The following is a 502,718-nucleotide window of genomic DNA, read 5'->3' as shown; positions in this document are numbered from 1 at the left end:
CCCAAGTAAGTCGGAATCCGACCTCCTGACAGGCATTAAAGGTGCATTATGTACGAATTTTAGTTGAAAACATTAAAAGATTAACTATAAATATTCAACAGAATGTGAAGAAATCACAGTTTTGACATGATCACGTCTATGTAATCTGTTCAAGAGATATCTACTTAAGTTAGCATGCTAACCAGCTAGCCCTGGCCCAAAGCTCCTGTGCTAGCAGTGTAAATACCGATACTTTCCAGGTACCCTGAGCTCCCAGACTGGCCTGCTAGCAGCAGCTAGTTAGTCTGGTGATATGATGCCCCCCATTTGTTAAGTATGTAAGTATAAATTCAACAGGATGCCAGCTCTTACATATTGCACCTTTAACTATAAGATTTATATAGAAATAGCCAGTCGTCTCACTCATAGTCTCTTTGCTTATGTAAGTAGAGGCATCTGTATTAAATTGAGGCTGTTACATAACCAGTTCAAAACTCCTTGTAGTACATTTAAATAAACTCAGCAAGTGAATGCAGATGAAAACTATGACGCCAGCCCACGTCACTGAGGCTGAAGAGGATGATATGAAGCCCTGAAACAACTGAGATGTGCACGTACAGAATTTAGACATTTACTAACACTGTGTAAAGTACATTCACTGCTTTTTCATGAAATTACATAAAAAACCTATGCCTGATTCTAAATTTAGATTATGAAGCACACCTTTTAAACTGCATATATCAGGCGCACATACATAGATTGATTGACTGGTTTGATTGACCTGATATAGACGACAATGGATCCAAGGGACAACAAGTCATGGTGGAAACATTTGTTTCCAACATGGTCCCTGATGTCAGAAAACAGGACAGACAAGAGCACGTAACATCCAAAAATCACTAAATCAATAAGAAACAAGAGACAAACTTAAAGGAGCAATATGTAAGAATTCATACTCAAAACAAATAGAGGGCAGCGTGTCACCAGAGAAACCACTGTCGCAATCATCACGCCATCAGAGCATCTCACATAGAAAAACATGGTGAAAACACAATATATGCACATAACCTGATGTCATTATACTCATCCTACAGCAGAGATGAGCCCAGACCTGCCCTCTGAAATACATGTGTGTGCTCTCTTTACAGTGTGAGCAGGACACTGGCAGGAGATTGGCAGACTGGCAACAACAACTCTTCTTCTTTAGCTTTGTTCATTGTTTTTGGAGAGAAGATTGATGCTTCCGACACACAAAATGACATGTGGAATATGATCAGTGTCGCATCATTCATAATTCAAACCAAACTTATTTTGCATGTTTCTGATTTTCTCACATCTGCATGTTGAAGAAATGCATCTGGGGGACAGCTGAAGACACAAACTTGATTAAATAAATAATGAAGTGACAATCAACAAAACACAAACAGTAGGCCTGTTTGATGATGATAGAGATCTGCAACATTTTGAGACTAAATATGATTATTTCCCTGCTGTGTGCATCCTAGCCTACTTATTTCACTGATGTGGCTCCACACTCCCATTCAATTACGCACTCTATTTCTTGCAACTGCATCTGGGTTGCTGCTCTGGTGTGAATGCATCCTCTATAACTGCATTTTTACAGCTTCTTTCTTCCACCAGTGTGTTCCTCTCTTCGCTCTGTTGCTACACGGAGGCTTTAAATCGCCCCAGGATGATAAAATCCCAGTGTTTTACTATACGCCCAGCTATAACGGTCCCTTGAAGTAGTCCATTAGTCCCAGGCCGAGATGGGAGAATGGGTGAGGTCGAGGCGTCGCTGCAATGAATCAAGGGGGATGGGACGAGCCCACCAGCCCTCTCGCGTCCAATGACGGCTCGGATCGGATGTGTGGAGGGGAGGGTGTCCCTCCCTCTTTCTGGCCGTGACTGGTCGCAGAGGGCGGGGCTCCGTGTCTGCGTTTGACAGCTGCGAAATAGAAAATGTATAGCGCATAGATGGTCCGGGCAAGCATGCCGCTCCAAGGCAACCCCGCTATCACAAGGAGAGGGATGCAGCATGGCCCTTTATAGCCTGCGAACGCCCTCGTAAATCTGGGCCAATTAGAGATAGAAAAAAAGAAAAAGAAAGAAAGAAAGAAAAAGAAAAGACAGAAGCGGAATAATTCGTTTTATTGTGCAGACCAGCCGGGGATTGGAGAGGCATGCACCGTGCGTTCTCGTTCCCGGTGACCGTGGAGCGCAGTCGGACCAAGGAGCGCCTGGAGGCGAGCCTGGCCGGGCTGTGCGAGCTGGAGCTCCGCAAGCAGAGGCAGGAGTGCCTGGTGCTGGGGGCGCTGGCTCTGGGGGAGCCCCTGCCCCAGGACAGCTCCAGAGGAGAGCTGGCGTGCTTCAGCAGCTGGGGGCAGGAAAACTTGACACTGAGGCGACAGCTGGTAAGAAGTTTGACTTGTCTCGTACTGCGTGTTGGGATTCCAGCAGCTCTCACACCGTTTTACCACACCCTGGACCGAAAACCCCCCCTTTTTTTTCCCTTTTTCTTTTTTTTTTTTTTTATCCCAATCCCTTAGTGCTACATAGTTTTGAATATCTTCACAGCGTTTCCTCATTGTGATCAAGCTTGACCGTTGGATGGACTCTGCAGCTTTTGTGCGGAGGTGACCTCTATCTGCAAAAAAAGTTACTCAACTTGATTAATAGGCTCTCTGTGTGAAAGGACGTGGTGCGTTTCTGTGCTCGGGGCTCAGATTTATGCCTGTGGGTAACGAAATCAGGGGGTGGAGCAGCCGCCGTTTGTGGCACAGACCGACTATTTAATGGCCCATTGTTCCCTCATCATGGACTTTTGTGGCTTTTTACTACTTAACAAGCTCTTGTTTGTGCTCTCCGCAGATCATAAAGGGATGAATTATTCCTCCAGCTTGTGTGTTGATGTCGCAGCCAACGTTTTAATGTCACGATCGCCTTTCTATGAATGATGAGACGGCTTTTTCTCGCATTTTTTTTGCCACGGTGACGCAGTGGTGTCAGGATTACCACGAGAATTTAAAAAATAGGTTAATCAGGACAAATCGAAGTTTGCGTGACAGCGTTACGCAAAGTTTTACGCACCGCTGAGCACGCTCGTCACTGTAAATGATGCTTTATATGGCCTGTGTTTCTTTCTTTCTTTTTTTCTTTTCTTTTTTTTCCCTACTGCTGCTTGAGTTTAGATTTTAGTAGCTGGAGAGTTTGGTGTGCGTTTGGCCGCTGCCAGCAAGCTGTCTCCACATTGCTACAATAGGAAGCCATTATTAAAAGAGGGTGAAAAAGAAATTAAATCAGCCGCCTCCTCTTCACACCTCCTTCTCTCCTCCCTCCTCCTCCTCCGTCGGGGGGCCTAACAATAGGCGCATATGGAGCAGAATACTAATGATGCCGACCGAGGCCCCAGAGAGAGCATCGGTGGCGTCAGTGTGGTATGGCATGATATGGGCACCTACTTTGGCCTTAATCAGCAGCTTTGTACATTACTCAAAGTGAGTTGCTGGGATGTGGGTGCATGGATAAGCAGTAAAAGTCAAATGAAATGTGTCGCATTGTTTCTGGGGACCAAGATATATTCACAAAGCACAAATTAAAACTTCAGATATGTCACAGGATAAATATTCAAGTGCAACATCCCTAACTCAATTTGAGTGGTGTGATTTTGATAGAAAGAAAGATTAAGCTTATTACAAAACTAATTTCACAGATGTAGTATGAGTTATAGCAGGAGTGCACGAGTATGGAGGACTGAGACTGACAGAATCAAATATATATATAAAGAAACAGCTCAATAAATAAATCAGTATGCCGTTAAATGCACCAAAAATAATATTAAAAAGGTTTAATTCATTTATAAAATGTGACATGAATTTTAATTTCTGTTTTTAATTTGATTCTGTTTGTATTTATTTTTGTATTAATTACCATATTTATTTACACTTCTGCCCTGTACCGTGCTGTGATTGGCTCTGAATCACAGTCTCATTTGCATAATGAATCATGAATGTATAAAAAAATGTAAAACGAAAAAAACAGAGATAAATAAGCTTGTGGAAATACCTTTATTTATTTTGGATTTTGGCAGTTTCAGTCCTCCATACGAGAGGGTCAAGCGTTTTCCAGCACACACAGACCAGTCTTGTAAATTCCCATCCCTCGGTGCTGCTGGAGCTGTCAGCGCCTCTCAGCTTTGGCCCCTCGTCTTGCACGCTGACAGGAAACAGCCATTTTCAAAGCCAGTGAAGGAGTGACACGCGTTTCCCCGCAGGCCCGCATATTTTCCCGTTTTCATTTTCTGTGCCACGCCTCTGTGGATCGATGTTTATTAACTGTTGTGCCCATCCAAGCGTGTGAGTAATTACAAGGGAGATCCTCCGGGGAATATTTTGGCCCGACAGAACTCTAATTGAAGTCTCAGATTGAGTCTTCATGATATCTGCTCGCCATCTGCGTCCGAGCCAACATCCCCAATCTCATCTTCGCATGTAGGTTAAGGTGCCCAAAATGTGTGGTTCACGGTGTGACACAGAAACAAGTCACCCATGGGACTGCCGGGGCGGAAAACACAAATGTGGCCCCAGAGCAGATGAGGCTGAGGGGCCTTTTCTCCTGGAGACATACAGTGTGTGCTTTGGAAGGTGTTGACAGCTGTAGGACGCCAGACAGCAGCTGGGAAAGCACCGAGCTCTGACCTCCCTCCCAGCTACCTACTGTGTGTGTTTGGAGAGAGCAGAAGAGAATGTGAGTGTGTGGCATGCATACATCCAACTGTGTGAAGGAGTGTTCGATTGTAGAAACGCTCAGTGTTCACAAGTGAAGGGATGTTTATTAATTGCAGATACTCGATCAGGAAGTTTTCTGATATCGATAAATCGGTCGATGTACACGCATTTTTTTGCAATGATCCCTCAAATGTTGTTATCAAACATTTGTGACAAAGATATGTAACCCAGACAGGATATAACAGTTTGGAAATAAACAACATCAGACAAAAAAGTCTATTTATTTTTTTATCAAGCCTTTTTTTCTTATTTTCTCTACCTGGCGGAAATGGGCGTCCATACTTTCTGCATTATAATCTTAAAAAAAGAAAAGCTGTCATACCAGTACTTATGTGGCAACATTTACCCCATTACCGATATCTGTGATAGGCCGATATATCGATCTGGCTCTTATGTGTGCATATTTGTTTTTATGGGCACATGCAAAAGGTCTGTGCTTGAGAACAACGGCCACCTTCCTCGTGCAGGACTGTGTGCACGTGTCTGCCGGAGGGTTTGCTTTTTTATGTCATGCCTCTGCTGAACCTCCGGTTTGTCATCGATCAGGTTGTGTGTGTGTCCTTGTGTTAAGACGGTAGCACATCATTAGTGAGCAGTTAGTCTGCTCAGCAATGAGCGATCGGTCGAGTGGATCACCGGATGGTTTCCTCCGCTTTGTTCTGCCACACAAAGGTAAAAAATAAAAAAGCAGAAGAAAAACGCCTGTGTGTGATTTGGCTTATGTGTACGGGCAATCAGGTAAATTCGCTTCTGAAAATATACACACAGGCACGCAGACTAACTGGATTGTTTAATACACGTCTGCAGACATTATGTCCACAAATGTCAGTCACATGTCGAGCACAGCCTGGTGCACTTCTCTCTGTAGAGACTCCATTCACAGCCAGCCCACCCTGCTGCCCTGCCTACAGGCCTCTGTGCACGTAGGACAGAGTGAGAGCAGGCTAATGAATGCCATTCACTACGGTTATGTAAACACGCTGTGCATGTGTGTGTGTGTGTGTGTGTGTGTCTGTCTGTCTGTGTGTGTGTGTGTGTGTGTGTGTGTGTGTGTGTGTGTGCAAATTCAACCTCTGTCAAATTAGAATTTCTCATTAAAATTTAATTTACCCTATTAAAACGAAGCATTTAAAATGTCTGTGTATATTTGGAGAAAGAAGGGATCAGTGGTTTAGTCATGTGTGTGTGTGTGTGTGTGTGTGTGTGTGTGTGTGTGTGTGTTTCCGGACTCCCACTGCCCTCTCTGTGTGGAGCCAGTCAAAACATCGCCTTAATTATAGAGGGTCCTGCAGTGCGGCTGCATGCCTTGTGTGCCCTGTTCCATAGATTTTCATATCCTGGCGTTATCGTTTCAAAACCCTTCAACCGGTGGGACTTAGAGGTCCGTTCTACACATCAGAATCCGCTTTCTTTTTTTAAATCCAAAGTCCACGTCACGCCTTGTTCTTGGATGGCAGAACTGAAATGTCTCTATACCAGCCCTCTCTCGCACAACCAAAAGCTCATTTGTTCCCCGCTCGAAATTCTCTCGTCAAACCGTCTCTGAGGAAGATGTAACATGTGAATCGCCTTTAATCAGTCACAGTGTTGTCCTGGTTTCACCTGCTGGTCAGTTTCTTTTATTAAAAGAGCAGGTGATCCTCATGTGCCGTGCACCCAGTGTGTAACGGCTTAATGGCTAGGTAAGGCTGGCTGCACCGTGTCCCATGTCTCCCCCATCCCCCCACCCAGCAGCCTGGGGCAGAGGATGCAGTAAAACAGTAATGATACAGTGTGCAGGGTGTCAGGGAACCAGTGTGAGACCATTAATAATGGAGAGCAATCAAAGACCAGCCAGTGAAATAGTCCCCACTTCACCACGAACCTGCTCCAAAAGCCACACTACTAAATGTTGTATTGTGTTTGATTGGTTTGTTCGTCCACAAAGGTTTGTTTGTTTTCTGCAGCATTATAATTTAATAACCATCACCATGGCTTCCTCGGTGTGTGTGCATTTGGCAGCGAGCAATCAATAGTGTGAACCTGCATCATTGATTAATTGATTTCCAATAGTGTCCCCTCCTCCCAGATATTTTCTTCAGTCGCTAAAACAAAGCTCACAACTCCTCGCTTCTGCCACATATATTGATGTAGTGATGCTGGTGCTTTGTTTATACTGAGACAATGAGCGCCCTCGTCGAGACAAAAGAGCCGACAGTGTTTGGGGTGAAGAGGTTGTGTGGGATGCATAGGTTAGCTTGGGTCAATTGCTCCTTTGCATGATGACCGCATTTAGTCTGCAGGACAAAGGAGTCGGAGCTCAAGCACTGATTGGCGGGCTGACCAAAAGCTCACTCTAAGCGGCAGTCTAGACCTGGTGTCCTGTTTTGGAGGAATTTTTATGTTGACATATTACAGCTTGAGCTGTGACGGAAGACTTATGTGGATGTCACTTGGTTCAGGAACATTTAAAGAGGCAGGAATGAGTGCACGCTAACATGCTCACAATGACGAGTGTAATGAAAAGTACCCAAAAGTCAGACTTGAGTAAAAGTAAAGATATCCTTTTAAATTATTACGTTGGTAAAAGTGAAAGTGACCCATTCTAATAGTGCTTGAGTCAAATTCTCAGGATATCTGATAATAAGCGTACTTAAGAGTCAAGAGTACAAGTAAAGTAAGTTATACATATACTTACATGTGTATATACTGTATACTATGGTCGATCAATTATCAGTCCTTGAATTATTCGTGTTTTATTCTTATCGGATCTGATGTTCAGCAATTTTTCTGATCATGAAATGAATGTAGTGGAATCAAAGTACAATGTTTGCCTCCAAAATGTAGTGGAGCGGAAGTATAAAGTAGCAGGAAATGTAAATACGCAAGTAAAGTAAAAGTACCATTTACAGTCCTTGAGTTAATCTGCTTAGTTACATTTCATCACTGACAGTAACCATGGTGAGATGTTCACTGAAGTGATTACAATTCCTCCAGAGGGAACAATGAATGTCTGAACCAAATCTCAAGAGAATCCATCCAACAGTCAGTCAGACGGGTCACTAAAAACCAAAATGGTCAACCTGAAGGTGGCGTTGGAGGTGAAAGTCAGGGGATCAGCAAAGTCGGCTATCCTGTGGGCGCTATGAATGTCTGTAAAAACAAAAAATAATGACAATATTGGCAATCCATCAGTAGATGAGATATTTCAGTCTGGACCAAAATGGTGGACACAACCAACAGACTGACGTATCAAAGGGTTTCTCAACAGCTGTTTTGCACGTTTTCACATCATACAGTAGGACCTGCCTGCCTTCCTATAGGCAGTGTTTTATTGGCGCAGACACAGAAATGTTGGTCTGGAAGTGCAAACGACTATAGCAGCTGTCTGACAGGTGGTCCATCATAGCAGGTTTGTAATGTAAAAAGTGTCACCTTGTGACGAGGACATGCTCAATCTTCTGGTAATGAAGGCTCTTAATGAGCTTTGGGTGTCAACAGTATCACCCTCCAACAAAATGAAGTGCCTTTGTGTGTGTGTGTGTGTGTGTGTGTGTGTGTGTGCGTGTGTGTGTGTGTGTGCGTGCGTGCGTGCGTGCGTGCGTGCGTGCGTGTGTGTGTGAGAGAGAGAATGTGTGTGTGAGTGCGTGTGTGTGTGTGTTAACCCATGTGGACAAGCTTGCGTGCAAGTGTCTGCAGATGTCAGTACGTGTGTCAGATGATGTCGACATGAGACCATCACAAATTGACTGGCTGAACTAACATGTCCAATTTCAAGTGTGTATGTGTGTGTGTGTGTGTGTGTGTGTGTGTGTGTGTCTGTGTGTCTGTGTGTGTCTGTGTCTGTGTTTTCCTGCACCTCTGCCTTTATGAGAACCAATTCTGAGCATTAGACCTTCAGAATGAGGTCTTTGTGGTCAGTCCTCTAGACAAGGAGTCGTTCTGTGTATCTGGAATGTTTATAATCAGTGGAGGGTCCTCATGTTAAAGATAGAAGCACAAGGTTGAGTGTGTGTGTTGTGCAGTCTAGCAAGCACATTTGTATATCTGGATAGCATGTGACTGTGTATGTGCCCCCCTCCCGCCACCCACATGAAAGAACATCCCCCTACCCTTCACGGGCCTTGAATTATTCATGTTGTGACTGTAGGTTTGCTTACGCAGGATAGCCCAGTGACAGATATGGATGTACTGCAGTGATTCACAGTGGTGACCAGTGATGGCCACGTTTGTATTTTAGGAACTAGAGAAGGAAAATCACATCATCTGAGTTGTGTCTTTATCAGTTTTGATATTTTATGTTTTTACCTATTCAGGTCATTTTCATCCCTGTTAGATGAGACAGTTTGTTCTTGTACATACACCACAATAAGTATTAAAAATGCTTTGTCATCAGATTGAAATATCCATCTGCGGAAATAAAGTGACTGCTACTCATACAAATGGTCATAATTGAGTCATCAGTTTAATTCACTTACAATAGCTGGATTCTGTTCATGTTTTATTCAAATACAACCCATCTACCCATTATTTAAAACACATTTGCATACACATTTTCTGTGTTTCTCTCAACAGGTGACTGACAGTAATCTGAGTGCCAAACAAAATGAGAGCTGGCATACAGCTGGAGAAACAAGCAGTGAAGCGATCACAGCTGTGCTTTCTGTCATTAGCATTTCTGCAACCCAGTCATTTGGTTACGAGGACTGTTTGAACTCTTCTCTTTGTTGTTGTAATCGCTGATTGTCGCCTCTTACCGTCTACTTAAAAATTACTTCTCAACAGGCCAATCAAATTCAGACACAAAGGAAAACAGTGTGTGTGTGTGTGTGTTTGTGTTTCAGAGTGCCCTTCAGAGTTCCCCATGGGGCCTGATGCAGGCGCTGGAACAGCAGGTGGGAGAGCTGAGGATGGACACCGACGACGGCTCCTGTGATGGAGCTCAAGGAGACACAGGCGACAGTCGGCCCAGCTCTGGTACGTCCACAGTTTCAAACCTTTTCTTTCATCTCAGCTCTGACGTGCATGTAGTCAAGAGTTTTCTCCATGTGCACTTTGTAGTTTACTCATTTTCAATAAAGCCAGTGAGCAGATTTTTGCCATAATTTATTAGCTGTACACGGCGAAACTCATGCTTTCTCTTTGCATTTTGAAACATCCCTGTAATGAGTTTGTAATTTATTTCTGCTCTTATTGCTCGTTCATGCTCCAGTTACTTGCAATTCTGTTTTGTGGCCTATTTGTGAAATGCGGTGAGACGTTGCCTGCATCCAGCTGCATATTTTTTATGATCAGTGAGCTATGACAAATGAGATAGTCATCTTCCTCTCTCGCTCTCTAATTTTATCTCCTAGGTTTCTACGAGCCGAGTGAGGGTCAGTCGCCAAAAGGAAGATGTTGTTCCACTGAGCCCACAGAGACAGTCTCCTCCTGGACTTACACCAATGACAGGCCAAAGTCCGTGGGTAAGAAAAAGTAGAGGTACACTTAAATACACACAAGAATCCTTGAAAAAAGCAACCACATATAAAACATTCTTGTTTTGTGTGTAAGTAAAGCAGAACAAAGCATGTTGATCTGTTTGATCAGCATGAGCAAGAGTATGTATTCATCATTTCTTTTCCCTTTTCTAAAAGGAAACGAGATGGATGATTTGTTATTCTTCTCTGGTATTTATTTTCTTGCAACATAAAAAAACCCAGATGCAACATCTGACATTACATTTCTTCAAAAGGGACTTGGGTTTTGCAATATGGAGCCCGAAAATCAGGAAATGCAGCAGAGAACGGGGGGAAAGAACAAGCTGCAGTCACGGCAACAGCTCAGACAGATACATACAGTACATACACACACTGTTTTATAAACTTTTACTGTGTATCAAATGAAAATGTTTGTTTAAAATTGGCACCAAGGCTTGAAGACCCAAACATCTTGTCGAAAATATAGTTACTTTACATTCTAGAGTGAAGTCTGGGGTTTATACTGTATAAAATTATGTTCATAATTGATTCACCGGCAAAACAGTTTAAGTTAGTACTGCATAACAACTAAAATGACCTTTGTAATTATTTAAACATGGCCTCTCTTAATTCTTTTGGTGGAAATTCATCATAAATGCTGTACAAAACACTTTGAGGTGTACTGATATTGGAAATAATCAAGTCTGTAACTGATCAACTTTTTACGTTATTTCTTTATATCAGGACACTTCATCATGCATTACTGCTTGTGTCTTATTTATAGATTTTTCTAAATGTACATTTCAAACCACCAGTGTTGTAGTCAATACTATATAAATCAAGACCAAGACAAGACCAAGACTTTTAGGGTTTGAGGCCGAGTCAAGACCAAGACCATGGCAGGACAAGACCGATGTGAATCCCACACTGCATGGCACACTTACTAATAAACATGGAATATGCACCATGAGATATTCCATGATAAAACAATCAAAGGCAGTGCAGAGGTGAATTTTATGTGTGGGTATTTTACTTTGTTCAATGAGCAAACAAATACAAACACTAAGTAGCTGTTACAATTTCATTTTTGTGCAAACATTGGGTTTTCTGGGTAACTCTTCCAAAATGACATGAAGTACAGAATGTATCAAACAATTGGTCAACACAGTGATATCCCTGCAGTTGTGGTCTTGAAATAAGTCCTCTTTTTCAGAGACAAAGACAAGACCGAGAAAGACTGTGGTCGAGTCAAGACGAGACCTTCAAAAAGGGGTCTCGAGACCGATCTGGAGTACTACAACACCATAAAACAAACACTTATGTTCAAAAAATCCTAAACAAATCCAAAAGATATAATGAAACCTCCTAAATCAAGAATAACAGCTGTGTAATTAACAACATTACAAGACAGCGTAGCACAAAAAGTGAGGTCTACTGCATTCTAGTAGTTACTCGTTCAGAGAAAGAGGATAAGAAAGAAGAGAAAGTTACTCCATCCCTCTGGAGTAAGTCTCTAATTTCATACGATGAATGAACCGAGACTGGTTGCCATCATTTCCCTTTAAAGTCGAAGAGAGGCAACCCAGATTTGTTGTTTTGTTTTTTAGTATTAAATTCATGCCCCTGCACTTTGGCCTACAACAGTATTGTTTTCTGTTCATAGGTGACCCGCTCATGCTGAATGGAGAACTGGATGTCCCAGTCCAACGCACCACCCTGCCCCGTTCTTTCTCCGCCCCTTACCCACCTCTGGAGGGCATTGCTGAGGAGGGCTCAGCAGTGGACTCCTGGCAGTGGGACCCCAGCGAAGACAACCAAGCCTGGCAGCAGCAGCAACCTGTGGAGGAGCAGGTCACTGAGGAGGACTACCAGCAGGCTTTGAGGGTAGAGGGTTACATCCTCGGTCTCATCCAGCGTTTCACCCTCGCACCACGGCCGTGTCAGCCTCGCACCACCCTGAGCCCCGACCCCCCATACTGCAGCGCCTCTGGACACAGCTCCCTACACAGGAGAACTCCTTCTCTGACCACGGAGCAACGCCTCCCTGACCCCCATCTCCAGCTCCATGCTGACCTTTCGGCAAACCCCAAGGGCCAGGGCTGGGGTTGTGACCTGCTGGAGGGGGAGGCCTGTGGAGGAGAGGCCCCATCTTTGGAAGAAGACTGTTATCTGGCTCTGCCCTACCCCCAGCCCAGGCCACACTCCCTGGCTGAGAGGCTACCATCACCTCTGCCCTCCCTGGACCCCAACTGTGGTGTTGGGGCTCTTGACCTGTGTTGTGAACCCCCATCCCCCCAGCATTACTTACATCCACAACCCCCTATTCATCACAGACATAATTTAGTAAGTGCTCAGTATATCCCTGGACAAGGCTGCCATGCCCCTGTGCGCTCCCCCAGACATTACAACCCAGAGCAGACTAAGTCTAACCGACCTATCACCTCTCCTGACCACCCAAAGACCAGAACCTCAAAGAAGAACCACAACGAGAGACAGAGAACCAAGAAATCAAGCAGTAAAACCAGCCGATCTCAGTCTGAAAATAGCCTCCTGGGCCAGCGAGTGCTGCCTGAGCGGAGGTACAGCACCACAGAGAGGCACCAAGGCAGAGGGGATCCTGCTCAGAACCAAGGCCAAGTAACTGGACCCCAGCTGGGCAACAACAGCGCTAACGGGAGCCGGCGTTGGTGCTCCAACCTGGAGCTCAGCCAGGACGAAGGGGAGACCCTAGCAGGGCAGGCACCGAGACGACCACCTCGAAAGACGCGCCATGGTCATCCTTGTCCCCATTCTCAACCCCACAACTACCCCCACCAGCAGCAGCAGCAGCACGGCCAGCGCTGGCACCCAGACTTTCAGGAGAGAGCACCTCTCTGTCGGGGAGAGGAGGGCTACGCCGGCGCTGCCCCTGCAGAGTCCGAGTCCAGCATGAGTGAGGTGTATTCCCCGGCCTCCAGCTCACTGTCTAGTGACTCCGATGAGAGCGGGGGGCTGGTGTGGCCACAGCAGCTGCCACCACGCCTCGCTTCTACCTCCTCCTCATCCTCACCTTCACCACAGGCCACTGCCAACGCCCCCACTCAACCAAAAGCCTTTGTCAAGATCAAAGCCTCACATGCCCTCAAAAAGAAGATCCTCAGATTCCGCTCAGGGTCCCTCAAAGTCATGACTACTGTATGAGGAAAAGGTCAAACTCATATCCGTTACTCCTGTGTTCGAAATCTATCGTCAGAGCAACATTGTGGCTGCTACTTTTGGTCACAGATCATATATTAACTAACCAATCCATCTTCATCCTCAGCCTACCTCTAATTACACTTTGCTCTTAGTGAGAGACATTTACATTAATGATTCAGATCTGCTACAGATCATCTGTCTGTAGTATCTAGTTGAATTTATCTTGTAGCCGACAACCATCAGACACCAGACTAATGGGCATTTTCCTGCATTAATTGATGATAATTGATGTGATGTAAAGTCACACTGAGTTGACATGGACCGCATTGAAGCCAAATGGCTGAATATGCTGCCAGTTTTTCTTGATGACTGTTGGCCTTACAGTTAATTACTCACAGATCTATGATTAATTAATTCCTGCAGTGTAGAGTCGACGTGACTAATAGATCACATCAAAAGCTTCAAGTCTTTCTTAACACCAGAGCTCTCTGAAAGGCACCGACTTTTCAGTCTTTACTTAAAGGTGCAATATGTAAAAACTGGGCATGTTGCAAATACATACTCCAAAACAATGGGGGGCAGCATATCACCAGAGTAACCGCTTACTGCTGCCAACTGTAGCTGGCTAGTTAGCTCAGTTAGCCATGCATCTACGGTCTGGACTGGGAGCTCGGAGCAGTGGTGGAGTTCACACCGCTAGCACAGGAGCTTTAGTACTGGGACGGGCCGTTAGCATGCTGTCTTTATTAGATAGCTCTGCAACAACATCAATGTCGTAACATCAAACCTGTTATTTCTTCAGATTCTGCTGATAATTTTAGTTTTTTTAATCTTTTCAACAAAAAATTCACATATTGCACGTTCAAGTAAAAGTGCTTACAACACATTGTGAAAATACTGCACTACAATAAAGAGTCCTGCATTTAAAGCCTTACCTGTGTAAAGGTTTGTAAGTATTATCAACTAAATCAACCTAAAAATTTAAAAGGTACTCACTGTGCAATAAAATCATCCCTATGAGTGTTTTTTTTAATTATTATTATATCTTATATTTTTGGATGAATATTACTGCTTTGTTAATGTTTATGTTGCAGCTGTAGGTGTTTAAGTTTAATTTTAACTATTTTGTATACTGTTTTGGTATTTTAATTTACAGATATCCATCATAACCAAAACCAAACTAAGTTTCAGGCGAGAGGATCGACAAGTAAGTGGTCATACTCTTAAATGAGCTGTTGTCGGCTTTGTGAAGATGCATTTTCCCAGTAATCCCAGAGGGGGTTTTAAATAGTTTATTTAGCTTCAGAATTTGGAGAATTTTCTCCACTTCATCCTTCAATTTATAACAAACATTAAAATCAACACATATGGAAATAAATGGTTTTCACTGGACAGGAAGGATAGAAAAAATTATAATCTGAAAAATAACAGAAACAAATCTGTCAGACAAATGTAATTGAGTAAAAAGTACAATAATGTATTTGCTTCTGAGATGTAATGGAGAAAAACTATGAATTTGCATAAAATGGAATCACACAAGTGAAGTAAAAGTACCTCAGATTTGTACTTAAGCACAGTACTTGAGTAAATGTACTGCGTTAGATTCCACCACTGTTAATTTCGCAGGAAGTACCCTGCAAAAAACGATGTAGTCGGGTACAGATCGTAGGTAAAACAGGAAGTTCAGTGAGAGAACAGCTACATTTAAATCCAAGTAAATTGAATATCCAATTATTTTTGGAAACTTTATGCTCAAATTTTCACATTTTGCACGGTTAGCTGACTAAAAGCGACGCTTAAATGGATTGAATTAACATGAGTGTGCCCATTTCAGCACTGCATTTCATCTACAAGCATTTCCTGAAAATCAGTACTAAAATATTAGTGTATAGTAAGACTTGAAGCTTTATAGCAAGAAATTATCCTATCTGAAAAATGTCTAATAATAGAAATCTCTGTTTACATTTCCCCACTGTCTCATAATTCATGTGCTGATTGTGAATCCCTGAGCAGGGAATGTCCTTTATCTTTATCGCTCCTTATACTCACCTCTGCCTCTTTGTAAACTGTGCATTCACATTGAAGTGAACCACCTGTTACCTCTCTTCTTCTGCCAGCTGCTTTAGGGACCAATGAGCATAAACAGATGTCAGGACTGGGTTCAGTGGAGGCCATAAAGTAAGGGACCAGTGTACATGCATGCCTGCACATATAGTATGTGTAAGTGCACAGACTCAATGAAACACAGGGACTCAGACTTTGACACTCTTGTAAATATGTATGCTTTGTATATACCATCATGTGGCCTTGTTTGGAATGAATGTAGTTTGTAAATAAAGCCAGTTTTGCTCTTCGTTTTGGTACCTTTTTATTCTTTTCTTTATTTATAAATGTTGGTAAGACCATTTTAAAACATCTCCAAGTTAACACTTCTTCTGTAGACTTCTGCTAAATGGTGCCTTTGACTGCATTTATTTTACAAACATACAAGTATCACTAAGGCTCATAGTCATTTCTCTTCTGTACTCTTACATATTGTCTTTAGGGCCCGTTATACTAACACAGCAGGACTGAGACTAGGAGCTCATCATCTATGGCACTGCAGCAGTGGAGCTCCCTCGTGTGGTTCATTAATAGTACTGTTACACAACCATCATCAAGTACATATATAGTGAATTAAACTTTAGTTGATAGTTATTTCATTGTTAATAAACAAGGAAATGCTTGATAAACCATTTACTTAGCAGTTATTTATTGTAAAGTAGCAACTAACTTATAATACTTGTGGTTGTGGTTAATAAATACTGTGTAGTTCATCTATAAACATTATCTGGATGGTCGTTGCCAACTGCTTAATTAATGTTTGTAAATCATTTCATTGTTAACAGTGAAACAACTATCAACTAAAGTTTAAAGGGGCACTATGTAGTTTTGGAGAAGAAATTGAAACTCAGAAATTATTATTATTATTATTATTATTATTATTATTATTATTATAAAGAACATTATCAAAAATGTTAATTAAAAGAACTATTTATTATTTGTTTATAAAAGCCTGTACAATACAACAAATAAAATATACAACAAACTTGAATTGCAGCTCACAAAGTTATACAAAGATAAAACCATCTGGACATTCCTATTAATAGCAGGAACACAGATCACCCAGAAAACAGAAGTGACAAGCATTTCCTGTTGGGCGTCAGAATGTCAGCCAAAAAAATTGCCAATTGGCTAATAGTTCCTCATTTGTAGTCCTGGGTCAGTCCTGATAAGCTCTACAAATACAACCCCAGTGCTTCAGCAAAAAAACTTATCATTAAAGCTCATAAAGACCACAGAGCTGGTGTAATTGCAGTCTGTGTTTACTTCTGAGTTCATCTGACTGCTGTGTGTTAAACAGTTTATTCTAAATACTGATTATGGTGAACCTCGGTGGTTATGATGTCCCAGTTCAGCGCAGTAAGTAAGCAAAGTTCACACCTAGTTTGGTCAGCCCCACTGCCACACTAAACTTTTGGCATTTTACGTTTCTGCAAACCATGAATTTGTATGTGTTACATGTATCATATCAACATTTCTACAACATGTATCATGTCATGTTCACATTATATGTATATGAGCCGAGTTTCATGTCAAGAGTTAGAGGGTATGTGGTGGCATTACAGCTGGACGAGTCTGCCAAGCAAGAGAAAACAATTTAAGAGGGTGTTGTAACATTTGCCAGAATGAAACCAATGGATGTTTTTAACCAGCTGTGTGGCGACAGAATGAGGTCAGCTGAAACATGATCAAGTTTCTCTGACCAAATGTTTACTGTGCCTAAATCTAACTAGACATTAAAGGTGCATTACGTAGGAATCGCTTAAAACATTCAAAAATGTACTAAAATTATTCATAGAATGTGAAGAAATTACGTTATGTCAAAGACATCTATGTATTGTGTTGCAGAGATATCTATCGAAGCCGTTTACACATACAGCCAGCCGTTTTGCTCCCAGTCCGGGACAGAGTCAGCTAATAGGCGTGCTAGCTGCAAAGCTAGCTGAGCCAACTATGTAATGCAGCTATTGTTAGCAGCAATTAGCGGTAACTCTGGTGAAATGCTGCTCCCTGATAGTTTAGAGTATGAGTTGGACAGGTGGACATTTTTTACACGTTGCATCTTTTATGAACCGTGTTGCCACAACATAAAATAGAAAATGTAAAGTTAAGAAAAATAAAGTTATAGGCCTAGTTATAGGAAACGGGAAGTTTCAACATAACCGTGGTTCATGGAAACGTATTTATTCTGGATTATTAAACTTGCCCAACGTGTGGTAAACATCAGCTTTAAGGAAGTTGCAACACTTTTCGCATACTGTTCAGTACACTGAAGTCAACACACCCTCAGATTTTAGTTGTGTCCTTCTCAGTGCTCGTGCTCTTGGTGTCGTTATTTGTGATGCTAACTCTGGTCTGAGGATCCTCGCTGATGAAGTGGAGTATGTTGCGCAGGGAGCGGTTCATGCTGTCCTTGAAGCCCCGGCCCAGACACACATAGAGCAGTGGGTTGAGGCAGCTGTTGAAATATGCCAGGCAGAGAGTTAAAACGTGTGCCAGGTACACTTTGGGGTGGTTTGGGGAATGTCGAGAGGTGACCAGTATGCAGAAGTCCACTATGTGTAGTGGGAGCCAGCAGAGGAAGAAGCTCAGCACCACAGCGATGATGACCCTCAGTGTTCGCTTGGAGCGGGTACGACCACGTGAGAGTCCGCTCTCTGCTCTCCTGTACACCACCAAGTGACAGACTACAATCACCAGGAAAGGGAGGAAGAATCCCACCATGAAGCGGAAGATAGTCATGGCCCAGGCACTCTGGCGACTGTTCACCGTCAGGCACTCTCTCTTGTGTTCACCTGCTGAAATTTCCTTGGTGTAGACGAACTGGGGGATGCTGCCTATCAGGGCCAAGCACCAGACAGCAACACACATACAGGCAGCCAGCTTAGGCCGCCTGTTGTTCTGACACCAGACGGGCCTGCTGACCAGCATCCAGCGGTCCAAACTGATCAAAACCAGCTGCAGGATACTGCAGTACATCATCAGATAAAACAGGCTTTTGACCACAGTGCAGGCCACTGGGCCAAAGTGCCAGTGGTCATCATGGGCGAGAGGGACCATGAGCAGAGGGAGAGAGAGGCAGCACAGGAGATCAGCCAGGGCGAGGTTGAGGAACCAGATGGAAGTGACTGAGCGTTGCATGCAGAAGCCCGTCACCCACACCACCACAGCGTTTCCAGGCACACCGAGCAGGACCACAAGGCCATAGAAGACCAGAGCTACTATCTGGAGCGGTTGAATTTCAGGGGTCAAAAGGTCTGGAAGCTCATCGTAGTTGTAGCCATCAGTTGTATTACTGTCAGATAAACTGCTGTAATCAATGTCCCCAGTGGGATCCATGGTGGCTTAAAGCTGTAGATGGAAAAAGTTGTCAAATGTTTTAATGCTGATCAACACAAATGTTTCATGTAAAACACTATAAACTTTCATTGGGCTGGAAATATAACACTGCAATATTTTTAGACTGTATAGCAATACACTAGATACATTTTGTTATTTACCAGCCAGCACTGGGCAACAAAATGAAATATCAAAATATATTTGACCAAATACCTTGATATCAATATTATTACAATATTGTATAGATGACTATTGGTACTTTCACAAAATATTAACACAGTGAGATTTTTTTAATATATATAAATAATGTGGATATAATGACTAAGTGGGTAAAGGCAAGTATTACAACAAGCAGCACAGTCTGGTAAGAACTTAACAGCCTTTAAAACCAGCAAAAGTCCCTGAATTCACCCAAAACAAACCTAACATTTGGTAAAACATTTTTTAACCTGATATGGATGAATTATCTTATAAATATGTTAAATGTAGCAGTCACATTTAAAACTTAAAATTAGATTTAGCTGATTTTTCAACTTACCGTGTGAGAGATTGATGCTGTCCCTGCACTGCTCACAGGAAGTGTTGGTGCTCTTCTGCTTTTAAGTGCGTTTTATACCGCCCACCCCGCTCACACACACTTGCACAATATTTTTAAGGAAATATAAATAGAGTCTTGTGGTCTTTGAAAAAAGGCGGTGGTCTTTGAAAAAAGGCCACAAGTCTCTTAAACGAGAAAAAAGAAAAAAGTACTTACCAGATTTAGCACATTTTATATTTGTGGAAGATGATTTGGGCCAGTGTGAAACATTTATTTGAATATTGAGTTTTTTCTCAAAATTCTGAGAAAACAGAAAAACTCAAATAAAGTTTTCACAATGTCCCTAATGACATTTGACAGTATGATTTTATGGTGGACATTTTCTGGCACTGTTCAGCCATTATAATCCTAGATTCAACCAAAATTCTGAATGGTTACCAGATATGCCAGTGTATTTCTGAAAAACATATATTTTTTTATTTCTAAGAAAGTTAACTGGGGGAGAACACGGTAAATAATTTGTCTCAATGACTTTATGATATAAGCTTTACCTATCGATACAAAGGCAGTGGTGTAATGCATTATGTCTCCGACATTACCATCAATACAAGAGACTAATATGTAATAATGACTACAGAAGAAACAACATAAAACACAAAATAAAGACTAAATGAAGAACTTGGTACTGAACCTAGTAAATACCCTGTACCAATTTCTTTTTTAATAATACTTAGTCTTGGACACTATGATCCTGTGCAACATTTTCTCTAAATTTAACATTATCCACCACACATATTCTTTGTAAATGTGTTGCAAAGAATATGTCACAACTTTAATCACTCATTAGTCATGTTTTTTACATCCTGTGTCATGCTCCTGGTGTCTATTCTGTCATAGGTCATTCCACTGAAAAACTCTCCAGTAAAGATTTGCATGAACCAAAAGAAAAAATGACTCAGTGTGCCAGTACTTTTAGATGGTTACCAATATGATTTGCGCATTTTGCATAAGATCATTTTGTACTTTAGATTCAAGAACAAGTGTTAAGGTAGCATTTGGTAAATAAATTTAAAAAAGCAATAGAAACCCTCAGCACACAAAAAACATTTCCTGTATTAGTGGGACAAAAATACTTTATTGTCAAATTCATAATAATCATTTTACAGTAACACAATAACTTTTCCATATATACATGTTATTCACAAATCAGCCTACGCACAAGTTAGAACATTATTTCACAACTACAATTCTCAATGGCGCCTACAGCTGTTGTCATGAAAAGCAAATAGAGCTGCCCTCCTGTTTTGTTGTTATTGTGTTTGGCTCCACATGCATGACAAACTGAATCTTGTCTAACATCTGTGTAACCTCGTAAAGAATTCTGATTTAAAGCTCACAACTGTAGTCACTATTTGCTCAATGAGACGTCTGATTTGTGGCCTGGTTGTTTCATTGATTTAGATCACATCACATAATCACAGCATGTGGTCGGTGACAACAATTTACGAAGATCACTTCTTACGATGCTCAACAAGTCAAGTCCTCACATTCTACAGCGCTTTTTATAAATACTGTTCATACTGAAGGTATAACCAGGTAAATGCCCTCAAAAGCCACCGGTGGGGTCAAAGTGATGATCCATGAGAAAGATGTTTAATGAGGTACAGGCTGTTATCTGTATCAGAGACAGAGATGAAGCATAGAAAATGAAGAAAACACAAACTAGAGAAAATTGTGTTGCAACAGCAGAATGCTCTCTTTTAGCCCTATGACATCACTGAGCCCTTAAAATCAGGAAGTAACAAGGGAAATGAAACACAAAGTCACGACATCAGCGAGATTTTCCCTAAAAGTTTAGAAAACAGAAAAGACACAATGTTGCTCAAATGTTGCTCATCTAGGTTTAGGAAGTTTTGTGTGTCTGAGGATGTGCGTTTGTGCGTTTGTGTGTTTGTGTCCCTGTCCCCGGCTCTTCTTGTACAAATTGATATAAATATGGACGTAATTGTCACAGTTGTCACGGTGAAGCTTTTTACCAGCAAATACAAAATATTGTGATTATCTTCATCAACATTGGCTCCAGTCCACACTTTGCATCAGCTGTTATTGTCAAACTTCAGGATGTTTTGTCACAGTTGCTGCCATACTTCACGTCAGGATGTTTCCTCTCGGGGTTACAAAGGTGCACAGTGCTCAGAGGTTAGGTTGGTTGAGGGCCGGAGCACTGCTCGGTGGGAGCGTGGGAGTGTCGTCTCTAAATGCATCCGACTGAAGGTCTGCAGAAAAAAAAAGGACATGTGTTCATCAGACGTTTGGCGTTCGCTTTACATGGCATAATTCAACACCGGCTCCCACAGACATCCACAGTCACTCCAGAAAATGTGAACCTGACTTTTCTTCTCTTTTGTAAATGCAAAGTAAGTCTAATTTTCATGAAGACGTCAATTAAATGCATGTAGCTTCTGAGAGAATTTAGGAATTTTGCAAGATGCAGCGTCAGAACGCGGCCCTCTATAATTCTCTCTTTGAATTCATTTTCTAGGTGAGTGATTTCTGAAGCGCGGGCCACAGCTCCCTGGTGGGCTATTAAGGTACTGCAGGTGGGCCACAGGAGGTCATTTACAATAAATAAATAGAAAGTTTTTAATGTTTAATTCTGCAATTAAGTTTGAAATAATCATAAATATTATTATATAATGATATAATATTCTACATTATATAAAGGATTAAATATTTACATTAAACAATAATGAGAACTGATAAAACAAAGGAGTTACACTGTGTTTTTCCTCCTTTATCGGACCTATTTTTATCTGGTGTTGTGTTGAAGCCTGTTAGGATTTGATCACACTTTAGTGTTTGCCGAGTGATGAAGCTGAATTAGGTTGTTGTTAGGGTGAGCCACATATACAGTCATACAGTTTAAACTGATCTGACATTTTCACACCCAAATTTAAAGAAACAAGGCATCATGGAAATGCTGACTCTGTGAAAATGACGATCATTTGCTTTGTGGTGGACAATTCTCAAATGTAGGTCGTTCACACATATTCACACACGCACATACACACAAACAAAGTTTCCCAAGAGAAAACAGAGAAGCGAGCTGACATAAAAATGCTGACTCTCTAATAATCCACTGTTGCTGAGTTGTTTTTTCCATTGCAAATATATTACATACGGAAATCCAAAAATAAGAACTGGAGCTAAAGTAGCATACAGATTTGTCATTGCACCTTTTTCTCTCACTACTGCCCTTCTGTCAGTTTTGTCTTGGATCTATGATATTCTCTAAACTATACCATAAATACTCAAGTCTATACTGCAGCCTATATACTCTGTAGTTTAAGGTGTCACCTTAATGATCAAAGTGACAAGTAGCAACATGTGGTCACGGAGGAGTGAGAGGATCATAGAGACACACTGCTGTCTGCAGTATCCCTATAATATTCCTGTGATGTGATCATTCAGGGCCATTGTGCTGCTGAAAATACACCCACTCTACCAGCCACCTCTGTAAAAATACTTTTTAGGGAGACATGACTAAAGATATAGTTTGCACTATAGAGGTAGGGGTAGGGTTAGGGCGCTCCCTGTGATAAAAATGAGCAAATCATCTTCTGCATAAGAGGAAGTGTAAAGCAGAGAGTATGAAAACATAACCAGCTCACCAATGAGTGTCAAGCCTGGCTGCTGGTTCAGTATAACTGACGTCTCCTCTTCATCCTCCTCTTCTCCCCAGTCTGCGATGTTGGCTGGGGGGATGCACTGCTCCAAGAACAGGTCCTCCTCGTCCTCCTCCATTTCCATGTTCTCCGGAGGCCAGCGCAGCTCTCCGCTCTCCACCTCGCTCAACTCCGTGGGCTCCACGACGATGGAGGGCAGACGCTCCTTCTCATGGTCGTGGTCCAGGTTGTTTAAGGTGGTCTCTGGGCCCAGGACGACCTCGACGGGGTCAGGGAAGATCTGGAGGAACAAAGAGTGGAGAGCTGACTTAGAAATGAGCAGAAAAGTAAGTTCACGTCTTGAGAGTTAGTAGAATCTGTATATCCGCATTACTTTTAATAGTTGTGAAATCAGGTATATTGGCCAGTATTGTCCACCTCATATTGACCAGTTCCACAGCTTTCTCTCTCTCTCTCTTTCTCTCTCTCTCACACACACACACACGCACAAATACACACACCAAAGCAACGTCTGGACCATGGACTTTGTGTACATGTTGTGTCTCCCGTTTTTTTGAATCCTTGTTTTTATTTTATTTTACAGTTTGTGCGACGAGCCGTGCATCATGAAATTGGCACTTTGTGCAACTGTAATATCATCTTGATGTGATAAATTCATTGTGTTTCAACACTTTAATGATTATTTGAACAAGTCTGCATACCTGGAATGGCAATCTTTGGTCCTTCCTTTGCATGTCTTCACAGTTTGGATCTTGACCACTCATCTCATCCATCTCTCTGCAGCAGAAACACAGCCATGATGAGACCACACTATCTTTTAATACTGTGCAAGAGGAAGGTACATAGAGGAAGTTTTGTAGAGCTCTAACAATTATTACATCAGACAAGTAGGCTCAAACCATTTCTGTCTTCAAAAGTCTTTAGACCCTTGCTTAAGAACTAGTTAAAACCTATTTAGATCCTTCCCAAAACCTTCTTGTGTGTCGATGTAGAATCTCTGCAGAAACTCATAGAAATCATATCCGTAATGTCCTTACAATACCCCTGTTACTGCAACAGTAGCAACTCTAAAGACATTTCTTCAGAATCCATTTCAAAAGAAGTAGGTCGGGACAGGTTCAGTCTTTGGTTGATATTTCACGTTTTCAGATAAAAAGACTCTGTGGATGAACGATCTCATCATATTGATTCTGTAACTCTCAGATCACATGCCTCCCAAAAATGATCTTCTGCACCAAATAGTATTTGTGCATACGTATATCTTTGGATGTTAGATGAATTACATTTGCCATGAAGGACAATGTAACAGACTGACAGCTGCTGGAAAGCTATCAGGAAATTCAGCCCACTGACTGCTTGCATGACCTTGTTACTGTCACTCTGACATGTCTGTCTGACTTGTCCACAAGCTTCGACAACTATCCACAGTTGGGCGTTCAGTGGCACTGGACGAAATCACTTCATCCGGTTTTCTATGAAATCACATCACTGCTCCCCTCATGCCAAGATTTTCTGTCCTACATCTGATTTGCCAAAGCTGGTCTGTCTATGTGAATTATGTGACTGTGTGATCCTCCGAACACACACTGAAACACACTTAGATTAGTGCAGAACCCAAAACAGGGTTTGATACCAAAATGGATTATGTCCCCTGGCGCTCATATTTTATTTTCTAACAGAACAAATGTGCTGTTTTGGCTCTGTCAACGCTCACAAAGGCCTGTGAGTCTCAGAAATGGAATGTCAGCTCATGTAATCTTGCAGCCACTATTTGCATTATTATGAAAATCAGCAGTTTCCTTTTAGGCAAACCCTGATCACAGGCCCTTTATCAGACAGTATGTTGGGTCCACAGTATCTGTAAAGTAGTCACTTGTTTTAGTTACATGCATGAGCCAACGTCAATCTGTTTATGGTCTCCAGAAAAGCCGACGGGGGATTAAGTAGGACTGAGGATCTGTCCGAATCCTCTTTTTATCCCTCTCTCCTGCTCCCTCTCTCTTTTTTCACTGCATCTCAGTGTCCGTCCTCCCTCCATAAGTACCAATCACGGTTTGTTGTCTTTGGGCGGCCTGGTGTAATGACTGAATCTGTTAAATCTTGCTTACCCTTTAATGAAATTTCTGTTGAAAGACAGATGTAATCTAAAGTCCTTCTGTTTTTAGACTCTGTGTTGTGTACTTTTTTGAATTTCCTGTCAGCAGCACTAGTCACATCCTGCGTCAGACGAAGTAAATCTAACTGAAAGTGCTTGGGAGGTCTTCCTGGAAACTGAGATATTTTAATAGAGATAGAGAAGATGTCACGCAGGAAGGGGGATGTGAATATACAGCAGATCAATTACCACCGTGTAGCCTGCCTGTAACGTGAGGGACAAAAACACAAAAATCTCTGCTGCTCAAGGGAGGCGTTACTATTCTGCTCATGGAAAAACAGCAAATGACCGTTTGAAAAATGTGTCACCAGATGGAAATATCTCAACTATGGATTGTGGATTCTAGCTGATAAATCCTGATTAAATTCTGTTTCGTAGGCAACTGGATGTGTTTCAGTTACTTGAAGACGTTTCACCTCTCATCCAAGAGGCCTCTTTAGTTTTAACAAACTGAAGGGGAGTTGCAGGCTTTTACGCTTAGAATTACACTGACCTGGATGACTGAGAACCTTCATCAACATGATTAATTTGTTTACCCCTTAACCTTTTAATCTACCGTCACCATCCACAGCTATCACTACTTTGTGCTCAGTGCTAACTACCAAATGTTAGCATGCTAACGAGGTGAACTTCAGCCCTACACTTGCTAAACGTCAGCATGTTAGCATTGTCAGCGTGAGCATGTTAGCAATGCGGAACGGTCCCACACATGCTTTTTGTTTGTTGTTTGTTTGTTTTTTTTCTATTTACCCCACTGTTGGCTTGTTAGATGTGACAAAATGGAAATATGGACCTTTAAATGTTGTAGCTGCTATATTAAATGTTGCCAAAAAAGAAATTATTACATAAAAAGCACTCATTTGTGCATAAAAATTTATCAGAATTCAGGAAATAAAGTGCCTGATGCTCAAAATCCCAGACCGTCCCCCTGATTTCTGTCCCCCCGCCAGAGCAATGTTCTTTATTTTTCCACACGGAAGATGGCAACCCTAGTTAGCATGCTAATGTTAGCATTTACTTCATAGCACCACTGACCTGAAGCGCAGCCTCTTAAACTCACTAGCTTTAAAGTATACTTTTATATAGTATGAAAAAACAAAAACAATATAAAACTCTTACATAGTGGCTCAGTTGGTAGAGTACTGAGCTGATGTACAGCGGCTGTGTCCTCGCTTCAGTGGCCCAGGGTTCGAATCTGACCTGTGGGCTATTGTTGCATGTCATCCCCTGTCTCTCTTTCAGATATAATATCAAACAATACCATGAAAAAGGCCAAAATATAAGTACAAAAGATTGTATTTTTGTTATATGCTAGTACACACGTGTCTCAGTTAACAGAGGCCATCTCCACGCTAATGTGTATCTGCTTTGAGATAGCCAATAAGCTTATGTCAGAGAGTGCAAGTAGACAGTAGGCCAAGGTCATGGGTCAGGCCCACACTTACTGTGAAGTGTCCAGGTCACCAGCTGAGTTTGTGGTTTCTTTTTGACACAATAAGAATTTATAGCAATCGAGAGTTTTAACAGTAGGTCTCTCTCTCTCTCTCCTCTCCACTCCCCTCATCCTCCTGTCCATCCTGTCTCTCTCAGATGATTGGCTCTGAACAGAATTGCTCTGTATTGATTTTATGCTACTTGTTTCTTTCTTACCCTGCCTTAATGTGACCGATGTCAGCCTCTATCAACATGCTTAAGTTCACTGTGTAATATGACAAATGAAGAAACACTAAGCCAGTTTGCACAGCCGTCAAAACGAGGACACCCTGTTCTCGTCTAAATAGGATCAGCTTTGGGAGGTTGCTATCATTTTTGACCCACTTGTGAATGTGCGCAGCGCTACAATTCAATTTCTGATATTATGCTGCTGACGACTGTGTCACGCTAAGCTGTTTGTGTGCCACCTGGGATGGAAACTTTCTGCGGCTATTATGATGAAGAAGCTTAACCTCCATGTAATCCCTCTCGTACACACTCTCGAAAACACCTGCATGTTTCAGCTCAGTCAACAATCACTCTTTGTTTGTGCCCCGTACTGTATTTTGCATGCCACAGGTTCAAACGTACAGTATAACACTATTCAAAAAGCCCTTTGTAATAAGTAAATAAAATAAGGGCTGTTCTGCGGATAATTTGAATTTATAAATGATTGAAGGATACAGAGTTCAATAAAATTAGTCAAAAAGTTAATCAAATGAATCCACAAGGGAGATTTAAAAAGCTTCATTCCATCTGGCTGGTACCACAAAACATGTTTGCTCGCCATCTTTTTTCATTAGTTCAATATTCTGTGATGATCACAAGTTATATGATCTGTGATATAGATATCTAAGTTAAGATGTGTCTCACCGAGCTGGGCGCTTGCTTAAGATGAGCAACATCAGGAAAAAGGAAACAGTGGGAGATCTGAAAGATGTGAAGAAACTGACACCATCTCAGTGTTGAGCATTTATTTTCCTGTTTTCATCGCAGAACCATGCTGTCTCAATTCAGTAGGGTTTTGCAAACCGGTATCAGTTACTTTAAAGGTTTCTTGCAACATGCTGCACTCATGCAATTAATGAAATAATGCTGAAGAAATAATGTGGTCCCCTGACAGCAGGCCTGTTCTTCCTGATCATCAGAGCTGGACTGTTTGATTCTTGAAACACATGTCCAGATTTAAAGAACTCTCTCGCCAGTAGGCTGAAGGTACCATTTAATGGAGTCCTGAAGTTGATGACAACTCAAACTCTAGGCAGATTCAAATGTGTATAATATTTATATATTTTTCTTTCTCTTTCCCCCCTCCCTCTCCCAGAATAATAGCCATCCAATAGAACATCTAACTATATCACTTTAACGTGATGTACTAAAGTTGAATTTCTTTTTGTCTTACATTGACAGTGAGTGTACATTCATGTTTTCTTATTGCTCATTTGTTACACTTTTTAGCCTAAATGTTTGTTACTGCAAAAGAAAACCTCAAACACAGACACACACGAATGCATTGGAAATACAAACCCAGGACCACATATGCCTGTGAGCCTGCAGTGTGAACCTCCTACATCTGTAATCAATCTATTCTTAAAGGTCTTTGTCTATTCTTTTCCATGTGTGCAGTCTCCTCACCATCAATTGCTCAAATGAGGATTAAACAGTCTAAACCTTTTGTAGGACATTCCAGTAATCATTCATTATCTTGTTAGTACTATAGATAGCAAACCCTGTGTGAATTAAACTTGGTTTGTTCCTTTCCTTTCTTTATTTGTAGTATAAATAGAGCGATACATAATATCTAAATTAATTGAAAGGTCCAGAACAGATACTAAAAGGACCACGTTTGTGTTTCCAAAGTCATAAAGGAGCTTTCAATCTCAATTTCTGTGAAGTCCCTGAAGTGCTCAGAAGTAATCTACAATTCAGTCACAACCAGGCAAACTTCAGCTGCTGCTGATTGTATGATATGTTTTCTCTAGAGCGGCTACTAACTGGAACTGTTTTTTTCCACTTTAACGCGAAATCTCGTGTGCGCCATCTTCACACCTCTAACAGTCTACATGAAGTGTGGACTTAAGATGTGAGTTAAGGGTCGCGATGCAGACATGTGTCCCCACACTCTTCTCTAGTGTGAGTGACACCCACACACACATGCACACACATGCACGCACGCAAACTTCAGCAGCATCTTACCCCTCACATGCCGTCAGACAGAAGTCCTCTCCATCTTGGCACAGCTCCACGGTGGTGAAGCCCTGCTCCTCCACAGTGAGCACAGGTGACACTAGAGGGGGTGCAGCAGGAGGTGAGCAGCTCCCGCAGCATTCCCCCTCTGCAGAGCCCTCAGTGAGGCTTTTGGCCTCCAGGGCGAAGCCTGGATGGGGGAGAGTCCCAAACCCTTAGGTGTCCCAGGAGTTAAGCAGAGGATCAGGAGGTGGATGTGCACCTGGTTTTCAGTTAGGAGAGCACCTGTCTCACTAGTCCAGGTCAGTGCTGAGTCTGTCTGCTAGCCCAAAAGCCTACATGCGCTCCCTTGTCTCCAGCATCCAACTTCCTTCCTCATGTCTCTCTCAATATCCCTGTGTGTCCCACCCCACCCCACTGTCAGGCTTTGGAGAGGAGCAGGATTAGCGTCTCTTTCGATTACAGAGGCTGGATGGGTGACGTCAGCCAGGCTTGACAGTCCCCTCTGATGAGTTGGCACACTGGGTCGCTGGTGCATCTGCAAAGAAACAAATAAAGGGCACACAGATGGCACATGGCCACACTGTTGATGGAAGCTAAACTGACTCATGAGGAGCGTAACTTCTCACAAAATGGATAAGGAGAAGTTTTGCACGTTTTGATATGAGCTCCTTTCTGTCTTTCCCATCCCGTGTGTTTGTCGACCATGCCTCTGACTGCCCGTTCCCAACTGTGAGTGCTGTTGCTCCATCAGTGGATTTAGATTTGGACGATTCATGGAATTAGCCCAGGGATCAAGGGCTCAGGGTTGGGGAGGGGGTAGATATATATATAACAGGCTCCAACTATTGCTAAACAGACAGAGCGCTGCTAACAGCAGTGTGTAATCCCCTCTGTAGGCTAAGTCAGTAGGCTATATATGGAACAAGGTAGTGAAGGAGTGCAACATGAAGGGCATCCTGTTTCTGCAGAACTTCTGTTACACTGGTTTTACCATACTACTACTATCTGCACTAGCCTCATTCCATCATAACTAAGGCTCTCTAATTAAAATATAATTTAAAACATATATTACAAAATATACTCTTTTATACACTCTTATACGCTTATACTTTGCATGTATACTGTATGTACTATCTTTAAGTAAGTATATACATAATTGGATATATTCCTTATAATATATAATATATAATTCAACTTTTTCTTTCTTTAGTTCCACTTTAATAAAGTTTGTTATACAACTGTAATATGGTCGATTTTTATGTTTATATTATGTTTTTAAATATGCTTCATTACATTTTCTGTGTGTGCATGGGAGCCGCATTCTGCATTGTTTAATTCTGTACTGTATAATGACGATTAAAACCTTGAACTATGAGTGAAAACATTTCCGAGAGCACCTCCCAAATTATGAATATGATTTTGCAGTTCAAAACATCAGCCTGGTCTCCGTGATCTGAACAGTACCTCTCCCTCATAACGCAAGTGTGTATGTGTGTGATGGTAATATATGGTTGTTGCGTCCACCTAGATGCACACTCATTTTATTGCAATCCTCTGCCTATTCAATAAGGTTAAGTGTGTGTTTGACAAAATATACTGTATGTACACACATGGTGTATGGTACAAAGTTGTACATGAGATTATTGAGAAATGAGAAAGAAGAGAAAACGATAATAAGTCTAAGACAGACCAGCACTGCATCTTTTCTGTGCAAAATACAATGGGAGTGTGTATCCCACATGTATTCCTGCAGATCTTCCCACTGCCTAGAAAAGAAAAGAAGACAAAGTGAAATTCAGTTCAGCTTCACAAAAGTTTTAAAGACATTCCTGAATCCAATTTTGGACAGTGTACAATTAGTAGTCAAAGCAACAATACAAAACCATGGACAATTCACACAAAATCTATGGTAGTCGCCGACTCAGATTACATTAGGCCCGGCAGTCTGGCACTTGGTCTGCAATAAAGGAAAATACGGTGAACATAAATTACATCAACTGGCTAAAAATAACCCTGCTACGTTACTATACCAATTTAAGTTATCTTGCTCAATCTGGGGCCCTGAGTAAAAATGACACTCATCTGCGTACTGTGGCTCAGACAGGGGGGGGGACAAAAGTGATTTTATCACTAGTGATAAACCTCAAGTTAAACAGACAAAAACCACTATGGCCTACCTCTTCAACATGGGGCTACAGAGCATACATCAATCAAGACACAGCTTCACTACAACTGAATATACAAAGAAACCTCATTAGATTTCTAATCAAATCAAACAACCCGTATTTCTATCCAGGTCTCCCTCTCCTGCACACACCACGCTGTCCTACCACACATCTACCCTGATTCAGACAAGGAGATATTAAATGCCCACACCTGTCATTATAAAGGCAGGAAGCTCTCCCTAACCCAGCCAGCAGAGGGCAGTGTTCTAACCCTAGACATCAGCCCTTTTTCAGGAAAGATGTCCAGCTCAATGTTTGTGTTGCAAGAATTCCTCGCAGAATTAATACCAAGAATACAGTAACTGTGAGTCTTTCTCTCCATGCAGAACTGCAGTTGAGTTGTTGTTATGTGCAGAAGATGACCTGGAAACTCAGAGGCAGCAGCTAGTGGGCAGGAAGAGCAGATCCTAGAAGACAGGTTACTGTGTCATCCACCATGTACATGAGAAGACCAATGTAGTACACATTACACAGTAACTTACACATTTGATCTTTTTTACTGTAATTGTCGGTCAAGTTTCACAAAAGGGCAGCATTCTACCCAGTAGTCCAATCTCACATGTAGAAAGTCACCGATTGATCGATTGATTCACTGATTGATTGATAATTCCAGGTCCATAGACGTGTCAGATAAAAAGACAGAATGCATTAGATAGACACATAATGTTTTCCAAATTCTTCCAAGCTTCATTAAAGGGCTGCATTCTGCAAACCAGAAAAACCACACGCCTTTGCTTCCATTAGTCTGTCGAGCTGTGCAGCAACCACTCGTTTCCTGGGGAGCAGCAGGTAAGGAGCTCTTCACTGATTCATGCAAATTTGTTTTGTCAATATCACTCGACAGCATAAAAAAAATTACCTCTGACTAACTCAAATAGTGGCAAGAAGGTAAGCAGAAGTAGTTTCTATGATTGTCAAACTATTTTTTACTTTGTGGGAAATCTCACACATCTGGCAACTGTAAAGGAGAAGTTTGCATGCATGTATGCTGCCATATTACATATAGCATTCATCTGATAGGGACAGATACAGATGCATAAACCAACTGGAACTATTGTTATCACATTTGCAACACCTGTCTCTTAAATAACTTTTATGACAATTTAAAGCAATGACATAAAAAGGCAGCAAACTGAGTAAAGCAAGACACACTAGAGCACACACTTGAAAGCATAGCATTTAGGAACTAGACATGAGTGCAGGTTTGTTGCTGAATTAACCAGGATTTGTTTGCTCTGTAAATTTCAAGTGATCAGATAATGAGTTCCAGGACTTTTGTCCTTTCACAGTGAGAGCTGTCTGAGCAAAAGATGTTACAGTATAGACTACATTTCTCTGTAATATCCCCAAAAAGTTGAAATTCTTTTTGAAATTCCATCCAATGTCTGCATCTTTTCCGCAGATCTTTATCAGGTCATCGTTGGATTCGTATCATGAGGTTTATCTGCTGTCCTGGGAACAGCTCTGGTGAAGATGGTAAACACATTTTTATTATTATATGCAAAAACTCCTCACATTTCAATTTGTGTTTACAAATAAGACAGTGTGTAAGTGTGATGGCAGGTGAATAGTGGTCAAGTAACAAAACCTTTTTTATTGACAATGATAATTCAAACGCTTCAGCAACAAGAGCAATAAAATAACAATAAACATAATAAATGATAATAATTTTGACATTTTAAAAACAAAGCCACAATGTCATTTTGGGTGAGCAACATGTACCCCAACTCCTATTTCATTTACTTCCTACTGAACAAAAATCATGTTTTAATACCTTCACAAAAAAATGTGTAAAAGCAAAAATAGACCTTTTCACATTACACTTTGTTGTAGCTAAATGGCAAAATAAATATAAAAATCAATTGAAAAGAAAAGAATACTCAAAACTAAAATACTTGACTTATTTTTAAAAAATCAGAAAACCGATTACCTCAGAATTACTGAGTAAAGTTCCCTTTATATTTAAGTTGTACAGGCTAAAAAGTTAAAATTATTATGAAAATTATTAGTCTACTTTACTTATCAGTTATTAGGGTTAGGGTTAGATATTTTTTAAGTATGATCGCTTTGTCAGATTTTACAATGTAAAAAAATAAATGATCAAAATCATAAAACTGAAGAAATAAAAATGGCATAAACAAAAAAAGAAAGTGAAAAAAAACATGCAAAACCAAGTAGGCCAATGTGATTGTGATTATTGTATTAACGGAACTTATTCTAGATGACCCAAAGAAAGTACAGTAACAAGTATTGATCCTGAATTTCACAGTCACTGTTGTCTGATCACTCTTTAAGGCGAACCTACGCCACAAGAACCGAAAAATGCAAGGAGTCTTGTCCCTGATATCCCACCAAGTAAGCCACTCTGAGGAGAATAACTGCATAACATATAACATATTACTGCACAGACTTAAACAAATGTATTCTGATGGTTGATCTGATTGTCGTCACCACTACAGGAAGAGTAGTCGCCTTCACAGCCAAGCTGAACACCGCTCACAGCACCCCCTACCACTCTGGTGTCCTGAAGCTCATGGATGTGCTGGTCAACGAGGGAGAAGCCTACAGTCCTGACACGGGCATCTTCACCTGCCCGCTGGAGGGGTTTTATCACTTCACCGTGCACATGTCTGTGAACGGGCGGGCTCAGTGCGCCATTTTTAAGAATGGAGAGAGTTTGGCTTCGGTGTACCACACAAGTCTTCCTAATAAATGTAGCCAAGTGGCCAGTGTCAGCAGCACAGTGCAGCTGTCTGAGGGAGACATGGTGTGGGTTAATTTATGGGGTCACGGTCGGCATGAGATCATCGCAACAGAAGATAACGATACTGTGTTTGTTGGGTTTTATTTAGGTTAATGGAGTCCGGGTCAAAGGGCCCTTCAACGTCACACACTAATCACAATGAGTGAAATGGAGGATATGAAATGTGTGTAATTATATTATATTTAATCATAATTTACTGTGTGAGAATGTAATAAACAGTTGTTTTTACTGTACAGGTCTTAAGTTACATATTTTTAGTTATGTCAGTTTATTTTTATGCTTTTAATTCTGAAATCATCTGTATACAGACATGTTTCGTTTAGAGTTTATTCTCATCAATTCGGTCCACGTCATCAAAATCGCATCTTGAATTTCTGTCTATGTCTTGAACTTTTCAAAATTGAGGTGGAGCCTCTGGAAGAATTCACTGCATGAACCTGCACATCGCACCTGAAAGCAACTGTTTACAATCTTAAAGGGACAGTTCACCCTTTAAATCAAAAGCACATATCTTTCCTCTTACCTACAGTGCTATTTACCCATCTAGATTGTTTCAGTTTGAGGTGCCAAGCTTTGGAGAAATCCGCCCGAGTGATGTATGCTTGTTCTCGAATACGATGGAACTAAATGGCGCTCAGTCTATGATGCTTAAAACACACACAAACAAAAAGAAACCTCAGAAGCATGCATCTAGTGATGGACAAGAGGCTATGAGAGGCTATGATACACATGCTCACATGGTATGGACAAGAACAACAAACAAGCAATCAAAAACGATATATTGCACAACTTTACACAACATTGCACATGGCAACATTTTGCAGTAGTGCATAAAACAACATGTTGCACTATACAGTAGCAGGCTAGCTAACTAGGCCAACAAAGCTAGGTAATGTTACAGCTCTTCTGAGGAGGACACTATCTATGTTTACTTCATGAGCACAACCCTCCTGTCCATGAGTGGGGTTGGTGGGTGTATTTTGTTAAAAACAAAACAGTCGCTACATGTAATGTCTCACAGCAAAGTCTGTGGATTATCCTGTCATGATATCTGTGAAGATATATTGCTGTTGAGTCTTCAAAATGTTTTTGTTTTTTGTTTTTTGTTGTACCACCTAGTCCTATTATATTTAAAAGAAGGCAGACATCTCAAGACACAACAAGAGTTGTTTTGGCTGTCATTCTTACACGTATCCTTCACCTCAGTACTGCTACTACTGAGTGCAATGCTGGAAATTAGTGACCTCACATGACAGAGCCAACCATACCTGTTTTTAAACACCACCTTGTTTGCCAAGAACATTCCAAAATATCTGTTTTTCTAAAATGGAGCTGAGACAACATGTCAAAGCCAGAGGCAGAGACACTACAACTGATCGCTAGTTTGGGAAGGCGTGGCTGTTTATTTCTCACTTTGATTCATAATTTCCCTCCTGGTTTAGGTTACCTCACTAATCATGTTGTAGTATAGTTACACAAGTGTAACATCAATCTAAAGAAACGTGATCAAAATGTGAGTGTGGTATGTGAGTTTCACCTTTGCAAACGGGCAGTCCATAATTAGTACAGACAAACAACTCTGTCATTGCTTAACCATTGCTTAACAAAACTCTGCAAACAGTCACCTGTACTCAACCGTCTTTTCCGCGATTAACCAGATACTGAACTACTTGAAATGTTAATACTTTGCAAAAATGGGATAATTCATCACTGGATCTTTATGATCTGTATCTTCTGTTTTCATCTGCTGCTCCGTGCTGTGTGTGAGATCCAGATGTTGTTGCAACATGTCTGTGCTGTCATTCTGTGGTCTGTTCGCTTATGAGACAATCTGTTCACCAGCGCCACTTCCTTCCTTCATCAATGCCAAAATGTCTCAATGACAAACCTGCTACGTAAACATTGTGGTGTTACTCTATTCATGCACTAAATTTCCTGGAAAGCCATTGCTTATTTTAGGAATCCCAATCCGTGCATAACCTTTTAACATGTTGCATCAGCAGCTGACACTCTGCAAACCAGAAAAACGACATCACTTGCGTCTCCTTGTTGTTCAGCTGATGGAGAGAAAAAAATCACAACACCCCTCTGCAAGGAAGACACAGGTACGGATCTCTTTGTTGCATGTGTAGATTTGAAGTATTTGTGTCAGTATTCGTAATGAAGCCTTATCAAAAATGTATCTGGGAATGTTTTATAGGATTTTAAGTCGTACAGGCTTACTTATATTACTGAAAGTGTATTAACATATTATTTTTATATCTCCAGAAGAACATTAGATCTTCATCAGTCGTCGGTCATGGCATATGACACTTCTTCACATGGTAAAAGCTTTTTTAATAATGAATAAACCTGTGCATACATCCGACTGTGCAGCAGTCGTGATGTAAAAAATGTCTGCATCCGTGTACACATTTTGCTTGGTGTGTATGTACAGTTTCAAGGTTGTCACACTGTCCTTTATTTTGAAAATATTTAGAAAGGTAACACAAAAGAGCTTGAATTGCTTGTATGGATGGCTGACAGAGAGCCTCTGTAACCTCTGGAGCTATGAAACTTGAAATACACACTGTTTCATGTCTAATCACCAGCACTGACTTTACCCACTTTAGGCAGACCTGTTGCCTTCACAGCCAAGCTGAAAGTCGACGACAGCCACCCAAAACACTCTGGAGTCCTGAAGTTTGCCACGGTGCTGGTCAACGAGGGCGGAGGCTACAGTCCCGACACAGGCATCTTCACCTGCCCCGTGGACGGCCTCTATCACTTCATGGTGCACATGACGGTGTATGGATGCGGACAGTGTGCCATATTCAAGAACGGAGAGAAAGTAGTGTCTCTGTATCACAGGAATCTGCCAGATAGACTCAGTTATAACAGCAGTCAGGTGGCCAGTGTCAGCAGCGTGGTCAAACTGTCCAAGAAAGATGAGGTCTGGATTAATTTATGGGGGCAGGGTCGACATGACATCTTTGCAACAGAGGATAATGATACTATCTTCACTGGGTTTTATTTAAGATAAAGCTGTCATTATCACATGTTATGATCATCATACAGTATCTTATTAATTGTCCTCATGCATTTTGATCTTCTCATTTTAAATTCCAAGTGCTGCTTGTCTGAATCTAAATAAAATATCATGCATGGATTATTAAACTGCTTTGAACTTGTCTCACTTTCAGCACCATGGTGATGTAATCCTCAATAAGACCAGAAACTTTGTGAGAAAATATACTTATTTTTTGATGGCTATCAGAACCTTTGATGAGGAAAAAGGTACCATTCCTGAGCTAAATGCACAAAAAAGTACCCTCAAAACTAAAATTCAAATCACAAGATTGGAACCTGCTATCAACATTACACACAATTACACACATTAACACTGGACAATGACTAGTGAATCAGAACTACAGTATATTTTGAATTATAGTCAGCTATCAGACATAACTATGATTCTTTTTTCATCTTTAAGACAAACTCTCCAAATTCATACATTATGTGTAAATGCAACAATTTGTATTGTTAAAAATTTGTATTTGTCTCTACTGAGAGACTATAATTTCACACACGAAAAGTTAGCAGCACCTGGTAACACAGATAAATTGCCCCTCATTGTGCACGTGATCCAGTTTTTCTTTCACTACAAGCAGCTGTTTGAGAGGAATTTGGAGAATCTGAACCAGTGGCGAGTCTCTTTTGCTGGTTTCACTGCAGCAGGCAGTTGTTTTTCAAGTCTTGGTCGTAGCTAAAATACCTGACTTCAGTTTAAACTAAACAAATACGCTGAGCCTCCAGGTCGTTTATTCTTAAATGTAAGGATTTGCATATTTTCCTTCCAGTGTATTGTCCTGCAGTCATTGAATGATTTAGTCAGTATAGTTATATTTTCAGTCTCTCTCTACACAACAGATGTACTTCTATAGGTGTCCAATAAAGTTACCTGGGACTCCAATCAGCCTGCTCTCATTTTATGTTGTTTTGTGTTTTAATGTAACAATTTAGCCCAGGAATAATACTTCATTTTACAAAACAAATATTTGTACAAATGATTTGTTTCGCCTTTTTGGTTCTTCTCTAAAGTCAAATCTCCCCTGTCATTTAAATGTTTTGAAAAAAAGCTTTTAAGTTGATGGAACAGGTTGCACCTGAAAACCAGATGAACAAGTTCAGCCTGTGTCTCTGCCCTGCTCTTACATTTGCAGCAGTCTCCCGCAGGACAGCAACAGGTAAGAAGATCTTCGCTCCTCAGTTAGATTTGTTTTATACATGCCAAAATAAACAAAACTGAAAGGTCTTGCAAATAGTTCTTAGTGTTAGTATGCACTTGTTTTACACTGATCAGGGAAATGCAGTGAAAGAGAGCCAAATTTAACTTCCTTAATAGTTCATTGTGTTCTTTTTCCTACTCAGTCAGTGAGCATCTGTCACGTGTCCCCATGCAACTTACAAGTTTACAAAAAATTGTGGCTTGCAAACAGTTAGATTATTGATATTATGTAACCATCAAGATGTTGCACTCATTTAATTGCTGTTTTCAACAGACGTGCACCACCACATCATCAAACGTGTAAGTCATGGCCTATGAACCCAGACGTGGAGACAACTATTCCCCGTCAGGTAAAAAAACAACAGCATTTTAAACCCCTTTATGTCATTACATGTAGCTCCTATGTGTGTTTTTTAAAGCTGCCCATATAACTGAAGACGGTCGAAGAGAATAAAAGATTGCAATCAAATAAATATTTATTTGATTGCAGGAATCAAGTCAGCCGAGGAAATTTCTTCTCATTGTTTTGAAGTCGTATGTTCCTCAGACACACCTGTCACACATTCAGGTGCCCAGAGATGTTTTGCTAAATTTGAGAGAGAAGAACATGAAAAATAGTCCACAGGTCCTGAGAACATCAGTGCCATTTTCTGCCTGGTGCTTTTGATGTTTATGTGGCATTAAAGTGCCATTGTGTGTAATATAGGTGCCATGTTTTGAAAAGCAGTCCACTGGTCCAGCATTATAATCCTGTAACACTGTTGGACTCATTATTGACATTCACAAGTAATCAAAATCGATACAGCAGAAGAAGATGTATCACCTTTTTTATTGCACGCATTCTTCTTCCTTCTCAAAACCTGGTGCCTACATTACCCACAATGCAACTTAGCCACTGAATTACATCACTGGAGGCAATTTATCAGATTGCATAGGCAGCAGTACTCCCCAAGAAACACACTTTAATGTGTAAAATTTGTGGCATTACCCTTTAAGCACAAGTCTGACGACCTATTCAATGCAATATTTTATATGAATGTACTTTTGTAATATATAATATATCTATGTTTTAGAAGGGACAGTACAACATTTACTGAGGAGGATTGGTGTAATGCAAAGGGGAGGGTTATTATGATTTTTTTTTCTTCTTTCTGAGGGAAACATATTCATACTTTGGGGAGGGTCTTTAATGAACGATATGGCATCATTTGTCACTATCCTACAGCAGCTCCCTACCTTCTTTTCTACATCTTTACAGAAATACAAACAACATTAAAGTAAAATGTGTTGAAAAAAAATGTAAATGAGTCACGCAGAATAAAGTGACACTGAAAGCTCTTGGTTTTAAAAAAGGATTGGCTGGGGATTTTGGAGGGTGTTGCAATTTTTCTCTTAGTCAAGAGGTGAGAAGAAATAATAATATAATAATAATAATTTCCATACAGTCCCTAAGTTGTCCCAGCTGGAATCAACATTTCACATCACAAAACACTGATAAATTTCAATCATGAACTCACATTTCTATGGTTTCAAATAGGCATTGTTTAACAAAATTGTAAAGTCCTTTCTCTAATTATAATGATGTCGCCCATTCTAGGGATTGTAGCCTTCACAGCCAAGCTGAAAGTCGAGGACAGCTACCCCTGTGACTCTGGAGCCCTGAAGTTTGCCACTGTGCTGGTCAACGAGGGAGCAGGCTACAGTCCTGGCACTGGCATCTTCACCTGCCCCGTGGACGGCTTCTATCACTTCACTGTGCATGTGTCTGTGTATGGGCGAGGACAGTGCGCTATATTTAAAAATGGAGAGAAAGTAGTGTCTCTGTACCACACCTCTCTGCCTGATAAATGTAGCCAAGTGGCCAGTACCAGCAGTGTGATCAAACTGTCTAAAAACGATGAAGTCTGGGTGAATATTTGGGGGCCTGGCAGAAACGACATCTTTGCAACTGAAGATAATGACACTGTCTTTACTGGGGTACGTTTGGGTTGATGGCATTAGTGACAAAATGTCAATAAAGTTCTAAGCTGGGCTTTTCTTTTTCTGCAAAGAGCCAGTTCTACTTCAGTGTATTATTATTATTATTATTATTATTATTATTATTATTATTATTATTAGGTGAATTTTGATACAAATAATGTTAAATTGAGCTTTTGCCTCAATAACTTCAATGTTTTACTTTGTTATGAACTTTGTTGTGCAAATACATCTGACTAATAATAATGTAATACTGTATGGTTGAAAATGCAAATAAAAAGAAGTATGTCTCAAACTGTATTATTTCCTCCGGCAGCTAGAGGCGCTGTCTCAGATGTCGTCACATATCTAACTGCACGCATGCGCAGATGGTCTGTTTTCAAACAAGCGGAAGCGACAGCGGCGGTAGAAGAAGTAACAGAGCGTCACATTGATCATTTGTCAGGGTTAGCGCCAACAAATAGTTTTTCAGATGGATTTAGAGACTGGAACGTACGAACCGGGATTTGTTGGGATACGGTTTTGTCAAGAATGGTGAGTTTTTGGCTGAATAGAGATTAGCAACTTAGACAACGTAGCTTGCTAGCTAGCGTAAACGTATTAAAAGGTAGTCACACGCATGTTGACCTAGCTTCTTAATACATGGATAACGCTAACAGCTAAGTCTTATTTCTATAACTGAATTGAAAACCTCGGGAACTCACTTGCTGACTTTGTTTTCCAGTAACAACATGTTGTATCCCAAAGAAGACAAGGAGAACCGTATCCTGCTTTATGCGGTAAGTTGAGTTTCCAGTGGAAGTGTAATTTGCGAGTCACTCGAGTTTAGTTTACCTCGAGAGTAAAGCAGAGCAGGATGAGCACGGTGCTTTAAAGGACTGTTTAAATCATAAAGCGACATTCAAATCCCATAAATGTGTAAACAACTTTATAAAGATAAAGCTATTAAAAGTTACAATTCAAATTGATTCATGCATCATTTTGAGTCAGTCGAAATGAGAAGTTTAGTTTTTAGTGCAACACGCCTATGATGTGATGATTAAACAGGGATCACTCCAGTCCAAGCATCCTGATGTTGGTTATATTGGCCTATATGCAGGGTAAATATTCTGCCCTGCTATATGGTAGATTCGGTTGTGTTTGTTAGTCCAGAGGGATGACTTGTGAACCAGGAAGACAGTGTGCTTAAATGTCCTTTTTCATGCCTGTAATAATTTTCTGAATGCTCTGTGCACAGTGCAGGAACTGTGACTACCAACAAGAGGCAGACAACAGCTGCATCTATGTCAACAAGATCACCCACGAGGTCGAGTAAGTAAAAGAAATCACAACGGCACATAAATGACCAAGATCTTGATGAGCTTAAAATTGGCTAATATATCACTCTTGCTGCTTGAAAGAGTAACTTCACACCTCCTGAGCCCCTGGTGTTTCCTTACCTCCAGCTGTTTAACTCCTCACCTTGCTGTAGTGATGTGCAGGTGTACACAGGACCCTGTGACGTCTGTCTGTGGTTACAGGTGCAAAAAAGCTCATTTCTGTCCGTTTCTGAGAAACAGGCTGAAAACTTTTTAGCTTGGTGTTAAGTTCCTCTTTGAGTTGCGTCCTGCTTGTTTTGCAACCACCACAGCAGCTTTTAATGGACACAAATATGGCCACTGACGAATCAAGTTAAATGCATTTATCCAGAGACATTCAGGTGCACACTGATTCACTTGAGTAGAGCAGTCTGCTATTTAATGGGATCATCCAAAAGTCAGTGAACAAGAATTGCTTGATTTTAATTTGCATCTTCAAACTGGAAAATCAATTCCTTTTTGCTTTAATCATGATGTTAACATGTATTGAGTGACTACATGTGCAGCAAAACATATGTAATAGGGAACCCTTCATAATGCCCACATTACTGAAAAATTACATCGCACATCTACGTGTGTAATGTTGGTTATTCGAGGACTAATTGTTGGTCAGTAATCCAGCATCTTGCTTCTCTCTTTACCTAGTGAGTTGACACAAATCATCGCTGATGTATCTCAGGATCCAACGCTACCCAGGACAGAGGACCATCCCTGTCCCAAGTAAGTTTTACCATAATAAATCAACCTCACTCATTCCCTCTGGAGAACCCTTATACATTTCATTTTTAGGGTAATAATTCATGTCTTGTTTGTGTAGTGCAACATACAATATATCATTTCAGGACATTGAGCAGTGAAAAACATCTCTGGCAGACTTGCAGTCTGCATTGAGAGATTTTTGACAACGAGAAAGCAGAAGTTGACTCCTCAATTCCTTGTTAACGGCAACAAGCCTTTATATACTCAACATATGTCGTGTCTGATGTATTAACAAACAGTTGCCTGAAGTTACAGTGAACACAGAAACAGAGTAAACATGAAAACATGGGTTAAAACCGCTGCAGACTGGCTGTCAAAACTCAGTGTGAACAGTTTTGTACATTAAACAACAACCCTTCACATCACAAGGGAGGGATTAAACTCAAAATTATTGGGTCAGTTTTTTACCACCGCAACTTTTCCATTTGGATATGAATTATTTATTCATTGTTTGTTTTTGACTCATTAATTGCCATCATCGTTATGGACTTTATCTGGTTGTGAAATTACTGAGACTTTGTGACGCTGAGCAGGTGTGTTTGTAACGGTTTCTGACATTGTGTAATGTCTCTTCCCAGATGTGGTCACAAGGAGGCAGTGTTCTTCCAGTCTCACAGTATGAAGGCTGAGGTAATGATCTTTATTAATGAAATATTTTATGCAATACATTTAGTCTTAATATTGTTTGTCTATGATTAACTTTACTAGCTTTATATGGTCAGCAAAGCATGACAAGCAAGCCATTTTGTAAACAGTAATGAAAACCAGGGTCCACTGTCTTAACACATGTTTTGTTTCTCCTGACAGGACGCTATGAGACTGTATTACGTCTGCACAGCCCCTCACTGTGGACACAGATGGACAGAGTAAAGCTAATGATAATGAAGAGGTCTACAGTATTGCTGTTCACACACAAAACAATACTCAAGCTCAAACAGAGCTCTTTGTTACTGTGCAGTTTGTTGTCAGACAGCAGCACGGCTGATGTTTGTAGACCTTGGAATTATCTTTGTATGATGACACCATCTTGTGAATATAATGTATTAATAGTTTTTTAAGAGTTGTAATTTTCAAATGTGTTTGTTAGATTAAAAGATTTGGTTGTTTCAAATGTCTCTGAGTATTTAATTACATTTAAATATGCATCAAATGTTGTAATTACTCACAGCAGATACCCCATGCTTTTGGTCAGCATAGTCACTTAATCAGCTTTTTTTTAGATATCAGACTCATTTTTCTATGTGTCACACCACATGTTGTTTCCCTCTATGGTAAAAGCATACACCCTACTGTACTTGATATTGCAAAAGACATAATACTGATTTCCTCTTAAAACTCTCATGAAACCATTTTAAATCAGTCGTGCCCGGTCAGTGGGAAGGAAACGGCCACAGTTTGTCTGTCACTGTGGAATATTGCCAGTATCGATTCAACTTCCTTCTTTTTCATACATGTATATTCCAAAGGACCTGTTGGGCAACTGCAAACATTACTCAGCCAGCATGACCAGTGGGAAAATAACTTATGTGCTCATTCAAACGACATGTATCCACACGGAAGAACAAAAGAACAAGGAAGGTGTACTTCCCAGGGCCACACCTCCTGATATAAGCCCGTTGATAATGCTGTAGCACAGTCTGCTGCCAGTCAGTCATCATAACCAACAGCATCTGTGTACAGAAGGCATGGACCAAAACGGTATGACAACAAACCGCTGTAAACTACAGAAATTTAAAAAATGTTATATTTTTCATGATGCCAATGTTTTATTCTGAATATGCTTTTGATCATCTTTCAATTGCTTTTCAGTGAACATTGTTTCAAGGGAGGAGTGGGGAGCAGCTGCCCCGAAACAAAAGGCGAGCCCTTTGAATGGCCTGGCTCAGAGAGTTTTTATACACCACACCGCCCTCCCAAAGTGCACAGGCCTGAAAGAGTGCAAGGAGCGTCTCGTCAGCATTCAGAGAGGGCATATGACAGATAGGAAATTCGATGACATTGGATATAAGTGAGTATCTCTTGTGCCTACACTGCTCAAACAGGGAGATGTCATTTTTTGAGTGATGAGTGATGTTTAAACAGCATTGTGTGTTTATGTTGACACACTGGTGAAAAACTAACTCTGCAGTCCTTCTAATGAGTTTCTGCATACTTTCTGTATGTTTCAGCTTTATCGTCGGAGGAGATGGTACAGTGTTTGAGGGCCGGGGCTGGGGTGTGGTAGGAGCACATACCAAATACAACAATGATGACTCACTGGGGATTGCCTTCATGGGCAATTTCAACAGTAAGTTCAAGTAAATACTTTTTTGCATTGTGACAACAATAAAAGCGCATGATATGCCGTGAACCATCAGCTTTTATGAGTATCAGTTAAGATAACATTTTGCACGTCATGATAATGCTGCTTCTTTTGATTTCAGGTGACACGCCAAGCGCAGAGGCACTATCATCAGTCAAACAGCTGCTGCAGGATGGTGTCTCTCAGGGCTTTATAAGCTCAGCGTTTTCCCTGCTTGGACACAGAGATAAGGGACAGACTGAATGTCCAGGAGCAAATCTCTATGCTGCAATACCACAACTGAAGGGCTCCAAATAAAGATCACTGCAGATTATGATGGGTTTTTTTGTGGGAAATTCCTTTCATATCTTAAATCATTTTATTCTTTTGTTATCTTGGGTATCTTTTTAACTAAGGGGAAGTTTGTGACGGGTCCTGCAGGTTTCACAGCCTGTCAGACATTTCATTTACAGCAGAGGGAGCCACCATATTGGATGAATCCAATCAGCATTAGTTGCACAAAATGTTTGGTTTTTTTCGATTAATGCATTTCATTTAACATGCTGCCAGACTGTCATGGTAACAGTAAGTTAATCATGCTACTTATTGGTTAATTAGTCTAAGTGCAACATTAATATAGTAGACAATACATTTTACTTTGCTTTGTGCTTTGCTTGATATCATTAGTGAGCTGTGTTGTAATACATGTTCACATGAATTTAACCTGTTTAATGTAATGTTACAGGTCTTTTGGAAATAAAAATCATTTATCAGCTATATTATGACTCTTTGATTTGTTTCTTATGTATGTGAGAAATTCTCTTTTTGCTGGCCCTCTTCCACAGATGACCAGGTGAGCCACAGTCCTTCAGACACAATTCATTCAATTAATGATACAATACATGATATAAAAGCCTACAACCTGTTTTTGTCAGGGTGCTGCTGCAACATCACTGTCAACAATACAGTACAAGACATGAAATCAAATATTGAGCAGACAAAAAGATCCAAGCGGATTACAAGTGTTGAGACAACAATGCGTGCTTTCTGCAGTGGCTGAAACATTCCCAACAAGTGCTCACTTGTGCAGCGCAGGGATTATGAGGGAGGGCCCTATCAAATTGACTAAGAGAAGGTACACTGCTAACAGATTAAATGTGCAGTTCCTGCGTCATGTCTGATGTCTCGTACATTAAACTGTAGGAGAAAGAAAAACAGCCAGTAGAACAGCTGATTTAAATAATAACAATATTAACAGAAAGTGAGAGCTGTGGTTAAGTAACCTTCAAATGCTACTGCAGCCGTTCCTGTATCAGATTATACAAAATGTTCACTTGTTTCTTATTTAAATTCACCATTGTCTTAATAATTAATGTAATCACCTTGATGGTAGTGAAGGTAGGCGGCAGCCTGTACATGTCTCTACACTGTAGAGGCCAATCATTTGCTGTAATATTACCAAATATAAACGAGCATTCCTTTTTGACACGTCAAGGTTCATTTCAACTTGAGTTTTGTTTTTCTGTAACTTTTATATTAGATTAAATGAAATGATTTCCTTTAAGAAATAAAGTCAAAATGATCATTTTTTCCTATAATAGGAACCTTTAAAAAATGTGTTTCTCATGGCCCTGGAGCCTGTTTACACTGTTTTACAGTTTTCTAGAGAGGCTCAAAAACCTTTTAGGCCCCTGCCTGTGTCCTTCAGAGAATCATTCAAGATCAAATAAATGAAAAGCTGGTTTTGAGCTATTTCAGTATCAGGACAGATACACAGACACACACTCACTGTTGTCTGAATCTTTGTGCTCAGGTGAAGTGGTTTATTCACACTCAACTGGACAGACATCTTTGAAATAGTACAGCAGGCTGCTGAAAACATTACTACCTTTTTAAAAAAGGTATGTATGTGGTGACGTTTAAACCAGTGCTTCAAGAAGACAGTTAAACATTATCCGGCTTGCTGTCTTAACATGCCTCATTCACATGTGATGGGATGAATCACTGTCTTCATTAGTGAGAACAAAAGTTGCTTCTCTCTCTTTCCTTACACCCACACACACACACACACACACTCTTTCTCTCAACTTAATTATCAATCCACTTCTCCTACAAAAACATATTTAATAAGAGAAGAAACACTGTTGATTTTATCTTAGATCTCAGTTATTTTACAACCTTAGAAGGAAACTGGTTGGCTTTTGTCAGTTTTTATGAAACTGTATCGAAAATCAATTTACATTTTGTGCAAGATATCAGCACCAGCTGTGCTTAAATGATTATACTTCCTAACAAATTAATTTTGACCAGATTACAATAAACCAGGTTGACTTTAAGAGAATCTGCAGAGATTGATATACAGTGACAACCTGGATGTTGGGCCTATGCAGGCCTGTTTGCTGCATTTTCATTTAAAAACAAAGCTGCCATGACGTGCATGTCCCCTTTTCTGTCCAAAATATTGAGAATTGTTTGAAATCTTGCAAAAGGTTTAGAAACAAGCGGAGTCTCAATTTTAAACAACATCCATGATGCGTTTTACTGTTTGTTTGGGCCTAGTGGCGACAACACCATTCAGCCCTGCTTCTGCTTCTCTCTTCTGATCGACATTTTGCCAAATTATGGTGTGAACAAAGAGAAGAGAGGGAAAAGAGGAGAAAGAAATGAAGAGAAGAAGACACAGAGAGGGAGACTGAGGCCAGCCCCGAGGGCAAGGCGCGTGTGAGAAGGTTGAGTTTCACGAGTCACGGAAGTTCACTGATCAGTCAGACAGACTGACAGCAGCTCATTTCATCCCGGGTTCAAATGTGTGTTGGCACGGTTTGGGTGTGGAGCATGTGGCTTTTTTGGGTTATTCCCAAATATTATTATGTTTTTTAAATAATGACCCAGACGTGTCATTGTCAGTAAAACATTTTAATTGTCACGTTGTGTTCTTGTTGAGGCTTTTTGATTTTATCGAGAAAAAGTGATTAAATATGGGGTGAATTAGTGATTGTGTTTTATAGCATGAGGATCCATTCGTCTCATGCACAATTTACGCCTCCAAATGTTTCACTGTTACATCCAGTTACAACGTGATGCACTACGTTCTGTGAATAACCAGTCCTGCGCTCCTGTGATCATGCGCACTTGCTCTCACGCTGTGTGGCCGGTGCGTCTTTGGCTCCTCTCCACTTTGAATCAGCGCATCTTTGCTCTGCGTGTTCAGTGGCGCGCGCTCTGCTCCGATCACGGGGCATCTTTGCGGATCTTAGCTGCAACTTTAACCTTTAAGATGGAGGATTTGAAAACTTCGGACCGACTTTTCCACAAGTCCTCATTCAGCATCAGCAGCCTGTTGTGGAGACGAGAGGGAGTGATGGGTGACCAGGACCAGGAGCCTCCCTCTCCGTCCCAGAAGCTGCGCCCTGCGCATCCAGAGAAGTCCGGTCAAGAGGAAAACTTTGACAATGAAAAGAAGAAGTGCGAAAACGCAAAGCAGTGCACTAAAGTAGACACCAAATCTGTGACTGCAAATGGAAAACGAGAGGGGAATAAGGGAGAACCAAAGAAGAGCAGGGGAGCAGAAGAAAGCGTTAAACCCGAGAAACCTCCTTTCAGTTATAACGCGCTCATCATGATGGCCATCCGCCAGAGCCCGGAGCGAAGGCTCACACTCAACGGCATCTATGAGTTTATCATGGAAAACTTCCCATACTACCGACAGAACAGACAAGGGTGGCAAAATTCAATCAGGCACAACTTGAGTCTGAATAAGTGTTTCGTTAAAGTGCCGCGCCACTATGACGACCCGGGGAAAGGAAACTACTGGATGCTGGACCCCTGCAGCGAGGACGTCTTCATAGGTGGCACATCAGGGAAGCTCCGGCGCAGGGCCGCAGCTGGCTCCAGGGCCAAGCTGGCACTAAAGAGAGGAGGAGGTCGTCTGATGTCCTCCAGCACCGCAGCCAGCGTGACCTTGGCCGCAGCGGGTCCATTTTACTGGCCGGTGCCGCCGTTCCTGCCTCTCCAAGCACCGGTGCGCACCCACCTCGGCGCAGGGACTTATCTGGGTGCCAGCCCTCGGTTCCCCAACCACGCCGCATCGCTTGTTTCTCAGCGGTCCCGGCTGAGTGCAACAAGTGCTGGAGACGCAGACCGCTTCGTGCAGACGCACCAGGAGATGTCTTACATCGGACTCAGTTGCGCGCAATCCCGTCGCCACCAGATCGGCGCCGCCTGCACCGCCTTCTCCACATCCATCCCTGCCTGCACCCTGCCGCTGTCGGATCCGTGCTCTTTTAACATGATCTCCGGACAAACCAGCTACTTTTACTCTCACCAAATACCATGTGGCGCAACGTTTGGTCCGTGCCAAGAGGAGTGCGCCACGGCCAAGACGTCTCCGGGACAATTCTTATCCAAGAGCGGTCACTCAGACCTCGGGGGGTGCTGTAACGACTTTACAAACTACTGTTCAAGCCCTCCTTCGTCTTGGAATATAGAAAAATAAAGTAACAGTCATGAAGATAAAAAAAATACTGCTGTAGAATTTAGATGAACAAAGTTGGCAAATAAAAGGCCAGAGCATAAAGAGGTACCTGCACACTGGAATTTGTTGAGTTCGTGAGACAGTTAATGAAAAATTCCCGGCAATATGTTCCTAATTTCTTACTATTACAGTGAATGACATCGAAATTGAAATACGAATTATTTTGCGCTTGACTTTTCATTTTTCATTTCATCAGGACGCGTGTTGTGCAATTTGTGTCAAATTAACAAAAACTAGCTGATGCATAAACAACAAATTCGAGCCAAGGCGTCATTTCCAAAAATGCGCAAAAATCTGTTTTGGGTTATTTTCAAAACATCAGAGTAGTCAGGGACAGGCTCAAATTATCACTTTAAAAAATATAATATAAGACCTCTTGGGCTGCATTTGTCAGCTGAAACTATCTTCCTGTTATAGAAACAATGTTCTCCACTTCATTCATTATTTTCCATGTGTGTGCACTTGTAAGTAAAGAAACTGGAGGGATGTTTGCGCGCATGTCACTGTTTTAGGCCTAATGCCATCATCTGAAATTATCCTGCAAAATACCGGGAAATGCCATTTTAAAAAATGAAATAAAATTTAAAAAAGGAAATTACGCTTTCACTCTGTCTGAAGTTATTCGTTTGGCAGCATTTTAACCAAAACCAATCTGTTGTGAAGCTGTGGAGTCGCTCTGATATGAGCGAGAACATCTTTTAGACAATATTTAAACAAATGTGATGTAATTGTTTTGAAACCGTTTTAAAAATGTACAATAACAATATACAATGTAGGTAATTATTCGATTTCTTTATAGATGCAACTAAAAATATCACTTTACCATTTTAATTAGCCCATATGTAATTAAAGGGTAATAACACATTTTTTGCATTTTTAATTGTGTTTTCTCTTTACCTCATTAAAATCTGCTTCATTGTTCTTATTTGGATGTGTTATTAAATGTTTCAGTCTAAAGCCCATTACAAGGACTATAGACTGATTTTGATTATTAACTAAAGTGAAGTATAAAAGTAAAATGTGGAAAAACACAGGGGAGTTTTATAAACATCCTGTGATCCTCTACTTTTCTTTCCCGTAAAGATCCAAATCTTCACCTGAAGCTTTCTTGAGGAGACATCATGTTGAAACAGTGTGCTGCAGACTGTGATGTAACTTCAACAGGTAGACATGACATTTCCAGCCTGATCTTATTGATCTGTCCTGTGTTTCACCCCATGCTGACATCACTGCCTGTTAAACTTTCCCTCACCTCTCCCTGAGATATAAATTCATAAAAAAAGGAAAACTACATGTAGGAGGATACAGATTAGAGCAGCTTTCTGGACCGATGCCTCCTTCACACAAAAGACTCTTTATATATAGGAGACCCCAGCCCGTCACCTCTCCGAGCCAAGTCACATTCACAGTCGCCTGTGGTTAAAGCAGACTGGGCTGGATCAGGTAACTTCATTGTTGGCAAACTCACGGTCTAGGTCTAGATACGAAGATAATAATATTTTCATTACTGACATGAGTAACTGTGGTCGCATTTTAGAGAGCAGAGGGGACAGAGCTGTGAAGCAACAGGTTTGTGGTGCCAAGTAGAGTTTGATACCCCGAGGCAGGAGTAAGAAGATACTGTTTAGTGTAATAAATAACCACCTTCTCTGACAGCTCAACTAATAACCACAGAGCTATAAATCAACCCAATGATAAATTAACATATGGTTTCACTTTGTCTTCAACACAGTTGGATTGGGTTAGTTTTTAGCTGATGAATCGTATAAGGGACAGTAGAAATTATAAGGGTGAGGAAGAGGAGGGGGGGTTGCTTTTTTTATTTGTAAAGAAAGTTTTTGGGAGAGCAGGGAAGTGTTTAAAGTTTCATAATTAAAGATTTAAATTTAGCTTCTTTCCTTTTTTAAATAAAAAAAAAAACACAGTTGGCGGCCCATGAACAGACCTGTGGCCCTTTGTTGCATGTCATCACCCCCCTCTCTCATCCTGTTTTCTGTTTCACTACAGCTACTGTAAAATAAAGTATTGAAAAAGTCCACAAAATAAAGGCCACATACTCCATAAAAAGATGCATTTCTTGTTTGCCATGTGCAGGGGAAACCTAGTCTTTATATTGGGGATCTACTTTCTATTTCTATCTGATTGTAGGACCAATATGTCCGTTTTGCAAATCAGAAAAGAGATGATTGTGCATCTGCAATGTAACAAGTTCAGTAGCGTCCCAGCTGGAAAGGGAATTTTAAAAAATGAAATAAAGTATAAGATTCACTTTCTTTCCTTAATCCAATCATTTCAGTACAGTCCCAAAATAAAGCAATGCTTCGTCCATATACATATAAATAGTGTGCATTTAAAATGTGATCTTATGTACTAGTCAGTTGTTCTAGAGTCATTCAAGTGCTTTCTTCTTGCCCGTCTTATTTAATGGTTGTAGGTCTATCTCTGCTCTCTTATTTGGACAACTGCAACAGTGTTTTCAGATCACTGCTGCCCCATCACATGTACGGCTAATGCCACACTGAGCTCATTTTACAGGCCAACGGCTCCGCAGTTTAAGATGTGAGGCTTTTGGCAGAGCTAGGTGTGCTTCATAAAGATATATAGTGCAGCTCTGGAAATCAATCCCACACACTCGCCTCTCTCAAGAGCACACAGGCCACCATTATCCACTGCAAGTGGCTTCCACAGGTAGATCTGCCACCCTTTGAAATAAGGTGGGTGGGTTGTACACCCTTAGGCGTCGGTCTGTCTCTTGCAAGAAAGCCAATCTCTCAGTGTCTCACTTGCTGCTGTGTAGATAATGTAGCCTATCCCCATCTCTCTCTCTCTCTCTCTCTCTCACACACACACACACACGCACACGCACCACACACTTTCCTCTCGTTCTTGTTGTGTTAAAGAGCAAAACAAAGACTTATCTGTTTGGGTCCGTGGTATCACTTTGGCTGCTCCCTCTGCCATCTCTTTTCCTGTGACAATTTGTTTCTTTATCAGGAAGGTCCTGTGTAATACCACAAACAGCATAAAAATAATGATGAAAAAAAATAATAATAATAATAATAACATTAATAATAACAGTAATTTATTTTTAATGAGGAAATCAACTTCTTCTCTTCCTCTTTGGTCTCTTATCTCAGGCCTGTGGTGTTGGTAGAGGTATTCAGATGCTTTTAAGTACAGATAGCAGGACCTGTTGACTGTACTAGGCTGTAAGTGCACTGAGTACATACTGTGTCATCAGCAAAATGTAGGTTACTTACATATCAAGATAAAAAAAAAATAGGCTACACATTATGCTGCAGTAATATTTGGTTATATTAACGGTTATACCTGATGAATTAACATGTTATCAGCCTTTTATGTTGTAGTCATCCAGAGTGGAGCTGGTGTTATTTTGTATCTGCAAAAATATTTGTGAAATATTTCACAAATACTGCAGTGAAGTAAAAAAAAAATATCTGAAATACTTGCCTTTAAATGTAGTGGAGTAGAAATATGACGGTGCATAAAATGTAAATAGGCTTCTAGAGTACAAGCAGCCTATTTTTAAAAAAGTGTATACTGAAACTACTTTGGTACATGTAGCCTGCCTGTCACCACTGCCAGCCTTTAACAACTGCCTGAAATAAACACAAAATGCTACACCAAATGTACATGTCGACAATATGATAATACACATACATAATCTGGTAAAGAAAAGTAATCAAACTTTAGTTTAATATACATTTTCACGAGACTGTACTAACCCGGAAGTTATTACAAAACTTTGAGGCGCCGATTCTCTAACCCGGAAGTAGTTCGATCCACGCGAGTCTGGTAAGAATCGTTGGACAAACGAAAGGACCCGGTGGACACAAGAGGGATACGATCTAACTAAACTGTTTTTATAAATCAGAAATCATGTAAGTATCTGTTATGATCAATAAGTATTTTTGGAGATGGCCTTTTTTCGGGCTCAGAGCTTGAACGCTGAACCGCAGCAGCCAGTAGCTAGCAGTTCGGATGCTAACCGTGTTAGCATTTTACATGAGCAATGCTAGTGATAGGAGTCGAGGCCGGTGAGCTGAAGTACATTAGTTGGACCTTGTCGCCGCTACATGTATTCAAACTCAACTATGTAACAGCTACGTTACTGCTGTGATATACAAATAAAATCTGTATTTCATTCAAAACTGCTTCGGTGCGAAATTGAAAAGTTACGACTCAAGAAACAATTGCACTCATATAAGCTAACTAGTTAGCTGAGTGCTAATACCAAGTACAACGGTGTTTGAGCATGCGTCTTCTCGCTTGAGATTAGTTACGTTATTACAGCTTTTAGTAAGTATTGAGATGGGAGAATAAAGCCTTTAGTCTTTGTCAGTTGATGAAGTCTATCGTCTTGCTTTTAATGCGAGATCCATATTAGAAGAAGGGGAAGAAACCACCGTAATCAACCAGTATAGGCTGAAAAATGCATCCTCATACTGTAAATTATAGGCAAAACAAACGATTCACATTAATTTTCTGTCAGTGGAAAGTTTTTTAAGTGTTTTAACTGTTTTTATATTAAGTTTGTGTCTTCTGATAAAAACTATAATTTGTGTGCATGAACACGGTGACTGCATTAATACATTACTGTGTATTACAGGTATAGTGAAGAAATGTACTTTTGCCATGTGTACAGTATTGGTTTTTGGTCCAAGACTATATATTTCTTAGATATCTATCATCCTGTGTAACACATTCTTTGTTATGCACAGAAAACAACAACTTAAACTTAATTTTGTTCTGCAAGTAGTTACGCAGCCAACAAGGCAAAAGAAAGAGCATCAACAATAAGAGATATATGCAATTACTTTCAATACAACCCCACATTAGAAATACAAAAAACGCTGTAATATAACAAAATATATTTTTTTTACCCACCGTGAAGGGTAGGATGGAGCAATTATGTGTTAAGTCTGCCCTTATAACAATATAAAGCCTATACTAACACCAACATTTCCTTCTTATCATGCATATTTTTAAATTTACTGTCCACATTTGAATTGTTTTTGTTTCGTGTCATTTCTCAGGAGTCTGTTAACAAAACCCAAGTCGGAGATGACTCCAGAGGAGCTCCAGAAACGAGAGGAAGAGGAGTTCAACACTGGTCCCCTGTCTGTGCTCACGCAGTCAGTGAAGAACAACACTCAGGTCCTCATTAACTGTCGCAACAACAAGAAACTGCTCGGAAGAGTCAAGGCTTTTGACAGGTACTGAGCCCAGTCACTAAGTTATTAATTAACATGTTTGAGAGTGAAATATGAGATTAATACTTGATTATATCAATTAGTTTTGTTTATTTTACTTGTATGTTATGACATTGATTCAGGATGGTATTTTTACTTGTAGCAATAAGCAATACATCAAAGTGCTAACTTTCTACCAGTAGGCTTTATCCGCTATGATACTGAAATCTCAGTAGTAATAAAGGATGAAGTCTAAAAACACTGCTCTTGGCACATATCCTGATTAGTTGCTGAACGCTGTCTCAAAGATTTGAGCTCAAACATCATTAAATCAGATCTTTAGAAGAGTATAAATATTTATTTGCATTTTCTTCCTACAGCAGCTTAATCCTCAAAAGATTCTGTGTGTGGCCGACATTGTTCCCTCAACAAGGAAATCAAAAACTTTGTCATCTCAAAAACTATGAGAAATGCACATGAATTTAGATCTTAAATGTGTCCCATCCAAATTAGAAAATAAATCATATGGTTAAAATAAAGGGAAAAAAAGAACCTAATGTCATCACATTGATCAACAAAGGAATCGTTATACTATCTATAAAGGTGTAGTAATACAGGATAATTTGGATCTTGAGCTTAATTACACATTTCTGTTCAGTTTCTGCCCACTGATGCCATCTCTTATTTAATTTTTAATTCTATCCACAATATATAACATTGCAAGAACATTTTCATATTATTATCCTAAACGTCTCATGCTTTTGTTTTTTTTTTTTTGGTTTGCTCGTATCACCTCTTAACTGGACACATTTGTCATAAATTACTTTTTTTTTATCCTGGAAAATGTTAGTTGTTCATGAGGAGGTGCACATGAGTTTTGTTAATTACATTAATCAATGTCCCTAAATGTCACATAAGAATTCCTGCTCCACTTCCTGTGTTTCATTCAGAAAAATGTTCAGTTTCATGTCCATTTGTCTGAAATCAGCTGTCAACAAACACAAAAAATGTAGCAGCCAGAGTCACAAGTGTTGTTAGAGGACCTGTAATGAATTTTTTTAAAATTTAATTCAGCTACCAACAATGTGTCATCAGAGGGGCACTGTACTAACAGACAATAAGAAGGAAGGGTCTGACGTGATGCTTAAAACATCTTTCCAAATGTAAGCACCCCATGATTTTTATGCGTGATGGTCAAGAGGATGTGAAAGAGATATTAGACAGGATGATATAAAAGCCTACAGTAGGTAATGTTACACTGTAATACAGGATGATACTGGATAAAATGCTGTGCAAAATGTGCCAGTAAAAATCACAGAATCTCACAAGTCTCTCTCTAATCTGGTGAACAGAATCTTGATTTTTTAAAATTAAGTTTGTCTCAGTTATATATTTTATCTTAGTTAAAATAAATAACATAATACTTATGTTATGTTATATAATAACTTAATAATTGTTTAAATTCCAAATCCATTCAGACTAAGGTATTATAATTCTTAAGTCATACTTGTGTTTATCCCCTGTGGAGAAAGGCAGACTATTACCACTTGTGAATTTTCTTCATATCTAAGAGAAAATTCAAAGTACTGGAAATTGGTTTCTGCCACAAATGATCTTGCATCATTCATACGTGTCACTTAAGAATAAAATTGTTTTGTGCAAGTGTTTTCGTGTTTTTGAATGTTTGATTTCCCTCTATTTCAGACACTGCAACATGGTCTTAGAGAACGTGAAGGAGATGTGGACAGAAGTTCCCAAGAGCGGGAAGGGAAAGAAGAAGTCTAAGCCGGTGAACAAGGACCGCTACATTTCTAAAATGTTCCTGAGGGGCGACTCTGTCATCATCGTGCTGAGGAATCCTCTGATCACAGGAAAATGAACTCTTCTACGTCTTTCTTTTTGTCTTTTTCTTCTGAATGATTTAAAGGCTGTGGCAGTGGACGACCATTAATGGAAACTTCTTTGTTTTGTTTTTTATGTTGTTGTGGGGTCACTGCAGTCACTATTGGGTATACATAGTGTCAAAATGATGTCTGTACGATGAGCCATTCAGGCACAAGAATACCTGGTTTTGCATTGTCTTCTGTATTTTTCATTTTGATAATAAAAGTGATGACTAGGTTGAAGTGTTGTGAGGGCATTTTTTTCTTCATGCTATGATGTTTATTATATAATTTACTGATAATTCAACTTTATTTGTTGTATTTATTTATTTATTTATTTTTAAATCATTTCTGACTATTTTTAGATTATATTATACCATTGGTGAGTTTCCATTCTTCTCACCTCGCTCATCTATTACACACTATATCAGAGAAAGCCTCGCCGAAAAGTTCTTTTACTCTGTTTTTGTCTTTGCCAGCCCTTTCCTCCTCCTCTTCCTCCCGCTGTCACCCTTTTCACTCTCCCCTGACAGCAGCTTAGGTGTCGGGCTTGATTTCAGTCAGCAGCGCTCAATATGCGACAAACTGCCGTTTAAAGGGCCACTGCATTATTGATGAGACCAGATGTGCTGACTGTCACTTCACACCCTCATCTCTCTCCATTTCAGGCTGTTCCCCTCTGCCGCTCAGCCCCTCCTGACCACTTTGTTAATTGTCTTAATAGCTCAACAGCTAGTCTCGCCTTACCTCTCTCAAACAGTTGGCACCTAACCTCTGCTCTTTGCTGCTCTCAAATTCAGTGGTCAAGTGCACAGGTTTTGATTGTGTGCGTAAATAAAAAGCTTGTGTATTTTACAGATTTTGGAGAGCTGAATGTTATCGATTTACGTATCAGTGTTGAAATCCCCTTTGGTTTATCCGTAGGCCTTTATATTTAGAAAACAACTCCTGGAAAGTCATTTTTGTGTCCAAAAGCATCTTTTATTGCCATATAAAAATCTTTACGTTATACATTTATGCATCTTACATTACACACACCTTACTGTTCTCAGTATTAACCCTAAGGCCAGCACCTGTGGTCGACCTGTGTGCGGGCAGCGAGGCTTCACTGATTTACAGCTCTCAGGTGAAGCCTGCTGGGTCAGAAGAGAAGAATCAGTCTGAGCAGTGGATGTGAAATGCGGTGAACTTTTCTGACTTTCCTGTGACTCATGTAATGATTCCTTTTGCTCTGCTGCTCCAGGCAAATCTTGACATCTACCAAACGTTTGATGAGATCATGTTGCAGAGGCCGGAAAACTACAAATTTTTGCGCTGCAAGCCCGAGGCATGAGAAAGCACAGCTGCTGCTCAGGGCCCCGTGGCCACCAGGAGGCCCCTTTATCTTTCATAGTTTAAATATTGAAGACATTTGATTTAAATTTAAATTTGATTAGGTTCACCTAATACCCGTTTGTAGCATTCAAACAGAGAGGTTGACTGTTTAGATTGGGGACAGTATGTTTGAAACAATAATACCAACTCAAGGGTGCGCTTTTTGTGAACATCACATTGCTCATGTACTTCTATGATGTATTTTTTGTCCTTCTACATGTGTAGGGGGACAGAAGTCCACTAAAGCTATATCATCATCGGGACTGCAGCAGCTACATGCAGTCGAAACATTCTCCACATCATATATATGTGAGCTTGATCTCTTGTTGGACCAAGAGAATTACATTTCTCTTCACAATGTTACAGATGTGTTCCAGCTGTGAGCATCTTCTGTTCAGACATGGAAAGCAGAGACAGCAGGGAAACAGTCAGATTTGTTAGATTTGACACATTCATTCAGTCTACTTTTCTTATTACGTCTTCATATTTTGTGCATGTGATCAACATGCATTTACCACAGTTTGTTTCTGCAGAGTGATGGGATGAAGCCTGGGGACACCCCAGATACCCTTTAATTAAGAAAATGATCTATATGATGGTCACAGTGAGGGATGCAAATGACTCAGATTTGATGGTTTAAAGAAGGTTTCGAACTAAAAACTCTTCAATCTGTGTGATTGTACGTGTCAGCAGCGGCCTGATCAGATGAAAAAAAAACACCTGGTTTTAAAATGCTAATTTTTTGTTTGATATCCTTAAAAAGGCGCAAATTGTGTGGACTCAAACATCTTAACTAGTGTAATTTACTGTAACCTTCACCCCCAAATTATTCAGAAACTGAAATTAAAACTGACAAGGGTGAAGCATGTATAAATGTTACAACAGAAAAGGCCCACATTCTTCCCAATCCATATAAAAGCATGTGGGTACATCCATGTTACTATTCCATTCCAGCTGAAATTTATACTTTATAGGTTACTGGAGTACATTCAGGCTGATTTGTCTGGAATCTGGTGCTTAAACTAAAGCCAAATATACTATTTATGAAAAATGTATACTCACACCCAGTGTTTGGATGGGTCTTTTCAGTTTATGTGTGTCTTTCAAGCATATCAAGCAAATAGAGCAGCTGCTTCTGGGGCCTTCATGGTGGCCACCAGCGGAGACCCAAATACATCCTGTGCAGGGCCTCAAAACACTTGGAGCTGCTCCAGGCTATAACATGAGGTGTGAAAGATGATGGGTCACCAGAAAAATGAATATAACTTCATTAGTATGCTATTTAATTCAAGTGAAGTTAATCTATGGAGAAACTGTAGGTTATTAGGATTTGATCACACCCTCACAGCTGCAGCATCCCGGGACAAAGCACTGTCAAGTATCTGGAGGGTCTATTTGGAGATGGCTGCGATAAAAACAACTTTGGGGACCTCATTTGTTGGGTATCATCGCGCACCTCTCTCATGTTACTTCACTCATGGCAAAGACACTTCCAGAAGTCTCTTTCCCTCCAGATTTTGGGGGAGGAGGGGTGAGCGATCCGTGAGCAGGAAGGCAGATGTTTTATTCAGTAGGTAAGCGATAAGAGGGGGGAAGTGTGATTATGATAGCGATCGGCCATGCATCGATACTCGAGCCTCCGAGCAACGCGACACCGTGCAGCGCATCGATCGGGCCCCGGAAACCGGAGCCGCCGCCGCAGTTTGTTTTCAAGCAGAGCCGCGGTGCGGGTGTCAGAGCCTCCGCCAGGCCAGGTGGAGAGAGGAGGAGGAGGAGGAGGAGGAGGAGAGGGTGTCAGCTCCGTGAAAACACACAAACACCGCCTTCACTCATCTCTCTTTAAGTGTGAATGACAGTAACTGCAAGGACACAGTCAGTGACAGCCACAACAAGGATCAGGTGTATCAGCTGCTGCATGTAGACTGAGCCTATTTACAAACAAGCACTGCGGAAGTGGGACAGGAAGCATGCATGAACTTTTGTGTAAAAATGATGTATGTATTTTTTAGGCCTGAGTGGGTCAGTCACTGGTGATGTTCCAGGCTTACAGCAGGGCCGTACACAGGATTTTAGGGTGCCATGAGTCCAAATCCCCCCCAGGAACGCCCCACCCACTGAAAGGTTTTGACAAGCCTCCAGAAATTATGATTTTTTTTTCACCCAGTCACCATAATAAAATGCTACGTACCATAATAATATTTCTAAAATAGCTACATTTTATATTACCTGTATATGAGGCAACTTCCACATGAAGAGGAGGAGGAGGGGGAGGGGATGGTCGAATGCGATGCCTGGTAGAGAAGGCGGCCAGGTGTAGAGACCACAGTTTGAGACCACTTCACCTGGGACAGTTTCCAACCGTGTTTGGGGCACCAAAAACCAGATATTTTCAACAAGACGTTGACACAATTTCCAGCAATGCTTGTGGTGACAAAACTGGGAAATCTGTAAAGAGGCATCAGGACAATTTGCAGTGTGCTTGTGGTGACAAAACTGGATATTTTTGATGAGCCATAGGGACAATTAGCAAACCAAAACCAAATGTTTTTAAGGAGACATCTGGTTTCAACGTATCTGTGGTTTGCAGAAAAAGAAATTGCAGACAGTTATTCTGGTAATTTAGTTGTAAAAACATCTTTCATTTTATAACAAACAAGATCACTTTTCTCATTCAATTTTTCAGTTATATTTTCTGTTTGATCATCCTGCATTTTAGATCAAAATGTTGACCCTGACAGTTCATTCTTGACCTTGATAACAGCAGCTATATGTCAAATCAAGGCCCCTTTGCTCAAAGCTTTCAACTGTATCACATGGTCTTCATCAGCAGAGGGGATTTGTTTGAATTTCCCATTATCGCCAACACTAGGACTTTTCGTCCATGTTGGCAGTGGGTGGTGGAGGATAGTAAACCCTTTATATTGTGTCATTTCGTCAGTGTTCTGCCTAAAAACAGTGAAATTCTCATCAAGTGCTTGAATAAAGGATATCAGAGTCAGGCTTAAAATGAATTAAGTATATGATAGAAGAAACTCTTGATGTCACGTAAATCCCCAAATTCCCAGACATATTTCAGAGGACGTGACTAGTCATGATTTTACATGCTGTAATGTTTTTTATGTTTATACACAACCAAAACTGATTGATATTCTGTATTCTGATCTCTTTTTTTTTTTGGAGATTACACCACAAGACATCTTGGCTGTTGTTGATGCTGAAACAAAAACACAGCTGATAAAAAATACATTCAACAATTTAGACTTTTATTTTATCTTTGATTCTTAAAGGTGCACTATGTAGTTTTGGGTAAGAATTTTTAATCGATGCCTAAACAAACTAAATAAACAAGCTCTCTTTGTTTTCATGGCTGAATAAACAAATATTGTTTATGTGTGGCGGACCCTGCCACCTTTCTAGCTTCACACAGTGTTCTGGGGACCTTATTTTCCTCTAAGAACAGCTTGTTTATTCAATTATGTAAAAACAATAATCTGAGTTTGTATTATTACCTCATTGATATTGTAAATATCAAAATTCTGAGTTTGAAATTCTTCTCCAAAACTACATAACGCCCCTTTAATCCTAATATGAATCTATAAATAGTAGTTTCACATTACACAACATGAGAAAAAACAGGAACATAATTTAGTTTGAGGAACTCCACATTTTTCTGTAATAAGGTCATGTTGCCATCTAGTGGATTATTAAAGTAATGTACCTGGTTCTCCTACAGAGACCACGCTTTGGTTTAACTGACAAGTCATTTTAATTTAATCACACAGAATGTCCTGAAAACTGAAACTGGATCTTGAAAGCATCGTCCAATCTGATACACAGACAGATAATTAATATGACGTATAATGTAAGTAGCACAATGCCCAGCTTTTAAATTAAATTAGCAGTTTAAGTTCTGAATACAGATAAATGTTTTTTTCATTTTGTATCCTTCATTTTGAGGATCATAGCCCTGTACTTTATATTTTGTCAATGTGCGTCGGTCCCAATTATCCCTGTGATGAGTTCAGGGCCTACATTTCAGGACATTTGGATTTTACAATCTCGACAATCATAGTGCTGGTCTTTTCTCAACTGGCCTCCAGCCCAGGCTTCTTGGTGAACAGTTGCGTCCCGCCTCCCCTTTACATATTTTTTCCCTCCTCCAGTCACATTCCTTCCCTGTCAGAAAGCGATGGAGAGAGAATTAAAGTACTTGAGTAACTGCAACATTTATTCTCTGTGTCCTCTGGGTTTCCTACCAAACATTGGCACGTCTGGAATAGTTTATACTGTTACTGCTAATCCCTGTCTGGCTAACTGTCTGGACCTCAGGAGCCAGACTGACACTTTGATTCCTCGAGTGAAGTTCAGTTGTATTCCTTTTTATTCTCTTCATTCATCTGCTATTAAACCAGCAGTGGAGGCCGAAGCTTTCAGACGCCGCCTCAGGACTGGATGCTTCAACAAGTCCTCTGATGTAAGATGTAGTAGAAGCGCAGCCTGTTTATATAATAGCCTCTCTCAGGGATAGAGAGAGGCTAAAGGTGTAATTCAGTCTGGCTGACCCAGCACATCCACTTTGTCCAAATCTTTCTGCTCTGTGTTTCAGTTCCTCAATCTCACACACATTGGAGCCACTCTGCTCCAGGTCCCATGGAGGCCTCCTTGGGTCAGGTCTCCTGTCAGACTGCCAGCTGTGGACGGTGTCGACCGACTGACGTCAAGCTGTGGAAATAAAGCTGTGGTAAAGGGGAGGAGCGCGGGAGAAACCTAAAATTACTGCATGACTCTTTCTAATTCTTTACGGGCTACTTTCTGGGAACTGGACCAACATGGTGAGACTGAGCCAGCACAAATCACACAAACACCCCCGCACATGTTTCGAGCACAAGCTCACACAGGATCTGGTGTTAATATCTGTAAAAGTGCACACTCAGCGATGGGGAAAAGAAATGGGGTCTAGTTGAGTTTGAGCTTCAGTAGTCTACAGAGTTGACCGAGGACACATGGCTAAAAAAAATACCAGACCAACAGTTGCTCTGAGCAGTCAGCTTGTATATCTAAGTGTATGTGTGTGTGGTGAGACAGGCATATTGGCTTTCTGGATGTTTACACATGCCATGAAGACGTAATGCATTCCTTTCTCATCCTCTCTTCCTCTTCTGTCCCCATTAGGAAGAAGGAGTGCTTTTAGTCTATGTCATATCTCAGTGATGAAAACTGGGCCATGAGAGACTCCTTTTCCCTTCATTGTTAACAGAATTATAAAGTATTATACTTCAGCCTTTAACATAAGTTATCTAGATAATTGATTCAATGCTGTTGATCTTGTCCCATTACCTATACTTTGAAGCAAAGCAGTGGTTATTTATTTAATTATCTTTTTATTCCAGAAACATCACTTGCGAAATGCTAAAGAAGATCTACATGGATTAACCACAAAACCCCAGCTGCTAGTAGAAACCTGAAGTTACCCAGACAGCCAGTAGGGCGAGGTGGAGGGCTTGGCGAGGCCCCCCGGCTTGGATGAGGTGCTGCCTTCAAGTACCATTAGAAATGAAGAAGACCTATCAGGGCTCTGGGGTGCCACTATTTTGGTCGCACATGCACCCAAAAATCTGTCGATTTAACATTTTTATTGGTCATTGATGCAGCTGAAATTTAGCCGGTTCATTTTTAAACAATTGAGGTTCCTTTATTTTTCAATTTCTAATGGAGCAAGTGAGAAACGTGTGTTAACAATAGCAGCTTGATTATACAGAGCTCAGGAACATTACTGTAGAGTCCAGGAGAACCGCTGGTCAGGTCTTGTTGGTGGCACCTCAAGTGCCTTAAGGGGTCAAAGGAGATCACACCTTTGAGGTTGTGGTTCCTGCAGTTTGGCCTTGAACACATAAAAAAAACACTTCTTCCATTCTTGACATCTTCCCTAATAGCGTACGATCATGCTTCCATAGTGTCTTTTTACTTATTTGAATTGCTACATATGCAATACATTGCCTATGATACAAAAAGAAAGGAAGAACTACTTCTTGAGTAACAGGGTAATCTTGTCCTGATAATCAGACTCTGGTTACTATTTTTTTGACTTAAATGTAAGAAAGTTAACTAGGCTGGTGTTTATATATCGTACTTGACAGTAATTCTGAAACTCCCATTTAAACAGTCAAATGTTAGGTAAGGTAAGTAAGTGAATGCAGTGGAGGTAAAGTACAAGAGCTTCAAAATTGTATTAAGTACAGTGGGTAAATATACTTAGTTTAGGGCTGGGCATTAAATTGATATTATATCATTTCATGATATGTAAATACATATTGTCTTAGATTTTGGATATTGTTATATTGTGATATTTATTTGTATTAAAAGGCTGCAATACAGTAAAGTGATGTGATTTTCTGAACTTACCAGACTGTTCTACATGTTCTAATATTAGTCTTTACCCATGTAGTCATTATATCCACATTACTGATGATTATTTCTCAATAATCTCATCATGTTAATATTTTGTGAAAGCATCAACAGTCATCCCTACGATATAGTCACAATATCAATATTGAGGTATTTCATCAAAATTATTGTGATATTTGGTTTTGTTGTTGTGATGGAATGTAACTAAGTACATTCACTCAAGTACTGTACTGGAATCAAATTTCAAGGTATTTGTACTTGAGTATTTACATTTTCTGCTACTTTATTCTGAGACAGAGACAAAATAGAGAAGTAGTTTAATTCAGAATCAGAACTACTTTATTGATTCCAAAGGGCAAATTGGTTCATTGAATGTATTTGATTGGTAATTGCATAAATAATGATTCAAATAATGAGACAAATGCTGAATATCGAACATAACTTACTTTACACTTGTACTTAATAAGTAATATTTTGAACACACTGTCTTTATTTTTACTCAAGTGTGACCTTTGGTGACTTTTCTAACAACACTGGCCCTAACTCAGTTACATTCAGCCACATAAATCACACACAGCAAAAGTCAAGAAATCAGCGCTCACATTCGCGACTCCTACTTTGTTCCTTTTCCGAGGCGCGCCTGAACGCAGCACGGGATCGTAGCCTACTTTGAAGCTGGCGGGTTGGGCCACACTCCAATGAACCTACACAGACCGACCGACCGACCGAGGGAGAGGCGAAAAGTCCGGCGCAGACACACGGCTGTAACCTCCACAAACACAGCCGTAAACCACCTCAAAGTGTGAAAAGAGAAGTTGTGGTTCAGTTGTAGCCCCGCGTCCTCTCGGCTTCACCTCCTCAGCTCGAAGAAACCAATGTGGGATAGTGATTGGAGTTGACAAGCCCGCTCCTCTACTGTATATCTGCTCCCTCCTCTCCCGCTCCACACGAACCAGGAAATCGTCGAGGTGTGCTTCTTTATACCGCTGGTGGCTACCCCGTTTGCGGGTGTAGATGCGTGTTTTTTTCCGCCGATTTTCCCTCGGTTTTTTTTTTTTATTTCATTAGTTTGACTTTTTAAAGCCGGGCTTCGGCTCTGAAGTCAGACAAACTTGCCGACGAGGAGAGGACCTCCACTCTGGCCGAACAATGAGGTGGGTAAAGCGGCGTAAATCCCTTCATCTTCATTGTGTTTCCAGGCTACATTTTGTGTTTCGGCCACTAGTTTGACAAAGGGCGACTGTTAAATCCTGACCCTGTAATGTCTCTGTGGAGGCTGCCCGCTTGTTTAATCGCCACAGCAGTTGTTTCCAACACGTTAAATCGCGTTTCTCGCCCAGAAATAACTCGAGCTTCTGGCTGGTTTTTTGGTGTTTCACCTCACACAGGCACACATGACATCGTGGAGCAGGTTTTTATTTTAGTGACCTTGGCTGGTGAATAACTTCATTAAAACCTTGATGATTCATGGAAATGCTCGCGTTTGCTTGCCCAGTCCTACCTGTTCAAGTGTGGCTGCCTTTTTTAATTTAAAAAAAAAAAAAGAAAGTAATCACAAGTTGTGGGTTGTTGAGCAGGTCGGATGACAGAAACATAGTTGTGTGTCTGTTTCAAACACTTCCATGTTGACTCTTTGTTATGCTCTCTTTGGCTTGCTGTAGTTCAGTATTGTGCATGTGCCTAAATGAAACCACCAGCGATCTAAAAACCTCCCAAAGTGTGATCACAATAAAGGTCAGAGGTCAGGGTAATTCATAGAGCATGTGAAAGGGGTTCAGTGTCTTGCTCAAAGGCACTTCAGCAGGGCAGATTCTCCCTACAGCTGCACAATGACCACTTCGCCACCACTGTGCTGCCCCCGAATGCATCTGCTGTTTGTATCATGTCATGCATTCCCCCAGCCACACATTAAACCCATCCCTCTTTACTATTTTTCTACCTTTTTGAGAGCGCAGAGGTTTGCACCGGGAACCAAATTACTCTGTAGAAAGCTGGTGTGCACAAATTCCACGTCCTGTCACAGCCTGTGCAGTTGGCAATTACATGCTTTGAAGCCACTGCTTCTCTGGGCTCACTCCTTTCTTTCTTCCTCACTCCCTCACATTTAGACAAGAGTAGCACTCCACTTGTGTCAAGGAACAACTTTTATTTGAAAGCTTAGTTCTGAGCCAGGAGCTACACCTCGGTGCAGGGCCGATAACCTGTGTGACTAGTTCTTTATCTCGCACCGTTAGCGCTGCCCTTTTCTGTAACAATATATCTCAGCTCGGCACATGGGTTGGTCCCGCATTTGTATTTGTTTTTCACATATTTCTGCGTAGTAACTTTGATTACTGCAGGAACAGGAGGCACTTGAGCGTCCTGAAATCCTGCTGCAGTCACATTAAACATACCCTGCTAATGAGGCAATTAGTTAAGTTAATGCAATAACCAGTGAAGATTACAGTCTTAACATACTTTACAGTGTAAAGTATTCTGCCCACGTATTGTGTAAAGTTTACACAATACATTGGCTTGCAAAGCAAAAGAAATGACCTAACTAGTAAAAGAAACAACATCTATTTTCATATTCAAGCACACTTGCAATGTAAGAGTTATTGTCGGATTACACGTACACATCGCTATAACAACACACTGTCCAGCCCACAATTATATTAGCACACATCATGCAATAAGATAAGCAAACTGCTTTATTGTCGAATTACTTGGCTACAACCATAAACTGCTTTGATGCAGCAACATGAATGCACCATTGACAAACCATGTAAATATGAAAGTGTCGAGCATTTCTGTCTGTATTCAGGTTTTATCACGTCAGTTTAATTTATATAGTCCAGAATCAAAAATCACAAGGGGATTTACAATCTGCACAGCATACAAATCCTCTGTCCTTAGATCCGGATTAGATCCGGATGACAAAAAAAAAAACTCCTCCAAAAACCCCTTTTTAATGGGGAAAAAAGGGAAGAAACCTCAGGAATAGCAACATAAGAGGAATCTCTCTCCCAGAACGGACGGAAATGCACAAGATGTGTCATCGTGCCCTCCCAATCGGTGTCTCCGAGCCGTTGATGACTGACACCTGTCTTGATGATGGTAGGACTTAACTCCATCTGGATGCTGCTCCTGCTGGCCCTCCATTGTGGCCGATTCACGTCACCTTGTATAATAGGTAGAGACTGGAATGCAGCTCCACTGATGTTCATTGTCATTTGTCCCTGTGGTATGTGAATGTTGACACAGAAGTGCAGTCAGTTGGTCAAAAGTTCAGCAGTTTGACCCAGTTGAGAAAGTGGTTCACCAACGCATCCCAACTTGAAGCAGCAGTCATTAGAAACGACCACCTTCAGCGCACATTTGTTAGTTTGCTCCTAAATTTTTGTTAATTTTTGATGATTTCAATTTCCTGTTTTCCTTCCACATTATTGCCAAGATGGCTGTGTTTATAGCACATTACTGTATCAACATTTCAGACTATCTGATCCTTTTGATTAGGTGGTACAGGAAGTGCATCCATCTACATAATGATTCACTGTTATTGTCAGGGGTGACTCCTGTCTCCCACTATGAATCACTGACTGGATCCCTCTGACTCAAAGACTTGCCCTATCTGACACCAGCAGCATGGCTGCCTCGGGCTTAAGAATTAACACAGGTGACGCGAGCATACACTCAGACAGGTGTAATGCATCAGTTTAACACACCATTTGAAATCCAACGAGTTCCCTGTGCTCACTTCACAGACTCTATACATGCCTGGAAGCGATACCAAACTGGGCTTCTCTGCTTTTCTCCTTACAGCCTTGCATGAGGTTATTATTGATCAGCCTTAAAAGCAGGGAAATGGCCTCCCCCTCAGTCTCCTTTGTGTCTCGGCTTCAGTTTTTTTTTTTTGCCTTGGCAGTAAATGGAAAGGAATGCAGCTCTAGCAGTGAACTTTGCAGTTTTTCTGTCATGTCTTCTTCCTCTATCAAAGTGTTCAACTTCTTGACCTCATGTTCCAACAGACCAGTAGCTGTTATTTAAGGCATTTAGCAATATTATTGCGAATGTCCATGTAAGGATAACAAGTTGAAACTGATTTGGTGTTGCGATAACAGCGCGTTCATGCCATGGTGTTGTGTAATGTTCATTACAGTGAGCTGGGATGCTGATTTTTCATGTCTCCACTTGTTCTCTTAATTCCCTTGCATTGCTTTTTTTTTTTCTTTTGAAGTCTGACATTAGTGGCACAGTATAAACAGACATTCAGCCTGTATACAACCAATGTGACTTGCTAGAATCTATTTTGAAATTCAAAATATGAACAAAGAAATTAAAGATCTGTTCAGATGTCTCTGTAATATGATAAATAAAGGTTAGAGCAATGTAAAAGTGTATTGTTCTTAACAGACAGACAAATCCCCTGATTCACGTTCATTTATCACTTGCCAAATACATGGGAGACATTCTGTGTACATGATTTTATGGCACTTTTTGTGAACATTAGAAGCCCTTTTCAAATTTGTTTTTCAATCAAAGCCCCCAACATTGACACGTAACTCAAAAGCAATAACAATTCGATTTAATTGGGGCCTGCTTGTGGGAATCCTGATCTATAAAGGATTAAGAATAATGGATTTATTTCACGCATCATAAAGACTTGCTTGTTCATATGCACTTCAAAAGACTCCTCAGTACATCTCTGTACAGTTGGTGTGACTAAATGATCACAAAGCCCGTATGCTTCAACACTCCACGCTCTCCATTATTAAAATGGTCTTGCCTAGTGAGTTTGTCTCCCACAACACCCCATCACCACAACCCCCTCCCCTGAAACAATTTACCCCTCTTGGTCCTCCCACCCCTCATACTCATAAATAGGCCATTATGCAGGCCTGCCCCTTGGATTAGACGCTTTGCTACAGGAGTTGCTCAGCATACCAAACCTACTATTGTCTACTTGGTGACAAATCCAGTTTCCTCTGCTGTAGCCGATGTTTTCATTCTTTAATTGTGCCTGTAGGCTGTTATGTTCTCTCTGTATGGTATTTCTTCCCCGATCACTTATTTTTAAACTTAACCTTTACCCTAACTGACTTGTTGGTCATGTGTCACCCATATTAAGTAGTTGTTCATGAAGTTGGTGTGAATCTTTTGTCCCAGTTTCTGGGGAAAATTGTTTTTTCTATTCTTGCACTTAGTATTGTGGATACAGTTTTGTCATGATGTATGCAATTTTATCAATATATATTTACGTATATACTATGATCCTTAGCTGTAACACATAACAATGAATTATTTAGAAGATTGATAGAAATTTTATCGACAACAAATTTGACAAACTATAAATAATTCAAGCCATTTATCAGGCAAAAATGACAACTATTAGTGGTTCCAGCTTCTTAAATGTAATGGCTCCTTTTCTGCTTTATCCTTGTAAATTGACTTTCTCATAGTTTTGGATAATTGGTCTGACAAAATGACCACTCTGGGAAATGAAGATGAACCTTTTTTTTTTTACTATTTGTACATTAAAAATTAAGTAAGTAATGGATTCATCAAAACAAATAATTGATAAATTGTTCAAATATAAAATAGCTCTTAAGCTGCACCCCTGTTGTAATACTATAAACTTTCCAGAAGCTTGAATAGGAAAGCATTCATGGATACAATAACCACATGGTGCTGATGCTGCCCACGGTTTACTCATCTAATGTAATACCTGACAAATAATGGTCCTTATTAAATTTATATAGATGTTCTGTAAATCCAATCTGACTATAAAGTGGTCCTAATACGAACAGAGGTATTAAAGGGATACCTGCCTCAGTCTATGGTATGGCAAATGTTTAGATACAGTCATTTTTTTCAGTCACTTCATTCTCTTTATTTATTAAGCCTGACATTGTGTTTATTTTCTCTCTCTTCTTGGGTGAGGAGATATTTTGTTTGGTTTTGTTTTTTACCAACCAGGAACAACTGACCTATCTATCCCACCAGGATGTTTTTCTGTCATCACAGAAGCTGTGAGGGGCAGTTGTCTAGGAAATATGTTGATTTAACAGTTGTGTTATCTGTTAGGTGACTTACTATAGGCTGTACAGTTGCCTTGAGCTTGTCACCACTTTACTGCCCATTTTTCTGACACTACTTTTTATGGATGTAGCGAGGTAGCTAGCTAAAAATTAAGGAAGATGACATCACCATTCTTTGTCTGATCTGTAAAGCTCTGATTGGTCAATTGGTTCTCCAACCAGTGTAAGTAGCCTCAGTGAGCACAACACCAGACATGTATAAATAGCTGAACAAATGTGAGCTGTAGGTGGTGATTCAGAGGTCTGAAACCAGGATACGAATATATGGGCATTTATATTTCTGTATTTTAGCTTTTTTTTCTCTTCTGGCAAAGATCTAGCCACAATCAAATTTAGCAGAACAAACTCCTCCGCAGCAGGCGAACAAAGGAAAAGACGCATCTACAAACCCTGTGGTCTTTTTTTGCTGTAGCTAAACAGAGTGACATCATCCCAGCTGATGGAGAGGCTGGGCCTAACAGAGTAGTGAAACCAAAGCTTGTTGTGGGCAGAAATGCTGTAGTGATATATTGTATGGTCAGCACTACTAATGGATGTAAAGATACACTGGGTTCATCAGGGGTCCAAGGCTTAATGGAGCGTAATGGATGCCAGTTAATATAAAAACTGCTGTATGCTGTCAGACATCGCAAACATTCCTATATTTCAGACCCTTGGATCTTGACTTCACTTATCTAGGATGATGGTGGTTGCTGATACACACGGTTGCTGAATTAGATAAAATGGCACTGGAGGAAGCCCAGAAGGTGATTTGCTGGGCAGCAGTTTCCTTACATTATCATTAGGCACCACTTAACCTCTGGGTAGTAAGGAAAGATAACATTGCCCAGGGAGAGTTTGACTAGACATGGACTACGATATTAGCTAGCTATTAGATAGCTAAACAGAAAAAGACAGACTGGAGAGGAGAACCTTTTTGCTCTTCTTCAGTTAAAGATGATATTTTCTGCATGGATGACATTTTTGTGCATGAATAGTGATGCAGATAATCTTGTTTACAAGAATGTTTTTTGCTGTCCTGGATGTTACGTGAAGCTCCCAGTCTGTCTCTTTCTGACCATTATGTTTGTTTGAATAGTACTTGTTTTAATTTGAAAATTTCATGTTGAGGTCAATTGAGTAGTCAAAAGAGGACTATCCTTTTGTTAAAGAGTCATCTGTTGAAATGGTTAATTCCCAATGCTCAGTCATGGGTGAATATTGGCCTGAATGTAAACTTTGCTGTGTTGTTTGTACATAGTTTCATTCAGATGCATAAACATCACTATGTGGGTTGGCAAGTTTAGTTTGATCTGTTTTTTTTCATTTGTTTTTGCTTGGGAAGTGCAAAGATTTAGTTGAGGGTTGTTCAGTTAGCAATTAACAGGCCTTGTGTGTCATGGGCAGCAATGTTTTCACATAAGATGAAAAATGAATTGTCAAGAGCGTTCAGTCTCTTTATTAGAGTTTTTGTTTTCCAACATAAACTTAGTATTCAGCTGATGGCTGGACAATTAGCTTCATTGATATTGTGCATCATACTGTAGGTGGGTTTTAAATAGAGTTGGGACTGCGGCTGTACAGTATATCGTTTCAATATCGATATTGCATTGTACCTGTACTCAATAGTCACATAGCAGGATGTGCAATGTCAAATAAAGCAAATTAACTCAAACACTTAAGTTACACTTGCACTGTTCTTATTTTTTTATTATGACTAATCTTTAAGACAAGTCTGTCTGATATTACATAATTTAGTCAGATTTAAGGGTTCTTGGATACATGGGAGTTTGCTGCTTGTGATGACATTTAGGCTCTGCCTGCACAGCAAAAGACAATCATTCTTGATCAGTTTATTAAGCAAAGCAGTGCATGCTTTGGTCGTTTAGTAAAATGCACTCCCTTACTAACCCAACCCAATCATTTTTGAATTAATTACTTCCAAGCAGAGCTATCAAAGTTATCTTTAACTGGAAACATTTCTTCTCTGGTTCAAAGGAAAGAGTGTACAAGTCAGAGCAGCTGAGAATGAGGAAAAGGATTTTTTTCTCTGTGGATTGTTCTTCATCAGAAAAGTAGGGCCAGCCTCCTCCTTGGCCCGAGCAAAGGAGGATGTGCTCCAACCTGTAAAAGGAATTGAGCTCAGTGAGGAGGACAGAGGTGAGATGGTTCCAAATATGGGCATTAAGTGTGCCAGTCCCCCCACCACCCTCCCACCCCCTCCTTCCATTAACACACACACACACACACACACACACACACACACACACACACACACACACACACACACACACGCCCTACACTGCTTCCAAAGCAGGAAGGAATTCATCTCCGCTCTTGAAGTGGTCACACAACAAAATAAAAGTTCTCGGCCAAACGAGTATTCAACTTTTCCACAATGCTCGGTGAATGATGTCAGGCAAAGGATGAGTCAGCGGTCCAAGAATGCTGAGGGGTTTTCTTGGTCGAGGAGTTTCAGCTGAACATGTCTGACTTCATTCAGACAAAGATATTGAGGAAAAGAAGAGCTTTAAGAATAGCTGAGATAGCCTGGATGCCTGTTTCTGTATGGCTGACTCGTGGAGGCAGAAAGCAGTAGCCTGCAGCAAGTGTGTGTGTGTGTGTGTGTGTGTGTGTGTGTGTGTGTGTGTGTGTGTGTGTGTGTGTGTGTGTGTGTGTGTGTGTGTGTGTGTGTGTGTGTGTGTGTGTGTGTGTGTGTGTGTGTGTGTGTAGGTCGGTTTGTGTGTTTTAGCAGCATGCTAGGACCCGTGTGAGAAGAAACAGGCATGAGGAAAAGGACAAAGAAAGAGGGAGTAAAGTTAGCAGAGGAATGAGGCAAAGGAGGTGTAGAACAGCCCTAACATTTTGCCTTTACTACAGTGGGTTGGATAATTTGGGAAAGGACTTGCCTTCCAAATAACATTTTTCCCCTAAAGTAGTTCTTTAGTTCCCTTTTTGAGGTAATATACAAATGTTGGATATTTCGATATGTGTGTGTGTGTCCTCCATCCACCTCATATTTGAAGAAAAAAAGGCAGCATCAGTGGGGAAGTTCATTCTCATCTCAGGCTACATATTAACATTTATAACGGTCGCGCATAGCTCAACAGGAACTGTACTTTGCTGTTTGAAAGCTTATCTTGCGCCTACTTTTACAGCTAGGGTAGTCACTGAATATCGACATGGGAAACAAACAACTTCCCTTAGATGTATGTTGTTCAGTTGGATCTATTTCAGAGTCATGTGAGTCCAGCTCTACATCGCTGCTGGCAGCATATACATCATGGCCCGAGGGTGCTTTGAGGACAGTGTACAGTCAGATGATCAGGCAGGCATCAACAGATTATTGTGTGGACTCTCCATGTCCGAGTCAGCATCAGAGGTCAAGTAGTTTACCACCGTCATGACCTCAGTCAAGTGTGTGTTATGAGGCAGCACAATACAAACAAGCCTCTGATGATCAGGCATTAGGATAATTTGGCCTGAATTTCAGATGTTTGGGCTCAGAGTCTGTCCATGTTTGTTTTTATATGGATCACATTAATAATTTACTCTTGTTGGGAAGCTTTTATTGCGTTGTCATAACATAATGAGCTGTCATCAACAGTATAATAAGTGTTCTTCGAATCGATTAACATTACCTTAACTTCACCTGTCTCTTCTGCCCTGCCCCTAACTGTACATTAAATACAGGGCAAACTAGCAAGTTCAACCAGTTAGCTTAAAATGAATGCAGTGTAATTTCCACACAGGCTAATAAATACATTTAACATCGACTAGAAAGTGCAACATCATTAAAACACAAGAGAGAATCAAGTTATTGTGCTACATGAACCTTATAGCAGTAATATCTGAATTTACATCGTAAGTAAAGTAGCAGAGAGAGAAGGAAGTAGAAACAAGCCCATAGTTTAAAAATAAATGTTTCTGAGAATAGATATCTATAGAAATAGTTGCCTAAAACCCCTAATTTAAAGGAAAATCCAGTCTTGCAATGTGGAAATAACTGTAAAGAAAATGTTCTGACGCCACTCTAAATAAACCATGCAGCCCAGGGTTCAGGATATTACATTATATAAATGAGAATTCACATACTAGCTGTGTTTTCCAATGTTTCCCTTTAGCAACTCACACTTCCTTTTCTTGACTCTATGTGCACTTTGTCTGTCTGTGTGGAAACGTGACTTTCCTGAATGTGTCTCGTTTCAACTTTGCAGTTTCACTCTTCACTTATGAATGAGTTCTTACTATATATATGTATCCACCTTAACATATTCCAATCGTATAAGCCCCAGGTTTCAATTTGTCAAATTCATAAAAAAACTATCAGCCAATAGGATGGAATAATTTCATTTTTTTACCTGCAGTAAACATTCAATAAGACAGAGGAATCCCCCTGTACATTTTTACTGAAACAACATATATAAAACATTGTTCTTGTATACATTATATAGAGGCTTTAAATAAGTGCCATCACAATATCAATAATTATTATGCGTGACTATCATCTGTGAAGTGTGAAGTGTGGTCTCTATTTTTATCAGACTGTGAAGTAGAAGGAGGAAGTGGTCCGGCTTCACACGCAGATGTTGTTAAGTGACTTATTGTCTTCCCCTGTCTGGTTTTAATGTGACGTTTGGCCACAGAGAAAGAAGCAAATAAGTAATGAATCACTGTTTGTTCATCGAAGGTGCAGCATGGCCACATTTAGGTTTACTGGTCACAGTATGACACCTGTTTTCTCATCTTATGTTTCATATCTGGCTGTGAGTTGTGTGTTAATCAAGTTAATTTATTTGTCATTTACAACTGATTAATGATCATAGCACAGTTCTGCTGATGAGACACAAAGCTGCATGGATAATATTTTGTCAGCAGGCAGCTGACAGGGTCAGATGTCGTACATGATTTTCTCAAAGTTTCAGTCTGCTCTGCTCTCTGTTTCCCACGTAGACAGAGTCTTCATTCTGAAGGGTCTCTGAAGCAAATCCTTACAATAAGGAACTAGAACCAGCAAATGTTCACATGTTTGCGCCTCAGTAGCTCAGTTGGTAGAGCGTGCCTCCCTTGTACAGAGGCTGTCCTCACCACAGCGGCCCAGGGTTTGAGTCCAACCTGTGGCCGTCTGCTGCATGTCATCCCCCCCTTCCCTCTCATCCCATTTCCTGTCAACTCTGAAGCTGTCCTATCGAATAAAGCCATGAAAGGCCAAAAAAAATACTTGGATGATTAATCAATTATTAAAATGGTTGATAAAAAACTTTCTTAGATCGACCAATCGACTAAACTTTGCAGCTTTAGTTGTGAGGGCAAAAAAAAGCTTTTTTTTTCCTCTCCTGACCGAGAGGAGAAAGGAGCTTGATGAGTTAACAGAGACATTGAGTCAGGAATGGCTACAGAGACAAATGGTGTTACTCATAGTTCAGACTACCCTGTATATCTTCACTGTTTCTTGTCTCATTTTTAGGACCTCATGATACACAGGATGAATCTACTCTGGTCCATTTCACTGTACTTTAGGTCTTCTTATCCCTGTGCCATATATAAATATGAACTGCAGTATTATGTAATATCTCTGCGTGAATGCCACCAAGAGGCATCACCCGACACATCTAGCTCTCGGTCAAGTCATTTGATTCAAAGAGAATGGTGAAGGGACGTTGGGACGAGTGGCAGAGGAGCGTGGAGGGAGGGAGGGTCAGGTAAACAGAGGAGGAGGAGGAGGAAGAGACAGAGCCACTGGGCCTGACTGTACTTGCCAGCACATTTGGGGAAAAGCTCTGAGAGCACAGCCATATACAGACATTTCCAAGAGAGCATGTGCCCCGGCCGCTCACTGCGGTTTCCTGTTAACCCCTCACTGACCGAGAAACCACAGTGTGATGAGGAACTCACGCTGGCTGTGATAATGAAGTGAAGATGGACTGTGTTCCAGTTTTAAAGAGTTTTTCTAAGTTTACGTACAATTTGCATATCAACCTGGTCATTGTTTCCTCTGCTAAAGCCCTCTGTTGCATGAAGCAAATCCTTTGCTGGAGGTATTTTACAGGTTGGTTGGCTCAAATCCCTACCTGGAGCATCAGCCAGTGACCTATTTGTGCTAAAGAGAAAACCCTCTTAAGTCAACTGGTCACTTAGTCAATTTGGCTCCACAGCCAGGGTCAGTGTCCTCACTGGTGGACTGGTGGTCTTCGACTGAGGAACGACAGGAATAGATTGTTTATGGCTGCGCCTGTCGTGGTTTATTCCAGTGCTAAAACACATTCAGACCTGGCCGTGAGTCTTCTGCAGCCACTTACACCCTGTGGACCTGGGTCAGCGCATGGACACACGTGTTGGCAGGTTGACAGGTGTGGAGGGTGTGTGCAAGTCCTTGTCTTAATGTGCGTGTGGCACACACGCTTTTAGAGTCTCGGTGTCCGTAGTTGTATCAATAATGCAGCTGCTCACTCTCAGTCGCGCTCCTGAGCCCCCACTTTCTCTGCCATTAAATATGCATCCATTTCCCAGTCCTATGTCTCTGTCCCCTCCCAGTTCCCATAAGCCCTCTCTGCCCCACACATAGACAGCATGCTGGCTGCAGACGAGATCAGAGAGCGCTGCAGTATTTATCCCGCCAACCCGAGGTGGTTTTAACCTAGAAGTGACTGATGGCCACTGAGTTGACTCAGCACTGCCTGTGTATTCTCTGCACTGTAAAAATTATTTCTCAGTACGCTGTTGCCACAATATTTATGTGACTTAGGTTCTTACATGTATCTTTTGTTCCCTTTTTCATGGAAGTTCAAAACCACACAAGATATTTCATTAATAAACCCTTGGTATGTGTACATCCACAGAGACTTTGTCAGGGAAAAAATACATTTGAGTGTTTTTTAAAATTATTTCACACCTTCAGCATAAGAGCTTAAACAATATTAGATTTTGAGGCCAAGGGCAATATTGATATTAGAGTGTTACGAACATCTGATGATATTTGTATCGAAACACATAAAATCCATTATACAGACATTTTTGTTAAGGTGCCCTTCAAGTATTTTTTTTTAAGAATTTAAATGAGAGCTGCGCAATAAATTGAAATATTTTTAAATCACATAGGCCAAGTACAATTTTCAAATTGCGTAAGCAGCAATTTCTTTGATAAAGGTAAAAGTGTGACAAAACTGCATTATAATAAATTACTGTAGTGCTGCAGATGATGAATCTTGTTCTACAGATGTAAGAAAACATGTTTGTTTGGTACCGACCCCAACAAATGTCATATCATCATGACTTTAATAGTATGTAGTAATAGTTTTAAGTGAAAATTAACATTCTGATGCAAAAATGTTAATTTCCACTAATTGTGAATCATATTGCAATAGCAAAATATGAAAAAAATTGCAATGTCTTTCTTTTTTTGCTATATAGTTCATCCCTAATTATGAGATATGTGCTAAGTGGTTCTGAAAAATAAGCTTGTATGTGCTATTTGGCAAGAAAAGTATGTAATGGCACATGATCTCAAACATATCATTGCCATATCTGTAATGCATTTTATTCTTTATCAGCCGAGCTATATGCAGTTTCTTTATCACAAAATGTCGACAGGAATTTGCTAAGTATAACCATTAAAAATGAGGACACAAATAACTTGAAACTAATCCTTTAACAAAACGTGTTTATTGACAAAATATAGAACATACAGTGCCAGACATCTGCAAAACCCTCTCTGTACAGGTTGCCAAAAAGCATAGAGGAGAATAAGTGATTATGCAGACTTGGACTTATATTCACTGTGGGCACAATTATTATAAGACCTGTGCCAAATAACACAATCACAGGAAGACGTTTTGAACTTTATACAATACACTTTTCTATGATTGACAGCAAATCCAAAAGCTTAAACATTCCCATATGTTACACAGCGAGATGACAGGTAATGCTTAGCTGTTTCTACCTGGACTAATCAAACAATGTATAGGTCGATTTGTAGGCCTAAAATGTAAATAGTCCTGGTTGGTGAAGCGCGAGTATCCCAAATCATTCATCTAATCTTAATTTTCTCGCTATTCTGTCCTTTCTTTTCATTGGAAAGCAAAATTAAATTTCCAGTTTCTGAATTTCAATGTTATCCACTTGAAGGAAAATACAGGGTGTGTGTGTGTGTGTTCATATTGATTGTTCAGGCTGAAGCCGTCCTTATTTGGCAGTGCTGGCAGCAGGAAGTGGGTTGTGGCTTTGGTGCTGTGTCACAGGAAGTAGCAGATTGTATCACGGGCGGGACAGATGGAGGGAGAGGTGGAAGAGATGGATTAGGGGACTATGGGGAGAGCATAGGGGGGTAAATAAGGAGAGGAGGGGGAGGAACAGTAAAAAAAATTGGAATTGACAGTCGGCCACCTTTGTTCCTCCGTATCTGTACTACCCTCCACCTTCTTTACTTGCTGTTATTTTGCTCCAGTTTGTTTATACTTCGTACATGTATGGGCCATTGTAGTGTCTATTGCGGTATTCTTTCCTAAAATCAACAATTTGATTTCTTTAGATGTCATTGTCTGAAATGCAAACATGTAATGCACACACTCTGCAGCCTCTAACACTGCTGCTAAACTCACATATTCGAGGGCAATCCTGAATGTGTTGTAACTCGTGCGTATTCCGCCTGCATGGACCTATAAATAAATGTTTTGTCGCTGGTCTCACAGCACATGTTTTCTTACCAAGTGTGTGGAGGTGGAGGCTGATGCAGAGCAGGTGGAAGATTCCAGAGCCTCGTCTCTTTGGCGGAGCTCGGCACAACTTCCTGTCTTTGTCGGCCTCCATTGTTGTCTCGCCTCCCATCTTGTTTGGCATCAATTTAATCTCTTTTTCTTCTCTCAGATCAACACTTTGCTGCTTTCCTTCTCTTAGTCTTTCACTTCAACATGTTGTTTTGACACAGTATATACAAGAGGTGGCAAGTATCCACTTCTCTTTGCACAGATGCTGAACAGCTCAATTACACGATCATGATTGGAGCTGCAACCATTAGTTGATTAATTAATTAACAAAATGCAACTATTCAGTGTCAGTCTCTCCAGTGTGAGGATTTGCTTGTTATCATTAGGCGTGTTTCCATCAAATTGTGTGCATTTTGAACTATGACATTAAAAAAGGCTAGTGGAAATGTCAGATTTTGAAAAAAAAAAAAAAGTAGTTTGACTGCTAGCTTGAGATGTTTTTTTCTCTTTATCAAGAGTTAATAAGCTTCATGGGAGAGGACAGTACGTTTTCTGAATAAGTTATGATGTAGCTTACGTTTAACTCACACTTCTTCCCCTTCTTTTTGTCTTCCTCCTCCACCTCCTGCTCTTCCACCTTCTTCTACTTCATCTTCTTATTCCACTCTGAGGTGAATTGACGGTTGACAAATAATTGTTTTGCAACCTCTGTTCTTATTACAGCCATTTGTGACATGGCCCATAGCTTCTGATGAAGCTATGCTTTGTATAGCCTGGTCTGTTCACTCCAAACCAATTGATGGAAACGTATCTATTTTGCCTTTTTCTTCTTCTTTTTTGTGACATTTCCAAAGTTCACTTTGAATTTGCTGGACAGTTAGATGGAAACACAGCTGTTGAATATCTTTGGGTTTTGGACTGATGGTCAGGCTAATCAGTATTTGAAGACATCTGGGGGGGGGGAAAGGGATAAGAATCTTTCACTATTTTCTCATTTTATAGAGCAATCGATGGTCTGCAGATTAGTCAATGATAAAACAACTATTAACTGCATCCCTAATTTAGATCTCTGATACCTGTGCCCAGGTGGAGCCTATTCTTTGATCAATCCAGAGTATGTGGTGAAGTTTAATCCAGACTATGTGGTGAAGTTCAGTCCAGAGTGTGTGGTGTAGTTGCCTGACTGACATATGAATTTCAACTCCATCACCAACTGCATTAGTATCATAGCACTCTGTCAAAAGCACTGTATTGTGACTCTATCTCTTAAAATGGTTTATTTATAGAAGAGACTACTGAGTGTTTTTGGTCTGTTTGTCCATCCGGTGTCTCCAGTTCCTCCTCACCTCCCCTTGTGCTTTCTTCCTCCCTTCCAGCTGCAGTCCACACTACACACCATAATCTAATAGCATTTCAAAGTGTAAAGTGTCTGTAATCCAACATGGCATTTGTCATTGGGTATTGTGTAAATCATTGGCATATTAGTTTTGTGTCAGCTATATTTTGTACTCTTGCGAAAACTGAAGTTCAAGCACATAAATTATTACCACTATCACAGAGCAAAAAGAAACATATCTTTTTCAACATGTTTGAGACATAACCAATAAGGTCTAGTCATCTCCACAGATCTTCAGGGCTGTAGACAGAAAAAAAAAACAACTTGTGTGATGGTAACCACAAAGGTCTTTGATCATACATTTCTTTGGCTGAGTGTGCATTCCCTTCCACAAACAGGGTTTGTGTGGTTTCATTTTTACATACAATAACAATGGTCTCTTACTGTTTATATCTTACATGTGAAGCTTGGTTGCCTGTATCTAAATTGAAATAAGTACAGATCAAATCTCAAATTACCTCCAGTGAGATTCGATTTTTTAAACTATTCACTTGTGACCTTGCTCTCAAACTCAAATTAACGTTATCTCTTTGTGTCTATCTCTCCGTCTTCCAGTGAGTCGAGTATTTGCCAGGCTCGGGCCACTGTGATGATCTATGATGATGGCAGTAAGAAGTGGATGCCGGCAGGCGCTGGACCCCAGGCCTTCAGCAGAGTCCAGATCTATCACAACCCAACCACCAATGCCTTCAGGATAGTGGGACGCAAGATGCAGACGGATCAGCAGGTACGTCTGCCAGCTTTGGACTCGCTTTGTGTCTGATGAACTTTGTTTGTTAGAGGTGTGTTTAGGTGTGTTTGACTTTGCCTGTGGTGACTTTATGTAGTTTTATATGTGTGTGTGTGTGTGTGTGTGTGTGTAGCTTGTTCATCAGTGTCTGTCAAGTAGACCCGTGGGCGTCTGTCTGTAGGTACCTTAGGGTGAATGAGTAAGCAAGTGTGAGACAGACTATCTTTGTATGTGCCCATTCATTCATCTATCTGATACCACACACTGGGGCTGGAAGATTACAAGGAGAATATTCACAGTTACTGTATATACCCTTATCATTTTATTAGCAATGCCTTTTAAGTGCATTCATTTTCTCAGTTATGTACTTTGCACATGTAACAGAAGGGACTGTGTACCAGGAAGACATTTAGTGCAACCACAGTCAGCTCCAGTATTAAAAACAAAACTGGTGACCTACAGAACTGTTACACCAGAATTCACCCTTTAAGGGTACATCGTCTCTACGGTATTATTTTATTTCCTGTGATCATAACTCTTAAAGTTAGGAGAGTGTGAGAGGCTGGGTTTTACTGCTGAAATTTCTCAAAGTGACAAGAGACTTCTGTTCACTTTGTTTATCTTGTCGGTTGCAGTAGTTACTCTGTGTTTTGTGCTTGGGGAGTGAGAGAACATGTAGAGAACAATTCTTCAAGTGCGAGGGGAAGCTGGAAAACGATACACAGATAAGCTTCAAGTTCTGATTGCGTTTTAAGCACACACACACACACACACACACACACACACACACACACACACACACACACACACACACACACACACACACCATGCATTACTTAATTTTGGGCTTGACATTGGCATAATGACTGTCTTTCAAACCTGAGAAGCCACAGATTCTCTCTTGGATAAAGAGAACAAAGAGGGTTTCCTTGTCGTTATCACCACATTATGACTAACCAGATAGCACCAGGTAAAGGTGGGCAGACTCCATGTTTAAAAGCTACGCTAACTGAGTTTGGGTGCGTCTATTCTTGACGTCGTCTCTGCTGTCCCTGCTGCCTCTCTCCGTCTTTAAACATTCAGGAGTCTAAAGTGTTCCCCAGAGACAGGTCTTAAAGTGGCTGATGCTTCCTGTGAGATAGTTAGCCTGTTCAACCATTTCCTGTGACAATTTAGGGAGAAGCCTGATACCCAGTAAGGACTCTATATTTGTGTCAGATGGAGACGTGCAACTTGGTTTAGGATGAGAGCCCTAAGGAGCTAATGAGAGAGAATATAGGGTGGCTGTATTTTCTCTCTGCTCCTGGTCTCCCTCTCTCTCTGGCTGTCCGCATACAGAGTAACTTTTTGTTGTTTTCACGCTTGTCCTTTCGATTAGTTTTATGGATCCCAGCCTGATTGTATGATTAAACTGCTTTGAAAATACAAGTGGAGCCGTGGTATTAAGGTTTTTCTGCAGGCTGTTTGAACACTGTGCTTTCTTTCCCTTTTTATCCTAGCTTTTAATGTGCCCCTGGTCATATCCTTGGTCTGTCCCACCTGCCTTTCTTGCCTTTTGACAGGACTATGGAGAGTTTAGGAATGCTACTGTCTGCAGTGGCAGCTGAACTTGCTACCCTCTCTTTTCACTGCATGTTGCCCGCTGTGATATTCACCCTGACAGACAGGGTCTCCTCTCCTCCTCTCTCTGCTCTGTGGAATCCAGAGGCTGTTAAACAAATAGCGAAACGGCGCGTCAGCACATTCAGGCAGCGCTCAAACCCAGAACATTTTTTTACAGCGTGGTTCACGGGCGTCACGCCACCTGCTGGGTGGAATATAAACCAGGATAATCCAACAAAAATAAAGCAGATACCATAATTTTAGGCACAAGCAGGGATGTGGTTTAAGCATTTCTTAATAGTTTTTCCAGGCTTCTAGTGAAGGATACAGCTCCCAGAAGCTGCTCTTTTTTCCATTTACCTGTTTTGGGCATTAACTTTAAGCTTCTGACTTCAAATTAATATTTTCAAATCAGATATCAGAATAGTCACCTTTTTCTTTTTTTTTTTAGATGATAAGCGAAATCATCATCCCTACCGAAAGGATCCGTGTGTGACCTTGATCATCTGTCCTCTTCCTTCCCCAGGTGGTTATAAACTGTCCAATCGTGAGAGGTCTCAAGTATAACCAGGCCACAAATAATTTCCACCAGTGGCGGGACGCTCGGCAGGTGTGGGGGCTCAACTTTGGCAGCAAAGAGGATGCTACTCTATTTGCCAACGGCATGTCTCACGCTCTGGAGGTGCTCAACTCTGTAGCAGACGCAGGTAAATGAGTTCTCAATAGATACCTAGTTCCATCAGCTTCATGTGTTTTCCTGTTTACTTACCACTGATTGTCGACAGACAGATTTTACCATAAATGTGCGACATACCTGATTATGATACCTCAGCTCTTTATCCAGACTACATGACCATACCCATATTGTGTCGTAATAAGGATGATGGATGTTTTCTGAATTCAAAACGGTTTGGTTCCCGCAGATACGATTCTCACAAAGGACTAAAGTTTGCTGCCCTTACATATGATTATTTGGACATTTACTTCTGACAACTTTCCTGTAAAAGTGCATTTAGTTTAAGAGCAAAATTTCACATGAGTTGAACAAATAAGTGGGCTGGCTGAGAAGACAAGAAAGCATAATGCATTAGCAAGGCCGATCCTTTTGTGTCTGTACAAGGAATGAGCTTTATTGTAGTCCATGAGACCTGTTGATATTCTGCCACACTCTATGTCTCAGCTGTTAGAAACGTATGCCAGTATCTTCTCATTTCTTTGTTTCTGTTTGTTTACACCAACTGTCTTTTTAAATAAAATCAGATCCTTTGCATATCTTGTGCTACTGAACCCTGAACACAGAAAAAAGACTGGACTGTAAGACCTCTGGTACAGTGCATCAAACCTAGTGTAATTATAGACCATAAAATGCCTTAAAGGACCAATACTTGATTGGTGTACACCACCCTATTCTTTGACCCTAGCTGATCATAACTGTCTACACGGTGCTCAGACTTTGTACACTCATACTGCACAGAAAAGGCGTGTCCACAGATAAAAGCAAATGAACAGTTCAAATCAAAGAGTGTCAGATAAAGTCATAAATTGTTCAAGAGCAGTTAAGGCCAGACACGGCAGCAGAAAACATTGTTTTTTCATGCATTAGTCAATTGTGATTATTATTATTCTTTCAGACTATTTGGAAAAAAACATCCAAAATACACATCAAGGTATTTATTTTAGTTTGGATTTCTGTCTGGGAGATATATGCAAATAAGAATAATAATAATATCTAAGTAGATAATACAACATTTACATTTTTAAACATAAAATGTAATGTATGTAACAATCAGCTGGGGGTAATTATTAGTTTAAGATGTTACATGTTCACCTGTATTTTCTTGCCTTCAAACCATTCACAGTGATGTCTTACTATATTTGTAATTTGTATGAATGTTTTCTGTGTTGTGTTTTGGCAGGCTATGCGACCCTCCCCCACCCAGTGTCAAATGGACCATCTCCAGAAGAGCTTGAACAACAGCGGAGGTAATTTCAGACTTTCTCTGAGTGAAACACACCTTTATCCTTTATATACAATATTTTATTGTGAATTACCTTGGGTGTCCTCTGGGCCTGATTCAGCCAAAAAAAAAAAATCTTAATGTATTCAGCTGATAACCCTGACAACACTGCCAGGTCACCTCCTGGTCTGCCGGCTGGATTCGTCTGTATTTGTGTAAAAAGCAGATTTTCTTTGGAAGCAAGTTGTTTGATCATTAAGATAAGTTGGCTGTTCTGTGAGGTCCATGTGAAGTTTGAGCTTCTAACCAAAGCAAACTATCCACTGGGTTTAGTTGCATAACAATCAAGTCAAGCTGTCTTGGCTTTGTGGTAGCCCTGTTGGCACGGGATTGCACACACGCATATGTAGAGGATTTGATGGCATTAGCCTGACGGTGCTAAACCCTCCGTCAGCCCCTGTAGGTTAAAGGTTAAAAAGACAGCACCTCGGACACCTCTCCCATCAATCCAACCTTCTCTCAATCTAACTGTTTCAACAGCAAGACCATTGTGGTGGTCCATGCAGAGCTGCATAGACTGGGCATTAACCTTTTGATCTCATTTCAACTAAGAGGTAATATGTGGCACAGTCAGGGAGGCTTTGTGATTGGCCAGAGGGACTGTCTGTCGAGTTACTACCAGTCCAAGTGGCTGCTGACATACAGAGGGTTAGAGAGAAGAAAAATCCAGCATAGATGCAGGTGTTGTTGGATAATATTTGAAATGATGCTTTTAGGTCTTTACAATATTCACTGGTATGAACATTTTTTAAGGAAAATATATGGACATCATCTCCCCTCCTCCTTTCCTGGGCACTCTGCCTAAGTCAATCAGCTGTACTCAAATCACAGCCGACTCACTTTGTGTGCATGCATCCCATATTTTTGAGTGGGTGCATGTGTACGTTATATGTGTCGTGTTTTGTATACAGCTGTTGTGAGCGGCAGATGTGTTGGGGGAGAGGGGAGGGCGCAGTGGTGATCCGAGGCAGCTCGAATTAGGCCACCGTGTCCAGCTGTGGACTTTTCAGTGGCAGGCTAATCAGAAGCTGTGAAATCCACCTCTCATCCTTCTACCAAAGTTGCTATATTGAATACAAATCCTGATTATAGCTCTGCATGCCACTGCCAAATAGTATAATTAGACAGAGTTGCTCGAAAACAATGGATGTTGCATAAATAATCAAGTAATCTGACTGGACATGGCTGAAAGGGGGCATTACAAATCATGCCCCTTTGCTTTGTTACTTCCTGCTTCTTCTCATAGTTAACAGCAGATGAAATTTAATAACGTTCAGCTTCATTTGTCTGTCCCTGTTCATTCACTGATTTATTATGAGAGTGTTTACACGTATTTGTTGCTGACAGATGTGTTTGTTTGGACGCAGGTTGGAACAGCAGAGGTTGGAACAGCAGGAACGGGAGCGACAAGAGAGAGAAAGACAGGAGCGGGAGAGGCTGGAAAGAGAGAGACTGGAGAGAGAAAGACAAGCTGCTTCTGCAGGTCAGGAAACACCTGTGCTGGTCAACACGACTGCTCTAAACTACAACGCAGTCCAGTCTTAGTAGGTCCTCATACATATAACTGAATGGGTTTTCTTTGTTTTTTATCTTAATTAAACACAGAGGTCATCATTTCTAGAAGCCAAGACACACTGCAGTAACCGTAATCTTAGACTCTTTATCAACTGTGAGAGGGGGGTCCAATAAAATTTTTACTTAATAACACCAATTCTGAGGCAATGTAAATAGAGAAAAATGATATCAGATGTTATCAAACACAACAGTCAAACCAGCTTTGATAGATTTTAATTTTGCATTGTGTTTAAACAATGTGGCATCAGTGTATTCTGTGTAATTTCCTGACATTGGTGTGTCGACATGAGGTGTGTCACAATTCTCCAAATCCACAATTTGATTAACTTTCAATTTTACCTTTTTTCCAGCACTGACAGCTGTACCATTGTAAGACTATGGAGTCTTGATTAGTTTGGATCAACAGATCTTTGGTTTCATACCCTGACAACTGTCATTTACATTTTCAAATCCCATATAACAAATTCATTTTCAATTTAGAATTGATATCTTGACACTAGACCCTCATCTTGGTTCACATTATGACAATTTGGTCCTCAATTTCTGACACTAAATGGAATTTTGACACAGGCCGTCCCTGGGCACCTGCATCACACTGTCACTGGCACTTTGTTTTCTATAAATAGTTTAGAAATGGTAATTGATGGTCCCTCTCTGTTTTTTAGTCCCTATTCCTCCACCCCCACCTTTGAATCTTGGAGGCAATGCTCCTCCACCAGCTCCTCCTCCACCCCCTGGCCCTCCTCCTGCTTCTTGTATTCCTCCCCCGCCAGGACCACCTCCCTCAGGACCTCCGCCAGCCCCACCCCTGCCCACTGCAGGAGCAGGTGGCAGTGGAGGTGACGGGCCTGGTGGTTTAAGTGGAGGTGGTTTGGCGGCTGCCCTTGCAGGAGCAAAACTCCGCAAAGTGTCAAAGGTGAGTAAATAACAAAACTGTTTTTATATAGAGTAGTTGATTTTGACAGCCCTGTTACTTCTAGCTGCTTTTGAAGATAAACTTGGCGAGCGTTGAATCCTTTATGTGCTTGTCAAGTTATGCAAATGAAAATGAACAATGCAGTCTTGTTCTTGCTTGCATCGCGATGATACCTGCATCCATCAGTGTTTATTGAGTCATCATGCCTGCACCATGTCTGCTGAACCCTTCCATGTCTTTTTGCTATTTGCTGCCCTCAGCAGGAGGACGGAGCCCCTGCAGCTCCAATAGGTAGAGCTGACTCCAGCCGCAGCAGCAACTCGTCTATTGGAGGAGGAGGCGGAGGAGGAGGAGGAGGGGGAGGAGGTCTGATGGGTGAAATGAGTGCCATCTTGGCACGAAGGTGGGTGACATCACAGGTTTCATGTCAGAGAAAATACACAATGCCCGCACTGAATTTAACAATTAGGCTTACTCTGTTTGTGGTTTTATATAAATCAGTTTTGATATCCATGTATGTCCTTTCTCCTCTGATTTATGATCATATTTAGAATACAGTATATGTTGTGTAACTGTCTTGTAAAGTTCAGTCTATTTAACTGTAACTGCTATAACTGGAGGTGATTTCTCTTTACATCAGGAGAAAAGCTGCAGACACTGGAGAGAAGCCACCTGTGAAGGCACCAGATACTGTAAGAGTCTTTTTTTATTCACATTATTTTTAATGCTGCATATAATACAAAACTCAAGAATTCTCAAATGGTGTTTTTTTATGTGGCATGACACTGTAGGTTACGGATAGATATGTTATAGAAAAAAATAGAAATGGGTTGAGGATGACTCACTTTTAAATGTCTTGGGTTTTTCTCTACAGGATGATTCAGAGCCTCAAGGTCAAAGCGGTGAGAACCGAACATTTTTATCCGTAGCATGCCACCTACATTCATTCTGGTATTTATTTTATGTAACACACAGAGTAAATGCGTTTTTATACATTTCCCTTCTCAGACACCATTAGAAGACCTTGGGAGAAATCGACTATGAGCAGGTAATGCAGGATCTAGATAGTTCCACTGTGTCCCCTGCCCAGGTGTTTGGTGTCTCATGTCTGAACTCACCCTGAGAGTAGTCCTCCATCTGTGTGAAAGTGGCCGTGTGTAAATGGTCCTTTTGTGTGTGAATGTCTTCCATTTCCATTCTAAGAGGAGGGTGTGTGTGTCTCACTAACAGGAATAACTCCATCGCCAAGAGCATGGACTCCACTTCCACATTGTCCCATGGTACCAGGTATACATGCTGTCTCGTTCACTCATGACCTTTAGTCCCCCCTGCTTTTCTTTTCTCTTCAGGTTAGCGCAGCATCACTGCAACCTTCTCACTGGGGTAGCCTTTTTTACAGTTGATAGCACCATCTAATGGATCAGAGAATGGCATGCACCCAAGGGACTTGTAGGTGTACCAGCTGAGTATGTTACCTCTGAGAACTGTATAATAAGACAGAAGCCTGATGGTGTGATTAATGCTTATTTCTACATGTCACTTCTAAGTGCTGGGGGTCGATGCTGTCCTCTTCTCATTTTACAGCTGTCTGTGATGGCGTAGCTTGTCTGTATACTGTAGCTTAGGCATTTTTGTGCAACTGTGTAGTAGTTAAAAGGTGGATAACTTCCAACTGTATGTACTCTATATCTCATTGCATCTGTGGGTGGGTGTACACTTCTACAACTTTCTATTCACTATTCCTTCATCCTTCTGGTGCTATGGTGATGTGCTCGGTTGACAGATGGCCTGCAGGGCCATGGACCCTCTTTGCTTTTCGTGAAACACAAACATAACCTGTTTGTACTGTCTGTTTCTTGTCTTCTTACAGGGCGAAGCCTGCCGGCAACAGTAACGATGCAGGTGGAATGGATGACACAGATTTAGAGAAAATGAAACAGGTGAATTTCACATCAGCTCAGCAACATAAATTCTTGACCAAAAGAGCTGAACCCAAAACAGTGTGATAGTAACAGGGTTTCAGTCAGCTTTGTCCAGTAACCTTGTCTGATGGTTTGTTTATTAGAAGGGTTCAATAGTAACGGATTACATGTATTCAGGTTGTTTTCTTTTTTTAAGTTACTATAATCAGACGAGATAACATTAGAAAAAATGTGTAATTCGATTAGTTACATGGTCAGGGATACCTTGAGTGGGCAGCTGTGCCTCATGTGGTATAGCGGTCATCCACTAATTTTCTGGATACAGCGTTGAAGGGTCGGTGGTTTGATCCCCGGCCCCTGCGGTCTACATGCTGACCCTGGTGGCTCGTCCATCGGTTTGTGAGCATGTATGGCACCTTCCATGGTGATCTGTGTGTGAATGTGAGATTGCTGACTTGTGTAGTAAAGCACTTTGAGTGGTCAGTACCACAAGAAAAGCGCTATATATAAATGCAATCCATTTACTTTTGATTAATTCTTTAAAATATGAATTTGTATTCAGTAACTGACTACAAAGTAACCTGACCCAACTCTGTTGATCACTATTCTGCAGGAGATCCTGGAGGAGGTGCGGAAAGAACTACAAAAAGTCAAGGAGGAAATTATTGGAGGTGAGATTACCTTGTACTCTCTAAATATTATTTTAAATAATATTTTTAAGTTTTTTCAGTACTTAATGCTTATTTTCTCCTCTCCTCTTTCACAGCCTTTATTCAGGAGCTGCAAAAGAGAAACACATAGTTCTGCTGAGTGTCAGGTGTAACGGAGGGATGTGATAGATGGAGGTGGTTGAGGCCCCGTTGGGACTTCTCCTCCACTCCGCCCCTCCTATGTAGCCCAGGGATTTCTTTTTTTTTTTCCTTGTTTTTTTTTTTTTTTTTTCTCCTATACATTTTCTCTCTCTCTCTTACACAAACACATGTGAGCATACTTGCTTATGTGTTCATCATGCATATTCACTTCATGTAAATGGTAACCCAGGGAACATCCTCACGTCGCCACCCGGCACTTTTGACGATCACTCACAAAAAAATTGCGGCGGTGATCCCATCTATCCCATCTCCCCCCTGTTCATTCATCCCGTCCCCTTGTGTCCTCCATGTGTTCTGTTTATCTGAACCAATTCAGAGCACATAGCTTACAGCCACAGTTGCTCTTCCAATTCGTCATCATGTACACTCATCATAACCCTCTTTTCTGCAGAAATCCCGCTACTTGTGTCTTCTCCCTTCTGCTATCAGACGCACCATTTACTGACAGAGCAGTCTTCAGTATTCAGGGACAACGTATTAGTCACATTTTTACTGTAATAGCAAGATGCTGGCATGCTGGGATCCTTTTTTTTCTCTTTCTCAGTCGGCAAAACAATTGTTCAACCTCAAGCACTGCTACAGATATTTCAGTTCAGACATCTGCTAGTAGGTTATTGTCTCTGATGGTAGTCGAAGGTGGAAAAACAACAATAATCAAGGATGAAACGGAGACTCCGGCCCCCTGTCTACTGCGGTGTCTCTCCTTCAGGTGGACTTTGGGCTTCAAGCAATGGCTAAGAACTAAAAACCGCACAACACAAGCCTTCACCGCTGCCAGATAGAGAAGTTGGAGGAAGAGGAGACAAGCAAAGGGAATCTGATGGACAACCTGAGTGCTGTGAAAGGGGAGTGTGTTGTAGTTTTATGATGTGTGAGAAATTTATTCTCTTTGCATTGCACTTGTTCCAGAGGAAGTGTGTCTGTGTGCCACACTGCCTTGACAGACTATTCCCTCACTCAAAATGAGATATTTGTTGGCCAGTGCAGTGGTCCTACACTGTGCTTCCGCTAGTTATTTTTCTTCCATTCTAGCTATGTTTTCTAACTTTGAAACATGAAAAATGGCCATGATGAGGTCAATTAATTTGGCCATGACCAACTGCCTTGAGAATAAATATATAAATATATATATATAAAGGAAAATATATATTTGTTTTGAGGGAAAATGTTAGCAAAAATGAAATGGTGTTTCTATTTTAATTGAAATGACTGGTGAATGGGGATTTTGTTTTCCTTTTTTTTTTTTTTTTCAATGATTGTTTTCTTATGAAATGTTATTTTGGGTTTACTGTTTCTTTTTTCTAATAGAGTCTAGGCTTTTTACACTGAAATATTAAGAAAACAGCTTAGAGACACTGGATTAGAAATGCCTTTATAGTCAAATACAGCTGCTTCTTGAAACGCATTACTTTGTCTTGAGTCATCTTTTGCATGCTTGTTGCAAGATTTGCTTTTGAATCCAGACTTCTGATGAACTATGGGGCTGTGATGCACAAACTTCCTTATGCTGAAATCCAAACTCATCTGTACAGTAGAACAACAGTTATAGAAAAAATAAATACATTGAAAACAAACATTTTTAACTTTGTTGATTTGCCCCTTTTTAGATGATATGTATGTGGTTCATGACTGAATTCTTGTTTCAATAAAGATGTGCAGACAGATTAAGTGGACCATCAAGTTAAGACCATCTAATGCAGTGGTTTTCTTACATTTATTTGCTGGTATGCATGATATTTCCTGTGATGGGTAATGACACCTGCTGTTACTGGTATACAACATGTAGTTAAGTGATTTGATACGGAACTGACGTACGAGGGCGAATTATGAGATGTTTCTTATAGAAAATGGACTACAAACTGAAATGACTAACAACAGAAATTCAGACAACTTGTAACATTTCGCTAGAATTGAAACAAATAAAAATAAAGTTGCTTGTACCCATCCTAAACACAGGGTCGGAGCCAGTGTCCTTCCAGAGCTCCCTGGATGCTTCCGGATTGGGAAGGCTCTGAGCCGTTTCCGCCGCCATTGCGGATTTTGGACAGAAGATCAGCCGTAGCCACTGCTATCCATCGATGCAGTGCAGAAAGCACTCACAGAAGGGGGACATATTCAACACTTCTACTGATACCAGATTTCGGAAACACGATTAGCAACACTGCGTATCACCTTTTATCGTGTTTTTCGTTTTCACTGACTGGCTCCGACCTACACATAGAGTGAGGAGGTCGTAGCTAGCGCGGTGCTACTGCCTAGCTAGCTAGCTGTACGGCTAGAATTTCAGGACTCCGGAGAAGCTCAAGGAAACCACCATGGCTCAAATCCTACCTATCCGCTTCCAGGAGCACCTGCAGGTATGTGGGCAAACCTAATAGCTCAATAAACACCTACACTCCCGTTATGTGTTTATTTCCCGGCGTAACGGTCGTTTGACAGCTTGCTAGCTGAGCTAACGGTGAACGTCAATACCCGCAGCAAATGAATGACCTCCCCTCCCCCGTTTAGCCAGCAGCTAACAACTAGCTTTTCGGGCTAGCATCTCTCATTCATTGCACTGATGCTGTTGCCTAGTCGACTCAATGTTAGCCGACGTTAGCTGTCATTGATGAACACGGGTCATACTAGTTGATTTTAAACACTTTTGCTGACAACTTCTTGCATTATTGACACATGCACGGCTTCGTTTAGATTAGCTGATATCTATTACGTTAGCTAGCTAACCGTTACAGCTTGTGTCGTGAGGGATGTGGGAATCACGTCATCTTAATCGTAGCTTCGTAAGACATTCAGTCGTCTACCTGGCTGTCATCAAAGTTTATCGCTAGGATGGCTGTTTTGATGCAGCCATAATATTATTTTCACACGGATCCCCTGGTAATGATGTGTCAGTGATGTATTAAAGCTAGCTAGTAGCTGCGAAACCGTGGTCAGCTGCAGTCTGACTAGATCCTGTGCCATCTCGCGTCACAGAACAAGGTTATGTCACGACAGGGCATTTTTACAACAGAAGTGAGACTCCTGAGGTTATTCTGGAGGGGTTCCTATCGGTGAATGTCACCTCCTTATCCAGCTGTCCGGGGTGAATCAGCTGGTCCACCCAGCCTGTCAAAAATGACGACATTTTTCTCTCTCGTACACATACTGTCCGTCATCACACCTGGAGACGGATTAGAGACGGTTCAGTCAAATTCAAGCTCCACCAGCACATCTCCTCCAACTGTGGGATTATTACATGTGCTCGGTGTTCGCACGAAAACCTGACATTCAACACTGAACTCCACTAGAGGCACTTTTCATAGTACAACCATGCACCTTGGATGACCTTTTGTGAAAGGTTTTTAAGTCCAACTAGCTGAAACGATGCAGCCTAATACAACAATCATGCAATAAATCCCGCCTTTTTATTGTATAATAATACCATATAATAATGTAAAGTCAGTGTTTGTTGAAAGTGTTTTAGAGAGATGTTGAGGTGTGCTTTTTTAAAATCATGTTGGAGGCTGGAGCTGCAGAAACAGGACTTTCTGTTATCTGACCTACTCATTGATATAAATTGGGTATTATTGGGACAAAATAATAGAAACACCTGTCCACATAATGCAATACAGTTATTAGTTGTGCCTAAAACACTGGAGTCCATAACAAGGATGCAAACCCTTGAAGGATGGTGCTGTACAACTACAACTCAATGCTGTATATGCTACTTAAAACAACAGAGTCTCCGTGTATCTCAAAGGTCAATATTGTAGTTGTGATGATGTTATGGATGTGGAATAAGAGCGATGATTAGTTGTTTTATTGGACCACAATGGAAAGAAGTCGGGATGAACAATATATATATAGATGCAGCGCACCACTGATGCGCTTGACACACTATTTTTGCGGCACTATTTTTGAAAGATTTGACTTTTTTTTTACACCACAAATGTTATTAGAGCCGTGTAGTATTAAATCATCCATTTTTGCTCACTACACCTTAGTCTTTCTGACCCTCAGGTGTGCATAAATTACAGGGTATGAATGCCTTTTTAAATGAAAATCTTATTCGTTATTAATCGTATTATAATTTAGTATTTGCCATGAGATCCAGGTAATTTCCGGTATCGGCTGAAAAGAATCCATATTGTGCATCCATGAAAATAAATCTTGTACTTTACTGTATCATCCTTGACACTTGAGTAGTAAACGGTGTAGGCCATGGGCTCCTCCTAAAACATGTCATGTGTTCATATCTCAGCTCCAGAACCTGGGCATCAACCCAGCCAACATTGGATTCAGCACTCTAACCATGGAGTCGGACAAGTTCATCTGTATAAGGGAGAAAGTGGGTGAGCAGGCCCAGGTTGTCATCATTGACATGGCAGACCCCAACAATCCCATCCGCAGGCCAATCTCTGCAGACAGCGCCATCATGAACCCTGCCAGCAAAGTTATTGCCCTCAAAGGTAAGCTCTAGTTAAAATGCATCTCTAGTGCTTTTAGCACATAGCTTTATGTGCCACCTAGAGAGGAGAGCTCTAGCTTTCTGGAAGCACATAGACTAAAAAGTAAACAATTAAATTTTGGCCGGTCACACACCATGCTATTGTTCTTTTCTAAAACATTGGGTCATTTGTGTAAATTTCGTTTGTGTTGTCAGTTACATAGCTGTCACAGTCTGCTTTTCATTTTGATGTTCATATGTAGACCACCCCATTTCTGTTTGTCGAAAAAGGTTGAGTAATTGAAGTGTAGTGTGACAAGTTTAAATGTAAAAGACATTGATATTGTAGGAAACGTAGCTGTAGTATCAGTGGTAAAATGTCATGCTGTCATGAATGCTTTGTCTATTTTGCTTGTTTTTGCTCTTTTTCATTTCCTACTGCTTTCTTATGTTTGCAGACGGTGAGTTGAATTTTACATATCATGAGTTGTCAAAGTGTAATCCTGTATGCACTGTCTTGAAATGTTTGCACAGTACTGATAGTAATTTTAATGAATGCTTGAATTTATAATGATAACACAAGCAGGGCATAGCAAAATTAAGAGGGTATCTTAAAGGACTGTATCGTTTTTTTCTTTGTTTTTGTGTGTGTGTGTTTGTCCCATTTGCTACACTGTACATATATTTTATATTACAGCTGACCATTTTCTGAAACTTACTGTACTTGAGAATTTTAAATGCACTTATGCTTTCAATTAACTTCAGTACAGTATGAAAATAAGCATATAAAGGCTTAAAAATAGCTTCAGAAAGGTAATTAATTACAATAAACATCCTGCCCACATGTGTTTTTGTCTAACGTTATTGTTGTGTGGTAATCACATCTCACAGAGTGTTTGTCTATGGTGGGAATTTAGTTGAATGAATACATTCACTTGGTGGTGACCCCTCAAAGTTGTCTCACAAACACAGGCAGTGTGAAAAGGAGGTAAAGACATAAATCTCTTCACTTAAGAAATAAATCCTGTTATGTCAGTTTTAAGCTGTTAGTCACAAACTGAAGACATCCATATAACATAACACAGACTCCACGTCTCCGCCAGAAAATTGTCTTTTAGGAGAAATTGTTATATGAATTGAATTTTTAAATTCAATGACAAACCCTGGCATTAACTGAAAATCATGAGAATATTCAGAAATGTTGAAAAGTATTCTGTGTCTTGGAAAATGGTTGGTAGTAATGTATAGTACATATGTATGTTGTAAAAGGGCTAAAACATGCAGAAAAAAATGATATGGTCGTTTAAAGAAAGGCTAAATCAAGTAAGCAGTGACATTTAGGCCATTATGCACTGGCTGTCTTGTTGACAGATTGTATGAAGAAGTCCTTATTCTCTGGAGAATTGGGTGCCACTGGCCTGTAATGTTAAAAAATCAATTATTCTTAATATTTATGTACTGTATAATGTCAGCCAACAGAGGCCACTACATTCATGCTTGTTTGTAGATGATAATTGTTTCTCTGTTTTGTTCAAGTATATACTAGTCTCACCTTGGGCTGGAAGTTGACAGTGCAAGAGTTGTGATATAGTTTAGGTTATATGTGCAGGGTTTAGCCACAAAGTAATTATGTAGAAATATGTAAATATGTAAAATTAGAATATTTCCCACTGAAGTACCCCTAGTGGTACTCTCAAAGAAGACATCGTGGCATGTACAGTAGCAGAGCACAGACAAATGACACAGGGACAGTCACAGAAACTCATAGTAAGTAAATAAACAAAAAATTATACATAATTTATAAATCAAAGAAAAGGCTGAGATGCTCATCTTAATAGTTTGCCTTCGCAGAGTCTATTCCAGCTTCCACTTAGACAAGGAGAGTGAGTGGGTGAACAAAAGAGTGAAACTGAGCTGAAACTTTGTTTGGTTTTTATTTTCTGCAATATAATTCTCTAGTTTAGTACTATCATGTATACAACTAGAGTTGACGTGTTTCTGAGAAAGATGATGATCATGGATTAACTGGTGACGACAGTCTCATAGATGAAATGAATGTGCTGCTGAATGCACAGGGACAGTCTTGATTGGCTGGGCCCAGGACATTGTAGAGGTCAAATCCAAATGTGGGGCCTCCTCTCTGCCTGTGCTTGAACTATGCTGCTAGCTTTATTCTTAAAAACTGACATTACTTTCAGGAAGCTGATTAAAAAACAAACTCTGCATTGCTGCAGGAGTTTGTTCATACCAATTTGCAGTTGTTGTGTTCTAGACTAAATACAGAATTTCACTTCACTTCCTCTCACTGTATTTTATTTAAGCAGTGTATTTTTCAATGTACTATACACACAATGTTACTGAACCATTTGTTCTGAAATTTCACTTTACCTCACAATTCTGATTGTGAGGCATCCTCATCACTCACTTGTTGTATTAACAGGTAATTATAGGATTTAGTCCGGTTAAGGGTTTCTCAGGATTGAATCTGAAATAAATGTCCTTGGCCCAAAGAATTGTAGTGTCTTTCCTCCACTGAGACTGAACTGGAGAAAGAAAAAAAATGGGTGTGAGTGCATCCGTCCAGCATCTTTCCCATCATCACATCTGTTTGTGTGCTTTGTGGTCTTCTTTTGCTAATCTGCATTCAGACCCAACCCAAATTCCCACATCCCTCATTTTAGGATTAAATTTCAATGTGAATCCCTTAAGAGCTCTAGCAACGTGCCTGGAGTTTCATTTCTCTAGTAGATGGTGGGGGTGGAGGGCTGGACACAGGCCATCAAAGCCTCATTTTGACTGCACAGGGCACCATGTTTTTCTGCAGATATTGGTTCCTAATTGATTTGATTAAGGGGTTCAAAAGATCAGTAGGGAATTGAACCATTTTACCAAAACAATGTAAAAAGCCATTGTTGATCCAGTTTAGAGGCACAGAGAATGTAGTGGAAGTAGTAGTAGTAGTAGCAGTGTATGTCTCTGATCGAGTGTCCAGACCTAAAATAGCACTGTGTCAAAAACACATGGAGCTTCATTGATGCGGGTGTCTTTTTACAAGTGCAGTCAAGATGATGAAACTGGATCCAGGAAGTGTAGTTTGAGTAATAGACCTACAAGATTAAAGGCTAATCAGACACACTGCACAGTGACAATCATTTTAATAGCAGTGACAATAATCACAAGGTAGTGACACCCTGTTCAAATTGCAAATGAATCCACCAGGAATCTGCATCCCCGTGTATTTATCCAGCACAGTGCCTCTCATTATGACGAAAAAAGTTAATCCACGATTAACTTTTTTGTCACCCTACCTCACTGTGTCAACACAGTGTCCTCAAATGAATGAGGGGGATGCATTTTGTGATGCAGTGCTATGTCAGTCTGAACACGGTCTAGTTTGAGCTTTTCAATTGAAAAACCTGTTTTAAGATGGCTTCAAATTTTCAGTTCACGTAATCACAAGAGGTTTGCCTATTCAGCCTCAACTGAATGGGTTTCTCACTAACAATTTAATAGCATCAGACCTAACTGAATGCAGATCCACCACCTAAGTGGTTGCCCTTTTGTTGTTCTTGCCTCTTGTTTTGACACTGGCACTGGCTTTTTGTATGGTCCTTTGGTGTACTCAAACCGAACCCCTGACTCCCAACGTTTCTCCAGTGGTTGAAGTTTGGTATGCCCAAATGGTATGTTTACTCCCAAAGTCTGCTGTGGGTTGTGTGTGGTAGCTCTAGTCACTAGACTGATATTTTGTTTACTGAAATAATTCAAATGTTTTGTGGGGGGGTGGGGGGGGGTCACAACATTTATCTGTGTCCCTGTATGTTAACCTTTGTTCTTAATGTTTGCAGCTGCAAAGACCCTGCAGATCTTCAACATTGAGATGAAGAGCAAGATGAAGGCTCACACAATGACAGATGACGTGACCTTCTGGAAGTGGATCTCCCTCAACACTGTTGCCCTGGTCACAGACAACGCAGTCTACCATTGGAGCATGGAGGGTGACTCTCAGCCAATCAAAGTGTTCGACCGTCACTCCAGCCTGGCAGGATGCCAGATCATCAACTACCGCACTGACGCTAAACAGAAATGGTTACTGCTAATTGGCATTTCAGCACAGGTAAATACACTGTGTTGCTGAACCATTGCTTCAGCCTGACTAAACCTGATCCTTTTGAGAAAAATATTGTCAGCACATTTACTAAAACCTTTTGTTTCATAAGCTGTAATATAAAATGCTTCAGCGGCTGGGATATGAAGATATATTTGCATTAGATAATGCAGATTATGTTTATGTAATGAAACGGTAGATTTCGGCGCTCTCAGTGGTACTGAAAGCAGAGGTGTAAAAGAATCAATAAAACAATACAAATCTTAACTATAAATCGCCTAACTTGGCCTAACTCATGGACTTTCTCTCCTTTTCAGCAAAACCGTGTTGTTGGAGCAATGCAGCTGTACTCAGTGGACAGGAAGGTGTCGCAGCCCATTGAGGGGCACGCCGCTGGCTTTGCACAGTTCAAGATGGAGGGCAACACTGAAGAGTCAACTCTGTTCTGCTTTGCTGTGCGAGGACAGGCCGGAGGAAAAGTAAGATTTACTAGCACTGCAAAGTCTCAGGCTGAATTTATTGCATTCAAAATACTTGCCAGAGATCCTTGTAATCTGACTTTGTTCTTTTTGTCTCAATGTCTTTTTGCTTCTAGCTGCATATCATTGAAGTGGGGACTCCACCGACTGGGAACCAGCCGTTTCCAAAGAAAGCTGTGGATGTTTTCTTTCCTCCAGAAGCCCAGAATGACTTCCCTGTGGCCATGCAGGTACAAAAACTACTCAAGAGGAGGCATGTGGGGCCTGTTTGTTCAGCAAACAAGATTCCCTCCTCCTCTGATGGGAAACTATACTCTCCACTGTTCATACGTCATCACTGCCTTTAAGATTTTTAAAGGAGTATTAACCAAAACAAGCTTTGCCTAGACTTGGGGTGGCTGTAATATGAAGCTGGTTTAATATGTTTATATGTAGAAATTGCAGCAAGCCATTCTGTACTCTCCCTCAGCATGTGACATCTCACTGAGACCTGGAATATATTTAATATTTAATACTCACCTAATGTTTTGCAGAGGGGCATCTTTATCATGATCACGATGTATTCATCGTTTACATTCTCTAACCAGATTTCTCTTTCTGTACATGCAGATCAGCTCCAAGCAAGATGTTGTCTTTCTCATCACCAAATATGGCTACATCCACCTGTACGACCTGGAGACTGGAACTTGTATCTACATGAACAGGATCAGCGGGGAGACCATTTTTGTCACAGCGCCCCATGAACCTACTGCTGGCATCATTGGTGTCAACAGGAAAGGACAGGTACTCAATGCACACTCTGGCCCCACATATATCTGATATCTGTAATTTGTGTTTAAATGAATGTTATGTATTTCCCTTTCAGTGATATGATGACGATGTTAACTGGCATAAGCATTGAATGATTAGCTACAACACTGAATCAGATGCTTAATAATTGTCTGTGCAACAGCCAGGCTCACTGTACATTTTTCCTCTTGGCTTTTATGCAAGTTGACAGCCAAAACTACGTTGCCTAATTATCTGTCATGTTTGATTTGTGATGTTAGTGGTTGCTGGAGGTTTGAAATGGTGGACAGATCTCCCCAATGTTGACCTTAATCAACCTCTTACAATACAAAAATTACATACATTTGTAAAATACAAATTGTTTTTTTTAAAAAAGCTTTGAATAAAGAGTATGTAAGCTGGCTGTGCACACACATGTACTGTAAAGCTATAGTGATAATTCCTAAATCTGTGCCAGTTAGAGACTTGGTGTGTGTTTGCACACTAGACTGCTGTTGATGACATTGGTTGGTGATTCACTTTCCCCGTGGTATGTCAGCCCTTTTGTATATCAGCGTGGGTCCTTGGGTGTCGTGGTATGACCTTGACTAAAGAAATCTCTGAAAATAACAGCCTGTAACAGCATCTTTAGTGTCAGGCAGCATGTGACAGTCACAGCAGGCGGGCTAATCTTGGCCAGGCAGGGTACACAATCTAATCCTGTTATTGCTCTTGGCCCGCACCTGCAGATCTACCATAGACAGCTCAGTGTGTTGCACACACTCACATGCGCTAAATGTAACACTACACGCGACAATGGACTATGTTCTCACGAAGCAGCATATGTGGTGCTCAAACCAGGATGAATTACTTTAGGTCCTCTAGATTGAGAATGACTCCTTGTGGGCATTCATATCATTAAATATGTTAATATGTTGTAGTGTTTGTTCATTTGTTTTCTTTTTAAATACATAAAAAAATAAATACATAAAATGTGAGTTTGTTTTAACCTTGGGAATAAGCCCTGTCTATGAGGTATCTTCTGTTGTGTGCAGATAATGAAGCATGCAAATGTGTTTTTCCAGGTTTTGTCAGTGTGCGTGGAGGAGGAAAACATTATTCCCTACATCACCAATGTGCTCCAGAACCCAGACTTGGCTCTCCGCATGGCTGTCCGCAACAACCTGGCCGGTGCGGAGGAGCTGTTTGCCCGCAAGTTCAACACCCTATTTGCAGCGGGGAATTACTCAGAAGCTGCCAAGGTGGCGGCCAACGCACCCAAGGTACTGTCAGTGTGGCCACCGTACACTCAGAGCGGGGTCAAACAACATGACATTACTCACAGTTCTAATTAATACGAGCTCAGACTCCTAAGACTAATCAGATTTCTGTAGCTTAGGGTGACAGTAAACACCCAGAGGTGTTGTATATGTAAAACAGATTTGGATTTGCATACCAAAATAGTTCAAAAGCAATTAAACAGATAGACATTTCTGTGTCTGCGACGGTCTGAGAATTTTCTAAATAGAGACATAAATCTAAATTAACTATACTCATTAATGTTCGCCTAATGTTACCACTGTGCTCAAAGGTGACTTTTCTTAACCAGATTCTTCCCACTGTAACTTAATTAGTGTGTCTATCATCCATCTTTCTTCTCCAGGGTATCCTGCGGACCCCAGACACCATCCGTCGATTCCAGAGTGTGCCAGCCCAACCAGGCCAGACGTCCCCCTTGCTCCAATACTTTGGCATCTTGCTGGACCAAGGCCAACTTAACAAGTTCGAGTCTCTGGAGCTGTGCAGGCCTGTCCTCCAGCAGGGCCGCAAGCAGCTGCTAGAAAAATGGTTGAAAGAGGACAAGGTGTGTTTCTAGCAGTTCATTTCATAGTGGACAATCTTTATCTTATCCTTAAAGAAGTTTAAGTGTTATGTTTCATTTTCTTGCTTTGTTCTGGACTTGTCTCTTTTAGACTTAGACTTAGACTTAGACTTGGATGACTCCCTCAGGGAAATTGAATTTCCAGCAGCATACAGTTCACAATAAACTCTTAGCTAAAAATAGAAAATAAAGATAGGAATAGAACAAAATACAATAGAATACAATTAAAATAAAATAAAATAAAATAGGATAAATAAAATAAAATAAAATAAATATAAATATAAATATAAATTAAAATAAAAATAAAAAAATAAAATTTTAAACCCTAGATTGGTTTTTCAATGAACTTCTTTTTGTGTATGTGTGTGTGTGTGTGTGTGTGTGTGTGTGTGTGTGTGTGTGTGTGTGTGTGTGTGTTTGCAGCTGGAGTGCTCTGAGGAGCTTGGAGACTTGGTGAAGTCTGTAGACCCTACTCTTGCCCTCAGTGTCTACCTCAGAGCCAACGTCCCCAATAAGGTTATTCAGTGCTTTGCAGAGACCGGACAGTTCCAGAAGATTGTCCTGTATGCCAAGAAGGTTTGTGACAATACCTGACTGTTACTCCAAGATTACCTTATATTATATAAGATTACTGAGTGAAATACTATCAGCATATTTTATAATGTTTTGATCTTTGCATTTATTTATTTTATATGGTTCCATCGTAGCTGTGGCACACCTCAGATGCAGGGATATTATGCTTAAAGTTCTGTTGTCCCTGTAGGTCGGCTACACTCCAGACTGGATCTTCTTGCTAAGGAACGTGATGCGGATCAGTCCAGAGCAGGGCCTTCAGTTCTCCCAGATGCTGGTTCAGGATGAAGAGCCACTTGCTGACATTACACAGGTACCATATATTACCATGTATTAATACCATAATAGGAAACTACATGTCAGATTGGCAAAAAATAACGTATTATCAAGTTAGAAGAGTGACCTCGTGACTGGAAAATTGCCGATTCAGAAGCAGAATTATTCATTGGCTACTGTCCTACACCCAATAACCAAGCAATACATTCTTGAAGCTGTTAATTAATAAGAAAGACAACCAAACATGCTGTTTTTCTAGGAGGAGTATAACATCTATGATCATTTCTTTCTTTTGTGTCTCCAGATTGTTGATGTGTTCATGGAGTACAACCTGATCCAGCAGTGCACATCCTTCCTACTAGATGCCCTGAAAAACAACAGACCCATGGAAGGACCACTGCAGACGCGCCTGCTGGAAATGAATTTGGTCCACGCTCCGCAGGTACATCAATGACCTGATCTAGAAATGGAATGCCATAGTTTATTTAGCAGTCTCTGTTTCTTCTTGATCATTTACAAATTCATGATTGGAAGTTTTCCATAGCTTTAATCATTTGCAGCTTTCATCAAGACATTAAATCATATCAGATTTATACTTTTATTTCCTTAATTTTTTAAGTAATGCTTACTAATGTTTAGGGGTTTCTTTCTTCTTCAAAGTCATTTCAGTGTGTTTCTTCTCACCATTTTTTTTTTATTTCCAGTTGCTCCTGTTGCAAGGTTTCCTGTTAACAAAGCTTCAAACAATGTTGAAATGTTTTTGTTCCTGTGTCATGTTTTGTAGGTTGCAGATGCCATCCTGGGCAACCAGATGTTCACCCACTATGATCGTGCTCATGTGGCACAGCTGTGTGAGAAGGCTGGTCTCCTGCAGAGGGCGCTGGAACATTATACTGACCTGTATGACATAAAGCGCGCTGTGGTGCATACACACCTTCTCAACCCAGAGGTACGAACACAGAAAATGCTAACACTAACAAAAAATGATTAAAAATGTGACTGTTATCCTGTTTTCTATGCATTTCTCATTGTAAAAACATGAATGTATTTTAATTTATCGGTTTGTGATTGCTATATGTGTCTTATTTTTGTTTGTCTCTGCAGTGGTTGGTGAATTTCTTCGGCTCCTTGTCAGTGGAGGACTCCCTGGAGTGTCTGAGGGCCATGCTGTCTGCAAACATCCGCCAGAACCTTCAGATCTGCGTCCAGGTCGCCTCCAAGTACCACGAGCAGCTCAGTACTCAGTCTCTCACTGAACTTTTTGAGTCGTTCAAGAGCTTTGAGGGTAAGCTGGGAATATACTGAATGCCAAACAATCTCTCTTGTCCTGTTCAGCTTTAGAAAGGAGCAAGTTTTCAAAGATATCTGCCGTTAGTTCTCCTGTTGATTTTGACTTTTTTGTCTTTCAGGTTTGTTCTACTTCTTGGGATCCATTGTGAACTTCAGCCAGGATCCAGAGGTCCACTTTAAATATATCCAGGCTGCATGCAAGACAGGCCAGATCAAAGAGGTGGAGAGAATCTGCCGTGAGAGTAACTGCTACGACCCTGAACGTGTGAAGAACTTCCTTAAGGTCAGAAACCTGGACCAGTACAGAATAAACTTTTCACTATAAAATAATCTAACCTTATTGCCTCTAATTTATCTATTATGCAAAAATGTGTATATTTTTCTCTACAGGAAGCCAAGCTGACTGACCAGCTGCCTTTGATCATTGTGTGTGACCGCTTTGATTTTGTCCACGATCTGGTCCTGTACCTGTACCGCAACAGCCTGCAGAAATATATTGAGATCTATGTGCAGAAGGTAAATCACTACATTCTCACTGATAGGAAGAGTTAAGCTTGTAAACTCTGGACTGCTTCACCCCACTTCCAATAAAACTATTATTGTGCATATTTGTGTTTGTTGTAACCTTATCATCATATATTCCAGGTGAACCCGAGCCGTCTGCCAGTAGTCATTGGAGGGTTACTGGATGTGGATTGTGCGGAGGATGTGATTAAGAATCTGATCATGGTGGTCAGAGGGCAGTTCTCCACAGATGAACTGGTGGCTGAAGTGGAGAAAAGAAACCGGTAAGAAGAGAGAGATTAAACAAAGTGCATTGCAACAGTGGAATCAACCTTTCGCAGCCAAGTCTTGGAGAGTCATGAGTCAGCAGTTGTTTTTCTCTCTAAACCTTGTGCTGTGTAATCCATACCATTTGTCTTTCCGCAGATTGAAGTTGCTGCTGCCTTGGCTGGAGGCTCGTATTCATGAAGGTTGTGAGGAACCTGCTACCCACAATGCCCTGGCCAAGATCTACATCGACAGCAACAACAACCCAGAGCGCTTCTTGAGGGAGAACCCCTACTACGACAGTCGTGTCGTGGGCAAATACTGTGAGAAAAGAGACCCCCACCTGGCCTGTGTGGCCTATGAAAGAGGACAGTGTGACCAGGAACTGATTCATGTGAGTTAATACTGAAGTCATACTTGCACTGAAGGCAAAAACATTGACGCTGTGCAGCTCTCTTTGTTTATTGATGTTTCCTGTTTCAGTTGTTCTGATGTGCATATATTATTTTCATGATATCTGAGGTCTGTTATTGGCTCTCATGTTAGCCATATTTGTTTTTACTCCTTAGGTTTGCAATGAGAACTCACTGTTTAAGAGTCTGTCCCGCTACCTTGTGCGGCGCAAGAACCCCGAGCTGTGGGCGAGCGTGCTGCTGGAGACCAACAATTACAGAAGACCACTCATCGACCAGGTCTGACCTCTTAGCTTCTCTGAAACTAAATTATGCATCATTAACTATTTTATTTAGATTATTGATGCAAAGGCACCTGCAGTACAGACTTGTTCTATAACACAAAGTTAGCGTTCATGTTGGATACATTTAATCATTTGAATCTTTTAGTTTTTACTCAAAACATCAGCTGTAGTGCATCAAGTCTGTTGTCCCTCTCTGCTGCAGGTTGTCCAGACAGCCTTGTCTGAGACCCAGGATCCTGAGGAGGTGTCTGTCACAGTCAAGGCCTTCATGACCGCCGACCTTCCCAATGAGCTCATTGAGCTTCTGGAGAAGATTGTCCTGGATAACTCTGTCTTTAGCGAGCACAGGTGAGAGACTTGATGTTACCCGTACATGTCATATGTGTTTGGCTGTGATTGAAAAATATGCATTTGAATGTCTCCACAACATGTAAGACATTTGTAAGGAAAAGCTGTTTTCTGCTTTTTTTTAGCCATGTAGAAGTTAAGACACTTACTGAGACTGTCCTTTGTTGTTGTGTTTTCTCAGAAACCTCCAGAATCTGCTCATCCTGACAGCCATTAAAGCTGATCGAACACGTGTTATGGAGTACATCAACCGTCTGGACAACTACGACGCCCCAGACATTGCAAACATTGCCATCAGCAATGAGCTGTTTGAGGAGGCCTTTGCTATTTTTAGGAAATTTGATGTCAACACCTCTGCTGTGCAGGTCAGTGGATTATTCATCGACTAAAGAATCCCTGTTTATAATGGCTACTAGAATCGCATTATTGACTTTGATGCAATATGATCTGAACATCGTCTCATTTTGTCCAGGTTCTGATTGAGCACATCGGTAACCTGGACAGAGCTTATGAGTTTGCTGAACGTTGCAATGAGCCACCAGTGTGGAGTCAGCTGGCAAAGGCCCAGCTTCAGAAGGGCCTGGTCAAAGAAGCCATTGACTCTTACATCAAGGCTGATGACCCCTCCGCCTACATGGAGGTGGGACAAGCTGCAGCCCAAAGCGGTAAGATTAATTTTATTCTCAATTCTTATTCTTTTAGCTTCATTGGTGCTAAGATCTGAAGAATTTGGGGTAAATGCTGATTGTAATTTATCGTTTCTATCAATAGCATTTTGCTAAATATACAGTAGATTGATGAGCTTAGGAAACTGATCAGAGTTGATTGTTGTGCTCAGGAAACTGGGAGGACCTGGTGAAGTTTCTGCAGATGGCCCGTAAGAAGGCCCGCGAGTCTTATGTTGAAACAGAGTTGATCTTTGCCCTGGCCAAGACCAACCGCCTGGCTGAGCTGGAAGAGTTCATCAACGGACCCAATAATGCTCACATTCAGCAAGTAGGTCTTTGGAAGCATGAAGACATGCAGCGCACACTCACATACACAGTTGTTACCACTTAATTCTCTTTCACCTGTTGCTACTTTGCTGAACCTGCTTTCCTTTTGTGTCCTTTTGTCCTTCAGGTGGGTGACCGTTGCTATGATGACAAGATGTACGAGGCAGCCAAACTGCTTTACAACAACGTTTCCAACTTTGGCCGCCTGGCCTCCACTCTGGTGCACCTGGGAGAGTACCAGGCAGCTGTGGATGGAGCTCGCAAGGCCAACAGCACCCGTACCTGGAAGGAGGTGAGGATGATGATACAGCTTCATTTTGTGCTCTGTACTGAGAAAAAGTCCTTTGAAGAGTAAAGAGTCAGATGGAGCACTTTATCTCTGTCTACCACTTCCATGCAAGCTTCCCCTCAGTGTCACTGTTGAACGTTTACTGTCCACTCACCTATATTAAACACACTGTTTGATTTGATTCTCCTCTGTTCCAGGTGTGTTTTGCATGTGTAGATGGGAAAGAGTTCCGCCTTGCCCAGATGTGCGGCCTGCACATTGTCGTCCACGCCGATGAACTGGAGGAACTCATCAACTACTACCAGGTAACAGAGGCAACCTGGGCTAGTGTAAATCTCACCTGTTAGACTTGCTATGAATGCTTCATTTTAACAGTGGGGAGTATACTTTAATTTGATCCGGTGTATTATCTATACAATGAGTCAAGTAACTCTTTTTTATATATATATATATTTACTATGAAAAGATCCTGTCATCATATTTGTTTGTCTTCTCTTGGCTTTGAAATAAGCAAGCATTAAACTCATGATCAAAACATACAATGAAAGTTAGTAACATAAACAAAGTGACAAAATACATGGATTGCTGTCGGTGTAAGGGAATTCTGTGTACATGATTTTTTGCAATTGCATTTTTCTAGTAACAAATTAGGTTTACTTGATAGATTAAAGTAGTTTGGAGGTGCTTGAAAAGTTCTTAAATTTTACTCTTCCATACCTTCCAGGACCGTGGTTACTTTGAGGAGCTGATCACCATGCTGGAGGCCGCCCTGGGGCTGGAGCGTGCCCACATGGGTATGTTCACTGAGTTGGCCATCCTCTACTCCAAATTCAAACCCCAGAAGATGAGGGAGCACCTGGAGCTCTTCTGGTCCCGTGTCAACATTCCAAAGGTGGGTGAGGCGAAACACAGCAGTGTCTTCAAACGAAGCACTCAGCTTTAAAGACGTAGTCATAGTCTGTTAAAACATTTTTTTTTTTTTTTTTACACATAAGTTCATGAGCTATGTGTGTGTGTTTTTTCAGGTTCTCAGGGCAGCAGAGCAGGCTCACCTCTGGGCGGAGCTAGTGTTCCTCTATGACAAGTACGAGGAGTACGACAACGCCATCATCACCATGATGAATCACCCATCTGATGCCTGGAAGGAGGGCCAGTTTAAAGACATTGTCACCAAGGTGAAAAAAACAAACAACAAAAAAAACTATACTTTATTATTGATGCTAGTTGTCATTCTGGTTACAAGTTCTACTGTAATAAACCAAAGGAAAACACTGATTCATTATTATGAAGATAAAATAAATTTTCAATTGACTAAATGTGTGTTTTTCATCCTAGGTGGCCAATGTGGAGCTGTATTACAAGGCTGTCCACTTTTATCTGGAGTTCAAACCGTTGTTACTGAATGACCTGCTCATCGTCCTCTCTCCAAGACTGGACCACACACGTGCTGTCAACTTCTTCAGCAAGGTCCTACTATCAACTTTTGTTTACAATTCTCAGAGTGTTAGGTGGTATTTAATTATAAAACATCTTGAAAATATCTGAAAATAAATGCTCACATTTGTGGCTCACATGTTTGACTGTAGATGACAGAGCATGATGTGTAATGTTGACCTACCCAAACAATGCAGTTAAATAAGAGATAGAATGTTTGTTTGTTTTTGTTTAGGTGAAACAGCTGCCTCTGGTTAAACCTTACTTAAGGTCTGTCCAGAATCACAACAATAAGTCAGTAAATGAGGCACTCAACAACCTCTTCATCATTGAGGAAGACTATGCGGTAAGATATTTTTAATATCATCCATTGTATGTCATTACAGATAATATGATTCTAATGTCTTTATGCTGGTTGAGGCAGAAACATGTTGGATTTGTTACCAGAACAGTGCACTAAATATTTTGCAGTTCAGTAAAGCAGGATAAATGTTTTCACAGAGCTGCATTTTCAGTTGTATCTTATAATCCCCTCTGTCTCTTATTTAGGCACTGCGCACTTCCATCGATGCCTATGACAACTTCGACAACATCTCACTGGCCCAGGGTCTGGAGAAGCACGAGTTGATTGAGTTTAGGAGGATCGCAGCCTACCTTTTCAAGGGCAACAACCGCTGGAAACAGAGTGTTGAGCTCTGCAAGAAGGACAAGCTGTACAAGGTGCATTTCACTAAAACAAATAATAACTCTAATTCTAAATCAGCATTTCAATGCTGTGCAACTTCTTTTTTTTCATGTCTGTTCAGCTATTCTGAAGAAAGATTGATGATTGTTGAATCTCATATCCAAGTCGTCAAATAGATACGCTGGCCACCAACCCAAAGCATCGCCATTTGATGACTAGTGGAATGAGACTCGGCAATCAACTATCTTTCTCCAAAATCGCTTAAACTCCACCTTCAACGGGGCCCTCTAGTAACAATCTAACAGCACCATAAATTACTATTATTGTTATTAATCTTACCACAATAACAAAAACAAAATTCAGGTCGCACACTATTGCAGTTGGAATAACTCAAGTAATTACAAAATAAGATCTTGTTAGGTAACTGCATTTGCTTGGTGCTCTGTGCTCAATTTAATCCAATGGGTCACTTTCTTTAAAAGAAGGATGAAAAGATCTTCAAAACAGTTTGGGCTAAAAAAAAAAAAATTTTAAAGAAGACTTCGGTACAGCTCCACAGTACCTGCTCCACTTCTTCACAGCATGTAACTCACAACCATGAAACCAATGTAAGATGGCAGATGTGGTCACTTGTTCAAGTCAACTGATTAACCTGTAATTGCGCTTCCCTCTCCGCAGGATGCCATGCAGTATGCGTCCGAGTCCAAAGACATCGAGCTGGCGGAGGAGCTCCTGGCTTGGTTCCTGAACGAAGACAAGAAGGAGTGTTTTGCAGCCTGCCTATTCACCTGCTACGACCTGCTGCGGCCCGACGTTGTGCTCGAGACGGCCTGGCGACACAACATCATGGACTTCTCCATGCCATACTTCATCCAGGTCATGAGGGAGTACCTCTCTAAGGTGGGTTGGCCAGAGGTAACTAGTGTGTGTGATGTATCAGGATAAGGTAGATGGCTTCATGAGAAGGTTGAGTCATGTTATAGATACCTTTTCCAAATTCAGAGTGAAAGAAGGTTATTAGAAGGTAAATGGGCAAGGCTACCTACATATTTACCTTTGTTTTCTGATGCTGTTAGGTGTTGGTACTTGTGAAATAGTATTTGTAAACCTGCACCTACCTGTGAAGACCCACCTGATCTGTTCAGATTGGTGTACCACAGAAAGAAACTAAATATTCAATTGAATCTAATACTTTTCCCCCTGATTGCTATCGCTAAAAACAGCAAATGGCAAACTGTGTCTGCAAATACTATTCGGCTGTAGGCAGTGTCCCCCCAGTATTAAACACAAAGCACCACAGTACTGGCTATTCTTTCCTCCATTCATGCTCATCTTCCTGTGCTTCTGTCAGTCGTGTGTCATCACTGGTGTTTTCCTTTTCGTTTGGCTTTCCATCCACTTGAGCTACTTTTCCATACAAATGTGTTCCAGAGAAGATTCATAACTGCTGTGTTGCTCGTCATGCCATTTATCTCTGTTACATGGCAAAAAAAAAAAAAAGAACAGGCCCACCTGTTGCTTTCATAAGACAGCAGACCTGAGTGAAGCATTTGTAAAATATGTTGCATTTGTTTGCCAAACTTGAAATGCCAAGTTGGTGGATTTTACTACATCAAAATAATTCAGTTTGTCATAAAAGCTGTTAGCTGACTGCTTCTTGGTGCTTGTTGTGTCAAACCGCACCAGTTGGTTTCTTGAAACATTTGAATCAAGAAATCATTTGTAAGTCTTAGCATTCTATATTAAACACAGAGCATTGTATAGTTGACCTTGTTGTGTAAGTGTGTAAACTTACTTTAGGCCCTATTAGTCAACATCTGTGTTTTATATTTTACCCTGTCGTAAGCAACAAAGGTAAAATTCACAGTACCAGAGTAATCTCAAGTCTGCATTTGTATCAAAAGTGGCATTATTACCCGCATCTCTCAGGATTTTTGTGTTTGTGACAAGTCGTCTGTTTGCTCTTCTCTTCTCTGTCAGTTTCTATTGTGGGAGACTTCCATTTGTTTTTTTTTTCCTCCTTAAGTTGCCTCTCTGAATTTCCTTTCCAGGTTGATGCGATAAAGGAAAAGGTGAAAGTCGAATCCATTTTCTAATCATTCTTTTTGACCCCTCTCCCCTGTCCTGTAGCCTGTAGTTTGGAGGAGTAAATTTAGCAGAAACTGCATGAACCCTCTCCCCCCATGTCACTTTGCTGCTTCTGATTGTAAACTCCACATTTCCACTAGACCACCTACCAACCCACGAGACTCCAGAGCGGGGCTCTTCACTCGCAACCCTCAGGGCTCTGCTAGGTTTGCTGGTGTCAGTGATGGCTCTGGATCAAAACAGTGACTGAAGAACTCTTCTGAATTAGATGGGCACAAAACTTAATGCAAGAGGAGGCATAAAAATGTCTCTTTCCGATCTGTTTCAGATTCTATTTCTCCTTGGCATTACGTCTGAATCAACATTAATAATTACTGATAAGATTCACCTAATGAAAAGGTCAAATGAGATCACTGTAAGATTTGTTTTTGTTTAAGAGGAAGCATTTTGCTGACGGGCCCAGATTTAGTAACCATTAGCTCCGATCCTAACTGAAGCTCGATAGATATTGTATGACTTTTTTAAATAGACTTTCATAATTTGTTTTTGTATATTCTTTAATTTTGTGAACAGCAGTTAAACTGTGTGAAAGCCTCACTTAAATCTGCAATAACAGTTTTTTTTTGTCAGAAGGAAACAAACCGTAAACACAACCCCAACGTGTTATCACCTTTTAAGGTTTACTATGGGGGGTTTTACTAAGAAAAACAACGTATCGACTCAAACAATGACCCATTACAAGTGTATGGCAATGTATGTATTTGCAGTCTGCTCCCTCTGCCTGTATTTTCTTTGATTTTCTTATCTCGCTGTGGGCGGGACTTAATTGTGTCCATACTGGGGAGAAGATAGTTGATTGTTGAGTCTCATTTCAGGCCATCAAGCTCTGACACTTTGGGTTGGTGGTTCGCCATCATACGAATTTGGGATTCGTATGATCGATTTGTATTTGACAACCTGGTAATGAGACTCAACGCTCAACTGTCTTTCTCCAGATCACTTTAGTTGGCTATTTTACAAACAGCAACTGGCAGGTCCTGCATACTATGCCTTTAAGTTGATATGGCCAACTAGAGCTTTTTTCACTGAAAATGACACTATGAGAGCAGAGTGAACCAAGCACCAAGTTGAAAGATGCTATAAGCCTCCTCAGAGCTGAGGGGAACTGCAGAGTCCAGTGATAAATCTTTGTGGGTCTATCAACAAGATCGTCCCCCTTTCTCTATCAAATGTGCCCCATCACAGCCCATCTCCGAGCCATCCACTTCAGCCAGCATACCCATCAGCTCTCCTCGGGTGCAGTGAAGAGCTCCCCTCTGGATAACTACCTCACCTGCTGTGGTCAGGTCCTTTTCTCACAGACTTGTAGATCAATTCTAATGTTAAACTGTCTTTAACACCACTCAGCTGCAGTCTGCTGCGAGACGACATCCTATCTGAATGATTATTGATAATATCTTTATGTTGAGGGGTGAGGGCTTGTTTACGTCTGTATTTGGACAGCGGTGCACGAGCAAAGACTGCAGCTAAGTGTAAGACCTAATTCCATTAATAGAAAAGCCAGTGAGGCATTATTTTAATGAAGTGACCATTCTTTCAGAGACCTTTTATATTATTTCTCTCCATGTCTGTCTGTACTACTGAATTTATTTCAACGCTATAGAAGAACACGGGTGATAAAACTCATAAACATTAGGTACATGCATTTCAAGAGGGGGGTATTTTTCTGCAGTATGTCTCTGAGTATTCTCTGCTACTGTAAAGTGTGGTCTCTTCAAGCAACAAACAGCTTGAGTTCACAAGAGATGATCTGTAGTTCGGGTGTGTTCTCTGGGGAAAAAAACTACATGTAGAGCGACAAGCATGCATCTCCCCCTCCCTCTGTAGCATCAGCAGCACTAAGGCCAGGCTAGGAGACATCGTTGTTGGCTGTGCCTGCTTCTGGAAACCTTGAACTGGCTGTACAAAACCATCCCCTCCACCCTCTTTCACACTCCCTCCACTATGCTCTCTGCTGCTCTGTCTTTCTTTCTCATGCACTCTTCAAGAAGAAAATGACTAAACTGCCGCTTCAGCATGTCTCTCAACCCTTCTCTTCTGAAACAAAACAAAAGCCTGTCTTTTCTTGAAACAGCCTGCTTAACCAGACTGACTGACTGTAGTGGTAAACCAGGCAGTATGTAGAGAACTGAACCCAAAACCACCATAAGAGGTCCTTAAATGATTTTTTATCAGTATTTAAAATGTACACTGTCAGAGCTGAAGGTAATATCAGAAGCTTGTTGCTGGCTGCTTAATTCTTTGAATTATTAGCTCACTCTTTTGTCCTTTCCTCACCATTTTCTGCCTCTGAGCTGCTTAGCAAACACTGAAGCACCAAAGAAAACACCAGGCAGTTGTAGCAAGTTGATTCACAAGGACTGTTTTTTTTAAGCAGTTCACAAACAGGCAATGACTTCATTGGGGCATGTGTGAAGGTCGGTGGCATGTCTCTCAAAATGTTCTGGATTGCAAACACACTGACATAACACTTTTGATAGTTTCTACTACAGGTGAAACAAACAAAAATCATTGATAAGTCATTGATGAGTAACGGAAAAAATAAAACTGCCAACCACTTTGGTTATCAGTTGATGAATATCTTTAGGTTTGGACTGCCTTTTGATGACATTAGTTGTGGCTGTAGAAAATTGTGTTGGACATTTTTCATTATTTTCAGACATTCTATCGACCACATGATGACTCCATTAAAAGCTTTGATAATGAAAATCATTTTTAGATGCAGCCTTATATTCAAAATGTATCATTTGCACTACACTTGAAACTTATTTTTGCTTAATGTGCTTTTTCCAATAAACACACTCAGATATCAGTTTATATTTCTTCCTGTAACCCCAACATTGACTACAAAAAGCTATAGAGGATCTTTATAAATGAGCATTTCTACACTTCTAGCGTGAATATCCAAGACGAGAGCGACGTAAGGGTGTTTGGGGATGTTGCACACAAGGCTGCAGAGAAAAGGCTGCACACACACAATCTCATGAAGCATATTCCAGCCTCACATTATACTCAGTAACTGTATTGTGTTACTTTGTTGTGTTAGGACCATGGTATCTGTACAGCTCAGTGTTTCAGAATCAAGTCTTGACCTCTGTTTGGTTGATAGCTGCACCTTAAAAAATGTATTCGGATTGTTACTGACAGAAATGCGAGCGAAGGCTATTTAAGCTTTGTCTTGTTCAGCTTCACTGTCCACCAACATGTGAAGAAAGTATTGACATTCTGCTAAGAGATGGACAAACTAACTAATGGGTGAAAAAACTGTGAATCTGTTGATACCGGTGAGGGGTTGGTTCTCTACATACCCAACATTTCCAACACGTTAGAGTAGATGATTTGGGTGGCTGGATGGTGGGACCATTATTGCCCAGTAGCCGTGTGTCTTTGTCTCCCCTCCTAATCCCAATACTTTCCACGAAGAAGTGGACGTCTATCTAATAGGCTGTTGTAGCTGAGCTCCATAGAGTAGCCAGTAGCTCTCTAGATGCAGTTACTCCCTTTGCCTTCTAGAGGGCCTCCAACACATTAGCAAGGTCTGCCTCCTGCAGCCTGTTTTTTTTATTTTATTTTTTTTTATTTAAATCTGGACTGTATTCATCTTCGCCTGTCAGGAATGGTCCCATCCGTCAGCCAGTGAAATAACCCAGAGGTCAGTTTTTACAAACCCGGTGTCTCAGCCCCTTGCTCTTCAAGAGCCCCATCGGCCGCAGTGTGACTGAAGTCTGACACGTCGCTGTTGTTGTGTTTTCCACAGGTGGACAAACTCGAAGCCTCTGAGTCTCTGAGGAAACAGGAGGAGCAGGCTACTGAGTCTCAACCCATTGTTTACGGTAAAATGACCACACACAGATGATAATTGTGTGACCGTAATTTCCAACATTTTAACTTTAACTCTTCTAACCACTTATCCTGATGTTTGTGTTACAGGCACACCCCAGCTCATGCTCACAGCAGGGCCCAACGTGGCCGTGCCTCCTCAGCAGCCCTACGGCTACGGCTACACAGCAGCACCAGGCTACGCTCAGCCACCACAGCCCAGCTTCGGTTACGGCATGTGAACACCCAACAACCCCCGACCCCACCTCGACTTGACCCGACACCTTCCTTCCATCTGTCCTTCTCTCTTTGTGTTCCTCACCAGCTTCCCATGGTCTTCTACTCACAACAGGGGCCACAAGCAAGCAACAGCCCACTCTGGTTTTGAGTACTATTTTTTTATTATGTTGTCGTGTTCCAGGAGAAAACATTCAACCGCATTGAAGGACTTTTATTTGTATTGTTTGAAAAGAAATTGGACCACATGTTTGTTTGTTTTTCACATTCCATATTTATGACTACTTATTTAGAATTTTTTTTGTGTGTTTATGTTAATGTCATGTTTTTTTTATTGGTTTATGGTTTGTGCAGAAGTGGACTTGCTTAAAGCTCAGCAAAGAACCTTTGAAGTAGGTGGAGGAGCATTGGATTTTGCACTCGTGAAGAAATTAATGTAGAGAAGCTCTTACTTTTGATGTACTGAACATGTGAACGGCTTACATTGTCTCGTTTGTCTGTATAATGCATTTCATCATTGTATATTCTGAGGAAAAAAAGGTTACATATAATATTTGAACATATATTGCCATTTCAATGGCTATAGCTAGCAACACTAAGTGATGATAGTATATTCTGCACAGGCGTGTAGCTTTATGGAGTTTTAAATGCATACAGACGTATGTCACTGTATGAATGAGGGTGTGTTTGTGTGTGTGTGTATGCGAGTGTGACCTGATTGGTCTAAATAAGAATTTTAACCCCCCTCTCAGCCTGTACTGGGCTCTCCAATCCACCCTCCTAGATGTTAGCTCTCCCTTATCGGCTCCATGTATTTAGGTGACCTCTTGTGCCGTGTACAGTGCTTGTGTGAGACTGTATCTGTGTATGTGCAAGGACGGGACCACGGCTACCAGACCCCAGGGCCCTCAACCCCTTAACCGTACCGTGTGTGTGTATTTACTCTGAACCCTCCTCGTGCTGAGGTCCGTGTATGCCAGGTGTTGTGGTGTTTCCCCTCGGTCACCATTAACTTTTTTTTTTTTTCTTGCGTGTACAGATGTGAACATGATGAAATGAAAACTTTTAGATGGAGACCCCACCCATCTTTCCTCCACCCCACTCTTCCAGTCCTGTTTCCTCCTTTGTTAATGCTTTGCGGCAAGAACAAGAAGAAGACAGGCTGGTGGAACCTTTGGTGTCCTCATGACAGCTCGATTAGATCCATAAACACTCCTGTAGGTCGTGTGTTTAGATGGTTATGATGAAGAAATTAGGTCTCAGTACATCCAGTTCTTTGTCAAGAATGGTCTGAAATCAGAGCCTGTATTTACCTTGATGTACTTAACTTCCTTACATGCTTTAAGCTGTGTGTGTAAAGTGTCACCCTAACCCTAACATAAGTTAAATTCCTTTCTGTTGTCATGCATATTAGTAATAAAGGGGATCTGTCATTGATAAGTGGAAGAATATGACTCAACTGAAAGGGAAATACTAGCCTAAATAAAACCTAAAAATTGGACCAAGTCTCCTGTCGAGTCAGTGTGTCTGAGAGGAAGTAGTCATATCTCAAAAAGTCACTTTATTTTGTTGTTTTGTGTTTGCAACATGCTTCCACTCAGAGCCATTCTGGAATAGCATAAACTACTAAAACATGCACATACAAGTGATCAAAACCTCATAAAACAATTAAATGTTCTGTAGAATCATATTTAATATTACCATGGATTAAAGTTCTCTGTCGCTACGACGGATTTCCGTCATTCAAACTTAACAGGCGACTTGTGAGATCAATGTAGATCGGAGGAGAACTGTTGGCTGATGTTTATTGACAGATTGTCACACTCTACAGCCAATGGTATCGTTCACAGCGTGTGCGCGCCTGACCAATGACAGTGTAGTGACCCACACAGGGCGGGATCTCAATCCGGAGCGGCGCTGAAGTTTAGCTGCTTAGCTAGCAAGGACTCGTCGCGCTGCTACGTTATCAATTGAGTTTAGTCAGCACGTGAGAACTCGTCTGACACGGAGAGTCTCCTGTTGTGTGCTACATGTGTGAAATAACAACTATAGTCTGGACTTTGTCTGCAGTGTATCTGTGTAAACGGCTTCATTCAGCGTCTCTCCCTCCCCTCTGGCACCGGGAGTTACCATGGTTACAGGAACGCCCTGAAACTTTATAATGATGATCAATAAGAAGTTTTTGGTTAGTTTGACTGTACAGAATCATGAATGTAGCCTGATTGTAGCTCAATGCTTAAATCTTGTATTATAACATATAGAACAAAGCCTCAGAGCTTCTTTGATTATTAACAGTATGTTAGTGATGACAGAAAGGTGATAACTCGCAATCAGACTGACAAGGCTGCAAAAGTTGCTGCTTGTATGATGTATTTTTTTGTTAAACAATAAGAGGCTCACTTTAAACAATATTAATAATAATAAGAATTAATGATAATGATGATGAGAAGAAGAAGTAGCAAATTAGCGTACTGAAAAGCTCTGTAGATGGTTGATTATTTGAAAGAGTAAAACTTGAGAGAAGCTTGGCAAAAATAAAGACACAGTTTGATTTCATAGATTGAAAATTACATTGAAAAGACAAAAAACATTTTAAGTGCGAATAGAACAGCTGTTCAGATCATCCTCCTGTAAAACACTGTTGGTCAAATATTTAAACTTGATGTCTGCATGAGAGAACATGGTGTGGGGTGAGGCTGTAAATCTTATTTTTTTAGCACGTGTCAAGTAAAATGCCCTGTAACATGTTTCACAAATTACAAATTGGGAATATGACTTGGCTACAGCTCGAAAAAACATTTCAGTCAAAAGATTTTTTTTTGCTTTAATCAATGTATTACATTAATACTTGAAATGTGTTTCTCCTCTTTAAATTAGATTCTGTAAAATGGGATGGCTTCACACCATTTTGGATCCAGTTGTGTGTGAATCAGAGTACATAGGCCCGGGCCTTCTTTTCCACTTCACTGCAGTATTTGTCAGAGAGCCCTGTAGCCCTGCACATTGACAAACACATGTCAGTCACACTCACAATAGAGCTTGTGTAAAAAATGAGTCACGTCATTAACCCGGCCGTACTTACTTGAGCTCTCGCAGCTTCTTCTCTTTGATCTCATCGAGGCGCGCGCGTCTCTGCTGGGCTTCCTCAATCAACCGATCAGCCTCCTGGAAGGTCTGTCTGCGCTTTGCTATAGCACAGAGCTCACGTTCCTTCATCTGCTGCCGGATGACCTCTGTGTGACGTTGCGCTTTCTGATGCTGCTTCTCCTCCTCCTCCTTCTGTTTGATGATCGCTTCCTGTTGCACCCTGAGTGGAGGAAAGTAGGTGGGGGAGGGAAGACTAATATTAATAAAAATGGTAACTATGATAAACAAATGAATGCTATGTCCATTTTCTACTCCACTGATTGAACCATCCTGCTGTAGGTTTTAAAAGGATAGGTTCACCCAAAACAAGTCCTGAGCTACTTCCGTTGTAGGAAAATGCTGCAACCCTGTTTTGCTGTGAAGCTCCAGAAATGTTTTGTAGATTATGAAACTTCACCTAACTTTTCCATGTGCATCGGGGTGAGTAGATGATGACTGAATTGTCATTTTTGAATGAACTTATCCTTTAAGTGGTATTCCACTTTTACTTTAACCCTTAGGGAAATGGGATTTGACAATGTAAGAATCAATTGAGAAAAAAATGAAATCATGTTTCTTACTTCAGCACCCTCTCAAACTCTGCCTTTTCCCGGCCAGCCTCGATCGACAGCAAGTGCTCTTTGCAGTGAACCTGCTCCAAGCGAGCCTGCCGCAGCATCGCTTCCTCCTGCGCTTTCTTTTCAGCCAACTCTTTCTCTTTTCTCCTCCATTCTCTGTGCAGCCTTTCCTGGTCCCTGCGAGCACGGAGCTCATCCTTTCAAATGCACATACACACAAACACAACATTTGGACACACTGAATGCTTCAGTCCCCATGACTGTGTGGAAGGTGAGTGCCTTTAAGAATGTCTTTAGTGTATTTTAATCTTTAATAGGGCTAAAATTCAGCATGTACCACCTTGATGGTGGTGGTCACCCAGTGGTTTTATTGCTGACCTGCTCTGCCTTGTAGTCCTTTGCTTTTTCCTGCCGAGCCCTCAGCCTGGCAATCTCAAGCTCCTTCTCCTTCTTGATTCGTCTCTGCTCTGCTTCATATTCTGCTTCCCTCTCCTGCAGAGGTCATGAAACACTGAATGTTATTTAACTGAACTGTATGAGAGTGGGGATTAGTGATTGTCCGAGGACTGTTTGTGTCAGTAATTTGCTTGTTTATTATCTGACCAGTTTGCTTTGGATGTATTCCATATCTCTCATGTCAGCCAGCTTCTCCTCCTCCTTCCTCTGCTCCTTGGCCCGCATGGTCTCAGCATTAATACGCATGACCTCCTCCTGCAGACGCTGCTGCTCCTCCCTCTTCTTCTCCAGGGCCTGGAAGAAGACAACCAGTCAAAGAGGAAACGGACTCGAGTGTGGGTTGAACGTCACTGTGAGCATGAATTCAACTCTGTCAATGTTCTTGTTTTTAGTGCTTGTGCATGTTGTCTCGGCACCTTGAGGTCCTCCAGGTTCATTTTCTCCTGATTCTCGCGTGTCTCCTGCCTCTCGCACTCTTTTAGTTCATCCTCCAATATTTTTCCCACCAGTCTATCCTGGATCTGGTCGTAAATTTGCTGCTTTCCTCTGTAATATAACACAGGCACAACACACAATGACTATGTTAAACTGGAAGCACAGGATCTTATCAGAAGGATGCAAGTGGTTCAAGTGCATTAAAAGCAAGCATTTTCCCTCCCTACACGAAGATGCCATCAGGTTCACAAAGTGTGAGAATATTCATCAAATCAAATCAATCCATAAAAGATATTGTGTGTATTGTAGAGCTCTCATCACCGGATCATCTGGTTTTTGCGCAGCTCATCAATCTCCTCCTCGGTCTTTAAGGCCTTGCGGCGTTCCACCTCCATCATGACATCCAGACGCTTCTCCTCCTCTAACATCTCCGCCTGGATCTGTTTCTTCTCATGGATCTGAACATCACGCGTGGCTTGACACTGAGCACCCAGAATCATCTGTAGAGACCACACACACACACATACACACGCATGTATTGATGCATTAATGACATCCATTAGGAGATCTGCCAATGATTGACAGGTTCACTATCATCCATATGTCCACTGCTCTTTCCTACACTGTTGAGCTTTTTGATCTCCTCTTCTTGCTCCATCCTTAACGCGTTTGCCTGCTCCATCAAGCGCTGATCACGGTCCCGGGCCTCTATCTCCATCTGAGTAAGAACCTTGTTCTCCTTATGCGACACTTCTGCATCAAAGATTCGACACTTCGCTTCCTCTAGAGCTTTCTGGATGAGGCGTATATTGAAGAAAAGAAATAGAAAATAGAGTGAAAGGATTGTTATGTTATTGCAAATCTGCAAGACAGTTTTGATCTGAGTTTTTCATGTTTCTTACCATTTCCTCTTCTTTCTTCCTCTGATAAGCCTCTTTCTCCTCCTTGGTGAGAACTCTGGACAGAGCGGTGATCCGCTCAAACTCAGGTGGAGGTAGAATGAGCGACTCTTTTGAGGAATCCTTGCATGGGATCCTGGTGTAATAACATGTCATTTGTTATGGGTTTCAGTACTGCATTATGAATCCAAATTATAAGCACCTTTACAATAGTTCGACATTATTTTTTTATTTTTATGATATACTATAGCTATGGATTATAGGGGTTTATTATAAAGCAAGTTTGTACAGCACCCGTTTCTCTTAATATCAGTTTGAAATTAAATTAGGCAACTAAAATTTTCCATTTATTAAAATGTGCAGTATCCCTTTCAGACACACAAACTACCTTTAGAGTTTAGCAGTGATTGTTAGCCTACCTGAGATTGCGAATGAGGTCCTTTGTAATAATCTGAATAGTGTCTTGGTTCTTCTGGGACTCATTCTTGGCTTTGGAAGCTAATTTTCCACGTTTATCTAACTGTGTTGACACCTGGACAGAGTTGGTACAAACTCAAAGTAGAGCAATACAAACCCACCCACAACTTGCAGTACATTACACTCTGTAACAGATGTTTAAAACTAGGTACACTTTACTACTATCACGCCATTAATGTGATGCTGTAATCCAAGGGATATTAATGACACATTTTAAAACACTCTTGGCAGCAGTTGTATTGTCTAGAACGGGCTACTATAGTGTATGCACCACATTTACTCACCGATTTTGGGCTCCCAAACAGGCTTTCGTCCACCTCAGAGACGGGGCCTAGTTTGCGGTACCGGCGGGTATGAGAGCGGCTCCTTGAAGTCCTGGAGCTGGATCCCTGACTCTATTATCATTTTAACATGTGTCTTTACTTATTCAGATTTAAATATTCGACTTGAAAACTTACATTCACAGATGCTTTCTCCTGACTCTCAGTGAGATGAGACTACTGAAATACTTTTGCCCACACACTGGCACAAGCATTGAGTATGTTTTAAACAAAAATGAATGGATAAATACAGTAAATACATTGACATTGAAATAAAGTTTTGGATTGGAGATTTTTTTTAATTTTCTTTTTTAGATTTTTAAAATGTTTTTAAAAAGATGTTAAACATTATTTCATGTGAGCAGCTGATGGTCTCTTCCCTTCTGCCTTGGCCCCAAAGTCAGAATACCTGTGCGTAGATCCTCTCCAGCCTGTGGGGTTTTACATTACCTCCCTGTGTCTGAATAAATAATCACTCTCTCTTAAAGACAACGGTCTGGTGAGGCTAAATTGAAATGCCTTTGACAACTTTACTTTAGGAGACATTTTTATGAAACGTGGCAATGCTTCTTATATTAACGTTAAACTCACCATGGTCCTTGGTTAGCGGTGTCCACAGCGACGGAGAAGTAATTAAAGCAGCGTTAGCTCGTCTAAAAACGTTCGTTCTCGGCTCCTGTTTGTTGTTAACAAGTTTCAAAGACTGATAATACGAGCTAGAGTTAAAGGTTTCGTTATAAATGTAGTTAGCGACTCATAAAATTGACAACAGCGCATTAATCTGTTGAGCTTTTGGAAACGTCTGTTGACGGTTGCCATGGGGACGCACGCGCGAGCTAAAAGGAGGCGGGGCTAGGTGACGTAACGTCCTGTTCCTGCTGTTGTGGCTGTAGCTAGCAAGTAATGACAACGTCAGAGTGTTGGGAACAGACTTTTAGCATTTTACATTTGGGTGGGGTTTTATGTGCAAAACGAAAAACAACAAGAACAAAAAACAAAATGGATAACGATAGTATCCGTAACTCTTAACTGTGTGATGTAATGTAAAAATGCTATATTAGCTTCGCGTAGCTATTCAGTGCATCAAGCTAACACCTTTATGTTTTGCAACAACACGTTGAATTTCAAGAACTGCTTTGCTTGGCGCGAGTTGAACCTAAATTAGAGACTCAGCTGGAATTTGTAGTCTTTTGTTTATTTTTCTTTACTACGGCCTGTCATAATTATGTGTAAGAAATTGCTAAAGCAGGCGTTTTGTTCACTTCCTGGTTGGGCGGCGCCAGGAAATGAATCCACGTGATCTACGGAAGCTTCATACACCCTCCTCTGCTTTCTGACATGAGTCGCCCTTCAATGAAAACATTATTTTTCGTAAAAGCCCAACGGGCAAACAGCTGTGAGGTGGACACATGAAAGAAGAGTTGGACATACAGAGGTACCAGAGTGGTATGCTTCCACTAAACATACTGAAGCTTAATTTGACCTAACTTCTGTTTTAGCCTCACTTGAACTTAACTGAGATAAATGACTTTCATGCTTAGAATTATATTTCATGCATTATTCAGATCTCGGCCACAACCCATAATGACTGTAATCTATCTTCTGCAACTTGGTACACATTCTGTTTCTGTCTGCTAGGTATACTGCTGTTCACCACGGTTCACACACCCCCTCACTCGGAGAGGAGCCTCCCCCTGCTCTGCAGTGACTATTGGACTTTGCAGTAAACCATTAACCACATCAATCTGCAGACACCTCCAATAACATCCTCAGATGGACAAACAGCAACAGATGAAAAGAACAGCCAAGGTCATCGCTCAAGCAGAAGCCTTTATTTTATATATAGGTGCCTAAAGAAAACAACAGATCACGTAGAGCGTCGATGTCACAAACTGATTGATGAAATCCCCTTCCCAGCCCTCTAGCCGGCCTGCAGCATGTGGTAACAACCCTGATTAAATCAGCTTCGGGGTAGAGAAGTTGACCATTAACCTTCTCTACTGATTGCAAACACCATCTCCACATGTAAGCAGCTGCTTCTGTACAGTGGATCCTGAAGCAAAGTTCACTGTCACAGGCAGCAGAAGTCTGTCAAACGGCAGGAGCTTGCTCCCTCCTCTGGATTTCTCCTCTATTCTTCAAGTTTTTGGCATTTTTATAGGACTAAATCTGCAGCCATGGCTACAGCGGGTTATGGATACTACAGAGGCACTATATTTCTGGCCATGTTTGTCGGCTACACACTGTACTACTTTAACAGAAAGACTTTCTCCTTTGTGATGCCCTCCCTAATGCAAGAAATTAAGCTGGATAAGGATGACCTGGGTATGAGACACTGACTTAACGCTTGATTGTCATGTTTTGCAAGTTCTACATATGAAGACACGTAAATCACAGTTAATGCTGTTATAGCACATTGGTAATATTTTTGATCAAAGTTTATGTCTTTTTCCAAAGGTCATAACTTTGACTTTTTTTAACTTCTCCATAAACACATCTGACAAACTTCCATACATGCTGTTACATTGATTTATACTATATTTCACAGTTTCTTGGTAGACTGTAGATTACGGGTACGATTCTATCATGATGCATTAGATTTGCCCTCCTTTTGTTCAGGCATGATCACAAGCAGTCAGTCTTTGGCCTACGCTATCAGTAAGTTCATCAGTGGCGTGCTGTCAGACCAGATCAGCGCCCGCTGGCTCTTCTCCATTGGCCTGTGCATGGTAGGAGGCATCAACGTGGTCTTCTCCTGGTCCTCCACTGTGGCTGTCTTCTCTGCCCTCTGGTTTCTCAATGGTCTGGGCCAGGGCCTCGGCTGGCCTCCCTGCGGCAGGGTGCTGCGCAAGGTACCTGAGCCACAAGCCAGTATCAGACAATTCTGCCATATACTGATGTGTCTGAGATGTTTATGCTTCTCTTTCTCTCCTGTGTTCAGACGAATGTAATGCACAAAAATAAGGAGTTAAAATATAAACGTGTCAATTCGGACAAATAAAATTGTACTACGGATTAAATACATACATAGCTCTGTCACGTTAACTGCTCACATTTCTTAGGATTCAAAGAAGGATTTGAGTTTTTTTAGTTTTGTTAGCTTTCAGAGGTTAAAATCAAACATATAACATGCAAATAACTATTGAAACCTATCTACTCAATAATTAAACTAGAATGGCACTCTATACTTTACTGCAGAAAAATTCAATGTTCAAATGCTGATAAAATGAGCAATTATCAGATGTTACATTTTCCTTTAGGAAGGCATTTTTTTATTTTTAAAATTCACTGCTCCTTTATTACCTCAGCCAAGGACATTATGTTTTCACCTTTGTCCATTATTTAGTTGGTTGGTTGGTTGGTTGGTTTGTCAGCAGGATTACACAAAAACTACCAAACGGATTTCCACGAAACTTGGATGGAGGATGGGTCTCGGCCCAGAATAGACCCCATTAATGGGTTATGGGTGGTGAGTGGTACAGGGCTATCAAGTTTGATATTGGATTAGGCTTGATTCAATTAAAGGGGACTCTGCCATTCTAGTTATATTTGTAATAATACAGTATTCGTGACCAAATATTTCTAAATGGGGCCAGAGGGGCATTCTACAGGCTGAGCATCTGCAAAATGTTTTATTCAGATTCAGAATCATTCATTAGTGTCCTCTATAGATGACATCTGTCTTCATAGTGGTTTTACTGATTAGGAATTTAACACTTCAGATAATCTTCATCAGGACTGTGTGTGTGTGTGGTTTGATCAGATTAGTATAAGCACACAATCCAAAAAGTGTGTCAATCCAATTTAATTTAAATGTTGCTTAATCCTGATTGGATTTGGCAGAAAAATTGGGTGTTCATGTTGGGCCTCACTGCTAAAAGCAAGACGCCAACTGAGACAATGATATCTTTGTCACTTGGATGTTTGCAAAGCATGACAGCCTAAGAGATGAAACCAGTATGAGCATTTGATTTGCTCATGATCGTGCAGTACAGCGACTGTTGAAGGGCCGTCACTCACATATCACCTGCTGTCAGTTCAGAACACTGCACTGGGTCAATGATTTCATTCCTCCTGTATATCAGAGACAATATAATGACCATTCCTGTCAGCTCTGTCGTGATTTCATGTCATTATTTCTTCTTCTCTGCTGTCAGTGGTTCGAGCCCTCCCAGTTCGGGACGTGGTGGTCTATTCTCTCCTGCAGCATGAATCTGGCTGGCAGCTTGGGCCCCATTATTGCCACGGTGCTGGCCCAGACTTACAGTTGGAGGACGATATTGTCAGTATCAGGAGTGAGCTGCGTGGTGTTCTCCGTTGTCTGTCTGCTGCTCATCAAGAATGAGCCGAAGGACGTGGGACTGCCCAATATAGAGGCAGCAGCCAAGAAGAGCAAAGGAGGTGAGACTTTTAGAGTAATTCTTCATTTTGATTAAACACTTTCTGTCCAGCACTTTTTACTGAAAGTGACTGAATTTGTGTTTACACAGGCGATACGCAGTTAAGTGCTTTATACAGATGTGTACTGTATTGTGTGTGTTTTCATAGTGTGTTAGGACTAAAGGTCAGTGGACTCTGTACCCGGTGTGCCCCTCATATGAAGTATGTGTGAGCCATGTCTAGCTCACACACAGGCAAAGAAAGAAAGTAGTTTGTACGAGACGTTTGAGATGCACACAAAAACACCTGATTGGCAAATAATACTGTTCCCTGTTCAGGATCCTCCAGCAATGAGAGCACCCTGTCCGAGTTCCTGCTGTCACCATACCTGTGGCTGCTGTCCGTGTCCTACCTGGTGGTGTTCGGTGTGAAGACGGCCTGCACCGACTGGGGCCAGCTGTTCCTCATTCAGGACAAGGGCCACTCTACGCTTGTTGGTATGGAAGAAGAGATGCCTCCACTTTCTGTTGAGAAACTTCTTTTTTTTTTGTTATTCCTGGTGAATCAATATATTCTCCTTCATAGGTAGCTCATACATGAGTGCCCTGGAAGTTGGAGGCTTGTTGGGCAGTCTCGCAGCAGGTTTCCTCTCGGACAAGGCTGTGGCCAAAGTGAGTCTGCGTAAAGCATATATCTCTATGACTTAAAATAATTTTTATACATACAGTATGGTAAGATCACCTCACCTGAGCCTACATCTGTTTATTTTGGACATTCAGTTGCTCTTGTTTTTTGCAGTATAAGGACTGGTGCACATATCCAGGTATATTCTTTCAGCAAATTTGCTGAAGTTGTTTTTGTGCCTAAACTCCACATTCAGCACAAAGCTGAATGTGGAGTTTAGGCACTGAGGAAAAGAACATGATTTGGGTTACAATACCTGGTTCTGTTGCCATGTAGACAACCAGAAAATGTCCCAACGTCTCATTAAAACAATCTGGTGGTTTCATGCTTTACAAATCTTTTAATGCTGTCTCAAACAGTGGTCTCTGGCTTGGCAGCCGTCAGTTGTCATGCCACTGCTCCCCCTTCCAACACGAAAGTCAGCTCATGTAATGATGTGAGGGTGAAGTGACATGCATTGTACAATTGTCGGTGGTATTGCTGAAAACCAGCTTTTCTTTATACATGTTCTTATTTTGTACAGCAAGGCATGAGAGTCTATGGCAATCCTCGCCATTTCGTCCTGATCTGCATGATGGCTGGAATGTTTGCGTCCATGTACCTGTTCAGAGTCACTGTCACTCCCAACAGCTCACAGGTATCTGCTCTGACAACGACATCCCAGTGGACAAAAATAAATGATGATTCTTTAATGCAGCGCACCAGGTGTCACACTCCTCATGGATGTTTGTCTCATTTGTACATTCAGGTGTGGATACTCAGCTTGGGTGCCGCTTTTGGTTTCTCCTCTTATGGACCAATAGCGTTGTTTGGAGTTATAGCCAATGAGAGCGCCCCATCCAACTACTGCGGGACATCACACGCCATTGTTGCCCTGATGGCCAATAGTGAGTTGATTGGTTTTCATTTCAGAGACACCACATTGTGCATCAACTATATCCCAATTTAAAAAAAAAAGTTAAGTCGCTGTGTAAATAAAAACAGAATGCAGTGATTTATTAATCGTTTTTGATCTATACACAGCTGATAAACTTATGAACTTGATGCCTGCAACACACAGAGCATAACCAAACCTTTTTTTTTTGCCCTGGGTTGAATACATATGGATCCCATTCAAGCTGACTCTAACTAGTGAATGTCTTTATACTAATTAATAATACCATTTCACAATACAATTTCATCCTGTTTCACTTTGTTTATATTTGGCGGACCCTGCCACCTTTCTAGCTTCAAACAGTGTTCTGGGGACCTTAATTTCCTCCGACAACAGCTTGTTTATTTAGTTAAGGAAAAAATTGAAAATCACTTCGTATTGTTACCTCAATTGGTTGATGAAATTTTGAGTTTGAATATCTTCTCCAAAACTACATAGTGCACCTTTAACTATTTTTTATATTCTCTTATCCTTGAACTCAGTTGGTGGCTTCCTGTCTGGACTACCCTTCAGCACCATTGCCAAGCACCACGGCTGGGAGACGGCCTTCTGGGTAGCAGAGATCACCTGTGGCGTCACCACTATTGGGTTCATCCTGCTGCGCAACATCCGAACAAAGATGGGTCACGTGTCCAAGAAGGCAGATTAAAACGTTACACCTCATCAAAGCTAGATACTTTGAGCCATCGTTGTGTTTTCATATTTTTCATACTTGATTTTTTTTTTTTATACCGCAATTTTTTTCTCCGTCAGTCTTATTGGACATACACATACACGGAAGCTCTGAACAGTGCAGTACTTACTCTTCAATAACCTGTTTGGAAAGGTGCAAGGTCCCTTTCTACATACGTTATGTACAGTCTGTAAACATTACATCCATTACTCAATAAGGGAATGTAAATAACTGCATTTTGTGTGAGAAATGTGGCAAAAACAGAACGAGAGAAAGGTTTTCTCTTCAAAAGCCACTGAAGTATTTCAATGATGAGAGAAGAAAATTAAAACCTGGCTGGAAGACTGATATATTGAACAATATATGTTTCAAAAATAACAACTTTGTAATATTGAATCATGAATAGAATTACAAAACTGACACAATGCTCTTTTTTGAAAGTGTGGTTTCCATTATGAGAGCTGTCAAAGGCTTAAATAAATGATACTTTGTTGTTAATGTTTTTCACTTTCATTGTTTATGATCAGCGCCCAGTGGACTACAGTTAGGTCACTCATTTATTCAACAGAAATGCAGCCAAAAACAAACATGGAAAGTTTACACACCGTATGTAATTTAATCTTCAAGTATTTACAAAACATGACGTATTTACAATGTGTTAATTGCCGGTTTGATACCAACTGGGCAAAAGAAACCAACTGAAGTTGAACCACAGTCATATAAAGTCAGTGAACCTGTTGTGAAAGATATTACAGTATATTCCATCTCGTCCTCTCTGGCTCAAGATCCAGCTCCAAAGTTTCCAGCTTTCTCCGCGATCTCCAGAGCACCCTTCAGATTCTGATCAAAGAGTTCACACCTGAAAATCAGAAGAATCAGGACACAAGCGATTGGATGTGTGTTTGTTAGACATTAGGCACTTTATATATAATATCAAATGTAACAAGTACCAAATACTCATTTTATGACACATAAAAACGAAAGTAGAAAGTAGAAGGCAACATCATCTTGATTCTCTCTATTACCTGATTGGCATTTCCAGAGAATAGAACGGGTTTTTGAGGGCAAAATCTGAATAGATCTCATAAATCTTCCTTAGTAGAGCATCGATACCAGATTGACGAGGGTCCGCCAGTACGATGAACTTAATTCCTGAAAGAACAGAGATGGAACAACAATTGAGAAAGGCGTCAGTTTAAAATTGTTACTGTCAAAACTACAATAAGTAAATGATGCATGCATAGGGGGCATTTTATAAGGATGTTATTGAATGAAAATGAATATTACAATCTGCGTTTTTCTGACAATGATTTCTGACTGACAACAAAATTATTGCTTCTGTCTTTGTTTCATCTACAAAAGCACTCACTCACACCACTGACCTGTCAGAGTCTGGAAGCAGTGGAGCTTAAAGACGTCCGTTTCTAGCATCTCAATCCCTGAACTGCCAACTTCAGGGGACAGCTGTGAACCTATAGCAAACAACCTGGGGAAAAACACAAAGACAGGAAGTTTAATGCTTGAGATAGGGATCCACTGATACTGCACGAGCCTCAAAAGGATGTTGGTGTATGAATGCCTCCACTTACAGATATGAACTGCGGCATACTATTGTATGACAATTGACCGTTATCATACCGTGTACATTTACTTATCTGTGGTATTGAATTCTACCATATTCATGATATTAAGAAAAAATAATCCAAGTTTATATCAAGTTTCACGTCTGTCAGGACGGAATATTTTGTGAAATCATAGTAAACTTTGTTTAAACCTTTTGTTTTCATTCCTGTAACGGCAATTGTAACTGCTAATAATAATAACTGAGTAATACGATATAATGATATATTCTCAGACGGTTTAATAACCATGAAGATCTCAGATACATTCCTACTAAGTGAAGGAATTATCTAAATTGGTTCTGAATCGTGTATCAGAATTGGTATCGGTAGAAAATGATGGATCGATGTGTGCATTCTGCTCTCTGGCATTCACTCTCAAACAGAATATTACTATTAACAGCCAGAAATAGATTCTTCATTTATTTCTCTCACCTCCACTGCAAGTTAAAGTTATCCCTCAGTACTGTATTCAGCTCAGTGACAGGTCACCAGAGTGAATACTTGTGATTGCTCCACTAGCCCAAACCCAGTGCCCAGCTGTGACACATGACGCGACTTACGAGTGGAACATAGATGCCAGCATCAGCTTCTCATTGGAGCTCAGACGAGCCCTTCCAAAGCGAATCGACACCGGATAATTTGCAGGATCCTTTAAGTATTCAAGGATGTCCTTTCCTTCTGCTGTGCTCTTGCCCATCACATCAACCCCATTGATGGACAGCACTGCATGGCCCACTAGAGAATGACAACAATTGGTGCATTTAGGCCACTTTAAATGCAAAATTGTCATGCACACACATCACAGACTGCACAGTATGGACATTTTGGCAAGTCCATGTGAGACTATTCAATTAAGTGCAATCTAATTAAGCGCTTTCCATAGATCATAGGTCAATTTATAAGCCCATTTACTTCCCCTAATGTGTTTAGCTAGGTCTTGATATTCCCAGCTAGCCAGGTTAGCTCAAAGTAAGCTAACAATATGCTGTAAAACGTTACCTCTGATTCCGTCCCGCTGTCCAAACGACACGACGACCTTTTCGTCGTGATGCTTCAGCACTAAATCTAAAGGATAGCTAAATGTTTTCTCGGCCTCCGCCCTCGGGACATAGTTGTCATATTGGTAAATTAAACCTCCAGCCTTGTTCACCACATACACACTGAAGATCACCATCTTTGCGACGTCCTGCCCAGCTGACAAAAGTGTCATGTGACCCGACCGTGTCAAAAGACAGGAAAAGTCGAAATGAGCTTATAATTTGCTAGTTTTTATTTTTATTATTATTTATATCTTCGTATTAATATCAAAACTACTGATAGCACTGTTGTGCCGCAATTTGTTGAGTCAACAGTTCTAAAAATCTATGAAAGCGATAAACACGGGAAAAACTCAATTTCCCATAAGTCCTTGTTCCATTTCCGCATATACAGGTTGTCTAAGGGGCTCTAGCACGGGTGGACTTCCTTTCGCTCCGACATCTTGACGAGGAAACATGGTGAGGACAGTTATTAGAGGTTTTGTCGAAACAAACTGAAAATGCACCGTGTTTGTGTAACTCATCTGGAGTTCTTATTACTCGGATTATTTTGCGACAAAAATGTGCTTTTATACGCCGTGATAAGAGCGTGTGAATGAAGCAAACTTTGTTAGATTTTACTCATTTAGCAGCTGGCTAGTTAGCTAGCTCGTTGCTAATTCCACCATGCTTTCATGCTACACTGAGGTTACAGGAAAGCAGCCGAACAAAGTTGTCACTCACAAGTCCGCATACATCATTACTTCATTCATAAATGTACACTTGACGCTAACTTTGGAGACTCTGACTTAATATCCCCTTATTGTAACAATGAGAAGAACCCGCAATGCTAATTGTGGGGCTAGAAAAACTATAGCGACGCAGACAAGGCCACCCCATGCCGGTCAGCCGAGTTAACCTCGGTACCGTTTATCGCCGGGTGTTTGATTATTACTGACTTTAATGCAGATTAAAGCATCCTCAAACTTGAATGTACCGACATTACAGTATATGTTAGGTCCCACGTGTAACCACAGTGAGTGTGAGATGGCGTGACAGATTATAACCTGCTCTTCTATGTTGTCAGCCTCCCAAGCAAGACAAGAAGAAGGACACTGGGAAGTCCAAAAAGGACAAGGACCCAGTCAACAAGTCTGGAGGCAAAGCCAAGAAGAAGGTACGCAGTGCTAGATATTCATCCACATTTGGCCCTTCACATGTGATGGTTGTTGCTGAATAGGTATGAACAAGGTCCACTGTAGACCTTTCCTAATCACAAACGATATATCTCTTTGACTCTGAGCAGAAGTGGTCCAAGGGAAAAGTGAGGGATAAGCTCAACAACCTGGTGCTCTTCGACAAGGCTACCTACGACAAGCTGTACAAAGAAGTTCCCAACTACAAGCTCATCACACCCGCTGTTGTGTCAGAGAGGCTGAAGATCCGTGGCTCTCTGGCCAGGAATGCCCTCCAGGAACTGCTCGCCAAAGGTGAATTTTTCTGCCCATAAGCACCAAAACGGTGCCCAAGGGATCAGATAAAATCATGCATCTAAATAAAATAAATTTGGATGTAACACATTAGTAGATGTAAGAAGATGCTCTTGATGGCGGAGTGGTTTGCACTCTACCCATTTTCTAGTTATCAAAACACACTTGATACAATATCTCTAAGCTCCTTACCCGACTTTTGATACATCTGTAGATTTGTGCAAAGTTCAATTAAATTTGTAGGTGTATTTTAAAAAAGGTATACACTGGTAATGCTCAAGGTTGTGTCTGGGGATCAATACGAGGATTTGCTTGTTTATTGGCCCAGCAAATTTTGTTTATAGTGGAATTTTAGCTAAAGGAGATGCAGACAAATTAGATGTTTCCGATAAATGTTAATTGTCTTGAACAAATTGATCCAGGGTAAAGTCAATTTAAAAGTCACAAGTTAGAGCTTGCTGAATTGTTCCCATCTGCCTGAATACATGTCCTTTGCATTCGGGGCAGATGTGGAGATTTCTCTCTCTGCCTCCACATAACTGCCACAATAACATGTTTTGATATCTTTATTTTGTTGCAACATTAATCCCAATCCCCACATTCATCAGCACTTTTTGTCAACCTTTCTAAATGATTACACACTCTGTATTGATGCCAAAGTGTTTCTGTAGCATTTCTATTGGTTGTTACAATATGACACTAATTTGCATGGTTAACGCTTAGAGCAATGACTATCAGTAATCATAGCTGCAACATTGTTTAGTGTCCTCTCTTTGTCAGTTAGACTCGTCTTTAAATTTTCCAAGCACACATTGCTCAATGAAAGCAAGTGGGACAACAGTGAACACTATCAAAACAAACTTAATAATCTAGAAGTGTCTGTATCCTAATGGGGAACCTGTTTCAGTGTCTGTATGAAACCTGCCACAGTTGTGATTTAATTGTGTAATGGTGCCAAAATTTATTTGTGGTTTAGCTGCTGGAGTACTTTTTGCCATCAAGGTTGGCAAATTAAGCGATGAGATGCAATGCCGACATTAACTGTAGAGCTGAAACGCACATTGCCGTACACGTTTACCTTGTCGTCTATAAGTATCCAAATGTCACAGAAGAATGATCTGTTCCAGTGAAACTAAAACAATTGGACTCTTTCAAAGTGACAGTTCAAATGATCTGTGCACACATCCACTGGTAAAGTGAACTGCAGCACAGGCTAACATAAATTAGTGAGCCTACCTATTTCAATGTGATTGAAAATGTGAACATGGTCCCGTTTTGTCTTCCAGGCATGATCAAACTGGTGTCCAAACATAGAGCACAGCTCATCTACACACGTAACACCAAGGGTGGAGACGAGGAGGCAGCTGCAGAGAAGGCATAAACAGGTACAGTAAAACTACTGCGTTTATCCTTTTGTTACAAGTGTTTTTTTGTTTTGTTTTTTAGCTGCATCTACTGACCTGCATTCTTTTGTCTTGCAGGTTCTCCTGTTTACTTCCTTTTTGATGAGCTGTTTGTAATGAAAGGTGAATAAAAACTGAAAAGACAAAATCTCTGCTGTGTATTTACTGGACAATTAAGTTGGGTTGTTTTTATTAGCATGTATGGGGTTTATTTCCTCGTCAGTTTATTTGTAATGATATCAAAATAACAAAACTCTGGACCTATACTGCAATAAACTGTAAAAATGAAACAATAGGCCTAAAGGCCTTTCAGATGCATTGTGACAGCAGCACCTGTGTTCTGAAACTGATGATTCCAGCGGCTAGTGCCGCACCAGACCAGTTTCTCACTGTGTCGAGCAAAGGGGTGCGAATCGGCCAGCGAACAGCTGTGACTGCATTGAACCTGGGGGCGAGTAGTGCAAATTACATTGTCTGAAAGGAATATTAAAAATAAGGAAGGCACTAAAGCATGCAGCACAATATTTTGTTGTTCCACTGTCTTCTGAGTCAGACAGTCTTTCTGGGTATGGTTTTGCTCATACCGCCCAGAATTACATGGATTTCTTGAGGTTACCCTTGTTTTTCTCCCACCTGAAAATCTATGTTCTATATAAGTGGACAAAATCAATATTTTCTCTTTGAAGTGGTGTAGCTGGTCCCCCGTCTGGTGATGCATTGTCTGCCTAATGTTCTTTTAAGTTCGGGTGTTAACGGCAGAGAATAAATGTCCCAATAGGCACGCTTTCATCTCTGTACAAAAATGTTTTAGACATTCTGATACTGAAAATGAAGTTGCAAAACATGCCATAAAACCAGGGGAAGAGGTGCTAACACAAAGCAGGTGCTCCAGATGTGCATGCAAGAAAACTGTCCAAAAGGAATGCTTTCTTCTAAAAATAAAGGCACGTTGCTTAGTTGTACAAAAGTTAAAAAGGCTTCATTATTGTAGCTAAATAATTTAGCCACAATGTATAGTTTTTGTATTTCAAAGCAGTGTGCCCTGACTTTTCCTCTTTATATTGTGGGGGAGACTCCATCCCCTTTCTCATGGACACTGAAAATTAACTGCACTAGTAGGATTTGAGGTATTTTGATCATGGGCTTAATCTACCATTGTGTGGGCTCCAACATAAAGGAGACAAATTGAAAGCTTTCCAGGCATTTTTCATTTCAAAACAGCACATTTTGGATGAGTGTTGCACTGACATGATGCCTGTGCTGCTGGGTAAATTCACACCTCATTTAGTTCATACGTTTTGTCAATTATCAGCATGCTTGGTGATGAAAGTCCTCGATTTTGCACCTACGCAACGTACCTAGTGTTGTCATCCAGTAAATTCAAAGGGAAATCCTGACTCAACCGACAGTTTTCAGTCTAAGATGGATCATTTGTAACATGGTGCAAGAGAGTAATCATTCATATCTTCCATTTGTCTGTTGGGAGCTGCAGGCAGTGAAAGGTTATAAGATATTGATAAGAAATAGCATGAAATGAAGCCGTCTCCGCTGTCAGATGTTTGCTCAGGGCATGACAGAGGCAGGAGTCTTGTGATGGATGCTGTCAGATGTCCCTTTGTCACTGCACAGTGCTACCTCGAGCAGCAACAGCAAAAACAAACTGCAGGATGCCCACCGCTGACAGATGCACCACCCGTCAGCTCCTCCAGCATCTGCCTGTGAGAACGCAAAGACATTTAGTGCCTGTTTTTCAATAGAGGTGACTTCTTACTGATATAACTCGGAGGTGGCTTTTTAACAAACTCGTACATTGACATATCTGTTGCTGTTTTCCATCAGGCTAAAACAAATTCCTATTACAATCATTTGGATTTGCTGCTTCTGTGCTGAAGTGTTTGACAAGAATGAACCCGTTTGTAGTGTTTGATTTAATAGACTCAAGCATCTGTTTCTTCATTTTATAAGGTATAAATGAAATGCGTGTGTATTATCTGTAGTGTGCTGGTTACTTGTAGATACATGTGCAGTGCTCATGTCGAAGCTTTTGTGTATGTAAGATTTCTGCAGAAACATGTAATGGAACAGACAGAAAATAGTGCTCTTTATCTCTTCAACCCAACTTAACATGGAAATCACATTCCTATAAACTGGGGTTGTGCAATTAGTGTTTGTAATCATGTTAAACCTTTCTAAATATAATGAAATAACAGCCATCAGTCATTTTCCTGCCGGCTCTGTCAATTCCTACATTCATTTGTTTATAAGCGCCTCACATTATTAAAGGCACTTCATATACCACACTGGTGATCTAAGTTCTCATGGCTGATTAGTCCTCTGCACAGGTTGAAGGTAGGTGAACCTGTCTTGGGAATTTTGTGAGGTCACCAGACACTATGTTAAAGGTGTAATATGTAAGAATTGACTACCTGTTGAATTCATACTCTCTCTCTACAAACAGGGGGCAGCATATCACCTGCTAACTGTAGCTGGTGTTAGCTCAGTTAGCCGTGCAGAAGGCAGTCCGGACCAGGAGTTCAAAGAACCTGGGGACTGTTGGTGTTTACACCACTAGCACAGGAGCTTTAGAGCAGGATGGGTCGGGAGCTAGCAGATTAGCATGCAAACTTTGTTATGTATATCTTTGCAACACAATACATAGACGACATAACACCTGTTGATTCTGTTGATAATTTTGTTTCATTTTTTGGATGTTTTCAACTAAAATTCTTACATATTGCACCTTTAAGGTACAGCTACATTAGCCTTGAACGAGGGTAATACATAAATATGAGCACAGCGATCACAAGCTGTAGACAATGAATGAAATCAATGCTGCAGTTTATTTCATACAGTGAGTCAGAAGTGTGATGTGACTGTACCTTTAAGGTGTAATTTGTTAGATAGAGTCAGGAAGATGTTAATCCAACAAAACACTCAAAGAAGGGGAGGTGGTTCAAAAACAGGTGAAGATTAATGATGGCTGAATTCCATTTAGCTGCATCGGTATGAAGCTCCAGGTGTTGTGCATGCTGGCTCACTGTCACACTGGTATGACTTACTGGCACACTTGAATAGAACAGTCATCATTATTGTTATGAGTAACACCTGTGCTTTTCGTGCTAGATCTTTTCTTAGCAGGCATTTTTTGGGATATCATAGCAGGAAAAAGCACATGTGTAACTGGTCACATTAATAACAACTGCGTTCCTTTCAGGTGAGCTAGTTTCAGGGTCATGCGATTGTGCGTGCCGGCTTCACTGTCATGGCTTACTGTGACATTTACAGGAACTGAAGACTTGGATTACGCCAGATGAGCTGTATGGAGCCATTTTAGGTTTTTGTTTCAGTTGTTTTCTATGTGTCTGAGTTAGTTATTTATAGGTCCATGGTCTGAGCCGGTGATAGCCGTAACCGGAGGCATTATGTTTGCGGGTTGTCCGTCTATCTGTCTGTCCTATTGTTGTGAACACTGTATCTCAAGAATGCCTCGAGGGAATTTCTTTAAATACTGTACAAATGTCCACTTGGTGTCAAGGATGAACTGATTAGATTTGAGAGGTCAAAGGTCAAAGGTCACTGTGACCACACAAAACACAACAACGTAACTCATTTGATAATTACAACAGCATTTTACACAAATGTCTAGAAGTATAAAAAGATGAAGTATTGGCATTTCATATCCAAGGTCAAAGTTCAACTGTTTTGGCCATTATTCAGCACCGTAGCTCAGAAAGTCTCCATCTACTTCAGTTGTTTAGGAGAATGCTGCATCGCTGTTTTGCTGTGAAGCTCCAGAAATGTGCTGTGGACTATGAAACTTCACCTGACTTTCCACTGTCATGAGGGTGATAATGACAGGATTTTTGTTTCTGGGTGAACTTATCCTTTAACTGTCCTGATAAGATCATGTAAAAACACAATAAGTGATTTCTGCCAGTAGGCGTCTCTCAATCAAAACAACAGAGTAGACACTGACTTCATTCAAATTTTGGGGGTGAACTTTTCCAGCATGAATCATTCATATTTTAGGGATGACCTTGACTTACTGATATGTGTTTACCTAAAGTATAACGTTCTGAGAATAAGCTGCATTTTGTGATTGAAATAATGCAAAACCATGACTCAAGACAATTTCCATTTCAACAATCACACAGTGTGTTTGCTGCCTGCTTTGCTCCTCTGCCACTCTGACTGACTAACTGCCCTGCTCGAGGTCCGCCCCGGCCTGCTGACTGTCACCCGGCGCGGCTATCTGAAAGACCAGCTTAACTTTTATGTTGAGAGCCATGACTGAAGTCTCAAATTAGACTGGACTGCATCGGCGCCTTGGGCTGGGCAAGTGAAAGTGACTCACTGGTATGCATGACAAACTGCCTCTGGTCATTATGGATGGTTTCTGTGTGTGTGTGTGTGTGTGTGTGTGAGAGAGAGAGAGAGAGAGAGAGATTGAACCTCTTCACTGATGGTTAATTCTCCTCCCCCCTCCTCCTCCTCTCTCTGTTTCTGTCTCTCTCTCTCCCTCTCTCTCAGATACACACTGGTGATATTCAAATCTCTGCAGGAAGGGATAAAAAGGCAGAGGGAGTGTGAGCGCCGTCTCGTGGTGATTAGTCAGGGCTGGATTTATGGCACGCAGCTGTTGAGTGGCTGACAGACGTGTGAGGAGCTCAAGCGCTGCTGCTTTCTCAAGCTGCTCGTACCAGCTCGAGCTCTGCTTTACTGTATCGTGGGAAGGAGGATCGTGTCTGCTGTGCCTCAACACACAACGGTGAGTGCTCTGCCTTTTTCTTCCACAAACACTCTGTGTCTTGTTGTTGTTGTTTTTTTTCTCAGAACTTCCTCTCAAGATAATGTTTAAGTATTTTATAATAGTAACCTTTGACCTACTGTACACTTTCCTCACATTTTTCTCTTGTCTTGGTGACTCGTGTTGTGCTGTGATCACTTTGCAGTCCTCGCAGAAGTAGTTTGGGATTTGGAGGAAAGTGTTTTCTGGCTGCCAGCTGTCAGCAGTTTTTACCATACATGGCCATCAGCAATATTGGCATACACAAATAACTTTGTGAAAGAGCACCTCATGATGTTTTTATGTGTGTTATGAGCAGAATTCCAGTTTCTTACTCTTTTTCATTGGTTAAACCTACCTAGTGTGTGTGCATATGTGCCTTTGTGTGTGTGTGTGTCCTGTGCTGCTTTCTTAAATTTAGTTCACAATGCCGTGTCCTATTTTTAGAAGTTAAGGCATCACAGCAGACTGGAGCCACTCACTACGCAGACAGACACAAACTACAGCCCTGTGCTCTGCTTTCGCTCGCTCCTCGCTCCACACGCCGAGCTCCTCCGAGTCTTCCTCTCCTCTCCAGCCAAACAATCTGAGCTTTCCTAACTCGCTGAAACTTTTGGCATTCGGTCAGGTCAAGCCCCCGCTCACAGGGAAGCCTGGATTCTCAATTACAGCCGGACCCTGTGGATTTTTAGGCGCGCCTGTCCGCCCCTGGCCCTCGCTCATCTCATCCAGAGGTCGGACACAGAGAGACAGAGCCAGGCAGGGAGCATCACTTGTTTAAGGTTAATTGAGAGGGTGCCCTAGGATAAATAGCCCTGCTAACTCTGCTGAACCAAATGCTTTTCATCTGTGGGAGCAGGGGACTGTGTCAGTGTCGACAGCGCTGTCTCCCCTGCCGAATGGGATCTATATTTGTCAAGTTTTAAAGTTTTAGATTGAGAGTCTCATTTAAAGCAAATCAGTTTTCTGTCACAAGGAAGCTTAAAGCTGCCTTCTCTCTGTAAGTCTGCAAGGTCAGACTGTAAGTCCCATAAAGTGAGCATTCCCGGCACTTGAGCGGCGAGACTGTTCAGGGAGTGTTTATTTGGGTTGCTATGGAAGGATCAGTCTGTGGCTGAGGGGCTGGTGGTAACACTGAAACTGGAGCTGGAAGACGCCTTTAAACATCCAGCCTCAAAGCTGCTTCCTCCTCGAGTATGGAGCCCTCCTAATGCCCTCATTTAACCAAATTAGACTGGGTTAGATCAAATTCATTTGCATGATAATGAACAAATCCAGAGCTTCTTCATCCTCACCGCTCATTTGCCCCAAGTGCAGAGTGGGCTGATCAACATGTTAACACGCAAATGATCTGTGGCTGTTAATAGGTATAGTGTGGGGATATTGGAATAGCTCAATTTAGCAGACGCTGATTAATCTGAGTCCTTTTCTTGAGCCACGATGGAGAACTCCCCTGAAAAAACACCCAAAAATAAAACCCAAAGGAATCCATAATGACATGTAGTGCGACACACCTTCACTTGAAGTTGCTCTGCGTTGCTGATATTCAATTTATCATTATGACTCACAAGTATGATTAATAAATATAAATGAGGCGAGATACGGGCAAAAAAAGGAGAGCATTTCACATAAGTTCCTCCTTATCAACCTTCGCTCTCCTCTCCCCTTGGAAAAAGCACAAAGTCATTTTTTCCTCCTTTTCCAGGCAGCATTCATTTGTTTGGTTGTGAAATAAGGGCTATTCATCACAGCTGGCCTCGCGGGCCATGTGACAGGTCCTGCGGAGAGGCGGATTTGGTCATAGAAATACTCTCAGCCTTTTATGCCAACACGTCTCCTCCCTGTGTTTACTACAAACAGCAAGAGACCAGCCATGGAGACTATAGGCCTTTATTATCGCCTCTCTGAAACGTCTCCTCCTGGACCTCAGAGAGCAGAGGCAGCAAGCCTGCGTGCTTTTATTCATCGCCCCTCGCTGTGAGGGCAGAATGATATTTACTTCATTATTTACAGGAACTTACTTGAGTTCAGTCATATAGTTTGTCATTGTGTGCAGGGTCCGTCGGCCATTTTCTGCTTGTATCATCACATGGGAGTCACACGACTGAACATCTGTTAATGGAAGAAGAATTGGTTTTTGGTTCTGAAAAGTAGCTCCTTGAACATGATGGATAACGCCTTTACTGTGGCAGTAACACTCAACATCTGTTCCCGTATGTAAATCAGCTCGACTACTGGAGTCTGAACCCTGTCAGCTTTAGAAAAGACTGCTGGGACAACCCAGATTTGTCTTTGTTGGGATAACTTTTCCCATAAAGTTGAGAAGTAGCGGTTCTCCACTATTGATGGAGATTTGGAGCTTGGAGAAAGCTGCGGTCTGTCTCTGTTTCTGCCTGTTTTGGGTGTTTTATTGACTCATAATAATCTACAACCGACAGCATTTTCTTCAGGCCTCGTCCTCCTCAGTGAAAACAGCTTCCTCTGCAGCCTGCGTGTGGTTATTAATTCAGATTATTCAATAGAGAGTGACACGACTCCTCTCTCTGCAGCCCCGTGAGGCTGTGCGGTCCTTGTCTCCACTATGTGCTCGAACGCACACTTCCCCGTATCGCTGTGAAATCTGTCCCTGAGGTGTTCCCTGTTGTCACTGTGTCAGATGGTCCAAATGTGCTGACTGGGGGGGTTCGCTGGCAGGTTCTGCAGTCCAGCAGTTGGAGCTCCGTCTGCCCTCATGTGAACTGAATACAGAAAATGACTGTGGTTTGAAATATGCTGACATTCATCTCCTCGGATGCTCATTGATAGCCTGCTGCTGTGTGCGCTGAAGGACCGCCTCTGCTCTGCAATAAGTAGCATTTTCCTTTGCCTTTTTGAAAAACTGCTGGAAACTCACTCAAGTTTTCCGTTGGCACAATGAGCCAGATATCCACTGGGTCTGTGCATGAGCTCTGGGCTCATGAATGATACACTGTGCGCTGTGTGAACAAGGCATTGTGAAGAGGTACAATTAGGCAGTGTGTATGTATGCAACACTTTGAACTGAACAAAGTGAATTTAGATTCTGCAGCATGTGTGAAAGCTGTTTGCCAAAGATGTAAAATGAACCTTGTGACATAATTCAGAGAGCAAAGATCCAACTTAGAGCAAACTCATGTTGAAGAGCTGCTGCTTAGCTTCACAATATTGTATCGATTCAAGACATTGACATCAGCACACAGCGGTTTTCAGAAGCTGTACCCTCAAATGAGCCGGCAGGACTTCTGTAAGGTTGTGATGTCACAACTATACAGTCGCCTTAAAGAGACAGTAGCTAAAAAAGAGCATTCAGACAGAGGGTGAACATAGGTGCTGCAGCAATGAACTGTATAAGAAAACTTAATATAAGATTTTAAATTAAAAGAGGTCACTTGTAGTGACAGGCAGAACATGATTGCAGCTCCCCTCAGCTCCAGGGAGATTTATAGCAACTTTCATCTCGTATTTTGGTTTCCTGGCCGTCAGGGTTACTGTTTCGGTACACTTTCACCTCTCTTGTATTTTTTTTTTTCATCTAAAGCAGACAGCTGTTTTCAGCGAAAAAGCTCTCGAAATTCACTTTATACTGCCAGGCAGGACCAAACAGCAGACAGACACAATGCCCTTTTCCACCAACATGGAATTGGCTCTGTTCCAGTTTGAACCGCTCAGAGCATGTCGACCAAAAATAGATTTGTTCGGAACCCAAAAAGTAGACTCCCATCTGGAACCACAAAAGACCTGAAGCATGAACCGAAGTGGGCATGTCATATTCAACAGGTCATTGTGCATGGTGCAACGCCCTCTGTTGATAATGCATCCTTCATGACAATGGTTCTATTCAAAACTAGTGGAAACGTTTGGCTGGTTTGCTCGATGGCACCAAGGCTCCAAGACTCTTGAACAGAACTGTTTCAGGAATCAGAAGCAATTCATTGGAAAGGGGTAATAATTAGCAACTAGCTGGTGAACACAGTGGAGCACTCAGCAGCTAAAGAGACAGATATTTCCCTGAGCAGTTGGTGGAGACCAAAAACAGAGCTAAAAGAGAGTAAATGTTGGACTTAATGTTCAACATTTGACTACAAATAAATGCTACTGTTGCTCCATACTTGCTGGATGTGTGAACAGGCAACTTAAATATGATATCTCAGTATTGCATTCACAGCTTGTGTCCACTATCCCCAAGTGACCCAAAATAAATAAATACATGTAAACTGTTATGTTGACTAATATCCCTGACAAACTACTACTAAAGCATGCCATGCCAGAGTAATGACTGTATGTGTATGTTGTTTTTCCCTTTGTAACATCTGTTTCTGTTGCCCGTGTACCTGACCTAATGTGTTTGTGACCAGCCAGCAGATGGTGCGGGAGCAGTATGTCACCACCACCCAGGGCAGCAGCTCGCCCAGGCCCGTGCCCGACCATGTCTACAAGATCGGCATCTATGGCTGGAGGAAACGCTGCCTCTACCTGTTCGTGCTGCTGCTCATCGTCATCCTGGTGGTCAACTTCGCCCTCACCATCTGGATCTTCAGGGTGATGTGGTTCAACACGGTACGCATGACTCACCTTGGCAGTTTGTATTTCCAGCTGGGATAGTTTCCACTCCTTCCTTTCCAGCTGTCCTCCCCACCATGCTTTTCTTTGTATGTCATTGATACCACTTCCAAATACTCTACATCAGCTTCACAGTAAAACAGCGTCGCAGCATTCTCCTAAACAACTGAAGTAGATGGGGACTTGTTTTAAATGGAAAACATCAATTGAAAAAAGGGCGGTCAAGCTCGTGCCCCCATTTCAGATGGCAAAAGATAGGGTATTTAAAACATCTTTTCAAAACAATTTAGGAACTCGGGGCTTCTGGAGACTTGGATTACACCAGATGAGTTTATTTGCTTATTTGACGAGCCGGTTGTTTAGGAGAATGCTGCAACGCCATTTTGCTGTGAAGATCCAGAAATGTTTTGTGAACCACGAAACTTCACCTGACTTTACGTCGTCATGAGGGTGAGTAGATAATGACAGGATTTTCTTTTTTGGGTGAACTTATCCTTTAATGTCTTTACATCTTGTTAGCTTTAGCCGCTGCTCTTAAATCCAGATGGCAGCAATGGATTTATACAGAAGCAAAACAAGACACACACACACACACTTAGGTTATACATACACACTTCGTTGTGAAGTGCTACAGGGAACATTGCTGTGTGTTTTTCATACTTGGAAACCTGTTGAGAGGTTGGATGATAAAAATCTAGATTCCTCACCTGCCAACCTGCCATATTTTGAATTCTTACCTTCTTAAAACAAAGCCGTCCAGTTGATTTAGAGTTTGTTACTCAGCTTTGCATGCAGATCATTTCCCTGTTAAACCTGCCTTGCTGTGTCTTTATCTGAGCATGTGTGTGTCTTCATTTGGTTTTGTAGGAAGGGATGGGACACCTACAAGTGCACCCAGATGGGGTCAAGCTGGAGGATGGCGAGTCAGAGTTTCTTCACCCCCTCTACGCTCAGGAGGTCCACTCCAGAGAAGTAAGATCATCAGGAATACACACCTTCTCTTGCTGCTCGTTGCACATTCTCATTTTGCTGAACATCTTTTCTTTCTGCTCCCCCTCCTCTTCTGTCTTCATCCAAACTCCTGTTTGCGCTATCAAGTGCCCATTATCTCATCTAATTTTTTACTAAACTTGATTGTGACTTGGATCCGAGCAGACTACACGTGCTGTTATCGTCTAAATCTAATTCCTTGCACACACTCGAGCAGTTTATATCCAGCTGTAGTGTGCGAGCTGCATATTTCTGACTCTGCTTTTTTTGGGAGATGTGTCGGAGCAAACTGGATTTGGCAGTCCCTCACAGTGCACGTGGTGGTGCAGTGAGTTCCCCATTAACCTCAGGGATATTTGTGGTGGAAAAGTAGTTTATGGCCCGCCTGCTAGCAGCAGATGGGAACACTTTTCTGCAGTTGTTTACGTGTTATGGCTTTTCTTGCTCATAGCAGCGATTTTTAAGCATTCTTTCTTCTTTATGGGCCTCATTAAAAAGGCAATGTATTGTTCATTTATGGACAGACACTTGCTCCAATCACTTCTATGGATTTCTAATGAGATTCAGGATGTAGTGAGCCACCGTCTTGCCCTCGACATGAAGGTTGGTTTCTTGGATCATTTATATAAACAGGGCTTCCTTACAGCTGCAGGGGAACGGTTGTGATTTATCACTGAGGTCGCCTCATTTACATTTTATTAAAACTTACTTTTTCAGAGTGTTTCAGTAATGTCTCACTCAGTTATTTGTTGTCAAATCATGTGCTAATATTTGTGTAAAACATCTGTACCTCTGTCTATTAAGGCACCATTTATATAGAGTGTAAAAGCTGTGACTAGTGGCTTTATTACTGCTTAATAAATCCTGATGTCCTGATCCTCCATAGGTCAAGCATTAATAAGAACAACCCTCAGGTTTTCGCTTTTATTAATGTTAATAAGTCATTAATAAAGGGTAGTTACAATAATACAAGTCTGCAGTTGTAAATTAAAGGAAACTTTCAGCTAATGTGATTTTTCTCAACCTGGCATCCCAAAATTTGTTCTCATTTACTCAGTTAATTTGAATGTATAAATGTTTTATAAAGGATTACTATCAGAATGTGGTTTAAGATAATCTTAAGAGTCTACAGATACTTTTTTTAGCATGCTAACATGCTGACAAAGACAATTCGTACATGCTGATGTTCAGCAGGTATAATGTTTACTGTCTTAGTTATGATTTACTAAAATGGATAATGAACTTAAACTGGCGATAGACAACTAATGATTATGAAGTACATGTCGATTGCACAATATAATGGCACCATCTGCATTTAGATTGGTTACCTTTCAATTTTGTTGCAAATACAACATGATAAAACAAAGCTAAGAACAAAAAAACATAAAATAATGAGGATAAAACAAAGGAAAGTTTCATAACTGCTTGAAAATATTCACAGTTTCCATCTCTTACAACTTTCGGTCGGGAGTTCCATAGTTTTGGTTCATATTTCTTTTTTCAGGAGATCACAGACACAACAGTCCATCCTGACATTTCACAAAAAAACGCAAACCTCTTGGTGGTTCTAGAGGAACGGTCAGAGCACTATCAATGTTTGTCCAAATTTCATGACAATCCATCGATTAGCTGTTGAGATGTTTCAGTCTGGACCAAAGTGGTGGACCAACACAGCGATCCACACAGCCATGCTGCTAGCCCGGCTATAAACCTCATCGTACATTTTTGTTCAATTTGTGTCAATTAAAAAAAATCCTTTTTCATACTAAAGCTGATTCTTATACTTCTATATTTCAAATGTTTATTAGCTGGATGTACTCAGCATGGTAAAACGGCTTTTTGTTTTTCAGGACTCTTCACTTCTAGCGCACTCCTCTGAAAATGTCTCCCTTAATGCCCGTGATGAAAACGGTGATGTCACGGGGAGGTTATCTGTGGGTAAGAGACATGTACACACAGAGACACACATACAGCACTCACGCATAACAAAGTATCTCATTGATGTATGAGGGCAATAGTAAAGTCATTCATGCACTTGTCCTGCAGCAATTTCTCATCCAACATTAACAGTGACAAGAAACCATCTTTCCATTTAGAATCTCTTAGATTTCCATTTAAAATCCATTAAATGCAACATTCCTCTCTCCCCCATTGCCACTGGATCGTTCAGCATTACACAGAGGGCCCGGGGCCTGCGGAGGATCATATTTGTGCTTCTTTTATGGCTCACCAGTGGCTGCGTTGGGGTGTTTTGTCATAATTAAAAGGCCAACAAATGACCCGACTAATTGCCATGTTCCACAGTGCCGTTATGTGTCCTTGATCATTAAGCCATAAAAAGCATAGTCTGCATCCTCTCGGCCCTCAGTGAGTAAGAGTGAAACGCTTGTTAGAGAGGATTACATGCTGGCTCACAGTTGTAGGTGCTGAGGTGGGTTAAATACCACACTTGCTTTAGATCTGCTTCTCACAGGTTCTGGAAAAACTGTGAGGAGGTTGACATTTTCACACATCAAAGTATGAATGTGTCTCATCATATTCTCTACACGCTGCAGGTTTGAAAAGTGTAACAGGCACAGAACGATTTGATGTTGATGAATCTAATATTCCAGTGTAATATTGCCAAACCGCCTGAGGCATTGTTGCTGTTGTTGTTTTCATCACTGCAGGTCCAAAAGAGGCTCAGGGACACGCTCGAAATCTCCTCATTAACTCCCACAATGACAACATGCTGTTCGCTGCAGATGGCGAGCAGGCTGTGATTGGACCAGACAAACTACGAGTCACAGGTATATACCAACGTCTGCCCCCTGCTGTTTCCTTGGAAATATTGCACACCTCTTGGCAAAATGTTTTTTTCAGATTTGGAGAAAGATAATATTGACAGCAGATGTGAGCTCAACAGGGGTAATTTCCTTTGATGGCTGATATCTGCGCGGCAATCCAGCAGCCGAGGACAAAGACACATGCAGTCGCTTCTGTAATCATTCATGTTGAGTGTGTTGATATCTCTAAAGCACGACTGCTTATAAATGAGATGTCAGGAGCTCAGTTATCTAAACCTGACTATGTAGCTGAGATCCATCGCAATGAGTAGTACTTTTCCCCAGCAGAGGGAATATTACACCTCAGTGCCACACAAAGTATCACAGAGCGTTGAATATCAGCCTGAACCATCCCCCATTATGTCTTCTCTGTCTCTCAGTGTCCAGTGTGTGTATTGATGGCGGCGTGGGTCACCGACCACACACTGCTGCGTCTGATTAATGTTGAACAGAATGTCAGCTGATAGCTTCATTATGCCCGGGGTCATTTTGATCCACAGCGAGCAGCACGCAGCAGCAGAGGAGCTGTTTAGTAAAATCCTTGAAACAAAGCTTCTGTCCCTCCACCATAGCTGGGTCCACATTCTCTACAGTTTGTTGGTCTTTTTTAGGACCAGGTCTTGTGTCTCCCCTAATCTGCCTGCTGAAACTGAAAGCCCAGTCCTCTGAAAAAGCTTTAAACAAGACACAGTACGGCAGCTCTGCTTTGACCTAAATGCTAGTGTCAGAATGCTAACGTGTTTACAAATGACGATGGTATAAAACTAAGCAGACAATGTTTATCATGTTTCGTATCTTATTTTAACATGTTAGCACGCTCATATTTTCTAATTTGCACAGAACACAAAGTTTATCATCCAAAAGTCGTTTAGTTATTTCACAAAAAGCTAAAAATGTCGACCTGCTGGTGGCACTTAAAATAGTTTCAGAGGTTCAACAAAGTCAGTGTTCTTCCTCTGGACTGTTAATGTCTGGAAAGCTGGATGCCAATCTAGGTGAGGGTCCCAGTGAGATACAGTAAATCTCTCACTTATTCAAAACAGTAGTCAGTAATGTAATCACAGTATGAAAGTAATGTGAGTGTCTTCTGCAAGACCAGAGTGATGTTGTGTGAGAGTGCTGAGTGTGTGCATGCTTACAGACTAGTATATCATTCTTTATTTCAAAATTACAATCCTGTTAGTAATGCTCTTTTTTACTGAATGTATCTATTTGTAGCTATTTGGCCATCCTCTGTAGTCTTTGTGGTGTGTTCAGGTGCAGCTTTTTGCTCGAGGCACAAGCGACGTGAGGCTATGTAACAGTCAGCTTTGGTCATCTCTGGTTGTTTTGATGTTGGTTTGGTGTGTCTGGGCCCTAAAGTTCGGGGTGATATTTCAGTCATTTCAAAAATGACATGTTTTGCTCAAATGCTACAGATTCTAATAGCTCAGTAGATGCCTTTTTGAGGAGTTACATTAAAACATTAAAAAAATGTTTAGCCCTTATTTCAGTCTTTTTTTTAAAGATCCCCCCACATAAGTATTAAAGCATACATAAAAAATCTCAAATGTGTGTCTGACATGGTTTCTGCAGAAAAAAAGGTATAATTAACACATTAATATCCTTAAAATGGCTCCTACTTCTCCCTCATTAAAATTCCAGGATATATGACTCTGCAAATACATCATTGTACACAGTGAAGCTCTGTGGGAAAAATAAGAAATATACATTTTAGACTGGAGGGGTACTTTAAGTTTTGATCTGACAGCTCTTAAGAGTGTTTACATGCGAGTGCATCAGGCCCTCAGACTGCAGTCGGCTGTGTAACACACCTTCACTCAACCTCAGTTGAAATGCTTGAATGTGCGCGTCTCCTTCTCCATCAGGTCCTGAAGGAGCGATCTTCCAGCATTCAGTGGAGGTGCCCCTGCTGAGATCTGAACTTTTCAAGGATCTGAGGTGAGCAGCTCAGCCAGCTCTTACTGTCGGGGTCAGATTATTGGATAACACATGAAGACTCACTCTACAAGTGTAAATATCACGTTGTCATGTTGGTTGGGCCAACTCCTTGCAGTAACAGATGCGCATGACATGGTTTTACGACAGTTTTAGCTCGTTATTTCATTTCATGTCATTACTATGGTGCATACAATGTAAAATGGCACTAAAGAGGATATGGTTTTCAATTATTTTTCAAAAGAATTAGATAAATAAAAAGAATGTGGGTGGAAGCTGTATTGAAATAAAGCTGAGCTGTTTTGCTTCAGGTTGGAGTCTCCTACTCGCTCGCTCAGTATGGACGCACCGAAAGGAGTTCATTTGAAAGCGCTGGCTGGCAACATCGAAGCTGCTTCCAACATGGATGTCATTCTGCAGTCGAGTATAGGACTGGTGAGAAAAACACTGTTCACTTCCTGCAGTCTGCTACACACCAACTTCTGCTCTGATTTTTCTTTTGATTACCAGGGGAATAAATATACAGTGTGCTTTTCCGCAACACGCTGCTTCACACTTCTATACACACTGCTATAGTCTCTCAAAGTCACACTTGGAAGCTTTTCATCCATGAGAGGCTCACTCAGGTGCAGTTTGACAGCAGCATCGGACACTTTTTGTCCAAAATACGGCTCATTAGACCAGTTCAACTTTACATTTCTTTCTTACTTTGTTGCAAAAAGTGACATGTATCTATTGATTTGGGTTGTAAAGGTAAGAAACTGAAAGGGAGAACTGATATAATACTAGACTGTGACACATCCTTAGACTTCCAGCAGAGTTCATCTATATTTGTAGAAAAAACTGCACAAAACAGATCATCTGTAAACTCTGAGTTTATCGCCTTAAGAACTTCCAAAACATTTGTTTGGGCTGTTGTGGTGTTGTGGTCTGCAGTTTCCATGTCACTGTTTGGAGTTTTGGTGATTGATTCTGGCTGAATCAGGGCAGGTTTTGACCTTTTTGAATGAATTCTCGGTCCATTTATAAGACAGCGTTGATCCAGGCTATATCACACCCTCAGCTCTCTTTTCTTGCTATAGGGTAGAAAAACTGGGTGATAATCTGTGCTGCAGTTGTCCTGGATGAAAGTAAAAGTGATTTGAATGATGACATTCTGCCACATGAATCTGGACTTTTTATCACAATTTATTTATTATATGTTATGTCCTTATGGTCCAGGGCTCTGGTTTAAGGTTTATACTAACAATTATTTCCATCGTCGATCAATCTGTCCATTTTTTCTCATTAATTGATCAGTTATTCCATAAAAATGTTAGAAAATTGTGAAAAATGTCAAAGATGACATCTTTAAATGTCTTGTTTTGTCCCTAACCCAAATATACTCAGTTTACTGTCAAAGGTTTTGAGAAAATGTTCACCTTTAAGAAGCTGGAATCAGAGAATTTAGACTGTTTTTCTTAAAACTCAACTCAAAACTGATTATTCGATTATGAAAAAAGTTGGTGATTAATTTAATAGTTGACTAATCAACAGCTCTACACTGGTTTGGCACTCATTGGACATCCCTCTATCTCCCACCACTCTGTGCCAAAATGTGTGTACTCCCTCGCCTTAAGTGAAGGAATGAAGCAGAGTGATATTTCCTTGTTGATTCAACACACTTCTGTCGTTCTCCTTGTGTCGTCCTTGCTCTCCACGCTGTCTGCTGTGCAGCTGGTGCTGGATGCTGAGACGGTGCGCATGCCGAGCCTGCCCCTGAGCGAAGGAGGGGTTTCTGGAAATGCTCAGGGCCTCTTCGAGGTGTGTGTCTGTCCCAGCGGCAAGCTCTTCCTGTCCAAGGCCGGGGTCACCTCCACTTGCAGTGAGAATCAGGAGTGCTAGAAAGACTCTGACAAGCTAATCGATTTTCCATCTCTCGGTAGATGCATTTTCTGGGAGGCAACAAGCACAACTGTTTATATCTGAGGGTTGTTTTTTTTCTTATCTTTATACCACAGTGGATCTGTCTGTGATGATCTCAGTGCTGAGATCCCACTTGCACATCGAGGCCTGTAAAAATACGAATGCCTTCAGGCGAACGTGTTGGAGATGTCATGAAATGCATCCTTTTAGTTGCATTTATGACCTTCTAACTATTCAGCTGAAACAAATTGGCTCTCAGTTCCAAATTTATCTGCATCAGAGCTTTGTGGAGAGCTTTTTCCACACACAGTATCATGGCTGGGCAATGAGGAGCTGGTAACAGCTTACATCCTATGCAATATTATCTTGTGGTGCAATAAAATGAAAGTGACACATATCAAGGGCTTGGAATAATCAAAAAGTAAACCTCTCAAATGCAGACGGAATATTAATGAAGTACTTATTTTGCCCTTCTGGCTCCAAGCCCTTGGTATGTCGTGTTTTTGTCTTGGTGTTTAGCATGTTTTTATTTAATTGGAGGAAAAATTTAAAGAAATGCTGGTATGTTTTTTTGTCATTGTCATATTCATTTCAGAGATGATTTGTATCTTTTTCTTTCCTTGACTTAAATTCAGTTACAATAGGCAGCAGACTGGTTTCTTATTTTGTTTCAACAGCTTTACATGGTTGAAATTAAAATACCGTGTCCTTACGGTACCATTAAGTGTTGCGAGTGTGGTATGACGTGTGTAATTATGTGGTGTTTTTTTTTTTTCCAGTTTATAAGAATATGTATGTTTGGTCTGTGTTATTTTTAAGCCCTGGATACGCATGTAATTATGCATTAGCTACAAAAGAGACAGTTTTTCTTGTTAGTAAGCTGGTTTGTGTTTGTTCAGTAACCTGGTTTACAGCCAAGGGTCTATGACTAACAAGAAATTATCTTCCACCACAGCAACCGGCAAACAAAAACAAAACGTGTCTAAATAAGGTACTGCAGTTGTGGGGAGTCTTATGACTCTGATTGGAAAAATAACAGGATTATTTTGCCTTTTGTGCCACATATGCCTTTTATTTTTACACAGTGTGCGTGACAAGTAATTAACAACATTCGTCTCTGTTGTGACATGAAGGTTGTAGGTTCACTACGTCAAAAAAGGCATCCTGTAATGATAATCACATACAGTTTAGCGTCAGTTTGGCTGTTTTTAGCACAATTAACATCCCATGGTGTTTTGTTATCATCAGTGTTGATAAGTAGATGATTTGCAGTTCTCACATATGTTCTGACATATTTTGATAAAGTGTGTAATGTGTATTTATTAATTTTGTATGTTGAATAAACTTTGTGCTATTCTTCTACGATGCGTCTGTCAGAGCTATTCATTCTCATACACTCTTTTTTTATATACTGAGGACTGATCTCATGTTTTCTAGTCAAATCATATGAACAAATGTCTCTTTATTTATAACGAGGTATTTTAAGTTCCACTGTTTCTTGTGTCCTCTGAAGCTGTGACATGGAGTCAGTTTTGATCATTTCCCAACCATGCTTACCGGCTCTCTGATGAACTCTAGTGGATAAATTGTACATTGCCACCAGGATCCACAAACTAACGGACATACAGGTCCCAATGTGTATTAGTTGCAGCTCAGATTTGTGGCCTTTGTGCACACCCCCACTAGATGATGCCAATGTCAGTATCTCCTAGCCTGGTACATGACATCAGCCATAAACTTTTGCATGATTTGTAACATTATCAGATCTGGCTCAGGGTTCAACATTTCAGACTTTGATGACAAATGTCATATAAAATAATTAGGATTTTATCTTTACACATGTGAATGTCGCGGTTAAAACAACACAACTTAACTTTATTTCTAAACTAAAACATTCAAGTTATTGCTGTCAGCTGTAACAATCCAATATCAATTTCAATAAAACAACAGAGTTAATGTTTCTCCACTTAGTGAATAAGTGGGTTGTTTTGCTTGGAAACAAAATATAAAATGAAAAGTGTTGAAATAGTTTAAATCAGACCTATTCAACTGGTGGCCCGTGGGTTTAACGCAGCCCTTTAATAACCTCATTCTGACCTGATCATTTTGCTACAAAGCTATTAAAACATTTCAATATAGTGTATTTCACATTGGTTAAGCAGAGGGAATTAGAACCAAAAAAATCATTCTGACAACCAACTTTATGATTAAAAAGGTGCATTGTTTTTACCTGCACTTTCATAATGAGCCTTTTCAATTGCAAAAATTAATAATAAAGCAGAGCAAAATCTAGCCCTGCTAGGACAGTAGTTGAATAGGCCTGGTTTAAATCATTGACAGACTAGTAATATTAGTATTATTTAAAAAAAAAAATCAGCTTTCTTTTATAAACGTAGAAACAAAACACACACAGCATATTTAAGGGGAATTTATTAGGCCTTCGTATGGCACAGTGTACATCAACATGTATGATACACAAGGTTATCCATGGTTTATTCATGGAGACATCCTCGGTTGAGTCACCTCAAGCTTGAGGTGTAATAAGACAACAAATACCAAGCACATATTAAATTATGTTTCAAAATGACATTTACAACATGTGGTCAGTGCGTGTGTGTGTGTGTGTGTGTGTGTGTGTGTGTGTGTGTGTGTGTGTGTGTGTGTAGTCCTTCACATCAACAGTAAAATAAAACCAATAGTACAGTAAAAACACAAGCACCACAGTTTGGTGCTGTTCTCTGTTCCTGTAACCAGAAAAATTTTAATTACCAGAAATGTATGAACATGGTTTGATGCTGGCAAAGGTTAACATGTTAAGGGTTGTGCCCAACTTATAGCATCTATATATATATGGCTCTTTATTTTATCACTCTTTCCTACTGATTTCCCAAACAGGCCATCACTGTAAAAAGAAACAAATTTTGGATGACCTGTTTAAGCAAAAGCTGAGCTACAGTCGTCACTGCCCTCTCAGAATCGTTAGTTGTCTAAGCAGACTTGCTCTGTAGCGCCCCAGTACACATGTTTTATATGAACAAGTAATGATGCAAAACAGACACCAAATGTTACAAAATTTAACATAGCTTTAACAAAACATATGCCCAATGAAAAAAGGAAATCTTTAAAAGTAACATAAAAGGGTTTTCCATTCACAGTTGGATTCTCCCAGGTTGCTGGGGTGACACAAGCTGTCTACAAGTGCAAGTATATGAGGAGGAGTTTCAAAAAGTGCTTTTTCCATAAACAAGTGACTGGCTATGTTACAGAAAATTTACAACTTTTACACAAATGATATGAAAACAACCATAAAAATTCAAAAAACAAAATGTACAAACATGATTGTAATTTTCTTGACTTGCTGAGACGCTGCAAATTGGACACCTTGCATGACAGTAATTGCAGTATTTTACATTTAGAGTGTATCTATTTCTTCAATGTAAGCGCATCCTTTCAGTACACTCAACTGGTTTTCTGTAGCAAGAAAATATATGTATTTATAATTTTTTTTTATAAAAGATAAAGTAAAAAAAGCAGCATATTTTTAAATCTAACTCAGAGCAAATATATTCAATGTGGGGACTTTGGTAAACAAAACATATTGCTTAGGCAATTTTATGTACAGCGTATGCAGGATTTTTTATTTTTCACATATACAGCAAATCTATATTGAGACAGCCTAATAGGTTATGGGAGCCATACATTTATTTACTGTGCATGGGCCACAGCACCACCATCACAGGTAGAAACTGCATAACGTACCATAAGCTGCCAGCTGGATACTTCAATTCTGTTCCAAGTGATATACATGATCTGTATTGCACACAGCCACAGGTGTCCTCTTTTCCACAGAGGATCTATGCATACTGAAGTTTCATTGTCCAACAGTATTATATTTTTTGCTGCACAAAGGTTTCAAGCTTTATGATAATCCGTGCGGTACATTCCATCACTCTCATCGCCACCTCAGATGTGTATCTGTCGTTGGGAATCTGTGGAAACGGCAGGAGGTCAGGATAGCGAGTTCTCAGGCTGTCCACACCGTATCCTTCCAGGATCTGAACGTCATTAGCAAGACCTGTTAGATGGGAGTTGTACTCCTCAACTTTTTGAGCCAGGGCAGTCGGTTTCACATCTTTGTCTGACTTTCCTCTGACTGCATAGTCGGCAGCTATCAGTGCAAGTTTTGTGGCCAGGTAGCATTTGAAGCAAACCCACTCATTGGCATTTTTATGAAGATCATTCCGAGCAGCGGAGTAGTTTGCTCTTGCTTGTCTCAGCCACCTTCGGGCTTCCACAGGGTTTCCAACTGTCTTAAAGGTGGGGGGCACAAAGAAACGGTGAGAGTGTGACGAGCCTGCATAGCTTGTATGATGTTCCCTGAACTGTTGTCTTTCTGACTTGTGATTTGTCGCTTCTTGATTCCACGATGAATAAAACCTCTGAAATGAAAACTTCTCTGACTGGAACCGGGATGATGATGTGGAGTAGGATCTCCTTGAAGCTCTGTCGTTATTTTGCTGATCAGCTAAAGTTTGTTTCTCCATCCTGTTGATCTCATTCTGTAAATGCTTAAAGACTTCTGTGGCAATGTCCAGATTCTCTGCATTTTTGTCTGGATGCCACTTGAGATACAATCGGCGGATTATCTTCTTTCTCTCTGCCTCAGAAAGCTTCCAAGCTTGTTCAACTACTAAGGTCACTTCTTTCAGAATCTCAGGCAATGCATTAAGCTTGATCTTTTTTGGAGACTGTTTTTGAGGAGGGGGTCTCAGGTTTTCCTTACCAGCAAAAAGAGGAGGGACCATCCTAAGACCGGAGGAATGACTGCTTGGGCTCGTAGGAGTTGATGGAGCACTGGCGTCTCGAACGTTGGTACTTTCATCTTGTCTTGAGAACTTGTACAAGTCAAGGGAACTGACTATTTTGTACTCACTGTAACCGATGTCAATCTGGAAGCATTTTCCGAGGAAGCTTGTGTTTTCCTCCTCTTCTCTTTCTACTTCTTGAACAATGATGGCATATGTATAGGTAGGCTGGTAAGACCCATACATGTCTCCACCTTCAGAGTCTACAAGGTAACCCACATACTCTCCTGGATAAAATACATTCATGGGATCCATCAGAAGTGTGTGATGTATCTCAGCTGGTATGGGAGTGCCAGGGAGGGGGAGCTCAAGTTTTGAGGGCTCTGTTGAGTCATACTTAACACCGAGGTTGTCCAGCTTCTCTGTGATTCTGTAGATGTCATTACAGCCCAGCATGGCAATCAGATAGGATGTGTCAGAAATCAGATTGTCTGTAGCCGACTTCAGTGTCATTGCCAGCGCTAGAAGAAAATTAATGTCTTTGCTGTCTGAATGCTGGATGTAGAGGTGAATCACAGCTGTCCCATATCTCTTGAGGAAGGCAAGTGTTTCGCTGCGGCTGTGTGGGATGGGACTACATCCTTTCACTCTTAATGTTGTCTGGAGTTTCTCAAAACAAGAAACTTTCAGTCCTTCACAAAGTGCTTTGCAGAGACGTATGGCTTTTTCCTCATTCACCATGTATGCATTGTCATTCTCATGTTTCATTATTCTGATCAGTCCTGTGATGAACTGCTCTGATGACAGCAACAGCTGAAGGCGGCCCTGAAGTGAGCAAAGAGCTCCAAACTGGCACATTTTTGGAGAATCCTCATCAAGTTGCTCTTCAAGAATGCTACTCAACAGTCTAGGCCTAAGTTTTTGTGGAAGTAGCATTATCAGCTTTGTGTGGAAGGCGTGATCTTTGCCCAAGTAGCACTGGCTCATGTCCACAAGCATCTGGACTCCAACGTTACCCTGAATTCTGCTCTTGTAGTGTGGGGCATCGTCAAACACCAAGCTACTGGACTTTGCTAATCTGCCATCATGACTTGGCAGATAAAATGTCAAATCTCTGAGACTCTCGAGATCTTTACGAATTTCTACTGGATCGTTATGCAGAGACTTGAACAATCCTGAAACAACCCTTTTCACAGTTCTCATTTCATTCGGGTCAAGCTGCTTGCCCTCTGAACTTCTGTAAATTCGCCACAGCACTTCAACATACTGTTTGATTGACACGACGTCCTCTGTGCCAAGAAGTTTGAACAGCTGATGAAAGGTACCGAGTTCTAGAGGTAACTTGTACAAGTAGGGTTTAAAGTCAGATTCATTGTCCAAATTGATGACAACCTCTTCAGATTTCAGCAATTTCCAGCCATCTTCAACCATGACAAAAGCCACCCCACGGAGCTGGTAACGGAAATCTCTTTTATCTGCATTGAGGAACTCGTAGGTGGACCTTAAAACTTTGTTCCTGGTTTTCACCATTTCATCGTCTGGATTGGATATGTTGCAGATGTTCTTGCAGTTGCTAATGACTTTCTCCAACAGTGGGTCCAAGTTGACACCTAACATGTTGAGCACTTGGTCAAGCTGTTCCTGTCCAGTGAGAGTGATTCCCTCCTGGTCCTTAATGCTTGATGGTGTAGCTTTCTCAGGCAGAATTGGGCAAGATGTCCAAAGCAAGTGAATGATATCTGTTTGCTTGAATTTTGGATTTACCTGAGAGCCACTAAAGCGAATCAGAGGAAGTGTACCACTCATCTCTTGGTACTGCGAATGAAGCTTGATGAGCTCTTTGGGGGCTCTCTCAGGACACAGGAATGGTATCATCGAGAGCTCTTTGAGAAAAGTACCTTGGAACAGGTCCATCCTCTCTGTGAAAATGTGGTTCAAGAGAATATCGACAATGGTTTGCACTTTTTCTTTGGTCCAGTTCTCTGTTTGGGATTTGATGCTGACCTCTTTTGCAAACTGCAGAACTTGCTGCTGTGACACTTCATGCTTGAGACCAATATTTCTGAGAAAGGTAATCCATGAGGTGAGCAACAATGTCCCATTCTTGGGTTTTGACACTTGCTCAACTTTCTTAAAAAAGTCACTTGGTATGAATGACTTTGCAGGTAGCATAACTTCAAACACCTTCACGGTCTCATCATAGAAAAACTTGGTTGGCCTGAGTCTGTTTGAGTAGTCATAGATGAACAGCAGTCCCTCCAATTTCTCATAGAGCTGATCCTTAATCTCACATGATTCCTCCATTGACAAAAGTCTCTCCTTCAAGTAGACAATGTGTTCAACTTTGGCATCATAGGTAAAACTCTCAAACTTTGGCAGGAGATGCTGAAGGTAGATTTCCAAGTCATCAATTGGCATGCAGCCAAGGAAGGTGTACAGTTCTTTCAGCTGCGGACTGTCAGCAAGAAAGGAAGAGGAGGCTGTGTGAGCCCATTTGTCGATGTCTGCAGTTGGAATGCTCTTTGCAAGGACGTAGTTTGCCCCATAGTTTGCAATGCTGATGTATCTCCCACTTACTGATTTAAAGCATGGGAGGAGTTTTAGACTCTGTTCATCCTGTTGTGTGAGGTTTGCTAGGTTGCAGTTGAAATACAACAGAAGAGCCTCAAAGTCCTTGTCAGTCAGGTTTGCTGCTTTGAAAGCAGATGTCTGAATCATGTACTCTACAGCTTTCAGAACACTTGATGGATTTTCAATGTTTGCTGTGTGTTGTGCCAAAAAAGGCATGATGGGATTCTCTTTGACACAGATTTTGTTCACTGCAAGCTGAATGCATCCTGCTTTCATTAGGGTGTGAAAGACTTTGTCATTTTGGCCTTGTGGAAAGATGGCTATGTTCATCAAACTCAGAGGTAAAAGCACGTCATGCTCAGGGACAACTATCTTTTCTCTTGCCATGAATTTGATTCCAGGTAGCAAAGCCCAGTCTTTCAGAATGTCAATCACTGTGTCGAAACTGGGTTTGATGTCCACCTGATCCTCCTTAACAGCAATGTTCTCACTGATGAAGTTCCACACATTCTTCAGCCAAGATTCGCTTGCAAAGGTGTCTCTCCACTTTACAGCTATCCTTGTTCGATACTCTCTTGGAAGAACAGACCCCAGTAGGTCAGCAAAGCAGCTGATGTCAAAGATCTTTGCAGCTCCTTCCTTCAAAAGGATGTTGCTGTACCTCATGTACAATGTATTCATGAACATTTCTTTCCTTGATGAGATTAGCTCATGGTGTGGTGTCAGGAACTTTGGTCTCTTGGGATCAAACACCTGCAGCATATTGTCCATGGTTATCAACAGAGGCAAACCCTCAATTTTGACTTCATTCACTTCTACATCTTTGAAGCAGTAGTCAACTAGAAGCTTCAAGTTATGAATTAGCTTGTAGTTTGACTGTTGGAGTCGGCAAGGGAGTTTTCCAACATGGCAAGATGTGTCTGGTGATGAGAAAGTGTGAATAAAGTTGCGGACATCCTCTGGTGTCACATAACAGACTGGTATCCCTGCATCTTCCAAACAGAGGTAAAGATTTGCTGTCTCATCGCAGCTGTGAACCAGGTTGAAACCAATATCCAGAAGCAAGGTTTTCAGCCTGTAGACGTTTTCAGCCACAGACTTCCTTGAGGTGATGTTGTACTCTGTGTTTTTCAAGTGCTGAAGCTCATCTTGTAGGAGGTTATCAAAAAAGGCTCTGCCTTTGTTTGCAGTGGATGTATTCACCCAGGAAATGTAAATGACAGAGTGCACGTCAGAGTTTTCTATGTGCACTGCTCTGACTACAGGAAGCAGGCGCTTCAGGTCAGCATTGATCGAGTTGTACACTGCTTTAACCAAGCAGTACCAATCTGGCTGTATATCAAGTCTGTTGACTGGAAAGAAGAACAGATATTTCCGCAGTGTGTCTTTAACAACATGAAGTGGTGTTCCTTGCAGGACTGTCATGGTTGGATCAGGACCTGGGAAGTATCTACGCTTAAGCTGAATCAGCAGTTCCACACAGGCGGGGGCGATCAGTGATGTCATCAAATTGTTATTCCAGTCACTCCTTACACCCACTCCATTGTCATCTCTCCATAGGTTCCTTCTGGCGGAGTCTAGGGCAAAGTGCCCATTGACGTGAAAAGGCAAGCCAGTCTCCAGTGAAAGGGGCAAAAAGCAGAAGGCTCTGTGAGGCTTTTTGTAGTTGTGGCTTACACATGCAGCTACCCCTCCTCGTGGAAATAGAGTTATGTCTTCATTTTTGTGAGCTGAGACCACACCTTTTGAGACATTTTCAATGTTAGGGAAGCCCGATCGGTTGCAGATCATCCATGTGGTTAAATTTCCATCAGTGTCCTCTATGTCCATTGAGTAGGTTATCTGTTGGACTGGGATAGCAGCGAGCTGCTTCTTTTTGGTCACACTATCAATTACTGAGGCATGAAACTGTTTGCGTTTTAGCCGATCACCATCTGTTATTTTTGCTTTCACAGAGTAGAGCACTTTCAGGTCTCCAGATGCCTGATTGATTTCACAGATTGATATTTTCTCCATGTGGTTGAGGAACATCAGAAGCTCTGCACCGTCTGTCTTTAGCTTATCCAGAAGATTTTGCACCATTCTGTCTGATGCTGGGACAGAACTGATCTCTGATGTCCTTGCCATCGTTGTAGAGCGGATGGGGAATCTGAACATCGTGCTGCGTTCTAGCTTAAAATGAGCTCCCAGGTACAGATTTAGAACATCTGAAAACTGAGACCTGAAGTCAGAGTCCAAATCTCTAAACATTCTTCCAGGACTCACAGATGTAGCCCCAGGTGCATATTGTGCATGTGGATCAAATATGCACAGAATGTCATTGTTTGAGATGAAGGATGGGCAGTCAGTGATGTGATAGACAGAGTTGAATCCTATGCCATACTGACCAGTCTTGCCTGGATTGGCCTCTTTCGTTCCTCTTCCGAGGTTCTGTATACCTCTGACATCATCCTCTGTGAAAGGCTGGTTGTTAAATACACAAAGGGCAGGGCCTTGCATTGGGATCCATTTATCATCAAATATTCTGTCTGTGGGGTGTGTCCTTGCATCAAAAACAAAGTAAATTTCAGTGGCTTTGGCGTCATCTGCATTTTGAAGCAGCTCTTTAAGCATTTCTTTTTCTGATGGATAAGCATTTAGAATGCTTTTAATTCTGCTTGTGAGTTTTTCTTTCTGTCCAAACTCACTCCCAAGTGAAGAGAAGCAGACATTAGAGGCATACCTCTCCAAGGCTTTGTGACGTTTTGGGACAGCTCCTAATTTCACAGCAACCTCTCTTGGAATATCCCCGTGACAGTATTTCACAGAAGAATCTCTGACTTTGATCCAAGGGCAGTCATTGTAGCACAGTGATTTTGACGGCTGCAATGTCAGATTGGAGTCAGGTAAAAGAATCCCACCATAATTTGCTTGGCAGTATTCTTGGTTCTTGTCTCGTATCAAGCTCCATATTCCTTCACTAATGATTCTGCGACACAGCTGAAAGTTCTCCTCGGTGAGTGTCCTTCGCCCACATTCTTGCTTCACAGTTTCAAGTACTGCTGAGAAATCATCTACTGTGAAGCTGGGCTGTACCCCAACATTTTCAAAGAGCTCACGACAGCTGTTCCTGTATTTGTTCGGGAGCTGATAAAGATGTGGAGCTGCATCAAAATTCAGGTGGAATGCAACTTTGGAGGGATTGACATATGTGTTTTCCACCAGCATGGAATTGAATGCTTTCAGTTCTTCCGTTATTTCCTCTTTTGCATTCTCATCCTGGAGCATTTCCTCATGAAGAAACTTGTAACAGGCATTTGTTATGTTTTCCTGATACAGTGTAACACCGTCAAATGACTGAGACAGTTTCTTGAGTTGACTGATGACCAGTCCGACTGTAGGCTTCCTTATTAGACCAAGACAGTCTTTCACAGCCAATGACATTGCACCACAACCTTTGAAAGATGGAGAATTCTCATTCAGGATTGGCTTCATCAGACACACTGTGTCCTGATGTTCAGTTGTGAAGAGTTCTCTAGCAGAGAACAATGTTGTTGGGGAAAAGTTGTTTCCCTGCCATGGCAGTGAAAAGCCGGCAGGTCTTGTCAGGAATGGAAGGAACTTGATGTCCTTTAGCTGTTCTAAGAGCTCAGCTGTTCCCGGATCTCTCATCTTCAGTTTCTCATCGATGAGACTGAGTAGAATACTGCTACGAAAGCATGCAGCTGTGTGATCATTTTCATTAAGAGCAATAACAGATTGAGCACGTTCAATCAGGTCTTCCCACGACAGATCATCTTTGACCATGCCTAACTGCACCAGCTTCACTAAACACACAGGGTTTAGGTAGTCTTTAGAAGTCCCTTCAGGGAATCTTCCATCATCAGTGTTGTAGAGTTTAGCAACTCTTCCCTCTGGGTGAATGAGTCTGGAAGGTAAAACCAGTTCCTTATTCGGGCCAGAGCATGGGATACAAGGAGTAACCCTCAGGATTGATGCAAAATCTTCGAGTTTTTCATTCAAGACATAATGCATCAGAGGATCTCGAAGCTCTTTGTCGATTTCCTGGATGTGAGGGAAAAAGACATCTGAAAAGAACTGCTTCTCCGTCAGGGTGTTTTCCATCAACTTCCCTTTACATCCAGCATCATCAAATCCCTCCTTCACCCAGTCAGGAAGCTCAACAGCACAGAGGTCTTGTGAGCCACTCTTCTTGAGGTATTTCAAGAAAATCTGAAAAGCAGCAGGACCTATGTCTGGCCTGCAGAGTAAGGCATCATCAAGGAATCTGACGTACTTGATTGACACCCAGGTTTTGCCGTCTGAGAAAACCTTTGCATGGTCACTGTCACCTCCTTTGGCTATTTCTTGGTAGACACCCTGGCTGACCAGTGTGAAGTCATCATGCACCTGACTTGGATCAGGCCACGCAGCATAATAGCTGTAGTCAAGCAGTTCTCCACTTTCAGCCATTGAACGTAGCATTGTTAGTGCTGCTAAATAGGCCTGGACAATGACATGTCTCATGAAAACAGAATTCCACTGTCCTTTGGTGTCAGTCTTCCAGATCTCTTTGCGGTTGGATGTCACAGCAAAGCAGCCATTAATATGGACTGGTAGGCCTGTCTTGATTCTGAGAGGTAAGTAGCAAAACACCTCTCCGATTGGTGTGGCACTCGTCTTCACTGTCCATTTGCGATTCTCTTCCTCTGAGAGTAAAACAGCCACTCCTCCACAGGGCACTAGTCCAAGTCTTTTTCCGCTGTCACTGAGGGAAAACTTGAGTGCCTCAGTTACATCCATGCATGAGCAAATGAGCCAGTTGGTGACCTCGACTGCCTTTTGGGGCATTTCATCTGTCATTCTCCTTGTCTGAACACCTTTAGCAGCCATTTCAAAATACTGGTTAGGATCTTCCTCTGAACCTCTGAACAGTGGCGAGTGGAGATCGACAATGCGTTTGAACACGTTATGGAACTCCTCCACCATAACGCGAATGATGCAGCCAGACTTGGGGACATCGGCAGGTACTCTGTTGGTGCTTGCTACTTTCTTCATAACCTTTGCTGCAGATTTTAAGATACTCAGAGGTCCATATGAGGCTTTGGATGACCACACACTTTTGTTGATGCTGACAACATCTTGTGCTCCAGCTGGATTTGGTTCCTCATATTTCAGGTATTTTAAGACCATACTTCCAACATGCTGAGTGAACAGAATGAACCGGTGGCCACATATGCTGAACTCATCAACCAGGGAATAGATGTCTGTGGTGTTGTAGTACAGACTACTGATTTCACTTACTGAGGCTTCCTGCTCTGTTCTGAATGGGAGTCTGAACAGCGTGCCGTTGTATTTGTATGGGGAGTCTTGAGCCAGAGGAAGCTGGCAGTTGAAGACACTAATGAAAGGTTTGAACTGGTTGGGGAATTTTCGCAGCCTTTTCTGTTGTTTGCTCCAGTTGATTTTGATCCCTGGATTAGAGCTGTCTCTGATGTGCTTGCTGATGTGATTGATGTTTGGATCAAACATGATCATGAACTCTCTGCTCATTATGATGGGGATATCAGTGATGTGATAAACTGAGTTGAAGCCCAAGCCAAATTTTCCAACTTTGTCTGCTTCACATCTTTTTACTGATCCACCCAACCTTGTGATGTTCAGAAAGTCTGTGTCTGAGAATACAGAGTTGTTGAAAGACCACAAGGAGGGCCCGTGACAAACAATCATGCCAGGGTCAAGGAGATTCTCTCGAATGTCCGTGTTTTTCCTCATGTCAATGAGGAAACTGCACTCTGTTGCACTTGCATCATCCGCATTCTGGAGGAGCTCTTTAAAAATGTCGGCTACCGATGGATATTCCTCCAAGATGTTCTTTATTCTCACTGTTAAAGGTTCTCGTTGGCCTGATTGTTCGAAGCCAAGGTTCTCTGGGTTTATCAGCCTTGTACTCAAACAAGGCACCTTCAGCCACTCAGCGGTTTTCATGGGGATGTCATCATGGACTAATATAATGGGCTCTGATGCGTCTTCAAGCAAGTCATTCAAATCGTCGACCTTGATGTCACAGTAGGTGCATTCATGAATGGGCTTCATCGCTAATTTGCTGGGGTCCTTGTAACAAAGAATTGGCACATGCATGTTAGTATCTACAGGTATCTGACTGTTGTACAGCCATCTGAGGATGTTGATCAAAAGTAGGATGTCATGTTTGCTTTTCTCCTTGGTAATCTCTCCTTCACATCTTTGTTGGATGGTGCTGATGACTTCAAACACATGGCTTGGGAGAACCTCTTCAACCGAACCACAAAACTTGAAAAGTTTGTGAAACTTTCTAATTGTCTTTGGGAGGGAGTAGAGGTAAGGCTGCAAGTCGAGATCAGGGAGGGGCTTTAGGACTGTCTGGCCAGGTGATGAGAATGTCTTCCCCGTCCACACCCAATCAAATGGCAGTGATTTCATTGCTTCTCTAGCATCCTCAAGATGAGCCTGCATGAAACCGTAAATCTCAAACAAGATCTGCTGGAACTGATACCAATCCTCTGTTGTGAATGCTTGAGATTTGTGCCAGTCGTTCACTGCTTTCAGGTGCTGTAACACTTGATCCACCTGTGGCTCTACAGTTAGTTTCAGTGCCTTCTTCATACCTGCAGATGTGTGTTCAACTAGTGCTACTGCAGATCCCACAAGCACTGCATGGGATATGTCACACATTTCAGACAAAGAGCAGATGTTGAGTGTATCGCCAACCCATGCAAGGGATTTTGGGTAAGTGAGAGGTCTTTCTTTGCAGACAGGAACCCATTTCAGTTTTAGCAATGATGTCTGAGCATCAGCTGATTTTACCAGCTTGGTTTGTTTGTTAAGTATTTGCAGGAGTGTTTTCGCCTTTTTGATTATGAATTCCCACTCCGGTTCCTTGCTGCTTTGTAACTCCTCTATCTTCTTTGCCACTTTGAGTGCATCTTTTTCACTTAGCTGTACTTCATTTCTTAGCCCCAGTTGTCTGAGTGAATGAAGAATATCAGGGGAAGACGTGAATGTACTTGTGGGAAACCTGGTTTTCTCCTCCATGTAGAAGAGATTCTGTAGAATCTCCAGCTCAGGATCAAAAAGATCAGAGGCTTTGACTGACTTTCCAGAAGGCATCTGAATAAACTTAAGAGCAGAAAGCCATCCAATCACTGCTGAGTTTTCATTTTTTAGAAATGCCAGATGTTTAAGTGCCCAAAGCATGATTTGGGTTATCTCATCTGTTGTGTAGAACCCCTTCTCAATGTCCTGAATAATCATCTTCAAACATTCTGTCGTCTTCACTTGTTCTACATTCAGCATCTTGATCAGGCGGATTGATTCCTCGTCAGAGCAGCCCACAAGATTTACGGATAATTTCACATCTGGTGGATACTTGGCTCTATGATGTAAAGCTCTAGCTCCTCTCAGTGATGTAAATGCTGAGGTACCTTCAGAGCATGCCCCCACTCTCTCAAAGATGGAAAGCTCAAGCAGGGTATGCTTTTCTCTCTCTGTAATGTCAGACAGTCCTGCAAGAAAGTTTCTGAGTGCAATCTTCTCTTTGACTGAGAAAGAAGAGACTTGGGTGGACAGTCTTTGTGTTGACAACCTATCCATAATTTGCAGAAGCAATCCAGGAGAGGAAGGATGGATGTAATTCTTTAGCAGAGGATGCTGCAAAGATGAATCCATCTTTTTCATCACAACTCCTCCAAGCTTTTCCATGATGTCAAGAAGATTTTCAGAAAGCGGTGCCTCTTCCTCATCCACAAGAATAATGGGAGATGGAGTTTTGAGACGCAGAAGCTTAACTACGTCCATGCTTTCCTCAAGTGGCACAAGTGGGATCAAAGGCATGTCATCAAAGGTACTTAGGTCATCAGCAAATTTTATGTAGAGATGCTTCCAAATCATTTTCAGCCAGGAAACTGAAGGATGCTTCAACTCTCTGTTTCCAGGTTCCCACTGGACAATGAAGTCTCTAGTTGGCCAGGCTGCTGATAGGATGTCCTTGATGAGTCGAGCTGATCGTTCAGGGTTCAGTACTTGTAGTTGGGTGCAGGCTCTTCCTGTTCAAATAACAAGGGGAAATTTAATTAGTCTCAGTCATTATGATAGTAGTTGCTAAATGTTAACTGTCAAAGCTGAAAAAGTTAGCTGTGTTGTTTTTTATTAAAAGCTAGTATTATTGCTGTTTTACAGTGCAGCAGTCTGAAGGTGAAACTTTTTTTTCTCACAATGCGACATAATTTTGCTCCACTCATTGAGGAACAAATGTCATGTAAATTCAGGGGCAAAGCAGATGATTGAGAGCTCCCTTTTTTAGTTTAAGTTCAACATTAAACCTTCCTACAAATGAAAAACTCACTTGCCTTCAAATTGCTACCATGGAAAAACATTGCAGCTGTTTTGATAATAACTATCAAAATTGTCTAAACAATCCACCAGAATCAGTTTCTAAATAAATTAGGGGGTAGCACTCCACAAAAAGATACACTTTTAAATTAATACTGTTAAAAAAAACAACAAAATACGAATAATTAGTATGCATACTCATCATTTCAGACTTACAGAAATATTGCAGCACATGCACAAACCATGTTCTGTACACACAAGCACACAGTTTGACAGTCTTCAACCCCTTATAATAATTTAGTCATTATCATTCAGTGTAGGGAAAATAGTTTTGAAAAAGACTAGTAACTACGAAAAAACTGCAAGTTATTAAGTGCACCATGAAACACTGCAGTAAACCTGTATAAAATAAGTTGTAATTATTAAGAGTGAACGCGTGTCACTTACAGGACAGAAACTAAATATTTCTGTGAAAGTTTTCTGACTGCAGTTATCATGGTGCTCATACACAGGTACAGCCATGCATTAGTTTAGGTTAATAGTAAAAAGGCCCAATACTTAAAGGTCCAGTGTGTAGGATTTAGGGGGATTTAGGGACAGAAAAGGAATATAATATTTATAATGATGTTTTCATTTGTGTATAATCACCTGAAAATAAGAATCGCTATGTTTTTGTTATCTTTGAATAGGCATTTTGTGTCTACAGAGGGAGTGATCCTCTTCCACAGAGTCCACCATGTTTGTTTCTACAGTAGCCATGAACGGACAAACTAATTACTGGCTCCAGAGAGGGCCTTTCACACTTTTTGCATTTTCAGCAGCGATCATAAGGCAGGGAGAGATGAGGGTTGTTCAGTTGGTTGCAATGTGCAATCACACCGCTAGATGCCACTCAATCCTACATAATGGACCTATAACACACTCAGAAATACCTACCTGAGCAGCCCCAAAGATATTGTTGAACTGTAATTCAAGTGACACATTTTTAGAGTGAATTTTACTCTGTTTCTCTTTCTTCATTAGTTTTAAAACATCTTAAAAATAACCTTTTAAGATCTCTTCACATTTTGAAACTTTGACTTCATTGACTCTCAAAACACAGGTCTAACTATGACGGCTTCGTTCCACTCAAGTTGCAGTTTCAGCATCAGCATATAATGATGAATTGTTTCAGCCTTTCTCAACCTAATGCACAGTTTGGAAAAACAACTGTTGTTGAGAGTGAATAACAGAGTGAGACAGGGGTGGAGAGGGGGAGGTCGGGTGATCTCAGAGGATCTGAGTAACTCCTAAGTGGTACTCTAAGATCATCCACAGGGATGAAGTACGTGTGGGCAGCAAAGTCACATTGTTGCCGTTTTGTCACATTTCAATATGCTCTTATTTCATTTTGGGTTTAGAGGACAAATCTGTTACTCAGCCTATTTCTTCTGCCTGGCTCACTGCCTTCTTGTCATAGTCATGGTTGAGTATGGCAGTGAGTGCACTCAGGATCTGATCTCCTGGATCGAGCGGAATGTGTGGCACAAAAACAACTCTTCCATGAATCAGCATGCTCACTCTCACTTTCCCTTTCTGTCCTGCTAAATTATCTATCAGCAGCAGCACCACCAGATTTAATGCCCTGCTGGCACTGCAGGAGACTAAGGTGACCCAGCATTACAACAACATGGCTGAACTCACATAACCCACATAGTCATCACAGGGACAGTGAGGATTTTTCCGTTTCAGTTTGAGATTGTACAGCTTTACTATCAGATATTGTATAACATATGTTCTAATATAGAAGTCTCCTTGTGACCATTGATTTTAACACACACATCTCTGTGTGAGGAGGAGATTACCTATATCAAATATGCTACATTACCTCTGCTTTTGGCTGCTTTCTTCAAACTGTCCATTACTGAAGGTTTAATGCTCTCCAATATGAAGCGACCCTCCAGTCCTGGATACAAAGACCTTAGAACAAAGCAAGAAAAAAAAAAGGGTGAGACATTTTTACAAATTCAATTCTGTGTTTTTTAATGCTGAATGATTTCTGTATGCAAAAGCTTGTTGCTGTCATTGATTTTGTCATGTGACACCAAATAAACCAGTAAACAGCGCAACATAGCTGAGAAAAAAACACAAACACATTCTTCTAAATGCTGAAACGATACACTGAGGGCCAAATTATTATGCCAGCTAGATTAGTGCAATGCCTGTCGCTCAATTTGTGTTTTCCATTTGCATGTAATTAATGCCTGATTTTCAAAGCAAAAGCAAAGCCAGAAGTTAATCACACAATCAGCCACCACCTGTTCAAAAATACAAAATATTTTAGTAAACAACTGCTCTGCCACTGAAAAAAAAAAAGCATTTTGTATTTTTTCTGCCACTCAGTGTAGTGTAAACATACTATTTCACTTCATCTCTACCTGGGGTATTCCTCAGATGGAATGTAAATGGCATCCTTTTCAGTGACAGAAGATGAAAACGTTGTAAATGTCTCATCTTGCAGTGGCAGGATCTCCAGTCCAATCAGGTCGCTGTAATTGGCATCACTGAGTGCAAACTCCAGCAGCAGCAGCTTCTCTTCAGAGGGACCTTTGTGTTTGTACTTCCTGATCACCTGCCGCAACAAAGGTGGGGTCACCTTCTTCACTTCAGCGGACTCAGTTGGGTAGGCAGCCAAGACAAAGTCCACGGCAACAGGCACCTTTGCCACCTGCATTCCTGAGCTTTGGAGGTAGTTGATCACGGTCTCTGAAATGTTATCCTCTGTGTCCAGCTCTGAGAACACGGCCTCGTCCACCTGGATCCAGCTCTCACTGAGGGAATAGATTACTTGCTGCTGCAGCAAGTCATGAAACAGCGGCTGGAGGATGGGTTTCCAGCGGGACTTGACCTGCTTAGGGTCTGGCCAGGCCACGTAGGTCCCAGAAGGGGACAATGGAAAGTCTTGGTCCTTTTTTGTCTGCACCCTTTTGATAGCATCAGTGATGAGCGTGAAGTAAGCCCTTGGGATGACAGTAATTATAAGAAGCTCATTCCACAAGGCAGCTGGATCTCTCCACTGGTCCACTTCACGCCACTTGATACTCCTGCGATTGTCTGTGAGGCCAAAGAAGCCACTAACATGAACTGGAAGCCCTGTCTCACTCTCCTCCCCAGGGGGAAGGGGAAGGAAGCAAAAGGCTCGCCCTGAGAAACCAGATGTGGCACCTTTGTCTTCTTTGTTAATCAGAGTAAGAGGAAGAGCAATGCCAATGGTAGGCATGAACTTCAAATCATCTGCCAGAGAGTCCAACTCAGGACACATGCCTCTTCCCCCGACTCCATTACAAACCAGCCACGTCATCCTCTGAGTCTCTTTAGCTGTTTCATCCTGAGTCTCTATGTTGACCTGGTAAGTGACGCATGTGATAGTGGAGCTGGGAACACCATTGCTGTAGCTGTCAATAGCCTGACCCAGTGTGTTCAGTGCATTTGGTCTTTCTAACTTGTCATCAGTATTCTCTGTTGCTGTCACCTGAAACAACATGCGTTCTGTACCGTCAGACTCACGCACATGCAAGGAGATCTTCTGAACACTCTTGAGGAAGAGGAGCACTGTGTCTGCATCAGCTTTGAAAGACTCAAAGAGCTCCAAGACCTTTTCTTTGTTGTAGATGTTGCCACTGAGCTGGGAGGGTTTCAGCCGGAGTGGGAAACGGAACAATGTTCCAGGAAAGCTGCCATCCTTGATGGTTTTCTCCGTGCTCCCAAACATCCCAATGTAGGGAGCGAACTGGTCAGCCAGTTCTGTGATCTCCTTAATGTCTGTCTTCAAGTTCCAACACTGTCCCGACTCATTCACTCCAAACAGGGTCTGATGAGGGTCCAGCATCGCAATCTGGTCTCCACTGAATATACTGGGAACATCTAGGGGATAAGAACACAAAAACCATCATTTAGAGTAGTATTATAGTAGTATTGACAAATTACATTTCAGCAGACCTTGGTTGCATGCCATTACTTATTGACTACTGTCTGATGATGACTTATGTTTTTATTGGCTTTTTTAAAATTTATCTGCCTTCAAATGTAGTAAAAAAATAAATAAAAATGAGAGAATCCAGTCCTAAAAGTAATCTCTTAACTCCAACTTCATTCTTGCGTCTCAAGTTGCTAATTGGACTGTAAACAATGACCTGTGTATGGACGAGGAAGGCTGCCTGGAAACTTTTGCAATGCTTGCGGAAGATTTTCCGAGCTTAATTTTTCTGATTTGATTCCGATGTGCACATCTAATTAGTTACTTACAATGCAATTTAATACAAATGTTGCCGCCTGCTACAGCAAAATTGGTCAGACAAACAATCAGAGTTATACAGAAAACATTCTGGCAGGAAAATACACAGAATAATTGTAGTTTTGAAAGACTGATTCCACTGGAGGAAATAGGTTGTAATCTGAGTAAGCATTTCATAACTGATGTTGTTATTAGCAATTTCAGACAGTCCTCACCTGTAACATGGTACACAGAATTGAAGCCAATCCCAAATCGTCCAACTTTCAGAGGGTCTTCTCTCTTCCTGCTCCTCGCAATTTCCTGAATCCCGTTCCAGTCTTCCACAGTGAACACAGCATCATTGTAGACGTACAGTGCTGTACCTGCAATACAGAAAGTTAAAGTTCAGGCAGTCTTAAAATACAAATACAGAGAAATAATATATTATTTCAGTAACAAAGGTGTATGTCTTTTCCCTGTTCACAGGGAGGTCAGAGCAGAGGATCAGCTACTTACGGTACTTAAGCAGGCGAGATTCTTGCAATCACAAGCACTTTAACTTATGCCCTCCTATTAAAAAAGAGTATCACTGAACACTGGGCTATCCTCGGGTGCTTAGTTGTTTACTGTAACCATTCACCTTGATGCTGAGCCATGTCAGGTGACCACAGTGACTCCACTCCATACTCTGTTTCATCGTACATGAACTTGACTTCTGTGGCTCCAGCATCCTCCGCATTTTGAATCAACTCCTGCAAAATAAAGCACAACAAATCATGTTTTAAGAAAAGTAATGTGCACAATGACAAGAGCTTTTTCAGTAGATGCTTTTATCCAAAAAAGAGTCACCACATTATTAGAGTGGATGGCCCAACTGGGACTTCAGCCCTTCAGTCTGGCAATGTTGCTACCATGTACGGTAATAAAGCTGATGCCAGCAAGTAATGCCAAAATAAAACTATGCCCTTTGTTTTTGTGCAAGCTTGACATATCTTCTCACTCCAAATCCCATGACATCCCAATCACTGGCTGAAGCCTTTGCCTGGGAGAAATCTCGACCATACCAGCCTGTTAACACAACAACTAAAATAGAGGTAATTGTACTAAAAATAAAAACTTTTACATTTTTTCCTGCTTGAGGGAATTTTATCAGGCCAACATCCACCAAACAATGATGCTAAATGCATTTAGTGACTGTGGAAAATGTGAAAATACAGCGTTGCCTGTCATGATGACTTATTTTGTTGGACGACATATCGTCCCAGAAATAATTGCGATAAAACAATATTACTTTAATTTTAAGACCACTCTATGCTGCTGATATTATGATAATATAGTAGCATAATAATGCAAGTACTCCCTTTTAAAGAGCAATGAACTTTCAAATGTAAAATTTTCAGACATGAACATTAATTTTCTAAATATTCTGAAAAAATAAAACAAACAAACTAAACAAAAAAAGCATGTAAACACAACAGGCAATATCAAGGTCAGCAGAAATGATCGAGGGCATGTACCTATAACAATAAGTCTAACGAGTATTATAATAATTATTATAACAGGCCCACTGACACTTACTTTCAGGATCTGTCCACCTTCAGGGTACCTCCTCAGAATGTCTTTCAGAAATTCGACCAGCGGTGGTGTAGTCTGTCCAAACCTCCCTGTAAGAGCCAAGCTGAGTTAGTCTCAGTGTTGTAAGACTTGGTTATTATTGCAGAGATGTAGAGGTTTGAATCCTACCTCCCCCTTTAAGGCCTCGTCCCTCCAGTGTGACAGATACCTCTGGGCATCCGGCAGGCACCAAGGTCCCTATCTGCAGACTGTCATCCAGCTGGGAGGGGTTGATATGGAGACAAAGCATTAATTAACAGCAATAAACTGGGTTTTATTGTGGAAATCAAATTAATTTGAATGATCTGGTTTGTTATACAGAGAAGATGTCTTGTGGAAATGTGTATCTTATCTAACAATTAAGGTGCTGACTCAACAAAAACAGAATACAATACGAAGTTCTTCTGCTAATCAGAGTAATGAAAAATGAAAAAAATACTTGCCCCATAAACTCTATCTCATTACTCGATGTGCTCATAAAACCGTTTGGAAAGCCAGCTACAACTGACTGTCATTTTTTTATGACAACTATTCACAGATTTACAGTTCCTCACATCAAGGTTAATGTATCATCGGTCTCTCGCTCGAGCAACAGTGAAATCTTTTGGGCTGTATTATTGCAGCCATTAGTGTGACAGACAGTCTTTTCCCAGGGCATCTTACAGAATCGATGCAGCAGGGAGCCAGAGTTGGTACCAGGCCTGAGACTGCAGCCGTTCCTGCTGTTTGAGGCCTTTCAAGGTGACACTGTGACCCACTGCACTCAGCAGTCTTTGCACATCAACATGCTGCCTGGCAAACTGTGCTCTGCACAAGCAAAACCCTCAGTCATCATCCTCATCATGGTCACTGCACCGTTCAATAATCATTTGTACAATTCAGGATGAAGGATGTTAAGTCTTTAATGTCATATCAATATTTCATATGGGGCATACAAAGAGCTTACAGGCTGTAGCCGTCACACTTTCTTTGTATTGTGGACTCATAATTCTGTAATTGTGTCTCAACGTATCAAAGATGTGTGAGACGGACATTAATATTGGTGGCGGTGTACCCACACAGGACATACTCAGACTTAGAAAAAGCAATATAAATGAACATCTAAATATATGTCTTCTATCTTGTGCATTTAACGTTCAGCTAGAGAACAGAGAGCTTTGGTTGTATGTTTTCCTCTCCTAGCAAGGATGTATAGATATCAGTGTCATAGTTTAAACTCTTTTTCCTCATTTGGCTTCTGGGCTGAATGTTTTATTCCATTAGAGAGCATCCACAGACAGGCATTAACGATAAAGAATGCTTTTGAAACTCACAGAGAACGAGCTAAACTTGCCTTTCACTTTCTCTAAAAGTGCATACCACTCTTAAGCTAAGTACAGCGTCTGGCACAGAACCGACTCCATGCTGCACTGCTGCACATTTTTAATTGCATCAGGCAGAGAAGGAACACAACTTGAAATCTAGATGTACATCTGGAGGGCACAATGGAAACCTACTGTTTTCTTTCTGAGAAACACTTGACATTATAAAAGAACAGTGTTCAAGGCTTTTGTTTTCAACTCTTGTCTGAATGGTAGAACTTGACCTTGCGTGTCTATGCAGTATTAGTTTGTAGGTGTGGCTTGCAGCTAATTTCTGCGTATGAGATCAGGGGGGGGTCTGCCAAGCACTGACCACCACCTGGTGCTTTCCATCAGCCGAGCCCCAGGACAGGGGATCAACTCCAGTCGTGTGAGGCCATACACTGACGCAACCACTCCAAACGACCACACAAGAGCACAGTACATCTTTATGCCAAAAAGCCACTCACTGATGAAATTAACACCAGCGACACATCCGTTTGATGCAAAATAAGACTTTTATAGCATGAAAGATAATCAGAAATCCTAAGAGCTTAATTCATAGAAGTCTGTGGTAAGTTAACTATTGCATTTTGTTCAATACACTGTGGTGATGAGGTGCCTCGTCATGATGCCCTCAGTATGAGTCAGATCATTTAACTGCAGTCATCTGACCTGATAATGAGTTCAGGGCTGCTGCATTACTCTGTAGGATTCCAACGAAAGCCTGCAGTAGAGATAAACTTAGCTAACATAAGCTAGATAACTAGATAGATAGATAGATAGATAGATAGATAGATAGATAGATAGATAGATAGATAGATAGCAAATCAATCATAAGATCAATAACAGACACACAGCTACAACAGATAAAACCTCTGAGGGAAACTTGGCTCACAACAATAAAGGCACTCTTCATAGTTTGGATCAGTATCTCATCATTTGTCCTTTTGCACAGGATCATTAAAATAATCTGTTTTCTGCTGCTGGCAATTGTCTGCCACCTTAGAAAGACGTCTATTCACTTATTACTTTTGAGTTTCTGTGCCGTAATTGGTAAAATGTGGCAAAACCACAAAGCAGCAAGCAAACAACATAAGAGTATTGTATAAAGTTCTCTGATATTTAATAAGCCATGAAGAATACAAATAATGTGACTTTTACAAAACAGGGGCAAGGGCAAAACAGTAACCTTGTGTCATGAGTGCCTCTCTGCTTAACAACATACTCAGTTTCAAAACCTAGATTTCTGTGTTTTTTCTTTGGTTTGGACAAAAAGGCAAATTTCTCATTTGACTTAGTCTACCGTCATGCACTCTAATATTCTTGTGACTGAAAACACTAAAGCCTTCCAGTACATAAGAAACAATGAACAAGCAACCCAAAAAATGAGCAACATACACCACACACAGTGTATAACACAATGATTTGAAGTCTTTCCTACATACTATTTCATAACCAACTTGCTAGATCATTTGGATATGTTTCATTGTGACACAGTGACTACGCTATTATTACCTGGAAAAGGTACAAACTGCACATTCTGGTATGCGTTAGTCGTATATTTACTGTGCTGGCGTAAGAAAAAAAAGAATAACTTACCACTTTCCCATTGTGGGTCAGCCGTTGCTCTTCGACGGGCAGGTTAGTCTCCTCGTAGAGCAGCTGTTTGACATCTTGTACAGATGTGAAGGGAGACACCTGGTAGGACTTCGGGCCAATGTACTCATGACGAACTGTCACCCATGGCAACCTAAAAAATACAGGCACAAATTTTGTTTTGAGTTTGAATGAAATCTTTGTCTGGGTAGAGCTTTTGAAATAGGAATGGAATAATCTCATTATAAACAGGTTGAAGATGATTTGAAAAGTTTTCTTCTTTATTTTGTGCACAATGCCAGGAAACATAGGGACATAGCACCCCAGCCATAATCGAACATGGGATTTTGCAGTTTATTTTATTATTAATTTATTTATAATTTAGAATTAAACCCTTTATTTTTCATTATTTGAAGCTCTCCCTTAGTAACTGTAGCGAAAAGGAGGTGTCAAATTTGATCTCGGCTCCAGAGGACATGAAAGTCTTGCTTACAGTCTTTATTGATTAAAGTTTAGCTTAGGAAGAAACGTGAGAATGGACACCTTAGCAGGTCCATCTGTTAGTGATCCATTAGTGCCTTTTAGACGTCTGTATCTGGCTGCAGATTTTGATTTTTTAAGCCTGCAGCCTTACTGCACTGAACTGCTGCAGGGCGACGTATGCTATCCTTAAAAAGTAAAATCGTTACCCCTTAAAAATATTGATTGAGCCCATCCTCAAGAGAGCTGTACTGTTCCTACCTCTGTCGTTTTGCAGATGGTCAACTCTGCCTCCATGGCCATTACACTGGCTGCCACCCACTGTAGAGTGAACTGTGCTGCTATTTAAGGGAGCAACATGGCTGTTTTACTTATGTAAGGCAAACGTGTACAGTAAGTTAGCCTGTCAACACGTTAAAAGCAATAAAGCAAAAATATTCTTGCTTATTCAGCAGCAGGACACTGGACCCCTGCAGCCAAGTCCACTCTGGTGCATTCAGGGGAGCTGGAGTGGGTGTGGCAGCAGAACAGGATGGCTGAAAAGCTCCTCGGCCCATACTAAACAATATAAACTAGACCAGTAGTTACAGCATGAAGATGCACACAGACTGAGAAATTGCAGTACTGAGCCTGAAAAGCGTTGTTTTCCTGTTATCCATTTGTTATGAATAAATTGTTATCAGTTTCTTTACCAACAATGTGCTCGTGATGTTCTTAAGCATAATTCACAGCACGCATTGAACTTACCACGGGTCTGGACAGTTGGCCATCGTGTTGTCGCTGTGTGTCCCAGCACATACACATTCATTGGACTATCTTCTGCACCGAGCGCAGGGATACTCCACCCGGAAAACGGCTGCTGCAAAACAAGAGCACCGTTATTTTCCTCAAAACACCTGCATGTTCTCCATAACTGTGTGATAAACATCCACTAAAACCTCGTTTGGGTACACATACGATACAGGAAAAACACGAAAAATCTATATGTTGTTGTGAGTGAGGCTAAGAGGCTTTCTTTGGACCGTGAATAGCCGGTGCCGGGAGATTTGTTTAGCCTCTTTAGGATCGTTATCCCAACAAACATCACTCACTTGAATCTGTCCAGCGCGCGCCGCCAAAGGTCGTGTGACACATTTCACCTCGGGTTGTCTTCCTGGAAAGAATAACAACAACAATAGCAAGTGACATAGTTGTTTCCCTCCATCTACACAACTGACTCCTTCAAAGGCGATGTTCTAATAATAATGAATTACACTGCGCGAGCGCGCGTGAGAGCACAAACTCTGGAGCCGAAGCGAGATGCTTCCCTCCCGGTCACTTCCGTGTCGTCTTAAACCCCCGTCAGGCAGCATCAACTGTCTCAGCTACCTCTTGCCTTTTCTCTGGGAGTCAGCGAATGTGTGTCACCAAAACCAGTCAATATACATTTTCTCTAAGAGGCTCGCTTCATATTTCATGAGCTTCTGCTCCTCTATAAGCTAAAACAGACTAGTGAGATGCAAAATGTTCCTGTGCGCATGCGTAGTAGCTTAGCATCGCTCTTAGTTCTTCTTCATCGAGTCTTGTAAGTGACACTGTTGCATACTTTAGCGAGCTGCCCTGCAAGCTATATTTTAATGCATTTAATCTGTATGTTTGTGTACACGTGGTGTGAGTTTATCTATAGTGCAGTTAAAGTCACGTGGCCTGCAGAGAAGAAAAATCAAAGAGCGTCACTCTGTGCTTTTCTACAAGCCCAGTGTTCCGGAAGTAAAACTATTGATAATACACCGCACTGGCATGATCAGTGAGTGACCAGCAGTTGGAGTTCTTCCAAGGCTTGGGTGGGCTTGAAACCCTCAAACAATGAGCATCTGTGCTGAAAGGGGCAGGTGGAATTTAAAGCTGCATAAATTGATTTTCTCCAAACATAAAAATACTGTCAAATATACAGTAAATAATTAGACCTACTGACAAAAGTTGATATGGCTAACATGTTGGCAAACAGTTGCCTTTTTACACATCCAGCAGAAAAGCAATATTAGCATTCATGTTTCTAGCTCCTTCATCCATGTTCAGCTTAATTTCAAATCTGTTCTCCACCAACTCTTGAGGGCAATCTGAAACTTGAATTGGCTTAAATTGTTCTGATAGGCCTCCTGTTTCAGAAAGCTCAGTTGTAGCTACACATTTTAAATAAAAGAGATTACAAAAATGGAAATTGTATCACATAGTGATGGAGTTTAAAAAGTTAAGTTTAAAGGGGCGCTATGTAGTTTTGGAGATAAAATTCAAAGAGATTTTTAATGAGGTAATAATACAAACTCAATCATTTATCTTTTCCATAACTGAATAAACAAGCTGTTCTCAGAGGAAAATAAGGCCACCAGAACACTGTTTGAAGCTAGAAAGGTGGCAGGGTCCGCCAAATATAAACAAAGTAAAACAGTATGAAATTGTGTTGTCCTTTAAGGTCAGTTTGTTTATTTCGTTTATTCAGTCATGAAAATGAAGATAGTTTGTTTATTTAGTTTGTTTAGGCATTAAAAATCAGTCAATGACAAAATTTCTTTTCTGACTAACATTTCCTCCCCAAAACTACAGCATGCACCTTTAAAAGCCCTTTAAAAGTTAGCAAAATGTTTATATTCCACTTTGAATATATCAGTTAGTGATCCTAATAAAATAATAATTCCCATTGATTCCTTGATAAAATTAGGCTGTTAACAAATCTTTTGAACATTGTTTTATTCATCAATTGATCATCAATTGATCTGACTACATTTCTTACTTAGGTCTGACTTTGATCATTAAAACTAGACCTATTGGCACACTGCACACTCACTCATACTAGTCATGGTGCACAGTTGGTGAGCTGAAAAGGATCAGCTTGCACATACAGTAATAAGCAGGCCTAGCACACAAGATAGGCCTATATGCTGTTGATCTAACATTACAGGTAAATACATCTGTGCTGTCTGTGTAGGTGGCACTGCATGTTCTGAGTGTGATATTAGTGACACAAAGCCCTAAAATATTCTCCCTATAGTGTCTGCTTGCAGCTGCAGTACTTTGATTATCCTGAGTGGCTTGTGCCACTGAATTCTGGGAGTTGTAGTCAGGACACCAAAAGGCTCTAAACGCCAGCACACTGCAGCTGATGATGCGCACATCAACTTTGTCAGATGAGAATCAGCGGCTGTGGTTCGGGCCTATCCCCATAAAACTCATCAGACACGTTTTTAAAGCCCTGGGTCTGAAAACAATCTACGCTGCAGTAAACAACAGGCCATATTAACAAATTCCACAATCCATTTCCATTTGTCTTGCTTCGGATGCTGACTGCCAAGAGGCTCTTCTTTCATTGACATCTCGATGCACAGATCATGCAAACTCCCTCTTATGTTTTTGAAGACATCTCTCAATGTGGTGCAATGCTTTAAGACAAAACCAGCAGGATTAGCCTACGTAGAAAAGTGACATCATCACCTCAAAGTCAAGGACTCCCAGCACCTAATAATAAAACCTGCTCTCAGTGGCACCATGTTGGGTTTCCCGAAAACACGCAATCAATCGTCCATTGCGAAAAAAACCAACCTAATTTACACTTCACTGATCAGAACACAGCACAATCCGACTCTACTAGTATATACCAAATACATCAAACTTACCGGAGACAACGATTTTAACCACCCAAGGCTATTTGAGAGACTTTCCCTTCAGATTCATTCAGTAAAGAATCGATACACAGAAAAATGGACTGTTTTTAAATCTTAAAATATCCAGGTATAGCTGAAATAGATCCCCCAGTACCCTACAGCCCCAGTAGCCTACATCTTAATGCCGCATTGGAGAGAGAGAGGGATACTCACATTAGGAGAGCAGCACGCTGGCAGCAGCATCAGTGCAGCATCTCTGTCCTGTCCTCTGCACCACAGCTGAGGGCTCAACTTCCTATGAACATGCAGTGGTGCCAGACGTGGTACCTTAAGGGGTGGTGGTTTGAACGCCTCAAGTTAAAATGTGTGACAGTCGTGAACACCTCTGGACAGTTTACATACTGCAGGTTTTTAACGCACAGGTCTCTTAAAGTGACAGCTGCTGTGTGGAGCTCCGATGGGACAACACGCACCACAGCTATGGGATGGGCGAGTAGAGCTGGACAGCATAGAACTGAACTGTATAAGAGTCTTATATCTGGGAAGTACGAAAATATGACATATTTAACGGAAAATTACATATTAAAATAGCGTAGAATCAGTGATGGAATGTAACTAAGTATATTTACTCAAATACTGTACTCACAGTAAGTACAATTTCGAGGTACTTGTTCTTTACTTGGGTATTTCCATTTTCTGCTACCTTATACTTCCACTCCACTACACTTTGGAGGCAAATGTTTTTTTTACTCTAAACTAAATGTATATGATAACATTAGTTACTAGTTACTTTGCAGATTGCATGCTGCATCAGAGCCAGATCAGTGCAGGAATTTATTTTATGGGCAATTCTATTAAAAGACACATTGATAATCAGAAACATGCTGAATACGGGATATGATAATCACATGCAGATGAACAGTACATGTAAATAACTGTGTAATTTACTCTTACATGTACTTTTGATATTTAAGTACATTCAATGTCAGATACTTTAAGACTTCTATTGAAGTACTATTTAAATTGGTGTTATCAAATTAATATTTTAGCACAATATCTTTATTTTTTTTACTCAGGTATGACATTTTGGTACTTTTTACAACACTGAGTATGATTTTATTCCACTCTATAGAATAGAATAAAATAATCCATTTTGCTATGAATCAAATATTTGTTTTTTATTGCTATTATTATTCAGAGTTTGTTATTTGGATTCATTGGCATTTTATTTTTAATTAATATTGCTATTTACAATAATTTGTATGTTAATTTCCTTCCTTGTTTGTTCATAATTGGGATCGTGCTTTTGCAACACGTGAAATATCATGCCAAGAAAGCCAAGTGATTTGAATTGAATAGGACAGAACAGAGCAGTATATGAATAGAGTAGAGTCGAGTGTATTCAGAATCCAGTCCATAATAGAAGAGGAATCTACTCGCCACAGAACAGGTGTGAAATATGTTAAATATCATACTTTTAGAATATACTACAAGAGAAATGAATAGAATCATAGACTGTACATGAAGCAGCAGCAGAGATCAGCCAATAAACAATGACACCAGTCTGACAGTAGATGGAGACAACAGCAAAGCTTGAATCTGCTGCTCTATGAGGGAGAAGCTTTGACTGTAAGTATAACACTCTCACAGCTAGATGACTCATCTGCAGGTCACTAGTTTAAAGATTTCACCTCAGCACAGTAGAAATGAACAAAAAACACATTCATAGGAAAAAGTAGAATATTTTTATTGTCACTTGTACAATGTGAAAGTATTCTTCTGAGTTCATAAACTCATAAAGGTCATAATAGTGTTATGACACAGACTTTTAGGTATAAGAAATAATAATAATAATGATAATAGCATGCTGTATTAGATACATAAAACATTTTGAATATCAATATTCCACATTAGGCAGGTAAGTAAAAGCTAATTAATTCTGTAAAGTAGGCACTGATTTCCTGGCACTGATACACAACATGTCCAGACATGTACAGTAATTGGCCACTTTTACTGCACTGCTGAACTTTTGTCCTCTGTGTCTTTGCCGTGGTTCACACACACACACACACACACAAGTGTGCACACAGCACCAATTTTTGCCAGAGGTGGATATGATAATATACATTTTGTGTCAACATGTCAAATCATTATTGAAACTTTTGTCACAATCTTCACAAACTAACTGTTATATCAAGAATACTTTTCATTTGCTGGAAAATTAAAGGTTTGGAGAAAAAGTTTCGTAAGGAGTATGTCAACCCCAGTCCATTAACAATATGATAACTGTTTCCATTGCATTTCCTTACACATTTATACATAAAGAAACCTAGATCAAGTTCATCTTGGAGACCTCGCTGCCAACACCTCTCTTTAAAGTAGTTCATTTTACAAGTGGGATGCAATTTGTTTCTAATGTTGTTTTTTTCCCAGTTCCCAGTTCACATACTGAATAATTTGTATCCATGAATGCAGTATTTTCCAGCATACACCTGCCACTGCAGATCAAAGTCACTCACTTGACAATGAATCCTGCTCTTCCCCTCAGACGTGTTTACAAGTCAGACAAAGTGCAGCCAATCCTGGAGCAGCACACTGATGTCATGATATCTGCAGCTCATTGAAGCTTCCCCAATTATCTCAATGTTGTCGAAAATCTCCAAATATACAGGTGACTTAGACTACAAACCAGTATTACATCAGCGGTGGAAGAAGGTCTATTACTTCAGCAAAATGAACAATACATTTACATACATACATTACACAAAACAATAAACAACAAAATATCCTACCAAAAGTAACATTTCTCATTATGCAGGAAGGCCCACTTTAGAATATTTTTTAATACAATATTGTATTATAGTTATTTCTACATTAATGTACACTTTACACTTTAATGTTACAGCTGGTAAAGGTGGGCCTTAATTTAATGTATCTATATACTGTTGGGTAACTTGTGATCAATAAAGTCTTAACCTATAATATTACATCATAATTTATTTGTTGGTTATATTTTATATTATTAACAGTGTGATAGAATGTAACCTAGTAAATTTACTCAAAATCACTTGAGTATTTCCATTTTCTGCTACTTACACTACAATATTGTACTTTTTATCAGGAAAATGCTGAATATATAATATACCTGAGTACATGTAATATCAGATATTTTAAAACCTTTTACTCAAGAACTAGGGTTAGGGTTAGGGTCAACCCTTACTTGAAGTAACATTTTAACAAGATACATTAACTTTTACTCAAGCATGACTGTTGGATACTTTTTTACAGCACTGTTTTTAATCTGAATCTGCAAAGTAACTGTAATTATAAAATGTGATGTCACTCAGTAGCTAAGTTGCACTGTGGGTAATGCAGGCACCAGGTGTTGAAATAAAAAAGAATGCGTGGAATACAAAAGGTGATATCTCTGCTTCTGCTGTGTTGATTTTGATCATTTGTTTGTAAACTGTCCAGAATGAGAACAGTAAGCGCAATAAAGACCAATGGACTGCTTTTCAAGACCTGCCGCCTACATTACCCACAATGCACCTTAGCCACTGAGTGACAACGCTGAAGGGAATTTATCAGATGACATGCAGCTTCCTCTGGAGCCACAAAAGGCTTTAAACTACTTTTAGTAGCACTAAAGATGGTGGAGTTGCCCTTTAAGTATAGTACCTACTAATGTGATGTAATCAGTTACTTTTCACCACTGGATTACATCCCTTAAGGAGTGGCGTTTAAAAATATCATGCTCCATAACTCTTTGGTCTGTATTTGTTGTACATGGGACACTCTGAAGGACCATTAGAGGGCCACAGGCCACAGATTGGGAACCCCTCGGCTGGTGCTCAAACTTCAGAACACAGACTGCCATGAAACAGCAAATCCATCAACTAACACACACACCCGCACGCACGCACGCACACACGCACACACACACACACACACACACACACTGGGAGTGACTCCGGTCTTCCTCGTCTGTTTCGACATTTTTCGACCCACTGCATCGTTTCCACATCGACTCTCCGAACAAACCTGACTGTAACGACCGTGTTTGGTTATCGATCAGCCTGATCACACTGAGCTGGGCAGGCGCCGCACGTGATTGGCTCTCTGCGGGACTCTCTTTGAAGTCGCAGATCAGATACACGCGCCTCAGATACATGAAGCCCCCCCCACCTCTCTCCCTCCCTCCGCCTTTGATGTGGGCGCTCAGTTTGTCCTCGATGTGCCGCCGCCGCTGCTCTGTGCGGAGCTGAGAGGCAGCAGCGCTGACATGGTGAGCAGACCGGTGCTGGAAACACACCGCAACACCTCTCACCGGTCTGCTGTTGACTTTTAACAACCAACACTTTGACCAACAGGCTCCTCTTTAGCAGGTAAGAAGAGCTGGTGTTTGTTTTTTTAGTAGCTTTTCGGACATTCAGTGTTAGTGCGCTGACGACATAGAGCAAGACTTTGGTTAAACTCAGAGCACAACGCATTACAACAAACCTCCAGCACGTAAATATATATATTATGTATGATAATATTATTATTTTAACGACATTATACAATAAACCGACGATAATTTCACGTAAAGGTCACACGGTAGTTGGGTACAGACACTCTCCGTCGCTTTACACGTCCTGTTCGGATGTTTTTATGATTTTCAGTCAGGATGTCGGTTACATGGAGACAACACTGATGGTTTTTGAGACATTTTAATGCTTCAGTAGTCCTGTGAGAGCTTTAAAGTCTTCCCCATGTGAAGCTATGGAAGCTTTCTGACTGTCGAAGCTGCTGATGGGACTTTAATCACACCGCATCAGTTCACTTATTTTAACAGTGTGTCCTCTCAGCCTTATACCTGCTCCATTATAGATTATATACATATTATCAGTCACCACTTTTATGAATCCTTAACCATTGTAGCTCTAAGGTTGAAAATGGATGACCTTATAATAATTAGTATGCTTGTTATGATTTATCATTTTGAGCTATATTACAATGAATATGCCTGTGTTGGTGGTAAAAAAAACAATTTTGGAATCAAAATACTTTTTTTTTTTTGCTTTACCACAGAAGATTTGGCCCAACCAAAAATATGTTTGTCTTCTTGATAAATTAAGTTAAACATACTTAAGCTCAGTTTTCTGTTGTTTGTGTCCTTTTTCCAGCTTCAGGTAACAAGTGGCTCATCAAAATGGTCTGGATGCTTCAACACACGGTCTCTCTTCTACTCGCCGTGCACGTCATATATTCAACTCTGGTAAGCGTTTCATCAAATATTTCATTTTGAGCGCAACCAAGTGAGAGAATGTAGTGTTTCTGATAGCCACACAACTTTCCATCAACTCCAAATCTATCATCATTATACTGTGTATAGCTTTTCTGTTACAAGAATAGATAGAAGATACACAAAGTGAATCAGTACAGTATCTGCTCCTTTTAATTTAATTTTACCCCGTTTTATTTGAGTGTCAAAGTTCATGATTGACCATGGAAATCGTAGTTCAACAAAAAATCTTAACTTACTAGCTCTTTAATGAAGCTTTAAACCACATTTCACACCTTCTTCCAGGAGGGATTTCTGCAAATGTGAACTGCAGAGAATACAGACTCTTAGTTTGTACAAATTTGAAGTGCAGTGCATGACAGTGTTAAACAGGCAACGGCTCAGACAATGGGATCTGTAAAACACTTACTGGCAACACTGACAATGCTGAGTATCATTTTACCCTTCTACACTGCACTGTCCTGATTGTATTTGCTATCTATGCTCTGGTCTCTGGTTTTGGCGAGCCCTGTATTGTTGCTTTTGACTTAAATTCTGCTGCTGCAGCTATGCGGTTCTCCCACAGGGCTCATTAAAGTTCCATCTTATCTCATCCCAACAGTATCAGACTTGTTTTCAAGAAGAATCCAAGGCGGGGGTTGATCCCATCAAACTATTATAAGAGATTATGATGCATAGCTCTGGATTCATTCTGCTTTCTCTGTTATGGATGAAAGTGGTGTTGAAATGCAGGAATCTCTGACTTTCACCAAATCACTGTCCCCTCTCAGATTCCTGCGAGGGCCGAGACCAGAGAATGCAGGGAACAGGAGTACAAGGACCGGTTTGGGAACTGTAAACCCTGCAAGCAGTGTGATGCAGGACAGGAGCTGTCAAAGGTTGGAGAAAAATTATTTTGGATTTATTCTGTTTTTAAAATTACCCAACCCAAATCATCTTTTTGTTTTGATAGAGAAGATTTGTGTGAAGTTCTGTGTTCACTCAGAAACATTTTCCACAGAGGAAAAAGCATTGTCACTTGTTTATTCAGGAAAAGGAAGGTGTAGTAACACAAGGGGATCCATAGCAGGTCAGTTGAATAAACTTCCTTAAAATGAAAAAAAGTTGGATGGGATTATTCCTGTGGTGAAAAATACATCTGCAAAAAAAAAATGTGTTGGGATCATGAAAAGAATGGACATCACTGTTTAGAAAAATGTGTCTCATCCAGGGAACCAACATTATTTATTACTTCCTCTCTTTCATGCAGAGAACAGCCAAGCCGCTATTAGCTTTTGTACAACACCGACCCTTCTTTAATCAGTCACACCCATACTTTTGACCTTCTGCAGCTGAATGGCTTCCATTGTTTTTCCACATTGCACCCTGTCCAACTTATTGTCTTCAGTGTTTGAAGCAAGCCATGCCTAAGCTTGCTGCTCTCTCGACTGGGAGTACAGTTTTTTCCACCACCTTAGCCACAGGTTTTTTTGTGTGCTTTGTACAAACAGGCCTCTTTAGTGTCAGCGGAGGCTTTTCCTCTCTGGCAGCAGCTATGCACCTACCTTTGCAAGTGCAGGCAGTGATGTTGAGGTGACAAATTAAACATCAAACATATTTAGAGAGGCTTTTAGCTTTTTGATTAATTTAATAGTAAACACTTATACACCTCAAAAGCTCTCAGTCGTTTGTGTCATATGCTGATAGTACTACATAAATTAGTTAGATAATTCTACCTGTGCAGTTTCCTTTTTTAATATTTAGAAATGTTAAAATGAGACAGTAAAAAACAGATTGCTGAAGACGGACATCTGGTTGTATAAAATTCTGAACATAACTTCAATTATATTGATGTTTAAGATATACGTCCACAACATCCTCAGTCTATGTACTTTGCATTTAAATATAACACTATCAACCGATTGACAGATTTCTTGTCTTTGTTTTAAGCTTAAAGGCACAGTCTGTAAAAAACAAAAAACAAAAACAAAAAAAGGAGCATTCACAACCCATCAGCAAAATTTAAAGCATCAGATCGGACTATGTTGTTACTCCCAAAGCTATTGACAGGTCTTCCAATACTTTATCTGCAATATAGAGACTAACAAACACTACAACACTCCATTTATATTGACGATGGTCGACTAAATATTGGACACACCTCTTAGTGTAATGCTGTACAGTTCAACAGGCCTCAGAATGACCATTAAGTTAAATGAAACAGTTTAAACATGAACTGAATTATAACCTTCATGAATGTCAAGTTTATTGCAGGATGGTTGTTGTAGACTAGCTGGATATACTTAATAAACTGGCATCTGGATAATATAAGAAAATACCTGTTATTTATATTGTCAAAAGAAAATAAGATATGACTCTAAGCTATGGAGATTTTTGCCTTTATAACTTACTTGTTTAAAATTAACAACAGCCTAAAGTAAACAACAGTCTGCAATAAAAAGGCTGGTAAACTGACTTTAGGTGGGTTTACACTCCACTACATCTTTGAGTGCTGGTGAAAAAAACTCAGCATCACCCTTGACATCTGTTGCACACATGCATTTAAGCCCAGTTGCCTTTAATCTCAGTGCACACAGACATGCACTCTGTGGTTGGTTATACGCTTCAGTAGTCCTCGTGTTCCTCTGCCAGCTCAACAGGCATGAATGCTGCTAGCCACCCTGGGGTCCTGGTTAATAATTGGCTGCCTCATTCTTTCTCTGAAGGTAGCGGGATGTCGGCTCACAGAGGAGACCTAGGCCTGCACTCAGAGAAAGTTTCCCAGACCCACAACTTCTGATCTGAGCTCAGTGTAGCCAAGTCAATCTGTGCATACTCTGAAAGGCAGGACTGACTATCGGGAGGGAAGCAGACTTTTGGAGTCACTCTGTGCAGCTGCCATAGAGATCCCAGAGGAATGTGCCCCAGTTTGCTCTGGAAGTTTGCCTCTGGAAGCCGCTCTTAGGCGGGCTGACAAACATCAATTAGCCCCTTCACACTAACTGTAGCTAAAAGAACCACCCACACAGAGGGAACGTCCATTAAAACCACTTATTCTTTTTCAGACATATATCATTCTAGGTTTCATTCATAGGAAGTTGCTTAGTCTCTGGTGTTGTGTCAAGCATGAAGGAGAAGGGGTGAATTGCTTTCCAGTGCATGCTGGAAAACTGCCAGTGGCAAAAAAAGCAGGACCACAGCTTTGATGTGTCAACATCTTGTAGTATGTAGCAAGAGTGTAACATTTCCTTCAGCCACACTCCCAGGGCAAAGGACTTTTAGATGGCATTGGCTAAAGAGAGAGGCAGAGGTGAAAGTAAGTGCAGACAGACATTAGCTGCATTTTGTCTAACGAAGCAGTTAGAAAGCTTCAAAAAGAGTAATTTAGAAAGGAAAACAAAGTTCTGCCCCAGAGAGACCACTGCTTTAATTAACATACATTGTTTTCAGCGTTGTTTCATTCCCAGATCATCTGACTGGCTGCCCCCCGTGTGATTCCCTCCTAATCTCAGAAATATCTCTGCGTCTGAACATGCTTCATGTCCCAGCCAGCTCTCCCCTCCACACTGCTGTTATGCTTGGCAGTCTCACCAAAACTAGATCAGGAGATAGGACAGGGAAATGGGATGTTAAGCATCTCCTTATTTTTGGACTGCTTTGACGTGAAGTCACCTTAAAGTACAATATGGAAATAGAGAGAGAGAGCTTTTTCCTCAAATGCCTCATCTTATCTGATGTATTTGAATAGTACACACATAATCTAAGTTGTAAAGGCAGAGCAGTATAAAAATATAGTCCCCTTAACTGCTGGCAGATGTTTTATGAAAAAGGGTTAATTCGCCTTCTTTTGTTTGTGTGTGTTTTATGTTATTTTTGCCTTTGTTGTATCCTCTACACACCCTGAAAATGTGCTCTTTTCAGGGAGGTTTAACAGACTGAATATGTATTCTTTTGTTAATATTGGTGGCTGTTTTATGTTAGTAATGAATTGGGAGAGGTTTATACATTGGGTATTCACTTTTTCATATAATAATAACTTCAACATCGCAGATTAGCAGGGAGTGTAGTCTTTCTTTCAGCTGCTAAACTAGTTTCAGTGAGTGCCGGGTGTCAGCTCTGTTGAGCTTTGTTAGCAGGGATAAAAGAAGAAAGAGATCTCTCCTTGATGATCTGCGCTGCCTGGATCAGAGGGCCAGAAGTTGGCTGCATTCTCCCTTTGTTTCAGTGCTCTGACCTGCTCTTGTCTACGTGGCATCAGCCCCCATCCTGCCATGTGGTGCCCCACAGGCAGAGCCTGTGCCAGTGCTGGGCTTAGCGGGGGCGACTCATCCCTGGGCCCCTTCCTTCATGTGGAAGTGGGTCACCGAACCACTGTGAGGTGCTCTGCAGTGGCTAGGCCAACGGTGCTTTCTTCAGGACCAGTTTTAGGGTTCAGTGCTGTGGCAGTTTTCCAGCCTCCCCGAGCCTTGTCTGAGCTTCATTTCCCTCAGATAGGTCGGATCATGGCTTGCAACAGTGGGCGGCAGAGTCTTCTTTATTCTGCCTTTCCCCTCTTTATCACTCATCAGCCACCCCCTCTCTGGTTCTCACTCTTTCTCTCTCTGTCTCTTCCCTTCCCTCCCTCTACCCCCCCACCTCCACTGTTCCCTGCCCTGTCCTGCTGAAGAGCAAGGCCTTATATGGAGAGTTCATAACAACAGCTGCAATAGTCCAGCCCTCGCTGGTCCACCTCGGGCCAGGCCTGGCCCAAGGGTTCAATGTCAGACTCACATGTGTTTGCCTGTAAGGTCTGAAATCCTCATCCTCTAGCCCGACTCTGCGGTGCCATCACACGATCACATCCTTGCCCCTTACCTCCTGTTTTATTTCTCGCCAGCCTGCTTCCCCAAACCCAACCCCCATATCAGACCCTTGTGCCCACATTCCAGCAGGACTGCATGCCCGGGCAGTGAAATGGGACACGGGCGAGGAGAGAAGAGAAGAGAGGAGCCCTGTTTGAAGCTGGCCTTCACTTTAATGATATATGAGCACCCACACCCTTCCTGTCTATCCTCCTGGCCTTGGATTGCGGTGTGGCAGCATTGGACAACAGGAGGGCAGCTGCTATGGAGCTGATAATGAATGATCAATGTATGATGTCATCCCTGCAGGGTCTTCTCACTCAGTGTGGTGTACTGTAATATCAGCTGTCATGTAAATGTCAGTTTGTCATTGAGGTCACCAGTCTTTCAACATCATTTTGAGGGATGTGACAGAGACAAAATAAGTCTAACATTGGCAGATAGAAATGAACAGCTACAGTAATAATTTGAAGGAATATATTTGTGGTTAATTCAGTAGTTGAGGTTCCTTTAATCAGAAATGTTGGATTTGGTTTCTAAACTATGCCAGACGTGTGCATTTCTACACTGCCAGTTGCTGTATTGAACAGGAAAATAATGTTAAATATGATATGAGTTAGAATTACGTCTTCAGTTGATATTTTTAGTCATAGATAACTGTGTAAAGGTGTGTTATATTTCATGTTCGTCCCAAAAATATCTTACATATTTCAGATTTAGCTTGGTTCAGGTGGACAAATCCTCAAACTGTGGCTCAGCATTAGATCAGTCGCACAGAAGTAGGAAGCTGTGCTTTTTAGGTGCACTCTCAATTGTTGAACACAAAAAGAGTATTCATCTTATTTTCTCCATATACCTCTCCGTAATCCTTGCCCCCTTCCTGAAGAGTTTCCTTTGCTTGCTGGCCTCTCAATCAACGGGACACTTACTGCGTCTGCTTGGAGAGGGAGTCACACAAAAAACGCAGCAATAAACTTGCAATAATACAACAGTGGGTGTCCCCCAGGGCCTTTATTATTCAAATGCCTGGCCTTTCTGGGTCTTGCAGCGGAAGGCCGCTCATTCATACTGAGAGAGTCAGGGAGATTATTGCCAGTGTAAGATGGACTCTCAAAAGAGGCTGGCCATTGTTCTCCTCTGATCCCGTGAGCCAAGATCATTCTTTAATTCTAGACCCCCGGTAGTCCACATTCAAGCCCTCTTTTCGCCAGCTGCACATCTCCCCAAACCACCGACCCCATCTCTTACCCGGTGTATTTCTCCCGTTAATCCCCCCAGGAATGTGGCTTTGGTTATGGAGAGGATGCCCGGTGCGTGCCCTGTCGGAGCAGTCGCTTCAAAGAGGACCGGAGCCTGCAGAAGTGCAAGCCCTGCCTGGACTGTGGACTCATCAACCGCTTCCAGAAGGGCAACTGTTCGACCACAAGCAATGCAGTGTGTGGTGACTGTCTGCCGGGGTGAGAGGACAGAAACATCCCCACCAGACACTTCAGTTATTGATACAAAATGTTATATTTTTCCCAATAATAGTCTGACAAAGACAAGAAACATGTGACACTATGACCTGAGTTTGTGCATGCTTGTGTTCACGAAGGGTAAACATGTCATTTCGTGTCTTCAACAGATTTTACAGGAAGACCAAATTAAGTGGTTTCCAGGACATGGAGTGTATACCCTGTGGGGACCCTCCACCTCCTTATGAGCCTCACTGTAAGCACCTTTCCTTTCTTTTACCTCTTCTAACAGTTGGCCTCACATCAGTGGCACATTTTGTTAACTGTTCCCATGAATACAGTCTATTCATCCCAGCCCACAATAGGTGATGTTTTAAGATGAAACAACAGGGATACAATAGTCTAAAAGCAAACACCACCAGCTACAGCACACTATTGAACTCCTAGCCAAACTCTACTAGAACCAAAACTGGCACTGAAGTGCCACAACAAAGCCTGCACACACTCAACATGCCAGCACAAGGTCCTTGGAGTAACCAGAACCACAGCCTTTAAAGGGTGGAGCGAGCCACAGTTCATTCACTAAGTCTCACTGAGCCGAGCAGCTATGGTATATGTGCAAGTAAATGCTTGGATTTACAAGCTGAGCAGTTGGAAAGCTGAAATGGATACAGCTAACATAATGCTGGATTTGCCAACACTGGATTATATTAGCTCAGAACATGTCACTCATTTTCAGCAGTCAGTTTGGATTAAATGAGCAAACTTCCTTGAACAAAACCTCCATTGATATTTCTAGATTAAACGTGTCTCCATAAAAAAATGCTGTTCTTCCATGGTTTTGTTTCAGCAGTGCGCTGGTTCCAGCAGCACAATTTATTACCTTTTGTGCAGATCCATTAGGCAAAGAGGAGACAGGAGGTGTGTTACAGCATATTCGCAAAGTAGGGCTCACATTCCAGTAGGCCGCAGATCCAATTAACTTCTGTCTTCCGGCCATTATAAGTAGTTAAGTACAACCTTATGATTTCACGTTTCCTCATAAAACCAACAGGCGAGTGAACTTATACCTTTGGTAATTGAGTGTGACTTCCTAATGGCAGAGGAGGCTGCAGCTGTTTCAGGGGAGGCTTTTGGCAGCAGGAGCATCAGAGCAGCCCCAGCCAGGTTTAGCACCCCTGTGTTGAATAAATGGAGACAGCTCTGGGATAACGGACAACTCAAAAAAACATGTTTGCTCTTTGCTTGCAAGCCCCAAATGTGAAGAATCATGATTTCATCAGACCACCCTCTCTTTGTTTTTTATTTTAATTTAGTATCTTTCTCAGCCCAGATTTTTTTGTTTCAAGCTGTTTGTGTAATGATCACCGGCCTTGGGACAACTGGCCTCCCTCTGTCTGCTCATTTGTCCATCTACACAGCTTCCCGTTTTGATACTGGAGGAGGCCTGTGAAACAAAATGGCCATTGTGTCTGAGAACATAGCTGGTAGTTTGCTTCCACAGGGACCAAATGTTTGAAAGTCTTGCTCCCTCCCACCAGTGTTATCTTGAGGAGGGTGGTGAAAACTTAAAGGGCAGATCATTCTAATAGGCCATACTGGCCTGGGGCGACGGTGCAGCTGTGCAGGAGAGGCAAGTCGCCGTCTGGGGGGGACTGTAAATCTTAAACCACCCCTCCTTTCTTCTCCTCCCTTTCCCCCGGTGGCTCTTTGGGGCCGAGTAAAAACGAGATTGTGTTTTATGGATTCCTTTAGCCTCTTTAATGTGTTTCATCTGCTGGAGTTTTTCACTGTCACGGTAGATCTCAGAGAGCTGAGTAGACCCGGCTCACACACACAGGCATTCAGACAGACACACACACACACACACACACACGCCTGCCCTTTTTGCTTAGCCCTGTATTGCCATTTTTACTATTACTAAAAGTCTGATGGGAATTTTCTGTCTTTGTTCAGTGTAAAGAGAAATAAAAGTGTGGCATTGAAATGCTGCCAAACTTATCTTTGATATTTTAGGCAGGATATCTCTACTGTGTGAAAAGAAATATTTTCAAGAAATGGGGCAAATAGTTGACATGTTGGAAACATGATCCAACAAATCTCTATCGTTCCTAATAACCTCAACGCTCTATCATGTAACATGAAGAAAACATCTTCTGGATTCACACACAGCTCACTGACTTCAAAGGTTCTTGCATTCAGGCAAGGTACAGGAAATATTCCTGACTAGAGTTGCCTGCCAGCAGTTCAAACCAAAGCCTTTCAATAATCAAAAGCCACTCAGACGTCAGCAGCTAGAATTATCAGTTTATCCTTACTGCTGTTTTCATCAAGTTATCATGCAATTATCAAACCACAACCTCACAGTATAATGATGTTTGGTATTGCCACATTACAAGAAGTTATGATTATAAAGAGTTTTACTACAAACACAACACCCTGGGCTTTGGACGTTATAAATCATTCCAGCAGACATATCCAGTTTCACTTTAAAAAATTAAAAATGGTGATTAAAATGGTCTGTTGTTAGTTATACGACTCGAAATATAGGTTACAGGCACCAAAAGTTCAAAAAGAGTTCATGTAAAGCTAATTCTGTGTCGTGATATACTGACGCTTTTCTAGAGCAGACACTTTCGAATTAGTGGAAGTGGAAACTGAATTTAAAAAATTGTAAGGGAATTAAAGATAAGATGCATATACTTGAACTAAAAGCTCGCTGTGAAAACATTTCACATTCTGTCTTTAATGGCATCAAATCAAAAAGGCATCAAACCTGTTCCATCTCCAAATATTTGAAAGCCAGAGGAAAGTTGGTAATCCATGCATTAAATGTCTTATGGTTAGAGTTTGTCATAATGTGCAGCCATTAGAGATGCTTTGGAGGTTAGCGAAGGGAACATAGCTGCTAAAATCCTGTCCAAGAAAATCTCCTTCTGCTAGTTGTTCTCTAGGTAAAAGAGCCTCTTAAAAGAGTTTGTGCAGACAAAAGTCAGAGATCCTTCAGAGGTGTAAAGAAGTGCTTCTTTTATTTGAAGCATGTGGCTTTCCATAGAGTCAACAGGCGGGGAGTCTATGAAAGGCTGCGGTTTATTGGTCTGGTTTGTGTGGAGATAATATCAGCAGGTGAGGTCTCTTCAATGGACCAGTGTTTATCTGTGTTTGCTGCAGCTGCTGGGCCTCTGATAACAAGCTGCCTTTGTGTTGAGGGGCAGATGATGCTCACCTTGGATCAGTTGAAATTGACCTTGACAATGAAGACTGAGCATAAACACGACGGTTAGACATTACATCTGTGGATTAACAGTATAATACAGTACAGTTTCTATGTGTATTAGATAATCATGGTGATCTTTTAAATGTTTTAAACTAAAATATAAAACACTGTGGTATGCCTTTATGAGAAAGAATATGCCATTTAAAGTAATAAATATATATTTAAATATACAGTTAATTATCATTTTTAATAGTGAGTGAAAGCCTCTGTCTCTCTACTGTGATTTAATGTTCTTTTAATTAATCTTTTAAGTACTTTATTACTTATTTTTGTCTTGTTGTTGGCAGCTAACAGTTTTTAGGATGTGGCAATATATTTTAATAACAAGTAATATGTATTTGGCATCGTGCACGTATCAGTGCTTGTGTCAGAACGCTCCCTTATTGTGCCCTCTGGGTCAAACTAAGTTTTGAGCTCTGCTTTGAGATTTTTTTCCTTTTTTCTTTTTTTCCCTTAGAAGGAATGTTAAAATACCCTTATCCCCTATCAGACTGAATAAAACAACTGCCCAAAGCTAAAGTAATGTTTACATTGCATAACAAAGAGCTCTTGGACGTGAAAAGGTTGAGACCAGCTCCCTTTATGATTAATGTACTGAAAAGCAAACAGCAGGGCTAACTGGAAAAGATTTTCTCAAACAAAAAGTCAGTCATTATATTTACCATATTCATCAACAATCTCTCACAATTTATTTTTCTTCCCACATGTTGATAACTGGTCTATGTTTCACAGTGTCATAGCAGCATACTTTTACTGTTTGCTGTGCAATAACCCACACCCTCTCTATCATACATACACTGGTCAGGAAAATTATATTTGATTACTGATAACGATCAGAGACAATTATGGTTAGCTACATGTATCTAGCCTCAGAGATAAACGTCAGTCAATTTGAGAATTCAGGGTTGCTTCTGTTTGTTCTCCAGCTCCCTGTTAAAGCTGCAAACCTCTGAGCCGAGGTTGTGTTGATGGGGGTCATGCAGATCACCCTGGTCTTCACTTATCACACAGGATGTCTGGAAAGTTACTTTGTATACAAATTCTGTGTGATGAACAGCTGCAGACGATCAGTAATGTGCTGCTGCAGACACTGATGGTTTAAGATGTTCATAACCCAAAAACTCAAGAGTAAATCCCGAAAGCCAAAAGATTTGTTGATATTATGGTTCAGTGTCAACCTGTAGTCAGAAAATAGACTTGCAGCTTATCTGTACCATGTCAGAGGAGTGTAACTGTTTTCATTTGAAATACATGTCGCTTATCAAAGACTGTCGAGTAATTAGACACACCAGTGATTTCTTTTGAACACTGAGTGATGTCTCCTCCACTGGAATGTGAGTGGTATTTTCCCCCTCAGTGTTTCACTGGGATATTGTGATCTTATTACTATTGTGCAAGGGTGCGGATCTCATTACAACTCAGGGGGAAACATGGAGTTTTCTCAAGAGTATTTTCTCAGGGGAACATCAAAAATATCACTAGTGTATATCAAATTATCCGCTGTCATAGACATAGCCATTAATAGTAGCTTAATATACAGATTACGGTCAGGTGCGCTACACTGCTCAAATAAACACACGCCCAGGCTATTGCTTTATCAATTTAATATTAGCTAGCTAACTAGCTAGCTTGTTTAACTCGTAAAACTTCCAATAATAGCCTGGGTTACCTCTAAAAATGGATCCGGCCAGGGTTAAGTTATTTCACTTGAGGAGGTAAACAAAGTCTGGTTACGCTTTTAAGCGAGTATATAGTATAAGAGCACGGAGTAATGAAATATAAGCATTTTGAGTAAGCTGCACTAATCAACACTTTTACATTAACAATAGATTAAATGCCTTTCTGTAATGTAAAAGTAAACAGAAATGTATGTTTCCCAGTCAACATAGAGGAGAGTTAAGCAGCAGAGTCAGATATTTCCCTCAGGAGTTGGTTGAGTCCAAAACCAGAGCTAAAAGAGGGTAGCCTTCTTTCTGCCTTGGCTAGATGATGCACTTGCTGAAGTTGACATTTTAAAGTAGAACGCTTTGTAGTGATGTTTACTATTGCACTTTGCAGCTGTTGCTGGTAGCCAGCTGCTTGTATTAATGGATTTTTAGGCTGTAGTTAAGATTTTGACTGGCATCTGCCACTTATTGCGTAAAACACGGAGACGGGATGACAACATTGATCTAAAAGAGGAAAAGGAAGCTACCATCCATCCATGACTGGTGAGGAAGCCCATCTAATATCACCACTACTTGCTTGGATGTGTTTGGGTGTGCTTCTACCTGACTCAAGAAATGGTCCATCTAGCTCAGGTGCGAATTGGCATAAACTTTAACTGGAACTGGAAATGCAAATGCAGTGTGACCAAAAGTGGCACAACTAATTCCAGTGTGTCCAAGAGGCCAAAAAAACTAAGTATCAGAACACATGAATCACTGAGAGTTGTCTTGTCATTAAAAACTTTGAGAGTGATTGAAAGTTCCACTTGTGTTTTGCTACTCTTTAATTTACATTTGGATCCCATATTGAGCCTTTATCCCTGATGCGTGCTTGAAAGGATAATTACATGTAGCTGAAGCCAGTTTTTTCAAACACGAGTGCCAGTAGATCTGTCTAACGTTGTGATATCTCGGGTTAAGCCCTATTAAGCCCTGATGTTCTGTATTTGTGGGAACTTGTATAATGAGCAGCATTCTTCAGGCTAAAAGTGTTTATATGAGAGTTGTTGAAGGGTCCTGCAGGCGGGGCAAACAGTGACATCACACTCCCTCTTGTGCTGGAGAACTGTTCAAAAGCAGTTTGATCATGAAATCAGTGCATGTGCTCACGACTCAACACCACAAACACGGTGACACACAGAAGTGTAAAACACTTGTGATGTCTGTCCAGTCTGTGTCACCTACACACTCATATATGACCTGTTTCAAAGCCTGTCCAGCATGTCTGCATCTTGATTTCAGGACTGTGTGACTAGCATGTGAGGGAGCCTTGGGGCGGGGGGGCGGTGGGGGGGGGTGTGTGTGTGTGAAATGTCTGTAAATCATCGTCTGTGGGAAACGAGACAGGCAGATAAAGAGAGAATCCACCACAGGCGTTTTCTCTTTGAACTCCTCTCCTTATTTCATTAGACTTTAGCGAAGAGATGACCAGCTTGAGGGGAAAAGGGATAATTTGTATCACGTTACCCGATTCTGATTTGCTGATGAGTGTTAGATAAAATGAAGTACATACACATCTTCATGTGTTATCCCCGTCTTTTGATAAGAGATAAGTTGTAGAGCTGCAACGACTATTAGATTAATTGTCGACTATGAAATTAATCTAGTTTGATAGCAGATTAATCAATTTTAGCAATTTCTTAAGAAAAAAAGGCTAAATTATCTCACTCTAGCTTCTTAAATGTGAATATTTCTGGTTTCTTTACTCCTCTATGACAGTAAACTGAATATCATTGGGTTGTGGACAAAACAAGACATTTGAGGATGTCATCTTGGGCTTTGGGAAACGTTGATAAACATTTTTAACTACTAATCAATTAGTCGAGAAGATAATCGATTTAATCAACAATGTAAATGATTGTTAGCTGCAGCTCACTAAGTTGTTCTAATATATACTGTAAATGCCGCTCATCACCTTGGAATTCACCCTGCCGTTTAGCTGTACTTCACGTTCATCTCCCTATCTCCGCCATCTTCACAGGCAGCGGACGTGTGAACCTAGTGCCACTGCCCGTGGTGGTGACCAGTCCGCGGGACATGGCCCTGGCCGCAGTCATCTGCAGCGCTCTGGCCACCGTGCTCCTGGCCCTGTTGGTCCTGTGTGTCATCTACTGCAAGAGACAGCTGCTGGAGAAGAAGCCCAGCGGTGAGTCACAACATCTGCACATGCTTGTTCACATTCATGCCGGGAAAGAGGGGCAAGAGCTGGAGCTTTAGAGGCGTCTTTAAAACACTTTACTAATGAGTGGTGCGTTGGTGCGACCAATGTAGAGGCCTTGAGTTAGGTTTACATTTTAACAATGGAAAAACTATTCAATAGAGCCTGACCAATATATAGGTGGACAGATGCCATCAGCTGATATTGGCCGGTCACAGATATATTGGTATCGGCATATATAATGTCTGATATGCAGCAATATTAAAAATCTTTTATTTATAATGCAGAAGTTTACTGTTTCAGTGCACTGATGTTATTATAGACAAATAAGTCTATAAACTCTAAAATATCCTGCCTCCAATACATATCTTTGTTCCAAGTGTAACCATATTTGAGGGATTATTGCAAAAAAATTTGTGTACATCGGCCGATATATATAATTTTCAGAATCTTTTACTTCTGAATTGGCATCGGCCCCAAAAATCAAGCATCAGTCAGCCTCTCCTTTAATGCACCACTGCAACTTCTATCTATGGAGGCAGTGTCTTTTTCACAGGCGGGGGGTTTCATGTGGTCCTATGTAGCGAGCATTGAACTTTGAACTCCCACTCCCCAGGTGCTGCTGTTTCAATGCACAGCCAATCAGTCTCCGGTACAATTTGTTCTCTAGTCAAGATTTCCAAAATGGAGGAAAAAGCCCATACTTTACCATGTATTCCAAAACGTATTCATTTATCATGTATTAACACCAAACAGAGTTACAAATGGTGGTTATTCCAAATGTGGTTACTTGGTTGTTTGCATTCAACAATAATTGTTTTTTAATGTCCTATTGCACAGCAGAGGCTACAATTCTTAGCTTGTAATATATCAATGTTGTGCAAGAGTTAAATATACATATGTTAAACTATGAGTGGCACTTATAGAGCCCTTGATAAGGCCCTAAAGAAGGAGTATATCCTTTGGGATGAGCACGATTTCATCACTCTTTTGTTAGCTGCACAAACAGAGTGCCAGTTCGTCTGTCAGTTGTAATCTCCAGTGTAAAGCCTTATTAAACCCTGATGTTGCATATTTGTGGGAACTTGTATAATGAGCAGCATTCTTGAGGGCCAAAAGTGTTTGAGTCTGTGAAACGTCCCGAGGCAAAGAACTAATGACATCACGTTTCCCTGGTAAGCTGAAACAAAGAGAGTGTAGTGGAAGTTACCAAGGCGTTACCAGTTATGTGTTTTTCTCACTCTAATGATGTCAAGTGAATACTTAAGTTGATAAATATTTTGTCAGTAGTTTCACTCAGCACAAACATGAACCCCACCCTTCACCCAAGCTGCTACAAAACACGAACACAGTTGCTTTTTAAATTATACAAAGGAATTTTAATCGGCCTCATGGACCCGAGGGTTGAAAGACTTTTCCCAACACATAAGAGAGCGTGTAAGTTTAGTCAGACAGACATCACGATCAGACCGACAGCAGAAAAAAAAAATTCAGACTGGTTTCTGTTATTATTGTTGATAGGAAAGAAGTATTTTTTCTATAAAAGTTAAAGGGTACCAACTTCTAATACAGTATTCTTTTGTAAAGGGCTTCAGAGATGGTCGATGAGTCTTTAATAATGCTTTATAGATCAGTTATAAGCAATTAATCAAACCAAATTTTGGGTTGCCAGGTTGTGAAAAACATTTATGCCGTTTTTTATCCTTTGTTTGGTCATAATGAAATCCATCCAGTAATAATAAAGTGATTGCAATCAATTTATTACCATTAATGAAGACAAATTATAAAGACTTCTTAAAGGCGACCTTATTAAAGTGGTACCAGTAGAGGATCTCTGGGTTGTTGAATGTGTATCGGTGGTTGACCATCTCCAATCTGTTTTCTCAGCGACCTCTCTGAGGTCCCAGGACTGTCCCTACAGTGGAGCAGAGCTGTCCTGCCTGGACCCACGCTGGCTCCATGACTTTCCCCAGAGACCCTGCTGCCAGTGTCACCTGGGCCCTGGACACACCTGTGGTAGGTTCAGACTCAAGAGGTTTTATACTACCACTGTCATTTGCCGTCAAACCACTGATGACTAAGGAAAATGTTGTGTTTTAACTTCAGTAGTATACTGTAGAGTGGGCCTTTAGAATAGGGATGATGGCAGACGGGTGACTTTCCATTTGTGTAAAGTTGAATATGTGTACATCTGATTTTCAGGTCCGGTCCACCTGATCCCGTCTCTGTGCTGTGATGAGAGCTGCAGTCTGGGCCGCAGCCAGGACAACAGTCCCTTCCAGTCTCAGCTGAGCCTCAGTGATGGGTGAGGGCCAGAAATGTGACTGAAATGTTAAAGCTGCAATCATTTTTTCTTCCCTTTCTAAAGAATAGTGGTTGCATATGACAAAGACCATAAACGCTTAACTGCGGCTGAACAGCTGCAGTTGATAAACTCCATATTGCATGTGCATGGTAGAAGGTATTCTCCTCCCTTTCTGGTATCTGCTTAAAGATACCAGAAGGGGTGCTGGTGCTGCTTAAAGTTTTCAAAATCCCTGTTGCTACAGGAAACAACAACCACAGCAGTGTACATGCAGAAAAGTTACCCTAACCGTAACCTGGTTGCTAATGTTACAAGTATAAACAAACTAGCAGCTGTTACCTTTTCTTTGCAGATATTTAGCAATTTTAATGCCAGGGCTTGCATCCCCGCAGGCAAAAAAAATCCCCCGGACACTATTTTGCAGGGGCATCATCATTGCATTCTCGGCTTTGCGCCTCCCATGATGATTGTTGTTACAAACGAGCTAGAGTGACTTTTTTCTCCTCTAGCAGAATAATAATAGGTGCAGCCAGACCTTTCTCCAGCCCTGACACAGCGCTGTAAGATTGTTCTGGCATAGCCAGACCAGGTGTTTGGTGAACTCAACTGTCTAGCAACACCATGACTGCAAACATTTTTTCAGCCCTGAGGGGAAGTGACTATAAAACCCTGCAATGTTTGCATCACGCTCTGCTGACTGTACTGAACCTTAACAGCTGGTTAATAGCTGAACTCAACATCAATCACTCAACACACACCATAAAATTACATCCATGTACACAAAGTCAGTACATCCCTCTGCAGTGTAAATAAGTGACACAATACAATGGCTCAATAGACAGAGGATGATTACTGCTGCTCATCTGGTCCCGCTGCATAGAAAATACTGTGTACAATATAACACATGAAGTAAGGAGCATACTTGTGTTCATAATTGTGAACTTCACATAATGTTGCTCCCATCAGGTAGTGTTTGGTACGCCCACAATAAACCAGGGAACAGCTGGCAGCTAAACACTTAACAGTTGTGTTGCTAATCAAAGTGCTGCAGCCATAATTTACTGTGATTAATTAGGTTATTTGAAGCGCTGAGAACAAACAGAGGCACATCACATAAAAGTGAAGTGCCAAAGGGTGTGGCTGTGAACACACATTCATGGTGATAATAGCTTTCTTTATTCTGTTGCTCAGAAATGCAAACCAGGATGAGGAAGGCACCCTGACGCAGTCGGGAGGACGTTCGGAGTCTGTCTGCAGAGAAGCTACTGGGATAAGTTCAGAGCCTGCAGAGTGTTTTGGTGTTCTGCAGTGCAACGCTGAGCCTGCGGGGAGACTGGAGGTGGAGGAAGAAGAGGAGAGCGACGAGGAAGGGTGCAGATCAAGGGAGAGTTCACCGGAGGGGAGCAGGCAGAGTTCCAGTGATGCCGTGACAGATGCACTTCTTCCCAAACAGCACTCATCAAGTCAGGAAGGTGAGGTGACACATGAAAAGGCTCAATTATTTTGGCCGATTTCCATTTTCAAGACACAAAACTGCACAGACATTTCTACTGAGCCTCCTCTGGTTTAATTAACACATCCCTGGATATGAAGCAGTTTAAATTAATACTCTAATAGGTGTGTTAAGACACTCCCTTGGCATTAAAAATCAGTTGCCTCAAAGGAAACTGCTTAACGATTCCCTGGTTCTTTAGTGTGCGAGTCAAATATGGGAAAATATGAAAGCAAAGAAGGAAAAAATATGGTCCGTCCCACTCCAGAAAACACATATGAAATAATGATATAAACTTTCTGAGAGTTTTTCTCTGTGTTTTACTAACAGATTAAAATAGAGCACATTCAAACTGCTGCATGTCATTTTCCTGCAGCCACTGTTTTATAACACTTGTGCTCCTCTTGGGACTGTGCGTGTGTGTGTCCACGAAGAGCAGCTGGTAAAAGAAACAAGAGATACTGAGAGCTCTTTGATGTAGACAAGACTATCCTGTTTTAAGTCGGCCCCTGGCTGGCTCTGGGTAGATACGTTACTAATCACTGCGTGTCTGTGTTCCTCTTCCTGCTCTCTTTCCAGGATGACATGGATTTCTTTGGCTCGTGTTCCAACCTTGAACCAACCCGAACTCAACAACAGCCATGGCCAGATCCCCTATCAGATTACTCACTAGTCCCCCCCTCCCTCCAACACACACACACACACATATACACACAGGCGAGCAGCAGCCACTCTTAAGCATGGTCGCACCGCCTCTTTGAAATGCCTGCCGCTGACCTCAGAGCCCCTCGTCAAAGGGTCCAAACAGAATATGTACATACATGCAAACAAAAGCACTGCTGAGGAAAAGCAAAGCACGAGGGCAATGGCATAGACACACACACACACACACACACACACACACACACACACACACAATGTGAACTCGCTGGCCCAGAAGGTGAAATCGAATGAAGTTCAAACGTCGAGGAATATTGACTTGATACGGTGGAGCAAAGTGAATCAAAGCGCTCTGCCTGGAGAATGTCTTGCATCTTGTTGCATGTAGGAGAACATAAACTGAACCACTCATCTAGCAGCTGGTGTTATGAAGCTTTTGTGTGTAAAAGGTTTGCAGTTGTAAAATTTGAGGCGTGAAGAAAAAGTGTCAAAAGTGATTGAGTTGCACATTGAAGACAATCTTGATAATATGGAACAAGTTAAGACGAGGAATGTTTAAAGCGATAAATGTGTTTGTAGATACTGTAAAATATGAAATAGGTCAATATTTTTGTAACATAGACATGACTGACAGTATGTTTGCTTTTCTTCTCCCAGTTATAGTGTTGATGGTTGTGAATGGTCACTTCCACATATTGTTTTTGTAAATAAACCACTTGACCAAGTTTACATACTGATTGACATACATATTTATTAAATCAAGTGATTCATGGATATGTTTCCATGGAGATGTGGGGACTTTTGAGACCGAATTACAAAAAAGTTTTAACAATTGATGCGTCAGAGACGGACGTTTGTCTCTCCTGGTTTTAGCTCCAACAACGCTGAATCCTACACTTCCCATAATGCAACGACTATTTTTGATTAAATTCTCCCTGCGCTCTAAATGTAGCCTCGCCTTATAGATATAAGGGTGGGACAAAATAATAGAAACACCTGTCAGTATACTGTATCTGTTCTTTCCCAGGCTCCAGTAGTGCTCCTCATGATGAGTAAACTTATTTTGATGCGAGTATAATGAATTCTTCATGAACAGTTTCTAAATTCAACTGAAGTGCAGCCAGAGTCTCCTCTGATGTAATTCGCCTTAGGTTCAACTGGACAAAGATCACAGATGTGAAAGAAACATCTGGAATGATAAAATCACACCTCAATATCCTGACGATCCGTCAAGCTGCTGTGTTTTAGCCTCTGTGTGGTTTTGAGCCACCCAGCTCGATCTGTTTCTCTCTGATGGCATGTTCACACCTTCAGTAACCGTGCGAAGCTGCTCCTCGACCGCCTGCCTCGGGTCTCATATCTGAGCGAGGCAAGCAAGGACAATGTTACAGGGAGCAGCTGCTCACATCTGTTCGTTCCGGAGCGTCTGTGTAAAATGTGAAAAAACTCCTTTAGAAGCCAAACTACAAGAGGCTCCGCTTTAAAGTCATGTTTGACCAGCTTTATATTTACTGAACTTGTATTTTCACACTATGCTACACCAGCTTAGATGTTCACTACAACGCTCCAATCTCTGAAATTTCTGAAAATGCCATAAGAGAAAGTGGTGAATTTCTCTCTCTGCACCCAACACTCCATCTCCTCCTCCTTCTCCCCCCTCAAAGCTCCTGACAGACAAAACAGATGGAGCGGTATTAATTTAAAGCCTAAACAATGACCACATGACAGGAAGAGCAGATTAAGTATTCTTCCTCACGCTGATTTGATCAGGAAAAAACAAAGTTCTGCTCGTAGCTGAGCTGAAAATGGAGACCCAACGGTGGGAATACAAGCTGTGGGATTAATTAATGAAAATAAAGGCAAATTAAATGATTAAAACTGCAAAAATATTTACTGAGTGAAATTCAAAGGGATATCTTACAGTATATGGTCGATTTTTCTGTTAATTATAACAAAGTTCAATGCTGAGGAAAGGTGAAAAAACTTCTGTACAAACTGGTACAAAAGTGGTTTTATGATATTAAACAAACAGTACGTGTCCCGTTGAAATAACATGAATGGTGAACACATGAGTCCAGAGCATTGGGGAAGTGTTTTGTGACAACAATCAATGTTTAGACATAATCAGGAGCTTTCAGGGTTTGGTAGCAAGTCTTTAATACACATATTACCTTACACTGCTGTCAATATAATTAGCCGAATATGTCAAATAAGTCAATGTGACTTTAAGAGAGACCTGCAATATATAAAATGTACATTTACAGGCAGAGTAAAGTCGCCCTGCGCTTGGCCATCAGTGCATCATCAGTGCTCTCATTGCCTCGTAAAGGTTTGAGTCCGTTTCCATGGCGCCATGAGGCACCTTTCAGCTTTCAGAGTCCATGATGAAGGTCTCAAAGTTCGGGTTGAGCTCCGACACCAGCGCGTCCACAAAGTCCTCGGTGGTGGGTTGCCTCTGCAGCATCCCTGTCACACAAACACACAGAGCAGCAGGTTTTAGGGTGTGTGTCCAATGCACATCTGGAAAAGGCTCTGGCAGGGGGGAACTGGGATGAACTGGTTTTCTGTTTTCCATCACTTCATGTCAACTCACTGACCGGAATAGTTCAGCTCTTTATGTAACACTTGAGCTGAAGTCAGCGCAGTAACAGAAAACTCTGAGGTAAATTTCCAGAAATCCTTTGACGCAAACGTCATTTATATCCCAAATTAAGCTGAAATCCAATTAAGTTCATTAATACAGGCTGCTGCTGCTCGAATACCAGTTTCTCTGCAATGTCATCATCACTACACTCGTGTATTGAAAGGATGGTTTTATTTTTTAACATTTGCATCTTGTAGTTACGTGTGCAGTCACAGCAATGTTGCTTTCAAATTTCTGTATTTTAAAAGGTGCAATATGTAACTTTGTTTTAGTATCAATTTTGTTTTTGTAGTCCTATATTCTTGAACTGTGGGACATTTAGATCGACAATGTGCTCTTTTTGTTCTCACCCCATCATAAATCAAAATACAAGCCTGTTTTTGCTCCGGTGTTTTTATATACAAATGTAAACATATAGCTGTAAAGTACATCTTAAACTCATGTAAGTTCTCGCAAACTGCTAGTCCTTGTATCAATAGCTCTGTCTCTGTTTATAGGCCCAAAAAAAAGTTACAAAGTACACCTTTAAAGTGAAAGCTTAAGGACCATAAAATGTAATTTTTTATGTCCAGTCATATAAGAAAGTGACGATGACCTGCACCCTCACACCTTCTCTCTATACTGAAGTCTAAACAGGCACAGAAACTCAGAGAAATGAGCCCTGTGGATACATTTACCAGGCCTCAGATCCAACAGACTGCATGTAGTAAAAGGCAGCAATGAAGTTCTCAACGTCTTCTATTTCTGCCTTTGACAAAAGCTACACTGTACACTTTAAAGTGCTTTACAGGGGTGATACAGAGCTCACACTCACTCTCGTTACACCAGACTGTGACTAGTGCCGTAGAGCAAATATGACTGTGCAACCGGCGAGCGAGTCCTGGGAATGTCTGTCTGTGTTTTGAGAGCCTGTCTGCCAGCTCATGCGTGGAGGACTCCCGTGCTCGCTTTACAATTCAGCTGCACGCCCGCTTTGAAGTCAGTTCATTTCCCCTTGTGTAGCTGCCAATGTAAATAGGCGCTCTCCCCCTCCCCCTCTTTCCTGAATGGGTCACCTCCAACGCACACACACTCACAAACACAAGCATGTCTGCACAGGCACGCATGAATGGAGACGCAAAGAGTTTCACACAGCGATCCTGAACGCATGGACACACAGCGAGATATGGACAGTCAAACACACACACACACACACACACACACACACACACACACACACACACACACACAGAGGAGAGTCTATGTTGCTGCCATCCTGAAACTGGCTCAGCAGGTAGACATCGAGCGCAGGTTTGGCCTGGCCTGCAGTGAATCGCCTTGCATGAGAGCAGTGAAGGGATTATCATCTCCTCTTACCCACCGGTCTCACCCTGCCCCTCGGCTACAAGATGATACCAACATACAGGGGGTCTCCGATGCACCACGACCACAAGGCCCCTGGATTCCCGGGAACATGGCACCCACATGAAAGCAATGATTTCCAACCATAAATGATAGCCCTAATTAAGGAGCTGAAGGATGTTGCTGCTGTGGCCACCGTTTGACGTTTATGGCGGTTGATGGCCGCTTTAAAGTGGAGACCAAAATGCTCAGAAAGCATTAACAGAGAGGATATTGAGGCCGGCTTATCAAGTTGCACTTAAATCCATCTTCAGACAGCTGGCTTTGTAAGAGCTGTAATAGAAAAGTGCCGAAGTATTGAAATTTGAGTTTCATTCCAAGATAACGTCATGGTTTCAAGAGGTGAAAGAGGACATGTTCAGCTCAATATACCTGCCAATGACCTGTCAGTCTGTTCATTCACATCCATTTAATTTTTTAGTTATTGAATTTAATTGTATTAAGTCATAATTTAATGTTATTCAGCCAGCTTGTTCTCCATTCGTGAGCGGTAATTATGGGTTTCATCCGCAACATGAAATGATAAAACCAAAACAACAAGATGAAAGACGATAAAGGTCTACAAAGAGCTGAAGAGAACTGCTGAGTCAGATGATAATCCTCTGCGGGTTCGTCATTATGAGTGATTGAGTCATTTGACACTTTGCTAGCGTAAAAACATTTGTCGGCGCAGCTTTAATCTAAAAAGGCTTTGTGAGCTGAATTCTTGCTCAGGAATTAAAATGTATGATCAGTCATGATTGGGGAACAGTTGATGAGATATTTTACTGATCCTAGCATGAGTATCCTCTTTTCAGTCAGAGGTCAGAGGTCAGGGTCAGTAACACAACAGGAATCATTGAAACTCATAGGGGAGCGTCAAGGACTGAAGGGTCATCACCTCCCCAGTCACTACACCAGTGTAAGAAACAAGCATGCAGGTACACACATGTCCTGACACATTGTTGGTGGTTGGTTTCTTATTACAGTATGTGGGCAGACAGAGCTGTGGGCTGAGCTACCAGCCTGAAGTCTCCACACGCTGTCTGCAGCGTCACCAGCACTTTCTCTAATAGATGTAATTTCCTGACTGTGTATCCACAGGGGGATCTGATGTCTGCAGGCTCGCCTGCCGCAGGTTAGTGTGTTAAACAAGCAACGTTAACATGACAAGAGTGATGAGAGAGGCAGAGAGAGGAGGAGGAGGAGGGGAGAGAAAGAGAGAGATGGAGATAGAAAGGAAGGTGTGATCATGAAAGAAGTTGGTCAGGTAAACAATAGCGCCCTCACCGGCTTCTCATCACCAACAGCTCGGGGTGTCAGCACCTGGGTCTCACACGGAGACCCAGTAGATGAAGTGAGGAACAACAATGAGCGGTGAGGAGTGAGTTTTTTCTCAACCCACATCCCTGAGAGAGTTTGAGAAGAATGCACAGATAACCTCAAAGTCATAACAACACTGTGGAGGAGTATCTGATCTGAGGAGCTGCTTTTATAGATGCACACAAGGAGGTGGAGCCGAGTCAGACAAAACAGACCCCAGTTTAAAGGGTCAGCTCACCAAAATTCTTACTTACCCCAAGCAGTATCCATGCAGGGAAACAGCTTTAGCTTTATATGTTCAGTTTAGAGATGGCTTCCTCCACCCGAACACAAACTTTATTTGTGGTGCTCACAGCTTTGAAAAATTACAATGTGTTCCTCCCCACACACTGACCTCCATGAACTGCTCTGGTGAAAAGTAGTTCCGGACACTTTACAACAACAGCACCTCCGCAGCACAGGTCCTGTACGAGTCTCTCTGCATGCTTGACAGCATTACAGCGGGCAGAGGTATATACACTGACTTTTGGCCACGCGCCAAGTAAAACCAGAGCCAAATTAAACATAGGCTGTGCTTTGTGTCCATTGTTAGGAAAGCCTTAAGACAGAGGCTCTGCCATGTGAGTCATCTCGGATTTAAGAGTTTCCATTTCCATTCATAATGGCACTGACACAGCCATTGAGAAACAAGGCTTCTACCTATTACAGTCATCTCAGGGCCGGGAGTGTGAGCCAACTCGGCCAACAGAGTTTGAGCAAAACAGCAGGTGTTAAAAGACACATAATGGACAAAGTATTTTAAAATAACAGATGATCTTTCGTAACGACAAACCGCTGATTAAGAATGCAACTTTTAGGCCAAATCCTGCTTTGCAGTTGCACACAATTTGGCCACTGAACAGCCTCACTGGAGCTATTGGCAGCTGAAGACCTTTGCTCAAGGGTACTTCAAGAGTACTTGTTGGAGAAGGAAAGTGCTCTACTCGTTCTCTATTCCTGCCTAGTTTTTCCAAGCTGGTGTGGGAAAGTTCAAATCACAGACCCTCTTCTTTAGCTCAGCTTCCACTTCTACTCCGAAACTGTTATTTCCTCAAAACAGATCAGAGCGATTCTTTCAATTTCGTCATGGAAACTCATTTTATATTAACAGTGTGCTTAAAAGTGGTCTGAAAAGTATCAATGCATAGGGCTAAACCTGCATTCTTTCTCATGTCCAGCAGGGACTGGTTTCAAAAAGAAGTCTAATTGTATGTAAGTTTATGAGAAAATGACCCTACTTCTCACTTGATTTCTTACATCAGTAAACAGTTTCCTGTTGAATTTCTGGTCTCAATCACTAGTCTAAGTCTTCTTTAATACAGCATGAAGTTCATTTTGTAAATTATGTTCCCATTTACAGAAAAATAGATGATAAATCAGGGTGTTTTTTTAGGGTGTGTCCTAGTAAAACCTAGTAAATAGTACAATCTGTTGTGTCCACCCTATGATCTTTAAGGTAAGATGCAACTTAATGTCTAAAATATTTTTATATTATTATAAATATTACAATATTTTTCTCCAACTGCACTCAAAGTTACAAAAAAGTCTTTCAAGTAAACAGAGCTGTATCTCTCACAGGAGAACATACACAGCCTCCACAGAATCATTTATTTAGTTAAAGGGTGGTGGGCGATGGGTATCAGTCGAATAAAGACCTACGTGGCCAGCTAACAGCTCTGAGCCTGGCTAATGACAGCTCTGGGGACAAGGATTAAGTAGAAATGTTTCAAAATTGCTGCCCAGCCTGCAGCTAAAGTACTTCTGGCTGAGTTTATCAAACATCCGAGCAACTGCCTAGAAAGAGCTTTTCTGTCACAGATAAAGAAATGAAGAACAGACTGTCTGATGGCCGACATTCTTCTAAGAACAGTTAAATAAAAGAGGACTCCCATGATTTGGATCATTAGTCAAATTAGCCATCCTCTGGATTAGTAGTTTTTCTTCAAAAAACAATACATTACATGTGTCCCTGAAAATAAGCGGAGCAAGCACTTTAATTTTTACCTGTATTCTGCTGTTAGAGCACTTATCAGCATCACTGGAAAGTGTCTTTTTGCTGAAACTGGTCCCTTTATAAGAGCCATTAATCCCGGTCTCACGGGCTCGGCTGCATTCTGTTTCTTCATGAATTTAATTGGTTGCTTTTATAGGCCAATTACGCCCACATGCAACTCGGAGGGAGCAGCCGAACGCATTTGTACATTTAAAATAAGAACAAACTGCAGCGTGCGGTAACTTGAGCCTCGACCTCACTGCCTCTGTAGCCTCATATTCCCAGTGTGTATATGAAACAACATTCGTACACATATGTCAGAGTTTATGATCGCACATTTCTGGCTTCTTCAGAAGCTGTTCAGCTGCTGCTCATAACCATTCGAAACATGTCAAGGTGTGAAACGCTGTTACCTCTGTCGAACCTGGAGGCAAACCTTCGGCTCACTGCCTCTGTAATTACACCTTTGAAGTTCAGGAAGCTTTTTCTACAAACAGCACTTAAGACGGGCCCAGAAAGCAAGCAAGACAAGGGCGATGACAAACACTGCACTGGGAGGCTCTTTGTTGAGTAAGTTCCTTCACAAAAGGAAAAAAGAAGAAGAAAAACTTGCTGTTGTTGAGGATAAACTCGCGCATAAAATTAATCTTCACTGAAACAGAAGTGAGGAACTTTTTGTCTCCTCCTCCAGCTTTATATGCTTTGGTATACTGCGAAATACAGAGAGATCTGCTAGGTGGTGATAGGTTTAATCAGCTTTGTGTGAACTCACTTCACAACGGCTCGAACGTAACAGACGTTAGTGTAAAAGTCCCGGGCTGCAGGTCTAAAACGCAGAAATCAGTTTTATGCAACTTGAGAGATTCATTCCAAAACGTAAATACTGCACACCGTACCTCGTTGTATGACATCCATGGTCCCCAGTGGATGAATCCTACTGACTAGTCTGTAAGCAGTATGTAATATGTAATTTCTGCCACGAGGAGTCTAAATCGAAACAATGAAAACAAAAGAAGTAGTCTGATGGCGTTGTGGAGCAGCGTGGGATCATGGGAGTTTGTTGTCTTCTTTGTTAAACAACCACAATTGCCAGTGAAAATCTATCTGATGTGACTCATCAGATGTTGATGAAATGTTGATGGATGAGGTAAATGTTTGAAAGTTTTATTTGTGTTATGTTTTGTCTTGTTTGCTGACTTCCTTCCTCACTCTCTGATGCATCATCTGATGTTTCCCTTTTGAATTATAGCAACAGGCAACTAAATGAAAAGCATGTTTACCCTGACTTAATTTTCTCTGGGTTTGAACACTGCTGGAAATATTTGGGATAATCAAAGTACAACATAACAAAATATAGAACAATAGCGTAGTGCTTTTTGGACATTTTAATGCAGAAATGTTCCATATATTAACTTTAACTTCAATATCTTGACAACTATAGAATATGTCTAATACTTTGGTTCATGACTAAATACCAAAGCTAACCTTCCCATTAGCCTTAGTTCAACTTTGTGTTTATCGCTAATTAGCAAATGTTAGCATGCTAATCAGATAAACTAACTAAACATGGCAAACATTAGAACCACTAAACATCATTGTAAGTGTGAGCATGTTAGCATGTCGATGTTAGCATTTATCTCAAAGTGCTGCATATGCTAAAGTACAGGCTCACAGAGGTGCTAGCTTGCCTGTAGACTCATAGTGTTGTAGATACATTTCTTCGTGAAAACTCAAGACATTTGTCAGGCACAGAGATACACCTAAATTTATATTATATTATATATTTAAACTCATCTATTTGTTTGGATTTCCCTCACACAACAGCTAAAACAAGCTGCCCTCTACCAGTATGTCTTCAGCAATGGTAAGTATTCCTTCAAATGTTTCAGGACTTTTATTACTTTGTCTTCACAGTCCCATGGTCATCAAAAGACAAACTGCTCTCAGTAAATCAAAGCAAAGACACTTCCCTCTGTACCTGCGCTGTGCACTAGAGCACTAGAAAGATGGTTTTCTTCGATAGGCTGTAAATTATGGATTTTGCAGCTTTACATCTTATCTGTGAAGTTCAACCCAAACGTCTCCTCATGTTCAGACAGAACTATACATCACTGTCACAAAAGTGCTGTGGGACTGTACAGACCACCGTGCTCTTGGGGTTTATTATGGACTACGTGAGCAGTCATAAGAACTATTCAGCCAAGCTGCCTTCTGGACAAAGAACTAACAGGGTCCTGGGACTCAGCTACCGAGCCCAAGTAGATCCATTTTCTGTGCTCGGCGGTCGGGGCTATGGGAACAGTCTGGGCCATGAAAGCCCTCTCTGTGGCAGGAGCCGAGGTTCAGTTCAGTCAGTCGATCACCTTTCACTCCCTCTTTCCCTTTCTGCTCTCACTTTTTCTCTGACTCCCTCGCTCAGTGCTGGTGCTGCTGCCCTGGATTTAATGCCCGGGTTTACATTTCAACACCGTCTTTTCCTGGGAAACATCCAGTAGCGGGCAGGGAGCCACGCTGATAAAGACTGGCCTCTGATTAGCCTTGCTGGGCCTGCTCCGGTTGCCTGCGTGCCCTTGTGCCCCCTCCACCACCTCGCCAAAGGGGACAGCAGGGAAATGTTACACACCTTCATTTACAAGGGTCTTTGTTTGAAAAGATTATGTGTAATGGGTTGGATCTGGATTCTGTGTCCTTCCTCCAGTCTTCTGGTCTCTTCTGGCATAAATACTGCTAATAGACATAAAAGGGCCCTTCTTATTCGCTTCAAAATCCTTTTCCATTCCTTTGATAGGAATTCAAGATGGTTGCTGTGAACCTCTCAACCCCAAAGCGAATAGTGGTGAAAAGTTAAATGTTTTAGCACATGCACTGATGTAGTTTTATAACTCTTACTAAGGCTTTCATGATACGAAGATTAATTACGAGGACATTTGTAGCCATCAAAATGGCGAGGTGGGTGGAAGAGTCTCTTTTCAAATGTTAGTTTCTCCAGACGTGGAATAAATTGTATGATAAAAGACACAAAAGAAACAGGTTTAAGATGACTATCATAGCTGCAGCTACACAGAGTGAAGCTGGACTGAAAACTGTTTTATGGGACACTGCCCAGAATTTATTTGATCTGCATTTTCTGTTCTAAAATTATATTGTTCTGGCTAAGTTTTATTCCCAAAGCAGACATTTTTACAGGCTTGAGGCTTGAACAATGACTTATGGCTGGGAAAGACAGCCAGAGGGATCAATATGACCCTGATAACTATCCTGCACACAGGGCCTTGGCCTATAATTAGAGTAGCATTCACTTCAAAGGGAGCCATAAAAGCAAATGCTGTCAGTTCAACAACAGTTAATTGGTCAGTAGATTTAATAACAAGGATCTGATCTGTTGGTGGCTGTAATTTCAGAGGCTGGGCGCAGCCCCGGTCGGAGCTGTCAGAAGGACAATCCGATGCAGGAGGGTGGAGGTGACCCTGAGGGAGGGATTTACAGTACACTCCCAAGTGTCACCTGATACTGCTGCTCCCTCTCTCTGTCTCCCTCCTCTCACCTTCTCTGCTGTTGTCCTGTCCAGACATGCCACAGTGACTACTCCACGAGGAGAGAAGGAAGTGATGGGAGGATGAAAAGAAGAGGGCAACAAGAGGAAGTTTTTTTATTTAGCCTGTCAAGCCTAAATAAAGATAAACTACAGCTTCTGCTTCAATGGCACAACCTGATTAACCATAGTTTGATGGTTTAAACTTAGAGAAAACCCCCAAAAAACAAAAACAATACAGCCAAACAAGACTTGGAGTCCACAGCCATGGTAGCAGCCCTGTGCGGGTTTACGATAGTACAGTGGTGCTTTGAGCAAAATGCTAAAATCAGCATGTTAACCTACTCACAATTACAATGCTAACAGGCTGATGTCTAGCAGGTATACTGTTTGCCATGATCACCATCTTAGTTAAGTGAGTTAGCATGCTAACCTGTGCCACTTAGCGCCAAACACAAAGTACAGCTGAGGCTGAGGGGAATGTCAGTTTTTGCAGGTATCTAGTCCAGGGGTTAGACCTACTATCGGCCCGACTGAGTATCAGATCCGATATGAAGCATTTCCAATCATTAGAATCTGTGCTTTTTTTTTTTTTTTGTCAGATTGCCGATAAAATAAATGACTGTGCTACTTTGGCCCTGGTGCAGCATCCCGTCTCTGTCTCTGACTCTGGACTCTAATCTGTGGTCTCATTCAACATCACGCCCACAACAATCTGACTGGTTACACATCACGAATAATACTCTATCAACACTTGGTAATCTGAATCTGCAAAGTAACTAGTAACTAAAGTAATCAAATAAATGTAGTGGATTAAAAAGTATAATACTTGCTTCGAAAATGTCGTAGACTGGAGGTAACAGAAAATGGAAATACTACAAAAATTGACAAAGATTGTACTTAAGTATAGTACTTGAGTAAATTGTTCTTAATTACTTTCCTTCGCTGGTTATTAATTCTGACAGTAAGATTTCATTTTTACTGCAAAATGTTTATCAGTCACAAATATCGGTTATCAGTCTCCTTGGTTACTAATAATCTGTATTGAATCGTGCTGAGAAAAACACGTCAGTCGACCCTTAATCTAGTCATAAACCAATCAATTGGAAGAAGAGACACTTTGACCTGATGGTGCTGCAAGAGGAAAAGTCAGAGGATCGCCAAAGTTATCACAACTCACCCTAAGGGGGACATGAATGTCTGTTAGGAATTCCATGGCAACCAAACGGTTGTTGAGACATTCACAAGAAACACAAAACACAAACCCCGAGGTGGTGCTAGAGGAAAATTCAGGGGAATCACCAAAATCTGTAGGATTCATCCTCTGAGGACCATGAATGTAAAAATCTCATCTTAATCGATTCAACAGTTGAGATCAATGGACCCACATTAGCATATCTAAAGCCAGTGGCATGACTAATTATACGTAGCAGATCTGAGGTGGTTGAAGGCACAGTGGGTTTTAAGCCCTGCAGAGTCAGCAGTCTTAGGACTCAAACCTATAATCATCCATGTCTGTCTTTCCTGCCTTCTGCATTTCGTCTGTGCTCAAAAAAAAGTAGCATAATGTCATTTAGTAAAGCAGATCATATTACTGACCTCAAAAAAGGGTTGGACTGGCATGAATAGGGCTGCCAGAGGGACTGACTCGACAATTTCTACTGCAGCAGACTACCACAGAAGGACTGGCTGCGTCTCTGGGTTCACAAAGCTCTTGTAAACAAAGATAAGAACTGTGGAAGGTGTGTTAATCTGGTATTGTGGGAGCTGAAGCACAGAGCGGGCCAAACCACAACAGCAGCTGTGAACGCCTGAAAAACTAAACCTGACTAATGGACTCACAGCTGCTTCTGTCTGATGACAAACCTGCAAGTTAGTGTTACATTTCCAGGAAATCAGTTGATACAACACAATACTTACAGTGAGGTCAAAGGATTGTCATAGACTTTTCAGTCTTACTCAATACTGTAGATAAAAGTTGCTCCAAATTATTGCTGTTCATTGATGATTATCAACCCAACAATAATGTATCTTATTTTCTGGTTTCACGGGTGTGTAATGGAAAATCCGATCAGTTTCTTAGGCATGCCCAATGTTTATTTACATCCTATGGTCAGTAAGCTACTAACTGCTGTTAGCTAGTTAGCTCAGTGTAGACGTGTTATATTTTCATATCATACTTGGTGCATCTAGGATTTATTCTGACTCTAGAGGTGATTGTGGAAAGACAAATTAAGACTGTTGTGGTGGGTTCTATTTTGTTTAAGTTGAGTTTTAATGAAGTGTGTTTTACGATAAGTTAATGAAGCAAATAAGCTCGTCTTAGTGTAGCGTGGTAAAAATTCGAAACTTGCACACATCTGCCAGCTGAAACTACGGGATGCTGTACTGTCAGACCAGGTCTCTCGAGTCTCATAAGTGGTATTATGAGACAGGAAGACCCAGGGTTAGCTGGTTAGCATGCTATGCTCAACGTCAACACTGTTTTTTCCACATTCTGTGCATGTTAGTCCATTTTTTTAATGTTTTAAACATCTGTAGTTAATAATGTGAAATCTCTTTAGTAAAAGAATTTGTGATAATGTTAAATATTCCCCCATTTTTAGTTATGTTACTTTCTAATTCATCACTATGCCAGGGTAGAAACTGGGTTCAGAGTCTTATTCTACTCATAATATAAAACGTTTTCTGTTTTCATTATTTATTTATAAATTATATAATTCATTATTTGTTCTTCCTCTGTAATATTCTAGATACTTTTAACAATTTGATCAGGAAAAAGAAACCTTGTCAAATAAATCAATTCAACAAAAGCTGACTGAAATTATCTAACTTTTTATGTGTGGACATTTTCCCACCAACACAAATTGTAACTAGTCATCTGTATTCACTTTTCGGCCTCGCGCAAGACAGAAAAACAATTTTGAAAGCAGTTCACCCTCCAGACTGTCCAGCGTGTCAAAACAAATTCAGCAGCATTACATTACAGTAATTACACAACCTCTTTTACCGACGCTGATACTGGAAACTAATGGACTGACACTTTAATTCCTGAACTGAAGAGAGATGAACTCTGGTGAAATCCTAAAGCTGTTAAACTATGTTACAAAACAACCAAATCTGCCGAGAGCAGGTGTCCTGTACGAGGTATACAACTGCTGCCTGAAGGCTGTGGGGTCAGAAGGTCCTTAGAGAGCCCAGAAATAGTGAAGGAGGACCTGAGGCTTTAAAGCGTCAAACAGTTTGAAGATGAACTGGTGATAAAATAAAGTGCTTCACTGACTTTTTTTTGCTAAATTTGATTCTTTCAGCATTGGGTGGGAAAAAACGCAGTACATGGTAAATTACCTTCCACCATCAGCATGGGCTCCTTGGCTCCTCCATGGGCCAGCATCTCGCGACGGTAACGCTCCCCCATGTCCCTGACAAAGAGAAAGACAGACACAGAAGAGAGAGAGAGAGAGATACGGTTACAGACACCTGTATTCTCTCCTGTCAGCTCCTCATACCCTGTCAACCCCATCCACTGCTCCTGCTGCCACTCGGAGCCCAGGGCCAAGTCTCGAAAAGCTGCCTGTTCACAACAGACAGGTGACAGGAAACAGAGATCTGACAACTGCAGGTGGAACTAAAACAATCTCAGATGGATAGGGAACACATGAAGACGGAGAGACAGTAAAGAAAAAGAAGAGGAAAGAATGGAGAGAAGCCTGCAGGGCGCGACTAGATGGAGATATGGTAGAGGCTTCGTTTTTCAAAACAAAGCCTTTGTGCTTTGTCCAGGGGCAAACACTTGTGATAAGGGGGAGTCTGGTAATGTGGATGCTGGTGGGTGTCTGTGAGTCACAGCAGACACCTGCCAACTCGGCGCGAGTTTCATATTAATATCATGTTCAATGTCAGGCGGCAGAGACTTAAACAGTATCCAGGGAAGGCGGCCTGTCAGGAGCCATCTGTGTCAGCGCTCTAAACGTAAAACAGGTAATAATCTCACCATTAGCACAAAGGATACAAGGGACTAAACAGAGATTCAGGACAGGGATTCATCAAAACATATCTTATACCTCGGTGGAAGCTACAATACAGATTAAGTTCTTCACTTGCATTATGTGGTAAAAAACAACCAGAATCCTTTTTTGGAGGATATTTCTGTCTTTGCTTTGAGATGGAACTGTCCCACCTCACTGGTCCAGTACCACTGAGTGTCACTCCACATTAAGATGCATTTATTAGCTGTGGAGGGCACTCATTAAAGAGGAGGCTCTATAACTTGCATTTCTCCACCATAAGCATGCATCTACTAAAAAGTCCACATAAACTTATCCTGTGCACAAGGAAGTGCATTTTCCTTATTCATTTTAGCTGCAGTACTCTGTTACTGAAACATGGTAAAAAAGATTTGAATATTTGACAAAGCAGCAACATGGAACTTAAATTTATCTACCATTTTCTTCAACACCTGTGCTTCCAAATTGGTGCAGTGGAGTTTGGGGACGTCAGTGCCAATGCAGAAACACTGTGGACAGCCTTTTCAAAGTAAAGGTCTTCAAAAAGGGACACATTTTAAACGCATGTATAGATTGCGACGCATTAAACTCCATTGTGCTCTTTCCCGTTTGCATTAGACCTCTGTGAAAGTGATTTTATTGGAAGCTGCCACAGATCTTCAACTCTGCGGTCATTTCCTTTTAGTTTGGCACTGAGCATTTCAATTAAAAACTGAGCCAGTGCATAACCAAATGCTCAGTTTCAAGTTTTTCTTATGTAAAAGTTGAGGATATTCGCCTTTTCATTTAATAGAAGTCACATTTGTGCATTTGAGCAGCCGTCTCACCTGTTCAGAGGATCCTGAGCGAAGCACTGTCTCCACACCATGGAGGCCACGGCTCGGGACATGAGGTAGGAGTAGTACTTCGCCCCATAGCCAATCAGGTGGCTGAATCTCAGTTGCCATGCCTGTAAAGGGAATTTTAAAAATGAAAGTTATCATCTTCACCTGAGTGAGAAGACGGCGCAGCTTAAAAAAAATCTAGCCATCAACAGGTTCTTCTTCACCAGACTGGATGTGACAGAACAAACAGAAAAGTTAGAAGAATTGTTACTTCTAAATAAAGAAATGACACAAGAAGAGCATTCAATTATCCCCATGTACACTATGTATTAGTTTTGACAAAATGAAAAATGTTATAAGATTGTCAGAAACGGTGTGAGGTGGGGCAGCAGTGTAGCAGAGGGCCAACATAAATGTTTCTGCTCTTAAAACCTGTTGAGAGGAGCTGTTCTATGATCGCAGCTAAATGTGAGGATACAACTTAAAACATCTACATACAATGACAGTGATAAAACCACAACAAACAAAAAGCCTTATATTTGTAAGAGTCACCGTTCCATCAGTTTTAGTTTAAAAACTTTGAGGCTGCTTCTATTGTCTTTGTTGCTGTCATAATATTGGTGGAAAATCACCTTTCCTCCAACAAACCTCAATAAGAAAACATTAAATCACAAACTGCCAGCTCCTCCATTAAAGGACGAAACATGGAAATTCCTAAATGGTAGAAAGCCCCCTGCTCCTCTCCTCTGTTCTCCATGCAGTCGCCTGAGGCGGCCCCTCTCCACATCTATAAAGACGAGCTCTTTTATGATCTCTGCAAGCGGGGACTCTGGGGGAATTCAGCTGGCAAACACTCAAACATTCAGCCATTTAGAAAAGAAAGCAGCTGCTGTAGTTAACAAAACCATAACAGACTGCAGACGCCTCCCTCCACCTCCACATAAAAAAATGTAATAACTATAAACTCCAACAGCAAGTGAAATAATAGTCTCAATCAAAGGAAGTAGGGAACTTATGGACTGTTTGTACACAGATGACCTCAGAGCTTCAGTACCGATGCCAGACAAAATCCCTGCAGGTTTTATTGTCCTTGGTGATAAAAGATACTTTAATCTCTGAAGCCCGAAACCAAAATCCTTTAATGACGAGAAGAATAACTTATACAGTTTATAATCCTGTGTTTAAACTGAGTTTTTGGTCACTTGGTGGCAGCGAAAACAAACTGTAAACACAAAACTGACATACAGTATTATCACCTTATAAAGCTGTTTCGTTGCTAATGAAGTAGACATGAAATAAGATAAGCATTTATTTGGGGTCTTGTTTGTGGCCATCTGATGAATATTCACTCTGCATTTATATTATATATACAGTATAACCTTTATTTAATCTCATGAGGCAAATATCGGTAATTGCTAAATGCTTCATTGTGTTCACCAGCTAGTTACTAGCTTTGCCTGTCTGCTGTTTTTTAGTATAAAGTGATTTCTTTTAGCTTTTTACCAAAAAACTGCTGCTGATGATGACAACACTAATGTAATCAATGAAACAAAATCAAAAAATAAAATATTATATAATTATACTACATTTTTTGCTGTGCATCACAGTGATCTTTGTGCAATAAGTACATTTTAATACTGCAACAATTCTGGTGTAATAATACACATTAAAATACATATTGCATTGTGTTTATTATTTATTTTCTCATTCTAAGATTACTAGCTTTATTCTAGACTCCTCCTGTTTTCTTTTTACCTATTATTCGGCTTTAGAGGTTTGTTTACTAGACGTTTGATTACTGGGAGTGTTTTTGTTCCCGTGAGTTTTTACATTGCACTGATCAGTGAGTAGGGCTCGTAATTTCTTTCTATTCTAAATCATATCCCTTACCTTGCATCTACATCTTATCATAGTAACGTACTGAGGTCAGATGTAGGAGGTAAAGCAAGGAGTTCAATAATCTAAAAAAAACATCTCATACACTTTCATGATAAATACCTTCAGAGTTATATTACTGCATGACAAAGTGTCATAAACAGCTGTCTCAAGCAGCTGTTTGAGAGCTTAAAATGGGGGCTGCTCATCTTCAGCGTTATGGGAGAGAGCTCTGTGGTCTTATGTGGTCTGGATGATCCAACAGCACTAAAAACGCTTAAGCTCCAAAGTGTCGACTTGATGAGACTCTTCTGGGCTGCAGTGACTCTAATAAGAGTAAATAGCACTCTTGAGAGGAGTTCTGGCTCAGATACGCACGGGCAAGCTGAAGTTGACCGAGTTTGCTTTGTCAGCTGAATGCAGCAGTGATTTGGTGCCTCGGGTCATGTAGGTTAGAAGTCTGTTTTAGCTGTTTGGAGTTCATTTATATCCATATAAATTGGACAGAGCAGAACACGTCGACAAATGATAATTCTGATTCATAAAAACAAGATTAATTGATAGATTGAAAAAAACAAACAAACAAAAAAAAAAAAAACACACAGAGTGTATGTTTGCCAAGATTGAGAATCTTGGATTGGGAAATAAGAGAGATTAATTATCTTGTTTTGAAAGTCATTTTCTACTTTCTATCTTTGATTATGGTATATTCTGTCAGGAAATCTTAAAAATCAGTAATTTACTGGTAAAACAAGCTACATGAGAGAGAGAGAAGCCACATACCACGCTCTTTCACAATAAAACTCCACTGGTATCAAGTCATTTTCCACTAAATTATTGACTTTTTTCCTGTTTCTTGGCCTTTAGTTTGGTCTGGTCTCGCATTTTGATGTAAAAAACAGCATTTCCCCTTATCTTAAACATTTGAACGCTTATCAGAGCCGACTTACTTCTAGCCTGAACCAAATTATTTCAAGATTTCAGATTTCTTGTCAAGTAAAAATCATCTTACTGCACGGACAGATAATTTCACTAGCATTACATCATTTCTCTTGAAATCAGTGTTTTTCTTCCATTTTAGCTTCCCTTTTTTGCAGCGAGGCTGTTTTGTGCTTTTGATGTTCTTTAGTTCAGATTTAAAACCTGTGGGAAAACAAGCCTTTTATTTGATTCTGTTTGCTGTCTGAGTCTTTGACCAGATGCTTTAAAGCACTTGTCACAACGTGTCACAAAAAATGATTTTCAGACTTCCAAGCTCCTCTTTGTCTGCAGTCCCGCTGCTTCACATCAAATAATTAATGTTGACTTTTTTTGAGAGTGCAAGTGGGTGACATGTCAGAGAGATATCCTTTTGATCCTTACATTCAAAGGAGACAAAGTCAGTGCAGGCTTTTTACTCTCTTCCTCTTGTGAGATAAAAGACTTTTTCTTTTGTTCTTGCTAAACCCAACTTGTGGCTTTTTGTTTGTGGTGCTAAGGTGCAACTTTTACAGGAGAATGTGGATCATATGTGCTTGAGAGTGCATTAAAAACACAGCTCAGTAAAAGAAGAAAAAAAAAGAGCAACAAGTTGGCCCCAAAACATTCAGGCCAAGAATCGCAGATTAAAGAAATGTCAACACGGCGGGGAGAGCGTCTTGCTTTCTGCCATTGATTTCCAAATATTATCTTCAGCTCAAGGGTGAGCATGTGGTCTGTGTTACTCACAGCTGATCCTCTCTCTCAGCGCTCAGTGGGAAATGATAGCCCTGCTCTATAAACTATACACATGTCAGTATCACCCTAATGTTTATAATCTGCGGCTCTCCGTAACCTATTAGCCACTCAAACGTTCACTTTACTGGAAACTTTTCCTGAGCAATGTTTCCATGAGGAAGGGTGAAGACTGGAGAGGGCGAATTAAAAAAAGAAAACAAGTTTAAGTCTGTCATTGAAGGATCTAAACAAATCTGTTTTCACTTGCTCTGATGATCCAATTCAAGAAACTTAAGCGCTGCAATCATCCTCAGAGTTCAAATGAGGAAAACGATCCTGCTGTGGTGAGCTGTGTGCACGGAGGTGAAAGTGTCTGTTAGAGCTCTCAGTGTGGTTTGTAACATTGAAGGGGAATGACGACGACAGTGGGAAACTATATAACTTAACCACAACCTCTGGAGAGGGAGCTACGAAGCCGGGCAGAGGAGTAGGAGGACTCCAGTGAGAAGAAACGCTGGCCGGGATACTGACGTTTTGGGGGAATATACAGCAGTTCTGTAATCTCTATTCCTGATGGCTCCACACATCATTACAACCTAGAGTAAATGCTCTATGAAGGCCATTCCCAGCTAAATGATGTGTTTTTGATTCCCCTTCTCCCTCCTGGCCTCATCCCCCTCGCCCACAGCTGCAAAAGTGGGGGGAAATAGAGAGCCTTTTTTCACGAAGCACCGGGAGGAAGAGTTTCAAATATTTCCCCCAGGGAGAGCTCATTCAAAGTGTACCTCTGCTTTGTTATTTTAGCAGGGCTTCAAAAAAGGCTTTAATCCCTTAAATGCTGCTGTGCCTGGGTAAAAGATATAAAACCAGAGAGAAAGAGGAGAAAGGAGAGTAAGAGAAAGTGGAAAGAGAGTAGAAAGCTAAAGGAGAAGAGGAGAGTCATGCACAGAACTTTCCCCAAATTGTCATCAACTTCAGAGACTGTAATCAGGGTTCAGCGTCTAAAGTAAAATAAGTCAAAGGCAGCGTGACGGTCGGGGATGTACCGTATTGGACGTGTAAGGCAAGCCGTAGAATTTCTGCTGCATCTCCTTCAGGATGTCTGTGGTAGAGCGGTTCTGAGGTTTGCTGTGGTAAATCTGATCCAAGACGGCGTAGAAAATCTGCCCAGGAAAAATACAATTAAACACACAGTTGCTACTGAGTCAGTCCTGCCAATACAAACTTAAATGAAAACTATATTTCCATTTTTACCATCATTAACAAATTTAAAGCAATCAGATTGGACTTTTTAAGATGTTTTTAATGGGTATCTCTGCTGATTTTCTTTTTAGTTTTAGGGCTGCGAAATACTTGTTCTTTAAACAAAAGCTGTCACAATACCTGACAAAGTATAATGAACACTTGAACTTGAACTCAAGGAATTTAAACATACTTTGATATAATTGTAAATGATGTGCATGAGGTTGGTCATTGTACCTGCAGCTGGGTGTCTGCAGCTCCACACACCTTCTTTGACTCACACAGGCGAGCCACCATACTCTCAGGCAGAGGCTGAGTAGACAATGACACACACAGAATGAACTAAGAAGGTTTTACATGAGAACAGCTGATGTGACAAAATCTTAAAGGTCCAGCGTGTAGGATTTAGTGGCATCTAACAATGAGGCTGCGAATTGCAACCAATGGAACATGTCTCTCCCTCCCCTACGGGGACTGTCAAAAACATAAAAAGCAGTAAAGGCCCTCTCTAAAGCCAGTGTTTGGTTTGTCCGTTCTGGGCTACTGTAGAAACATGGCAGTGCAACATGTCATGGAAGAGGACTGCTCCCTCTGTAGATAAAAAAGGCCCTTTCTAAGGTAACAAAAACACAACAGTTCTTAGTTTCTGGTGTTAAACACCAATAAAAACATAATTATGAATGTTATATTCCATCTCTGCAAATACATCTCTATAAATCCTACACATCAGACCTTTAATTTACAACATCACAGTTTAAAATGAAAAATTAAGGTGTTCATATTACTAATAACTCCCCACAAACATTGAGTAACGTTTTATAGTGCACAGTCTTCATTTAGCTTATATTCTGAGGGTTGTGCGTACCTGTCCAGTTTCATAATGGCGTGCAAACTGGCTGATGACTCTGTAGTCTGTGGCAAAGTACTCCATGAGGATGGAGGGGACTTCAGCAAAGTCAGTCGCACATCTGGTTCCTAGAGAAGAGATGTCACAGCTTAGATATGAGGAAAAAATGTAGACAAATGAAAAAAATAGTCTAACCAGAATCTGTCATTGACCTGGCACACAACTCTAATGAGCAAATTTTTTTAGGCAGCAAGTACTGCACGTCACTTTGACAGTCCTCATTTGTTTAAATGTAATATCAAATACAACATATGAAAAGCGAGGCAGCGTTAAGTTACTCGTAATGTAACTGTGGTGAGCTTTAGCACGTCTAAACAGGTGTAAACATGGCATCCACTAAAAGAACAGCCTCAAGTTGAGTTAATGGATACTGTTATTAGTGTAAAATAAATACTTTGGGGATCTTGAATTACTACAGAAGAAATCCATCAACTTTATCTGACAAGTGAAATGGTATCGAATGACAGCCTTGGTAGCAAAGAATAATCTGAAGTTGTCCTCAGGGCTGATAATCAGATTTACCCTTTATTTTCAATTCACCACACTGTAACAAAGAACCTACAGCTCCGTATCAAACTACATAATTCTAGCTTGTGACATTTGGGAACTACAGAGCCTTTATTTTAATATACAGAGCACACCATATGTGAGCAGTGAGCAACTGCTTTGCTGGTGCTGCTGAATGTGAACAACCTCGGCTCCATTATCTCTTGTTTTATTTTTTTATGGGTATTTTATTATTTTTATCCTACCTGTCACATGCTGGTAGCGCGTGCGTCCCAACATGGAGTGCATGGCGTGTCCCATCTCGTGGAAGAGGTTCTCCATCATGCCCGGAGTGAGTAGGGTGGGGGCGCCCTTAGTGGGGTTGGGGAGACTCAGCATCAGCACCACCACTGGAAGCTGGTACTGACCCGTTTCCTGGCACCAGCGTCCGCCACGTATGGTGAAGTGACAGTCCTAGGAGGAGGAGGAGGAGGAGGAGGTGATAATTAATGGAAATGCAAGTGTTATCAACTGAGTGGTGGTAAACTATAAAACTCTATCTTTTTTATTAAACTGATTGAAGGTTATTGTAGTGGAAAAATACAATACTGTGTTATTAGACTTGCCAAATATCACAGTGAAGTGTTGTACAATTTTAAATCCTGTTATCCTTCTTCCTACAGCTAGGGAGGGAGAACCACATGACTGTGTGGCAGCCATAACTGTAGTTTGCTCCACTAGGCCAGATCTGCAAGATACACCGTTCCCCAATGCTGAATTGGAATTGTTTGTTGATGGATCAGCCTCACGTGACTCAACCACAGGCAAAGTTTTGGCAGGGTTTGCTGTTGTTACACAACACGATACTATATCAAGAAATTACTGCGACAGTTATAAAATAAGTACAAAGTTTTCCATTCTTTTTACACTCCATTTTAATTATCTAAAAGGTGCCCTGTGGAGTTTTCTGGTAAACAAACGAGTTAACATCCAGCATAACTCACTAAAACATGCTGTGTGTATCCTTGAGGTCTTGAAAACATTTGAAAAGCTGACTGAAAGGGGAACTCGCTGATTAAAGTACTGCTCCACAGAGCTATTAGGGAACCTTTAACTACCAATACCATTCATTGATGTAGTCATTTATATTTTTGACTTGTCTAATAACCTTTTATTCTTTTATGTCAATAAAACATTTTTGATCTGAAAACTGAATTGAAAATAAAGGAATTGAGAATAAAAGATAGACAATCACCAAATCGAGGTCATCGTACAACATGGAAAGTCCTATTTTCAATGGAGAAACCAACATGAACCTGTAAAGAAAACTTTGTAGATGAGATCGTGATTGCACACCTGATGAGGTTTATTTGGCCGGACGAAAAAGTCACAGTAGATATATCCCAATAATCCCTCTGTCTCGTGTACCACGGCCTGGGAACACACACAGAGACATAAACACACATTAAAAACACATACAGTATTTAAAAACTCTTTGGTTTAAAAAAGAAAAAAAAGACTTCAACCAACAGCATACATCAAATCCTAGTACATATCATAAAGAGGACTTTAGATCCAAGACAATCTTAGACATTTTGCACCATTAGAGAGAATTACCAGTTTGCGGACGTCGTCGCTCCAGACCTCTCCAGCACTTGGCTGTTCGGACATGAGGGACACACCGTACAGCTCAGAGAAGAGGTTGTTCAAACCCTCCATGCAGGCACCCAGAGACAAATACGGACTGTACAGACTGGGCTCTATGTTGTACCTGCCATGAGTAAAACACAAACCAGAAGAAAGGAATGAAGGAGGCAGCCATTTCAAATGACTGTCACAGGTAACGAAAGATGTGCCTTTCTTTCCCCTAAATAAAATGTGTCCTAAAGTCTTATAGGACTCAAGATTTACCCCTTTGCTGGAAGTGGACTGAGGAGAGTATCACACATACTGCAAACACAGTTCATTTTGAGGCATGACAATGTAGACCCTATTTAAAGTGAGCACATTATTGCTGCAAATGTTGTTATGCAGGCTACTGAGTGGTCTGGCTAAACATCCCCTGACTGTTATCAACTGGTAGGAAGCAGCCATAAGACTGACAGAGCTCAGGGTGACAGGAGGGTGGTCCTTGTCCTGGGCCCACCCATGCTTCAGATGGATGCATTCATGCTGCTATAAGGCACTTTAGATAAAGAGCACCGAACCAAAAGGCTTGTTTAGCTTGAACACCACATCTAGTGTATTATCAGTGATGAATAACAGACTGCTGTTCAGCACTGCTCTGTTTACCACACACACACACACAATCTGTACCCCATTTCAATACGGTTTGAACACTCTCCAGTTCAAACAGTTACTGATGGAGAAGCAGAGATAAAGGGAAAATGATTGAGTGAGTGATTGAGAGAAAAAGCATGACATAGTGACTGGTGTGTTTGTCAGAGATTAACAGCTTTGGGGTTTGTGTGTGTGTGTGTGTGTGTGTGTGTGTGTGTGTGTGTGTGTGTGTGTGTGTGTGTGTGTGTGTGTGTGTGTGTGTGTGTAGCAGAAAACAGAAGCAGTTCAGAGGAAACCGCTTTTCAATGCAATCAGACTGCATCCTCAATTTCTTTTGGGATCGCTTGCCAACTAGCAGAGCCCAAAACCACTAACAGGAGAAGAAGAGAAATTTGTGGTAGCATGAGAGAGAGGAAGACAAGCTAACAGATCCACTCCTCCTCAGAAGCTGTGGGAACAGTCACCAACACATGGTAACGCACGCACACACACTCACAGTTTGGTGGCTGATAAATCCGAAGGACACATGAGGGATCTATAATGTCTGCGATAAAGATTTGCTTGTAACTATGGAACGTTTGGCCCGTCATGTTATTAGTCTCTGGTGAGTGCTTGGAAGGAAAAGTGCAGTTCATTAAGAACAGATATTTGTATAAAGCTGGGGACTCTCAATGGGACTAATAACAGCTAAACTTAGACTATAGCAGCTTGAATTTTGCAGATGGAGTTGCTGGAGGAACAAAATGATCACTGTTTAAATGAGTTTCAGTAACGTGGCGCTCCGGTGGCCTCAGGATGGAGGCACAGAACATGAATTGCAACCAGGTTCGAGTTTAGCAGGGGATCTCTGTTGCATGTTGTCCCCCATCATTTCATTTAATCTGTCAACTGGATCTGTCTACAAAAAAGCCTAAAATGTTTCAGTAACAAGATCAGCCCTGAACTAGTACAACATAAAAGCAGCTGTTAGCTGTTGGTGAGGGCTGCAATTTACACATTTGTATTGAATAATCTGTTGTTTGTTTTCAGTGCATCATTTCGTCAGAAAAGTGTGTCCGTCACAATTTTCAAGGTGTCCTCAAGTTATGTATTTAATGCAAATACAGGTTTTAAAGCAAAGAAATCAACATGCTATTTTAATTTACTCATTGAACAAGATCCTTCCAATATGAGGGAAAAGAGAAACTATACAACTCATCACAACCAGTGAAATAGATAAGAAAAATGTGCAGTCCTTTGTAGTAGTTGACCACAATAAAATAGCTATTTGTCAAATGTTTGAGGAACTGCAAAATGCACTGAAACTCACTGTGAAGGCTGTAAGATGTTAGGTTGGCCCAAAACACACTGGGATTCAGCCATAAACAAAAAATGCTACCGTTATAATGAAAACCGATATGCTGACGCAGGCGAGGTCGATCATACCAGATCGTATTGTCCTGATTTAGAAACACTTAGACAACTCCCATGCTTCTCCATTAACACCTTTTGTACCATCTGACACCTGAGGATGAGCCGGGGCCCAACAACACCTTGGTGGAATATGGCATTACAAACATCTAAAACCACCACAAAAGATACTGATCAAAATGGTTTTATCAAATAACAGCTGAAAAACATGTTTCATAAGATAAAAACTACTCACCTTTCAGCACGAAGGACGCCACTGAGGTACGGATGATCCCACGGCATGAGCTCCTGTAAAATCACACGGGGAGGATTTTATTTACACGTGATATCAACTTAATTACAAGAAGAAATTAAGCAATTTTAAAACAATTAAAACTGATGAAATACTGATTGAGGGAAGTTACAGTCGAGGACAATTTCCTCTTATGTAAAAAAATAAAAAAATATATATATCACTCACAGCATTACGAGGGTTGAGCTTTTTCTTCATGTTTCTCATCATCTTAAAGTCTTTGGCCGTTCTGTGAGAAAACATACAAACATGTTATGAACTAACTGACTCGAGGCACTCCAGTCTTCACCCACCTATCTCCAGTCAGTGTCAAGGGGGGCACAGCCTATCCCAGCATGCATTTGGCTGAAAGCAGGGAAACACCCTGGACAGGCTCGCACTCATACCTGTGGGTGTTTTAGAGGCTCTGGTCCACCTGGCATATTTTTGGACTGTTTGAGGGATCCCGAGCACACAGAATATGAGTATCAGGCCACTTATGTTCAACTATAAAAGGGAAGTACTGATTTGGTCTTTAACGACACGGAAGTCTTTAAAAAGAATATTAAGCATAAATCAGGTTGTGATTGCAAAACAGAATAATGGATCTGTAAATTTTTTTCACATTTCTGGCAAAAACATTTAAGAGTAGACTTTACCTGTCTGCCAGCTTGTCTGTTAACAACTGAAGGAAACTCATCACCGTCTCTGCAAAGGGTAATAAAAGACAAATTGCAGCATGTAAAACTACCTGAAACTAGTTGCCAAAGGCAGAGAAATAGCAGCGTAGAAAAAATATTTTTGTAGCTTATATTAAACCAGTTAAATGATGATTGTCTGGTTACCAGTTACTGCGAAGCAAATACTGAAATGTATTTCACGCTCTTTCCATCAAGCAACCATTCAGATACAGCACTGACTAATGATAGCCACGATGATACTGAAGCAAGGAGACGTATTAACCTGGTGTTTTGGCCATCGTTCCCTTCATGGCTCTGTGCCCGTACGACTCGTAGCCCACCAATTTGGCCAATTTGTATCTGCACTTCAGCAGCTCTTCCAGACACTCCATCAGATCTGCATTTGGGTAGAGGTAAATCCTGTAGGCAATCTCTCGCACCTACAAGTAGAAGAGAGGCATGATATTTAAAAAGCAGCATATCAACAAAGGTGCAGAACAAGAGCACTCCTAATCAGTGAAAGATCTTTGGATGATCAGATGTAGACAATTAATTCTTAATTTACTCTTACTTTCATGTTGACATTTGTTATGTTTTTTACGGCTGCAACTAACCATTATATTCATTTGTCGATTTCTCTGCCAACTATTTTTGCGATTAACAGTCTACTGAATGTTGAAAAATCATTTTCCCAGAGCTCGAAGTGACGTCTTCAAATTCCTTCTTTTGTCCAACCAACAGTCCAAAACCCAAAGACTCTTCATTTTACTGTCAAACATGACAAAGTTTAATAAGCTGGAATCAGAAAATGTTTGACATTTGACATTTTTGCTTGAAAAATGACTGAATTGTAAATCGATTATCAAAATGGTTGCCAGTTAATATTTTTTCAATCAATCGACTAATCATTGCGACCCTAATATTTTAATATATTGATATTATATTTTGTTTTATATTTGACTGTACACTGACTTTATGCATTGCTGTATCATACTGCTCATAATTAACATGCTAATAATCACATTGGCATTACCATCATAACATCAAGGGTATAATAAATGTGTTAAAATAAATAAAGCCTGTTCTTATAACTGCATAACATATATTTGGACTGTTGTTAGAGCTACTAGCACTGCTTACTGTTCATAAAATGCAGACAGGAGGCTGGAGCTAATATTTTATTAATGAAAATGCTCTTAAATACAATTTATTAGCGTTTTGAAAATGGATCTGTTTACTAATCAGGACAGAATAAGCTACTGTCGTTTTCTGCCTGCTCTTACATCAGCCCTGGGATCTGTTACATGGCAAAGGCGCCACCTGCTGAGCAAAAGGGAGAAATGTTCCAGTAACTACATACCAAGTCATCAGGCGAATCTGCATGTAATCCCCCAACTTGGATGAAGCTTCCTTCACTTGCAAAGTGCAGGTGTAAATGCTCAGGAATCGCAGACCTCGCAATTCTGTTGGGCATGTGAGAACTGGCCAGAAACTCGTTGTTTAGATCCAACAGCTTTACGTGAAGAGCGACTGCCTCTTTCCTCTGCAGGGAGAACGGCAGCAAGTTCAGTAAATATGTCAAAGTACAGTAGAGACATATATTAAAACATGTGTTACTGATGTTGTCTTTATTTATTATTGATATGTGATAACTTGTCTGTTCAAATCCATGTCACAGGTTAGAATGCGAAAAACTTATTATACTTATTACAAGAATTCTTACACTTTTTTTTTTTTTAAACTGAGGTGGCATTTTTCCAGGATAATGTAAATTGTACTGAACTTAAATGTATTGAGCAACCGCACATCATCATCTCACCAGTTTGTCGTCCAGATGAATTCCACTGATTTCAAAGTCGAACAAGAACAACTCTGCCACTCGTCTGTAAAGGCAGAATTACACCGATTAATCATCATCATTACTTATCATCATTAGTTATGGAAAGAGATAAACAATAAATAGTACATCCACAGCTGTATCATCACCTACCATAGAGTCATTTACTAAATAAGATGACAGTAAAATTACCTCGTATCGGGGTCCAGCTGAGCCACAATCTCCGGGTTATCCAGCAGTTTTTTTAGGCTTTGGCAAAGTTCGACATTAGTGTTCAGCCTGAAACAAACAACCAACAAACCCGAACATCTGTCAAGCCCTACTCAAGACGTGTCTCAACTGAAGCATGCAGAAATATGTTGTTTAATGACCAGTTTTAAGTGGTGTAATGCAACAACATGTTTGTTTGTAGAGATCAATCTATGTTTCCTCTTACTTCTCCACAACTGTTCCAATCTCTATGCAGGTCTTCTCTGCAGCCTCACGAAAGTCTGGATCTGGATGTGCTACTTTAACAAAGTCTGCCTGTTGTAGAAATAAAAACGACACTCAACTTACAACTCTACAGAGAACATAAGGAGCACACAATGCAAAATACACGAGTCGGAGGGAGGCAGCACAGGTTCAGGAAACAATGATTGTTAAATGCTGTGGTCAAGAATGCACAAAAACTGTAATAAAAATGTAATGTATTGTCACAGGTATCCTGTCACGCTTACAGCCCATTTGATCAGTTTTTTCTGCAGATGCATGCATCAACGTTATCTAAACTACGTTGAAAACAGACTAATTTCAGAGAGCATCTTTGTGTTGTCATCTCAGTGTGGTATGTTACCACGATCATTGTGAAGGTTGTAAGAGGAACCAGGAAAATTGCTGGTAATAAACAAAAATCATTAGATTATCCCCTTCAATCCGAATCTGAGGTAATGTCATTGCTATAGAACACCTCTGGTAAACAAGAAGACATAAAAGGGATCCTTTGTATAATTTGTAATCAATATAATGGAAAAACAACATTAAAATAGCCCCATGTCGGGAGATTTTTATTAATTTTGCGCATGTACGACTGATGATTTTTGTTTGGTACTTTGTATTGTTTTTACTGCATTTATTATCATCAGGAGACAAAGATTAATTTCATGCCTTAGTGGTAGTGGGACAATAAAGTTCTGCTCTATTCTATTATCTTATCTTTAATGAATTCCACTCTAACACTGGTACACTGCTTTTACCAAGAGACTGGTGCTTATTTACTACTGCTGCATAGAAACTTGCTAAATATTACCCAGTAGCTCAGTGTGTGTGGTATCCATGAAATGATGACAGTTTGGCCAGTTATGATGCAACATTTTGGTACGCTTATGGGTGTTCAACTCACCAGATCAGCCACTTTACACAAACCATCTGAGAGCTGGTCAAAAGACTCGACTGTCTCAACCCCTGGAGGACAAGAACAAGCCTTCTCCAGCAGACGCTCTGTGTTCCTGAGAGCTGCCTTGGTGGCCACCTGGAAGCCTGCAGGACTGTTCAGCTCTGGCACTCCAAACAAACCCTGTAACCAGAGGTCACACGGACTGGGAATGTCATAACATGTTTACCACGAACTGGTGCAATTTCTGTTTACACTGATTCACTAAGGCTGTATGCATGCACTGATGCAGCAGTGTTATTACTTAAGAGACACATTGAAGAAAGGTACAAACCCCGTTTTTCTCCACCAGGTTCAGCCTCCTGTGAGTTTTGGTGTTGAAAGCAGCTCCAACAGGAGACCATGTTGTGACATTTCTCCGAACATGCGTCCATAAGCTTCTGTGCTTTACGAAGTACAACAACCTTTTACACGCAGACATTTTGTGCCAAATCTGCTCTATGTCCTGTTGGTGTCTACTGAAGCTTGTAGTGTTGACAGTGGCTGACAGAGGACATGCTAAACTTTAGCTTCGTTGTAATACTGTTAGAACTGAAATATAATTGACAAACGTAAATAATATTAATATATCATTACCCTTCCTCTTCAGGGAAAGTAACGGCTTACTGTTTTTGTCATGTGTGAGGCAGCGTACCTGTCAATCCAACAGACTCAACTGCTCACATGTTAGCTCGCTGGTTATCTCTCAAAGCTAAGCGAAATGACTGTAGCCGGTCGTATTTTCGCGAAAAAAATAAGAATAGATATATTGAAGAAGTAATATTCATAACAAACAAAAGGCTGTGTCACCTTGTATATCAGTCGGGACAGTGTTTGATTTTCCACACGCTGCTAATGTGATAAAATAAGACTTAAAAACAAATCCGATCTGTCGAAAGTGCGAGGAGCTACGTAAAACCATAAACCATGACGTGATGACGTCGCACAGATGCGACGGAAGATACTTTTTTTAAAAGCTACTTTTTAAACAGCTGTGAGTAATATGGCTTCAACTGAAGCTGAAAAACGGTAAAATAACAATAAATTAACAATAAATTATCTGGTTTATGCCCATAAACTATTTCCCCCACTTTGTTTTAGTTGAAAAAAGGCAGTTATTAGTCTAAAGTTAGTTAGCAGTGTGGCTTAACTTTTGGTTAATCACAGTCAGAATCAGAAATACTTTATTGATCCCAGAGGGGGAATTGCTTGCGTTACAGCTGCTCCCATTCAAAAGTCTTAGAAAATATGCAGAAAAATAAAAACTATATGTAAGCAAGAATAATAAAATATAAGAAATGTACATCCTACTAGAAATATATATATATATATATATATATATAGTGTAATAAATAATGCTACAGTTGAAATATGGGTTATTGCACATTATTTGTCATAATTATTGCACATTATTTGAGAAACAAAGCGTCCAGAGTCCTCCTATCGACTCCGAGTGTCTGACGCTCAGAGCGAGGACAGTTTGATGGCCACAGCCAGGAATGATTTCCTGTGGCGCTCTGTGATGCATCTTGGTGGGATCAGTCTAGTGCTGAATGTGATTTAGCTAGTGTTAGGTTTTAAGTTGAATTAAAGTCAGTGCCCTTGGTTTTGGCCATCGTCTTTTTGTAACCAACACATTTAGGTTGTTCTGGGCAGCACCAGGTGTTTTCATGTCTTCAAAGTCTGATATTTGAGGTAGTTAAGGTGGTGTAATGTGTCATTACAATCGCCTGTTTGCGTACGCAGATATCTGCAATGGAATAACATAAAACGTTAAAATAACTATGAACATATGATCTTTCTCTTTAGACGACTTGACTTGATTTCACGACTCAAGCCCTGTGAGAAAAATGAGAAAAGGTTCACCTGCATCAGCGCCAAGGAGAAGAATATCTCAGAGTTTCTGTTCAAGACACACCTCGCCGGGCACTTCAAAAAGAAACCTGGCATTCAACCTTGTGCTGGCATTAACATGTCAAAAGCCACCTACTCTACAGCATTGACCAGATTTTTTCCTCAAAAACTGAACCACAACCCTGCAGGAGCAGTTTGTAACACAACTGCCTTGTCACATGTCATTCGCAAAGATATGAGTCCTTACAGTGAGAACAGCAACACCTCTGTCCCATAATTGGGATGAAATCAATGATTTACAGTACACTGGGATCGCACAGTCTGAGGAAGAGCTGGTCTTTAATGTATTATTTGTTGGCTAAGAATTTTATAAGAGCAGGGAGGGTCAAGGCCCATGGTTTTCCTTACAGGTGACAGCACTGCAGAGGACATGCTGATGGGCATGCCATAAGCATGTTGGACAGAGCTACATTGTTTGCTATATGCCAGAGAGGAAAGTTCATTGCACAGCCGTTAACATCAGGCTTCGGAGAGCTCTGCTTTTACCAGTTTGGTTAATTTTATGACAATATGCATTAATTTACTATATTTAACTCTAAAGAAATCTGAAGCAGGCCAATGTGGAGAAGCTAAACAATCAGAGGAAGGGTGGCACATGTCCCATGGGTAGCAGTGCTGGGCCCTGTGAACACCTGGCAGCTGAGATAAGGGCAGAGTTACTTTACAAAGGAATTGGTAGTAAAGTAAAATACAAAGAGACTTTTTTCTGTAAAAAAAAAAAAAAAAAAGTAAGAAAAAACATTTTGCATGCTCCAGAAAGAAGTCTCATGAAAAATCGTCAGTACGAGCTACGGCAGTGTATTAAAGACACAACAGTGAACTTGATGGAGGGTGTAACATCGTTTAATTATATTACCTCATTTTTTAGAATATAAAATTGGTGTCCAGTTTCTGCAGCCGTTGAAGGAATGGGTGGTTTCATCAACAGAATCAGATGCTGTTGCAGAACTGGGAATTGCCAATAACACCTGGCACGCAGAGACAGAAGTGGTGATAGAGGCTTAAGAATCTTAACAAGAAGGTATTCAGCCAAAAGACACTCTTTCATGCAGGTATAACAGAACTACTCTGCTCTTAAAAAATTCTGGATCTTCTTTGTGATCAAGCCATTATTGCTGATTAAACTATAATTGGTATTATTTTCCAGTACTACATCGGGCTGCCGCAGCAGGATTTGCTGAGATGTGCCAAGAGCTGACAGCCATGGTCAGCAGCGACCCATCTTTCACAACCCCAGCAGAGGCTGCGGTGAAGGCCTTTAAAAAAATCAAAGACAATCCATCCAAGATCATCGCAGCTCTCTTTATGTTTGGCCGCCACACAGACGAAGACTTGGCGTCCATTAGATCTAGAGCTATCCACAGGGCTGCCAGGCATGCAGGCCCTGCAGTGGCGAGACGAAGAGTATGGCGCCCCAAGGTCATGACCGGACCTTACCATGTCCACACCCAATCAGCCAAGATGGTCCCTACAACAGCCCCCCATTATCTAGCAATAATGGAATAGAATGTCTTTATTTCTAAGTACATTTTTATATTTACCAGAATTTAGTCCTCTGCATCCTAAATATTTAGGAGTGGTGGGCACCCACAGTGTCTGTGGAGGAGAGCTTTATTCATTCAGTTACCTCATTCCAGCTAATAGCAGGTCACTAATGTGTTGAGCCAACTGAGAAATGCTATAATATGAGGTTTGTTTGCACCTTGAATTTATGGGTGAACTGTTGTGAAAAGGTGCTCTGTAATTACATTTATATAGAAATTCTGTTCAAGATCTGTTTTTAAATTTATTATGTAAGTTATATTCATGAAGGTTTCTTAAAAAGATTCTAGCTATATGCAGTTTCCTTTAGATTTCGTGGGCAGGGTCTGAAAGTACTGATTTGTAGCATGTGTGCACCATTAATTATTAAGGAATTTTCAAAATGTAAATTTGAGACTTTTGATGAGGAGAAATGGTTTCAAACAAGTGAGTCATCTCACTTCCTTTCTCTGTTGAGAGTTGCACATGGGCATCAATCAGGCGGGATATATGGATCGGGAAGCGACAAGCCCTTCACAATAAAGGCAGGTTAATGTCCAAAATCGATTTTTAAAATGATATTTAAGTATAAAGCATGTTTGGATAACTATGAAAGTGTTTCACTGCTACGCCAGAAGAAAAACTGTTCAGGATCATAACATGATAAGCTTATTGTCTTGTCTGTTTTTCATGTTAAAACAAGATATTTTTTGAGTTACTGCACCATACAAAGTTATTACAATAACAATAAAAACTTTTCTTGTTATAATTATATTAGATCAGGTTTTAATGTGAAAAGTTTCATGATATAACTTTATAATTTGTTTTAACATAAAATGTTTCATGTTATTACATGGTAACATATTACTATTAAACATTTTATGTAATATGTGGAATGTTTTATAACAAATTGTCACGTAACAAATATTAAATCGTTAAAAATTAAACTTTTATGCTATGATTATATACTATTTTCTGTTGTAGCATGAATCAGCATCAGTGTAGTAAATGGAATTATTTTTATTATTCATGGATGTAATTGGAACTACACGACTCCCTGTAACAATCTGTCCTAATTTTACAAGATAATTTGGGGACATATGAGTGAAAACTATAGACCTCATGCAGTCCAATTATTAGAATAGCATTAAGTCCACGCTATTCAGTTTTTGTTGACAACACGTGAAGAGTAATGCTTGAGTAAATGATTCGTAACAGAATTATTAACAGATGGACTGTCTTCATGATGTCAATGAAAAGGACTAAGTGAAATACAGAATACACCTTGAAATGATGTCTTTATTAATAGGAGGAATAACTCATTCATTGCACTCCACAACCACATTGCGTTAATAGTTTTCCTGTGAAATCTGTTATTAAAGGTGTAGTACGAAAAACATTAAGCAAAATGTCATAAAGCGACTGTATTTAGAAACCTCCCCATAAACAAAACTAAACCATGTGACTGGCAAAATGTTTTAAGTCAACTCTGAAAAAGAATTTAATACTGAAAGTAGGTAACACAGAACACAGTAAAACGTCTTCCCAATATGAGAAATCACAGTATTTTGCAATAAGTACTTTTGGTTACTTGTACTTGGCAAAAAGGTACCAATTTGTGACATATGGCAAGACAATGCAGTTTAATGTAAAAAAAAAAAAAAAAAAAAGAAAAGAAAGAAAAATAAAAAAAGCTCAAATTTAAATAAACGCTTTGCTACCGACTGATCGCCAAACCTTTCCGACATTCTCAATCACATATTTACATCTAATCACTAGAATACAACACAAACCTAAATTTTAGAAAATGAAATGGTATGGGGAAAATTATTCATATTCGTCCATTTGGCTCATATTAACTCAATACAGTCAAGCATTAAGTGTGTGGATTTACAAAGGAGTGCTGTAGTCAAAAGTCTGAACATGGTTTTGTTGTGTCCCAGTCAGTGTGCTTGGACATCTGCCGACCTGGAATTGTTTCTTGTCCTTACCTTAGCTCAAAAAACAACTGCATGTCTGAGACTACAGTAAACTTAGTTGACCCCTGAGTTTCTAATGCAAAACTAGTGTATGAAATACCTCATTACAGTGTATCTTAGTGCAAGCCAGCAATATGCTTGATTAAACAGAGGTATATTAGATAGCACCCAAGCTGACAAGATTCCCCAGAATGGTTACTCTGCTGGCCGGATCACAACAAGCAGTATGGGAGGTGGTGTTTTGCTCTGTATCCTTGTGAAAACCAGCGGATCAAAATGCTTGAATTTGTATTACATCTATAAACATGTTTTTCATAGAAAATATAAATATCCCTGAATGAAACAGATTCACAGCATTTTCTCTCGAGGACTCCAGTGCTACTACCATAACGTGGCCATCAAGTGTCTTTAGGTCTCCAGTTAACTGTCCGTCTGTAGTTCCAGCAGCTATGTCCTTTATTCGCTGTCGTGATAGATTACCGTACGCTTCCCCCGGTTACGAGTGTTCACGCGCGACTTTCGCTGCGGTTTGCCGTACGACTCGTCGCTGTCCTCCTCCTCTGAGGCAGACGGTCTGCGGCGCTGCCTGAGCTGGCGGCCGGCAGTCCTTTCACCAATCGCAGACCGTCTGTGACTTCTCCTCTTTGGACTGCTGTGGGACCCTGAGCTGGCAAGTGACTTTTCGGAGGCTGAGGACGACTGCTCGCTCTCAGAGTAAGAACTGTGATTGCTGCTGCTGTAGCTTTCCTTCCGTTTGTGTTTTGGCCTCCTCGCGTTCTTCTTCCCGCTCCTGGAACGACCAGCATCTTCCTCCTCGCTGGAATCGGATTGGGAAGAGTTGTCTTCCTCGTTGCTGTTACCATCCGCTTGTTTGGATTCCATTTTGGGACGCTTTGAAGAGCCTGACCGGCTTTTCTTATTGTTCTTGGACACTGGCTCCTTCTCTCCACCCTCCTCCGCATCTTCAGAGTCTGAGGTGTAAATACGTTTTCTCTTGGAAGACAGCTGATTCCTGGCTTCATTTGGAGAGGTTCTCTTAGACTCTCTCTTATTGTTCCCATCTTCCCTCGACGCTGTGGCTGTTCTGTTACCATTCCTCTGTTTACCCTGGCTTGCAGAGGCAGAGTCTTCCTCAGAGTTGTCACTGATGTATTTCTTTTTTGGTAGTGCTCGGAGGTTCAGCCGTCTATTTGACGCGTTGTCTGAATTATCTGACTCTTCATCGGATGAGCCAGTGGAGCGTTTCCTCCTTGATTTTCTCTTGGGTTTGTATTCCTGCTCAGAACTCTCTGAAGCCGAGGTGACACCGAGAGGCCGCTTAGATTTACTCTTGTTTCTCGTTGGCTTCTTTGACTTGGACTCCACCTCAAATTCCTCACTGGAGTGATTGCTTTCTACATCGCGTTCTTCATCTTTTTTCAGTTTTTTCTTGCGTGGGCTGGATCTCTTTGGAGAATCACTGAGTTCCTCGGATTCTGCACCATCCAGTTTATTAGTTGAGGCAGATTTTTGTTTGTCTTGGCTTTTTGACGATGAAACTTTGCTCTTTTTCTTAGAGTCCTTGTGGATGGCTTCTTCCACATTTCTTCCATTTTGGTGTGGGTGTTTCTGAGACCTGTGGTCTTTGTCCTCTTCATCTGAGCTTACAGGAGGTTTGTGTCGTGTGGTCCTGCGTTCAGTGTCCTCTACCTCCTCCTCTTCCTCCTCACTTGTGATCCTCTTTTTCCTGGCTGAAGTGGTTGGCGTGCTTCTGGAGGGTTTCTTAGACACAACCTCCTGTTCTTCCTGTTCCTCCTCCTCCTCCTCCTCTTCTGCTTCTCCAGAACTCTCCTCTGCAGCTTCCTCTTGCTCAGAGTTGCTGTCGGACTTGTGATGTTTTGCACTGTGTCCGTTCACATGGGACAAAGTATCTGCAGGGGAAAGGAGAAAAAAAGGAAGTGATTAGAACAGGAGGAGCAGGGATTCAAGGATCCAACACAGCACAGAGACACAGATCAAGGTTAATTGCTGTTCTATAATGAGAACTAGTGTGCTTTACAGAAGCTCACAGGCAATAACTTAACACATATCCAAAAAACTTTTATAGTCTCACAAAATATATAATTTCAAGCACTTTCAAGGACCTGTGTCTATGTATGCCAATTTTCAAGTCCAAGCAAGTAGGGTTGCAACTATCAATTTCCATCATTGATTAACCTGCCAATTATTTTCCCGATTAATCCCTGAATCTATAAGTCTATTAATAAAGAATGTGAAAAATGCTCATCACAATTTTGCAGAGCTCAAAGCAATGTACAACAACAAACTAAACCTCAAAGACTCCTGATTTATGACAGCATTTTATGACAAAATGACACATTTACATTTAAAAAGCTGTGAAAAGCGAATGTTTGACATTTTTACAAGAAAAATGACAAATGATTAATTGATTATTAAAATAGTTGCCAATTTTCTTTCGATCCACTAATCGATTAATCGACTAATCAGTGCAACTCCATCTAAAAGTGACTGATGAGGACATTTCTCACCATTTCCCTTGGTCTTAGCAGCTTGTCTTTTTGTCTTCTGTTTGTTGGACTTTGTGTCTCCATTCTGCCGATTCTGAGAGGAGGATGAAGCATCACTGTTGTTGCCCTCCTCGTCCTCCTCGTCCTCCTCGTCCTTTGATTCCCCACCTGATTCCTTTGTTTTCCGGGAAGCTAAAAACACAGACAAGGGCAGCACTGAGCCAATAATCTATCTGGTAAGCTACAAGCTATAACATAGAAATGCAAATAAGATTTGTTTTGTATTTGAAGGAAGTAAAGGCACTGTTATAACAGTTACAAGCTCTGACATCAATGTATTTGTGTGTTTTCAGTCAGTGTAAAATTTAGGATTGTATGACAAAAGAATTTAAAAAAGCATTGTTGCCCACCCCGTGTTGAAGGCTCTTCATCAGAATCTGAGCTGCTCTGAATCACCGCCATGCGTTTGCTGGCCCGGACCGTGTGGCGGAGGCGGCTGCTGCTCCTTCTTGGCCTCTCCTCCTCTTCCTCCTCCACCTCAAAGTCTTCATCTGAAGCTTCAAGGAGTTTCATCTTATTCACAGCTGCCCTCGCTGTCTTTCTCTTGAGCGACCTGCGCACCGTTATTTCCTCTTCCTCTTCCCTGTCGGAGCCCTCGGTTGTGGCTCCGTCAGAGTCGTGGTGGTGCCGTCTCTCCCTGCGAGACGACCTGCTGCCGTGACCGTTCACCTCTGCTCTGTCCTCTGGAAACAAAGAAGGATGTTCAACATGTTGTCTGGCGGGTTTTGTGAAAATCTTTGGGCTCGTCAGTGGTGTTACCTGTGCGCTTCCTGTCTGCACCAGTGCTGTTTCTGGTCAGCCGTGTGCTCCTGTTGTTTTTACTCCTGCTTGGGTAGCGACGACCTGAGGAATGGGAGGACATCTCTCCATCCTCTCTATCTTCTCCTTCACTCTCTGATTCCTCCTCTTCGTCATCCTCTTCCTCTTCCTCACTATCGCTCTCTGCAGCTGGCAACAATAACACATCTCCAGTTATGTGGAACATCACACTTTAATGACTTTTTTTTTTCTCATTACAATGCTGACTTTAATGAGGTGCGATATTTAAAAACTGGGTTTTTAACCAGGAAATACTCCTCACCTTTTTTCCTCTGCTTGGCACGTTTGCTTCTTGTAACTCTTGCTTTCTGTCTGAGTTGATGGTGCCTTGATGAACCTGGGCGTTTCTCCTCCTCCGACTCGCTCAGCTCACTCTCACTCTCAGACTCTGAAATAAGACATATTCCCATTACAAATTATTCATTTGGCAGATATTGACATTGAAGTGCAGTCAAACTTGAAAAGGAACTAGAGCTCGATGACATCACGAATTAGAAATGCAACCCCTCCCATATAAACAGCCAGAAATGTGTTAGAGAACTACACTGCAGTTTTCTTTTTTAAGAGGTGAGATGGAAGCTAGCAAGGGGCTGTCGAGGTGAAGTCTGAATAGGTGTTTTTTGCCACAATAAGCTTGTGGCAAAAAAATTCCACTACTGTGGGGAGAGAATAGAGAAGAATTTGTCAAGATTGAAATTGATCAATAAAGTGACATTACAGGCTCTATTTACATCATCACAAGTAATGGAAATCAAATCTAACACTTAATTTACAATAATTGCAGACTTCACAAGTTATTGCACTTCAGGACTCAATTCGATAAATGTTCTTACTAAACAATACCTATCTAGGTTAATTAAACATATTTTGAAAAGCAAAGCTTTAACTATACAACTTCACACCTTAGTTTTGAGTTTTCAAACTCTTATAATACATAGAAGATAAGTGCATCATCACCATGAATACACAATAGGACTGCTGGTAGCAAAGATTTCTACTACTGTCAACTTGTGTTTCCACAAATATTACCCATAACCTTTAGTCCAAGGAACTACTTTTCAAGGAACTAAAAGGTTCCATCAGGCCATTGTTGTCTGTATGTCTGAACACCCATGAAAATTAGGCAAATTAGTCTGCTGACGCATGAAAATACATCAGCTGTTTTTACACAATATACAACAATAAGGACTAGACTTTGCCGTCAGTTCATCCGTCATATTCTTTCTTCTGTAATGCCATGTTCATTTACCAAAGCACAACAAATTAAAACACAAACTGGTACGCTGATGCAGATTGTTAACAAATGGTGGCTAAAATAAAGCTTGAGCACAGGACCAATAAGAAATGTTTAGTGCTGCAAGGAACACCTCCAAGTTCCTGTACTTTTGGAAAGTACCACTCCCCAAGCAGGGACTTTTTGGGAGGCAACACATTGTCCCCAAAACATCATTTGGATCCTGGGTTTAAATTACCCAGCACACAGTTCATCCAAAGGTTCCTAGTCCCTGTGGTGGAAACACAGCTTATGAGGCAAAGTGTGTTTTGTACCTGGAGTTGATGAAGCAGCTTTGGAGTCGTCCTCGGAGGAGCTGTGACCTGAGCTGCTGCTTCGACTCCTCCTGGCTCTCTCAGGAACAGACACTTTGGCTGAGGTAGATTTGGTCACTGACGTCGACTCCACTTTTTCCTGAGTTTTTACAGCAGCTCTCTTTTGACTTGAGAAAAGAAGAATTTCATCAGACATTAACACGGACGGTAATGTCAAATGTGCCATCAAATATCCCCAAATGCCCTGATCTGCTCTGACTACTTGAACCAATGAAATCAGATAATTGTTTAGCATAAATACTGTATTGGTTCATATCCAGAGACCTATCACTAAGTTAGCAAGACTATTTTAAGCAATGTATGAATCTGTTACCACAGATTCACTAAAGCAAAAAACTTGTTCTTCCTGTTTTCAAGCAGACGAGGTGAGGAAACATAACTCAAACAAACCTTGATGTGGCGGAGGGTTGATCCTGCTGCTGCATTTTCTTGCGGAACCTCTGACTGCGGCGGAGCCTGTCGCTGCTCTTTACTGCAGTTTTGTATTCTGATATGATTGTTCTGATTTGCTCCTCGAAGAAGGCTGAGAGCCGCAACGTCATACTGTAAATCTAGAATGGGACAGAAAATGTAAGTCAGAAGAAAGATCCAAATATACTTTAAATGACTTAATATATTAATCCAAAATCTAAACCTACAGCAGATTTTATTATGATCTCCACCTGCAACATTTATCATCTTAAATTACCCTACCTTGGAGCGTTTATTGGGTGTGTAGGCTTTAGCGTTGGCAAATATTAGCCTGGTGTCTTTGCACAGCTCTATGGGGTTTTCATAGCCGTCATTCCCAAGTCTCCTTCTCACTGAGCTAAAGTCCATTGGTGTATCAATGATGTCATGGTAGTCCTGGGAACACACACACACAAGACATAATTGAGACATCATCTTTTCCAAAACACTGGAACACACGAGGCAAATATAACCTGTTGATGTTATTTTGTTAACAGCATGCTGTGGTACATTGTGTTAACTTACTGGATAGTTCTGAGGATCCACAGGCTGTCTGAATGGTTCTGAGTCCTCACACTCAAATATGTAGTTGAGCAGATTCTTGCATTGTTCCTTCCAGGCGTCTCTGTCTGGCAGCACCTCTACAGAGCGCTGCAAATATCGAGGAGATCATCATGACGAGTAGCACATGCTGCTATTGAATCATTGAGAGTCAATCTGCTAACAAATTCTCATCCACCATGTATCAGATTTACAGTATTGATGAACCTAACACATGGTTAAAACCACAAATGTCTGGCAAATCTTTATTTGAATTATTTTTAAACTGTATGTGAACTAATTTTTGTATCTATTTACCTGACGCAGTCTGTGTCCAGAGGATGTTCCTGGTGCTTCTGTATCCTCTTCCTGTAGGAAGAAATCAAATTTAGATTACTTACGTCTATTGCTGTACCAAATGTCTTTTTTTTTTAATTTTTTTTAACATTCAAAGCTTCTCTTAAGGTTTTCGAATGAATCTCATGAAATCGGAATAGATTTTTGGTATTGAAGTTATAGAAATTAATTCATGGCGCCGTTAGATTGCTGCTAGACTGCCCCGTTAATACAGGTGCTGCCTCCCTTCATGTGTGGAAAGTAGGAGAACAGTTTTTTGACTGTAGTGAAACTGTTTTTGAATGCCAACAAATACGATTTGAAGCTGTTGTGAATTTAGGAAATGATTACATCTTTCTTGTAATACATTTTCATTTTTGGGCTTTACAATGCTCTGAAGTTATTGGAAATGTTTGGATCGCACAAATCAGAAACAATCCTACGCAGCCACCACTGAATCTACTTCTACAAACAGTAATATTAGTGTAGCCTGATCTTGATCTGCAAATGTGCAGAAATATCGTGGTTAAACAGAATGAATAGACTGCTGTGCAACATTCAGATTAATTTACAATTTGAATGTCAACTTTCATACACTGATGAAGCTTCAAAATGGTACGGCCCTACTTGAATTAAATCATAAATGGCAACAGTGAAGGTGACTGCAACCAATAATGGAAAACAACATTCCTATTGAGTTGTAACTTCTTACGACCAATTTCGTGTTCCTTGACACAGTCTCTTCTTTTTATCATCAATTGCGCTCTATTATTTGCATGTATTTGCTACTCAAACTAATGTGTAGTAATTTGACAGCAGGATGTGATAAATCAAACAAATATAGTAATTCAGTCAGACTTACCTCATCATCATCATCCATTTCTTCAACAGCATTGTAAATCTCCATAATATCTGTGCAAGCCGGATTACTGGGAAAGTAGGAATAAGGTGTCAATTTAGTGTGCAAGACAATTTATCTGAATTACATTGTTACTGTAATTATCACACAATCTAGTGTGGATTTAATTTTTGGAAGCACGCTTGTTAGAAACAAACGATGAATGAAACGTACTTGACAAATTTCTGGAGGACATTTGTGATGATTTTTGCAGAGTGGGCAATCTTGCTCCTTGGCTCATTGAAAGTGCGGGCGTTATGTGCAATATACCTGACATCCCATATTAATGCTGAGAGGCGCCTGTGGATCAACAGAGGTGGGTTAATACACACAAACTGTACAAAACATCAGATATTTGTTTGTCAGCAGCTAAAGACATTTCAAGGACAGAACTGGGTCAACAGTCAGGAGTGCAAATACTTCATGCTTTGACCTGCTTGCATTATCAGGTGGAAGGAGGAAAGTCTAACAGGACTGACCTGTAGAATCTGTTCATGAGTCGCAGTCTGATGGTGCCCAGGTCAGTGGGATAGGCGATCACAGTGCAGTAGGAGGGATACTGGACTAAGTCCACAGGACCAGAGAAGGGAGCTGTAATCTCTGTAGCAGAAACACAGGGGGAGGTGGGTTAGTATGACTAGGAATAGTTAAAGGAACCTACAGATGTGAACGAATTGTGAAGAGGGAGTGTGTGAGTAAGAGCAAACAAGAGAGAGTTAGAGAATATCTGTTTCTGCACACACACCGACTGTGATGAGCTGTTCGATGCCGACCATGATGCGTTCACACTCCTCGTCCCTGCGCCTCTCCCCCCACTCCCCCTGCAGAGGCTTGTACATCAGCTCGCTCATCTCATCTGCCGTCACAGGGATACCACCTCCTTCTGTCTCTGGCTGCTCGGCTGCACAGCACAGACAAACTTGTTAAATATGTATTAAAACCACATTAACCCCCCTTTGCCAACAGACTCTGAGAACTGTGTCAAGTGTGGATGTGACAGCAATAAAATAGTAAAAAGTCTTCATTACCATCTTCTGGAATAGGCTCCACATCCCAAGGACTCAGTTTCTCTGTTTCCCCATTGTCCCATCTGGTGATAGAAAGCACAAAAACAAGTGTTGTCAAAGTCAGCCATTACGCTTGCGTCAGTTAAACCTGTTTAACCAATCATACGTGTGACACTGTAATGCCTCTTAATAACCACTAGGGGTCAGACAGTAGGCTATACTGTAGCCTGTTTTAAGTACATCTAAATAAACTGAAGAATGAAGAGTGAACATCGAACGTCAAACACAGTTTTGGGAAAGAAAATGTTAACATAGACTTGTATTTACTACTCGTCTCGAGAGGCGGACACCCCTACAGTGTCCGTCACAAGTTTCACTTCACTTACTCACTCAAGGCAATGCGTCAAATTATTGACAGTATGACAAGCAATATTTCCAAGGAACTATCCAATATTTGATATTGGTCCTGATGCCTCAACTACAGTATCCCCTGCTAATCCTTTCATGACAACATGACAATGTGATGTTTCCCACCTGACTTTGAAGCACTGGAAGAGACTGTCAGCGTACTCCGGCTGGTAGGGCTCCTGGCAGACGATGGTCCCAAACCACCAAGCATCGTCTATCACTGAGCGGAACCTGTCATCTGCACAGGAGGTGATGTTAAATTTAGGAGAAGCAAATAAAATCAACAGTATCTATTTAGTGTAAGAGGCTGCACTGATGAATGGTTTGAAAGAGGACTATGAGAATCGGGTCTATTGCCAAGTAGGTTTTCACATGGAAGAAATTTGCCTTAGGATATTTGTGCATGACAATAAACATAGTAAGAGAAAAGAAAAAACAAGTAATGCAGAAGCCAAGAATATTAACCAGTTATAGCCTCACTGAGATTAAAATCTCTTTTTCAAGAGTGACCAGGCCAAGTATAAAATTAGAATTTACAATTAAAAATATGAAAAATATATTAAAATACGTAAAATACATCCGTTTTTAAAATTAAAAGAGCTGTGCAGTTTGTGCAGGAATGCGCCAAATACTGACCAACAAGTGTGCAAACAAAACTTCTCGAATTGGTGCCTCAACTTAGCAATGCAAAAAGGAAATCCTCACAGTGAAAAAGAGTATTTATTGGTTCTCTAAAATGTTGACAAAGTGAAAGTTGTTTGCTACGAGACCACCTTTATTCTGTGTAGATTTAGATTTTCAAATGATGAAACAGATCCATGGATAATGTTACTTGGCCTCAAACGAAGAAATAATATCTAACACGGTGCACAAACTTACTTGGTTGCCAGTTTCTTCGAAGTGCCTCATCATAACTTTGCCTCAGAATGAGGAAATCAATCACATCTGGCATGTCGTGATACCTGTTCAAGAAATCAGCGCCACTTTAATGAGGAAGAACACAAAGAGTTGTCTGTGTAAAACTACCTGATGCTGAAATATTCTGATGAATACGCATCATTAAATAAACAGCAAGACCAGCATGTCAAAGCCAAAAATGTATTCATCCTCAAAATTCTGTTATGATTGACCTTGTTGATATCAACCCAACGTTCATACACTGTATGTACTGTGCATTCACTCAAAATAAGACTCTTTCATGTTGGGTAGCTAAAGGAAGTGAGAAATGCACCAATATTGAGTGCGTTTCTCAATAGAGGGCAAGTAAAGGAAGCAGAGCTGCTTACTTGACAGAAAACGACTTGTCTGTGATTTTGCCAGTGCCGTGGTCGATGAGAGTCAGCTTCAGACAGCAGAGTGTTGGAGGGCAGACTTCATACTTGATCCCAGTGATCTTCACAAACTCTTGGTCCTATGAAATACACATTTCATTTTGATTAACACATTTGAAAACATTTACAGTAAAAATATGTTTTCAGTTTTTTTTGCCAACACATCACATCACAAAGTCTGTGAGGATTTTATAGATTATGTTCAACTTCGTTACAATTCAGTGTATTTTTCCAAACCCTTTTACCAAGAACATCTTATTATCTTTTCATTTGTCCTAGTCTTACCCGTAGCTGCATTTTCTTCCAGGGCTGTTTGTCTAAGTTGATGGGGTACAGTTCACCCCGGCTCACGGCCTCGACGTACGCCTCGTGTCCCTGTCGGAAGTAGATCACCTGACAGACAGAAGAGTCAGAGCTTAGAAGGCAACTTCTTTTTATAGATAAATGGATAGATATCAAGTCAAATAAAATATAAAGTATTATTTTTGGTGGAGGATGAATTGAGGAGTTTCACAGCCTGCGGTAAGAAGCTGCTCTGTGGTCTGTTAGCGGATACTTCTGTACTGCTTGCCAGACGGCAGCGGAATGTTGCCGGAGTGGGTGTCTTTTAGTAGGATCATCACGATGCTTTGCCAAAAGTATTGAGACTACATCTACATAGCTGCATCCATACTGTCAATATTTCTAGATAAATTATTCCCTTCTAGTCTTTACAATTTTGCAGCCTAAGAGATTTAAAGGAACTCATCAATTTCAAATGTTCTTACAGAAATTTTGCACATATTTCTAGATTATTTTTTACATTTTCTCTGCTTGTGTTTCTCTGCTCTGCTGCAGCACTGACCTCACGTCTCTTGAGGAAGAACTGAGTTTGATCTTGTGGCATTAAGAGCATACTTTACTACAACAAAGTTAAATACAAAGATCTTTAAACAAGCTGAAAAAATGTTTTCTCATGGCCGTGTAAAGTACCTGTCCTGATGTCTAATGCACATACCTCATCGCCCATTTGAGGAACAAAAGGAGACTTCCTGGGAATGACATCAGTAATCCATGGTGAAGGTCTGAACTCGTTGGAGACTTCTCTGTTGATGGATGGTCTGGCCTTTGGACGCTGATTGCAGAGGTAAATCAAGTAAATGTGAACCTGTTTTAAGATATATCTAACATATACAGTATGTACTGTATTTGCAAAACTCACCCTGGGTGACTTGTTCTTTGCTTTCTTGGCCTTCTCTTTGCTTTTCTTGGCCGGCTTTTCCTCCTCGTCACTCTGCTGCTTTTCCTCCTCTTCCTCGTTGTCCTCCTCCTCATCTTCAGAGCTGCTGAGTTTGCGCTGCACCCGTTTGCGTGATGACAAGGGGGTGGAGGGCTGCAGGTTGATGCCAGCGTCTGCCGTCCAGTCTGAGTACTCGCTGGATGTGTGACTGTCCAATCAAAACCAATTATGACTTTAAGTTACATATGTGCAAACACACAACACAAAAGTTAATCAAATAACTTGTTTTAACCTGCTTGGGGTACCAGATGTGTGGGGGATTGCCACCTAAGACAACACATAGGAGCAACAAAAAGTTTGAACATGAAAGTCAAGATTTTCTGTCTATATCATAACTTTGGTGATTTGGGAAAACCCCTTTTATCTGGTACTCTAAACAAGTTAAAACTAATTTGAAGAATGACTCCCCAGTAGCGTGCGATAATTACAAAAACTTTATACCTCGAGCTGTCACTATTCCACTCTTCCTCATCATTGGATGAATCCAGTTCGCTGCCGTCCAGTTCATTGTCCTGAACAGATTAAAAACAACAGGAACTTGCTGAAAATCTCCCCAAAAATACATAAACATAAATAAATAACAATAAAAACTACAGGTGCTTGTAAATGTCACACCACAGTCACGGCAAAGTGGAGAATGTGATACCTCAGTGTGTCCATCTGAGCTTGCAGTCTCCTCTCCCTCTTCACATGACAAGTCCATGAATTCCAGCCCGTCGCTGTGACCGTGTGCTCGCTTCGAAGTGGGAGGTTCATCATCTGAATCATCCTGAGGGGACAGATGGGACTGACTCAACACGAGCGCAAAGATTTGTACAGAAATTGTTGTGAACAACAAATGAAAAAAAGCAGAAAAATGCTGACAATTATTTCAATGTAAAAAAAACAAAAAAAAAACACATTCCTACAGAGTGCATATGGAATTTGTCTTCATACCAACCAACACAACATTTTTAATGACTAAATCATTTCATCCAAATTGCAGACAGAATAGTTCCTACACAGGTGAAGGTAAAATAAACCTACTCGACAGCTGCTGTAGATAATGCGTCTCTTCTTTGCATTGTACAACGCCATCTCCTCGTCTCCTTTGGCTGTTCGAATGTCCTCCTGGTCCCTGAAAACAAATTTACATAACGTCTGAAATCTAAAAGGAACAGTAAGACACACTTGAGTCATAAGCACCTGTTACTTTTCTGTTAATGTCAATCAATACATTTTCAATGCCGACCATCTAAAGATACTGTACAAGTAAATTACTGATACTGGACTTTTATTCTGTTGTTAATATGAAGGTAACCAGGTTACATCCATATTCCCCGTCTTTAGCAGTGGACAGTAAAGCTAACATCCTAAGTCTCTACCTGTAGGTGCTGGTTGCCAGTTCAGGCACCACCACCCTGCGTCTCCAGGCCTGCAGGTCTCTCTCGGTGGCCATCTGGCTGCGAGGTGCATTCTGATGCATCTGACGGACGCCCTCCACCTGTCCGCTGCGGCGCAGACCAACATTAGGGGGCGACTGCACGTCTGCTCGTTCATTTACAGACACTGATGAGGGTAAGAGAATAAATATTAACCTTCAATACAGGATATCACACAGCTAGCCTCCAACAGCTCAATGAAGCAATACATCAGCTAAAGCAATCCAATACACTGGTGGTGTATTGATACCTCTGCGTGGTGTGCTTGGTGCGGGTGCCAAGGCTGGGCCCTGTGCCTCAGCTGCTCCTGCCCCAGCCCCAGCCCCAGGCCTTGCCACGGCCCCAGTCTGGCTCTGCCGGGCCTGCTGCTCCTGGAGATTTCTGATTGCCTCATCCAGGAGGCTGCTGCGTCTGACTGTGACCTCCTCGTGCTCTGCAGTCTGCTGGCTGATCACCTGCTCCACCACCTCGCCATCACCTGAAAATGTCATCAAACAGGGAGAACAAGAGCATTAGTGGGGCTTGTCTAACTCTTACTGTTGGCTAGTTAGAAAAAGATCAAGCTCGTCATTGTAGCAGGGAAGATAAGGTTCAGATGTTCCTAAATTAAGTTGGCTGTTAAAGCAGAGAAATTGAATAAATGAGTCATGTATTAAATAAAACATTCTTCTCTCTAGCAAAGGCTGATTATGGTCAGATTAAGGGCCTGCATGTGGTGGGTTTTATTCTTACTGGTGGCTACGTATCCCAGCTGCGGAACCAGGTGTTCAGCAGCAATGTTCTCCCGACCTGGGACAAGACGCTGGTACCTGAAAACCGAGTAAAACATTTTTAACCAAGATATTTTAAATAAAACACAGCAGACTGTAACTAGCTTTAAGTCAAACCAACACTAACCTCACTTTGAATCATACACATAAAAATTAGATGTAAAACAGGGAAAATATGAATTAAAAGTAACTGCACTACTCTACCCGGTATTGTTTTCCATAGTGGCCTAGGGCATTGAGAACTTGCATGGGCTAATGATTCAAACATTTGACCACTTAGTTAATGATTCAAGACTGTACTGTTGCTGTATAACAGAGAGAAGGTCGTGTCTACCTTGGTGGATGGGGGTTTCCATCCACGTCCACCAAGAAGGGCGGGGGCATGAGATGAGGTGCCTGCTGCGTCTGTTCATCCAGCACAAAGCCGTTGGTGTCCCGGATCAGCGGTCGGTAGTCTGTGTGGAAGAACACCTGGTCTGGAAGCTGTGTGGAGACCAGGAGGAAGGTTAAGATATGGCGTCACCCTGCTGCTTTTGTTGTATTCATGTAACGCGGGATTATTCAGACGCACGCACACTTATTTTTGGATGCATTTTCACACTATACAGCAAGCTTTGAAAGTGTTAGACTTTAATGGCTATAACATTTCCTCAGTCTGTAAACTCAAATGGCTTTACTGTGGTTTTCACTCAGCAACAATTGTTTGTGAAAACGTTTGTATGTGCGTCTATCCTTGCCTTCTCATACGGCTTCGAACTGCCAAAGCCAAAGATGAGCAGATGGCCGTGAGAGTCTGTGCAGGCAAAACGTTGGCCATCCGGGGTGAATTTGCAGTCGAAAACGGCCCCATGACCCTGGCCCTCAATCTGGATGAGAAACACAAAATAACCACATGTACAGAAACGTGTTAGGACACAAACACACAAGTTTTCAACAATATTTCAATACTTGTTCTCAATGTGCGTCCTTGTACGATTTTTTCCTTCCCTGACTTCAAAGTAGTACCAACTTTGGTAGAGCACAATAATTAATGTATTTTTTATATGCTTTCCTATTATGCTCATTTACAGCTCTACCTTTTTATTCTATAATATCTATAAATTTAATATATAATTTATCCAATACTGGCCCACTCTGTGCAAATCTACAATAATTAGACAGTCACACTTAAGTTTCAGTTTGCATCCATGTCCATCCAGAGATACCACATAGCCTATGTAGCGACGACTTCGACAGACTCTAATAAATGATAATAAGTGTTGTTCTTGACGAAAGGGAAGACATCACTATATTGAACGTATGATCCCAGTGGCTAGTTTCGAAAAATCATGCCGTCTTCACTCACAGACTATTTTTACAGAGAAGTACAGAAGACTGAAGACCACTGTGCAACGACAATAGCCTGAAGCTTGATGCTTGTGATGGACCACTGCTGTGCGTTTTATTAGAGTTCATTGAGACAAACAAATAACAAAGCTGATTCTAATAGAACGTGAAGAAGCGACAAATTCTAAAACATGGACATGTTCAACCCGGCAGCACAGAAGATCTTTACAGTCACTACAGTTTCAAGATTAGTGTTACCAGTTCAGTATCAAAATGACAAAATGTGAAATATAGTCACAATCTCCTCTTTGGTTTCTGAGCTATGGTGTTCAATAATGGTCAGAAAATTGTTTTTGCAAACGTTATAATGTCACAGTGAAGCTGACCTTTGAACTTTGAGGAAAAAAATTTCATCACATCACCATTTCATCCAGATATGTGTTAAATTTTGTCATATTTAATGTATGAAAATGGCCTCTGACATTATGTTTTCTGAGGTCACAGTGACTCTAATCAGGTTATCTTTGAGTCCAAGTGGAAATTTGTGCCAAATTTGAAGAAACTCCCTCAAGCTGTTCCTGATAACATACGTTCCCATGGCTATCGTCAGCGCGGAGGCATAAAAGCACTAGAAGACACTGTGTGATGCCTGAAGTTAACTGATGTTTGAGCTACACTGACAAATATGTCTCAACTAAGTCTGTTTTGTTACCATGTTGTTTGCTGCTGTCTTTGTCATGTGCATCATGGAGGGTCTCTAAACAGAGTATGGTTTGTTCATCATGTAAACACCATGTTCTGATATTGCCGAGTGTCAGTGTACCATGTTAAAGTAGTGCTGTGTGTTTGTCCCTCGCTGCAGATCCCAAATGAAGACGTTCCCATCGTGGCCGGCAGACAGGATGATCCGGGGATCAAAGGGGTGCGGCTCCAGGACAAACACCTCGGCCTCATGGCCCTGAAAGCAATGTTCAGATTAGTTTATGAATCTATGAAATAGGTTAAATGAGGTGGTTGTGATATCCACTACGCTCTACGTTTTACCAAGAGGAACAAAGCATGGTGCACAATTACTTTGAGGATATGTAGCAGCTGTCCTGTGTAGGAGTTCCACACTTTGAGGAGATGGTTGTTAACAGCCGTGATGACTGTATTATCATGACGATCCCATGCTACCATGGTGACTTTGGGTTTGAAGTAGCTTTCCTCTTCACTCATTGGTTCAGCACTGACACGGAAAAAAACTCAAATTAGAAAAATGCATGCACTTCATGTGACAAGTTGCAACACTCAAAACATGCTGTCTAACAGTGATACAGTTGATTCATTACTCAACACAAATGACAATAACTTGTTCTTTTTCCCTTTATTTCCTGTTGCAGTATGCATGTTCCTACCCGTTTCCCTGCCACAGTATTGTTCTTTTCTTTTACTTTGCTGAACAAGCTCGTAGTTTCACTTGTGCTTAACTCAAGAAACGCTGGAGATTCTCCTCAAAATCTAAATCTCTAATAATGAACAAACTCGGTGCATTTAGTGTGATCTGCCAACTTGGCACACAGGACCGAACTTAATGCAAATGTATGTACAATGTAATGAAAATGGTGAGACGACATAATCATGAAAAATGTTAATTACTTTGGTTATTAAAGAATACTTGTGAAATGCAGCGACAACGTGATGATGCCTTTAGCAGATGAGCCGATTATAGAAACTGCCAATGTGGCTCCTTTATGGTTTCTCTCAGGGCAGACAGATAAGCTCTGGGTGGTAAACACCATTTATTCTTGCACCCCTGAAAGTATGGGGAGACTGACATTTATATTTCAGTGATGTACTGGTATTGGATCATGTACGATTTTGTATGATTGATGGTGAAGTAAGTGAGATAAGTGAGACCTGAATGTTTGGTGGTTTGATACTGAATAAACTGTCCAGAAGATGCTACAATGTAAAGAACCCAAAATCAGCCACCATGTAATTTTGTACATCAAGCATGTCTGTCTGATGGTAAACGGGGAGTATAAACTTAAGTCAACTTACAGATTAATACAGCACAAGGAAGAAATGTTTAAACTTTTCCTTTTGCGACTCTCAAGTTACCCTACTGAGGTTAAATATACTATGGTTAGTTTTGTGTTGTTTTAGTAGGCATGTCACACTGCAATCATTGTTAATCTGAAAGTCAGCAATAAGGTCAAGATCTTGTCGGACAAAACAAACATGAAGCCAGGCTAGCTAATGTTACTTTGAACGAGTGATTAATGTATTAATACATAAGAAAATTGAATTGAGAAATGTGAATGATTTTTCAATATCCTTGACATCGACGGGCAAAAGTGCTCAGCAGTCTAAGAAATAATGATATTGCATCTTTCTGTATTGAGCTAGAAGTGATGTAAGGTCACAGCCCTCTCACCTGCTTGTGAAGAAGCCATTACGACTTACACAATCTGACATCTGAACAAAGAAAACAGTCGGGTAAATGGATCCCTCAGCTTACATACAGGTACATGCTCTGACAGCTCTTTGATGCGGCCTAGAGAGCAAATGATTGCGCTTAATTTAGCAAATCTCCCAGGTGTTTTTTTTTTTTTTAAACCACCAATGGGAATTTTATTCTTGCATATCCTGTTGCTTATACGGTGTACATCCCTGTCTTAATATTTCTTCTTGAGAACGACACAAAGACTGAAAGCCCATCAAGAGAAAGACTTCACTCGTTGCCACATTCACACTGGTGGACCAACAACAAAGCGCTCCTTACCCTGGAAGAGTGGCAGACATGTTGAGCAAGATGCACCTCCACTGCTGTCGCTGATGGAGCTTCCAGATCCGCGCTGTCCCATCTCGGCTTCCACTCACGAACCTGAGACGGCAACAAACACATTTCACCATCACTGTATGCACTGTTGCGTATAATTCAATGTAGCTACTGTGAGAAATCAATGGTGAGCAAGTACAATGATTTTACTTTACCTTTCACCTGAGTGGCAAAACTGAATGCTGTCAACTTTGTCCTGGAGGGAGAGCAGCAACATGGAGAATGATCAAATCGACAATCCAACTGAAAGTTCAATATGTTCTCTGTCACGGGACATGCTTCACATAAAAGTTTGGCTTTTGATGGAGCTCTCACCGTGTGCTCATGAAGCTCTGATACTTTCTCTGGAGTCCCGCTTCCCACGAAATATATTCTGATGACATCATCTGTACTTCCTGTTGCTAGGAACATCCCACCTGAAAAAAAGGAAGACATAGAAAGTGTTTTTAACAGTTACGTTAATTTTTATATCTGTATTTAGACACTACTCAAAACACATCAAGTAGCATGTGTACAGGTTATGTACACAAACAGCAATAAAATTTAACATATCAGTCTACTTCAAATGATATATTACCTGGACTGAATGATGAGCACACAGTCTGAACTCCTGGCCTCGGTCGCTCTATGAATTTGTGTGGCCGATCACTTTAAGGACAGTAGAGAAAATGTTACATATTAATATAAGTCGCTAGATTTTACCGACAAGCTAAAAGTACATTTAAAGCCTGCAATATTTGGGTAGGTGTTTTTAAACAGATTTAAAGAATGGCCTTGACCATTTGCTGACATCATTGAAAATCTTCTATAGGCGACATTTTTTTTTTTTATGTCAAACCTCATTTGCTGCACATGGCGACCTGTCAATCAAAGTTTTATCTAATATAACAGGCATTCCAACTTCAGGATGACACGAGTGATTACAGTCAGGTCAGATGTTGAGTTAACATTCCTTTGTCAGATAAGGCTCACCTACATACACTCACTTAATGCCCATTTCGTCCAAGTCTGTCTTCATATCGTACAGACACTTTAACTTGGTTGCTTGATATACAACTATATGCTTGCAAGTTCAGTTTATCACAGTAAAGCAGGCTCTTTAAATGCAGCCTTATTAAGGGGCTGTATTACCAGTACAGTAGCAGGTGTTGGAGCAGAAAAAAAACGGTCTACTCCGTTCAGTTTGTCTTCCACCGTTTGCTTAAGGCCTGGAGCAGATTTCCATAAGAAGAGCTGCCATTTCCACCTCTCATTTCCATAACAGCCTACAGCTTAGGATGTTAACTGTTTGTCATAGCTCTGTCTATTCAACTGACACTGAAACAAGTAAAACTGTGTTGTTCAAATATCAGCAGTTTGAACATGCCTTTGAATTCATAATACTGATCTCAATCATTGGCTCATTTGTAAGAGCTTTTCAAAATTAGATTTCTACATTTTTGGCCACATAACAAATTCAATTTTGTATTAATTTGACCATATTGTTTTAAGAGCACTACAACTGAATATTTATGAATTGTCACCATTTCAAACACATGTAAACGGTCACCTAAAGTTGATGTTGTTGACGTCCCACTGCCAGAAGCAGACGGTAGCATCAGTTCCAGTGGACAGCATGTATCGTTTGGAGCCCTTGGCAAACGGTGAGAACTGAAAAAACAAGACGTTCATAGATCAAATACCTGAATTACTCCTACTTAATATTAATAAAAGCAAGACATGCATTCTATATGGAGGGTTAAGTATTAATACGATCCCCTTTGCTGCCCTCACAAATAGTCAGTCATCAGGCAAAAAGTCTCTTTTCTTGAGTACACTAAATGTCTGTTTCAAGTGATGTCATGACATCAGCAGTGACTGACTGGTGTAACACTGGAGCAGATGACTTTTCTCAGTCTTCAGACCACTTGTCCTTATTTAATATTTGGTTTGACAATACTGAAATGGAAAGCAAACAACAGAGTACGGACAGCCATGGTAACAGAGAGGATGTTTCCATCCACGCAGCATCATGTCCATATTGCAATAACTGGTTTTATACTTAGCAGAGGCAAGTTGTCATAGTGATAAAGGGAAGATGCAATGAGGGCTGATAGAAACAGATTCTTTGGATAAAACAAGCCTTTGCCAGAGCTGCAACCACCTCTTCCTCTTGTTTTATTTCAGGCAGTGTCAATGCAGGATAAACATACACTGCCACCCAATGTTTTAAGGCTCTGCTCCATTATAAACAGTACAGTACAGTATATAAAATTAATCCAGAATAAGAAATGCCATCATATGTGGAAGTCACACATGTTCTCAATTATGTTATCTTTTGATACACTTTCAAGTGTAGGACTGCAGACTTTCACAAAAACAATACTTGTAAGATCTACATTCCAACAATACTTAGGTATTGCATAATGGAGGTGGAGAACAATAACAATAAAGTTATCTCACAATGGAATAATGAGAGCTGCATGGCTGGAAATACTCCACTTATAAAATGTTAATTTGCTTCAAAAGCAAAAATATATCTGAAATTGCTTGGTTTTTGCTTCAATTTAGCATGCCCAGAGTGAGGGGAATGACACACATCTCATTCAAATGATGCTAACATATTTTTGTATAGAAAAAGAAACCTGCTCCATTTCATCTTTTAAAAAAGTAGATTACAAGGTCAGAGATCCCTTTACCTGTAGGGAGGTAATGGATCCACTGTGCCCCTGCAGCACAGCCACAGGGGCACAGGTACGAAGGCACCACACGCGGATGGTCTTGTCACAGCTTCCCGCAGCAATTAGCGTGTTCTCGTAATTAACCGCCAAGTCTGTGATCTCTGCAGAGTGTCCTCGCAACGTCGAATGAAGCCTTCCATCAAACGAAGACCAAATCTTCACCAAACAGTCATCTGAGCCCTGACAAAGAAAAATAACAATATTAAGTATGAAGAGTCACAGTCAGGTGAGTGTCAACAAACAAGTGTTCTATATTTAAAATTCTCTGTGTTCCCACTGTGTTAATCAGTGTTATGAAAGCCAAAGAAGAATTAAAACACTGTGATCATAGCACATTAAATCAGGGGGTATCTTTGGGTAATGGGACAAGTTCCATCTTACTGTGAAGATCCTGAGACCGGTGCGATCAAATGCGATACAGTACACTGCAGACAGATGCCCCAGGATCCGCCTATGCAGCCGCATGCGCTCATAGTTGCTGACAGGATTGATGGAGCTGAAGCGTTGTGCTCCCGTCAGCTCTCTCCCTCGAAGGACCTTCACTGTTGATGATAAGATGCCAATCATCAGAATGTAGTGATGTAGTAACATATTATATATATATATATAATATATTTACTCCAATGTGGGCACGAGTGGTGGGGCATTATCATCACGGGATGGATGTAAATATATTAAAAATACAAAAGGTTGTTATTCTAACCAAGCATGTAAGTCTTCCAATAAACCTTGTGCATCTTAACACAGCACCAAATAAAGTCAGGTTTTAGCTCAGCTTGTCCGTCTCAAAATGATTTATCTCTTGTTTTTATAGCCGTCGTGTCACATAAATTTAACGGCATGAAACACAAATGCCATCCTCAATTCAAAAGTGATCTGTAAATAACAACAATATCACTGCCGCTCTGAAGTCTGAAGCATCTGGTTTGTATCTGTTGCTATGGGAAACGACAAAATATCAGAGAAACAAGAACACCATCCATAAGGTTTTTATCTGCTTTGAGTTCTTAGTGTTTGTTTCAAGCATTTAATGGGGCCTATCTGTAGTGCTTGTCTTCTACAAAAGGTAGCTTTCTAAACAGTTGAGTAACCTCAATAGCATTTCTTTAAATAAACAAAAATTCCAAAAGACCTGAATGTGTGTTATTTACCCTGAGGTAGGACAGGTTTTAAATAAAAAACATTGTTGAAAGCAGGCAGAACAAGAACACTGCAGTGCACAGTAGATACATGCTATAACAGTAGGGGCTAACAGGAATCATCAAAAATCCTAAAGAATCGGGTGGGCGAAGTATTGAAAAATACACTAATTTGTGAAAAGCTTTAGATTAAATAATGAGATACGATAAGTACAATTATTATGCTAAAAACAACTAACACTGCAGTGTAACAGACTGCATCAAGGCAACCAATCTGGCTCAGTCATGGCAGCGCACCAAACCGATATGTGTCAACAACAGTCTTACAAAAGAGGAATACACAGTGAACTGGAGTATATATAACCTATTAGTCTTTGAGAATTAAATGAGGATTTTACTTTTCAGTTTTCACATTAACCAATTATTCAAATACATGTCAGCACACACATAACATGCATGGTACATGTGGAGAGGCATTTGAAAAACCTGAAGAGCAATACCATGCTAAGACAGGTACCAATTATGGGCACATCAATTTGTCCATTTCACTTTCTTTTAAAAAAAATAATAAAACGCATAACAGAGGAATATTGAGTGAGGCCAGTCCTACCTAAGGGTAGAGGTTTCTTGCAGTTTGAAGGCCTCTCTGGTGGTCTGCCCCGGTGAAGGGCTGCATATGATGAAGCTTGAAACCGCACGTTGTCGCAGTCTGAAAAGCAAAACAAAAAGTTCACAGAATGATTCAGCTGTGTGATAGAAAAGGAAAGCATCAGTTCTGTTGAAGGCGTAAACCAAAAAACAATCCAAACCTTTATATTCTGCAAGATTCAATATTTCTCAGTGTGAGTGGCCTGTATAATGTCCAAAACATAGTACAGAGAAAAAATACTCTGTCATTCTGCCTCCAGAGATACTCTGAGGCACCTTGAAGATTATGTACCTTTTGCGGTCCTAAGCATTGACTGCTTTCCAGACCCAAGGAGAGAGTGTACCCCTGGGACACATGATGGCACCTCTTTGTCAAGAATTGGTCCAATCTGCCTGCATATCCGTAGCAAATGGTCTGGTGCAATATGTCTGTTGGCTGCGACCTGTCAGGGCAAACAAAGCCTGGGTGGTGACACGGCAATGAATACAGATCACTGCTGAAACAGCTGCTAGGATCAACAAAAAAATCTGGTAATTGATTATGAGACTAAAATGCCAGACAAACTTCTTAAAAAAGATTTGCTGCTCTTCTTTGTTTTACATCATTGTAAAATGACTATGTTTAGGTATTAGGCTGATGGTCAAACAAGATGAGGAATTTGAAGATGTTACCTGGAGATATGATTATGATATTTCACCATTATCTAACATTTTTATGGACTAAACAATGAATCATAAAGATTATCAACAGATGATGAAATAATGAAATCAGTTGTTAGTTGCCATAGTACATATTACATGTATAACATACAGCATATAATGTCTGAATTTTATACATCATCTAATAAGCTTGAAGGACTTTTCTAGGGGCTGCAGCCTGCCTAAACACTTCAGTGGTGATAAATGTCTGAGAGGATAGTTGCTGATTTCATGTGCTTCTCAACTCCTAGTCCAAGAGGCGTGGCTTCTTATGCAAAACGTTTCCTTTTATGGACCAATCACAGCTCAGGTCACATGCAAAATAACGCAGAGACAGCGTCTCTCGGCCTCTGATTGGCCAGTGGAGCCGTCTCGACGTAGCAAGAAGCCGAACATCCCACCCTATCTGCAGTACAACAGTCGGTGCTAAATAATATTAAACCAAATCCAAATAGCATTTTCTGAGCGACCATACGTCGATTCACTTTGAAAATTAAAGTCAGAAGGATCGACTTGTGACCTTGTCAATCCTCCCAACGCACAGAAACCCAACAGTAGTCCCGCAGGAAAAAGAACAAAGACCGTAAACAAGAACAGAGCATGGACACACCACAGTCCCCCTGTCACAAGACAATAACAAGCGCCGACAATGAACTTAACAGATATTTAAATCTCACCACATCTTCAAATGTCCTCGGGTGCTCGTTTCCCAGCCAGTCCAATCTCCCGGGTAAGAGCTGTCGGAAACAGAGTTTGGTAAAAGCGGAGTCACCACGGGAGAAAACAGCAGGCTCACATTAAGCTAGTAAAAAACACCGGGTGATGTCAAACGAGTGAGACGTACAGGGGTATTAAAAGTCGACTGAGTGAGACAAGTTTTATCCCCAGACTCAGTCAACACCGACGGATAGCAGCTAGCACTTAACAAGCAGCAGAGGCAGCGGGGATACACACCTGATATTCCTCTAGTTCACTCGCCAGGACCTGCAGTGGATTAAAAGAGGCGATTCGTTATCAGATGGCCACTATTAACTCTATTATCAACTAGCTAGTCAACTATTTTGAAATACAACACAGTGTGCCAGTCAAGGCACGCCAGCTCACCTCAGCCGCTCTCCGACATGGACCCGTTGTTAGAAAACGAGATATCAAGTAATAGAGCTCTGAAATTGAACAGTGAGGACATTAACCGTGAGAAAAGCAGTTGGGGATTACCAATTAGCATGAGCGATATCGTTGGAAATTAAGCTATCAATTGGGTTTACTTCTGCAGCTTACCCGACTCAAGGAGCGAAATGTTCCGATTTTTGGCCATTGAATCGGCCGTGATTTGGAGAGGTGAAACAAATTTCAGGCTAACTTTATGACTACAGAGAATAGGATATATTTATTTAATTTCGGTTACACAGCTCTGACCCCCTCCACGGTTGCTCCCGCTTTCTATTCAGCCTGTTTGCAGTCGCCATTGGAAGGATGAGGCCTCAGCGATACGACTTACTTCCGCCACAGCGGAGTAACACAGGAAAAAGGGGGTGGGGAGGAGCACTTTCAACAAAAGACAAAAGTGAGCGTTAGCCTGTCGGATAGCAACATTTACATAATTTCACTGTATCGCCAGGCACCCGCACGATTCTAAGCGTACGTCTAAAAGATAAATAAATGAGGAAATATATTATTTTTTAATTACACTGATCGCAGTAATCACACGGCCGCCCCCGTTTTACTGACCAAGGTCGTGAGTTCTGTACATGACGTCATAAAGCAATGGTTGCCAATTTGTTTTACCAATTTCTCTATTGATGAATTTACTTTGTCAGTGTGTACAAAAACAAAACAGTTTCCTTGTGAGGATAATGCACTATAATATCGTGTATATATATGTATATATGTATGTATATATATGTATATATATGTATATGTATATATATGTGTGTGTATATATATATATACACATATATACATATATATAAGTGACATAGTGATATATAAAATGACTAATAAATGAACCTAAAACCTTTTTTCCCTTTGTATGTATATATATATATATATATATATATATATATATATATATATATATATATATATATATATATATATATATATATATACATATATAGATATACCCATACCTATATACATATATCTATACATATACAAAGGGTAAAAAGGTTTCAGGTTCATTTATTAGTCATTTTACAACACCAGGGTTTTGAACGAAACTGAGCTTAGGTCACTTAATGCTACATATGAAAAAAAAATAACAAAACTATTTTATATGGCGGAGTGCAGAGGATGCTGCTGGTGTTACGGCAGCAGATACTACTGTATCTTTTGCCAGATGTTAGCTGTGTCTGGGGTGGTTGTTGTCTTTTAGTATCCTTTGGGCTTTGTACAGACATCTCACTTCACTGGTGTCACTGATGCTTTGTAGCTGGGTACCGATGATGTTCTGGGTGGTTTTAATCACGCCATGTGGAGCCTTCCTGTCCTGCATGAATCATGCCAGTTTGTAATGTCTCCAATCAGGATGCTTTCTATTGCTCAGCAGTAAAAGTTGACCAGAATCTGGCTCACAAATGTAACATTCTTAAGTTTCCATGAGAAGTAGAGCCTTTTCTGTGCTTATTGGATATCCTATAGGTCAGTAGTTCTCAAAGTAGGGTCTGGGGGCCTCCAGAGGTCATTTATTTCTATTAAAAGTTAATCTGTAAGTAACCCAATGACAGAATGTATGACTTTTTTGGTCATGGGTTTGATGATAAAACATCTACAAGCAAAAATCTAATCAAATGGGGGTTCGTGGTCTAACTTGTATCAGTTAAGGGGACCTTGACATGAAATTCTTTTGGACCGGTGCCATAGGTTAGTAAAGCGGTTCCCAAAACTGCAGAAAAAGTATGTCTTTCCTTAAAGGGGCTCTATGTAACAATTTGTAGAAATTTACATTAATTCATTGCTTATTTATTGGCCTTATATGAGCGGACTGTAACATGACGTGAAAAATGAGACCTTCCCAGTCTTTCTCGGCTGTCTATACAAGTCTGAGGTCAATTTGTTGAAGCTATTTAATGCTGCTGGATTGTGGATTTTTTAGTGAAGGACCCCGGTTGGATTTTCAGTAATAGTCCAAAGGATGTGACTTTATGCATGTTCTCAAAGGCCTCGTCTCAGTGCCTCTCTCCGCTCCACTATACAGAGAGCAACAGTTGCTAATTTAGAAATGTTAACAATGTCTGCTAACATAAACTAATGACCGGCTTCAAACACAACACAAAAGTTCCACCGAGCCCCTTTAAGTCAAAGTAGAAATATTGTAGTATAAAAATATTAACTTAAAATAGTTCACTTAGTGAAGTTTGAAGTATCAAAAGGAAAAGTTCTCATTGTAAATATATCATTATGTTTTTATCACTATACGTACACTTGTGATATAGTTCTGCATCATGTCATAAAAACATGTCATGTCTTTTTAGTAAAACGTATCTATTAACTAGAGGAGTGACATAAAAGAAGTGGAGTTAAAAATATAATATTTCTAATGGAGTAGGATTATTGAGAAGCATACAATTTAAATACTCATGTAAAGTACAAATATGTCAAAATTGTAATTGCATTCCACCACTGCGAAGCCGGGAGGTCCACCAGGCAAAGTGCACAACTGCCCCAAGGCCTTAAGGTGTGCCAGTGGCTCTTTTTCCTAATTGGATTACCTGCACATTTGTTTGCAAATTTGCACGGCTTCAGCACAATATCCTCTGGTTCCTGCAATTTTACGCAATCTTGTGGCCCAGTTTCAAAATCTGGTTTGGATTATCATTTTAGTTTATACTGTGCTCACATGGTGCTACCTCCTAAATACACTTGTGTTTTATCAAGTTACCACAAACTGAAAATTTAGGGCCAGGTAGCATTTCAGTATGAGCAGGCCTACTAGTTCCTGGGTTTCTTTGTAAATACAATTAAACATCCAGTTATAGTGTGTTGGGTCCACTATATTTGATAGAAACTCAGGCAACAGCACATTTTGGCCTGGTCCTTCTAACTGGTTCATTTGGCCAAAGATACATTTGCAGAGCTAAATGATGATTAAGGGAATAAACTAGAATGGCACTCAGTAGAGCCCATACCTCCGCAAAGGCCCAACAGTCCCCTCTTGTACTCACTCATAGATACCAGCCACCTAAATACGCTTGATTTTTTTCATCAAGATCCTGAAAGATAACAGGGGTCTATTCTGAGCTGAGACCCATCGTCCATCGATGCTTTGTGGAAATCAGTTCTGACGGACACAGGTGAATATAACCTCCTTGGCCTAGATACTTAAAACTTCCACGCAAAATGATCTTCTAACACTGAAGTTCAATCTCAACCCCAGGAACATACAGTTTATCTGTGATTCTGAACTTCAGTCACTGAAAAAGACTGACATACAGTGTACAGTTCATGCCAGCAGCTTATGTCCACACCTGTAGTGAGGGGTCACAAGGTTGGAAACCACTTAAGATGTTGTTATAGTCAATAATACTAGTTAGATATATTAGTGTGTAATGTTGCATCAATAGAAATTGACTTATAATATTTCAAAGAGATCGTATTTTCTTCTGGATCCACATTTAACCTGGTACCAAGCGGGGAAAGCAGACAAGTGCCCCAAGTCACCCAGATACCAAATGCTTCACTGTCTGCCAATGGTTTGGTAATTATTTATATCTTTGGTTAAATGGGAAGATGCTTAATGGCACAACATCAACTGATGTAATAGATTAAAGGTGGTTCATAATTTCAGCAAATATAATGCCTACATAATGAATATCCCTCATCTATTATTTCTTTAAATGTATTTAATGAAATTAGCACACAGATAAACTGGGACTAGATAATATGCCAGCATAGGAATACTCATACTGTCCATTATACAGAGTGGAAGGTTAATCAGGACCCAGTAGCTCATCTTTTTATGGGCCTCAAGCAGATTTATCCAGCTGTTAGTGCTACTGTGCAAGATTTTACGTGACATGTAACATTTCCCCCAAACTCCTGGGAATGATGATGACATCAATTTCAAACTGTGTTTTTAAAACTGTATTAAGTATTTTGTGTATTGCTGGTAGAACTACATGACAGTAAGCATTTTAAAACGTATTATGGACATTATAAGTAAAACCCTGTTGTATGAGTTTACGTGCCATCATTTCAAAATTACACTTTAAAAAAAACATACATTTTTAACTTATCTTGATCTACTTGGACTTTTAACAAATCATCTCTTCCAACCACCATTTTAGGTTTACATCCCCAAGATGTTTTCTTTGCATCCATCAACCTTATATGCAACATTTTCTTGAGGATAACTGGAATCAAAAGTCATGTTTATAAACATAGATATTTTATATTTTCCAATGCCTATACAATTCTGAGGTCAATTTGTTGAAGCTATTTAATGCTGCTGGATTGTGGATTTGTTGGTGAAGAACCCCGGTTGGATTTTCAGTGATAGTCCAAAGGATGTGACTTTATACATGTTCTCAAAGGCCTCATCTCAGTGCCTCTCTCCGCTCCACTATACAGAGAGCAACAGTAGCTAATTTAAAAATGTTAACAATGTCTGCTAACATAAACTAATGACCGGCTTCAAACAACACATAAGTTCCACTGAGCCCCTTTAAGTCAAAGTAGAAATATTGCAGTATAAAAATATTAACTTAAAATAGTTCACTTAGTGAAGTTTGAAGTATCAAATGGAAAGGTTCTTATTGCAAATATATAATCTGGTAATATTTTCATCTAGCTCTCACTCAAATGGGTAAAAGGGCATCTGACACAAAAGCATCTGAAATGAGAGCTTTAAAGTCATCTTGGTAGACAGAAGGAAATACAATGTATATTTGATGACAAACAACTGAACCTTTTAGAGAAATTCCCACTTTTATTGGCATTTTATACCATTCGTAACAAAGAAAACATTTTTCTTTTCCTTTTCTTTTTTTTTAAAAAAAGGAGGAAACTGTACATTGGTAGAGAAACCCCATAATCACTATGAATATCCACAAATCTGTGGCACATCCATTTTGTTGACTGAGGTTAAAATAGCATGACAAGTATGATTAACTCGGTAATGCATTTCGTTCACAGCTGAGCATATGGATCAATTTAACCATCCTTTAACATACTATCAATGACTGCATAAAAAAAGAAAAAAAAAGAAAAAAAAGAAAATCAACCCAACCAATTCCAGTACTTAAAATGAACGTTACGAACAAGATTTATTTAGCACAGAGCACAACTCTCAAACTTCCAATCATCCTATTCCCTATCAAACACACAGTATTACGATGTATTAAATTCCAAAACAGTACAGGTTACAAATAACCTCAAGACGTCTCGGGAATGTCTTGGTAAACTCTCCCGGAGCTGAACATCAAATTCCTGATATAGGCATGACCGCATGTCATGCAGAAAACTACAACCTAAAGGCAAAATAAGAAGCCAGAAAGACAGAAAAAACAAGTACAATGGAAAAAACCCCAATGAAACTTTCCCTTCACAGAAGCCATGAAAAATGGAATTTGTAGTATTTTTTAAAATGCATTTCTGCAATCATGTCCCTAAAAACATTGCTGTCTTATGAAAATAGTAGATAAAAAATAATCTCTGCATTGTACAAGAAAAGAGGTACATGGAGCGTTGGCATGTGAGTTTCAGGGTGTCACAACTACTCTGCTTCTTTCTCCTCCTCCTCCTCCTCCTCTTCCGCGTCTCCTTCCTTTTCCTCTGCCTCATCTGCTGCTGCCGGCTGCAGGAGGAGAAAACATGCTTTAACATTTTGGTTCTCTGTGAACATTGCTTCAGTACAAAAACGACAAAGACAATTTCACGTGGCAGGAGTGATGAAGAGGCAATATTTTAATACCTCCTCCTCAGCTTTCCCGTTCTCTGCAGGAGCCTCTTCTTTTTCTGCCTCGGGCTCTTCTTTCTTCTCCTCTGGCTTGGCCTTGACTACCTCTTTTTGCTTTTTGGCTTTGGCAGGTGCTGCCTATCGTGTCAAAAACAAAAAAACAAACAAGCAGCATGAAATACTTCATTTAAAATGCAGTGTAATACTCTCTCTTACATGTATCTGATGGATAGTCCTGTGCACTGGTAAGATTTCTCATTTTACCTTTTTCTTTTCCGCCTGTGGTTTTGGCTCCACATCTCTCTGCTAAAGAAAAAACAAAACAAAAGCAATTACAAATATGTGCCATAGTATGTCATCAGAGTATGCATGGTAAAAAGTAGAATATGCACAATTTTTTTTTTTCAGACGGCATTGTCTTTGCAGGACTTACCGATGACAACCGTTGAGACTTTCTCTGTGGCTGTAGAAGAACATATAACATATTAGTCCAGCTATTTGAAAGTATTGATACACATAATATAAAATAACAGTCACCCCACAGAAGACTTTCCCCCTCATACAATTTATCCTCAAACCGACACATGACTTAGTTAAACATCTGGCTATTTTGTCATGTACAAGTAAGTTGGCGTAAGCTAGTATGGGGGAAAATAATCAAGCTCGTCTGTTTATAAATTCAATAAAACAATCCTCCTTCACATGCATTAACTTCTGAAAATGTATTACGACCAGACTTATGCTTAAGTCTCAAGCTCGTCTCCCCGTGATATTGACAATTTAAATACATTAGAGATTTGTAAGTTATAGACAAAAAAAATCAGAATCTTTGACAGAGGAATTTAAGTACATTGTGTTATTTGCAGTCTAACTCGATGAAACCGAGGCTGAAACTAGAATCCCTTAATAATAGTCACTGAATAGGGAACTGTCTGGAAATATGTTCTCGAAAATGTACTTGGCTGGGGGCAGAGGGCCATTGAATCAAAATAATTGTGTTCTTGTGAGTGTCAAATGCTGCCACACACACAGAGACAGAGGAAATGTTTGCTTTGAATCAAGGCATCAGGAAATTTTGGGTTGCATATTTACCAGCGCCCCCTGCAGGCGGTGCGGCTCCACATGCCTTATAAACTGACCATGGTGAGGGTCATTACTTGTACATTAAAAACAAACTGATTTACACAGTTATTCTTATAAAGTCTGCTTTCACTTGCAGGATTAAAAGTGGACTGCACTAAACTTTATAAAAAGCCACCCTGTCTCAGCAAAGTCCCTCTCTTTTGTCCTGACTGAAAGTAGAACAAAATGTTCATTTGGGTCTAAGCAGGGGTGTCGGGGTCCATTTGGGCCAGTGTGGGGGCTCAAAAACTTGAATACCAACCTCTGCGCTTGCCTCACCACCAGCAGACTGTAAGAGACAGAAAGAGGGAAAATAAATTAATAAAGCAGGAGGAATAACAACCATTCATGAGTGAGCTAAAGTGGGTGTGTAGCGCAAAGGGGGGATGGGCACCTCTCCCTCCCCTTAAGTCACAAAGAAATTATGCAACCTTACAGTGGGGAGGGAACGCCGACGTTTTCTAAATTGACTTTATGAGAAAGAAGAAAAAAAAGGTTCCCCGAGTTCTTGTTTATTCCCGCCAAGCCAAGTAGTGCGTTACTTCGCGCTGCAGATATGTTATAAAGTAAAGCATGGTGGCGACTTTAAAGAAGAGGGAAGTGTCGCCCCACCTCCACATGCGCACCCGTGCAGCAGCAAAGCAAATCTTTGCTTTGTGCTCGGAACGAGTTATTCAATAAAAACTTCCCCCAATGTGGTTATAACGAGATGTGCCTGCACGACCAGATGTGTCGCTGTCTTTTCGAGGTTTTTTCCAGCTGCCATGACGCTTCTTGCCTTGAAGAAAAGACTGCACACCTCCAAGCAAGCTTTAAAGTGCGCACAGGCAAACAGAGGTCAAAATCTCAACAGTGTGGGCTGCAAAAAAAAAAAAAAAAAACCGCACAAAACAAAACTCCACGTATCCAAATTACTAACTCGTCCGACAAAACGCCGATGAGCTCGATTATTCAGAGTCGATTTAATCGGCGAGGGAATTTCCTCGAAATGGCAACCTGCTCTTCGACGGTGGTTACACCTCTTTGTTTGATGCGAGCGCACAGAGAAGGCTAATTATCGTTAAACCACCAGCCGGGTTGGACATTTTCGCGAAGTAGTCGCGTTAAACGAGGCCGTGCAAATCGCCAACTTGTTCGGTGAAAACGCACGGTGCTCGGTCCTAAGTAAAAAGGCGCCACTTCCCTGTATCAACAGGGTGGACACGACAGACCTGAGCACAGTAAAGGTGGACCTCATGCATGCATGCACATGTGGCGAGCACTTCTATAACGCTACACTGAAGCTCATGCAAGTGTGAAAACATACAATTTTATCGACAAAGAAAAACACTTCATGCATTTTTTTTTTAACTCGTGTTAATAAATATACTGTATGTATCACATTCCGCATTAATGGACACATTTTAACTTACTTTCTTCCTTCCCATTGTTGTTTAGGTTGTGCGGCAGAGGTAAGAAACAAAAAAAGGAACAATACAGCCTTTAACAGTTCAGCAAACTAATAGTGAGTCAGACCTACACCTCAGCCTACACCTCCAGAACAGTCTGTAACTTAACATAAACGTCCGACCATTACTAGAACTAGCTCGAACCGGATTGGATCCCCCTCTTGGTATATTTTATCCCTTATCCTACCAACCTACCAGGAGGACGTATCCCCCGCCCCTTGCTTCCAGTGATTGGCTTTAACGTGGAGGCAACACATTTTTGAACCATAACATCTTACCTGTGTGGGCAGCACCGTGTGCCAATCAGTAAAACCCCAGCCAACTCTCACTTTCTAATCACGGGCTGCTCCCAGGATAGGGGAAAAATGCATGGCAACCATGTAAATGTTATGAGGTATTAAATAAGAAATGTACGTGATAACACACGATAAATATGATGACGACGTTCGAGTCTCCTAAAATGTCGCATTTTCCAGGATGTGTTTGTCTTTGTTGTTGTTAAAGTCCCCATGCACGCAGACACTGGAGGCTTTAAAAGTAACAGTTAAATTATTGATACACTACAAAGGCAACGATTCTTGGATAGCTACAACCTATCTTGTGACATATTGGACTAAATTAGTTGCGTTTTATAAAAGAAAATAGCTTTTCTTTGCCTTTAGCCATTACCAGCATAACATGACTGGCCTATTTGTTGTGTAAGTGTCGCTGCTGCTGTGTCGACCAGCGGCTCCACAGCTGCAACAAGGAGGAGGAACAAACATGGCGGCCGGCTATGCGTGGTTCCTTGTGCTGGGCTCGGTTTTTCTGTGCAACCTCATGAAAACACTCCTGCCGAGCATATCCTCGTTCGTAAGTAGGGGCTATTGCTTCAGTATACGACGTGTTTGCCTTTCAGCTATTTATCGTGAGTGTTAGTGTCATTGTTGTTGCCTCGTCCCACAGACGGCAGAGCATTGTTGATTAGCTTAGCTTACTGTGAGTTAAAGCTAATGGATAATGCTACATGGATAGCTCGCTAGCTTGAAACAACTGTTCAGCTGCAGTCAGAGGGTGGGGTTTTCCCGAGATCCCGGTATGGGTACACACACACACACACACACAAGGGGGGACACATTTTAGTGCTGCACCATTGATCAAGGAGCCGACATATTAATGTAACATTAATATTGTGTTTGTTTACAGTTTAGCGTTACTGCTAAAGATAGCTCACCAAAATGTTGATCTGTAGCCTGAAACTGTGTGCAAGAGACTATATATGTGGTTGTATTGTCTGGGAACTGTGTGATTGAGCCTCTGCCTCTATAGACAGCACCCAACATCTATATCTTCACAATTAAACGCTTATAATTTCCCTTTTTTTAAGCTCACAAAGATGGTGCAGAAAGATGCTGAGCAGGAGAGTGAGATGAGGGCCGAGATCCAGGAGATGAAGAAGGAGCAGTCCTCCATCAGCATGATGGATGAGTTTGCTAGATATGCCAGATTGGAGCGCAAAATCAACAAGATGACAGACAAGCTGAAAACACATGGTGAGAGACAGAAGTAGATATTGTGACTGACATGTGACAGGAGCCCCAAAATGAAGTCCGGTACCAATAACAACAGACTGGGAAGCTTCAGTTATGTTGAATTCATAACATCAGGGCCATCTAGCAACAATGTCCCCCAAATTATGACCTCTAAATTTTAATCAACTTTGACAGTCTCAACAAAAATTTAACATAAGCTTCAGAAAGGTAGCCTTTCTTGCAGGGCTGTTTTTTTATTTATTTTATTATTATTAGCGTTACTGCTATGTAGTCCACCCTCTGTCTGTTCACAGTTCTCTCTCAGTCACCTCTAAACGTTAAAGGCACATATTGTACCTTCCCCACCTGTGCATGCCGACTACATCAGATTCACACATTGAAACCACCAACCACAGGAAGTGGCGGGAGGTTTTGGATAACACACTTACTGCGTGTTCAGTGGGAACAGCTGCTGCCTGTTGCTGTCCTTCACCGTCAGCCTCAGGATTATGGTGTGCACAGACAGGAAGTCACTAAGCAGAATTTAGGTATTGTGAACATGCACAGAAGAGCAAATGCTGCTTCAGATAGTTTCTGTGGTGATATGTTCTTTCTCCGACTGACAGTGTGAATCTCCCATGACCAAGCTAAACAGCCCATGTCGTACTCCATATGACTTCAATAAGCAACAACCAATTATTTTTCTCTTAGATTTATCGCACTTATGATGATAGTCTCTACTATTGTGCTCATTAATAGGAACTCTTCACTGAAGTGTTTTAATGAAAGATTTCCTTAATGCAATGTATTGATATGTTTTATATATATTTTTTTTCAGTCTGCTCCCTCAGTTCTTACAAAGAACACACTGTTGTGATACATGCCATGTTACCCTGTGACTGGTTGTAACCCATTAATTGAGAATATACAAAAATAGATGTTTGCCTGGTTTCAGAGCTCTGAATCGCTCCTTTTTTTAGCAATTCAAATAAAGAAGACCAAGGAAGGGGCTATTTAATCTGATAATCAGATTGCAAGTCACTGGGATATTATTAAAGAAGGCTACATCACCACAAGAAAACAGTGTATTGAGTCTAAAACTTGTTTGTTTTCTTTGCTTTTGCAGTGAAATCAAGAACAGCACAGCAGGCAAAAATGAAATGGGTTGTGAACATTGTCTTTTATATACTGCAGGTAGGTGGAAATTGTAAGTGAAAGTACAATTGCATTTAGTGGCAAATTCTAATGTAACTATGAGATCCACACAGATAACTACATCAGTACTTAAAATGTAACTATGAACTATCTATTTGATCCAAAACCTCCAGTTAAAGGCTATTAAAGCACTTTACCTTGATGATTGTTAGCATAATGACAAGCCAATAAAATAACTATTATGTGTTATAAACCAACAAAATCATTTCTTTTATCTGTCAGGCTGCTCTGATGATCTCCTTGATATGGAAGTATTACTCTGATCCAGTGACGGTGGTCCCCAGTAAATGGATCGCCCCTGTGGAGCGCCTTGTGGCCTTTCCCACAGGAGTGGCAGGTAATCAATATATTTCACAAACAATATGTGCAGAACAACTCATCTATAACAATATAATACATATTGGATTTTTTTGGTAATACAACATAAATTAGGTCCACATTAATCATAAAACACATTCCTTTCATTTATATTGATTTTTAAATAATGTATAGTATATTTAAATTACATTATGTCATACGTTGCCTCTCTTAAAATGTATCCATTCACTGACAGAGCTGCTCTTTCCTTTCAGGTGGAGTGGGAATCACATGCTGGTTGGTGGTTTGCAACAAAGTCGTTTCACTGGGTCTCCATGCCGTCAGCTAGAGTTTCCACCTGAGTTAAATTCATTGGTGTTCTAGTGTATTGCTCAACAGTTTGTCGAAGAAAGCCACAACTGCTTCAGGTCATCATGTAAAAATGCAGAACATTTTGGTGTTGGCAGTTTTATGTTGCAACATAATATTTCTGTGATGTTGAATTTTGTTATTTTTGTTAATTTTAAGTTAATTGTGAGGATGTTTTGACTGTATATTATTTCAAAGCATCATGATGCGGAGATGTTGAAATGCCTTTTTAAGAAAAGATAATAAAAGAAAAGCTTTTATTTCTTGTAATGTTACTGAATTGGGAAGTCACTACCAAAAACAAGTCAGGTATTTTTCTTGAAGTGAAATTTTACTAGACTAAAACAAAGTAAATGGATCACAATGTTTTTTTTCTGCACTCTTGGGTTATAAAGATCATTTATTCATAGAAACACTTTAGTAACAGGACAGTTGAAATCCCCTTATTGACTTTTCTGCTGAGTAAGGCAGCTGTCCAGTCACCACATCAGTGACGTTACCTGAACTAAAGGGTGAGTCACTTGTCTGCTCTTTCTGCCTTTACTCCCACTGAGATCTGCCTTCTCCACCTCTCCTGGATGTCCCAGCTGGAAGATGAAGTTCATGACTCCCACTGCTGATAGTCTCCACCCTCATCGGGCTTGGTGCTTTCACAGCGATTCAAGTCCACACAGCTGTTGGCAGGTCTTCCATTGTGCAGGTTCTCAATAGATTGTTTGAAGGTGTAGTTGTGTCTGACTTTGGGGAGCCTGTATCCTTTTCTCTCGGGTTCAGTTGCATTCAGATAATTTTCGGAAATGTAGGGCACCTCGCTTTCCTGTTCCTCCGTTTCCTGCTCTTCCTCTAACTCCTGTGGGACCTCTGGTGCCTCCTCTTCCTTGGTGCAGTCTCCCTCAGTTTGATCTTTTAGGCTTTCTTCTGAACAGCTGTTCTGCTCACTGGTGTCTGAAAACAAATATTTGCACTTTTTAAAAAAAACACAGAATGACCCGAGAGCAAAATACCCAATTAGTTCCATTAGAAAGCCTTCGTTCTCTTGTGTTTGTATGTTCTGGAATTAATTCTACCACCGGTGTTTTTTCTCCCAACAACTTTGTGTACCTACATTGTCAGTAGTATTAGTTTGTTACCCTACTGCATATGTGACTATTTGAGTGCTTACCTGCACATCTCTCAGTGTCATCTTGGTGATTCTCCTCTAAAGAGACCTTAGCCAAAGCCTCTGTCTCTGGAGTTTGTGTTTCCAAATACTCCTGTACTGGAAAGTAAAAACCCTGAAAGGATACACAGTCTATTTTAGTATGAAAGCAAATGAAATTATTTGGATTATAAAATAAAATCAAAGGGGGCAAAAAATATAGATCTGAAAAGTCTGCAGAGGTAGGAAACATCTTCTGATGTCCTATTGTCTCTACTAACAATGTAAATCAACATTCACATTGAGTTAGAAGGGGATGTAAAAATCCCCGACACAATATTTGAATCATATACCCACCTCCACAGAGCTCTCTTTCTCCTCCAGCCTTTCTTCAGTCTCAGTATTTTCCATCCCAAAAAGGCTTGCAGCCTCAGTGGGGAGAAGTATTAACCCATCTGTTTGAACCATCTTGCTTTCTTTGCCTGTAAACCATAAAAGAGTGTCAAACAAAAGCCACTAAGTGACAACAAATTAGACACGGCCAGACTGAGCTACAGTGGCTTGTTATGTTTGAATACCTTTTTTGGCAAACCTGAGGGAGTAAATATTCTGTGTTTCCAGTTCTCTCATCTTCTCCTGTGTAGGGGAAACAAAAGATCTACTGTATACATTGTCTGACATCAGCTATCTCTCTTACAGGAATAAATAATGAAATACAGGACAGTTAGGAATATCTTTAAAATATAAGATATTTTTTAAAAGATACTTGCTTCGATAGCACTTTAATTTCTAACTTTTAGTTTTCTCAGTGTCATTAGTGACCAACTAACAGGAAGTACACCATCAGACACGAGCAGTATCAATGGTTCACTAATGGGCAATCATCTGAGGAAAATATTGATCCAGACATCTTAACCAAATTCTCCAACAAATTGCGTAATCTGAATACGATTGGCAAATGCGTAATATCATTATTGCTGGATCCAAAACCCAGCGGAGCTACTCGTAGATTAGGGAAATATAAAGTGAAAGATACTTCTGCCATCGCTGTAGACAGAAACATGCACAACAAACAGTACTGTGCCCATAGCTCCTTAAAAAAGTCTTAAATTGAATTTTGTGAGGTCTGCATTTTATCTCATTTCATTCATCCTTTTGATTCCTTTTTATTTCTTTTCATGTCAAAATGCTTTCAGCTGGTCTGCATGAAAGTCCACATTTCTGATGATACAAATCTTTAAAGGTGCAATAAATAAGAATTTAAGTTTGAAGCATTCATAAATTAACTAAAACCATCAACAGATAATAACCATATTCCCACATAACACCTACCTGCTTATCTTTAGACTTACCTACGACGCTAGAATAAGAATAAGATGATTTGTCCAAATATAAGTCTGACATTTGGAAAAGAATTAACTTGAAAATGTCTTAAAAACATTTAAGCTCTTTGCAACTTACTTCAGTCTCCCTGTTTAGCTGAAGTACTTGCCCTTGTAGAAAGAAGGACAGCTTTCTCGCCTCGCTGGTCTTTCTTTGTTCAGTCACTATTTGGCGATTGAATGAGGCTTGGCACAACTCAAGATTCCTCTCCAAGTCCTACAACATAGAAATAAAATAATAAATATATATATATGTATATTGGGATGGTGTGGCACCTCACACATATCTAAGTCTAAACTGTATCAGCCACCAGCCTCCTCCAAGCCTACCACTATCCTCTTGTCCTTCTCCTCCAGCTCTGCATTGGCCTTGTTCAGCCTGAGGGTGAGTTCCTCCCTCTCCAGCAGCCTGCGGTCCTGGCTGAGCAGCTGGAGATGCTTGAGACTGTCTTTTGTGCTAAGCAACTTGCTTTCTGTGGCTTGGAGCTGCCTAGCCAGATTGTCACGGCAGGAACGGGTCTCACGGAGCAAACTCTGCAGGGCTCGGGCCTCATTGTAGTGCTTGGTGAGGATCTGGGCACGGGGTGGGGAAATTATACAGACATTAAATGGAGAAACATCTGGAAAAGAAATGAAAAAAAAATCAGATTTTCTGCCTAGAGAGAAGAGCCAATGAAAAGGTTTTGAAATTGAAATAATAAAATAGCAGTAGATGTAAGGATGGCTACCCACTGAGTTAAATCTGAGCAGTGAGCACAAGAGACACCAAAACCCACCAACCAACCTGAGAGATGCTGCCTTCTGAGTTTTGGAAGTACTGCAGTGCCACTGTGTGGTGATGCTGGATCCTCTTCAGCAGCTTGTTCTCAGTGCTGGCCTCGTTCAGCTGCTGCTGCAGGTCACAAACCTGGCTCTCATGCTCCCTGATGCAGCTCAAGTAGGCAGACTGGACCCTCGGCCTCGAAACCTGCAGGGGCTTGATTGATGGCAACTTCAGGACCTGGACACTCGCAGTGTTTGTCTTCTGCCTGTGTGGCCCTTGTGCCCCTTTACCTGAAGAAGAATTATCTCATGTATGTTTACATATAAACAAACAAACAGGAAGTCCTACCTCACATTTATGACATCATGTTAGGTAAAACACCTTTTTGTCTCAGCGTTGGTTGCCACTTGTCTGTTGATTTGGCCTCTGGGCTCTTGTCTGTAAGCGAGTCAGCTTGGTCTTCAGAGTCAGGTGAGCGGTGTGAACTATTGGAGCCACAGCGCAGACTGGCAGAGGACCACCTGGAGGTGCCAGTGCTGCTGCCTTCGCCGTCACCCGCCGTCTGGTGATCCGGCTGCATCAGGCTCAGCTGTCTGTCACACATCACACTTTTTTAAAGTCTCTTCCGCTCTGACAAAAGAAGAACAATTTGAAGAAAAGATGTCAAAAATGATTTAGGAGAAACAATTGTTGAAAAACTTGTTTTTTTCTGAGATCAGTAAAATGCTCAGGAGGTGTTTTGTTCAAAAGGGCCCCAGTTTAGAGTTTGATAACTGAAACATTTCCATATTGGTCCCTGTAATCTTTGGCTGAGTTGAACAAAATCAAATCACCTCCACCATTAGCCGATGATTACACGTTTTTCACATTTTTCATTCATGTAGCCTGAATAATATAGCAGCACCATACCTTCTCTTCTCTTCTGAGGGGAGCTGTCTCTTCACGTTTTACTGACTGTACGTCGCTAGGGGCTGTTATGAAAGGATGCGTTTACGGTTGTCAAGGTAACCCACGAAAAAACTGGTGAGGGCTCAAAATAAAACGGGAAACCTGGACTTTATTAGACCTTTATTCAGAAAGAAAAACACATAAATGATATCCACTATAAGTTTGTTCATTCTTATTGTATTTTCAGCGTCCATTTTGTATTTTGAATTACAGTCGGTAATTTGTAGCTATGTCGGTAGCTACAAATTAAAAATATAACCTAATGAAACATGATAAAATTAGAAAAAAAAATGAAATAAAATAGCCTTCACACTAGTCACAAGTGCATTGTTGGCTGTTGTGCTTTCTTCACAGGGACTAGGCTATATAGAGAGAAAGTGGGCCAGTTTCCCATGTTGTTGGGGGGACCCCAAACAGGCCCGAGGTCCCGGGTTTGGAAACTAAAGCCTTACTTACAGCCTACAGTGCTGGTCAATGCTATTTCTGTCCATATATGCACTCAGCAGGGCGCTGGAGACTAACTTCACTGTCCCCTGCGCCGACGGACAGCTGAAGTTGCCAATCAGCCCGTGTGGTGCTGCGCCCCTAGGGGCCAACCCGCCAATCCTGCGCTAATGGAGGCTGCAGACAGAAATAGCCTCAGCAGTGTGTGTGTGTGTGTGTGTGTGTGTGTGTGTGTGTGTGTGTGTGTTTTGTGTGTGTGTGTGCGTGTGTGATCTCAGTGCTATGTCTTCGTCCTCGGTGCGCTCTAATAATAGAGGAGGCTGCCTGCTCCTTTAAGAGTCCACTTGTTGAATACTCCACAAAATATATTGTAACAAAATGGTTATCAAAGTATTTCTCGCCACCTCATCGGGATCCACTGCGGTAAGCATTCAGCCCGTGCGACTAGTTTCTCATTAGAGTGAACTTTTTCCTGTTTGTGCTCCTAAAAACCGAGCGGGACTCTCTCTCACACGCTCTCAACAGCGTTAACCTCGTAATTAATGTCACCCGCCTTTCATTTTTGTGTGCGTAAAGTCTGTTGATGTGCTTGTGACTTGATTCGTGCATAGATTTAAGCTTGAGCTGTGCTTCAGGACTGTTTAATTAGCCCAAGTCGATGTGATTCACATGCAGAGCTTTCTAGAACAGGGGGCTCCCAAAGCTTTTCATGGTCACAGAGCCCGATATAAAGACGCTTTTTAGACCACACAGCCGGTGTTGGGAGAGACTTTTCAATCATTTTCATACTATTTGAGATGAGATAGGATATATCTAGAAGTGTCTCTGCACTTGGTGGGGGTGATAACCAGGGCAGGGAGGGGGTGGATTCATCCTCTAAATCTACTTTTGGCAAAGCCACATAAGCAGTTTGAACTAGTCCATGGGGTGGCATGGTGGCCAAGTTGGTCAGCAGTGTTGTCTCACAGCAAGGAAGATCTGACCTGAGGGGACTTGTGTGCATGTTTGCTTGTCCAAAGTTTGTCTGTCTTCAGACCAGTGTATCCTGGGATCAGTGCAAGCTCCCCAATCTGTTTTTAGAAATGACTGATCTACTTATAATCTTACAAAATTCTCATCACTGTTTAGACACTTCATGTCGCTTTTTCTGCTTTGTCTTTGGGGTGTTTGTATAGTGGCAATTAAGAGTTAGTTGAATAATCGATTAACTTGATGATTTGTGTTTTCAATTAATAGATGAAGTGTTTTGACTATAATTTGTTAGAAAATAATGAAAAATAGACCATCTTAGTTTCCAAAAGCCCAAAATGACATCTTCATATTACATTTTCTGTCCAACTAAAAGTTCAAAACACAAGCTGCATTTTCTCACATTTGAGAAGCTAAAACAAACAAATGTTTGACATTCGTGCTTGAAATAACTTGAACAACTTATCGGTTACCAAAATAACTGGCAATTAAAAGTTTGAGCCATAGTTTACGAGGGTGTCACTTCATGCTGAAAAGTGGAGGAAAAACATTTTTTAATTAAATTGCATAATGGCGCATCAATTTTTTTTTTTTTTTCACATTTGTTAGTTGACATTTGAGCACATTTTTAAATTTAAAGGGGCACTATGTAGTTTTGGAGAAGAAATTCAAACTCAGATTTTTATATATTAATGAGGTAATAATACAAACTTGGAAATATTTTTTTTTTCTCCAATAACTGAATAAACAAGCTGTTCTCAGAGGAAAATAAGGTCCCCAGAACACTGTTTGGAGCTAGAAAGGTGGCAGGGTCTGCCAAATATAAACAAAGTAAGACAGCTGTGTTGTCCTTTTGTTTTTGTTTTTTTATGTTTGTTTTTTCAGTTTATTCAGTCATGGAAATAAAAATAGTTTGTTAATCAAGTTTGTTTAGACATCTTTCTCTTCTGATCAAAATGTCTTCCTCAAAATTACATAGTGCACCTTTAAGCTCTTTAAAAGTGATGGGGACAAAATAGGTCATTTCAAAAGTTGTGTAAATGACACCTGTAATACTTTATATGTTTATTTGCTAGGACAGGGCACCAGAAGGGAGTGTCATGTACCACATTTGAAATTTAAACCGTGCACGCGTATTTTCTTTTACCTTTGAAGTTATATTACTATGAATTATCATATTTTATCACATCCATCTCCCCCTGTCCTGCGCAATCTGTTGAACTGATTTATTTTTCTGCTTCCCAGATCAAGAAGAAGCAGCAAGATGTGGTCGGTTTCTTGGAGGCTCTCAAGGTGGACTACACTCCACTGGACATCGCCTGCAATGAGGAGAACCGCATGTGGATGAGGGAGAACGTCCCCAGTGAGAAGAAGCCCACCAATGGCATCCCTCTGCCCCCTCAGATCTTCAACGAAGAAAGCTACTGTGGGGTAAGAACTCAGAAACATTTTCCAAAGGCCGAGAACCTCTACAATATAGTACGCAGTATTTACTTTTACTTACTGTATATGCCATACTACAATGTAAAGACCCACTCTACTGAGTGTATATGATAAGATGTAATGAATTGTTAAAGGGTGTTTCTTTTTTATGCAGGACTACGACACGTTCTTCGATGCCAAGGAGGACAACTTGGTGTATACCTTCCTGGGGCTGCCCCCTCCTCCTGGGTCAAAGGTTGGAGCTGTTTTCTGTTTTCGACTGTGGACAAACTAAAACTAAATAATCTCATTTATTTTACCCTTATACCAGGCTGTGTATCTGCTGTATTGGGACAGCATCAACAGTGCTGCTTGTTCAACAAAAGAGCTAATATATTGTCTTTCAGGATATTTAGGATTGCTGTTTAATGTGAATATTATGTGCCTTTACAGTACATTGTTAGCTAAAGATGTTGTCAGCCAAAATATTATTTAATTTTTAATTTCTAGAACAATACAACTAATTCAACACCTACCTGTCTTAGACATTTTGGCAATAATCTTAGCAGAATCATGAAAGCCGTGCAATCAACTGAATTTATTGTGTCAAGTGATCATCAAGGTATGAAATTACTGCACCCCACTCCCTGCACAGGGATTGAAATGAACACCTGCATTACCTCTATATATGATGACATTTTTATTAGTGTGTCATGCACACAGCCCACATGGGCTTACAAGACAGCAAAGCTAATTTAAACCAGATCCAGAATGCTGAATGAGCATTTTTCGAGCAATGAGGGTCTAAAATACCAGAGGAATACCAGATTTCGTAACTTATTTATGTTGTCAGACCTTAATGCCTACAACAAAATACACTGATAACTGAGAAGACATATATGATTGTAATCTACAAGAGAACTTACACTTAAGATCTTCATCTTGCCCCTTTTTCCACACTTTTTAGACAAAGTTAGCTCTTACTACGCAGACTTTGTTTGAGCAGCAGTGGCAGAGTGAGCCAGGCAGCAAGAACAAAGCAGTGAATCAGAGTCATAAACATTATTTTCTGATTGTGTCATGGCTTTTAAACTTTAATGCAGAAATAAACACACACACACACACACACACACACACACACACACACACACACACACACACACACGTCTGCAGGACCCTCATTCAACATTCAAACAAATGTAAATGCACCGAGTTAGCTGAATGGCTAGTTTTCATTGGCGGTCCCTTCACCTGATGTTAATGGGCATCATAGAATAAATAAAAAATAATACAACATGTACAATAGTTAAAAACACATTATATTGTGATAAACAACATTTATATACAGTATACATTTAATACAGTGAAATGACATGAGAGGGCAAAATCCATTATCAGATGATACAGGTGGATAAAAGTAGAATTTCTGCTCTATGTGTGTGAAGCTCAGCCCTGCCCTCAGTCAAAGAGACACACAGACTTGCAGCTCTTTATACATCCTTGATAGACTGAGAGAAGAGCAGAGGGATGGAGATGGCGATGTTTTCATAGTGTCCAAACCTCATGCTTATATCAGCTGGGGTCTACACACCACTGCCCAAAGGTCGACGGCCATACATGGCCCAAAAACAGCAAAATACTAAGAAAATAGAGGGCAGGTTAGGGTACAGACACCGCCACACACTTCTGATGATTGAGAAGGATTACTTTTGTGTATATATTGTTTTCAAGGAAAATCCTGCATATTATGCCTTTTAACACACATCAAAATGAAACAATCATTCCAGTGTTTGATTATCTTCACACCAAAAGATGTACTATGTAAAATACAGAAGAAAATGAGACTCACTTCACCTCCAAGTTAACCCGGCTGCTGAATCAAATTCTAGATATATTATATCTACAGACTTTAATGGCTTAAAATGCTATTAGATATGTTGAAATGAACAGAGTGGACTGTTATTTTATGAAAACCATTCTGATTTGCGGTTGTGACTTCAAAATGTAGAGGTCATATTGGCTGGTGCTCCTAACGGTTAATTTCACACCTTGATTTTGGTTAATACACTCATGTTAAACCTGATCATTTCATTGAAACAGGAAGCAGGACAGGCAGACAAGGAGCACATTGTGGAGAACGGGACCCATGCTGTGGAAACTAATGAGGATGGGAACCTTGATGACTCAATAGTAATGCCGTCGATACTTTCATTTCCCCCCGTCATGCTTTATTTCTTTTCATTGTGTCTCACCTTTTCATTTCCATCCAGTGCAACTGAACAGTTTCCCTTCTGTCCTCACCTGTCCACTTGATCCGAACTCTTAATTTCATACCGTTTGCTCCGTTCCAGTCATGACATCGACTAATCTTTTTGTGTTTTGCATGAGTGAGACATTTAACACAATATACTGAGTTGTCATTGTACCACTGTGACATTGCATCGCTGTGTTCAGACTGCCACACAGTTGCGAGGCATCATGTTCCAACGGTCCTTTCTATAATTAGTACTTTATAAAGTAGAGTGTGTTTGTTGCGATGTCAAATGTAATGTGTTGTTTCCCCTTATTATGTTTTTGTCAATGCATACGTATGTGTCTTTTGTTTCCAGTGACTTTCCAACAATTTTCCTCCCCAAAGAAAATCCCAGCTGGTCCTAAGTTGCAAAAGCAAACATCATTTCTGCATTCAGTCATCTTTAAAATGGAAAAATTTATTTGAAACTTCCAGTCCAGGATATGAGAAAACACTACTCATGAGGAAGATTGTGCTCCTTGTATGCTTTACTCATTGCACTGATATTGACAAAGCTGGAAAGTATTAAAGAACTCATTTGATTTCCTACTGTGAAATGTAAAGTAGCTGAAGAAGACTTAATGGATTTTATCGTTTTCTTTGCAAGACGTTAGCTAAAACACAGCTGCTTAGCTGAGCCTGTCTTGCTATCCCCCAGGGTATAAAACAGTGCTCCAAGGAGAAAATGCAAACTGGGTTCATTTTAGCTTCATTTTGTTTCCAGCAGGAGTTCAGTTGCCCCTGTGTTTTTCCTGTTCATTTTTAAATACTTTTAATACATACTGTACATTACGGAAGCCCTAAAGGGCCATGCATTCATACATTTTATTTCCTCCGTTTTCCTGTGATAACGAGTTAATTTCATTTGTTTTCTCGAGATCTCGAGTTATTATCTCGAAATAACAACTGCCGTTTTCCCGAGATAACGGGATAATTTTCTCGAGATATCGAGATTTCGAGATAACAAAATTTGTTTTTTCCGAGATAATGATATAATTTATTCGAGATCTTGAGTTATTATCTCGAAATAACAACTGCCGTTTTCCCGAGATAACGGGATAATTTTCTCGAGATCTCGAGATTTCGAGATAACAAAACTTTGTTTTCCCAAGATAACGATATAATTAATTCGAGATCTCGAGATAATGACTGTGATATGATAGGCATGAGATTATGGAGACGCCCGGGACCTCGTAGCTGGTCAGCTATGTAGTTAACGACGACATCAGGCTCACTTAGGTTGCGCCGCCAATATAGCTGAAGCCTTGCTAACTGTCTTTTTAGATTACGCACACTAATGTGTATATTATCTGTAATAGCAAGGCATAATGCTATTTCAGCCTGTATCAGGCCTTGATTGAAAAGATATGTGACGCGGTGATCGATATGCTCCTGCTCCTCTGACATTGCTACACTGAATGATGTTTCCTGCAATGATTTAATATACTACACTATCGTTTTGTTTTCTCAAGATCTCGAATTAATTATATCGTTATCTCGGGAAAACAAAGTTTCGTTATCTCGAGATCTTGAGAAAATTATCCCGTTATCTCGGGAAAACTGCAGTTGTTATTTCGAGATAATAACTCGAGATCTTGAGAAAACAAATGAAATTAACTCGTTATCACGGGAAAACGGAGGAAATAAAATGTATAAATGCATGGCCCTTTAGGGCTTCCGTAGTACATTTGACTGGACTAATTACAGGAATAGTTATTTTTTTCACATTTTGCTTATTAGAGTTGATGAAAAAAATCTGTATCACTCTTATGCCTGTGCGCTAAATGTGAAGCTACAGCCATTAGCTAGCTAGCTTAGCACAAAGACTGGAAACAGGTAGAAAGAGCTAGCCTGGATCTGTACAAGAGTAACACAATCTGCCTGCCAGAACCACAAAATCTCTCTACTTAACATGTTGTATCTCATCTGTTGTAAAAATGGTAAATGGCTATTCCTACAATCCAGTTATTGTATGGATTAAAACAAGCAAGATGTAAGTCTATGGTATCTGTTAGTGACCTGGAAAGGAATCTGAGGCAGTCTGATGATAATAAAAATATATTATTGAATTGTGGATAAAACAACGTGTTTTCACTCAGAAAAGCTGTCATCAGGACATGAAAAGCAATTAAGACGTGCTCTGACAAGGTTGCTTTTATATTACTCCATTACTGTTTCTGACCAGGTGCCTCACTCGCCACATTTAAGATCTAATGTTTTAATTACTGATATAGAGGTTCTGTTGGGTGAATGTAGCTAGTTGGACTGAGCTGGACTCGTTGTTTCCCTCTGCTTGCAGTCTTTGTGCTAAGCTAAGTCAGGCTAATTGGCTGCTGGCTGTAGTTTCATATTTACCTTACAAACGTGAGTCTAGTATCGATCTTCTCATCTAAGTCTCGGCAAGACAGCGATTATGTGTGTTTGCCAAGATGATAAATTATTCCTGTAAGGCCATGACACCTGTGACAAAAAGCTGTCTTCACGTCTTGCATCATTCCAAACTTCATTTTTATCCAAAGACCTGACCCTCCAGTCTCCACCTTTTAACTACTACTACTTCTTCTCTCCTCCACTTTGCTCTCAGGATTGACTAACACCTACCTTCTAAATCTTTCATCCTCTCCAACTGACGAGCTGACTGTTTGAAGCCGTGCCTGAATTCCATTAATATTCAAATTACGTTTTCCTTTTTATCACGTCTTTTGTTTTCCTTGACCACCAGTTGTTGTTTTCACCTCACATATAAGGATGTTCCAGTGGAGGAGCGCAACGGGCATGCACATGAAGAGGAGGAGGCAGCTGGTGAGGAGGAGGAAGGTGAGGGTGGTGAAGAGGAGGAGGAGGAGGAGGAGGTAGCTGAGGGAGAGGCGGCAGATGATGAAGCCACGGAAGGAGAAACAGCAGGAGACGAGGCCCCCGCAGAGGAGGAGGAGGAGGAGGCGGTGGAAGAAACAGACGAGGTCACAGAAGACACAGTAATTGCCACTTAACTCGACTCCTCCGTCTCCCTGTAGTTTCACCTCTCCCTCCATCCCTTGAATGTTTTGAATTGAATGTTCTTTCCTCCATCTTCCCATCATTCCTGGAATGCTCTGTTTTTCCTCCCCTCAGCGTCTCCACTTTCCCTTTAATGTCGTCCTTTTCTTCCACAATAAGGGTTTGCCTCCTTTTCAAGTTCCTGTCGTCCTCGTACTGCATCTCCTCGTCAAGTCTCTCCCAGCTATTTATTAACCACAAATGTCTTTCCTGTTCACTGTTGCTCTTCACTGTTCCTGTTCAGCACTATCGGTGTCTTAACTGTTGTTTTTCTGCAACTTTTATGGGGTTTTGTGTGTGTGTTTTTTTTACCTCCATCTTTGTATTTTCCTGACGACTTGTCTTGATCTACCTTGCGTTCCATTGCATATCCATTCACTATTAACTGTCCTTTTCGAGGTGTGTCCCACAAACGCCCCACTTTGTCTGGTCCGATAAGCCCGATCTGTGGATGCTGCTGTGTTTCAGTATGAATATTTACTATGTGTCTCTAATACTGTCATATCCGCTCTTTTAGGAGGGCCGTGCAATGGAAGAAGAGCAGGTAGGTTTCTTCAACATGTATGAACACACTGAACAACAGTTAACACTTAAAGGGACTGTGTGTTTCAGTGATTTCTCTCTCTTTTCTTTAACAGGAAGAAGCTGATGAGGACAGGGTAAGAAGAGACACACTGGCTGTTGTTGGTGCTAAATCTGAAGGGTGTTATTAATAAAAGCAAACCGCAGCAACGACAGCAGTTAATACCAGCTGTGCATTGTACCAACTTTACAAGTAGTTAGACAAGTCTGCACTCAAGAGACCTAATACATGTTTCTTTTTTATTAACTGCAGTTAATTTGAGATGCAGTATAAATTGTATATCATGGAGTGCATGTGAAGTGGATGTCCCTGAACACTGTCCTTTCCTGTCAGTCATTTCTGTTTAAGAATCAGTGCTCTGACCGATCGTCTGCAGAGCCCAGCTACGTCTGCTTGGCAGTGATTGGTCTAAAATAATAATTACTAACATGAGCTCAACTTTAAGTGTTTCTATTAACTGTCACATTAATTTATGGTTTGTTGGATTTATAATAATGTTAACGAAGGATCTTTTCAAGGTGATGTTGTTGTGCTTCAAAAATAATTGCTCTTAGTGAGGGTTTCTCTTTAAACAAGACACAAGAGGTTTTGCATTCCTTTTAAAATGAGCAGTATTAGTATGACTTATTTAGGCAAACATGTATGCATGCAGTGTCTTTGTTTTGTCAATATCCATGTAAAATTTGTTAGAATATATAATCCTCTTTCCCCACTAGCCTAATGTAGTGAGTCAGCCACAGTACAAGTTGTAGATTCAATGCTAATAACCTCTAATGTTCAGCCATATACTATACTGCTAATGCACTGAAAAATATAATACATTTTCTGGTATCCCTGCCCACTTCATCCAATCAGGACTCCATAAAGAGGCGGTCCTGTCTGCTCCTGAACACGCAGAGAGCAGGATCCTCCTGTTGGCTTCTAAGTTAGCTAAAACAACATTTAACAGCAGCTTTATAAAATGCACAAAAATGTTCAACAGTGAAAAAATAACAGTTATGATGTCATGTCAAAGACTTCTATGTATTGAGTTGCAAAGATATATACTGAAGTTAGTATGGTAATCAGCTAGATAGCCACTTTTTTAGTAAAAAACACCAACACTCTGCCAGTGCTCTGAGCTCCAAGTCTGGGCAGAGACAGCTACAGCAGTTAGCAGCCGTTAGCGGTTTTCTTCTTACACAGTGCACCTTTAAGGGCAGTGGGTGTTTTTATTTTTGCATCCCTTTGACTGTTCGCAAGCATTTGAATGTTTGAAACCTCTTTTATTCCCCCAATTTTATAGCCTTTAAAAACTGTTATCTTCCATTCAGCTTTTTTTTGTGGAAATACATGTCGTGACCATTAAACAAGCCTCACACCACTGAGAAAAAATATGTAATCAAAGGACAGCTGATTTAACTCAACAGTTCCCTACTATGCATCATACAGAGTTTGCGATACAGCAATTTTAATTCAGATAGGTCACACAGTAAATAGCTGCGTTTGGTAATATGTCTTCAGTTTCTGTTCCTGACTCAGTTCACATCACTTAGATTAATTAGTTTCAGAGGTCCTGCTGCTCACACCAGTCTTGTTCCTCATGCACACACCGTATGCCGTATGTTTGACCCCTTCTTTGCCCTTCTTTTGTCCATCTCTTGGTTTGCTCCCTCCAGGAGGAAGAGGATTTGCAGTCAGAGGTAACTGTGCGTCGGTGATCGTCATCAGCAGTGTGGGTTTGATGGTGCAGAGATGAGGGAAGGCTGCTGTGGTTGGGCTGGGGATGGGCTCTGCTGTTCCCTCTCATCTGTGTATTTAATGTGCTCACTTCACCTTTCTCTCCCTCCCTATCTGCTCTCCCATCATCACTCTACTCCATTTGTTTTGTTTTTCCTCTCTGTCTGCTAACATCCTGTTCCTCATTTCTTCCCAGTTCTGTAGCTGCCTCCTGACAACCTTCAACTATCCCCGTAGTTTCCATTTACAATGAGAAGTCTTTTCTATGGGGCATGTCTGTGGTGCTCTTTTGCTCCCCACACAGCCTGCTGACCTGCTATCTTTTATTCCCTCTAGGAGGAAGAAGAGCTACGACAGCTTGAGGTAGATCCATGTGATATATTTGTGATTTTCCTGCCTTTACCCTTCCTCAGTTTGCCTTTTTTTCCCCCCCTAGATATCTCTTTCAGTCATTTTCTTGCTTCCTTCACCACCTCCTGGTGTATCAAGCATTCCTTTACTTTTCTCTTTGACTTTGTCCAGCCAAGGTTATTCCGTATTTTTTTTTTAGTTTGCCATGCTGTTAGCTTAAAGGGACCGGTCATATTGCTGAATGAGAAGCATGTAGTCTCTGTAAACAGAGTAAAGAGTCAGAGCAAAGTGCAGTTTAAAGACACCACGACTGGATATAAAAAAAGAGGCCTTGCTTGTCTCTATCCACTCACATATGCAGTGACGAGTAGTATAAGTATGACCTCCAGTGCGTGTCATAAGGATATTGCCAATAGAAGAGATGTTTTTAGAGAAGTCATTTTACTTATGTAAGTCACATTCATTTAATAATGCATTCCATTAAAAAAAAAAGTTTTTTGCCAAAGCGATAAGTACGAATTTTCCAAATATTTGGACAATAAACAAAAATAGTAATATTAACAATACCCAGCATTAAAGAGTAGAATGAAAATGACAAGAAATACAGCATATCTTCATGAAAACTATCCAAATGTATGTGTATAAGTTGAATTTACAATAACTTCTCAAAGGTTTACCCTCCACTGCATCCCTGTTTGCTTTCAAACAGGCACAAACACACACACACATGATGTAACATCCACATGACCCACTAACTTTTACAGTTTCACTTTGATTTACTCACTAAAATCTCTCGAAACAGCGTCCTCACACTCTCCAGCTGTCACAATCCAAATGAGGGAAATTGATTTTCTTGCTCTGGGCACGTACCTGAAGACCCTGGACTTTATTGTGCCACGATTTTGCAGTTGCTCACACACAGCCTGTCACACTGCACATTATCAACATGATCAATTCAGTGACTTTTGACACAGCATCACTCAAGTCAGGGTTAACTTCCCATACAGAGTTCACACTTAACCAGATATCCTATCAGGATTGCTTTAGAATGAAACACTGTGAAGCCTTAAGTTAGTCAGAGTAAAACAAAATGTCCCTGCTCTGAGTGCTGTGTGAAAAGCGCTCTGCTTCTCCGAGACATTCCAGCCTCTGCCTGATCCTCTATCCTTTCGCTGCTTTGCTTCGCTTTGCCTACCTTCCTCTCTACCTTCCCATCTTTTTTGTCGTTGTCCCACCTCTGTTGCAGGAGCAAGACGAACACGGCAGCGAGGTAGCTTCTGTGGTCTGTGGTGCCTTGTGTTTTTCAGGCTTAATAGACTGTAGAGGTTTTCACTGTCCTTCCTCTTTCCTCTCTCTCTCTGTGTGCTGCATGGACTTCTTTTCAATAGAGATGCCCGACGGTGTGCAGCATGAAAAATACGACAGTATTTTGCTTAAACCTCAGGTGGATTTAGTGTGGTAACAAAAATGCGATTCCGCATACGGACGATGTATACTTTTTTTGTGACATTCACATACTTAACACGACATGATTTCATCTTCCATAGGAAGAAGAAGAGGCTGAAGTACAAGAGGTATATTTGGATTGTAGCTCTCTGTCCATGTTGTGCATGGTGTGAGTCATATTGGGATTTTTATGCATGATCTGACTGCATACAAAGAATTTACGCACAGGTTGATGCAAACGTTTCTACTGTCTCTTCCAGTTGGCAGTTGTGTGCTGTGCACAATGTGGGGGTGTGACTGAGCTCTGATTTTTACTGATGAGCGTCACTAAAAAGACGGCACCACACGATATTTCCGTGTTGCAGTGAGCATAAACAGTATTCATTCAGGCATTTTCTCTGAGTCTGCCAGGTCATTCTGACCTTTCTGTTTTGATGCCTTTAGAACAGGTGGAAAGTTTTGATGTGTTCTTCAACTCATGCTGTGTGCACATGAGCGTAACTTGGGCGTGTTTTCAGTTTGGTGATGTTATTGCACGGAGAGGGGACAATCTGACTTGACAGGGGGACATGTCTTTATCTTTCTTTCTTTTTTTAAAGAAGTCATGGCTTTTGTTTGTTCTTACCAAGAGCACTCTGAAGCAAAGAGGATGTGACAAGTTCCAAAGAAGATAGATGAGATGGAGCACTTCTTGATATTGTGCAACACTAGGTGAAAAAACACATAGAAAATAGATGCGTTACATCAGATTTGTATGGATGGCTAAAACAGCCCAAATCAAAAATAAGTATGTAGATAAATTAATATGCCATGAAATGGATTAAAAATAATATTTGAGAAAAATGTAGGTATTAATTTATTTAGAAAATTTGACATAAATTGATATTTCTGTTTTGATTTGCTTCTGTGGTTATTTACCTTTGTATTAATTCACCTATTTATTTACTCCTTTTTATTTTTTTCTGTATTATTTCCCCTTTACATTGCTCTAGTACATTGCTCTCCTCTTTCTTTCTTTCTTTCTTTCTTTCTTTCTTTCTCGAGGAATGAAATTAAATGGGAAAGTAAATAAATATGATAATTAATACAAAGATAAATAAATACAGAAGCAAATTAAAAATCAGTTTATGTTACATTTTATAAATGAATAAATGCCTATATTTATCTTAAATATTACCTCAGTATGATGTGCGACCTTTATTTTATTATTGTTTTTATTTACTTTACATCTCATGGATGTCGGCAGTGGTCTAATAGATTGTATGTAGTTAATGTTTTTGCATTTCAAAGCCAATTAAAACATTTAAACAATAATATTTTTGGTAATATTTAGTTGTTGTTGCATTTGATGGTATATTAATACATTTATTTAATAATATTATTCTTCATTCTGACTGTCAGTCCTCCAGAGGTTTGTGTGCTAGTGTTTGGTGCTCACTATCTTAAGTTGTATGACAGGATGGAATCAAGTGATTGTGGCATCTAATTATAGATAATGATGTAAACTCCCTTTGTCCCTCGGTGAGTGTGTTGTTTACTCCAGGAGGGCAGTCATTAAACTGTCCTCAGCCACTGCAGCTTGAGCGATTACACTTAAACAGAACACATCTTGTACGGTGCACCGTCTTAAGCACCACTCTTGTCTGATTTAGGTCGTCTCAGGATACACAGAAATCTTTAGGTCATTAGTTTCCTTAGTCGCTCTCATCCCTGCTGTCAGTGCAACCATCCGCACTTCTCTCGGGTTACTTCTTCTCCATTTTCATCCCGCCGTCACTGCAACCACTAACATGTGAAGTCCTCTCACCTCCCTGCCATATGGACCACAGCCTCACACAACCCCCTTCTTTCTCTCTCTCTCTTTTTTTCCCCTAACACGTCAAAGGAAGAGGAGGAAGACGTGGAAGAAACACAGGTAGTATTACTGCAAAGAGTGAAATCCATTTTGTCTCATCTGACCTGCTGCCTGTGTTTGACATGCCTGCAGAAAATATGTGTCTTACACTCTATTTAAAAAGATGGACACACCATCAGAACATCTTGATCATTCAGAGCTTGTGATCACTGATTGTATTGGAGTGAAGAGGCTCGGTGGAGAGCAGTAAGAGACAAGGAGAGGAAAGCTCTCTTTTTGTTTTTTTTACGCCATCTGTCAGAGGAATCCTCATTGCTTTTATTTACGCAACAAACTAAGCAGATCCAACTGTAATCTTTTTTCCTAAATACACTCAGCTTTAAGCTCCCCCGCCCAATGGATCTGACCCGCGTGGCTGACATAAACAACATAGACTGCACCCATTTTCACTGAATTTTTCCACAAACACTAACATCTGAAAGATGATATAATCACATTAACAATTCTACAGAAACACATAGATTTGAATACATTGTTGAGGATTTTCTACCTCTGTCAACTGTAATTGTTTTAATGTGAGTATTTGTTGTTAAGACATGATTATTTCTTTCAACAGGAGGAAGAGGCGGAGTAGTTGAAGCCAGGCGACGTCAGCGATGTTGACTTACTGATATCCAGGTAAAACTCGTCTCCACCGCTTCTTTTTTTACTGCTTTTATTTTACCACTGGAGGGCAGCAACACATTAAGTGAACTGGTAGCAAACCTTACCACAACATGAATAGGTCCCACTGGTGCTGCTTTTATATTTGGCTTTTATGTAACCGGATTATTTAAAAAAGAAAAACCTGTATTAAGAGCAGAGTTTTACTTTTGTGGCTCTCTTTGACCATGCTATCAAATCAAAGGATAATAACATGATTACTCAACCTCTCCCAGTGAATACTGCACCTGTGGGGCAGCATTATAGTAGTCACTGCAATGCAATATTCTTGCCATTACGTATGAGAGGTATGGGTGTTTTGTATGGAGTTTTGTTTTTTATTTATATGAACTATAAGGTGTTCAGTCAGAGGAAAATAAAATAATGCGGCAGCCTATTTACAAGGGACTGCGACTGCTGTCTCCATCTGCAAACAGCTTCAGTAAGCACACACACTGCCTGGGGATCATCTGGAGCCATAACAAAAACATCCCACAATTCCGCTTTTTTTCTGCCCCTTGGAGGCTGTGGCAGTGATGATGATGGTGATGATGATAATGATAATCCTAATCTTCAAAGCTTTCAGTCCTCCTCTGTACGTCGGGCGTCTGTATCTATGACCCAGTGCATGCAGAGCCACAGAGCAGAGCAGGCTCTTTGAAGGAATGGCGGTGCTCGTCTCCCTCCTCTCTGAGCTGTCTCCCAACCCCTGCGAGCCCCTGTCACGCCTTGTTAGAGGAAGCTGCTAAGTGAGCTTCAGATGTGCCTCCGGAGGAGCGGGCACGCTGGGTGGCACAGGCGTAGCATTGGTGGTGGCTGCCTCAGCCACCACAGACGACTGGAGAATGTGTGACCTCGTTTTGTTTTCGTTTTTTTCCCTTTCTTTTCATCTGCTTGCATTGTGTTTCAGCCTGAAGGAGCCTCCTGTTCTGTCCCTTCCTGACCCCTGACGCTTGACCCCCTCAGCCACGTCAGACAGCCCCTCCCCAAGGCTGCACTGTACCCCACTGGAAACTGTCCTTCAAGTGCTTGAAGGCACCATCCGAACTGAAAAGCCCCCCCCACCCCTTTCCCTTTTGACTGCAATGTTGACTTAATTTTTATATTTTGCTAGTAGAGACATACTGTACTGAAAATGCGCAGAGTAGCCTAGTGGTGTCAGTTTGTTTTTAATGAGTAGCTTTTGTAAAATGCAAAACAGTTATTTTGTTAAACTCAGACTTATTTCTCATGTTTTACTCCTAGAGATTCTCGTTTCCTAACACAAAGAGGCAGTGACCTTTTCGAAAAATATTACCTTGGCATACCTTCGCTTGTGGCTTCACATTCAAAGGTTCATAACTCACGCTTTAGTGAGCGTTCTGTCCTTTTATCGCAGTAGTTTCACTAATGTTGTGCTTCGATGACTCTTTCTGTTCTATCAACTGAATGTACAAATGCAACCTAAGACTTCTAACAGCCACATGAGGAAGAAAATACGCACATTCTGCAAGACTGCAAGCGACTCCGCCACCACTACAATTACTCCTGCCGATACTGCTGTCTAAACAATGCACTTTGTTGAATGAAGAGTGAAACATGTGACTAAGACTTGGATGCAATGGAAAATGCAATAAAGTAGACTGGTAATAAAAACAAACCCTTCAGTTTCTATTTTGTTTTATTTTTAAATCCTTTGTTGCCGTATTTATAGATCAATGCACCATTGTGCAGTCTGGGCAAACAGGAAAATAAAGCCAAAAGCCTCGTCCCAGGAGATCCTGGTAAGAGGCGGAGGGGGACATACTATAATCATTAGACATGGTATTTACTGTAAGTACTTTACAGAGCCATGTAAGTGTTGTTAACATGCTAAATATATAATAAGCTGTCATGTACAGAGGACCACTGCTGTGAAGTTACTGAGAATAAGAAACAAGGAATGTAGACCTACTCCTGGTTAAATTTGAGAGTCAAGTCACTGAGCAAAAAGTGAAAAATGTGACATGCTGCTTACTGGCCTCAACAAAATCTATGTTCCTCTTTCCACAAAAACACATTATTCACCCTGAATAGCCAAACATTCTTCAAACAATACGATGAGTCTGCAGCCCTGTAAGCATTGCCAACATTAGCCTCCTCACAATGGCAACGCTAACATGTTGATGTGTAGCAGGTAAACTGTCTACCATGTTCACCAGCTTCTTTGTGATTGTTAGTATGCTAACATATGTTAATTAGCACTAAACATAAAGTAGGCTACAGCTGAGGTTTAAGAGTACATTTACAATTAAGTATTAAGTACATTTTTGAGGTACTTTACTTAAGTATCCCCATTTTCTGCTACCCAATACTTCCATTTCACTACAATTTGGAGGCAAATATTGTTCTTTCACTTAACTGCATTTGTTTGATAACTTGAAGTCTAAGACTAAGTCACTAGTTACTTTGCTGATTACATGCTGCATCAGAGCCAAAGCAGCGCATTTTTAAATACATTTATCGGCAATCGGATAAAAAAGATGATGATGATGATTCCGATAATTTAAAAAATGTTGAATATTGGATCTAGTAATCGGCAAGGCTGGTAACTGATCGACCTGTAATATACAAAATATTCTACATAAATGTAAATATGTGTAATGTACTTTTACTTGTACTTTTGACACTATACTTAAGTATCATAACAAAGACAATTAGTTATTATACTTTAAGACTTTTACTCAAGTACTATTCATACGGGTGACTAAGTAATATTTTAACATGATTACTTTTACTCAAGTATGACTTTTAACAACACTGCTGATTAAAATCTACCTGAACCCCCAAATTACCATAATAATCAAGGTGATTAAAATGAATAAATATAACCCTCAAAAACATTTCCATGGGAATGCTGTCAGCACCACAAACCAAATATCATGTACAGTATACCATTGTAAATTTAGAGGGCTGATGTCATTATTGCAGTAAGTTGGTTATTTTCCAAAGGAGCATACAAGGAAGTTTTGACCTGGTGATGCAGGGCTCTTACACCTTCTTAAACATCAAATTCAAGGACTTTATAAGGACTTTCCAGGTCTGATTCCCTCAAATTTAAGGACCCAACATGGCATAGACAGATTAAGGTTAATTACATAGCATTGAGAATTTTTATAGTATAACGAGAACAAGCAGGCTTTACAGAGGCTCATAGACAACAATGAAAAATTGAATGAGTTGAATGTGTGAACAGCTGTGCTGCTGTGTTACAGTGAGACACACTTTCAATGTTCAAGCACTTTCAATGACCTATGTCTATTTGTATCTTTTTTGTTTGTTTATTTAAGCTAGTGTTTTTCCCTCAAATTTACAAACTTTTAAGGATTTCAAGTACCAGCGGGAAACCTGTGTTGGCGCAGGATAAAAACTCAAGATATCAAGTATCACAATTCATTTCTTAGGCAACAATTTAATGGTAATCTATAGTTGTGGTGACATTTCATTAAAACTACAAATGTCAACCTCATGGAGACACAAGAGCGAAAAAGTCAGGGGATCACCAAAGTCACAGAAATAGATTGTCGTGGAACCATGATGGTCCGTGCCAGACTTCACTAAAAGCCAATAATGTCAAATGCCATGTTGGTGTTGCAGGCAGTGGGATTCATCCTCTGGGGAACTTGAATGTGTAAATCTTATGACGATCCATCATAAAGTTGTGGAGATTTTTCAGTCTGAATCAAAGTGGGACCAAAGGACAGACACTGCGGGCATGGCTAAAAATATCAAAGCATGTCATCCCTCTGCCATACATCATACTGTACATCTGCCATGCTTATCATACAGATACATCACCTGTGTGTCCAAATCCATTCATTTGAAGAGGGCGGAGGTCTTCCTGTAAGGCCCCTGGGAGCTGGGGCACCACAAGGGGTATTGTTTGCAGTCTGAGTCACTCTGTATATTTACATGTGTGTGCAGCACGGGGCAAAGTTCCCACTGAGTTTGGTAATATTTAACGGGACAGTTTTGGGTGATATGGCTGAGCACCAAGCATGAGAAGGAAGCAGTATCGTTGACATGACTCCACTGTGTGTGTGTGTGTGTGTGTGTGTGTGTGTGTGTGTGTGTGTGTGTTTGACCACTTGCCGCTGATCCACAGAGACAACGGACCGAGGTGAGTCAGATGAACAATGTTACAGAATTTTTGTTTTTTATTGTTCACTAAACTTGGACTTTATTTAATCAGGAGATGCTGCGCTCAGCAGTGTGTGAAAGGAATAGTGGAGAGACAGGTGCTGCACTGCGAGTTAGAGTACTTATACACAAGATCTCAGTGATTATGCTGGGAAACTGTATCTCTTATCACACGTTCACCTGGATTAAATTAAACCGACACTGTTGCACTTTGACTAAAATACAATCTGTGGTAAAATGATCCAAGAGTTCCTTTCATGGAGGTATTTTACAGTCCCATCAGCGGTCATAGAAACAAGAAGGAAACAGGTGATCATGCAAACATTTATTCAAGATTTGTTACATTTACTGTAACTCGCTCTGTCTCTACAGGTCGGTTAGACTTTATTGCATTATTGCTTTCATTTAATTGTCAGTAAGTCCTGAGTTTAACATTGTGTAAAAATGCTTTGAGTGCACAATATTGATTCAGCTCAGAATTGACAAAATAAGAATTCATTTCACTAGCTTTAATGACCGGTTTTTCTTTTCCTTTGGAAAAAAAGGTCCTGTTGGCTTTTATACAAGATGCAGGAAATTATTACATGTTATTTTTGCAACCATGCTAGTAGCTCTGTGAAACTGACATTGCTGTGTTTAAAGCTGAATGTTAACTTCAGCATGTTAGCAGTGTTGGGGAAGCTACTTTGAAAGCATACAAATTACTTTACATTGAAGGAAGTTGATTTACAGCAAAGTTACCTGAGGGCGAATTTTGTTTAACTAAAGCAACTTACAAAGTGAAGTTTTAACTACATTGTTAAAAGAAAAGTTGAACTGACAATGCACGTGTGATAGGAATCAATATGTATAAATAAATGTAGTTGAACTACCGGCAAGCTACTGCAAAACGTAGTGAAACCACAAGTTTAATTATAGTTTAATTCATTGGTTTTGAAGGTATTTTGTGAACCAAAGTAATGGACAAATTGCATTTTTGACCTGGAGATGAAGTTAAAGTGATTCCCTCGGGTCTTTTGATGTGGGGTTGTGTGAGGTCTTTAGTATTCAGTGTGTTACCTGCATGACTGTCAGCTCTCCCCCTGTGTGGAGAAGCAGTGAGTAGCACCGGCAGGAAACAGAGCATCATACTGCTGTAAACCCAACCAGCAGCAAGACGTAATGTAGCCACCTGAAATAAGTCACACCTAAAAATATATATATATCCGTTTAATTGTACCCTATGTTTAGAACATTTTTGGTGCTTTACGTTGCCGTTAAAGAGCCTTTTCCTTTGGCACTACACATTCCCTCAACTGTACAACATCTGTTTTCCTACGCACAATACACTTACTGAGGATAAGTATCTCATACAACCTCACATCAAAAGACCTGAACTATCCCTTTAAGATCACCAAAGTGCATAAAGTCAGGGACTTTCCACAGTTAGTAGCATTCATACTGTGGGCATCATGGATATGTGATATGCTTTTTCATGTCACTCCATCCTGTAGTTGTTAAGATATTTCAGTTTACACTGTGGTGGACAGACCAACATCAATTCTTTTTGTTTCAGGTCCATTCAGAATTAAATAATGGATTGACTGGACTGACTGACCAAACATGGACATCTTTCCTCTGTTAGTGCTCCTACTGTCATGCATGATTCAAGGTGAGAGCTCGGCTCAAAACAAACAGCAGCTTGTTTGATTGGAGATGTGTCACAGAGCCCGGTAATGTGCTGGTATTAACGGCCACATCCAATGCCGCTGTGTGCTTAATAGCGGCACCCTTCAGATTAAACTTCACAGACAACCTAATTAGAGGCCCTAATGATCTATCTGCACTTTATAATTAATTTCCTTCAAAATGGCTGCCTATCTAGTTAACAGTAAGATGTAGCCAGTGGTCAGGGGACTTCAGAGTCACTGGATCATGGTCCCAATAGGTGCACGCACAAATTATGCTCATTAGCCTGCCATTCTGTGATTGCAATGAAAAGAAATAGCTGTATAGGCTGGCCTAGATATTACTCAGACCCAATTTCCTCAACGGATGCATAATTTATGATTCCTCATGCTGGCTGTAGATGGTAACGCAGTTAGCTCCCCACAAACAAGTTATCCATCACCCTGAGTACTGTGGTGTAAACCTGTTATTTCATTTTTCACGGTTTGTCATTAATATTAATTCCTTTTCTCCTTCATTTGTCAGCGATAGAGAGCCACAAAGATACGCTGGAATTTGACTGAGGACGTGTGCAGTGATGTGCCTCAGTGTGTGTGATGTTATGGAGTAACTGTAGAATAGGCCCAGTTAGAGCACAGGAGCTTATGAACGTTTCCTCACAGTGTCTGTTCTTCTATTTGAGTCCTCATGTAATCCTCGTAGCTTTATCAAATTCTGCAGGTTACTGTTTAATGTTTACCCTGCAGAATGATGCTGCGGTCCTTTGCTGACAGCTACGGATTAATTTACAGTCTAGTTTTTCTGTCAGTAGTTCTTCCCTAAATCCTATTTGGCCTCATTCATGCACCCAGCCAAATCACCATCTCCATCTGGACAGCCACAGTAAGAAACAGATTTGGGGAGTTGTTGTTGTCATTCTCTTTCTTTGTCTCTTTATCCCTCTAAGGCTGACTTCAAATCTTTCTTTCTTTCCATCTCTTACTCACTCTCTCCACATCTTGAATGGCCCCTCTGGCCCCCCTTATGAAAAACTACTGGGGGCGTCCCTGACTTAGACAACTAGAGGGATTTTTCTGATGAAGTCAATAGTGAAATTGTGCATATTGTAATATTATTGGTATTATAAGGTGTTGTTAGAGGAATAGTTCTACTTTTTAAGAAAATACAGACTCTCCGCTGGTTGCTTGGCAACAGGAAGCCACTGCACCCAGCTAAGAAATAGTCCAGCACATAACCCAAAAACCAAATCTGGATTTAGAGTTGAAACTAGATTTTGTATGGATTAAACAAACGATATATAATGAGTGAGCTTGAGAGGTACTAAGCTAACTGGCTGCTGGCTCCATAGCCAGACATGAGATTGGCATCTTTTCAACAAGAAAGCGAATAGGCACACTTCCCAGTTCAAGATCAAAGGACTTGTTTTATGTGTTTTATGTCTGTCTCTTTTTGGACTTTTAGAAGTTGGAGCTGAGATGAAGCTGTCACCTGAAGAGCTAACCGTCCTGCGAGGAGAAGAGGCCCAGTTCACCTGCAGCACCTCCAACATCCAGTGGGCCGTTATGATATGGCAGCTGAACCAAATACCGGTTCTCACCATCTCCAACGAGACTGGTGTCCTGCCTTTTGCCAACCCTGATGTGTCTGCTGAGAAAAGCCCTGACTCACCGGGAGACTGGGTGTTCAGCCTGAAAAACACTCAAAGGGACAACCAGGGACAAGTGACCTGTGACCTCCAGGACATTGATAGGAGAACAGCGAGCCTGTCTGTACAAGGTCTGTATGTTCATATGTAACTGTATGTTTGTGTGTGAGAGAGACTCAGAGGAGCTACTTTGTGCATGTGTGTTACCTTGAACATTGTGGCAGAAAGGAACTGTTTATTTCTGCTGCAGAGAATTTCAAAGGCTTTTTGTGTAGCCAGCTCCTCTCAGGGATACTCATTTTCTTGCAAACAAGAGTCTGCGCGCACACACACTCTCACACACACATACACGTACAAAACAGCAAAGGAAACCAAGCAGATGGCAAGCCTCAATTGCAACGATTGCAGTGTGAGAGAGTGCAGAAACACACTGAATTTAACCTTGACGAGGCAAAAAGCATCGGTAAAAGAGAGGTAATTGAAAGGACTAAGCAAAAGTTGTGTGGCTGCTTTCATTCTGCCCACCCACACACTGCCGTGTCTGCTCGCAAAAAAAAATAATCAAAGAGTCAGAGGCAAAAAACTTAGCTTTGTGTGCCAGCATTCAAGGTGCTCATCCTAATTAAGTGCCTTTTTTAAAATGTTTTAAAGAAGAATGAAAGTTTTCAGTGTCCTGTCTACCGGCGCCTGAGTGATCAATCGGGGTGTATATCACGGGTGGGAAATCATCTGGGACTGTGTGGAGGAGTAGAGTTGCCCAGGCATGTTTGATGGTCTCTGTGACATTGTTGATGACAGTGCGGGTGGTGGTCGGGGATAGGAATTGATTGGCCCTCAGATATAAATACCAGCTGGAAGGTGCTGGACTCCACGCCAGTCAGACCAGGCAGCAAAGCAGAGCAGATTTACAGCCAATCTCCTTTCCTCTCCTCATTCACTGTATATTTTTTTGCCAATGCTATGTGAGGACCGGGCGGCACATTTGGGATAGTTAAGAGACAAGATTTGATAAGAATCAGTAGTTCGCAGCAGTTTTGATGGTGTTATTATCTCACGCTGGAGAGCACTGCAGCGTGAAGCAGCATTTTGACAAGGGGGACTTCCCTGATAGTCATATCCAAAGTAGAAAACAGTTTAAACAAGCAAGTTTGTGAACTCAAAATTCAAAAACTATTCTACTATACTATTTAGTAAGCCAGAAAAAGTTCATCCCAAACAAATCGCCAGAATAAATGTTGGCAGTGTACGTTTCTGCAAACAATGGATATGTTGAAAATGTAATGCTTATGGTCTTGTCAGGTTTAGGCACAAAAACCACTTCAAACATAACAGCTTCATGTTTAGGCTTACCTGGCTCAGTTGCCACCAAACATGGCTGTAACATTTCCTGCTTCTGGTTAAAAATGTTCAGTGGTCTCAAGCTTCCAAATGTTGAAACACCGTCGCCAACAGGGGTCTCTTGTTTGACATGTATTGTGGAAATGTGGATATGACCTGTATGAAATGTAAAAGTTTGCAGCAAACATAAAATGCCATCATTTTATTCTGTGATTCACAAAACATCAAAAGCTCCAAAAACACTTGTGGTGTAGAGCAACTTTCTTATTAGACTGACACATGTCACTTGTGGCCTTCATCAGGGTCATCATGAAAATAAATTCCAAACAACATCTAAATAAGGTAGGCACGAACATGAAAAAAAATAAATAAATCAAAAAGTAACTAAATTTATAAAAGACAACCAATCATATACATCCACATACATATCAGCCAGTGGAGCACTTACAGAGCAGGGTTGTTTTTATGTTCATGTGCTTTCAGGCCAATCGTTGTCAAAGACATCCTTAAAAAATTCTAATACACATCACATCGATGGAGAGCTGTAGTACGTACTAAAATTAAAAAGGAAAAGTATGCACATTTTTACACAAATTAGGGAATGTAAAAAAATTATAAGGCCTTCCCTCTGATAATAAATTATTAGAGGTAAGGTCAGAAAATTCTTGTGCAGTCTTTCCTTCGTGCTGAAGCGAGGGTTATGTGACTCTTTTGGGAGAGTCGGGGATGGAAAGGATGGACCCCAGCACTACAATATTTTTTTATATGGCCCCTGATGATGAAAAATGCCATAAATGAGCAAAATAACCGACACATGTTTGTGCTCACATTGAACCAGCATGCCTCAAACCTGTGCTTCTCTTGACCTTATCACTCAGCTTATTTGCATCTATAGTCTCAACAAACTGAACTGAGAGCTCAGCTAAAAAAAAAAAATAAAAAAAAAAAAAAAACAGTGGGGAAACATCCCCTCTGCAAAAAAGCGAGAGGAAACAAAACCAATGACCCATCGCCTCCAATATATTATGGAGAGAACCTCCATAGCTGCCAGTACCACAAATCCCCACTGACATATGCAGCCATTAACAGTAGTGTATGGTGAATCAGGCCCTCCGGTCTCGATGCAGAGGATCACTATGGCCTGACACAGCCTTTGAATTAATTGTGCATGCTGGCACGCCCCGTTAACAGTCAGCAACTCTGCCTGTGATTTGTGTACTGCAGCTCCAAATATACTGTTGGAATGGGGCCACAAATCTACAGAGCGCTGCTTGACTCTGTACGCTATCATCCACACTCCCTGCTTTAATTGTCCAATATGAAGATGATGTAAACATGAGCAAACACTCCTGCTGCTTGCATTCGCTGCTGCCTCTCTGCTCATTTCTCGTTCTCACTCGCACACAAATGCAGCACGGCCGCACGAACCTAGAGCAAATCAATATGGCTGCATGCGCCGGAGAGTTCGAGCAAGATCTGCAGTGGAGGCCGGAGCTGCAGAGGAACTCAGAGAAGAATGAAAATGCATGCGATGATTGGCCTATAGAGGCATAGGGCCCTTCTCGTTGGAATGAATTCACACCCACACATACAGTGCATGTGTTGTATACCTTCCATGTAACTCCAATCTTGCACAAAGTCACGTACAAGTCTTTAAACGCTGCCCTCAAAGCAGCAATTTCCCCTCCGAGGAACCCTGCTGAAAAATCTCCAGAATTAAAGTTGGACTGAGGACTCCCCGCCTCACACGACCTGACACAGCAGCCCGAAGTCTTCAGAGTTTGCCTACAGTGATTAACAAACCTTTTGAAACCTTATTTCAGGGATCACTTAGACTTGAGTGTTGGGTCGGAGTGCTGATGTCGTTCCTTTCTCTGTTCAGATGTATCAATCAGCCGTGATCGCCCAGAGCCCCTCATCAGTCAGTACAAATGAGGCTGCCGGTTCCTCGCCAACCTTTATTCGCTGGTGCTGAGACTCTTTCAAAAAGCAGCTGGAGTCCGTTGTCAGAACAGGTCGCTTTTAAAATGGGATGGTACGATGCTTATGACACCGAATCAGGCATCAGATAAAAGCCCTCGGAGGAAAGGGACAGCCAATAATGCACACAAAACATCTGAGGATTTGAACCTAAATCAACACAGACATGTCATTCGTTTAGACAAAGCACCCGAGCTTCTGTAATTATCTTTCTGTCTATAGCAATTGTGGGTTGCATCCACCGCCTTTCATTCTGCCAGACAATAGACTTCACATATGAGATACTGTATCTCTCTGGGCCTTAAGTGGCTTATTTGGCTGGCAGGGAAGGAGATGAAGGGGAAAAGAGGAGAAGCGTTCGTCAGGCAATTGAGACTTTGAGACACGCGATCAATCACCCGGGACGAATGAAATCCATCTTTTGTAAGTGATGCTCGTCTTTGGGCATGCAACTACATGAATTTCAAAGGAGACTGTTGATGAAATTCATCGATTCCTGCCCAGGTTTTTCGGTACTTATAAACTTATGCACCCTCATGAATGTACAGAATAATGCAGAAGTAAATAAAGACACATAAATAACAAAAAATGACTTTCTTATGATTGCAGAAAAGGGCAGCGTTAAAGTGTTTGGGGACAACGAGCTGGTTTTGAAGGGGCAGTCGGCCGTGTTTGAATGCCAGGCAGCAGGATGGTACCCTGAGCCCAGTTTGCAATGGAAAGTGGATGACAAACTGGTAAGTACACACATCCTTGTTACTACTATTTTTATATTAAAAAGTGTTATTTTTTTTAGAGCTTCGCAAAGCATTTTTTTTTATCAGCAAACACTCATCAACCTCAAGACTGTTTTTTACTTTTTCTTTTCGCTGTAAAGCATATGAGGTGGCTGGCCAAACAGTTTTTATTATTACCTGTGTATCAGCTCTGACCCTAATGAAGGACAAAGCACTCAAGTGGATTTGGATTATAGGATAACAACACTTTGCTGCTGAAAGAGTCTGTCATCTCTGAGCTGTCCTATCAATAAAGCCATAAAAGGCCAAAAAATACTTAAAAAGAAAAAATGTACAGACCTCGTGGTGAACATTTTATCTACCCCTTGCAAAAACAGTACAGGCTCTAATATTGTGCCTGTGCAGAGCCAGAAAAGGCGCAAATGCAAGTGAATTATTCATTTCAGGCTTTCAGTTGCAGGGAAGGGGCCCTTAAGACTCCTCAAGACCCTTTAGGGAACTGACCATTTGTCATGGTGATGAGAAGAGAAGTTGATTTGATGAACTGTGAGTGATGTCAAGACCTAACAACAGTTCATCCTGCTCCAGGCCTTTTGTTCCCAGTTTCAAGAAGACAGAGCCCCACTTTCTATGTGCAGAGGGTCGAAACAAAGTCGATTTTACAAGTATAATTGTCTGGTGCTACGTACCATAAACCAAGCGCTATTGCAACACAATCGCCAAAAAAATGTTGGCAAACCAAAGATATGTTGCAACTTTCAGTTTTATTTTGTGACAATGCTGTACTTATGCTCTGGTTAGGTTCAGGCACAAAAACCACCTGTTTAGGCTGAGGAATGTTGGCTTGTTTTGGCTTACGTGGTTCTATCGCCACAACCCAAGCTGGATTAGTCCTGAAGTCTCCTTAAAAATATCCACTGGTGTCATGCTTACGAATGTTGAAATGCCTCTCGAACAGCGCTCTCTGGCTTGGCAGACATCTCGCCTAGCTGTTACACCGCCACCATCTCCTTTTCCTTTTGACATGAAAATCAGCTCATGTACGGGTTGGGACAATTATTGTAGAAATTTTGTTATGATAGATATGAAACATACACATGATGTAGAAATTGGCATTTTGTGTGATTTGGCGCCCCCCATAGTTTCTGAGTGCAACACTACTGTTGTAAATACAAATCCCAGAGATCATCACACAAAGAAAAATGAGTTTAACTTTTGTTTTTGGGTCAGCTGTGCCTTTAAATACAGTTCTGTTTTGAGTATTTACAGAGAACCTCAGCAAAATCCCATCATGGGACATCATGAACACCCCAATTAGTAAGCAGAATATAACAAAATACTAATTCTCTCTCTCTCTCTCTCTGGGGATTGGCGCGGAGGTGAGCCAGGGTGAATACAACATCAGTAGTGAAGAGTCAGGTAAAGGCCTCTTCACTGTGACCAGCTACCACAGTGTAACGGCAGCAAAGAGCTCTCATGTGGATTGTCTGGCCTCTGTGTCTGCCCTCACCACACCACTGAAGAGCAGCGTCCGTCTGACAGTGGGTGAGAGAACACAGCCGCTACATTAAATAACACATGCAACACAAATGCACAGAGAGAGAGCTTTCTGTTAATCCTCTATTTGCTCTGTCCTACTTTACTTCTCTGTCGCTACATTTCTGTGTGTCGCGCTCTTTTTTTTAATCTGTCTCTCTCTGTGTGTTTCATTCTCGTCTTTCCACTTTTTCTGTCCGTTCTCTTTTGGGAAGCCTGTGAATCATCACTGAGCATTATTACTGAAGAGGAGAGAAAGGAGCTGCCGGATCAACGCTGCATGAGTTTGCATCACAGCCGCTGAAGTAGAGCTGAGGTTGCAAACCTCTCTAAGGCCCACAGCTTCAGAATACAAATACTGCTCTGTTATTATCTCCGTAATGTTCCATTTGTAGTTGTAACATTTTCTTGAAATCCACTCAGAGCAGCATCCCTCAGCAGACACCCTCGTGCCAGCCACTTCAAATTTAAACAGGAAATTAAACATGGCTTTCTTTACACCCTGTCTGCAAATCTGTAATTGAATTGCAAAGTAACAACACTGCTTCAGCAATTCTTTTTACTAAAACACTAATGTGACCTTCTCTTCTCAGTTGCAGAGGTGGTGCAGGATGGAGATGACTGCACAGTCCCGCTGGCTGTAACTGCCTCCCTCGCTGCTCTTTTGCTGCTCCTCCTGCTCTGCATCGGCACTGTCCTCTGCTACAGACAAAGACGACAAGCAAGTAGGCACTTTTCTCTTACTTAAATTGCTCCAGGTGAAAAAACCCTGTCACCTCCCCCCCTACACCTCTCCAGTACAGAAAGTGTGATTAAAGTATAATGAAGAAGATGGGCGGTTACATGCTGTGACTTGGCGCTGCCCCAGGCCGGCCTTCACCAAGGGCACGTAATATTTTTTCTGACAAAGGCGGAACATTAGTTGTCAGCAGAAAGCGTTTCTTCTTAGGAAACAGCAGCAGCACAAAGGTTAGAGAGGTATGTGTGTATGACTGCAGGGTTGGAGGTTTAAACAACAGAACAACTGGGACAATTCGAACAGGAGGGAGACATGACTATTAATCCTCACCCTTAACAACTACTGCAGAGGAGCCCTCAAGCCAGACATTTCACCAGTTAAATACTGTGAATGTGTGAAGACACCTTCTGTCCCTGCAATGAGAGTAACTTTATTCACTAGGTTTTAACACCAACTGAAATTAAGTAACATGATTTTTTCTGCTACAGCGTACTAATCTGTCCTGTGCCCGTCTTTGACTAAATTCATTTACTTTTTATATTTTTTGATTCATAACTGCACCTCCTGTGTTTTCATTCAGAATGCCATTGGTTATTTGTCTACGCAGATGAATTTGTTTGAATGCAGCCAATCAAATCGCTTAATTTCAAATGTTGGATTAGGGGGGTCTGTGTCCATCCGTGACCAAAAAATTAAACATTTACCCCCACGTCATGCTGATTTGGTCAGCTGTGCGGAGGTGTGAAAGTATGCCAAGGTTTGATCTTTTTTTTTCAGTCTCCACACGACTATTTCTGTCACTTTATGATCAACTGAAGGCAACATTATGAATGTTTTAAGGAGAGACAATCTGAAATGTGCACTGTTACCCCCTATAGTTAAATCACACTGTGTCTCCCCCTTCTCTATGAGTTCAAGCACATCTTGACCCTTAATATAAGCGAAAGTGCTAACAAATCACTGTCTGCCCACAGCTTATAGCTCCCCTGCTGGGGCTCAGCCTGCCAGCTCTGCTATCAAAAAAATCACTCTGACATTAAAAAGGGATGACTAAATGTGACTTCAGTATGGACTGTAATTTAACTTCAACACAGTTCAATTTTTACTGAGGTAATCACATCCATGACTCAGTGCAATGCTGTTAGTGTTTCCTGACATTTATGGAGCTATTCACAGTGAACGATAAGTTAATGAAGAACAGAACCATAATGCATCTTTATATGTTCACTTTGTTTTTTGTAATTTCTATTATTTGTTTGTCGTTAAAATCATCAAGTTTGAACTTTGTGCTATGGTGCTTTCCTGTGATGTCTTCTCTCAGATACCAGCCGAGTAAAAGTAATTCCACTATAATACGACTGCTGGTCTTCCCATCACTGGCAGATGTGATTTAACAAAGGTGCTAGCCAATTATAGCCAATTATAGTGAGTCTCCCTTGGATAAATAAAGCGATCATTTCCTGGTCCTGGGTTTATATCTAAACCCTGTCAGTAGCACCAGTGGGCGAGTCTGATAAAGGCCATTGAGATGTGCAGATGAGTTGACAATGGTGGGAATGTGGCGACCTTGGACAGGCTATCAACCTGTTTGCGAAAAGGATTACAGCTTTTGATACACTGACAGAAATTGCACCTTGGGGAACATGAGACCCTGACTCATACCTGATTCCTGCCAGATGAGTCAGTATGTGTGACTGAACATACCCCCCTGTAACACAGTGTCACATTAAGCGTCTGCACACAGCTTACTCTGTAGATTCAAAGGAACAGTTCCACATTTTGGGAAACACGATTATTTCCTGTTTTGCGGCTAACTGAGCTAATTAGCTAAGGGCAGCTAGCAACAGGCAAAGATAGCTACAACAAAGAGTATAGTGAGCAGCACTTTGCAGTTACATCTTACACATTGCACCTATAAGAGAGGCATGTTGAATTTTTTTAAGCCTGAAGGCGACTAAGGTCGTACCAACTTGCCTGGCTCAGGAAATTCTACATTAATAAAGGTTTGAAACCACCACACAGTGAGACAGTTATACTGCAATTCATTCAGAGCTCCTAACCCGACTCTGAATATCTGTGATGTGGCTGCACTACCTCTCCAAACAGAGAGGTCATTACCGTGGCAAGTCGAGGAAGTACAGTGGTGTGATGCTGTAGAACGTCTGGCCAGGAACAAGGGATGTTGCAAAGATGTTTCTGGAGTGCCATCTCCGAGGGGGGACTGTTGTTTTATAGCACAAGGAGGCGGCGGAGGCCTGTTTGTGTGCGATAACAAAAAGTAGCCCTGAGTCACACATTTAGAAGTCAGTCTAATCCCTGTGACTGATTCTGGACCATTGCAAATCACGGGGAGATGCTTTAGAGCTGAGGGATTATCATAAAGCAGGTGTGACCTTTCTCCTCCGGCAGCTGATTCTGTACCTGAAATGTCTGATACCTCCTCGCCATTGTCCTTGCTCCAGTCTTACGCCTCTAACGTAACATCCCTGTGCACGTTGAATTAACTTCATGAGGATGTTTCACATGTTAGAGGCTGTGGCATGCCTCCAAGTCACTAAGCTCTTCTTTGAGTAATCCACCTCAATGGGGAGTAATGTATGCTTTGTAATTATTGGGGGAAAAAAAGAAAGTGATCCAATATTGTCACCCTCAAAGACTTTGGCCGGCATGACAGCGGGGATTTAAAATATAATGACAAAGGCAATTTCTCTCCCTGTAAAAGGAACAGTTTATATCTCTCCTGAGGCAAGCGCCATCTGCACCATTGTTATATTGTTGTGTTTTTTCGCCGTGGCCAGGAGGACCTTTGGCAAAGACAAACCATGAAGCCGTGTTACAAAACTCATTAACACTCAGCTCCGGCTTTCAATGTTGAATTGCAAACTGACTGCAGGCTATGATATTAGTGCAGTCCCCAAAACCAATAAACGGCGGGACATTTACAGCTTTCATATTGCTGTAGATGCAGCGAGCGTGCACATTGGTTCTGTGGTCAATGCAGTGAGAATAATAAAGTTACCGGCTGATAGCTCATAATAGTTCTGTAAACTTAATGCCTCGTTTTTTTTTTTACCTTTCAGAATCGGGCCCACAGGAGGCAATATGGTAAGATTTAAGAGCTCTTTTTCTGGACACTTTGCTTTATGAGGCTATTTTTAAACAATGAAAACCTTGGATTTTCCTACCTTTTTAAAATAACAAACACAAGTTCAGCTGTGGGGCGAAAGTAGCAGCAACTAATCTGTGAAAGAAGCAGAGACGTACAGTCCTGGCTGCACCGAGCTCCGTTTATACTTTACATAAGCTGATGTAAAGACTCAGCACGAATCTCGGTTAATACATACAACTTCATTCTGAGAACGAATGGGCTTTTATTGTTCCTCATTATAAGAGAAAATTGAAGACATGAATTTGAAATTACATGCATTAAATAGTCATTTCATTTTGTAACAACTTAATGAAGATTCAAATTGTGGTTAGCTCATTTAAGAAGCAGATATATTACGCCTTATATTTGTCAGCATTTTCCATGCAGCTGAAATACGTTTTACAGCTTTTCCATTGAGCACATTGAAGTGGGAGTTGAGCACTTTGGTTGGGTCTAATAAAATGCGGTGAAAAATGATGATGATGTTCATTTTTTATCTGTCAAAGCAGTTTATGATAAAAACAATGCAGAGGCACCCTGATTTACTGCAGCTTTGTGCGAAAAGAAAATTGTCTGTGCACAACAGCGTAGCCTCTGACAAAGTGGCTCTGCCGTATCTCAGCTAAAGGTTATCTTTTCCATTGGACCGTCCATTTGGGCATTTGCAGGTTCAGCCAATCAGGGAGCGGGGGAGGCTCGGTTGCTGAGGCGATAGGGGGGCAGTTCAACCCAGGATACTCTAGTGATGGCCCAACAGGTGAGAGACTTACATGTAGTTCACCTTGATAGTTGTTAACTTCTAAACTACTGTATAACTGTTTCAATGCTATAACACTATTTACAATATAAAATTTGAGGCTACATTTTTCAGTTAAATCTGACAAACGGCAAGTTTAAACTGTTCTATTGACTGCAGCCGTGAGTCAGATTATAAAAACTCATAACACTAAATGACCACCGTTATAATTACGTTTTCATTTCCAAGTTTCTGAGCCACTGCTACTTATCTGAGGTCTGCTTCATGTCCAGAGTTGGCTGTAGCTGGTCAGAGGGGCTGCGAGGTTGGATCAGGCTAAAACTCTTTTTCACCCTACAGATGCAGTTTACAATGAGCTATTCATAGAAACTGGTCGCAAAATGGACTTTGCCACCTTTACCAAGGTAAGATAGAGAAAATAGAAGGTGGGAAGGCGGGAGACAGAGAGAGAGAGAGAGAGACAGAGAGAGAGCGATCAATTGGAGCTGAATAAATCAGCCATTCATTGTGTAGCTGGAGCTTCAGCCACCTCCTCCCATGTTGATGAGAAAGGCACTGCGTAGCTGTTGCACCTCCGCTGGCCTCCCATCAGACAGCTTGATGTCAGACACGTCCATTACAGCAGATAGCATGGACGTGGAATAACATCCTCTTTGGTCATATTGGTCACGATTCCACAAACTGCCATCAGCACTGTGGTTCGCTCACAGAGCACTGCTAAGTGTCTCCGTCTTCATCACTGGGGTGTATCATGTGACACAAATTAAGAAGAATATTGTCATTGTCCTGACATGATCCCAGCCTGTCAATGTCGACAAGGTAATTGTACCTCAGGGGGGTTTCCCGTCCTGGCCTGTAATTGACTAATTGATTGTTGTATTGATTCTGGATAACACACTGTATCGATCTCTTGTGTAATATCCTGGTGTCTGATAATGGATACACTCTTCTGAACTGGTTTTTGTAGCCTCTTTTCCCAATTACGTCTGATGTGGAGCTGCTCTGACTTGACGTGCTTTGAGTTTGGTAACAGGATTACTTTATCTGGAGGTACTGAAGGTGGAGGACAGTCACTTTGAGGCTTTTAAGGCAATAGTTGCATCTCCCACTCGTCCACAAAAATGTCTGCGTGTACACTGGAGATGTTGTTTCCAGGAAAGCTTTCAGGACAGGAATCTGTGTGTAGCCTTTTCTTGTGATTGTTGTCAATCTACAGTGCTGTAGTGTCACTAAAATCTTAATGTGATGGTGTGCCCCAGGTCCCTGACGTCGTGTCCTCCAGCAGCTGGTCTCTGCCCAGTGAGAGCCAAACCCAGGCGTCTCTATCAGAGGAAAGCTCCCAGAATGTCAGGAGGATCACCACAGTTTGAATATGTTTATTATGATATTATTGGTTTACTATTACATTACATCTTTAGATTTAATGCATCCTTAAAATATGTCAGCTGTTTTTTTGATAACGATTTTGTTTTTTAATTTTCAATAGTGTTTTGATAGAGCATGTTAATGGTGTACACTACTGTCCCTTAGAGTATTTACAGGTGGACCACTCACCACTGTTTCGTTGTATGATGTCTCACATTTTTGTAAAGCTTGAAGCTAATGCTTTGTGATCTTGAGCTCAATGTGTACAGCACAATTATTTTGAAAAATATTGATACCTTTACCATTAACATTTAATGTATCCTTAAATATGTCAACTGTCTTTTTTATTTTTTATCATGAAACAGATTGTCATTTTCAATAAATTAAACTGTTCCTTCGTATGTTCTTGGCTTATTTTGAAACTGGTTGTGCAGGCCATAGTAATATAGACCAAAATGGCATATAGCCTACGGTATAGTATACTGTCATATGAGCAAAAATTCCATGCTTTTACTACTTGGCTTGTTTTTGCAGCTTTAGCTCCATGTCATTGGTTAGGATATATGAACACGTTAACCTGCTAAGTTAATTGTTGAGGTCTTTGATTGCAGCGAGATCAATAATAGGCCAGATGGGCCGTCATGACAATCAGACAAGTTGCAAACAAGCCAGCAGATGATCTAAACCACTTAAAATTAAAGTGCACCCAATATGGCTGTAAATTTCCAGGAGGTGAGCAGAGTGGGTCAAAGTTGAACCAGGAAGATGGTCTGGAAACTGTGGCTCATGTTGACAGCTGACAGTTTGGATAATTTTAAAGTTTGGCATGGTTTTCTCTTCCAAATAAGTTTAACATTGGATTTCATCCAAAACCCGAATGATCGCCTGTGCACACGTGTTCCTTGCCCCATCAGACTCCTTTTCAGAGACGTCATGTTCTCAGATTTCAGCAATTAACTTGATGAATTTAATGTTATAATTGCATATCCAAGTTGTCGTAAACCAGCATGATCTTTTTATGCATTATTTAGAAAGTGTGCCAGCTGTTAGCTGGTTTAACCCTCTGGTTATCGACTTCACTCTTGGCTCGTCTTCTCAATAATCACCTGGTGAGCTTATCAGTTTTATCACTTTTTTCCGACAACTTGTGTGGTGAATAGATGATGCTCAATGATTTTTCCTGTTACCTGGAGCTGTACTGTCTTCCCAGAGACCCTTACAGACCTGAACTGAAAGAAAACCATCATTACTTGATCCAAAAAAGAGTTTTTCCTCCAACAACACATCATCATACAGGACAACACGGCTACAGTGCCAACCCAGGGTAGCCTTTTCCATCATGTAGGACTAATCCTGTTTTCAGGGAAGCCATGATCCATTAAATGCCTCATTTTCTATTTTATATGTAGACGTGTCTCAAACTCAATTAGTTTCCCAGTCATGGAAAGGAAATGGTTATAAAGTATAGTTTCAGTGGCGGAGGCTGGAGTGTAAATTAACACGATGTGACTGGTGCTTCAATGAGAACGATGTGGTGGTGAGGCTCTCTGCAGTAATGCACGGAATAACAGATTTATCTCCGCCTGAAGTGGGTGACATAACATTTGCATTTTATAACAGTAAAGTGTGGAGGGGAGCAGAGTGGTGGAGATGGAGGTATATGAATCCTCCAGACACTCTACGGTTTCACCAGCACTGCTGTTATTAAGGGAGTTGGCATGCATTTAACATATGACATGCCTATTGCTGGTGTGTTGGAAAAAAATGTCAAAACCTCTCAGGAATTAAACATACTACTCAGTTTTCCTCTCATACCCATGCATTATTTCTTTTACATTCTAGAAACCATTTTAAGTGAATGTGAATGATAATTTTCATTATCATTGTTTGTCACAGTTTCTAACTTAAAATCTGTACCAATGAGGAAACAGTCTTTTCCTGGATGGTGCTGTGGCTGTTTTAGTGTTTACGGCATCATCTGTCAGCCCCCTCTCAGCTGAATAGGCCTTGAAAGAAATGGGAAAGCCTGCAATCGGCAGCTCGTGTTTTGTTGAATGGGAAACAACTCTTTCAATTCACTGAAGGCTGATGCACATTCTCATCGAAGCTTTTAGCTTCAGATTTGATTTATCTATGCTGGCGACCTTGATTAGCTGAATACGACTCAGAGCCCATAAAGTCTAAATCTCTGCATATGCAAACGCTACTGAAAACAAATGCAGTCATTTGCACTGGACTCAGTTGTGAGGTTGTATATTTTCATGTAATAAAGAATCAAGTGCAGCAGAGATATTTTTTTTAACCCTTCTTAACAGGGTGGTCAGGCACAGGCGTAAATCCCAGGGGAGGCACAATCCCCCCTTTCTGGAAAAAATATATGTCCCCACCAATAGAGTAGGAAGTTCAAGCAAAGGACATGTTAGACATTTCTTTACTTGTTCCAATAAACACATTTATAATCATCAGTGGTCTTCATTTTCACTGCATTGAATTAAAGGTAACTCTTTACGCTAGCTAGCAATTCCTAGCATGCCACAGTAACACCAGCCAGTGTTTGCAGCTCTTTGAATTGGAGTCGATGAGAGAAGCTGGAAATGGGTGACTGTTCCTGAGGGAACTGCTCTTGAGAAAATGTCATGTGGCTGTTCCCTGAAAGCTGATAATAGATTTGTCACAGTTTGTAAAATGACGAGGTAAAAACAGAGCGGCAGGTCGAGACAACAAAAAGCGAGCTTTAATGAAGTAAGCTGTAATCCACAGTTAGAAAATACGAAATACAAAGTCCAAACAATAGAAAGGCAGGCAATGGAAAGTCTAAGGGAAGTAAAAAACTCCAAAGAGAAATACAAAAACAAAATGACATGTGGACGAATACAGGATGACAACAAGACTGACACAAGGACGGGAACAGATGAACCAACGAAGAGAGAGGGAACAGCACAGGCTTAAATACAAACTAAACTAACGAGGGGATGAGGTGCAGGTGGAGAGACACCGGGAACAGGGCAGTGATGATGAAGCTAATGTGAGACAGGTGTGGGGTGAATCAGGCTGGGGAGGAGCACAGGAACACGGCGGGGGGGAACAGAACACTGGGAACACAGGTGAACAGGAAGTAGAAAGTGACAACAAGACACAAGAGGATATAACTACAAAATAAAACAGGAAATAATAATAATAAACAGGAAACCGTGTATGTTAAGCCCCAGACGTGATCTTTTCCCAATGTTAACTAAGTGTTTTTGTGCCTAAACCTAACCAGACCATAAGCAACAACAAAAAATGTAAAGTTTCGAGATTCCAGCGGTTTGCCAACATTTATTCTAGAGAAAGAGTTGAATGACGCTGAAACATGATGTGCAAAAAGACACTTTTGTATCCCACAAACCTCCACACTGGTGCCACTGTTCACAGGGATTTAACACTGAATACTTACCACACCGCCCTTCAAATGTGAAGCTCTGTTTTCTTCTGACACTGTGCTGGCGGCAGTTCTGTTTAGGCGTTCCAGCATTTTCAGACAGAGACAAAGACAGGAAAAATAGATTAATAGGAACTGAAAAAAGACATATAGAATATATGCAAATTGTTGACATTTCACAGAAATCTCCCCTTGAATTGTCAATGAAGTAGTGACAGCATGCATGCTTGCATTATTGAAAATAGCATGCTGACACAGTTTGCTGCTATTCTCTCTCACCAGATGGCTGACACAGATCTTCACTTTGGAAATCACATCTCGCCAGTGAATGTGAGGAAAGTGTTTGTCCTCTCTCTCCCTCCCGCTACGCTTTCGTCGTCGCCGCCTTCTGTTTTCTCGCAACGAATGCCTGGCATTGAAGCGGCAGGCTATTAAATAAATTAGGTTTCCTCCAGTGGGCCTGACAAAGACAGGCGCAAAATGAGAGGCCTATTACATGACCTGCTTTAGTGTTTTGTTTTCCAGCTTAACCTTACCCTTCCCTGGGGCTTACTTAGGGTGCTCCATGGGTGTCAGTTACGCTCCACAAAATGGTGGGCTCATATCGTTTGGAGGCATCTAAAGCTCAGAGAGCCAGCGGTGTCTGCCTTTCCAACAATGAGGCCGTAACAAGGTCCCTCACTTTCACCCTTCATAACTGTAGCCGTCCTCTGGAGTCCCTGTCACTCAGCTCTGCCCCTCCTGTCTGTCACAAGCTGATCTCCTCCTCACGTCATCGCGTGACACTACAGTTACACTGCACATGCTCAGTCTCCGGTGCAACTCGGGCTCCCAGACTCTTGCGTCAACGCGCAAACTTCTTCAGTCTGCAAGGGACCACCTGTCAGTACAGCAGGTATCTTCTTCCTCCCTGCATGCATCACAGAAAATTACCGAGTGGAACGCGACCGTCAGGGACAACGAGAGAAGAGCCTGCTGCCAGGGTGCAGCTCCCCAGCTACCTCAACAGTTTTCTGTTGGCAATTAGCAAGAAGCCACCGCACTCTTTTTTTGTTGTATGGATAAATAAATGGAAACTTTGGCTAATGGCTCTCTGGAGTGCAGCATGATATCTCCAGTGGCTTGTTATATTCTGCTTTCCACTTCCTGTTCGTCAGGGTCCATTAGCGGTCCATACAGAGAACTGCCGTAGGATGAGAAGATGCTGAACGGAGCAAGGAGATTAAAACCACACATCTACAAATATCTTAGAACTAGAGAGGCATGGCCTCCTCTTTGTGTTTTATGATTTGTTGAGGAATTTGAAAACATTATTGTCAACAAATGCTGTGAAAAGACCAAAACCGACACTGTTTCTCCATCTCTATATGTTTTCTTACCTTGTCTCTTGCTGATGAGCTATGAGCACATTGGCTCATATTGAAGATGTAACTACAGTATTTAAAAGCAGCTCACAAATGTGTAGTTTCATTTGTAAAAAAGGTTTAATTTCCTATAACAGCTGGGTACTTCAGTTCTGCAGAGGTTACTCAAACAGGATTGAACAGTGCATTTGTTTGTGGCTATTCTCAGCTGCTGATTGACACACATTTGGTGCTCCAGTGAATATTTACAGCAGCAGGACGGTGTATGAGTGCAACAACTGAAAGTAAGACACCAACCCCATGTTCACTGTAATGAAGAAACATGTCACTCAGTACAACAGTGTGGTTCACTGATGTGTTTTTACTTGTTTTTGGACAAAAATGGAGGTCTAGCCTGGCGTCACCAGACCAATGTGCAGTCAGTCTGGAACATCTCAGTTCATTTTCATTCAGAATTCAGAATGTCATCTCTGTCTATATATATAGTGAATGTATGTAACTTGTCCCATATTAGATAAATGGTTGTGATTGGCTCGTCACAAACCAGGATGGAGGGGGAAAAAATGGAGGCCAGGCACATCTGCCAGAGCAAATAAAACATGAGCTGGCTGTGTGTGGCTCCCAGGTGAGCTGTATGGCCCAGAGACAGACAACACTTGCCAGTAGAATCAATTTGTTGTTGGTTTTTCTTTTCAAGAGATTTGTTGACAATAAAAAAAAACATAGAATAACAGACTCTTTTAATCAATTGCATGACAAAATGACAAACATGGCCTACTTTGCTGGTTTATAGATTGAGTCTCCTCACCTCAAGAGAGCTAATGCTAGAGTGGCGATGCAATCATCTCTTATCATTGACTTTTGAATACACGGGGACGCTGCTGTTCCTCGTCCAACATGAATATGATAATGGCACATGAATCCTAACTTCACCATCAGCTTTCTAAATGTGTACTCAAGCACAACAGACACATAAAAGCACCGCTGCTTCAGGATGCCACCGCGTTGATTGACTTGGATTAAATTGGCCCTCTTGGCGCTGGTCAGGGCAAATGAAGTGGTTCGTATGTTTGTTTTGGCTCTCGAGGGCCAGCACTGGTGGAGCACCACTGATGAATAACTTAGCACGTCCTCTCACTAATGAAAGCTAATGCTTTCAAGAGCATCGTGGCACGGGGCTCCTATTAAATTAAAGGCCTTCAAAAGTAACTCTGTGCCACTGTATTATGTGTCAAGGGCCATTACCCGCAATTGGAGCTAAAATCCTTGACACGACCTTGTTAGCATAGGGTGCTTTTTATCAGCTGTTTAATGCAACTCAGCAAGTGATTTCACACGCTAATTACCACAGTGCAGAGCTAAGAGCTTTTTGGTGGTCAGTATTTAAAAGAGGGGAAAATAGATTATAGTAGAGTTACTTGTTTGGTGTGTAGAGTCCCTGTGGCTGGTTAACTGGCCTTGGTGGGCAGTGCAGCGGGTGTCAGCAGTGGTCACTGAGCAGAGCATTTCCTCTGCCTCAGAGGTATTTCCAGTCCCATCCAGTCCCTCTACCTCAGCTCAGATAGTGTGACTCACTGTGTTATGTCAGATCTCATTCAGTCTTATGTAATTACCAGAAAACTCTTGTGCTTCTGTTATCTGGTTGAGATTCAATAGAATGCCATATCCTCTGTCTGTTCCTTTGTGGGATGAAATAATGCTTATTTTACAAAATGTTGGTTTGACACCTTCATATTAGATTATTTTGGATTTACAATCTGAGTCACATAACATTATCCAACTTTGTGTCTATTAGTAGACATGAAATGGGATTCTTTTTTTATTTATTGGCCCACTTGAACACCACAGATGGCTACGAAGAGAAAAAAAAGTATTTTTTATTAAAGGATAATAATAACTACTACTAACTACTCACCCCATTGCATTGCAGCATTCTCCTAAATAACTACCTCAGTTGCTTAGGAGAATGCTGCAACACTGTTCTGATGAAGTGTTACCATGTTCGCCTAAAATGTTTGGAAGTGGCTTGAATTTAAAAAGCTAGGTCTCAACTAAACTTTTAGGTACTGCATGTTTATTAAAATGTGAAACCACTTGCAGACCAGCCGCCATAAGGCAGGAGTTATTGGCGGAGTCTTGCTTTCTTCACACATGAGAGAGAAAAACAAAAAAGATGCTGTTGCTGGTCACTGCACTATGTCTCTAAGTCCCGTTTGTTGTTTTATTACATAATTTACCCAGTCAGGCGGTTTCACAGCTTCAGCAGACTTTGGTATCTGCCAATAGGATTTACTGACTCTGCTGGTGAATGTCACTATATGAAAATGTTTTCCTTCAGATATTGTTCCTGTAAATTATAAAATAAAAACTGAGACCTGCTGTGACCTATTGCTGACTGCCATGATTTGTAGTCAAATCTGTTATTTTCTATTTCATTAAAGCACTTTTACTTTGGCTACTTACAACAGTTAAGGAGAAGCTGTGTTCAAATGGTCATCCATTTTTAAAGGTTTGTTTGCAGTCATTTGAAACCTTGGTTAAGTCGACTGCACCAGTAACAGTTGGCTTATCTCTAAGTATTGTTGCGACAGGAACCGACAGTTGAATATACCTTGTGTTCTGATTTAGGGAAATAACTAAAGTGTTGACTGTTGCTAAATAATTATTATTCATTTGTTTTTGCCCTCTTTTTGCACTCCTCTGAAGGTGAACTGACACCAGTCCTGATTAAGCCCTAATGGATGCAAAGTCCTCAAGTGTCTCCTAAAGGTACAGGGATTGCTAAAACTCTGTGCAAACTCCTTTGGCCTTTCTTTTTTTCATGTGTCCTGACCTGCCCATCTGTCACGGCCGGGCTCAGGTGGCAACGACATTGGCAGTGAGGGGGTAGCAGTTCAGCACGTCAGCGCTTCTGCAGACCACATCCCCTGATAGTGCTGTCCTTATAAATGATACCCAGCTGTCATTGAATGGGCACCCAAAAAGACTTACGTGCCAACTCTCTCGCGGTAGAAAGCACTTCTCGTAAAATGCAGGACTGACTCGTTGCTCAATCTGACAACCTGTGCAGTCGCCGGCTGAAGCAATTCCCACAGAAACACAAGGGCTTGTTCTTCTGTGCCACGCACTGGGCATCCCTGCTACAATCAGCTGACTTGTGCACTAAAACTAAACTGAAGTAGTGGTGGACAGGCACTTGTGCAAATAAACAAGAAAATTAGAAACCCCTGTACATTGGAATGCAATCTCTTGTGATAGATTCTACCTTAAACTTTATTGTTTTATAACACCGTGTGTCACAGAGGTGTTGACTGAACTCTATGGCCATTTTTTAGGCTCTAATTTGCCGCAGTCTTGTATCGGATCTAATGTAAATGAGGTGGAAAAAATATTAGTACCTTCAACAATACCTTCGATTAAAACACCACCACAGAAACAGAACTGACTCAACACAAGGCAGAACTTAGGTGAAAGTAACACTTTTCGGATAAATCATTTTAAAAGATAACAGACAGAAATTCATTTTCTTATTTAATTAAGTGTGCGCTTTATCAATAGCAGGTACTATTTTCTACCAATGAGAAATGATTTCAGTATAATTTGATCTTGAACGGATGGTGCACATTGTTACTTTCGACCCCGTCAGTCTGGATGAAAGTGACACATCAGTATAAACTTAAATTGTTTATATTATTCTCATTTTTATTAGAAATGTCTGACTATGTTCATGTTCATATGTAATTGAAAACATATTATTTCCCTTATCTTAATAAAAAATATAATTATTTCATTTTCAATTTCACTTTTCAATTGTATCAAACAATGAACAGTATAACTGTTAAAAAAAGACTGTTAGGAAATGTAACATTATAATATTGTTAAAATAACACATTTCATTTCCTGATAGCTTACATACATTCTCTTTTTATAAGCCATGTTACTTTAATACCAGTTCTCCCCTACAACTAAAGCAATATTCTCAACACTAACATTTGAAGCTTAGGGTCATTTTTGGTTACTGTGTGTTGCCCTTGCCTGTAACACACCTCGGAGCAAGTTGCCTTAAATTGAACAGCTTCTTGAATATTTAAAGAAGTTCTTCCAAAGGGCCCTCAGATACATCTTCCCTCTTGTATCAAGATATCCAACATGACTTTCTGACATCCAAATTTTGTTTCATCTTTATGTTAAAGGTAGTTTCGATCATCTGCCGGCATCTTTGGGAGGGTGGTGGGGGAGATGAAGGGTGTTTTACTGCTCCTTCAGAGAGAATTCACCTCAGGCTTAGGGATGAAAGCCGCCCACACCTCATCTGCCTTACAACTGGAAATAGTAGAGGGAAACAAATCAATGATGTCTTTTACACTAACAGGAAGTAAAAGCAGTTTTTTTCCCTGCAAAAAGGCCATGGAGGGGAACATGATGTGATGTCACTGATCAGTGACATGGGGAAACAGATGCACAACTGGACAGGTTTCAGTACTGACAGTAATGATTTAGCACCTTGCAAGATGTGCTGTGTGTGTGTTGAGTGGCCAGTCCAGTCACCAGGATATGATGTTAACGTTTCTGCAGACCACAGATACGTCCAAGGTTGACATTTGTAGCCAAAGTGGCATGTCACTTTCACATTATATGTTTATTAGCTGGCGGATCGGGAGGTGGAAGGGACAGTGGTGGCGTTATTACAAGCCAACAAAGCTAGCAAACAGAAGACCGCAGTTCGAGTCATACCAGTGCACAGGTGGACTCAGGAGGGTTGACCGCCCCCCTGGTGCCCCCATGTCCAAAAAAATGCCATGAAAGTGCCCCAAACATCCTGAATCTGCCACTACACCAGTGCATATTTGTAGAGACACCTGGGGACATTTCTAGACATTTTTCTTGCAAAAAATGGAGACTTGGGGATATTTCCAGCCCTTCATGTGGCGTCAAAAGCGGGGATTTTTTAGAAGACCTGTGCACATTTCCGGATGCATTCCTGATCGAAGTGATAGAAACAAGTATTTTAAGCCAAGCCACGATGTTTTCCAAACTCTAACCAGGTAGTTTTTATGCCTAAACCTAAGCAGAGCATAAGCACTGCGTTGTGACAAGAGAGAAACAGAAAATTCAACCTATACAAACATAAAGTTGCAACATAAAGAAACATCCAGTTTCAACTTATCTGTGGTTTAGAACATACTTATCTAACATTTATTCTGGTGATTGGGTGAGTTTGTGTTTCTATGCTCTACATGGAGGAATAAATGAACATGTTTGTCCGAAAACAGCCAGATTTGGGCTCCAAGTCATCCCTGTGTAACTTCCTGTAAGTGTTGTATAAATCTGTTGCATGTTTGGCTCCTGAACTGCTGTGTCAGGTTAAAAAGTGCAAGTGGAGAATGTAGTCGGTGTTGTAAGAGGCTTTCAGTTCAGCACAACATGCTACTGCAGCTTAGTCCACTGCTGCATTTTTTATCAAATGCCACAGCTGTCATTTTGGATGATCCCCCTTATACACCCTGTGCCTGGACACCACGCCCTCAAGTGTAATGTTTCCAAAACTCACACATAAGTTTAAACTGTTACAAAACATCCACAGACTTAGGGAGCAGGAGTGCACGCAGCGTTTTGCACGGGGGCCTGTTTTTCTGACTGAAACCTACTATAAGCCATAAAACTGAAGATAACATTCAAGATATGTCAGCCATATAATTTGAAAAGCAATTTAACAGAATGTCACTACATGTGTTAATAATTTCATCAATTTTATTCTCATCTCTGGCATTTTCTTATTACATATCTTGTTTTAATACCAAAGACGTGAATAAAACACTTTTGGATCTGCAAATGCTGTTATTGAAATGAAAGAGACATCCCCCCCCCTCCACATCGCTCGATTAATGTGCTTTTCTTTTTTTCTGTTAAATGATCAAATCAAATGCTGCACCATGTCCCCTGGGCTATTAGGAGGCAATTGAGCGGCTCCTTCTATTTAACTGAAACACACCAATCAATGGCAGCAACATGACAAATGTATTCAGTGCATAACTGATGGCAGTTTGGAATATTGCAGTGGCAGCCTTTAGTTGTTTAACGTCAGCTAATTTTTCACTCTAACAGCCCTTGACACATGGCTTGCACTTGTCTGGCAAACTTGCTGAAATCTGAAAAACATTTGCTTGAGGGCAAGCTCCATTTTGTTTTTACATTAATAAACTGTTCTCATTGGATATATTGTGTTTTAGGGGTTTGCACTGAAACAAATATGGCAAATCCAATCTCATATGGTGATAGGCAGGCAAGTTTAAACACCAGTCTTATTAAAGAGGGTCCTAGCAGAATAGGTTTACATACTTTAATTTTCAAAAAACATTATTTTTCTCATAAGGTGCATTGCTGCAGCATCCCTTTTCACACACGTTTTAGCTACAAAGTGAGATGTCTTGCCTCTGTTCAATCTTTGGTGAAAGTTGCACATGCACATTACTTAATGGGCAGGATGTAGCCGGTCAGAGGCAGAGTCAGGCACCATAACAGCAGCAGTAACTGTATGTCTGCTGACTGACTGGAGTGCATATATTTTATAATAAATATATAAAAATATATATTTATATAACACCTGTTACACAGTGATGCACATAAGTTACGGAAGTAAAGGCTCGACTCCAAACCAGGTATTTCAGGCAGTGCAGGAGCAGTGTTTTCTGTGGGAAACTCCCTTTGGTTTGGGCTTTTTCACTTTGCAGACCTTTTACATGTGTAACAATGTTTAACATTTCGGCATTAAAATGTCTCAAAACGACTAGACCTACTTTGTTTAGTTGTGTAGTTAAATTATCCCAGATGTTCTCACCAATGTTCAAATGGGTTTCATTTGGTTGCCTTTTCATAGCGTAATATCCACTTTACCCCCCTAGTTGCTATGACTACCGGGGAAACACCAGGTGATATGTCAGAGAGTTAAGAAGAAAGTCCATGATCTGTCTATAGGAGCCACTCTGTTGTTTGCATTGTGATGGTGCACAATTATTTATTTTCATTGTTTAAGTATGAAGACACCAACTCCCATGATGCCATGTTACTTCACAACATCATCAAACTGAGACCCCTGGCAGCAGAAATTACATACTATGTGTTAAAGAACTTGAAACCATCAAATTTCCATCAAAACTATCAGTTATGATAATGGCTGGGAATGGGGAAGGAGATGGTACATCTGACTACTCAGGAATCATTTCCAGTACACTAAACACCTAATTTGAAATCTATTGTGGCCAAGCAACGTTTGACAGTATAGGACCTCTGTAACCATCATTACTGCATCACGAACCATGAACGTTCATCCAGGAGCAGCATGACACAGATTACTGACATTATAATGACAGGTATTTATTTCTGCTAGAGAATTCTGCATAAACTCAGTGACTGGTTCAAACATTTTACATTTTAAAAGGATAAACTTTGGATCAGGTGAGCTCATGTAAGAGAGATAATAATGGGCTGTGGTGATTGATGTGGTAAGTGGAGGGAGCTTAGACATCCACTAAAAGACAATTTCTGAGTCTAAATTCACATCCTATGTACTGTATACACTTGTTTATGTTATTTATTTAAGATTACCCTAAAGATCCCCAAAATGTAATGTAATGCAAAAAAGTAGTGCCTATGGTATGTTCACTACTTTCTGCCAACACTCCCACAGTGCAATGCACCACATTGTCTGTCAGTGACAGAATGACAATGATTTGTAAATGCCTGAAAATCTCTATATTGGAAGCTATGATTGGTTGATTTGGGATTATCCACAGAGAAATAGGAAATTAAGCTGACTAAAGTGTAGACTGTATAGGGAGTAATAACTGTTAGAATAAGGACTGATGTGAATGGATGAAAGGCTAAAAGTAGAAATAGATGTGTGGGAGCTGGGGTTAGGTGGTGATGAAAGAGAGTGATTGAATGGGAGAAGGCAAAGACACACACACACACACACACACACACACACACACACACACACACACACACACACGGAGTGATGAATCCATGTAAGACAGTAACACAATGTGTAACACCTATAGGCAAGTGCTTCTCACTTCATCATTGACCTCAGTTATTAATACACTCAGTTAGCCTGCATTAGTCCTCAGTATAATGTGAGATCATAACTCCCTCTGTGGATCTTCCTCCACTGAATTTACCAACCTGCAGCGAAATCGGACGCCTGGACAAATATCCTGTGATAAAATTGAGAACCTCTTCTCTTTGACATATTTGTAGTTATATTTTTTCTTTATGTCCTGAAATATATTCCCTCTGTTTTATACAAGCCTATCTAGATAGGAACCCTTATTAATGCCACAGAGGCAGTCATGTTAACGTGGATCCCTTTGCACTAATTGCATATAGCTGCAGAATAAACCAATAAAATCCTTGTTGTTTATTTGGTCTTAATGTCCATTTAGCCAAACAATTTTTCACACGTTGGTTTATTTTCTTTGAGAGTGTCCAAATGTCTCCTCATATTCTTTCATCCCAAACCAAGCTGTCTTTATCTCTCCGCTTGTCTCTGTCGTCTTCTCTTCTCCAGGGAAGTTGGGGGAATGAGGAATGATTAATAGGTTTCCAAGCTAATGGCTATTGATAGGCTATCAGTAATGTACCCTCGTGCACTGCCAGAGCCTTTTGTACTCCTGTTCAGGAGGCTTCGTTCAGCAATTTCATGTCTCATAAAGTAGAGCTTGAAGTCATCTTCAGAACCAGTTTCCAATAATGTCATCAGGAAGTTGGAGGAAACCAAGGTCTTCTGGCTGTGTAGTAATTAAGCACTGACTCATCATGGCCGCTCTGTTGGTTGCTGCTGACTTGACTGGTTCTCTCTTTCAGGATTGAAATGCATCGTTATTGAGTCGATAGGAGGAGAATCTTCAGCTTCTCTCTCTTTTCAAGCAGAGGACAGTGTGAAACAACGTGATTGCACACCTTCTGCCGAATGGATTTTTTTGTGCATGCTCTTGAACATCTTGATTTTGCACCCTTTCTGTTGAGGAAATGAAAGTCAACAGAGAAACAGCCGTTATCCAAGAAACACAGTATCAGCAGTCTGACTGTGTCTGTCCTCTCAGGCAGCATAAAAGCTGCACCAAACCAAACAGAGTGTTTGTTTACCTCCAAATGAAACCCTCTGATGTGTCACTGCACTGTATGATTTCACCTGACATTTTTCTGTAACTCTTCCCGTATAAAAACTGTCTGCTCTGGACTCTGGTTGTGCTGTTTTGGTTTTACACCATGCTTTTGTGTGCAGCATCATGAGGCAATAAAAACACTTTAGCATAATGGAACAGCTGCTTTTAACAGCTCCATAAATGTGGTCCCCTCCCTTGTAATGTAAAAGGCGCTTAAACGTTCCTGGCATGAAAGTGCTCACATTTGAATACTGCAGTCGGCATTCTGGTCAAAATGGATGGAATAATAGTCAGCACAATTTATTTATAAAGGCACATTTATAAACAACAAATGTTTACAAAGGCTTTGCAGAGCCACTCAGACATGTTAGTATGGATCTGAAGTCTCACAGGACTCGCTGTACTCCGCCTCTGATTGGTTGGCTTCATTGGTTGCGTTCTCTATGCTTTACTTGTACTGTTAACTCACACAGTAGATCTGATAATGTCTGTTTACGGCGATTAATACGCTGTAGTTTTGCAGGTAAACACACTGACCTCTTTGGTCTCTCTCCCGGTCTTCTGCTGCTCCTGTTGGGGTCACTCAGCCTCCGGATCCGCTCTCCACTGTTGGAGTGTCTCTGGGCTGATTATTGGGTTCGATATTCAGCATTTTTCTGGTTATGGGAATCAGTGGTTTTAAAATCCCATTGCTAATAAAATAAGTTAATCTGATAAATGTTCTACCTTGGCTTTGATACAGCATGCAATAAGCAAAGTGACAAATGTTATTCACTTGTAAAAGTACAATATGAAGTGGAGTGGAAGTATAAAGTAGCAGAAAATTGAAATGGTTAAGTACAAGTACTTCAAAATTGTACCAAAGTACACTATTTCAGTAAATGTACGTAGTTACATTCCATCACTGGCTACAGGAGATGGTTAGCCTAGTTAGCACAAAGGCTAGAAATATGGTGAAACAGTTTACTTGGCTCTTCCTAAGGGTAGGCACCTCCTAGCACCTTCATACAAAGACCAACTTCCTGGAGTCTTCTCACCATGAGCAGGGTAAGTTTCTTGTGCTAAGATAAGCTAACATCTCCTGACCATAGCTATATATATTTAACACACTGGTAAGAATGTTAATATTGATATTCTCATATAACCATTGGCAAGAAAGTGACTAGAAGTATTTCCCAAAATTGCTTTAAAGTGTTTCTGCATGTTTTGAGCTTCAGTGCTTTGTTTATTTTAGTTTTATATTTCTTTACACACAGCATCTCCAGACTCTTCATCCCCCTCTTGTATAGTTGAAGACACACAAAGCTCCCTATATCCTCACATCGACTTTGCGATCAAATGACAATACAGTTATCCTTAATTTGTTATTGATATACATGATGAGAAGGATTGGTTTAAGATGGATTCAATTACTATCAACGTGTTTCTCCCTGATATGAATAAACAGCAGTAATGCCAATATTCCCAGACCAATCCATCCATGTGCATGTGCTGACAGTGCACACTGGGTTGGCTCCGCTCCACTTGTAATACAGTTGGTATTGATCAGCAGCACAGAAAAGGCAAGACAAATTGAATCCAGACCTCACCAGTAGGCAAGGAGCGCTAAATTCCCTCTCAGGACATCAAGTCGGTGGGTTCCAGTTCATTCATCGCAGTCTCTCTGTCAGGCAGATATTCAAGTGGCGTCTGACATGTGGAAAGCCTATCATCACTTTCCTTTGAATGGCAACATTGCTAGTAATTAGGCACTAATAACTGCACTGTGCAGAGCTGAGACATGAAATGAACTGTCTGTACACTGCTGGAGATCCCCACTGGGTATGACAGCTGGAGAGCCACACAGTCGGGAAAATGCAAGTGTGGAGGGTGAGGAATGAGTGTGTGTGTGTGTGTGTGCGCACGCGCACATACTAAATGTGCATGCCTGAGTGTTTCTTTTTCATGTTGACATGGCTTCAGCTGAATATCCACATTGCAGGTTCATATATGAAAAGACTTCCATAATCAGGAAGTGTGTTTTTTCACCCCTATTCCTCTTGAAGGAAGGGTTCATCCTTTTGAGAAGAGCACTGCTTCTTTATTATCGTTCTGGATGGGACATTTGCTCCACTGTCACATTTTAACGGTAAATATGAAGTTAACACCAGGAGAAGGTTAGCTTAAAACTCCTTGATTGACAGGTTTTTATCTTTTTTGCTTAATTTGTATAGAGTGTAAAACCATCCTGCTTTATCATTTATTTTACTCTCAACTGTACCATAATTTACAAGTAAAACATCATGCTGTATTGAGGAAGACTTGAAACTTGCAATTGAGACCATAAACTCATTGGGAAATTGTTTAACAAGGTACTAACTCAAGAGAGAAGTAGGGTCATTTTCTCATAAGCTTATATACAATCAGACTTTCTTTTTGAAACCAGAAGATTTGCCCCCAGCTGGAAATTAAAAAGAATGCCTGCTAGCTGAGGGTTATTATCTGAAGAAACTTCCTGAAGTATTTGCTGGTTGTCTTGCAACCGCACAGTGACGACAAGACGCTAGGATGTTCTCAGAGAAGAGAAACAGTCAAGCACATAAGCCTCTGTAAAAACCAAAACTTCTCATCTTTGCACAACACATGATGTCAACGCGAGTATGCGTCAAATATTGATCAACAATAACTCAATATTCAGTCTTTCTTTCTGATTGTGAAAGAACCTTCTTCCACTACTGATCTAGTGTAGCCATGTGTTTATTCTCTTCTCACAGACACACAGTACGCCTCTCATTAGCTCTACCCTACTTTGTCTTCAGTGAGCTGTGCGCTAATAGAAGCTGATTGGCTCCGTGGCTGTCAGTGCCCAGCCGCTAGCACTTATTATTAAAATGGCTCAGCACAGTCTGATGAGTAGGAGTGTTTCACCATGAAGGGACGCGGCCACAGCAGACATCGCTTCGCCCAGACGGGGAGCATCACAGGGAGGGACGGTGACGAGGCGTTCGACAGCAGTCGGGAGCCCCGCAGAGGAGGGGATTATAAGGAAAGGGCATAAAGAGGAGGAGAAAAGAAGAGTGTCGAAGGAGGGAGAGAGACAATAACGATAGATCACGGGGAGAGTATTCCAGGCAGGCAGAGCTGTCAGGTTTCCCCCCGTGTGAGATTTCATTATGCACCTGTCTCTGGGCTCTCCGGTGGTGGCCATGCTCACAGGATTAGATTAAATTGCCAACATAGTCATAAAAACAAGGAGAAAGTCCCTAGGCTCTTTTGTGTTTGTTTAGAGAGTGTGAGGGGGTGCATCCATACACACACAAATCAGTGATGGTTGGCCACATAATACAGCTGCAGTTTGTAATAAAGCTTAAATGCACAAAGGAAGGAGTAACGGCGGAAGTGCACGGTTAACTCAGTATCAAGCGAGTTTATCATTGAAAAAATCATCTCACCAGCCTGTGCCACAAAATCAGACATAAAACAGGAGCTCCATCCTGCAGTTACTGTAAAACAGTGCAGATTCTCCCAAATGAAATACATTTGTTGAGCATGGAGAAGCAATGTTTGACAAGCTCCCTAATGATAGCAAAGACATAGTAAGGAATTATGCCTCGACTTCACCGTATATTGAATATAAGGGTGTTAGTTACGAGCCTTATAAATCAGTCTGTGCTATTTCAGCAGAAGCAGCACAATTTTAACATCGCATTGCACTCACACACCCCGGCATCCCTGACCAGAATTACAAGAGCTGCGCTTGGAATGGGCTGTGTTGTTGTACTTTAATGAAACGTGTGGAGACAAGAGATGTAGTGCCGAGCGATTCAGTGGCTCGAGGCTCACAAACACAGCAGCCTGATACAAGAGGAATGAGGCTGCCTCTCTACCTTCTAGCTTTGTACCAAGACTTGGCCCGTGGCCCGCAGACAAGCTAACAGACTGAAAGTTAGGAAGGATTAGACTCCTGTCTTATCTGTCCAGTCCAAAATACACCAGTTCTAAAATCCAATGCTGATGGGATATTGTAGGTACAGGTGACACACAGTACATATAAAACGAGGAATCTAACAAACATATTTATGTTAAACTGACAAAGTCCATGAACAGAACCTCTAAATGTGACGGGACTCTCTTCAAACGACTGTTCATGATGAATGACATGTATGACCTTTGGAGAGTAACAGCAACGGGTGCACCGAACCGTCGTTGTGCCGGACCTTCATTGGGACGTGGTTAACATTGTGAAATGGTTGCAGTTTGGTAACGTTTAGCTAGGTTCAGGAAGAAATCATAGTTTGGGTTGAGATAAGTATGTTAATTATATAATTTAAGTTACATATGTAACACGTTACGTTTTATAAAAGATGTAAGTTAAAGGGGAATTCCTGTATTTCTAAACGCACATATTTTGGTGTATAAACGATTCATAAAACCAAAGGGTTGGAATCGATCCAGTAGATAATCTCAGCTGGCTGCCATGACATGGCTGAAATGGCTGCAACATAATCCTTTGGGGCAAATCTGACCGTCATAATTACGTCCACTAGACTGTCAAAACCCCAATTTATAATGTAATGCTGCTGTGTTCCAGGTTGCAATTCATATGAATGTAGTGGGTCTGACAAATTGTTCATTTGTTCGATCATTTTACAGCTTCCTGATTGATCGGCAACAGAAAATTTGATGGATAGTGAAAATCTGGAAGCATATTTAAAAGTAAAACATATTTGATTCCCCTAAGCTAATGTTAGCATTTCCTCGCTAACATTACTTTTTGATAACTTTCAGTATGTTTCACCTACAGGTTTAGACTAATGTCTCGAAGATGTATGTTGATATTTTTGAATTTTATACACCTTTTCTAATCATTTTGTGTAACACTATCAAACAGTAACGTTAGCTTGCATGTTGTTGAATGCTAACGTTATCAAAACCTGTTTTAACTTGGAATACAGACCAATATCCCTCCAGATTTTTTGTTTTTACATCTGCTGATCAATTAGGATGCAGCGAAATGGCAATTTGTCATACTCTGTACATTTATACAACTTCTAACTAGGAAATGATGGCAAAATATGGTCAGTATTAGGCAATTAAAACACTTGGGAATTGTCAGGGAAAGATTGTGGTTCCAGTTTATCTAAATTTGAACATTTATTTCACATCTGTGATGAGAGACAAACTGCAGACTGCACTGATCCACCACCTCGATCTCCACACCTTTACTATCATCCTCGCTAACTATAGGACACACTACCTGCGGCATTGGCACTCAAATTGGCACTGCACACCAATGTAGAGGCATAATTCCTCGGGATACTCGTCTGTTGACCAGCCTGAGCTGCACGAGAAGCAGCCTCACACACCCACCATCGCTGCTGCTCTTTGCCTTTCAACGGAGAGAGCTCCACAAGTTCTTGTTCTTGTGAAGAGAGACAAGAGGTATTTATATTTCACTTTCAAATGCTTGTCCTGAAGCAGTTTGAAGTTGTTTTCTGATTCCAAAGAAGCATTATTCCAACGCAAAAATGATCAGCTGAGGCAGCGGACCAGACGCGGAATGATTAGCGGTGTAACCTCGCTCGCATTTTCATCTTCCTCACCATCTCCAGTTTGCTGTTCTCAAAATACACCTGACCCGTGCTCTGAATCACTCTTCTTTCTTAGTTTGACCAAGATCAGTGCATGCACCTTTCCCAGTTTTCATAACCTGGCTTTTCTCGTTCTCATATTCACTTTCTTCTGTCCCATTGTTTGCATAATCGATGGTTCAGTATCTTCTTATTTCCAGCTGTTCTAGTCCTTCACTTCTTTTCACTCTTTCTCAAAGGCACCTTTGATCCTCTCGCTCTTCTTCTCTCAGGCAGCTCTGATCCGGTTGTTCTCCTCCTTCTGAGCGCAGAGACTTTTCCTGGAGGGAGGCTGGTTTCCTTTCCTCTCTTTTTCATCTTATTTTACATCTAACTGCATTCTTGATCGTTATATGTTCTCTTTTTTTTTTTTTTGCTTCCATCCTTCTTAATGTTTTTGTAAATTGGCAATTTCTCCAAAAGAACAATTTTTCTCATTACATAAGGAGTTAAAAGTCTGTCGGTAATGAATGTCTTTTGCAGATTTATTAATTTGATCTATTTATTATTGCTGCACAAATTAAACTCTTGTTAAAGGCTGAAACATTACCTCATCCTCTCAAGATCAGATCAGGCTAATTCCAATCCTCACTGCAACATTTACGAGATTGGAAAAAGAAGATGTGCAGTCCAGTTTAAATGAACTGACTGAGTGCATATAAAGCTAATGGAGAGGCATATTGTTTATTGTTGCCAGTCAAATCCAACCGTATTATCTGTGTGTAATTGAAAGCCATGGGCATGTTCTTCTTCATGGTGCTGGTGATGCATATCTGGGGTCAGGTTAACTGCAGGCAGCAGTTTGCAATCGCAGCTCTGCTTCCTCCTGTGGAGTCTGAAATAACATAATGATGAAGATTAATCACTTCCCTCCGCAGATAAAATCACATTATATAGCACACTGCATGTGAACACATAGTGCTATAAACCGCTGCAGGGTGAATGTGTGCGTGTGGACCGATTTTGTGCTGTGTGCTCGGCCGTGCTTCATATATCTGGTGATGTCCCCTGCAGTACACAGTGACTGTGAATTATACTTTACACTTAGCGCCTGTTGTTCCAACTGTGTGTGCTGTGAAGCTCCGTTAGCTGTCACTGAGTCTGGGCCAGTGTCACCAAGACAAATCTGTGTACGTCTATTGTACTCAGTGATTCAAGGGAGGTTGAATCTTGCTGCATGTGAATAATACAAGTTCTGAAACTTTTCCAGTAGCTATTTTTTTTTTTTTTTTTAAAAAAGAAAGAAAAGAAAAGTGGACTAATCTTATCTTGTTCTTCTTACAGAGGCAGTGCTGTTTTCAAAACCAGTACTATTACCCACAATGCAGTATTATCAGTGCTGGAACTTTTTGACCTTAAAATAACAGCTTCTTAATCATGTTGATGGCACAGTGTCTTGTAACAGGGTGAATGGTGTCTCTGTCACTAGTTTCTGCACCATGTAACTTCAGTGAGAGGGTAGGATCACAGCATTACATACATGTTAACTTCAACATACAAGCTTTCAACACATAACATTATTATGATGTAATGAGTTTTGTTTGTAGTTAGCACCTACATTACGTCTGAGAAATTGTTAAGGACCTGGGATTTGTATTCACGACAGTGGCGTTGCACTGTGAGGGGCCATTTCTGCATAACTGAAGAACTGAAGAAGCCTCTTGGATGAGAGGTGAAACGTCTTCAAGAAACTGAAACAAGTCCAGTTGCCGATGACATAGCACTTAGTATTTCTACCTAACATTTATTTGTCTTTGCTTTAGAATCACAAATGACATAATTAACAGCACTCTCACAACATGTTGATAGTAAGCATTATAGAGCACAAAATCAAAAATCTCTCAGCATTCATGAGGTTGCTTTATACTAAGTGTCATCAGTATGTTTGGGAGCTACATGAATGACCTTCACAGTTTTTTTGCACTTTGGAGTTTCATTTTTTAGAGCAAGAAAATGATTTTCTACTTTTGAATACCTAAGACCAAGCACTACTTTTTGATGTGACCTTGATGAAATCAGAGAATTTTCAGCGTGTGGTCCTCATTGAAGGTTTTCAGACAAAATATATTCTCTACAGATGTAAGCTGTAGATTTTTTTAGAAGAATACAAAAAATTAATCATTTCAATGAGTAGATGCTCCTTAGAGACTTACACAATAATCTTTAATAAGAAGGAGTACCTTCTGCTTATGAAGATCTTGAGGTTGGGTTGGAAGCTCTGCAAAAAACAAGTGTGCTGAGATGCTGTTAATGTCTTGTGTTGGATAATCCTGTATTTTTTTAATACATATATTTATATATTAAACAATATGTTAGTCCATCTTTAAATACTTTGCAACTTCCCTGACCTGTGTCACAGTTTACACAAAAGGACCCAAACTCAAGACACACAGAGGCAGGCAAGTTGAAAACAAAAGGGGAGCTTTAATGACCTGAAGTCCAAAATTGTGAGCAATAAAATGGCAGGCGACAAAACCCGGCAACAAAAGGAAAATGCAAAAGTAACACAAAAGCTAAGGACAAACCAGAAAACCACGGGGTGCAAATTAGGAAGACAGGGAACACACAAGGACTGGGAACGGGCACAGGAACATGAACCAACAGAGAGTAAGGGGAACGAAACTAACGAGGGGATGAGGTGCAGGTGAAGAGACACTGGGAACAGAGCAGTGGTAACGAGGCTGATGTGAGACAGGTGTGGGGGGAAATCAGATTGGAAGATGTGATTTTTTAAAAACAAATCACTGATATATACTTTTTAATTTGTTAAACTGCTAAAAATGTTACATTAGTTGGAGACTATTTCCAGTTGCAGATATACTTGATGCTCTAGGGAGCAGCGGGACAGTGTACATATGTGTGATCGACTCAAAATAAACAACATCATCCATGCTCCTGGTAATGAAAGAACATGTTCCCAAGTGCAGGGTTATTTGTTTTTTGTTTTTAATCTTTTTTTCCCTTCTTTTTACAACAATAGAGCTCTTTGGCACAGAGGAATTAGCTATAACAGGCTTTGTCTGCACAAACAAAACTTGACAGTAGAAGCATTTCGTTGTTGTTTTTTGTCCTACCATGGGATTTGTTGATCATAAGAAAAAATACAGAATAAAGCCAGCCCTATTATTAAGATTGCATTTTTGTAGACTTGATCTTGTAATGAGAAAGTCATAACTAAGTACACTGTATAAAAAGAGTGGGGGAAAAAATGGCACTATAAGCCAGGTTATTCTGAACAGACATATTACACTGACAAAAACTACGCAGCACATTGCATGATGGGAAAAGTGGGCCGTCTTTGGTTACAGTATCTGGTCTGTGTATTTACATTGATAAACTGCGTCTTTCCACTGATAATCGTGTTTTTAGTGATAGCTACTACATTAACACCCTAGGCTGTTGGAAAATTGTACAATAATATTTTAAAACAGTCGATTCTTACAATTACTTGTAATTTAAGGATACAGACTTTGACCGTACTTTTACAGTAGATATTATTAAAGAAGTTACAGGTTTATTCTCTTGTTATGAAAAATACAGAAAACTCTGTAATCATTTATGATAACTGTCTGTAAAATTTCGACCACCATAGACCAAAATGAAAACATGTTCAGTCTGAGCAGTGTGTATTAAATGTGTGGAGTTTACTATGTCAGGATAAATGAATAGTCAAATATTGTATGTCAAACACCTTTTCATGCTCTAAAATTGTATTTATGATACATTTAACATTTTCAAACAATAGCTTGAACACTTATGGTCATGATAAACATGATATATATTTGTGTAATTCTGGATATGTTTCATACAGGTTCAGTTGGCTCTGTGAAGGTGTTTATTTATATCTACATCGCCCCGCAGCAAGAAGGGCACCGAGGTCACTCTCTTTGTTTCTGTGCATCAACCTGCTGTGCTGAGGTGGGCTTCTTCAGACAGGGAGAGATGAAAGGAAAAACTCTCTGGTCTCTGGTCGAAAAGCTTTCTGTGTCTCCTTTAATAAAGGTGAGATTGATTCTGCATGTGTGTGTGTGTGTGTGAGAGAGAGACGCTTTATGGAGGAGATATGGCAGAGTAACACCGCCGAACACACATCAGGTTTAACGTTCGTGTTTTTGCTGTGAGATAACTCACAAGTAGGAAAGTGATCACAAAACAAAGCCAGACTCTGTAAACACATATTTTCCAGCAGTTCAAATGTTATCTATCACTGCTGGGGCACTTTTTCAGATGGAAGGAAATGAGATTGATTCTATTATAACCATTGTCAGGATCTTAATGTCCAGCAGAACCACTTCTGTACTCTTTAGTAGTATATTATTTTGAAGTTTGTGACCCCTTTGAAAACTAGATGGTACCTATATTAACATTTTTTCCAAAGAATAAATAAAAATAACAAAAGGAGCCATTTCAGCTGCAGGCGCTGTTGTGTGCAAAAGGGTGGAAGCAATATCAGACAATATTATATCACATGATGATATTTGCCTGGCAAACTTCATACTGGAATTTTAAATGACAGACGGCGTTGGCTTACTGTGTGTACTTTGGGCTTCCAAACAAAACAGCAGAATGATTTTAATCTCGGAGAACTCTCTGCAAACGTCTACAAAAGGCCTAGTTAACATACATTTACATATGTGTGTACATCAAATCATCAACACCTCCACGTACACACACAGCGCAGAGTATAAACGAGATAAAAAATAGATTGTGTGCAACTCTCTGAGGGAGGAGTATCCTCAGCACAACAAAGCAGAATAAAGGTGTTACCTCAGAATAATTCATGAGTCGAAATCCTGACGGAAACACAACAGAACAGCATCACCGGCTCACACAGCGGATGTGGTAGACTTAAGAGACGTAAAGTTCAAAGGAAAAGTGAAGTACGTGATGTAATCTATCACCATAATAACAACTTCAGCTTTCAGTCACTATGCATTTATCTAGCATAGTAACTAGAACCGAGCGATACGGCCTTAAGATAATATGGTCATATTTGAAGGCTATATGGTAACACAGAAGTATCTCGATATTTTAAAATCCTCAAAACAGCTGGATGTAAGTCCTGTGCTTAAACTGTTAAAGCACTTAGTATAGAGAGGTTTTGTTTTATCATATTAGTTGCTTGAGGTGAAGTGAGGGCACTCGTACAACAAAAGGATCGAAAATGAAGTCCTTTGTGCTGAAGTGTCCTTCAATACAACCCTGAACTGCCGCCACCTCCTGTGTTCTGTGGCTGAACTTTGACCTCTGATTCCTCTGGAGACATTCGAGCATAATTAACATTTTACTTTGGGGATAAGTGCAATGTCACATACAGATGAAGTGTGCTCTAAAGGGAAAATCCACTGAAATTCAGCCCAACAGTAACAGTTATGTTTTATGAACATTAACCACCATAGAAACGGCAGTGCAACAATCCACTGGGCATTATGTGCTATACAGCCCTCACATGAGGGGCTGCAGAGTCGTGGTTGTTAATCCTGGATCCAGACCCCTGCTGGTTTATATCTCACTCAACAAATCAGAGACAGTTTTTGAGTCAGACGGCTATTTTAATCAGGTAGTTACCAGGTAGGATAGAAAACTGCACACACTCACTCACACACACACACACACACACACACACACACACACACACACACACACACACACACACACACACACACACACACACACACACCAGCCCAGTCGGCAGAATACTGTTTTTGCATTGTATGATTCTGCAAACGACAGACATGTTAAATGTCCATGTTTTATATGTAACATATAAACATTTAAGCAATATGTATCTTACTAGGTTCAAATTACATCCATATGAGCGTATTATCAGGAGGAGGGAAGACGTTGGTGCGATGAGACAGCAGACAAGCGAGAGACTGCTGTTTGAGGCCACTTCGACTGACAATGCTGGATATTTTTAACTTGATGTCAGGACATTTTCCAGCTGTGTGTTTGGTAATAAAACCTTCTATTTTGAGCCAAAACTGGATCATTTTCTCAGCTTGACTACGTGTTTTTTGTGCCTAAACCTATTCACAGCATAAGCACATCGTTAACAACATAAAAGTGAAAATTGAAATGTACATTACCAGCATTTATTCAGGCGAGTGGGTTTCACACGCTCACACACACACACACACACACACACACACACACACACACACACACACACACACACACACACACACACACACACACACTGCCAGTGTACAATACATTTCACTTTATGTCCCCCCTCTCCAATGTACACGATAGGCAGTCCTTTGTTCCTCTGACTTAAACATCATGTCTTGCCTTCAGGTGGTGCTCAGCGTCTCCTGTGGGACTACCAGCTGTCTCCCAAAATACCCATCTGAAGTCTCTCCGCCACTAGCTGGCTGACAATATGCCTGCTCGTAAATGTTTCACTGCTGTCTGCCCTGTGGACAAAAAGCAGTTGTGTTCTTTCCCTCTTTGACTGATAATTTGCCTTTTAAAGGCTGCTGTTTAACATTTGGTTATGTTTACATTGAATATTCTCAAGAAGGACTTGGAGCTATACCTTTATGAAGGTGTGTAAGGACCCCCGCGAATGACTCCCAAGGATGGACAAACAGTGCACCTGTTTCGAAAATATACTGTTCTACTGAAGAAGTTTCTTAATTCATAGAGGTTTCCTTACACTGTCTGAACACTTGGAGCTATGCTTCTATAAAGCTAAACATCCTTACACTCAAAATATGTACAAGTATCGGGGAAATAGCCATGAGATGACCCACCAACTTTTTTGCATGCTTGCTTACGTGGAGCCAGGAGATGCATGTTCCAGCCTGCTGAGTTGCCTCTTGTGGATGAAAGTTTTCTCTATGACTAAAAACAAAATCAGCTAAATGTGGATGATAGAGAGGAGTGGAGTTGTTGGATCTTGAGTCATTCAGCATCTTTAGCATCTGAGCTGCTGTTTTCTGCACATAGCCATATGAACCCTTTTCACGGCAGACAGTTTGACTTACCAAAGCAGGAGAGAAAAAAACAAATAGTTGGAATTTATAACATTAATGATGGCCTCATTCCATTTAGGTGAGCTAGTTCAAGAGCTCTGGTATTGTGTATGCTCACTCACTGGCATGGCTCACTGGGACACTTGATAGAATGAGGCCATTCACCCTATTAACACGGCGGCCATTTTCCTCTGACGTCGTGCTCAGGGTGGGGAGCTTTAATTCTGAATAACGGGGTCAGATTCCTCATGTCATATAAACAAATTGTTATAATTCATCACTTACCGGTTAAGTATCAACTAAAAAGTTACTGGAGGGAAATTGGGCCATTATTTGACGTAGAACTATATATTTTATAACCTATTAGCATTCAACCACTTCCTAGCTAACAAAACCATTTGATTACATCCATTGTCTTTCACTTCCAGGCTTAAGTTACTGTGTCTAAGATATATGTTTATATTTTAAAACTAATTTAGGCATTTCCTATCATGTAGTGAAATCAAACCGTAATGTTAGCTTTGAAGTGGTTGAATGCTGACTTTAGTTGATGTCTAACAGAAGCTACTGGGTCATTAATGTTGTTTTACCTTGAAAAAAGGCCCAAAGTCCCTCCAGATTTTCACTATCGGTCATCTTTTTAGTCGCTGATCAATCATGTTTCAGTGAAATTATAACAATTTGTCAGATTCCCTACGTTTGTAAATGGCTTGCAATACAGAAGACAGCAGTACAACATTTGAGCTGCCAACCCTGAGCATTTGACAAAATGGCTGCTGTGTGAATGTGGTCAATCATTAACGTGCACACCTGTGCTCTTCCTGCTTCGACAGTCAAAATGTCTGCTGTGAAAAGAGTCTATTGAGCTACTGAAAACATTTCCTCACATGTGATTTGACCAGCAACCTGCCTGCTGCAGGCGCCCTGACCACTGTGAGGGATCTGACAGCATCGGGCCAGCTATAACTACACGGCAGGCCTCACAGATTGTTCTGTGTCCTGCTAACTTCATAATCTTCAACAAAAACCTCAGTGCCATCTGCTGTACTTGGCAAAACAAAACAACTTTCTTCCCCTCCCACTATCTGAAGCGGAGGAATTTGACGACTGTTTTTGCAGAACAAAGACCGCAGAGCCATTTTCAGTGTAAATCTGCTCCGGCATGTCAGACGCATTGACAGTCGCCCAGAGAGACGCAGGTCAGGTCAGAACAGCCAAGATCTTAGGCCTCATTTGTAATTGGTTTCCTCTTCTCCCCATCCATCAGGACTCCATTGGGACTTCACTGGCGCTCCAGTGACAGACCGTAAGGAAGCTGACCGGCATTCACATTGCATCCACATCAGAGCTTTGTGAATGTTGGTCCTCTTTCTCTTTGTCTCAAACAATTTCCATTTAGATGTGCAGGAGATGGATGGAGGTTAGGCTCTGGATTTTGTATAGCTATTTGAATACTCAATTTGACTCTTATATTGAATTCCACGAATGGATGTATAGATTTGGGACAAACGATAATTAGCTACCTCAATTTGTGAAATTGATGTTAAAGGGATTGAAAATGAGGGAATGGATGCAGTTAAAGGATTATACAACCCTGCTCGAAATAGGCACTGAAAAATCACCAGCACTTTTTAATAAGTTAAAAAGCTCAGTCTCTCTGCTGCAATAAATTTAACATGCTGTTGTTTGGGAATTCATCAGAGAAAATCTAATTAGCTTATTATACCACAGTAAACCTTTACTAGAAATAATTAACCCTACCATAAATGTGAGGGGAATGCCAGGCAGGCATCACAGCACATTTCATAAAATAAAATAACAATTAAATGTAATGTAGAGAGACCTTATTTACACATTATAGTGGAGCCAGTATAGATTAAAAGGAGCCATTTGTGTTACATTTAAGCACCTGCAACTGCAAAGCCCCGTTTTAGAAAGGGAAGATAAAAAGGCATTATTTCACTTCTGTTATGAAGCTCACACCCACTCACTAGTCCACACACTCAGGTGGGAGTGACAGCAGTACATGTAGTAAAATTCAAATTTCTATTGATGACATGATGACTGGTGCATGAAATGCCTCCCAGCGCTCACATTTGTGAGTGTTGGTGTTCATCAACAGGGGCGAGAAGCTCCGTTTGGCTGATCATGATGAAAAGGGCTTACACAGCGTATGAATATTTGAAGGAGTTGGGTGGTGACTTGGGAGACACATTTGCCCACGGCGTTCCTATTGGTTTATTGGTGACGTGATGACACGGAGGAGTTGGGCTTAACACTTTATAAAGCTTCTCTGTCCGCGGCGAGCCACTCTTTTAAAGACCACTGTTGCAGAAACTTCCCGTTCCGCAACTCACGTACTGGAAGCAGCCGAAGAACCTCGACACTACCGTCCATCATGAGCGAGGTAGGACTATTTTATGTTTTTAAACATAGAAGCGTCGGGATTAACCAAATTACGCACGATCCGTGCGCTAATGCGCAGAGGGACACAGCGTTATGGAGAGATTTTACAGCCGGGCGAGCTGCTGTTGTCGACGGATCTGTCTTAACTGATGAGATTTCTCATCCGACATTTAGTATAGCAGCGCGGATATGATTCACCAGAGAGTCAGATAGTGTACAGCTGCTCTGTCAAAGTGCGCCGAGCGGCATCAGCGTAGGGAACACCAGGGCGCATCAGTGCGCCCCAGAAGCGACAGAATAGTGAATTTACGATAGATAACTGTATTTATATTTTACTACGATGGTGCAGACCTAGTTCACGTTCAGTTATGATTTGAATCAAACTATAAGGAACACAATGTGGCGTAAATTGAGCGTAGTGTGAACTGGTTTAGGAGCGTATTGTGTCAAAAGTGAACAGGCTCTACTTTGTCGATCTTTGACCATACGTGATTTAAAATTAAACAGTGAGCCTGTTGAAATGCTTTATAATTCATTTATATGATATCCACTCAGTGATACTGTATGTTACTGTTGCTCCATCTCTCAGTATAAATAACTTGGCATCAGAGGTCTGAGACCACAGGGGGGTTACAGCTTGCAATGGAAAACTGCTGTTAGGTTTTCCCACAGTAGTCACAGATGCTCCATACATTTGACGTGGAGGGAGAAGGATATTAATAGCTCTTTTTAATGGAGAGTTTTCACTCTACACAAACTCTAAAGTTCATTACAGAATGCCCCCGGAGGATTCTGCTAATGTCACCACTGGTGTTTTTAAGTTTGGGTAGTCGTGGCACTAATTTGAGAAATATCATGCATGTCATAAAATGTCAGTAGAGGGTTTATTTTATAAAACATTACTTAAAAGCTTAGCATGTATTTAAAAGAGCTGATGCTCTGATCTTTATTTTTCCTTTATTTCTTGTCAGTTGAGTGACACTGTCATAAGACTTATCTGTATCCAAGTGACACCCAGATCTGAAATATTCACACCCGTCAGCCGATTGTGGGACATCAAAGATGTTCAGCAAACACCTCAATGTGGTGCACAGCAGGGATGTGCACAACTCGCCTTCAGTTCATTTCAGTTTGCATGTAACCTCAAGTATTGATATTATCGTATGAACGGAAATGATATTGAATGGTACTCAAGGAGAAATGTATTTATTTTTGTGAAAATCTGCTAAATTCTGCTTGTCATTGCTTGTTGTGACACCAGAAAAGAGGGGACACTGAACACAAGTGACTTTGCCTTGCATTTGTGCTCAGGAATTATTGTGTGAAGCTCCTCATGAGGACAGTAAGACAGACTTTCCTGTAGAGAAAATGGACATGCCCCATTGACGAGGGAAGAAGAAACCTGCCTTTATGAAACCATGTGGTGTAAGATTAAGTACCAAAGACCAGATTGAAAATTCTGATTATGAAAATCAAGACTTTTATATTGACAATGGATCACATGTATGTGAAAGCAGTTGCTCATTGTGATGAACCCTCCTCTCGCATGAGCATTGTTTTCGGCCGTAGCAGGCGGCTATTTTAAGCAATAAAAGCACTCAAAACTGACTATATGCTGCGTACCCAGCATCAAACCACAGATAGGCAAAGTTAGCTGGTGAACATAGAAAAAAAATTTAGCGGATGTTTCATGATATTTTCCCTCAGGAGTTAGTGGAGACCAAAAACAAAGCCAAAAGGAGATTAATATCTGACTGATATTGGTCAGGTGGCATGAAATTCAACTCCAAATTCATGCTAATGTTGCTCCGTGTCTGCTGAATGAGTAAATAGGCATGTGTTTGTAATGTATTTTGTGCATGGATATAGTTGTATACATAAAGAATAAGTCGGAAGTCTGAGATGTTAAAAGTCATTCGGCTCCACAGAGCGTGTGACAGCAGCTGTAGACCTCCTCAGACCTTCACATCAAACTTAGAGGTACCCAGGTAAAAATATGTCCAAACACACCAGCAGCAGCCTTCAGGTGAAGGAGGCAGCCTTACCTGGGTTCAATCCTGCAGCCTGATGGGCGTGAGCTCTGTCATTCCCTCAAACGGACCGGTGGCAGACGCGGACCTTACTTCCCTGCAAGCTGTTAATAACAAATCATTCACCGGTCGCCTCAATAAAAGATGAATTCTGGGTGCACACACACCACAGGAGCTAAAACAGCTTTTGAATAATTGAATCCCTCGCCGGCAGCAGATTCACCTGAGCCTTCTGTTTGGCAATAATGTGCAAAGTAAAGAGAAGCAGCCGTCTCCTGTTGATTAAAAGAGGTGTAATTTTAGCGAGAACTTAGCGCGGCCCCGGTGAAATTGTAAAGATTAGGAGCGGAGGGGATGTGAAAGGATTTTCCTGCTGAGTTGATGTGTTTTGTCAAGTACCATGCAAAGTGGAGTCGTTCTCAATCAAAGTCGTGAATGTATTCAGTCTCCAAACTTGACTTAAAGCCAGTAAGCCGAGCAGCTCAGCATGTTCTGGATGGATGAGTCTCGCAGTGGTCAGCAGCACTGCAGCGCTCCCTCCCTCATCCCCACCACACTCTCTGCCCTTGTTCTCTCCCCCTCCCTCTTTCTCCCCCTCATCTACCTGCACACAACAAGTACAATGCTCTGAGGTAATACTGTTACAGAGTTTTCACCCCGACATCTCAGATTTGTACCTTTTGCTCCTTCTCTCTCTGTCTCTTGGCAAAATCAACAACTTGAAAAAATGATAAAAAGCTTTAAGAATCCAACGGCACAATCTGAGTCCCTGAAGCATCTGACTTCTGTCAGCGCATTCATGTCGAGGAGGAATGAACAAGCTGACAAGAGAGACTTGTGGAGACAGGTGCTCCAGATGGTGGAAAATGGCTGACTCAGACACTTTAATACTTTTTTTATGTTGCACTAAGAGCAGAGTTTAAGCTCCTGACATGGTTACTAAACATCAGCTCTGCGGTGTGAAGCTACAGCTTGACGTTTGCGCTCTCTGTGCTGGTGTCTTTACAGATTTTACATGATTTTGATTCTCAGAGATTACAGAGCGACATTATCATATTTAGAAGTGTGAAGCAGACTCAGTGACATTAAATACAATGCCACAGACACTCTCAGTATATGCCTTTTCACAGCAGACAGTTTGCCATGTCCTTACAGTAAAAGCACAGATGTTGTTAATAACCGTAATGATTGCAGTAAAGCTGCATTTACACAATGTCGTCAGAATGGGAAGAATAAGAAAACCTCTTGGTTTATTGACTTGTGAGTGTTGGGAACTCAGTCATGTCTGCCGTGAGGAGTCTCTCAATCAAAACAATGAAAACAAAAGATGTAGTTTGACGACATCATGAAGTCGTGAGGGATCATGGGACTTGTTGTCTGATATTTACGTTACGTTTAGTTGCGTTCGTCATCTTCCTTCCTTACCCTCTGATGCATCATCTGATGTTTTCCCAGAAAGTTGTAGCGACAGGCAACCAAATAAAATGCAAAGTTACCTATATATAACCTTTGTGGTGTTTTTGGAATCGATCATTAGCCTGTGAAACACACGTTATATAATACAAACGGTGTATAGCCCCTTTTAAAGGTGTTATTGACAACCTTCAGCCACTGAATGTGTCTCAACACTGCTGTTGTTTGCATCTTCTTCCCCCTCAAGTGGTTGCCAAATTACGCATGTCAAAATCAGGCGCATTAAATTTGATTTGATTTACATGTAACTTCCCAACAGTCTCTTGACACTTCCTGTGGTCCTTTTCACCAAGTCGCTGTTAGAAATCCTTCATATCTCCAACTCAGAATTCCAACTCAGAGGCTGACCTGAACATTTTCTTCTAACTCAGTTGTTCGTAATTACAGTAATTAACGATATGACATGAACTCAGCACGGCCTGACCGGTGAACCAGCGCTAGGAGTGGCACGCCTTAAATGTAATGCAGCCACAGTTAGTGATATTGACTACACCTGTGCTTCTCTTGCTGTGACACTGCACTTTAAAAAGAAACTTTAAATCAGACCCAAAGCAAATCACTGAAGATTAATGCAAAGACAGCAGGATTAGCATTTCCATGTCCACACATCACTGGAGGTTTTAACTGTTGCTAGTGTGTTTCTACAGGTTAGGTAACTCTGCACTGAAAAAGCCACTGTAGAGAGTCACTGCACATTTTGTGAAAACATTTTCCAAGGATGCTTGAACTCATGTTGACTCACAAGTATTTTCGGACTACAAAATTGCACTCTGCTGTTATTTTCCTGCCGTCATTGACTCATGACTAAGCCGTCTACAAGCTAAAAACGCTCATAAGACAGCAGCCAGTCTTTAGTTTCTGCAGCTTTCTGTAAGAATGTGCTTTTCTGTCACTGTCGCATCAGCCCCGTCAGTGTTGGTGAGTGCACGAAGGAGCAGTTCACACTTTGAAGACTATTCTTAGGTCTTATTGATCTTGCTTTGGCACCTCCCATCCATATTCTGCTCTGTGCTAATTACCACCAAAGGGGCGTTGTTACTTACTGCTGTAGCTTAATGCACCAGCACAGATGCGGTGGATGTGTTTATGAGCAAGTATAAGGAAAGTTGTATGTATGTGTATGAGTTCTTTTTTATGACCTGCAACTTTTTTGAATAAGTTTGCTCATCTGGGAACGGACAGAAATGCTAATTAGCTTGATTAGACATTAGCATAAACTTTGCCTTGATTAGCTGCCAGATCATTACTACAAGTACCAGCTTCTTTGGAGATTTAGGGGTTTTCAACGATTAAAAAAAAGCCTTTGGTTATGTGGAAGACTGCAGTGAGAAATCAGCCGCAGCATTCAGGCGTTTCTCTGTAATAGCCCTGCCTCACTTTGAACTTGGCTGAATTCAACAGCCCATGGACAGGAAACATAAATTTGACAGAAAAAGCTGTTTAATCCACTTTAAGCACAGATTGGAATTTCTCTAAGTACTTAGACTGAAATAACCCCCCGACCGGGGATGTAACGATGAGGTCATTGCATTAATAGTCAGCACAAATCAGGCAACCCTGAGTAGCTTCACAGTTTTTAGGAGGCTTGAGACATTTGCTTACTTAGCAAAGCGAGCGTATTGTACTGATCTGCACTCGATGGTTAATGGAGAGGCTCGTTAGGCACATGTTTGAGTGAGAGTCGTGGAATTTCTCTCAGTTCAGTTCCTGAACTCGTCTTAATGTCTCCAGACAAAATTGCTTTATCCGCTGCAGTTTGATGCATCGTGTTTACTAAACGAGGGAAGTAATGGCATCCATTTTCTCTCTCTTTTGACACAAGCATTTGTTCTCCATCCCATTTAAAACCTGACACGAGCATGGTTTTAGCATGAGCAGCATGACATGCTCAGTCCTTGAAATGCATGCTGAGGGTAGAAATCAGCATCTTGTGTTTGAGAGCCAAAAGATAAGTCCTTCATAGTCTCTGCATGTTGATCAACCTACAGCAGTAACTGGTCCGTCCCTATGTTCAAATATTAAGCGGCTTTAGAGCATGTACTGCTGGATTAGGGGACTTTTGTGGATTGTGTAGATCTGCAGGGTCACGACCTCCTGTGTTGATTCCTGTTTCCTGTCCAACAGGCAGATGGACTCCACTTGGAGGGATTGTTGTTCATCCCAATGGTACATGAGGTTAAATTGACTTGGCATTGGAAATGAACTGAAATGTAAACATGCAGAAATAAGTTATTGTTGTCAGTCTGTGTCATGCTGCTGTAATGGACTTTATGCACTATAATAAAAGCATTATGGCGCCATGTTGCCTCCACAGATGTCATTTAAAAGCAATGTGATTAGTAAGTTAGAACCACATTTGTGTTATAATTTGTAAATAATGAATTTGTCTAATATTTTTGGTCAATGACCAAATACCAGTGTTGTAAAAAAGGACCCAACAGTCATTGTTCTTGGTAAAAGTTAAAGTCACCCATACAAATAGTACTTGATAAAAAGTCTTAAAGTATTGTTTATAAAATTTACTTAAGTATCATAAGTACACATAAAAGTAAATAACCGTATATTTACTGTGTGATTAAAAGCTTTAAAAACTAAAACTAAAAAATTATTTCCATTGTGAAACGGACATTAAACTGATACTGGTAGGCAGGTTCAGTTTCCCCCGTGAGTCTAATCAACAAACACTCCATCAACCAACACGATCTTTATCAACAGCAAAGAAGATATGAATGGCAATTTACTCAACCGCAGCGCCATAAATCACTTGGACTGGTGCTGACCGCACAGTGAAAGTATTACACACTGGGTGGTTAAGTGACTGGGATGAAAACAGTTTTTGTAATGCAAGTGTGGCTGTTGTCTGATTATTATGCAGCCATAAATTCAGCAGCTGTGTACACAGGGCTGATGGGCCTCTGTTCCTCAGCACACAGATTGAGATGTAGAGTGAATCAATAACATAAATTGACATCTTTATTAGGGCTGTTTCTTTTGGTGAAGTGCTTTGGAAGGTGTTTACAGAGCTGTTTTCATCCAGCAGCTGATGGATGAGTTGCTGTCAGATTAAAATACATGTATTGGGAAAAGAAATCCTCTTTTAAGTTTCTGCTTTTCACATGGATGAAAAATTATGACATATTTTAAATGATGGAGAAAGTGGATAAATTACCAAAAACTGTACGTTAGTGTTGAGCATTTAGATTCCCCATCAGCATTCAAATTGTAACACAACAGATGGGGATGTGAAAGGACAGTTTGACATCCATAAAAATGTGTAAATGTATCATAATAGGTGTCAAAGTCATCTTTGCTCTGTGCATGCACATGTAAATCACACATTTCAGCAATGTCAGCAATGGTGCAGCGTGTGTGCGTGCCACTGTGTATGCTTCAGTCATTCACCTTACGAGTGGAGTGGGCGTGGAAGGGCTGAATTAGCGGAGCGACATTACTGCTGCACGCTGCAAATTTACCTCCCGCAAAATCATTACAGCATCGCACTCCTTAGATCTGAAGCTGAAAATAACACTTCAGGGACTGCAGGCCAATCTAATAAGTAAGGAGGTTACTGAGACAGGTTTGTGACCCTGGTTTACATATCTGGACAAATGGAAAAATCTTTTTAGAGGCACACGCACATGTGGCTAGTTTTATTCCCTCAGTCATCACTTCAGTGTGACACCTATATTGTTGTCATACCAGTGTGTAAGAATACAGAGACTGAAGAAGTGATAGTAGTATAGTAGTAGAGCATGTGAGACAACGTTCTGTTGTATTCATTTCAAAAGTTCAAAAGTTTAAAAAGCCAGTGTGTTTAAAAAGGCACATCGCCACCAATTTTACACATGAAGTATAAAGCCTTTTGTGGCTCAAGAGGAAGCTGCATGAAGTCAGATAAATTGCCTCCAGTGATGTCACTCAGTGGCTAAGTTGCATTCTGGGTAATGTAGGCTCCAGGTCTAGCACTGTTGGACTCCTTGTGGACAGTTTAAAAACAAATGATCAAAGTCAATACAGCAGAACCAGAGATATCACCTTTTTATTCCACACATTCTTCTTCCTTTTCAAAATCTGGCGCCTACATTACCCACAATGCAACTCTCACTTGAGGCAATGCAGCAGATTATATCCAGCTTCCTCTGAAGCCACAAAATGCTTGACTTTTTTCACATATGCAGCAGTACTCCCCAAGACCTTTAAACACACTTTAATGTTTCAAATTGCACAGTATTGGTGGGCTATTAAATGTGAACACATGTAGATGAATATTGTACATAGGTGCATGTTTGCCACTGTATGTAGGTTATGGGCATGTAATCTTGTAGGGATATGATGTGTGCAGTGTTGGGCAAGCTACTTGGAAAGTGTAGTGAGCTAAGCTACCAGTTACTCTACATTAAATTAAGCTTCACTACACCGAAGCTACCCCCCAGAGAAATGTAGCAAGCTAAGCTACAGCAACATGGCAAAAGTAGTTTAACTACATTGAAGCTATTTTTTTTTTTATATTGGAACAACTTCATTCCAAGGCAAAGCTATCTCAGTGATCAATAAAACTGTCAATCAGCTCACGTTCCATTTCCATGGAGGCCATTTTAGTTGGGTGGACCCTCTACAAAAGAAATAAAATTCTACAATTTTGTATATTGTATTATTCAACTATCAATGCACACTTAATTCTAACATCCATGGACAATCATGCACCTTACTACCATAGCAATATCCACCTGACTTGCACTAATGTACAGTGTCCTACACTGTAGCACATTAACATAATTAAACAGTGTATACTCAGCAAATAGTATATTATAGTTATAGTTTTCGTTAGGGTTCTCTAGGCTGTATTCTAGTTTCAGCTTTTATATTTATATTTTATATTTGAGTTAGTCTATTTAGTTATTTATATAATTCAGCCTTTTAATTGTATTTGTTTCTCATTGTTTTTGTATTTTGAATCATGTCAAGTGGCTGTAACACTTTAATTTCCCTTTGGGATTAATAAAGTACTCTATCCATCTACCAGTATCCCATATAACTGGCAGTTTCAAAAGTGGTATTTTTAGGCCCACTCTGTACTAGTAGCTATATCTACATACATTTTAAGCTGATAATTTTGACTAACCACCATACTTTGATTTTGTGTTTCTCTGTTCCCTCATTTCCCCACCTCTTACCTCCTATATGTAACGTTACTGTATTTGTTTATTATTTAAGTTTGTCTTTTGCAAGTTGTTAGCTGGTGTTTGCAGACTGCACTGACTTGGGATAATTAGCTTGGTTGGCGATGGTTGTGTTAGCTTATTCTGGAATCACCTGAATGTGTGTTCTTAAATTTGTGTTCGAAGTCTTGGACGTTGAGAGCAGCTTCTTCTTGGGGTTGCACAGCAAGCACCTGAACACATAATTTTTCTCTGTTGTTTCATTCAAACTCATGTATTTCTCGAGGTACGGCCACGGCGACTCCCTCGGGATCAATTCGTCTCCGTCCTCCTCACCCTCTGCCATCTTTCCATCAAGTAACGTAACTCACTCAAGCAAGCTAACTTGTCTGTATTCCCCTGCAGCAGAGACGTTGTAGCCAGCCCAAGGATTGGTCCGTGATGTCACCGTCATACGGAAGTGCTTCTGTCGGCTCCACATACACGGCCGTGTATGGCGGTGGCGTCACTGACTGATCCTTTTATTTCAGACCGCAGCAGAAAGCTCCGCTACGCTGAGCTTCAGAGATGTTTGTAAAAATGTAGCTTGTGTGGACGCTACCGCACTACTTGGTTAATAAAAGAGCTAAGCTACTGAAAAGCTATTTGATTCAGAAAACAGCGACGCTACCACCACGCTACTGAGAAATGTAGTTAAACTAGTAACGCCGCTACTTGTAGCGACGCTACTGCCCAACACTGGATGTGTGGATGTCAACAATTCTGTGTTGAGTTATTTATAATTATTATTATTGTATGAACCAAGAACCAAACTAAGACTATTAAATGATGAGATGCAAACGTTTGCTTTCTTAAATGTTTTGTCCCGTATTTAGACTGTAATCACTGGGTTTTCAGACGGTAAAAGGAATCATGAACAAGACATTAAATGAGGGTGAAACTTAATCTTAGTATTCATACTAACACTTGTGTGTGTTTAAGAAGGAGAATAAACTGAAAACTGTTTTTCTATGCCGAGGCTTAATGCGGCATCTGAGATGTGGAGCTTAATAGTGAGATTATCTGGTAATGTTGAGGCTTAAGACATAAAGACAATTTGCTCTTCCGTTTTGGGATGCACTGACAACCGTGACCAGACACTCTGAGCGCAGAACAGCTGGTGAGTTTTCTGAACCATGCTGTTTCTCTGATGAAGCTTGGAGCCGTTTGATTTCCAGATTTAACTTTTTTATTCAGGACATTTATTACCTAAACTGAGGTCCGGTCTGCTTTGTTACTGTGTTAGAAGCCTATAAAGTGTGTCTACTTACTCCAAAACAGAAATCTAAACTAAAAACACCGAAATGTGAATTTTCGAATGCTTCCCTTCCATTGTAGTCTGAAAGAAGACATGTTATGGAAGCAAAAATTATGTTTTTGCCAGTTGTGTCTGGCCTTAAAGAATTTCTTGAACTACAGAATAGATTTTAATATAAGTATATTTCCCTCAGTAGTGGGCTGTATCTTTTTATGTGACCAGTTGAAGGTCGGGACAGTTGTATCAGCTCTCTGCAGTGCTGTTAGGGTAAAAAGCTCAGCTCTTATTGATGGTATTCTGTGCTCTTCTTCCCATTACGTACTAAATGGAGCCAAACTGCTGTGCTCATTTCCAAAGGAGTTCAAGTGAAAAAGAAAAGAGGCTGCTCAGAGTTAACATTTAGTCTCTTTGGATGTTATAAGACAAAGATGAGACAAACTGGCAGTGTGGAGGGGGATTTCTTCAGCAGCTGGCACTGAGGTGAAACGTGGATTTACTTGACAAGCGGACATAAATCATGAGCTGACAGTGAACGTCTGTCATCGCATCTCAACACTTATTTGATTTGGATGGGTTTGGATATGCGGCTGTTTACGCTCCTGGACATTGCTGCTGAAATATCAACACAGTTATGGATCCATTCCTTATAAACACAAAAGGCGAAGTAAACGACATAAAATCAGTTCATTGCTGGTGCTTAATGGACTGTAACTGTGTCTTAGTGAAACTCTTTCTTTCTTTATAAATTCTGCAGGATCCTCATGTCCCACAGGGTGTCCTCTGAGCACCTCTGTCACAAACCCCTCTCGTCTGAGCAGACACAAGCCGCGAGGAAACACATGCCCTCTGCAGATGTCACTAGAAATGTACTGCAGCTTTTGAGGAAATGTGCCTCAGAACCTCATTCAAACATATGAGGAGGCATTTAAACGGAGATTGTGTTGGATATTTCGATTTGGTTGTTGTTTAAGCTCCAAAATGAAGAGGTGGAGGAAATTTGGAGTGGCCGTATTGATGGTTTCCAGCAGCTTTTAGTTCCTTCTGTCGTTTCCTCTTCAGAGAAATTTGCTGGAGTGAAGCCTCGGTGTTCTGCTCGTGATCCTGAGCTGGTGGTTTCTACAGTTTCTCCTCTTGCTGAAATTCATTTGTCTCTCTCCTACACTTCAAGATCAGAAAGAAGAAGAGGAGGCGGTTTGGCCTTATGTTCTTTCTGCTTGAATTGTCTGTGGCCTACTTCTGCTTTTTTAAATTCTTAATGGCCATCGAGTGTGGCAGGGAACTCTTGGACTCTGCAAGCTGCCAAGTCTTAAAATAACCCCAGAAACAAATGAGCGAATGATATTATTTATTATCTTCAGCCTTCATTTTCATCCATCTGAAGTGCAATCAAAGTCTCCTTTGATTGCACTTCAGATTGTGTTTAGGAATCCACTGGGCATGAAGTGGGGATCTATTAGTTGAATGGTATCCAAACTATGATTCCTCACATTATCACATCAAATATCTGGCTGTCTCCTCCCTCAGAAGAGGTTCTGTGAGATGTTTTCGACCCGACAGTCTCTGGTGGGACATCGCAGGCAGAGGACAGATTCATCATTCCTCATAATTAGGGTCTTAATTTGAACACCTTGCTCTTTTTAAGTTCATTTGCAAAGCTACTCTCTTGCTGCTTGGCCCACAAAAGCAGACTGGAGAGTTTTCTGGGTTGCCTGGTAGCGGGCGCTCTCTCTGTCACGTGGACCCCCCTCGCAGCTGATGGCCGCTTGGCACTGGATCGCAGCAACAGAGTCGCCCGCCAACAAGCCGGCCTGCCTCGAAACGAGCCAGTCTCTCTGGGTCTTAGTTCTCGTGCTCAAAATGGTCAGTGTTGCTGAGCCAGATGAAGTCGCTGAAGCCAAAACATCAATCATTGCATTATGCCTGCCATGCGTATGAATCAGCTATTACAGATTAACAAACTAAGAAGCTTTCAGTATCCACAATATTGATTTTGCTCATTCTCATCTGCTACAAATAGCGATGCTTCAATTTGCCACGCAACAGCATTAAGCCAAAAAGAGACAGGCAACCGCCATCTGACAACAACCTCAGCGCTCCAGATTAAAAAAAGAAGATCCAACACTGAGTTTTTTGAAGCAGCGCAGAGAAGTGAGAGGCAGTGATGGCATGCAGAAAAGGTCGGCAGGGCTACATTCAATTCCAGGGTGCCATGTCGTGATGTACCAGAGTGTTATTGGACGCAATGAGTGCACAGCACAGTTAAGCCAAGATTTAGAAGTCCACTTACGTCGCTTCTTCTGACCTGTTCACACTTGTCGTCATCGGCAGATGGAGGTTTTTCTCAGTTGTCACGAAGCTGTAGATGTTCAGACTTTTCTGTTATTTCGAGCATGTCTGCGACTCCTTGCTGATTTGATCTGACAGCATTTGAACATAGTTGCTGGAAGCTGGTCAGAAACCCTCAAGTGGACCTTGAGTTGACATTGTTTTGTTTTCAAGGTCAAGAACTGTCTGTGAGGGTCAAAATAATGCTGCTGAAGAGAAGTGACCTTATTCACACAATCTCTAAGCACTTAATCTGAAAACAGCTGTTTAAACTTGTTTGACAACTGCCATACTCCCCACAAATGACATCACTTCCTGTAGTTTCCACATCCTTTGACAACATGTATAATTTCACACAGGCTGTTATTTGGCCAACTGGATGTATTTCAACCTGAACCAGTGGCAAAAATGTCCAGGGGGCCCCTCCCACCAGCGTTCACCACCATCATGTAAATAATCTGACACCAATGAAAAATGTACAGTCCAAGCCTTTCTTTTATTTCCAATGTTCACATTATTAGATTTTTTTGATACAAATAACATTATAAACCTGGACAATTAAAATCTGAATTAATTAACTTCAACATTGTCAGATTGTAAATAACCCACATTATAAGGCCAGTGATGATCAACATATAAAGCACTGTTTTTGAGGCACACTACCTATATGATATGTTCAGGGGGGTTTACGGTTGTCATTGCAAAGGTTGCCAATATGAGTGGCCATTGGGGGCCTTTTTATCTACAGATTTCTGTGGGTGCCTCCAAACATTTTCCTGCTTTGCCTCCCCTAGCGGTGAAACTCTGACCAGTACAAAAATATAGTACCTGCAACTGTCAATCAAGTGTCCTCCAGGGACTTGAGATGTCCTTTTCCTCAGATAACCAAAACTAGAGATTGCTGGACAATAACTTCTTCAAATCTTACAGAAATCTTCCAATAATAATAAATAAATTTAATAATAAATATAGGGACAAACACCCATTCAAGCTCACACCTACAGACAATTTAGAGTAACTGATTAACCTAACTTTTTTGCATATGTTTGGATTGTGGGAGAACCCACGCAGACACGGGGAGAACATGCAAACTCCACACAGAAAGGCCCTGCCCCAGACAGCTTTTGGGGTGTGAGTAGGCAGATTTTGTGAACTTTGGGCACCTTTTTTCTGGTGTTTTTGCTAAGCTTCTCATCCAACTCTTAGCAAGAAACCAAAAAAAAGCATATTTCCCAAAATGTACTGCTGTTCCTTTAAATCAAGTCTTGGCGTCTGTTGGGTTTACCTCACATCCTTCAACCAAAGGAACCTGCTGTGAAAGCAATGCTTCCTATCTCATCTCATCGGCAGATTGCTGTTATTGTGATTTAATTGGAGAAACAGATTCTCCCTCTCACCGCATGATTACATCTGTTACAGAGAGAAGGACTCTAACCCGCTGCACAGCTTCTGCAAATCAGCTGGCTGATTGAACCAAAGCCTCGGCTGATCACAGGGAACTCCCTCATCTATTTACTGGCCTGCTGGTTAGTTTGTTGCTCCTTTCATTACTGCAACGCGCTCCGTGGCAGCGCGCTCTACAATCCCAAAGTGAGGAAACCAATCCCCAGAGATTGGCGACACCCACACTAATGAAAGAAACTCTGAAAAATGTAATCTCGCCAATTTCAAGGCTCATTAAGTTGTGTAACAGACGGGACTTTGAAAGAATAATTTGGAGAGGAGCTGTAATGTGTTCTTTCCCCCTTCCCTTCTCCCTCTTTCCGTCCCTCATCGCTTTTCTCCGTGGAAATTCCTGTGAAAGTTTTTTTTTTTTTTTTACCACAGCACCAGCTGTGTTAAGATGAAAACAAATTAGTTGTTATTCTAAAGGTTGTTTGTAGTTTTGTGATTTCAGGCTTTTCTGGGGCATGAAGGCATTAGTACTTCTTGGCTTGGTGTCAACCGCATTATGTGAGCCGAGAATTTTACTGCTGCATTGCAAAAATCCCTCCAAAAAATGTTAGATTTAAAAAATAAAAAAAAAAGAGAAAGAAGTTAGTGAGTCAGTGCGAGCGGTTTGATCACAGCTTATATTGGGACGGCTCCTTGGTTGCATGACAGCTGGCCTGCTTTTTGCTTAGACTCATAATTTTACCAACAGCCCTCCTCAGCCTGAACCCCCGAGAAACACAAAGGAAGCAAAAAACAACTGAGTGCATGTGTCACACACTGACAGGCGTGTGCATCGCATGGAGGTGGCTCGACAGCGGCTGCAGCTGCTCTGCAGAAATACAGTTCGTATTAAACAGAAGTGTTCGTGCGAGGGGCAGATCATCCTCAACGTCGGGAGTGTCACCTCAGGAGGCCCGGCTGCCACAGAGGAAATGGGAAGCGTGCAGCTGAGTTTCTGCGTCTTGCGGTTCGCCAGGCAGACTGTGCCAAGGTCCCAACGTCGGCAGTCACAGTCAAACAGCTGATGTTTATGACAAGCAAATCAGCGTCTCTTCCTCTCCCCCTGCTGACTCGCTCTACCTGCCCCCGAGGCTCCGCTGAGGAGAAAAAACATCTCCGCACTTGACTTGTAGAGAGAAAAAGATACCAACCTATCGTCATCTCAGTGTCCTTCCCACACCTACACTCAGCATTGGTATTAACAGGAGCCCTTGTGTGGAAAAATGGCATTATTCCCCTAAAACCCACAGTCTGTGTATTCCCTGAATAGACTGTGGAAAGCATCACAAATGTTATCAAATGACTTCAAGAGATAAATCAAACTACACGAACGGTGTCACCATTAAAAAGTGTGCCATTTTGAGGCTGCAGAGGTGGATTTTGGCTCCTGGACTGGCAGTTTAGACACATTTCCACCTAAATTCAAGCCTCTCTGTGCTTTTCAAAGAGCTTTCTTTGTGTTCTAATAACTGCGGTCAAACTGCTGTCTGTCTTTTCAGAGAAAAAAGGTCCCAGGGAAAGTCAGTAATTATGTTTCATGGTAATTACTGACCTCTTTGCTGCACCGCAACAGTATATGAACCCACCCACTTCCTCCTCACTTTCAACCAGATGTGTACTGGCTGCCCAACAGAGGAAAGAAAATCCAAAAAAATCTGCAGTAGGGAGTTATTGACCCAGCACTGATTTGGCAGTGTTTCAGTATGCCCTGTAGCCTGTATGACAGTATGGTTTATGTAACTGCCAATGGAGCTCATACAGATGAGTGGTCTGTAGCATACACACACACACACACACACACACACACACACACACACACACACACACAACACAGAAACACAGACACACAAAGGCACTTGTAGTAGAGAGCACACACAGACACTCGCGCCCCACTCCCACTGCCTGCACAGTGAGGATGAGCAGGCTGATTTCTGAAGAGATGAAGAGGCAGGAGCAGAGTGAGGTCAGAGGATCAAAAGGGAAACAGTGTTTTACTGTGCAGGCTTTCAGCAGAGCAGCATCCTCCATATGCTGAACGTCAGAGGTACAAACCGCCATGAATGATACAAACATGCCACTGTTCTCACTGGAAACAAGGCATCTGTACGTTGATATGTTGCTACGCACCAACACAACCAAGACATTCAGTCAACATGGTGAAGTTGGTTGTCTTTTTGAAGCAATGCTTCAGATGAAACCATGTCCACTTGCATATGACGAAATCCTTTACGGCTGTGGCACGCTTGGCACTGCTTTGTTGTATCATCGTTACTTCATTTAGTTACCCTAAACCTATTGTATGTTACAGTATGTGACGTAACTTCACTAAGTTAGTAAGTTAAAAGAACTCAATATTTAGCTGTGGTTTCACACTGGGCACGAACAGCTGTCTCCTGGGAGAGTCCAGACTTTCTTGCTCTTTATACTACATCTCCTGACACTAGAATTTGCTGCTGAACTTTATTTTATTTATTTGTTTGACCTTTATTTAACCAGGCAAGTCATTAAGAACAAATACTTGTTTACAATGGCAGCCTGGCCGAACAAGAAACAATATGGGTCTTATATGCTGTCTCGTGATGGTTACTTCCATCTTCTCAATTAAGCGAATAAACGTGCTTCCCAAAATGTTGATCTGTGTCTTTACAATAAACTCAAATTTCTTTGTAAAACACATGATTTCTTCATGTTGATTGTTAACTTCAGGATTTCACTATTACACATTGTTCAATAAACACACATGTATAAGGCCACATGAAGATTACATTTGAGAGGGCAGGCTTAATTTCTGGGCTTCGATGCATTATTAATCGTGACCTCCACTGAAACAGAAATGGTGTTAACGCCGAGGGTTTAGTGAATGTCATTTTCACTCACATTTTCCACACATGAACTAATAACGAGTTGAAGAATCACACAAACGTGGGGTGCAGAGAGGCGGCTCGCCTCCGGCATCCTATTCTGCAGGGCAGATAAACGAGTTTGGCTCGGAGTGAGGGAAATAAAAGCTTCCTCTCAGCAGCGTGAGAGGAGGTGGATGTTTTAAAGGATTCTCTCCCTCCTCACTCCCTCCCCTCCCTGTCCCTCGATGTATGCCCCAATCAGAGATAAAAACATATTTACATTTCTCTGAGTTGCAAATGTGCTTACAGTATATGCACACTGTATCTTCTGTTTTTCTGCTTGACTCACCCTACGTGTGTGTGTGTGTGTGTGTGCCTGTTTTCTTGTCTATATATGTTTATGTGTGTGTGTTTATATTTTCCCCTTGAAGTATCCTAATTGAAGCCTGGAGGCAGAAATTCTGATGAAGCCACTGTGGAGTTTGCCGGCAGTATGCTACAGTAGCTCTGCTGTTTGTGTGTGTGTTTTCACCTAAAGGCACACAAACACACACACACACACACACATCAAAACAGTGTTTGCTGACCTTGTGTCCTCCTGAGACTGTTAATGATTAATGAGAGGCACAATATGTATCTCTCTGCTCTCTATCTCCCTCGTCAACGTCATGTAATTACTGCTTTTCCTCTTCTGCCTGATTGGTTCCTTGTCTTCTTGTTTCTCACAGCGTGTCTCTGTGCGCTTGTATACGTCCCGATGCGTCCACAGGTGTGCTGATTCGTTCACCAGCGTGTGTTTTCACGTGCGCGTTTATCTGCAGAGTGAGGATAGCCCCTTTCCGCCTCAGTAATCTCCCTCATCGAGCTGCTGTTATTGCAATTTACACTTGGCTCGGCCCCAGAGCTGCTCAGCCGTAATGGTTCCTCCTCTCTCCGCTGCCCTCGGGGGTGTCATAGTTTCTCATCACCCCCGCAGTGAGCTGAACACGCTCGCCATAAACAAAAGGACCTCAAGTCACGTCTTGTAGTTAAGCCAAGTTGTAACCTGTTAAACCTCGCAGAACATCGTGGTTATCGTGTCGGAGCAGCGCTTCCACCCACAGCGTTGTTATCTCAGAGGAGTGATTCAAAGGTTTCTAATGCTGCCATAGAGCACTCATGTCATGTTGAGACCACGTAACTCTAATTTTGTTGATCATAGTGTTTTCTACCGTGGGTGTATACAACTTTTTACAATCGTCAGTTATGTGACAACGTTTCGAACATGCTCCAGGTGTTCAGTATATGAACAACTGATTCTTTAACACAGAATCCTGCAGCTAAACAGAGTGTTACTGAATCATTAGTGGTAATGACTGAGCCATTAATGATAACTTTTTGCATTTGTGCTACCATCACGGTTGACTTACAGCACCATTGTCTTAATGACCAATACAAATATATCTTCCGGTTAAATGCTTACTGAAAGACAGAACAGCGGATAGAGGTTCATTAAGCTCCCAGCGAGCAAAAAGACGTTATTTAGATGTCTCGCTGGAAAGAGCGCCAATTTAGTCTACTATCTGTCACCTACTTCTAGCCAAGAGGATCTTGAAATTGTTTATTTTGTGATTACAAGGTGAAATCGAGGCAAATAATGATTGTAATTAGAACGTCTTGGCTATAGCCCTGTTTTTGACTGGCAGCAATAAAGCACAAATTTTTGTCATCGGTTTTAGAATTAGCTTATTTCTAGGTTGAGACGATATTGATTTGATTATAGTGTTTCTCCAAAGTCACTGGTAGGTGAAATTTCAGACACTGCACTCACTGTTGTAAACATAACCGAGCAGTGGAGCGAAGTGCACAAGCTTCAGGAATTAATATGGTGCTTTATACCTTTTATGTATGATTATCTGTGGTGGCATATAAAGCAGTTGGCTCCCAGTTGAAAGGTTTGCAGTTTTAAGTCCGTCTTTTTATTTATCTTTTTTTTATTTTTTGCTTTAAAGACACCTTTTATACTCAGTAATGTGCAAATAAGGGCTTATCATCATTTTTCATATTTCTCACTTAAATCCTTGTATTGCAAATCCCGGTGAAATCCCTACTAAATTTGCACTGACAGCCCAAATTTAGCCTAGATGTCAGGTTATTATACATCTTTTAGACATAAAATTGCTTGCTGGGCTATTAATCTTATGAAAAGTGCTCTTATAGGCCCATTGTTATACTGACGCAGCATTGGACTGCACTACTCATAGCTGAGATCCTTTGACAGGTAATAAATCAACACAATAATTATCTGCAACTGCTTTGATAATCCATCAAACATTCCTTTGTTTTGTTTTCTTTCAATCAGAAATAGCAAACATTCCCTAGTTTGTGCTTTTAAATTGTGAGAATCTGCTGCTTTTTTTGTCTTACGCAATATGGAGTAGGGCAACAACAAACAATTTTCATTATCAGTTAATCAGCTGAATATTTTCACAATTAATCATTTAGTCTATAAAATGTGATTGCATTGTGAGAAATGCTCGTCATGATTACCCAGAGCCCACAGTGGCATCTTCAAATGACTTGTTTTGTCTAACCAACATTCAAAACCCAAAGACTCTTCATTTACTGTCATAAGTGACAGAGAAAAGCTTGAAATCCTTACAGTGAAGAAGCTACAACCAGCAGATGTTTGACTTTTTTAGCTTGAAAAATGACTGAAAAGATGAATCGATGATTAAAATAGTTGGTAATTTTCTTTTCATTGACTGATCATTGCAAATCTATTTTGGAGTGTAAGATGCTCAGAATAAGCAATTAAATAACTTAATGATTTTCCACTATTTTCCCACATTTATAGACTGAACTATTAATACGATAATTATCAGCATGAAGAAAATAATCCTCAGATTAATTGTTAATGAAGATAATTGTGAGTTGCAACCCCATTTGTTAGTGGATTAACATCACCACATATGATTGCTTGACTATATTAGTCAGTAAACTGTAATTTCCACCCTACAAATGACATTTTTATTCATGTTTTTCAAAATAATGAGATTTGAACAGATGAACAACAGAAGTATATCCTGGTTTCAAAACTAGGATTAGAGTAACGTGACTAAGGAATGAATGAATCATCTGTTACAGGCATAAAATAGCTCATGTGGGTAGTAAGAATCAGAACATGATGAACATTGATCTATAAGCGATGGATGAAGCAATTTTTTCGTGCCTTTGAACCTTCTTATAGGCCGATGGGAATGTTAAATGATGCAAAAGCTACAACTACAACTATATAACTTTTCACAGTTGGTCTTTGCATGTGATACAATAATAATCTTTTTGCAACCGTGCAGCAATGTCACATCAACATTATATCTCCAAACACTCAACGAGATGAGCTTGAGGGCAGTTTTGTTTGCAGAGGGCGATGGACCGACTGGTCTCCTCCGTCTCGCTCAGTCGGTGCTGGGTTTTTGGGAGCCATATTAGTGCGTTGTGAAGTAGCAGCTGCACTGTAGCTCCAACGCAGGCACCAGTTCATTTCATGGCCATTACAAGAGGCTGATGGAGGGACTCAGCTCTTCTCTTTGAACTGGGATTAGTAAAAGGGAAGAACAAAACTGTGCTCTTATCTGGCTCTGATATTTGTTTGGAGCTGCAGGGGGGCCGGAAGAGAGCTCAGCGGTGTGACTGTAATGTTAAGCACCACAAAGCAATGCGATAAGTCAGGTTTTCACGTCAGGTTTTCTTTCCTGACAGACGTATGCAAAGAGAGAACAGGTATATTTCTGATTAGCCTGACAGGCAAACATAAACTGCAGTGTTGTACACACATATCTCACACACTTCACTTCACACACATTTTATTTATTTATTTATTCCGAAATGCATCAAAGACGAGCCTCAAATTAGACATTTCTTCCCAAAAGACACGGGTGTGTTGTGCTCCGAGCTTGCAAGGATGCTTCAACCCACCCCACCACCCATCCCTCTCTTCAGCATCAAAGCATTACGCGCGCTGTTTGAAATTCATTGAAAGCGCTGGATTAATAATGCAGAAAGAGAAGCTCAGAGAAAGAGGACACATAGCACGATGCCTTCTTGAATCCTCAGCTATTAAAGCATGGAAACCCTTCTGACATGACCAAATGGGAAACCTTTGAACGAGTGGGGGAATAGCTGTGAAAAGGTTGCGGTGAGAGTAGCTGGAGCTAAATCCCCCAGGAGGCAGCCGGATACACGCTACCTAAATGAAACCCTTTCCTTGATCTGTTTTGTCGCTGTGCCAACTCCCCAGTGCCTTCCCCCTGAATTTGTTCAAAATGGAATAAAAAAAACTCAGCCCATATGAAATGCTTGATTGAAATACGATACAATAATGATATTTTTTTTATTTATAAAGCACTTTATCTTCACAGGTTTTACAAAAATACACCCAGGTTTCATCCAGCTCTGATAAAACGAATAATCAGGACCAAAACAAACCTTTAACATGACAATTAAAAAATTAGCATTATTACGCATGAGTCACCATTAGTGCTGGGAGTTTAAATATACAAAATAAACCCATTTTATCTTCTAATTTTATCAGACATTGAGCCTCCTCATATGTGTTACCATGTACAAAACATTAAAGGGATACGTGTTCTTGCAGAGAGTCAGATGAGAAGGTTGAGACTACAAATGTGTCCATAAAATGAAGGGTTATTAGGGATCCCACTGGCTTTGTTGCTAGAACCACCCTACTCTGCTTCATACTGGCTTGCGTCTATTCTTTTTGTATGATGAAAGCCTCAACAGCTTTGTGGTCCTGATACTCCTGTTAAAGTTTTTTGACAGAAGAAGGCTCGAAAAGCAGCAGAGTTTGACTGATCACCGTCTTCTTCTTTTTTTCGTGGATTAGATTTTCGTGGCCCTGGTAGTCTGCTGGACAGCAAGAGGGAGGGAGATTGGTGGGACTTATGTGGATCAAACAACCGATAATGTTACTTTTAACCTTTGGACAGAGCCAGGCTAGAGGTTCCCCCCCTTTTCCTGTCTTTATGCTAAACTAAGCTAACCGTTGCTTGGCTGTAGCTTTGGTGAGCAAATATGGGAGTAGTATTGATCTTCTTATCTAACTCTTTGCAAGAAAGCAATAAGCATTTCAAGGTCTGATAGTTTGGTTGTTGGTCATTACTGAGCTCTGTGAACTTATTTGACTGGAAGCCTAACTGCTGCAGTGCTCTCCACCTATTTTCTCTTTTTTCTCCCTACAAGAGGAGGCAATCAAAGAGTTGATTCTGGTCATTAATCTTCCCAAGCCAATGTTTGTATAAGTACATCTTAACTGCAGAGGGAGGTATTGATCCTGGTCTCCTCTCATCCTGCTCCTCCTCTTTACTACAGCAAAAAAAAAAAATCCCTTCATCACAGCTCCCACCCAGGCTGTGCGTATGAAAACACGAGCTGACAACCTGTCTGCCAGCTGGCAATAAACTGCACAACTTGATGATAAGGAGAGTGACACTGTAATTTCTGTAATAATTTGACGTTAGATTTTTTTCCTGCACAAACACGGTTAGGTTCAAATTGACACATTGATTATATGGGAACTCTCAACCCCCTCAGCCTCCTCCACCATCAGACAGAAACCATAAACATGACAAAAAAATATTTTATTAACAACATCCATTTTAACATACAATCCAGTTTGGACAGTTTCTGGGAGTTTCCATATTGGAGAGCATTTTTCCTCCAGGGTGCCCTCTTTTAAATGCATGTATACTGAATGTTTTCTTGAGGTTTGTGGCAGTGACAGAGTGCTGGAGTTTGGAGTTTTTACACTCCTTCTCGCTGAATCCCACCTGCTCCTTGGTTGTGGCTGTGAAGATAAATGGGCCACCAAGGCGGTCCCAAACACAGGCCCAGGGACATCAATTATAAGGGATGGCTAATGCTGAATTAATTAGAATGGGCTGATGTGGAGGAGCAGCAAACAAGAGGATCACTTGATGTTATCAGGTTTTTAGCATGCATTAGCGCTGAACACTGGTGAATGACCAGCAACAAATCTCCATGCTTTAATGTCTGTAAATCAGTCTTGAGATCCTATTTTCTTGAAACAAGTGCAGTGAAGCGTTTTTAATGAGCGTTTTCGGCAGAACATATCTCCCCAGTGCCTTCTTAATACGTGTGATTAATAAGATGCTGATGATGTAACTTCTCACCACAGCCCTTTCTCCTTACTTCCTTTCCTCCATCCATCCTTGATCTTTGCCATACATTCTTCCTCTGGCTCCTTTATCATTCACTGTGATATCCCCCTTCTCTCGCTCTGCTTCATATTAAAAGCAGGACTATAATATGGCTCTAAGAATAGCTTTTCCTAATCTGCTCATTGTGATTGGGTGTCACTCCTGTACTCCTCTCTTAAGCGATATCTGCTACTTTACCCTTTTCACACCTCTAATGCTGTCGGCACCTGCCCCAACCCTGCAGACGTCAGTGTAGAGATAGAGGGATATCAGTTCAACTTGTTATATAACGTTTTTTATTACGTTTAAATAAAAAAAACAAAAAAAACATAAAGATTACCAATTATTGTCTTGGCAAAGGTCTTAAAAATGGGAGGTATCTCCCTGTGAGGTGAAAACTCTTTGAGCTCCCTTGTTGTTACTCTATTTTTGAATGCACATTGACAAACTCAGAAGAAATGTGTTAGACATACATTAACACAGCCACAATGCGTGTTATTTCTCTGGAGATCAGTGCCTATTTGCAGTTTAATAAGAGGGAAGCGAGCGTGTTTGGAATACAGAGGTGGTACGGCGTAGCAAGTAAATGGCGGCAGAATAATGAAAGTTGACATTTAGATAAATGTTGCTGCATTAGTATGTAAGAGTGTAATGATTATGTTATATCAGCTAAGTGTGGCTATGTATATATGAGTATACCAGTACTTGGTGAGACTTTGTGCTTCAGGCTGTGTAGAGCAGATGTTTGGTTATTTTGTACCGTAGGTGGTTGTTTTTTTTTTATCTCAGTCTGGCCATTTTTTACACCTCTGTATCTTGTGATGTGGAGTGAATTTAAATGAGAGTGTGAATGTAATTTTTTCCCACTGTGTAATTGGTATAAATTCTCACAGTTGGTCTGTTTAAGATGTGTGATTTCTTCCTCTCTAAAATGGCTTTATGATATTTTTGGATGAAACCCTTCGTATATGCAGACTGTAAAAGTTTTATATCAGTGTGTAATATATATTTTTTAATTTCATAAGCGTTTTCATAAAACTTACCCTCTATTAAAGTACACTCAACTTTCTGTGTAGCCATCTGCTAACTTGAGTGGGGACAAAACAATTATCAATTACAATAATCGTGTAGCTCCACGAAACAAATGTTATCGACGTTATCATTTTTCAGGGGTTGTGATGCTAAAAAGAAAAAATGTATCCACCATTTTTACAGTACAGCTGTTTCTTTAACAATATAAGCTTACTGCAAAAAGATTTTTCGGGCCAGTGTAACAACACGATTTTGGTTGCCGATTTGGCTTCTTTGTAAATTGGCTTCAAAGCCCGGCACTGTCTTGAGGGGTTTGGTGTAAGACGTTATTCAAAACTTAACTTTATTCAGTAGTATGCATGGTTTAAGGAGCCCTTTTATATATTCCAGAAAAAGAAACTACTTAGTTTAACATGCTTATGAAAACACACATGATGATGCATCTGACAGCTTACATAACTCTCTGGTTTTGGACCTTTTCCACTTTTGTCACCCGGCAAAATAAGCACAGTAAAACATGAATACAGTGGGAACTAGGTCATCATTGCTTCCTGTCAGTGTCTGTCTGACCTCTGTTGTGTCACAGTGCCAAGATGTAGTAAACAGCGTCACCTTGGGCTCTGTTCCACTCCTGGTGGTCGTACTGTATCTTGTCTTTAGGGCCTTTTTACTGTCATAGGGTGCTCAGCCTGCAGGGTCTCCTCTGCCCAGCTCATTTGGTCACAACAAGGGGACCCCACTGGCTATAATACTTAAGAGTGGAGGCTTTTGGAGAGCGTGCGAGCAGATTAGGTGGCAGCTTAGCCCCCAGTAGATGTCAGAACAATCATGAGGACAAGACTTAATTAGTGAAAGGGCACAGAACAGTGGCGTGTGTTCAGCTCCTTTGGAAACGATGACAGGATTGTGGGTTATTGTTGTGCTGAAGTCTGGTGGATTTCCGTTTGAAGAAAATGTACCACAAAAGGAAATGTCCATCTTATTCATGCTTTCTTTTTTGTCATTTTTGCGTTGCAGAGACAAGGATCCGGAGCAGCTGCTGGCAACAACAAGACATCCGGAGAACAAGGTAAACAAAAAAACATGTACATTATGGCTTTTATTTTCAAGGCACCAACTTTTATTAACATGACATTTTAACAAACCCTAAAAGAAGCATTTTAAAGTCAGACGTATGCTCCATATTTCAAATCATATTTCAAAAGCAACAGCTGGACAAATTACACTATGTTAGAGGAGACAGAAAGAGGGACAGAGAATGATGGAAAGGATGAGGAGGAAGGGAGGGTAAATGGACCACAGATTACAGTACGTGTATCGAATGTACCTGAGATGAGCTTTAAAAGCACATCTCACATGATTGACAGTAACAATATCTGAAGGATGGCTGCCTCCAGAATCTACACACACACTCAGACAACCTGGCCTCGGAGCTTTCCGTCCGTCAGATCCCATCATGATCCGACAAGAGTTCAGGGTGTCATGTCATCGTTTACATGACACGGAGAACATTTTATAACAGGCATCTGTATGAGTTCAGTTGCCTATGCTCTATGACTCATAAAGATGAAGTACCATGTAGGAATTTTTAGCATGCGCCCTGCCTCGTAGCAATTCAACTCTGCTAATTATAGTTCGGTGTCACAGAGATTATGTACCGTACCACTTTACAGTTTTCTTATCCATCTCTTGACGAGGCTGATGATTGCTCTCAGCGCTGATATTCTGACTCAGCTGGGCGGAATAATACAGACACCAGGAGACAAAACCAAGATGACCATCTTGCTCCCTGACGATTGCCTCCCTGAGCAGAGATAGACTGCATGCATCACTTCTGTCCTCGGGGGAAATAAAGTTCAGTGCCATGCACCGAGTGCATTACAAATCATGTTTATTGTTGAGCTTTCTGTCATTAAACCTATCACCGCAAAGCAAATAAAGGCTTCAACAAGAAAACTAATATCTTCTCTGCTTTCACCTCCTATAAATCATGGCGGTGATTTGGTGCGTCGCCCTGACTCAGCACCACAGATGGAAGTCTGAGATGGAAGCCGGGAGAATGAGCTGTTTGGATCTTATAACATAGTGTGCTCCGTAATTTATTCAATAAATGCATTCGACTGCATTTATATAGCAATTTTCGTGTCTGACCCACCACTCAAAGTACTTTACAACCCATTCACACACACATTCATACACTGGAGGCAGAGGCTACCGTATGAGGCGCCACCTGCTCATCCCATTCATAATTCACACACACGCTCACATATCGATGGAATAATACAGCAGGAGTAATTTTGGGTTGAGTATCTTGCCAAAGTACACTTTAACTTGTAGTTGCTAATGTAACTGGTTTATGAAAAGAGGAACTAGTAATTTGAGTAATAACAACATTAAAGGTGCAATATGTAAGAGTTGGCCACCTATAAAGTTCATGCTCAAAGCAAATAGGGGGCAGCATATCACCAGAGTTACTGCTAACTGTAGATGCCCTTAGCTAGTTAGCTCAGTTAGCGGTTCTGACTGGGACCTGGGAAGTGTTGGTGTTTACACTGCTGGCAGAGGAGCTTTGGATTGGGACAGGCTGGGGCTAGCTGGTTAGCATGCTAACTTCTGTAAATGTTTCCTAGGCTGTCAGGTACTGGGACATTTTTCGGCCATTGTCAAGCATCTGCATCTGACTGTTACCCAACTTTCTGCATTATATCCAGCATCGTTGGCCCTAATCAACCCTGGTCAGTATATAATAGTTAGTATGCTGACTCGGAGGGAGTCAGTGAGAGCGACTGTCAGACCAACCAGCACAGTGAATCATAAATCCAATCTATTATTTTTTTCACTCCTGTCCTTTCTTTTTTATCTTAAATTAAAGGACCATAATAACACCAACGCAAAACAAAACAAAACCTCGCAGGAGCAGCTGCATCTTTATGTCAGACAGACTAAACTTTTTATTAAATTTCAATGGATTCACTGCAGCATAAAGGAAGATTGGATTGTTTTTTGTGTTTGTTGCTTTACACTATATGATTATGACAAAGCCTGCTGTCCTGTTGTGTTGAATGTATTAAACACCTGGTGTTATAGCTTAGACTTCACAGCATAATTATCAATCCAGTGAGAGTTTGCTATTTCTGTCTGGCTCAAGTATGGCTGAGATTCAGAGTGTTGTGCAGCTAATGATGTATATATCAAAACAGTCAGATACAAAGTAATGAGATATCATGCAACCTTGAACATGCCTGACATGCTCTATTCCACTTTTAGACTAATGATCCTCTGGGGATCATTGTTCGCACTGCACCTTTAGAAACTTCACAGGCACTAATTTAGAAGGTCACAAAAGGCACCGTTGACCTTCCTATATGCCATGTTGTGCGCAAGTGACATGCTGCTGAGACACTGGAAATATAAGTGACAAAAATGTAATAAAGAAGGGAATAAAGTTAAAGTTTTACAAAAGAATTAAAACTCAAACGATATTTGATTTTAAATTTCAAGTGTGTGCAGTCTAACTGAGATGTAGACATGTCAGTGAAGTAAAATGCCACATTACTTGTGATTGAAGAAAGGTCTACACCAGGCTCATGCAGCCACCGACCCAGCTTGAAAAAAAATAAATCGGCCTATTAAACAGAGTCACCGTTCAGCAACATTATTCACCAACAGCAATTAATGGGATCCAGATTACACTCAAGCAGTTGGCCAAGTTGAAACGCTGTGTTGCAGGAGGCTCATTTTTCACTGCCTGTAGGATTCAGGTCTACCTTTCTATTCCCTTAATAAGAAGAGAAAGTGAAGGAAAGTACACAGCCTGCAGTAAACACACGCACACGCACACACACGCACACACACACACACACACACACACACACACACACACACACAAAGCACTCCTTTGTTGTCTGACCTTGACAATTAATTTGATGCCTGGAAAAAACTGCTTTCCCAGCGTGTCTGAAGCGTGCCTCTCAATGTAGAGAGAGATTGGGCGAGAGAGAGAGCTCTTAGAGTGGGTGGGTGAGGAGAGAGCAACGCTGCTATTGACTCTCGCCCACTCTGCATACCCCCAGCACACAGTAGTCTTTAGAGACAACCTCTCACAGGCTCAAGGACAGCCACAGAGAGATGTATTCATATTCACCGGAACTCATTTTGAACTGGGTAGGTACGAGTACATGCAACCGTGATGCACCTCAGTGATGCAGCTAAGGCTGATAAGAGCAGTAACAGTGAAGCAGGAGGATGGGAGTGTTTATTGTACAGATAACAGCACAAGATTGAATGTTTATCAAGTGGACACAATTGGATCTAAATTTTACCGCTTTGCTGCGTCGGGCTGTTTACTTTGAGACACAAACTACAAAGTGGACGGGAGACATTCAGAGTCAGGGGACGATCAGTGTTTGTTCTTTATGAAAGAAGGAGTGTTAAGAGTAGTCAGATCCTTTACTTAGTAAAAGTGGCAATACCACAGTGCACAAAGAGCATTTTTCACTTACAGTTCCCTCATCTCGAAGTCAAGTGTTTTTTGAATGGGTAATTGGTTAGGTGTCTGTGGTTAAAACAAGCTTAAGATAAAACTTTCAAGATAAAAGATAAAATATGCTTCTGATAAGCTGATCACGTGATTTTTTTTAATAAAAAATCATAATCTGCTTGTACTAGTATCTATTAACTATGGCTGTCATAGGCTTTCAGGAGAAAGTACAATATGTTCCTCTGAAATGTAGCGTATGAAAGTAGAAAGAAGCGAAAATAAAATGAAAACACTCAAAAAAAGAAAACTCCCTCACAGGCCTTTGCCCCCCAAAAAGCCTTTTAATCTTCCTCTGTGACACTGGTTGACATGGTTGGAGTCCAGATGTCATGTATTTGGGCCATATGCTCCATATGTTCACTGACCTCATGAGTCCAAGCACAACACAGACGGTCCCTGTCAGTGTAACAGCTGGGGCAGCGTGGGCTTACTACAGCTTTACATCATACCGTACAAACAGAGCACGCTGACAGGGACATTAAAGGGAAACACTTGGTAATCCTTTGGTCTGATGCTATCATACGTGAATTAATCATCTGTTTATTCATGCAAGGAATCACAGTAGGAAACTGCTCCATCTCTTAAAGTGTCAGGCTTTCTGAGTATTGTTAAGGAACAACGTGGAAACTGCTACGCCAACAGCACCTCCCCCCCGCGTTTCAAACAGGCACAGGCATAATTCAAAATTGGCTCACCTTAGAGATCAAAGTCATCCTTTTATAATTAGCTTGCGACAAGCTCTCAAAGTGAAGATGACCCATTTACTGCACACTTTTTAATTAGCTTTACTGTACTCAATTATAGCCATAATGAATTTGTCTTATTCTGTCAGATAGTGTTAGTAAATTCACACCAGATCGCTGTTTCAGAAGCATCCAGTGCTAGAAAGAGCTGCTGGAACCACACATTTCCTCTGAAGGTCTTTGAACATCCCACGACCGCGTCCAAGTAGGTTACACAGACGCTTCCGCCCCAAAGCAAAATAGGAGTTGACACACACTGAAAAAGGAGGCGCACAGAAGCAATCAATACAGAACCAGTCCTTCATGTGTATTTGTATATCGATCGCTGAGGTCTGTCTCACGCTTTGTTGCCCCTCTGGCGTTTCAAGGCCCTTAGGGGTCACTGATATTTTCTTGACTTTCACACACTGACTTTCAAACACCGGCAGGCACAGTGCACACACACACACACACACACACACACACACACACACACACACACACACTCCTATGCATGTAAACACACACAAAACAATCAAACATTGAAGTATCTTTTGCAACACATCCTCACTAAACGACACAATAGTTAGTTTGCCAGTGACTCCCAAAACAACATATACGACTGGTGAAAGCATGACTGGCCCTACTCTTCCTCTGATTGGCTTACCCTGATACCCTCGCCCTAACTCTAAACAACCCAACCAACAAAGGCAACAGGTATGAGCCAATCAGATTGTTGTTTTGATGTTAATTAATGTTTTGAAACAGTCTCAGTGAGGTTAGGTTTAGGAAACGATCATAGTTTGGGTTAAAATAAGTGTGTTAGTCACATAAGTGAAGTTATGTACATGAGTTACATAAGGTTACCTATGTGACATAAGTTACGTGTGCTATGTAAGTAAAATATTAAATCGTACGCTGAGGTTGTTGCTCTTTATACTGCGTTACCTGACTTCCTTCTTTGCTACCGCCATAACAACTACGGCCACAAGAGGTTGCCGCCTAACAGTAAAGTTTAAGACGTAACAAGCTACCTGCACAGATTTCCTACACTGATGTATTTTTGGAAGTTTTGTGATCTTTTGAAGACATGCCTCTGAGTCCTGATCCTTCAGCTTTGAATGGTGGATGTCTTATTCTTTACATTTTATGGCCACTGGAGTAAAAGCACTGCCTTACCTCTGACAAATCTGTATTTGTAATATGGCTTAAGATTCTTTTTGAGAATAGCAAGGCAAGGTGGATGGGAATTAAAATGAAATAAAAAAAAACCCAATCTTATAATAGCACCAGACATTGAACACATGGAAAAAACATGTAAGACTCAGTATTTTATTTGTTTAGTTTAATTTAGCAAAACTGAAACATCGAGGCATTCTACCTCCTTTTTATTTCCCTCAGAAAAGATGAAATAGCCTTTTCCCCTGCACACATCTAAGGTATTAAACCCAGAGGTCAGTCCATGATGTACAGTATAAGAAGCATGTTCTGCCCTTTTTTTGTTTGGAGATTCAATTGCAGAGAGTCCAGCACCGCAGGCACCGCACTTCCCGTCTTACGCAGGTCATGTCTTCCAAGCCGCGATCCACTTACCGTGATTGTTTCCTTTCATTTTCAGTCACATTGGATGGTTAAACACACGGATGGTTTTGAATTATGTCTGTAGTGTTTGTAATTTCTTACAGTTAATGTGGGAACATTCATTATAGGCAATCTACAAGCTTCTTAACAAATGCTTGATGAGACACATACTGTGTTCTGACCTGTGAGTCCAAAAAACAGATTGCTATTAAATTTGCAGTGCTGGATTCCTGGGTGTAAAGAGAGAAGAATCGGAGAAGCAGCCTCGCTAAATCTGCCTGAGATTGTAAATTAAAAACAAATTTGACATGATATGTGATGCATTTAGAAGCATCTCCATTGTATTACAGTATGAATAGCAATAGGGCTGCAACTAATAAATAATGTTATTATCATAATCATCAACAGCTGTTCAAATTTTTATTTGAAACTGGTAATAGACTTCAACATATCATTATCAAGTAACTGTTGATTGCAGACTATAATGGATATAGAATAATGAAACTATCAGCATTTACATTGGTTCCCTATAAACCTCGCTTTCACTATACAACTTTGTCTGCCACCGGGCACCGGGTCCTGTGTTGTTGTTATTTGTGACTCAGAGGAAAACGGGAACGATCCAACAATTATACCACTTGGAAACACAAGGCGGGAAAAGTTGTCTGTTGTAAATGAAATACTGAACATAATAAAAGCCCATCACCAGGACCAACACCAGACACTCACTGGTACTCAGTTTATTATGATATTATTGAGCAGCTGTAACCACCAAACATTTTTGTCAAGTGTATAATTGAGTTGATTTAGTTTAGTGTCAGTTGATTATTACAGCATTCAAGGCGGTTTTACAGTACATCTCACCATTTTAGAGCACTTCCTGTTTTGCAGGTATACAATAACGAGTGTCAGGGAGCTTTCAGTCTCTAACGTGAGCTGTCAGGTGTTTCATTATCACCCCTGGCATTCAGGCCAGGGGTGATTTCTGCCAACTATAATTACACTGCAGCCTGCTGAAATAATAAAAGAGAGACCCAGAGCAAAGAATACAAAAACATTACTTTGATTTATTTTTTCTTACTTGCAGAGAAAAGTAACACATTTTCTTTCTTTCTTTCTTTCTTTCTTTCTTTCTTTTACTTTTTTTTTAAAATGAGCTAAACTATGCTGCAGATTTTGAGCCTCCAAGAGGAAGGAAAGGACTTCAGTATTTGCGATTGAAAGTGCAAATGTGAACTGATGGAAATTTTTGTTACAGATTCATCACACTGCAGCATCTTAGGCTCCAACAGAGTCCACACACTGTGTAAAACACTTTGATACAGAGTTTCACTTTACCTTCCACGATCCGTCTCTCTTGTCTCAAGGTCTAAAAGTCCTCCTTTAATGCGTCTCGTCCTCCGCTTCCACAAATCCCCCTCATGGCTCAACTGGTTTGAAGCAGTGAAATCAATAAGACGTCCCAGCTTTCACTGGGCTTCAGAGCAGCTTTTAAAAGACATTTTGAAAGACAGCCAACCAAGGATGGTCTTATCATGTCGCTTATGACCCATTCCATCTAAATTATAGATAAAGTTAGCAACATGCAGCAAAGTCATGTCTTAAAGGAGTAAATCTATTGAGCCTGACCTAGTAGCATATAGGCTTCTATTGCAGCAAATAAATAAAGACATTTTTCTCCTCCACGCTGAAAGCACAGTCAAGATGATCCAGAATGGCACTCTGACAGCAGATATTAGATTCCCATTAGGTGCAGACAGGGACACTGAAAGTGCTGCCAGAGGTAATAGGTTTGATAATCCGCTGTGTGTGTCGAGGAGGAGATGAATCCTCAAACTGAGGAGAACGATCCGTCATTGTCACACTCATCCACCGACTCCTGTCTTATAAAAATGGATGAAAATATGGACTCAGCACCTTTGTCAGGATGATGATGTGGTTCTTTTAGATGAATGCTTGTGATTCCCCTGAAATATTTAACTGGACATGTACACCACCAACACACTGCTGACAGTTGTGCACTGCTTTAAAGGGATCACTTTAAGGAATTGAAACTAGATGGATGCCACAGTAATACAAATGTTCACCAACTCCTGCACTTGCATTACCTTGGGAGGCAACTGGATTCATGTGATCACAAATCCATCGTGCCAGACTTCAGGCTATGCACTTGTTGTTGAACACAGTGATTCAACCAATCAACGTCCTTTGAGGAGCTACTGGCAGCTATGGGGGTGTTTTAGATCTGACGACCAGTGAGAGGAGCGACTATACGTTTGAAAACAACAATGACAGCTCCTCAAGAGGTTAGCGTAGCTGCTATAGCATCAGTAATGTCAGAATTAGAGAATACATTTCATTGGAAGAAGAGCAAAGAACGGCACTGAAGGTTTTTCTTGACTCGGCTTCGGTGAGTGTTCGATTTACTGACCGGCTCCACTTGTGGTGGCTCTCTCCTCCTGTCGATCCAATTGGTGGAAGTTAGCCCGTGATAGACAGTGAAAGACAGATGGGTCATCCAATCACCTGCTAAGTGTTTTCTGAAAGTGCCTGCCATTTTCCAAACAGTTTCTAGCGGCGCCTCGCCAAATCGTTCCGTGTATACAACCATCGGGCCTGTCAGGTTAGCATTTGCAGACGGAAAGACGTAGAAAAGTAAGAGTATTTTCAAAACTAGGCATATTAAGTACCCTCCAGACACATGCACAACGCATGCAGTAGCATTTGTTGTTGCCATGCCATTATTCTAAAACCCTAAAAGTCAGAAAGATGTCCCAGTGGACTGAAAGCCTATTGGCTGACAGTCTGTTTTCCTGAAATAGCTACTTGCTCTGAAAATACAAACTCTCCCTGCAGTTAGTTCAATGACTGTTGGCCCTGTCCATGGATGGTGCAAACCCTTGATTAAGGGTATCTCTCTGGCCTGAACCATACAACGTACCCTAACCCCCTAACCCTAATCAGACACGAACCTAACCCACTATTCAAGGTAAAGCAACTACAGGGAATGAGTATTTCTGTAACAACAGGCTTTCAGAGCAGTGGGCTCTTATTTTCAGACTCCAGGACAAATGGGCTTTCGGTCCAATGAGACATTTTTCACACTATTGGGGTTTCATAATAGGAAAAATGGGCTGTCTGCAGTGTTTGAAGTGGAAAAAGTGCCTCTACTCTCCCTTATTCCCAAAAACCAGTACTAACATATTGGCCATTGGGACCAATGGGATTTGCCGATGGCCAGTCCAGACTATGCTTGTGTCCCTGGATACTGTCCGCTTTTAGTGTGACACACAAAGAAAGCACTTCAAGCATCAACAGAGTAGAGCAGGCAGCCAAGATTGGGGACATTAGCGTCATGTAAAACCCCCTGGTGATGCAGTTTCTATAGGGACGTTACGATTTGGCCAGGGGACCAGATATGGAGGAGGCTGAGAGGAGTAGCAGCTTGTGAGAAGCACCGGCCGTCAGAGCAATCCCTTGTTTGTTCAGGCAGAGCACATTTGTGTTATGACAAAGGTCGCACAATGGTTTGGTTGAAGCATGCTGTATCCCCATTTCCTTCAATGGTAACTTCCTCGACATAAGTGTCTCTGACCACAATCATGTTCTTGGGATGTTCTCTGTCGTCAATTGTCGTCAGTTACAACATTCCTTCCAGCACCAGATCACGTCATGCCCGTGCCTCCGCTCCACACTCTGACAATCTAGACATGTTCGAAAAAAAGATGTCAGCAGCTTGTCGTACAAAGATTATGAACATGTCTGGTGTTGACGCGGCGGAGGGCACAGCTCAATAACTAATGCTGCCGGGATGAAAACAGCAGGCATTAGAGCGCTGGAAAATTCAATATCAATTAATGCAGGATTCAAAGCTGGGCTCGACACAGCAGTTAGTGTTTCCTCCTTGAACGGCAAGACAGAGGTACTCAAGCTCAGCCTCGAGGGAGCCCGAGGATTAGCTGCATAGTCAATACATGAGTCGCCTCTCTGCTTTCCCGCCTTTGGTCCTCCTCTATGCCGCTTCTCTCTCTCTCTCGCTGTCTATCATGAGTGTTTCTCTGCAGTTACCTCTGCTGATTACACTCTAGCAGATCAATCCTTTGCAGAAGTGTTGCGTGGCAAAGAAATGGAATAATCCCCACGCTGAGCTTTGTTGAGAAACAGTTCTTGCTTTGAGTAGCACAAAGGTTAAAATAGGTAACGATGATTATGTTTTGTTTTTAAAATTTTTGGTAGACTGATTTTAAGAGAACAGTTTATAAACAACCGATTTTGTGATCAATTTCATGGTAATCATCCTGTATATTGCAAAAAGCAGAGCCTGTATCACAGTTTATTCCTGTGCCAGAGACATGCGTGTCTCCTGATTGTTATTCTTGGCGACATAGGCTGTCGCAGACAGACGTTCGAGTCACGGTGAAACTTGTTTGGGTAAATGTTAGCTTGTCATAACCTCTCAAAGCCCCGAATATCCCTGCTTCATTATAGCCTGTAGCTCTGCTGCTCTCCTTTCAGCAGCACGCTCCTGTGCTACCGTGAGGAGACGACACATTTTAAATCAATAAAAGACTAATATCAGTAACAATGTCACTGATCAGTCTGTTTTGCTGGGTCCGTTTCTCCTTCAATTCCTATTTTTGTCTTGTGTATAGATGGTTAAACCATTTCAGTGCAAATTTTAGTTTTCCAAGAAATGTTTCCTTCAGTCAGTTAATGGCTAAATGCTCTTATCTGCAATATTCTTCTTTACCTCTTTGTTCATTAGGACCTCATTGACCAGGAGATAAAAACACTGATTCCTCCTAATGCTTGCTGAAACCAGCTTGTATCAGTTTTTACTGGGATTACAGTCGGTCGTGTCCCCTTGGTCAGTGTTAGCTGAGCCTTAGAGAGGATTAAGAACCGCAGATCAATTCATGCTTTGGCCCCTGACCTCAGAAACAACTTTGCAATATATTTGATGGTGCTGCTGTACAGAGAAAGGCTAAACGTACAGCCTAACTGCAGATACCTCACACCCACTTCACTCACAGTTTGAGCTGTTAACGTTTGGCTGTCGATTCAGGGTCCCAAAGGCCAGTTGGAGGCATATACAAGAAGTATTTTATTCCCTACGCAACCTAAGCATTGAACACAGAATGACTGCATCAGGGATCACTTGATATTTTATAAGATTAGCTCTCTGGTATCAATCCTTTAAACAAGCTGTAGGTAGCCTTTTCAATGTTGTTAGCTGAGGGGCCTCGAATATCCACTTGACTGCTACATACATGGTGCTGTGCTGAAAGACTGAGGCTAGTGCTGTATGTCTATGACTGTATGTCACCTTATCCTAAAAAAAATGGACACAGCCACAAAAATTTGAGTTCTACAAATCTAGTTTTTTCTCTTTAAACATCTCATTTTGCATATTCAGTATTTACATTTGGTCGAATCAAAAACAGTACTGGCACAAACTACAGCTGTACTGTGGGTGTTCAGCAACACGTGGGAGGCTGTTTCTTTTGTGCCAGTTTTTGTTGCTGCTGTTCTTTTTGATCAAAGGTCACAAGGAGGACTTGGTGCTTGTAACATAAGAGGAGCACCTACTCAAAATGTTCATCCTTCATTTTCAATGTAAATATAAAGGAGTAAAAACTCAAACGCAACCCGTGGGGAGCAATTTACTTTGATGTAAAGGAGAACATGTTTGAAAAATTCACATTCATGAAAAAAGTTGAAAAATTGCCATATTTTAAGGACGTAATCAAACATCTAATCATGATGTGTAACTATAATCTACCTATGAATTTTTCTAATTTTTTTCTTGTTACTTATACTTGTAATCTGATTATGTAATCCCGAAGATGCCATTACAGCAGATAAACACACATTTTAAACCTTTTCCTCACACTTTCGCTGTTGTGATTTGGTTTTACACTTGGCTGTGTGACTCAGACCAGTCTTTGTACACTGCAGTGCATTACACCCATTGTTTCCTTTTCCTTCCAGATGCGTCCAAGACGGATGTCCCAGAGGACTTTGACATCGACATGGAAGACCCTGAGACCGAGAAGGCGGCCGTCGCCATCCAGTCCCAGTTCAGGAAGTTCCAGAAGAAGAAGCGCGTTGAGAAGTCCTAGTGAGCGCCACGCTGCTCTGCCACTGTGTGTGGAGACGGCAGGTGGGAGCGACGGCACAGTGACGATGGTGTGACATTTGCATGTAAACAAATTCATACCTGTTGGGACTGCAGGGGGCTGTGATTGACGGGGTTGGGGGGAGAGAATGCAATAGCTTGTTTATCATATGACATGTCTGTGAATTTTCATTATCCTATTATTATAATTACTATTTATTATTTGACTGCTGTATCAATAAATAAGTAACAGAAAGATGAAGATGTGGTTTCTGTCCTCGTCCATATATCATGAAGTCTAGCTGGTGTTTGCGTTAGAATATGTTTTTGTACTTATCCTAGCCTCGTAGATATACCCGCACCGCCCCTCTCTGTACTACGTTTCCCAAGAAACACCTGTGTTTGTGTGAGTAGATGGAGCAAAAGCTGATGTTAGAGTGGAGGATGTTTTTAGGAAACTTAGCCTGGAGCTTCCCATCCTGAACAGAATATTTCACCCCGAGGCATTTTTTCTTACCTGCATGGTAATGTCAAGCTGTGTATCAATGTACATTGAATAAATAAAGACTCTGTGTGGAACTTGTCTACAGTGCATGTAAATGCTGAATTTGACTGAACACTCTAGCTACATATCAAAAGTGGCTGCTGACTTGCTGCAGTATGTCTGATATATTGCATTAACATACACTCTGCAGGGACAGCAGAGGGACTTATATTCTGATGACAAACTATTAATAGAAACCTCTTCAGAATGAGCTCAGCTGAATCTATTCCCTTCTCAGCTTGATGACCTTCTCCATGTCGAGCCAGGCTAGCTGATTCCCACTGAGCTGTTCTCAGCTTTAGGCTCTTTAAAACACACATCCAACAACCTACACCTGCATGAGTACAGTTTGAGTTCAGGATTATAGGCTGATATTTAACCATGGACAACACGATGATTTGAAAACATTATTTCTGCCTTTCCAGAGCTTCTGATAGCAGTTTTGGTAAAATTGAATTTGAGGGAACACTGGCATCCGGTTCTGGTCTTAGTTGGCCAGCTGCTGCTCCAGACTTTGTTTGACTTTCTTTCTGTTCTGTGTAAATAACTGGGTGGCCAAGATTTTGGCTGCAAGGCAGCTGTCACAAACAAGCCCCAGTCCTTTTAATGTTGATCACAGAAAAGCACAAAGCTTCCATCATTATACAGCTTACTGCTCAGGCACATTATGTGGTCCCCCTCATTAGTCTGCATGAGGAAACATGTGAAAGCACACAAACACTGGCAATAACACTTTGCTGCAGCCTAAAAGTAAAGTTTTCAAAGGAATAGCGTAGCACGATATATCTCATGCCTCATACATCAGTTGAACATCATTTGCTGGTTTCCTATGGAGGAATCGGTCCATAGTTTATGTGCAGTGGAGTCTTTGGTAGCCATGCTAGCGGCGAGGCTTTGATGTCTGTCGGTAGGCCCACCACTTTTGATCAGTTTGAAATGCCTCAACAGCTACTGGATGTTTTTAGTTCATTTTTTATTTCACCTCTATTTTATAAAGAAGTCCCACTGAGAAAAAGATGTCTTCCACAAGAAAGATCTGTCCAAGGTAGCAGCCATACAAAAATCACAACATATTGAAATGCAACATATATAACATGATAACCAGGGTAAACCAAAAATGAGTCACAAGGACCAAAAACAGTAGCAACTAAAAAGCTTAAACAAAGGGCAACAGAAAATCTAAGTTAAAATCAAACGAGAAACAAGAAACCAACATCAGAAACATACCAAAATAGGAGGCACAAGGAAACGCAGGGAAAGACGGACCAAGACAGAGTAACATTTAACAACACGGACCTCACAGATATACAGAGGAATGACAGAATGAACTGACAAACACATGAGGGAGAACAAAGACTATATACCCAGACACTAACGAGGGGATCAGGAACAGGTGGAGTGAGGAGGGAAGAGGAACAGGTGAGGAAACGAGTGGAAAAACACTGGGAGGGAAAAAACACACAGGAGGAACTGAAAAGCAAGAAGAGACACATGAGGGCATAATATCAAAATAAAACAGGAAAAACAAGAACAAGACACTGGATCATGAAATATTCCTCGCCCAAGGTTCAAAGAAATTAAAACACAGTTTCAACCATATCTGTCATAATCGGGATACATTAAAAAGCAACTGCTTGGAGGATTGCTCTAAAAATACAGACAACCATGGTCCTCAGAGGGTGAATTCTACCCATAGATAAAAAGTTATTAAATCAAGATTAGGATATAAAAAGTCATAATTATGAGTTAAAAAGTCGAAATAATGACAGAAATTGAAATTATGATACTAAAGGTCAAAAGTATGAGATAAAAAGTTGAAATTATGAAACAGAAAGTCAAAAGTATAAGATCAATTATGACTTTTTATCTCATAATTTATACTTTTCATCTCAATAATTATGACTCACCATGGGAATATGTTTTTCATCAAGCTCAGTTTTCACCTTATTTTTTCATCTCTTTAACTGGCAGATATGGGCTTCCATAGTTGTAGGACCTTTCTAATAACAAAGAGGTGTTTCAGGTGTGCATACAGTATCAGGCAGTATCACTCTTAATAAGAATGCTGCTCCAATGAAAACTCTGAACCAGCGGTTGAACAACACGTACGTGATTGTAACCTAATCTCCTAACAAAAGTCGTTTCCCTCTTTAGAAGACACTCAAGGGTGTCAACCACGTCAGGAATTCAAGATGTCAAAGGTTAAGAAGAACAAGAGCACAGGGGTGGGTCACTGAACTGTATTATATCAAGGTCAGTGATGACCTTTGCACCCCGGGAATTGATCCCCACAGCAGATCAGCTTTGTAAGCCTGAGAGGATTAAACTGTGATGACAAGAGGAGCCGATTCCTTGATATTCACAGCCAGATGGTTTACAGTGCAAAAAAGTGCATCCGTTACATTTTGATATAGTCTACATTTCCATAAAAAAAAGTAAAACAATCTAAGTGACAATACTGCACAATCCTTCGCAAGTAAATACAAAGCAGGTTTAGTCTGTAGTCTTCCTCCTTGAAAGGAGTGCGGTGACCTTTAGATTTCCATTGAAGGTCACCGCCTTGTGGAAATAAAAGTCTCACTGCACTTCCTTGTTTGTTTGCCTGCTTGTTATGTTTTCCGCCCAGATGACGGCTGAGAAGGATCCTGCCAAGTCATCCAAAGGCCCACAGAGAATAACAGTCCTCACAAGGCTCTGCTAGTCACTTTCCTGTGTTTGTGTGAGCGATGTGTGGTAATAGAATTTAAATCATGATATTAACATATGGAGATTTTCTTCAGATCCTGCAAGATGATAAGCCTCTCCTCTCCTCTCCTCTCCTCTCCTCTCCTGTCCTCTCCTCTCCTCTGTGCTGACGTAGAGAGGTGCATACTGGGAGGTTGACAGTGAACTGTGTCATCACCTGTGGGTGTTCGCTTCGTCCCTGGAGTACGGCTGGCAGGTGTACTTCTCTCACCTCGAAATTGGAGATGGATTGCAGCGTTGGGTCTCCAGACAGAGTTGTACTATTTCGAAGTTAATGTTTGGAGGGGGGGGGGGGGTTTAAAGTCAACGGAGGCACCTTACTTTGTACTTTGCACAGCAGAGCAGAGTAAATACAGCAGCGATGTACTGTAGATGACAATGAGAGGGGAAAAGTCAATGCATGTCTTCTGCTCTTTGCCTTTTTCTACTGCTGTTTGGAAGGTAGAGATGAATTCAGCATTCGTGGCGCATTACTGTTTCCTTTGCTTCTGTCTGGAAAACCACAGAAATCCATTTCACACTATGTGGTTATTGATGATAATTAATCATCCGTGTTCTTATGAAAACTGACATTTTCGTGATTGGTTCACACGCTGCTGCCCACATCCATTCACGTGTGCATTTCAACATATTTCCTTGAAAATAAAAAACAAATCTGCACACATTGGCTCCTTTCATGCGCATAAGTGTATATAGAGGAGATGTTTGAAAGTATTATGGAAACCTACCATCTCAAGCCGAGGGTGTCTCCTGCAGCACTGTAGGCTCACTGTAGACATGGAGATGGATGATTCCACAAGGTCTGATTCATTACATTTACATTGTTCATTAGTAGCCTGTCACACTAACAGCAACGTGAATTTGATCTAATCAACGGGCGAGTGTGCCTGCGAGCGTGGCGTGAGTAATTTCACTGTCATAAATAACAGCCTACTGTGTGTACAAAAGACTGACGCCTCCACTGGAATCAGACAAAAGACTTTCCTCTCATCGTACATTCAGTGTAAAAGCTTTCATACAAACATCTCCCCTCGCTGTTGGCCACATGTAGTATTTTGTCTCTAAGGTTGACTTCTTTGATGGTTACACAATGGAGTTTTTTTTTCCACTGACAAATCTCCTGCAGTGATGACACAAAAAGAAAAAGAGTGTGATGGATAAAAAACAAAACTTCTCGCAGTGCAGAACAAAGCGAAAACCCTCCGTCACTCTCAAAGCTGATTAAAACTTCATATTTGCTTCCCTGTTGTCGGAAACAGACAGGTGCCTGAGGAGTTGGTTTTTAATGTTTTCACATGAAACGTCTTCATATCAGTCTCCAGTAATAACCGTTGAAGCTTGCAGATCTAAAGTCACTCAAAGCAACGGAAGCTCAGTGTATCATGTCTCAGTTTTAATGATGTTTTTACATGCAGCACAACACAACAAGCTCTAATTTAAAAAGTGCTTAAAAAGATAAACACAAAGTTCCGCTCAGTTTTCTCTTGGGGTTATATTGGAGTTATCACACTCCATCTGGTTATACAATGGTGATGATTAAAGGAAGATTCTGGTAGTTTTTAACCGTATTCTCATAAATGCAGCCACTGACTTCACTTTTGCCAGTGAAAGTGATAAATAATCAAGTATCTCTGTAAATAGACAGTATGCAGCATAGTTATTATTACATTATTAACCAAATTATTAACAATGAGTTACAGGATATACAGTAGAGGGATTACTAGGCCAGAATAATCTAGGTGAAATTTGAGCCCAGCAGCAATTGCTGATACTTGTCTTAGCCATCTATTGAGCAATGATAATCCTGCAAATGGCTCATGGCATTTTCATCAGTGTGTGGATATCTTGAGCTTTAGGGCGAAGGTAGCGTTCAGAGGCAGCTGATGACCAATGACCCGTGGCTTTAAGCGCAGATACAGGGGTGACAGTTGCTTCAGCCGCTCCAGTTCATAATGAGTGAGCAGTGTAAAGTCTCTGAGCCTGCAGGACTGGCAGATGATACAGAGGGGGAGGCAACAAGGATCAAGTCATTGGTTTCTCCTCCGTCGTGGCTCAGGCTGGCGCAAAGATGTCATTTCAGATAAAAGCTTAAACTCTTAAACCGTAAACATGAAATATGGAAATCATGATCTTTGTTTTCTGGACATACATAGACTGATCTCACACTTCAAAGCATCGTATCACTGAATGTTGAATTTTAAAGCTATGGTTAAATCCACAGAGTCCAGGTTGTCTGATCTTGTGTTTGCAAATGGGTTCTGGGTTCTTGAGGAAAATGTTGAGATAGTGTGACCATATACATTCATGCTGCAGGATGATCATGTGATGGGTCCAATGTTTCTTAGCATTGAGTCAGCCAGTCACCTTTGAAGAACAGAAGAAAAAGCCACCTTCATGAACCAGCGTCTGAGAGAAACTGAAAGATGTGTCACAGAGTATATTTTCTCTTTTTTTCTTTATATTTGAACACTGTCCTAGATATCTTACCCCCCGGCAGCACTGATGCTCCACTGACCTTGTGATTGTGAAACAACCCCAGATAAGACCAGGTGCTATTTATACCTGGTTTTCTCCCTCACTAATGAGACCTCACCCTCACAGCTTCAAATCTCTCTTCGAAAGGTTGATGGCATACTACATGTGACTACATACTGCACCTTATGATGATCTTTCACCTAAGATTTAGACTTTTTTTTCATCTTAACTAATGCATGACATATGATAATGAGGATTTCAGCTGCCGTGTATCATGATATGCTGGTTAATGGAGACATCTGGCTTCCAAACTGAAAATCACTTTATATGGGGTATAAAACATAATAAAAAGACCTCTGCGGTGGCCCAATGTGCAAAGGAAATGTGATGAAGGGCCCTCAAGGGTGCCCTTCCAGTGGAGAAAACGTGATGCAGGGCCCTCTAGTGTTTCCTTCAAAATGGGGAAAGGTGATGAAGTGGTCTCTTGGTGCCCTTCCAGTGGAGAAAATGTGATGAGGCACCCTAATGTGTGCCCTTACAATGGAGAAAAGTTGATGCAGTGCCTTTTTGATCTTTTCCACCACTGCAAAGCCTGTGTTTAACTCACCATATTCACATGGCAGCCATTTTCTCTAACGTCATGATCAGGGTTGGAAGCTGTTTTCCAGGTCGCATGGAATCTGACAAATCATGATCATTTCACTGCTTCCTGACTCATCAGCGACAGAGACAACGTACATCATGGACACATGGCACTGGATGTAATCAAGCTCACAATGTAACGTTCACTGTCTCGCTGTCTCTGTACCAAACCTCAGTAACATTATGTGACATTATGCTCACTGAAGCATTTTATTTCTTTGTAATGGTCACACAGATCCAACACAAAAGTGTGTTCAAGCAGTGAGTTTTTGGGTGGCATTAAGAGGCTGGCTGCTTTGTAACATGATGTTACGTTACATTTCAATCTAACTAGTGCATTTTACTTCAAAGCTACAATGAATGTGTCGATTTGAGATGAAGAGACAAGGATTAACACACATCCCAGCATCATGTTTTGATGTTGTGGTTTAGTCTTTGTGGATTTCTTGTATCAAAACCATTTACTTTAATATTTTCAGGGCATTTCAGGTCCGCTTACATAGATTTATACAGACCTGTGGCGATAACCCATGTCATCGTTTCGGAGAATCTTACAGTAAGCAAAAAAACATGCAGTCAGTAAATACTGTAAAATAGACAAAGGTCAAAGGAGATTTGTTCAGGCCAGCAGACAGAAACGCACTCACATAATAGCTCAGTGTGGCATTACTGACCGCACAACCTTCTGAACCTGGGAGCAGATGGGTTGAAGCAGCAGGTTAGCTTCTACTCAGCTGAAAAAAAGAAAACGAAGAAGCAGTGGGGAATCTATCCGTAAACCACATGACTGACGACTGGAAAACATCTTTACACTGATTCTTCACTTTCTGTTGTGAATGTACATGTTGGTGGTTTTGGAGTAATATCTGTAGAGCACTGTTCAGGATCAAAGGGCCTCTTGACACCAACATAGCATCATTTTATTTCATGTTTCCTCTCGTCATGGATCCAATCTACCCTTTTTTTACCAGGATATTACTCCACGCCATCATCTCAAGATGGCAGATCATGACCCAACAGAGCACCTTAGGCTGTAACGGCATGATGCTGTTGAATCACTGTGGACCAAATACATCCAGAGGAATACATCTAAGATGTTACGACTGAATGATCTGTCAAACAATATCTAACAATCTTCTTCTGCGTCTGTCTGTCATAGAATATATAAACATATATTCAAAGAAGTTCTGGTCAGGATATGTTTCAGAACAAATAGTGTCCCATTTTCCGCCATCATTGGTCAGAAAACAATGTACACACTCACAGAAAGGTCAGAACAGTTTGATCTGTAGGATAAATAACTGTAAATGACAAGAAAATATGCGTTAAAGACTCCAAACAGTTGCAGTTGTAATTTAATCATTATTACAACAGTTAACATCTTTTGGGGTGTTGTACAGTACCTCCATAGGTTGGAAGAAACTACAAAGTTACAGGCCAGTACTATTTGTATATCTCTCTAGACCTATTGTAGACACAGCCATGTTTTGGCTCCAGGTCTTTAGTGTATTTTTGATGACTGCCGTTTGACTTCTTCATGACTTCGACTGCTACTGCCAGGAAAGTTTCTTTAGGGACTGTGCAGCGAAGTAATGCTGTGTTATCTTGCTCAAGACACTGACTCTAGCAGAAGAGGAGACTCTCCAGACAAGCAGCAAGGAACAGCGAGTGCACAAGCAGATCACTGAGCAGACAACATGCCTCTCTCACAATCCATCATTGTTGAATAATGAAACATGATGCAACACTATGAAAGATTTAGTCTTATTTACCACCAGCGTTAAGGCCCCATTGAAAAGCAGGACTTTTGCTTTGAAAGACGCGCTACATGGGTTATTCTCTAAGTCCCTCTGTTGACAGCTTGAGCTCAAATCAGATCAGTTTTGTCAGCATACAGTGAGGCAGTTGGTGGAAGCTTATCTAAAGCACATTACAAAACCCAGAGTGAATACAGCGACTTTGGTGAGATCCAAACCCCGGACACTGGCTGTATTCGTGTCCTGCTTATTATGTAGCATGTAATATGTTATGTCTTACACTGAAATTACTTCAGTTCCATCAGGGAAAGTTTCCTTCCTCCGTGGATCAGACCTGTCGAGGCGAGGACTCAGAGGATGTCCGATGGTGTCTGGCACCAGGGGGCTTTGGAGGCAGATCCTTTGAGTCCTGTGGGTTGCGAGGTGAGGCCTCCATGGTTCGGGCTTGTTTGGGCACGTCCCACAGATGCTTGATCGGATTGGGATGTAGGGAATTTGGAGACTCGGCTGACACTGAGTCTCCGGGCAGGGATTGCCATCGGGGAGTACCGTTGCCATTGGTTTGCAACTTTGTTCGGGTGGTGTGTGTCAAGTGGCGTCTACATGAACGCCAGAACCCAAAGTTTCCCAGCAGGACGAGCTGATTGGTGTTTATGTTTTAAACGCTATTAAAGCAAGTATAGTACAGCTATCCTTGTCAATGAATTTGTTTCCATGATGTTTAAGCTCTTCAACAGCAGCTATAAGTCAATATTTGACCGAGCTGTACAAACATTTGTAAACACTCCAGGATATGCATTATCCAAAAGTCCACAGCCTTAATCCATGGGAACAAAATGTGCAGTGGTGTAGTAACCAGTAACCTGCAGTTTGCCCTATATGTCAAAAGAAACTCATGGGAAACAATTTTCTTGTCAGGAACATCCTGTGCTCCTCAAGTCCTTCACCGAGGACAAGGACAGACAAGCTGCCGGATCAATAGAGCAATCTGAGACGGAGAGAAGAAGGAGGGAGGTCAGCACACAGCAGAGAACAAAAATAATGGTTATGGATAAACACAGTGAGCACGTTCTTGTGAGGCCAAAGAGAGAAGTGAGGGTTTGACTGATTTGAGGAGGGTTGTGTGAACACAGGGGGAAAGTCCTTCCGTTTTGTGCTCTCTAAATTAACCCCAGCTGTCTGCTGCCAACTCTTCAGACACCTCATTATAAAACTCAGTTGGGAGGGCACTGGTCTATTCCCTGTTTCTGTTCACTGACATTAGACGTCATGCTATGGTATCCTCGGTGGACAATTAAAAGAAATATCCCAATAAAAATGTGAACTTATGCTACGGCAGACCAGCGCTTCTTCTGAAAATACGCAATCATACCATCTCAGTGATTCCCAGAGGTAACATTAGTTGTGCAGTTGACAGGGTATGAGGGAAGATTGTAGGATAGAAGGATAAATGGGTGAAATAGATAGCTGAGCTAAAGGTAATGAATAAGGAGTTGGATAGCTTGACTAAACCACCCTAGATAACTAAAAGTAATAAATAAATAGACTAGACAGCTGAGGTATTTGATAAAAGCTTAAGTAGGCCCACACATAGGCTAATTGAGATAGCTTAAAATAAGTAGCTTGAAATAATTGATACATTTTTATCGCTAAAGTAACCGATTGAAAACAGTTAGCTAAGTAGCCAAATTTAAAGGGTTAGCATATAGTTAACTAAAATGAATTGATAAACAGTTTAAATAGGCTAGTTAGCTAAAAGTAATTAGCTGAAATAGTTATCCAGTTAAAGGTACTAAATAACATTACCTGAAAATAGCTATCTAGTGGGTAAAACGCCTAGCTGAAACAGCTAGTTAATGCATAAAGAGTTTATGCTAAAAGTAAAGAGGACAAAAAGTTGAAATAGTTAGCTAAAACTACTGGATATAAACAGTTGAAAACAGGCTAGTTAGCTAAAAGTGACTCATAAACAGCTAAAATTAAAACATTTAAAGTAAATGGACAAATGAGGAAGCTAAAAGTAGTGGTTAGAATTGTTTGTTAGATAGCCTAGCTAAAGATATTAATAATAAAGTAATGGATATAAACAGGCTAGTTAGCTGAAAGTAGGCTAGGCTGATAAACAGTTGAAATATTTAGCTAAAAAAAAGTTCAATTGTTCAAATAGTAGGTAGTTAGCTAAAAGTAGTGAATAATGGTTGAAAAAGATAAAAGTGGTAGTGAGGCAAAAATGATAAATTGTTGAAACATCCAGCTTCCATGAGGTAGTATGTTAATCTGACCTAAACACTTAGGCCTATCAAAAGTGCCATAGCATCCACCTTAAACTCGCTTCAAATGAACACATTTCATCAAACAAAAAGGTTGGGGACCACTTTAAAAGTCTATTAGATCTGAAACTTCCTCTCCACATTATTCTTTCTCGGAGTTTCCCTCTCTGGCTGCTGAGCGCGGTGGGAGGTGTGATTATGGCCTGCAGCCAGGAGGCGACTCGCTCACTAACACTCCGTCCTGCTTCCTTGTAATGTATGAGGGCAACTGCACAGTCATGAAGTCTCTCCAGGTGTGCAGGTGTGCCATCCATCTTCATTCATTGTGAAGGGAGGGCACAGATTTAAAAAAGAAAAATGCAATTATTGTCATTCATGCACAGTAGATTTTATATATTGTGCGACCATTTCATTTATTGCAGCTCCATGAAGTTGTTCTGGTATTCAAACATGCAGCCGATGATTTCTGTTGCACGGCATGACACAGAAGCACACCATCTATATAGAACAAGATTTTTCATTTTCTTCGAAGCAACATAAATACTTATCCGCGGTACTGATTTCCCTAAAGATTATCATATTGCTTGTGTATTTATATGCATATGTAACTTTGTGCATGCAATCCCTCCCCTGCCTCTGCTGTCTCATCCACATTCTCGGGCGCTGTGGGGATCAGTGTGACAGTGTAAACCTGATCTAGGTTCCAGTGTCAGTCGCTGGCATGAATAATTCACCGTCTTCAGGGTGGTGTGCTCCGGCAAATGGCAGACACGCACTGGAACAGACTGCCGGGCTGCCCTTGATGTCTCTCTCCAGGTTGTCACAAACAGTTTTGGTGCTGAACCGTCCCTTTCCACCTGCTCAAACTCCATAAGCTCACTCCCTAAAGCAGCAAATGGACTCAATTCAGTGACTGCACAGCGCCATCTGTTGATCAAAACCCAAGAAACAGCTGCATCACTACAAACCTGTTTTAATGCTTTTTAAGAGCGTTATTTTAATGTTTGTGCCATGCTGAGGTTGTTTTAAATGCTTCCTGGTGGTGTGAGGATGCAACTGGGAGAGTTGGACTTTGCATGAAAGCAACTTCTGCATATAAGTAATCCTGCTCAAAAGTTTGTTTTATTATTATTATAGATGTGTGCTTGAGCTCAAGTTGTGCAGTTTGTTGTTATGAAAATATTTTCTCTGCTTACTGTCAAGCAGAAAAATATTTATTATATATATTTATATATATATTTACATAATCCCATCAACAAGTCAATTTGGCAGTTTATTGCTGAATCCATTTTTTGTTCAGGGCACCTTTTGTCACTTTTCAACAGGCTTTAAAGTTAACTTTTGTCTATTATCTATGGGAAATGTAAAATATACATGTAATTTTATCTATAAATGACAGATATTTTCTTGTTAAGGGTACCTCAGCGAATTAGTATTGTGCTGTAGCGTTTAAAGACTTGTGAGATCTAAATCAATGTATAAAAGGCAGAGAAATTATGTTGCTTAATCCTTCCAGCTCCAAAAGATTGGACGTTACACATCTCAACAGCGTGTTTCATTTGACCACTCCATGCCTGCAGTTTATAACTGAGGCTATGTTTTAAAATGTGTACTGTGGGTAACAAACCCAGGATGAGAGTTATCTTCTCAGACCGATCCCAAAACATAATGACATTAAAGTACAGTAGTCGTGCTTCTCATGACTTGTAAATTGACATAAATCAGTGGAATGACCCTTTTAACTTTAACTATAAGAGGTGTGTTAACTAATAGCTTGTTTCCACATGATGCCATGTCGCTCTGTTGCTACAGTTTAATGCAAACTGCAGATGAAGGGCAGGAAGTTTATGATACATGTAGTGATACACAAGGTTCCTTGGTGATACATAGGAAGCACTTTCACAAGCTCCCAGAATGCCTTTGGTGTTCGTCAGTTGCATAAACTTTAGTCTGTCGTCAGATAACTCGTGTTTGTGCAGTGACCACTTGGCAAAGGTTATTTTGTGGCTTTTTTATTATTATTTTTTTTATTTTAAGGAATTGTTTTTGTCTTTCCTTTGCTGGAGTTTGTTCCCCTGTAACTGAACAACAATTTAATCAGTGATAACTAACTAACTTTTCTCCATATCAGCCATTCTGCTTTTCACTTCCACCCTCCATCCTTTTAGCGCTTTGACCCTTTGACAACACAGCCATCAGGGAAGATGTTATTAGCACTAACATGTGAAAATGGATTCACATGACCTTAGTTTATTCCTCAGATCAGTAAGCGTAGAAAAGATTTGGTTATACCTATGGATACAAAAAGAGTGCTGTGAGTTGGTCGAATGGCATAAAAAGGAAGCGAAAGAGGAGAAAACTGTGAGTTTAACAGAAAAGAACAGTGAAAATGTGCTGAAAGGAAGTCTGATTGTACCCAAACTGCTACAAAAAGGTCTAAAATTGATCATGTACACCAGTGGTTCCCAAACAAATCACGACATATAATATATCCAAAATATACTCTGTGACAAATAAACAAAACAAATAAAATATGTTTTTATTTTCAGGCTTGAGTGTGCTATTTTCTTAAAAATACTGCTTAGTTTTACCCCTCTATTCCTCAAATTTAACTATCTGAGAAATATTACGCATATATACACCCCATTAAACCTGTGTTATTGTTTTGTTTTCAAGGGACACAAGCAAGAAAACACTGGGAACCACTGACGTTTTTCAGGATTTTAAACCTTACCAACGAGAACTGCCGTGTTTTTCTGGTAAATGACCAGTCTGAATGGAAAGTATAAGAGGAATGAAGGTTATTAAAAGTGTGAGAGGAAGGACAGGAGGAAGAAGAGAGAAACCACCAAGAGCAGGGACGGATGTGAGGCTCCACCGATATGAATCAAAGTCAGATGTGTGCAAACATGACTAAGGACTTTATTAACCAAATCATTTTCCCCATAATATCCACAAATAAAAGTGATCTCTTTATATATATTCACATTGTATAATTTCATAGTGTGACAAAAATTCTCTTTTTTTTTGGATTTCCAGCCATTCCTATTAATTGTCATTTGATCAGTCGCCATGCAGTCGTCAGAAAGGTTGAAAAACATTACGATTGGTCAGCATTGGCGGTCGTTTCCGGCGTCACTCTTCTTCTCCTCCGTTGGCTCCTCGTAGTGCTAAAAACCCCGTCAGTTACCCAATCACAGATTTCATCACACTGCGACAATAAAATAAAAATAAATTAAGAAAGCAATGTTCTCCTGCAGAGTGCTCCAGAGTCCTCCTCCCTTTCCCTTCTTCTTTTTTAGATATTTTCTGTTTTTATATAATAATAATAGTAATAATAATAATGACTATAATTGTCCTTGATATAAATTCAATAGTATTTTTTCTCTTTCTCAAATTTTAAATAAATCATTTTGGCAATCCTCATATGTTGTCACTTCAGAATAAAAGAATACTCAAGTAGAAAATAAAAACTGTGAGAGAAAATTCATCAGAAGAGGAACGAGGTGTGAGAGAATGAAAAGAGTGAAAGCAACAGAGAAGAGCGAGAGAGGAAAGAAAGAAAAGAGTGAAAGAAAGAAAGACAGACTCAAAGAAAAGCATCCACTTCAGACGCATGTCAGAAACGGCTCTATATACAACAATTTCTGTTGTGGAAAACTGTCCATCCTGTGCCTGTCGTCTGTCTCTTGTCCTTCCTCCTCCTGTGTGTCTGCAGTAGTCCCGTTGTCTGAAGCAGTCCGCTGTGTGTCCCAGTGTTATACCAGAGTGTAAGACTTGGCATAGGGGTTGTTGCTCTGTTTCAGGTGTCCTCTGGAGTCCAGCAGTGACTCCTGGGAAGTGCTGAGCTTGGCAGCCTGTGCTTGGGCCAGGTCTCCCGAGGAGGAGACCTCCGCCCGGACCTCACCCCGGGCCTCCCCCCTCTCTCGGACATCCCTGTGGGGGAGGGTGGAGGCAGTTCCTGGCTGCCACTGCTGCACCTCCCTGGGTGAGGGCACTTCCATGGGGGTGGGCTCCATGGGAGGGGGCCTCTTCAGGGTACGGCTCCTCTGGGGTTCCAGGCAGGTCTGGCCCATGGCTCCTCCTCCACCTGCTCCTCTTGTTTCCCCTGTAGCACCAGCACCAACTCCGCTTGCTCCTGCTCCTCCTCCTCCTGCTCCTCCTCCACCACCTCCTCCTCCTCCTCCACTGCTGCTGCTGCCACTGCTGCTGCTGACTCCTCCACTGCGAGCTGCCAGTGGCACGCCACGGTTCAACAGGAAGTCCATACGGAGGTAAGGCGGCAAGTGGACCAGCTCTCCTCCTGGGAGACAAAACACAGGAGAGACACAGGTTTAGTTCAACTACGGTTTACAGTCATATTCTGATGTGTTGCTGGACAATAATGAAAAAACATTAAAGCAGTGCTGATCGTCTTTATGGATAGCAGAACAAGCTATGGCCACTAAAAATGTACAAGAAAGGTGAAAGGCCCTCTCTAGAGTCAGTGTTTGGTTTGTCCATGGCTACTGTAGAAACACGGTGAACTCCATGGAAGAGGACAGCTCTGTCGATACCAATCTACTTCTATTATAATGAATATTATATTCCATTTCTGCCAATGTATCCTCCTAAATCCTACACACTGGACCTTTAAAAAGTTGAGAACAAACAGCAGGCAGTTGTTTATTTACACATCCAGCAGAGTCAGACTTGGAGACGCCATCTGTGTATGTATGTCCAATATTTACTCTTCCTTTTTGCTCATTTTTTTGGTTTTCACCACAACACCTAGGGGAAATATCTCTATTTCACCAGCTGTCTGTCTGCTGTTCGGTGCTGGGCAAGTTAAATTTAACTAATTTAAAGCTTTTTATTCATTTTAGCTTTTTTGATGCAAACTCTGATGGTGGGATTTCAAACAAGTAAATGTGTCAGTCATTAAAACCAAAACAATGAGCCCAAAAGACACTAAAAATATCAGAGGTGCAGATGGAAAGTTGTCAGATAAGACATGACTGCAAATAGGATGATACAGTATTTCCAGACCGCAGAGGCCTCATGACCATGATGACATCCACCCAAGAGTATCTGCTCGTCCCTGTAGGAGCTCTCTGGGATCCCCAGTGTGTACAGTATGTGCTCTCAACAGGTCTGAGTCTCTCCACAGACTCCATTTGCATTATTCCATCCTCTCTGTTTGAATGAACTGCACAGAGAGAAGAAAATCCATATTTAACTCACATTCACGCTGCTACATGTTCTCACCTCGGGCCCCTCTGGGATTATGATTCACATAACTATTATTTTAATGTGATACCAATTTTCACCAAGTGTGACTCTATTTGATTTAGTGGCTGCTATCAGGAAATATGTGCAGAACATAATGCAATAGGGCGGTGAATGTTACAATGTTATCTTCGCTATCATTGTTGCACTATTAAACCTTAGAGATTATTATATATTAGATTATTGAGTTACATTTTCTTACTGTGATGAAGCTGAACGATGGGATATGTCTCACCTGCAGGCCTATATATATATATACATATATATATATATATATATATATATATATATATATATGTATGTATATACATATATATATATATATATATATATATATATATATATATATATATATATATATATATGTATATATGTATATATATACAGCACCGATTCAGCTTGCGTTCAGTAATCATCGAACGCCCTCTCTGCTGAGATGCACTGTAGGAGAGGAGGAACTGGAGCCTTCTCAGACAGATTAACTTGTAAAGGCCCATAGCAAGATAAACCAGGTCAGATTTAACACCTTGACTGAGTGATATACAACGATTAAAAGCTGTCTTTTCAATCTTTAACCAATTGTCTGAAGTGTTAGATAAGCAGTAGAGACAAAGAGGGAGAGACACTTTGATTCAGTTCGGTGAGTTTATGGTACCTCTACTGCTACTGTACCCCTTTCACTGATTGGATTACATATTTAACAGAGCAAATTACTCTTTCACAAACGGTTACAGTGGGCAACACTGGAGATTCAACCCTTGATGAGCTGAGGATCTGTGTGCGTTGTTTCATGACTACTGAGGAGTTCATCTCCACATCCATCTTTCAGAAGACCGGAGATCAACGAGCGTTTACAGCACAGGTGCGCGATTCTTTGCTAAAACCACTATTCAACACGTGCTCTCTCTCCCACACGTGCAGACACACTCACATGTACACAGCCCACGTGTGCACCAATGTAAGTATATACTGTGCGTATGCAAACACATATATTCCCTGCCAGCTACTGAGCACTCAGTGCAGACAAGGCCGTCAGATTCAACCCAACATGCGACCTTGGAGAACAGATTTCTGGGTTCACAGGGAGAACGCGTAATTTACTGTGTTTCATAATAAGCCCTATTAGTGCCAGTAAAGATGATGAATGGCTAGGAGTGTTAATTGAATAAATATAGATTAGAGTGTTTCTGTGGGAGCTCATTAGAAATGTAGTTTGAAAATTCATCAGCCAGTAAATTGCCGATCGTACAGTAATGGGACAGTATGTGTAACCACAATACAACAGCAACTCTCTGCCAGGCCATTAATCTGTGTAAGTGTCTGCTGCATCTTCGGCCGAAGGGCAATGTTTTAATATTCTCTCACCATATTTCCATATTGTGCATGTCACTCAGAACACACAACATATTTACAGGCCTGTCATAAGCTGCCTGCTGCCTTTAATCGCCAGCACTGCTGTAAAAGTTTATGAGCAAACTGCTGAGGAACAAGCTGTAATGGGACACAGCTCTGCTCTTATGAGGCACTAAAGAAGAAGAGCACAAATAAATAAACTCTCAAAACAACATCATCAGGTGAGAGTGGTTACATGAAATAAGAGAGAGAGAGATGACCTTTGCGATGGACGAGTGAGGTCAGTTCAGGTCAGTCAGATGTAACAGAGACAGAGACGGGGTTGAAACTGGGTCATTCACCAGCTGTCAGTCAAACTGGCCTCCGCACTGGGTCTGGGTTTCAATACATTGATACTGTAATACGCTCTACTTTGTGTTTGTAGAAGTGTAGGGAGAACACTTTTAGTGCCTTGTCTCCTAGTAATTTAACTATAGATCAGGGTGCCCAAAACTTTTTCCCCTCGGGGGGCCACAACATAATTGTTGGCCATAACCAAACACCTATTGAATTGTATTGCTAAGATGCTAAATGGTACTGATGTTGATCCACTAATTTAGAATTCCTCCCCTTTAAAATGAAATGTTCAACAATCACCACCACCATTTCTACATACTTTCAGTCATGTACCATGGTTGGAGAAGTTAGTACAAGAAATTAACAGTAAACCTTTTTATATGCAGAATTTGATTCTTTTTCAGCCCTCTAGATCCAGTGATTAAAATAATATGTGTAAATCTAACTGCCCCTCGCTGTATCTGGGTAATTATTGAATGTCAGATTGCTGCAGGCGTCTCAGAAAACCATGTCTCTATATTTTTACAGTTCATTGACTATAGAGTCAGCTGAAATACACAGACATGCTAACACACTAATGAAAAGACACATTACACATTGAGGTCTGACTCCCTACTACCAATTTTCCTGCTCAAACCAAACATGCATTATCCTTTTTGGACAATGTCAAAACACAACTCGTTACATAGTCAATAGTCAACAACCCACCAAGAAACTTTAGAGGCCACGCAGCCTATAATCTATCCCCCAAAGTAACTGACACCAGAGTCTAGCACTCAGCGATGAAACACCAACCTGAAAGGCCAAGAGTCTGGTATTACACCGAACTGTCTCCAATGTGGCGGTAAAGTGCTGTTTTGTACTGAGTGACAATAGTTCCAGATAAGGTTGACACATAGCCTTTAGTTGCCCTCGCTCCCTGGTGAACTGGTGATATGAGTCTGCTCTGCTGTGCACAAACGTTCAAAACATAATGAGGGCTGAAACTGAAGACGCAGATCTGATGGCCTCAACTCTTGTCTGGTCAAATTGTGGATTCTGAGACCACGTACCCTTGCGTGCACACACACACACACACACACACACACACACACACACACACACACACACCAACATTTCTGGTTCCCTGACAGGACACCTCCAACAACGCTAATTATCAGTAGCCCCAGACACACTAACAGGACAGCAGATGGGGTGAAGGATGAGCTGTGTACATGTGTCAGGGAAACGGTGTCTGTGAGTCTGAGTGTCTGTGCTTCTGTGTGTGGTCAGCAGCCCGTCAACACACTCTGCTAGAACTGGTAATTGATCTGCAGGGCTACCCGGAGGAACACAGGGTCACATAAGGTAAGACGACTACAACCTGAGAGGAGAGCACAGAAGGTTTTTTTTTTTTCAAACTGCAAATGTAATGAAAGGCTTGTGAGATAGAGCTACTGTGTTGTTTAACAACTAACATCATTTACTGGGGAAAAGTTTTCTCTTTTCTTTCACTAAAAGGCATTTTATTTCTTACAATAAAAGGGAATCCCTAGGGTGCCGTTGCAACTGCATCTCATAATGCTCGTTCATGATGTGTGATTGGAATGCTTTCTGTCTTAGGGCTCTAAATGTTGGAGGAAAACAAAGTGCTACTCACACAAAAAATGTAACACTTCCAGAGGCTAATGTACAGAATAATGATTTAATGAGACTGCACTGTAGTATACAGTATGTAGCAGCTGTGTGAATGGATTAAAGGCTGATCCAAGTTGAATAAAAACAGAAGTGTAGTAGGTTGAGGTGTCCATCAATATCCTTTTTTACAGTTAATTAAGGAGCTTCCACAGACAAAAGTAATACAAGATATGCAACCTAATTTCTTACAAACTGTTTGATAAAACAGCTTGAAACAAAGACATCAGAATAATTGACAACTGATCTTTCAATAGAGAACATATGTGACACCAGATAAAATAGTCTAGTCTAAAAGATTGCTAATGGATTACAGAAAAGTGTTTAAATACACAGTAAAAAGTTAGTTATCCCGTCTTTTTTTGTTCTTTCTTCACTTTTTCTTTTTGTAAGTGTATAAATCTATCCAATTATGTGTGATTTGGCTAATCGGACCAATCATATAAAACTACACTTGACTGTTAGCTTGTGGATTGTAGTAGCAACGGAAGCAGATTAAAATAACAGTGGGAGTTGTATGTTTGTATATAAAAAGCTATTATTGTCGGCAAAAATCCTGGTTGTTTAGTTGTGACATCACAACCTTACAGAAGTCCTGCCGCTTGTTTAAAGACACAGTTTCTGAATACAGACTGTGTGCATTTCTCCATGGTACTTTCACAGTATCTTTACAGCACCTAGACCTGCTTTATAACCAAAAAACAGGAAATCTCACTTTCTACAACACAGGACCTTTAAATCCCTCTTCTCACCACATCCTGCCCGCTGAAATGGAAAAGGGTCAGAGGGGTTGCTCGATGATTGTAAAGGAAATAAATGGTTGTATGAGTTGTTTGTTAAACTTCACTTCCTCACCAGGTCTGTGCGCCTTGGGCACGGCCATGTTCATGACCCGGCTGACATCCTGAGGTTTGGGCGGCGAAGCGGTAAAGCGGCAGATGCCCGATTCAGACGGCGTGCTGGAGGTGAGGCTGTCGGTGTAGTCGTTGGTCCCTGCTGTCATCTGCTCGGATGAGGTATCAGAGATGAAGCACTCAGTGATGGTGAACTTAGCGTGGCGGAGCTGCTCCTCCATCTTGGCGTGCTCGTAGGCTCTGGCCAGCTCCTCGTAGGTGGAGGATGCACTCTCTGTTGATACCATGCTGCTCCGTGCGCGATCTGATAAATACATGTTACACGTCAGGATTCACTAGTTTAATCACAGTGCAGCACTTGACTTTATAAAATGCAAGAAAACTTTAACTTTAATTATGTTTTTTTCTGTGTTTTTTGTGGTATCTAATACAGTCAGAGGAACTATGTAGGTTTAAGTTGGATTCACACCCTGGAAGCCTCAGCCAAGAGTACGCCCAAAAGTTGCACTTTCAAATGGAAAAAACTACTGCCAATATGTTTTGAATCACACAGAGGCTGATGTGAGAGCCAATCAGTTCGCATGACACTTGAAAATATCACAAAAGCAACATGATTTCTGTCACACACCCCAACTTTCTAACTTTAGTTATAAACAAAAGCTGCGGGTTCATGTTGTTCCTGGATAGCTGTGACAGTCACCCTCCACCCTGCTCTACTCTACCTGTATCCTGTGAGGGGCTGACGCTGTAGCTGTCGCTCTCCTTGTCCACAGATCCAGTGGCGCGTGGTGTGGGGAGTCTCCAGTCAGTGGTCAGGGTGTGTGAGGAGCTGGTGGGGTGCGGCCTGTTCAGAGTCCACTGGCTGGCGTAGCGGCTCCGTGCCGCGGCAGGACCAGCTTTGGCAGTGCGTCTGGCAGTGGGATCTGGTGAGGAGAGGACAGGACAGGTCGTTGGAGAACAGAGTTAATAACAGCTACTCCAAGTCCACTGTAACAACATTAACTAGCACTTTACTCCGACTAGATCATTTTGTTTTGCTTCATCTGCCAATTACGTGCTGACAAATGTTTTAGATTAGCATATTTTTCATACATTTAGATATTTAGAACGACTCTGTGGGATCTGAACACAAGTCTGAGGCTTCTATTCTGCGATTTAATAGATATTAGTGCAGTAAATCCTTATTACACTAATAAGCATACAACCCTGATTCCAAAAAAGGTTGGGATGTTGTGTATAACCTAAATAACAACAGTCATTTGCAAATAAGCTTTGCTGACAAGGTTTTACAACCTGTTCCTGAGCCCACGTAGTTTTATCCTTTATACAGTCATGTGTTTCACAAAGTAGTTAACCTCGTCCCAGCCTTGCTGGTGAACGACTGAGCCCCCTCGAGGATGCTCCTTTCATACCCAATCATTATACTATCATCATTTTTTCAGATTTTTTGATCATTCCACAACTTTCCCAGTCTTAAGTTGCTCCTGTCCCAACTTGTAAGAAATATGTTGCTGGCATTAAATTCAGAATAAGCAGATATTTACAAAAATCAATGAAAGTGTGGTTAAATATTCAAAACAAATTGTTTTTGTACTGTTTTCAATTGAGTTTATGTAAAGAAAGGATTAGCAAATGATCACATTGTGTTTTATTTATGTGTTACACAGTGTCCTAACTTTTTCGTAATCAGGGTTGTGCTTGAATAAAAGAGTAAATCATTATTCCATTCATAAGCAAACATCTTTTGCTTGATAGTACAAATTGCATTCTTTTAAATTTGACTTTCAAATCTAATTATGAGAATTGTGTTTATCTCCAGAAGAGTATTACATGTCCAAATTATTCTCTCAATCATTTAATGAAAATAAAATACTTTCGTCATCATTGTACTTAATAAAGATGTCTTTTGGGCTGGCATGAAACAAACAAACAAATTCAAGCCAACAGGGACACATCTGCTGCCAGCAGCTGCGGCCTGATGCTCCATAGACACAAACCTGCAAGACAAAGTTAACAGTCGACCCTATTTTTTGATTATTCACACAGCGACCACGTTAACATCCAAACTACTGTTTCGATGTGTCCATCAGTAACCAAAATGGACATGATTTGTAGCTGCAGTCTAAGAACGAGAGGGTGAATATATGTCTGTCCTGCTGTGTTCTGATACAAATCTACAGTTTACCTGAACACTGAACACCGAACATTACCATCCCACAGCTCAGTGCAATGACATTATCATCAATCTTGAGCTCTTACTGTCTCCATACAGACATATAAATAGTATCATATTCAGCCTGACCCAGACAGGCTGCTGCTCTGTGCACCGCTGGGCCAAATCAGAATGAGAGCCTTTAGAAAAGGCCTGGATTGGATCTGTGCAGAGAAGAATGGTGCCGGTAATAGTAGTAGGTCAGACAGTAATTCTATCAGAGGGGATGGAGGGATGAAATGATGGAGGTGTTTGGCCAACAGAAATAAAAGGCATGAGTCAGCAAAGTGGGTTCATGCCCCGCTGGCCAGGCTAAACGAACCAATCAAACGACTATATGCTTGTGTGTGAATGCATGTGTGTGCGATTGTGACGAGTGTTGAGGTTGTGTTTGTAGGTCTGTGTTAGTGTGGAACTGTGATATTGTTTTTTGTCAAGTTTTACGACTGATGACGGTGTCTGGATGAACAACGAAAGGTCTTGTTTCTTTTTCTTAGTCGAGTGATTTTAATTCATAAACCTTTTGTGCTCTGGCGTCAAGGAGTGTGTCCAATACTGTAAAATTAGAAACAGAATTTAAATTTGAATCACTCAACTGGCACAAGATTATCTGCATGTCTATCTGTACTAAAACTATTACCAAAGTGAATATTAGTTATTTGATTGGGAAAATATCAAGATTTCGCACTGTTTGCACAAAATAATTTCAGAGCATCACTAATCTGATTGTGCAGGTCCAACTGGCCAGTTGGAGCGGGGCAATCAGGTGAGGACGTGTCAAGAAGAGGCAGGGAGATCGCTACTCTTCATCAGTTCTGCTTCAGTGGAGCTCAAACAGCAGAAGCCCAGAGGCCACTGTGCAGCGTGGCTGCTGTGTCTTTGTAATCTCGCTGCTGGAAGGCTGCTCACATGCTGTATGAGGGCAGTCTACGGTTAAGCTAAGACAAGGTGGAAAAGCTATTTGCTGCGCACGTAATTCAGATGAATGCGCTTTGAAATGCTATTACCAGTGTTTATTTTTTATGGTGCTGAGGCAAATTTCTTTTAAAGTGACATCCAGCTACAAGAATATAACGATGTAGATTCAGCAGGGAAATTAGCAGAGCAAAGATTCATGGCTGCAGAGTAACCAAATAAAAACACGACCCCCGCTTTATCCACAAGACACTTTTTCAACATTAGGTTATTATTAGTAACACAGCACTAGCACAATAGTATTCATGTTAGTAGTAAAGGAAGTAAATGTTGAGCACTGACGGTGGTGGGACTCACTGGTTCCAGGCCTGGCATCGGACACGTCTACCAGTGGTCCAGTGGCCTGGGACAGAGACTGGTAGTGGACTGTGTGGGTCACTGTGGAGGATTTTTGCTTGTTGGTCTCCCCAAAGTCATTGTCTGTCAACAGCACGGTGGACCTGTCATCTGAGAGACAGAAAAACAACAGAGACAGAGGGGGAAAGGGGAAGCAGGATGGAAAAGAAGGAAAACATTTGACAGAGATAGAAGAAGAACTATCAGTCATATTCATAATGAATATGGTGACCAATGAGCACATGGTCTCATTTAGAAGTATCTTACCAATCGTCTCCATGGTGTCCCTCTCCTCAATGAGGAGCTGGGCTCTGGGGATGTCGATGTGCATTCTTAAAGTCTGCTGCTGCTTGTTCACTGTGTCTGGAGTCCGAGTGTTCTTACTGAGGAGGTTAATGAATAAAAAAATCCATTACTTTTTAGCTGCGTGATTCTGCATTGTATCGCAGAAATGCTAATTCAATTTCATTCGAGTTGATAAGTAGCTGTAAGAAGGCAAGAGGGACGGCATATCCGTGGGGCAGTGTATTTGATTTTTACTGATGGGTCCTGTAACTCTGGGCTACATTGTGATTTATGTTCGCTGCCTAAAGAAAAACTGCTGGCATAAATTAAAAATAAGTGCACATACCTCATCAGCATTTCCGCCAGGCTTTTGGCATCTGTGAAGTCAGCAAAGAGGGCGTTAATACCATAATGTCCTAGTTGATAAACTACAGCAGTGAAAATACTGTACAATCACTGACAATGACAGTTAGAAAAAGGCAATAAGAGCATGTCAGAGAGTCAGAACATTTGACATGGAGCTGTTTGACCTGAAGCGACAACTACTTTTTACAGTTCAGACACACTTGAGTGTCAAAAGATTTGAAGAACATAGCACATTTTCTTTCATCTGTGTGCTTATAGATTTCAGAGTATGTTTACCCGTAGGCAAACAGGTAGGCAGGTGTTTCAACATCTATGTACACAGTATGCAAATATGCTTAAGGGTTTAATAATGTGCAGTCTTCTTTATGTTATTTAGATTAAGTGCATGTTTTTTTTTACTTGAGCTGCACGAAAACCCACCTCTGAGTCTCTTAAGCCTCTGCTCCCTCCTTCTCCTCTTTAGCACCATGAGCATGATAAAGACCAGTACAGCTACCACCAGAATAGAGGTGATGGTCACCACCATCTTTAGACCGCCGCTGCCTGACATGTTATCTGAGATGGGGTCTCCGGTCTTCAGCAGGGGAGGGATGGTACCTTGGAAAGAAACACATTCAGACAGTCATGAGAAACGAATACTCAGACATCAAGAGCCTCATCTGAATGAATGTTTCCTTGATGTGATATGACATCCTTGTTTAAAAATAAACAATATTTTGCTCATTTTATGCAACACCAAATAATAATAATAATAATGTGCAACAAGGTTTAAAAACAATGATTCCTGCAAGTAAAAGGTAAAAAAAAAAAAAAATCATTTTTGTGCAGCTCAGTCAAGGATTATAGTGATGAAAACTGCTCAGGGATTTAAGTTTGAATATTGACTTTTTATGTGCAGCCTTCAAATCCCTTAAGCAGCATTCCAGTTGATTTAATAACCAATTCTGCCTGTTCTTGACTCATTAGAAAAGTAGTTTAGGCCCTTTATGAGCTTCTAACTTCAGCTTTGTAAATGTTATTACTTTTGATATTACTAGTTTAATTAAGCATCCATCAATCCATTTTTTAAAAAGGGAGTCTGCAGCCACTCTCAGAACACACTGGCTTTAACCTAGGAAGAGCCAACACATAACATACAGATGAGCACATTCACATCTAGAGGCAAATCTAAGTCTTTAGTTCACCTGAAGTTAATTTCTTTGGAACTGTGGGAAAAAAATTGATGCAGACATGAGGAAAAAAACAAAACAAAACAAAACAAAACAAAAACAATTGGGATCTTCAACTGCTTTAAAAAACATGAATATTTCCTGCCTTCCCTGGGTTTAATCTCATGGATGAAATATATATTTTTCTCTTTGGTCATAGTACATTGAAGCTGGGGCACCAGGTTTGTGGGAGACTGAACATGTGCTGTAAGTCTCCTGGGCTGCTGCTCAACAGCTGAGCTGAACGAGAGACTGACTGTCAAACTGACAATAGCATCCACACAAACATGCCCACACACAGACACACACATGCAAAAGAACATCAACTCACACATAACATCTTGACAGGCAGCTTACACGTCTCAGCAAAACCCTTCAAAGGAAATTAATGAACAGTCTGGAGTGCAGCACAGCTCTCACCACCTCCTATCCTTCTTTACAGCTTATACACTTCCTTTGTGTATGACTGACACAATCTGTAGCCCAAGGCGAATTAAGCTACACCATGGCCCTGTGGAGAATTTGAAGACCAGCCCCGTTTTCTTACTCAGCTGAGCCGTCAGAATACTTGTCAATTTGTTCAAAGGCTGACAAAAATGTGGTTTTGACAAATACTCTTAAGGCATAAACTTGACTGTAGGGCAGAACTGCAGAATGGCACTCCAAGCTGAAACATTGCACAAACAGATGTAATAAAGGGTGCAACTCTGTTTTAACTGATGATGTAATAGTTAAAAAAACAGTAATTTCAACCAGTCAAACCAGTAAATAATTTTAAACTCTGTCTAAGTTCTTCCCTTCGCCCTCAACTCTCCTTCCTCTGACTAGACACCATAAATAAAAGTATAAAATGAGTATAATATGGGACCTTTAAACTGGATGAAATCTGATATAAAAGAATCCATTAAGGAGAACAGACAAGAAGAAAACCCTTTTCACTGGTCTTTATACTTATCTCATGTTCTCGGTCATTCATGTTATCTAATGTGTGGCCATATTTTCAGTTTGAAGTTAAGTTGTATTACTTTTTTTAAGGTTCTTAAATTACCCCTGAGTTGCTTCGGATGCTGATCCAATGATCCTCTATATCTGAGCAACTCTGTGACAATCTGTTTAATCCAAACTCACTTCCGTCAGCATTGAGAGTAGCGAATGTGATCCTCTTTTCTGCTGAGCCGGCGCTGTTGGTGACCTTCATCTGCAGTTCGTACCAGGTCGCTTCCTGCAAGTCGTACAGGATGTAGCTCTTGGTCAGCGATGTGCGCTGGGCAGTGGTCCAGGTGGCCGAGTCCACAGCACGGTACTCCAGTATGAAGGAGGTGATTGGACAGCCGCCGTTGTTCCAGCCGACCAGGTTGAGCCTGGCCCTGGTGGAGTTGATGCTGGTGAAGAGTTCATGTTCTTTGGCAAATTGCGGTTCTGAGGAGAAGACGGAGAGAAAAGATGATCAGCCTCTCACAGTTTGAGATCTAAGTTTTGCAAAGTCGAACCATTAAAACTTTTGTGGCCATTAAGAAAGTCAAATTAATAAAAGTAAACCAGCTCAAAGGAATATGAACAGGAGTTCTGAGTTATTTGTTTTTAAGATCAATGAAAACAAAATCGTACCCCGTCATCAAATTTCAGCAGCAAAGCACAGAAAATATTCCCTTACCTACTTTAATTCATTTTACCGCAACAGTTATTAGAGAGCAATTGAAATATATTTATCGGAACACGGCTCCCAAAAGAAGTTGCTTCGAATGATCTCAGACAACATGATTAGTTGTTATCACAGAACTGCATTTTGACTGAGACTCAGAACTCAAAATGTAACAAATTTGTTCCCCCAGGACGGCACTCCTTACCTTTTCCATGTGTCTTAGCTTCAATGATCTCACTGATGCGCCCGGGTCCCACTGCATTCTGCGCTGTCAGGGTGAATTTGTACCAAGTGCCGCACTTCAGGTTCTCCAAACGGTATGAACGTTCACTGGGGCTGATGGGAAAACTTCCCCACTGCTCGCTGTTGTCTTCTGAGTACTGCAGGATGTAACCTGGGGAAAGAAAAGTGAAAGAGAGGGGGGGCAGAAGATTAATAATTAGTAACTCTACAAAAAATACTTTTCTGCTTTTATTTAAACATAAATTACATGTCTTACTTATAAAACCATCATTTTGTCATATTGTCATAAATATTATGTCATATGTCTATTATTACTGTAGGAATCTCACTATGAATGCACATTTAAAAGGTCCAGTGTGTAGGATTTAGTGGTATCTAGCAGTGAGGTGAACAGCTGAACACCCCTTGTCTCACCCTCCTAAACCGTGACCACGAAAAATGCAAGAGGCCCTCTGTAGAGCTAGCGTTTGGTTTGTGTGTTCTGGGCTGCTGTAGAAACATGACGGACTCCGTGGAAGAGGACCTGCTCCCTCTGTAGATATGCTGTGTTCCTACTGTATCAAACGAAAGTTACCATTTTAACCAGTAATTGACTTGTCAATACAATTCCTACCAAAATCCAAGTGTTAATAATCGTTGGAAATGTATACCCCGATGTATTTATTTCATTTTACCTGGTTTGGAGCTGGATAACATGTTAGTAACTCATGATATAACAACTATGAATCCTCACATCAGCCTCAGCTTCAGTCCATTAACCAAGGTAACAACGCCTAACTTGAGCTGAACAGTAGTCAGTAGTAGTTTTTTGCAGTTGCTGATAGACTACAGTCATTGGTTTTAGTCAAATTAAGTAAATAAGTAAGTGTCAAACATGTGGGAAGTGTTTGTGCTGTTTGCCAACAACAACAACAAAGGCAGAGCTCACTAACATCGTTGAGATCACTAACAACATGGAGATTTCATGGCAGTCCATCCAATTATTCAGTTATAGTTGTCTGGTGTTACGGTGACAGTCTGAGGACAAGCCGACCGACCAGCACTGCCTTCCCCAGAGCCCGCTGCAAGCCTGGCTAAAAATAGACAATTGCAAGCTTAGGTGTGTGTGTTTTGGTGATGGATGACGCTGTAAGCAGGGAAGCAAAACAAATATCAGAGAGAAGGTATCACGGGCAGCTTTTATAGCGACTACAACTCTACAGGCAGGAACCGCATGATTAGGAGCAATGATAAATCACCACAAATCGTCTGACTGTGATTGCGCTTTCTTTAAGATGGAGCGCTTTAATCTTTCACTTAAACAGACCTAATCTTCCTCGCTGCTTTTTAATCTACCTTTTAGGACTTGGGTATTCAGCCCGACCCCCAAATAATGAGAAACGGGAGCAAGAACAGGAATGTTAGACCAGAGGAAAGGAGGAGGTGACATTGGCTGTCATGGGGAGCTGAAGGGAGATGATTCTTCTTATATAAAGTATAATGCATGTGGTTGAAGCATGTTTGTGTGTATACATTGTTGTAGTGAAACTCTTCACTGTGCTGTTTCAAACTCGTTTGTTGAGTGTGCTTGTTTGCCACTGTGTTGCTCTCACCTCGGATGGAGCTCCCTCCGTTGTCTCCTGGTATCCATGACAATGTGATTGATGTGGTGGTTGTCTTTGTAACTGTGAGGCGTGGCTGGTCAGGAGGGACTGAGGACAAAACAAAAGTTCACCGCATGGTTAGTATTTGTTTTAAACTGCCTCATGTGTCCTTGTGTAATATCCAAATCACAGGGGCCACAACCTTTTTGATAAATGTACAATATGTAACAAAACAGCATTATAGTGAAGTACTGTAGTGATGCAGAGATGCCCTGACCTACAAACAACAAATGTCACATTGTCATGATTTCAATTGTTTTTTTCTGTGAACAATTTTTTTTAAATAGACTTAGAAAAACATAAACTAACTGAAACAATATCATGCACACATTACAAAACTAACTAAAATACTATAAGTATATACCGTACGGGAAATGTCTTTAGTTTTAGTATTTGTCAATTTGGTCAACTGTGTCAGCACAACAAGCATGAGGAGGCACTGGTGTATATGTTTACTGAGACCGGGATGTCAATTACTTTACACGAAGTATTGTTTTTGTATTGTAATATCTATTTTGAACGTATTAAATCTTGCTCCTAACAAATACCCCCATGTTAAATAAGAAAAAAAAACATAAGTAAACTAAAACTAAACATTTTTAAACAATAGAAATTGGACATTGGACACTAAACTGAATCGAAAACAAAGAATAACTGAACTGAACACAAAACTAAAACGCCCCAGTAAGGACACCACACTCCTGTCCAAGGTAGAACGACCATTTGTTGAGGATTATATTTGAAAGGTTTGAGTTTAGGAGATGTGATGGGCTAAGAAACATTATATAACCCAGCAGCTGTTCGAGCTCAAAGCACATGAGCAACATCTGTTTGACTGCTTGCCTTGGACCTGCAGGTTAAGTGTGATCTCGTCTGACCCCCAGTTGTTGCTGGCCACACAGCTGTAGTTCCCAGAATCCTCTGCTTTCACCGTGCGGATGATGAAGCTGCCGTTGCCGTGGACACTACGACGACCATCCACCAGGACAGGTGTGGGTGTCCCATTAGTGCTGGAGAGAGAGAGACACAATGTCAGGACAGTTATTACTACAGGCCAGGAAGAAAAGACATAATGTTGTTAGTTGGATACTGTGTCTGTACTGAGAAGTGCTGCATGATTGTTCATGTGTGACTTACTTTCCCTTGAGCCACTTGATGGTAGGAGGAGGGTCTCCAACAGCCTTGCATGGTAATACAATGTCCTTCATCCAGGGTGTGGTCACTGTCCCATTGAAGGTCAGAATCCTGGCTGGAGCTAAAAACAACACAAATACACAACTTTGTTGGTTGGTTAAACAAAGACGCCTTCATAGACAGTCAAGAAAATAAAACAGTGTTACACATTTTTAAATGTGATTGATGTTTAATGCACATCCTTTTTATCTGTTGTCATCTATAATTGCCAGAAATGGTGACTTTGATACTAAGTTTGCACATTCCTAATCACTTATTTATACCTTAATGAAACCAAAATAGTCTAATGATAATTAAGAATCATGGACTTATTTACCACACATTTTAAGTATAATACTGACAACAAGTGTTGGGGGAAGTATTCAGATCCTTTACTTGAGTATAGTACTAATATCACTCTCAAAAACACAGGTCCTATCACTATTGCAAAGCAGTCCAATGCCTGAGTGGCAATATCTTAGACGACCACAGCAATCCTTTGAATCACCACTTTTAGCTGCTGCCCTCACAGCAAAAGTAAAGAGCGCTCTGTGCCAAAAGGAACATTTATCGAAAATCATTTGTCCCTGCTGCAATAAAATACCTTAATCAGGAAAGACAGACACTTTTTGAAGTGAGTCTGCTACCTCAGCCCACAGCACTTTATATCTGTCTTTTTCTAAATTCAGAGTACTTGGTGCTCTTCTTAATGCAGATCCTATTGTGTTTCAATGTTAATGTGTTTTAAAGTGTCTTCTTTTGACTGTGACTGTTTTTTAATGCACCTTTTTGCACATGCAAGCAAAGACAAATTTCTTCATGTAGCACACAAAACGTAGACAATAAAGAATTTTCTATTCTATTCTAAAAGTCTGGATTGAAACCGTTACTTAAGCAAAAGTATGTAAATAAAATCAGGAAAATGAACATATGAATAAAATATTTAAAGTAAGAGTACTGTAATAGTGTAACTTTTATACTATACATCATTAGATTATAAATAAATAAATAGAGAAAAGCACAATTTTACTGTTGTTTTATTGTGGCACCTTCACACTGCTTGCTTTGTCCAACCAAGAGTACAGAACTATTAAAATGGATATAACGAGGAATAATAAGGAAAAGCATCAGATGCTTTGCACCAAACATCTGAGAGGATGGAACCAAGAAATGCTTTTACAAAAAATACTTGCAACTAAAGCTGTCAAATAATTGTAGTAAAGTAAAAGCAGAGTATTGCCCTCTGCGGTTATCGATAATGGATGGATGGATGGATTATTCATGCTTCGTGTGACAATAACTGCATGAATCTAAACTTCAGAGGTTACTGTCGGTGGAGCTTAGTGAGGGTGGTGTACCTTTGGCCAGAGGCTCCACTGTGATCTTCTCACTGTTGTTGCCGTGTCCTGCAGCCGTCACAGCCACCACCCAGATACTGTACTGTCTGTTTCGAGCCAGATTGGGGATCCTGTAGAAATACGCATCTGGAGACGCCTCAAACTCACTCATAACCTGTAAAACAGAGAGAGAGGAGAGATCATTGTATCACTGGACAGCAGCAGAGAAACAGATGAGAGCAACTCATCTGGGTACTTTGCCCTTGCATCATACCTCGGCCCTGTTTTGAGTGAGAACCGCCACTCTGATTTGACTGGTGGTAAATGAGGTCTTTGCAAGTTTAATAGTGTAAAATAAGAATACCTTATCACTTTTTAGCTATGGGGAGCCAAAATCCTACAGCTAGTCAGGCAAAACAATCATGTTATGTTGTTACTGATCTACGTTCTGCATCATTTTATAGAAAATAGGGGTTGATGAGTGTTTTTAGGTCTGCCTCCAACAAAGTGGACTAACCTGACATACACAATAACTTTATTAAATGTCCATTTAATATATTTCTATCATCTATCATTTTTTCTGTCATAAAGATGCTTATTTTGCTGTTTTGGTATTCAGTTCAATGTGACAAACTTCACAGTGGCAAACTGGGTAATACATTATAAAAACATGGCTGAACATCTTTTGGTATACAAATGCTAATACCATCGGATGCAGGTTAGAGCAGAAGACGATGTATTTCCTGATGATGCCATTGAGTTTGAGCGGAGGCAGCCAGGAGACAAACACCACAGAGCTGCTGGAGGCTGCAGCCTTGACCCCTGCTGGAGGGCCAGGAACTGGAAGAAGAAGAGAGCAGTGCAGGGTTCAGAGAAGCCAAGATAAAAACAGTGATTTTACATGGATGTGTACTTTCAGGATGTATTGCTACAAATCTCACTGAAATAAAGTGTGGGATGTATGTGTACTGTAAAGCATAAAGCAGATTAAATATCCCCAGTTTGTTTTATATCGTTGAAAAAAGGTCAGTAAATGTTTGGGTTATAAATGGGCAATATTATTCCTCCAGCACACAGCACCATTAATCCTTTAGTTGTTTTGTGCTACATGTTTTTCAGTAGCAACTAATGTTGTCCCAGAATTTAAAACTTTGAAGCAATACTAGTTTAACAAAAGGTACTGGGTACCTCTTCTGATACCACGTCGAGAAAAAAAGTCCTCGGCACGAAAAATGTGATGATTTTTTTATAAACAACCTGCACACTGTGCTGGTACAGAATAAGTCACTGAGCAAAGACCAACACATTTGTAAAAATGTTAAAATCTGTGCAGGCTTGGATTGAAAATCAGATTTTTTTTGGTACTTTGATACTTTCAAATATATAATTAATGGAGATATAAACACATGGTATCAAAGTATTCATAGTCATACCATCCTCTTTAGTGCGGACATAGATCTGTTCGCTGCGGACGCCATCTCCAGCGTTGGTGAAGGCTAAGACCTGGATGCTGTAGTTGGTGTACTTCTCCAAACCGTCCAGCTCGAGAGACGGCTGATTGGTGGTCACGTTCCTGATTTCTCCCAGTTCTGACACAGGACAGGAGACACGCTGAGTTAATTCAGTGCTGAAAATTTATTGAAATATTTGTTACCTGTTATTTAAGCTAAACATTTACCCCAGTCTACTGAGAGGATCAGCTGAGAATGTTCTGAATGTGTAGTATAGATCATGTATGAGAAACACTCCTCTGCATTATGAAGTGTTTTAACCCCCAAAAAACAGGTTTACTTTTCAATTTTGCTGATTCCTCTCTCCAGTCCTCTCCTTTCTTTTCCTCTCCTGCCTCATGCCCTGTCACTCAGAGCTGAGGCATTGGGCCTCACTGAGTTATTGCATTATGAATTATTGATGGAGAGCAGCCAGACTGCAGGTTGGATCACTGCTATACGGCGGGGTATACATTCAAGGGGAAAAACACAGACCTATTCCCTGTGTGCAATGCGGTTCTTGTATTTCTCCTGTTGGTCAGCTTTAGAAAAACGATCATTTGATTCTGTAATGTGGCACAACTTGCTTGAAAATCCGATGTTGTTCATCAAGTATGTAAATTGAAATGTATATCAAAAATGTATATTGTTAGAGGAAGTAAGTTGCTAAACATTCCAATAAAAATATAGGAACATGATGACCGTGTCATAATCATAAAGAAGGATGAGTCAGATACACAGTAGATAAGAGTGGTAAGTGAGCCACAATTGTCCCTTATGAGGAGAAAAAACCTTTACACACATGACAGCTTAAATAATCAGTTACACCACCTCTGCAGCTCTCAACAGCATTACAGTATGGAAATACCACAGCTTCCCCTGGTGGATGAACCATGACAACAAGCAAAACCAATGAAAAACCAACCCAAGTTAATGACAAATCAGACATGTTAAATAAACTGCATCGATCTGTCAGTGATATAAATGTTTAGGTGTGTTGATGTTCATACCTCCATCAGGCAGGTTGGCCCAGTAGATGACTCTGTATCCCTGCAGGTTTCCATTGAGAGCCTCTCGGGGCAGAGGCATCCAGGAGAGTGAGATCACCTCTGGGGACTTCGCCACAGCCAGGACGTTTTCAGGAGGCCGAGACGGCACTAACAGAGACACGGGGGGAGAAAAAGTGTTGACAAACGTAGGACATTACATATTATATTTAGTAAAATACTAAATAATACTGATAAAGCACTGAATATCAGGAGTTTGTTTGTCTGATGTAATTCACCAAATGCCCAGTAGAGGGGAGCCTTTTCACAAGAATACTGTATGTTTAAGCTTTTTTGAGAGCCATTGCATGTATAAGGTCTACAGTAGATAGAAGAAATATGGGGTCAAATTTGGCTCCAAACTTAATCAAATGACAAGTCAAACAGTAAAAAGTCTTCCAGATAACCCAATAATCTATATGTACTGACACAAGGACTTCAACCCATGAAACCCAGTAACATGTATATAGCACATCAGATCCACCTTTACCCCCTCCTTACCATCCTCCAGGGTTTTGGTGACCACCTGCTGTGAGGACGGCCCGGTGCCGGCCCTGTTAGCAGCCTGGACCACCACGCTGTACTGAGTGAACTTCTTCAGGTTGTCCAGCGTGATGCTCTCTGTGGTGTCTCCTGTGGTGTCCACGCTGATGATGGTGAACTGGTGGCTCCCACCAGGGCTGTACTCCCTGTAGCCCACCTGGTAGCCACGGATTACGCCGTTCTGCAAGTGCTTCTGGGGAGGCTGCAAGATGAGAAAAGTTAGAAGACCATCACTAATGAGTGGCAGTAACTTTTACCCAAACTATTTAAACTTTAAATACTGAATCCTAAAGCAAACAGCTCATCAAACAGAAAACTGATATTAGTTTATCCAACGTTCTGTAGCTGGACTTTATCAAAAATAAACATAATATCTAATGTATTTATTCATAATGACTTAAACACAGGTGCAGCTATGATGCACATGCAGTCTAGGATATGATCACATCCGTCTTATTGCGCCACCTTCTGGTCACTGGCCTGTATAACATGAATACAACCACTTTAGAAACCGTTTAAACAAGCTCTTAAGGCACTCATTAAACATTAAACTGAACCAGACCATTTTTGCAACATTACTGAAAAATGTAACTTATTGAGCTTTTAATGTTTTTTGTTTATGATCAATGTTTGTTTACTGTATAAGATACTGCACGGTGTAGCTCCCCCCACCACATAACAATTTCTTTCAACAGCTCACAGTGACAAGATCAGGAACTGTTTAATATGAGACATTGCTCAACAAAGCTGCTTTATCGATTACAGCAACAAACCAGTGGAAAGTTTTGCCTACAGGTATTCAATTGTAATGAGTTTAAATCTACTGTTAAATAAAATACAATAAAAAATACAATAGTCTACATGCTGGTATCTATGTCAGTGCCTCAGCTCATATAAAAGTTCATAAAGTTTAGACTTCACCTTCCAGGAAACTCTGATGCTCTGAGGGGAGGTGGGCTCCAGAGTGACATCCTGTGGTGGGCCGTCAGGAGCTGTAAATACATCACAGTATTCAGTGTCACTGCAGACTGGTGTCTCAATAGAAGAGACCATCGGCCATCCACTTGTCATGTCATTTAATTTCACTAGATGGTGCTGTTGAGTTAAGAATGTCTCTTTCCTTCATGCGCAGTCTCATTCAAGTGCCTCACAGTTTCCACCTCAACTTAATAATAATTTAAAATAAACTTGTAACACAATCAACTTTAACCTTTAGAATAACACGAGGAATTGATACATGTTTTATTCAATTTGAAGTTTATGACTTTATTTTAGCAATGAATCCAGTAAAATGGGGCATTTTAATGTGCTGCTCTGCCTGTGGGGCGATCATTATAGGCAATAGAAGATAAGTGAACACTGATAGAGCCAACTTAAAGCAACAGTGAGCTGATCTGTTTCCCCAGATATAAAAGATGATGACCTCCATTTAAAACAACCATAAAATAATTATGTGTAAGATGACTCAACAGGTTTGAAAGCCAGGAGAAAATGGAAGCTGAGGAGTTTCTTTCCGAACCAGCATTCAGACTCTCTAAAGAGCAGAGTTAAGGTATAAACATACATCACGGGACAGTCTTAAGTTTATTATAGTCAAATTAACATGTTACCGTTCAGAAGATCAATTACCTGCTTCATCAGTGGTGATGGTGAGCTCATTGCTAGGGTTGCTGTTGCCAATTATGTTCTTAGCGACCATGCGGATGTTGTAAGTGGACGAAGGGTGGAGGTCAATAATAGTGGCCTGGTTGAGCTGCGGTGACACATCTTTGGTTACCTGGGCTGATAGCCATGACGCTATAAGAAACAGAGAGGCAGAGGGTGAATAAACTGTTTGCAATGGAGAGTAACATTTCTTATTTCTTCAATCTTGATTTCTCATTTAATGTGTAACAACGATACATATAGACATAATTACTTCTTGAACTTATGCCTACCTGATTTGTTCTTGCACTCAATATCATATCCTGTAATCGGGCTGTTGCCATCAAAGCCCATGGTCCAGCGGAGAGCTATGGTCCGATCCTTAACCTCCCGGATCTCCACCTCGGGAGGGTCGGGTGGTTCTGAGGAAAAGTGTGAACACAACAGAGAGTTACAGTCCTCAAACAGAACTGGATGGCAGGCAGACCAGACAGATGAATTGGTTTTACTCTGTCTGTGATTTCCCCAGCGGGAGATTATGCAGTTAGCACTGCAAGGAGCAGGAGTCACACTGTGCAGCAATTAAATTTATAAATGAATGATTTAAGTAATAAATGATAGAAAACTTGACTACTCCTGCAGGGAGTTTTGTCTTCTTACAAACACAGCTGCTGAAAAAACGCCCGCAGTGAGCTGAGCTGAGTCTGAGGCGAGGGGGAGCTTACCTTGCACTGTCAGCTGTATGATGCCTCGGTCCTCACCGAAGGAGTTGATGGCATGACAGGAGAAGAAACCAGAGTCCTCACGAACTGTGGGCATAATCTACAGAGACATACACCATGTGCAGGGAATTAACGTGGGTAGAACCTCTTCATCCCTCTTCATCCTAACCCATGCGGGACACTTAGCTACTAAATCATCTCAAGGCACATATTCCTTGAGATTTTACATTACTGTATTACACATGTACTCATTCATGCTGTATTTTAATAACCATTAAATTGAACTGAGAGGGAGCGCTTTAATATTTTATACTCTACTTGAAGATTTTAAGATTATGTGAATGTATTTGAGCCAGATTCTTTTAGCCATGCCTTCCCTCCTCTTTCTCCCTCTCTGCTTTCCATCTGTCCAAATAGATAAAAAATGACTGCAGGTTGTTCTCTAAATATGTTTGCATTAAAACTGAGTGCTTACCACCAGTGTAGAGATGACTTCGTCTGCCACCTCTTTGACAGTGACTACGTATCGGCTGGTCTCCGGGTTGATGATGCGTTCTTCTTTCTCCCAACGCACCATGATGGGTTTCTCCCCGTGAGCGATGCAGCTCATCCTCTTCTCCTCGCCCTGCGTGGCCAGAGTGGTGTTTGGGTAGGAGGTGATCATGGCTGGGACTGGATGTAGGGAAAGAAGTTTAAGGGGAGAGTGGAGGAAGAAAATGGAAAGAAAATAATGGTATCAGTTAAAACATTCAGGTCTTTGCTGTTTTATGCACATTTGCTGTCGAAGATATTGGTAGAGAAATCATACATCAGCTGTGTTAATAGAACATCTGCTTTGGAAATACTTGCTTTAATAGTACGATGTGTTAATGTTTTTATCCCAAGATACAAAAAAGGGAATTACACAGCACATATGCATTCACGTCTTATTCTGAGAAAACTCCTTCTCTTTTTCTCTGACAATTATGACAACCATTTAAACACTCCAGGGACCATCATGAACTCATGTTTGAGTCTACTCGTCTCCTGCAATACTTTAAGATGGAAACGGAGCCCTTCAGGTAAGCCTGTGCCTGCTTTGATAATGACAGCGAGCGCTAACGTGCTGCTTTCTGAGGATGAGGTGGAGGTACAGAGAAGAAAGTGGTGACTCCTGACTGAACTCCCATCAGTCTGAGTGTGGAGCCGCTCTGGCTCTACACCGTAACCGCACACCAGGCTCATTAGAAACACATCTAGCCTGGGTGTGTGTGTGTGTGTGTGTACGTGTGGTTCAGCAGAACGAGGATCTGTTGTAAATGTCTCTCACCCAGACTACTCACAGTCTGTACTCTTACTCACACTTTCTTTCATTCTATCTTTTTCTCCCTACTTGCATGAAGACGTGTCCTGATTATAACATTCACTGAGACTTTCAGGTGCTGTTCACAGTGTAATGATCTCTAAAGGGTGAAGCTTCTGAACTGAAAACCATATTAACTTCTGCAGTTTGAGGAGACTAAATGAATATGTTCATCTCTATCAGTGTGGACATTATGGACATTATCCTTAATGATTATCTTAGATGTTATAATGCCGGTCAAACAACTGATGTGATTGCTGCCAGTTGTGTGATGGCTTATAAACTTAAGCCGATCTGAATTAGTCAAGGAACATCAAAACCTGCAAGTGCTGTTCAAAGCTACATTAAAAAAACTTGAATCTGCTGTGTAAATCCAATAATGTTCACCTTACAATGCAGATCAAAGTGAAAAATTGCAATGGCTATTATAATAATGTAATTTTATATTATTATTTTACTTTTAAATAATACTAAACTACATTTTAACTCATTACACTACATTAAGATCGCCACTGATGATGTTTTATTAGTGAATCACACGAAAAACGTCCATCACAACTTCCCAGAGCCAAAACAGACTCTTCAAACTATTCTTTCTCTGATTTTAATAGTCACAACAGACAAACATTTTGGTTACTTAATTACTTAAAGCTGCCTGAATTGACATTTTGGCCACTTGGGGGTAGTAGAACCTTATAAACACAACACTGGTTAATAATCACTCTATAAAGTTAATATGGCAAACATGTTAGCAAACGGTTGCTTATTTACACATCCAGCAGATATGGAGCAACATTATCATTCATTTTGAGATGTGTTTGTGTCGATATTCACTACATTCAAGATCTGGTTTGATTTTCACCAACTCCTAAGAGAAATATTTGTGTTTTTAGCTTCTAAATGCTGGACTTTGGTTACTAGCTAGTACTAGCTACTGTCTGTTTTTTTTTGTTGTTTTTTTTTGTTGCTGGGCTACTACTGTTACAGTGGGTTTAAAAACAGCTGCCTGCTGCGGCTTTAAATGAATGGGAATCAAAACAGTTGAGTTGAGGGCCAGAAAACCAAAACAATGGGCTGAAAGTGAACAGCAGTATTGGGATTTACTCATTTTACTTTAGACTTTCAATCTTTTGTAAATATAAAAATACTGATCAGAGCAGCTTTAAATTCATCTGCTATCAACATTGTTTTGAGTTTCTGTTGTGTGATAAATCAATATGTCCTAGTTTACATTAGACAGGCCTGCGTTCAGGACCATACGTTCACCAGAAGGTTTCCAGGGTATGTAAATCTGTACTGTAGTGAATACTGTGTCAGTGGAAAGGACAGCAGTGGCAGCTACATGTGGCAGATACTTGTTTTGTGGATGTTGGAGGCCTTATCTTCCAAGCAGAGATGCAATATGTGTGTTTGAGTCAGTGTGCGAATGTCTGTACACTCCTGAATAATGTGTCTGTGTGCGTGGATACGAGTGTTATACCGTGCGTGCATATGTATGAATGTGTGTGCATGAGAGCGGCTGTGTCTGGGGGAGCTAAGTGGGCGAGCACAGAGAGCAGAGAAGACTTGTGCTCATGACACATCTCAGCCACACTACACGATGGAGGAGAGAGGGAGAGCATGTACCCCTGCAGCGCTAACTATGATCCCTCTCCCTCGCTCTCTCACTCCATCTCCCTCCTCAGGCTCCCACCAGGACAGCGATGATTTAATGATGAGAGAGACCACTTTGATTATTCATACGCAGCAGACAAGTCCGCTGGCCGTGCTGTTGTCTCACACAGACACACACGCATTCGAACATATACAGGCATGCACGAATAACAACAGATGCACGCACACACATGCACATTCAAAAGTACACAAACCACGGCAAATACAGAGATTCTGGCCTCGCATGAGTGTACAGTATGCAAGTGTAGACACACAGACAACCAAAGAAATAAAGTGATGCATGTGCACAAGCAGATGCAGACCAAAACAGAAGCACTGACACACACAAACACATTTTAGAAACACACAGATGCCTCCCCACACGTACAGTATTCCTCTGGGTCAAACAGTGTTTGGAGATAACTTTGTAATCATTTGTTTTGGCTTCACACAGGAGCCAGCCTGGTACAGTTTTGCTCGTAGTAAGAGTTCCAGGAAGGTTAGACAATCACAAGTCAATTAAAGTACTTGAATTTATAATGAATCATTTATTATACTGCACTTGTGTGAATGGCAACTTGCCTAACAGTGTTTGAATTGCCTTGATGTGTTAAACCTCAACCAGGCTGAAAAATGCTAATGCTGATTGTCTCTTTCCCTTTTGTTATTAATTATTTCAGTGGTACTTAAATATACAGATTTATTCACAAATGTCTTTTTGAGCCTGAACAATTCTTAATTTTTAAGTCTGATACTGACAGTGATGTTTGCAAGTTTAAACAACAATTTAAAGCCACTCCAGCAGCACTGTGAGGCTTCCACACAGGAGTGCTGTGACTTAAATGCAAACATCAGATGCTCATGGTGACAAGGCTTACATGCTGATGTTTAGCTACATTGTTTTTACCACCTTCCCCATCTAAGTTAAAGTTGCAATATGTGAGAATTGGCCAACTTTCAAATTCATTCTCCAAACCAATAGGGGGCAGCATATCACCAGAGTAACTGCTACCTGATGCTAAAAGTTACTGCTAGTTACCTCAGTTAGCCGTGCAGCTAGCGGTCCAGACGGTGAGCTTGGAGCAGTGTGGGACTGTTGGTGTTTACACTGCTAGCACAGGAGCCTTGGTCCATGACAGGCTGGGGATAGCTGGTTAGCATTCTAGTAGTCTAGTAGTTAAACATCTCTGCAACTCTACATAGATGTCATAACATCCAAACCATTATTTCTTCGCACTCTGTTTATAATTTTCATTGATTTTGTAATCTTTTCAACAAAAACGTGTTCACAATGCACCTTTAAGTGTGTTAGCGTGCTAACATTCGCTAACTGGCACTTAACCTAACGTACGGGTACTGATGAAGTCATTAGTTTTGCAGGTATTTGGATATAACTTTAGACATAAAGCTTTGGACTAATTAAAATTCTGACCTCATGATGGCGCTAGATGAAAAGTTAAGGAAACATAAAAGTGTGGACCAAATTTTTCACGGCCGTCCATCCAATAGATGTCAAGACATTTCAATTACAACTGCAAATGTGAATCTCCATGGTGGAAAAGTCAGTGGGATTCATCGTCTGGGCCTCTCTGATATATCTGTACCAATTTCATGGCAGTCCATCCAATGATTGTTGAGATATAAAACCAAAATGGTGGACCAACCAACAGATAAACCTACATTGTATCCATCAGGCTGTACTGCTCGCACGCTAAAAATAAGTTGCACATGCTCTCTAGCGGAGAACTATTTAATGACTATTTAACACTGTTCTGAAATTACCTCAAAGATGTCTTTGAGAGGTCTGGCACCAGTTAATCTGTGATAAACTAGTATCTGACAGTAATAATGGCCATACTGCTGTATCAGTTGATCTCTAATTTATATATGCATACTGTAAAGAGATTTAACAAGCACACACACATACACACTCAGTAACCCCCCACACAAACAAATAAACACAGACTCCTTCAACATGTTTCTCTGTCTTTTTTCTCACAGTACATTTCCTCCTTTGATGCAGCCAACAAAAATCCAAAAGGGGTGCTACATTTATGTGTGTTCACGTGCATAGACGAGGCCTGTGTGCTTTTGTGTGTGTACGTGCACCCTCAACCCCCGCCCACCCCCGACATGATGGAATGTGTCAGACTTGGGACTGCCAGCGTTTAAACCTCATCTCTTATTCACTCGCAGCCCCTCCCTCTCCCTCGCTCCCCACACCATCATCCCCTTTCCCACTGCCCCCGCGCAGGAAATCGCTGATTTATTTTGCATAGCAACTATGAATTTTAAGTGAGTCCTATTAAAAGAGTCTTCTCAGCCCCTTCTCTAAATGTTATTGCTCCTTAACAGGGGCTATTTTCTCCATCTAAATCTGAGGCCTTGGCAGTGTGAGTTAACATCGACGAAGCTTCTGTTTGCTCGTCGAAAGAGCTCGAGAAAGGGCGAACAATGACAGCTCACAAGGCTGTGTGTGAGTGTGTGTGTGTGTACATGTTTCTCTTTATAAACCATGTTTGTATTAGAATACAAGTCATCTATGTTTGTATATGTGAGCACATGCTTGTCTGTGTGGGTGTGGGTACAGTATGTTCCTGTACTGTATATGCATTTGCAGTTATAAATTCATCTGTGTGCATTGGGAGATGCTTCAATCTGCCTGTGACCTTGTGTGTATGTGTGTGAGTGTGTGGATGAAACATGCAAAGTGTTCACGTCTTCAAGATGGCTACCTTGTGATGTAGACTGCAGTATCTAAAATGTTCTACAATCTCCACAGATCTTGGTTGTGCTTCAGTGGCCCGAGCGGAGGTGAGCCTACTCACTCGCTTCCTCCTCATCTCATCTCCATGCGTCTACCGTGCAGCACTCGCAGGGCCCCGGGCTAAACCTATTCTTTTTGATAGCCCATAATTGCTCGGTTGATGTATATTTTTTAATATCCAGCGATATTACAGGGGCCCTGGTAATAAAACACAGGCGGGTAGAGGAGAAAGTGTGAGTGGGAAGAGGGGAGACGAGGGAGAAAGGCAAAGCTGAGGGGGTAGAGAGGGAGGGAAAGAGGGGGGGGACAAAGACAAAAAGGTGCATACAGGAGGTGAGGGAGGTATGGAGGGATAAGAGGGGAAGAAATGTAGAGAGAGGTGGAACCTTTCTGATTCTTTTGACCACATTGTCAGATTCCCCTTTCTGACATGAAGTGTGCAGGAGAAAATATGGGTTGGATCTTTTATTATGAAGAAGAAGCACTACATTTCTAGCTAGAAACCGTCGACTATGCCGGTGGCTGGCAGATTTGCTCAGTTGTAGCTAGCTGGCTAATTAAGCTAACTAACGTCCACTTGTGGTTGAACACAGTTTCCCTGGCTGACTTTTAAAAATGTCCAGCTGATTATTTTTAAATTGAGAACCCTGTAAAATGTGACTTAAAAAAAAATGCACTTGATGGCTGGATATGGCAAATGATACCATGCTAAAAGATTTAGGCAAAAGCTGCATTCAAGATAGTTACCCTGGCATGCAAACTTTTGGAGCTTATGTTACCATAAGCCTACTGTTTTATCCACTCCTAACACTTCTGCATTCTTCTCTTTGGTTTTGGAGAGGGTAATTAAAAAGACACAACCCTACAAACTCTTCCAAGTGTTTCTCTCTGCAGCCCCACTTACACCACTTCACCATGTAGACAAATTCAAATCCAGATATCCAAAAATGTTTCTCTAGCAAGGGGCCAATCGTCACCTGTGAGGATTTTATGCCCTTCTTTGTCGTGATTGATGGTAAGTTGAATATCTTTGGGTTTTGGACAATTATTGTTATGTGTATTCAATCTTGACAATTATTGTGTAAAAGCTCAAAACAAAAGTTGTAAATCCAATGTTATCTATTCATAATTGTCTCCTTAAAGTCATTCTAGGGATAAGTTTGCATACAAAAAACTTAAAGAAATATTTTTTAGCTAAAATGTAAAATTATTTTTACACTGGTACATTTTCTCAGTTTCAGAGAGTTTTACAGAGTAGCTCTGTAACATTTCACACATTAAAAAGATCTTTAATTCTCTAAAGCACCGAAAACAGCGCTACTATTATACAAGCAGAATGATTCTCTTGTGGTGATGGGGGATTTAGACACTTGGAGGACACACAGCAGCCAGCAAATGAACAAGGGTATAAAATGAAACAAATAATGCGTTCTTTATCTTTTTAATCTTTCTCTCAATGCCAGAAAATGTAAGAAACAAAGACAGCCAGAGAGTGCAAATAAAGCTGAGAAACATGCGGACTGCTCTTCCCTTGAGCCCCTTCGTCGGCTTCTAATTGAAGTATTGACGGATTTAAATGAGGCTGAAATGCAAGAGTTCCAGTGTCTCGTAACACACACACACACACACACACACACACACACACACACACACACACACACACACTCGCACATGCAGCATGCAAGCAGAATGAACACCATGTACAATTAATAGATACACAAATAAAAACAGACATACGCCTGCAGAATGTATGATAAAATGATAATGTACTGTATTATGTGATTGTACACAAACACACACACACAAAGACTGAGGACTGGGCATGATGGTGCTGGTGAGCACAGTAATGGTCTCCCTTTTTCAGTCCACTCATGCGAGTAAGTACACTTACAGAAAGCATCTTGCGTATACGAGTACAGTTTGGGGTTTAAAGGGCATGAAATGTGATCTGTTGATGAGTGACAAGCATGTGGCTGAGCGAGCATGTAATGACTGAGCAGCCAATGACAGCAGAGGAGGGACAGCACAGAGTATTATCATAGGGCCAAAGAACTACAGCTGTTTCCTGTAATGTGAATTATTCTAGCTGTGAAGATGTTACGTCAATGCTAAGTGAATCATAAATGACTTAGAGGTTTTAAATGACACTGCAAGAGAAACGTAATTCAGTAACAAATGGACGCACATGTGTTTAATCCATATTCACTGTTACTGATGAGGACACATTCAGATGATGTCATGAAGGTTCGATGTTGCCATATTAATACAAAATGTGCAGTCTTCTTAGTTGTTTGAGATGTGAAGTGGATCTGGAGATAAGAAGGTATTGGCAAAACACCCAACCAGATAATAAAGCATTAAGGTTATGAGATTTTTCAAAACATTTATAAGCTTGGAGCAAATTGTGCTGGTATTTTGTCTTATTTGTGGTATTTTGCAACAGTGCAGGAATCTAAAGTTTGTACAGGTGTTCCTCAAATGAGTATGATTATGAACAACAAAGGCTTGTTAAAATAAATATGTTTAATATATTAATATTGTACAATACACAATATGTAACAATTATCATTTAAAACATTCAGAAATTAACATCAACAGAATGTGAAGAAATATGTCTGGGCTATGTATTGGTGTTGCAGAGATATCAAGCTACTTAAGTTAGCATGCTAACCAGAGAGACCCGGCCCCATGTATAACCCACCCTAGCTGGCAGCATGCAGCATCACCAGAGTAACTGCTAATTGCTGCCTAACTGTATGTTTTTTATCCGTCCATGACTGTAGCTACTGTTAGCTTGTTAGCTCAGTTAGCCATGTAGCTAGCCAGACTACATGGTGTGTTGGTGTTAACAACACTAGTACAGGAGCTTTGTACTACAAGCAGAAAGAGGTTTTCAGGCCTGGGGCTAGCATGCTAACTAAATAAGTTATCTTTGACATAACATTAGAATTGATTAATAATTTCAGTTAATTTTTGAATGTTTTAAACTGAAATTCTTACATATCGCACCTTTAAGTATTGCAATAGTGGGACTGCATATTTCCTCAAGGGATCGGTGGGGTTAGAAGAGGACGCTCTGTGCACGTGTCAGAATGATTCACTAGTGGAACAAATATCATTTTTATAAAAATTGTTTGGTATAATTTTTCCAGCAATAATAATACAGTATATACTGTGAGGCTATAAACTATAGTTCTTGATTGAAAAACATTTAGCTTTGTGGTAAGAAAAAACTGTAATTCAAATGAGTGATAACTCATAACCTTTTCATGATATTACTAGAAATAAATGTAAATTCAACCAAAGGAGAAGAACATGTCTTTGATATAAATAATAAAATCTCTATATAACGTTACCATCATGTTTCATGTTAATGAAACTACTAGTAACGAGAAGTAAGCGTACATTATTTAGCACTGGAGCTGTCAAAATTCCCTTTGATAGAGCCGAGTACAACATGAAACTGAAGCCTTGAGCAACAGCAGAGTGCGTTCGATGGGTCAATGTTCTCTCTCTCTCCCTTTCCCTCTCTCTCCTCTACTTTGGTAGATGATACAACCGAGTACAAAGACCAGTGAAATTGAAACCATGCACACAATCTCAGTTTACTTCTCACACGTCCTCAGCTCCCACATCAAGATGCGCACAAACAAAAGTATACATAAACCACTGCTCTTTCTAGTATGTCCTACATACTGTACACAGGTATTTTGTTGTTCATCTCCTCCAAACACACACACCCACACACAAACCCACACACACGCACACACACACGCATCTTATGGTAGAGGGGGTCTCAGCAGGGTGGAGCAGTTTGACTGAAGAAAATACACTTGAAACTTCATCTAATCTTTTTTAAGTATCTATAAACAGTATGCACACACACCAGCAGAAAGTGGGCTACAACACCAGGCTTGAGGGGGCCTATAAACTCTAAGCTATCTCTGTGTTTTGTTTTGCAGGGATGGGGATGACTAGTGTGGAGTGAAACACTTAATTTTCTCAGTGGACTCTTGTTACAGAAAGATGGAAAGAGGAGAAGATGTGCGCTGTAGTTCAGTGCAACAACACTGCTATATCACCTCAGTCTTCTCTTTGACTCTTAAGTACTCCTATTGGCATAATGAAGTCCAGTAGATACAGCACAAGCATATTGAGAACACAGTTCCAATCTGTTCTCTGTATAAGCTAAAGCGCCCCGTGTCACACAAGACCGTGTTTTCTAGCAGGTTGTCTTAAAAATCAATGTTTAGTGTTCAGAGTTAGATATGCTACTGAGAGTTGAGTCTACTGTAGCTGCAGCCGCAGTGTTTTTGCACTCCGCTTGGTGGAAAATGGAAGAAAAAAGGTTAGTACAGCCAAAGGTCAACTTGCTGCATAGCAACTGTGTGCTACAGTCAGCAAGCTGACCTATGAAAACACAGAGAGCATATCTGAGCCTGCTGCTGTAGCACTGACAGCTTCACACACTGGCAGCTCCCAACCTCATACACTGCAAGGCTTAATTACACTGACACATGAATATCCACGACATGCCAGCTGATATTAATGATAACAAGTACTGATTTATCCAGAAGGAGAGCTCTACATAAATATTTTTCTCTTTTTACAGAGAGGCCAGAGGTCAGGGTCAGATACATCCCATCACACTCACTTCAAAAACAAAGTTTAATGTGTGTTTCTTGTCACCGTATTAATGTTCTTTTATATTTGTGTCCTACATATCAGACTTTGGCTGGCGAGGAGAGAAAAAAGAAGAGATAGAGAAAGAGAGAGAGGGCTGCCCGTTGGCAGGGGTCCTTGTGCTCCAGTTTGATAACATTAGAACGGGGGAAAATAAGCCCCACTTGCTTCTAAGCACCATGAAAATGAGGATCCTCTCCTGGCGCTACAGGGGAGCTACATGCTAATGCTCACTGGAGGCAGGAGACCTGTAGTCGGGGACATTTACATGCCGACCGCTGGAGAGAGCAATGAGGACACACATGGACCAAGACAAAAACAGAAACATGATTACATAGAGTCAGCGGAGGAAATAGGAGGATACATTGTCTGCATACAGATATGTTTATGCAGAATAGAGCTGCAACGATTCAATCAATAGAAAATGAATCACCAACTATTTTGATAATTGATCAGTTCAGTGCTCTTTAAAGCAACAATGTCAAGCATATTTTGGTTCCAGCTGCTTATATGTGAGGATTTGTTGCAAATCTTTGTCATGTATGACAGTCAATGAGGAGTTTTGGGGTTTTGGACTGTTGGTTGGACAACAGAAGCAATTTGAAGATATTGCTTCGAATTCTGGGAAGTTTTGATGAGCATTTTTCACAATTTTTGCCATTTTATATTATTACTCTTTTTAATCTTGACAAACCAGTCTTTAAATTTACCTCATGTCAAGACAACATCATGACCCCTTTAACGTTTGTTTAGCTTATAAAGTGTCTTGATTTAGCTGAAGCTCATCACAAGCTATTTTTTCCACTTGTTTCCATTTGTGTGATTGTGTGTTGCATCATTTTCACAGCTTGTCAATTAAATCTGTTGATGTGCATCTCCCTTCCTTCCATGTTTTACAAATTTAATATCTGGCTAATCAACTATAAGAAGAGCTATAAGAAAAAGCCCACAGTTGGGATGCCTTTTCTTAATGGCTGCTTGTCGCTGCACTAACCAATACATTAAAATACACAATGATTACTGCCCATCAGCTGTTATTTATCGTGCATCAGACGCAGGCTCTTACTTTTGACGGTGAGGTACATGGACTTGCTGACATCAGCTCCCACGTCGTTGCTGACCTTACACAGGTAGAAGCCGCTGTCGTCCTCCAGCACGTGTTTGATCAGCAGCGACCCGTTGCTCAGCAGCTGGACACGAGAGCCGCTGTTCAGCGGGATGGGCTGAAACTGGGGGACGCCCGCACCTGGTAGGAAGGGAAGTAGGAAGAGAAAAAACAAAGAAGAGAGAGATGTACGGTCTAGTCAGTCAGATATTTGGTCATTTTTGACAGCGTGGATGGATGCTACTGAAAGAATATCATAGATCCAAGATGAAAAACAAAGAAGAGTGGGACTGAGAGAAAACTGCACACTTACAAATGTGTCTGCTGCTTCAGCACCATGGACAGAGACATGGTTGAGGCCATAACTTGCACAAACCTCGGTCAGACAAAGGATCAAGAATGTGTGTGTGAGTGTGTGTGCATGCATTTATTTGACCATGCGTCTGTGTTTACAGATTTGATGACAAAGCCTGTCAGATTTAGGGAGGATTGTAAACATGTTTCTTAACACTGGGCCTTAAATCCTTAAACCGCCAAACAGCTGCTGAGCACAGTGAAGCAGGCCGAGCTGCTGGTGTGATGCAATCACAACAGACGTAATGCTCATGTTTAACAAGACAGCAGATTGGTGCAGAGGAACAACAGGCAGAGCAGAAGGAGAGCAGAGAGGCTTTGCATCGCTGCTGGCCTTCGGCACTGGATTCAAACATGTTAACTGTAGCTGCACAAGGATTTTTTCTGACTTCATGTGTCGACTCTCTGGATTTATTCCTTGGATTCATGTTTGTTGAGTTAATAGATCCAGTAGAAAAAGTTATAACCACCACATACAGTGAATGGCTTTAAAACACATTTGAAGTCATCTAAATCGAGGACAGAATAATCCTAAAGGCGAAGATTTGTCTGGAGTAATGCTTTGCACACGTCTTTTCTCAATTCTCAACAGTCCAATACGACTGACATTTGATATCCATCACTGAAGCATCGCTGAAATAATTGGACTTGGCATCTCTGACATATTCTGGCTTGCTGCCTGCGTTGTAATTAATACCTATCTTTTTTAATAGAAAATGATATAATCACTCTTGTTCTATTGTCAAACAATACAGTATCTCATCCAGTAATAGCAGCCTTAAATCTGTTCGATGTCTATGATGCTGAGTTATAAGGTTTTAGCGCTGTCTGCTCCTATACTGATGAAAGCACTGTATTCCACCTTGCTCATGTAGTATTAAACACATGTGTGAACCGAGCCAGGCGTCGCATTAGCTCGCGTTAAAGTTAGCGTGTAGCGATTAGGCTGTTTAGTGAGCTGTGGGTTTTTGCTTTTTAATTAAAATGCAGTCAAGTGGCCGCGGCAGGCAAAGGGTCAAGTGGTGACTTTGTTCCTGCTCCCCTGGCTCCGAGAGAGAGAGGGAGGGAGATGTGTTCTTCCTTGAATTATGGATTTTGCATATCCAAACGGTGCTAGTCGTTATGCTAATAGCAGTTGACCTTTACTTACTGTTCCATATCTCCCAGAGACACTCATCTGGCTCTTAGCGACTTCTGTTGCAGTAAAAGCATGCCAGACAGCCATTCTCTGGACAAACTGCACTCTAGATTACAACAAATTAGACGATAGCTTCCCAAGCCACCTACCCTAGACACATTTTTGTCTGAGGGAGGTGATTTTCATTGCCTGTTTGCTCTAACTGATATCCTGTGCAACAACATATTACAGAGCAACAGGAAAGATGTGAAAATGCCCCAAAAACCACAAAACCGAGCAACAGCTTAGCAAACTTCCCGCTGGATAGGTAAAGCTTGTTTTTAATGCTATGATTGAGTACACACACACACACACACACATTGCTCAGCCTGATCTCTCCGTTCTGATCAGAGCTGGTCAGACAGTATTAATCAGGCATGAGGCCTGCTTGTCCCACACACACACAAACACACATGCAAGCTCGCACACACAGATCCAATCAAAGGGTGAGGAACAGATCTGATTCTTTCATTCCTTTGATCGTGGGGCACACACACACTGGCAAACACACACATACACACTCACGCAACACTCCTCATTGGTTGTTGTCCTTCTGTTGGTGAAGCTTTCATCCCTGGTTATATGGATGATGGAGCGAACACCTGGGGCCCCTCTTCATCTGCCCTGCTCAAGTGGCTGAACTCACCTGCTGCCTCTCTGCCAGTCTGTCTGTCTTTCCGTCTGCTAATGCTCTGTCTCTGCGTCTGTGTATCTGCTGTCTGTTTTTGTCTGTCTCTCTCTGATGATTCTCTAATGATGCAGGTGGAAATCCTGCGACAAGCCCCGGCCCGTGTTTACAGTGCAGATGGTTGTGTGTGCGTGTGTGTTTTGTTTGCATTCACACACGTATGCACCAGCTGTGGATGAGGCAAATGGAACCCACTCACCTGAAAAAACACTACTGTTGCCATATGAGCTGTGGACAGCACTCATTTTCATACACAGCTGCTTTAAGATACACAGCCTGAGACCAAGGTGTGGCCCAGCTAGCACACAAAACTGTAGTTGATCACCACAGTATATCAAGAATCCTTTCTTTGCTTAATATTTTGAGTTTTAGTATAACAAAATATATCCTTTTCATATACTGATGCATTAACTTTCTTGTGTACAGTCCATGTTTGATTTAGGGATGGGTCATGATTTTCAAATATTCGAGTATCGTTAAATTGAAAAAAACATTTTTCCAATGATTTTACCACTGCATGGAAAAAATGCGATACCATCAGGTATTATTTGATTACAGGCCTTGGTAGAATGATGTTGTTATTACCAGGCTCCCGGAAAATGTCTTTTCCACATAAGGTCAGCACAAACTTGTGCCGCTATGTATAACAGCGTGTACAAACAGCAGATCTTTGAATAATCTAACAATCATCGAATAGTTTCAGGTGAGTATCGAATAGCATTTTTGCTTGAAATGCCCAGTTTTATTGTTTTACAGGCACTTTGTATTAATATGCAGCAAGTCTGATAAATCGGAACTTTCAGAAATGTTCCTTAATAAAATGTCACATGAATTAGCTTTTTCACGTGTGAACTAAAATTTTAGCATGTCAACAGCAAATATGTCACATGTGAAGTGGATATTTTCACAACTGATTGGCTTTTTTGCACATTTGAATGAAAATTATCGCGTGTAATTTACATTTTGAAAATGTGAATCATATACATTATTATTTGATTGGCTTTTTACACATGTGGAACAAAGCACAGCACATGAAATTATGTAAAATTTGCTTCTTCACATGTGTATTCCACATTTTCCACATTCAGCATTTTCACATGTGACCTAAAATCTCAACATGTGAAAATAAAACAATGTCCCGTGAACTGGACATTTCCTTAAGTGATTGGCTCTTTTCCCTTATAAAAGAACATTTCAATATGTGAAATTTAGATACCAGATAAACATGGCACATGAAATCACGTGAAATTGGCTTCTTCACACGTTAATTCCACATTTTCACATATTTTCACACGTGAAGTAAACAAAATAATGTCACATGTGAACTGGACATTTTCACAAATGACTGACTTTTTTCATGTACGAATGAAAATTTCCATTTTCACATGTGAATTTCATACGTTCCTATGTCACTGGCTTTTTTCACATGTGGATGGGAAAATACTAGAGTGCTTTGTTTAACTGTGAATTTGAATTCAAAAGTGTGATTTGTTTTCCCTTGTACCTGGACAGTTCACTTGCAGTGGCTAATGTGAGCTGTGCTTAATGTACCTTTAGAGTGTTCCCATACAATGGTGGGTGGTGGGTAGCCTTCAGCAGAGCAGTTCAGCGTCACAGTTTTCCCATAGATCCCATCTTGATCCTCAGGCTGAACCACAAACTGAGGAGGAACTGTACAGACACATAAACACAGGTAACAGTTGACATCGATACATGACATGTTTTTGGTCTCTTATTATACTGTAGCCTGTGTATGCAGTCAAACACTACTCCTGATGATTTTACCTACCTTCCAGACAAGAGAAACTAATAAGTGATGTTTGGTGCTGCAGGGATTGCTTAAAATGAAAACCTGCACACATGCTACAGATTATAGTAGTCCACTAGGTGCCATTAGATACATAATCAGTTCCTTTGTGCTTTCTCACCTCTCACAATAAGCTGACTCTGGTGCTCCACGGCAGCAGCCTCGTTGCGGGCGATGCAGGTGTAGTTGCCGTTGTGGTCAGGCGTCAGGTTGGAGATGCGCAGTGAGCTGGTGAAGTCGATGTTGTCCACGGTCACACCCAGGCTGGCGGGGATCGGCCGTCCGTCTTTCTGCCAGGTGATGTCCAGTGGCCGGTCGCCTGACATGACCACGCAGGGGATGAAGACACGTTGGCCGATGGTGAAACGCTGGAACTCAAAGGGCTGAATGTAGGGGGGGACTGCAGACAGAAAGGGAGAGGGACACAAAGAACAAATGTGATTTCAGCCGTGAGTTTGAAAGACGATCTTAATTCCCTGGATTCTGTGGCAGGTGCGGTGTCCTTTTCTCAGAGTAATCCTGCAATCTTCTAACTATCTTGCTCTAAAGAGGTCACTGAAGGAACATAAAAGACCCGAATAGCAAAGCATTCAGCAATAATTCCCTGTCATTCTCAGACTGAAACATTTTGTCCTTTCAGAACAAGAAGCTACAAGAGCACACAGAAACAGATAAAAAATAAATAAATAAATAAAATGACTCATTCAGGTTGATGGAAAAAGAAAGTTTAGTGAACAAGAACTTTTTTTGTTTGTCTATCAAAAATCATCTATTGATGGACTGACATACACACTCACCTAACTCCCACCCTGGCTACGACAGCAGTCCTTTATTTTATACACTGATCTAACAGCCTGATTACAGGAACAGCTCATATCCATAAAAAAACAAGCAAAGTCAATCTTGCTGCTTAATGTAACTACATAGTTTTACAGTCAAAAGATCTATTCAAACTGCCTGTGTGTCTGTGGGAAATCTCCAGCCATCGCACAAGTCAACTGTGTTTGAGTGTCCAGTGAGTTCAAATAACAGTGGAATAAGCAGCACTTTAGCACCTTATTTAATTCACAACAAAGTGGAGATAATGGACTCCAGGGATCCCCAAAGACACTTCCGCATTTTAAGCATGAGCAGAGTAAATTAACAAATGCACTCGCTCACTACAGCACCACTGGGAAGTGATGCTTTGTATCATCGCTCTCTCTTTAGCACTCACTCTCTCTCTCGCCCTCTGTTTCCCTCGCTCCATTGGAAAGTGTAATATAGTGACAACAACCTGGCGTACTGTACAGAGGGAAGGAAATGGGGCATAATGGGGAAGCCCTTTTTAGTGTTACCCATTACAGCTGTAAGATCTCAGAGGAGATCAGACACTCAGCTGATAGAGTCTTCATTAGATACCCTGATGTACTGAGGAATATCAGGTAGATTAATTTAGAAGTCCACTGAGGTCTATGCTATATGATACAGCGGTCTGCCTCTCTATGTGAGTGGGTCTTTTTATTTTCCAATGAGGTCATTTTCAGATGCACACACAGACAGGAGGCAGAAAATGGATGTGCCTCAGAATTGGCCTTACATAATGTATGAGATGAGATACCATAAAGTCTTTATGCTAAGTTAAGCTAATAGGCAGCTTTATATTTAAAGGATGAGTAGGTGTTTATGGCATCTGGTGGTGAAGTCTCAAGTTGCAACCAACTGAACACCCCTCACTACAACCTCCCTTTATAATCATGCAGGATAACCAACATGGCTGCCAAAAACATGAAAGGCCCTCTCTAGAGCCTGTGTTTTGTTTGTATGTTCTGGGCTAAGGCTCAAGATGCAACGGAATTTAATATAAAACAACAATAACACATCAAAGTTGTAAGGCATATTTCGCTCAACCAAACTCTGTCTACGCAACTCAGTGGGACTCACCTCTCACACGGACATGGACACTCTGGGAGTCCATCTTGTTGGGCTGGACCATCACCTTGCAGTTATATTCGCCGGCGTCCACCTGCTGCACGTTGGTTAGCTTCAGAGTGCCATTGTTTTCAAACGCTCGCTGTCGGTGGTTGAATGGTAGCAATGCTGAGTTTTTGTACCACTTAATGGAGTAGTAAGGGTAGCCAATCACGCGGCAGTGAACGAAAGCATCCCGTCCAGCAATCGCTGTGATGTTTTTCATTGGACGAATGCTGGCGCGGCCTACAAAGGGACAGAGAAGGAGAAAGAGCCCTCTATAAAGACATTCAATGGCTGGTGTTGTTGACATCAAACAACAGGGGTGGTGAAGTTTGCTTTGTTTGGGTGTTTTTGTATATTATACTATATTTCAGACTTTCCAAATATATTTACTATTTAAGAGGAAGGTTTGGTTTCCCTCGGCAGCTGCACATATGGTATCTGCCATCAAAATACTTAGATGTGAAAAAGAACTGTTGATTAAAGATCTTCATGTTAGTTTAGCACAGGATCTTAGGCTTAATTCCAAGTGGGAGGCAGTGAAATAACAAGCAGATTAAAGTGCGCTAAACATCTGTAGGAAAACAGATCATTTAAATAGCACTGTAGTACTGATACTACTCTGCTCCTACTGCTCACCCACATAACTGTAATACATTCTGTGTCTCATAACATGGAAACAGAATAATCGCTTTAGCATCTGATCGTGAAGAGTTGAATTGGCTGCCTGAGTAAATACACGCAGACACAGACACACATGAACACTCACACACACACACAAGCAAAATTTATTCATGCAAACAGAAGAAATATATTTTTCTTCTGGCTATTTACAAACCAGCCCATTTTGGAACCCAATATCCAGATACGCTTATGTGCGGCAAACCAGGATAATTCATTTGACCTAAAAATACAGGCATGTAGGAAAAGCACAGTAATAATTTGGAGAGACGAGGCTACAATATTACAAATTATACAAGGAGCAGAGAGAAAGGAAATAATGCATACAAAAGAAAACAGAAAAATCAATCAGTGGAGAACAACCTAAAAAGAAATGTGAATGTGATTAAAGATTTAATACTGGAACTAAAAAAAAAACTGCGCAAAGAAAAAAAAGAAAGAAGTGCACGGAAGAGCATACATAAAAGCAAAGAAACAAACAAAATCCTAAAAAAAAAAAAAAAAGACCCAAACAACATCCCGCACTCATGTACAGCCAGCTGGACAGAGAGACAGAGACAGACACACATAGAGACAGACAGGTATGTGTATTGTTGTTCTTGGAGGAGCTGATTTGACAAGCACCTCTTACGTTTATTCGAGCCTGGTGGTACACGACCCCGGCCGAGTTGCTGCACGTGCACCGGTACACCCCGCCATCCTGCACCTGGGTGTGCGTGACATTGAGCTGGCTGACCACGTGGCCCTCGTGGGTCTCGTAGTGGCCCAGGTGGTGGTGGCTGTCTTTGATGACGGGGTCGTCGTCCAGCGACCAGGTGCACCTGGGAGGGGGCGTGCCCTTGACGTTGCAGACCAGGAAGACGGGCTCGTTTGGGTTCACCACCTTCTCGCTGAAGGAGGACAGGATCTTTGGAGTACCATCTGTGGTGGGGGATGAGGTCATAAGCATCATATTTTTTTGAAAGAAAAGCATTCATTTACAGTAAGTTTTAAAGCCACGTTTAGTGACATAGTTGTATCATACTTATTCATGTCTTCGTGTACAATAAATGGCATAATTATCAAAACTGAGACTGACTTTGTTATTAAGATGACTGAAAAAATCCTGTTTAGTTCGTCTGACTTTGGCTGTTAGGGATGCGTGAAAAATTACTCACAAACAAAATTACTCCAATACAAACTAATAGATTGTTTAATTTTGACAACAACCTGTTTCAGCTGGAAGAACTGTTCTTTGTTGTGGCTTCTTTCTTTCAAATAGTTAGAGGTACAATTACCTCAAACATGTTCAGCATTTTTTGTTTTGTATTATTCTTGGTAAAGTCTCCTAGAGAGCTGCTGCTACAGTATAATGTTCCTGCCTTGTATAAGGGATGTTCACTCGGGGCTCAACAATAAAGATTGCCCGACTGCCTTGGCAAGTAAAATGCCACACTGGGCAAGTAAATCCAGCAACTAGGAATTAAAATCCAGCAACTAAGAATTAAATAAGAATTAAACACTTGTTCTTTTCTTCCGATGATGATGACGGAAATAGCTGAGTGGCAACCAACTCGCTTCCTTCTTTTCTCTGTTGAGCGTGACATCTGCAGTAGCGAACGGACACTCACAAGAAAATGTCGGCTGGTGGCATTAGACGATGTGGGCTGAATTCTAATTATATATGGCTCAGTTTACCGCAAGTTTGAGAGCTTTATTTGTATAGGGGCAATTAAAAATTGACTTTGGGCAAGTAGATTTCTGACCCACTAAAGTAACCATTGAAACATGAATTGTATATAAAATCAGTGGTCGGATCACAGAGCTTTTTTTGGAAAACTGGTTTATTATTGTCTTATCAATTAAAACCCTCCTGCTCTTATTCGCCAACGGTTTCTGGGTCTGTGAGTGTTGAGGATGAGAGGATGTGTTGTTGGTAAATCTTTGTCATGAAAACCCTTTTTTTGTGAAACAATAAAACGCAGAAAACGGAAAAGAAAAATCACAACCTTTTGTCAAGACTTCAACATCCTGTGCCTTTCATTATGAACAGTGATCCAGGAGCTTTCCTCCCAGACGCACAGAGCTGCTGGTTTTTGAAATGTCTCTGTCTGCCTGCTGCTGCTTTCTGATAATCTGTTCCACATGATTATAGATTATCAATATCTTCTTTTTACAGCTCCCCGGCCACAGGAGACAGTTGCCTGAGCATGGCTGCCAAGGTAAGCTATTGGATTCAGGATTGTGTGTGCGCGTGTATTTTTGTCCGTGTTTGTGAAGTCTGTGATGGTCATACTAATGGCGGCCTATAGCAGAGAGTCACAGCAGGATGCCATGAACACATAAACCCTGTATTGATCTCCGAGGCCTGAATCTGTTTCTGCTAACTCACTGATTATGCATAAGACAGCTGCTACACTGAGGCTCTTGGTCAGCATATATGTGTATGCTCCATCTGACAAATCACATGCACACGCTTTACCTTCAAGGATGACTTGCACAAAGTCCTGTGCCGACATCTTGCCCTTCCTGGCGAAGCACTGGTAGGCTCCGCCGTCACTCTTTGACATTCCCTCCATGATGAGGTTCTCCCGGTTGAGCCCAGTGAAACGAACGTTGTTGCCGGGGTAGATTATCTCTCCATTGCGGTACCATGACAGCTCATACTCGTCTGAGCCGCTCACACTACAAGACAGAGACACCTTGCTACCCACACTGCCTTTCACCTTCCGAGGGCTGACCACTGCCTTCAAGGGCTCTGAGCACACAAGCATAAGAGAAATGTTTTTAATGACATTAAGGCTCACAGGAAGACACAGTAATGGAGGTGGTGGACACAAGATCTGAGAGGAAAAGGTTGGAACAACTATCTCTATTAAATATTAGACAAATAGACAAAACAATTAATTGATTAATCGAGTCATTGATCGACTGCACTTCTGATTATAACCGATCATGATGGATATAGCAATGATCATCATTTAAGTAATGTTTTAAGAATAAAATGTCGACAACAACATCAACAACAATCTCCATGTGGCTCTGATTTGCTTCAATAAACTACAAATAGATTAACATGAGCAAATTACAAACCCAACACTTTCCACATATGTTATATCACAAACGTGTAAACTGACAATAAAGTTGTATCAAATTGTGTTGTTTTTTTATGTATGTTTGTGGCAGATATTTGTTGGAATTCATGCACATAGATGTACACATTGTTGCTTTCAACTACAGCTACAGGTTATCCAGCTGCTTGATAATCTTTTAATTTCCTCAGGAGACATTTTTTCTGCCATGTCATGTCCAGTTTTCTTATATGAAATCACGATAATCACCACCATTATCACAAATGCTGATGAGAAGATCATGAGAGGATTTCATACCATCAATATGGACCGGAGTTTTAACATAATTCTTATAAACCATTTAACACAAGTTGGTTCTTCCATTTTTCATTCACACCATTTTCCATCCAATCACATCAGCAACTAACAATATTTTTTAATTTCAGTTAAAATTAATTGATTAGTCTTTTAGTCTAAATAGTGTCAGAAAATGGTGACAAATGCCCATCACGAGTTCTCAGAGCCCAAGGCAACATCCTCAAATTGCTTGTTTTGTCCACTCAACAGTCCAAAACACAGTATTGTCAATTTTAAATTACATAAACAGAAAAGAAGAATCAAATAATCGAGTAATTGTTTCAGGGCTTTGTTACAACTGACTACATCAATATACAGATAATACAGAGGCAGCAGTGCTCCCTTTAATAAAACACTTACGTTTGACATACAGCCGCCCCATGACCTCAGCATTGCCGTAACTGTTCCACACTTCACAAACGTACGTCCCAGAGTCACTGGGCTGTGTGCTCTCTATCAGCAACCCTGTGATGGTCTGGCGGAAGCGACTGTCAGGCTCCAAAGGGCTGTTGTCCTTCAGCCAGCGGTATTTGGGCGTTGGGTAGCCTGAGGCCTTACAGGGCAGCTCCACCCGATGATTAATCATCACCTCTCGGTGGTCAAAGCCATCCAAGATGCCTGGCTCAGCATTGGTGGGGTCTGGAAGGAGCAGAGAATTTAGTGTTAATTAGTGGTGAGCATTGCCAGGCGCTTGACAGTATAATCCAATATTGATTCTCGGGGTCAACATTCACTTCGATGTACTGTATATTTTGTTATGTGAGCTAGAAGACAGAGAAACAGTGTGTTCCTAAAATTTCTGGAGGGACTTTAATGCCCCCCACAGTCTCATCTAATCCATTTATTCATCTACATGCTCAGTGCAACACATTTTAAATTACCCTCATTTATCAAACTACAATATGCAACAGAACTGACACTATAGTGCGGCCTGCATTGCAATGGTTGTTTACTTGTTACTGGCTCAAAGAAGGGCTGCATAATTCATAGTTGGCCTTAGAGTGGATTGCATGGCAGGATTGGACAGACAAACCCATTTATTGGTCATGCAATACAATCTGCAAATCAATCAAAATATCCGGGGCAGAGCTATAATTCATATGGAATGACATTTTTACAGTGGAAATCATTTTTTGCTGTCTGCGGTTTTAAAATGCCAAATCTACATTAAAAGTATAAGTACACGTAAGGATGATCTATGACATTCTCAACACTTGGATCAAACACAATATCCATGTGTATTTATGTCTTGTTATCCTGTTTTTCCATCTGTGTCAGTATATATTGCAAATTCAGCACATAGTCATCAGAAAAATGACAGTATGGGTCGACTTTGCAAGCAACTTATTGCATCCCATATTTATATTTCTTGTTAAGAGGCAACCTCTGGTGGCTGTAGTAGTCATTATTATTTATTATGGCAGCAAAGAAGGAAGTCAGGTGAAGTAGTAGAGAGAGCAACCACTGGTTGGGGTGGATGGTTGGGTAAAACAAGTACAGGACCATCATCCAAGAAATTGCTATTGGTGTCCCTCGAGTTATTTTGAAGCTGCTGTAAGTGTTGTTGTCGTTTTAGCTAACTTCATGTCCGTTTTGCAGGTAGCAATTCCCTCCCTTCTGTCTATGCCACCAAATGAACACAAAGCAGTTATCCCCAAACATAGCAGCAAACCGGAGGATCCTGGTCTGTGCACATTATAGACAGACAGGACCGCCTCTTTATGGAGTTCTCTGTTTTGATTGGATAAAGTGTGCAGGGATACCAGAACCTTTCCTTTTCTCTTTTACTCTTATGAGCTGGGAGAGGAGAGACATGGGTTACTGACCACTGTATAACAGTGGTTACTGTTGGAATAAAGAGCTATCAAACACGTATTTAATAAAAAAATATATCACTGGCTTTAACTTACATCATATACATAATTTAACTCAAGTTAAGTACATGATGTACGCACTTACATCACGCATGGAATACGTAACTTAAATTACATTCTTGTGTTAACCCAAACCATGTTTTTTTCTGAAACCTAGCCGTGTAGTTTGTTGCCAAAACCTGACCAAACTGCGAGCGTATAACAAAAGTCTGGTACGCCTGTCACTGGCACGTTTTCATGTTGATTTAAGAACGATGATATTAATCGTTGGCAATCAACCATTTAAATCATTTAGGTATGATGATCTGTTGTGCAAACTCTGTTACATGGTGACTAAGACAAATGTACAGTCTTTGCAATTAAATTGATTTCAGTTTGAATGCAGTACTGACCTGACACAATGAGACGCGCGCTGTTGCTCTGACGAGTCTCACCGGTGTAGCGGTGCCGCGTGGTGCAGCGATAGTTATTCAGCCCATCCTCAGGCAGGACGTCCAGAATATACAAGGCTCCCGTGGATGTGATGAGATATCTTTGTCCTGGAAAAGATGAAAAGATCAAGTGGAAAAATATGAAAGGCTGAAGTTGTGTGCTTGTTATGTAGAATCAAAACAACTTTTGCAGAATAAAGAATTTATTTACTCCGCCGAAAGCAAAGAAGTTTGAATCTCAGCGCATTAAACCTTTAGAAGTTATTCTTTATTTCGGCATGAGATGAAGGAGTTTACTGGAGTAAAGGGAAAAAGAAATCATTTATCTCATGTAAATAAACAAAAACTACAAGACATTTGGTGTAGTGAGCCTACTGCAGCCAAACTCCCCAATATTTGAACTTATGCTGCAAACTACTGTGTTAAAATCACCTAGATAATGTAAGACAAAATGTATCAATGACTTCCATAAATGCACAAATCGTGTTCATGAAATCAGATCTGCATATCAAATCTTTGACCTCCAACAGCTTTTACTGTCTTATCTTTGACTTCTGCTGCTGCAGTAACCTCACCGGCGCCAATGTCTGGTATAGAAAGCCAATCTGTCTTTGGCTGTCGCAGCCAGTTCAGTATGTACGGTAATATTATGTTAATTCTGCAGATCAAACCAGGCTGAGTGGGGTTGTCAACATCCATAAGGAAAGAAACCTTCCTCTCTGCCATCACATGAATGCCCACATTCCCATGGGAGCGGATTGATGTCAAAACTGATCGAAAAAGCAATTTACAGGAGATTGTCTTCGCTGCACTGTGGTGGGCATGCTAAGACAGAGGCAGCTTAGGAAGCCTTTAAGGCCCGAGGAGAAACAACACTGCAACAGCTACAGGTAATGTTGACAGGCTTGAGATAAAAATTATTGTACTGTGACCTAATAGGGCTAAAGTTTCTAAATACGGCCTTCACTGCCACTAGATGTCACACTAAAACAACAGCATCTAAAATCAAAACAAATAGGCGCACCAGACTCCATTGACAAAAACACTCATTTTACTTCGCAGATCATCAAAAAACTCACCAAAACCATACTGCGAAGTCTTTCCGCTGTTCCAACATTCACCAACTTATAAACCCTTAATTTACCAAGTTACTGTAGATGTGAAAATATTTTTGCTTTTCAAACTGTTTTTTATTTTCGTTAAGGAGCCATTTCTTTGATCTGCCATGTGACCTAAAACGGCATAAAATAATTATTAGTTTACTAGATATCCTGCTAATGTTAGCTACCTAAAATGTCAAGTAAAACATTCTTTAGTTAGCTGGAGTTTAATGGTTCAACTGAATGTGAATACCTTATGCTGAATGCTGCTAACCATCTGCCAACTCGCTTTTTTTTTACGTCTGGGAGGTCACCTTCTTATTCTCTTTATCAACACAGGTGACATCATTCTCTGTTCAGGACGCCATTACTCCACTTTATCTTCACTTAGCAAATAGTTGTTTGCTGCTATATTAATGTCCAAAATCTCATATATAGATGCTTTAAAACGGTTTCACACATTTTAAGAAAGCCTATATCTACTCTATGTACTGTAGCATGTTTATCATTTGATTTCCTCAGGCATATTGTGTGTAAATACAAAATGTGCAGTGGAACAAGATAAAAAACAAAAACATTTACTTATTTGTCATCTTTTCACACTCTGGCTTCAAATTACCTGCTAATAAAACGCTAGAAAAAACACAACCAGACTTGGACGTGACAATGCAGTTTGTAAGTTGACAGGTTTCAGGGGGGATTATTTCCTGGAGGAGGTTTCCATTTCTTCCTGCGTGTGTCATTTGATTGACAGTAAGCAGACTGTAATATAATGTGCACATTAATACGAAAATTTGGCACTATGAAATAACGATTAGCAGGGAAACTTGGACAAAAACAAATTAAGGCTTTATGTTACTGTGATGGATTATTGAGCTCGGGCAATTCCTGTCTGTGGAAGTTGTTTTTCATAATGTGCAAGAATGAAAGGCAGCAAATGGCTTGTTCTGAAGGTCTGACAATATACCTGTACATCTAACTACTTGGGCTATGTATAGATACCTGCATGAAGAATATCAAGAAAATGAGAAACTTAAATAAATGGCACCAACGATCGTAAAGTCTTGGCTGACTCTGATTAAGGTTACAGCCATTATTGTTTGAGAAATCTTGGCTGCTTAGATGAGCAGAAATTCTGTCTGCATATTTGATTTTGATTGCACCTCATGTCTGAAGGCAGTCATATCAGCGATTTATATAAAAGTAGAACAAACTGGGGCTGTGTGGGAGCCAGCTAAAGCAGATTAGCGGTGGGTTATTCGTTTTAGGTTAAACAAGGGAAGCTGTGGGTTTTCTTGTGATTTTTCTCTGAAACAGAGTTAACATGGATGATGTTTTTTTGATTTATGATGAGAAAGTGGGAATGTCTGTCAAACCAAAGGAAAAATCAGCAAAGGTTCTGAAGTGATGAATTTCTTATAATTCATCTTATTTACATTACACTGATGCAGCTTTAATATTTATTGTGCTTTCAGTCAAAATGGCCTTTCAAATCGTCGTTTCAAGATCCTATGAAAAATACATGGGCGAGCAGGTGCAGAGGTTTCTCTTTTCAGTGTGGGTTTACAAATTAGATGCCCCCTCCCTCAGGTCACGTAACATCATCCCCTGTAGATCAGAGTGAAAACAACCGTATGTCACATTTTAATTGCAGTGTTGCTCCCACATTTCATGTTGCAGCACTGAGTTGAGTCATAGTGTTACCAGACAGAATTGTTTGAATAACGCCACAGTCCAAACCAATTAACCAAACAAATATTAATGAGAAATAACCTAAATGTAATTTTCTTCAAACATTAGATTCCAGGCTAATGTTAACATCAAACCCACTACATGTTTTAATATTCCACTCGAGACTAATGTGTACGAGAGAAGCAATGCATGCTTAATATGCTTACATTTCATAAGCAATTTTTGATGTTTATACATGCAAAGGAAAATCAACCTTGTGGGGTTAACCAAACGGGGGGATACAGAGAGAGGCGGGAAAAGAAGAACAAAATATCGCACAGCTATTGTAAGCGTTGACCTAGATAGAACCGACAACAGATTCCACGGATCTGATGTCCTGAAGGGGTTTCACTGGTTTACATACAGGGCTGTTAGATGGGCAACCAGCAAGTGGAATCTATAAAGAGAGGGAGGGAGGGTGTGACTGTGTGTGTGTGTGTGTGTGTGTGTGTGTGTGTGTGTGTGTGTGTGTGTGTGTGTGTGTGTGTGTGTGTGTGCGTGCAGATGCCGGCAGCCATGCATGCATGCCAGTATGCGAGACGATTGGTGGGAGGAAATCTTCTCAGAGGTTGCGGAGGCCAGATGCAGAAAAATAAAAGCATTAGTGTTTATGATCATCGCCTTTGCTTTTTAACTAAATTTTCACTGGGTGTAAACACAGCAGGGGTTGAGGTCATTTCGTCTTTTCATTTTCATTTATAAATGCTTCTCATATTCTAAATATCGCATTACTCTTTTGTTACTAATCGCAGGAGGCTGTAATCTGTTCCAAAAAAGCAAGAAAAAGACCAGACCTCCTTACTACAATTGTACCAATAATTAACACTATGTCTAAAAAAGGTAAAAACCCTGAAAATGACAAATTACCAAGCATTCAGACATTTCCTCCAAAGCTGTCCACTCCACACACACACACTGCCTCTTTCCCTTTTTTGTCTCCTCCCTTCAGGCTTCTCCATTTTGATTCTGTACTGGTCCTCTGAAATCTCACTGTGGAATCCATCTTGAGTGAGACAAAATGGTATTTCACTCCAGCCGCTGTGAGCTGCTGCAATTTTCTCTTCAAGCACCTCTATACTCCTGCAATGCCTTTTAAGACGTCAGAGCCCAGTTATTGTGTTATGACAGAATGAAGTGCAGGCAGAGGGGACGCTACAGTAGGGAGGGGATACGAAATGAGAGCTATTGTATTGAATTGTATTTTATTGTATTTCTTCACCGCTCCCTTTAATTCCACGGCTTTATCTTTAACTCGCTCACTGCATCAGCATTTGGGAGTAATTCCTGTCCACAATGCCATGTACGCGAGGTAAGAAACTATGTACAATGACCTTTAAATGCTAAAATATAAGAGTTGTAAACTGGTAGTATAGTGTAGTATATAAACTGCTATGGATTAATTAAGGCAGTAATTGAGGCCTCAGGTCCCAGATGCATTACAAATCCCCTGGACAGAAATTTCTGTGTTATTGTCAGAGAGTTGAGCCCTTCCCTCCATTCATTCACAGGAGCGCTACTGTAAAGTGAAAAAGTGCTCCACTCCACCAGACACACTTTATCTAATCATCCCCGCTTTGCCAGAGACAGAATCTAATACGAACAGCGGGCTCTCACTCTCAGCAGGCTAAATAAGCCTCGACGTACAGATGAGCTAGTGTCACAGCATCCTAGCTGCCAACAGACGCTCTGAAGTCGCTGCGATTTAAATGAGAGGCGAGCTGGTCAGATCTTCGCTGACAATCTGCAGCTCAGTAACTAGAGTGAATTAGTTTTAAACTGCCAATGTGTTTATTCCAATCGCCCATGCAGAATAAACAACTGTAGACAAATGTGGTCGCAAGGGGTTGATATTTCTGGCATGTTACCAAAAGTAAAGATATTTTTTAGTATCTGGAGCTCCCGATATTGTGTCAATAATACATATGATAATACCTTGTGAATAATCCAGCACAGATGTTAGACCTTGTGACCTCATGTGGTTGCATTTTTACTATTTGTTTAGTGTTGTTCTTTTTATTATCATAAATTCACTTGGCCAAAATAATCTTGTGGTGAAAAATCTAATATAGCGACACCCGTATGTGCATGTTTATCATACAGTTTAGCGTCTTAGCAGGCTAACCTTTACTAATTAGCACTAAAAACACAAAGTACAGCTAAGGCTGAAGGAATTATATCAGTTTTGAAAAACCTTTTTAAAAAAAAAAAAATCAGATGATGGCAATTGATGAAAAGTCAGAAGACCACCACAGCTCTGACAATTTATCCTCAGGGGAACATGAATCTGTGCACTAAATATCACTACAATCAATCAAACAGTTGTTGAAACATTTAACTCATATTTACATATGTGAACCTAATGGAAAGGTCATCAGGATTCATCATTTGAGAACCATAAATGTAGTAAAAAATGTTGTGTCAGTCCATCCAGTAGCTGTTGAGCTATGTCAAAAGATATGTGAAAAAGCTGGATTATTCAACAAGAGGAACCATATTCTGTCTTTCAGGAGAACCACTGAAGGCAACACTGATGTCACACTACATGTATGTCACAGTTTGATTGTAATAGACTGAAAATGTCTGGTAAAGAGAGTCATTTCTTCTCTAAAGGGCGAGTTGGTGAGTCAGAGTAGTTACTGTTTAAAGAGGAAGGTGGGACCGGCTCTCAGTACTCTGTGAGTCAGACGGCGAGGAGGGACCCAGTTCTAGTCGGGTCAGCAGAGATAGAGAGATGATAAATGGGCTTATGAATGTTCTAGGTCTGTGTGGTAACTTCTCTGGCCCACTTCAACTCTCCTGAGTCAGTCCACAAATTAAATTAAAATTAAAAACAGATAGCTGTCTATCATAGGCTGACTGTTGAAAAATTGCACCATCTATCCAGTTTTTTTTCTGCTCAGATATTACTTAAGAAAATGCCACTGGTGTGCTGTTACAGCTGGATACAGAGCCTCTCTACAGCTCCATCTTTTGTCTGCTCACAGAACAATACCACTGTTTACTGTCTGGTTATACAATCCTATAGTACTACAAAACATTAGAGAGGAAACACTGTATGACTCCAGTGATGCTAATGTCAGAGGAGCGAACGATGTATTGGACTCATTTCTGCCTGCTCTGAGTCGGGGGTACGGTGCATCGCGAAGCAGGGCGCGGGGGGCCAGTCGTCTGATCACAGCTTTAATCTGAGCTGATTGAGGTCAGATCGCAGGACTGAACTCTCCACCGCAGAGCTCCTCAGGGCTGCACGGCTACATGCAGAGAAACTGAAATGAGTGCTGTGATTATTCTGCAGATCAAACCAAGAAAGGCCTATTGTTAATCCATCTGTCCGACTGCTTACGAGATTACTTATATATAATAAACAGCTATACATAATTGCGTATATGCACTGTTTGACACACTGAACTGAGTATACCGTAGGCCTCATACTGAGCTACTGTAGTTAGCAGATCATTGGGTGATTGCAGACACATTGGCTCTCACTTGGATCCATTTAATTAACATGATGACTCAGAAATCAATAAAAGACATGCTAATGGTCAGACTACAGCAACACTCTTTAAATCAGTGAATACAGCTCAGTCAGATGCCACAGGACAGTAATGGACGGACAACATGACACTTAACACCAGGAGAAAGAAGCTGTTTGTGCAAACTGCGACTACAAAATTAACGATATTTTTGGTGAATTCATGAAAACAAAAACAGTAAGGAAAGTAAACCTTCAATGTCATCTTTAGTTGTTACAGTTATATGTAGCATATTTAAATGGATGGCAAGTGAGACTAATGGACTAATTTCCGCACAAGCTAGGTAGGTTACTACAGGTGCAATGAGCCACCATAATTAGGTTGATTGAAGTAGGTGTACTAAACGCTTTGGTCACTGAAACAAAGTAGGTTCTTCCGTATTTTCTGTAATTCATAGTCCCCAACTAAAAACTGTCAGGAAAACAGTGAAAACATCTTTTACTGTCGTTTTTACACTTTGGTTTTGGTACAGATTAAACAAACAAAATGGTAATTTGTTCCCTTTACAGCTGCTGATAGGCAGATTTTGTTACCACTGGACAGAGCCAGGTTAACTGTTGCTTTTTGATGAAATTTCGGTACGTGCACAGTAGGGCTGTCAATCCTCCCCTCAAATCATATTCGAATTTCTAATGCTTCTTATGTTAAATATTCGAATAATATTCAAATTTTTTTATGTTTTTTTTTTTTTTATTATATCATTATATTCACCGATACCAGCTTATTATTAGGCCTACATCCCGCGTCCACTAGAGGGCACTTCAACCAAATCTGTTATGTAACATTTGCAACAAGTTTTACCAAATCAATGCAAAACTTCATGAAGGGAAATCGAAATGTTATTAGGCCAGATACACATATATAGATATGGCCAGAAATGTATAATAAATATATATAAATAGATAAGATATAACGCCAGAAATATTCAAGCAATGATGTTTACTGAAGAAGCTGATGTTCGAGTAATGCATTGAATGGAGGTGTGCGCTCATGTTGCTCGTAGTCGAGTGGTATTTTAACGACTTACAGCATAACTTGCAAATGACGGTTTCTCTGCTCGTCGTTGCTAAGGCACAAGTTCGAACGTCAGTTTCCACACTCGAATCTTCTCATTTTTGAAAAAATTCAAATTGTATTCGAATAGCGAAGTTCGTTTTGACAGCCCTAATGCACAGTCTTTTTGGAAACGGTGATATATGTCATTTTGGGAGAAGCTGACAAACAACTTATTGAGTCATTTAGCTATGAGAAGGTGTTAAAATTGGCAGACAGAAGTAAAATTCACCCATGACAAAAGAAAGTAACTAAGACTGAAACAAGCTGCATGCTCACTTTGGCTGTGTCCCAATTCAGGGGCTGCATCTGTCGAAGGACGCATTTGAAGGCCAATTACGTCACAACGCCGCGCGAAGGCTGTCCCAATTCGAAGGCTCCTTCAAATGCACCCCACAAATGCAGCCTTCTTTTCCCTCTTTTTGGAGGACGCATCGCTACTATCCTTCGCGGCCTCCCATATCCCAAGATTCTTTGCGCGCTGCTGCTCAGTCCCGAAAACGAAGAACGAAAGAAAGAAAAATGGCGACACAAGTGGCACAGATCTGCATTTAAATGTAGGAATTGGGTTTATACTCGGTTTTTACTCATTTGAACATCCAACGCCAGATATGTTAAACTTCAAGGGACCTTAAAACCTCCAACTTTTTTCAGTCAAACTCTCTACTCGTATTTTCACTTTTGCGGGCCTGGGCGGCAGAAATCGCGACGTAAGGGTAAGGGCGGGAACATCTGGTGACGCAACCAGGAAATACTCCAAAGGCTAGACCGTCCCATTTAACAACGGTTGACGTGGCTTTCGAAGGTACCTCCGAAGGACTCGCCTTCGGAGGCCGCAAAGGCCGCGTCCTTCGAAGGATGCAGCCCCTGAATTGGGACACAGGTATAGTCTTGTAAAATAGACTTAACTCTGCACACATAATTCCACTGCAAACTCCACTCCCCCCTGGATCTTTGCATGTCTTCACAATCACCATTTATGTGTGTCAGACTCACAGACAATCGATATGGATTTTCAGCACTGCTGTTAAGTAGGCAGTATGTCTTGTCTAAAATTTCAAGGTGAGTCTGATAACTTGGTGGGAAAAACAATGAAAATGGATTTTGCATGAAATTCTAACTGGTGGGAAAATAATCGTGAAAAACAAAGCCTGCAGTGGATTTGACTTGTGGCAAGAAAAAAATCAATTCTGCATCATATAACTTATGAGATAGCTGTTAAAATATAAAGTTGCTTTTACAGTGCCATCATCCGGCCAATCAGTGTTTTATCTTTCTGTGAGTTTAAACAAAATTGCTCCAAAAACCCAAACACATCCCAATTGTTTTGAGATAAATCAATAGGGTGCAGACTATGATTGGAGCATACAAAATGCAGATTAGATTGAAAATACTTAAGCTAATACTGTTAAAACCAGGTCAAATGAAGACGCCTTCAGCACCTGTAAAGTCACCTATAAAAATCTCTTTCTCTCAAAGCACCTGCTGTGTGAATAGATTTTAGGAATACAAGTAAATGACAGAGCTGCCATTGAAGCCCCAGTGAAGAAGGCATCCTTGGTTCAGTGAAAGTTTTGGCATCAGAGCTGGAATGCTAAGAGAGTCTCTGTCTCTCATTCAGCCTCAAAAACCTCTGTGTTCCTGTTTGGCTCATTCGACTTCCTCCCCTGCTTCTTCTCTCTCCACTGCTTGGTCTCTCCTTTTCTCCCCCTCTCTGTCTCTCCCTCTGTGTCCTGAATGCTAAAACAGTGGCTGGCTGTTTCAAAACACTGCAATGAAATCCTGCAGTCTCAAACGTCCACACCAAGTAAACACCTTCCTTTACCTAGACGCTGACCCCAGAGCAACACATCTAAGTTGTTTACTAAAAAAATAAAATGTTGTACACTACAAACTTAAAACTAATTTAAATATTGAAATTACTGAAGGTGTTGTACATAATAATAATAAAAAAAATGGGGGGGGGACTGACAAAAAGAACTAAATGAATCTTAAATCCATGTCACATTGGACAAAAAACCTACTTGCATGCACTTATATCTGGCTTTTGTCTCAGTGGGTATTTATTGGCTCAGGCTTAAATCTGCATTGATGGAACAACACATCTGGGTAGACATGCTAATTTTCAACCCTTTTCAACCCTTTTCAACCCGCGATGCTGTGACACTAGTTCCAGATGTTGGCATGTAAAACGTTTTTGCATCAAACAGTGCTGAAACAAAGTTCGATCAGCATTGAGTTTAAAAGAGACGGAAGCAAAGGATATGGGGTATTTAATTTATCAGCACAGGCTTTGATCTGCAGTGATGGAAACACGACACCTGGGTGGACACACCTTTTCCAGCGCGATATATCATGTAATAAGAAGAAATTATGAAGGTCACATAAACAGAGACACTTACGGCATAAATAATTCCCCCTACTAAAGGCTTTTTGGATCAATAAGACCATTTTCCATTGTGTCTTTCCATTAAAAAGTGTATCATAAGTGTTTGAATCACCAAATTCTTCCCAATTCGATTATCTTATGACTTAGAATAACTGGAGCATCAACAACAAATGTGAATTTAAGTAAAGTGACTCTTATTATCAATTCTTTTTTACCACTCCCTGATGTAACAGCTACAACAAAACACCATTTAAGGCCATGAGTCTGAATGCATCACTCAGACTGGATCTGTTCAAATGAGACACCAAAGCATCCAGTTGGGTATTTAATGTTTGTCTTTGTTCAGAGGTATTTTCAAAGAAGAAACCGGCAGACAGAGTGAAATGCAGTGACTGTTTGTGTTGTACCACCAACGTTTTAAATTAAAAATGGGTTTTCATTTGTCATAAATAATTTGTGCGTTGTAATCCATGCAAAAAATGTCCAACTGCCATGAGATGAAGAATTCATATTTAATAAAGAAGTGAAAGATGTCATTTTAATAAATCATGGTGTCCCCCCCCCCAGCCTACCAGCCCACCATTTCTTACTTGCTCCTGATAATTGGTCAGATTGCGACTGTGCATTGAGTTATCAGGAGTGATTTAGTGGACACAAAGGTGATAATGCAAAATAAAGATTTAACTAATATGAGAAAATGTTCTGTTACATTTTATTATTTTTCTTCCTATTATAAGTTAAATTATTATATTGCAAAATGGCTTAGTCTTAATGAAAATTGTTGTGGTGACTAAATTAACTGGGAGGGAATGGATTGGATATTATTGCAGGACAAGTATTATAATTTAGAACTAGCATTTAAAAAGCAGTTTGGTAAATATTTCCACACATTTCTGCTCACCGAAACTTGTGAAAGCAGCGTAAAAATGAGGAATGACTCATAAATGATAGCCCCAATGCATGTTTGCCAACGACAATATGTCCAACATGGAGTCCAAAGCCACGGGCTACATCATACACGGTGAAACAACTGCATGCTACAACAACAGAGGCAGAGGAAGAGCAGCAGTGAACCTGAGTGAAGAGACGGTTTATGTCCCGACGGGAGGGCACCCCCGTACAAGAGCGCGTGGAGAGAGGATTAATTTTACATTAACGTATAGTAGCTGGCTAAGCCTGGCTGCAGGCACGCACACACAGGCACACACACATTGCAAAAACTGCTGAAAAGGAGAGTCAGGTCTCCAAGGTTAAAGAGTCTGGGGGTTGTTGATGTCTTTGATGAGGTTAGCAATCCAGTAATCTCTGCTGAAGCCCAGAGCCATTAAACAGCATGTTGCTAAGCAGGTCTGTGCATTGAAGAATGTCAGGACAGCAGCATCAGAACAACAACGCAAACAGGTTTAAGGTGATTTTTCAGTGAGGTAAGATGTTTTTATATACGTGTGTTTCAGTTTGCCGTAAAGCAACCAGCATATTTCACCTGTTTCCACATGTTTTTTTCTCCACATTAAGTGTCGAGCAAGTAGTTGTGGTTTAATATCTTTTACACCTGGTGTGCTCACCGGCGATGGGGTTTTCATTTAATTTTATTGACGTTTAAACCCCGGTTATGTAACCAATCACCAGGCCAGTTTAGTGAGAAAGCAAAGAGGAAAGACAATTAGAGAAAGACACACTCAGCAGGCGTCAAGGTACAACAGCAGGTACTGTAGGCACAAATAACATCAGGCCAACTCCCACAGCCTCAGATACTGTGCTCTCTGTTCTCGCACAACTAGATCCTCCCCTCGCACTGTTGGTTTATGAAAGTCACAAATGTTCCCCATTCTGACTTTCAGATGCTACCAGCACGCCATTGAGAAAGTATTTCTCTCCCATTTAATGCGATCATCGATTACTGTTGGTGGGAATCTCTAGGCACATCACGATTCAGTCCCAATTTAGAGGGGGCTACTTTGTGACTACTACTACTTTTAAAACATAGCACATTTGTAATGATCCATGATTGAAATAAAAAGATTAATTTGCTGACACTCAGCCATCTACAACAAAACTCAAGAAGTACCCTAGCTTTGAGCATGAACATGTTTAAGTCTGTTATATTTCACCATCCTATTGGTTAATCTGTAAGGAACATACAGCCTGGTCTTACAACCCTGAAGGTCTGATGAGACAGATGTATTTTAAATCCTGTTGTCTAATTCATACTGGGCTCCTGTGTTCTTTGTACACTGGTTAACTGTATAGAAATAAGACAATGTTTGAGCTCAAAAGAGATGTTCAAGAAAGCCCAACAACTGCAATAAATGGTCATCCGTTGAAAATCATACCACACCAACCTGTATCCTCCTGCCTTAATGCCCTTTCTTTGTCATTTTGCTACACACACATTTCCACACCCAAATTGCCAGCCAAATAATCTAATCACTTATTTCTCTAACCCACAGCAGGAGAAACTGATGTCAACTGTTGCACTCTGTGTTTGACTCTATGTCGGGAAAATTATACTCACAGATGGATAGTAAAATGAGTAATTAAATCTAGCCTTCTATTTCAACCATACTGGAGAGAGGATGTTGGCTTTGGCCGGCTCGTTTATGTGTGTGTGTGTGTGTGTGTGTGTGTGTGTGTGTGTGTGTGTGTGTATACAACATGTGTAGCAGTCTGCCATCATAACCTAATTATTGCAGCAGCTTAACAACAGCAATTAGCACATTTCCATCAGACGACACTAATTTGTGAATTCCATTCCAGCGCCATTCAGGACCAACACACTGAGAGAGAGAGAGAGAGACTTAATTCACTGTTGAGCTACTGGCAACGCTAAATCCATATCTATAGAGCTGTGAAAATTGCTTATGGTAATTGCAGTTATTGTAAAACTAGGCTGAAGCTTTAATGAAATTTCAAATTTTAATCATTTGTTTTTTGTGTAGTCCACATTTACCGACTTCTCCCCCGAGGGACCCCGTGTTTCCTCATCTGACTTCACAATAAAACGCCTCTCCCCGACGGATAAATGAAGTTGTTCTATCAAACAATGATTTCCTCTCACTCTGGGGAAAAGGAGAATCCCATTTTAGCAATATTAACACACCTAAATGTATAGTTTTCTCATGTTACACATTCTGATCGAAGGCAATTAATAATGATCATAATAATTCATATTTAATGAATTACTTACAAATACTACTAGTAATACAATGCTAACAGTAATATTTACAATAATAGCTGCAACCTTCAAAACCACTGATATAAAATTACCTTTTAACTTTAAGCTCTGTTTTGGTCTCCACCAACCCCTGAAGGAAATATCTGGGCCTCTAGTTTCTAACTGCTCTGCTCAGCTAGTCTTCATGATTATGATGAAAATCATAATCATAATTATTTTGGTCAATATTGAGTTCATGATTTTTTAACAATATTACTTACTAACTTTGGAAACGTCATGCATCTATTGAACTTAAAAAACCCACCTTTAACTTTATATATAATTGAACTGAAAAACAAATAAACAAATGTCTTATAACAATAATAATAATAATAATAATATGATATAATAAATATAACAATGTATTTAAAGTATAACATTTATTAAGCTGTCATTTTTATTTATTATATAAAATTTGAGAAAGAATTGCCGAAATGCGACTCGTCCGAGAGCATCATTACGAAACAGAACGTGGCACGATAACTGTTTTATCTTCAATTATCGTTTACATAACTGTTGGAACCCAAGATCACAATTGAAAATAAAATTTGGTCCATTGCCCAGCCCTACCTGCTGGAGCTGAAAAACAACAAGTGGCAAGAGTGAACCAAAATGTTAACGATGAGCTGAAAGACACTAAAATGCAAGAGAAATGGAATAGTTGGGTGATAATTCATTGTGGGCTTGTCACTTTCGGCAACCACTTTCATACTCAGTAGCCACTGCTGTAGTAGTCATGTTAATATAAAGTACATATTGATTAATGTTTCTTTAAAGGTCTTCAGTAGTGGCAACAGCTGCCGATTTTGTAATGAACTATGATTATTTTTTGCTGGTGAGAGGACAGGACATATCCAATCTACTCATCTACTTATTGCTGTAGTTTTTGGTTAAGAAAGTTTAATAAGTTGTTTGAACATTCTTCAGTTACCTTTTGAAGCCGTTTCTCTTGAGGATGCAGCACTAGTGCACCTGTCAGAAAATGTTAAAGGTGGACAACTCGCGCAGTCTTTGTGCATACAACTGCCTGAGAATAACATTCTCCCTCCCTCCTTCCTCATCCCCCTCATTTTCCCATCTCCCTGCCTTCCTCTACCCTCTAACCCCCCCCTCCTCCCTTACTTCCTACGCAGAGATGCATGTTGAGTGATAGGCCTGTGGATGAGTCTGGACAGTGCGTCTGAGGCCCTGGTTTTTAATAGGGTTCTGTTCCCAGTAATTATGCTGACACAATTTGATCAGCGCGGGGCTAAGTATCTTCATCTGAGGGAGATCGGGGGGAATTAACGCTGATGTAATAAGTACAATTTGTCACTATTAAGACGGAGGTGTTGACAGGCGCTGGTGTTGTCAGGGCAACTGATGGCGCTCCCTTGCTACAGTATGTATTCTCCTGCATCCGGCGAGCAGAGCTGTCAAGCCCCCTCAATAATCGATTCCTTAGGTTGCTCTGCACCGGCTAAAGCACACATACTATGACATACTGATATTCACATACAGTATAATAAAGATAGACTGCACCTGGATGTGCTGCAGTGTTACTGTACACACTATATACACACGAGAAACATACAGTAGACACAAACAAACACAAGCAACAAACCAGAACAAAATGTGTTTTACCCAGCGGCTACTGTAAATTAGTGTCATGACTGAGAACTGCTGCCAACTGCTTTCAGCTCCAACACTGAGATGTGGACTAGTGGACACTCACAAAACTCTTACAATGACACAACTGAAGCACTCAGCGTCATTATATTAACTGCGAGGGTGCAGGGTAGCGAGGGTAAAAAATGCAATAATGAGACAAGACCTCAGGCCTCACCCGTTGCTGGGGAGACAACCAATGCCAAGATCTTGACCCTCTAATCCATCACATCGAGCATTTTTCTGAAAGGAATCCACATTAGTGATTTATACAAGATGTAGCTGTGCAGAGTAAGCTGTAAGGCTTCTGGGAAATCTCAGCTTCTTACCAAAATTGTACTTTCAGTGTAATAATGTTCGATATGCACTAAGCATTTTAATACTGTATGAAACCTGAGCTGTGTGCTTCACACCATATTTTTCTTTCAGTTGGATGAAAACTAGGGGTCTAACTGTACATGTATTTGTCCTGAACAATCACAGTATGGACGTCACGGTCCGGTGCATGCAGTAATATAACAAATACATCTGACTGTCATATGGCGAGAGCATATGTCAAATGGCCGAGACTGTTCTGATCCACACTCCAATCCAGTAAGGGGTGGTAATGTGCCCAAAAGATGTTTTCCAGTCTCCATTAAACAAGAAAAGCAGAAGAAGAAGACACGATGTTATGCTAGCATCTGCGCTATACACTGTGGCGAGTTCAAATGAGACACCAGAGCCAAAGGACGCCCTCACCTCACTTTCAAAGTAGCTGTGTGTGAAAGTAATTGTATAAATGAAAGAAAGAATAGGGCTGTCACAATTCTCCAAATTGTTTTTGCTTTGCCTTTCGGTTTTAGGTTCACAATTGAATGCAATTTGCTATTTAGACTTTACTTTCTGCCATTGTTGGACTATCAAGTCCTGGTTTGTATGGATCAGAGATAATTGTTTTTGTTTTACACTTACATTTTCCATGGCCTCATGGTAACAAGTGTGATATAACTGCCATATTATTATTCTTTTTAATGTAGTAAATCAAAATTGAAAGCCTATTTTGTTTGATTATTGACTTAAAATCAGAATTGTGATGTCCCACGAATGTGTATCTTAGCCATACATTAATAGTATTCGACTGATATTGGAAATTCATATTGGAAACTGGAACAGCCCTCCCTGCTCCAGGCTTCATGAAAACATGCCTGTTAAGCCCACCTGTCAGCAAGTGCAGGAAGGATTCAGGAGCAGACATCTTTGTCTTTACACACACACACACACACACACACACACACACACACACTCACACTCACACACCAAGCTACAACAATACCACAATACCATCGATCCATCCGCACACTCATGCTCAAATATCTCTAGTATCAAGCTATGGGTCAATCTTCTGGAATACACAACACAATCTCTGACACAATCTTCCATTATTTTCAAATCCATGTCAACGACAAATGGAAAATAGCTTTGAGTCTTCAGTGAGTAAAATGCTCTCCTGTCTCAGAGGCTTGGTATAATCTCAACTCATATCTAGATAAATGATGTATCCCAGTCAGTGGGCATCACAAGACAAACAAAAACCACACTTGGTATGAAATTCTCTGTAACATGATGAGGTAAACAAATCAAATTTCAAGTTGTGGCGGGTTTACCCTCCACTACTGTACATCTTTGTCAAAGTGCCATAAAGTACCCTAAGAACAGGATATAAATCTATCTATCGATTGTTTTACTGAAGAAAGACATGCTATGAAAAGTATTGACGGCATTTGTCATAAATTAAGCTGAGATGGGAGAATGTAGCATTATTGATGGCTGCCCTTTTAAAAGCTTCTGAAAAAGGTCAGCACTTATGCAGTCCTTTTAATATCACATCACACTAGCTGTGATGCAAAATTGTGCTAAGATTGCTTTATATTTATTTGTTAATCAAGATTTTCTAAACAGGAGTTGCATAAGCTAGTGTGCAGTTTTGTCAAGATTAAACATTATTATAACGTTTTGTAAAAAGATACAAAATGCATTTCATTCATTAAAAATCTTTGCATCAATAATATCTTCTGTACAGACTTTACTGATCAACAAAAGAGTGATGCGAAGACAAATAATCCTGTTAAGAATCTAGGCTAAATGAGGCCTACAGTGCATGGCAACTTGAAATAACCCACATAACTGCATATCACACTTCTGACAGATACGGCCCCTAGCAAAATGATCATGTCTGTGCTTCAATATTAACCAACAGTAGGGACAATAAAACTCATCTCACAACACAGGCAGTGCTCTTTATGTGAAATGACTCAGTGAAGCATGGAAAAGGTCAGAAACTTATTCTGGATTACACACTCGCCTCAAGCCCTAATTTACCTGAGATAGCAGGTCACAGGGATGTCAGGGAGAGGAAGACATGGCAGTTTGAGAAATGTAAAAGGAAGAACGGGAAACAGAAGACACACATACTGCACATTATGTTAGATCAAGTCCCTATGAACTGAAAACATGTCCACATCCAGCGATGGAGACTGGGCCTGCACTGTTTTACAGCAGGAGCTTGTATGTTGACAAACAAACAGATGACACAGTAAACAAGAGGGAAATTCCTACATTGATACATACATTTGTATTATTTCACCGACAGCTGAGCTTAATGTGTTAATTTTGTCAGTTCTTCGGAAATTTAACAGCTGAAATTTGTTACTGTAAAATCTTTCGTTAAAAGTCCGTCCAAAATGATTGTTTATATTAGAGAGAAAAGCTTGACAGAGAAAATGGTGAAATGTAACAAGTTCAGATCTTTGCTTTCAAAATACTGTAAGAAGTATAGAACTTCTGAAGGTTCATATTTCTATTGCACTTTTGAATACTTGTTAATGACTTCTGTGTCAAAGTGATTTTATGCACTTGGACCTTTTTCTGTATTAAGAGGATACAATCAGCAGCACTGAATCTTAGGCCCTCTTCACTCAAGTCGCTTAGGGGGCTTCTTTCTACTGAAAAGAGATGTGTTCTTGAGATTTCAGATATTGTCCCTACAGTTTCACTTGGATTTGGAGTGATATGGCTATAAGCCATTTCTGGACTATACAGAAGACACCAAGGCCCAGGCCTTGTGGGCTGGTCTCAACGGACTAGCATGGACCAAAGCATGGATACTGGAACCTGTTGGTCGGGACCCGGACAAAAATGTAGCGATGATGTCTGGGTTCAGGTCGGCTTCCATCACATCAATTGACATGGTGCATTCAAGTTCTTTTAGTAAAAATATTGTGTAAAAAAATAAATAAATATAGCGTAAAAATAAGTGATAAGTAACAAAGTTTCCAATGCAACACAGAGGCTATCTGTTACATTTCAGGCAGAAAACACCCATGTGGGACTCAAGTCGGGTTCAGACTTAAAAGACAAAAACGTTAGTTGGGTTCAAGTCAGGCTGGGTTACTCTCTGACTTGTTTGGGTTTCAGCAGTTCAGCAGTCTAGCACGGATGAGATCTTGAGCTACATTTCCAAGTAGGCCTTAGTGTTTAGTATGCTATTATGCCTTCATTATGTCTGGTTACCCTTGTTTCTGTATATCTACTTATATGAACTTTCTGTTGTGCTGTTTCTTCTTTGTGTCTTTATCATTTATTCATTTTGTTTTTTAGTTTAGTTTTATTTTTTGTTTTGTTTGTTTATGTGTGGAGAATATGCTTTGTGTTGAGGGTAAGCTAGAAATGAAGGCTCATATTTTTATCATGCCCTTTCATTCTTAATTGTTTGACCCACTGGAAATCAATAAATATACTCTTTCTGTTGTACTGGACTAAATTTTCAGTTTTCATATCATATCCACCTTTTTCAGTCTCTCTTCTGTCACGTCTGCTACTCCTGCCCTCAGTCTCTTCTCCCAAAGTTTTCAGGCTTGAAATATTAATGCTGTTTTTTTTTTGTGAACTTCAGTAGACTTCACTGTGTCCATTTTGTTCACCAAACACACTCAAAAGCTGTGCTACTGCAATAATGGAAGGCCTTTCTTTGTGCTTTGAGCAAAGTGCTTTGTATCTGGCAGACTCAGGCTTGCGTCAAAGAGATGCATATCAAAAAGAATAAAAACAAGAACCTTTGAGAGGCTCAAAGTTCATACTGATGCGTGTGTCTGGCAGTGGAGATGAAATCACCCTAGATACCTCCCCTGTCCTCTGTCGGTGCTCTCTACGGTCGTCTACCTGGTCTCTCTCTCTCACACACACACACACACACACACACACACACTATACTTTTTTTTTTTTTTTTCAATTCAAAGGGGGCTTTATTGGCATGAAAGTTTAACAACAATTTTGCCAAAGCATCTGTCTAAACACTTGGACAGAACACAACAAATAACAACACAAACACAACACCAACATTGATACATACATATATATATATATATATATATATATATATATATATATACATATACATATATATATATATATATATATATATATATATATATATATATATATATATATATATATATGTATACACACTCATATAAGAACACAGTCAGTGATGCTTGTGTACAACTGCCCTTTTTCCAACAAGAGAACTCACAAGGATAATTAATGTTGCCCCACTGCTCTGAAATATCCTTGATGAGGCCCTGCATTCCTCTGTGAAGGAGACCACACACACTCCGGGAAAAAAAAAGTCACTAAAGATTCCTGTCAAGTCATGTTGTCATCCGGGGGTGACATAAAAGTCTGTGACGTCTGACATTAACCAAAGGTCGCATGTGGACTCCTTCCGCAGCCGCCGTGGCACTGAGCCTCAAAGGGATACATGCTATCATCCAATCACACAGGCGTACAGGGGGCGAAGGGGGGACAAAACAGGAAGTGATACACACCGAGCAGTGTGGGACTGTTTCTCGATTGGACAGTGTTGTGACATAATCGCCTCTGGCAGCTCAAATCTGGATTTGGATGCTAAGAACTCATGATGATGAAAAAATGTTAGCTTGTTTTATTTGACAAGGGGGCTTGTTAGCAGTCACAAACATGCGCTCATCTGGGAGCCATGTTGTAAAAGGCTGAAGATAGAGAGTGACGGCATGGACAGGAATCGTGCTATCTGGGTATGGGATCTGATAGGGCATCTGTTATTTTGGAGCTTGTCGTCTATGACACACACAAACACACACACGCGCACACACACACACACATTTGCTTGATATGCTGTGATGTACAATTTTCAGGCACCGTCTTGGCAGGCATTTTCACTTGTGTGTGCTCTGTGTGCTGTGTGTGTGTGTGTGTGTGTGTGTGTGTGTGTGTGTGTGTGTGTGTGTGTGTGCCTCGGGCTCAGTCAGCACTTCCACAGTGTTCTGTCCAGCTGACGTCAGGAGGGCAAGAGCTACTGTACCAACCAGCCAGGCAACCCCCATACATAGTAAAAGCTCTGGATCTATATGCATCCATATGGTTCTCCCCTTCTGCTCTGTCTCTTCCCCCCTGTCTTCTTACATCTCTTACACCCCCCTCCTCTTTCATCTCTGCCTCTCTCCACTTTCTTTGTCCATTTCTCTCTTATTTTCGTATACACTTGTCATTCTTTCTGCGCCTTCTTCTCCGGCCTCTTGTCATTCTCTCCCTACTTCTTCCTCTTTCCCTCTGTCTCTCCGCATCTGTCTCCATCCCTCGCTCCTGCCTCTCCCTTCCTCTCTCTCCTTCCTCTCGCTCTCAAAAGCGAACACTGCCTCTCCTTGTCCACAGTCAAAGACTCTTCTCTGTCCTCTATCCACCGTTTTGGAGAGCCACTGCAGGCCTGCCGCTCAGTATGCACAGTGGCCACGTGGCCCGACAATGGCTCATTTCAACCTCAATTTCCCCCGAAATGAATGGGAGCCCACCCCGGTGCACACGGCATGCCTTTTAATTGGCCCAAGTTAGATTCAAACCATTAAACCACTGATGTCGACACATCTCTGCCGCGCCCATTGCCCCCCACCCCCATTCACTAACACACACACACACACACACACACACACCCTCTTTCCCTCTCCGGCTGCCAGAACATAAACGTCTTATCTCTCTGCCCCAACCGAGCACAGACGCCATGAATATTCAGCAGCTTCCATCTCCGTTTCGGCAGACAACAGTAGGCGCATGCACGCAATTGCTTGCACACACACACACACACACACGCAGAGAAAAACACACAAATACATAAACACAAACATACATGCACACAGACGAGGCCTTTTTCTCCTGCACACACTCTTTCAGAACGGGCATTGTTTACGCTTTGCTGAGTTTAGCTCGTTTGTCTCTTTCCCCTCATTTGCTACAGTATTAGCAGTGTATATCTGAGAGATATTGATTAAGAGCCAAGGGAGAACCACCGGTGCAGCTCTCACATTGTGCAGATATTGGCCCATTCTGTGGACACCAAATCAACATTTTTCACTTCAGAATATCAATAAGACTTACCTGTTTCCAAGAGAGAGATGAGGGAAGCATGAAACAGAGAGAAAGAGAGAGAGGAGGTTTAGATTTGAGATCTGCAGTATCAGACGACAACATGACTATGTATAGTGTATGATGATGTCTATTTATGTAGTATTTAAGCATATCGATCATGTAATTTTCTGCAGAAAAACATCATCATCATGTGCTCAGCATCTATCAACACTAATGAAGCTAAATCCAAAGGATGCAACCTCTGGCACCGAGATCAACCGATCAAAAATCAGATTAACACAAAGCAATATGAATAAAAATGAAAGGCTTAAGGTTAACAAAGACAAGTCCATTCTGAAACAAAAGCTCTGCCTTTGATGGCTCTGCCAGATACAAATGTACTTGAGGAATATTATCTGCTCCTATCAGTCGGTCATTAAATAAAGACAAGATTAATCAGTGAGTGCCCGTGGCATCGGCTACAAAACCTTGTCTAATCAGAGGGAAGGCTGGGAACCAGGTGTGTTTCATCTCTCTGAAACACAGCCTGAACCAAGCCAAGAAGCCCAGCCCCAGCTCTACTCCAACAGCCCTTTGAAATATTTCACTCCAAATTCACAATAGCCCAATCCCCCCGTGGATGTTGTCAAAGATGAAAGAGGTAGCGTGCACTGGTGCTCTGTCCGCACTGCTCTCTCTCTCTCTCTCCCTCTCTAGCTCTCTCTTCCTCTCTCTGCTCATTCTCTCTCTGGAATAGAGAGAAAAAAGAAAGTGAATACTCAAGCAGCTCCTGCACTCTTCAACCATTTTACACTACCTGCTTTGATCTCCTTACAGCATGCCGCCATCATAGCAACGGATCAAAATCTCATTGTCTTTGTATTAGAAGCTTTTCTCCGTCTTTTACCTTAGTTTGACTCACTTGCATTTATTTGCTTGTCTAAACCATCCCTCTCCTCTCTCCTTCTCCCTCAGCCTCTCTCACCCTCCAGTTGCTAGGAGGGTTTTCCTCCTCGTTTAGCTCGTTAGTGTGTGGCAGTAGCCGGCAGGATCAATTACGGGGGAATGTGAGCTTGCGTCTCGGTATCATTACCCAGCAAAAACTATATTAGTTCAGTCTGAGGGGAACACATGGGCAGAAGACAGTCTGATTATTTTAGCAGCCTGCCAGCCAGCTAGCTACTGTTCCTGCTCTTTGGCAGCATCTGCTACTGATCTCCAGCCGGTACTGACCTCGCACACTTTTCTGTTATGTTCTGAGCGGGAGAGGATATCATGTTCACTTTGATCAGAATCAAAATCTTAACTGACAACAAAGGCACAGGAAATTTTTCCTGGTGACATGGTGGAAAGTAATATTCAGAATCAGACTTCATGCACGGCCAGTGTTTCAAAGTGTTTCTGTGGAAGACATTTTCTCTGAGTTGCTGACATCCAGTGTTCAAAGAAAACACAACCTTGCATACGCAGCAGAGGAACGGTAAGGCTCAAATACTGAGGACCATACACATTTCATATTCAGTATCTAGGAGCCTATACAGATATGTAGGACTGGAAACCTAAATACCTAAACAGTATGTAAATAATTAAATACAGGGAGTCTGAAAAGACATTGTTTTAATGTATTGGTCTTTGGTGTACAAAGTTGATGAATATATTTACCTACATATTGTTAAGTTGTACAGAACAAAGATACATCCATTTGCTGAAGAAGATCATAGGATATGATCAAAATTGCCCAGAACGGCCCCGAATGGACCTTGTTTTTATCAACTGCTGATTCCAGGATCAGAGGAGCTCTGAAACTAAACATTTTAAGCCAACGTGGGATGAAAGTTCTGTAGAGTGCTGAGGAAAAATGGAGATCTGCTCCATCTGCTGAGGAAGATACAATCAAAACAACTTGTAATGGACTGTAAACAACTGTTTTGTAGCTTGGCATCACCAGACTGATTTACAAATGCGTATTGGTCTGGAACCTCTCAGTTCATTTTCAGTTTCCACGGGGCACAAACCAAAATGACTCCGGGCATGATTGTATGGACTTATAACCACTCAGAGCTGCAAAACATGTGAAATGTGACTTTTCAAATCTGGAGCGGTGACACTTCTCTGTCAGTCATTGTATCAAACCAGCCCTATATTAGATAAATGGTTGTGATTGGCCCGACACAAAACAGGTCTCAGGGAAATCTGTCTGAACAAGAGGGGGACCTCACCATGGATCTAATAAGGGAAATCTGGTGTTGGAGGCAGAGCCCCCTTTATTTCTATAAAAGCTGCTCAGTGGTGCATGAAACCGAAAAAGTTAAATTTCCTGGGTATAAAATTACCCAGATCTTAGTATGCCTATGTAGGCTTCTGCATTGTGCGACCCATAGAGCATCCGCACTAGAGACCTCCTCCATCCGAGTTGCTAACTTCCAGTTTAGACCTCCGCTAATTTCAGTCTGAATGAAACAATTTAATGATGCAACTCTTTTCGTCTTTCCAACTGCTATTGGACTGAATGTCTCATATTCTGATGGAACAAGTCATTTCACAAGGGTTGTGACACCAAGAAAAATTATCCAGCGTTTTACAACTGCTTCTTCTTTCAATGTAAGCTTGTAAGAAAAAAGTCACTTTGGGACACAATTACACAGTTTTAGCCACTATGTCGAACTTCAAATGCTGTTCCTGGGGGCTTGGACCACACGCATCTGCAAATAAAACATGAAATCAGAACATTTGTCTGGTTCCCAGGCTCACTGTTTCTAAGGTCAAGAATGAGCTCTCAATTTCATATGCACATACTGTTTCAAACCTGCAACGGTTAGTTTTCCCCAGAACGATGGTTTAGTGTTTTAGTGTGTTACATTTCATTATGGACATGATGCATTCAAAATCAATAGTAAGATAAAGAGGAAGCTCTTTAGATTGCAGCTTGGCAACAGCGAGGTAATAAAGGGATAATATCTTGGTAACAACAGGGCAACACAAAGTTCATTTCATGATAAAGATAGAGGTAATATCCTGGACTATCTCTGTAAAAAAAAAAATAAAGACACCAATATAATTTACTTGAAATGTTCTTGTAAAAAAGAGTAAATTTACTGCAATATTTCCAAACATTTTAATGCAAGAGGTTGAAAGTATTCATAAATATCATCTGCAGGGTTAGTTTGCTGAGTTTTGATCTCTCCTCTGTCTGCTGTTTATCTCAGATGATCTTTCCCATCATTCTCCATCTCTCCGGTCTCTCTCACTCTCTTCCTCCATCTCAATAACTTTCATCTGTTTCTCTTTTGTTCTGTACTGCTTTCCTCGTTTTTGGCTGCCCAAATCCCTTTTGTTTCACAGTCGTCATCCCTCTCCTCCTCTGTCCCCGTTTCAGTCTTCATTTCTATTTATTTCTCTTTCTCTCGCTCTTTTTCTTTCTCCCTCTTGCCTCTCCCTCTGAGGGCAGACTTTAGGGAGTAATCCAGCCTCCTAGACAGCTGCACATCACCAGCTGTCTTAGAAAGCTCTCTCTCCTCTTTCTCTGTCTGCCTCCCTTCCTCCCTCCTTGTCTCCCCTCCCTCAGCCTCTCCTGGCTCATCTGAATACACAGAGTGGGTGCAGCCAGATGCAGCCCGTCACTGCTGTCAGATTGTGACACAAATTACCTCCATTTGATCATTAATGGAGCCATTTAGTGTCAACCAGAGCTACACTACTACACAAGAAGAAAAGAGGGTTTTACCTCACCCACTATACTGCCATAGTAAGACAAAAATTAGATTTAGCAGTGATCATACTGTTCCTCGATGCATTTATATCACTGATTACATTCCATGTAATTTTCTGGACCACTGATTGCCATCATGTTTAGTGTAAAATAATATGTAATGTATCGTGTTTAAAATATATGCAGTATACTGCACCTGTGTACAGTATCATGCACTCTTTTGATGCAGTTTGAAGAAAATGGCAGATAAAATTATAGAATAGACTAGAAAGCCTTTATTGTTATTGTATAGAATACAAGAAAATTAGGAGAACTACTTTGACTGGTGCAGTAAAAGAAGACAAATATAAACAAGTCACAGGAATAAAAAAAGGCCTCAGTGATCAAATATCTAGTAAACAACATTACAGCCAAATAATAGGTAGTAAACAGCAGAACACTAGAGTAAAACTAGTAATCTAGAATAAGAAATATTAAAAATGGATACAATGCATTTAAATATTGCACGGATATACGGAGTTATTGCGATTATTAATAAATTAACTAAATATAGTATACACCATCATCTTTGTTTCTAAGTAGAAGCTTTTGATGGTTCCATGCACATCTTTTTTTTTTTTTTACAACTTTAAGATAATAAAAAGACCATAAGAGTTAACTTTTTAAGAAATGTGTGGAGATGATCAAATACTATGTATGTAAGTCGACTGATTCATTCATTTTTCTAGCCAAAAAATAATCATATCTATAGAAAAGGCATGCAGTACTCATGATCTCTGTATTTTTGTAGCCCCAGCTACGTTCATGTCTATGCTGCGTTGCTGCATATGGAAAATGTGTATCATCTCTACCCTAATTTACATAAAGAGGGGAACAAAATATTAAATAGAACTATGATAATACAGATAATTATGTTATTTTGTACATAAGTTTATACTATAATGGTCACTGAGAGTGCAAGTTTTTGGTTTTATCTTGTTTAATCAAAAATTGTATTTCTTCATCCTTTGTTCTATAATCCACTGAGTACACACCGTTTTTATTATAATGCTAATCAGGACTTTGATCGTTACTCTTATGATTGTTAATTTGTTGCTGTCATTAAGGATGGCTGAACTCAGTTAGCCAGTTTTACTCCAAGCCACATCTCTGGTGTGTGGTACACATAGACACTGCTGACCCCCTGAGGTGTTTTGTACAGCTGGCCTCATAATGCATTATTTAATGTTTGGGGATCATCCAGGTTACCAGTGAACAATGGCCAGTTGTTTCAAGGTATTATAGAGGACCACATGCCCAGCAGAACAAGAGCCTCTTCAAATGAATAAGGAACAAAATCTCCATTAATGCAAAGCATGTGTAAAAGATTAAAGTCCCATACATGATAAGTACATTCATAAATCCTTTACATGGCATACTTTAGTCCTATAATAGCAAGGTAAATGAAATGTAATCCAGAATAACTACTGCACAGAGGCTGCCTTTGAGCCTCCTGATATTTGGATTTGTTTAGATTTACATTCCTCATTTAACTTTTTTCCTTTATTTGCACAATAAGGAAGACGTCAAGTCCAAACATCACCTTGTGCAAGTGAGATAAGTCACAGAGCTTTATATAAAATGTCATCAGTCACAGTGCAATGAATATTTTTCAAAACAGAGAACAAAATTCTAAATGTCATCATTTAAAAGAACGATTAAAAGTATCTTTATCAGCAGGCCTTGCCTGTGTCATGAAACATTTTAAGATGCAGCACAGCGTGGCATGGATGATGGCTAGGACCGATCCTCATAGCAGCTGCCCTTCCCAAATTCACTTTTATCCTCTCATAACTGTCAGCCAAGGCTGTGTGTGTGTGTGCTCACATGGTTTATGCATTTCTCATGTGTGTGGAGAGAGGACAGAAGAATGGGAAGCAAAGGAGAGCGAGGGAGAAAGAGAGGAAGGGCAGGGGCTCGCGAGGTAGAAAGAGGACCCTGGCTGGAATTTTAATGATGGAGTGGATGGGACTGGTGAGAGAAATCTGCACGCCACAAGGTCACAGTTTTCATTCGCCAAGGCATATTAATTAAAGGCTGCTTTCTGGGATGGTGTACATGAAGCAAAGGTCACGTTACACTGGCTTGCTCCTGCCACAATTTCACACATCGGGGTACAAAAAGTTCTGTGACAGATTCAGGACTTTGCTTGAGTTTCAGTGCCATCAGGACAACTTGTTAAAAGGTGACTTAGAGTATTAACGGAGGTCTTGCGCTACAGAACGTGTTTAATATAAACCCTCGAACAAACCTACAAAGAATTACACCCCAACTCTGCCGTTCTCCTTAGCTGTTGGGAGCATTTTAGCTTTTATCAATTCACTGTTTTGGTTTAACAACTTAACTGTGGTTCACTTTTACTGCTCACTTTAGCCTTTCCGGATGCACCAAACAACTGTTTTCAACTAAAAATCTTTGGTATATCTACTGCATGCTACCTGACCAGCACCAAATGACAGTCAAAGTTAGCAACTAGCAAGTAAATATGGTCTTGTTAAGTTGTATTAGAGACACAGACATTTTACTCTGGAGTAGAAAGGCAAATTTTAAGCAATATCTTTAAATGATAGAAGGCTGACTTAAAAATTGATTGATTGAATTGCATAGCTCCCGTCTGTTGCTATTGAACAGCCGGCCCAACAAAATCCAACCCATATTGAGGCTATTAAACACCTAAAATGTAATAAAATCAGTTTGTATAATCATCTTTTTGTATTTTTTTTTATTAAAAATTACTAGTATTTGTTATCAGATACATTTTCTCATGCCACTATTTTGTATTTTATTTTGAATATTTGATAGGCAAGTATTTTTAATTTGTAACAGGGTACTTTTTTATGTAATTGTGCCCATCTCTGATTGTCGCATAATGCAATTTTTTTTTTTTCAGTTAAACTCTTAACAGCGATTAATCAATTAATGAATTAAAATCGGCATGTGGCCAAAAATATATGGTAGGGTTAGCATTGCTTCATGTTTGTGGTGTGGAAATATTTATTTGATAACAAGTTTGCCGCAACAACTTTAAAATATGATTTATGTCAATTCTGTGTCCTGAACATATATATATCCAGCAGCTGTAGACTTGGTATCATTTTTATTTCGAAAGTTGAGTTTTGATACCTTTGACTTTAGCCTAGCTCTAAACTTCATCAACTTCTAGCCTCAAAGACCAACTCAAATTCAAGTTTTAAAAAAAATGTGCATCCTCCTTTTACAATACTAGAATCACTTGGAAGTCAGTCAACATTTCAGTGATGCATCATAATGATGAGGATGATTTTCATTCTATTCTGAGTGACAATAATAGATTACTCAAATAAAATATGACTTTTTTCCCTCAAAAATAATGCTATGTCATGTCTTCTTCTTGTCTTTCTCTCTCTCTGTTTCTCTCTCTTCCTCTGTGTTCCTCTATCTCTCATACAGACACACGCACACACGCACGCACACACACACACAGGGGAGATTAGTCACTTCTCAGTGGAAACTTAAACAGACAGTCAACCACTTAACCAGCCTAATAGGAGTGATTTCCAGTGTAAGATTTCATTTAGCGACTGATGACAAGCCTCACGTCACTCCTCCCAACAGAAATAAAGGAGATAGAGACATTGTTGCCACAGACACCGGCAACGAGACACTCCAGGATTTGCATAGGGCTTAATTTGATCTACTTGAGATTGCAACTTCCTTCCACTTGATGTAATTAAACCGAGAGATGTGACTAATTAAGTTGACGGTGAGAAACGAGAGCACAGCAAAGGCAGCTGATGAAACGGCGGAGGCAGACGATAGTAAATATTGACAAGGGAAGTTGATTGGGAGCGAACTGCATCGCAGGGTGAGGACTGTAAGGGCTGGAGCAATGTCAGGGTATTCATCATTCATCACACAGATGATGTGAATGTGTGTGTTGTATGTGTGCTGTCTGTGTTTGTGTACGTCAGTGTGCATGTGCAAATTACTCTGACACTGTGAGGATGAAGAGACAAATTATTAAAACTTAATAATACAACCATGTGTCTGTGACGTGACATGACAATGTAAGATGTCTATCAACATAAACTGTGGTATGTGTAGGTGTGAACTATGTTCTGAGTACACAGTCTGAGTATAAACTGCTTCACCACAGAGGCAAAGTTTGAAGAAAGTTGCAAGACAGACATAAAACAAAAACATGTCCCCTGAATGAATAGTGTTGCAGTGCCTTATTGACCGATTACTAATCAATACAAACAGATATCTGCATATGAATACAGAATCTTTCGGCAAAGGACAAGATTTGGGTTTCACTCTGGTTTCAATTTGTTGTCTGAGTTGTACTGACCAGTCACGTTTGAGAAGGTTTAGTTTGCATGCAGGTTAACGGTCCTAGTGAGCAAAATAGCTGGAACACATCAATTGAAATGCAATTGCGGTACCAGATGTAGCTTTGACTTGCTCTTTAAAAAATGTATCTGCATTATATGCAGCTAACTGACAGCTAGCGACTAGTGAACTAACTGACCGTTAGCAAATCAGCTAGCAAGAAAAACTATTATGATTGACTAGCACTAGCATGTTCCTGGCTTGGCAGCTTGTTAGCAATTAGCTCTCCCACAACATTGGTTCACCTGGAGGCCAAAGCTCCTTGCACCACCTATTTCATGAGAATGCAGGGATATTCTTTGCTTTGCCACTTTCTGATGTGACCAGGTCTTAAGATTTAGGAACTGAGAAAATTAAAAGCAGCTAAATTCTTGATAACACAGCACAAGTGAGACAAAAATGGTATTTTCCCTTTGCTCATTAAACCGTTGCTCAGGCTCAAGTTTTGGTATCGTGTAAACACATATGTTTAAGGATGTAAGTATGTAAGTCATCCTGCCATAACAGGTACAAAAAAGTTAACTGAGTGTAAGGGAAATGCACCTGTGGGCTGTGTGTGTGTGTGTGTGTAGGGTGTTTAGATGCTAGTGAAGCATTGTTAAGGTTAAATGTGAGGCCATCTGACTGATTTAGAAACTCTGTTAATGACTGTCCCAGTGAGATGCCAGTTAATGACACAAACATTTAGCACTCCATGCAAATGAGCCTCGATTGAACCTGGGCTAATTGCCAATAACAACCAGTAAAACACCAATAAAAAATGTAAAGGTAGTGCCAAGTCAGGCCTCACACACCAAACACATACACACACAACTCAGGCACACACATCTACTTGACAAGACTGTGCACATACTGTATGGCTCCTTGTATTTGCTCCCTGACGAGAACACACTGTACGCATTCAAGCGAGAGCCTCTTAACCTGTTGCACACACTCATATTCCGATCCAACAGGCCCGCCTATTAACATTTGGCAGATGTGTTTTCCCAGATGAACTACTCAGGTCTGAACCACTAAAGGTCTCCCGAAATGTTGAGGTGTATAATTGGCAATCTGTGCCGAGCCCAGGGGCCTCATACACTTCGTTTAGGCCTTTTACGGTGCCACAGCAGATGGAGAGACTTTAAAAGTACGTAAAGGAACAGATGTTAACATCATACTGCTGCTCTGCTCTGCCTCGTTCTCTCTTTCTCTTTATATCTGCTGCATCTATTTGTTTATGAACCTTGATGTGAGGCTGGGATCAAAGTCATATAATATCATTATGGTGTTAAAACCTGTTTTACTCTTATTCAGGTTCCATCAACTGAGTGCACATGTTCAGTCTTATGACACACACACGAACATTAGATATAATCGCTGAATGTGATTTATTGGGTTTAAATGGAGCCACTCAGCAAAGCAGAACAGGCAGCACCCGCGCACACTTTTACCTTTAATTGAATTTTAATCTGTGTTTGCGGTCACAAATCATGCAGTGCAGGGTAATTATCTATTAACGATAATGTTATTGGATTTATATGGAAATGCCCAGGCAGCAAACTGAACTTGTGGTGTGGTCATGAGCACACAGTGTAATCAGCGGATGTTGCTGGCGGGGCAGGAGCTTTTTGTTTCTCGAAGGATCCTGGCAAGTCGACGGAAAGGGTTTTTCTTGCGTGCAAAGAGGAGATACAAGACTATGACGATTCTGCCTCCGTGCTGCCTATCTTCCCTGTGATATATCTTTGCTTTTCTCTGTGTCTGCATCTCTCTTCCAGCCCCTTGCCACTCTCTCTCTCTCTCTCTCTCTCTCTCTCTCTGTCCTCCAGTGGTCTCATTAGGGCGGGACTGTGAAGGGAAGGTGAGATGGTTACTGTGACAACAGCAGAGAATGACGGGCAGAGTGGCAGAGCACTGTGTGTGTGTGTGTGTGTGTGTGTGTGCAGAAGTGTATGTGTGAAGCATCGAGCTATACAACAGTATTCAGTATCATATGTGTATTGTGCGGTGTAATTCACAAAAGGTGGGCAGTTTATGCAGCTTTTTAATGCACAATAAGTCTTGAAAGTTGAATATCACTTATTTTGTCTAAAAAAAATGCACTGAAGCAGTTGAGCTGATGTATATTTCCAGAAGAGACGAGTCAAAAAAAGGACAGACCACAGTGGCGCAGTTTGGAGCGCCACAGCAAAACACGCAAGACAACAAAACATCATTGCATAATTGAGTAGGCCATCCATTAAAGTCCTTATCTATTTCAGGGGAATTAGGCAGGCAGAATCTGGTTGCTGCTCCTCGGTGCCAGGAAATGATGGGCAGCACTGAGGGGCAGAGCTAAGATTAGACTGGAGTGATTGACAGGTTGATAGAGCCAACTGGAAGCCTGCCATTCCTCCCTTAAGATAGTCTCCTTACAGTAATGAAGCACGGTGAGCCAGCTCTACATGAGGGCATAAGCAGCCAAGGAGATAATGAGGAAGTTGAGGACATTCTGTGCAATCCTTCCTCTCTGTCTGTCTTAGTCACTCTCTATCCTCACTCCTTGCACAGAGATTGAAATAAGGAAAGAGGAAATGTCACTTCGGCCTTGAGACTGTGATAAAGACCTCTGACCTCAGCTGAGTCCCTTCACTTGTGTGAAAACACACACAAAACACCCTGAAAAACAAAGGAAAGAGGCTCCAAACCATCTTTTGAGGGCCGCAAGGAGTCGAAGAGACAGAGCAAACAGCGCTGTGGGGAGTCTGCAGTGTGGATGCTGCCTCCTGTGGTGTGGATGACCTTTGCAACGCCTCGTATCTCTGCAAGACTCTGATAAGACCAGCTGGGAGGTGACAAAATGCCCTTGTGGTGGACACAATACCCACACTGGAGACACACACAGGGGTAAAACACACATGTGGGCGACCAGCTGGCCTAGAAATATAGTTTGACTGAGGTCACTGGTTCAATTTCCGTTTCAGACAGCAGGATATATTCCAGGTCAGACATGGTAGCTGTGAGGTAGCTGGCATTAGATCTAACAATGCTGAGACCATTTGAAGAAAGGTACCGAGCTCCCAATCATCAATACATATATGTTAGCTTTGTGAAAAGAAAAGTAATCTGCTGCACATGCAGGTATGTGATTTTCACCCTGACAAGAATTCAATTATGTGTGCGTGTACAGTAAGACTGGATACTGGACTCAGCAGTAAAAAAGAAATTATGTTACTGAGAGGACAAAATGTAAAAAGATCTACATTAATGCATGAAAAATGAGAATCTGGACGTGATAAGATAGCCCCAAGGGAAAGCCAAAAAGCATTTGGAGGACTTTGCTATAAAAAAATGTCCTTTTCAAAATTAATTAGCTTCAGAGAGAATTCAACAAGAGTCGGAGAGTGAGAGGAGGAATGTAGAAACTGAAAGATGAAAGGGAAAGATGAGAGGGCTGGTGTGCCTGTATTAAATGGAGCAGAATATGTAAAAGCACAGCCTGTGTGACACACTGACACGCTACGCTTCCTTTTAAGCTCTGCTGTGCTGGTTCAGATACCTTCTGTGAACCAACCTGCACCTAAAAACATGTAGCGTACGTGTACAGCACACGCGCACGCAGCAGCGCCCATGTCTTTATCTAAAGCACAGTGGTGGTAACAGGATCAGTATGAGTGAATGTCTTCTGGCCACATATGCTGACAGGCCTACCAATACTGACAGAGCTGGGTCCTGTCCAAATGACCAGACATTAACACACACACATGCCCAAATTGAAGCAGTAGTAATCTGATTATGTAGCAGCTGTCACATACAGCTTTCATTGCCGTGGTTTATGAGTCACTACACACACGCACACAGGGTGGCACTCACACACATACAGACAGATACACAAGCATATGTATACGATACACTTACACATCACTTACTCATAATACAATACTAATACTAACCAATCTGCATTAGCAAAAAGAAGATGATGCTGCACGGCTTAGGTATCACCAACGTATCAAAACAGCGTTCATGTTGAATGTGCTGTATCAGTCAGTACCAATGTACCAATTTTTTTTTTTTTTTAACTAAGATATTAAATAATTTTCAGGCAACTAAAACTAGTGAGTTTAAACATATGGCTTGGAGTTTTTAACTTGTTTTGAAACAGTCTCAGTTTAATACCAAAGCCTCTATACGGCCTACATAAGCAAACAAGACCATCAGCAGAAGACTCACTATTTATATTTTGTTATTATAGTTATTCTTAATGCCTGGCATCAGGTCAGATTACAACTTATCCGGGTTGGATAAGTCATAAAATAAAATTTAAAAATGTATGGCAGTGTGCTGAGGATGAATTGAGGAGATTCGCAGGAAAGTAGTTGCTCTGTAGTCTGTTGGTACCGCACTAAAAAGTTGACTTTGACCAACATCATTGTCATTACAGTAAATAATCTTACATAGCCACAAATAGATACACAAACTCATCCCCATGCATCCTGCAAACAGCTGTGTTCAAAACAGAAGAATTAATTACAGGAGGTGGTGGTGCTCAAACTCTTTTGTCTACAGGGGCCTCCAGAATCAACAAAAAATCTCCTAAACAACTGAAGTAGATGGGGAGCCTCAAGATCCATCAGCATGGGGGCTGAGTAGATAATAACTGAATTAAATGTTTTGGGTGAACTTGTCCTTTAACTTTGTATGTCCTCCACTATGGGTGCTTGGATTCCTCACACAATCTGAAATGGTGCAGACCCTTTCCCAGTGCATGCTGGGAAAGGGTCTAGCTTACAACCATAAACACGAATGAATGCATACATAATGATAAAGTATCAAAATGATTTGGCAAATTTGATTCAGGTGACGGCTCTGATCACTTACTGGTTTCACCTATGACGTCCATTTCAGTCATGAACAGCAGATGTAGATAGAGGAGAAACGAGGTTGAGGAAAGATGTGAGTAAGAAATTCAATGTGCAAATCAGGCAGCAGCTCAATATGAGCAACTTGTTCCGAATCCTTCCTACACTGATTGTACATTATAGACAAATGCAACAAGATAGATAGAACTTAGTCAATAAGGATGAAACAGACTGGATGGTTGGTCTCTTCCATTAGAATAAATACACACACACACACACCCTCACACACATACAGCCACCAGTCTATTTCTTCCCAGACTCTTTTCATATCTCTTCATTTCTTCCCATTTCTTTCCATATCAGAGCTAATGGGAAAAAATGGAAATGTGCCTGTCAGTCAGACAGTCGGGCTGATACCGAGGCTTCCTTCCCACAGTGATGAAAACACACTCGGTGACAGATGAGTCAGTGCGACCATCAGTCGGTCAGTCTGCAGACAGCAAGTCAATCAGTCAGTCAGCAGAGAGTCGAGAATTTAGTGGGTCAGTCAGTTAATTAGTGAGTCAGTGAGCCGGCCATGTGGCTGTGTTCGTTAGTAAGCCGGTCAGCCAGCCAGTCGGTAAGTCTCCGCTTAAGTCAGTCATTTAGATTGCCAGCCAGACAGTCAATTAGAGTCAATATGTTAATCAGTGACTGCTGTCAGTCAGCCAGTCAGCCAGGGCGATAATGATGAACCACCAGTTCATGAAGAATAATGACAGCCAGTCTCACACAGCCAGATGTTTCTTAATAGATGTTTTAAAAAGTGACAACATGTGAAAAGATCCATCCTGCTGAAATTGTCAACTGGGAATAAAGCTTGAAAGGCCAGCAATACTGGTTGAAAAATCCAATATTATCACCTACAAAACACTAAATATTTACAGTGAAGGGGGGGGGGGGGGGGTTGACCCTCCATTGACACTGGAGGTACAAGTGACCATTTCCCTGGAAAACACCTGCTAGCCACACTAACAGATCAAGAATTAGCAAGCAGCTGGAAACTGTTTGCTCTCGTCTTGTGTGAGTGTTTCCCGTTACAGCAGGGGTGGGGGGATAGAACAGACTGCATAATGCCGAGAAGGAGAAAAAAGAGAGAGAGAGAGAGAAGAGAGTGGCAATGTGAGGCCTCTCTGATCACATCCACGCTGCACATCAAAAATCAGAGGCAGAAAACGTTCACTTTCATCATCTGAGAGTCGTTTGCTGAGGGGAATTGCACTTTGTCGTTGTCTTTGACTGCGACAGGAAAATTGTGTCTGTAGTGTGTGTGTGTGTGTGTGTGTGTGTATTCATTAAATGTAGGTGTGTGCGTCAGTGTCTGAGTCTTCATGTGCATATGTGTGGGTGTATTTAAGATGACACAGGGGGAGGTCGCACTTACAAACAGAATGGCATATGGTGCCTTGCTTTTTGGCAATCACGAGTGACAAGTGAGCGGGGGGATCAACAGTGAACGCAGGGCGTGTTGAGGGGCTGGGGGTAGCAATGGGAGGGCTTTGCTTAACGATCTCATCTGCGCCTGTGTATGTGTGTGTGTGTGCATGTCTATTTCCACCCTTAGGCAATACAGTAGTGCTTTATGTAGATGAATGTGGAACAGGTCTCGCCGTTTAGCAGCGTTATATAAATACATTATAACAATACGGAGCAGGGGCACAGCACAGAGCTGCTCTGAACGCAACGTCAACAGTTGCCTCAGGGCGCGTTTTTCTTCCTTACTGTGTTCAGACTGAAAGATGAAAATGTTTCACACAGTCCCACCACCCCTTGCCCCCTCCACACTCCACTGACACCCAAACACACAAACACCCTCCCTCCTCCAGTGCTAATTGCAGGCCCCAAGAGGCAGCAGGATGGGGCCCCGAGAGAAATGTCCAATTTGTCCGGTGGTGTCTTCTGGGTTGAAAAAAGGTTGACTAACAAGCACCCTGCTCTTCATCCAGTTAAAGTGTGTGTTAACATTATCTGATCCAGAAGCACTAGTCCAGACGTATGTTTTGCATCCTCAGTGGTGTCCTATTTTATGGAAAACTTGTTATTCTGTGCATGAAAATGTAGGTTGTAACTAGATTCTTGAAATCCACGCTTTAATTTGTCTTTCGTTTCTAAGGTCATGATTCAATTCAGTTGTGGATTTTAAACATTTATTTCAGCACTGACGGCTATGACAGCTGTTATGGTACGTGTCAAATTGGGGTTTTTGGTGCAAGGGGTTTGTGGCACTTCTCGCTACTGGTAACTTGACCAACACCCTCCAAAGTCTTGGCTGTACCTGATTGGGCGACCGCCACACTTGGCCTGTTTGCTCTTAAAATGTAATAATATTTCAGCACTCAATCTGGAACAAACAAAAACAAAAAAAAGGGGCCCCTTAATGGCAGAGGGATACCTAGCAACCACAGCATGAGTTTTCTCTAATCACGTGCAAGTTGGCGAGAGTGGAGAGCAAAAAAATCCTGAGAGAATCGTCGATCCTGCTTTTGATTTCCATAACTGAAATTGAATGCTTGATATTTACATCACGACACTCCTACTAACAACCCTGAAAATGTAAAAGGATTATATTTGCTCTCATAGTTTCCAACATTAGATGTCTGGTTACTCAACAAATCGTATGGATTTGGAGCCCTGTCTAACAGCATGTTTTCATCTGTGGACCATGTAACTTGGCTGCTGTAATTATACAGTTTACCTGGCAATCAGTGTGATAAAAAGACTGAAATGATTCTGCAGTGTTTTGTTATATGACAATCCTTCAAACACATTGATTTATTATTCAAACTGGCCTTCCTAATTCAAGTTTCATCATTTCACCTTTTCGTTGTCAGGACAGTGCTGTTCTCAGGCTGAACACTTGGTAACGCTGCACCAAGGAGAAAGATAAGTCTGGTTACCACTAGGTCATCACTTTGCTCCAACCTGGAGGAGGTGATGTTGCCTATAAGCCCATGTATAACTTTCCAAGGGGACCTGTCGGTCATAAGGATTAACAAGTGGTGCTAACTAGCTAATCCTTACAACATACAGTAAGTACCGCAGTCAGACCCTAAACATGTAGAGCCTTACTGCAGAGTTCGCTGTAGCCAGGTAGAGCAGAACGTCCCCTGCCTCTGCACACGCCTTGTTGAGCAGCGGCACATCTGCATTTAAAGCGACAGGTACTGAGGGAGAGACAAAATGACTAGACAGGCAGCAAAAATGCTGGATTTCTGAGGTATTTTCTGTAAACACCTTAGAGACTTATTTAATCCTCAGGGAATCATATTAACTTGTTAAAAAAAGACAGGGGACCGTTAATTCAGATTATCCTGGAATATTACCCTGCGCTCAGTCCAGCAGGGCCCTGAGTAATGTAGAGAGAATTATATTAGCTAGTGTTAGCGGAATGACAGCTATTGTGAATCTTGATGTGCATGGCCACCATGCTGATTGCTGCCTCACTGTACATGGCCCTGGCCTCCTGGATAATAGGAGACTATTTTTAGAACAGCAAGGAGAGAGGGAGAGGGTGAGGGGGAGAGAGGGAGAGAGATTGAGAGAAATGGCTGAGAAGAATAGGGATGAAGCAGAGAGGGAGAAAAGGAGGTGAGAGAGAAAGGGAGATTGCATTGACAATCGTGCAACACTGAAGTAGCAGAGGGAAGACAGGAAAATGTTATGGGCAACCAAGCAACTAATAAGCTTGAACCTCAGCACTCTGCATAATGCGACAGCTCATTACCGCCCAATTAGGCATTACAATGCCTTGCTTACTGAGGTTTATTGATGCAAATCAACCAGGAAAAGATACCCTGGTGCCAAAAAAACAGGAGGTGAAATTGGATGAGAATTTGTCGAAAGTACAGGCTCTGTGGCAGTTCAATCAATTTACAAAGTCTCTGCGGGGGAGGTTATCCAAATTAGTATGTGATTTTGACAATATGGAGCTGATTTTTTTTCATCCTCTCGTTATCAAGCGGCTGAGGTTTCCTCTGATGATATTGTGATGACCCTTTACAGCATAAAGCCTCGTGCTGTGTTTCCAGTGATGTCATTAATTACACCATCTGTCTAATACCTATTTACTTACACATAACACCGTCCTCTACTTCTTCCTCCACCCTCACTGCTGATCACACACGTGATCATTGCATGTGCACAGAAAATCTTCGATCAGAGTTTAAAAAGAATATCTCACTTATAAGACACACACAAATTATAACATCCCACCCTTAGAGAAGCCTAATGTTCCCTCCTGCAGACATGCAGACAGCCACCAGGACACTTTAATTTCTTTATTTTCTTCTGGACTTCTAATTCCCCTCCTCCCATATGCTGCCTACATGGATTATCACATGCTACTAAACTCAGTCTGGATCAAGCCTGAGGTAATTACTTTAAATACATAATACTGTGCGTGTGTGTGGTTTTGTGTGTGTGTGCTGCTGACAGACCGTGGTCCGTGCACTGATGTTTAAGAGAGAGGTTCTGTGCACTACTTTGCAAGCAGAGATCAACATTACTGCGTACGTGATGACTCTACACAATTGTGTAGCTATAAAAAATTATTCATTTCCTGTTATCACTTTCGCGTGTCGACTATGAAATATGACAAAAACATATTATATTTAAAAAACATAAAATGTAGACTTCCATGGCGAATAGCAAAGCTATTACAATGGCTGAGAGGTCAACTGCAACTATGCAAACACAAACAGACACACACACGGCCGTACTCATAACCACTGTACATTCACTCCCTCTTAAATGTACTCACCAGTCCAGAACTCCATCTGGCTAGAAATGATGTGTTATGTGTTATATTTTTGCCACAGTTATCAATGAACTGATACAAAACTGCCAGTCTGTCTTCTTTATAAGGCAGCTTACTATCTTTTTGACACAATAAACATTTCCGTATAGGTTTCTACTAATTCGCCAACAGCTTTCCACAGTAACGGCAGTTCCACGCATGATAAACGATAATATGCTGTTGGGATTGAATTTTAACTTTAAACATGAGATGCATTTACATCATAGAAATATCTGGAAACATTTAGAGAATAGATTTTAAATTGCTAAAATTCTCTGGGAGAGGATCACAGACCCTCCATTGATGGCTCGGACGTTTGTGCACTGGAACTGCTGTGTGTGTATTTTAATTACAGTAAAAATCCCCTCCTGTTTATCCTACTATGAAACAGCTCTGCGACATGAGAGCATAAATGCCCACTTAAGAAAAGTAATCTACATCAAATGCCTCTGTGGTTTTTCAACTTGTAAATAATGATGAAATGTAATATGCTAAATAGGACTATAATAAAATAATAGGCTATAAAGATTCACCATCATTGCACTTATTCCTACAGCATGTCAGTGATTCACTGAGGAGATTTCTGACAGAGCAATAATTCTAGTGGGTGAATAAGCAGATAATGGGGAACATGGAATCTTATGTTCCTATTTTTGTTATTTATTTCACGCCAGTTTTGACAGAATGTGAGACTCATTATAATTTTACAGCTGGGAAATGTTGTCAAAACTGGTACAACTCTGTGCTTTCCTCTGATGATGCAACTATTGTAATCTGATAACACAGTTGTATGCATCATAATTGAAAACAAAATGAGAGCTACCATTTCAATTATTTGAATTTTGATTTTGATTTTAAGTCACACTCCACAACTATCAAGTCATTTTAACACACTGTATGCACTGTGTCTGAATGTGGCTCAACTGTGTTAAATCATGTAGCAATACTGCGTTCGAACAAAAATAAAGCTCATACAATATGTATTTTTCAATATGTAAGACAGCTATTGATATTGCCAGCAATTATAGCCATGTTCAACAATGAGGTGTTTGTAACAGCTCCTTATTTAAATTAAGAAATTGTGCATCAGGTTTGGTTTGTTGCCGATGTGTGGCCTCAACATCAACTGCAGCTGTTTGCATTTAAATAATTCAGCAGACAATTACTGTAGTCATATATCTGGAAGGGTAATACAGTTGTTTAAAATGATAGATCAAATTCACTCCCACAATAGCTAGCTGTGAAGGGATCTGGGTTTCTTTGCTACATCATTTTGAGAGGAGGGGAGACAAAGCAGAGAAAAGACCAGTCTCCATTTTGTTTCTCTCCCAAGGACACAGAGGAAGGAAGACACTTGCACAGAATTTCTCCCCAAATATGCCCAATTCAATGAGAGATATTTTCCATCAGTCACACAGACACACACATACACACACACACACACTGCACATAGGCAGCAAGATACACAGACATTCAATATATATACACAGAAAAAAAGAGCACACACACACACCCTCAGCCTGGGTCGAGCTAATATTCACGCGTGTCAGGTGGAACGGTCCATTCGGGGTGAGAACAGAGGGGTGCGAGCGTGCTCACAGGTCCAGCCTGGTTGCTTTTAATGGACCAGTGGTGTAGTCCGATAAAGGGCAGCCATCTATCTGCACCCACCCAGTCAACTCTGACACTGTTTCCAAGGAAACGCCACCCGCGGGAGCCAGAAAGGGAGGGTGGGACCTTGAGGGAGCGTATTCTCCTGTGCTGTCAGAGTGCCAGGAGGAAGGAGAACAGGGATGGAGTGATAGAAGGGTGGAGGAGTGGAGGAAGGAGAGGGAGGGATGGGGGATACAGAGGAGGGGCGCACCAGCCGCCTCACAGGGGTTAACTTTAATCAGACATGACACACACACACACACACACACACACACACACCCGAGGAAAAAAGAGTGACAAATGCAACTAGAATCACACACTCGCATAGATTCTCTTTCACAGGGAGAGGCAGACTGTCACACACATGCTGTATGCATAAGGTGACATACAGCAGACACAGCGTGCACATGTGTGTGCGTGCAGGCGTCACGGGACCCTTTGCGAAATGTGCAGCAAATACAAAAAAATGACACGTCATATTTCATTCTCAGAATCATTTTCTTTATTTCGCTTCTTCTCCAGATTGTCAGAGAAGCAGAAAAGCCACTGATGCAAATGGCTGAGATAGAGATGCCTTCCCATAGCCAGGCCCACTGCATCATCATCATCCAGAGACCAGATCACACTGTCACCTCCAATAATGTCACACATTAACAACTTCATCAGTCATCATATGGGTTGTGTCAGGTATTTGTTCAGCTTGATTCATTCATATGCAGAGTATACTACCACTGAAGCTTTAAAAAGCACACTGCAGCAATACATAAAACTTAGCAAACTGTTTTTTGTTTATATACTGTATGTGTGTGTGACATATATATGTGTTAACTGAGGCTGGGTATCAAACCTCAATAGGTTGTTGTTATTGTTATGAAATGTTTGTGTCACACTGAAAGTTGGCATTGGCATTGGCATCATCTTGTTTACATTAAACTATGATTTTGCCTATTTTAGACTGTTTGTGTGTTTTAATATAAATAAAAAGTAAGGTATTATAAAAACATATTGTTGCGGTATCGGTACCGAAACTGAAGTAGCGTCAATTGATGTTATTCTCTTAAAAAGTGATATGCTGAAAGATGCTATGCCTTTTGTAAATTAAACAAAATAATTCTAGTTGAAATACTGGGACCACTGGCCCACTTGTTTGAGAGAGGATATTAGTTTCCCCTACATGCTTAAAAAAATGCTAAATGACATCGTTCCTTGTCTATACCTCGCAGGAAATCAGTTTACTCTGTCCAATGCCCAAAATGAGTTTCTTAAAATCTGGGGACCCTTCATTGAACATATACGGAGATGTGTCAATCTGGGAACTAACTGTATTGTACTGTACTCTGTGACCCTAAATGGAGGACATTTCAGTCATTGTGTGGATTGACATGCATATGTGCACTTTTCTGCAAGCTGGCAGTTTGTCTGCTTTATTTTTGCTCGGCTCTGTCAAGTCGATTTGTTCGTTTTTATTTTTTGTTTTATAATAAGCAAAAAGAAATTAAAGTACAGAAACATCATAGCGCATTTGCAAACAGGTATTTTTCTATGGTTACATATCTACCACATGACGTGTGACAAGAGTCTTTATCAAACATGTTTATGTTAAGTATTTCTGTTTAATATCAGCACTGATTATGCTTCTAAAATCCTGTATCAATCACTTCCTACCCTCAGCCATAATAACATTTTTGATAAGTAGAAAGAACACCAGGAAGACCTTCATGCAAGGGTCATCCTGGTGCTCTTTGAGGTTATATTTTAGCTAACTCAGTCTCTACCAGTCTTCGGTAACTTAGTGTCTAACAGTAGACATTTGTTACATTCCCACCTCTGCTAGAGAAGATAAACATAACTGGCAAATATGTATATTTTTTAAATCATTGGTGCCAAATAGTTTTAAGTTGAATAGAGTGCCACAGAAATTAGTCCTAAAACCCAGATATAAGTTACCATTTTTGCCCTTATCTGGAAGTCAATTGTTTTTTTGAGTAGGTTTTCAGTTAGATGCCTGAAATAACGTTTGTGGTTAACACAAGCTTTAGAAATGTTCAGGTTTTGTTCCATGACATAAAATATGTCAGTAAAGACCCCACACATGAATTATAAAGTGTTTACGCTACTCACTAGTCTGTATTTACAGGCAGACTTTAGTTGCAAACTATCCCCCACTCAACCTTTCCAATTTGTAGACTGATTAATATACAGTGAAGTGTATAATATAGTGTAGCAGGAAGTTTAGTGGTGGTGATGAAGAGATGCAACCGGGATATAGTAAGTTTATAGCCTGACATTAGCTTTTCAATTCTGCCGATTGCATTTACAATCATCATTTACAATCATCAATCATCAAAGTGGTGTCTGTCTATGAGGATTATCATAAAAAAAAAACTGTCGGTATTAAAAACTTGCCACAGAGCTCATTTTCTGAAATAATCCAAGGGAACCAGTGCGATGCTAACTTCCGGGTTAGCCTACAAAAATACATCATCCCTGCACCACTCTATTTGTTGGTTAAGTAATATCTAATGGGAACAATGTATTCTTTCTGTTTAGCCTCTCTGACCAAATGTCCTTTATGTGCTTTAGCACACTTCACTGCCGTACAACAAGCATACCATTCTAAAGTCATTACCATCATTACTACAAATTCACACTGCATAAAAACCAGTCTACACAGCACTAAACTACATTGAACAACACCAGCCCACAGAAACAATTAGAAGGTGTAATCTCTGCACATCTATCTGCCAGGAGGCCTGAGCACAAACGCTGAGCAGGGAGAGAGAGAGAGAGAAGGAGAAAATAACCATTATTATTAGCAGACAGGGCTGTCTGCACTGGAGGCCTGATCACCTTCTTTACACAGACAAGCTCAGAGTTTCTGGGCTTTGAACAATCAGATGACACACACACACACAGACACACAAACCTCCTGTTTTGCTTTGTAATTTTGACTTTATACGGACAGTCAGGAGCAGCACTGCTTTTGTTGTGCAGTCTGTCACCATACTGTGATTGGGAGGTTGTAAAACCGAAGGATTTCTCATCCATCTACGTCCTAATGCTGTCATCCTCCTTCTGCCTGGCTGCTGATTACAGTCTGTGTACTGTCTAGCTGCGTAACACTGACTTAATGTTATTTTGCTTGAGCAGAGCCATTGCAGCGACCCAGATGTCCATATATTATAATCTAATCTAAGATGATTCTGGCTCTGGATTGGCTAATCCAACACCACCCCTCCTAATCTGACGTCTAATAGACGACATCTGGACAAGACGACATAAAAAACACAGCCCGGAGACAATCTGATTGACTTGTTTGGGAACGATAATCTTGTCTGTACAGTAACTTTGTTCATGTAAGCATGAATTTATCCGCATGTTTACCACTAAATGACACAGACAAATGTTATCTTTTCTTTCAGACAAAGCTTGCAGGAACCATTGCTTGATGATTTCACTGAAACTCAATAATGTGACTTTCATTAAATTACAATCTTTTGAACATGCCGATTGACCAAGTTGCTTCTTTTAGTATGGAATTCGGAATTTTGGAAGTAAATAATTAAAGTGTGAATAATTAAATAGTTAATAAATAGTTAAAAAACATTCTTCAAGCGCACCTCTTCTTTAGCCAGACAGCCTGTGTCTTACTGCATTCACACCTCTACCTAAAAAGCAATGAATAAATACAGAGTCTATTTCTGCTGGTGTCAACACGTTCCTTTGAGTGTATAATGGATCAGATCATCAATAATCAATTGAATGTGTCACCTAGCAGAGGCGGCTCCCCTCATTTCGACTGCTCCTTTGCCTCCTGTCCACTCCTGAGGTGTGATACGACCCCTGAGTGGATGCTCCCCGTCTTTTCCGAGCTGCAGGAGGCCTTCTCAAAGAGCATAGCAACAGACCTGTCTTCCCTGTAAAAATAGGATTGGCTTCTGTGAAGCCAACACGACGCCGAAGATACAACACACACTTCACTTCATTGATTATGCGCCCGAGCCCCTCAGAGCCCAGCTTTACAAGTGATGTCTTCCCCTCTTTGCCTTGCTCGCTCTCCTCATAGCTCCCATTTTCACCCTCTTGCTCAGATTTGGAGCCATTTACCTCACAATGGCATCAATATTTTAGTCCTCCTGGATGCGGAGACTTTCCTGTCTTTTTTTTGTACATTTCTATTGTTTCCCCTGGATAATGAAATGTTAATGTTATTTGGGCATGAGAGACATGCTGTAGACACGGGCCAAAGACAGCCATGGCAGCTTTGTTGCAGAAATCAAGAAAACAAGGGCCATTGTATGGGTGGATCCTTTCTTAAAGCAAAAACAAAACAAAAACAAGAATTGAGAGCTGCTTTGATTTGGAGACTCTTTTCAGGTGGACACTTTCTTATAACGTGTATGAAAGGGACAATTGCAGATACAGTTATACATTTTCATTGTTTGATTTAAAATGTCTAAAAACAACTGGACCTTTGTTATATACTATATTTTGTTGAGTTGTGTACTTACATTGTCCCAAATGTTTGCAACAATGTTCAGACCCAGAGAAATCCATCATTTTGTTCAAGGTATGATTCATTTGGTCGCCTATCACCATAACTAGAGATTTCGAGAGTAAGGATGGAAGTCAGCGAGACTTAAGAAAACGTGAATAAAGCTTTAAAACATTAAGAGTCATGTCGATAGATTTTCATCTGCAATGGTGGTTATTTAACAATGAAGACAACAACTCCCATGATCCCACACCACTTAGGTCTTTTGTTTTGTTTTGATAGATAGACCTCTAGCAGCAATATTAGCAAAAAATCCCACGAAAACTCCAAAATCCAACAATGATTTGATCCTTCTAAGTATTTCTTGTATATAAAGCCTGTTGTATCTCATTCCTTACGTGCCACCAAGCTGCACCATTGTTAAAGAAATATCTAAAACCTTTATTACACCAAACACAAACAATGAAGTGTATTTTGAGTCTATCCCACATATACTATCAGGCTGCCGTGAATATTCACCAGTGCAGAATCCACATCTGAAAATAGTCTCCAACCAGAGAACTGTGTATGCCTGTTTGACAGATTTTTGCTCAAATCTACAGTACACAGCTGTTTTAAGAAAATAAATGAAACACATTTGTGTACGTGTATGTATTTGTGATTTTTTTTAATATTTGTTTCTAAAGAATAAATCTGTAATAGAAACAAAAAGACTTGGGGCCACAGACAGGATAAGGAAGTCAGAAGGTACTGAGAGACAAACTAATGTACTGGTAGTTTTGTCAACTGTTTTGTATTTTGGTAACAAAAATGTAGAATAATATATTTTTTATTTAATACATACATACATTCTTAAGTGTTGCAATTAATTTTACTTTTGCAGACAAATATTCTGCTGCTACTAATATGCTGTTTATCAAGCTTTAACAGGATGTGGTGGGACTAAATTGCAAAACATTTTTCACAAAACATGTCAATAAAGGAAAAAAAGGTAAACAAGTCACATACTTTGGAGTTGCGGACATGGCAGCTCTGTGTATTATACAATATGGGGTCCATACACAGAGCATGCTGCTATTTCATGCTAGCTTTCAGCAGCTGTCTATTTCCATCCGATAGCACACTGAGCGAGGTATAAAACGCAGGCGCCAGGGCAGAGGAGGCTGAGCAAACAAACACGCCGAGAGGTGGGGAGAGAAAGGACAGATGTATTGAAAGCTGTTGAGTGATGTGTTTTTTCTTTATTGCTGTGCATACTGTCGGCGGAGAGAGAAGGGAAGACGGATATGCAGCAGAGAGAGAGAGAAAGAGAGAGAGAGAGAGAGAGAGAGAGAGGCGAGGTGTGTTTCAGTAAGAATACAATCCTTTCATATGGGTGTTAACCAGAACAAGGCCAGATTGTATACTTATGGAAATGTGGTACACACAAGTACGGCCACGAGAATACATACTGCAGAGTACATTTCTCTTTTCTCTTAAATTAAATTCACCATCAGTCTTTCAGCAGCATATTTCTGATTTAAAATTGGATGGTAAAGAAAAAAAGAGTAGCTCAAACGCTCAAGTTATTTTTGGACAAACCAAATTTTCCAAACAGTTTGTTCTCATTAATGGTTTCTCGCCACATCTATTTGGGCTTGATTTTAAAGAACTCAGATTATGGGTTATCCTGGATTATGCAAAGGACCCTGTGCACAAATACTTATCAGTTTCATTTCTTTGTCCTCCCAATGATATTCATGCCAAATCCCACAGCGCCGTATCTTTGCTCACAGCTGGCAAGTGTAACTAAAGGATTATGCAAGCAGCTTCTACAAGCAAATAGATTTCTCCCTACTTCAGAGGAAACTGCTAGTTATGCAGCGCCTATCTGTCCGCCAGGCATGCACAAAAACATGTCTCCCATTTTCTTTTCTTTTTTTCACTTGTTTTAACAGTGCATTTCAGAGGGAGATGGAGAGGAAAGAGGGGAACGAGAAACAGGAGAGTAAACAAAACAAGCACAGAACCAGGAGGTCTCACTGACTAACACTGTAGTCTATGTATGGGCACAGCCATTCTGTATCATTCAGCTGATTGTTCAGTAAACCACATGTGTCTTCACCTCCATATTGAAGTGCTGAAACAAGACATCATAACTGGATTTGTATTAAAGCACATGTTTAGACAAGACACTGCCACCACCTAAATAACCAGTCAACATGCAAGTATGCTTCTGGTGGACAAGCACTGGTGATGGTCCACCAAGCATCCGTCACTGATACCCCCCACCCCCAAACATGTGAGGTGACGCTTCAACTACTTCCTGTATGCAAATATTTCTGAAGGTTTCTTTCCCATATATGGTCCAGATCGAGCCTAGCCTATGATGGCACATTTCTGATTCTCCGCATGGCCTCCCTGCTGTCCCCGAGGGAGATGTGTATTAATTAGCATTGATCTGGAGCAAGAAAACACAGAGCAGATTGGGACAGGTCCAAGGCTATCACAGATACAGGAGCTTAGTTGAAATACAGCACAGAATACATTTACATTTTACATTTTAGCCAGTTAACTGACAGCCGCATCCAGAGAGATGCACCAGGAGTGCATCGGTAGGAACTAAAATGGCACTCAGTAGAGGCCCAACAGTCCCCTTTAATTCAATCAAGCCTAATCCAAGAGCAAGCTCAATAGCCTTGTATCACTCTAAAATTAAACCACCCATAACCGCTTAACCATTATTTCAGCTCACCAGATCAAGGATCAAATTGTACTCACTCAAGGATACCAGCCACCTAAATACACGATTTGTGATCCATGCTTTATTTCCTGAGAAATTAAGAAAAATGTGGGGGAAAAAACCCTATCTCACAATGTTAAAGACAGTGGGAAACAATTCTCAGATCTGTCCCTTTACCTGGATCCGCACCACAAGTAAATGGGGTCTATTCTGGGCTGAGGCCCATCCTACGTTCAAGTTTCGTGGAAATCAGTTCAGTAGTTTTTGTGTAATTCTGCTGACAAACCAACCAACCAACAAACAGACACGGATGATAACATAACCTAACTCAGGTTTTATGCAGTCATATATAAACACTAAGACATGTTGCCATATTTGTTTTACAAATGAAGAACTGTTTAACTTCTTTAGGCATCAAGATTTTGGTCTCAAACTGTCTTCCTCAGATACTCCTACCACAGTCCTTTGTTTCTAATATCCTGCACATTACTCAGGGTCATAGTGCTGATCTAGGCTCCCTCACCTGGATCCTTTTGACCATTTTTCTTCTGTAATGACCTAAAAGCCATAACCTTAATGTTTCTAGATCAGCAGTCCTAATCGCAGACCCAAGACGCATTCCGTCTCTTCTTGCTGAGCAGGCAAGGCCTCTTTGAGCCATTAGGATCCAAACAGCTGTGAATGCCTTGTTATGCGCACAGCAGTGTATCAGTGGAGTTAGAGAGAGAGAGAGAGAGAGAGAGAGAGAGAGAGAGAGAGAGAGAGAGCTGGTAATATCTAATTCAGATAAAAAAAAAAAAGGGTCCACCCGACATCTTTGTATGTGCGGCAAACTCAATTTAGGATTATTCCAGCCTCCTTCTCGTCACTCTTCCTGTCTGCGTCTCAGCCAGGAGGCCTCATTTAAAGTCTCTTCTTCCACACGCATTTTGTGCTCAAAATCAAATCCCTGAGAAAAGTTGTGACACAGCAGTTTTCATTGATTATCTCCAAACTTTTGTAATACAGTTTTATTAGAACCAAAACAGATTTCTGGGGTGTCATTATCCTTGATCTGATACTTCTCCATCTGTGACTTCTAAGATGATCATTTGCCCGAAAACATTTTAAACATCTTGAGCTAAAAAACTGTCCGACTCTTCCTCGTTATACTGTAAATTTGCTCATTTAGGCTTGCCTTGTGCTAAGCCAATATGTGCACAGCGTTATGTGAGAGTGTGATTCAGCAAATACTGTGCTGTGATAATCAGCCAGGGACAACAGCAGCGTTTTATTTTGTAACAGCAAAGATTTTTAGCATATGCCCAAAACTGTGATGTACTGATGAGCACTGAGACACAGTGATAAATGACAAGTATCATCAAGAACAGAAACCTACTCCATCGTCAGACAGAGTTGAATTATCAGATCAAATATATTTGCCATTTTTTTTGGATGGTTGCTCATAAAAAAACAGATTACTTTTTACTATTTTCTGACATTTGGGGTAGATAAATATATGAAAACAAATGTTAGCCATATTTGTTAGCCAAATTGGCTGGATAAGCATAAACTTTATATTGGTTAACAACAAGCCTAAAGGTCTATTTTGCCTTTCAGTACAGCTGGTTGCTCAATAGTTTCTCAGTCATCTGCAAAAAAGTCAGAGAAGAATCTCATCTACACACAATTTCCATTGTTGAGAGAGAATAGACAGAGGAAGGAGAGAAAGAGAGAGAAATGGAGAGTTTGGCTGGAGAAACAGACAACAATTACACTTGCCCTAGGAGGCCGAGGGAACCTGACCACGTTGCTATGGAAACTCAAGTACAGCAGAAAGTAACAGGAAAATCAATTCAGATTGAGCTTATCTCTCCCTCTCTCTCGCTCTCGCTCCCTTCTCATTTCACAAGGGCTACAAAGCACGTTTCCTCTCTGAATCACATTTTAACTATTGCCGCACTGATGCAGCACTAATCACAACAAACACAATGATTTCTTTTTTCCTTTTCATTCCCCTTAAATGAAAAATGTGGATTATAGTAACCAGAAAAAGACGTCTTCAAACACCTCTGAAATTGTATGAAAGAAAGATGCGGGCATGAATGTGTTAGGACTGAACACAAATCACCCTCTGTCTCAGGCACACCATTCATTCTTGCTCTTTCTTTCCCTCTTCACTCGCTCCCTCGGAGGGGCAACAGCAGCTGTATGCAGGTGATAAGCGTGTGCAGCGATGGGCGCTCGGCTGTGATTGGCTGCCTCAACTCCTACGCTGATGTGAAGATTGCAGGCTGCGTCTGTCAAAAGGCCACTCTGCTCGTGGTTGTCACCTCGTGACGTCACTGCCGCAAGTGACAGCGCCACACTCTCAGCGCAAAGAGATTTAAATCATTCCTCCTTTAATGTTTCTGCATGATGCATCCTCTTACATTTAAGAAGACAGGATGTAGGGTATTTTTAAATTACAAGTTACAGCATCATAATAACATAATCATAAAAGAACAGAGAGAGTCAGGTGATGACAGGAACTGACTCACCGATCCAGTCCCCTTTGTTTTCACCACAGCCACTTAGCAGCAGCCTGCAGGGAGTTTGGGTTTTGTTTGGATCTTAGACGTTGGCTGTAACAATGGCAAGGTGAGGTCAAAGACAGGCTGCAAGTATACTCAGTTTGTGTGTGTGTGTGTGTGTGTGTGTGTGTGTGTGTGTGTGTGTGTGTGTGTGTGTGTGTGTGTGTGTGTGTGTGCGTGTTCTCAAGGCAAGTGGAGAGAAAACGAGCCTTGAACAAAAATAATGATGCTTGATGCCTCATACATCAAGAAAGAGATAGAGGGTCACCTTGCAGTGAAGTCAGCTGGTCATTTGCTACTGAGGAAATCAATCTGGAGAGCGATTTGTCACAGAAATCACAAGAGAAGTCGACTGACACTGACATGATGAAGTATGACTGTGTAGTAATTCAATATTTCCTTATTACTTTATCTGTGATTACGTATACATTTATCACGCTCAATATTGAAAAAATGTTCTTATTAATGTCCTGACACCCAAATTATGATTTGGGTTACCCTAGTCAGTTTTTTCTTCCAATCCGGCCCCAAAGTCAACCTGTATTCTCAAAAGGGAGTAATTTAGTTAAGTGTATTTCACTGTAATTTTGTACCAAAAGTGCTAAATTTGCCAACAAGAGCAGTCTTTGAAATCTTGTTTGAGATTCTTAAATGCAAGGATTTGCAACCAAATCGCCAGAATATATTCTGGCAAAGTACGTTTCTGCAAGACCACAGCAAAGTTAAAACTTTGGGTTGAATTTCTAATTTTCCTCTTGTCACAACGTTGTGCTTACATTATGCTCTGGTTAGGTTTAGCCACCACAGCCACTTGGTCAGGGTTAGGAAAACATCATGGTTTGGCTGATAGCAACAAACACGGCTCGAAGTTTCCTGAGGACTCGTTAAAAACACCTGGTTTTGTTGCCACAAACAGCTGCTTTTACACTTACAAATGTCAAAACGCTGACTCGAACTGCGGTAACGCTTGGAAGCCTTGTACCTGTAACTTCACCACAGTCTCCTCAACCTCCTGATATGCAAGTGAGGTAATAAAGATGTTATGCGAACATGATATGACACATTTTGAACAAATGTCAATATGGTACATGGCCAACGACATGTATGAATTAGCGTATCCATGGTTTGCAGAAACATTACCTGCTAACATTTTATCCTGGTGCCTAGGCCGGGATTTGCTGCTTTTCTGTCATGTTAGAAATTAAATGAAGAGTCTTTGGGTTTTGGACTGTTGGTTGGACAAAGAGAAGCCATTTGAAGATGTCACTTTGGGCTCTGAGAAATTGTGATGGGCATTTTTCGCCCTTTTTTTGACAATTTATAGACTTAACTGTTGATTGTGAAAATAATCCACAGATTTATCGATAATGGAAATAATCATTAGTTGCAGCCATATCTGGTTGACAAAAAAGATAAAGATAAAAAAAAAAGATAAAAAGTTAAAAGATATATTCAAGATTTTTGCTTCCAGAATAATTATATGATATGATAATTATATAATTATAATTATATAACATTTCATCAGGGTTATGAATTTCAGACACTGGAAAACCCTCTCCAGAGTTTTCACCGGCTGAGTGAACGTTGTTGTGTAAAATCAGTAATTTACCATTTTTAGATGACATGTTCTGAGACAAATCGAGAATGCATAGATCCATAACGTGTTTTGTGATGAAAGCACCTGATTATATCTCCTCCTCTGATTGGTGTCCAGCAGGTGCCCTAAAACCATGATCATGTCTAATCAGTGTTACAGATGCCCAGCAGGAGGGCACAGGCACCAAGGCTCTGTGTGAAAGTTTAAAGAGGCTCAAAGTGATTTACTGTATTTCTCCAGATTTACCACCCTGGGAGCAGAATAAGACCATGTATTAATCCTTGATTGGATGGAAGAAAAAATGGAGTGAAAAATCCCTATTAGGTCAGCAGAGTGATTTGAGTTATTAAGTGCCTTTTTTACTCTAATCAGTCACTTTTAAGATGGGATCAGACACTGTTGTAATATGGGGTGTGATTGAGCACACCAGTTTGTCTCTGTTTCCCCCAGTGCTTCAGTTGGGAACATATGGGAGGGGTTCCTCCGTGAACCCCACCACCTGTCACTGACACACGCAGTCGCCGTGCAGGAACAGAGGGAGTTTGCACCTACACAGCCACAGTCTTCCAACAGCCAACATCCAGGAGAGTTTATAAACAGAAATTAATTGCTTGTTCCGGCTGTAATTAGCTCACACCATGCTTATTACTAATCTGTGTCTTGGCCTGACGCCAGGCGAGTTCTGGCCCGGCTCCAGTCCAGTTTCAACACAGTGTTGCTCTACAGTAATCCATAAGCTCTGGCAGGGTAGACCCGTTCCTCTTCACTCAACTGTACACACATATTTTTAACTTTTGGTCATCATATTAACCTCTTCTATTAATGTAATGCATTGTCTATAAATTTATAGTCCTAATTTTCATTTTGTAATGTGCTGATTTCATAACAAAATTGTCCACAAGAAAGTTGAACTGAATGTAGTGTTGACATTCTGCACTTTTCAAATGTATGAGCCATGTGCAGACACCCCAAATGTATGAAACAAATGCAGGACATTACTGTAAACCAGATTCCTGCACTGTACTGACAGCACACTCAACCAAGACAGCGCTTATTTAGGCTTCTGTCTTCAATCCAAGTCGAAAAACAAAGGGGCATCCCCATCACAGAAAGCCAAATTGCCTATTAAAGATGAGAGCGTGTTCAGTCTCCCAGTGCGCCCAGCCATCACCACCCTAATCATTCCCTGCCTAAACAGCCTAATGGCTGCCATATTGCTACTGTTTATTAGTAAACACTGATGGAAGAGTGCCCGCTTCAACAGTTGTTGATTTTGTCTATCCGTATGGAGTATCAGCTGGGAATCGCAGCCACCGTGCCAGAACGCTGTCTGCTGTTCAGTCTCCCGTCACTAAACAGATTGCTTTATTGTTTTATGTGCATAGTGATTAGGATGTCAGTAGATGGCATAATATAACACATAAACCTGAGATAAAGCGTTAAACAAATTTGAGTGCTGAAAACAGCCTCTCTTCGGGTATTTAAACTTCACTAGATTGTTTCACTGATTTATTATAAAAGAGAATGTGAAAGCAAGGAAGCATTCAAATGCTCATTGTATTCCGGCATAAAATTACAAGTCTGTGCCGCAGCCTGTGAGCTAGAAGGACACTCCGAAGATGACCTTAGGTTTAAGATGCTTTTGGGAAGCCCACTCCGAGATTGATTTCCCTCCATCTCTGTCTCAGTAACCCTTCTATCGATCCTTATCAAATATGTATCACGTCCTCAAGCCTTCACCACAGCTAAGATGGAGACTTCAAACAGCTCAGAGAGAAAAAGGAGAGCTACGTTTCTCTCTTTCCAAATGGCAAATCTCACAGCAGGGGGAAGATGTGAAACCAAAATAATAATGTTAAAAAAAATGCTATAAATGTGAGCCATACCACGACATATAATAAAATAAAAATGTAATCTCAGCTATTTCAAAGGCTTTTGAAATAACACTGAACGAATGCTATCCTGAAGCGAGCCTTACAAAAGACAGTGGGTTTAGTCTTCTACAAAAGGCAACAGAGAGACACACTGTGCACACAATACATGTAGAAAACACCCCCCAACTATCTCTGCTCAAACCTCACTTCTTACTAAAAGGGTCTTGTCTTGTCCTCTCCCAATTCCCCAAACTCCCCTTCACACAGCGCTCGTATGTTGCAAATGCACAAAATGCATCCTTCAGCTCATGTTCCCATAATTCTCTGTGGCAGCAGCATGATTAATGCACACAACTATTGATTTTTTTTTCTTTGCTCTTTTTTTTCTTTCTTTCGGGAGAGTGCCCACCACCAACCCCCAACCCCAAACACCTCCTACTTGACAGTATCACTCTTTGCACCCTGTCACTCACACACACATTGAATATATATCTCAATGAAAATAAATGCACGATTACAGCACCTTTACATACACGCTGTACGAACAATAAGCACCCCCGTCTTCCTCAGCTTTCAGGCAGCTGTGTGTGAGTGGACTGGGAAAAGGGGTGCAGTGAAAGACAAGGGTCAGCATTTCACTAACTGCTGATCTGTGTGGGAGGAGGAGCGGAGGGGGCAAAATGATAGGCTGTGTTGTTTTCATAGGGTTTCACTGCAGGATGGGTGGAGTAGTGTGCAAAAAACATGCATCCATGCACCAACAAACACTCAGATGCATATGTGTATAGTACATTTGCATGCATGTACGTGTACACTATCTAGATCTTCCTCTGAATTGCTAAGAGGCAACTCCAGGTCCTGAACAAAAGGATCAACAAACCATGTTTGCGTGGGGAGAGAGCTGAAATCTGGTGAGAGATGGAGAACGAGAGGCAGACATGGTGTGAAGGAAAACTGACTGAGGGTAGGAAAGTGGGATGAAGACAGGGGGAAAAGATCATGTGGCTAATGTGACGCAGTCCGTTGTTTACCAAAGAAAAAGCCTCACCCACTCTCCTCCTCTCCACCTTGCAAATCTCCTCCTTCTCAGGCTCTTGTTTCCCCAACTCTCTTCTCACTTCCTTCCCTCTAATCGGCCATCTCCTCCTCTACATTTTTTTGCATCTTCTTCCCTCGCAAGCTCATTTCTACCACTGTGCCCTCCTTTCAAGGTTGGCCTGACTTTGGGCGTGTTGAATTTACAGCCCTGTCTCCGCCTGCCTCTCAGTGCCCTCACTGTCAATCTCAGTGAAAGATGGAGGTGGTGGCACATCACTGGCATGATAAATTCCTGCTGAGCAGTGATCCTGTAAACCAAACACCTACAGTAGCCCGTTTGAAGACATCCTTAACATTCCAGCGACTGAGCTGGTGGCTGGTTAAGACTGTGATTCTATTAGCAAGCAAACTGTTTAATTAGCCTCTATAAGCACTCACAAGAACCCATGAGAGAGGAGTGAGCAGAATGCGTGAGTGCAGAAGCACTTTCATCGCTTAAATGCTAAACGCACAGCTGGGAAGCAGCCGACACGAATGTGACCGAGAAATGTAACTGTAGATTTTTTTTATTTTTTCCTTTACTGATGCCGTGAGTATTGGAGGGACTTATTTGCATAAAGCAAATAAAAAAAACAGCATTTTCCACGCAGGAGGAAATTGACTGGGGCGCTGTGCCAAGCAGGTTATGCAATGAGATGAGAAGAGAGGAGAGAAGGCCGATAGTCAAGGCCAGTGGAGGAGGATGTAAAGGATGGGAGGACGAAGAGGAGAGGGGAGGAAGAGTAGAGAATAAAAGGAAACAGAAGAAGAAAAGCAAAAGGTGAGAAGGAAAAGTGAGAGGAGGGGAGAAGATGCACTGACTGACCTCTTAAGACTGTGACTCTGTATTGTTTCCAGTGTGAATGCAACATAAACAATGTCAGATACTATTGTTAAAAACATATATCACAACCTATGTACAGGATATACAAGAATATAAAACTCACCTCTCAACAGTTGGTGTGAAATGAACAAGGTGAAGCCGATACTGATGAAATCTGATAGCACGTAACATGCAATTTCATACCAGAATACCTATATATATATATAAATATATATATATAATCATAAAAAAATACAGACATGGTGTCATCTGATTTTAGCTGAATGAACAAATCAAATACCAGATAAACCAAAACATGGATGCAAAAAAGAATTCCAAAAAGCTGTCTGATAAGGCAAAACTATAGAGTCTCGCACTATATATTTTCCCAACCCTTAGTCAAACATAATGCATTCATACAAATATTGAATTGATAGAATAGCAAGATGGAGGCACATCCAGGAAGCAGGAGTGGCTTACGGAGTCACCCCTCTCCACCCGCCTTGCACTGAGCGTGCGTCTCAACACAGACCAAAGCCTCCCGTCCTCCTCCATCTCCTCCTAATCTCCAGCCTGAAGAGATGAAAGGCCTGCATGTTTGTTCCAAGAAGGAAACCCTCTCCACGCCAGAGGAGACCCCTCAGCCTCCATTCCTCTTTTCTTCTCGCTTTTTTTCTCCCCATCTCACCTCTCCTCACCTTTTCTCTCTTTTCCTGTCTTCTCCGGGGGCGATATACAGGTCGCCTGTCCAGCCGGCACTTCCTTATCTGTACTGTAGCTGTGTTACTCACAAGAGGAGGAACTGGATGATGGTGTTTGTCCAGTTAGTTTTTAGCACCAAATGGGTCTTGTCTTTAAACATTTTATGAAATGAACACAATGCATCAAATTTGTGCTCTCTGCAAGAAAAGTTTAGGGGTGCAACTAATGCTTATTTTTATTTGATTAATCAACAGATTATCTGTCATTTTAATGTACTATTTGTTTGTTATGTCGGCAAATACAACAATGCCCATCACAAGTTCCTAGAGCACATGCTGACATCTTAAAATGTTGTTTTGTCCAATCAGTAGTCCAAAACGCAAAGACGTCCAGTTTACAACCATAGAGGGCTAAGAAATCCAGACAATATTCACATTTAAGAAACCACAGATTTTTCTCCCATCTCCCATCTTAATTTAAACATTAAAGTGCAACAGCTAAACACAGCTTGTAATTTGACAATGAAACAGTGCATACAGTAAGTAAGACGTTATGAATGAAATTGAAATTCAATACTGAGAAAAAGTTTTTCTAGTTTAATTATGACCAGCACCCCTGTCTTTATTAACATTGTGTGTTTCATCAACAAACCCTAACCTTAATAACATCCTGAATAACATCCAGCTTTCCCTATTGTCACAAAATCTAATTTGTGGTATTGTCCCATGATTCATTTCAATTGGATTGGTGCTGGTCTCCAGTATTTGCACGATGCCTACACTTACAGAACAACATTTAAATGGATGCAAATGCACAAAAAAGCACTGAGAGCAGCACTGTTTGTCTCATTTGCTACAGAGATTATGTTGACTCCACGCTAATGTTGCTTCTACATCCAAAGAAGGTAAGAAAAGTCAACAAGAACTCACTGTGTAGGGAATGTACACACAATTGTACACACTAGGTAAAGAGGTTAATAATCTCTGCAGCTCCGAGCAGACAGATTACAACTAATACTGCACATTAGGAGGACTCAAACAGCCTAAATGTTACTGCAAGTCGACACAGAATTCATGCTCAAATTGCACGCTTCTTAAAGAAGTGCGCAAGGTCTCAGTGACATGTTGTTTGCAGCTCATTCCATATCTAAGCACAAGTTTTGTTGAAGCCCTTCTTTGCAACCAAGGCCGCCCAGCTCATTACGCTGCCTCATTTCATGAATGATGAGAGACAAAAGGTAGGTAGATGGAAAAACTCAAAACCATCCCAGCTCCATCCCTTTTTCAAAAGCATGGCCACTTGACACGCAAAAGAAACTAAAGCAGACACAAGCATGTGCACACTACATGTGACACCAACACCAATACACACATGCATTTAAATAAAGGTCCACCATATAAAATCCTGGCAACAACACAGTAGGACAAAGCTCAACTCCTCCCCGCTCTCTCTTTTTTTTTTGCCCCTTTCATCTCTCTATTAGTTCCGTCAATTGTTTATCAAAAGCAGCGAAGAGGCGATCGGAGCCGGGCATTTGAAAGCTTGTGCTGCGTGATGCATTTTAAAATTCATGACGGGTTAATGGTATGTTAGTGGCAACATTAGGACCCGGCGAGCTTGCGTCATGCTTATTCACATTGAAAACAGGCCGCTTCAAATGACTACTAAGCAGTCCTCATTCTGAGAGGTAATTCATATTGTAATTAACTTTTCAATCACAGCTGATTAATTAAGACAGGCCCTGGTCTGTAATTATGCATCTATTTTTGACCCTAATGCGAATCAGTGGATATTCAAAGATTTTCAGCAGGCAGTTTCCTCTCAACGCGAAAGTTACGGATCTAAAAAAGCACATTTTAACCTGACGATACCTGACACACATAATCAATGGTGATCAAATGGTTAGGTGGCTCAGGGTATCTAAACTGTGGATCTGGCAGTGACACTATCCACCTAATTTCATCATCCTGGTTACTTTGCGTCTTTACAAAGAGAAATATCTGAACTATTCTTCCTCGCATTCTGATGCACAATGCGAGGGTAGGGAAGTGCACTTGATGTTACCGTTCCCAACAAAAAAACCTGAGATTAATAATTCAGCGCGGCTGTGGGATAGCTTTATTTTGTGTCCACTGAGACCAAGTCTTCTTTCATGAAAAATGTAAGAAAAAAGAAAAAAAAGAAAAAAGAAAAGCGGGGCTGGAGAAGGAGTCGGAAAACTAGGCTGGGTCAAACTGCACCCGGTTGCCAATGTCAAGCCCTGTTGCTATCCTTATGGTCGCTCGCTCACGCACAAACACACATCTTTCTAACCCCCACTCCTTGAGTAAACACACCCTCTCCATAACAGTGTGAGGTGAATCCGCTCATGCATCAGAATCGACCATCAAATATTTATCATGGAGCAGCAGTGATTTTGACAGTGTGCTCATGCTTTTGACAGCACTCGCCTGCTGCAATACTTATTGGAGTAAACACGGACAATCCAATATCGTTGTTCTTTTGAACGCTTGCAAAAGAACTCAAAAGAACACAGAGCGTACAACACAATCCATCAAAACTACACTGCATATCCTATAGGCTTTCAGACCTGCTGTAAAAAAAAAATGGTAAGACATCATTGTGGATGGGACCGTAAGAGCTGATTTAGGAAATGATTGGTAATGATTGTTTTTTCAAAATAAAAGCATGACACACAAATGCATAATTCACAGTCCATGCATAAGGAGATGGCTTTGTCCTTACCCAGGCCAACACACCTTTGCTTTTGATAAACAGAAACTGTAGGGGGATACACTAAAGCATTTTATTCTCATAATGGGTACTTTTTCAGCCTAAGTCAAGAAACACATCATCTCTGGACCTTGTCTACAAGAATTACAATTACAGAATGTGATCATATCTGCACGCTGCATGTTTGCCCGCACTCCGTGACATTAGGCGACATCTTCAACCAGCGGCTCGCAGCGAGTAACTCGAGTAACCTCGAGTAAGCAAGTTGCTGGCATGGATCAGAAGACACATCTTCATGCTTGAGCAGACGCATTTAAAATGCCACCAAAACACCGTCCCAGATTCTGCCCTCAGTCAAATGACATCAAGTGCTCACTTACAGGTCCCTGAACGCCCCAGTATGAAGCGAAATCAGCCAGCGGGCAGTACATGGAGCAATCAGGAGATAAGCATCCCATTTAACTTGAGTAAAAATCCAACCCGCAGAACGTTCTGGTGTCTTGCGTTATCGTGCTGTGCCACTGGATTCAAACAAGGAGGGTAACTAGGTCAATGATGCTCTGTAAACTGTTCCACTTTACCCCTTGCTGGACTCAAAATGGAGTTGGCTGAGGTGGAGTGTGCATAGGAGAGAGAAGCTCAGTGATTCAATGTGACAGTTATCAACATCCTCTGGCTAGTGAGAGGACAGGGCTGCGCAGAGACACAGAGCCCCGGTAATGGCAGACTACGACAGTAAACAGGTAAGAAGATGACTCACGGTGAAACAGAACATAGTGTCCAAAGAGCGCAGAGCAGAGCAAGGAGGGGGGCCTGGGATAAATAGTCTAAAGAAAGCAACACCCCTCTTCCTCTCCATTCCACATATTCGTCTTTAACTAAAACATCTTGTTAAAAGTTACAAACATGCTCATTTTAACATTAACACTGGCATTACACTCTATACAAAGTATTTAAGTATGACTTACCTGAGCTGAGTGAAACAGTGTCTTTCTCCCATGATACAACAGTGACGTAGGCCTCGACAGAAGCAGGGATAATGCACTTGAAGACGGCTACACTGCCTCTCATAGCCTTCTGGTCAGCCACTCTGACCGTGTAGGGTTCCCGTGAGACTATAGAACAAGATAAAACATAAATACATGTCAAGTCTCATTTGTAAGAGACCAATTGAGTCATTATATACTTCTTTTTCATTTTTAGTGGCAGGGTGAGTCCAGATTGAGACCCAGGATCAAGCTCTGATTTTGTTGAACTTGAACCCCCCTGAAGTGGATAAAGCTGGTAATTTAGTAAGATCATGTCAAGGCTCTACAATCCAGATGGAGAAAGTTTCATTATTTTGGTGACAAAAAAGCATTACAGAAGTACAAATAATTGTGGATCATATGGCAATCATAATATCTGTCAAATTAATCACAATATGATATTATATCATGCAGACATAAATCATGTATTGATTGATAAAACATACTACTACACAACGCCCTCCTCTGTGGACTCACCAGCTTTGATGTGGACATCCTGACTCCGTATCTTGCCAGAAGGGTTCTCGGCAGTGCAGTAGTACGTGTTGTCGTGGATCAGCTTGCTGAAGCTGGATGGCAGGAAGTTGAAGATCTGGAGGGTTCCATTGGGGTGGACGTGGCGGATGCCGGGGACATCGTAGATCTCCTCGCCGGTCGCCAGATACCAGCGAAGCGAGGCAGGCGGCGCGCCCCCAGCAGGACAGGGCACCGAGGTCCCTGTGGTGCTGGCAAATACTACCTCTTGCAAAGATGCATTGACAAAGTATAAGCTGGAATGTAGGTCCTCACTGAAAACTGCAAGAGAGGAAACACAGGAGGGTTACTGTTAAACCATTTAGTGTATTTGCATCATTTCTATTATGTTGTAGCGTTTTTAAGATACGTGCACTTATGTGGTGGTTTTTCATCGTGTCACTGTAAATAAAGTTTCGAAGAAACGTCTTGAATGTAATCTGGATCAAAGAACTTAAAATGAGGAAAACATTTGCCAAAAATGTATATTCCTCTTTGTTCTTCTTTGTTCTTCTGGTATTTAAGTAGGAAAATGTTAATTTAAAATCTAAGAAGTGAGAAAGCACAATCAGTAGCCCTCTGGAGTCTTTCACTTTAAGTGCTTCTATTTATGGAACATGATCAGTAGTTTTAGATTCATCAATGTATTCCCATCCCTGGGACGTCGGGAACATTAAATTAACATAAACTACTATCAATTATGAAATAAGGTCAGTTGCCTCGATTACGTTCGAGCTTTAATTCAAGCCCACATCACAGTAAAGAGAGTGGCATTAAAGGCAGTTTGTGTGGGATCATTCTCTGGAGAAGAGGGGGGTAATAAATGTCAACGTTGGACCAATTAGCTCTGTAGTGATCTACAGCTGATTTCAGATGAAGACCACCCATGTTTGCAATCCCAGGTTCTGTATTTGAGAGAGTTTGTATGTGTTTTTGTATTCCAGGCAAAAATACTTGTAATGTACAATATCTGTGTGTGTATCTCTCTTGCCATCTCAGCCTGGTGACGAGCCCAGAGGCTGTGCACTAAGTGGCTTACAGTGGCACTGGCAGCTGGCTCGGACCCTCCCCGGGGAGAAAACATTTTAGCACTTCATAAATTCCTAACAAGGTTTCAAATTGCAGACGTTTCCATCCTTTTCTCTGCTCCAGCAGCTCTCCACCAGCAATGAGACACTCCAGTGACCTGCTCATGTCCACACGCACATCCACACAACACTCATTTGCTGTTACAAATTAGGAATACTTTTTCAAAATTATTAGCACACTAAAGATCAATACTGCAGCATTTTCTTTTTTACGAGAATTTGTTGACATATTGGAAATCTGGACATTTGCATCATTTCTGAAATGCAACAGCTCTCTTCTGTGTTACAGAAACTGGCAATGCATTCAAATAATGTGGTATTACTGTGGGGAGTTTTCATCCACATCAACAAGGATAAACAGAGGGGGACATGTCCACTAATTAATGTCTGGGTAAATGCATAATTATGCTGTGAAAGATTAATGATGGCTATGAAACCAAATTACACAAAATATATTTATATTGTTTTCGTCAGGATTATTTTTGTGTGCCTCAATTTGAATTAGCAGAGGTCACCAAACTCCACGTTGTAATACGAATGAGATAGACGCACCGCAAGTTTTCCTGCCCTGACAGATGCAACTAAACTATAAATGCAAAGTCCTGAAGACAGGTCTAATCTGCCAAATAAGTGGAAACACCTGTGTGGATTTACCATGGTATCACTGGGGCTTAAAAAGGATTTATTTTTCACTTAATCACTTAATATTTCTTCAGGAGGGGAAAAAACTCAAGATGGATGTGTGGACATTATCTTAGGATGTTCCCCCTGTGGCTTGGCTGCGGTGGTGGAAACTAACAAAGTATAGGCTACATTTACTCAGTTACTGTTTTATTTTGAGGTACTTGTATTTGTAAGTCCATATTTCTGTTTCTTTGCTTTGGTTGTGCCTTTTTAGTTTAAAACTCCATCTCCTCTCCATGAGGGGAGAAAATATTATGAGCAAACTGAAATGAGCTGCAAAATATAGTATATAAAATAATATAACCTCTGTAAGGGGTAATTCAGCATAATAATAACGTTTCGTTGACTGAAAACGTTACTTTTCCTTCAAATACTTGCACATTAGTGTACATTTTACTGACAATACTTCTTTTCAGTGTGATATTACTACTTTTACTTAAACTACTTCCACTGCTGGGCTAAAGTTAGCTTGACCTAGCACACGTGTTAACTAATACAATAGCTGGCTAACGTTAGTTAACTGGCTAGCATAAACGTTAGCATCAGGCAAACAGGTCAAAAACAGAAGATGTGCATCCATTTTACTTGTATTTAACGTCTCAGGCGTTTGCAATATTTTATAATACATCAGCTAAGTGAAGGGACAAACAAACCTGTGGCTTCCTTGTCTTTCTTTGAGCTAGCAGCTCCTGACAGGCAGGAGGACGTTTAGCTGTTTGACAACAGCTGCGTGTCTGTCACTCATCAAAAACACACCATGACGCAGCTGCTAACATACAGCTCAATAACACTGCAGAAGTGATGAAATCAAGCATACTGAAACTTTGCAAAAATAAAAATGTAGTCATGATATCGTCATATCAAAACATTGAGATTGTGTTTACATATGCAGCTGTTTTAAGTATCCTACCGGGTCTTTTCTCCTCTTTTTCTCTTCTCACCAGCCTGCAGAGACACTGTGGCCAACACCTGCAGCACAGCTTGTATCAAGGTGTGAGGCCTAACTGATGAGGTGACTTTCAACCAGGATAGAAATGTTCACGTCCACAAGGAGTGACTGGTAGGAGCTCCAACCAACAGGCCTTACTGTCGTCATCACACTTTGCTGTTACAGAACTGATACTTGAATGCAGTGAAGAAAAAGACAAGAAAGTATGCAGCTAAAGTGTAATCACCTCCTTCAACTTGTCAGCTGTGATGTGGCTGTAGGGCAGCCTACAAGTACAAAATCCATCTATTTGTTCACCTGCCTATGCTGTGTGTCCGTGTATGTCTGCAGATTTCATTTGCTAACGATGCACATCCCTGACTCACTGCCGTGCAGAGCTGTTTGTTACAAACATCTGTGAACTCTGTTCTGCACATATTTCTGTGCATTTGTCAGAGGTTCAGTCTCTACATATAATACCGTGAAAAGCTTGTAATGCTTATAAGCAAGGCTGAATGCATTTAGATTAATGTGCTGTATATTGTATGTATGCATGTACAATATGTCTGTCTGGTTCCCACTATCATTCTGTTTACAGATTGATAACTTCAGTTGTCGTGTGAATGAATCTCTGAAAAACGGAACGTTTTTATCCATGTTTTTATCCTGAATTTGTCGAACTGACCCTAATCCTCGTGGCAGTGACTCTTAGGAGCAATATTTTTGTGCTTTGACAACCAGATACAAGGTAGATCGTGTGAACTTCACAGAGCATACTGCATTAGAAACACACTGGCCCTGACTAACGCTCGACTTAAAAATAAAAAAATAAAATTTAAAGAAGTATATATGCTCCCTGCAGAGGAAACTTTTGTATCCACTCGTGTACAGTCTCTTACATCAAAAAATTTTAGCCAATTTGAATCTTTTACAATGCGGTGGGATAGGGTGCTGGGTTCTCAGTGGGTCTGTGGCACCGGCCAAGATGAAAATAATACATCAAAGTCATATTAAATTCTGATTCATTCTCTTTTTTCCAGCTGGCACGGGGAGTATCAATCTTCTCGGTGCTCTGTTGATAATACAGACTGGAGCCATGAGGGGACTGTTCATGGAAGGTGCTCAAGGTTAGTGAGAAGGAGACGACACTTTGAAATCACTAGTGTCTGTATATTCAAATGCACAGCCTTTACTGGGGTTTTCTTTGTGGATGAAATGTGAAATGTGCTGGTGATTATACTGAATACACTTTGTAAATGTGACTCATGTATCAGTACAGTAATACCTCAGCTAAATGTGAGATCCAGCTTTGATGATATCCTCATATGGAGGGGATTTGGGGTAGTAAGTGAAGACTAAGACTATTTTGAAAAAAACAAATAAAGCAATCCAATAAGAAAAAAAATCCAGCGACGGACACAACCGGCACACATCAAAGTTTTCAGCAAATACAATTTGGGTACTTCGTTAATTGATACTTTGAACATCATGGCGCCACAATAGCAAATGGCTGGAGAGAAGTAGATCAAAGAAGTGTGTGGTTGCTTGCAAAGCTTCCATTCTGTGCAAGCATCGGAGAAATTGGATTAGGATTTATGTCATGGCTGTTTTGATATTCGTCTATTTCACATATTAAAAGTACGTGAGAGCAACTCAATTTAGACTGGCTGAGTGATAGCGAGATTGATTTAATTAAAAAAAGAAATGGACT

The 502,718-nt window shown here is 40.9% G+C and overlaps 25 protein-coding genes and 1 long non-coding RNA gene across 38 annotated transcripts; 17 read left to right on the top strand and 9 right to left on the bottom strand.

Annotated features, from left to right (window-relative positions):
• The first annotated feature begins 2,090 nt into the window (after window positions 1-2,090).
• Window positions 2,091-13,640, top strand: dact3b (dishevelled-binding antagonist of beta-catenin 3b). Its single transcript, XM_073491381.1, has 4 exons — window positions 2,091-2,393; window positions 9,590-9,722; window positions 10,100-10,210; window positions 11,868-13,640. Exons 1-4 carry the CDS (start codon window positions 2,163-2,165, stop codon window positions 13,382-13,384), a joined length of 1,992 nt encoding a protein of 663 aa, XP_073347482.1. The 5' UTR covers window positions 2,091-2,162; the 3' UTR covers window positions 13,385-13,640.
• Window positions 13,641-16,398: 2,758 nt separating this feature from the next.
• Window positions 16,399-19,407, bottom strand: c5ar1 (complement C5a receptor 1). Its single transcript, XM_073480587.1, has 2 exons — window positions 19,362-19,407; window positions 16,399-18,835 (listed from the first exon to the last, which is right to left on the bottom strand). The coding sequence occupies exon 2, from the start codon at window positions 18,821-18,823 to the stop codon at window positions 17,771-17,773; it is 1,053 nt and encodes a 350-aa protein (XP_073336688.1). The 5' UTR covers window positions 18,824-18,835; window positions 19,362-19,407; the 3' UTR covers window positions 16,399-17,770.
• A 2,147-nt stretch (window positions 19,408-21,554) lies between these two features.
• lbhl (LBH regulator of WNT signaling pathway, like) lies at window positions 21,555-29,241 on the bottom strand. Its single transcript, XM_073495207.1, has 5 exons — window positions 29,202-29,241; window positions 28,872-29,052; window positions 23,749-23,824; window positions 23,033-23,327; window positions 21,555-21,637 (listed from the first exon to the last, which is right to left on the bottom strand). Exons 1-5 carry the CDS (start codon window positions 29,239-29,241, stop codon window positions 21,555-21,557), a joined length of 675 nt encoding a protein of 224 aa, XP_073351308.1.
• A 9,187-nt stretch (window positions 29,242-38,428) lies between these two features.
• Window positions 38,429-40,113, top strand: LOC141020132 (complement C1q and tumor necrosis factor-related protein 9-like). The gene is made up of 2 exons (XM_073495194.1): window positions 38,429-38,471; window positions 39,719-40,113. Exons 1-2 carry the CDS (start codon window positions 38,429-38,431, stop codon window positions 40,111-40,113), a joined length of 438 nt encoding a protein of 145 aa, XP_073351295.1.
• A 392-nt stretch (window positions 40,114-40,505) lies between these two features.
• polr2i (RNA polymerase II subunit I) lies at window positions 40,506-43,326 on the top strand. The gene is made up of 6 exons (XM_073489172.1): window positions 40,506-40,632; window positions 40,823-40,877; window positions 41,336-41,409; window positions 42,102-42,176; window positions 42,794-42,845; window positions 43,023-43,326. Exons 1-6 carry the CDS (start codon window positions 40,571-40,573, stop codon window positions 43,083-43,085), a joined length of 381 nt encoding a protein of 126 aa, XP_073345273.1. The 5' UTR covers window positions 40,506-40,570; the 3' UTR covers window positions 43,086-43,326.
• Window positions 43,327-43,804: 478 nt separating this feature from the next.
• Window positions 43,805-45,271, top strand: pglyrp5 (peptidoglycan recognition protein 5). The gene is made up of 4 exons (XM_073491743.1): window positions 43,805-43,913; window positions 44,025-44,223; window positions 44,384-44,502; window positions 44,639-45,271. Exons 1-4 carry the CDS (start codon window positions 43,901-43,903, stop codon window positions 44,812-44,814), a joined length of 507 nt encoding a protein of 168 aa, XP_073347844.1. The 5' UTR covers window positions 43,805-43,900; the 3' UTR covers window positions 44,815-45,271.
• A 2,502-nt stretch (window positions 45,272-47,773) lies between these two features.
• foxg1c (forkhead box G1c) lies at window positions 47,774-48,991 on the top strand. The gene has a single exon (XM_073491733.1). It carries the CDS (start codon window positions 47,774-47,776, stop codon window positions 48,989-48,991), a length of 1,218 nt encoding a protein of 405 aa, XP_073347834.1.
• A 3,852-nt stretch (window positions 48,992-52,843) lies between these two features.
• snrpd2 (small nuclear ribonucleoprotein D2 polypeptide) lies at window positions 52,844-56,369 on the top strand. Its single transcript, XM_073487947.1, has 3 exons — window positions 52,844-52,932; window positions 54,088-54,267; window positions 55,948-56,369. Coding segments are annotated over exons 1-3 (357 nt in total). The 5' UTR covers window positions 52,844-52,930; the 3' UTR covers window positions 56,123-56,369.
• Window positions 56,370-64,951: 8,582 nt separating this feature from the next.
• Window positions 64,952-91,099, top strand: vaspb (vasodilator stimulated phosphoprotein b). 2 transcript variants are annotated; one of them, XM_073488871.1, is made up of 14 exons: window positions 64,975-65,059; window positions 80,615-80,786; window positions 82,918-83,098; window positions 84,308-84,374; window positions 85,777-85,892; window positions 86,650-86,900; window positions 87,161-87,303; window positions 87,541-87,592; window positions 87,775-87,802; window positions 87,909-87,948; window positions 88,131-88,187; window positions 88,771-88,840; window positions 89,436-89,493; window positions 89,589-91,099. In XM_073488871.1, the coding sequence occupies exons 1-14, from the start codon at window positions 65,055-65,057 to the stop codon at window positions 89,621-89,623; spliced, it is 1,275 nt and encodes a 424-aa protein (XP_073344972.1). In that variant the 5' UTR covers window positions 64,975-65,054; the 3' UTR covers window positions 89,624-91,099. The 2 variants fall into 2 exon arrangements, with proteins under 2 accessions (XP_073344979.1, XP_073344972.1); XM_073488878.1 differs by lacking the exon at window positions 88,131-88,187 and having other exon boundaries at window positions 64,952-65,059.
• A 664-nt stretch (window positions 91,100-91,763) lies between these two features.
• LOC141014895 (clathrin heavy chain 1-like) lies at window positions 91,764-116,420 on the top strand. The gene is made up of 32 exons (XM_073488838.1): window positions 91,764-92,051; window positions 93,935-94,142; window positions 97,969-98,237; window positions 98,546-98,707; window positions 98,824-98,937; window positions 99,317-99,490; window positions 100,561-100,758; window positions 101,139-101,339; window positions 101,781-101,933; window positions 102,121-102,243; window positions 102,511-102,648; window positions 102,991-103,155; window positions 103,311-103,491; window positions 103,616-103,779; window positions 103,887-104,012; window positions 104,142-104,284; window positions 104,427-104,661; window positions 104,837-104,959; window positions 105,167-105,312; window positions 105,494-105,677; window positions 105,785-105,977; window positions 106,151-106,308; window positions 106,435-106,599; window positions 106,794-106,901; window positions 107,321-107,488; window positions 107,622-107,771; window positions 107,932-108,063; window positions 108,266-108,376; window positions 108,580-108,750; window positions 109,394-109,615; window positions 114,621-114,696; window positions 114,794-116,420. Exons 1-32 carry the CDS (start codon window positions 92,010-92,012, stop codon window positions 114,922-114,924), a joined length of 5,034 nt encoding a protein of 1,677 aa, XP_073344939.1. The 5' UTR covers window positions 91,764-92,009; the 3' UTR covers window positions 114,925-116,420.
• Window positions 116,421-117,786: 1,366 nt separating this feature from the next.
• On the bottom strand, window positions 117,787-121,756 carry cfap45 (cilia and flagella associated protein 45). Its single transcript, XM_073495183.1, has 12 exons — window positions 121,745-121,756; window positions 121,175-121,285; window positions 120,833-120,945; window positions 120,417-120,549; window positions 120,137-120,307; window positions 119,836-120,014; window positions 119,496-119,625; window positions 119,227-119,373; window positions 119,002-119,115; window positions 118,627-118,820; window positions 118,002-118,226; window positions 117,787-117,915 (listed from the first exon to the last, which is right to left on the bottom strand). Exons 1-12 carry the CDS (start codon window positions 121,754-121,756, stop codon window positions 117,849-117,851), a joined length of 1,596 nt encoding a protein of 531 aa, XP_073351284.1. The 3' UTR covers window positions 117,787-117,848.
• A 1,456-nt stretch (window positions 121,757-123,212) lies between these two features.
• Window positions 123,213-128,379, top strand: slc37a4a (solute carrier family 37 member 4a). Of its 2 annotated transcripts, XM_073482911.1 has the most exons (8): window positions 123,213-123,535; window positions 123,830-124,062; window positions 125,368-125,611; window positions 125,929-126,087; window positions 126,176-126,261; window positions 126,798-126,911; window positions 127,023-127,161; window positions 127,691-128,379. In XM_073482911.1, the coding sequence occupies exons 1-8, from the start codon at window positions 123,388-123,390 to the stop codon at window positions 127,855-127,857; spliced, it is 1,290 nt and encodes a 429-aa protein (XP_073339012.1). In that variant the 5' UTR covers window positions 123,213-123,387; the 3' UTR covers window positions 127,858-128,379. The 2 variants fall into 2 exon arrangements, with proteins under 2 accessions (XP_073339012.1, XP_073339020.1); XM_073482919.1 differs by having other exon boundaries at window positions 123,274-123,535; window positions 126,798-127,161; window positions 127,691-128,231.
• A 93-nt stretch (window positions 128,380-128,472) lies between these two features.
• Window positions 128,473-130,677, bottom strand: trappc4 (trafficking protein particle complex subunit 4). Its single transcript, XM_073482932.1, has 5 exons — window positions 130,503-130,677; window positions 130,064-130,238; window positions 129,264-129,367; window positions 128,907-129,033; window positions 128,473-128,740 (listed from the first exon to the last, which is right to left on the bottom strand). Exons 1-5 carry the CDS (start codon window positions 130,675-130,677, stop codon window positions 128,662-128,664), a joined length of 660 nt encoding a protein of 219 aa, XP_073339033.1. The 3' UTR covers window positions 128,473-128,661.
• A 248-nt stretch (window positions 130,678-130,925) lies between these two features.
• Window positions 130,926-133,555, top strand: LOC141015316 (small ribosomal subunit protein eS25). The gene is made up of 5 exons (XM_073489320.1): window positions 130,926-130,999; window positions 131,607-131,696; window positions 131,826-132,009; window positions 133,296-133,394; window positions 133,491-133,555. Exons 1-4 carry the CDS (start codon window positions 130,997-130,999, stop codon window positions 133,388-133,390), a joined length of 372 nt encoding a protein of 123 aa, XP_073345421.1. The 5' UTR covers window positions 130,926-130,996; the 3' UTR covers window positions 133,391-133,394; window positions 133,491-133,555.
• Window positions 133,556-138,060: 4,505 nt separating this feature from the next.
• Window positions 138,061-151,796, top strand: sgcg (sarcoglycan, gamma). The gene is made up of 8 exons (XM_073488585.1): window positions 138,061-138,180; window positions 142,572-142,773; window positions 143,644-143,748; window positions 145,617-145,704; window positions 146,436-146,555; window positions 148,460-148,532; window positions 148,841-148,964; window positions 150,246-151,796. The coding sequence occupies exons 2-8, from the start codon at window positions 142,579-142,581 to the stop codon at window positions 150,411-150,413; spliced, it is 873 nt and encodes a 290-aa protein (XP_073344686.1). The 5' UTR covers window positions 138,061-138,180; window positions 142,572-142,578; the 3' UTR covers window positions 150,414-151,796.
• Window positions 151,797-154,044: 2,248 nt separating this feature from the next.
• On the bottom strand, window positions 154,045-171,082 carry sacs (sacsin molecular chaperone). Of its 2 annotated transcripts, XM_073488667.1 has the most exons (6): window positions 171,052-171,082; window positions 170,648-170,794; window positions 168,577-170,062; window positions 168,027-168,118; window positions 167,096-167,122; window positions 154,045-165,873 (listed from the first exon to the last, which is right to left on the bottom strand). In XM_073488667.1, exons 1-6 carry the CDS (start codon window positions 171,065-171,067, stop codon window positions 154,322-154,324), a joined length of 13,320 nt encoding a protein of 4,439 aa, XP_073344768.1. In that variant the 5' UTR covers window positions 171,068-171,082; the 3' UTR covers window positions 154,045-154,321. The 2 variants fall into 2 exon arrangements, with proteins under 2 accessions (XP_073344768.1, XP_073344775.1); XM_073488674.1 differs by lacking the exon at window positions 167,096-167,122.
• A 12,080-nt stretch (window positions 171,083-183,162) lies between these two features.
• tnfrsf19 (tumor necrosis factor receptor superfamily, member 19) lies at window positions 183,163-202,967 on the top strand. Its single transcript, XM_073483037.1, has 10 exons — window positions 183,163-183,467; window positions 184,248-184,339; window positions 185,137-185,244; window positions 190,465-190,643; window positions 190,811-190,896; window positions 197,605-197,769; window positions 199,669-199,797; window positions 199,984-200,086; window positions 201,278-201,558; window positions 202,158-202,967. The coding sequence occupies exons 2-10, from the start codon at window positions 184,274-184,276 to the stop codon at window positions 202,160-202,162; spliced, it is 1,122 nt and encodes a 373-aa protein (XP_073339138.1). The 5' UTR covers window positions 183,163-183,467; window positions 184,248-184,273; the 3' UTR covers window positions 202,163-202,967.
• A 1,411-nt stretch (window positions 202,968-204,378) lies between these two features.
• On the bottom strand, window positions 204,379-232,751 carry mipepa (mitochondrial intermediate peptidase a). Its single transcript, XM_073483025.1, has 19 exons — window positions 232,370-232,751; window positions 232,045-232,218; window positions 231,100-231,188; window positions 230,856-230,942; window positions 230,646-230,709; window positions 230,187-230,369; window positions 229,110-229,266; window positions 228,806-228,854; window positions 228,336-228,396; window positions 228,111-228,163; window positions 225,803-225,956; window positions 225,542-225,619; window positions 224,452-224,659; window positions 223,658-223,767; window positions 223,030-223,104; window positions 222,597-222,713; window positions 217,984-218,105; window positions 216,498-216,571; window positions 204,379-204,704 (listed from the first exon to the last, which is right to left on the bottom strand). The coding sequence occupies exons 1-19, from the start codon at window positions 232,514-232,516 to the stop codon at window positions 204,604-204,606; spliced, it is 2,103 nt and encodes a 700-aa protein (XP_073339126.1). The 5' UTR covers window positions 232,517-232,751; the 3' UTR covers window positions 204,379-204,603.
• Window positions 232,752-236,788: 4,037 nt separating this feature from the next.
• Window positions 236,789-261,736, bottom strand: brwd1 (bromodomain and WD repeat domain containing 1). Of its 2 annotated transcripts, none has more exons than XM_073483311.1 (44): window positions 261,557-261,736; window positions 261,383-261,441; window positions 261,233-261,262; window positions 260,956-261,015; window positions 259,872-260,022; window positions 259,542-259,640; window positions 258,174-258,334; window positions 257,751-257,972; window positions 256,622-256,722; window positions 255,650-255,720; window positions 255,388-255,488; window positions 255,228-255,268; window positions 255,016-255,117; window positions 253,323-253,476; window positions 253,072-253,206; window positions 251,660-251,788; window positions 251,257-251,405; window positions 250,885-250,961; window positions 250,403-250,630; window positions 250,096-250,279; window positions 249,758-249,848; window positions 249,378-249,500; window positions 249,173-249,243; window positions 248,654-248,879; window positions 248,450-248,566; window positions 247,738-247,845; window positions 247,408-247,532; window positions 247,001-247,083; window positions 246,248-246,359; window positions 245,735-245,796; window positions 245,452-245,607; window positions 245,186-245,306; window positions 244,881-245,006; window positions 244,671-244,737; window positions 243,791-243,841; window positions 243,458-243,583; window positions 243,176-243,328; window positions 242,873-243,033; window positions 242,423-242,589; window positions 241,137-241,262; window positions 240,815-241,003; window positions 240,406-240,738; window positions 240,017-240,187; window positions 236,789-239,398 (listed from the first exon to the last, which is right to left on the bottom strand). In XM_073483311.1, exons 1-44 carry the CDS (start codon window positions 261,591-261,593, stop codon window positions 237,945-237,947), a joined length of 6,810 nt encoding a protein of 2,269 aa, XP_073339412.1. In that variant the 5' UTR covers window positions 261,594-261,736; the 3' UTR covers window positions 236,789-237,944. The 2 variants fall into 2 exon arrangements, with proteins under 2 accessions (XP_073339412.1, XP_073339421.1); XM_073483320.1 differs by having other exon boundaries at window positions 240,815-240,997.
• A 4,448-nt stretch (window positions 261,737-266,184) lies between these two features.
• hmgn1a (high mobility group nucleosome binding domain 1a) lies at window positions 266,185-269,908 on the bottom strand. Its single transcript, XM_073485197.1, has 6 exons — window positions 269,708-269,908; window positions 268,558-268,584; window positions 267,607-267,636; window positions 267,438-267,479; window positions 267,189-267,311; window positions 266,185-267,071 (listed from the first exon to the last, which is right to left on the bottom strand). Exons 1-6 carry the CDS (start codon window positions 269,720-269,722, stop codon window positions 266,991-266,993), a joined length of 318 nt encoding a protein of 105 aa, XP_073341298.1. The 5' UTR covers window positions 269,723-269,908; the 3' UTR covers window positions 266,185-266,990.
• A 581-nt stretch (window positions 269,909-270,489) lies between these two features.
• Window positions 270,490-273,395, top strand: get1 (guided entry of tail-anchored proteins factor 1). The gene is made up of 5 exons (XM_073485185.1): window positions 270,490-270,595; window positions 271,110-271,275; window positions 272,381-272,448; window positions 272,692-272,806; window positions 273,042-273,395. Exons 1-5 carry the CDS (start codon window positions 270,506-270,508, stop codon window positions 273,113-273,115), a joined length of 513 nt encoding a protein of 170 aa, XP_073341286.1. The 5' UTR covers window positions 270,490-270,505; the 3' UTR covers window positions 273,116-273,395.
• Window positions 273,396-278,095: 4,700 nt separating this feature from the next.
• sh3bgr (SH3 domain binding glutamate-rich protein) lies at window positions 278,096-285,484 on the top strand. Its single transcript, XM_073495173.1, has 5 exons — window positions 278,096-278,233; window positions 280,025-280,210; window positions 280,377-280,457; window positions 282,302-282,391; window positions 285,242-285,484. Exons 1-5 carry the CDS (start codon window positions 278,189-278,191, stop codon window positions 285,482-285,484), a joined length of 645 nt encoding a protein of 214 aa, XP_073351274.1. The 5' UTR covers window positions 278,096-278,188.
• Window positions 285,485-286,047: 563 nt separating this feature from the next.
• Window positions 286,048-293,815, top strand: LOC141011875 (uncharacterized). Of its 2 annotated transcripts, XR_012180365.1 has the most exons (7): window positions 286,048-286,074; window positions 286,169-286,189; window positions 287,772-287,795; window positions 288,169-288,195; window positions 291,515-291,544; window positions 292,101-292,162; window positions 293,097-293,815. It is a non-coding gene; the product is annotated as an uncharacterized lncRNA (long non-coding RNA). The 2 variants fall into 2 exon arrangements; XR_012180366.1 differs by lacking the exon at window positions 287,772-287,795 and having other exon boundaries at window positions 286,056-286,074.
• A 2,413-nt stretch (window positions 293,816-296,228) lies between these two features.
• igsf5b (immunoglobulin superfamily, member 5b) lies at window positions 296,229-311,658 on the top strand. Of its 3 annotated transcripts, XM_073481160.1 has the most exons (10): window positions 296,230-296,324; window positions 297,900-297,995; window positions 299,474-299,788; window positions 303,585-303,712; window positions 305,092-305,257; window positions 305,842-305,973; window positions 309,068-309,092; window positions 309,804-309,892; window positions 310,232-310,296; window positions 311,152-311,658. In XM_073481160.1, exons 2-10 carry the CDS (start codon window positions 297,947-297,949, stop codon window positions 311,260-311,262), a joined length of 1,080 nt encoding a protein of 359 aa, XP_073337261.1. In that variant the 5' UTR covers window positions 296,230-296,324; window positions 297,900-297,946; the 3' UTR covers window positions 311,263-311,658. The 3 variants fall into 3 exon arrangements, with proteins under 3 accessions (XP_073337268.1, XP_073337261.1, XP_073337278.1); XM_073481167.1 differs by lacking the exon at window positions 305,842-305,973 and having other exon boundaries at window positions 296,229-296,324; XM_073481177.1 differs by lacking the exon at window positions 310,232-310,296 and having other exon boundaries at window positions 311,152-311,227.
• Window positions 311,659-340,110: 28,452 nt separating this feature from the next.
• pcp4b (Purkinje cell protein 4b) lies at window positions 340,111-377,560 on the top strand. The gene is made up of 3 exons (XM_073488287.1): window positions 340,111-340,205; window positions 365,033-365,084; window positions 376,850-377,560. Exons 1-3 carry the CDS (start codon window positions 340,197-340,199, stop codon window positions 376,978-376,980), a joined length of 192 nt encoding a protein of 63 aa, XP_073344388.1. The 5' UTR covers window positions 340,111-340,196; the 3' UTR covers window positions 376,981-377,560.
• Window positions 377,561-390,997: 13,437 nt separating this feature from the next.
• dscamb (Down syndrome cell adhesion molecule b) lies at window positions 390,998-497,852 on the bottom strand. 6 transcript variants are annotated; one of them, XM_073489360.1, is made up of 33 exons: window positions 497,735-497,852; window positions 437,643-437,789; window positions 435,737-436,015; window positions 434,431-434,706; window positions 432,594-432,890; window positions 431,259-431,531; window positions 429,457-429,735; window positions 429,080-429,199; window positions 425,271-425,450; window positions 414,235-414,431; window positions 413,763-413,859; window positions 413,331-413,459; window positions 413,023-413,190; window positions 412,315-412,385; window positions 411,352-411,595; window positions 410,815-410,961; window positions 409,748-409,903; window positions 409,021-409,154; window positions 408,336-408,489; window positions 406,942-407,059; window positions 406,648-406,814; window positions 405,754-405,852; window positions 404,124-404,312; window positions 403,405-403,695; window positions 401,489-401,665; window positions 401,049-401,079; window positions 400,685-400,800; window positions 400,364-400,528; window positions 397,617-397,817; window positions 396,896-397,198; window positions 391,635-391,712; window positions 391,317-391,493; window positions 390,998-391,271 (listed from the first exon to the last, which is right to left on the bottom strand). In XM_073489360.1, exons 1-33 carry the CDS (start codon window positions 497,835-497,837, stop codon window positions 391,168-391,170), a joined length of 5,667 nt encoding a protein of 1,888 aa, XP_073345461.1. In that variant the 5' UTR covers window positions 497,838-497,852; the 3' UTR covers window positions 390,998-391,167. The 6 variants fall into 6 exon arrangements, with proteins under 6 accessions (XP_073345461.1, XP_073345443.1, XP_073345472.1 ...); XM_073489342.1 differs by adding an exon at window positions 391,527-391,586 and having other exon boundaries at window positions 390,998-391,490; window positions 391,659-391,712; window positions 400,379-400,528; XM_073489371.1 differs by having other exon boundaries at window positions 390,998-391,266; window positions 391,324-391,493; window positions 391,635-391,709; window positions 400,379-400,528.
• Window positions 497,853-502,718: the final 4,866 nt, after the last annotated feature.

Source organism: Pagrus major, chromosome 2 (genome assembly GCF_040436345.1).
Source record: "Pagrus major chromosome 2, Pma_NU_1.0".
Classification (NCBI taxonomy): domain Eukaryota; kingdom Metazoa; phylum Chordata; class Actinopteri; order Spariformes; family Sparidae; genus Pagrus; species Pagrus major.
The sequence above is the reverse complement of the archived record's forward strand: the minus strand, read 5'-3'. Positions and strand labels throughout refer to the sequence as shown.

Excerpts from the sequence above, each read along its gene's own strand:
- dact3b (XM_073491381.1), top strand. The coding sequence starts at position 2,163 with ATGCACCGTGCGTTCTCGTTCCCGGTGACCGTGGAGCGCAGTCGGACC. Across the intron at positions 9,723-10,099 it reads CGACAGTCGGCCCAGCTCTG|GTTTCTACGAGCCGAGTGAG; the intron begins GTACGTCCACAG and ends TTTATCTCCTAG. Across the intron at positions 10,211-11,867 it reads TGACAGGCCAAAGTCCGTGG|GTGACCCGCTCATGCTGAAT; the intron begins GTAAGAAAAAGT and ends TTCTGTTCATAG.
- c5ar1 (XM_073480587.1), bottom strand. The coding sequence starts at position 18,823 with ATGGATCCCACTGGGGACATTGATTACAGCAGTTTATCTGACAGTAAT.
- lbhl (XM_073495207.1), bottom strand. The coding sequence starts at position 29,241 with ATGAGGAAGGAAGTTGGATGCTGGAGACAAGGGAGCGCAT. Across the intron at positions 23,825-28,871 it reads TGTCTGACGGCATGTGAGGG|AGAGATGGATGAGATGAGTG; the intron begins GTAAGATGCTGC and ends TTTCTGCTGCAG. Across the intron at positions 23,328-23,748 it reads ACCAAAGATTGCCATTCCAG|ATCTTCCCTGACCCCGTCGA; the intron begins GTATGCAGACTT and ends TTGTTCCTCCAG.
- LOC141020132 (XM_073495194.1), top strand. The coding sequence starts at position 38,429 with ATGGCCTATGAACCCAGACGTGGAGACAACTATTCCCCGTCAG. Across the intron at positions 38,472-39,718 it reads AGACAACTATTCCCCGTCAG|GGATTGTAGCCTTCACAGCC; the intron begins GTAAAAAAACAA and ends CGCCCATTCTAG.
- polr2i (XM_073489172.1), top strand. The coding sequence starts at position 40,571 with ATGGATTTAGAGACTGGAACGTACGAACCGGGATTTGTTGGGATACGG. Across the intron at positions 40,633-40,822 it reads ATACGGTTTTGTCAAGAATG|TAACAACATGTTGTATCCCA; the intron begins GTGAGTTTTTGG and ends TTTGTTTTCCAG. Across the intron at positions 42,177-42,793 it reads GAGGACCATCCCTGTCCCAA|ATGTGGTCACAAGGAGGCAG; the intron begins GTAAGTTTTACC and ends GTCTCTTCCCAG.
- pglyrp5 (XM_073491743.1), top strand. Across the intron at positions 44,224-44,383 it reads TTCGATGACATTGGATATAA|CTTTATCGTCGGAGGAGATG; the intron begins GTGAGTATCTCT and ends TGTATGTTTCAG. Across the intron at positions 44,503-44,638 it reads CTTCATGGGCAATTTCAACA|GTGACACGCCAAGCGCAGAG; the intron begins GTAAGTTCAAGT and ends TTTTGATTTCAG.
- foxg1c (XM_073491733.1), top strand. The coding sequence starts at position 47,774 with ATGGAGGATTTGAAAACTTCGGACCGACTTTTCCACAAGTCCTCATTC.
- snrpd2 (XM_073487947.1), top strand. Across the intron at positions 54,268-55,947 it reads AGAGTCAAGGCTTTTGACAG|ACACTGCAACATGGTCTTAG; the intron begins GTACTGAGCCCA and ends CCTCTATTTCAG.
- vaspb (XM_073488871.1), top strand. Across the intron at positions 84,375-85,776 it reads GAGCTTGAACAACAGCGGAG|GTTGGAACAGCAGAGGTTGG; the intron begins GTAATTTCAGAC and ends GTTTGGACGCAG. Across the intron at positions 85,893-86,649 it reads AAGACAAGCTGCTTCTGCAG|TCCCTATTCCTCCACCCCCA; the intron begins GTCAGGAAACAC and ends TCTGTTTTTTAG.
- LOC141014895 (XM_073488838.1), top strand. The coding sequence starts at position 92,010 with ATGGCTCAAATCCTACCTATCCGCTTCCAGGAGCACCTGCAG. Across the intron at positions 103,156-103,310 it reads CACACCTTCTCAACCCAGAG|TGGTTGGTGAATTTCTTCGG; the intron begins GTACGAACACAG and ends TTGTCTCTGCAG. Across the intron at positions 105,678-105,784 it reads TCAACACCTCTGCTGTGCAG|GTTCTGATTGAGCACATCGG; the intron begins GTCAGTGGATTA and ends CATTTTGTCCAG.
- cfap45 (XM_073495183.1), bottom strand. Across the intron at positions 120,308-120,416 it reads GGAAGAAAGAAGAGGAAATG|AAAGCTCTAGAGGAAGCGAA; the intron begins GTAAGAAACATG and ends CGCCTCATCCAG. Across the intron at positions 118,227-118,626 it reads GAGTTTGAGAGGGTGCTGAA|GGTGCAACAGGAAGCGATCA; the intron begins GTAAGAAACATG and ends TCCTCCACTCAG.
- slc37a4a (XM_073482919.1), top strand. The coding sequence starts at position 123,388 with ATGGCTACAGCGGGTTATGGATACTACAGAGGCACTATATTTCTGGCC. Across the intron at positions 126,262-126,797 it reads CGGACAAGGCTGTGGCCAAA|CAAGGCATGAGAGTCTATGG; the intron begins GTGAGTCTGCGT and ends TATTTTGTACAG. Across the intron at positions 127,162-127,690 it reads TGTTGCCCTGATGGCCAATA|TTGGTGGCTTCCTGTCTGGA; the intron begins GTGAGTTGATTG and ends CCTTGAACTCAG.
- trappc4 (XM_073482932.1), bottom strand. The coding sequence starts at position 130,677 with ATGGTGATCTTCAGTGTGTATGTGGTGAACAAGGCTGGAGGTTTAATT. Across the intron at positions 129,368-130,063 it reads CTGGCATCTATGTTCCACTC|GTTGTTTGCTATAGGTTCAC; the intron begins GTAAGTCGCGTC and ends GTTTTTCCCCAG. Across the intron at positions 128,741-128,906 it reads TCTCTGGAAATGCCAATCAG|GTGTGAACTCTTTGATCAGA; the intron begins GTAATAGAGAGA and ends TCTGATTTTCAG.
- LOC141015316 (XM_073489320.1), top strand. Across the intron at positions 131,697-131,825 it reads GAGGCAAAGCCAAGAAGAAG|AAGTGGTCCAAGGGAAAAGT; the intron begins GTACGCAGTGCT and ends GACTCTGAGCAG. Across the intron at positions 132,010-133,295 it reads CCAGGAACTGCTCGCCAAAG|GCATGATCAAACTGGTGTCC; the intron begins GTGAATTTTTCT and ends TTTGTCTTCCAG.
- sgcg (XM_073488585.1), top strand. The coding sequence starts at position 142,579 with ATGGTGCGGGAGCAGTATGTCACCACCACCCAGGGCAGCAGCTCGCCC. Across the intron at positions 148,533-148,840 it reads GAACTTTTCAAGGATCTGAG|GTTGGAGTCTCCTACTCGCT; the intron begins GTGAGCAGCTCA and ends GTTTTGCTTCAG. Across the intron at positions 148,965-150,245 it reads TGCAGTCGAGTATAGGACTG|CTGGTGCTGGATGCTGAGAC; the intron begins GTGAGAAAAACA and ends TCTGCTGTGCAG.
- sacs (XM_073488667.1), bottom strand. Across the intron at positions 170,063-170,647 it reads TTCTGTGTACCATGTTACAG|ATGTTCCCAGTATATTCAGT; the intron begins GTGAGGACTGTC and ends CTTATCCCCTAG. Across the intron at positions 168,119-168,576 it reads CCATCTGAGGAATACCCCAG|GTCTTTGTATCCAGGACTGG; the intron begins GTAGAGATGAAG and ends CTTTGTTCTAAG.
- tnfrsf19 (XM_073483037.1), top strand. The coding sequence starts at position 184,274 with ATGGTCTGGATGCTTCAACACACGGTCTCTCTTCTACTCGCCGTGCAC. Across the intron at positions 185,245-190,464 it reads CAGGACAGGAGCTGTCAAAG|GAATGTGGCTTTGGTTATGG; the intron begins GTTGGAGAAAAA and ends TAATCCCCCCAG. Across the intron at positions 197,770-199,668 it reads GCTGGAGAAGAAGCCCAGCG|CGACCTCTCTGAGGTCCCAG; the intron begins GTGAGTCACAAC and ends CTGTTTTCTCAG.
- mipepa (XM_073483025.1), bottom strand. The coding sequence starts at position 232,516 with ATGTCTGCGTGTAAAAGGTTGTTGTACTTCGTAAAGCACAGAAGCTTA. Across the intron at positions 232,219-232,369 it reads ACCTGGTGGAGAAAAACGGG|GGTTTGTTTGGAGTGCCAGA; the intron begins GTTTGTACCTTT and ends CTCTGGTTACAG. Across the intron at positions 228,164-228,335 it reads AGCTCAACCCTCGTAATGCT|GAGCTCATGCCGTGGGATCA; the intron begins GTGAGTGATATA and ends GTGATTTTACAG.
- brwd1 (XM_073483311.1), bottom strand. The coding sequence starts at position 261,593 with ATGGCCAAAAATCGGAACATTTCGCTCCTTGAGTCGG. Across the intron at positions 261,016-261,232 it reads GTGAACTAGAGGAATATCAG|CTCTTACCCGGGAGATTGGA; the intron begins GTGTGTATCCCC and ends TGTTTCCGACAG. Across the intron at positions 251,789-253,071 it reads CACAGCACTACTTTAACATG|ATTGAGGGCCAGGGTCATGG; the intron begins GTACACTGACAC and ends TTTCTCATCCAG.
- hmgn1a (XM_073485197.1), bottom strand. Across the intron at positions 267,637-268,557 it reads GTGGTGAGGCAAGCGCAGAG|CCACAGAGAAAGTCTCAACG; the intron begins GTTGGTATTCAA and ends GTTCTTCTACAG. Across the intron at positions 267,480-267,606 it reads AGTCTCAACGGTTGTCATCG|CAGAGAGATGTGGAGCCAAA; the intron begins GTAAGTCCTGCA and ends TTTTTTCTTTAG.
- get1 (XM_073485185.1), top strand. The coding sequence starts at position 270,506 with ATGGCGGCCGGCTATGCGTGGTTCCTTGTGCTGGGCTCGGTTTTTCTG. Across the intron at positions 271,276-272,380 it reads AGACAAGCTGAAAACACATG|TGAAATCAAGAACAGCACAG; the intron begins GTGAGAGACAGA and ends TTGCTTTTGCAG. Across the intron at positions 272,807-273,041 it reads CTTTCCCACAGGAGTGGCAG|GTGGAGTGGGAATCACATGC; the intron begins GTAATCAATATA and ends CTTTCCTTTCAG.
- sh3bgr (XM_073495173.1), top strand. The coding sequence starts at position 278,189 with ATGGTTATCAAAGTATTTCTCGCCACCTCATCGGGATCCACTGCG. Across the intron at positions 278,234-280,024 it reads CCTCATCGGGATCCACTGCG|ATCAAGAAGAAGCAGCAAGA; the intron begins GTAAGCATTCAG and ends TCTGCTTCCCAG. Across the intron at positions 282,392-285,241 it reads GGAACCTTGATGACTCAATA|GATGTTCCAGTGGAGGAGCG; the intron begins GTAATGCCGTCG and ends CTCACATATAAG.
- igsf5b (XM_073481160.1), top strand. The coding sequence starts at position 297,947 with ATGGACATCTTTCCTCTGTTAGTGCTCCTACTGTCATGCATGATTCAA. Across the intron at positions 297,996-299,473 it reads ACTGTCATGCATGATTCAAG|AAGTTGGAGCTGAGATGAAG; the intron begins GTGAGAGCTCGG and ends TTGGACTTTTAG. Across the intron at positions 305,258-305,841 it reads CAGCGTCCGTCTGACAGTGG|TTGCAGAGGTGGTGCAGGAT; the intron begins GTGAGAGAACAC and ends TTCTCTTCTCAG.
- pcp4b (XM_073488287.1), top strand. Across the intron at positions 365,085-376,849 it reads CAAGACATCCGGAGAACAAG|ATGCGTCCAAGACGGATGTC; the intron begins GTAAACAAAAAA and ends TTTTCCTTCCAG.
- dscamb (XM_073489332.1), bottom strand. The coding sequence starts at position 497,837 with ATGAGAGGCAGTGTAGCCGTCTTCAAGTGCATTATCCCTGCTTCTGTC. Across the intron at positions 436,016-437,642 it reads CGCGCGTCTCATTGTGTCAG|ACCCCACCAATGCTGAGCCA; the intron begins GTCAGTACTGCA and ends TGCTCCTTCCAG. Across the intron at positions 408,490-409,020 it reads GCTCTAACCTGCATCCGATG|GTTATGAGTGAGTTTGAGGC; the intron begins GTATTAGCATTT and ends TCTGTTTTACAG.